The 576,716-nt window shown below is 38.5% G+C and overlaps 2 protein-coding genes across 2 annotated transcripts; both read left to right on the top strand.

Annotated features, from left to right (window-relative positions):
- Positions 1-82,341: 82,341 nt before the first annotated feature.
- Positions 82,342-84,394, top strand: LOC149143081 (UDP-glucose 6-dehydrogenase 3-like). The gene has a single exon (XM_089447784.1). It carries the CDS (start codon positions 82,587-82,589, stop codon positions 83,208-83,210), a length of 624 nt encoding a protein of 207 aa, XP_089303910.1. The 5' UTR covers positions 82,342-82,586; the 3' UTR covers positions 83,211-84,394.
- A 24,383-nt stretch (positions 84,395-108,777) lies between these two features.
- On the top strand, positions 108,778-324,422 carry LOC149143080 (condensin complex subunit 2-like). Its single transcript, XM_089448169.1, has 13 exons — positions 108,778-109,294; positions 109,400-109,498; positions 175,011-175,134; positions 175,847-175,920; positions 176,004-176,067; positions 176,216-176,419; positions 176,521-176,819; positions 176,940-177,090; positions 177,193-177,446; positions 177,616-177,646; positions 177,778-177,929; positions 199,276-199,386; positions 323,703-324,422. The coding sequence occupies exons 1-13, from the start codon at positions 109,040-109,042 to the stop codon at positions 323,907-323,909; spliced, it is 2,025 nt and encodes a 674-aa protein (XP_089304295.1). The 5' UTR covers positions 108,778-109,039; the 3' UTR covers positions 323,910-324,422.
- The last annotated feature ends 252,294 nt before the right edge of the window (positions 324,423-576,716 follow it).

Below are 576,716 nucleotides of genomic sequence, written 5' to 3'. Positions count from 1 at the left end.
TATTCAGGTCTAGGAGGTGAGGAATAACCAACTTCAGAGTTGCGCGTGGGGGAGAGGGATTTCATATTACTGCCTTGACCAGATGATAGATAAGTGGGGTTGGTTTGACATTCAACCATAAGCTGTTGGCAACCCTCCTTTTAGCACCATAAATGTTGATGGTGTTGGAACTGCCAACATTTAGGGGATCTCTCTGGTATGAAGTCCCAACTAGACCTCACACCGGGGAGATCCCTTGAATGTTGGCGGGTCCAACACTGTCAACAGTACCGAGGGAATATTTCTTCCTCCACTTAATAATTAGAGGTTTTGATTCTAATTTAAAAGACCCCTTCCTCAATCTCATCCATTTTTTTGTTAATTTAAGAGGAAAACCTATTGTTGTAGCACTATATTGCTTTGCTAGCTACTACCTTATCTTTGTTCAATGGAGGACAAAGGCCTTTATTTGTGTTCCCTTTGCATAACCTAGGGTGCCCTCTATAGAAACCATATTCAATGTCACCTTTTTCAAATCACAAATGCTAGCCATCATTCTCTCGTGGCAATGAAGGCACCTTTCTTTGAGCTAACTTGCGACAAACCCACTATACCTACTCTAGAGAAACAACCTCCACCACTACCATCACCACTAATTGAAACTCAGCTCAAGCATATATAGTAAATAACACTTGGTCTGGTTACCTTTCAAACAAAAAAATACCAATTTCTAGATGCCCCATCATTTACATTATATGTGGTTTGCAATAAAACGACACTTATATTCATCATTTCCTTCATAACCCATAATTTCAAGGCTTTGCTTGTTGTAAATATGGGTCTCATTGATATCAAAGACAAGGGCCTACACATGTCCATGATAAATATTGAAAAATCAAGGTTGTTGTAAATATTATTTTGGGACTTTTGATGCCCCATTTGGATACCATGTTTTTGAAGGAATTTCTACTCCAATTACATAGATCAAATCAGAGCATAGGATATATGGTTAGAAATCTTATTCTAAGATCTTTCCAATGGTACTATATGGAACTCCCTCTAATTCCATAAGAATGGGGATATATGAAATATTTCATCAAGATGACCCAACCAAAGTACAAGCAAGTCCACCCAACTAGTTTTACAGATCATCACAATAAGTGAATGTATAAACACTATAAATAAAAGGCATATGAGTTCATTTGAACACAATAAAAACAACAGGACATTTGAGGTCACAAGAGGAGTTGAGGAATAATTCTTAGGGCGATGCTGAGAGTCTAAAGGAGGAAGAAAAAATGTGATTTATGGGGTGAATGAGCCTTCCTAGAATTTTCATTATAAATTTTCTCTAGGAATGTTTGAGACTGTCAAACTTGGAGGCACTAAAGTGAAGATTTTGATGTACCTATGGTTGAAATTTCAAACCTTAGTTCGCTATAATTTTGGAGATATGATTTGAGGAACTTAGGCTTCTTGGATGCTTATAAAATGTACTTCAAACATGTGAACTTGGTATTTTCATTATAACCAAGGAAAATTTTAAGGATGGAAATTTATCTTAAAGATTAGAAACCTTAGCGAATCTTACTAATCCATAATGTGCAAACTATAGAATGTTTGGTGATATTTTAGTAAAAAAATTCAAACTTCTAATGACTTTATATAGTCTCTATAAAATTTGGGCAACTTTTTAAGGTAAAATATTTTTTTCCTTATAAAATTTGGGTGAATCATTTTTAGGAAAAAGTGGGAGTTGGCGAATCTTTTTCTTGGAAAAAACATTGAAAATTAGTCCATTTGCGAATATTAGCCCCTAAAATTTTTCCTGCCTATAACACACTTTCTAGGATAATTTAGACTATGAAATTTGGAGGAGGCAGAGTAGAGATATCAAGGTACCTATTCTAGAAATTTCAAACCTTGTTTTGCTGTAAGTTTTTTGATATGATTTGAGGAAGTTAATGTTCCTAGATGCTCCTAAAGCATTCTTGAAACAAGGTAGCTTGGCATTTTTTCTATAACTTTCTTTCTTAGATGTTTCAAATTGTGAAATATGGAGTCAACAAAGAAGAGATCTCAAAGTATCTATGGTAGAAATTTCAAACAATGTTTCACTATAATTTCTAAGACATTATATGAGGACTTTAGTGTTCATGAATGCTCCTAAAACATGCTTTAAATAGGCCAACTTGGCATTTTTACTATAACTTTCTTTCTTAGATGTTTCAGACTGTGAAATTTTGATGACGTTGAGAATAGATCTATAAGCACCTGTGGTAGAAATTTCAAAACCATATTTGCAAAATTGGATATGTGGCATGTCATGCAAGTTCGTTCTTAAGAAGAAGCCCAAAGAAACAAGTTTTTAGAGAAGTAGACCTGATGAAGGAAGAAGCAACAAGTAGTCATGGGGAAGGAAGAAGCAACTAATAAAACTAGTGAATGTCGAAGCAGCAAGCAAACTTGGTGAAAACAAAATCAACTAACAGGCATTGTGAAGAAGTAAGCAGACTCAGTGAAGTAAGTTGGTGTCTACAAATATTTGCAGCAGTGGGGACTGTTGGCTCTTATAGGTTGGTGCCTAAAAATCTTGCAGCATGGGGGATTGGTGTCTCTTGTAGGATGGTGCCTGCAAAGCAACAGAAGGGATTAGTGTCTCTTGTAGCCTAGTGACTACAAAGCAGCAAAGGTATTGGTTTCTACAAAGCGACAAAGGGAATTGGTGTCTCTTGTAGGTTGGTGCCTACAAAGTAGAAAAGAGGATTGGTGTCTCTTGTAGGTTGGTGATTATTACCCACCACTAGTGGGTGACAAACATAGGAGAATTTTTATCCTAGATTTGTATTTAACAATCAGCCAACAATCCCTTGCATCCATCAGACAGCTCGATGTGTTGCCCTTCTCTGCCACCTGAGCTAGCCAATATGTGCCCTCACCCATCTGTTATGATCGTATGTTTGAAGGTGGGCCTTCCAACCTCTAAGGTATGGTTTTTCATTATCTAATTAGGTATTTTTGCTTACTTATCATGGACACATCTGGAAGTGGATTAGTGGGGGGATTTGATAGAAAGAATGGGCTTGGTTTGTACTCTTGTTCCCTTGTCCAACTTGGTGGGTAGTCTTGTATCCAATCCTATGGGATCTCCTCTATTGGCTACTAGGTTTAGGAGTGGCAGTACATGGGAAACCTCGATTTTGGTTGCATGGTCCTGCTTCTTAACAACACATACATCACCCCCCTCCACGCATTATAACCCATTTTCACATTTTTTTCATCAAGGTCCATATTAGTCCATTGGGTCCATAAGGTGCTAGCCTCCCCCTCCCATTATCCACACTTTGGGTAAGGCCTGGAATGATGCCTGAAAGGTTTATGCAGCTAAAAATAAAGTTAAAAGCATAATTTGGCCACTTACAATAGGAAATGCACCATAAAATGCAAAAGATGGCCATGACATAAAAATATAGAGTGGGCAAAAGCCAAACATGAGCTCTACACTATCATTATGGCCATCACCCTGGTTCCTAGGGCCCCCATGTGAGCCCCTTGCATCATTAAGGAACCCATCATTGTCCCAACCCCTAGTGGGTGATGAACTTCCCAACCTTAAGGGGGTATCCACTGCTATATCATTCACATAATGCTCTCATTCCCTAGAGCCTCAGGCAGTTAAAAGAAAGAAAAATCAATAAAAGGAAAAAGGCATATGAAGAAGGGTGAAAAAAAAAACCAGGGTAACTCATGTACCATGATTGCTCCATCCTACATCTATACACCCATGTGTGGCTTCCCTCATCATAGTTACCCTTGTACCATGGCATGTGGCTTAGAGCCTTCCCTATTGCCCCATCATGTTCCATCATTATTTCACATGACACCTCCCATTTAACGGATGTACCATGGACGTGTCACTCCCCTAGAGGTTGAAGCCACCTAATAGGGTCCTTTATTAACCTTCTTCTTGAGCCTAGGGACACTTGTACATTCTAAAGCCCATTATGGAAGGGCATTCCACTATGAAATGTGCACTTGGTTCCCTAATTTGTAAGCTCATTTACTCAATTGCACTAATGAATTGTTGTACTAGAAGGTGAGGATAGGTATTGGATCTTATACAATATTGCAGGTGGATCTTTATCTTTGGCTTGGCTTCCCTATATGGGATCCAAGCCCTCTAGAGGGTCATGATAGAACTTGTAGGGTGAGCATTGAGAATCATGGGCCTCCTCCACTACAGAGCATTGATTTCCACACCATGGGATTTTTCAACACCACATTTTGGCTTGCTCGTGCCCCACTCATACAAATTTGATGATGTACTTGGACCACATTACCCAGTCGGCTACATACTTGCACCAAACACCTGGCATACAATCCAACACCCAGATGGGGTTTGTCTCACCTAGGGAGACATGGGAGGGCTCGTATCATCATTACTGCCCTTATTAATGGAGTATCTACATATTGATTCAATTGGAGACTCGTGAGATCATTCACTATGCGCCCCCACAACCACTTTGGAGAACCACAGATGTTTTGCTTGGAAACCAAGGGGCTAACCCCTTGGTCATCATCAAGAGAGCCCTCCTCTTCAATTTGGCACATGGAGAACTTGTTTATGCCTTCCAATGGCCCATTTTCACTATTTGTCTATCGTCTAGCCCTCTTGAGAGGCTTATTGTTTATCTTTGGAGCTATTTGGTGGACTTGTCACCATTAGATTTATTATTTGGTACATTAGGCTGATATTAGGGGCTTTTAGTTCATATTTTGATATCACATGACATGTATACGTAGAAGAAGCCTAACCTCACTCCAAACATCATCATTTGGAATTCGATTTCTCTTCTTGAGAATTTCAGACCTGGACTTTTGGACGGGTTTTCGAGATTAAATGCACTTTGATGTTTGGATAAATTTTTCACTATTGTCTTGGAGCTTATTTGGCATGTTGTGGATGGATGGATATATTCTCATTGTTTTGTAAGTACTTTGATGTCATATTTTTCTTATGCTAAATGTCTAATGTATGGAATGCCATTTCTATATCTTGAATGTGCCCTAAACTAATACGAATTTTTGACAAGAATTAAGATTGTGAAAGTATTGCATGCATTATTCATAAATGATGAGAATGGATGTTACTCGAGGGTTACTATGCATATTGTATCCTTGAAACTCCATCATAACATTGTTAATAAATTATAAAACTCTGATCTAGTTTTAAATCTCTCTTGTTAGGGTATGCAGAGCTACAATAGGCGTCCTTGAGATAGCGAAGTTTGAAAAACAAGGTTCTTTTGATTCCAATTCTCCCAAAAGGAATAGGCAATAGTCTTAATCCTAGTTGATCACCTTAAATCATTTATTTTCACATTTTTCTTATTTTTTGCCCTAACCCTAGAGTTTATCCTAGGGCATAGTGTGAAATGCATTAGGAGGTCCCCTTGAAGAGAAAGTTGGTACACTACTATGTTGGGGTCTCTTCTTGGTCTCCTCAAAATTTGAGCAAATTCTCGTGGCTAGATTTGCAGATATCCTAAGCCCTAACTACAACACCATATCTAAACCTAGGTATCTTTGATTAGTGGCTTTTCATAGGTCAACTTTACTTGAAAACTCATTAGAATTTAACCATTCCTTGACCTATCTTACCCATGCTTATCTTAGGGCTTCCAATTCGTTGTTGATCCTTGAAACCCTAAGCCTAGTTTGGGAACCCCTAGGTCTCTCCTATGGTCTCAATCATTACATGATAGCTATTTCACAAAACCCCAAGAGATATCCTTTCCCTTCTTTAGGAAGTTTTTGATCTAGGCATATATGCCGTATTGATTATCCCTTTTTACCTGGGTCTTAGCGTCCTACCAATAAGCCTTTCTTAGAGAGCCCTTTACCTTGCCTTTGAAGTAAGCCATTATTTGAGCCTCTCCTTTGAATGGCCTTTGTAAATCACATTATACCTTATCATTAACCTTACCCTCCTAAGTGATTCCTCTAAACTAGGATTCCTCCCATCGATGAAATTCTTTAAGGAGCAAGGGACATTAACTGAGGTGACAGTGGGTCCTTGTCCTATTGTTGCCATTTGGTCTTGTAGTTGTCCTTTAGATACCCCTCCTAGGATCCCTACTAGATTGTGTGGCAACATTTTTTATGCCATTGTAGGGCACACGAGATGCGTATCTTGTTCCCCATGTGAGAATATTGACATATCATTCTTCGCGACTCCATTGGAAGAACGAAGCCCTAATTCTTCATTGAAATTCAAAGTTAATGATTGTAGGGTGAAGCAAGCATTTATCAAGGCATTTAAATTCACCCTGGCGACTCCACTTTGGTTTCATATGCAAGATCATGAAGGATGGTTGATTGTGGAAACTAAATTGTTCATGACCTTGATCCTAAGAGCCTTCAAAGACTATAGGAAATATTAGGGTGGAATGAACTTTTTGAGCATGTAGTAGAGCATGAGGATGAGGACTTCTTACTCAACTTCTGTGATAATAGCATATTAGACCTCTATAATATACAACATGAGTATGAAGAAAATCCTACAGATTATCTCTTCTTCGAGCTCACATATTACACTAGTGCATTCAAATCTTTATGATGTGAGATTAAAGAAAGGCATGGCACCCTGCTCGATGAAATCATAGAAGATTTGGATGACCAAGAGAGCAAGGCGGATGTAAACGAGTTGTCAATTCCAAATTTGGAAATTAATAATGATAAACTTGAAAACATCTCCTATGAAGATGAAGATGAGAATTTTGATCCCATAAGCCTCTAAATCCTGCAAGAAAGAATGGATGAATGTAGTAAGTCCCTCATGGACTTGGTGGGGGAATATAGTGTCAAGAATCTTTTCTCCCATTTAAATGAGCAAGTAGAAAGGCTCTATAATATGAAATTTTAATATAATAAGAATCTCACAGATTCTCTCCCCCTGGAAGTGTGTTCCCTTATTTGTAAGCTCGTTTACTCAATTGCACTAATGAATTGTTGTACTGAAACGTGAGCAGGTGCATTGGATCTTATGTAGTACTGCAAGTGGGTCTTCATCTTTGGCTTGGTCTGCCTATACAGGATCAAAGCCCTCCATAGGGTCATGATGGCACTTGTAGGGTGAGCGTTGAGAGCCATGGGCCTCCTTCACAACAGAGCATTAATTGCCACACAATGGGATCCTTTAGCACCACATTTTGGCTTTCTTGTGCCCCACTCATGCAAAGATGATGATGCACCTTGACCACATTTCCTAGTGAGCTACATACTTGCAACAGACACTTGGCATATGATCCAAGGCCTAGATGGGGTTTTGTCTCACCTAAGGAGACATGGGAGGGCTTGTATCATCATTCTTTCGCTTATGGATGGAGTATCGACATATTCATCTCGCTGGAGACCCATGAGATCATTCACTGTGCCCCCACAACCACTTGGGAGAACCATGGATGTTATTCTTGGAAACCCCTTAACCCCTTGGTCATCATCATCAGAGTCGTCCTCTTCAATTTGGCACATGGAGTACTTGTCTAGGCCTTCCAAGGACCCATTTGCACTATTTTTCTATCATTTCAGCCCTCTTAAGAGGTTTATTGTTTGTCTTTGGAGTTATTTGGTGGGCTTGTCACCAATAGATTTATTATTCAGCACATTAGGCTCATATTAGGGGCTTGTTAGTTCATATTTTTATATCACATGACATGTATAAATAGAGGAGGCCTAGCCTCACTCTAAACATCATCATTTGGATTTTGAATTCTCTTCTTGAGAATTTCATACTTGCACTTTTGGACGAGTTTTGGAGACTCTTTGGCATGTTGTGGATGGATGGATATATTCTCACCATTTTTTAATTACTTTGATGTCATATTTTTCTTATGCTAAATGTCTAATGTATGGAATGTCATTTCTATATCTTGAATGTGCCTTAAATTAATGTGAATTTGTGACAAGCACTGAGCTTGTGAAAGTATTGTATGTGTTATGTATTAATGATGAGAATGAATGTTCCTAGAGGGTTACTATGCATATTGTATCCTTGAAACTCCATCATAACATTGTCAATAAAGTATAAAAGTCTAGGGTAGTCTTCAAGCTCTCTTGTTAGGGTTTGTGAAGCTACAATAGGCCTCCTTGAGATAGTGAAGTTTGAAAAACAAGGTTGTTTTTACTCCAATTCTCCCAAAAGGACTAGGAAATGGTCTCAATCTAGGTGATCACCTTAAATTGTTATTTTTTCTTATTTTTTTCGCCTAACCCTAGAGTTTCTCCTAGGTCCTAGTCCAAAATGCATTAGGAAGGTCCCCTTTAATAGCGAGTTACTCCACTACTCCGTTGGAGTCTCCTCAAAATTTGAGCAAATTACTGTAGCTAGATTTGGAGATATCCCAAGCCCTAACACCAACATCATATCTAAACCTAGGTCTCTTTGGTTAGTGGATTTCCATAAGTTAAATTTACTTGAAAACTCCAAGTTAACCATTCATTGACCTATCTTAGCCTTTGCTTGATCCTTGAAACCCTAAGCCTAGTTTGGGCATCCTTAGGTCTCTCTTATGGTCCCAATCATTATATGATAGTTATTTCACAAAACCCCAAGAGATATCCTTTCCCTTCTTTAAGAATATTTTGATCTAGGCATATCTACCATATGGATTATCCCTTTTTACCTGGGTCTTAGCCTCCTACTAATAAGCATTTCTTAGAGAGACCTTTACCTTTCTTTTGAAGTAAGTAAGCCATTATTTGAGCCTCTTCTTTGAATGACATTTGGAAATCGCATTATACCTTGTCATTGATCTTATCCTCCTAAGTGATTTCCTCTAAACTGAGACTCCTCCCATCGGTGAAAGTCTGTAAAGAGTAGGGGACATTGATTGAGGTGACAGTGGATCCTTGTCCCATTGTTCCCATTTTATCTAGTGGTTGTCCTGTAGGTACCCATCCTAAGACCCTTGCTAGATTGTGTGGTAACATTGCCTACAATCAAAAGAGGGAATTGGTGTCTTCTATAGGTTGGTGCCTACAAGAAGTATCATATAAATAAGTTTTATGGTCTTTTTCCACAATGATTTCCATGTATATTTTGTGTTACTTGATCAGTTTATGAGATTGATGTTTTATGATGTTCAAATATTTAAATAAGTTGAATTTTTCATTATATTGATTCACCCCCCTTATTAGTATAATTGTGAAATCTAACATTTGTTACATTGCCTCGTCTTAATGCAGGCTACATTGCGTTAATGTAGGCTTAAGGGGTTTTAGCCATGATTCCTTTCCACTTTACTTCCCTTAGCTCCTATCTCTTCCACATGCAAGAACATGATAACTAAACCATCCCTACCATCATGTTCTTAATACATCACCCCTTCCTTTGTTCACCTCCCTAGCAACCCATATGAGTGTCCATGTCTTACTGATTAAGAGTGAGAAAAACCCTTATTGGGGGTGGATATCTTTGTGTTTCTATAGTCCACACTAGGATCCCAATTGCCTCTTAAAATTGTATACCCAATTTCCAAGCCATTGGATTTATGATGCACAGGGGACTCGATAACTACTAAGAGACATTTTAGCATTCTTGTAATGCATTCCATCTTTGCTAATAGGTATTAATTCCTCAAGAGATTTTCAAGGTTAGTGCCATTTTGTAAGTTTTGTCAAGTTTTTTATTAGAATTTCCAAATTTGCCTCTACCACCAGGTTGTCATCTCCCTTCAACAATGCAACTTGAAGCCTCTTCTCCAACACTGTGATCTCTAGCCCAGTGTTTTTTCCATGACATGTTAAGTTATCATAAATATGAGGAATATTTCTTGGCATGTCTCTAAAAATATTCCCAAAACCAACTAGGCCTTGGTTGCCTATGAGAAACCATTAACTTTAGTTTTATGAATCTAGCTAGAGAACTATACCAATGCTCCAAGGTTTTGCTTAAACTTGAGAGAGAATGCCTTTGAATTTAAGGGTCCTAAGATCAACACCCCATGTCACTAGCTTAATTTGGTCTTTTCTCTTAGACTATTTGTCTTCCTTTATCCAACTACAAGCATATGTGGATTCCTCAATATACTTAGACATATCTCCTTATGGTGATTCCATTCTTTATATGTGTAATTAAATATGTCTCTATTGCACACATTCGAAATTGTCCACAATAAAAAGCCAAGGAACAATTGTCAAACTTTGTTAAGGAATAGATTCTCAAATTGGCAATTTTCCATTCTGTAATTATTTTCAAAATTTCATCCCCATGGCCATCTTATTGTTAAAAAAGAAATTATCCTTGATTATATACATGCTTTGCTTGATTCCAAGAATCGAATAGGTTCCAAATCAATTCTCATCTCTCTTGTGCATGAAGCTAATGCAGGTTCCCTGAACTCCTTTCCTTGTAAATTTGTCCTAGATGAGAGTCTTCCTTCTTGTTAGCAATCAAATAAATGTAGAGGTTTTCAACCATGTCTCTAGATTCCATATTTGCATAGATCAATTATTCTTACAATTCTTGGTATTTAGATTCTATTGCAAAAGATCCCCTAATAGAAAAAATGCCTCCCCTTCCTACTACAACCATATCAAAATGTTCTTCCCCTCTCTTTTCCTTATTTTCATTTTTCAAAACAAATCCTCCATTGTCTTTCTATTTGCTATCCTAGTCCCATGTGTTGAAGGAAATGTAACTAGGTTCGGTCTTCATAAATGTGCTTTTGATATTCGTACTTATTCAAGAAAAGAAATATTATTTTTATAATATATATCAATGAGTTTCTTGCTCATTGAAATAGGTCTAGCACATGTTAAGTTCTATAGGTGAGTTAAATAGTCAAAAGGAAATGGTGAAGGCCTTAAGGGCATGTTACACCATGTATGATTATGTATTAGGGTCAAGAGAATACCTCCAAGCAAATTCAAGTCTTCTCCTAGCAAAGACGCCATCAAAAGAAGTTATGGCACCATTAAAAGCACCTATCACAACAAAGGAAGACAAGTCGGCCTCAAAGCAATAAGTCAGCCAAAAGGAGGGACAATCCTCTATATATAGAGGTTGTCCACTCCTCTAAATATAACACATTCATAAACTCTGAAAATCAATGAAGGTGGAAGGCAAACAAAGTATAATAAGAAGACAAGTAAAGGGTATCCAAGGCAATGAAGAAAGGAGGAAGTAAAATCAAAGTCTTAAAGGGCTATTACAGTCACGCGTGCGAAGAAAGGAAGCCCTAACTACGGTTAGAACAACACCACTATAACAATCATATAATTTCATTGGTTGGGATATATCATTAGGCCTATAAGGTCTCTCTCTCAAGCATGGAAGAAGGTTATACAAGTGAAGCTAGAAGGATAAGTCTAACATGATTCTTGTGAGGGTATTCCCTCACACGTGCGAAAAACTAGGGCTACATTACTACTACTCTAAAGTCTGCAATATTTGTGAAAGAGAAGAAGGCTTGGTTGGGAGGCAACAAGATCATCTCCTTAAGTTTGAAAGGCTCCATCACTAGAAAGGTAAGAAAACATCAAGGGTCACTCTAAATTATACAATAATAGGTCTCTACAGTTGTTAGAAGAAGTGCCAAATGAAGAAAGACTAAGTGCTAGAAGGAGGAGGACGAAGTGCTGCAAGAAGAAGTAATCTTGAAAGGGCTTGACTTGTTCTTGGAGGATATTCTTGTCAAGGGTCTAGGGTTTGGCATCGGTCAATAAGAAGTTGCAATAAGAGAAACTTACTAAAGGGTTTTCCTCTCAAGAGAAGAGAGGTTTTGGCCCTAATAGAGAGCCAACATCTTGTGTTCTTGTTCTATGTTTTGATAGCAATTTGATGAATCACACACACATGCATTAATAAGAAAAGGATAAGATTAAGCCAACAAGAAAAGTAAAAAGACATCACAAATTGTTATCAAGTCCTGAAGAATCACTCTACACCTAATTGCCCTAGATTCTTCAACATAGTATCAGAGCTAAGGTGACACACCAAGGAAAGGGCATCTCAAGAACACCCATCAAGAAAGGACATCTACAAAAGTTGAAGCATCAAGCCAAGAAGTCTCAATCACTTAAAGTACAAGAAGGTCTACGATTTATCATTCATCAATGAAGAGTACAAATCAAGAAGAAGAGCCTTATATAAAGGCACCTACAAGAAGAGAAAATCAATGAAGGACCTACATCATCTACAATCCATCAAGAAAATATCATCATCAAGAAAGTCCACTTAGAGAAAGCAACTTCAAGAACATCAAGATCTAAGGAAGGCAAGTCATCAAGTCTTTAAGGAGAAAGCAAGTCCACTACATCTCAAAATCTATCCAGTAAGTATATGTCCCCTTCTGATTATACATCAATGTCTTTTTGCAAGGAAAGCAACAAATTGGTAGGTACCAATAAATTTCTTGCATGGAAGAAGAGGACTGATTTACTTCTCAAGGAGAAGGAACTCCTAGAACATGTAAAAGGGAATGTCACTATCCCTGCTAAGGAACAAACTCAAACCTTAGCCAAGTACAATAAGGATGAGACAAGATCTCAAAGGATTCTAATAGAATCTATCAAGGACTCTCTCATTCCTCATGTCTCCAAATTTGAAACATCAAAATAAATCTTTGATAAGCTAGTAGAGTTATTCTCGGTATCCACAGTTGGAGAAGTGATATCTCTAAGAAATGAATTGTACAAGATGAAGATACCCAAGGAAGGAATAACTCCCTATTTAATGAAGATCATTGAGATGAGGGATCAACTTCAAGAGCTTGGGGAAGTCATGTCTGGTGGAGAAATGGCAACTGTAGTACTCAATGCTCTACGTGAGGATTGGAGTAACTTCACATCAAGCATATATGCCAAGAAGGAAGAAACCACACTAAGTGAAATGTGGTCTCTATGCAAAACAGAGGAAACCAGACTTAAAGCAAAGGAAGATGTGGGATCAAAGGAGCAAGCATTTGCTACCATGGCCAAGAGAAATGGAAAATTTGGCAAATTATTTCCACGAAGAATAAATAACAAAGACATGTCCAAAATCCCATGTTATGGATGTCAAGAATATGGACACTACAAAAGTAATTGTCAAAATCTTAAGAGGACAACAACAATAAAAGAAAGAGGGAATAAGCTCACATGACTCAAGAGGTGAAAGAAGAAGAAAAGAAGCAAAAAAAGGGAAGATCCTCCGAATCTCTACTATGACTAAGTCAAACTCTTTACTTCAAGTCTTCTTTCAAGGTTTTGAGTAGGATAGGAGCATTGTTAAGAAATTTACCCAAGAACACAAATTAATTACTGAGAATTACTGAGAGAAACAAATATAAACATTAACCAACAACAACCATAAACACATAAACACACATGTTTATCTGGGAAAACCCCAAATCCGGGGAAAAACCCAATCATAATGAAATTTCATTATCCTTGGCCAAAACCCTGGCCAATCCGGCCAAGTGAGCCATCACCACTCACCTCCAGGCCCATACATTACAAGGGAGTCCTTCCAGCCTTTTATAGGCTCCATTACATATAATACCACGGGCAGAATACCATGGGTGCACAATACCATGTGCCCCAAAACCATCACTGTTTAACCTGGTCAACTTTGACTCTATCCTGAGTCAAGTTTACTTAACAATTCCCCCCTTAAACTTGACTTGGGGTTCCTTGACTAACTCCAGCCAAACTTGCTAAGTGAGACAATCCCGCTCACTCTAGCCCTTACCCCCCCTCAGAGTTTTTACCCGGGGTATTGTTAACCCGACATCCCCCTTATCACCTAGGTCTAACTCAGACTTTACCAGTGATCACCAAGGGGTACACATGCCTTACCAGGTCTTACAGTAGTATGCCCATTAATTAATTAATTAATTTATTTATTAATTTTTTATCTTTTATTTATTAATTTTTTTTTTTTTTGCGGGCATCCTTGTGCAATTTCACTCGATCTTTACCACCCAATTTATCGTTGTTATTATTCTCCTTTTCCATAAATGTCTGCAGAGCATCCACAAGAACCTGATCCACCTTTACTTGGTTGCATCGACTCATACCAGACTCTCTCCTAGCAGTATATCCTAAGACCCACACCGGATCTTACCAGCTCTAGCTCCTTCACAACGAGAACCGGTGCTTCCTTCGCCACCTGTGACTCTGGCTTTGTCAACGCACTTCAATCCATAGTCCGCTGTAGAATCTCAGACCTTCTCACTTGATCCATGGCCTTAACCATATTTATCGTGACAGGCTCGAGCAAATACTGCCGAATCTGGCTCCTCTGCTACGTGCTTCCTTCTCCATAATTCCTTCTGTAACCGCACCTTCATGAGACCTGTCGGTGACATCCTCATTGTTGTTCATCCACTAGTTTCGTTGTTGGAATGTCCCTGGCTAGCAGTCCGTGGCCATTTCCGCATTCTGTTACAGATTAGGCTGATAACTTCTGCAATACCCACTTGCATGCCTATAGGTTCTCATCTTGGGCTCAGCCATTCAAGCCACATTGACCGCGATCTACCTTTTTGCACCAAATCTAACTAGATCTGGTTTCTTCACATGAAATCTACATGCGATAAAACACTACACAACAGATCTAAGTTATTCACACGTTGATCTGTCCAGCTAAAATTTAGACAGCGGATCTTGCTTCTTCACGCACAGTCTTTGTTCTTTAGCAAGCCGACCATTTCACAGATTCTGAAGAGTTCCAAAACGCAACAGTATTTCTTGCCATACCTCGTTGCCTTCACGTGGCCCTGCACTTGGCCCGCTCGCCAATCCGCAAAACCAGGGGTTATCGACCAGAAAATTCATCGCGTCCATGGCTTGGCTTAAGGAACTCGCACTCACCGGTGAAAAGGGACTCCAAACATCGTTTAACAGAGAGTTGAGATCCGTTTGGAGAGATGGTGGCTCCCGGCGCCGCCTCTCATCAATTTTCGGCACATTGCTCTCTTCTGTCGTGTGCATTAACATTGAATTCATCCTCGGGGAGTCGACTAAGCGTATCAAGGCCTCCACCAGATCTAATCCACAGATCCACATTAGATCCGACTTCTTTTCATACGCATAACAGATCCGTTCTCTTCTCACGCAAATTTATCTATCCACCAGGTCTTCGACAAACATCACTGATCTAGATCTATGCCAAATCTGAATTTAATTCTCTTTAACCATTTTCAATAGTGATCTCACGAGAAATAACAACTGCACTGATCCTTTTATCTATTGGGTTAAAAATAAATCCTTCACTGAAAGGCGTACATTCAAAGCCCAAACTCTCAACCATGGCTTCGATACCAATTGTTAAGAAATTTACCCAAGAACACAAATTAATTACTGAGAATTACTGAGAGAAACAAATATAAACATTAACCAGCAACAACCATAAACACATAAACGCACATGTTTATCTGGGAAAACCCCAAATCCGGGGAAAAACCCAATCATAATGAGATTTCATTATCCTTGGCCAAAAACCTGGCCAATCCGGCCAAGTGAGCCATCACCGCTCACCTCCAGGCCCATACATTACAAGGGAGTCCTTCCAGCCTTTTATAGGCTCCATTACATATAATACCACGGGCAGAATACCATGGGTGCACAATACCATGTCCCCCAAAACCATCACTATTTAACCTGGTCAACTTTGACTCTATCCTGAGTCAAGTTTACTTAACAAGCATGTAGGAATAAAATAAAAATTGCTTGGCTAGAAACATCTTCTAGAATCTAGAAGCATGAAATACATAGAGTTCTAGATACTCATGAAGAAGTAGCATTATTTATAATGATAACAAAATGCATGATTAAAAATATCTTCTAGAATATAGGAGCATGGTAGATATAGCTCAAGATATTCATGTAGAAGGAGCAAACCTAGTATAGGACCTCATTCACAATGAAAGAAGATTGATCATGATTAAGAATCTTAGAAGACCTCCATCATCAAAAGAAAATAAACATTTGCAAGGCAAGGGTCTTTAAGATCCTATGATGGAATCTTTAAAAGAAGGTTCATGAACCAAAGTCGATGTCTCATTGGGAATCCCATTCATGGGATTTAAGAAAAGGATGATATGCAGGCAAGCTGAGATGAAGCAAGAAAGGCCACCCCAAGGACAACCAAATGAAGCTAAGATGATCAAAAGAGAATCAAGATGAGGTATGTATGCATCAAAGTTTAGTCATGTTATCATATGTATATTATTGAGTCATGGGAATAATTCTATAACATCATCAAGTATGAAAGAATCTCTTTCACCAAAGACATGCTCTAAGGCATGTACTACAATGCAATGAAGGTCAACAAAAGGATGTGCTCACATAAGGAGTAGAAGAAATGTTGACTGGTCCAGGAAGCAAGCAATGAAGAAGTGTTCTCACAAGGAACATAAGGTGGTTGACCAATATATACAAGAAGAAGTAAATGAAGAAAGAGATCAAGCATGTGAAGGACACCATGATCACAAAGAATCACTATCTGATAAAGAACCATTGAAGAGATCTCCCAAAATAAGGCAGGACAACTCTAACAAAGGAAGGAAGGACCCTTGACACCTATGAAGGCCTTGGAGATATGAACGATGTAGATAACTGATTCTACTCTACAAAACATGTCGTGATGAAGAAGCCATCCAACAAAAAGCAATGTTGAATCGATGAATTCATGATGGGCTACTAGGTCAAAGCATGTAAACAAGGAAGTATGAAGAATCATCCATGAGAAGAGTATTCTGAAGCATGGATATATGACAAAGGAGTAGCCAGATGACAAGAAAACCTGATGTGTGACAAGAAAGCCACTTTCCAAGAAGAAAGTAATGGCATGAAAAACCAGGAAGGAAAGTGATCGATGGATGGTGCCCTACCTAGAAGAAGTTCGAACAAGGACTTCTTGGCATCAAAGAAAGGAGGGAGATCAAGCAGCTGAAGGACCCATGAAGAAGATGTTGCTGATGAATGAAAGAGTCCCTAGTTAAGAGGGAGCTCTGACAGGTTTGTGATCAAGAGGGAGTTTGGGATCACCATTGATGACAAAGGAGTGACAATTGTGTTTTTCCATTTCATGTATCATGCACTAGACCAAAACTAACAACCATAAGTCTAGATGAAGACCATGAATGGAAATGTAGAAACAAGATAGACACAACATTCTTGTCTTCACTTGGGGAGAAAGAATGGGAGGATTGGGTAATAATCTGGCATCTTATACTCTTTGAGGATGTGTAGGGCATCCAAGACAAGATTAGGCAAGAGGACCAATATTATTTAAGGGTTGGGAACCCAAGACAAGAATAGTCCTAGAAGGTCATGCTCAATGAACACCCAGGTGGGTATGTACCTTGAGAGACAATGACTAAGGTGTCTATAACTCATTGGTCTCACCAGCATTGTAGCTCATGATCTCATGAAGAGATGGAGCTATTATTCAAGGCCTTGCACTATGACAATGCTGGTTGATATGATGCTATAACAGATGGATTGAAATCTGGTTTCTCTTATGTGGATTCTTCAAGATTTATAATAGCCAAACACCTTGTAATGATGTATGAATACCTCCCTAGTTAAGAGGGAGTGTTGAAGGAAATGTAACTAGGTTCAGTCTTCATAAATGTACTTTTGATATTTGTACTTATTCAAGAAAAGAAATATTATATTTATAATGTATATCAATGATTTTCTTGCTCATTGAAATAGGTCTAGCAAATGTTAAGGGCTATAGGTGAGTCAAATAGTCAAAAGGAAGACCTTAAGGGCATTTTACACCATGTATGATTATGTATTAGGGTCAAGAGAATACCTCCAATCAAAGTCAAGTCTTCTGCCAGCAAAGACACCATCAAAATAAGTTATGGCACCACTAAAAGCACCTATCGCAGCAAAGGAATACAAGTCGGCCTCAAAGCAGCAAGTCAACCTAAAGGAGGGACAATCCTCTATATATAGAGGATGTCCACTCCTCTATATATAGAGGATGTCCACTCCTCTAAAGATAACGCATTCATAACCTCTGAAAACTAGTGAAGGCGGAAGGTAAGTAAAGGGTAATAAGAAGACAAGTAGAGGGTCTCCAAGGCAGTGAAGAAAGGAGGAAGTAAAATCGAAGTCTTAAGGGTTGCTATAATCAAACATGCGAAGAAAGGAAGCCCTACATGTAGCCATAACAACACCACTATAACATTCATATAATTTCGTTGGTTGAGCTAGATCATTAGGCCTATCAGGTCTCTCTCAAGTGTGGAAGAAGTTTATACAAGCAAAGCTATAAGGAGAAGTCTAACATAATTCTTGTGAGGGTATTCCCTCACACGTGCAGAGAGCTAGGGCCACATTACTGCTGCTCTAAAGTCTGCAATATTTTTGAAAGAGAAGAAGGCTCGGTTGGGAGGCAAAAAGATCATCTCCTTAAGTTTGAAAGGCTCCATCACTAGCAAGGGAAGAAAATATCAAGGGTCACTCTAAAGTATACAATCATAGGTCTCTACAGTTGTCAGAATGAGTACCGAAGGAAGAAAGACTAAGTGCTAGAAGGAGGAGGACGAAGTGCTACAAGAAGAGGTAATCTTGAAAGGGGTTGACTTGTGATTGGAGGATATTCTTGTCAAGGGTCTAGGGTTTGGAATTGGTCAATAAGAAGCTTCAATAAGAGAAACTTAATAAATTGTTTTCCTCTCAAGAGAAGAGAGGTTTTGGCCTTGACAGAGAACCAACATCTTCTGTTCATGTTCTATGTTTTGATAGCAATTTGATGAAGCACACACGCATGCATTAATAAGCAAATAAGAATATTAAGCTAACAAGAAAAGTAAAAAGACATCACAAATTTCTATCAATTCCTAAAGAATCACTTTACACCTAATTGCCCTAGATTCTTCAACATGGTATCAGAGCTAAGGTGACACATCAAGGAAAGGGCATCTCAAAAACACTCATCAAGAAAGGACATCTACAAAAGTTGAAGCATCAAGACAAGAAGTCTAAATCACTTCAACGCCAAGAAGGTCTACCATCTATCATTCATCAACAAAGACTACAAATCAAGAAGAAGATCCTTATATAAAGGCACCTACAAGAATAGTAAATCAAAGAAGGACATACATCATATACAAGCCATTAAGCAAATCTCATCATTAAGCAAGTCCACTTGGAGAAAGAAACTTGAAGAACATCAAGATCTAAGGGAGGCAATCCATCAAGTCTTCAAGGAGAAAGCAAGTCCACTACATCTCAAAATCTAGCAAGTATATGTCCCGTTCTGATTATACATCAATGTCTTTTTGCAAGGAAAGCAACAAATTGGTAGGTACCAATAACTTTCTTGAATGGAAAAAGAGGATTGATTTACTTCTCAAGGAAAAGGAACTCCTAGAACATGTCAAAGGGATATTACGATCCCTACTAAGGAACAAACTCAAGCCTTAGCCAACTACAATAAGGATGAGACAAGAGATCAAAGGATTCTAATAGAATCTATCAAGGACTCTCTCATTCCTTATGTCTCCAAATTTGAATCATCAAAAAGAAATTTATGATAAGCTAGTAGAGCTATTCTCAGTATCCGCAGCCAGAGAAGTGATATCTCTAAGAAATGAATTGTACACGATGTGTTAGAGCTTGGGTCTACCTCAGGCTGAAGGAAGGCAGATCTAGGGTAACATAAAACCACGCTTAACCTGGTAGCTAGCCCTACTAGGTCGGGAGAGGGCTCTCTCCTTGTCAATCTCAATTAGGATATTGGCAACTAGGGCTTGAGATGATTGAAATGAATGCTGATTTTAGGCTAGGTATAGTAGATTAGGGTTTTTGGTTTGATTTTAGGTTTTGGTTGTTGGATCAATTGGAGAAGGCAAATTGGGTTCGGGAAATCAACTCAGGGATACAATCATGTTTTGTGGGGAGAGGTAGACAAGCGTTTATGTACTAGAAATAGATTGAGATGGTGGAGTAAGACAGCTGAGGGGTTGAGTAGGGCATAAAGAAACTATGAATCCTCTTCAAACAGTGAAAACATTGAAAACCAAATGCATTCCCAAGACAAAGCACTGTAAATTAGTGTATTTTGTCTATTCACCTTGATTCATTTAGTTTAGAAGAGAGAGAGGGAGATGTGGATACATATAAAACATCAAAAAAAAAAAAAAACTCATTACAAAGAAGAAACAACACATAAACTCACTGTCACAAGAATCCCACAAAAATAGCTGTGAAACCTAGTTTTATTCCTTGCCAAAATGCTAATACAAATGTTCATTGAGTGCCAACGCTTCTGCCAAAGTCCAACCTTTACAAATGAATCAAAAAGTACATGATATAGGCAAGGAAACTACTCAAGCTAGCTATCACGGTCGAATCCATGAGAAAAGGGGTGGTTTCAACCATATCTAAACTAAGAACAAGAATATAGGTAGTGGAACAGCTTGCCTCTAAAACCAAGGAAACCAATTCATTACAGCTCAAAACCACTTGGAACTTGATGTATCTACCTTATGAAGTGATTTTCAACCATATTTACATCAAATTCATCATTTACCATGCTTAAATTTACCAAGAAATGAGGAAAAAGTGATCTCCCAAGAAAACTAGGAAAAATCTGGAAAATTAGGCAAAATTGGCAAAATCCATTTAATGCGCAGCAACAAAATTTTAATGTGCAACGCTTTTTCTAGGCCAATTTTGTAAGCCTTCACGAAGTCCAAATCAGGTGCAGGATAGCTCGTTGGAAAGCTTGTCGAGTCAACTTTATGGAACAACTTGAATTTCTGAATTTGGAGTTCATTTTCCCCTCCAAAAATTGATTCTCCCAAGACTGTTTCCTGTGTGGCAAAAAAGTGGCAGAGAGGGCACTTTTTAGGTGTTTTTTTCCCTTTTGGAGACCTAGAACTTGTCCAAAATTCCTCACCATTTCTGAGCATGCTTATTTTTCCATGTTGAGTCCAAATATATAAGCCTTTTTGCAAGAGGATGTCCACCTATTGGAAAAACCTGTTTTTCAAATTCCAAAATTCAAAAATGACAAAATTTTCTCCAAATTTCTTGAAATTTGGCATGAATGATCCTTGTTAAGTGCTTTGATGGGCCAATTATGCTTCAGCCAAGATCTTGAGTTTACCTTGTTCTTTTTTGCTTCTCAAAGCTCTTTTTAGCTTGGCTTTTAACCTCTTTACCCTTGTTTTACATATCTTGTTCCATTGTTCACTTACATTTGGAATGCTTGTTGCTTCTGAAATAATAGTAGGTGACAACATAAATGAAACACCAACAAGGTTTACCGGACCGTTGTCCAGATGAGTCACAAATAACCTGGTCATCTCATGGTGAAACTTGACCCTCTCCACCATTTCACAGAAATCAAAGCGAGAGTGATGTATGAAACATGATATGGAAAGTGGGCAAGCAAGAAATTGTCTCAAATTGATAGGCTCCTCCCTAATTAGTTTTCTTCCTTATGAGGTCTTCTTCTGCACATGTTTTTCCCTAGAACTGTCACTAAGGGCTTCTTCCTCCCTTTCATAGCCAGTGTCACTTTCCATGGGTTTTGGGAAATGAGCTCTAATGAATTAGGGATAGGGGAGGGGACTTAGGAAAGTAGGTGAAAAATGGAATAGGAGAGCAAAAATAGATGTTTTACAACTTATGAGAGGTGATTTAGTGATCATTTTAGGGTTTTGAGAAGAAATTCAAAGACAACTAGGGTTTGCTTTAGATGAGACCACACAACTCAATAAACCAAGAAACAAATAGGTGGATGACTGTACTTACTTTGAAGAATCATTAAAGATATCTAGAGGTGTTTTGATGACAAATTTGAAATGTTTTCAACAGGTGCACAGCGCCAATTTAATGCGCAATGCCAGTGTAATTTTACACTGGAAACCCGCCACAGGTGCACAACACCAATTTAATGCGCAACACCTTTTTGTAGAACATTTTTGAAGGCCTTCCCAGTGTCCAAATTACACGTGTGATAGCTCGTTGGAAAGCTTATCGAGTCTAATTTCGAGAACACCTTGAATTTTCTAATTTCGAGTTCATTTTCCCTATCAAAAGTTCAATCTCCCAAGACTGGTAAAAATGTGCAAAATGAGGCTGCCTAAATGCATAGTGCTGTTGCAGTCAACTTTTGAAGGTCTTCCTCAACTCCAAATTGAGCTCATGATAGCTCATTGGAAAGATATTTGTGTCTAGTCATCAATTTACTCATCTAGTAAAACATTTGGCCAACCAGGCTAGGATAAATCTTGATTTTCGCAAGGTCACTCCAGAGGTGCATTAACTCTCCCGAGGCAACTGTATTTTTGACATTTCTCTAAAACCATGATAGATGTGTAAAAAATGAAAGAGGATTTTCTTCTTGGGTCACTGAGGGACAAAAACCTCTCTTACTTTTTTCAAATTCATCTTTTCTTGCTCAGAAACATAGTTTGAAGAAAAATCGTCCCTTATGTGTGATGAATGGCTTGTTCCGTGGAATGACTTCTCGACAAATGATGGAGATCTGATGTTCGATGATATGAAATTGCCTCATACCTTTTGATATCCCTCATGCCTCCTCTGCTCAGATATCTCTGATCCCATAGCCAACCCTAGCTTAGTGGGAGAGGAAATTAGGGTTTGTTCTCTTTTGCTTTTGCAGGCGGATTGGTGCTCAAGATGACTTGATTTTTGCAGTGGCAGGTGCTTGGCAATGTCATCAGGTGACCAAGAGTAGCATGTGATCATTTATTACATATAGAAACCATAAAATTACATGAAAAATACCAATGCTTTGTTTTACCTCAAAACAAGTTTTGAGGTTAGAACTTCATTAAGCTTACAAATTAACAATTTTTTACTTTTCTGATCGTTATTAACCTCCTCATGTGTCTGCTGACCACTTTATTTATTCTAAATGACCATGATGACAAACCCTAAGACCTAATGAAACTAAACCCTAGGACTGGTTAAAAATGAAATGAACTGGAATGACTATGAATGACTGAAAAGATGTTTGAACAAGTCAGCAGGTATATGACATGAGGGAAACTGAAATGAAACCACTACCATCAGTTGATCCATGACCTAATGGAATGTAGCTGATCGAATGAGACACCTAACATGAATGCAAAAGAGCAATTTGATCACTGACAGAAGTGTGAAGACACTGACACTAACACGATGAAGATATCCATGGAAGGAATAGCTCCCTACTTCATGAAGATCTTTGAGATGAGGGATCAACTTCAAGAGCTTGGGGAAGTCATGTCTGACATAGAAATGACAACTATAGTACTCAATGCTCTACTTGAGGATTGGGGCAACTTCACATCAAGCATATATGCCAAGAAGGAAGAAACCACACTCAGTGAAATTTGGTCTCTATGCAAGACAGAGGAAACTAGACTTAAAGCAAAGGAAGATGTGTGATCAAAGGAGCAAGCATTTTCTACCATGGCCAAGAGAAAGGGAAAATTTGGCAAATTTGGTCCATGAAGAACAAACAACAAAGACATGTCCAAAATCCAATGCTATGGATGTCAAGAATATGGACACTACAAAAGTAATTGTCCTAAGCTTACGAAGGACAACAACAAAAAAAGAAAGAGGGAATAAGCTCACATGACTCAAGAGGTGAAAGAAGAAGAAAAGAAGCAAATAAAAAGGAAGATCCTCTAGATCTCTACTATGACTAAGTCAAACTCTTTACTTCAAGTCTTCTTTCAAGGTTTTGAGTAGGATATGAGCATGTAGGAATAAAATAAAAATTGCATGGTTAGAAACATCTTCTAGAATCTAGAAGCATGAAGTACATAGAGTTCTAGATACTCATGAAGAAGTATCATTTATAATGAGAACAAAATGCATGGTTAGAAATATCTTCTAGAGTATAGGAGCATGGTGGATATAGCTCAAGATATTCATGTAGAAGGAGCATACCTAGTATAGGACCTCATCCACGATGAAAGAAAATTGATCATGATTAAGTATCTTATAAGGCCTCCATCATCAAAATAAAAGAAACATATGAAAGGCAAGGGTCTTTAAGATCCTATGATGGAATCTTCAAAAGAAGGTTCATGAACCAAAGCAGATGTCTCATTGGGAATCCCATTTATGGGATTTAAGAAAAGGATGTTATGCAAGCAAGTTAAGATGAAGCAAGAAGGGCCACACCAAGGACAAAAAAAATGAAACTAAGATGATCAAAAGAGAATCAAGATGAGGTATGTATGCCTCAAAGTTTAGTCATGTTATGATATATATATTGATGAGTCATGGGAATAGTTCTATAACATGATCAAGTATGAAAGAATCTCTTTCACCAAAGACATGCTTGAAGGCATGTACTGCAATGCAATGAAGGTCAACAAAATGATATGCTCACATAAGGAGTAGAAGAAATGTTGACTAGTCCAGGAAGCAAGCAATGAAGAAGTGCTCTCACAAGGAGCATAAGGTGGTTGACCAAAATTTCCAAGAAGAAGAAAATGAAGAAAGAGATCAAACATGTGAAGAACACCATGATCACAAAGAATCACTATCTGACAAAGTACCATTGAAGATATCTCCCGAAAGAAGGTATGACAACTCTGACAAAGGAAGGAAGGACCCTTGACACCTATGAAGGCCTTGGAGATATGAAAGACGCAGATAATTGATTCTACTCTACAAAAATGTCATGATGTAGAATCCATCTAGGAAAATCAAAAGCAATCTTGAAGCACTATTAGGATGAATTCATGATGGGCTACTAGGTCGAAGCATGTAAACAAGGAAGTACAATGAAGCATCAATGAGAAGAGTATTCCAAAGCATGGACCGATGACAAAGGAGTAGCCAGAAGACAATAAAACCTGATGTATGAAAAGAAATCCACTTTCCACGAAGAAAGTAATGACATGACAAACCAGGAAGGGGAGTGATCGATGGATGGCGCCCTACCTAGATGAAGTTCGAACAAAGACTTCATGACATCAAAGATAGGAAGGAGATCAAGAAATTGAAGGGCCCACGAAGAAGAAGTTGTTGATGAATGAAAGAGTCCCTAGTTAAGAGGGAGCTCTGATGGGTCCCTGACCAAGAGGGAGTTTTGGATCGCCCCTGATTACAAAGGAGTGACAATTGTGTTCTTCCATTTCATGTATCATGCATTAGACCATGACTAATAGCCATATGTCTGAATGAAGGCCATGAATGGAAATGTAGATAGAAGATAGACACAACATTCTTGTCTTCACTTGGGAAGAAAAAATGGGAGGATTGGGTAATCATCTAGCATCTGATACTCTTTGAGGATGTGTAGGGCATCCAAGACAAGAGTAGGCAAGAGGACCAATATTCTTTGAGGGTTAGGAATCCAAGACGAGAATAGTCCTAGAAGGTCATACTCAATGAACATCCGGGTGGGTATGTACCTTGAGAGACAATGACTAAGGTGTCTTTAAATCATTGGTCTCGCCAAAATTTTAACTCATGATCTCATGAAGAGATGGAGCTGTTAGTCAAGGCATTGCACTATGACAATGTTGATTAATATGATGCTATAACAGATGGATTGAAAATATGGTTTCTCTTATGTGAATTCTACAAGATTGATAATAGCCAAACACCTTGTCTCCCTAGTTAAGAGGGAGTGTTGAAGGAAATGTAACTAGGTTCGTTCATCATAAATGTACTTTTGCTATTTATAATATATATCAATGAGTTTCTTGCTCATTGAAATAGGTCTAGCACATCTTAAGTGGTATAAGTCAGTCAAATAGTCAAAAGGAAATGTTGAAGGCCTTAAGGGCATGTTACACTGTGTATGATTATGTATTAGGGTCAAGAGAATACCTCCAAGCAAAGTCAAGTCTTCTCCTAGCAAATACACCATCAAAAGAATCTATGGCACCATTAAAAGCACCTTTCGTAGCAATGGAAGACAAGTTGGCCTCAAAGCAGCAAGTCGGCCTACAAGTCGGCCTAAAGGAGGGACAATCCTCTATATATAGAGGATGTCCACTCATCTAAAGATAAAACATTCATAACCTCTGAAAATCAACGAAGTTGGAAGGGAAGCAAAGGGTGATAGGAAGACAAGTAAAGGGTCTCCAAGGCAACGAAGAAAGGAGGAAGTAAAACCAAAGTCTTAAAGAGCTGTTACGGTCACACGTGTGAAGAAAGGAAGCCCTACTTGTGGTCATAACAACACAACTATAATAGTCTTATAATTTCGTTGGTTGGGCTAGATCATTAGGCCTACACGGTTTCTCTCTCAAGTGTGGAAGAAGGCTATAAAAGCAACTCTAGAAGGAGAAGTATAACATAATTCTTGTGAGGGTATTCCCTCACACGTGCGAAGAACTAGGGTTGCATTACTACTACTCTAATGTCAGCAATATTTGTGAAAGAGAAGAAGGCTCGGTTGGGAGGAAACAATGTCATCTCCTTAAGTTTGAAAGCCTCCATCAACAGCAAGGGAAGAAAAGATCAAGGGTCACTCTAAAGTATACAATCATAGGTCTCTACAGTTGCCAAAATAAGTTCCAAAGGAAGAAAGACTAAGTGCTAGAAGGAGGACGACAAAGTGTTGCAAGAAGAGGTAATCTTGAAAGGGCTTGACTTGTGCTTGGAGGATATTATTGTCAAGGGTCTAGGGTTTGTCATTGGTCAATAAGAAGCTTCAATAAGAGAAACTTACTAAAGGGTTTACCTCTCAAGAGAAGAGAGGTTTTGGCCCTATAAGAGAGCCAACATCTTGTGTTCTTGTTCTATGTTTTAATAGCAGTTTGATGAAGCACATGCACATGCATTAATAAGAAAAGAAGAAGATTAAGCTAACAAGAAAAGTAAAAAAGACATCACAAATTGTTATCAAGTCTTGAAGAATCACTCTACACCTAATTGCCCTAGATGCTTCAACATGGTATTAGAGCTAAGGTGACACATCAGGGAAAGGCCATCTCAAGAACACTCTTCAAGAAAGGACATCCACAAAAGTTGAAGCATCAAGCCAAGAAGTCTCAATCACTTTAAGGACGAGAAGGTTTGTCATCTATCATTCATTAATGAAGACTACAAATCAAGAAGAAGAGCCTTATATAAAGGCACCTACAAGAAGAGAAAATAAAAGAAGGACCACATCATCTACAAGCCATCAAGCAGATCTCATCATCAAGCAAGTCCACTTGGAGAAGGCAACTTGAAGAACATCAAGATCTAAAGAAGGCAAACCATCAAGTCTTCAAGGAAAGAAACATATTGGTGGGTACAAATAACTTTCTTGCATGGAAGAAGAGGACTGATTTACTTCTCAAGGAAAAGGAACTCCTAGAACATGTCAAAGGGAATATCTCTATCCCTACTAAGGAACAAACTCAAGCCTTAGCCAAGTACAATAAGGATGAGACAAGAGCTCAAAGGATTTTAATAGAATCTATTAAGGACTCTCTCATTCCTTATGTCTCCAAATTTGAAACATCAAAAGAAATTTATGATAAGCTAGTAGAGCTATTCTCGATATCCACAACTAGATAAGTGATATCTCTAAGAAATAAATTATACAAGATGAAGATATCCAAGGAAGGAATAGATCCCTACTTCATGAAGATCTCTGAGACGAGGGATCAACTTCAAGAGCTTGGGGAAGTCATGTCTGACAGAGAAATTACAATTGTAGTACTCAATGCTCTACCTGAGGATTGGGGCATCTTCACATCAAGCATGTATGCCAAGAAGGAAGCAAAAACACTCAATGAAATGTGGTCTCTATGCAAGACAAAGGAAACTATACTTAAAGCAAAGGAATATGTGGGATCAAAGGAGAAAGCATTTGCTACCATGGCCAAGAGAAAGGGAAAATTTGGCAAATTTGGTCCACGAAGAACAAACAACAAAGAAATATCCAAAATCCAATGCTATGGATGTCAAGAATATGGACACTAAGTAATTGTCCTAAGCTTAAGAAGGACAACAACAACAAAAGGAAGCTGAGGGAATAAGCTCACATGACTCAAGAGGTGAAAGAAGAAGAAAAAACAAAAAAAAGGAATATCCTTCAGATCTCTACTATGACTAAGTCAAACTCTTTACTTCAAGTTTTCTTTCAAGGTTTTGAGTAGGATAGGAGCATGTTGGAATAAAATAAAATTTGCATTGCTAGAAGCATCTTCTAGAATCTAGAATCATGAAGTACATATAGTTCTAAGTACTCATGAAGAAGTAGCATTTATAATGAGAACAAAATGCATGGTTAGAAATATCTTCTAGAATATAGGAGCATGGTAGATATAGCTCAAGATATTCATGTAGAAGGAGCATACCTAATATAGGACCTCATCCATGATGAAATAAAATTGATCATGATTCAGAATCTTATAAGACCTCCATCATCAAAAGAAAAAGAAACATTTGCAAGGCAAGGGTCTTTGAGATCCTATGATGGAATCTTCAAAAGAAGTTTCATGAACCAAATGAGATGTCTCATTGGGAATCCCATTCATGGGATTAAAGAAATGGATGATATGCAGGCAAGCTGAGATGAAGCAAGAAGTGCCACACCAAGGACAACTAAATGAAGCTAATATGATCAAAAGAGAATTAAAATGAGGTGTGTATGCATCAAAGTTTAGTCATGTTATCATATGTATATTATTGAGTCATGGGAATAGTTATATAACATGATCAAGTATGAAATAATCTCTTTCACCAAAGGCATGCTCGAAGGCATGTATTACAATGCAATGAAGGTCAACAAAAGGATATGCTCACATAAGGAATAGAAGAAATGTTGACTAGTCCAGGAAGAAAGCAATGAAGAAGTTCTCTCACAAGGAGCAAAAGGTGGTTGACCAATCTATCCAATAAGAAGCAAATGAAGAAAGAGATCAAGCATGTGAACAACACCATGATTGCAAAGAATCACTACCTGACAAAGAACCATTGAAGATATCTCCCGAAAGAAGGTAGGACAACCCTGACAAAGGAAGGAAGGACCCTTGAAACGTATGAAGGCCTTGGAGACATGAAAGATGCTGATAATTGATTCTACTCCACAAAACATGTCGTGATGAAGAAGCCATCTAGCAGAAGAAAAAGCAATGTTGAAGCAATATCACGATGAAGTCATGATGGGCTACTAGGTCGAAGCACGTAAACAAGGAAGTACGACGAAGCATCCATGAGAAGAGTATTTTGAAGCATGGACAAATGACAAAGGAGTAGCTAGATGACAAGAAAACTTGATGTATGACAAGAAAGCTACTTTCCATGAAGAAAGTAATGACATGACAAACCAAGAAGGAAAGTGATCGATGGATGGTGCCCTACCTAGAAGAAGTTCAAACAGAGACTTCATGACATCAAAGAAAGGAAGGAGTTCAAGCAGCTAAAGGGGCCACGAAGAAGAAGTTGCTAATGAATGAAAGAGTCCCTAGTTAAGAGGGAGCTCTGACAGGTCCATGATCAAGAGGGAGTTTTGGATCACCCTTGATTACAAAGGAGTGAAAATTTTGTTTTTCCATTTCATGTATCATGCACTAGACCATGACTAACAACCGTAAGTCCGAATGAAGAACATGAACGGAAATGTAGACAGAAGATAGACACAACATTCTTTTCTTCACTTGGGAAGAAAAAATGGGAGGATTGGTTAATCATCTGGCATCTGATACTCTTTGAGGATGTGTAGGGCATCCAAGATAAGAGTAGGCAAGATGACCGATATTTTTTGAGGGCTGGGAACCCAAGACACTAATAGTCCTAAAAGGTCATACTCTGTGAACACCCTGGTGAGTATGTAACTTGAGAGACAACGAATCAGGTGTCTATAAGTCATTGGTCTCGCTAGCATTGTAGCTCATGATCTCATGAAGAGATGGAGTTGTTAGTCAAGGCCTTGCACTATGAAAATGTTGATTGATATGATGCTATAACAGATGGATTGCAAATCCGGTTTATCTTATGTGAATTCTTCAAGATTGATAATATTCAAACACCTTGTAATGATGTATGAATACCTCCTTAGTTAAGAGGGAATGTTGAAGGAAATGTAACTAGGTTTGGTCTTCATAAATTTACTTTTGATATTTGCACTTATTCAAGAAAAGAAATATTATTTTATAATATATATCAATGAGTTTCTTGCTCATTGAAATAGGTCTAGCATATGTTAAGTGCTCTAGGTGAGCCAGATAGTCAAAAGAAAATGTTGAAGGCCTTAAGGGCATCTTACACCATGTATGATTATGTATTAGGGTCAAGAGGATACCCCCAAGCAAATTCAAGTCTTATCCTAGAAAATCCACCATCAAAAGAAGTTATGGCACCATTAAAAGCACCTATAGCAGCAAAGGAAGACAAGTCGGTCTCAAAGCAGCTAGTTGGCCTACAAGTCAGCCTAAAGGAGGGACAATCCTCTATATAGAGAGGTTTTCCATTCCTCTAAAGATAACACATTCATAAAATTAGCGAAGGTGGAAGGCAAGCAAAAGGTAATAATAAGACAAGTAAAGGGTCTCCAAGGCGGCGAAGAAAGGACGAAGTAAAACCAAAGTCCTAAAGCGTTGTTACAGTCACACATGCAAAAGGAAAAGATCATTTCCTTAAGTTTATGAGGGCTTATTCGCTTCCACTTTTATTGTTGTCCCCTTTTCAAGGTTGTTATTGAAAGGATGACATTGTTAGAAAGATCAACATCAACTTGTGATCTATTGTCCACTTGATCCAGACAAATCTCAAACTGTCACAAGAAAAGAAATATTATTTTTATAATATATATCAATGAGTTTCTTGCTCACTGAAATAGATCTAGCACATGTTAAGTTCTATAGGCGAGTTAAATAAGCAAAAGGAAATGGTGAAGGCCTTAAGGGCATGTTACAACATGTATGATTACATTAGGGTCAAGAGAATACCTCCAAGCAAATTCAAGTCTTCTCCTAGCAAAGACACCATCAAAAGAAGTTATGGCACCATTAAAAGCACCTATTGCAACAAAGGAAGACAAGTCGGCCTCGAAGCAATAAGTTGGCCAAAAGGAGGGACAATCCTCTATATATAGAGGTTGTCCACTCCTCTAAATATAACACATTCATAAACTCTAAAAATCAACGAAGGTGGAAGGCAAGCAAAGGGTAATAAGAAGACAAGTAAAGGGTCTCCAAGGCAACAAAGAAAGGAGGAAGTAAAATCGAAGTCTTAAAGGGATGTTACAGTCACACGTGCGAAGAAAGGAAGCCCTACCTACGGTTAGAAAAACACCACTATAACAGTCATATAATTTCATTGGTTGGGCTAGATCATTAGGCCTATCAGGTCTCTCAAGTGTGGAAGAAGTATATACAAGAAAAGCTAGAAGGAGAAGTATAACATAATTCTTGTGAGGGTATTCCCTCACACGTGCGGAGAACTAGGGCCACATCACTATTGCTCTAAAGTCTGCAATATTTGTGAAAGAGAAGAAGGCTTGGTTGGGAGGCAACAAGATCATCTCCTTAAGTTTGAAAGGCTCCATCACTAACAAGGGAAGAAAATATCAAGGGTCACTCTAAAGTATACAATCATAGGTCTCTACACTTGCCAGAAGTAGTGTAGAAGGAAGAAAGACTAAATGCTAGAACGAGGAGGACGAAGTGTTGCAAGAAGAAGTAATCTCGAAAGGGCTTGACTTGTGCTTGGAGGATATTCTTGTCAAGGGTCTAGGGTTTGGCATTGGTCAATAAGAAGCTTCAATAAAAGAAACTTACTAAAGGGTTTTCCTCTCAAGAGAAGAGAGGTTTTGGCCCTGACAGAGAGCCAACATCTTGTGTTTTTTGTTCTATGTTTTGATAGCAGTTTGATGAGGCACACACACATGCATAAATAAGAAAATAAGAAGATTAAGCTAACAAGAAAAGTAAAAAGACATCACAAATTATTATAAAGTCCTCAAGAATCACCCTACACCTAATTGCCCTAGATTCTTCAACACCATGGGCCATCTTTCCCTATCTTCCATTTATGCCAATGATCATTTCCTTCATCGAACTTCACTTCCTAATACTGGTGGAAATGAACCCAATCTAAGGAACATAAAAGTTTTGAAGTTCACATAAAGGATCTTGAAGTGCTAGTTTGGAGTTTTATTCCCATGAATCCTCCCACAAGAGCATTTTTCTTCCTAATCCTATTTACCAAAAGCTATTTTCCTATATTAAACCATTGTTATACCATGTGTTATTCCATACCATTGATATTAATCCTTATACCTTAAAAATGATAAGAAACCAGTAATTATAGTCCTCTTCGAGGGGGAAACCACCTTTTACAATTAATAAAATGTACAAGACTGTAATGTCCCTTTTTCTAGGCATTGGGAACATAGAGCATCTTAGTAGCCTAGGCTACAAATTGAAAATTTATTGCAAGCTATGAGAGAATTAATATATTAGAAGTGGATAAGAAAATAGAATATTAAAAAGTCACCTTATCTAATAAAGGAAAAGTGGCCCATGGTATTTGGACGATCCATGGTATTGTCCATGGTATTTTAATAAGACATGATAATAAAAAGAGAAACATGAGCTCATGGAGGGTGTGTGGATGATTTGGTGAATTGGTTTTGTGGTTCTCTGAGCATTTGTATAAGGCTTTGTAACCCTAAGTGTTGATCATCTTTGGAGATGAGACTATCCTCCCTAGGGATCTAACTGTTCTCTAGTTTTAAAGTTGCAACATACACCCTAGCTAGTCATTTGGAAAGATCAACCAGATTTCTCATTGGCGCTTAGCAAGCAAGATTGAGATTTGGGACATTGATTGGAAGGCTTAAGCAATGCACATTTACAAACAAAGAAATCCAGTGAGAGAATATTTCTCCAACTTATCTATTGTCGGGTTCCTATGAAGTTGATGTAATTTCCCTCTTAATAATAAATAAATAAACAGTTGGGGTTTTACAATAGAATTTATCTACAAGCTTGCCATTAATGATTTTAAATAGATAAAATTCTCAGCGATAATTGTTATATACTTTTTTGAAGAAATTTCATAGAATAATTTTTGGTAAATAAAATAAATTAAAAAAAAGAAAGATATTATAATGAGATATCAAAGCTGGTTTTCCTATAAATATTTAGCAATGAAAGACTTATCATCTAAACGTGAAAAATTTATGTAGGGTGAATTCATAATTGCAAAGGCTAAAGTTTAAAGAAGACCAACTGTTGGATTTGGGGTATCATTTTCAGGGTTTCTATCGAAGAGACCAAGTTTTAGAAGTCGAGTTCGGTGTGTGGCCGAATTAGTTACATGGGATGAATTAACTCTAATGAAGGTTGAAATTTATTATCAGACAAAAAAGTTCCAGCAAGGCGAAGACTCATTGGCTCATGACTGGACCAAATTGCAGGGCATATTCATTTGCTAGGGAAAAGTAAAATTAAAAGGGAGTTCGAGATTGTCCCACTTAGTGGCAATACTGACGCAAGAAGCAGATTAGTAGACAACTGCATTTTTAAGCCCCACTCGTGAGGCAACCATTTCGATTTGCAAAGGGACGAACCAAATTCAGCGTCACATCATTCTCACACTAGAACAAATCGAAGCCAAGCTAAATGTTTACAACTAGGATCGAGTGGGGCTGAAAAACTTGATATGTAGTCTCGATAATGCTGAGGTCTTGACTTAGTATTTTCTCCTGATGACAGACTTGGGATTGGAGGCAGTGTAAGTTTCATCACGCTATCGAACCTTAGCGTGAACCACCATGCTGAGCAGGTTGTATAAGTTAAACCCTAGCCACGACGTGCACAAAAATACATGAGATTATTATGCCAAGTACGCCATATTTTAAGCGTGAATCTATTTTTTCAGGTCGAAAAAAGCTAGATTGCATTTATATCAGAAATATAAATAAAACATTATATCAGTATAGCTGTTCTTCATATATATGAAACTATACTTAGGAGAGGAATTAACACCAGAAGGTGCTCCAGCGAGAACTTGAGGGCAAAACTGTTCCTCATATATGAGCCTATTATAGGAGCGGCTAACACCAAAAAGAGTTCTTGTCAAGATTGGTCAACATCTGAACAGAAACTATCAAGTGAACCAAAAACAAACAGCCATTAAAGAGCTGAATCTAAAATGGGCTCACAGATCATAGAAAAATTGACCGCTGAGAAAAAAAAAACGGATCATAACAATCTGCTCCCCGCAACAAGAAAGACGAAAACAAGCATGGAGAACCTGCGATCACTGGAAAAGCAAGATTAGAGGATGATAAACTTCAACGTCCAGAGAGAAGCATATGAGCTTAATAGAAAACAAAACCAGAAAATGATGAAAGAGGTAGCACCAAAACAAGGTTAGAAATCAGGAGGAAAGAAGCCCTGTATGGATATGAAATTGCCCTCAAAGGAAACCTGCATGAACCATAAGCCTGGAGCCAACTAAAGGCCTCTTTTGGACAAGTCATATGCACGTTGGTTAAGATCCCTCTTGATGTGATGAATGGAAACTCCCTTTGATCTGTTCCAAAAAAAGTTGATCATATCAATCCATCCAGTGAGCTGCGACTTCCTAATGATGTTCTTACCAAGAACACCATCAACCAAGACCTTAGAGTCACCAAATATGGAAACATCCTGGAGATTGATAAAGAGACAAAAATGAAGAAGGCCAGCAAGGGCCATCGCTTCCGCCTTACTGTTTGATCCTCTCCCCCCGTTCCAGAAAATGTGGTAATGGCAATTTTCATTTACCGAGATGATGACCCCACAACCACATTGACCACCCTGTTCAGCCCCGTCGAAGAAGGCCCTCGGCATAGAAGACAGGTCCTGCTGAACCGCATTTCCTTTTTGTTCTGGATCCTTGGATATGCATTGCGGAATCGATTCAAAAATAGAATAGATGGTGGAGATAGTTTCCAGAAAAGGGGAGACCTTACCGTTGAAGATAAACCTATTGCGCCACTTCCATATACACCATACAGTAATGATGAAGATTGATCTCCATGATTTCTTTTGAAGACTGCTCCATAAAAATGCATCTGAAATAGAGGAATGAGACATATGCTGGACGCCATGGGCTTCCTCCAGAGTCCACCACAGAAGACGAGTTTTCTCGCAGTCTAGGAAGAGGTGGAAGTTGGTTTCTTCTTCAGACCAGCAGATGGAACAAACACCCGGACCCTGCCATCCTCGTTTTCTTAAATTTTCCCAAGAGAGGTTCTTGTTTTGGAAAGCCAACCAGGAGAATAGGATCATTTTTGAGGGACATCCTAATTTCCAGAGGATGGGCGGAAATGACGGCTTGAGAAGAGAAGGCTTTTGGCTAATCAGGTCTCTATAAACATCTTTTACCTGAATAGCATATAAAACTTTCGAACTTCTCCAAATGAGACCATCATGATCCCTTGTGCAAAAGATTCCACAGCTCCTAAGACAGATTCTGATTTGATCCCACTGCAAAGCTATGTCTAACAGCATCCCCATACAATCAGCTTCCTTCCAAAGAGGAATCGGGCCTTTCCAGCGTGCAACTAGACTCTCCCAATAAAACAAACCTCTCCAATGGAGAAAATTTAGAAGAGAATCCTGAAATTCAATCGCTTCAGCACCACTCATGAAACGGTCTTTTCCAATGAGAATATTTTTACCTATTTGGAAATGCCAATATAAATTTTCCAGAAAAAATTTGCCAATTTTTCGGAGGCTTTGCCAAATAGGAGATCCCCTAGAAGAGCCTAATTTTTCCTTTCTGAGCCAATATGCCAGATTCTTCCTTCTTAGATATTTGAAACGAATTATGTAACTCCACGGACCATCTTCGAAAATGTCTCTCCACAGAGTTTTACAGAGTAAAGCCCTTCCAAAAGATTTCAAGTCTAAAAGTCCCCATCCGCCGCAGCTCTTTGGTTTGGAAATATTGGCTAGAGCTGAGAGATGAAATTGTTTTTACCCACTTGATCTCCCCATATGAAATTCGTTGTAAGCTTATTCATTGCCATAATTATGCTTGCTGGGATGAAGAATAAATGAGCCCAGTATACCATCATCTGATTTAAAACCGATTGGGCGAGGATCACTCTTCCTGCAAGAGAGAGATACTTGTATTGCCAGGCGGATATCTTCTTGTAAAACTTGTCTAATATCCATCCCCAGTCCGTGTTTTTATAACCTGCAGCTTTTAGCTGAAAGCCCAAATATTTCAACCCTAGCCTGATAGATTTGGCTTTGATTCCAAACAGATCTGATAACCAATCAATCTCATCCTGGCACGAATCATTATGAGAAAAGACAGACTTTTCGAAATTTATATGAAGCCCTGTTGCCTTTTGAAATTTTTTCAAGATCTCATAGTAACATAACCATGAAATCCTGCACAACATTCCAAACATTATGATGTCATCAACAAAAAGATTATGGGAAATCGAAATACCCCTGCAGATTTTAAGCGGAGAACATCTGGATTCTTCTACAACCTTATTTATATGAAGGCTAAGAGTATTCATTGCCAGAATAAATAAAAGTGGAGATAAGGGGCATCCTTGCCGGAGACCTCTGGAGGCAGAGAAGAAAGGAGAAGGAATTCCATTTATGATCACCGAGAAATTCACCATCTCAACGCATGCCATTATCCAGTTTGTCATACCAGCTTTTAGGCCAATCTTTACCAATAAGCACCTTAGGAATCCCCAATCGAGGCAGTCGTATGCCTTTTGGAGATCAATCTTAAGAATGACTGCGTTCCTTTTCCTTGCTTAAATAGCAAATAATCCTTCCTGAGTACTTGCCACCGCATCCTGTATGTTCATCCCTTTCAGAAATGCATGTTGCTTTGATGAAATATGTTTTGATAAAGTTCCTTTTATCCTTTCTGCAATTATTTATGTATACTTTATGGTGCGGTCTTTTAAATGTGTTTGGCTAATCTTTGATTTGTAGATTGAACTTGGCATTACGGAGCAGTGAAGAAAGGAAAGCCACAAAGGAGGTTATGTTCCGATGTTATAAAGAGGCAAATGAATATGAGTTAATAATACGTATCTTTTGCACCAAAAGGGATAATGTTTACGAAAATATTACACATTTTGTTATTTGCGTTGAAAAGGCCCAGGACTAAGTTGTTGGAGGTCGTTTCGCTACGTGGTCACTTGGTATAACATTATATCACGTGAATCAAGTCTCAATGCATATCATATGCAGCAGTGTTATGGAAAATTTTGTTATGGAAAATTTTCAAGGTTAATATTCACTTGGTGGGTTAATTTTCTATGATTTTTCCAAAAAAAAATCACCAATTTCCAATTTTTATAAAAATGATTCGCACAAATTTTAAAATATAAAATTATTTCACCTTAAAAATCACCAACATTATATAGAGACTATATATAAAATCATTATAAATTTGAATAATTTTACAAATATATCAATAAACATTTTTATAGTTTGCATATTAGGGATTAGTGAGATTCGCCAATGTTTTTAAACTTCAAGAAAATTTTCCATCCTTAAAATTTTCCTTGATCAGCACCGACATTTACAGCTCATGGGATGGTTTTGTTATCACCATGGCAGTGAAAGAATGAATAGCCAAACAAATATTTTATAGGAATGAATGATATTTTAATGTTCATTAGATTAAAAATAGTTTATGGGATTATTTGTCACTGTTTTTTATTTTTTGCAATTCAATCATTTTCGTATTCATATTGATAATGAGTTAACCCAACTTTATATAATCTCCTTACTAAAAAGACAATGCCAAAGAATTAATGCTAACATACTGCCAAATAATTAATGCTAACATATTGCCATAACTGTCCCTGATGTCTCTAAAAGCATCACATTCCAAAATAAAATGTTTTTCCAATTCCACTATCGATAAATGCAAAAAATACACACCCATTCTTCCCAAACTTCTTTAAATCTCTTCTCATTTCACACCAAAATTGATATAAATTAATTCTTAATTAAATAATAAAAAATTTTGCTCTTTACCTAATGCTAACTCCTACAAGGTCTGCTCCATTAAATTAAAATGAAGTGTAGGCATATGTTACACCAGCCATGAGGCCGTGAAGGCCGACTATTAGCTAACGTGGGTGATACATATTCAAAGTCAAAGTGTAATGTAACGACTATTCACCGCATTGACCTCAACAGCTCGACATTCTTTACACTCCACCCAAACTGCTAATCTATGAAAAGCGCCAAGGACCATCGTTTGAAAAGCATTTGGAGTAATTAAGGCAGCAAAATTAGAATAGGTGACTTCGTAGGGAAAAAACACCATGGGAGATATTGCACTGATGTGGAATGGGCCTCGTCTATGAATAGTCTATTCGGAGGAATTGTGGTTAGAAGTTGGATAAAAGAAATTTAAGAAATTTTATAATAGTAGTATTTGTGATGATGATGATAATGATGGTTAATGTTTATTGAGATCAAATTGGTCTATCGGACCTATAATTTTCTTAGTTTCTAATTCTCTGGCTCCTCGTCTTTCTTGGCGAGATTGGTGCTATAGCTTTCTTTTTTTTCTCTACGGTCTTCCAACTTTCTTTATCTTGCATCTCTTTCATCTCTTCTGATTCTTGGGACATTGGTGTCTTAGCTTCGTGATCCACTGTGTTCGTCTTTTTGAAGATAGTCGGAGAAGAAGTTTGGTCTAGGAGATCTGCATCGCTGTTAAATGAAGATTTATTTTATACGGTATTCGAGTCCTCATAACTGTTGATACTTGAGGGATTGTCAAGTTCACTCTTTCGTTGTTGGGCGAGACTTTCCCCCTGTATTAAGTATTTAGTATCATTAAAAAAATTTAAAGTATTTAAAATTTTGAAATTTGACAATTGTAATTTACATTTACAAAAATTTCTGCTAAAATTCCAGCCATCTAATTAAACTATACTATGTAAAAAAATGGAAGCAATCTGTTGTTAAAACTCACACCATGCACCAAACACCATGTGTTTTTATTCCCACCCACATAGCCACTTCACCATTGCATGTCTCGGCTGCCTAATACATCCACTACATTACTTACAATTTTATGCCCGATTCCATGTGGAGTTCGATCAAAATATGACTAGGTCCTCACAATATCACCCAGTCCGTAATGCTAATTTCACAACCGTACACACACGGCATGTGAAAGCGAGTATATAGGCATTCTACGCGAGATAATTACTGCCATATCATGCGCGAGCTAACAATTGTTTCAAAATAATATATCAATCGAGATTTCGACGATCTATTTTTAACTTTAGTATATTGTATTGGGTTTTGCATATTGAACTATAGTAATGACATGGTAATAAGCCGAAGCTCGCCAGTTCATTAAAACAAAAAAAGGAGAAGGCACAAAACTCTTTGCATCACCAGATTTTGTTGTCGATATACCATCCGATTTTCAAAGGGCACAACCCTGCGACAAAATCCTCATTTTTTATCACATGAATCTTTCTTTCTTTGAAGGGTAATTATATTTGTCATGGTGATACTTTAGTATCTATCTATTTCTGCAGATCGAAGAAAGAATGAAGGCTAAGAACAACACCACTTTTTCCGTTGACACAGAAATGAATTCTGATTTGCAATTTCCGAAATTAGATAGGCCAGATCATAAAAAGTGAAACATAATTGGTTCTATGCTCTAAAACCCTCTTTAACATAGATCGAGGAGCATAAAGATAAGTTGGTTTTGTTTGTTTGTTTGTTTGTTTGTTTTTTCAGCCTAAAAAACATCATCTTTCAAAAAAGGTGATTACAATGGCTTGTTTCTCTTATACATTTTTCACTAAATACCTTTTATTATTTTGTCACTTTACATTAAATAAAAAGTTAGAGTATATTTTTACTAATCTATCATATCTCCATTGTCCCTTATCATACTTCTTTGAAAATATGTTAGCGAAATTCTGATTCTATTGTGACTTTGTCCCCCTTACAGGATCTCAATAGTTTCTTCATTAATTACTACACCCTGTTGGAAAGCATGAAAATAAATCAAACATGTTTCTGCTGCAACGCCCCTTTTTGATAACATGTCTGCAACCCCATTTTGTTTTCGATACACATGCCCATATGTAATCTGTTGAAGGTTCTACTCCAGGTTCCGGATACACCTCATCCATGCAAACATGTTGATTGGATTGAATTGAGTGAATCCTTGTACCCAATCAATGACACTTTTTGAGTCCCCGAATATCTTTATGGACTCAATACCCAACCATTTTGCACATAGAAGTGTCCCCCATAATGCTATGATTTATGCCCGACTGTTTGTACCACTTCCTCCTTCCCACCAAAAGTGATAAAACTTACCCAGTACCACTACTATATATGCCCCACATCCACGTTTAGATTGTATGCACGCCCCATCAAAGAATCCCACAGGCATTTCACTCAAATGTCAATATAATTAGGAATACCTCTGTGGACTTACCTAATAATTGGTCCAATCTTACCAAAGTATGTAGTAGTCTTAATTAATAGTTGTCCTGATGTCTAGTTCTTGTTGCTCAAAGAGCTTTTTGTTTTTACATCTCCATATCCCCCAGAAAATATAGAATAGTAACGTGGAGTGTTGTTTGTGTGTGTTGAACCATGAAGATAGAACACCCTCGATCGATTCGTGTCGCCACCTACCTTTCATGTTGAGTAGTGACATTATTCCATCCCAAATAGCACATGCAAATGGACATTTTATAAATAGATGAAGAGAGTCCTCCATGTCAACCCAACATAGTGAATAAATGCCTGGTCTGTGTTGTCCTCTATGCATTAATATGTCCCAAGTGAGCACTTTGTTGTGGAGAACGAGCCAATTGAAACATTTCAACTTCATGGGTATGTCCCAATACCATATTTTTTGAAACCACTAGAACCTTCCTTCAAATGTATCTACAGGAAATCTAGAATATATATCCTTAACAACAATCTGTCCCTTTTTTAGTGTGCCCACCCAACACAATTTATCCTCTACTTCGAAAAGAAAGGCTCCAGTTTGATATAAACATTGGATGTAATCCTTCCATTCTATGCCCCAACTCCCTGTCAATCCCATAGTAACCGCACTCTGCCATGTGCGCGTACCCAGGGTGTTGTTTAGATCAGCTGCCACTTGCCATATATGGGTAATACCCTCTTGAGCTAAATGATAAATCAGTGGGGCAGAAAGTGAGTGGTATCCATCCATACCCTTGATGGCATCCAAACCGATCTGAATCTGACAACCATCGCCAATCTCCCATCTCATTCCAGCAAGGAGCCACTGTTTAGTTTTCATCATACTGCGCCAAGTGAATGACGCACCCTTTTGTACCTTAGCCCCATCTCTAATCCATTGCGTGGAATCACAATGATGTATGTATTTCCTTTTCATGATGTTTTGCCAAATACCTGTACCATATAATGCCTGCCAACATGATTTTGTGACCAATGAAATATTAAAGTGTTCCGTGTCCAGAATACCCCATCCTCCACTCTCAATGGGTCGGGCAATGGAAGACAAACGGACCAGATGGCATTTCCTTCCTGTGCTTCTACCTGCCCATAAAAATCTAGCCGAAATTTTGTCAATCTTATGAATTATTTCCTTCAGCAGTATATACAAATGCATCCAGTAGACTAACAAGTTTTGTAGGACAGATTTAATAAGGGTGAGTCTACCCCATAGAGAAAGCCATTTATTTTGCCAAAAGAAAATTTTCTTCTCAAATTTTCTTATCAGCCACTCCCAGTTTTTCCGTATTTATTTGGTTTCAGTGTGTATCTGAGGTATTGGAAACCTTCATCTATCTGAATCTTTGCAATTTCAAACATATGACAAATCTCCATAATAAATATTTCAACCTATGTATCTGTGATGAGGACTGATTTACCTTTGTTCATAAATAAACTTGTAGCCATACCAAATGCATTTAGAATAACATAAATCTAACTCCATTCTTCTTTGTTATTCTCTCCACCTAGCAACAGATCATCCACGAACATCGTGTGAGTAATATATATGTCTTCTGTTACGTTGATCCCTTTAATCAAACCCATATTCCTTGCTTCCTTGATTTTCCAACTCAATCTGTCCATTACAATTATGAAGAGTAATGGAGACAAGGCACATCCTTGTCACAACCCCCTTGATGATTTGAAGAAGGTGGTGGGTAGGCCATTGATGATGATAGCGAAATTTTCTGTCACAACACATGCCATGATCCATCTAATATTCCGGTGACTGATGCCAATCTTATATAGTGCCAATCGCAGGAACTCCCAATCAATGCAATCGTAGGCCTTATTGAGATCGATCTTCATAAGACTAGCATTTAATTTTTGGGTCTTGATAGAATGAAGGCATTCTTGAGTGATTGCAACCGCGTCTTGAATCAATCGTTGATCCAAAAATCCAAATTGTTCCGGAGAAATGTGTTTGGATAAAGGAGATTTCATTTTGTTTGCAATGATTTTAGATATTAGTTTATAAATAGCATTACAAAGGGAAATGGGCCTGTATTCCGCAAATGTTGTAGGATGCTCCTTTTTTGGAATTAGAGCAATAAATGTGGCATTGATTTCCCCTGGAATGAATCCTTTAGTCTTGGATTCCTTTGTTGCCGCCAGAATGTTGTGCCCCATCAGTTCCTTAAAATGTATGAAGAGTTCAATGCCCCATCCATCAGGACCGGGGCTCTTGTCCTTAGCACTAGACTTCATAACTCCTTCAATTTCCTCCATCGAAATTGGTCTCCCTAGGGATTGGTTATCAACATCATTGAACATATTCGACATCTGATTTAAGAAGACCCTCTGATCCGTGAATGAGCAATTCCTCTCTTGAAATTGTGTCCTAAAATATTTGATAGCCACTTGTTCCAATGCTGGTTGGGCAGAGATGTAATTATTTTCCTCATCCCACAGTCCCCAAATGCCATTTTTTTTCTTTTGCTTGTGGCGTGCCTATGAAAGAACTTGGTGTTTTTATCACTGGCTGTCACCCATGTGACCCTGCTCTTTAATCGCCATTCTTCTTCTCTCAAATGAAGAATATGCCTTTTTCGACTCTCCAATTCAAGGAATTTCCTCTTATATGACTCAGAAAAATATTGAGGGTCATTCAGATCTGATAGCCTGATCTGTGTGTCTTCAATGACCATTAGCTCCTTCCTAAGCTCCCTCTTTTTTTCACTTACCCAAGCATGCACAACTAGTTTTAATGACTTCAATTTTTGTCCTAGTCCAGCCAATGTCCCCTGGTCCTCGGAGTCCCTATGATTAGTCCAACGATTATGAACCAATTCCACAAATGATTTATCCTTCAGCCAACCATGATTAAATTTAAATGGATACGCTCGTTGATCTGTCATCCCTTCCCATGACAATGAGATAGGTTGGTGATCTGAAATGTAGATGGGTAAGATAGTTGTACGAATCCCAGACATGCTCCTCGCCAAATGTGAATTAACCAGGAAATGGTCAAGTCGTTTAGAGATACCCGTAGCCCCATAGCGACCATTGCACCAAGTTGGAGCCAAGGGGTAGGGTGGAATGTCACACAGATTGTTAGAATCTATGAGCCCCCTAAAATATGATTCAAGAGGGTCATTCATAGCACTGTCACCCCATACTTCCTTAGACGTGAGAGTGAAATTCAGATCCCCGGCCACAATCAAAGATTTAAGTGCCAGAAAGCCACAATTTTCAATGTGATCCCAATGTATTTTTCGACCTTTGTATGGTGCATATGAGTTGTTTTGATTCCAAAAGAGATCAAATTATGTTTTCCGAAAATAAACATTTGAATGAGAATCGCGGGGATTCAAATTCCTATGTTTTTGAGAGAAAATTATTGAATGGAGGGGCAACCATGTCCTGCAGGAGAAGGGATGGAATAGAAGTTGTACATTTCCTGACACTAAAACTTTATGTTATTTGTTGTAAGTTTTTATTTTAAATTTCTTGAATATAAGGGTTAATTTTGTTCCTTAATATTTATTTGTTGTTTTTATGGAGTTTTAGTATTTTCCTTAACTTTGATTTAGGAAATTCTGAAATTTAAACAACATCATTGGCTCCATTATACTTCAAAGAATTGATGTTAATAATAATTATTCATCTATTCATCTTTAACTAGTTCTATTTGTTGGATTCCAAAATCAAGTTATTTTCTTACTATTTTCATTTATTACATATCATGGTTTTTTTTTAATGAAATTTCGTTAGTTAATTGATTTTTTTTACATATATGATTATTTATGCAAAGGAACAGTAACAAAATGTTTTACTTTCTTGATGTGTTTTTTGTCTTTCATTTCTTGTGAACATATTTCTTTAATTGATATCAAATGAGTGATTATTATTATTAATGAGAAAGTAAAACTAGCCCATTTAATTAATCTTGTGTTTTCCACGAAAAATATAGTTAACTTTTCTTTATTTTTATTTCTTTATGATTTTTATTGTGAATCACTAAAAATAGTTTGTGATTTCTTACAAATTGTTTGATGGAATGATAGGGTTAGTTTTTTTCTAGTTTATTGTTTCATACCCTTAGTCACATTAAAAATCATATTTCATTTTATAGCTTTAGAATCTAAATGTCTTTACAAAATTATTTTAAAGTTTATATCAAATATCACTTCTATAGTTTAAGATTACTATCGACAATCACATTTTGTATATTTCTATATAATACTTGTAAAATATCGTAGGACTTTTAGAAAGAACTTCAACGATTTCCTTCTCTCAAGGGAAGGAAATATCTCGTTAATGAAGCCGTAAAACCCGTCAAGAACAACCACACCAAACAACTTGGGTTATTAAAGAACCTCGGCCTGGGCCTTCTCATTGTGTTGATAAGTGATCATTTTGGCTTGTCAACACCAACGTGGGTTTATCGAACATCCTTGTAAGGAGGTAAGACTTATAATTGTTTCTTTCCTTTATGAGATCATACAGATAACTTCTCTTGTCCCCCCCTATAACCATGACATTCTAAGAAGGGTATTTCAGTCGATTGTGGAGATCCTACAAGGATTACATAATATTGAGGACCTTATCTTTGGTAAGAAACTTAAGATCTTAGATATGGTGGCCAAAACCAAATTGTGTGTCGTTATGATTAATCTAGAATGCAGTGGTTTCATTTCTCAAATATCCCAATGCTTCTTAACTAACATCCGAGAATATCATCCGAGCATTGTAAAAACTAGCATGCAAAGTATTGTGTCTTTAATTTTAGGTGATGATGATGCCATTTTAATTTGGAAGCCATAGTATCCCCATAATCCCTTGAAATTACTAAAACAAGAATTTGAAATTTTGCAAGTTTATTGGTTCATGGACTACAAAAGAAAATAAGCCTTAGAACGCATCATAAATGCCTAAAATTACGTGGTGACAAGTCAACAACTGTTCAATAGTGCATCAATTGGTTCTTTTGATAGTGGTGCTCTTATGGAGGAAAGAACAAGAAAAATTGACAAACCCTTCTCCAAAGGGATCTGTTGATGGTGCTGGACCCACCAACATTTAGGGGATCTCCTCGGTATGAAGTCCCAACTAGACCTCACATCGTTTGGTGTAGGAGTCCCATTTGATACGATGGCCCATTTTCCATTATCTTAGGGATTTTCCTTAGCTCTTATTGTTCAGCACATGAGAGTGTTATGCTTGTAACTTCAAGAAAGCAAGGTGAGTGTGCATGGTGAGTGCTTAATGTAATTTTGTGTCTGGGTTCTCTTACTACCAAAAGGGGAGAGGTAAAGTGAGCCTCTTGATGAGAGGGAATAGTCCCAACCTAAGAAGAAACACATGTGAACAACAAGAAGGGTATGTCTAGCATCCAGCGGAATAGTCCACATCGGATACGGCAGTCGTGAAAACCAAAGCTAAAGGGAAAACACATACACCGTCAAGCGGAATAGTCCAGACAGGGGTGACGATCGTTAACACCAAGAAATACACAAAGATGGTATGTCTAATGTCCGGTAGAGTAGTCCACACAGATGGGACAACAGTGATAAACAATACAACATCTTGAACAATATGAGTACCAAAATAACTGAAGTAGTCCAACTATCTTAGTATAGGTTAAGCAAACATGCATTACAAACGTTTAAAGAGTAGTCTTTCAAACGAATACAAAACATGCATGAAAATGTGTTGGCCTGAGACAAGGTTCTGAATTAAGCAAAAGATCTAAGACACATATGTACACCATACATCACTAGTCCCAGTAGTGGGACATTGGAGCCATTCCTCACTCCTCAAAGAACATATTACAGACTCTCCACGCTATGTGGGAGAAGCCAAGGTGAAAAGTCATTTTCTCATACAATGAGGGGGTATATATAGCCAAGGGGGTATAACTGACCCTTGTGACTCTTCGAATTCCCTCATGACTATTTGACTTCTTATGACTTTTCAACTTTACATGACTCTTCGATTTCATATGTGGGTCTCTTGGACTTCCACTTTACATTACATTGATTACAACAAGTATGGCCCATAGTAGTGATGTGGCCGAGACAACTCATGACACAACTCGACATGACATTGTTGACATGTACTGGCTGACTGTGGTGTCTGTGTCGAGCTGTTGTGCTGCTGAGTGATGATATGCTCTTGATGTAACATGTCTTCACCTCCGCATGGAAAAGTGTGCAGGGTCTTCAATGGTCTTGGTCTTGCTTGATGGTGCATGTGCATGTGTCCCTTTCGCTTGCTTGCTTGATGTGCTTCATGTGTTCATTCGACCACGAGCAAGTCTTCTAACATGCACCTCTTTTCCATCCCGTTCGTCGTCGCACCATGTTTCATCGATGTACCTATTCCTGCAATCACTCATGACAAGACGACATCAAATTCGAAAATCTCCTAGTCTACCATGATGCATTATTTTTCCATTTCGGTGCAGGTGACTGGGAGAGGGACAAGGCACTAAGACTGCGAGATCACATCATAGGCCGGGATGAGGGTATCCGGAGCGTTGTCGTGAAAAACTACGCAGATGTCACTGGGAGAAAAATTTTCACAATCTGAGATAGTAGCGACAGCTGCAGGGAAAAACCCAACTAGGAGGCAGAACTGCGCAGTTTTTGAGAGGAAGTCCAGGCGGGGTGTCGAGGAGTTGCTAGGCCAATCTGCACAGTTTTTTATCGAAGCACTAGGCAGGTCACCCAACTGGGATCTGCGCAATTTCTCCGAGGAGGACAGTGTGGGAAGCCAGAGGCACTGACATAAAAATATGCACAGTTTTCTAGAGGAGCACAAGGTTGAGATGCGAGAGGTGCTGGTCAAAAATGTGCAATCCTGAGAGACAGCCCGAGCTTGGACAGTTCTGTGCAGTTTCTGAGTTGATTGCAAAGAAGGGAAAAAGGGTCAGAGAGGACAACTCTGCACAATTCCTGAGTTGTTTGCAGAGTGGGCAAGAAGGGCTAGCTGTTAGGACAGCTCTGTGCAATTCCTAGGTTGTTTGTAGAACGGGCAAGAAGGTTTGGAAGGACAGCTCTGTGCATTTTCTGAGCTGGTTGCAGAGTAGGAAGAATGGCCAGGACATGATAGCTCAGTGCAATTCTGGATCTTAGTTCAGCGCAAGGTCACAACTCAAGTTCTTTCTCTAGTTGACCAGCGGGAGGCTTGACGGGAGATCTTGCGGGAAGTGCAAAGTGGATTGGATTCTGGAACAAATTTTGCGCAGTTCTGGGAGTGAGTCAGCTAGCTCATTTCCATAATTGCGCAAAGAATGTTTCCCGGAGGACAACCTCAAGCTCTGCACAATTCTGGGCAGCAGTGCAAGGTCACTAAGATCGGGTCCAGTTGACGGAGGGTTGTCCGGTCGACAAATTTTCAGGAAAATTGACTAAGTGTGAAAGCAAGTGTACTCGTGCAGACACGACAATGTGATCACACACTTAGCATGACTCGACGACAAGACACCTCAAACCAACAAGACAACATGTGCTCAGTGAGATTGACTCGAAGGTTGAGAGTGACAAGTGCGACAGTTGAAATATGTCTTCGAACGACCGTGACAACAATGTTTACAACTTAGTGTGTGAGTGTGACCGATGTCGACAGAGCAAAAACAACTCATACACACAAAGACAAACCTTCAAAATGCCAGAACAAACTCGCAAGCATGACATAGCGATCAACATGCCAAAAGACGACTAGTGATCGATCAAGCGAAGAGGGTGTGAAAACTTAAAAAGAGCTCATGGGATGAGCTCGAGTGTTTGCGACCATCAAGGGAAAAACCAAGGAAGGCTCCGAAATTTGGATGCAGGCCAAAATTTTGGAGGGTGTTGCAGCCGCTACAACACTTGGCGACACACTGGTTGAATATGAGATTCTTTGTTTCGGTTCATTTGCAACACAGGGCCTTGGCCTTTCAGGAAGTATTGATTCATTGTGCAAGTTACTTTGGCTTCCCCACTTACCCCATGGACAGACATGGTTCACCTTGTACCAACTCAGTCAAACATAATAAAATTTTCAGCTAGATCACAGTGTTTCAAAATCGGGAAGGGTAGTTTGGTTTGTGAGCTTAACATTCACAGAGTATAAGTTTTCATCTTTGGCGTTGCTCCGCTACCAGCAGGCCTGGATAGTACCCCGACGAAGTCATGTAGGAACACAAGCATTGCTCCACTGCCAACGAGCCTGGTCAACACCCCGGTGGAGTTGCCTACTTCACCTCTCTACGCAGGAAGCCTTTTTCTTCTTTCGCCTTTGTATTTTTTTGAAAAGAGGAATGGGCATAACCACTTATTTATTTTTGGGGCGAAAGAGGGATCCCAACTTATTGAGAGAGAAAAGAGGTTGTTCCTTTAGAGAAGCACATAAGACCTTTGATTTAGGTTTGCTCATTTAGATTTTTCCCCTTCTCCATTTATACTAGTTGGATTAAGCTTGAACACATAGATCAGAAGACTGAGTACATGCATGGATTTTCCCAGTTTGGCCACAGGTTCATGGTTCGACCAGAGTTTCTCTTACAGATGGTTTGTATTTTCCCTCCAGGCTTCATCGACCAAATGTTACAACCACGCACAGAGAAGATGGACACATGATTGGCCAAGTGTTGCAGAGTCACAAGACTCTTTAAACTCAGCCACGTACTTATTCAAAATCTAGAACAGTATAGGACAAAACTTAATTACAAAACAAAAATGACAAGACAACCAAATGAAACAATGCAAACAAAGCAAAAATAGGAAAGTAAAGAAGCAAAAGAAAAATAGAAAACCAACAGAGCGACAGTAAGCATGCTATGTACATGAGTGGGGCGCAGCCCCATATCATTGAAAATAACATTTTAAATCTTCGCCATTGACAGGAAGGTTGTCAATCCTCCTGTCAAGTGATTGCAAGTGATACGTGTGTTGGCCAAGTTTTTCATGAACCGTGTACAGACCAATCCACAGAAACTGGAACTTTGCATGTTTTCCTTTGTCTTCATGGGGTTTATCCTATTTCAAGACTAAGTCACCCACAGTGAAGCTAGCATTCCCTGCAGACTTATGATCGAACCATCTCTTGATACGATTCTGGTGGAGTGTAAATTTTTCTTTTTCTTTCATACGTTCTTCATGTAACTTGTATAATGTTTCCATCCTATGTTGAATCAATAGACACGACTTGTCTTGGGATTCTTGGGATAACTGAAGAGCAAGCAAGCAGATATTGGGTGGCAAGTTGGCTTCTTTACCGTATACAAGGAAGTATGGAGATGTGTTTAGAGAGGGCTTGGGAGTAACTCGGTCATCCCAAAGTGCATTCACCAGGGTGGAATGCCAGTTTCACTACTCATAGTAGATGGTCTTTTTGATGATGCGAATAAGATTCTTGTTTGTTGATTCAACAAGACAATTACCCAACGGGTAGTACTTAGATGAGTGTTTAAGCACAATACCATATTGCAATGCAAAATAGTACAATTTCAACGAAGAGAAGTAAGTTGCATTGTCTAAAACAAGTGATACAAGAATGCCAAACCTTGAGATGATGTTTTGTTGAAGGAATCTAATGACTTCCTGGTCATTCACTTGTTTGAGCAGAACTGCTTTCGTCCACTATGTGAAATAATCTGTAGCAATCAGAATGTAGCGTTGTTGTCTTGATGAATGGGGAAAGATTTCCCCAATGATGTTTAAGCCCCACTGTTGGAATGGTTCATTCACTGCAACAGGATGCAATGGGGCTGCCGACCTTCGTGTTCTGTCGCCACATCATTGATAGGTTGGGCACTTGTGGACATAAGCATGTGCATCTTTAAATAGCGTGGGCCAGTAGAAACCGATTCTCATGACTTTATGTGCAGTTTTATTACTGGCGAAGTGACCTTCATCTGGTCCATCATCCATGTCATGCAGTACTCTCTCTGAATCTTGTGCCTCCAAGAACTTGAGAAAAAATCTCATTATTGTGCTTTCTATAAAGCACTCTGTGCACCAACTGGTAAGATAAGGATTTGAGGAGAAGTGCCCTCTTTTGTTGCATGGAAAAGTGAGAGGGAATGGTTCCGTGCTCAAGGTACTGACACACTTCTTCGTACCAAGAGTTACCGTGCAAAGTGGGTGGTGATTGCTCTATATTGTACATCTCAATTTCTGGCTCCCAACCGACAAGCTCTTCTTCTTCCTCTTGGGCATGTACTGCTTCTGCTGCTAGTCTATAGATACCATGACCCTTGACAGTGTAAACTGGATTGATATCGAGATCATACTCCTGAAGTCCTGTCATCTAGTTCGCACGTCTTTCACCCAACTCTTGTTGTACAAGCAACGCTCTGACTGTTAGGTGTGGCACAAAGACTATGCAGTGATTTTTCAATAGGTAGGTTCTGAAGTGTTTCACCACCTTGTATACAACATATACCTGTTTATCCACGGCGGGATAGTTGAACTCGGGTCCTTGCATGCTTTCACTCATGATGGAGATGGGTTGTTCGTTGTTAAGCTCATCCTTTTGCGTGAGCACTGCAGCGAGTGAATTGTCAGAAGCGAATGTATATAGCAAGAAATCTTTACTGAAATATGGGTTGTACAATGCATGTGCATTTTCTATTGCCTGCTTGATACAGGAAAGCACATCCTTTTCCTTCTTTCCCCAGCTATAGATTGCATCCTTCTTGATCATATCTTGGATAGGTTTGACAATCTGTGCATAATCTGAGATGAACTTTCGGAGGAAGTTTATCTTTCCCAAGAAGGACTGCATAGATTTCTTGTTGACTGGGTGAGGAATCTACGTGATAGTCTGAACTCGGTCTGGATCAACCTTGATCCCACTCTTGGTGATGATATGCCCAAGGAGGTTCCCCTCAGACACTGCAAATATGCTCTTCTTGGGATTCAAGGATATCCCATACTTTCAACACCACTCAAAAATCTTCTTGAGATGGCGCAAGTGGTATGACCACTTTCTTGAAAAGATTGTCATGTCGTCAAGGTAGACCACCACGCTCTGTCTGATGATCCCACGAAAGGTGATGTCCATAGTGTGTTGAAAGGTTGCGTCTGTGTTCACAAGCCCAAATGGAATTCTTTTATAAGCGAACGTACCCCACTTGGTATGGAAAGTAGTTTTGAGTCTGTCAAGTTCTGCTACCAGAACCTGGTTATATCCAGAAAATCATCAAGGAGAGAAAACATTTCGACTCCAGATACTATCTACAAGATATGCTCCATAGATGATGTTATCACCCTAAAATCTTTGTCTCTAAGCTTTGGAAAGTTGCCTTATTTCTAGTCATAGTCCTATAAGTTTTGAGTCATCTCATCACAATTACTGTCATTCTCATTTACAAACCCTTCTTCTAGTCATGGTGTTAAAGGGTCTTTAGGTCATTTCATGCTTTAAGGGTTAGGTCATAAGGTCATATCTCTTTTCCAAATAAAGTTTCACAGCCTCATTCCATGTTCTAGAAGCCTTACCAGGTGTTTAGAAGTCATATCTCACATCATTTTGGAGAAATTTTGAAACTAGCTACGAAATCACTGAACTAGGAGTTTTCGTAGCGCGCTACGAAATCCCTGAAAAAGCCTGTTTCAGCATAAAAAACTTTGCTTTCTGCGTTTACTAGTCAACTTCCAGAAGGGGTCCTGAGCAGCTGAGAACTCAATTTTGAAAACTGAAAGAGGCTTTTCTTCCTAACATACCAAAATACAAAAACCTCTTTCAGTTTCTTCAAATTCATTCTGAGGTGGGAGGAATTTATGGTTAAACTTGCGCTACGAAACTGCTGAAAGTCAAGCTTGGTCTTCTGGTTTTAGCAGTCTTTTTCAAGATCAGTTTCTGGTCACATGAAAAGGTATTTTAGAATTCTGAAGGAGGCTTCTCTTCATAAACTCTCCAGCTACAATAAACTATCTCACTTTATTCATAAGTGTTTTCAGTTGGGAGATAATAAGCTTTCTTTGAAACCCAAATTTCAGAGAACAGATTTTTCTTGTTTGACACGTGTTTTTCAAGGACAGATTCTGGACAGCTGGAGAAGTGTTTTAAAAAACCAAGAGAGGTTTTTGTTCTATACAACATGGAATACAAAAACCTCCTTCAGTTTTGAAAAATGTGTCATGGATGAGGAGATAAAGGCTCTGTCCCACGTGCCATTTTCAGGGATCCTAAACCTAAAAACAGGGAAACATGTTCCCTAATTTCTAGGGTTTGTCTTCAGCAGTCAGATGACCACGTGGGAGGCTTCATCAAATTCGACTTCTTGAGGTTGCAAGTTGTCAAAAATGCTTTAAATTCTTAGATAAGGTTGTTGTAATCATGATAAGGAGTTACACTCCTAGTTGTATTAGGTCTCTAGGACTGCTAGTTAGGTGTCATTTGCATTTAATAGTTAGTTTTAAGTATCAATAGGTGTCATAGTAGGATGAATTCGAATTCCCCTCATGCTGGAGGAGGAATCTCAGTTATGTAAAGGGCTCTATATATAGAAGAAGATCTAATGTACAAAAGGTTGGAAATTTTCAGAGAAAGACTCATATGGTGCCATTGTAGAAGATTATGTTTTTATGAATGCAGGCTTTGGCTTTACTTCTCAGGATTCAGAAGGAGTTCAATGGTGGCTTGTTTATGTTTGTCCTTATTTCCTTATGTGCAGTAGTATGAGTGTATGATACTTAGAACTCATTGACATGCTCTAACTTCCTTCATACATTCATGGACTGTGTTTTCCTACATGTCTCTATGTGTTAACTGATATATTGAACTTTGATGCCCTGACTTCCATGTTTAGATGATACTGCTATCATACTAAGCTTTTTTGACTCCATAAGCCCAATGGATGTTTGTTGATTGTGTTTCAACCACTTACATTTCTCCATTTGTTCAATAGAGTTAGCCATCTAATCCATAATCAATATCATTAATCATTTGAGAGAGCCCTCTTAGGTTGAGGAGGTTAAGCCTCAACCAAAAGTAGGTTTGAAATAGTTACTCAAAGTCTTCCTGATCAGCAGCCTATCAGGGTTGGATTTTTGTGATAACAGATGACACAGGGTAGTTGTCTTTGTCCGAGGCCTTGATAAGATTTCGGAAATCAATGCACAAGTGGATCTCCCGGACTTCTTCCTTATCAGAACTAGATTTGAAACCCACTAGAATGACGAACCTTGTATGTGATCCGAGCATCCAACAACTTAGTTAATTCTTTCTGTATGAGGGTTCAAGTGACAGATGGACTTTCCTATGTTTCTGCTTAAATGGCTTGACGCCTTGTTTTATTGGAATGACATGTTGGATTATTCGTGTGTCGTATGTTTTCAAGTCATCGTATGTCCACGCGAATACATCACGGTACTGTCTGAACAGGTGGACAAAGGTTTACTCCTCTGGTGTGAAACATGTACCGAGATTTACAAACTTCATATCCTTTTCTGTTCCCAAGTTGATATGTTCATGCATCAATGTGGAACTGTGGGTTTTGGTGTTCTTGGGCCCTTTGAAGTGGTTCTGCAAGTCATAGAGTTTTTCAAGTGACACCACACCCTTGGGGATGGGGTTTCCTTTACTGTCATCAGGTGTGTCTTGTAGAGACTGCTCGTGCACGTCTTCATCTATGGTTGCATCTTTGAAAATGTCAGCATTGGCCATAAAGTGCAGTATCTGTTCATCATCATCAAAAAAACGCAAATTAGTTATGTTGTCAGGGATAGATGGCTTATACAAAATCTCAATAGTAAATCTATCCCTAAGCGGTGTCATCCTAGCAGCTACATTTGCCAGAGCATCTGCAGCTGCATTGCGCATTCTTGGTACATATATGATATTAAAAGCTTGAAAATTAGAAATAAGCCACCATACCTCTTGCTGGTAACCTTTAAGACGAGGTGAGACATAGTGTATGGTGTTACGTACCTGTCGTACCACAATCTCTGAATCACCTACCACTTTAAGCATAGTGACATTGAGGCTGAGGGATTTGTGCAAACCCAAGATGAGTGCTTCATATTCAGCAGTGTTGTTTGTGCACTCGAACTCTAAGTGGCTTGAGACTAAATTCTTTCTTTTCCTTGGGTCGATCAAAACACACTCGGCTCCAAAGTCATCCTATGTCTTTGATCCATCAAAATACAAGTTCCACAAACCATTTGTACATAGACTACTTGTCATACTAGCATTGCTAACACTACTATTACAAAGTATGCTACAAGTTTCATTTTCACCAGTTGGGCAAGGAAGGAGACCCAACTGTGTATCTAGTGTGGTGGGGCTCAGTTGTGCAAGATAGCACCCCAGTTGCATTTCCAGAAACCAATTTCTGAACAAAAGTTTTGCGAAATCCAACGGTTCGTTCCGACCATCGAAGGGAGTAACGTTGTGCTTCATATATCGCCCGGATAACACTCGTATTTGGTTGCTTCTACCCTAATACGAAAGCCATAAATGTGACCAATATGTAGAAAAATATCCTTGAAACTTGTTGGACCAGTCTCTACTGAGCAGTAAGCCATATGCTTCTGGTATGTCCATTATCACAATGTTGATGCATTGGTGAACTCGTTCGTCGGACGATAACTGGATGATCACATCCCGGAGTTCACCAATGGCTGGTACACATGTTCAATCAAGTTGGATGATCTTTGCGGTTGTACTGCTCCATTGTGCATTGATCCTTTTAGCAATGGAGAGTGGCATTCCATTGAGTAATGTGCCAAATTCAACCAAACAATTGTGGACATTGAAGTTGAAAATTTTGAAAGATAACAAAAATGGTGGGCAAAGCAAGTTTGCTTCTTCTATGCAAAGCGCATTGAGTATAGATGTAAGTGATTCGGGAGACTTACTTGATCCCTTGCTGGAAGAGTCAGCATTGTCTGTGGAGGTTTTCCCCATTGTGCACCACAAAATATCCCGCTGACCCGTGAGTTTGGTGAGTTCGTACAGAGAGATGTTCGCATGGGTCTTCTTCATATCTTTGACAATATTGTAGTCCAAAGCGAGAAGGCTCACCGAGCTATCCGAGGGAAGACTTGTGTTTGTGTTGTCTGGTGGAGTGTTCTAAAGTGAGTTGCTCATGGACATATCTTTCATTAGAGTTGTCTTCCCGGACTTGTTTTGTGTTTTCTATGTTGAGGGTACCGGTGGGTCAACTTTTCTAAACATTTGCTTGAATTTCTCTTTCAGTACATCAATCACAGTAGGAGCGCCCTAACTTCTTAATTTATTTCGACCATTCTGTTTTGGGGCCTCCTTCTCGGTGGTTGTCTTCTTATGGGCAGCGTTTAGACACTGATACATGTTGACCACATGCCCATAACTGAGAGCTTCATCAGATGCAACATCCACTCCATCATCTTCGTCTTCCGGCTGAACCTGCTCACTAGCATTAATATGATCGTTCATTCTTGAAGCCCCACAACTCGATTCCAAACTGTACAGGTCTTCTCTGAGTGTCGTGCTTGGTGGAAATCACAGAAGTTATCCTTACCAAGTTGTTCCGCTTGGAACACAATATTGGAACTCTGCGCAGATTTAGTCGGTGACTGTTGCTGTTACATGATGTCCCATTCTTTCTGCGCACAAAACTGGATGGTTTGCTGCTCACTGTTGTCTGGTTTGTCTGTTGCTTGAGTTCTGCTACTTCAATGGTCAAGGAATTAAGGAGACGAGTAAGGGTCTCAATTTCACTTGTTTATTTTTCCTTCACCTTTCTCACAACAGCCTGGGACTTCCTGCTTGCGTATTTGCAGTCCTTCGTTGATTCATCATCCATAATGAGTCCAATCGCGTGCATGTCTTTCTCCACATCAATTTCCTCATGGAAATTTTCAGATAGCGTTGGTTTCACAGCTCGCTTGACGAACTACACAATGTTGGTCGGTAGTGCAGATGTGTAGTAGTCGACTGTGATGGAGTCACAAGGTTTAGTATTTGCAGTGAACTTGTTCAGGATACAGTTGAACCCCTGGTTAAAGCCTTTCACTTTCTCTTTCAGCTCCATCTTAAGACTACCCAACTCTTTTAACAACATGGTGGGGATTTTATCATCAACAAACTTTTCAAGGAAAATTCTTTTGAAATTCCCCCAATTCTGGATGGAGTTGACATGAAGGTTGTTGTACCATACAACTTCTCTTCCATTCAAGGTACATGGAAACAGTCTACATGCAACATCATCATAACATACCTTGAGTGTCTACAGATGTAGGTAGAATGTGTCTAGATGGTCTTCCGCCTTCACTGCTCTATCAGGGTCATATTTCGTTAACAACTTCTCTGCGTGCCTTGGCATCTTGTGCAAGGCACCGTGGAGTGCCAATGGGCCCTGTGTCATCCATTCCAGATTTTGATCAGCCATGTCTTCTTCTTCTTCGTACTCCTCCTCTTCTTCTGAATCAGACGGTTCAACCTTTGAATCTGTTGATTCATCTCCGTCTCTGCCTCCTCTGTTGCCTTCCCCTTTGCTACCTCCAGCGGACCGAGAGCCCAAGAGTGTGTTGTTAACTTCTTCTCCTTGTAAGAAACATGAGGTTCTTCTTCGTTCTCAACAACTTCAATGAGCTCTTCAAGAGTGGCGAGGATTACTTCCTAAACAGATGAGACTACCACTCTTGTGGGTGTAGTCTTTTGCTTCCTTTGCGAAGAGGGAAGGTTATGTACTCCTGGGATCAGTCCAACAACTTTGGAAAACTGACGGGTGATGGGATGGATTGAGCGAAGGTGATGATATGAGATTTATTGTTCGGGTCTGGGAGGCGAGGAGTAACCAACTTCAGAGTTGTGCGTGGGAGAGAGGGAGTTGGTGTTACTGTCTTGACCAGATGATATATGTGTGGGGTTGAGAGGAAATTCAGCCATAAACAACTGGCGAGCCTCATTCTAGCGCCAGAAATGTTGACGGTGTTGGACCCGCCAACATTCAGGGGATCTCGCCGGTATGAAGTCCTAACTAGACCTCACACCATTTGGTGTAGGAGTCCCATCTGGTATGATGGTCTGATTGCCATTAACTTAGGGATTTGCCTTAGCTCTTGTTGTTTAGCACATGAAATTGTTATGCTTGTAACTTCAAGAAAGCGAGGTGAGTGTGCCTGGTGAGTGCTTAATGTAACTCTGTGTCTAGGTTCTCTTACTGTCAAAAGGGGGGAGGTAAAGTGAGCCTCTTTATGAGAGGGAATAGTCCCAACCCAAGAAGAAACACACACGAACAACAAGAAGGGTATGTCCAGCATCCAACAGGATAGTCCACAGCGAATGCGACAGTCGTGAAAACCAAAGCTCAAGGGAAAACACGTACACCGTCCAGCGGAATAGTCCACACGGGGGTGACGGTCGTTAACACCAAGAAATACACAAAGATATTTTTGATGGTGCTGAATTCATTTCCACCATTACAAACATGATTCAAACATTGCTACGATAAGATTTCTTGAAATTATTTTGCCCAAAGTCTGACCACTTTTAACCGTCCAATAAATATTCCACATTGTAAAGCCCATTTTTTTAATAAAAATCTAAACATTATATTCGTACCACGCTATTCAAAGGTGTTACTTGTAACCTCGGGTGCTTCTATGGGTTTCTTTTGTTTTTCGTCACCCCGAAGATTAAAATAATTTTGAAACTCATTTCACTGTACCAATGACCTATATTCCATGTGAATTGCTTAGAGACCTATGTTACAGAGACGTGAGCACCAACTATTAGTTTACATAGACCATTGCATGCCTCGGCTGCCTCATACATCCACTACATCACTTACAATTTTATGCCCGATTCCACGTGGAGTTCCATCAAAATATGACTATGTCCTCACGACATCACCCAGTCCATAATGCTAATTTCACAACCGTATATAGGCATTCTACGCGAGATAATTACTCTCGTATCATGCCCGAGATGGCAAAATAAAATATCCATCGAGATTTCAACGATCTGTTTTTTGCTTCTAATATATTGTATTGGGTTTTGCATATTTGAATATAATAATGACGGGGTAATAAGCCAAAGCTTGCCAGTTCATTAAAACAGAAAAGGAGAAGGCACAAAACTCTTTGCATCACCAGATTTTGTTGTCGATATACCATCCGATTTTCAAAGGGCACAACCCTGCCACAAGATCCTCAATTTTTGTCACATGAATCTTTTTTTTTCAGAAGAAAAAAAAACCAAATATATTATATTACAGGAAATATAAAGTCATGTATACAGCATAACAGTATTGCCTGGACCACAGCAAAAACAGATAAAACCCATGTATGAGGCAAGGATTACAGATGATCAGGTGGGTGGAGCTGATAATCTCACACCAGAAAGAGACAAAAAAAAAACTATGAAATCTCCATATGAACCATGTGTACCAAAAGCACCAAATACTTTCTTTGAATGGTAATTATATTTGTTATGGTGACACTTATTTTAGCATCTGTCTATTTCTGCAGATCGAAGAAAGAATGAAGGCGAAGAACAACACCACTTTTTCCGTTTGACAAAGAAATGAATTCTGATTTGCAATCCCCGAAATTAGATCGGCCAGATCATAAAAAGTGAAACATAATTGGTTCTAGGCCTCTAAAATCCTCTTTAGCATAGTTCGAGGAGCATAAGGATAAGTTGGTTTTGTTATACAGATCCAAAAGAGATCAAATTATGTTTTCCCAAAACAAACATTTGAATGAGATTCCAATGAGAATCGTGGGGATTCAAATTTCTCTTCTTTTTTTTTTCTGAGAAAATTATCGAAGGGAAGGGAATTTTGTTAACTTTTTATTATTATTATCATGAATGAGATTCCAATGAGAATTGTGGGGATTCAGATTTCTTTTTTTTAAGAAAATTGTTGAATGGAAGGGAATTTTGTTAACTTATTATTATTATTATTATGAGAAGGGAGGGAATAGAAGAAGTTGTATATTTCATGATACTAAAATTTTATGTTATGCGTTGTAAGTTTTTATATTAAATTTCAAAAAAAAATTAATATTTTTTTGTTACTTTTATGGAGTTTTAGTATTTTTTTTCTAATTTAATTTAAACAATATTACTAGCTTGATTCCATTTCGGAGAGTTGGTGTTAATAATAACCATTCATCTATTCATTTTTAACTATTTCTATTTGTTGGATTCCAAAATCAAGTTATTTTCTTACAATTTTTATCTATAGGATTTAGCTTGGTTTACATATCATGTTGTTGTTGTTTTTTTGTTTTGTTTTGTTTTTTGTTGTTGTTGTTTTTTTTTTTACATATATGTTTGTTTATGCAAAGAATCTGTAATAAATTGTTTTACTTTCTTGATCTGTTTTTTGTCTTTCATTTCTTATGAACATATTTCTTTAGTTGAATGAATGATTATTCTTATTAATGAGAAAGTAAAACTAGCCCATTTAATTAATCTTATGCTTTCCACAATATAGTTAGCTTTTATTTATTTTTTATGATTTTTAATGTGAATCATTAAAAATAGTTTGTGATTTCTTGCAGATTGTTTGATGGAACAATAGGGTTAGCTTTTTTCTATTTTGTTGTTTCATACCCTTACGCACATCAAAGATCATATTTCATTTTATAGCTTTAGAATCTAAATTTCTTTACAAAATTCTTTTAGAGTTTATATCAAATATCATTTCTATAGTTTAAGATTACCGTCGATAATCACATTTTGTATATTTGTATATAGTACTTGTAAAATATCATAGGATTTTTAGAAAGAACTTCAACGATTTACTTCTCGCAAGGAAAGGAAATACCTGGCTAACAAAGCCGTAAAACCTGTCAAGAACAACCACACCAAACGACTTGGGTTATTAAAGAACCTCATTATGGGCCTTCCCATCGTGTTGACAAGTGATCATTTCATCCCGTCAACACCAACATGGGTTTATCGAACTTCCTTGTAAGGAGGTAAGACTTGCAGATGTTTATTTCCTCTATGAGATCATAAGGATAACTTCTCTTGTTCCCCCCTACAACCATGACATTCTAAGAAGGGTATTTCAGTCGATTGTGGAGAGCTTCCAAGAATTGCATGATATCGAGGACCTTACATTTGGTAAGAAACTCAAGATCTTAGATATGGTTGCCAAAACCAAATTGTGTGTCATTATGATTACTCTAGAATGCAGTGGTTTCATTTCTCAAATATCCCAATTCTTCTTCACCAACATCCGAGAATATCATCCAAGCATTGTAAAAACTAGCATGCAAAGTATTGTGTCTTTATTTTAGGGGATGATGATGCCATTTTCAAGCAACTCCGATCAAAAGGTGTTGGCTATTTGGAGGAAATAGAAAGTTGTTTCACCTTTCGCTCATGAATTCTTACAAAGATTGGTTGAGCTTAACCATAAATGGTTCAAAAGGTAGTCAACTGAAAGAGAGTTAAATTTAATGGGGTTGTCGGTCACACAATATGTCAACAAGGGTAGGAAGGAAGCAAAATTATCCATCACAACATAAAAGGAGGACAACCAATCACTAGGGTGGAATTGGTAAAGGAAAATATTTTTGTAGTCAAATGGTGCTAAAAAAAAGGAGCAAGTGGAACCATGGAGTGTGGATTCAATGTTATACCACAAGAAGAGAACATGTCAGTTGATGAGGAACTAGTAGAAGAAGAAAGAGTTGGTGAAGCACATTCATTTTCATCTACAAATTCCATAGCATAGGAGGATGACAATAACATCGACACTCAAGATCTAACAGGTAACTTGAATAGGAACAAAGAACCTGTGGCTTTGCAGGGGCTTAAGGAGAGATATAGTTTGCATCAAAATGATCATGAATCGTTTTTGCTGGAGAAATCATCAAAGGCTCCAATGAAAATATTGGATCACGTGGTGGAGCATACACATTATGGACCAACCATCAATGAAATGCAAGAATATATAGTGGTTATAGGGCTTCGATATGATAGTCACCAACAACACATTCAAGGAAAGATTAGCAATATTGCAAAAGACCTTTTAGCAATGAAGGAGAAACTCGGGAGGCTAAAGGGCACAATATTAAAGAAGGATAGTGCGCTTGAAGAATGGAGGTTCAGGAGTGCTAAGACAACTATCAAGATTCTTAGTATTGAGGAGCAATTAAAACTCATGATAGGGAAACAACAAAAACATGATCTTGAGTCGCTTTTAACAAGAGCAGGAGGTGAGATGTACAACAACCCTCTTCAAAATTACATAAGAAAATCTTGCAACACATTGTAGGGGAGTAGATGTGTGACTAATGAGTAACCTTGCACATTATTTTTTAGCCCCCATAAAGAGAAGGTGATGACACTTAAGCATGAGATAAATGGATGGTATGAGGAAGCAAAAATCCAAGCTTGTAGGATGTTTGAGAATGATGTCAATTATATTGGGATGGAAGATTAGGAGATAGAAATTTGTCATATCGACATCTCAATAATAACCATAGTAGCACAGTGTTAACATGGTGATCTATTTCAAGGGTTGTTTATGAGTGGTGGGATAGACAACCTCTAAGAAGTCATGGACTCCAAAGATATTATGGTGGCAGTTGACATCTATAATGAAAAAGGCCCCCAATAGTTATATTGGAGGGAGATTATAAGACTGTACCTTGTCAAATGGAAAATTTATGGGAGGATACTTCTAACCAGGGGTAAGTCATAGAGTTCAAAGGTGTTATGGTGGCAGTTGAAATCTACTACGACAAAGGTCCCCATTAGTTATATTGGAGGGAGATTATGAGTTAGAACACTATAAAATGTGAAATTTATGGGAGAACACTTTTATCCAGGGGTACAATGAAGTTGGAGTGTTCATGTATTGGGGATGATAGATTCACTATTTGGCAGTGGGATCCAAGTGGATTATCCTATTGTATGGCAAGGCTTGGCCAAGCAAGGGAGAACAACTGGAAGGCAGGAGGTACTAGGATCAATAATATCTTATTGATGGAGTAGGAGTTTAGCAAACCCTTCTTCAAATTCATTTAGGATATAGGAATTGGTCATGGCATACAATATTTAGATTCATATCATTGATGCAATAGGGATTCTTCACACTCATTTGGGATCATGGTATTGAGGTTATAATTGCTTGGGATAAAGCAATTTCAAGAAGGGAAGATTGTAAAGTTCCTTTTTCCAAGAATTGGGAACAAAGAGCATCTTAGTAGCATAGGCTAACAATTAAGAAATTATTGTAGACTATAAGAGAATTAATTAATTAAAAGTGGCTAAGAAAAAATAATATTAAAAAGTCGCGTTATTTAATAAAGGAAAAGTGACACATGGTATTCGAACAACCCATGGTATTCTGATAAGCCATCATAATAAAAGAGAAGCATGAGCTTATGGAGGGTGTGTGGATGATTTGGTGAATTGATATTGTGGCTATCTGAACATTTGTATGAGGGTTTGTAACATTGAGTGTGTGTTACACAGTATTTTTTCACACTTCTTGTTCACTTCCCGTTCCATATCCCGAAGTGCCAAAACATTGACAATTGTGCAACATATCCATCATAATATACAGACCAAACCTCCTTGAAGAACCAAAGGAAAACTGCCTTGAGTCAATTCTGAAGAAGGTTAACTAAAACCCTAACTTTTAGGGTCAACACATTTTGCTCCACTGCCTGCCCGTGTTGATGGCAAGTTGCTCTTCTTTACCCTATCACTTCTAGCATGGGTTTTGATATGAAAACCCACGTTGAACCTCTTTTGGCAGGTTGTCCCACACTGGAGGAGAAGCTTCATGCACTAGAACCTTCGAGAACATCAAGCTCTCCCATTTGGACCTCTTAATCTTATCACTATGGGATTTCCCCTTGAGATGTGGACCTTCCTCCCTCTTTTGTGGATCCCTAACTCCCTCTCCCTTCCTATAAATCAACTCCCTTCCATCCCCAAATGGTTGGTCATTGATTGCCTACATTCCTATACTAAGATTATGCCCAAATGTTGCCCATTCTAACTTGGAGAAGGAGTGCTTGAAGAGTCTTTGCTTGGACTTGGAAATCCACCAAAAGGAGGTCTCCAACATCAAGGCATAGGTTGTATGCTTCCCTTTTTATCTCATTAATATATACATCTGATGTTCACTTTCCATAATTGTGTAAATGTCTATACTTTTAGCTTAATACTCCTTCATCTATTAAGTAGTTTATGTTTTATGCATATATGCTCTTGTACCTTGTATTTCTCTTGTGCCTAGAAGCAAAGGATCCAAAGTCATCTTCAAAGGATTAAGCGATTAGCATCAGAGTGAGGTAGGTTTCTCCTTCTCTCTGTATTTGTCAAACATGACCTAGGAAAGTGTATGTTAGCTTGTTTAGTTTGTTGCTAGACCCACTCATTGGGCTAGAGGGATCGCCTTTGTCCGTAGAGGAGATTTACCTTCACAACAATGTGGTTCATCTTCGAGGGTGAGAGTACCCTCCATAGGGATCTAATTGTTCTCTAGTTTGGGTGTTTCAATATTTACTCTAGCTCGCATTTAGAGAGATCAACCAAATATCTCATTAGCACTTAGCAAGGAAGATCGAGATTTGGGACATTGGTTGGAAGCAACGAATATTTACAAACTAGGGAATCAAGCTTGAGAAGATTTCTCTACCTTATCTATTTGTCAAGTTTCTATGAATTTGATGTAATTTACCTCTTACTAATAACTAAATAAATATATGGGGTTTTACAATGGAATTTGTGTGCAAGTTTTGCAATTATTGATTTTAAATCGATCAAATTCTCTGCAAGAATTATTATGTGCTTTTTTTTTTAAGAAATTCCATAGAATAATTTATGGGAAATTAAATAAATTTAAAAAGGATGTTACAAAGACAATATTTGATTATCATAAGACTAGATCTTGTTAGTGTATATATAGGAGACAAAGGTACAATTATAAATAAAAAAAATGGGACGATAAGGGGTTCCAACATACATAAAAATATAACAATAGAAATGTAATCACTCAATATCTAGGGCTTAATAAGGGGTTTTTGGGTTAACATGCCCCTCCCCTTTAAATAAGTGTTGTCCTCAACAATTGACTATTTGTGGGTGTTTTTTCATGAACAACTCATTTTCCCATGTCTTTTATTCTATTGGTAGGTTCTTCCATTTCATGAGGTACTCAACAATTGCTTGATTTCTCAGCAACTTAGTCCTTGTTTCCAAAATTGTTTCTAGTTCTAGTATTATTTTCCCTTCTTCTTTAATCTCTAGTAGGAATGTTTGAACAAGGATCTTATCACCGATTAGCTTCTTTAAGCAAGAAACATCGAAGACTAGACGTAAAGGTGAAGATGGAGGCAACTCCCATTTGTAAAGCCTACTTCCAATCCTCCACAACAACTTATAGTGGCCATAATACCTTGAAGCTAATTTATTGTCCTTATTTTATTACTTGAGGGATATTTGTTTATATGGTTGTAGTCTCACAAATACCCAATCCCCCACTTAAAATTCCCTTTCACGGCGATGTCGATATGCTTGTTGTTACATCCTATATCGTGCCATAACCAAGTTGTCTCTCAATAGTTTGAGAACCTCTTATGGGTGTTGTATGTGTTCCTCTACTACTTGAGTTTTTATAGTCCCTTTCAAGGGTGATGTGATTGACGGAGGATGATATCCATGAAGTGCCATAATTGGTGACATTTTTTATTAAGTATGGAAGGATGTGTTGTACCACCATTCTTCTAAGGAAAACCATCTGACCCACTATGTTTATTTATCAAATGTAAGGCAACGTAGATATCCTTCTAAACATTTATTCGCAATCTCAATTTTCCCATCAGATTGAGGATGATAAGATGACTAGTGAGCTAATTGAGTACCCAGAAAAGAAAATAATTCAATCCAAAAATTGGATCTCTGCCACTTATATTAATCTCTGGTATTCCATGTAGTTTTTGGAATATTTCCATGAATGCTTCTGCCACAATACTTGATTTAATAATATTATAAAGAGAGCAAAAGTGGACATACTTTGTCATTTGATATACTGCTACCATAATGACACTATTTCCTTCATATTTGGATAAACCCGTAATAAAATCCTTTGAAACTTCTTCCCAAAGTTAGCTTGGTATGGCTAATGCCTAAAGGAGCCTTGGGGCCTGGATAGTCTCTCCTTTATTTTGTTGACATACCACACATTCTGCCACAAACTTTTGCACATCTACTTTAAGACTTTCCCCAAAAATATCTTTCTTGATCCTATGGTATGTATTCAAGAACCCAAAATGTCCTCCTACAAGAGAAGTATGTAATTCCAAAATCTTTTGTTTGAGTTTAGAATTCTTACATAAGTATAAGCAATATTGATACTATAACAAATAGATCAAGTTGATTTCATGAAATAAATCAAAGATCTTTTTAAGGTGCAATTCTCCAATACACTCACGGAACTCATGAGACTATAGCGGGAGAAGAGAAAATGAAAAGGGCTACGAGGGATAAGAGAAAAAGAATGAGGAAGAAGAAGAAGGCAAAATAAGAAAAGGCCAACAGAAAAAAAAAAAAAAAAGATGGCAAATAAGAGGAGAGGGGAAGAGGAAGAGGTAAGAGTGAAATGAGAGAAAGAGAAGGAAGAAGATAGAGGGAGAAAGATGGAGAGAAGAAGAAGAGAGAGAGAGAGAGAGAGAGAGAGAGAGAGAGAGAGAGAGAGAGAGAGAGGGAGAGGAGGGAGAAGAGGAAGAGAAGGAGATGAAGAGAATAAGGGGGGGGGGGGGAGAGAAGAGGGGGGAGAAAAAGGAATTTGAAGAGGAGAAGACAAATATGTAGAAATAGTGGAGTGAAAGGAGAGGAAGATAGGAAAATGAAGGAAAGGAGGGAGTGCAGGAGTTGAATGGGCAGAGAGATGAGGGAAGGAGAATGAAAACCCAAAATTCACCTCTAAAACCTGAAACCTATGTCCCATCTTAAAACCCCACATTACAATTTCTTTTAAATATATGTATTTATAAAAAGGGGTGGGGTGGGGGGCGCAATGATGAAAAACTTACCTGTGGATTTAAGATATCCAGTGATTCCCTGTAAATATCCCTTGCTTTCTATTGTTTAATGCACTGGGAAATTTCTTGAAGCTCAATGAAACTCTTCCAAGAACCCTCTTATGAATATCAAACAAGCCCCTCCCCTCCCCTAACCCCCCAACTCGCAAATACTCCCATACTTTCAACTTATATTTGAAATGATTAACCAAGGAAAGAAAAGATTGTTGTTGAGTCATTTTTATGGATATTTAAATTGAGTTTGTGTTTATTGTGAATCAATTGTTATGATGCCAAGATAAAGCACATGTGTTCCATGTTGTCCCAACATAGTTAATGTCTCAACATTGCACCATGTTGCATCTCTTTCATGTTGTAAAATACATCATTAAAACAAAAAACAAGCATCAACTTCATGTCATGGATCATATTTGTTGTTGTCGTTATAATTAATTAAAAACATTATTATTATTATTTAAACATTATAATTTTTCCAATGAAAAAAATGTATTATATTAGTAGAACAAAGAGTGCACTCAAAAGGTGCAAAAGAACCAACAAAATTACCAGAGACTTGTAAGCCCTCTACTAGGGTCTAATACAGAATCTATATGATTCATAGTAGATGAAACAAAAACAAGAAGTCAAGTGTAACGTACGCCCTCTATTGGGGACAAATGCAAAAACTATTGTTCTTCCTTACACAAAGCTAAGAAAAGGGGACTATCCTAAAATATTACATTTAGACTCAGAAAGTAATTATCCCTTTGAAAAGTCTTCTATCACATATTTATTGATTTCCAAAGCTAGAGCCTCAAAAAGATTGTCAAATGTGAATTTAGTTCTCTACAAACATGTTTAAATTTAATCTCATAAAAAAAGAATAATATATCTCCTTGAGTTGCAGACTAGCTTCTATCAAACTAGCGTTGAGTACTTGGACCTAGTTATATTCATCCAATCGATACCTATGGTGGAGTCACCAAAAACCTTGCAAATGAGCAATATTCCTTTCCATATTACATTTTTAAAGGAAGAGCAAAGCTTGAAATTCACCTTCATTATTTATTCCTTGACAAAGATTGGTCTCACCTACAAGACAATGTGTATTGAAGAGGAATAGGATGGAATCCAAGGTACAAAGGTGATTAGCTCCATGACATGCACTATTAAAGAAGCCCCAGGGAGTGTCCATGTTGATGGAAATGTCCCTTACTATATTAGCCTCTTTTACATTGGGAACCTATTTATAAAAGGGGAGTAGGGTAAGGACTCATTGAGAGACTCTAAAGGAAGAGAGAGAGAATTCTTGAAAAATATTGGCATTACTTCCTAGCTAAATACCTCAAGCAACCAGATTGGGGAGAGGTCTAACCTCTTTGAGATCATATCCAGTGAAGAAAGCCTAAAATCACTCTCTAATACTAGGCATGATTCATAAAGGTCCTTTGGACACCTATAACTCAACCTAACTCCATTAATGCTTAATAAGCTAATAATCCATAAACAAGTGGTCATTAGTTTCTTTATCTTATTGAAAAAACATACCATAATCCCCGACCATATCTTGTCTTTTAATTTGAGTATTTCCCAAGTTAACGCCCTTTTTTTAAGGATCGAGAAAAAAAAATCTTATATTTGGGAGGCACCTTTATCTTTTAGATATTATTATACCACCATCTATCCTTTATTTTACCCATATCGTTGATAGCAGGATACTCTAACTTTGTTGAGTAGTGCCCCCTAGCATTATTGAAAGCCCATGCCATTTCGTCCTTAGCATCCCTTTGTTTGACATGTGTTTTCCTTAGTTAATATAAAAAGAGTAACCAGTCCTCATTCCAACCTCCATCAAAACCTAACTCATGCGCCTGAAGCCAACCCTAAAACTAAGTAATCATACTACAAAGAATACTAATTATGTACATCCGCCAATGTCCTATAAATTTTGTACCAAATCTTTTGGAATAAAGACATTCTCCACACAATTTTCTATCGAATCCATTCCTACCCTTACTTGAGCACCTAAGCCCACCTTCTAAGCCATTAATTGACTAAGTTTATTGTTGACCAGAGTTAGTGATTTCCATTTATTTGACACATTTTGTATACTCTTTTATCTCCCCCTGATCCAATCCATCACCAAGTTAGGGATAGTGTGTTTTTCAACAATAGTTTTGTTCCATATACTAACATTAGTCAAAGAGTTCCATAATGATTTCGTTACTAGTTCCTTTCCAAAATTAAAAACATTTTTTAACCCCCATTGACCTTGACCTTTTAACTTTGCAATAACTTGTTGAATTATGAAGTGCGAGCCCAAGTATTCGCTACTACCCTTCCAAAGGTAATTAAAGCCAACTTTCTTGATTTTATTCAAAGTACCCTTGTGTATATGAGTCAAGATGTGTTAATGAATTGGAATATCTACCAATGCTAACTTGATAAGAACTAATCGCCCCTCTTTTTTCAAATTTGTGTGTGCAACCACCTCTAGTTCACGATCTTGTAATGGTTTGGATTTAATGTCACCCCAAATAATTAATGCCATCATTCATGTCATGAGAATGGATTTCGAAAAGATCTGATATGTTGTTCTAAACTTAATCATCTATGGCATGAAAATAAATGGCAAACTTTTTCAAATTCACAAACACTCTAGTAGTAGTGCAAAATAAATCCAAGTTTTCATTAAATTGTTGGCATTCATAATATGAGAAGAAAAAGGAACAAAGGGCATCATCAATGAAAATAAGATGGGTTAGTTGTTCCATCCCAAACCTAGATCCTTGAAATTTATTCTACCTAATATCCTCCAAAATTGCCCAACTAAGCACTTCTCTTGCCAAGATAAACAAAAAGGGCGAGAAAGGATAGCCCAGTCACAACCCATGGCAAGAATTAAAAAAAATAGGCTTGAAAACATCGAGAAGAACCACAAAAGAAGTTGATGTGAAACAACCCATAATGTGCTTCACCAAAGGCAGCTTGAATCCTACTTGCAAAACAAAAAACCAAAGAGAGAGCCAAGAAGTATGATCACAATCCTTAGACAAATTAGAAATATTGTAGGATACTCTATTGACTTGGTAGTATGAAGCCCTTATTGGGTCATGTTGATTACTTTATGAATGAACCCGCCCTTAAGAAACCCAAATTGCTTCCAAGAAATAACCTTTGAATGAACCAACTTGATCCTTACCACAATCACCTTCGTAATGATTTTATAAAGATAGTTATATAAGGAAATTGGTCTAAACCCATAGAAATATTTTGGGCAGTAAACTTTGGGAATCATGCAAGTAAAGGTAGAATTGAAATTGTTTAACATATTTACCTCCTCAACCATCCACAAGAGATCATAACCTAGGACTTTAGAAAACTCAGTAAATAATTATGTGGTTAATTGTCCAAACCAGGATTCTTGGCCTTCTTAAATGACTTAAGGACAATGAGAATTTCCTATTTTGACCCAATATTATAGGTATCTCCATTCTCTTCTTCATTAATGAGCCTTGGAAAACTACCCACCATATTTAAAAAGTATACCTACTATAATTATAAATGGTTATAACTAAAAATCCCCTACACCATGAGACATGCCCTTTGTATGGATTCCTTGGCTCGGGATTAGTGCAAGGCCCCAATTCAAAAGTTTAGCATGCCAAGGGTGGGTCTCCTCCCTTAACACATGCTTAAAGGATGGAAACAATTTCCTCGAGAGTTATGAACTATTTTTAAGACATGGTTTATAGTTGCAAGTGAATATAGTAGGTCCTACACACCACTTTTATGTGTCATTAGCCATGAAAAGACCCTGGGCCACAATATATGCACTCTAGCAAGAATCTCTGCTTGAAAAGTGGGATAGGACACTGGTTCTAAATTTTGGTGCATGAAAGATGTCTCCTAGACCATGACATTATTTGAGGCGAAAAACTAGGGGCTTGGGATTTATTGTTGCTTCTATAGCTTAAGGGCCATTCGCATATTCTCAAACAATGATGCATGCTCTCTGCAATATATCACCCCCCATGAGTATCCTAACTTAGGACATGCTTCAAGGTCAAAAAAGAGGGGCTTATGCCCTATAAAAACCTTAAATGTTCCCTAGATCATGCACAACTTGATGGACCATCATACAATCCCTTTGGAAGTGATCTTTGCCTCAACAATGTGATACAAACTTGATTATTTTGTTTGATGCATTAAAGATGGGTTTCACAGCCAAATAAATGTGTTTATGTTAAAATGAAGGGGCTTGGGCCCTCAATTTTTTATCCAAGGCACATAGGCCACACCCAAGACATTGGAACATCTTAGAATACTTATAGACAAAGTCGTTGGCATTCCCAATTTTTCCTAAGAATTGGATCTGGGACCAATTCAAATTTTAGCACGTGAGTGTTGGGTCAAAGCACTAAGAAGATGGTTAATGCTCACACTCCATTATGCATGACCTCCATTATCATGATAAAATCTTTCTAGAATTGTTTTTTATTTAAAAGCCACATATGGGCCTAACTTTTGGGATTGAGACACTAGAGATGTGTCTCTTTATCTAATACATGATTAATGGAAAAAATTAGGAGCTTAGGCTCTATACATATGTTTAGGGCTCATGATAAAATAATGGGGCCTTGCCTTGAAATAACTACTATGCAATAAATATTTGTTCAGAGAGTGTCATATGGATTTAATTATAAGCTTTTGTGAACCAACAATAGGCCTTTTAGCTCGTACCATCATACCCTAACAAAACTTAAGTGCTTAGGTCCTAAACATTGTTTTGACCCTAGAAAATCACTTTGAAATGAATATTTATCTCATGATTGTGATATTAGATTGACTCCAAGACTTGGTACACCAATTAGGACAATTCTCTTAGTAAGAATTATGCTTAAAGGTTGAAAACAAGGGGCTTAGGCCCTAAAGCCCAAGAGTAGTTGTCAAGTCTGCTTTAGTGATTCTATGAACAAGGGGTAATTTTACTCACCCAAAACGTGCTTCAAGGGGAAATTCAAAGGACCTAGACATTCAATGACCTATTTATAATGCACATAAGCCATGAATAAGAGAACGTATTGCGATACAATCCCTTTAGATGTATTTTTGGTACATGGGCGCAATATATGCCATTTATGTATATGTCACTTGTGTAATACACATCTTTTGCATTTACATGCTTCATAGATTAGGTATATAAATTCATAATTGGGAAAATGATGGCTTGTCAAAAAACTTATTCAAAGCACTGTATGGTACAACCACTAGATTTTTTAAAAGTCATTAGAATCCATTTTACAATTTATGTGAGACTTGATTCACATGGAGCTCACCTAGTGTAAGATCTTGTCTAGCACTATGTCAACAATGGCTACCATTAATGACTAAAATCTTTTCAATGTCTATCCAGTTCATATGTTGTTTGTTTGAGGGAGAGGGTATGTGCCTAGTATTAAGGTTTTATTGTCAAAATAATTGTAACTATTTTTAGCTTTGTAGATGATGGGAATGATATTTAAAAAATAAAATTGTAGAATGACACAAGGGAGTGCAATTCAATCATGGTGTGAAAGGTTTGTAGGATTTATGAGATTCTTAGCTACCCCATTAGCAAACATGACAACTAAGATCTTTAGAATGTGAAAAAATATGTGGAAGTTATGCTTGTAAGTGTTATACCTAAGATCTTTAGATCAAGGGTGTAAATTTGATAGATATATGGTTTGTTAGTGTCTCCCTTCTTCATTTAAACTTAGTGAAGGCTCCATTCTTCTATAAGTGAATATGTTTTAACTGAATTGTTTGTCTGAGTAGCCAACAATACTAGTTGATGAAGATGCTCAAGCCCAATTGTTATTTTTAATATCTAATGTTTATGAATATGATACTTCCAAAGGGCATCCTTTATAGATGTAGGTATTTTGGAAATGTGACATTGTATTGTGCATTATTTAAAATGCTTTTATCTTTTTCGTTTTTTCACTTGTATGATAATTTATGTGTTGTTGCCACTTTTTCCACCAAAAGGCATAAATTAATTTTTTCATTTATAAGTCTAGAATTTCAATGAATATTGTACTATACTAGTTGGAAAAAGGTTTTTCCTATTTATTATGTGCATTTATCATAAGTGACATTAGAGTAGAGGTGGAGATGGCTTTGAGCACGCATGGGAGCATCTATAATGTCACCTTGAATTAAACAATTGTATTAGTGTTTCCTTCCCCATTTTTTGCAATATGTTCTACATTTATACATTTGGCATGTGTTGTAAACTCTATGGTTAGAACTAATTAACATGAATTGCATTAATTTGTAATTTTACAGATTTTGTTAAGTTGCCATCCATAGTTCCCCCTTTGGCTAACTAAGAAAAATGGATGGTGGTTTGGTGGAGAAAACCAAGATGGAGGAGGGGATGATGAAAAGAAGGGAAGTGATGGATCTAAAGTTGATCATGGTGAAGACAAGAAGTGTGCACTGATCTTTGGATAAATTGAAGGTGCTTAGTTTGCATGATAGAGATGGTTTTCTTTTAAGGTCCTTATTGGCGTTGTTGTCTTGGAACCTTTTAGAAGTAATAACAATGGTTCCAATCATAATATTCAATAGTGATAATAACATAATATCAATGAACCTACTAAGTATAACAACCCACATTTTAGGTAGATCTTTCATGACCATCCCTAGAATTATTTCTACTTCTAATATACAAACAATGAGCAAAAGAAAAATATTCTTGCCTTAGCTTCCAAATCTAAAACGGTTCAAACTAGGAGCCTTACTTGAAGTTACACATGTGATTAATATCTCAAAAAAAGGGACATTAATATCAATCTATTAAGTATTGCAATGAACCCAAAAAAGAGGAATGTGCACAACTTAGGGGAGGACACTTGATTCCAAAAATAATAGAGTACACAATAACTCTCTTCAATATTTAGTGGATGCAATCCACAAATCAAGTTTAGGGAACAAGCAACCGCAAAAAAAGTTAAGCATGTAATTGCTAATGGCGATTTTTATTTATTAATTTTTTTTTGGTAATATTTATGTTTATTTCTATTAGATGTCCATCACAAAGGCATTTCAAAGGAATTAATAAACACAGTTAAATTATCTATATGCATATATTATGGTATTAAAATAGGTTTTTCAATCTCTTAGTTTTTGGTATCTATAATTAACAGTGAATACCCCCCACCAAAAGACATGTCAAGTGTATGAACACCTTAAAGGATAATATATGTGATTTTGTAGCCAACTACCATAGGAAGGTGATACTCAACTTATTGCATGAAGCACAACGAAGGATGCACAATGAAGTACATTAGTTTACAATTCTAGAAAAAACATGTTGTTGCACCCTTTGAGTGATTAAAAAAAGATCGTGGCAACATTATCCACGACCTACTTATTTTCTCGTGTAAGTTGCACAAATGGTTTATATTAGGTTAGACCAAAAAATATTATATAATGTAGTCTTTCCATGCCTATTGGTTTGCCACGAGGGAAACAAACCAATAGTATAACATTATTGCTTTTTTCTGAGTAAAGGGTTTAAATTTAATTATAATATCAAATATTGTCTACTAAACAAGACACGTCCTATTCCGAAGACTTTGTAGCATTCTCAATCAGCGTTTTAAACAAAAATATGATTAATTAACATAACAACGAATTTCATGGACAACTTCTATGCAACAAGAGAGTCCACCTGGATCATTACCGATGGTCCTATCTCCTCATCCAAGTCCGTGAATTCCATGCTAGTCAACTTCTTTTCCAACACTGCGACTATGTCATCCAACCTTCTAATTGTCTCAACACTTCATCCAAACTTAACAATATTTCTTATTCCTCTTTTGTTGCTCAACCAATACTTTACCCATAATTGTCTTGAGTTTCTAATAGATATCAACTCTTTGAATATACCTTGCATGTTTCATTCTCATGCCACTTGTGTCCAAGACCCAGCTACGAACCTGTTCTTTTTCCTCCATTTTTGCTATGATCCATTGTTTAATTCTTGCTCCCCTTTCAACTTCTTTAATTTCACGTGGATTTTTGGATGGATATTTTTGCAGTAAGTATCAACAACATCCTTTGCTACCATTTGGGCACAAGAAGTAGTTGGTATTATAGCACTATGATGACCCGTTCTACCACTATAATCTCCTCCCGAGGCATAATTCCCAAACAACAATTAGTATAGGATCGAGGGTTGAAGAGACAAGGATGACATACCACCTGATAAAGAATAGAGAATAACTAAATCATTGGAAATAAAACGCTAATACAATCCACCCAAAATAGAATAGAGACCACCCACCTCAGAATAGATACCAACCCAAAATTGGTGAGAGAAAACTACGGTGCAAACTTTTTGAGGGATAAGATTAAATCTCATCCTAGCCTTTCCAATTAATCTTGAACAAGACGGGAGGTGAGGAAACTTTGTCTAACTCTAAATTTAAATCCTAGAGATGAGGTAGAGAGTGGCTATCATCGTTAATATAAAAAGGCAACCTTGTATAATAGAAAAGGGAGAACCTAACACTATAATAAATACTCGACCATAGAAATCCCCTAAGGGGCAGCGTAATTAGCAAGTGCCATGAAAAGGAAGTGTTATGTATCAAGAGATTTGAGGTTCAAATCCACTCAACTTACTTGCGTCTACGAAAGGGGCATACATAGGCACCGACAGGTTACTGTGGTAATGGTTAGAATCGACCCCATGTCACATGAGTACAAAACCAACCTAGTTCTCGATTCCTCCATTAAAAAAAAAAAAAAAAAACCCTCAACCATAGAAGCTTAAACTTGCAGCAAGTATGGCCTCAATTTGAGAAGCAAATGCACTAAAGAATAATGCTAGATAAATGAGATCGAATGAAATTTTGTTCCAAGGATTACCTTTCTGAGGTGAAGTCATTGAGGATAATACATAACCAAGTGGAATAACAAAGGGTCAAAATTGTAACCTTCTGTTTAGTCAATTTAGTGTGTCCTAAATTGCTGCATTAATTATCAATCCGGGAGTCATAGACTGATGAAGTGTGGCGCACTATATGTGCAAGACAGCCTCTTTCTTACCTTTTTGTCATTTTCAATTTTTATTTTGTTTTGGGGTTTTTATCTTCGTTTATCTTCTAATATGAATGGAAATCCTATTCCTGAGTTTTAAGAATACTCTAGAAGGCAAGTATGGATATAGATTTTAAGGTAATTATGTCCTCTATAATGACTCCCAGAACTTAACACTTCAAAGGGTCTTAGAACATACTAATGATGAAACTAATACTTGAACAAAAATGCACTACTATTCAAATCAAGCCAATAATGAACTACTGATCATGAAACCATTATCTCTGTTGCTGTCTAAATACAGAAAAATGAATTAAGCTACTGCACTCAAATAAATAAAAAATTGCAATCTAGTAAAAGTAAAATCAATTCACATCATTCATAGTCTGATTCCTCGCCAGGTAGTCTAAGCTATGGATTTCGGAGATAATCGTCAATGATATGAGCAAGTTGATGTCTAATTGCAGAAAAGTAAAACTAAAATCAAATCACATCATTCATAATCCGATTCCTCGCCAGGTAGTCTAAGCTATGGCTTTCGGAGATAATCGTCAATGATATGAGCAAGTTGATGTCTAATTGTAGAAAGGTAAAACTAAAACCAAATTACATCATTCATAATCCGATTCCTCGCCAGGTGGTCTAAGCTATGGCTTTCAGAGATAATCGTCAATGATATGAGCAAGTTGATGTCTAATTGCAGAAAAGTAAAACTAAAATCAAATTACATCATTCATAATCTGATTCCTCGCCAGTTAGTCTAAGCTATGGCTTTCGGAGATAATCGTCAATGATATGAGCAATTTAATATCTAAGCTAACTAACAAAGCAAGTAAACAAGACTGAAATCAACAAAACAGAACTGGAATTAAAAAGAAAACTAAGAAAAGCAAAGTCAGCAGAGAGGCTAATCTCATGTCACTAGTTATTGTGAAAATTATATGCAAATGCTCGGGCCTACTCTATCCTGAAACATACACACACTGATCAGCGTTAACAACAATATACAAAGCTTGTAAAATCATAAACAGGCATGAAATGTTAGTACCATAGCAGAGGAAATATATACACGACTAAATAACTATGAAACATGTGCAGTGAAAATAAGGAAACGATACATAAAAACTGTACAGCAAAAAGGAAACAAAACCTCAGCGTACAGGGGCCCTCTGCACAACCTCGGTCAATAGGCTATCAATCCAAAATTACATTCACACAATCATATAGAAACAGAGTCTTCTTTATATATCAAAACAGAGGAAGAATCCTCTCGTTATCACAGTGGAATTAGTGTCACGGCACAGTAACTTTAACAACAAAATTACATTCAAAAAGACTAAGTCTACGCGTATAGAAACTTATTTATAACAAAAGTTACATAATTGTTTTCCTGTGAAAGAGGACACGTAAAAGACAGCGTCCATGGATTTAGCATAATGGTTGTCGAGATTATTAAATCTATCAACTGTGGCTGTTGGATTCGCATCGTGGGGCAGTCTACAGCTGTCGACATGACCCCAAGGATCTAGGAACGGCCACGAATCCTTCACGTGCTTGAAGACGGAGTCCTGTTGCTGTAGGATTCCTCTGTTTGACCACCACTTGACCACCGTTGACCATAGCTTTCCTTGATGAATCCGGCTGAACCAATAGGACCTGATCCATGTCCAGGTCATTCCTGATCTACCCACATGTCCCGTTTTGCCTGATGACACCTGCAACCTGGAGTTTAACAAAAACAGCTGCGGAAAGTTGAATCAACTGCGGAAAGTGGCTGCATTCCGCAGCTCATGAGAAAAATCTAAGTCAAACAGCAAACACAAAAACATAGTTAGAAAACCACTTAAATGCTCTTTTAGAATCAATATGCAATGATTTCTGATAGCTTATGGAGTACTGGTGAGGGGAAAAAGTCTGGGAAAATGTGTAGGAGAGGTGTAATTTCAAAGCTCAACACCTTCCACCCCCTCTATCAGACCCTAATTTCAAAAGGCTCAAGACAAAGAAAACCCAAGCACTATAGCCAATATACAATAAAATCATGAATGCGATGACTCCGGAAGACATCACTACAGAAAATGAAGATAGCAAAAGCCTCAAATCTATAAAGACCTTGTCGCTGTAACAAGGAGCTAAACATCGAGACAAAAATTTGATGCATAAGAAAACCCAAGCACTATAGCCAATATACTAGAGATATTGTTGAATATCATTGAAATTTGAAAAATAAATAAATATAAAATAAATCCCCAAACTTATTCACGAGATGTGGATCTCAATAGAACCAAATAATGTTGAATGTGAGAGACAAAGAGTGAACATAGGATTGTGAGGAGCCTCGGTTTTCACTAATATCAAAAGAAAGACTTATACTCTCCTTAATTGATGTTATTGTACCACCACTATATTCAGAGAAAGAACCATGAAGAATACTAGTAGACTTAATAAGAAATAGAGAGTTTACGAACATCTTACTATATAAGAGCACCCAACCATAAAGGCTAATAGGATTAGAGGTACCTAGTGCAATAATGTTGTAATGAGGCATATTTTTCCACAACCCTACACCATTGAGAATCAACTGATTGCATGATATCCCCTGTATCTATAAAGACCTTGTCGCTGTAACGAGGAGCTAAACACCGACACCAAAATTTGATGCATAAGAAAACCCAAGCACTATAGCCAATATACTAGAGATATTGTTGAATATCATTGAAATTTGAAAAAAAAAAAAAAAAACTCCCCAAACTTATTCACGAGATGTGGATCTCAATAGAACCAAATAATGTTGAATGTGAGAGACAAAGAGTGAACATAGGATTGTGAGGAGCCTCGGTTTTCACTAATATCAAAAGAAAGACTTATACTCTCCTTAATTGATGTTATTGTACCACTACTATATTCAGAGAAAGAACCATGAAGAATACTAGTAGACTTAATAAGAAATAGAGAGTTTACGAACATCTTACTATATAAGAGCACCCAACCATAAAGGCTAATAGGATTAGAGGTACCTAGTGCAATAATGTTGTAATGAGGCAGATTTTTCAACAACCCTACACCATTGAGAATCAACTGATTGCATGATATCCCCTGTTATCGACACTAAAAATCTATGAAGTAATCTCCCTTGATTGAGTTTATAATCCCTTGAGTGAAGAAGCCCCACATCATAGAACCATATACAAATCATTACTACACCTTGCACCATTAACTCCACTACGCGATTTGCATGCATCCTATATTTGTACCTTTTCCAGGTGGAGGGATCCATCACCCCTACTCATCCTGAACATGTTAAGTCATAATTAGTCTTCAGTGGAGAATAGATGGTCACTCACAATGGGGGATCCATGTCTCCCTTGTGCCTTTCCCAAACTTTAATACAAATATGGTTGGTTACAAAGGTTTGTAAAAGAATAATGATATTGTGTTGCACTCTTTTGTTCTTATATGCTTTCTTTAAAGTTGAATGTTTCTATCTCAACACCTTATTAGATTCATATTTGTAGATCTCACAGGACTTATATGAAGGTCATTCCACATGAGAAGGATTGAGACAATTAGTGTTGTAACTTATTTTCCCACACTTATTTGGAGATGCTTATTGACCTTCTCAGCATATCCTTTACCCTAATGCATAATTGTTTTCCCTACAGAACTCTTTAAAAAATAAGCTTTCAGTTCACATATGCATTTATCACTCTCGCATTGTATGTATGTGGGTGATTCTCTCACTGCAAAACACATATATACTCTAATCTCCAAAATAAATTGGCATATGTATTCAAAATGCACTAAAAAGAATGTAAATGTGCACATAATAGCACACTTGTGGGGTTTGCGAGTTTGACTAAAACCCACCTTCTACATCCTATACCCCAATATCCCTAACCACTTTTTGAGAGTATAAATTCATGTCAACAATAGAGGAGAACACATTTCTAGTCTAAGTATAACAACCTTACACTAGCAAAATTCTCTCCATGATCCTAGTCTACAATAGAGAAAGGGATATGATGACAAGACCAATAAATGCATCTCCAAGTAAGTCTGGGAAAAGATGCCATTACAATTAGGAAAGGGACAAATAGAAGGATGGGTGAAAGAAATAAAGGGGGAGAAGAAAGAAGGTGGTGGTGGTGGGGATAAGATGGATGGTGTTGGGGAGAAGAGAGATGGTGGTGGAAATAAAAAGAGAGGATGGGATGGTTATAGGAAGAGTGGTGATGAATCCAAATGTGAGAAAGAAGACAAAGCGGGTGAACACAAGAAAATTGAATCCCGTATCTCTAGATATGTCATTGATTATGTCTTATCAATCCAACTAAAAAAAATAAGTTGACAAGGAAGAATTTTTTAGCATGGATCTATGCAAGGTGGTGTATTACAACACTAGGTACTTGATAGTGGCTTGAATGGTGGTTTTTCCTCTTAAGTATAGTATATTAGCCCAAACTTTGAAGAGAAAAGATGAGTTTCATGGATGATGCTTGATTTTCCAAACAAATAAATATATGTTTGCAACCTCTTGTTCTATTTTCTTAACTTCATAATGATTTTACGATTCATGGAAATGGGTTCTATAGATTTCACTCTTATCGATGATAAATTCAAATTCCTTGGAAGAACGATGCTGAAATTGTGTGCAAATAAGATGATAATTTCACAACACATAGTTTTTAAATCGAATATGACATTTCAATGCTAATATGATGCTAATTCAATCTTATGTATTTATATATGAAACACTACTTCAACACAATTCAATGCAAACATGATGTGAATGATGCACAATAATTTTTAGCGGCGTGGTAATGAAACAAAAATGATGAACTTTTGATCTTAATCAATGTGGAAGTGATAGAATACCTATATATATATATATATATATATATATATATATATATATATATATATATATATATATATAGATATATATATATAATCAATGATTTTAGAGTCTTCGATTTTATGCAAAACAACCCAAATTTTAGTGCAATAGATGCATGCTACAGGCAAAAAAATAAAATTAAATATTATATATATATATATAAGAAAAATGGTCATAATGACATAACACGACAATTTTATAGCCCATACAATTAATCTTGGACCTCACCCATAAACTTATAAATCTACAATACATTCCTCGTTATTTTATATAAGAAACTCCACAACAAAGAAAAATCACAACAAACATGAGTAACCTCTAGGGAAGATGTCCACAACACATGAACACATGATAACAAAATTGGAGGAAAAAGAGAAGATTCTTACCTTTGATCTAAATGAGGACCAAAAAACCTTTCATGAATACAAATGCTCCCAGTAAATACCTCAACCGAAGTCTCCATGATATCCATGCATCTCTTGAACAAAAAATCCCACCGACAAAAGTCAAAATGGAAGTAAAAAGGTGTCTTTGAACTCACTTTATGCATGAAATGTAACATAAGGATGCAAAAAAGACTCATCTTTTTTCACTGGGTCCTTATATCCTGGACATGTGTGTCCTTACTACATTCTCATAGCACCCCACTCTAATGTCTTGCTTGCATCCCTGTGGCATATTCAACATGCTCCCTTTCCATCTCATGTGTTTAATTTTTACCCTTTTTTATTAATTAATTGTTTACCGTAATTTAGTAATTAATCAATTATGTGAAGTATTTTAATTAATGCATTAAACCTTGTTCAATTATGTATAAACCTTTAACCCTTGACCCTTGCCTTTTAACATATAAACCTAAGTATTATGACATGTATAACCCCTAACCTTTAAACCATGTGCCCTAACATATACCCCTCCACCATTATAACATGTATAACTCTTGACCCCTATCCCATGGCACACAATGTTAACCCATTTCCCTCATAATCTCATTTTTTGACTACCAATCTCGATTTGTCCAATCACTAAGCCCACCATGCACCGTCCAACAGATAATCCCCAACCCCTAATTCATCTAAACACTAATCTCTATCCCCTAACCCCTAAAACATATATAACTCCAGACGCATGTGCTTCATAACCTTGAACATATAGCTTGCAACCCAATAAATCACAAAACCCTATATTAGCCCTCGATGGATATAAAGTTCAAGCTTTCTAGTCTCTAATCCCCATAACACCCTATTCTCAACCTTCAATCTATCCACTTACTTGTAATCCATGTATTACCTTTCTAAATGAATAAATAATTATTGTATTAAATAAATAATTAAGAATGTTTACCAATTAGTTTATAAATTACTCAACTAATTCTTTTTAAAAGATTACATAATTAATTGTGTTCACTTATATAATTAATTTTATTTATTTACTTTTAAAGTTTTTGCTACCTTGCAAAAGTACGCTACCCATTAGGTGTCATAAGTGCTGAGTGATAATCTTTGATCTAGAAGGAAAATTAGAAAGAGCTTATGCTTCGAGATTAGGGAACTCCATCAATAACTAAGGTTAGGCATATCTTGAAATTCATGGAATTCTAGTGGTGTTAGTTAATCTGCAATAATGGGTCTCTTGTTTTGTTGGTAAAGGGACACCTTGGGAGGAAATCACTTTCAGGTTAACGACTTTGTCGATGTGTTGGCCTCATGGAATATAAGGAGGTTGGAGAATTTGAAGAGTTCTTCGAACGCACAAAGAATCTACCTAGTACAACAAGAACTCAATTTTCTCATTCACCTCAAAGGTCCATGAAAATTAGAATCAATGCACTTCCGACATTACTTCAATCATGAGCACACTTGTTCAACAAAAACGACAAATGGATAATTTGGCAGTGGAATGTCATACACTAACAAGCATGGTTGTAAATCTATCAAAAGATTCTCAATGAGGTGCCACAAATCATAGGATGTCTATGAATGTTGCTTGAGGGAAATTCAAAGAATAAGACGCGTTAGACCAACTAATAGAGGATATGGACCTTGGTAGTTAAGAATTTTTCCTTCCATTGTTGGATGGGAAGATGCAACAACCACCATGTCTTTCACTCAGTTGAAATGTTTTCTAAACCAATTAGAATATTAAATGTTTTTTCGTAATATATAACTATAACAAGTATTGGGGCTAGGGTTTATTCGGCAAGATCCACCAACAGTTTTCGAACCCGCGACCATGGAGACCTGCTGCACCTGGGCAGAGTTCGTGGGAGAGCCGAAGTCGACCATGATCGAGTGCAAGTCCTCGGAGATTGAAGTGGTGGAGGCGGAAAGCTCAGCCTGGAATAATGAATGCTTACTGACATCTGAATCTGGACTGGAGATCATCCGGCTATGTCGAAGCAAGCATCTCTTCCTCAGCACCGTCATAGGAAAACATGATGCGGAACAGGAGCTAGGGCTTGTCTCCGTCAAAGCACCTACCAAGAACTGTGAGCTAGGCGTCGACAAGGCAACCGACCTGACATACGGGGAATCGACCGTCCGGAAAATGGCGGAATTGATCGAAAAGATTCCCAATCACAACAACAAAGGGATCCTCTTTCAGATATTATCTAACCCTGAATTTTGGGCAGAGGGGACCGCCATCGAGGATCTGGAGAAGCCCGTCAGAGGTTTGATCGGCGGACGGGAGATCGCGGAGGACCAGAAGGCCATCACGACATTGAAGACCAGCAAGGATGTTCACCCCGGGGAAGCAACGGCGCAGGGAATGCAGAGCACACTCTACGGAGTGGAGTATTTGAAAATTCTTGGACAAACTATCCTCAATTGGCAACAAAATCTGGATCTCCGGTAAGTACCCTCAGTTTCCAAGTATTTGTCAAAACCCCTGCCGGAAAAACACATTTACTTTGGGTAAATGGGATCGATTCAGTGAAGCAACTGAAGAATCTTATCCTGCAACAAGTGGGATATCCCACCAGAGCACAAAATCTGATACATGAGGGCAAAGTACTCCAGGACACCAAGTACCTCAGGGATTATAAAATTGCATCTCTGTCAACAATAATTCTCAATCTGAGAATAAGAGGTGGCATGGCAGATAACAACAGAAATCCTTATAGGGGTGAAGGAAGTGGGAAATGCACAACAAAAACTGCAGAAACACATCAGGGGAAAAAAACTGGAGGTATATCCTTCAAAAACATTCTTCAGGGGAAAAATACAGCCGAAGCAACACCAAATCAAACAGGTATGGAAGCAAGGCCATATATCGTGGAACAGTTGAATTATACCCCAGAATTAAGCATAGATGTACCAGAAACAGATGAGCATTGCACTATATATGAAAGACAAGCATTAATATGTAGATTCAACTGTTTTTGGCCCAAACCTGTTGATCTATTTCATTGGATTTTCACAAATTGGACTACACAATGTGAAATACATCTATGTTCCAAGGGGTTCTTCATAGTGAACTTTCCTACAACAGAGGCTAGAGACTTTGTAATGCACGAAGGACCTTGGTTTTGGGGGTCCACTGGACTCTTCATCACACCATGGTTCCCAGAATTTGATGCAAATACAATGGTTGTCTCTAGGATGCCAGTTTGGGTTCGTTTGCATAATCTCCCAATACACCTCTGGAATCAACAAGTACTTGTAGGAATCGGTAATACTATTGGGCGTTACATCAAAATGGACACCCAAAGACTAGAGGAAAGAATCTACACTTTTGCATGAATATGTGTGGAAGTAGATCTCAGCAGAGGCTTGCCAGATCAAATTCAACTGAAACATAGACAGAGGTGCTGGACACAGGTTTTAGATTATGAAAATACAACATTCAGATGCAGAAGCCGCTGACAAACAGGACACTTACAAAACTCATGCCCAACAGTAAAAAATGACTCTCGTAGGAAGAAGAAAATAGGGAAACAAGCCAAGGGATGGCAATTTCTACCACCACTCTTAGATGACGAGGAGGATGAATATGAGGTACATGTCACTCCCAACGAGATCAAACAGATGAACAAAGAACCAGAAGCAGAAGACATCAATCCACAAGAACCTATGGACACACAGTCAGTAAAGATACCAGAAACAATGGATATCAACGGAACCAAATGGCAACACATATCAGACACATTAGATTCCGATAAAGATAACCCCTAACCTGTGGCTGACACAACAATAGCACTTGTATCTCCAACAGAGACACAAAGGGGTGGAGGAAGGTTGAGAAGAAAAAAGGGCGAAAAGCTTGACTTTTCTCCCCATCTGTACATTACTTTTTTGTTTATTTCATGATCTTTGATCAGCAGAAATTCTGCTGATGCAATGCGCCATAGCATCTGCAACATGTAATTTTGTTTTAATTAATAAAATTACAATTTTATTTGGAAACAAACTATAACAAGTATTGGGATGTTTGGATTATAGATATTTGTAAACTCTACTTTTTGCACATAAAGAGACAACAATTTTGTTAAGAAACCTTGGACAAGAATAATATGTAAACTTGCTATTTAATTTAACTACAATTCTATAATATAAATTTTCCCTAATTTCATTAAAAAAATAATATTATCAATGTCTCATTCTACATTTTCATCACATCCTAACTCCATCTAGATAAGTGATTTCAATTTTTTATTTACATAAAATGGAAAAAAATCTCATTTAAAAAATTATTGACAAATTTTCATCCATTTTTATAGCAAACAAGAAGTTCATCCTCATATAGAAAATATAATAGTATGATTTATTTTGGGATTGGGTTAAGACAAAGTAGCTTGAAATGATCTAACTATTCATAATCCAGTGCCTACATAGTAATTTCAAAATTTTGTTCGATGTTGAATAATTTATACTTAACCTTTAAAATTGTATACTTGATTAAGTTCTCTTGTTTATTACACATGTTATACATATATTTCAAATCCAAACCTTCAACAAAGACTCGTGTTTTAAATGCAAGATGTCATAGGAAATATATGTAAATTAATGTGTAAACTTTGTTGAACCTTGCGAATTTACATTGAAGCAAAGTAACACGTGTGTAGGTATAAATATAAGCTCCAATTTAACACTAATTAAATTGAAGTCCTCTACTAGATCTTCCTCCAATGCGGAACATGTAAGTTCATTCTTTCTTTTATTATAAATATATGTTTTAACCATTAATTAGATATGCATTTTTAAATTCTCGTGTACATGGTGTTATTCATTTATTAATCTAATCTAACGTTATGAGGTTAACATAACAAGGTCGCATAGTTAGCATTTCTCTGCCACTTAGTTCAATTATTGAATTTTGAAATGTATGAACTAACTATTGTATTTGAACAAGGACTACTTTGAAGATATTCTTGCTTATTTTAAATACCCACGTCCACACCAAATTACTAGCAGGTGTTATAGACTTCAGATATCTTTGTGTATATTTATGATGTACGTAGGATAAAAAAGGTCCAATAATCTTGATAAGCGTAATTTGTTGAATATGTTGAAGATATATATAACTCCTACCAGAAGATTGAGGTGTGTCTTGTCAATTACTGCAGTTTTTTGGAAATGTTAAGGTAATTTTTTATTTTCTTTTCAGTAAAAGTTTGTAGCACCATATGTCCATATGTCGAGACCATTAGTTGCATACCTCCAGATTATATAACAAGGCAGGTTGAAATCAATGAGAAAATGAGGGCAATCTTGATTGATTGGTTGATAGAGGTAAAAATCTATTCTTGTGCTAGTTTCATTCGTTGTCAAACTTGTATCTACAAGACATTTATATTGGCTATTTCTTAGACTTGATATTGAAATCTTAAATTGGCATAGAACGTTTCACTTTGGGATTCTTAGTGCATTGTAAACTGTTTGGATAGGCTTTCATAAATGAGTGAAAAAGTTGAAGACACCAATCTATATTATTTGGAAAATTGGCTTTGCAATACAATTTAAAGTAAGAGTAATTAAAATTATTTAAATAATTCACCAAAGTTATTTTTAATTATTTTTTGATGTTTTAAATTTTCATCTATTATTATTTTTTTAAGCTTTATCCACGATATTAAATTTGTATGATTATATATATATTTTTTATATTTTTAAATTTCCATCTATTATTATTTTTTTAAGCTTTATATACGATACTAAATTTGTATCATTAGTAGTGAGTACTATTGCTTAGTTTAAATAAAAATAAAAAATAATTAAAATATTAATAATATTGTTATCAAAATTGTTTAGAAAATCATAATGACACAAATTTAATATCGTGAATAAAGCTTAAAAAATAATAATAGATAGAAATTTAAAACATAAGAAAAAATCTTTAATCTCTTTTGTGAGTTATTTAAGTACTTTTAATTGCTCTCACCTTAAAAAATCAAAACAATAATAATGTGGATTGAAAAATGTAATACACTTAATACTTTAATTTAATTAATTTAATTATTTTAGATGAAAAATTATAATAAATATATTAAATTAGGCAACATTATAAATAAATTATTTTAATAATCTTTATACTATCTAAAAATACAAAGAGTCTTCAATTTACATTTTAATTATAAATTCACTTTGCAAATTAATTAGAAATGTCATATTTAAATTTAAGCTATTTCATGTTATAAAGATATGAAATATCTATTTTTATGAAACCAAGATACCAAACTAAGAAAAGCACCATATGATATTGAACTGTTAGGTAACATAAATTTATTTACATAAATAATTTCTCAAATAAATATTTTATATACTTTATCATAAATACAAAAATAAATGTATTAACAAATACTTCTAAATTTTAGCACATATTATTTTAAAATGTCCATTTTTTTTAATAAATTGGTCAATGCAAATCATTCAAACAAATTTGTAAATACCTTTTTAGTATTTTGAAAACAAATTCACAAATTCGTGGCTGCTATGAATAGGGTTGTCTACTAAAATAGAATTCATCGTGCCCCTTTTTTATTTGTTAAATAAATTTCAAAACTTTTAAACTTAATGCTCTCCTACATGGTTGCGATCATCATCCATTCAGATGCCTCTCTTCACACTTGCACAGTCGGTATTCTTTGTGGTCACGGTCACTTTCAAAGTTTGGGCTTGAAAAAAAATTGCAACGCTAAAAAATTATCTTTGACTTTATGTGAAATGATGGAGAGGAATAGTTGCTTTACAAATACATTCAAATTTTTTTTTTTACTTTTGCCAAATATACAACAGGTGCTCCAATTAATATCATAAATAGATCACGCACTTCCCAATAGCCTCCGTATGAGTTGATTCGTCAATTTTCAATATTGCTTGAGTTTGTGTTGATTAGTTGGTATATAGAATGACGTGACATTTTTATTAAATTAATTGTAGAGTTGGCATATAGAATGAAGTGACATCAATACTTTTATTGTGGGATGTGTTGTAATTATTGTTTTTTATTAATTACATTGATATAACAAAAGATTTTATAGTACAACAAATTACATATTTTGTGGTACAATGTAATCATTGTACATTCAAAGGTGAACCAATCAAAATTGAAATAAATATATTTAAAAAATAAAAAATTCAAAGGTAAACATTAGATAAGATCATTTATTTTTTGGTAAATTTAAAATTAATGTCAATATCAGAATTTTTTGAATACGTTATTATCTTGCTATGGCATGGAATAATAATAATTATAAATATTTTTAAAATATATCTATTTAATAATAAATTTATTAAAAATTAATATAATAGTTACTCATCCCTATTTAAATAATCAAATTACAATTAAAATTCCATTAAAAAAGAGAAGCGATAAGCATGTAAGATTTGTAACCACATGTTCTTGTTGTTCACGTAACAAATTTAGTTTTTAAAGAGAAATTGAAACAAGCGTGTGAGACATTTAAGTGCATGCTTATGGTTGTTCTTGTTATTCTTTGTTCCACGAAGTGTAATGAGATGCCCTATTCTCTCTATCACATGTTTTAATTTATTATGTCATCATTAGTTACTCTCACCTTAATGAACACCTATAAATATCATTTTATAATGTTTTTATCACACGCATTTATTAATATATTTCTCTTATTTATTCTCGTTGATTGTTAATTGCAAATATAGAAATTAATTGTAGAGTTGGTATATAGAATGAAGTGACACCAGTGCTTTATTGTGAGATGTACTGTAATTATTGTTTTTTATTAATTATATTGGTACAACAAAAAAAATTATGGTACAACAAATTATAGATTTTGTGGTACAATGTAATCATTGTAAAATAAGAGGCAAACCAATCAAAATGAAATAAATATATTTAAATAAAAAATATTTTTTTTCAAAAGTAAACATTAGATAAAATCATTTAATTTTTTGTAAATTTAAAATTAATGTCAACATCAATATTTTTTGAATATGTTATTACCTTGTTGTGGCAGGGAATAATAAAGCTTTTAGTAGGTCTAATGTTTTATAAATACGTTTAATAATTTTATTTATTCAAAACTTCCAAAAATATCTTAATGGTTTTTCTTGAAGATTATTGGCAGTTTGGATTTTGAAACTTCACTTTAAAATAGACCAACATAGATCCATCTTAAATACGGATGTAACATCCAACATTATTTAAATGTTATGTTTTGTATAGTTTTTTTTTTTTTTTATTCTTTAAAATTTTTATTTTGTCTAATATGAACAAAATTTCAACTTTGATGAAGGATGGACACCCTTACACATTATACTGGATTAATTTTCATGAAGGACGAACACCCTTACACATTACACTGGATTGTAGAATAAGCCTGTCAACTTAATAAAACTTTGAGCTATATAATATTTTATAAATTGTTTTTATCTGTCTTATATAAATAAAATATTTTATAAATTGTTTTTATCTGTCTTATACAAATAAATTTAATATCTTAAATTTTATTTTATTTTTTTATAAATTACACCAAAATTTGAAAATTGATATAAATTTATTATTCTAAAACAAATCTATATTCAACTTTAAACAAAAACACAAACATCTACTAACTAAATTACACTATTAAAATATGCCACATTGGCAACATTGATACGACACTCTAATAATAACGAAAGCAGATTGTTAACAACCACGAGAGGTGCCTAACATTATAAACAAGTGGGGGAGGATTATAAATCACATTAAGTTGTACAGTGTGTGGTATTGAAGTATAGGCTAAAGCGATATAATGCATTCAACAATAATGAAATGAAAAGGAGGGCTCGATGTTCTCATAAATTTTTGTTGACATTGCAATGGTGAATTAATGCCTTCCCATGTGAATGTCTCATCCAATTTCCGCGTGAAATATGGTCCGCTGAGTCAGTGTTTCTACTTTACAAATGTTGAAGTTGCAGTACTGCAAAATTATTGTTTTTTATTAATTATATTGGTACAACAAAAGATTTTATGGTACAATAAATTATAGATTTTGTGGTACAATGTAATCATTGTAAAATAAGAGGTGACCCAATCAAAATTGAAATAAATATATTTAAAAAAATAAAAGAATAATAATAATAATAATAATTTTTTTTTTTCAAAAGTAAACATTAGATAAAATCATTTAATTTTTGGTAAATTTAAAATTAATGTCAACATCAATATTTTTTGAATACGTTATTACCCTGTTGTGGTGGGGAATAATAAGTAAACTAATTCACTTTTATCCAAGTTGGTGAATTAATATATGTACATGTATTTGATTTACATGGGTCAAGTAAGAGTTAGTCATCCTTTGGCCATATTACAATGGTAGATAGTAATGTATGCAAATGTCACACACTTATAGTTGGAAATCATGTGTAACATGTTAGGAAGAGATGATGTTTCTAAAAAGTTGTTTCTTATGAAATTGTATACATTTTTCTAGTAACACAGTAATATATGAAGAGAGGGGTATGGAAATAATTGTTGGTAATGTTATTGTAAAGTATCGGTTATTTGTGGCTATTCCAAATGCAAAGGTAAGGATTAAAGATATGTAAACCTTGGTAATGTTATTAAAAAGCATTGGTTATTTGTGGCTATTCCAAATGCAAAGATAAGGACTAAAGAGATGTAAACTTTGTTCCACAATGGAATGTTATCAATGTGATGGACTCCTTGATATTAATGAATATATGCCCCTTATAATTGATTTAAATCCCATAAGTCCTTGTAGAGTGCACACGCTGAATTGCGTTATTTGTTTCCTGAAAATATGTTTTATTACTCAATTATCCAAAGATTCCTTAGATGCCCCAATAAATTGGTACCATGTTTTGATAGTTGAGATGTTGGTTGAATCATTAAGAGGTCAAAAGCCCAATATACACATTAATTATGAAAGACTCTCCTTACATTGATTATCTAACTTCACACCAGCGAATATGCTAATGATGAAGATATTCCGAACATAAAAAACCACATGTATTAAGAGTCGTATAATAAATCATTATATAATGTGTGGCTTGCATCTAAGCATATGCCCTATGGAGGAGTTGTTTTCTCATATTGGTGGAAAGAGTTTCCTCGTAGATCCTTCTAGAACATTAAGAGAGAGCTTGCGCCTATTTATTAGAATTTTGATGCATGTATCTTTTAGGAAAGAGGTTACATTAATGCCTTTTCTATCAATCACAATATCTTGGAAAATATTACCTCTGGTTAACATAGTACCAATATTCCATGCTTAATTATGTCCTTTTTAAAATAGCTAGGATGTCGTGTATCTTAGATGATCATTCATACATACATGGGAACATTGCAACTTTCTTTGATAACTAGAGGCGAATATGTAAATGGACAAATTGTATCTGCATTAAGTGTTAGGATGTTCAAAAGATTTTATACTCGTAAGTGCAAAATTATATACTATTGTGGTTGTAATCTAGAATTTGGATATTAATGTTATGTATCCAGAACAAAATAACACATAAACATAAGAAAATATATATCAATGGCTTGATAATAAATCACCCCGAGGGGGAAACCTCCTTTTACATCTCATAAATGAACAATTCTTGGATGATTCAAATGACAATACCTCATTGGTATATATAGGAGTCTAAAGGGTCAAAATATAATTAGGGCCTACAAAACAATAATAGTTCTAAGGGTGCAACAATAACAATAGTGGGATTGTATGGGGCATGATAATAATAATATAGGGGATATACTAGTATTATAGGGACCTAATGTGCCCCTCTCTTTCAAAAAAGTGTTGTCGTCAATGTTGCAGTAGTTTTGGATGCTTCTGTATAAAAAAAACTTATCCTCCCATGTGGAATCTTCAACAAGTTTGATCCAAGTGGATATTGGTGGCCACCCACCTATTCCACCTAGACCCTCCAGTTAGTTTCATAAGTTTCCTTGTTTATTTCAGCATTTACTATTTTTAGTCGTTTTTCGGGTCTTGAACTTCCTAAGCAGTTTTGACCCCCCAAATGACGTTTTTTTTAGGTTTGTTGCAAGCCTGTTGCCATAGGCAAAGGCCTATGGTGAAACCTATAGTACTCGAAGAGACCTTTCCAACAAGGTATCCTACGCGCCAAACAGAGATAATATAACCAAGTTATGACCCGGGAAATTGGTTGCCCAACTAACCCCAACGAGGCCCACAAACTCTCGGTGTTACATATCCTAGAGTTAGGGTTTTGGTTGTTTAGGGTTTTCTCATGTTTTTCAATAATAAATAGGCCCTTGAGCCTCATTATAACATAATTCAGAGGCATGTAGCCGCCACATCTCTTCTCAGAGATAAGCTACCATCTCTCGAGTTATCTTATTTCCATTCTGTTTGTAAGCATGGTTCAATATTTTTCTATTAATGAAATGAAGTGTTTTTCTGTTGCATCTCTGTATTTATGATTATATATGTAATTTGTTGCATTCCTGTTTAAGTCCGGATCAAAGTTAGCCCCAAGGGTTAGCTCAGTTGGTCGAGTTCCTGTTGCTAAGTACCTCGCCAGTTGGGAGGTCACAGGGTCAAATCTCCTCAACACCCTTGGGGTTAGGCCCTGCTTGTTTGGCCAACGGGTAGATCCCTTCGGGTTTATCTGCCTGGATATTTCCGATGGATGTATCTGCCACCTGGTGTCCGTGAACCATCCTTAAAAAAAATCAGTTCAAAGTTCTTCCACTTAATGAGATACTCTGAAATTGATCGATTATGTGGTTGTCAGATTTTTGTTTTTGTGATTGCTTCAAACTTCAATATGATTTTTCCTTCCTTGTCAAGTTTTGGAAGTATAGTTTGTACTGGGAACTTGTCCCCTATAACCTTCTTTATATATTAAACATGGAAAACTTAGTGTACTTGCGAAGATGCAGGCAACTCCAATTTGTATGCCATAGTACCAATCTTTTGCAACACCTTGTAAGGACCATAGTACTTGGATGATAATTTATTATCCTTCTTAACTTGCTTGAGGGATTTTGTTTGTATGATTGTAGCCGTAAAAATACCTAGTTGCCCACATCAAAACTTCTTTCACTGAGATGTTGATCTACATGTTGTTTCATTCAATTATGCACCAGAGTCAGGTTATCCTTTAAAAGTTGGAGAACTTGTTGTCGATGCTCGATGCGATATTCCACTGCTTGAACCTTAGAATTGTTTCTTAAAGATGACGTGATAAACTGTGGATGATATCCATAAAGTGTCATAAATGGGGTCATTTTTGTTGCGATATGGAAGGAAGTGTTATACCACCATTGTGCCAAAGGTAACCACTTGACCCATTGTGTTTGTTTATCATATACAAAGCAACGAAGGCATCCTTCCAAACATTTGTTCGCTATCTCAATTTGCCCATTAGAATGAGGATGATAAGATGAGCTATGAGAAAATTGAGTATCAAGACAAGAAAATAATTATGTCCAAAAATTTCCTGTGAAAATGGGATCTCTGTCACTTACAATAAGCTTTGGCTTTCATGTAGCTTTTGAATTGTTTCCACAAATGCAGTGGCAACTATACTAGATTTGAAAGGATGAGACAATGCACAAAGTGTGCATACTTGGTAAGTGTATCAACTACCACCATAATGACACTCTTTCCTTCAGACTTGGGTAGACCTGTGATAAAATCCATTGAGACCTCCTGTCAATGTTGACTTGGAATGACTAATGGTTGTAAAAGACTCGGGGTCTTAATTGTCTCGACTTTATTTTGTTGGCAAACCAAACATTCTACCACAAAATTTTGAATATCATATTTAAGGCCATCCCTAAAAAATTCCTCTTAATCCTATGGTAAGCTTTTAAAAATCCTGAGTGCCCTTCTATAATAGAGGTGTGCAATTCCAAAAGAAGCTTTGTTTGAGTTTGGACTTCTTACATAGATATAAGCAATATTTGTACCACAGTGAGTTATTTTTCCAAATAATTGTATCACATGCAATGAGATCTTGCTGCAACTTTTGAATGAGTTTCCATGCTTCTTTCTCATTCTTCCATTCATCCCTTGCTTCAGTTATCCAATCAGGTTGGATAATATAAGTGACACAGAGCAATGCCTCCACATCCTCATCCCTTCTTGATGGTGTATCTGGAACAACATTTTGCTTCTCTTTTTTGTAGATGATTTCAAAGTCATAACCCAACATCTTTGTGACCCATTTTTGTTGCTCTTCTAAAGATAATATTTGTTCCAAGAAGTATTTAAGACTATCATGGTCTATTTTTATCTTGAAGTGTGTTCCCATTAGGTAAGGGCACCATTTCTTCAGGGCATGCAGTATTTCTGAAATTTCCTTCTCATAAATAGGTTTGTGTGAGTTATTGCCCCTGATTAGACAACTTTCAAAAGCAATGGGTCTTCCTTATTGCATTAAAACAACACTAATTCCATTTCTCAAGGCATCACATTCCATAATAAAGTTTTTTTTGAAGTTTGGAGTAGCTAAGACTGAAGCTTGGCACATTGCCTCTTTAAAATGTTCAAAGGCCTTAGTTGCTTCTGGAGTCCAAGAAAATGTATCTTTCTTAATTAATGTTGTTATAGATGCTACCATTTTCTCATAATTCTTAACAAACTTGTGATAATACGCTGTCAACCCTAGAAATCCTCGAAGATTCTTTAAGGTTGCTGAGATTTTCCATTCCTTGATGGCTTTAATTTTGTTAAGGTCTACCTTAACACCCTCATGAGATACAATATGACTCAAATATTCTACCTCCTGTACCCCAAAGAAACATTTGGAGGGTTTTCCATATAATTGTTTTTCATCCAATTGTTTAAGCACCCTTTCAACATCTTGAACTTGATTTTTCCAAGATTTGTTGTAGATTAGTATATCACCAAAAAATACTAACACAAATTTTCTAAGGAAGGGTTTGAAAGTATAATTCATCAAACCTTGAAATTTGGAAGGTGCATTAGTAAGTCCAAAAGGCATGACCAAAATTCATAAGGACCTTCATGAGTTTTAAATCTTGTTTTTTGAATGTCTTCTATCTTCATTCTAATTTAATGATATCTTGAACGAAGATCCAACTTGGTGAAGTAGATTGCTCCATGTAATTCATCCAATAACTCATCAATAACATGAATGGGAAATTTATCTTTAATAGTGAGATAATTGAGCTCTCTATAATCCAGACACATACATCATGATCCATCATTCTTGTGCACCAATACTACTGGAGAAGAGAAAGAACTTTGGCTAGGTTGAATTATACCTGCCTCTAGCATTTCTGCAACCATACATTCAATTTCACTCTTTTGGGCATAAGGGTATCTGTAAGATCTGATGCTTGGAGGAACACTTCATGGAATCAAGTGAATAGCATGATCATGATCACGAATAGGTGAGAGACCTTTAAGAGTCTTAAATACATTGGAATGATTGTCAAGGACTCTTTGGAGATTTTGAGAAATGGACGAGTTTGATGTTTGAACATCTAGTGAGCATAATTGTGCAATTGCCCCTCTTTTTTCCTTCTTCAAAAGTTTTGTCATGCCATTATGGATAATTATCTTCTCAGGTTTCGCTACGATACCCCTTAATCCAAATTCCTTTCCTTCCTAGAAAAAAATTCAATAAAAGTTCTTGAAAATTAAGAGTTATTGTCCTCAAAGATTGTAGCCATTGGACTCCTAATACAACATTAGCACCACCCATTGGAATGGTGAGAATTGGATTATTTAATACATATTCCCCCATGGTTACAATGGTATTATTTTACTTCCTTGAGAAATTTAGAGTTCCTCCATTTGCAACCGTCACTTGACATTCTGGTGTTGGATATAGAAAGCAATTCAAATCCTTGGCTATCTTCTAATGAATAAAATTATGGGTATTACCCAAATCAATCAACACTATTACCTTTTTCTTATTGATATCCCCTTCTATATTGAGAGATCGAGGAGTGGTAATTCCCACCAAAGCATTACAATATATGGTTGGATTTATTTCTTCTTCTTTTTTTAACCTTTGGGGATAGTTCTTGGCGTATATCTTCTTCTTTTCATGTTTCTTGTTCCTTTTCTTCCTCCTCTTCACAATCTATGTAAAATAATTTATCCTCAACACACTTATGACCTTTAGTGTATTTTCTATCACAATTGTAACAAATCCCTTTTGTTATTTTTTTCCTCCATTCGTTGTGGTGTCAACCTTGTAGGTTGTGGAAGGTTAGGAGAGGTAACACTTCCATCTTTATAGTTGTGAGTGGTAGACCTCCTTGTTGCCATAATTTTGCTTTCAACATTTTTCGCCACCCTTAATGCATTATCCAATGGCTTATGTTTCCAAAGGCGAACCTCGTGTTCGAGGTTATCCTTTAAAGTCCCTATAAAGACATCAATCAAATGCTCCTTTAGAATATTAGTTACCTTTATATTCAATCTTTGGAAATTTTCAATGTGCTTCGCAACTCTAACCCTTTGTTCGAGATTAATTAATTGGCTAAAGAAGGTATTGCTCTTTGTATCCTCGTAACGTGTTACTAATTCCTCCGTAAAATTATTCAAGTGACAAGTGATTTTCAAGAACAAAGCCATCAATACCACAAAAATTGATTGGGTTATAAATAGAAAGATGCAATGTGTACCTTTTGCATGTGTTGCATATCATGTAGATCAAATAAATGCTCCATTTGTAGTATCCTTATTATCGGATCCTTACCATTAAACTTCCTCATATCGATCTTTGGAATGTGGTTGGTCTTCAACCCAAAGTTGGAGTCTCTAAAATCACAATTCACATTCCTTTTGTTCTCCTCGTGAGTTTCATGGAATACCTTATTACCACTAGGACGTCTTTCTTCTAGCAAATTTGTCAAACCTTCCATGTTTGCTTTTAAATTTTTCATGGTCCCTTTTATTTCTAATTTTAAACCATCCATATTAACATTCATCATTGCTTCCAATTCATTTCTAACTGCTCGTTGTGAGAGCGAAAATTATTGCACTTGGTCCCATAATTTTGATATATCACATTCCATTTATTCCTCTTCTTCATGCATCATAGTAGAGCTTTTTGTGGGCTTAATGGGTGTATAATTTTTTGTTTGGGAGACATTTTGGAGCCAATTAATGATATTTGTGCTTCACTATGCCCTTTGAATCACTTCAAAGTCATTTTTCAAACAAAAGTTATGTAAATTTAAAAATATACTACTTTTAAGAGCTTGTTGATCTGGATGACCTTGAACCTATTGTATCTTTGTGTTTCTAGCCTCCCAAGGTTTGAAATTCCATCTTGCGGTAGCTCTCCATGTCTTCTTTCGAATTCCACAAGTTAGACTGAGATTGGGTTCTTCAAGATAAAGTTATGCCAAAGTTTCCACAATGACTTGATTATGGACTAGTTCAATAAAGTGAACTTGTATGGGATGCCACATATCACTGTTTTAACCTTCAACCCTGAAACTCATACTCACAAGACTACAATATGTGCACTTTCAATCACATTTTACAAAATTCAAATCCAATGCTTGAAGAGAAAGTTATGACGATTTTCCCTAGTACACCTGTTTGAGACTGAATTTTGGAGCATACGAAAACCCTTTCCTTGAACCATATCTCTGAAAATATATTGAGCCAAGGTATTAAATTGTAACATGGCATTCATCAAGATTTTGCCTTGACATGGGAACAATATCATAGTCTGAAACTTCGCAAAGAAAATTTATAACGAAAATGTCACAAGGGCTCGTTTGAAGCAGGAAAACCCTAGGATCAAGAGCTCTGATACCAAATGTTATGTATCCATATCAAAATAATTAAGAAACATAAGAACATATAGATAATTGGCTTGATAATAAACCACTTAGAGGGGAAAACCTCCTTTTACATCTCATAAATGAACAATTATTGGATGATTCAAATTAGATGGCCTCCTTAGTATAATTAGGCTCTACATAAAAATAATAATGTAAGGGCACAACAATAGCAATAGTGGGCTTCTATGGGGCACAATAATAACAATACAAGGGATACACTAGTATTATAGGGACCTAAAACTTAAAGATGAAGTGTATGTGAATGCTATTATTCAAATGCTATAACCTATTTGAATAGAATGAAGAAAATCTTGTTTTTCTATATCTTCTCCCATGGGATGTAAGAAAAAGGGCATTAATACAAATATTGTGTGATTTTTCCAATTGAGATGTTGTAATATTGATAGAGAATGAAAACTATTATAAACAAATCAATTAATATTGAGTTATTTATTTTGTCATGTTATATGTTTACATGATGAGAATTTGTGTCCATTTATAAATATCATAGGTTTACAGGATACAATGTAATCATGGATGTGTTTTATTATCATGTCTTTTTTTTACATTTATACTATCCCTGATCTTAATTTGTAGGATAATAAGGATGAACTCTACAAGGATAAAAATATTATATTGAACTTATTCCATTTCATTGCCTCTACTACACAATGAAAAGGGAGAAATAAGTACATAGAATATATTTGAGTGGAAGAGTATGAAACATTTTTTAATGAGCCACTTTGAAATTACTACATCTTATTTTATTAATAATATGTGTAATATGAATGAGCCAAGTACTAATGATAGAGATGCACAAGATGTGGTCAACAATATCACCATGCATATTGAAGATGAATGTCCACATAAAATAAACACTGAAAATAAAATTTTACATGATACATATGAGAGGGGATACATCCATATAGGTAAGCCCACCAACTTATCCAACCTTATAATACACTAACCCAGACAACCTATTTGAACCATTAACATGCCCAACATTATAACCCACATATAACCTAACCCACTTAAGCTACATAACTCAAATAACACATGTGACCTACTATGCTAAAAGTTACCAAGAGTTAATCAACCTAACCTATATCTAACTCAATAACCCATCTAAACTACTCCATTGATCTGGTTACAGACTTACCCCACTAATAGACTTAACCTACCACACTAATCCCTAACTTACATGTCCCATTGTTTTACATAGCCCTTGAACCCAACATACAAACCTAACCAAGATAACCTAGTCTAATAGTGTAATCGACCTTACCTACCTACCCTATCCTACTAAACAAATTGATCTGGGGTATCCTATCTTGGAAATGTAACTAGATTCGACCTTCATAATTGTCATTGTACTTGTGTCATACATATTTCATGTAAAAGCAAAAGAATAAAAATAAATTATTATTATTATTATTTTCATTAGTCAAAGCATGTTCTTCATGATTTTAGGGTTTATTGAGTCAAAAGAAAATTTGTCATTTGGTCAAAGTCCCATTTGAACTATTTTCAAGAGAAGAAAAATATTATATTTTTAGTTAAAATAATCAATTTGTCACCCACAAGACCAAGTCAGCCCTGGAAGGGACAAATTCAAACTCCTGGACAACTATAAATACAGTTCAATTCAACCTCATTTGATCACCAATTCATCACTTCGATTTTAGTGCCAAGAAGAGAAGGAAAAATCAGCAAAAGACAAGAAAAGAGCTTAATTCAAAGGAAAGAGAGCAAAGGACAAAGGAGAAAGAGAAATCAAGATTCCTTCCCTAATTCTATCACACATGCGAAATTATATACTGTTGCAGAGGCTAAAAACTTTGTGTTTGTTGCAGGGACAAAAAAAATCAAAGTAAACATAAAGTTTGATTAGATTTGAATGGCGTTGACAAACATTGACTTTGTTGGATCTGACTTGCTTGAGAAAGGATTGAAGGAGGGTTGATTTGGGTCTTGTGGGAAGTCTTGGCCTTGGTTTTTTGGTCTTGGATTTTTCACTTTGATTTGGTTCTATAAGGAGAGGAGTTGGTTGGATTTTCCCCATTTTGGGGTTTTCCCATGGCTTGAAGCCTACATTTTTGTGTTCGTTGTCTCTTGTGATCTTCTTGTTTTATGTTTTGGTAATTGTTTGATGAAGAGAACATAATAAAAGATATAGGAAGCCAACAAATAATCACAAGCAATTATTAAGTAAGAAAAATCAACCTTAATTTGCTAGCCTACTGGTTTCTCAACATGGTATCAAAACTAAGGTGAGGAGAAGGTAGCTTGAAGATCACTTTTGTTGGCTCATTTGAAAGCACCTCTACAACAATTATCCTAAGACATTTACATTGATTACTTTGGAGGGCATCGTCTGCAAAGGACATAAGGAAGGAGACTCAAAGAACATCACTCACTTTTGAAGGAAACTATTGTAGAAACTATCTCACTCTCCCTCTCTATCATTGAAGGCTCTTGTCCACTCATCATCCATCATTAAAGGAGTCATCACAGCAACTTAAAGATATTTTGTACCAACCGTCATAGAAGATATTTCTATTGCATATATCTTTCAAGGACACCTTTTGAAGACTCTTGGAAGCATGGTCATCATTCAAGCACTCCACTCATTTAACAAGTAAGCACTTTACTATACTTCATCTCTCAACCTTCAAATCAAATAACATATTTTTGTAAGGAAGGAAACAAAATCGATGGAACATCAAACTTCAAAGCTTGGAAGAAGAGAATTGATTTGATTCTCACAAAAACTAAAGTCATGGATCACGCTCTAAGCAAAGTTTTACAACTATACAAGGACAAGACTCAAGAAGAGGTGAAGTAAAATAAGGGAGAAATAAGGGCTCAAATAATTCTCATTAAGTTCGTCAAATATCACCTTATTCCCTTTGTTGTAGATTTAGGCAAATCAAAACAAGTATATGACAAATTGGTAAAATTATACGTTGTCATTACTATAGGTCATTAAATATCCTTAAGGAATCAACTTTACAAAAAAAAGGTTTCCAAAAGATGGAGAATTGGCCTCATACCTTGTGAAAGTATCAAAATTGGAAAATCTACCCTAAGGGCTTGGAGAAGTCATATCTGATTTTGAATTAACTACTTGTATACTCAACTCTCTACCTCCCTATTGGAGTATTTTTGTGACCAACATCTATTCAAGAAAAGATACTCCAACATTCGTTGAACTATGGGCTTTATGTGTTACATAAGAAACAAGATTGAAAGCCAAGGATGACATTAAACCAAACAATGAATAGTCTCAAGCTTTTGCTGCTAGATAAAAGAAGAAGTTTGGAAGATTTGGAAGATTTGAACCTCATTGAAAATACAACAACAATCAACCTTGTGGACACTGATACATATCCAAAGTACAACGCTTTGGTTGCAATGTATATGGACACTTTATAAGGAATTGTCCCAAGGATTTGTTGTCATTGCTACAACACCCTCCAAAATTTTGGCTTACGCTTAGTTTCAAAGCCTTCCTTGGTCTTGTACATCATTGTCACAAACTTTGAAACTCATTCCATGTGTTTTCTTGAGGAGTTTTTTTCCTTTTGCAAGATAGGTAAAATGTTGTCTTTTCGCATGTTGGTTGTTGCATCATGTATATAAACATGTTTTGGTGGTTTCAAGAGGTCACCTTTGTGTAAATGAGTTGTTATAACGATTTAAACATTCGTCACACTCAATCCCAAAGTTGTAAGAATTGTCGCATAAGTGAAGTCACGGTTGTCGCAAAGTGTATCTGAAGTGTTGCACATGTCGTAAAGTTGTCGCACGAAGGAAAATACATGTGTCCTAGATGGTCTATGTTTTTGTGTTGTCAAGTATTCTAAGTGTGTGATCACAGTCAAAGTATTATCATTGTTCACATCAACCTCACTGATCCTACACTTAGTCATTTTCTGAAAAACTTCCCGACCAAGCAACCAAGCTTCACCTGACCTCCCTAAACTACGCATTGCACAATATTAGTACTTTATTGTGACCTTGCCTCTTGGCACTGCGTAATGCACAGTTCCTGCCTCCCAGGAATATTCTATTGCATAGTTTTTGTGCTCAACTCATAACCTTAACTCCTAAAATTGCGCAAAATTTTCTCCCAACCTGGGCCTAACTTTGCATTGCGCAGTATCTAGCCTCAAGCTCATCCTTGAGCTCCTAAACTGTGCAACTGCGCAATGGCCAAACATCTCTTTTCTCCTATAACTACGCAGTGTGCTCAACCAGTGCTCATCCCCTCAACCTACCACACTGACTCTCAGAACTGCACAATTTGTCCCCTCCACCCAGACTGAACTGTGCACTGGGCAGTGTCAAGGCTCCACTTGACTGCTTGAACTATGCAACTGCACAGTCATTGAGCCCCTTTCCCATCCCACCATCCGGTTCTAGTTAAGTTAATGGATAAGTATGAACAATCTTAGACTAGGGGGTTTCAACATGATGTCGTCTCGTCATGAGTGAATTGCAGAAACATGTACCTTATTATGCCATGGTGATATGATGAAGGAGTGAAAAATGTTGGAAGACCATTTTGTAGCTGAGTACGCAAGCTGATCAATCAAGAGAAAGCAAAGGGACACTAGTTTGCGATCACCATTCAAGATTTGAGATCATTGAAGATCCCTTATCACCAAGCCATGCAGAGGTGAAAAGAAGAGCATTCTCAAGTAGACCCACAACACATAGTAGCAATAGTGGCTTGACATTGCCACATTATCAAGCAGTCTATGTCAGCAGTGTCATGTCACGACTTGTCACATGCCACCCCATTATGGTTAGTGATGTAAATTATGTTTCGAAAATGTATTGTAAAGTGGAAGTCCAAAGGACATGTATGGAATATGAAGAGTCATGTAAAGTTGAAAAGTCATAGGAAGTCAAACAGTCATGAGGGTAGATGAAGAGTCATAAGGAAGGTGAAGCATCACTTCCTCATTATTATATACACACCCTCATTGTAAGAGCACAAGACTTTTCACCTTGGCTCCTCCCGCAAGGCATTAAAGAGATAAGCTAGTTCTTTTGAGGAGCAAGGAGTGGCTCTAACGCTCCACTATTGGAGATAGTGATGTTCATTATATACATGTGTCTTGGAACTTTTACTTATTATAAGAAGGCCTATGGGCCAACATGTTCTTCATTCATCGATTATGGATATTTGTAAGACTATTACGTGAATATTTGTAATTAATGTTTGCTCCATCTGTGCTAAATTAGTTGAACTATTTCAGTTATTTTGGTACTTGTCATATTGAGAATGTGTTGTAATTGTTATTACTATTGCCGCATCCTCGTGGACTAGTCCGTTGGATATTAGATAGATCCTCCTCGTTACATTGGTTGCACCGACCATTGCATCTATGTGGACTATTCCGCTTGATGTTGTACGAATCCTTCTTGTTTATGCGTGTCTCTAATAGGGTGGTACTACTACCTCTCTCTTAGAGGCTCACTTCTCCTCCCCTCCACAGTGAAATAACTTTGACACACATACGATTGAACACTCACTAGGCACACTCCCTTGCTTTTCGAAAGTGCATTCGCACTCTTCTCTCTTGCTGACAGTTAGAGCCAAGGCATATCTTTAAGATAATTGAAAACCAGGCCATATTCTGGATGAGGCTCCTATCCCAAAAGATATGAGGTCTAATTGGGACCACATATAAGGGAAATTATACCTCATATCAGGGAGACCCCTTGAATGTTGGCAGGTCCAACACCGTCAACAGGATCCTATGAATAAGAAGAAAAACAAGAGGAAAGAAATAGGTGGAGCTCACATTGGAGAAGAAGATGAAGAACCCGAGAAAAACTGAAGATTGAATATCATAAGGACTTCTATTATTGAAGGATCTCACTATTACCAGGTTTACAAGCAGTTTGTTTTATCTTTTATTAAAATATGGCAATTAGAGTAGTAATTATAGTTACATTTGTGGAAGAGTCTTAGGATTTCCAAATTATGGTATCATGGAAAGAAACATATAAGAATTAGGGTCTGCATAGTTAGTTGCATCTTATCACAAAAGGTTGAAAGAAGTCATCTAAAAAATAAGAAGGGCTTGGCCCATCAAGGACTTTATAGTTACTGCAACAATTGCAATTCTATCATGATGATCTAAAAGTAGTTACTTAGAATAAAAGAGACTACAAGGATATACTACAAAAGCATAACCATTAGTAAAATAAATGTCATTATGGAACAATATAGAAGTTTCTACAGTGTCACATTTTAAAATATATAATAGAAGAATCAAAGTAACATGGCAGAAGCATATTTCACTAGAAAACATGAAAGCAACATTGAAGCAGTCTAGAAGTACGAAGGTGTGGAAATAGTCTAGAAGCAACATGAAAGCATAATTGAAGCATTTATCATCGTAAGGAAGGAACCTCATCATTCATGGACATCATATTCAAAGAAGGATAAAGTAGCAGTTCATTCAAAAGAAGTCAACTAAATAGCAACATGAAAGAAAAAATGTATGCCTATCTTAGAAAAGTTTCTTCATTATATGTAAAAAGATTCATATTTTATGAGAGTATTGAAGGAAGAGCAAGATGTAGGAATATACTTGGGATCATAAGCATGACATGTCTTGGACAGATAGGAAAGTCAAGACTCTTTCGTTTGGTTGTTTGATAACAACATAATCAATTGGCATAACAAATGATAATACTACCAATTGATCATTATAAAAGATGTGTGTAAGGAAGTTATGTCGACTTTAGAGGGAGCTTGAAGCATGAAGTGACTTGAAGAATCATATAACTTTATTTGGAGTAACGTCACTTCTTTTGGCAACTTTGATAAAGAGGAATGACATCATAATGTTTGGAATATGGTATGACTTCCAGGAATAATGTATAGCAAAAGTGTGTACACTATAGAGGTAAATTGATACAAGGATTCATGAGATAGTTTGTTGATCACTTGATGGTCTAATGGTTTTGATATTGGTTTAGAAGAACTTCACCCTCATCAGTTGAAAAGCGGGAGTTATAATTGGTTCTACATTGATTGGTGTGAAGGCTTGTGTGATCAATGTTGAAAGAGTTTGGCTCGATAATATGTTTGATGAACTACTTGATGACATGTTAGAGGTACGTGAAGATTAAAAAAGGTCCAGGAAGGTCAAAGCAAGTTATGATGTAATGAGGAGCCCAACAACTACAACAAATATCCACGAAATAACATGTAGTTAGTGCCTTAATCAGACAAGATTAAGCTTGTTGTTGTTTCTCCATGTTTGAGAAGGAGTGAGTATTTCCTCCCTGGTTGAGAGGCAGTGAGGGTGGACATCATATTCTCCATGTGTCATGCACTATGGCAAGGACTAGCAGTCGTAAGCCTAGTGAAGGAACTATCAGGGAGAATGGTGGATTGGATAAGCATTTATCACCGATACTCCTTGAGGAATGGTATATAAAATACGAGTAGTCTAGAGGATTGATACCCTTTGAGGGTTTGAAATCCAAGATAAGAGTAGTCATGAGTACCGATATTCTTTAAGGATGGGGTGATATCCAATATAAGAATAGTCTCGTGAGGACATACCTAGTGAACATCAAAATGGGGTATGTGCCTTGAGAGATGGTGGTGTGTCCAAATATATGATTCCCAACATTGTGCTCTAATCTAGTGGAGAGTTAGAGCTCGTTAGTTGAGACCTTGCTATTTTTGTAATTAACAATGTTGGTTGTGACGATGCTTGATGATGATTATAAATCTGAACTCTTCTTATGATAATATTTCAATTTGAGAGTATCCTTGTATCTTGTTGAGTCATTATGAATACCTCCCTAGTTAAGATAGAGTGTTGGAAATGTAACTAGGTTGGGTCTTCATAATTATCATTGTACTTGTGTCATTATATATTTCATGTAAAAGAAAAAGAAGAAAAAGGAATTATTATTTTCATTTATCAAAGCATTTTCTTCATGCTTCTAGGGTTTATTGAGCAAAAAAAAATTTCCATGAGTCAAAGTCCCATTTGGACTATTTGTAAGAGAAGAAATTTATTTTATTTTGAGTTAAAAGAATCAATTTGTCACCCACAAGACCAAGTCGGCCCTACTTGGACAAGTTGACCCTAGAAGGGACAAATTCGACCTCCTGGACAACTATAAATATAATGCAATTCGACCTCATTTGATCACCAATTCACCACTTCAATTTATGTGCCAAGAAGAGAAGGAAAAAAAGCAAAAAACAAGAAAGGAGTCAAAGTCAAAGGAGAGAGAGAAGGACAAAGGAGAAAGAGAAGTCAATATTTCTGCCCTAATTCCACCCTAATTTTGTCACATGTGCAAAATTTCAAACTATTGTAGGGGCTGAAAACTTCATATATGTTGCAGGGGCTAAAAAATAAGAGTTTGATCACCTTTAAAGGGTGTTGACTAGCATTCACTTTATTAGATTTGACTTACTTGAGGAAGGATTGAAGTAGGGCTGACTTGCGTCTTGTGGGAAGTCTTGGTCTTGGTTTTTATGTCTTGGATTTCTCACTTTTATATAATTCTAAAGGAAGAGGAGTTGGTTGGGTTTTCCCAATTATGGGGTCTTGCCCTAGATTAGAGCCTACATATTTGTGTTCTTTGTTTCTTGTGATCTTCATGGTTTACATTTTGGTAATTGTTTGATGAAGAGAACATAATAAAAGAAATAAGAAGCCAACAAATATTCGCAAACGTTATCAATTAAGAGAAATCAACCTTAATTTACTAGCTTATTGGTTTCTCAACATCCTAATCATCGACCTAACTTACCAAACCCTAATACCAACCCTTGAATTTTGATCATTAATCTATGTTTCTAATTCAAACCATAGAGGATAATTGATGTAAAGAAGACATCTAAATGAGATTATAAATAATGCAAACATACATAAAAATGAGCACGACAAGGTCACTGGAAGGACAACAAGGGGATGCTACAAAGACACTTACATGACTATATAGAGTAACATCAAGACACAATTAAGATGGAATATTGAGGGCACCATTATAACAAAATAAGTAGAAAGATGTCAGAAAACTATGATCATGAATCCTTTTTTTCCAACATTAACCACGCCAAAGTCATGATAAAATATCTTAATTAACATGTGAGGATTTTGATGGACATTTTCATGCATAACAAATCTAAAGTAGAGAAAAATATTTGAGTTAGTACGACCACCCTATTAATGCCTTCACTAATAATTTTTCTATTTTTTTGTTTTGTTTTGTAAACTTGGTAGGAGTACATCTTCATCATGTCCAACTTCTCACCCCAATCGAGGGGGGTAGCACAAGATTTGAACCCAAGGCTTCCAGTTCGGTGAGACTTCATTTCCATAGCCATTGCCAATTGAGCTACCCCAAGCAGACTCAATTAAAATATTTTAATTATAATCCATATTGAAATAATTTTTATTATTAATAAATATAAAATGACACATGTCAACTCCATATCAAACATAAAAGGAATTAAAAACACACACATTTTTTTTTTTTATTTCTAAATATTATTTTTCTTTATATATACACGTGAGAATGAAGTTGATATAAAAGTACATCACTTAAACACACATTCAAATACTTTATCTATATCTAAAATTAAAATTAATTTTTTAATATATGTAATGTGTGCGATAGAAGTTCTACATTGTGGGACAACTGATCATAACTCACTTGTGAAACCAACACGGATAGCCATAACTCAATTGTTAAATTAGTACTATGTGTCAACTTCACGTTGAACTTGAAGGAATAACACCTCCTTTATAGTAGGTTGTAAAAAGGACCTTTATGCACATTAAAGTGCCTTTCTAGTGATAAATTTTGTTCTCTCTAAAGTTGATATTAGAATATTTTATTATGTGAACATTGAAATATTTTCGCTCATAGGCATGTATATTTTGGAATTGGAAGGGAGTTTTTAGATTAAAGGGCGAGGTTAGATTCAATGTTCATACTCTTTTTAATCATCACCATACCATTCAATTTGAAATTAATGAGAATATTATCAACACCAATAATCGTCCTTCCTAAAATTTTGTGAAACTACTTGCATAAATTTTGATGGCCGTTAACCTTGACAACTTTGCATATTTACATTTTTACTTCTAAAATTTATGTAAAGAATTGCATAAATTTATATAATCTTTCTCAAAATTACAATTTTGAATTGATAAAATTATTATTTTTATTATAAGTATAAATACAAATTTATGAAATTCTTATTATTAAATGGTTGTATATAAATTTTGGAAAGAGTATTTGGATCATATAATTTTGGGTTTGACATTACAAAGTTAATTCTTCAAAATTTTCCAATTGTTTGCTCTTTTAGAATAGGAATACATGATTTTCTTGAGGAGAATACATATGAGAAAAAAAAGAGGGGTTTTGAAGTTGAATACCTTAGAAAATTACTCAAATAAAACACAAAATGTACAACACATAATACTACTAGGGAATTTTTTTAATAGATTCATCCACCACTAGGAAATTATAGCAAACCTGATTTGGCCATTAATATTTAATTCACTTATCTTTAATTTACACCCTTGTTTAACATACTTGTTCACTTCTTTGTTGAAGTCTTTAAGGAGATGGAAATATGCTTTGGATGTGATATCTTCCACAATTTTCCATATTATTTTCATGACGTTTTTGATAGATTTCTCCACTGGGAGAGAGCCTTTGACTAAATGATGCAGATTATTAGAGAATCTCCCATAAAAATAAGTGTGTCCACATGATGTTTTTTTGGCTAACAAAAGTTCGTGGTAGAGACCATATATCTCTGCTTGATTATTTGTCATATGACCAAAACCTTATGAATACCTAAAAATTGTCCTCCTCTCAAAGGTAAAATTCCCTCTTATTACCCTCTTAAATAATGTAAACCTAATATTTATTATTTTAACCTATTTAATATAATACTTTCCCAATTTTAAGTTAAATTAACCAGATTTCGTTAATAATTTTGATTAACAAAAAAAGAGACCAACTACAAAAAAAAAAAAGAAAAAGAAAAAAGGGTCGAGAAGTTAATGATAAGGATGTGGAGTTTCACCGTGGAAACTGGGAAAATGATGAACAATGGTTATTAAAAACCCATTTGGATAAATATAATGTACGTGGGTCCCAAATATACACAGTGAATTTGAATTGGAGGGAAAACAGTGGGAGGGGGAAACTTTGTCTGAAACACTAAATCAGTCTCACAAAACTCAGGGGCATGAAAGAAGTCCGGCATTTTCGAATGTTACAGGAGCTTTACTCTTTTCTCTACTGCTGTCAGAGCTTTTATGGTCGCGGAAAAGGAGGGTATTTCATATTTGCAGCATTGTTCCCCTTTCATCGGGTTCAATTTTTGGTCCCAAGGTTTTCACGAAAATTGAAGGCAGCCATATGAAGGCAGGATGATTAATAACAACAGGCACAAAACGCCTCTGAAGGAACGTGCGCAAACCCCAGCGCACCATTTATTCAGCCCCAACGATGATGACTTCGAGCGAGCCCAAGTCCGCGCTGCCCGGGCGGCAGCGAGCAGGAGAAAGTCCACTGTTGGACCTCCGCCGGATCTTCAAGCTTCCGGGATCGAGTCTGACAAGCTTCTCGCGAAGAATCAGATCCTGGAGCTCTTCCAGAACTGCATCAAACTCGCCAGTGAAAATGTAAGACTTCATTATAATCAAATAAATTCTTGCTCTCTTTTTCTCCTTCAAGAATCACTGTTTTGGAGAAACTTATTACACTTTATTTTGTTATTTTTTTAATAGAAAATAAATCAGCGAAATACGTGGGAACTGAAGCTAATTGATCATCTCAGCGAAATTATCAACGTTGAGGACGATGATTCCGAAACTAATTTTCAAAAGGTTTTTCTCTCTTCCTTCTATATAAAGTCTGTTTTCTGTAGGCTATCTTAAACTCAGGACCACTTTTTACTTGCATATTAATGGAGACGAGCCGAGTCGAGCTTTGAACCTTTTTTATTTATTTATTGAAGGGCACTTTAAATTAATATATTTCCCCTGCAAACTCTATTAAAAATATTTTCTGTTAGATTAAATGATAGCAGAAAACTGTAAATTCCTCAAAGAAGGCCACATACTGTAAGTTGGAGAATAGATCTTTATTGCACACATAAATGTGTCACGACACAGATCTACATTAAATAATGTAATAGTACAAATATAAATACCTGAAGCTTTGTGTTATGATAAGTAGATTATCTTGGACACACAATCTCTTGGTTGAGGAAATATCTCAACCACACGCCAATCTAGGAAGCTAACTAGTTGGAGAGAATCTCTCACATCCAATTAGACCGCAACAACCTACCATAGACTAGGAACAACCTTTATGTAGAGAACCAGTTCCACCTAATAATGGCCAATAATCAAACCAACCAAATATGATCACAAACATAAAACAAGTAGGAGTTACATACTCCAACACTCCCCTTAATTACTACTTGTTTTAATCTTCATTAGTTGAAGTCTTCATCTACATCTTCTCTGTAGCACACACTCCCTACAAACTAAAGAACCTCATGATCAACAAATTCTACCTCTCGTCTAACTTGGTGCTTTTACTCTGTACCTCAATCATGCACTCATTACCAAATTGTTGATCTCCACACAAAGGAACAACCAACCACTATAATACATGGTAACAAGCCATTGCAACAAATGGTCTACTAGGATGTCTCTTCCTGTGCATGGTTCATTAAGCTTCTTGATGAACTCCCCTTGAATGTAAAAGTTCACCTCCCAGAGTCTACAACCTACAATATGTCCACTCATAAAGCATCTAGCCAACAAATTGCCTGCTCCTCCAAGTGTTAAATAACATTTTAATAAAGGTTACTAAATTAAACTAGATAAACTATCAAGTCATCAGGGACACTTGATAAAGGGATATGCATGCCTCTCTAGGTCTTCCAATGATATGCCCTTTTCATGTAACATAGATACAAGTACATGCAACACACTCCATCTTATGGACATATCAGGTACAAGCTCAACTCTTTAAGGACCAATACATCAAAACATCATACACTTGATACAAATAGAATGTGACTCACATTACAATATGGTTATGATTCATGAGTATGTTTTATTCAACACAATTTTACATACACTTGTCCACCATCATCCAATCTCCACTATTGTTGCCACAACCAATATCCTTAGTTGCCAACTTGCCATAATGCTTCCACAAGCATTGTTACCTGCTTTCCTTGGACCAAACTCTAAAGATATCTATGCTTTATCCAGGACCTCTCTGCCCTCCTTGTTGCAAAACTCGTCATTTCCCTCCAAAAATTCAACCTACATTCAACACTGGGTTTTCTCAAGTGACAATTGTCAACAATACAACTTGCTTCCACCCCAAAAAAATGTCCATGCTCCTCTTCTCTTGAAGAATCGTTGTCTTGTACTTGCTGGAAATCAACTATACTACTGGTACCTTAGATCAACGAAGCACGACCCTTATCAGACATGCAAGGACTTGCAGGTCTTGATGGGTCTTATAGCGAAACAGGTCACTAGCATAGAACTCATGCTTCTTACTCGTACCTACATTGACCTGTATTCAACTCGTCTACTCGCATATGACTCACATTAAACTCGTGAAGACCCTCAAATTTTGTTTTTTTTGGAGTCTTATACAGGTTGTTCCCCAGTCTTATATGAGTCGTCGAGTCAATAGCCAGACGAGTCTTATACGAGTACGAGTCATGCAACATTGCCTTAGATTCACTGGGAACTTGTTGTACTCTAGGGCCTAACATCAATTCGACCATGAAGATCAAGTAACTTATCATTTGATGGACCTACTTCCATCTATCGAGATACATGGGTGCCATATGTTGTACTCGCTAGTTATCTAGAGAAGTAGTTTGGATAGAGGGTGTATCTATCTCAATCTTACATTTTTCTTTTCATATGCCAAAAAGGACTTATAGTGCATCACTCGACAAACAGTGAAAGGAGAAAAACTTGTATCTAGAACTCATTTTCAGTTACAACACTTCTTACTAAGCAAACTTAGAAATGACTTTACATCACAAAAATATTGTACCACCAAATACATTAGCAAGAAATACATGACACAATGATAGGAAAACTATCCTCCTCTGCCATTGTTCACATCATGGATGTCTTGATGTTTCATCTTCTACATCTTGGCATGGATTACTTGGGCCTTTAGATTTGCAAGTACTATATCCCAAATAGTATATCTCATATCAATCACCTTTAGCCATTATCATAGAATATCTTTTAGGTCATCATTTAGGGAAGTCTCCCTTGTGGTCAAACACCACTAAAGAGCAGGAGAACATTTTCTAAGGTGACAGTGGCAACGAATCTTTTGTTTCCCTAAGGTCTAGTTCCGCCTTGTGGGGCTTTGTACCAAGCTTGCAAGATTTTGCAGCAACATGGCCTATAAGTTTATTGCAGATTCTTGATTCTTCTCCCTTTTGAGTCTACTTAGTGCAATTGATTGTTGCTAATGATATGTTTGGTGATGTTTCATCATTGTCAGAGTCTAACAAGTCTTCTTTGGTGGAGGTATCTTCTTCGTTTCCATTTATAATTTTGTAATGCTATAAATCGTTGGAGGTGCATCTATGACTTGTAACACAATTCTTACCACATCTATGACAATTACTTTCGTTTCATTTTTCTTCTTCATCAAAATTGCTGATGGAGGTGTCTATTTTTGTTTCATCTTCATGCTTATATGGCTTTTGATTGTTGCTTTTATGGCCTCATAACCACTTGTCTTCACAATATATGAATTTCCTCGCCCTTCGTCGTTGGACTTTCAAATTGTAACTATTCTCTCCTCTTGGTTCTTTCTTTCTTTTGCGTTGAATAAACCTTCTCATAATTTAGGGTTGGCCTTTTTAACTTATTTTTGACAATTTTTGCCTTACACCTAGCCTTTTCAATAATTGTGCTATTATCCATTTCTAATTCATCATTTAGTTAAGGCATTATGCTAGTTTTTGTAGTTCAAACAGGTGTTGTCGTCTCAAGTGGTGTTTATGAGGCTAGGAACACAAATGGATTAATTATTTCCAATACCTAGAAAAAGTTTCTAAGTGAAAATGTCTTAATTAGATTTAATTAACCAATTTTAATTATTTTCCTAAGTCTAACTTAGGGAAATGGGTTAATTAATCGAGATTAATTGAGACAAATCGATTTTGCTCTAGTGACTTCTAGAAAAGTGATTTTAAGAAGTCAAGATGATCTTAGCCATTGATTGGAATTAGATCATGGTTGTTGATTCATCAACAAGAGATTATAAGAGGAGATCGATGGGGCCTTTGGAGATCATTCGAATAGTTCAGGAGAACAAATTTGTAGTGATAGCAAGTGCATATTGATAGTGTGGGAGACACCAATGAGGGTTTCAACAGTAGTGTTTGAGGAAGAGTTTGCTGAAGAGAATTTTGTTGGAAAATGTAACTAGTTTCGGTCTTCATAATTATCTTTGTACTTATGACATTGTATATTTTTGTAAAAAGAAGAAAAATAATTATTATTTTTCTAGCATGGGTTTCATGCTTAAGTTGATTTGTCACTAGGTCAAGCATGTTCTTCATGCTTCTAGGGTTTGTCAAGTCAAAAGAGTATTTGTCATAAGTCTTGAAGTCAAGTCCCATTTGGACTTTGAAAAGAAAGTGTAAAGAAAAAATTATTTTGAGTCAAAATGTCATTTTTGTCCCTACAAGACCAAGTCGGCCCTGTTTGAGGTGATTTGACCTCCACAAATGTGTATATATAAGAGTAGTTCAACCTCATTTGGAACAACACATCAAGCAAGTTCGATCTCTTGAGAAAGGGGGAAAATCAATGAAAAAGACAAGGAAGGAAGTCCAAGTTAAAGGAGAGAGAAAGCAAGATCAAGGAAGAAGAAAATCTGCCTATAACTCCCACATGTGCGAAATTTCAGAGTTGCAGGAGGGCCGAAAATTGTAGGTCTATTGCAGGAGGCCGAAATTTTGTTGCAAGGGTCGAAATCTGAAGTTTGACCAGTTTTGGAAGGATTTGACCATCGTTGACTTAAGGAGACTTCACTTGTTGGAAAAGCTTGGAAGGAGGGATGACTTGGGGCTTGTGAGTGGACTTGGTCTTGGCATTTGGGTCTTAGATTTCTCATTTGATTTGATTCTATAAGAAGAGAAGAGATTCTTTCTGGCTTTTCCCCTTTGAAGGGGTTTTGCCCTGGCTTGAAGCCTATATTTTGTGTCCATTGTCTTTTATGATCTTCATGGTATGATCTTGATAATTGCTGAAAAGAATCTAATAAAGAACAAGAAGAAGCTAACATAAGTTCACAAGTAGTTTTTAAGGATAGGAGAATTGTTTTAATTGCTGCCCTACTTGATTCTCCATTAAATTCTTCACAATTGCTTCTAATTTTTGAGAGACATGAGGTCGATTTTCCTAGTGCGGGTAGCCAATTTTCCAGTGTGGGTTGCCGAAGTCACAAATTTATTTACCAATTGCTAAAGATATTTACTGGAGGTAGTGCAAGTGGCTTTAGCGAGTTGTTGGAGGTAGTTTGTCTTGCCAGACTAATTTCCAGGAGGCATGCGCATTTCTAGAAGGTATGGTGAGTAAGTTGAGGTAGTTTGAATTGCCAGTTTGAGGCAGTGTGAATTGCCAAAGGTGGGCCGATTTGCTTCCTGTGGGTTGATTAGTTTCCAAAAGTTTGATTTGAATTACAGAAGCGAAGACAATATTTTGCCGGAGCTTTGCTAGTGAGAGGTAAGCAAATTGTATTTCTCCATTGCAGTTTTATCGCTGAAGATATTAATAATATAGCCGTCCTCTAAAAACTGGTTTTCCCCACATTGGGGTTTTTCTAGGGATTATTTTGTCCAAAATATTAGTGTCAAATTTTTATGGGTGCATCATTTTCTCAGTTCCTGTGATTAATTTTTGATGAAATCGCAGTTGTGTTTTTATTCAATATTTGACATAAGTTAATTTACTGAAGACAAATAATCTTTAAAGGTAGAAGAATAAAGACCAATAGCTATAATATAATTTTCACATACTAATCCTTGCACATAAGTTTAAAGTAGCTAGTCATTTGATAAGGCGAATACTCATGTTACTGTTGATAAATCAATGCTAGTAGAATTAGGGTTAGATTTCAATTCCTTGATAATTACTTGTGAATTATGTTGGCTTCTTTTATTTCTTTATTATATTATCTTTCATTAAGCAATTACCAAATTATGTGTGTATGAAGATCACAAGAACAAGAGACATAAGATGTAGGCACTCTGCCAGGGCAAAACCCCTATCTAGGGGAAAACCCAGTCAAACCTCTTCGTTCAGTAGTTAAGATGAGATAATCCAAGACTCTTCAACCTAGACACAAATCTCCTCCAACCACCAAGTCAGCCCTTCCTTTCAGCAACTTCGATCTAGATCTTCAACCTTGCAGCAACAACACTTCGACCCAACAAATCTAGAATTTCGACCTTCCCAGCAGCAGAACTTCGATCCAACAAATAGCTCAGTAACTTCCCATAAAAGAGAGAGAGAGATAGCCCAAAAACTTCGACTTGCAATTCTTCATTCTTCTCTTTGAACTTCACTCTTTTTCTGCACTTCCTTGATGTGTATCAAACTTGTTGAGTTGATGTGCAAATAGATCGAATTGCCCTTGTATATATAACCTCTTATGTGGGTCGAATTATCCTCTTGTAGGCCGACTTCATCAGGCAAGGGCCGACTTGGTGTGGAGGTGACAAATTACATTTTTGACTCGATAGTAATTCTTTTTACATGATTCAAAAGCCCAAGAAGGGTCTCATTAAATGGACAATGACTCTAATGACAATATAAAACTTAGAAGTCCTCAATGGGGACTTTGACCTATAAAATGATGACCCAAGCATGAAACCCATGCTTTAATAAGTCATTGTAATAATAATAAAAATTTCTTTTTCATTCTTTGACTAAAATATAAATATGAAGACCAAACCTAGTTACATTCTTCAACACTCCCTCTTAACTAGGGAGGTATTCATAATTTACACACGTATATACAAGTACAAGGAAGATCTCAAAACACAAGAACTACCAAGAACTTAGGCACACATGGTGCCACAGACAAGATTCTTGACCAGGGCAATCTATCAGGGTGGGACTAAAATGGACTAAAGCTTTCAGCCTCTCTAGGTACCATTAGGCTTACTTGCTAACCATCAACCCAAGGAACTAGGTGCGTAATGCAAGGTTAGAGCTCTATGACCAATGCCACCCTCCCTACTTTGGGAACTAGACATCAACACATATGTTGACCAGATGTCCTCCTAGGCATTTTGTATCACACAAGATGCCTCCTCAAGTCTCTTCCAAACACTTTTCGTTAACGAAATCAGTGATATCAACCAAACCAAGCATGCTTCTCAAATATTCAAACTTCTTATTAGGAAGAGACTTTGTTAACACATCAACTACCTGTTCGTCGGTCAGAACATACTATAGCTTCACGATCCCATCTTGTACCAAACTTCTAATATAGTGGTACTTATTGTTGATATGCTTCGTCCTTGCATGGAACACGGGATCTTCAGACATCTTAATACTGCTTTGATTATCACACTTTACCATAGTAGGACTTAGAGGTTTCTCAAACAAATCTGACAAAATTTTCCTCATCCATACAACCTCATTTCCTACTTCACATGCAACCACATACTCAACTTCAACACTACTTAAAGCAACAAGATCTTGCTTTCTACTCATCCATGAAATCATCACAGATTCCAAACTAAAACATCCACCAGTAGTGCTTCTTCCATCAATCTCACTGCCACCCCAATCAGAATTTGTAAAACTTGTCAGCTTGACTTCCTTGCTATCATACTTTAGGCAGTGATGAATAGTACCACGTAGATATCTTAATATATGCTTGGCAGCTATCCAATGATCATGACGAGGCTCCAACTGAAATTGACTAAGAATGTTCACAACAAAACATATATCTGGTCTAGTGTTTACCAGATACATCAGAGAACCCACCAACTTTCGATAGGTGGTAGGATCTACGAGACTTGAGTCAAAGCTTCTCAACTTCTTGAGATTGGTGATCATGGGAGTAATCATGGGCTTGGAATCCATCATATCGAATTTTTGCAACAACTTAATTACATACTCTCCTTGCCCCAGATATTTCTCCCCAAGTTTCTGCCATACTTCCAAACCTAGGTAATATTGCATCAGTCCAGATCCTTCATCTCAAACTTGGTTGCCATAATCTTCTTGCATTCTTGTATCCTTTGCTTTACACTTGTGATAAATAGATCATCCACATATAGTAGAATAATGACTGACTCATTATCCACAACCTTGATATAGAGATTTGGATCAACAGAACTTTTGATGAACCCGATTCTTAGAAGGTATGCATCCATTCTTGCATACCTTGCCCTAGGAGCTTGCTTCAAACCATATAGGGCCTTCTTGAGTCTACAAACATGGGTTTCTTTGTCATTTATTTCAAAGCCTTCAAGTTGTTCAATGTATACTTCTTCATCGATGGTTCCATTCAAAAATGCTGTTTTTACATCCATCTGATGGATATTCCATCCCATTGTTGCAGCTAACGAAACCAAAGATCTTATAGTAGTATATCTTGTGGTAGGTGCAAAGGTTTCTTCATAGTCTATGCCTTCCTTTTGAGAGAAACCCCTTGCAACAAATCTAGCTTTGTACTTGTCTATGCTTCCATCAACAACGTGCTTGATCTTGTAGATCCATTTAGAAGTGACAATCGATTTGTCACTTGGTCTAGGAACAATTTCCCAAACCCCATTCTTCATGATGGATTGATATTCTTCCTGCATAGCCTTCTTCCATACTTCTTGATGAGCAACTTTCTCAAATGTAGTTGGTTAAACTTCTATTAGTTTTGTCATGTATGCAACATATCCAAAATATCTTTTTGGTCTTTTGCTTTCTCTAAAAGTTCCTTTCGCAGCTCCATGTCCTTCGGCATCTTCAAGAGTAGCTTTTAACCAATTTGGCCTCTTCCTTGTGTCGGGTATGATCACAGGTTGAATAGGCTCACTTGGTCCTTCTTCTTCTTCTTCTTGATTTGTGGTAGGATTTGTCGTGATGCTCTTCTTCTTCGAATTATGGTATATCTTCGTCATCAGAATCTATAGGAATATCTTTGGTTTTGTATAGGCATTATTTTCATCAAATATAACGTCCCTGCTTACTTCAATATGTCTTCCTTCCTTGATATAGATTCTATATGCCTTTGAAGAAAGACTGTAGCCAACGAAAATCCCTTTAATGCTTGTAGAATCTAGCTTCTTTCGTTTGTCCTTTGGAACGTGGATATAGGCGGGACATCCAAAGATTCAGAGATGGTCCACACATGGCTTCCTTCTTGTGAATGCTTCTTCGGGTGTCATATTATCAAGGATTCTATGAGGACTTCTATTTTGTATATATACTACGGTCATTGCTGCTTCTCCCCATAGAAATTTTGGTATATCTTGATAAAAAATCATTGTTCGTATACATTCTTCAAGTGTTCTATTTTTCCTTTCTGCAACTCCATTCTGTTCGGGATTGTAGGGAGCAATAAGCTCCCGCTTAATTCCCACTTCTTTGCAATATGCAATTATTTCTTTTGAAGTTTATTCTCCACCATTATCGAATCTCAAAGTTTTTATTCTTCTTTCGGTTAAGGTCTCTACTTCAGACCTAAATTCCTTGAACTTTTCAAATACTTCGTCCTTTGTTTTGAGTAGATAGAGCCATGTCTTTCTAGAGTGATCATCAATGAAGGTTACATAATAAAGATGACCTCCAAGTGATTTGTCAGACATAGGCCCACACACATCTGAATGGATGAGGTCCAATATTTCTTTAGACCTTGTTTCACTGCTTGTAAATGGTTTCCTTGTATTCTTTCCTAAGGCACATCCCTTGCATATTCCTTCACGATCTTCTTTAATATTGGGAATGCCATTTACCAATTTATTGAGAGAGGGAATAACCTTGTAATGTAAATGTCCATATCTTCTATGCCATAGTTCAATGGGATTGATTTCCATGTGAACTAGGGCTTGAGGAGATGGTGTTATTACTCTATATAGACTTCCTTCACGAATTCCAATAACCCTAGCTTTATCAATGCTTGAATCTTTACCCCAAGCCAAAACTTTTCCATCTACAAAAGCAATTCTATCACCTTTATCTTCTAAGCAAGAAATTGAAAGTAAATTCTTTTTCAAACCTGGAACATAGAGTATATTGTTGAGATGTAGCTTTGCTCCATTGTCCAGCTTCAAAGAAGTTGATCCCAAGCCTTTAACAACATAGCTTTTGTTGTCTCCCAATTCCACTGCATGAGAAGATTGTTCCTTTGATAGAGTGTGAAGTTGTTTGCTATCTCCTGTCATGTGTCTTGATGCTCCACTATCAATAATCCATGCATTGTCATCATTGAGTGAACCTGTGAGTGCAACCAAAAACCCTTTGCTTTTGACCTTGTTGAATAAGTTGTAGATGATTTTTTTGATCGAGCTTCTTGCAATATTGAATCTCATTTTCAAGTATCTTATCATTGGGGGAGTAGTCCTTTCTTTCAAGCTAATAGAGTGATCTCCAATATTCCTTGACCTTAGCTTTGATACTATTTTGATAAATTACTGCTAGTAGAATCAGGGTTAGATTTCTCTTCCTTGATAATTACTTGTTAATTATGTTGGCTTCTTTTATTTCTTTATTATATTATATCTGTCTTTCTCTTAGCCGGAACTTGACTGCCCTATCTTACCTATCTTTATTCTACCCAGAATGGTTTTACTTTACCACTATAGAGCCTACCGTCTTTATCTCCAAGTATCTATTATATGTCTCTAAGCGATCTTTCATCAAGCAATTACCAAATTATGTGTGTATGAAGATCACAAGAACAAGAGACACAAGATGTAGGCACTCTGACAGGTTAAAACCCCTATCTAGGGGAAAGCCCACGCAAACTTCTTCCTTCAGTAGTTAAGACGAAATAATCCAAGACTCTTCAACCTAGACACAAATCTCTGCCAACCACCAAGTCAACCCTTCCTTCTAGCAACTTCGACCTTGCAGCAACAACACTTCGACGCAACAAATCTAGAATTTTGACCTTCCCAGCAGCAGAACTTCAATCCAACAAATAGCTCAGTAACTTCGCATAAAAGAGAGAGAGAGAGAGAGAGAGAGAGAGAGAGAGAGAGAGAGATAGCCCAGAAACTTCGACTTGCAATTCCTCCTTCTCCTCTTTGAACTTCACACTTTTTCTGCATTTCCTTGATGTATATCGAACTTGTTGAGTTGATGTGCAAATAGATTGCACTGCTCTTGTATATATAGCCTCTTCTGTGGGTCGAATTGTCCTCTTGTAGGCCGACTTCATCAGGCAAGGGCCGACTTGGTGTGAAGGTGACAAATTACATTTTTGACTCAATAATAATTCTTTTTACATGATTCAAAAGCCCAAGAAGGGTCTCATTAAATGGACAATGACTCTAATGACTCATTATAAAACCTAGAAGTTCTCAATGGGGACTTTGACCTATAAAATGATGACCCAAGCATGAAACCCATGCTTTAATAAGTCATTGTAATAATAATAAAATTTCTTTTTCATTCTTTGACTCAAATATAGATATGAAGATCGAACCTAGTTACATTCTTCAACAGTTACCAATGCTTCCCATTTGTTTGTCTATTTGTCTACATCTCCTTTTTGTTGTATTTTGGTGAGTTTTCCAAAGAAGTCCTTCTCGGTCACACCTTGGTACCTATTAAATAAATTGTTTTTGAATTTGTCACGACTCACAACTATAGGCGCATATCTTAGTTGCAAACTTCCACTACCTGTATCAATTATTGTTGTTAACTTTGTTGAAAATTGGCAACTCAGGGATGAATTTCCTTAAGTAAAAACACATTTCAATGACTTTTCTTTATTAGAAAGTCAGGTCTAGCATCTCAAGTACGACTTTCCAAAAATAGTAAATCACCTTGCATCAATTGGTAATCATGTACAGTTGATGGCAAATTAGTTAACTTATCATTAATCAATCGTAATAGTTCAATCTTGACTTAATCATCATCATCATCATTATTATTCTTATCCTTTATGTTGCTATGATATTATTATTAAAATGAATTGCAAGTCACCTTACCTTCACGTCTCTCGCTCACTTCACTCCTCTCTCTCCTTGATGACTCTCATGGCTCTACATTACTCTAACTTAATGGATATATTACACTCTCTCATGCTCTCATTGAAGACATAGCATATTCCTCTTACACTCATTAAAGGCATGTGATAAAATATTCCTCTTATGCTCTCTTTAATGCATATATTACACTCTCTCTTTTATGTCATTAGTTCATCTCCTTAATGGCATAAGTTACTAAGGCATACGCTCATCTCCTTAATGGCATAAGTTACTAAGGCATGTGTTCTTCTCCTTAATGGCGGCATGCATTGTCTCTTACTTAAATGGCATACGTTACTCTTCCTCAAGGCATGTGTGTTGCTCCTCCTTTATGACAATAATTCGTTGCTCCTCCTATATATGTATTTCATATCATCTCTTCTCCAAACTACTTGCGCATTGTGAAAGAATAATTCAAACTTGAGATAGAGTTGGAGAGACTTGAAGAAGATTGTGAGAGAGAGACTTGGAGAGGAAGAGCAAAACTTGGTGAGCCAAGGCTGATTCAATATTTCAGTATTGACTCATTGAAGGGAAGGTTGATTCAGTGTTTGTATCTGCCACTGCCACCAGTGATCTTTTTGCTTGAGCTTGTTTAGATTTGGGTGAACTTACTCATTCTTTTGATCTCTCATTGTACTCTATATCCCTGCTGAACAATTGATATCTAATAGAAGAACTAGAAGAATCTGGTTGGGTTTTCTCCTTGTGGGTTTTTCTCTGGTCATTGGACCTAAATTCTCCGTGTCCCATTTTGTTCTTGGCTGTCTTCTATTGTGCATTTGGTTTATGTTCTATCTACAATTACTTAACTAATATTGCAACAAAAAGAAGTTTTGAAATAAGTAATTGTTTCAGTGTAGAACATAAAAATTTCAACATGGTATCATAGCTTTGGTGATGACAAGCCCAAGAAGATAAGAGCTACCACTCCTTCGAAGAGACCATACTTTTTACTAAAATTTGTTTGACTTGATCAAGATGTCTTATTCTTACTTCAAGGTTGACGAAAGACTGAATGATGCTTCAAATTTTGGTCCATGGAAGGTAAGATTGGATATTACTCTTGAAGAACATGATGTACTGGAATATGTGGAAGGGAAGGTAGCAAAACCACTAGAAAATTCAATTGTTGTTGTCAAGGCCAAATACAAGAAGGAAGAAGTCAAGGCTAAGAAGATTATCTCTGGTTCCCTTGGAGACCACCTCATCACCTATGTCTCCAAGTTGAAGAATTCTAAGGAAATGTATGACAAGCTGATTGGAATGTATGAAGTAAACAACTTGAGTCAAATCTTGCTTTAAAGAATCAACTCATGGACATTAATATGTACAAAGGAGAGACAATTCAAGCATACTTCATGAGGATTTCTAAAATCAAGGATCAATTGTCAATCACTGGTGAAATTGTACCTGATAAAGAGTTGGTGCTGATTACGCTTGGAGGTATTTCTCCAAGTTGGGAAATTTTTATTACTACCATCAACAACAATGATAAGTATCCCACATTTGGTGAGCTCCTGGGAAAGTGCAGTCAAGAAGAACCCAAAATGATTGTCAGAGGAAGAATTCCCAAAGATGAAGAGGGAGAACTTACTGTCTTTGCTGTCCAAGACAAGAAGCAGAAAGGAAAAAGAGGTAATCACTTTTCAAGAAATCCTGCTCGTAAATCCAACAGTTCCTATAAATGGAATAGGGACTTCTCAAAAGTTCAATGCTACAATTGCCGTAAGCATGGCCACTATGCCCGTGACTTTCGAGAGAACATAAGTGCACTACGATCCAGCTACAACAATCGTAGCAACGACTTTAGATCTGATTATAGAAGGAGAGAAGCTCGTGTTGTTCGTAAAAAAAGCTACCGTTCTTCCAAGACTTCAAGGAACCCAAGGTATGATAATAATGCAACTACACAATCAAAATACTTTCTCGTTTATGCTCTTTCTAGTTCCTCTCTTGCAGATTCTTGTGCTAGTTGGTTGGTTGATAGTGGTGCTTCAAAACACTTTACTGGTTATAAAGAATTTCTCTCAAATCTAGTTGAGAGGGCGCCGTATCTAAAAATCATACTTGGAGATAATTCTATATATCTTATAAAGGGATTTGGTTCTATTTCTTTTCATCTAGATCAAGGTAAAACTATATCTCTTTAAGAAGTTTTATATGTACTTGGTTTGAAAAAGAATCTTGTATCTATATCTACGTTAGAAGACAGAGGAATGAAAGTTGCTTTCATAAATGGAAAAGTTTTCGCTTGGCCAATGAGATCTAGCATGAGAGATGCCTGCACTCTTGGATTGAGATTTGAAGGTCTTTATAAAGTCAATGGAAGACCAATCCATGCTTTGATTCTTGATAGTAATCATCAATGTGAACTGTGGCATTGAAGGTTCGCTCATCTGCACTATAAAGCTTTGCCTCATGTGAGAAAGATGGTTTCCAGAATGCCTGAGATTAGAGTGGATAATGATGGAGTTTGCCGAGGGTGCACAAGTGGAAAGCATATAAAGGGACCATTCCTTTGAAGCAAAAGCAAAACCAGTCAAATACTTCATCTTATACATTCTAATTTATGTGGACCTATGCTTGTAACTTCTCTTGGTGGCTACTTGTATTATATAATCTTTGTGGATGATTTTTCTTGCAAGACATGGATTTTCTTTTTGAAAAACAAAAGTCAAGCATTTAACATGTTCAAAGACTTCAAAGCTCTGGTAGAAAAACAAATTGGAAAGCAGATCAAAATCTTCAGATCTGACAATGGAGGAGAGTTCACTTCAAATGATTTCATTGACTTTTGCAAAGAAGTTGGAATCAGGAAAGAGACCACCATACCATATAACCCAGAACAAAATGGTGTGGTTGAAAGAAAGAAAAAAACTATCATGGAAGCAGTGAAAGCTATGTTGCATGACCAAAAGCTACCAAAGTTTCTATGGGGAGAAGCTGCAAACATTGCTGTTTATGTCCAAAATAGATCTCCACACTGAGCCTTAAACAACAAGACTCCTGAAGAAGTCTTCACTAGTGAAAAGCTCGAAGTTGGGCACTTAAGGATCTTTGGTTGCCCTGTCCACTTTCATGTGCTAAAGGAAAAGAGGACCAAGCTGGAAGCTTCACAAAAGAAAGGTATGTTTGTTGGTTATTGTGAAAATTCTAAAGCTTATAAAATATACGTGCTTGGTCAAAGAACTATAGAGTTTAGCAGGGATGTAACATTTGATGAAGATGCAACTCTTGGAAAGGCAAGAGACACTCCTCCTCTTGCTAATGTTGAAAGTGAAGATGATACCTTGGATGCTCAAGAAGATCCCGAGCCTGGGATTGATATTCCTAATGAACCCTTGGAGCCCATGGATCCCTTAGATCCTCTTCCATGTGATCCTCCTGCTAGAAAGAGACCATTATGGCTTCGTGACACTTTACAGGATGCTGATAGACATGCTGCCCCCAGAGGAACTTTCAGAGAAAGCAAGAAGCTATGCTGGTTCCTAGGATATGTTGTAGCCATGAGTAACATTATTTAGGCTGAACCATGCATTCAGATATTTGTGGTCCTATGTCACTGGAATCAATCACAAGGTCATTTTACTTTATGACATTCATAGATGATTTTTCTAGGAAGACATGGATCTACTTCTTGAAGTCTAAGGGTGTGGTCTTCGATCAATTTCATGAGTTCAAAGCTCTTGTGGAGAACCAAACCAGGAAGAAGATTAAGGTGTTGAGACCAGATAATGGTGATGAATATACCTCCAACGAGTTCCAGGATTTTTGCAGGGCAACAGAGATTAAGAAGGAGCTCATAGTACCTTACAACCCTCAGTAAGATGGGGTTGCCAAGTGGAAAACCAGGACCATAATGGAGGCAGCGAGGGCAATGATTTATGACTAGGAATTTCCTATGTTTTTGTGGGTTCTGTGTATCTACAGAATAAGTGTCCTCACAAAGTGTTGGAGGAGATGTTCATAGGATTGAAGGCTAAGGTAAGTCGTATTCCTATCTTTTGCAGTCCAGTTTATGTTCACTCTCCTACGGAGAAAAGGATTAAGATGGAGCCCTTGTCAGAAAGGGGGATATTTGTGGGCCATAGTGAGGTCTCAAAGGCCTACCGAGTCTACATTCTAAGAGAAAGGAAAGTTATAGTTAGTTGGGATGTGAGATTCGATGAGGGTAGGACCTCAAGGAGGTCTCATGAGAGCGAGCCAATAGTGCTAGAGGATTAGGATCAGGAGGCTCCTAAGGTTGAGCATGGACTAGCAATATTAGCAGGGGGGACATAGTTTGTAGATCTAGAGGAGGAGCGAGATGTTCCTTTGAGCTCTATGAGGAGGAGGCTGACATTTGCTGAGTAGACCTTGAGAGATGCTGAGGAGCATGTGGAGGCACCTAGCAACCAATGTTACTAGACTCAGAATCGACAATAAATCGACAAGGCAAAAGAGTGAAGAGTTTTAATCGGATCAAGAAAAAATCGGGGAAAAGTCGGTGAATACAATAAATAAATATATACATATATTGAATTAAAAAAACATTTTTCATTGATATTCAATAAAGCCATGTCCAAATAATGCAAAATATCAATATATGTCCAAAATATCATCAGGACAATGTGTATACTTCAAGTATAAAATATATTTAGTATTGGAAAACACTAAAAAACAGGTACAAAGATTCAAACGAGACGAAGAACTTCCAAGCACCGCATACCTGCTAAAATCTTACTTGGGGTTACAATAGCATGACTTCTAAATTGGGTTAAGTTTGGGTTGGTAGTGTGTTATACCCATTGGTAGATGTTAAGTTTAGGTATGTTCTATGCTTAGAGCAATTTATTTCAATTTTCATAGTTAGCTTAATATCTTTTCCAGATTAGCAATCACATCAGCATTAAAGTAAATTGCAGATAGAACATAAACATAAATCGCAGAAGATAAGCCAAGACAAGAGGACACAAGATGTGGCGCTAGCCAGGGACAAGCCCCAATGTGGGGAAACCCTTGATCAATTCTTCTTATACGTTCTTCAATAGTTCAGCAGAGAGAGAGAGAGAGAGATAGTACATATACAACAAAAGTCAACACTTTGACTTATCTAAATAAGAGCATAGATCATATACAACAAAAGTCAACACTTTGACTTATCTAAACAAGAGCATAGATCATCTTTAAGTAGATGATACATGAGGTAGCTGAACTCAGTTGAAGACATGTTGCTTCAACTGATTTTCCCAGGTGACTCCATCACCATGCTACACCTATCATTGTGTTGCTCCTCATCATCATGCTGCACCTCACTGTGCTGCACCCATCATCACCATGCTGCATCTCATCATGCTTCACTAATCATGACTGTACCCATCACTGTACTGCATCATGTACTTGCTGTCCCATGTGCCATTGCTGCACCATGCTGTCACACTGCTTGTCCCAATGTTTAGCACTGGTGTACCTTGCTGCCACACATGTTGTCCCAATGTTTAGTACTGTTGTACCTTGCTGTCACACATGCTGTCCCAATGTTTGCTGCACCAAGCACCATTGCCTAACTGTCCCCTTTACCATGCTCCAACAAGCACCATTGCCTAGCTGTCCCATTTGCCATGTTGTACTAAGCACCATTGCCTAGTCGTCCCATTTGCCATGCTGTACTAAGTACCATTGCCTAGTTGTCCCATTGCTTTCTTCACCAAGTATCATAGCCTTGCTGTCCCATTTGCTTTCTCCACCAAGTGACCTTGCTGTCCCATTTTCTTTCTCCACCAAGTGACCTTGCTGTCCCATGTATCTAGCTGCCAACACACCATACAAATGCTGCTCCAAACAGTTTATATACTGCTGTTCGTGACTGTTTTGGTTAGGGCACTAGGGCAACCCTAAACTCCTCACACAGTCCTTGAACAACCCTCTGGAAAACTGCGACACACCCTTAAGAGACACTTCCTTTGCTATGCTGCTACCTAGGGTCAATATTAGCCCTTAATCTGCCCCTATGCAAGCCTTGTTGTGGTGCTAAGGCTTGCGGCCTAGCACACAACAGTCCTGTAGCCTTAGGTCCCTCAAAACAATGCCTAAACCAACAACGTTTAGCCCTTAAGGGCTTGGCCTAGCACACCGCATACTCGATCCCCATTACAGCAACTCAGACCCCAAAACAGTCCTCCTATTCCACGTTGTTCCAGCCTCCTTATGCTGCGGCTAGGGCATGTTATAACCCTCCTTGACTGCGGCTAGGTACAACTCGTTTAGGGCCTCCTCTATAGCGTTATTTCTCCATCCTAGGACTGCGGCTAGGCTCCTTTAGGCAGCGTATAGAAGTAGGGTCTCTTCTCTTGAATTGTTGCTAGATCATCCTCCTTAGGAGCGCGTTAGGGCTTGTAGAGGGCAGCGTGTAGGCCTCCTTCCCTCCTGCGTCTTAGGGCTACCTCCTCCTAGATTTCTCTCACACTAAAACACAAGGCAAGTGGAGAGAAATCAAGAGAGAAGTGTGTGTGAAATGACTCTCAAGTCATCTTCTTTTATGCTAAAACGTCGAGCACATGTGGGTGTTATTTAGTTGCTGGTCGAGCTTGATGAATTGTCTTATAACACAAATAAATTCATAACTCCATGAATATTTATTGGAATCGGATGATCTTTAGATCAATCTTACACCTCTCGATGAGAGGGATCTAAGAAAAATACTAGTTGCCATAAATAAGATGGCCCACATGGAGTTTGGTCCTAGTTGCCAATTTTAACACTCCCTCTCAACTAGAGAGAACTGCATCCGCTAATCCATCTGCTAGACTGTACTATCTCTGCTGTCAATGCCCTGCATTGCTCTTCGTGGCTCTGCTCTGTTGAACCATGAAGAAGAAGAATTAATCGAGAATGTCTCATACCATTCTCTACTGACCCAAAGTCAGTTCCATATGAAGAGAGTGTGTCATACCACTCTTACTGATCCCAGATCAGTTCCAAGAGAGTGAGTCATATCACTCTTACTGACCCGAAGTCAGTTCCAATTGATCCCAGATCAATATCAAAAGAGAGTGTCTCAAACCACTCATACTGATCCCAGATCAATGGAGGTCATCCTAGCATAGGGAGTACGATAGATACAACGATGCGTCCATCAATAGTACTACTATGGTCCCTAACCCCATTTCCCTGCTCATTGGCCAGATGAGAGGTACTTCCCATGAGTCCCAGACTGCATGGGTAGGATGCCTCGACAGGAGAACCATTCATCCTGTTCATAAGTCGCCACAGGGTATCACAGGGGAAGGCTGAACCATTCACCCTGTACACAACGCACCATTAGGGGAGGGTGAGTCGCCCAATGGTCGCTTGTTGCTCCAAGAAGTATCCCTAGCCCCCCGGAGCTCCCAGAGCTCAATGCATGCATCATGTAGGACCCTCATAAGAGGGTCTCTCAATGACTCCAAGTCGTTCGGGAAAGTCACAAATTTGACCTTGACCTTTCCCAGGGCTTTGACAGAATGCCTTCGACCTGTACATCAGTCTCAATGCAATGTTGCCTCCTTGCTCATCGACGTACCATATCTTAGATAATGTAGTATTTGATGTCTATATGCTGGAGCAATCATAGCAGTGTTGCGAGGGAGCGCCCCCCCCCCCCCCCCCCCTTCGAACCCGCTCCCGTAAAAAAATTTACGCTCCCTGGTCTGTTAGGGAGCGACTCAGGGAGCGATCGCTCTCGCGCTCCCGGAGCGTTTTTAATGCCCGGGAGCGATCGTGGAGCGATCTCTCCCGGGCATTAAAAAACGCTCCGGGAGCGAATCGAGTCGGGCCGGGAGCGGTTCGACGGAAAAAAAAATCCGCCGGACCCGAAAAAATTAAAAATTTTAGATTTTTTTTTTTTTTGTTTTATAAGGCCAATGGGCCAAAAAAACATTCATTATCACTTCATTGAGCAAGTTGGAGCTGGAGCAAGAGCATTGGAGCGAAGAGCAAGTGCTGAGGAGCGAGGAGCAACTGCCAAGGAGCGAGGAGCAAGCCTGCAGAGGTAAGTAACTTAGTAATCTAGTTAGTTTAGCTGGTTAGGTAGTTAATTTAGTTGATTTAATTTAGTTGTTTGAATTTAACTGTTTAAAAATCATGTATTTAAATTAAATTAATAAATTAAATGAATTAATCCCAATAAACTAAATTAATTTGCAGATTCAAGACTCAAAACCCTACAAACATCAAACACCATGGACCTGGGGATATTTATTGGCATTTTCCTCTTCCTGGTCCCTTTTATGGTTATTATGGTGGTGGAGAGTAGGAAACGGAGGGGGCCTGAAACTGAAGAGGTGGATGAAGAAGCCGGAGGAAGTCAAATGGGTGAAAACCCCAGTGAGGAGGAGGTGGAGGAGGGTGAACATGACCCTCAAAAAACTAAACAAGACCAAACTCCATTGTGGAAATATGTTCACAGGGCTGAAACAGGGAGAGGGGGTGGAACCACTAAATTTCATTGCCCCCATTGCAACACTGATTACACAGGTTCATACACCCGTGCTAGAAGACACCTCTGCGGGAAAAGGCCATGGGATGGAGAGAAACAAATAGGAATCAAAACTTGTGCAGCGGTGTCAACAGCAGATAGAGCCAAATACATAAAGGAAGAGGAGGACGCCCAATACAGAACAAAAAGATCAAGGGGTTTCTTTGAACCAAGCTCACAATCACAAAGAACTCCTTCAGCATCCTCCCAAGGCAGTGGATATGGATATGGAGGCACAGGGTCATCATCTTTAAGGCGTAGAACCATATCAGATTTCCTTGATGAGGGGTGTAGGAATGATGTGGATTCAAAAGTTTACAGGTTCCTCTATGCATGTGGGATACCATTCAATGTTCTACGCTCACCTTATTGGCACGAAATGGTTTCTGCCATAAATGATGCCCCTAAAGGATATAAGAGCCCTGGGTATGACAAGGCAAGAACTGTTGGCCTTGATCATGAAAAAGCAAAAATATCACATTCTTTGAATAAAATGACAAGTTCTTGGACTGACAATGGGGTGTCCATTGTATCTGATGGATGGACAAATGTAAAAGGTAAGCCATTGATAAGTGTTCTTGCTGTGTCTGTTAGTGGTCCCATCTTTCTAGCTGCACATGATTACTCAGACAAGTTCAAGACCGCTATCAACATTGCAGAAGCATTACTTGAAACAATTGAGCGTATTGGCCCATACAATGTCATCCAAGTCATCACTGATAATGCTCCTAATTGTAAGGCAGCGAGAGCAATTATTGAGGATAAATACCCGAACATATTTTGGTCTGGATGTTTGGTTCACACATTGAACCTTCTGTTGCATGATATTGTCAAAAACAAAAATGAACAATACCAATGGATTGGTGATTTGTACAAGAAAGGAAAACAAATGATAAAATTTATTACAAATCATAGCAATACCCATGGCCTTTTCCGCAGTCACTCGAGATTGGAGTTGCTGAAGATTGCGAGGACTAGATTTGGTAGCTATTACCTCACCTTCAGGCGCCTTTTGAAGGTAAGAGAGGCATTAGCTAGCATGGTATCAAGTCCACATTGGCAGGTGTTAAAGGAAAGGGCTACAAATGTAGCTGACATGGCAGGTTTTGAAACGGTGGAGGAGGCCGCTCTTGATGGGCAGTTTTGGACAACTGTGAGGCAGGTATTGGATTTCACCAAGCCAATTTATCACATGATTCGGTTTGCAGATACAGACAAACCAGTGATTGGCGAGGTGTATGAGCAAATGGATACCATGTTGGGGGAAATAAAAGACATTGTTCATAATAGAGATCCCAACTTGTACAAACTGATTCATGATTGTGTGTGTGAACGGTGGAATAGGCTTAACCTTCCACTACATTGCTTGGCGTATATCCTTACGCCAAAATACTACTCTACATCTTGGTTGGGCCAACCTGTAGCAGGGGGTGGGGTTAGGACCAAACCCCATTTAGATCAAGAGGTAACTAAAGGATATCTGGAAGCATTAGAAAAGTTGGTGCCTGACAGGGAGGAATGTGCAGCTGTGCACCTTGAAATAGGCAGATACTTCAGTGGCATTGGTTTGTATGGTAACTTCCATGCAATGGACGACAAAGATAAATTTGATTCTCTCACATGGTGGGAAACATATGGCGGCCACGGACTTTTGCCAAAATTGGCAAAAAAAGTTCTTTCATAGGTTGTAAATTCTTCTTCTGCAGAGAGGTGTTGGAGCACCTACAGTTATATACATAATGTGAAAAGAAACAGACTCAACGAAAACCGAGCAGAAAGCTTGGTTTATGTGCACTACAACTTGAGGTTGTTGAGCCATTACTGTGATCGGGCTAATGAAAATCCCACATATAAAATTTGGGACAATCACCCTGAGGACGACAATTTGGAGGATGGCATTGTACATATTGAAGAACTAGAAGAGGAGCTTGTAAGGGATGAAAATGAAGCCGCTGCAGCAACCATGCCACCTCCACCTCCACCATCTAGTAGCAGTGCTCGAGGCCCGAGTCTTGTTTCATTGCTGTCGCCACCTCCATCAACACCCTCGCGTGGAGGTTCTAGTTCTGGTCGTCGGTCTGTGCGGGAGACTCCTAGAAGACCACCATGACCTGCTTATACTCCTGGAGACTCTCGTGGCAAGGGCCACTTGTAGATTTACAGTTTACTTGTCTTTTTTAGTTTCTATTAGACTTTAGTTTTCATAACTGTTGAGTTTTGAGTCCTTGACTCTTGACTCTTGACTCTTTCATATCATTATGATATTTTTTGTAAACATTATATCACTGTGACAATGAAAATTTGAAGTTTGAAGTTGGGCCTTGGCAATTATAACTCATTGGTAATGATTGTGAATTATGAATATGATGCTTTGTGAAAGACTAAAGTTGTTTCATTTCATCTCATTATTCATGTTTCATTTTATAAATTTTTAACATTTCATATCATGTTAACAGTTAGAAGTTAGGACTTTGAAATATCTTCGATATTACTTCTTGTAATGGTTAAACTTGGCTTACAAGTACAACTTTGGTGATCAATGATGATAAATGTTATTGAATTTTCAATTCTGAAAGCTTGAAGTTGAAACTTTAATATTGAATTTGATGAATCATGATTTATAAGACTCAATATGTTGCAGTTGTAATATGTATTTTACTAACTTGTGGACATGGTTGATGACGATTATAATTTCTAGATGATTGATGTGATATGGTTCAATGATCAATTTATGTTTTTTTATGTTTTTTATGTCTATTTCATCATTATACATGTTTTTGTTGACATATATGTATCAAAAATTAAAAAATATAAAAAATATATATATTTTTAAAAAATCGCTCCCGGATTCGCTCCCAAACCGGGAGCTTCTGAAAATGGTCGCTCCCGCTCCCGTTTTCGCTCCCGCTCCCCGCTCCCGCTCCCGCTCCCAAGTAACATTGGTGAAAACCCAACAAGCTGTTGAAGAATGTAACTAGTGTCAATCTTCATAATTATATTTGAGTCATGATGTAATATATTTGTCAAGAGAAAGAAAAATAAATTTTATTTTTAGATAAATTGACTTTTTAAAGCATGGGTTTCATGCTTGGGTCAATTGTTTTTAGGTCAAAGTCTCCATTGAAGACTTCTAGGGTTTATGTCAAGTGTCATTGTTCATGTCACAATGTAAAGAACCCTTCTTGAGAATTATTTGTCAAGAAAGAAAATGATTTTAATGTAAAATAGGTCAATTAGGCCTCCTCCACCAAGTCAACCTTAAGGAAGGACAAGTCGGCCTCAAAGGAAGAATTCGATCACCTAGAAGGACTATATATAAGCAGCAACTCAACGCATTTGGAAGAGATCACTCAACAAATTCGAATTGCAGTAGTTGGAAGTAGTAAGAGGTACGAATTCCAAGGAAGAAGAAGGAAAGGTCTAGCGAAGGAGAAGGGGGTCATTATCTTGCTAAGGAAGTCGAAATTCTCTCTCTCTTGTCTCACACGTGCAAAGGAACTAAAGCTGTAGGAGGGCTGAAATTGCAGTCTTGAAGCTGGGCCGAAATTTTGATGCAGTAGGTCGAAAATCTGTCTTTGATGCAGTATTGAAGCAATGTTGATGCAGTATTGTTGCAGTTGATCTTTGAAGGTTGGAAGAACAATTTGAGGGCTGACTTGGTGGAGGAGGAAGGTCTATTGGTCTAGGGTCTTGGTCTATCTCATCTTGAATTACTGAAGGAAGAGTTCTTGACTGGGTTTTCCCCTATATAAGGGTTTTGCCTTGGTTGTGCGCCTACAACTGGTGCCCTTGATCTTCGTGTTTTGGTTTTGGTAATTGCTTTGTGAACTAAGATAAAAGAACATAAGAAAGGTCATAATAATAATTCAGAGAAATCACAGGTAATTATCAACAAAAGAAAATCTTTCTTCTTTTTTAATTTTCTAACACAAGCTTTCCTTATGAGAGGATATTTAGTTCATCAATTCATCTAGTCAAAACAAGACATCAAGATAACAGCTAACCAGAACATGACCTCCCACAAGTGCCAAGCCACCAAGCCATCCTTTTTCCTCTTCTTCTATTTTTCAGCCTTCTCCAACTCCTTCCTTTGCTAGAACATAAATAATTCTTGATATGAATCGATGCACAAATGAGGAGGGGTCACTTATAAATAGTCTCCAAAGGGGGGTCGAATAGGTGCCCCCAAGGGGCTAGGCGGACTTGGGCAATTGTGGGGGCATTAATTTAAATTAAAAAATATTCCATTTTTTTATTAACGAAAATACCGACCACAACTATAATTTCTCAACAGCGCAACGGAGGAAGAATGTAGGTGGATTCAATAGCGTTTCCAGGAGGCTATATTGTTGGAGATTGCAGGGCCGAATTATTGAAGCGAGAAGGAGGTTAATTTGCTGGAGAGGCCAATTTACTAGGGCTGTATTTCCTGAGGTGCAGAGGTTGTTGAAGGGTAAGGCACAAGGCCGAGTTGCTAGTGAAAAGGTGGCCGAATTCTCCAAGTCGGATTTCTTCATAGGATGATTTCCTGTGGGCCGAAATTCCTAGGGCTGAATTCTTCCAATTGGGCCAAGTTACAGGTTCCAGTCAATGCATATTTCCTTGAAATTTCTCTCTGGGTCAAAACCCCGATTTCCTGAGATTAATTAATGAAGGAGAAATTGTTGTGGGTGTTTCTCTGTTGTAATATGTGATTGATCTCTCTCTAATTTTATTTCTGCACATATTAATTTTTGGAAGTTAAAATACCAGTGATTTTGTTTTAAAACAATTTAGAATTGATTTGGTTAATAAATAAATTGTTGGGAATACATAATTGTTGTGAGAAAATAAATCTTGGGTGGTATTAGGAGATTGAACATAAATGACAGTGAGTGTACCACGATCTTGATACCATTGGAGCTAAGATGCTTACGTTTGGTTTTCTTCAAATAGTTTTGAGATAAAAAATATATATAGAATGATTATAGAAAGAAGGAATAATGGATAATTTACATTTGAATGGATCCCAACTATAATGCTTCATATGCATCTCATCATTGGTACATTCTTGTTGTATCCCCTTAGGCTAGTTTTGCGTGGGCTAGCAGAGATTCGAGTCGAGCCAAACCACTAGATTGTAAGGGCATAGAAGATTTGCTGGTTGTGTCATCTTCGTGGGGTTGAGATAGAGGAGCACTCCATATTCTAATGCCCATTCATTATGATATTTGTGGGATATTTCATTGTTTATTTAGGGGGATTTGGACCCCATCCAGTTTCTTCTGGTACTTGCACTAGAGATATTTGGCTCTCTACATGCAACAGGCCTTTAGATTTTGTGCCCACATTCTTTGGCCTTGCCCTATACTAAACCTTGATTTGCAGATTAATTCCTTTTCAATGGTGCTCCCATCAGCTAGGGGTGCCAAAAGATAGACTAATAGCAATATTGACTCCGACTCTAGATTAGTGTGTACTCAAGGTACCATCGTTTGTCCCTAAAGAGCTCGAAATGTTTTTGGACCAGATCTCTTACTAGTTGGTAGACAAGATCACCTAGGCTTCGAAGGCGGTTTACTTGTTCTAGATAAAATTGTGATGGGCTCTCCATATCTTACCCTAATGCTTACTCGAGACACCATTCTATCTTGAGTTTTCTTTGTTTGGCCTCGGGTTTTAGGAGAGATAGATCAAATGTACCATGATCTTGTCCTTGGATCCTCTCCCTTTGTAGATTTCCCTCTAGTGATAAAGACCTAGACTCAGAGTTGAGGATTTTCCTGTTCTAGGGCATGAGCTAGAAACAATTTCCTTCCATAGATAACTATTTCTAGTGATTAGTTGGCATTAATTTCACTTATCATTCATTCAAATATCAATAATTAGTTATACAAGAGAAAATTCAACCATCAAACATGAAAGGGTAATAGAAAATAACCATGAAACCAAGAGATAAGAGACACAAAAATTAGGCTTGAGGCCCGAGCAAAATCCACAGGCAGAAAACCTATAATTCTTTCCTATGCGAGAGAGAGAGTTCAATGTTTATCAATACATAGAAGTAACCATATCAAGAGAACAACCAAACCAGAAACCAAGAACAAGATGAAATCCTCCAAGCCTTCATTTTGAAATTCGGCCCTCATATTCTCCTTCTTTCACTAGATCAAAGATCTCCAAGATACGAATTGATGTGTCAAATGAGGATAAATCTCTTCAATATATAGGCTTTTCAAGGGGGTCGAATGGGTGCCTTTGAGGAGCCAAGCTGACTTGAACAAAAGGAGGTTGACTTAAATTAATTTTGGAGGCAAAATATAAATATAAATTTTCCAATTTCTTTATGATGAAAATATCGACCATGGCTACTATATTTCCAACATTTCCATCTTTTGGCATATATCTGATGCTTTGCTTCCTTGTTTGTTATATAGGAGACATTTTGGTTCTCCCGCTTTATATCAACATCATTATATTCAACAGTTCCATAGGCCTACTTTATGGTCCTTTGTTGGTCATTAATATAATTGTATTTCTTATCTCCATTTCATTCGTAAGTGGAGATTAGAGGATTATGGAGAGATTGAGATTGAAAGTTGGAGCTTGGAGATGATTGGTGGGCTTGTTTGTATATCAAACCCTTGAATACTTAATCAGGAAATCAATTATTGCATCTATTTTGTTGTGAAGTAGATTTTATTGTTCTTGATTTCTTGTAAGTTCATTATTGAAATCTCTTGCTGTCATGGTAATATGAAGGCCTAATTTTTTTAGGAGTATGTCAATGTGAGGAACTTTTTCCCTCTTGACTTTCTGTTTTATTTATGCATTGTTGTCTTTCTCCTAACAAGTTAATCGCTGATTTGATTAGTAGTTTGATTTAATAAAATAACACCTCCATCTTAACATTGGTGAGTGCACCTTTACCTCCAAGATAGTTTCCGTTATAATTACTAGCAAGAACTATAAGGTTGTATGTGTCGCATTATTCCATCTTCCTTCGGTATTGTTGAAAAATGTAGCCATGGTCGACATTTCCATCAATGAAAATTAAAGGAAGAAAAATAAAATTAAAATTGTAAATTGTAAATTTGAATTTATTATTTTCCCTCCAAAATCCTAAAATCGGCCTCAAGTTTTTCAAGTCGGCTAGGCGCCAAGAGGCACCTATTCGACCCCCTTGGAAGTCTATATAAAGGAGAGACCCTCCTCCATTTACACATTGATATGCTCACATGAGCTCTGATCCAACGAAGTTGGGAACATTAGAATGGCCGAAATTGCAGGAAGGGCCGAAATTTCAAGAGCTTGTTCTTCGTCTTGGCATTTGATCATGATCTTGGTTTCTGGTTTGGCTATCATCTTGCTATTGTTATTTTTGATGTGCATTTGAGTCTTCAACTCTCTTTCTCTCTCTGTGTAACATAAGGAAGAAATTTCCTGGGTTTTCCCCTTGTGGGTTTTGCCCTGGCCTCAGGCTTAATTTCTGTGTCTCTTATCACATGGTTTCTTGGTGATTTTTCTACTGCTCTCTTCATGCTAATGGTTTATGTTTAACTGCTTAATGATGTGAATGTTGTATGGAAACTAAAGTCTAATAATGAATTCTAAAATTGTTATCTGTGAGAATAAATTTGTTCTTGTTATGCCCTGGTTAAAAATCAACATGTTTTCAAAGATGGGGGGGCATTGAAGAACAATCATTGAAGAGCATAAGTTTGCGTTTTATCCTCCTTGAAGAGATCCGAGTTTTTCTGAGGAAAGGTCTGAAATATGCGTCTGTGGAAGTTAGAAAAAGTTCGAAAGTTGTTTGTTTTTTTTTGTTATTTTGCTGGTAAAAGAGTACCCAAGTTAGCATCTCTTGGACGAGAGGACTAGTACATGCCTAAATCAATTCTTAATCACTTGAAGGAGTTGAAAAATGGATGTGCTTGAAGGTCGGATTATTTCTAGCTGATGAGAGAGGGCCAATTGGTACTCTTCAAAGTAGTTATGAAGCCTCTACGAAAGGATCTAATTTAAATCTTGTGACATCATTTATTCAAGTTATTTGAGTTTTGATCCAAGGCATCTCTGCACAAACTTTAATTCTCTGTGAATGCGTTGAAGTTAGTGGAATACCTAATGTTGAAAATAACGAAGGAATGGATTCTTTGATTTGTGCCTTAATTCAAGGAATCAAATTTGTGATCTTCTTAAACATGCACGAGTTCTAGTGGTGAGGACGATTTCAAGTAGATTGACTAGTGCGAGTTTGTGGAAGACTTAAGTTAATTGTCTTCTAGTGTGAGTTAAATTAGGAATTGAGTGAACAAGTGGAGTTAGCCTCCTAAATTTCAGGAGGATCTAGTTAACTAAGTGTGTTGACTTTTGTTAACTAGAAAAGCTCCAGTTCAACTCCTAATTTAGAAAAATCACTAACAATAGCCTAATCGAAAAGCTTATAAGGAGATTGAAGGCACACAATTGATCATAATTCTTGAGCATGAGTTTGTGAGCAAGAGAGCTTGTGAGAGGAACAAGCAAGAGGATTTATCTTGTGCGAATTGTTGGAGGAGAATTTCCCTTGGGAAGCAGATCAATATTCTTGCAGAGTTGTTTCAAGCCTAGTTCAAGGTTGAGAGATCAGATTGCATTCTCTATTGAAGCAAGGTTATTTGTAAGAGATTTGTAGCCTATTTTTCTTCAATAAAATTCTCAAGCAAGCGAGGGTTTTCCCTGTTGGGTTCCCTAGAAAAATTGTGTTGTTTTTGTGTGAATTTTGTGAAATTATTTCTGTTCTATTCCACTGCTATTTGGTAGAGAAATTTTGTGTCTGTGTGAAAAGAAAATTTATTTTCAGATTGTTCATAACAACAAATCAGAATTTCGTGGAAATTCTACATGGTATCAGAGCTTTGAACAAGAATGACAACTCACACAAGTTTAGGGTTGATAGAGTAGGATATATTGGATGGCTCTTCAAATTTTGGTGTTTGGAAGGTCTACATATTGTTTTTGTTGGATGAGTTTGGGATGAAAGAATTTGCTGAGAAAGGTGTTGCAGAACCTTAAGATCCAAATGAGTTGAGACTCTTCCAAAGGCAGATGGCCAAGGCCAAGAGAATGATCTTGGATGGACTTCGGGATCATATAGTTCCTCATCTTGCTGATAAAGATAAAACTAAGGACATGTGGGATGCCTTAGTCAAGCTCCATCAGAACTCTTAAAAGAATTAGAAGATGGTCCTCCAAGAAAAGCTGAGGACAATCAAGATGCACAAGGGTGACAACGTCACTGCCTACCTCAACAGAGTTCATGAAGTCCGTGACAAGCTAGCACCTATTGGAGAGAAGCATATAAACATAGAGCTAGTGCGTGTGGCTCTGAATGGGTTTACCAAAGATTGGCATACTTTTGTTCAAAGTATTACTGGACGAGATAAGTTGCCGGATTGGGAATGCCTATGGAATGACTTCATCCAAGAGGAGCTAAGGCTAAAGCTAGTTGAGACAAATCTGAGTAAGATCAAATGCTTTCATTGCCATACTTTTGGACACTATGCTTCCAAGTGTCTTAATTGGAAGAAGAAGGGGTTGAATAAGGAGCATGTAGCTGCATCAGCTGAGGTAGATGAGTTTTCCTCTCAGTTTGAGAAGGACTTCTCATTGATAGCTTGCATGGCAAGCTCAGTAGGGAGCAATACGTGGTACATTGATTCAAGAGCCTCTTTCCATATGACTAGAAATTGAGAGTACTTTAGTCAACTGTATGAGAAGGACATGCAGGTGAATATCAAGCTTGGAGATAATGGCAAGTATGCTACCAAGGAAATTGGTACTGTTAACTTTGAGAGGGAGTCAGGTAACACTCTTCATCTCAAATATCTTCTCTATGTTCCAGGGTTGAAGAAGAACTTGGTTTCAATAGCTATCCTTGAGGATAAAGGATATGATGTCATCTTCAACAAAGGTAAGGCTTACCTCCAGCACTTGGCTTCTGGATGTAAGAAGCAGATAGGTGTGAGGGTGAGAAACCTCTACAAGTTGCATGTAGAGACTAGTGCAGCCTTGGGCAACAAGGTAGGATGTGCAGATGTAGGTGAACTTTGGCACAGGCGCATGGAACACTTGCATCATGGGGCATTGAAGATTCTTCAACAGATTGCCACAGGATTACTAGCAGGAGGCCTTGACAAGAGTGGAGTGCACAAGGGATGCACGCTTGGCAAGTATGCCAAGTCTTCCTTCCATGGTCAGGACAACAGAGGCAAAGGTATTTTGGAGCTAGTACATTCAGATGTGTGCGGGCCCTTCTCTTCTCCATCATTGATGAGGCGCAAGTATTATGTTACTTTCATTGATGATTTTTCTTGGAAAACTTACATTTATTTCATGAAAAAGAAAGATGATGTCTTAGACAGGTTCATGGAGTTGAAGGCATTGGTAGAGAAGCAGTCTGAGAATAAAATTAAGGCACTGAGAAGTGATGATGGTGGAGAATATATCTCCGTTGCCTTCAAGGAGTTCTGCGCAAAAGAAGGTATTAGGAGAGAGTTAACAACACCTCATAACCCTCAACAAGAACACGAGTATTGTTGGAGTAGCTAGAGCTATGTTGCGTGATCATGATCTGCCAAGGTTCTTGTGGGAAGAGGCATGCAACACTGCAATATTTTTGTGGAATAGGAGTTCACACAGGGTGCTTGGACGAGCCACACCAGAGGAGGCTTTCACAGGCAAGAAGCTTGATGTTTCACACTTCCGGATTTTCGCGCAAAGGTCTACTATCATGTGTCCAAAGATAACAGGAAGAACTTGGATGCCACAACAAAGAAGGGTATCTTTGTGGGGTATAGTGAGACATCTCAGGCATACAGGGTGTATCTTCTAGGATTCAAGAAGACAGTTCTCAGGCGAGATGTGAGATTCCAAGAGGATTAGGCATTGAGAGTTTCCTTAGAGCGTGAGCAGATTGTAATACTCGAGGAGGCACTGCTCACTCCCAAATAGGAGGCACAATCAACACCTCAGAGTCAGCCACAGCCACAGTCCAGTGGCAAGACGGTAGAGCAGCAGGATTTTCAGTAGGATGAGGAGGACAAGCCATGTTGAGAGTAGACAAATCAGGGAGAGCTACACACTATAGGGAGGAAGAAGGCCAAGTGGGACGAGAGGTTGATCCAGGAGGCTCAGGAGTAGGTCGAGGTTCCTAGCACCATGTTTAGGTAGAGTAAATAGCCACAAAGGTACACAGGTTATATGGCATTGATGACAGAGTTGGTGGACACTGAGCCTTCTTCTTATGAGGAGGCAACGACTTAGCAGGTTTGGCAGGATGCCATGGGGGAAGAGTATTCCTCTATCATGAAGAATGATGTTTGGGAGGAGAGGTTGTTCCACAACCTGAGGGGAATCAATAGTTGGATCCAGACGGGTGTACAAGTTGAAGCATGGAGCATATGGGAGCATGGTGAAGTTCAAGGCCAGATTTGTGGCTAGGGGCTTCTCATAGATTGAGGGCATACACTATGAGGATGCCTTTGTCCCAGTAGCACGATATTCATCCATTAGGACGATACTGGCACTTGCAGCACAGATGGGGTGGAAGATCCACAAAATGGACGTGAAGACAACCTTTCTCAATGGGGTTGATGAGGAGGAGATCTATATAGAGCAGCCAGAGGGGTTCGAGCAATTCAACAAAGACACACATGTGTGCAGGTTGAAGGGAGCTCTTTGTGGGCACAAGCAGGCTCCGAGAGCATGGTACACTTTGATTGAGAGCTACCTTCAAGGATTGGGCTTCACTAAGAGTGAGGCAGATCCCAACCTGTACTACATCATGGTTGGAGGGCTTCCGCTCATTCTAGTTCTCTGTGTCAATGACCTTACACTGACTGGAGATGAGAGCTTGATCCAGGATTGCAAGGAGGACCTTGCAAGGGAGTTTGAGGTGAAGGATATGGGGCTTATGCACTATTTCCTTGGCTTGGAGGTTTGGCAGGGTGATGGTGAGATCTTCGTCGTATAGGGCAAGTGCACAACAAAGATTCTATAGAGATTTCATATGCAGGATTGTAGGCCCATTGCCACACCTCTAGTCACAAACTAGAGGAAGGTGGATGCTGACAGAGGAGAGCGAGTGGATTGTACAATATATAGGCAACTCATTGGATCGTTGATGTACTTGGTCAACACAACCTGATATTTGTTTTGTAGTCAACCAGAGAGCGAGTGGATTATACAATATATAGGCAACTCATTGGATTGTTGATGTACTTGGTCAACACGACCTGATATTTGTTTTGCAGTGAATCAGCTGAGTTAGTTCATGGTTGAATTGACTAGAGTGCATTGGGTTGTTGCAAAGCATGTGTTGAAACTTGAGATACCTCAAAGGCACAATGGACTATGGATTGTGGTATAGACAGGTTGATTCAGTGAGGCTTGAGGGCTTCATAGATGCAGATTGGGCAGGGAGCTCCACAAACAAGAAGAGTACTTTAGGTGACATCTTCAACATTGGGTCAAATATAGTTTCTTGGTACAACTGGAAGCAAATATCAGTTGCACTCAGTTCAGCAGAGGCCGAGTCCATGTGTAATATTCCAAACTAGGAAAAATAGTGCTATGCAAAGCAACCAATAAAAACAACACCTTAAAATTGAAACATTCAGTGCATACCCATAAAAAGTCTAGGAATAACCAACAAATGAGCCATTTTATTATAATCAGGGAGAAAAGTACAATAATGTGGAAGTGGTGCACCTGGGATTGCCTCAATGGCAAGCGTGATCAAGCCCAGGTGGTAATATGTCAAGCCCAGATGGCACAAATAACTGTTGCAATAATACCCTGCATTGCCCTTGTGAAACTGTGCTGTCTGTGGCAAAGATGCTACTGGAAACCCCACCTCCGGTGCTCAGAAAATTACGGGAAATTAACCTCGGCCTCTCCACCAAATACCCAGAATAACCCACGAAGGAATTGGCCAAATGTTGACCTCGAAATTTTGGCCCAAATTCCCTTTAGCTCCTCTAGCTGCTGGTTGAGTTGGGACCCCTAGTTGACCTATTAGATCCGCCCATAAAATTCTATAAAATTTGGAGTGTGATCCTTGTCCAAAACCTAGAAAAACTCAGAAAGGGTTTCCCTTGGTTACAACCTTAAAAAATTGACCCTTCACAGCTTGGCCCTCCTCCAATTTCGAATTTTGTTGTTGTGACTGATCCTGTCAATCTTTGCTCTCCCAACTCCAGCAATCCTCCTCAAATGGCCCTCCAAATGATCTCCCAACCTCCAAGTTCCAAACTCCCTCGGATGGTGCTGACCCAAAGAATCTCACTCCAATGATTGCGAAGTCATGGAGGAGATGACGTAGTCCTGCGTGTGATGAAATGATAGTTGCGTGTAGGATGGCCCTCTTGTCTGTAGTTGCCCTCTATACTCCTAAGAATGATGAAGGATGCTCCTGTCTCCCAAACTTCTCATAGTGCCTCACGTTGTGACTACGCAATCCCTGCGTTGTTGTTACTCCCCCTTGCTGCTGGTACTCGACTTACAACTGCTGTAACTTGTCTCCCTGCTGTTGCTACAAATTGAGATGAAGAAGAACTCCCTTCTAGGGCTGGCACTCGAAGTCCACTGAAGCAAGGGTTGAGATCTCCGCTCGGAGACACTCATGTGCTAAACAACACAGTAACCCGACTAAGCAGCTCGAGCAACTAAGATTGAGTTCAATATGTCAAAAGATAAGATCTTGAAATGAGGAGAGTTGCCTTCCTTATATAGATTTCGTTGAGCACTTTACCCTCCATTTTCTCTCCATCATGAGTCCCTCACTTAACCATCGATTTTCCCTCCATGCAAATCGAACTAGGGAATGCGTATTCTCCTAGTGTGGGTGGCCCCCACGTACAAATTAACGACATCGAAATAACTTCTACTAAGTCTAGCCTCCTAATAAAATCGAATGGGCCCCATCACAACCAAAATCGACCCCAAAATGTAGAAATTAATCCTATTCCAAAATAATTTAGGAAGGGACATTACAACATCGCTGCTAGTCAAGCAACTTACGGGGCTGTTTGGATGAGGAAGTTACTTCTGAGACTTTTCAGACAGAGGATGGAGCATACCATAATATATTGTGATAATTAGAGTTGCATTAAACTCTCTAAGAATCCAGTGTTTCATGATCGCTCAAAGCATATCGATATCCGATATCACCATCTTAGAGATTTTATGTAGAAGGGGATAGTCAAGCTACTGCACATTCCAACAAGGGAGCAAATAGCAGACATCTTCACCAAGGCATTGGCAAGAACTAGTTTTGTTCATCACAGAGATAAGTTGGGAGTCGTACAAAATTCCTTCCTTTCTAAGAGGGAGTGTTGAAAATAGAGAAGGAATGGATTCCTTGATTTGTGCCTTAATTCAAGGAATCTAATTTGTAATCTTCTTAATCATGCACGAGTTCTAGTGATGAGGACGAGTTCAAGAAGGAGTTTGACTAGTGTGAGTTTGTGGAAGACTTAAGTTAATTGTCTTCTAGTGTGAGTTAAATTGGGAACTGAGTGAGCAAGTGGAGTTAGCCTCCTAAATTTTAGGAGGATCTAGTTAACTAAGTGTGTTGACTTTTGTTAACTAGAAAAGCTCTAGTTCAACTCCTAATTTAGAAAAATCACTGAGAATAGCCTAATCGAAAAACTTATAAGGAGATCGAAGCCACACAATTGATCATAATTCTTGAGCACAAGTTTGTGAGCAAGAGAGCTTGTCAGAGAAACAAGCAAGAGGATTTATCTTGTGCGAATTGTTGGAGGAGAATTTCCCTGAGGAAGCAGATCAATATTCTTGCAGAGTTGTTTCAAGCCTATTTCAAGGCTGAGAGATCAGATTGCATTCTCTATTGAAGAAGGGTTATTCATGAGAGATTTTTAACTTGTTTTTTCTTCAATAAAATTCTCAAGCAAGCGAGGGTTTTCCCTGTTGGGTTCCCATGAAAAATTGTGTTGTTTTTGTGTGAATTTTGTGAAATTGCTTCTATTATGTTCTGTTGTTGTTTGGTAGATAAATTTTGTGTCTTTGTGAAAGGAAAAATTATTTTTTGATTGTTCATAAGAGCGGATCAAAATTTCGTGGAAATTTCTACACCTAAGGCTCTTTACTAGTCTTCATTCAAATGAAGAGCTAGATCAAAGTTATCTCAAGAAATGTCGAGAAGTCTGTGATATGTTGCAATCCAATGGTGATCCAAACCTATAATATGTGTACTGTTCTGAGCCATAATATATTGATATTTTAATGCGGTCTTGAGAGCTAGGCGAATTATCTTGACTTATTCCATGGCCTATCTACTTTTGAGATATGTGAAGCTCCGAAATCTGTTATACACGCTCTCTCTATGATCTATGTTGAATCCAAGGATAAATTACAGTGTATGCGAGCAAGTTTTTGTGACTCCGTTATGTAAGATTTGTGTAAACTTGATTGTAAGCTTCTAAGGATTATCTCCTAGAGTTGAAAAATATTTGAATTTTGTGTGTAGAATGTTATCCAAAATTTATGGGTCATTTAATCTACATTTTGTGGCATCTTTATTTGAATAGCATCCTCCCTATGCAAGCTATTGAGAATCCTATTCTCTATGAAAGATTATATGGACCCAAACAAATATGGATTATCACGAAGATTGAGGCCAAAAATGATGCGAAACTGAGGATCTATATTTCAAAGTTTCCAATTTTCTCTGTGGTGCAAGATTATTGTTGGGCAAACAAAATTATGGACTCTCAAGTTTGAATCTCTATTACCTATGCAAACTTCATGACATCCATGTCATCGAATTGTGTGAAAGGATCAGAGATAAATTCCCTTTTGTGTAATCTGGTATAGGTTTAAATTTATGGTAGAACTCTTGTATGAAAAGGTCAAAATCTCTGAAGACATGATCCGAAAAAGTCTGGAATGACATGTCTTATATATATTTATAATGGTGAGTACAACTGAAGTCAACCAACTTGAGTGATCTGGAAGCCAACTCATAAATCTCATGTTCTTGCCACCTGGAACGAGGTCTGTCAAAGATTTGAGAATAAATTTATTAAATCAATCCTACTGTTACATTGTTGCAAGCATTATGAATGCAAGAATGTCAAGCAAGGCAAAAATAATTAACAGGTTGGAGCTCCCCTTTTAAGGCTGAAGTATATTCAAATTATTGCTGAGGAATTAAAATTTGAGATTGCATTTGCAAACCCTATCAAGGGAACCCTATGGTTTGGGCTAAATCCTAGGTTTAACCAATCATAAGGCTGATCGAGATTGATTGGAAAAGATGAAGGCCTCATGGATTGATCATAGAAGACAAGCACTACTGTTTGTAAACTCTAGTCTAAATTTGAAGGATCATTAGGGTTTGGTGTTAAAACCCTAGCCAAGCAATTGATAACCCTATCTAGGGTTGGTGATGAAAGTCGAATGTGTTAATTTTGTTGGAATTTATAAGTTTAACCCGTTAGAAATTCTTCATGTACTATTTGGTTTATTTCTTCCTACTTGTTTAATTACTTAACAAGTTATTTATCATGTAAATTAGTGTTGACAATATCGTCAATATTCGCAAATATCGCGATATTTTCGGGGAGACGAGATATTGCCGAGGAAATATCGCAATATTTTGTCTCCTTGAAAATATCGCGATATTTCCGAAATATCGGCGATATCTTGGGAAAATATCACGCTACGACGCAAAATATCGCCTAGGCACAGAAAAAAATTGCCGCCGCGGCTAGAAAAGGCTGATTTTGTTTTTTTCATTCATTTTCATTTCTGATTGCTGGAGAAGGAAGGGGAGAGCTATGTGCTTGCTGCCAAGGAGGATTTGAGTGTTGAATAGCCATTATCGCCACCAACAATGAAGATTTTGTTGATCTAAGATTGAAGAACAGTGAGACAATTTCATTTCTTCCATTAACAGGTATGTTCAAATAAACCCCTATGTTAATGAATTTTTTGATAGTTTTAGGATTATTCTTGCTTGCCTATTTGCCTACAAACATTTTGCTTGTTTTTTTTCCATTTGCTATGATTTTCATGCCCATAAGCAAATGCAAGAGTTTTCTGCATATGTGGACAACAAACTCCATTTTTTTTTTTAACTTTCAAATGCACCCTCTTATTGTCATTTATGTTTTTTCATTGAATTCACATTGCAAATAATGTAGCAAAAAAATTATTTTGTAAAATGAGGTGGTTATTACTTATTAATTCCATTTTTTTTTGGTGCCCAAGGTTTGAGTTAGCTCACTACAAAATTCAAATATGCCAAAAGCCTTGGACCCATTTTGGGAGTATGGGGAGCCTGATGGCGGGACAAATCGGGCATATCTTACATGTAAATTGTGTGGGACTAGGATGACAAGAGGGGTTACACGATTGAAATACCATTTGGCTAGACTCACTGGACATGATGTTGGGATTTGTATAGTTTCTAGTTCTGAGCTTATACAAAAAGCTCTTGAGGCAATTGATTAAAAAGACAGAAAGAAGGAAGAGATAGAAAGAAACAAGGCTGAACGTTCACGTAGATCTTTTGGGATATCTTCTCCTGATTTTGATGCTGAGGGTAGTGGGAGGGGCTCCACAACATCACCTGCTACTACTAGTGCGAGGTCATCATTTTTTGTTCCTCAAACAAGACATGGATCACAGCCTGGCATAAAATCACTTGTTAAAAAAAAGGAGAAGCAAGAAGCAGATAGAGTTATGGGGAGGTGTCTTTTCTGGAGCCACTTACCTCTCAGCATCACCAAAACCAATCCATTTTGGCAGCCAATGTGTGATTCTATTGCTGTTGTGGGCCCAGGGTACAAAAGTGCTACATATGAGGAGTTGCGGGGGCCAATTCTTCAAGCAGAAAAGCAGGACATCAACTCTAGATTGGCGGAGTTGAAAAAAACATGGGAAGTTACTAGATGCACAATGATGTTTAATGGTTGGACAGATAGGAAGGGTAGGACCCTTCTAAATCTCTTGGTACATTGTCCTAAAGGTACCATGTTTATTAAATCAGTGGATGCATCGGAACATATCAAAGATGCAACAACGATATGTGAGTTGTTAGATGGGTTCATTCGGGAGATTGGTGTGCAGAATGTGGTGCAAGTCATAACAGACAATGTAGCTAATTATGTGTCTGCCGACAAGATGCTTATGGAGAGGCATCGCACATTGTTCTGGACTCCGTGTGCAACACATTGTCTCGATTTGCTGCTTGAGGATATGGGGAAACTCTCCTTCATCAAGGAGGTGGTTGATATGGCTAGGAGCGTCCCCAAGTTTATTTATAACCATGCTTTTGTTCTTAGCCTCATGAGGAAGTTCACTAGAAACAAAGAGTTGGGGCTTCCTGCGATTACACGTTTTGCCACAAACTTTATCACTCTTCAGTCTTTGCTTTGATGTCAGTTTGAGCTGAAGCAAATGTTTGTGTCTGATGACTGGCGTAATTGTAGATACAACAGAAGACAACACGGGAAAGCCATTGCAAAAATGGTGTACTCTGAGACGTTTTGGCGTGGAGTAGAAGAAGCATGCTCAGTTGGTGAACCTATAGTAAAGGTTCTTAGATTGGTAGATGGGGAGAAACCTGCAATGGCTTATTTGTATGAGGCCATGGATAGGGCCAAGGAGGCCATTCGTTCTTTTTATGCAGACAAGGGTTCTGTTAGCCTTGATAGGCATATGATGTTATGGGATGTGATTGATAGTCGGTGGACTGGGATGCTTCATTGACCCATTCATGCAGCAACACTCTTCCTCAACCCCGTATTTTCATACAAATGCGGTTTGATTTTGATGGCGAGGTGATGGAAGGGCTCCATTTCTGTATTCATAGGATGGTACCTGATCCTGAGCTTCGTAGCAAAATCAATCGCGAGATACAGTTTTATGGGGATTGTGTTGGCCTATTTGGCTTTGATGATGCTACTAGGGAAAGGACTCTCTTCATGCCACATAAGTGACAAGTCATCACTCATTAGAAATTAGAATTTTCAATTTAGAATTTCCTTACTTATAATTCTACTTTTTAAAAATTCAATTATGTAACTTTTATTTGAAAGTTTAATTATGTTTTAAGTTTTTGAATTTTTTATTTCTTTATTTTGTTGTAGATATTTGGTGGCAAAGCTATGGTGCAAGGGCACCAAATTTGCAGAAATTGGCCATAAGAATCTTGAGTCAAGCCTGTATCTCTTCAGGGTGTGAGCGCAATTGGAGTGTATTTGAGAAAATACACAAAAAAAAGTGCAACAGGTATAACTTTGAGCTCCAGCGTTCAGTTGAGCAATTACACTTATTTTAATTCTTAATTTTTAATTTATGACCTTCAAGTGTCAAGAGTCAAGACACATTAGTTTTTTTGACACTCTTACAGGTTGGAGTTCACATGTCTCAATGATTTAGTGTATGTGCATTACAACATCTGACTTTGAGTGAGGCAAATAGAAGCACCAATGGATCCAGATGCCATTTCTTTAGACAATATTGATGTATTGTCTTAGTGGAGGGTCTAGTCTGAGGAGCCCATCTTAGAGGAGTCACCTTCATGGTTAGAGCCAGATGATCCATTAGAACAGGGGCAGTAAGAGGAGGAGGACTTAGAGGAGGAGCAACACTCGAAGGAGCAGGAGGAGGAGGAGGAGGACATTGTGGGAGCATCAACATCAACACCATCTGCTATAGATATAGGAGAGCACAACTCCATACCTAGCACTCACTATTTGACATTAGGTGCAGAGGCAGGGCCAGGGCCTTCTACTACTAGGGGCAGGCCTGACAAACAACCCATCATGTTTTCCTGTAAAAGGGGGAGAGGGCAGTGATTTCAGATAGATAGTTGCTATTTTTATTTGTTTTGCTACATATAACTCATGATGATGAGATACTTTTATATATGTGATGTTATTTTGTATTGGTTCTCCACATTTGAGTCCTGATTGGACAATTATCAGGGATTAGCAGGATTTGGTATCGCCTTTGATGTATCATTTCTATTTGACATCATATATATTAGTGCTTTCTTCATAATTATGTGCCAATGTGTTTATTTCATGTTGTTATTACTTTATATGTTTAAAAATATGAAAAAATGAATATATTATGCATTTTTTATGCTTGCCGATAAGATGTTTTCTGGACCCTCGCCGATATTTTGCGCTGATACCTATATTTTCAACGTTGATGTAAATATTGAAAATAAACAGAAGTACAATATCAACATCTACAGATCATCAACTGAAAGAAAACAAGCACACAAGTGACATCGTTATTTTTGGACCAATGTCCCTAGAAAAACCCAATGCGGGAAAATCGGTGCAGCTATTCAGAGGGTTTTATTATTATGCAGTTTTCAGAATACAACCAGGGTGCCAGAAATGGCTCACCCAACAGAGAATGCCCTCGACAGTGGTACCTCTCCTCGGAGACGAATTGTCCGACTGATCAATCACCGGATGAACAATCCCATAGTAACAATTGCAGTTTCCACTGCTGTGCGTCACTTTGATAGGGACTGCGTAACCCTGCCCGGCTCACCAGCACCCAGTCTACCCCACAAAAATCCTCCAACGCCTCTCTAAGGCTTTGTGCCAACTCTGCTAGCCTCTGCGTCAGCCTACAGATGCTTTGCGCTGCCTCTCTGGCCCTCTGCGTCACCCACGCATGCCCTCTGGCCCTCTGCGCAATCATTCTGGCCTTCGCTGCTGATCACTGATTCTATCTCTCTTAGCAAACCCCGCTCTAGAGAATAGAATGACTGATCACTCTGGTGTGTTCTCCAACTGACCCTCAAGCCTCTTATACTTTTCTCGTTGGTCCATCAACGACCGAGATTAAATTTGTGATCAACGGCTAAGATTAGAAGTGGCTTGATCCATGACTTTTGGAACATTCTAACCTAGTTTTATATTAATACCCATTAATATTTTATTTTTCTTAAGTTTAGACTTAGGAACTCCATTAAAAATATTAATTATTTTAATATCTCCTAAACCGGTTAGAATCTGCCCAAATCCTTTCTGGGTCTTGGAGATCTCATGTGCTTTAGCCTTTCCACCAATTTTCATGGCTAGAACATATCCGATGCTAGCCCAAATCAACACTCCCTCTTAACGAGGATTGTGCTCTAGTAAGACTTCATACTGAGTATCACCCTGATTATCCAGCACCGATCTTTGTGTTGATGCTAGGCCTCCCTGCCCAACATCCTCTGCACTGCTGCATCTTGTACTGCTGCCCATGGCCCTGCCACTGCCACTGCTGCATTCGTACGACAACTCCCTTTGCATTCATGCTGCTGCTGGTCTATCCTCTCAGCAACGCATCTGCACTGCATCCCCTCTCATCATGCTGCATCGTGCTGCCCATAGCACTGCCACTGCTAACTGTTGAATTGCAACTCAGTGCCGAGAAGTAAGTAACTGATCCACCGAACTTCTGATATCCCTGTCAGGCTAGAGATACTCCCAATGCTGAAGCTCCCTTTGCCGCTAACAAGTGCTCCCTCTACTGACCTTTGCACTGCTGCAACAACTCCCTGCATCTCGCACCGTTGCACACCTCTTTGTGCCATCCTGCACTGGTGCAACACTCTCCGTGCCTCTCGCACTGTTGCAGCCTGCTAGCCTCGTGCTGCCCGAGGACTCCTGCACTATAGCACTCTCTGCCGCTTCATCCGCATCCGTCTCTACCAACATCCGCCAGTCCTGCTACTCCTCTTCGGGGCTCCCGTAGCAAGGTATAATCCAAGAGGTTAGGTGCCTCAAGGATCTTGCCCTTCATCACCTGTAGTCCATCTGACTACATCTCGATGTCTCTCCACTTCTTCTCAAGTGGCACATGAGCACTCATGGCACAATCGTCATCCTCCTCGACTTCTTTCTCCGCCCTCGCTGGTGCTGCCTTGGTCTCGGAAGCCTCTCCCTTGCTCTTCTTCCTCGGACACTGGTTCACAAAATGACCCAGTGCCCCACAATGGAAGCTCTTGACCTTGGAGAGGTCCTTCTTTTTCCGCTTCTCCTGCTTTCCCGCAGATGCTAGAGCCGCATCCTCTTCTTCCTCCTTCTTGATCCTGACCCCTTTACCGCTACTCCCCGCCTTGGTCAGCCTTCTGATCTCTTCTTGACGAAGAGCCGCCCACAGTTCTTCCAAATCTGGAAGCTTCGATCTGCCCAATATGCTCTAGACAAATACTTCCCAATCCTCGGAGACTGCGTTCAGTGCGGTCCTCACCAACATCTCCTCATCCGGTGTGGCCCCTATGGAAGTTAGCTGGTCCCGAATCTCCTTCAATTGACCGAGGAAGACATTTATCTGCTCTCCCTTCTGCATCTGGTATGATCGCAGCTGATTTTCAAGTAACATCTTCCTCTGCACAGAAGTATGCTGGTACAATTTCTTCAGGGCCTCCCACATCTCATTTGCAGTGTCCTTCTCGACAATATGCGACACCACATGATCTCTGACCCCATCAAGGATGATGCACTTCGCCTTGGCCATTGCCTCCTCGTACTTCTCATTCTCAGTTGGGTCAACTAGGATCGCTATTGTTTTCAAGGCGAAGTCCTTGATGCGGTATCTGTCTAGAATGGACAAGATCTTGGCCTTCCAGAGTACAATGTTGGGTGCTCCATCCAACCTATCCTGATCTCTCAGCCCATTCATGGCCATTTCATTGCCCTTCTTTTGACTCCTCCAAGTCTCTCTACTTCTCTCCGGAAGTCCTCCGTTTGACTCCTGCTGAGTCTCTCAACTTCCCATCTGGAAGTTCTCGGTTTGACTCACTCTGAGTCTCGATTTCCCTTCTGGAAATCCTTCTGCCAATGTCAAGTTGCCCCGTTTCGATCTTCTGTGCAACTGCAACACTGATCCAGATTCCTTGGCTAGAAATCTGCCTTGGTAGCAACTCCCTCCTCCTTGGTCTTGCCCTGTTAGGTACTGTTCTGACCACAGCACCCCACCAGCTTCGCTCCGCAAATTACCCACAGCCTCCTATGCCCCAACAACTGAAGCACTGAACCTCTAGGCTCTGCGTAATCCCAACATTGGCGAAATCTGCACCTCTTGGCCACAACAACGATCCTTGCTGACTGAGAAAGATGACCGTGCACTGCTTAGGTTAAATCTGCTCCACTCTGCCTCTGTGCTGATCCTCCTCTTGGCTCGAACTGATGACGCAGGCCCTCTGTGTCGCCCCTTCCTTGCTGCTCTTTGCTAGGAACAACTTCTGTCACTCGGGACAACTGTTTTTGCTGCTACTGTTCTGCTTGCTGATGCCTTTAGTTATCCTGTAATCTGTAGCCACGCTTGGATACCATGTTGGAATTTTTAAGTTTGACTCGTTAGAAATTCTTCCTGTATTATCTGGTTTATTTCTTCCTACTTGTTAAATTACTTTACAAGTTATTTACCATGTAAATACTGAAAATAAACGCAAGTACAATATCAACATCTACAGATCATCAACTGAAAGAAAACAAGCACACAAGTGACACCATTATTTTTGGACCAATGTCCCTGGAAAAACCCAATGTTGGAAAACTGATGCAACTATTTAGAGGGTTCTATTATTATGCAATTTTCAGAATACAACCAGGGTGCTAGAAATGGCTCACCCAATAGAGTATGCCCTTGGCAGTGGTACCTCTCCTCGGAGACAGATATTCTGGTTGATTAATCACCGGATGAACAATCCCACAGCAGCAATTGCAGTTTCCACTGCTCTACATCACTCTGATAGGGACTGCGTCACCCTACCCGGCTCACTAGCACCCAGTCTGCCCCACGAAAATCCTCCATCACCTTTCTGAGGCTCTGGGTTAGTTCTGCTAACCTCTGTGTCAGCCTAGAACCCTCTGCATCAACCTACAGATGCTCTGCGTTGCCTCTCTGGCCTTCTGCGTCACCCACGTAGGCCCTTTGGCCCTCTGCACAGTCACTCTGGCCCTCGCTGCTGATCACTGATTCTATCTCTCTTAGCAAACCCCGCTCTAGAGAATAGAATGACTGATCACTCTGGTGTGTTCTCCAATTGACCCTCAAGCCTCTTCTTATACTTTTCTTGTTGGTTCATCAACGACCGAGATTAAATCTCTAATCAACGACTAATATTAGAATTGGTTTGATCCATGACTTTTGGAACATTCTAACCCAGTTTTATATTAATACCCATTAATATTTTATTTTTCCTAAGTTTAGACTTAGGAAATCCATTAAAAATATTAACTATTTTAATATCTCCTAAACCGATTAGAATCCACCCAAACCCTTTTTGGGTCTTGGAGATCTCATGTGCTTTAGCCTCTCCACCAATTTTCATGGCTAGAGCGTATCCAATGCTACCCCAAATCAACAAATTTCTCTGTTACACCGGAACCGCTCCTGAGAGGTGAGAAACCCATTCCAATTATTCTCGCGCTCCCAGGAGCTTTGGAATTGTATGGAAATGTTACCTATTTAGTGAGAGCTGCAATGGGAGCTGGGGAAAGTTTCGGGAGCTTTGAAGGCTGGTTTTTTTGGAGTTCCGATATATCCCGGGGTTGGGAAATACAAGCATGTAGAGAAATATGCTGAACTGCCCACAAAGCATGAGCCTATGTTGAAACTTTTGTAGGAAGAAAGGCCAAAGAGATCCTTAACACCGATATCCTTAATTGAGAAACTGGAGAAATCTCTTGCTGGGTTAAGCAAGCGTGTGGCACCTCAACATAAAGGAGATATCTGGGATGTCATGGTGATGAGTATTTCTTTTATTGTTTATGTATATATATCTCAGAAGATTGTGTATGCATATTGTATGTGGCAGTCAATGCTTACACATTAGAGTTGTTTTTCCTCGTAATAATAAATTGAGAAACATGTTAAAGAATTGATAATGAACTTGACATTTTATATATATAAAAGGGAGAGACTCAGGGAGAGAGACACCCAGAGAATATATTTATATATAAGAGAGATTATATATTTAAATTGATTCTAATATTTGAATATTTCGAATCAATATTAATTTTGATTATTATAGAAATTATCTAATTAAAAAAATATTTTTAATTTTTATATTTTTAATTTTTTTATTATATAATATTTCCGCTCCCTGTAGCCGTTTCTTGTAAATTTTGGGGAAACCTGTAGCCGTTTCAAACACTCGTACCCAAGTTCCCAACATTCCCACGTTCCATAAACTCATGCACCATAGGTTAATTGCCTCCTCTTAGGAAGGAACCTTGGCCTCTTGATGATAAAGCTAATTTACAAGGGGGATGCAAGAAGTCTAAAGATCTAGAGGAAGCTGTCATGTTCGCAAAAGATAAGTTGCTTGTATTTTCTTTTCTTTTTATTGTCACTTATGATGTGTAACTATTGATCATGACGTAGACAAGGTCAACTCCTTGATGATGACATGGATGACGCAGACTTCTTTACAAGGGCAATGTGAATTTCTTATAATGATATGGAACTTGTGACGGTGTGATGATGATGTGTGACTTTTAAAATCTTGTAGGCTTTAAAGATTGTTTGGGTTTTGTTCAAACCGTAGCCTGAATACTCATGTTCGCTACTAATTTTCAGATAAGTCACATGATTATGGTCTATTTGCTTTATTGATCTAATACTTGTGCATAATTATTTGCTGATGTGTGGGTCATTTCCCTAAGAGGGCATGCTATATTATAGGCCAAGAGTTTCGATCTTATGGTAGCTAAAGAAGGTTTGAAAGTTGAGGGTATTAATTTGTTTGTCCAGCTAGAAACACTTTTGATATTTTGCTGTCATACATTTCTGATGAGTCCCGTTGACCACCGAAGTGTACCCAAATTTTTTGAAGATTCCATGGCCGATGATGTATCAGTGGCTTCATGTACCATCAGGGTTCGCTATATCATCAAATTTTTTCAACTCTGTTTCTTCTTTTCTTCTTCTTCTGTTTTACTCAGATTCCACAAGCCCTACGAGGATGATGTAAAGTGATGCTAGTATGAGATTTGAATTATGTAATAGGCCTAGGTAACTTGGGACCTTGTCATCAACTGAGTTTACTCTGAGAGGTTTTTTTCACTTGGTTAATTATTAGGTGCTTACGGGGACTTAATAATTAATTGAGTTTTATCCTCCAAGCATAACTGCAAAGTCGGAGTGCGGCTTGATAGTGAGGCCTTGGGTGAGTCGTAATGTCTAGAGTCGTTGTATATTACCATATTAGATCACTTGTAAAACTACGTGGAAATTGATTATGTCTAGGGGTCAATTTTCTAATTTTTAAATTTCCCACAAGGCGGAAATTTGAATAAAATTTGAATGTAAAATGTAATAAGCGATGTCTAAAGAAATTGTATGGGGTATGTATGCTCAAAATTACACCTCTCACCCTAAACTTCCTATTATGACACACCTTGAGGGGCAAAAACATAAGTTCCAGATCCTCAAAACCCATTTTTCCTAAGTTTACTGGAAATTTGGCAATAAATTGAGCCAACAATTAAATAAATGGAGAAAAATAAATATCCACACATGCTAAATTATGCGGAAATGAGGTGGAAAATCATTGAGAAGTCAAAGTGAAGTTCCAAGGTGACGTGGACTCCTTGATTTAAAGAAAAGACGTGCTCTAAGGAAATTGAATTCTCTTGGTGGGGACCATGAGTTTATCAAGGAAACACATTTAATGAAGCAAGGAATTCGGGTTGGCTTGATGTGTGATCATTTGGTGGGATTTAGACTTGGAGTTCCACGAGTTATGGGTGGAGAGTGGTCTCCTACCACTACACTCCCACATACACATGTCCCTTCTCCAGAAATGCGTGGCAACTTCCAGGATTTGCGTGGGCCTTTGAGGAATTTGATATGCCACTTGTGGAAATCTAATTGCATGAAGGGGAGTGCCTTGGGATTGTCATCATCACACTTGTCACATGGTTTTTCATTAGGATTTGCTCCCATTTCTCTATATAATAGAGCTTTGAGCTCTCACTATGTATCATTGAAACGAGCTATTGTGCTTGGGAAGCTCTGCTCTTGTGGACAGTCACATTCTATTGCAATAAAAGACTTTAGGGTTCACTTATGAGGTGTTGTTCTTCTTGAGCATGGTAATATCTTGATCATTGTGCTTCATCTTTCTACTTGTGCTATTGTGTTCATTATTTCCATTATGTTTTTAGAGATTTGTTAATGTAGAGCTACCTTACATTGGCATTTGGTTTTGAAAATTTGCTCTAGATAGGGAATGTTTTAGTTGATTTCCAATAAATCTCTAAAATTTCTTTGTCATTGTATTTTTCTAAACCATATGGATCTAATGTGTATTTGAAGTTGTGTAGAAACATAATTTGGATCAAGCCTCAAGCGTGAGGGGAAATTCTTGGAGGAATCATCCCACTTTTGAGCAAGCTCACAGGAGAACCCACATTTGTTGTTTCCCAAGGCCTCATCTTACGATTTTGTGCTTGCAGGGATCCTTGGCCTTAGCTTGAATTTCAAGTTCATTTCATTTAAATCATTTATCTCAAAATTTTGTGCTCATATTGATTTTATTTTGCTATTGAAGAGCATGTTGAAGATTAGGCAAGGGGAGGAGTCTTGCTCTAATTCCTTGGTCTAATTTTGTAGAATATTTGTAGATATTACTTGCTAACATTTCTCTCTATTTTCCACTAACTTTGAGGGCTGATTTTGCAGAGAGAAATCAGATTTATTTGAGGATTGTGCTCACCCTTTTTGTTGACAGGATTGCAAAGGCTTGAAACTACTTACTATTTGCTTGCAGGACCTTAACATTGTTTGGGAGCTGAAATCACTAGGCCGAGAGCATTGGAGGACTGATTTTTGATCTAGGTCGAGAGCTTGTTTAAGGCAAGCTTCCTCCCTTGACAAGGTCGTGGACAAAGAGGGCTAGCCTCTCTCCTCTTGTGCAAGCATTCACCTATCTTGGAGGCTGATTTTTGAATGCAAAGAGACCTTTACATTTTCAGATTTGAGAGCCTTCTTATTGTACTTCCTTAGCTACTAATTTTGATTTTCAAGAAGGAGATCTAGTGCTCAAAAGCCTCACATGTTGTAAAGATTCTCCTTGAAAGTTCATTTGAGACCTTTTGAAGGTTTCCCATCTTTGTAGCAATTTAGTTTTCTTGTGGGAGCTTGGGATTTTACCCATGGCATCCCTCCTCTCCATTTAGAGGGAGGAATATGTGAGTGGATTGACTTTGCATTTTCCTCTCTTAGTTTTCATTTTCATTTTAATTGCATGATTAATTGGGAATTAACACAACTTCACCATCACATTTTGTTTACCAAATTAAGATTTTTTTTTCTCCAAGATGGTCCTCAGACGGCAGCCAACAGCCCCTTGTAGCCACCAACTAGCTCATTGTGCCATGTCTCTGCCACCTGAGCCAACCATGTGGTCCCTCACCCATCTGCCATGATCGTATGTTTGAAGGTGGGCCTCCTGAATTGAAAGGTATGCCTTGTCATTTGGTAATTGAGTATTGTAGTTTGCTTATCATGGACACTTCTGGGCATGGATTAATGGGGGAATTTGGCGGAAAGAATGGGTTAGGTTTGTGCTCTTGTCCCTTAGACCCCTTTTGGATATTAACCTTGCATTCTAGTCTCGTGGGATCTCTTTTACTGACCATTTGGCTTTAGGGATGGTATTTCACGGGAAACCCTAATTTTGGTTGCGTGGTCTTGCTCCCTCATCCACATATATTACACCCTTTCCACTCATTATTACCCCATTCATAATTTCTCCCACCTGGGTCCACATTCCTCCACTGGGTCCACATATGGTTAGTTTTCCCCTTCCACTTGCTGGCACCTTGGGTTAGGCTTGGAATGATGCCCTGGAGGTCGATGCAGCTAAAAAGAAATGTAAAAGCATAATTGGCCACATTCAACAGGAAAATGCACCACAAAATGCAAAAGATGGCTGGGACAAACACATTTAGCACGTGGGCAAAAGCTAATACATGAGCTCTACCCCATTATCATGGGCATCACCTTGGTTCCTAGAGGTTCTATGAGCCTCCTTCATCACATAGGAACCCACAATTGTCCCAACCCCTGGTGGGCAATGAACTACCCTACCTTAAAAGGGGGTATCCACTGCTACATCTCACATATCATGCTCTTACCCCTTGAGCCCGAGCAATTAATTAAAAGAAAAATCACGAAAAGGCAAAATGCATGTAAACAAGGGTGGAAAAATCAAGGTCGGAGCACCTCATGTACCAAGATTTCTCCCTCCTGTACATTATATACAAGTGTGGGCTTCCCTTTTTATTCGCTACCCTTGTACCTTAGCATGTGGCCCAAGGCTGCCCCTTCTCATCCCCTACTCCATTCACCTCTTTATCACATACCACCACCTTTTTAAGGATGTACCTTGGACATATTATCCCCCTTAGAAGTAGAAACCACCTTATAGGATACTTGGTTAACTCCATTTGGAGTTTGGAGATATTAGCACATGCTAAAGCCTATTATGGAAGGGCAAACCATTATGAAGTCCCCACCTGTGGTCCATGGTTTGTAAGTTATTTTGCTCTATTTCTTTGATGACTTGGTTGTACTGGAAGGCTAAGGGACACATTAAATCTTATGCAGGATTGCAGATGGTCTCCATCTTGGGTTTGGTATCCCTATATGGGGTCCTAACCTTCGAGAAGGCTACATTGGCACATGTAGGGTGTGTTGAGAGGCATGGGCCTCCACAACAATAGACAACACTGCATGGATCCCCAAAGATGTTCAAATATTGGCTCAAGATCCACCTATTGGACGAGGAAGATGCACCTGGTTCACCTTTGCCCACCTCGCCCCACAGATGTACCATGCACTTGGCAGCTGACCCAGGATTTTTAGGATGATGTGGTATCACCTACACCATTATTGGAGCCCTTACAAGTGGTATATGGGCATTCGACTCATTTGGAGACCCATGAGGTTATTATTGTGCCCCCACACCCACTGGGAGCACCACAGGTTTATTGTTTGGAGAACAAGGGGTCATCCCCTTGTCCATCACTTTTGAGGGTCCTATTCTTCATTATGGCAAATATAGACCTTATCAAGCCTCTTGGAGGTCCCTACGACATGTATTGTTTATCATTTGACCTCTTAAGAGGCTTATTATTTCATTTATGAGCTAGTTTGGTGGGCTTGTCACCAAAAGTTAGGTTATTAGCACATTATTTTATTTTTGGGGCTTATGTAGGCCTAAGAGACTAATTCAAACTCCTAATTAGTGTATAAATACAAGTGAGATGAGTTCATTTTCTCATCATCACTTTGGATTGGATCTCTCTTCTCTTTAGAGAATTTCACACTTTTTCTGGGATGAAGAATTGGAGCATGGATGAATTTTGATGTTTGGATTGGAGTATTTTATCTTGGAGCTTCTTTATTGTCAAATTGTTGATGGTTGGATATGTTCTATTACATGTAAGTACACACTTTTAATGCTATTCTTGTTTTACTTTTGTCATATGCATTGAATGGGATTTTCGCTATAATAGGGCTAATTGCTGCATTGCATAATTGCAAATTTGTGGAATTATTGTTTCTATATAGCATCTCTCAATGTTTGGGCCATGTATGTGAATGAAATCTCCTAGGGATAATTCCATCGGGGAATTTATCTTGATAAGCCATCTCTTTTGCCAAGCGAAGTATAAAAGCTTTGAGGTCTCTTCCTCTTGCCCTAAAGGCTAAGCGAAGAAGTCCTTAAGGCCTCCTTGACCGAAATACAAGTTCCTTTCTCATCATTCTCCTAGACTCCATTCTCCCCAAGGGATTAAGGCATTGGTCCTCGAATAGGTGACCCAAAGAACACTTTTCTTCACCTTTCCCCCTCTCTTCTAGGTCTAGCCAAATTGGGTCACCTAGGGCATCATTTTCCTGACAAAATAGCCCAAGAAAAAGTTCGATCTCCTAGCCTTTATTGCGCTGGTGTGTCCTCAAGGCCTCCTCCAATTTTGAAGCCATTTCGACGGTGGAGTTGTGAGATAACCCAAGCCCTAGCTTCGAGATCAAACTTTTCCCTAGTGTTCCCTAGGCTAGTGCCTCATAGGATCAAGTTGACACCTTTAAGTGAAAATTATTGCTTTGATCCTTTCCCCTTCCTTGTCTGGGTTAAGAACATCATTGGTTGCTAGATCTCCCCCCTTAACGTAGGCGTGGTCACATGGTCCCGTGTGGTCCCACACTTTTGAAAAGTCAAATCTTCAAGAACCATTCGGAAAGTCAAGTCCAATAAGGATTTTAGGATTGGGAAACTCCTTCATAAGGCATATTCCTCTAACCTAACCGTCAAATCCTCGTCTCCTTATCCTAGAAATCTTTGTACCTTTCTTAACAAGCAAGTACGCTCTATTCTTAAACCCCTTCTAGGAAAGGGATTATTAAGGTCACTTCACATCCATTGGTCGATTCATCCTAACCAAGTGATTTTCTATATACCGGGTCTCCTCCCATTGGTGAAAGTCTGTAAAGAGTAGGGAGTCTTAGCTGAGGTGACAATGGGCTAAGTCTCCATTGTTGCCGTTTGATCTAGTAGTGTTCCCTTTTGGAGTCCCTTTAATGCCCCCTGCTAGTTTGAGCGGTAACATTTTGGCGCCGCTGCAGGGAAGAAGAAGGTCTACCTCCTTAGTGAATCATTGAGGAATTGATTCATTGATGACATCTATAATGCATTCCTCTGGTGACTTGACTCACTGTCCAAACCCCTAGCTTACGTGAAGATGACAACATTCCTCCTTTAACTAGGGCTGCTACAAAAAGCGGAGAGCAAACTCCATCACCTGTTGGAACTGCCCTCTTCCCTGAATTTGAGGAAGTCAGTGATCCATCTCCAAAGATGCCATCTACTTCTAACACTGACCCAAAAGAAGATCAACCCAAGATGACTAAGAGTGAAAGACAATTGGTTAGTGTCTTTGCCCTTTGAAATTGAGTGATGATCCCAAACCACTATCTGAAAAATATAATCGATGGTTACCCAAGTTCAAAGGGGATGCTACTTGGACTGCCCATGGTTTTATTGAGGAATTCTATTGACAAATGTTCCCTAGAATGATCTTTGATGAAGATAGGCTCATGATGCTTTTTGCTCTATCACTTGAGGGACAAGCAAGAGACTGGTATGTTAGCCTTCCCCCAACATGCATAGAAGACTCTGATGACTTTGAAGACCTATTCATGAAGAGGTGGTCATGCAATGCTCAAGGGACCTTTAACATTGAAAAGTTTTACCAAATAGCTAGGGGAAGGGAAGATGTACGAGAATTCATTCAAAAAATCGATAGGGTAGTCAAAGGTATACCTGATCATTTGAACCCATCCGAAGATAATATTCCGGACAAGTTCATAAAAGCGGTGGGTGGCCACTTCACCTATGTGTTAAGGGACAAGAAACCTTCCACTTTGGTCGAAGCTAAAGAGATAGCAATGGAAGTTGAAGAAAACATACGAATCTCGAAGGTAGATATCACTAACCACCCTAGGGCTAGAACTTAGGTCAAGAAGGAGAAGTCCAAAGATCAACATGAAGAAACTGTCCTTGCCATCATCAAGAGAATGGACAAGTTCACTAAAGAAGCCAATGCACGTGACAGGGTTATCATGAACAAAATCACTGCCTTGGAAAGGGCCCAAAAATCTAGTTATATCCCAAAAGGAAAACCCTTTCCCAAAAAGCAAAGTGAAGAAGATAGGCCAAGCTCTTCTCAATTCCCAAACACTTTGGCTCCAACTAATGCTGTTGAGCCAGACCCATCATCTAAGGATGAGGAAAGTGAAGAGGAAGAGAGTGAGGATGAACAAATTGATGAGCAGGCTAACCTTGTGGAATCTGACATCTTCAACATTTTGCTAGGAGGGTCATATACACATCCTCCCATTAGTGAGGTCACCCTTAAAGAGGAAAAGGAAGAATCCATTCTTAACTATGATAGCAAGGGAAGGTTCAAAGGGGTCCAATACTCACGAAAGGAAAATAACAAAGACCCCGCAACCTCTAAGTAACCATCCAAAGAAGATTCATTACCTAAGGAAGCCACTCCCAAATAATCTCTCCCTGAAATTCCTCCACCTTCTTCTCCTCATCCTCTTGCTCCAACCACTTAGGTGCCTCCTCCATTATAGGCTTCTCGATCGCTACCTTCCATGGACTCGTGGTGTGAAGTACCTCCAATGAAATATCATCTGTATCAGGTACTTCGTTTATTTGCCTTAGCCATAACCTGAGATTGTAGTAGACATATGGCATGTCATTGAGGTGGTGGACATCTAACCTGTATGAGGAGCGTTTTGTGATTAATCATTAGACGAATCATTCAATTTGGTTTTTAGATGATTTCCCACATATGCCATAAATTAAATTAATGAACTTATAAAAATAAATAAATTTAAATTTGAAAATTTCGAAGTTTCTAACTTGTTGCGCTTCTTGGAGTGCATCTTTTCAAAGACACTCCAATTGCGCTCATACCCTGAAGAGCTGCAAGTTTGACTTAGCACTCGAATGGCAAGTTTTTGCAACTATGGGACTCTTGTACCATATTTTTCCCACCAAACATCTACCACAATTAAATGGGAAGGATTCAAATTTCCAAGGAAAGACGATGACTTATATTTCGATTTTCCATTAAGTAAGAAATGTCAAAATTTCGAATAGAATCATAGATAGTCATAGAAAGGAAACACATTGAAATTTGAAAGTGAAAATTGAAATAAATTTTAATTGTAGCTTGCCTAGCATCCTTGCAGTCCTGTGTTGGATAGCCATATCATACCCAAATGTCCCAGAATTCAACTTATATACCTCAAGTTGTTTGGAAATCTCATTGTGTTCAACGGAAGTCAACACCATCCTTTGAATACATTGGTAATATCCATCCATAACCTTTGGATCAAACCTAAATCCCCATCCATAAGAGAATGTAGGGTTGAGGTAGAGCCTTGTTTCATGAATTTGACAATGGAGAGTGTTGTTCCATCATTCATTAATCACACCCCATATCTCATATCGTCTAGTGAATTCCTCTTCCCCCTTGTCTTGAAAGTATTAATGGATAGCTTCCTTGGCCCTATCCATGGCCTTAGACAAGTATCCCAATGCAGGCTTCTCACCATCAACCAAGCGAAGAATGTTTACTAAAGGTTAACTGATAACACACAACTCCTCCACTTCCATCCAAAAACTATGGTTGTGTCTCACAAGTTGGGCCATGTCTTGCCCATCCGCTTTAGTGCTATAGACACAAGCGTTCCACTCATCTGAGAGAAACATCCTCTGTAACTCCAACATCGAATTGCAGAGAGATTGAAGAGAAATGAATCTTGTTGCAAAACGTATGATAGCAGGACAAACCAACTCCTTTCCCCTTGTGAACTGTCTCATGAGTGTTAGAACAAATGTATGGTTGTAAATATATTTTGTAACGCTCCTAGCCGACTCAACAATTTCCTTGATGTAATGAATTTTTCCCATGTCCTCTAGCATCAAATCAATGCAATGGTTGGCACAAGGAGTCCAATATAAGGTTCGAAACCTCTCCATGAGCAACTTACTAGCTACAACATAGTTAGCGGCATTGTTTGTAATGACTTGGAAAAGATACTGTGGACCTATCTCTTGAATGAAGTTGTCCAATAAATCACATTATAACTGTGTATCTTTAACATATGTAGATGCATTAAGAGATCTGATAAACATTTCCCCCTTGGGACAATCAACCCTGAAATTCAGAATGGACCTTCCCTTCCCATCTTTTCAACCATCTGACATAATAGTGCATCTCGAGATCTCTGATGATTCTTTCAACTCAGCTAATCTCCTTGTGCAATCAACCTTTTCCCTTTTAAGGAGATGCGCTCTCAAGTCGTTATAAGAGGGGCCGTTGTAGCCCGGACAAAAAATGTCAGAGACTTCAAATATGGAATGGTAGAATGGGTTGTTCTTGGCAATGTTGAATGGTATGTTGTTAATTTTAGGTATGTTCTATGCTTAGAGAAATTTATTTCAATTTTCACAGTTAGCTCCATATCTTTTCCAGATTAGCAATCACATCAGCATTAAAGTAAACTGCAGATAGAACATAAACATAAATCGCAGAAGACAAGCCAAGACAAGAGGACACAAGATGTGGCGCTAGCTAGGGACAAACCCCAATGTGGGGAAACCCTTGATCAATTCTTCTTATATGTTCTTCAATAGTTCAGCACATAGAGAGAGAGTACGTTTACAACAGAAGTCAAAACTTTGACTTTTCTAGACAAGAGCATAAATCATCTCGAAGAAGATGATACATGAGATCAGTTGAAGACATGCTGCTTCAACTAATTCTCCAAGGTGACTCCTTCACCTATTGTTGTGCTGCATTTCGTCATCATGCTGCACCTCACCGCGTTGCACCATGCTGCACCCATCATCACTATGCTGCATCTCATCACGCTTCATTAATCATGGCTGTACCCATCACTGTACTGCATTATGTGCCATTGCTGCACCATGTTGCCGTCCTGGCCTATGTGTTGGTTGCACCTTGCTTGCTTGTTGTCCCTAGCATGCTTGTTGTTGCATGCTAGTTGTCCCTTGCATGCTAGTTGTAACATTGCATGCTTGGTGTATTTGCTGCTAAGTACCATACAATTGTCGCAATGTTAGTTAGCTGTCCCTTGCATGCTGCTCTCCTTCGGAGGCAGATGCTCCGGCTGTTTCGGCAGTTCCTGATAGTTCTGGGAGTTTCGGCTGTTCTCGGCAGTTCCAGTGGTTCCGGTTGTTCCTGGTAGTTTTGGTTTTTCCGGCAGTTCCGGCTTTTCCGACATTTCTGGCTTTTCTGGCTTTTCCGCCAGTTCCACCTTTTCCAGCATTTCCGGCTCTGGCAGTTCTGGCTTTTTCGGCTTTTCCGTCTTTTCCCATATTTCCAGCTTTTCTGGTAGTTCCGGCTTTTTCGACTTTTCCGGCAGTTTTTGCTTTTTCGGCAGTTCCGGCTTTTCCGACGCTTTCGACTTTCTGCCCTCTAGATCAGGGCAACGTTATTCCTTAGGATCTCTCCTCCTACTAAAACCCAAAGACAAGTAGAGAGAGGAAGAGATCCCAAGTGTGTTGAAATGACTTGAAGGCCACCTCTATTTATACTAAAACGTTGAGCACATGTGGGGTTTATTTGGTTGCTGGCCGACCTTGAAGAATTGTCTTATAATGCAAATAAATTCATAACTCCATGAATACTTATCAGAATCAGATGATCTTTAGATCAATCCTACACCTCTCGATGAGAGGGATCCAAGAAAAATAAGATAACCCACATGGAGTTTGGCCCTAATTGCCAATTTTAACACTCCCTCTCAACTAGGGAGAAGTCCATCCGTTGATCCATATGTCCGACTATACTATCTCTGCCATCAGTGCCCTGCACTGCTCTGATCTGCTGAGCTTTGCTTTGCTTTGATCCGCTGAGCTCTGCTCTGCTCTGCTTTTCTCTGCTCTACTGAACCATGAAGAAGAAGAATTGATCGAGAATGTCTCATACCATTTTCTACTGACCCGAAGTCAGTTTCATCTGAAGAGAGTGTGTCACATCACTCTTACTGACCCGAAGTCAGTTTTATTGATCCCAGATCAATATCACAAGAGAGTGTCTCAAACCACTCATACTGATCCTAGATCAATGTCACAAGAGAGTGTCTCAAACCACTCATACTGATCCCAGATCAGTTTCATTGATCCCAGATTAATGGAGGTCATCCTAGCGTAGGGAGTACGGTAGATACAACGATGCATCCATCGATAGTACTACTATGGTCCCTATCCTCATTGATCAGATGAGAGGTACTTGCCATGAGTCCCAGATTGCATGAGTAGGATGCCTTGATAGGAGAACTAATCATCCTGTCCCACAGGAGAACGAATCATCCTGTCAGTGGATGCCACGGAGAACTAATCATCCTGTTCCACAGTTGCCATGGAGAACAAATGATCCTGGCCCACAGGAGAACTAATCATCCTGTTCCATAGTCGCCACGGAGAACCAATCATCCTGGCTCACAGGAGAACTAATCATCTTGTTCCACAGTTGCCACGGGAGAACTAATCATCTCGGCCCACAAAAGAACTAATCATCCTGTTCATAGCGCGCACCACCAGGGGAGGGTGAGTCGCCCTGTGGTCGTATGTTGCTTCAGTGAGTACCCCAAGCGCCCCAGAGCTCCCAGAGCTCAATGCATGCAACATGCAGGACCCTTATAAGAAGGTCTCTCAACGACTCCAAGTCGTTCGGAAAAGTCACAGATTTGACCTTTCCCCGGGGCTTTGACAAAATGTCTGCGACTTGTACATCAGTCCCAATGCGATGGAGCCTCCTCGCTCATCGACTTACCATATCGCAGATAAGGCAGTATTTGATGTCTATCTGCTGGAGTAATCATCGAATACGGGATTCCTCAATAATCAAATCCCCCCTCTGGTTGTCATAGAGAATCACAGTGGTATTCATCATGTGTACAAACAACGCACTTAAGAGATTCTGCAACCATGCAGCTTCACATGAGATCATACTCATAGCTATGTATTCAGTCTCGGCATTGCTTATAGCAACCGACTTCTACTTCTTGCTCATCCATGATATCGAAGCAGAATCCAAAGAGAACCAACACTGAGAAGTGCTCTAGTGATCCTCCACACGGCCTGCCCAGTCAACATTCGAATAATCATGTAGTTTCATATTTACAGCAGTGTATCTCAATCCATGAGAGATTGTGCCCCAGAGATATCTCAGAAGATTCTTGGCACCAACCTAGTGAGGCTCAACCCAGTATGAGCTCACCATGCTAACTGCAAAACATATGTATAGACGGATGTTCACAAGAACATCAATGCGAATGAGTTTATGAAACTCAGAGGCATTTCCCAAATTTGGTCCGACATCACTACCATATAACTTCTGAAAGTTAAGATCCTCGAAGTAGTCATAGGCTTGCAGTTTATCATTCCACATCCGGAATCCAACTCCCTCTTACTTCTGCAAATGAGAGGGTCTGCGCCTGTCATAAATAGGTCGTCCTCATAAGGTGCTGGTATGAGAGGTCTATCATCCACAACCTTCGGGTAATGGTTTGGATTGGTTTGACTCCTAGTGAATCTCAGCTTCATCAGACAGCTATCAATCCTCTCATACTATGCTCGGGGTGTTTTGCTTCAAGCCATAGAGGGCTTTCTTCCACCTGTATACATGAGTTTCCCGATCATGAATCTCAAACTCCTCGTGTTGTTCCAAACCTGTGGACCTGCTGCATGAGGGGAATGGTCCCCTTATAAGATTTTTCTTCGGTACATCTCAGACATGTACTTTCATGCTATACTTGAATTCAGACATCCCTATCACCATTTGACTCACATCAGGTAGGGCCCCATAGGTAGACCTGCGGTGTTATAGATGCGATATGTCAATTGACATGATCCCTATGGACCATCCTACAACTTGATACAAATTGCCAACCCTGAACCCATGAGAAAAGGCATCTTTGAAAATTATATTTTTTTTAACACGTACCTTTCCATCGATGAATGCCACCCTGAAACCTTTGACTTCCATTTCCGAGATGGACACCAGGTTCTTCTTGCGATTAGGTACATAAAAGAGATTTTGGAGTTCCTTGCTTTCTCTGAAGAGTCGGCCATTTCCTTGATGACTTGCATTACGTGTCATTCCTCTGATCATTGAAGATGTCCCTGGAATGATTGTTATCATCATCAAGTGATGTGTCCCTGCCATTTGGACACTCCTTCGCATAATGGCTGAACTTATTGTGACCAAGGCATCTGCCTTTCCTTCCACCCTTAGATCCAGAATTTCATTGAAGTGATCTTAAGGCCATCAGAAGCTTCCGTTGCGCCATTCTGATAATATTCTCTACTTCGACTTCAGCCTCGGTGAATTTGAAGATGGATGAGGAGTCCATTGATCCTTTTGTCCTTTCCCAACTGTCTTCGGTGATTGTTCTTTCACTCTTGCTTGGGCATTGTCTTCACCTCAGCTCTGATACCATGTTAATTTTAGGTATGTTCTATGCTTAGAGCAATTTATTTCAATTTTCACAGTTAGCTCCATATCTTTTCCAGATTAGCAATCACATCAGCATTAAAGTAAACTGCAGATAGAACATAAACATAAATCGCAGAAGACAAGCCAAGACAAGAGGACACAAGATGTGGTGCTAGCGAGGGACAAACCCCAATGTGGAGAAACACTTGATCAATTCTTCTTATATGTTCTTCAATAGTTCAGTAGAGAGAGAGAGAGATAGTACGTTTACAACAGAAGTCAACACTAAGTAGGCTAGGGTTCCACACATAATCATTAACATACCCTTATGTTAGGGTTTTTCACAAACAACCTTTCTAGGGTTCCACAAGAGTAATCAAAGATATGAGGAGGGTAGATTTATCTAACGATGAATCACCCAATCAAGAATCTTTAAGATTCAAGAAGCTAGACACAATGATGTTAGTAATAGTTTATCAAGAATGAATATGGAGATAGCAAAAACTTGTAATTCAAAGCATACCTCTTGTTTCTTAGCAAACCTTGTAATTCCAATGATTTGTCTTGTGAGGCTTTCTTCCTTGAGTCTTCAGTAAGTTTTTCCTAAACAAGAAAAATATGAGTAGAAATGTGATTAGTATTTAATGCAAACAAAACTGAATAGGTAAGGAAGACTAAGAATGAAAATGGTAATAAGATACTTATCTTTGGAGGTTGGTGAGGGCTCCCTCCAACCTTGAGGGATACCTATAACCTTAAGAACAAATAAAAATGTTTTTCCAAACTATGTTAAACCTACAAATACCTAAAATAAAAAATAGAATAACTAAGGCTTAAATCAAAGGACTTAGTAGTGTAAGTCCCTTATATCCAGTTCTTTGGGCTTATTCTTCTTCAATAACATTGGCTTGGTCTGTGCTTCTTTTCTTGTTCTTCGAATTGTTAGGACAGTCACTTCTACAGTGAACCATTTTGTGGCATTGGTAGCATTCTATCTTGGACATATCGACTTTCTTTCTTGGCCCTCTTGACTTCTTGGAGTATCCTTTCTTGTGAGAAGCAGAGTATGCATTTGGAACCTTTTCTTCTTCGTTATTGGATAGTAATGAGATTCTCATTTCTTCTTGGGTGCAAGCATTCCATAACTGCTTGAAGGTACGAGCTTCTTTCCATCTGTTGAGCCTTGAAACAAAAGAACTCCAAGTAGGTGGTAATCCCAATATTGCAGTGATTACTAGCTCATTTTCCGGTACAATTTCTACTATGGCTTGAAGTTCATCTCTAATTCTAGATATCCTCACAAAGAAGGAAGCCATAATATCTTATTTTGCCATCTTTGTAGTCCTTAACTCATTCTTCAAACTTGCTACTTCACCAATGTTCTTGATAGTGAATAATTTTGACAATGCTTCATACATTTCTTGAGCATGGTCTATATTGGAAATGTATGGGACAAGATTGTCCTTTATGCTTTCTACCATCAATGTCATGGCCAATATTTCCAACTCTCTATACTTCACCTTGTCTGCATCACTCGATTCTTCGGTAGGTCTCTTCACCTTTCCTTTGACCAAATCCAAGACTTTGTTCTTTTCAAGAATGAGGTCAATTCTCTTCTTGCAAGACTTGTAGTTTCATGCTCCTTCCAATTTGTTCTCTCTTTATTGTGTTAGACATTGTCCTTGAATATAGTGAGCTTCATCTCTTGTAAGAGCTCCTTATATGATCCTTTGATCAATCCATTAGATTCCTTCTAGTAGATACTCAAAATTGCCTTTTCCTCCTTCACCTTAGCTTTGATACCATGTTAGAAAATTAGAAATGCAGAAAGATTTTCTTATATAGATAATTACTATTGATTCATTTATCTTTTTGTTCTTCTTGTGTCTTTTAGATGAATTACCAAAACAATGAGACAAGGACAATAGATGTAGGCGGACAAGTAGGGACAAACCCCTATCTAGGGGAAAACCTAGTCAACAATTATGCGTTCAATAGTTTCTCAAGATAATCCAAGATTCTAGACCCAGAAAAAGACATTCTCCACACAAAGTCAACCCTCAATCCTTCTTATAGATGACACCCCTTCAAAAGCGTCTTCGACCTAGCAGCATTAACAAGAACTTCGACCCAGTAGCAGTAGCAGTAGTAGCTTTGACTAGACTAGAAAAAACTTTGTTCTCCCTTGATACACCTCAGAAGTGCGTGAGAGTTGTCCCAAAATTTCGATCTTAAGGTCTTCTTTCTTCCTCGAGAAACTCACACTCCTTTCTAGCTCTTCTTCTAACCCTTTACCAACTTCGTACTTTCCAGCTTCCAGTTTCAGATATCGAACTATGAGTGAGAGAGTGAGATGCTCCAACTGAATTCGAACTACCTTTTATATATAGCCTTCCAAGGAGGTCGAATTACTTGTCTTGAGGCCGACTTGGTGTGGAGGAGACTAAATTCATTTTGACTAAAAAATATTTTTTTTTACATGATTCGAAAGCTGAAGTAGCGTCTCTTTTAATGTACAATGACTCTAATGACTCAGAAGAAATCCTAAAAGTCCTCAATGGGGACTATGACCTAAAACAAGATGACCCAAGCGTGAAACCCATGCTTTAGTAAGTAATGATAATAATAATAAAAATATTTTCTTCATTCCTTTGATAAGTATGTGTCATTGTGACTCAAATACATTTATAAAGACCGAACCTAGTTACAAATTTCAACAGACCATACTCCCACATTGGATTCAATGGATTTGGCATTTTGATTGTTGGAATGTGTAGAGTTTGTAGACTCTAGAGTCTAGAGCACTGATTCAATTTGTAAACCTACGTGTCAAAAAAATGAGGGGAACTTGGAATTACAAATTCTGAAATTGAATACAAATCCACAAAATTAAAAAAACATGAAAAATCTCCAATAAAAATACCCTAGCTACATAAGTATTAACTCCTCAATTCAAAGAAGAAAAAATAGGTATATCTAATGAACATTGCATACCCTATCTAGATCTTGAAAAACAAAGAAAAGGAAGGAGAAGTTTTTTTTACATATCTAGAAATGTGGAAATGGTATATTGGAGTAGATATCCACTCCATAAATACTCTGCTAATGGCAAAGAAAACTACGGAATTCCCTTTATTTGTTGGTTATAGTTAGGTCACAAGGTTGCTATACCTTTCAGAGCTTAATCTGAGCAAGTGAAAAACTTGTCGAAATTTCTAAGTCTAACTCATTAGAAAATCTTCTAGCACTATCTGGTTTATTTCACCTACTTGTTTAATTTCTTAAAAAGTTATTTAACCATATAAACATTGAAAATAAACACAAATGCAGTCTCAACCATCTATAGATCATCAACTGAAAGAAATAGACAAACACTCAAGGGACACCGTTATTTTTGGACAATCGTCCCCAGAAAAACCCAACTTGGGAAAATCGGTGTAGCAGTTCTGAGGGTTTTATTATTAAGCAACATTCTTGACTACAACTAGGGTGCCAAACTGGCTCACCCAATGGAGATCTCTATCTGGCAGTAATACCTCTTTTGGGAAGGAGATATTCGGCAACTCTACTCCACGAAAATCTCTCCAATGCTTCTCTGAGGCTTTGCGTCAGCCCTCCTGGCCTCTACGTCACTCTGAAGCCCCCTGCGTCAGCCTTGAGCTGCTCTACGCTGGCTCTCTGGCCTTCTACGTCACCCACGCAGGCCTTGCTAGCCTCTGCGTAGTCACTCTGGCCCTTTGCGTGGCTCCTGCTGGCTCTGCGTAGCCTCCTCTACCTCTGCGCTGGTCCTTCGACACTATCTCTGCCTCTCTACTATGCACTCACTGCCCCTCACTGCAACTCAGATCACTTGTTTGAATTTTCTCAGCAAACCCCGCTCCAGAAAATCGAACTGACTGATCAACTTGGTTTATCTCCCACTGACCCTCAAGCCTCATCTTATGCTTTTTCTGTTGAGTCTTCAACGGTCGAGATTACATCTCTAATCAACTGCTAAGATTAGATTTGGCTTGATCCATGTCATTTAGAACCTTCTAACCCAGTTTTATATTAATACCCATTAATATTTTTATTTTCCCAAGTTTAGACTTAGGAACCCATTAAAAATATTAATTATTTTAATATCTCCCTCACTGTGTAGAATTTCCCCAAACCATTTCTGGGTCTCGGAGATTTCATGTGCTTTAGGCTCTCCACCAATTTTCATGGCTAGAGCACATCCGATGCTACCCCAAATAAAAAAAACTGAAATGAGTAAAAGAAACGGGACCTGGACACTTTAAAACGAATTTCGGTGCAGCAGGGAAATTATTTCGATCGACTTGCGATAAATATATAAATTATAGCAGTTAATTAAATTATCATGATAATTTCAAATCCGGCAATTTATCGCAATAAAAACTGGTGATAATATCGGCAAGGTTGGTGTGGCTATAAAATTGCGATAATTCCGATATTATCACGATATGTGCAACACTGTCGGGATGTGCATTTCAGTTTGCATTAAAAATTTAAGTAAAGCGGTGGAAAGTTTCACTAATCTCCTGCCACAAACACGCCCAAAACAATTGAAATTATATATATCTCAACCCCTGCCCTCTTCTTGGAACTCTGCCACAAATGAATGGACATCCTCTGAACTTTCAATACACATCCAACTCTGAGGACCATAACCCTTGGGAACAATGTGCTCATGATAAGAGCTCTTCCCTTGATTGAAGGATGTCCATCGTTAAAGGCAGGGAAGCCCGAAATTCTGGTCAGAGAAGAAAGGGCTGGTGTTGAGGAGGCCATCAAACCCTCTTATTCGTGCATTCCTAGTTCACAAATATTGCTTTTTCCTATGCATCTGAGAGGGAATCTCTCTTCGCTCACAGCTTCAAATTAGGGAAGATCTATACAACATATAATTGATAATTGCAGTATGAAAATTCTCCTCCAAGGGCTTGTTGATTCCCTTGGGTTGCCAACAGGAAATCATCAACAATCCTATAATCATATGGCTAAATAATAAAGGTAAACGGTCAACATTGAGTTGTCAACAAATATTGCAGTCACCTTTGCTATAGAACCATTCACTGACATTGTGGAGTGCAACATGGTGTTAATAGATTGCTGTGATCTTCTCCCCAGCTGACCATACCATGATGATTGACATGCAATATATGATAGCTTTCACAACACTTTAGTCTACTAGAAGATGGCAAGAAGCACTATTTAAAACTTTGGGTGCAAGTCCACTCGTTTCGGCAGAAGAGTAATGAATTTAGCCAACATAAATTGACTAGTTTCCCTTTGTATAAGCTAACAAAGGGTAGAAGCAACATGTCTGAAGATTGAGGAAAAACTGCAAAAGAGCCCTGACAACTGTGGCACCCACAAAAGCAATGATTGTGGAAATTTTTTCCTCCAAATTCTCAATCCAGTTTGTGATGAGGAAACTCCGAATTTAAATAGACTTAAGCGGAATGGTGAAGTCATCAAAATTTTTGTAACCGTACTTTGAGGATTAGTGCCTTTTACAAAAGGCAGAGGCCCACACTCTTACAGCTAAACAAAAGATGGAAAAAAAAGGATGATCAGACACTAGTTAATTGTGCTATCCCTACAGTCCTGTAGTGCGTCCGTACACTGTAAAGAGTGTACATGCACTCACTCACATCTAGCAGGTTCCTATCAGAGTTTTACAGATTAGTTATGTGCAAAAATAGAGAAATACTGGAGAGGCATTACGACAGTCTGAAGAGGTAATATTGCAAAATTACAGTGCTAATACTGAGGAGGTATTAGCACTTTAATATGTGTTAGAGAAATATATGTTACAGTGCTCTGGTTCCCCTTAGCTAGGGTATTTTGCTTCTTAAAGGGATAATCAGATTTTCACAAAAAGAATTTTGATTTTACAGTCTATGTGACTTAGAGAACGTAACTCACATCTGCCTGTTACTGCTTCTAAATGACGTAACTTGAGTTCACTTGTCTATTTACACAGGATAATTTTGTTAGTTACAACTCACAGTTAATTGTGGTCTAATACTTGTCAGTGACAGTGTTTATTTGATAGTTTTCCCGGTTGACTGTTGATTGGTCAATTTTCGTTTTGGTTGTGATTATTTTTCCCTTTGGTGTTCACCCAGGACAGATAAATTGTGCTGTGTTTTTGCTGTGGATTATTGGTCAATTTTGTTCTTTCAGATTTGGTATCTTGAATGTTTGCATAATTTCCTGTAGTCTGTCAGGTGGTTGATTGCCTGTTTCAGTTAGCTACACTATCAGGATGCTGGATATTGTTGTAAGCTTATGTTCCTACTTGTTTACAGAGCACTAAGTCCAAAGTGAGGGAATGCTAAGATCTAACTAAAGTATATACTGAGGAGTATTTCTCAATTCAACTCCATCTGCATGATAGTATATTTTAATTTGAAACACAAGTGAGCCTTTGTGCTTGAATATTTGTTGATTTTGTGTGAACTAAGCTGCCAGTTGATATGAACCTGTTCCAACTGAAGTTGTGATCAAACTGATTTTTTAAATAATTGATCTGACAGGCCAGCTGTACACTGGAAGCAGGTGTAAAGATTTACTCATATAGGGTTGATTCTGTTCATTCGGAGGCATATAAAGTCCTTGGAGGGCTTAATCGGACAAGAAACAGTGACAAAGACTCAAATGGTGTGTGTCCAAATATTTTTCTTTTTTTTTCTATTTTCTGCTTTTGGGTAAAAGACACTTTCTTTTATTCCATACTTGAATTGCTTTTCTCTTTTCTGCTAACTCTGGATTGAAAGGGAAAACATATGAAATTTGTTCATAATTTGTCCTTGCTCTTATATCCACAAAGAGCTTGGGAATGCAAAGGGAAAATATATGAAAAGTGTCCAAAATTCGTGTTCATGTACGCACATATAGCTCGGGAATGTAAAGTATTCATGAAAGATAAACAGGAGTGACAGTTTGCAAATGTGTATTAGTATATAACAGTTCATATCTGTGGAGGTAAATTACAATGTTGAATGAAATGAGAATTATTTGATCCTCGATGAGATTTTTGCCATTGGAAACTTTTGAATTCTCAGCAAAGTGTGAAATTGTTGTTTATTTAAGAATGTTGTCATTTCCAAGGCAAAAATTATCCTCATGTTTTTTTGTTTCTTCTGTTAAGTTTCCCCATGTAGCAAGAACTGTATTAGTCTCTTTGTCCTTTAATGACTGGAGCCATTTTATATATTCTGATGGCATCGATATTTTGTATGGCACTGACAGAGTAATCTGAGTTTATACAGTTTTGAAGTTGAATGTACTGAACTATCAATTATGGATGGATTATGTGATCAGTTTGACACTGTTTCCCTTTGCATGCTTTTGTGGAACAATGTCTTCACAGGTTGTGGTGAAGAAGGAGACAGCAGAGGGGTGGAGGAAGATGAGGTGGAAGCCAGGAAAGAGCACCAGAAGAAGGTTGGTCCTTGGAATGTATCTGCATAGAATTTACATTTTTTTGTCATGGGAAAGCCTTCCTGATATTGCCCTGAATTTTGCAGAGCTCAGCTTCCTCTGTTACATTGGAACCTTCGTTTGATGCACTTAATGTAAAGAAGTTTGATGGTATAGCATGATTTTCCTTCCTCGGGATCACCTTGTCCTTGTATTTTCAGTATAATTTAATGCTTTTTCTTTAAATTTGGCAGCACAGTTGGAAACGTCTTTGTAACTCTTCTTAATACTTATCTCAGGTTTACTTTCAATCTTGCAGTTGCCTTCACAGTAGACCCTTTGTATCATCAGACTTCAGCACAATTTGACGAGGGAGGAGCTAAGGGCCTTCTCCTTAATACCCTTAGTGTATATGATGATTGCCGGATTGTTTTTGACTCTTGGGATGTGCCGGGAAAGAGTATGAAGTCAATACCGATACAAAACACAGACTTATCCATGATTGATATTTCTTTTGTAAAAGGTACTAATAAACTGTCTTTGTCCGATGAATAATACTTGAATTTTATCTTTGTTTATTTTTCAACGTTGGAATTGAACTAAAAATGATTTTCTGTCTTCCAGATTCCATTGAACACACTATGACTGGAATGCAAACTGCAACAGACATTTCACCAACACTTAAGGGAATCCTTATGTTATTGGATGATCCCTATCGTGCTGCTGCTGAAGCTGATTCTGGCAAGCAAAATGCAGACATAGAATTTGATTCCTGTGTCAATAATCAAGAAAGCGGTGATGATGCAGGCCCAGAGTTTTGTGGTGATGATGTTACTCATGAAAGCTTTAATGATGATCTGGCTGGTGCGAACCCCGATTCAGCTTCTTGGGGTTTAAGTGCTCCAGAGATGCATGACCATGAGGTCTAGCCATTTTTTTATATTGCAGCAGTTTGACCCTAATCTTTGGATTTTAGGTTGATGAATAAAACACTCTTACAGATAGTCCTACATACTAAGTCAATTTCACATTCTATCATTCAGGAAATATTCTGTGAAGGTGGAGCAGAGGATGCAGTTGATGATGATATATCAAGTGAGCAGACAGTTGACTTTTTAGTATTGGGGTTGGGTTTGCCATCCAATTCAAATGCTTGGGCTGGTCCAGAGCACTGGAAATTTCGTAGGTTGAAAGGTGGGGAACTGTTCTTGATTCCAGTGTTATGCACAGTGTATATTTCCTCTTTTTCTACATTAAACATCATCTGATAGCTTATGCAGTGTATATACTTTGCAGATGTACAACAAAGTTCAGATGCTTCCAGTGATATGTTGTCAAGAGAAAAGAAGATCAAAAAAGCAAAACGAAAGCCATTTCAATTTGATTTTATAAACTCAACAGCAATTGACAGTGCTGCTTTTGCTTTGCCTAAAAATCAACGGTCCTTATTATTGCCCCATAGTAATGCACCCAACACAACCATTCTTCCAGAAGACTGTCATTATCAACCAGAGGAGCTTGTGAGGTTGTTTGTACTGCCTTCAGTGCTGGTACTCTCCACATCTGTCTTGATACTCTTGTTCTTTGGCTTATATTAGAGAGATCAAGAAACCTGGCATATGCCCCCACAGCAAGATTGGCTTCCTGAGCTGCACATTTTCTTTCATATTTTACCTCCTAAACAATCATTTTATAATGATTTGTTTCTTTTATTTGCAGTGTATCCGGAAGAAAGAAAGAAAAGTTTCTGGTACACTCAATTGTTTAAATTGGTTTCTGAGGCTGTCCATGTATTGGATTATTGATTCATACATTTTATGTTTTTTCAGAACTTCAGAGCTATGAATAGTGTACTTAAGATTGATTAACATGTTTTTGTAGATGTTTCTATTGAAAGGGGCAACAATCAGGAGGCATCAGCCACATGGGATGGTGAAGATTGCCAGGATGGGTTTGTGGGTGAGTGGGATGATGGTGAAGACAGTGATGTTGTCGAACCAAATGATGGTGATCTGGTTGCTCAACCTCGAAAGGTATGATTTGCAAATTAGCATATATTTTTTCCTTCAGAATATGGATTTTGTTGGTGTATGTGCTTCCAATATCTGATTTTGGACGTATTATGTTGGAAAATGTGCTTTCAACTAACACATGTAAGATTAACTTTGTTAGCATTTGCAAATTTTACTCTTTTCCAAGATAATTTAGTCATTTTTAAAATTCAAAACAAAAGGAGGAGAAGAAAAGGTAGTTCTATCTCATAAGAGTTTTGTTTGGATTTTGGAATATTGTAAATTATAGTACGAAGTCTAATATGAAAATTTCATTGAATCTTAATTTGTTTTGCTTTTATACTAGGATTATTTGAATTCTACAGAATCTTCGTACAGGTGCTCTTTTGTTGAGTTTTATCATGGTAAGGTGCCTTGGGGCTTGTTACTACAAAATTTAGCACCTCAGTGCAAAGCTTTACTAGGCAATCTAGATTGAGAGCAACAATGAGAGAGTTATCACTATCAATACAACAACTACTCGCCTGGTTTTTATTTTTGGATACAATCCACACAAGGGAGGCTTCCCCAATAGATCCCAGGGATTAAGTAGCCCAAATGGCCATAGGCTAAATGTTTATTTTTTGTGTAGCATCAGGAGGTATTCCTGCATGCCAAAAAGGCGTCCCAAGTCGGCCAAGGAAAATTGTGATAATGAAAACTAAAAATATTATTGGGCTTCATGTAGGCCCCAACTGTGAAGTTTGGCCCTGTTACCTACCATTTTGTGGGTGATATCCCTAGTAGATTTTTTTTTCTCCAAAATGGTCCTCAGTCGATAGCCAACAACCCCTTGCAACCACCAACTAGCTCGTTGTGCCACTTCTCCGCCACCTGGGCCAACCATGTGGTCCCTCACCAATCTACCATGATCGTATGTTTGAAGGTGGGCCTCCCAAACCTAAAGGTATGCCTTGTCATTTGGTAATTGAGTATTGTAGTTTGCTTATCATGGACACTTCTGGGCATGGATTAATGGGGGGATTCAGCAGAAAGGCTGGGCTAGCTTTGTGCTCTTGTCCCCTAGACCCCCTTTTGGATGTTAACGTTGGATTATAGTCTCGTGGGATCTCTTTTATTGACCCTTCGGATTTAGGGATGGTACTTCATTGGAAACCTTGAGTTTGGTTTCATGGTCCCGCTCCCTCATCCACATAAATTGCCCCGTTTCGACTCATTATAACCCCATTCATCATTTCTTCGAACTAGGTCCACATTCCCCCACTTGGTCCACATAGGGTTAACTTTCCCTTTCCCCTTCGCACCTTGGGTCAAGCTTGTAATGATGCCTTGGAGGTTGATGCAACTAAAAAGAAAAGCAAAAGCATAATTGGCTATATTCAACAGGAAAATGTGCCACAAAATGCAAAAGATGGCCAGGACAAACACATTTAGCATGTGGGCAGAAGTCAATAGATGAGCTCTACACCATCATCATGGCCACCACCCTGGTTCCTACAGGTCCTAGATGAGCCTCATTTATCATTTAGGAACCCATGATTGTCCCAACCCTTGGTGGGCAATGAACCATCCTGCCGTAAAAGGGGTATCCACTGCTATATATCACACATCATGCTCTTACCCCTTGAGCTCTGAGTAGTTAATTAAAGAAAAGTCATAAAAGGAAAAAGGCATATAAAGAAGGGTGGAAAAATCAAGGCCGGGGCACCTCATGTACCATGATTGCTCCCTCCTATACATTATATACCCAAGTGTGGGCTTCCCTTTTACTAGCTACCCTTGTACCCCAGCATGTGGCCCAGGGATCCCGAGATACCCAAATGCCATTAATCATAATCATGGGGGAAGCTTGCCTAGGTTTGATGATGACCCATCTTCAGTGGTTGACCAAATAGGATAGCTTTCTCCTCTTCATAAGCCCTTGATACAAGGTTTACTTGTTCATTAGTTAAAGCATTTAGAACAATGGTAATCATTTCTTTATCAAATATCATCTCTCCTAGATCTTGAAGTTGATTCCTTCTTAGAGATGCTTTTGTGATACATGTAGATATCCCATCATCCTTTGATGCTTTCAATTTGCATAGATCATATCTCAGTGATATGATTTTTCTTGTCGTGCTTTCAGAGAATAATTCTGCTAGCTTATCATATATCACTTTTGATGTGTCCAACTCTACTACATATGGGATAAGTGAATCCTTGATGGATTCTATAAAGATCGTTTGAGCCCTTAGATACTTTTTCATATATTTAGATTGTGCTTTCCCTTCTGATGGTTTGGAAACTTCGCCATTGACATGATCAATAACTTCATTTTCCTTGGGGACTAAATCTATCCTTGTTTCCCATACAAGGAAGTTCAATGACCCAACCAACTTGTTGATCTCCTTGCAAAATAAAGTCATTTTACTAAATTTAATTTATAGTAATAGAGATACTTTCCAAGTGAAGATGAACTCTTCAACTTGATCCCTTTGTTGATGATGATTGGTGACTTCTTGATGATGACTTGATGCTTCTTGGATGATCTTCTTCAAGGCTAAGGATTTCCTTTTGAGATGAAATCCTTTGCTTTAGAGAGAGGGAGATTGCCTTGATATCTTTGATGATGGCAATGCCCTTGATCTATCTACCCTTGGATGAGCCAAGTTCTTCCTTTCTTGAGTGGAAATTGTTGAGAATTCAATAGGGTAGTGAGTATGTTAATTCTCTTTTAACTTGATAACTGTTTGTGTTATCTTTTACCTTGTTAGCTTTGTTCCTTATTATTACAATGTGAGATACATCAAACAACTACCAAAACAATAAGAACAGTGACACAATATATAGGCTGCAAGCCAGGGCCAAAACCCCTCCTCTTGAGGGGAAAACCCTTAAATCTTTTTCTCTTCTTATAGATCCTTCAATTGACGAATACCATGACCTAATGACTTAGACAAATACCCTTGAAGATCAAGATCAACTCGGCCTCCTATTGCAAGAACTGAAATTCTGTCTCCTCAGCAACTGTTGCTGCTCCTCTTAGAGATTTCGATCTCCTTCGTATAGCCTCCTCCTCCCTTCGCTTGCCTTTCCTTGAGACTTGGGGCTAGTGATACACCCTAAGTGGCCTTCGCTTGACTTCCTTTCTCTCTTTCCTCTAAGATCGAACCAAAGATAGCTCCACCGCAAAAACCCTAGCTTTTACTTGCACATGAGAGAGAGAGAGAGACTTCACCCCAGCACTTTGACTTCTTTTCTTCTTATTCGTCCTTCTTCTTCAACTTCCTTTGCTTTCCTCTTCTTCACATAGAATCAGATGAGTGTGTTTAATGGAGGACGAGTTCCTCTCTATCTATAGGCTTCTTCAAGGGTAGACGTGGCTCTTCATGTAGGCCGACTTGACAACTTCTAGGTCGACTTGTTCTTGGAGGTCTTTCGACACTTTAAAGACAACAATTTTTTCTTTACAAGATAATGTGGCCATAGGGTCTTCAATATATGACAATGACTCTTAAACAGAGGACAAACCCTAGAAGCACTCAATGGGTGCTTGACCTATAAAATAAAAGAACTTGAGCTTGAAACCCATGCACCAATAATAATATTTCTTTTCATTTTATATTTACAAGAATACATTTCATACTTATGAAGACCGAACTAGTTACACATTTTTCAACACTCCCTCTTAACTAGGGAGGTATTCATAAGAGGTACATGGTCATTCTCAATCTGAAGAGATCTCATAAAAAGAGTCGGATTGGTAACCCATTTGTATAGCATCATATCAACCAACATTGTCACATAGCAAGGCCTTGACTAACAACTCTATCTCTCCACGAGATCCGAGCACAATGCTGGCGAGACCAATGATGTATAGACACCATAATCATTGTCTCTCAAGGTACATACTCCACCCAAGTGTTCACCGAGTATGATCTTCCATGGGACTATTCGTATCTTGGGTAGCCAACCCTCAAATAATATCGGTCCTCCACAAGTGCTCTTATTTAGGATGCCCTATATCATCCTCAAAGAGTATCAGATGCCAAATGATTACCCAATCCTCTATTCTGTCTTCCAATTGAAGACAAGAATAATGTGTCTATCTCTCCCTCTCAATTAGGGACGATACATCAACCAACCCAAGCTCGTCTCTCAAGTATACAAGCTTCTTGTTGGGAAGTGACTTTGTTAGTATGTCAGCTACCTGCTCATCAGTAGAGATATACTATAGCTGCAACACACCATTTTGCACTAGCTCTCGTATGTAGTCATACTTGTTGTTTATATGCTTTGTCATTCCATGAAACATTGGATCCCCAGACAAACGTAAACAACTGGTGCTATCACAAAGTATCACTGTAGGGTTCATCGGTCCTTCAAACAAGTCGGAGAATAGCTTCCTCAAGCATACTGCTTCTCTGCTTACTTCACAGGCTACAACATATTCAGCCTCAACACTACTCAAGGCAACGGTGTCTTGCTTTCTACTCATCCATAAGACCATGGGGGATCCTAAGCTGAAACATCCTCCCGTAGTGCTTCTTCCATCTTGCTCACTACCTCCCTAGTCAAAACCTGTATATCCAATCAGGTGGACATCAATCCTTCTATCATACTTCAAACAATAGTGGATGGTTCCTCGACAAATATCTCAGAATATGTTTTGCTGCTACCCAATGATCATGCTTCAGCTCCACTTGGAATTGACTGAGAACATTTACTGCAAAACATATGTTTGGTCGAGTATTCACCAAGTACATCAATGAGCCAATAAGTTGTCTATACTTGGAAGGATCCACAGGGCTAGATTCAAAACTCCTTAGTCTCTTCAAGTTTGTGATCATCGGAGTAGTCATAGGTTTGCAATCCATCATGTCAAACCTTTTCAACATCTTGATCACATATTTTCCTTGACCCAAATAGACTTCATCAGATCCTTGCCAGACTTCTAGTCCCAAATAGTAATGCATTAGCCCAAGATCCTTCATATCAAATTCTGCTGCTATTTGCTTCTTACATTCTTCAATTCGACCTTTTACACCTGTCAAGAGAAGATCATCTACATACAGAAGAATGATTACGGGTTCTCCATCTACAGCCTTGATATGAAGGTTCAGATCAGCATAACTTTTTGTGAAGCCTATTCTCTGTATGTATGCATCCATTCTAGCATACCAAGCCCTTGGTGCTTGCTTGAGGCCGTATAATGCTTTCTTCAATCTGTAAACATATGTCTTCCTATCTTTAACTTCGAATGCCAAGGGTTGTTCTATATAGACTTCTTCATCTATTGTGCCATTCAGAAACGCAGTGTTGACATCCATTTGGTGGATGTTCCATCCCATCGATGCTGCCAGAGAGACTAATGATGAAATCGTTGTATATCTTGCTGTTGGAGCAAATGTCTCTTCATAAGTGATATTCCTACTTAATGTTTCACCAAGTAAATATCAATTTTTGCTCAATTTTGGCGTATTACGTTATTTCACTTAGGAGAAGTGGACCTAGGGGACCCACATTCTACTTTTGGCATGAGAAGCACCCCAAAATTAGAGTTCGATGTAAAAATTGCGGCTTTGGTGGAGCGTGAGGGCCACCACAAGGTAATTTTGGCCCACATGGAGAGTAAGCTCTCATTGGAGTGAAATTGGTGAGGGGAATTTGATGTGGGCCCACATGGGCAACCTTGGAGGCAAATCAACAAAAGGAAGGAGGGCATCTCATTTTGGTCATCTTCTATCATTTTTAGACTTTGTCTTTTGACATAACACGCTTGAGCAGTGAGCCAAGTCTGCATGTGCTGTTCAACACACCGAGTGTTTCTGAGCGGAAATCCCAACCCTTGCTTCAATGGACTTTGAGTGCCAGCACAAGGATGGAGTTATACTTCATCTCAAATCATACCAACAACAGTGAGTCGAGTTATAGCCATAGGGAAAGCCACAACAACTCAGGAGATGCGCAGTCTTAGCTAGAGGCACTCCGGAAAGTTGAGGAGTGATGGGAGTTTGTGGGAGGAAACTTGGAGGGAAGTCATGGGGAGCCTTCTAACAGGGTTTGTAGACATTTTTGGAGCGTTTAGCAGCAAAATATTCAAGTGGGTCGATTTGCCTAGCAGAAGAGCCAGTCAAGCCCAAGAGGGTCAAATTTCTCGGGTCAAGCTTTGGCCAAACCCTTCGTGGGTTATACTGGGTTTCTTGATTATAGGCCAGGATTAATTTCCCAGATTTTTCTGAACATTGGAGAGGGCTCTAGCAGCAGATGATTTCAGGCAAAAACACATTTCTGGGCATCTACAACGCAACACTTGGGCCGAATTAGCAGCAGATTGGAGGAGGGTGATTCATTGATCATTTTGGGGTTTTGCTAGCTTGCCTAGAGCAAGCCAAGGTGCACTCATTCCAACACCTTGTTGTACACCTCTTTCTATTAATAAAATGTGTACATAGTGCAGTTTTGGATGCAAATTCGTGGTCTCATTGTTTGTTTTGGTTTCATGGCGTTTTTGTCTATTTTGCTTTGTGTTAATTTTAGGTATGTTCTATGCTTAGAGCAATTTATTTCAATTTTCACAGTTAGCTCAATATCTTTTCCAGATTAGCAATCACATCAACATTAAAGTAAATCACAGATAGAACATAAACATAGATCGCAAAAGACAAGCCAAGACAAGAGGACACAAGATGTGGCGCTAACCAGGGACAAACCCCAATGTGGGGAAACCCTTGATCAATTCTTCTTATATGTTTTTCAATAGTTCAATGAAGAGAGAGAGAGATAGTACATGTACAACAAAACACTTTGACTTATCTAAATAAGAGCATAGATCATCTCTAAGAAGATGATACATGAGATGGCTGAACTCAGTTGAAGACATGCTGCTTCAACTGATTCTCCAAGGTGACTCCTTCACCTATCATTGTGCTATATCTCGTCATCATGCTGCACCTCACCGTGCTGCACCATGCTGCGCCCATCATCACTAAGCTGGACCTCATGAATATGCTGTACACATCATACTGCTGCACCTTATGCTGCACTGTTGTCCCATGTGCCATTGTTGCACCATGCTGCCACAGTTGTCCCATGTGCCACACTGTACTAAGCACCATGCCTAGCTCTCCCATTTGCTTGCTGCATCTTGCTGTTGCTGCTATCCCATTGTGTCATTGTTGCACAATGTCATTGCTGTCCTATTTATCACGCAACTGTCCCTTTCAGCTTCATGCTTGCCACTGTTGCCTAGTTATATTGCTGTAGCTGCTGTCCCTAACAGTCATGCTATCCTAATTGTGTTGTTGCAACATGCTGCTGTCCATAATGACATTGCTGTCCCATCATTGTGTTGTCCCAACATGCTCTTGTCCATAATGACATTGCTGTCCCATCATTGTGTTGTCCTAACATGCTGCTGTCCATAATGACATTGCTGTCCCATCCTTGTGCTGCTGCTGTCCATTGCTGTCCCATCATCCAGAACAACCTTCTGTGAGGGTAGCCTTCACACAAACCTTGCTGCCTCATCACACAGTCCTCAAGGAGCAAATCCAAGCACCTTTCCTTTGCTCTCCAACAGACACAAGGGTGACTTTAATGTCCCCTCTTCTTTTGCTGAAGTAGACCTTGTATTGCGGCCTTCTAGCCTAGCATACCGACCCTCCTAACAACAGCTCGGTCCTCCAAAAGACCAATGGCTTTTGCTGTGGCTAAGACCTATTAGGGCAGCGCATATCCTCCTTTTGATTACCCTTGAGACGTTGTGGAGGATTGGGCCATGACTGCATCCTCTAGGTTAGGTTAGGGCTCCTTCTTTGATAGCGTTAGGGCTGCTTTCAGATCTGCATTAGGGCAGCTTTTAGGTCTGCGTTGGGGCAGCCTTTAGGTCTGCATTTTAGTAGGGACCAACATATAGGCTTAGGGCTACTTCTTGATAGATTTAGGGCTTCTCTTCATGACTGCGTCCTCTAGATTAGGGCAACGTATTTCTTCTTCTTGACTGTGGCTAGGGCAGCCTCTTTTCCTCCAACGTCTAGGGCTTCCACTCCTAGATTTCTCTTCCACTAAAACCCAAGACAAGTGGAGAGAAATCAAGATAGAAGTGTGTGTGAAATGACTCTCAAGTCATCTCCTTTTATACTAAAACGTTGAGCACATGTGGGGTTTATTTGGTTGCTGGCCGACCTTGACGAATTGTCTTATAACACAAATAAATTCATAACTCCATGAATACTAGATTATCTTTATATCAATCCTACACCTTTCTATGAGAGGGATCCAAGAAAAATATCAGCTGCCATAAATAAGATGACCCACATGGAGTTTAGCCCTAGTTGCCAATTTTAACACTCCCTCTCAACTAGGGAGAACTCCATCCGCTGATCCATTTGTCTGACTATACTATCTCTGCCATCAGTGCCCTGCACTGCTCTGCTCTGCTGAACCATGAAGAAGAAGAATTGATCGAGAATGTCTCATACCATTCTCTACTGACCCGAAGTCAGTTCCATATGAAGAGAGTGTGTCATATCACTCTTACTAACTCGAAGTCAGTTTTATTGATCCCAGATCAATATCACAAGAGAGTGTCTCAAACCACTCATACTGATCCCAGGTCAGTTTCATTGATCCCAGATCAGTTTCATTGATCCCAGATCAATGGAGGTCATCCTAACATAGGGAGTACGGTAGATACAACGATGCGTCCATCGATAGTACTACTATGGTCTCTAACCCCATTTCCCTGCTCATTCGCCAAATGAGAGTTACTTCCCATGAGAGTCCCAGACTGCATGGGTAGGATGCCTCGACAGGAGAACCACTCATCCTGTCCCTAAGTCGCCATGGGGTATCACAAGGGAAGGTTGAACTATTCACCCTGTACACAACGCACCATTAGCGGAGGGTGAGTCGCCCTATGGTCGCTTGTTGCTCCAAGCAGTACCCCAAGCCCCCCGGATCTCCCAGAGCTCAATGCATGCATCATGTAGGACCCTCATAAGGTCTCTCAACGACTCTAATTCATTCGGGAAAGTCACAAATTTGACCTTTCCCCGGGGCTTCGACAGAATGTATACGCCCTATACAATAGTCTCAATGCGATGGAGCCTCCTCACTCATCGACGTACCATATCCCAGATAAGGTAGTATCTGATGTCTATATGCCGGAGCAATTATAGAATACAAGATTGCTCAACAAACGAATCCCCCTCTAGTTGACATAGAGGATTACGGTGGTACCCATCATGTGTACAAAGTTACAAACAGTTCGCTGAAGAGCTTCCACAACCAAGCAGCTTCACACAAGATCATACTCATAGCTATGTATTCGGTCTCAGCGGTGCTTATAGCAACAGACTTCTGCTTCCTGCTCATCCAGGATATCGAAGCAGAATCCAAAGAGGACCAGTGCTCAGAAGTGATCTTGCGATCCTCCACACTGCCTGCCTAATCAACATTTGAATAATCATGCAGCTTCATATTTCCAACAGTGTATCTCAATCCATGAGAGATTGTGCCCCAAAGATATCTTAGAAGATTATTAGCACCAATCCAGTGTGGCTCAACCATATATGAGCTCATCATACTAACTACAAATCGTATGTCCAGACGGAAGCTCACCAAGAACATCAACGCGAATGAGTTTATGAAATTCAGAGGCATTTCCCAAATCTGGTCCAGCATCACTACCATATATATTCTGAAAGTTAAGATCCTCGAGGTAGTCACGGGCTTGCAGTCTACCATTCCACATCCGGAATCCAACTCCCTCTTACTTCTGCAAATGAGAGGGTTTACACCTGTCAAATAGGTCATCCTTAGAAGGTGCCGGTATGAGAGGTCTATCATCCACAATCTTCAAGCAATGGTTTGGATTGGCTTCACTCCTAGTGAATCTCAGCTTCATCAGATAGCTATCAATCCTCTCATACTATGCCCGGGATGCTTTGCTTCAAGCCATAGAGGGCTTTCTTCCACCTGCATACATGAGATTCCCGATCATGAATCTCAAACCCCTCGGGTTGTTCTAAAACTGTGGACCTGCTACATGAGGGGAATGGTCCCCTTGTAAGATTTTCCTTCAGTACATCTTAGACATGTACCTTCATGCTCTTCTTGAATTCAGGCATCCCTATCACCATTTGATTCACATCAGGTAGGGCCCCATAATAAGTAGACCTCCGGTGCTATAGATGAGATGTGTCGACTGACATGGTCCCCAATGGACCATCCTACAACTTGATACAAATTGCCAACCCTGAACTCAAAAGCATCTTTTGAAAATTTCATTTTCAAACACCTACTTTTCCATCGATGAATGCCACCTTGAAACCTTTGACTTCCATTGCCGAAATGGACACCAGCTTCTTCTTGTGATCAGGTACATAAAGATATTTTCGTAAATGAATCGAGTTACCCTCATCCACTTCAGGGGTAACATTCCCTACACCCTTTTCAGGATAGGTGGTATCGACTCCAAGTATAATCCCATGATTGTTTCCATCTCTACCAAATTAGAGAGAGCACCCTTCTAACCGATGAAGTTCCTTGAAGCACTACAATCAATAAGCCAGATTCCCAAAGAGTCTGAAGGAGAGGGCCAATACAAGATAATGCTTGTTTATCTTATTAGAAACAACATTAGATTCTTCATACCTATGGTTTCTTGCTTTCTTGAAGAGTCGACTATTTCCTTGATGACCTGCATTACCTATCATTCCTTCGATCATTGAAGACGTCCCTGAAATGATTGTTATCATCATCAAGTGATGTGCCCTACCATTCGGACACTCCTTCGCATAATGACCGTACTTATTACAAACAAGGCATCTGCCTTTCCTTCCACCCTTAGATTTGGACTTCCCATTGAAGTGATCTTTAGGTAGGCCATCAGAGGCTTCCGCTGTGCCACTCTGATAATATTCTTTGCTTCGACTTCACCCTTGGTGAATTTGAAGAGGGATAAGGAATCATTGAGCCTTTTGTCCTTTCCCAACTGTCTTCGGTGATTGCTCTTTCACCCTTTCTTGTGCTTTGTCTTCACATCAGCTCTGATACCATGTTAATTTTAGGTATGTTCTATGTTTAGAGCAATTTATTTCAATTTTCACAGTTAGCTCAATATCTTTTCCAGATTAGCAATCACATCAGCATCAAAGTAAATTGTAGATAGAACATAAACATAGATCGCAGAAGATAAGCCAAGACAAGAGGGCAGAAGATATGGCACTAGCCAGGGACAAACCCTAATGTGGGGAAACCCTTGATCAATTCTTCTTATATGTTCTTCAATAGTTCAATAGAGAGAGAGAGATAGTACATGTACAACAGAAGTCAACACTTTGACTTATCTAAATAAGAGCATAGATCATCTCTAAGAAGATGATACATGAAATGGCTGAACTCAGTTGAAGACATGTTGCTTCAATTGATTCTCCAAGGTGACTCCTTCACCTATCATTGTGTTGCATCTCGTCATCATGTTGCACCTCACCGTGCTGCACCATGCTACACCCATCATCACTAAGCTGGACCTCATGACTATGTTGTACACATCATATTGCTGCACCTTATGCTGCACTATTGTCCCATGTGCCATTGTTGCACCATGCTGCCACAGTTGTCCCATGTGCCACACTGTACTAAGCACCATGCCTAGCTGTCCCATTTGCTTGCTGCATCTTGCTGTTGCTGCTAACCCATTGTGTCATTGTTGCACAATGTCATTGCTGTCCTATTTATCATGCAACTGTCCCTTGCAGCTTCATGCTTGCCACTGCTGTCTAGTTATGTTGCTGTAGCTGCTGTCCCTAACAATGATGTTATCCCAATTGTGCTGTCCCAACATGCTACTGTCCATAATGACGTTGTTGTCCCATCATTGTGTTGTCCCAACATGCTCCTGTCCATAATGACATTGCTGTCCCATCATTGTGTTGTCCCAACATGCTGCTGTCCATAATGACATTGCTATCCCATCATTGTGTTGTTGTTGTCCATTGTTGTCCCATCATCCAGAACAACCTTCTATGAGGGCAACCTTCACACAAACCTTGCTGCCTCTTCACACAGTCCTCAAGGAGCAAATCCGAGCTGCTTTACTGTGCTCTCCAATAGTCACAAGGGTGACCTTAACACCCCCTTTTCTTTTGCTGAAGTAGACCTTGTATTGCGGCCTTCTAGCCTAGCATACCGACCCTCCTAACAATAGCTCGGTCCTCCAAAAGACCCATGGCTTTTGCTGCGGCTAAGACCTATGAGCGCAACCTTCACACAAACCTTGCTGCCTCTTCACACAATCCTCAAGGAGCAAATCCGAGCTGCTTTCCTTTGCTCTCCAATAGTCACAAGGGTGACCTTAACATCCCCTTTTCTTTTGCTGAAGTAGACCTTGTATTGCGGCCTTCTAGCCTAGCATACCGACCCTCCTAACAACAACTTGGTCCTCCAAAAGACCCATGGCTTTTGTTGCGGCTAAGACCTATTAGGGCAACGTATATCTTCCTCTTGATTACCCTTGAGACAGTGTGGAGGATTGGGGTATGATTGCGTCCTCTAGGTTAGGTTAGGGCTCCTTCTTTGATAGCGTTAGGGTTTCCTTCAGATCTACGTTAGGGCAGCTTTTAGGTCTGCGTTGGGGCAGCCTTTAGGTCTGCGTTGGGGCAGCCTTTAGGTTTGCGTTTTAGTAGGGACCAACGTATAGGTTTAGGGTTGTTTCTTAATAGAGTTAGGGCTTCTCTTCATGACTGTGTCCTCTAGATTAGGGTAGCGTATTTCTTCTTCTTGATTGCAGCTAGGGCAACCTCTTTTCCTCCAACTTCTAGGGCTTCCACTCCTAGATTTCTCTTCCACTAAAACCCAAGACAAGTGGAGAGAAATCAAGATAGAAGTGTGTGTGAAATGACTCTCAAGTCATCTCCTTTTATTCTAAAACGTTGAGCACATGTGGGGTTTAGTTGGTTTCTTGCTGACCTTGACGAATTGTCTTATAACACAAATAAATTCATAACTCCATGAATACTTATCGGAATCGGATGATCTTTAGATCAATCCTACACCTCTCTATGAGAGGGATCCAAGAAAAATATCAATTGCCATAAATAAGATGACCCACATGGAGTTTGGCCCTAGTTGCCAATTTTAACACTTTGCATATTTACTGTTAATTTTCCCTTAGGGATATTACATCATAGTCAATGCCTTCAAGTTGAGAGAAGTCTCTAGCCACAAATCTTGCTTTATACTTATCTATACTTCCATCTGCTGCAGGTTTGATCTTATAGATCCACTTGGAAGTAACCACAGATTTGTCTTCAGGCCTAGGTATGATCTCCCAGACTGCATTCTTCATTATAGATTGATATTCTTCATTCATGGCATCCTTCCATTCTTGATTGTTTACAACCTCTTCAAAAGTGGATGGTTCTGCTTCTATTAGTTTTGTCATGTATGCAACATACCTAGAATAGCTTTTGGGTTTCTTGCTTTCTCTGAATGATCCTTTCGCTGCTTCATGACCTTCTGCTTCAAGTAGAGTAGTTTTTAACCAATTAGGTCTCTTTCTTGTTTCGGGAATAACCAAAGGTTGAACAGGCTCACTAGGACCTTCTTCTTCATGGTGTGATTCTTCTTCTCCCTTATCCACTTCCTCTTCAAATATGGGAAGTTCTTCATCATTAGAGTCTATGGAAAGTTCTTTTGATTTCTTGAAAGCTATGCTTTCGTCAAATATGACATCACGACTGACTTCTATGTGATGTCCATCTTTCATGTAGATGCTATAGGCTTTTGATGAGTTGTTGTACCCAACAAATGTTCCCTTCATTTTTGAAGGATCCAGTTTCTTTCTTTTATCCTTGGGTATGTGGATATATACAAGACACCCAAAGATCCAGAGATGATCTATAAATGCGTTCTTTCCAGTGAACACTTCTTTAAGAGTTTTGTTGTCTAGAGATCTGTGGGGAATTCTATTCTGAATGTAGACAACGGTCTTCGTGGCTTCTCCCCATAGGAACTTAGTAAGATCTTGATCATGTATCATTGCTTTTACACTTTCTTCAATGGATCTATTTTTGCGTTCTACAACTCCATTTTACTCAGGATTGTATGGGACTATCAACTCCCTCCTAATCCCAGACTCCTCACAGAATGCTATAATTTCTTTGGATGTATATTCTCCTCCATTATCAAATCTTATCTTGATTCTTTTTCTTGTAAGCTTTTCCACTTCAGCTTTGAATTCTTGAAATTTTGGAAATACTTCATCCTTATTTTCCATTAAGTATACCAAGTTTTTCTTGAATGATCATCGATGAATGTGACATAACATAGGTGACCTCCAAGAGATTTAGGAGTCATAGGGCCACATACATCGGAGTGAATGAGATCCAAGATTTCTTTTGACTGTGAAGCACTGCCTCCAAATGGTCTCTTGGTATTTTTACCTAATGCGCATCCCTTACACACTCCATGATCTTCTTTTAGATTCAAAATTCCGTCTACTATGGAACTTAGAGTTGGAAGGATTTTGAAATGTAGATGACCAAATCTTCTATGCTAGAGTTCACATGGGCTAATTTCAATGTGAACTAGGGCTTGGTGTGAAAATTTTGAAGCCCCAAATTTCCACTGCAACAACTGATTACGTTTCTTCTATTTGTTAATTACTGAACAAAATTATTTATTGTTTCCTACAGTAAACACTGAAACGAATACACTGCAACATACACCATTTAAATTATAAGCGGAAACAAGAAATTGATCATGAAAGAGATACAACACACACACACACATCTACGCAGTTATTTTTGGACAAACGTCACCGAAAAACCCAGTGTGGGAAAACTGGTGCAACAATTGAGGGTTTTATTATTAAATAGTAGTAACTTTGAGTACAATTCATTAGATGCCTAACTGGCTATCTGATACAGAGAGAAACTGGACAAAACAAGTAGTGAGATGCTCTCACCCTGTCACTGGAAGAATCCGACCTTGATCTCGCTGGAAAGAGGCTCTGCGTCCCTTTTGCGTCAGCTTTTGCGCAAAACTGCATCAACCCTACGCAGTCTCTGTGTCACCTCTGCTGGGGACTGCGTTGCTCTTCCTTTAGATCCTCTGCTGCGCAAAAACTTCGATTTCCAGCCTCCCAGTCTCACACCTCGGCTCCCGGCTTCTAAAACTCGATTTCCTCAGCAGGAAATTCGATCTCCCTCTAGGCTCTGCGCTGCCACTGCGTGGGCTAGCGTCAGCCTCTCTCTGGACGTTGTTTTGTCCTCTCTGCCTTGTACTCTCTGGCCCAGTAAAAGACTCCTCACCAGATACTATCGCTGCCCTTCTCTGCAAAAGATCACTTCCAAATTCTTTCCAGCAGCTGCTGTGCTTCAGAAAATCGATCTTTTGATCTTGACTCGATGAGTTCTCCAAGTGCCCCTCAAGTTTTTTACTTATATGTTTTTGTTGGACAACCAACGACCTAGATTAACTTCTAATCAATGGCTTAGATCATTTTGGCTTGATCCTCGTCTTTTTCTAGAAGTTACACCCACAATTTAGATTAATATTCATTAATTATTTTAATTCCCTATGTTTAGAATTAGAGTCCCATTAAAAATAATTAATTATTTTAATAAAACTGTCTTCGTGTGGAATTTCCGAAAATGATTTCTCGGTATTGGAGAATGCATGTGGCTAAGCCTCCCTGCAAATTTTGAGACTTGAAGCACATCCGATGCTACTAGAAATCAACACTTGGGCCACAGGAGACATTAGTCTGTAAAGTCTTCCTTTTGGAATGCCAACTACTTTAGCTTGATCTATACTTGAGTCTTTAATCCATACAACGACTTTACCATCAATGAAAGCTACTCTATCACCCTTTTCTTCTAGACTTGAAATGGAAAGTAAATTCTTGTGCAAACCTGGAACAAATAGAATGTTGTTGAGGTGAATGTTGCTTCCATCTTCCAACTTTATGGAGGTTGATCCAATACCTTTCATGGGATAGCTCTTGTTATCTCCAAGTTCCACTGAATAAGAGGATTTTCCTTTTGATAAGGTCTTCAATTGATTGGAGTGGCCAGTCATGTGCCTTGATGCACCACTATCAATTACCCAAATGTCTTCATCTTGGAATGTGCTAGAGAGAGCTAAGAAGAGACCTTCATCCTTTTCTTTGATTGATACCTTCTTTGTAGAGAATAGGAAACTCCATGCTTCCTTGATACCTTTCTTGAGATGGATTGCAATCTTCTTGATGAATTTCTTTACTGTAGAGGAGATCTTCATGATGCCCTTAGATGACCTTAGCTTTGATACCATGTTGAGAATTCAATAGGGCAGTGAGTATGTTAATTCTCTTTTAACTTGATAACTGTTTGTGTTATCTTTTACCTTGTTAGCTTTGTCCTTATTATTACAGTGTGAGATACATCAAACAACTACCAAAACAATAAGAACAGTGACACAATATATAGGCTGCAAACTAGGGCTAGAACCCCTCCTCTTGAGCAAAAAACCCTTAATTTTTTTTCTCTTCTAACAGATCCTTTAATTGACGAATACCATGACCTAATGAATTAGGCAAATACCCTCCAAGATCAAGATCAACTTAGCTTCCTAATACAAGAACTGAAATACTATGTTTGCGACAACTGCTGCTGTTCCTCTTAGAGACTTCGATCTCCTTCGTATAGTCTCCTCTTCCCTTCGCTTTCCTTTCCTTGAGACTTAGGGCTAGTGAGACACCCTAAGTGACCTTCGCTTGACTTCCTTTCTCTCTTTCCTTTAAGATCGAACCAAAGATAGCTCCACCGCAAAAACCCTAGCTTTGACTTGCACGTGAGAGAGAGATAGACTTTACCCAAGCACTTTGACTTCCTTTTCTTCTTCTTTGTCCTTCTTCTTCGACTTCCTTTGCTTTCCTCTTCTTCGCATTGAATGAGATGAGTGTGTCTAATGGAGGATGAGTTCCTCTCTCTATATAGGCTTCTTCAAGGGTAGACGTGGCTCTTCATGTAGGTCGACTTGATAGCTTATAGGCCAACTTGATCTCATAAGTATTTCAACACTTTAAAGACAAAAATTTTTTTCTTTACAAGATACAATGTACCCATAAGGTCTTCAATATATCAAAATGACTCTTAAACCTAGTACAAACCCTAGAAGCACTCAATGGGTGCTTGACCTATAAAATAAAAGAACTTGAGCATGAAAACCATGCTCTAATAATAATAATTTCTTTTCATTTTATAATTTACAAGAATACATTTCATACTTATGAAGACCGAACCTAGTTACACAATTTTCAACAGAAATAGGGTGTTGACTCTTGAGAGAGAATCACATAACTTCTTTTGGTGAAAACTTCTTCTGCGATCTAGGGTTTTGACACTGCTTTGTAGATCTTGACTTTAGGATGATCTTCTAGATTCGCTTTGATGCCTTTCTCGATATTTTGTCCTTGAATACTTGAGTGTTCCTTGATGAGATGCCCTTTCTGTGATTTTGGCACCTTAGCTCTGATACCATGTTGAGAAATCTAGGGCATCAAGGTTAGGTGATTTCTGTTCTTACGGTAACTGCTTTAGAATGCTTTGTACTTCTTTAGATTAGGATATTCTCTTTACTTAGAATTTTATTGTGTTCTTCATCAAACAACTACCAACGCATAAACAATAAAGAGACAAGAGACACAAAATGTAGGCGATCAGCCAGGGCCAAAACCTCTCCCACTTGAGAGGAAAACCCAAACGAATTCTTCTTCTTGTAGAGACTTCAATTGACGAATACCAAGACCATGACCAAGACCCTTGACACAACAACCTCTCCAAGACCATGTCACAAAACTCTTCTTCACTGCTTTTTCTTCTTGCCCAAGTCAACACTTGGTCAAACTGCTTGCCTTCTTTTGTATTTTGCTACCCTTAAGATTTCAGCCTTCCTCAACTGACCTACAATATTTGACTGCTTGAAATCTCTGCAAGATCACTCGTGTGAGCAAAATTATGGGTTTCTATGGTGTATTCCTCCTTCGCTTGTCTTGAGAACCTTTACTTGTAACTCTGACTAGTAAAACTGATGGTAGAGAGAACTTTTACTTGTCTTTTATGTGGAATAATGTCAGTATGCAGAAACCCTAGTTTTTGCCACACGTGCGAGGAGATTCACCCAAAAATAACACCAAAATTCTTCGTTCTTCCCTTCTTCTCGCTGGATATGCGGTTGCTCTGTTTACTTTTCGCACTTCTTCTTGTTGCATATTTGCTTGATCGAAATTGTGTGTCTAGGATGAAAGCCAAGCTGCCTATTAATAGTCGTTTGTCCATGTAAATAAGCCGACTTGACTTGGAGACTAGGCCAACATGCCTTTTGGAAATGATCTTCTTCTCCTTTGGAAAGCCAACTTCAAGTGAGGTTTGTGACAAGGTCTTGGAGGGCTTATAACACAAATAAATTCTCTTTTACAATGTGTAACATACCCAAATGGGTCTTTCATCGTTGACATTGACTCTATAGACTTCTGTGACATGATGACTAATCCTAAAGGCTCACAATGGGAGCCTTAACTAAAAGTAAAATTGCTTGCTCATGAAACCCATGAGACAAATATTACAAAAATAATTTTATTTTTCTTCTTTACATCAATTACATAAAATCATAATTACACAAGTCATTATGAAGACCGAACCTGGTTGCACTTTTCAACATAAGCAAGGGTTAACTTGGTCTTGGAGGGGTTGTTGTTCAAGGGTCTAGGTCTTGGAATTCATCAATTGAAAATTCTATAAGAAGAAGAATGTGGTGGGTTTTCCTCTTAAGCTTGGAGAGGTTTTGGCCTTGGTTGATAATCTACATCTTGTGTCCTTTGTCTCATTGTTCTTTATGATTTGGTAGCTGTTTGATGAAGAACACATAATAATAATCAAGTCAAGAAGAAACTAATTAAGAAAAGTAAAAAGTCTACACAAGCAGTTATCATTGCTAGAGAAAGCTCCTCATTTCTTTGTCCAAGATTTCTGAACATGGTATCAAAGCTGCAGTAACAAGTCAAGGAAGGGCAGCTCAACAAGGGACACTCAAGCTCTCAAGATCAAGGTTGTAGAAGGATATCAAGAGCATCAAAGAATCAAGAAGATCCTCTCATCTCCAAGGCATTTTGAAGACAAAGGCCACTTCATCATCTTGAAGGAAGTGTCAAAACCCTAGATCAATCAAAGAAGAAGTCCACACTTAAAGCATTCTTGAGTTCCTTGCATCATCATCACAAGGAAGGAGACCTCAAAGGACCGTAACTCTACTTGAATTGAAGAAATCATGAAATCAAAGCATCTTGAAGTATACTCATCCAAGGGAAGCAAGAAGAAAGGAGCTGTTGGCTTCGTCAAAAGACTCAAGGTGATCTCCCTCTCTTTGGAGTCATGGATCACTTTTGAAGAAAACCATTTTCATTAAGAAGAAGTTTTCTATTATCTATATCATCATCGAATTCAAGTAGGCTGCAGGTTGAAGGAGCATCTTCACAAGTAAGTATATTTATGTCTACATCGGAATCTGTCAAAATGTCTTTTTGCAAGGAAAGCAACAAATTGGTTGGGGCTTCAAGCTTTCTTGCATGGAAGAAAAGAAGAGATCTGAACCTCATAGAAAATGAGGTCATGGAACATGTTAAGGGCTCAATCACCAAATGTGCAAGGGAAGATGCTCAAGCACATGCAAGGTATATGAAAGGGAAAGTAGGGGCTCAAAGGATTCTCATAGAATCCATCAAGGATCCCCTCATTCCCTATGTATCAAAATTAGAAAGATCAAAAGAAATATATGACAAACTTGTAAAAATGTTCTCCGTAAGCATTGCAGGAGAATTAATCTCGTTAAGGCAAGAACTCTACAAGATGAAGATATCAAAAGAAGAAGGAATAGCGCCATACTAAGGAAAAATAATTAATTGGAGTTAAAGGGCGAAAAGTGACTTAAGTGAAATAAAATAAATTAAAAGGTCATTTAAGATAATGTCAATGGAGGGGCTTCTAGAATAATAATAAAATTATAAAATAAGATGCTTCTAGAGGCTTGGAGGTCTATCCATCAGATCTATAAAAGAGGAGAAGGTCATTTGGAGACATCTTGGATTTTAGCGTTTTCTTGTGTGAGAGGTTTGGGAACCTAGTTCTCTACTTCAGTAGGCCCAAGACGGAAACACTAGAGTGATTTTAGTGAGAATGGGCAAGTACCCATCTTTCCCCTTGGTGGATCCATTCAGGATTCACAAGTTGTACTCTTCAGTTGCAATTATTGTGGGAGGCCGGCATCAGTTTGTAGCAGAATATTTGGAGGTCTTCTAAGCTATTGTCTCAGCTATTGAGTTAACATGTAACTCTGCCGTTATATTATGATAAATAACACTGGGATTTCTTGCATGTGTTTATTGCCTATTTTGAGATTGCAGTTTATATATTTACAGTTTGTCGTCGATTTTGTGGATTAATTTGTGAAATCTGCTTATGAAATTTGCGGCATTAATTTCTGAAGCAATTTTCTGCAAAGTTATAATTTGGAACATTACATTTCCCCTCATAGAGTAAGCTACTAGAGCTCCAAATTCATTTCTCAAATCCTCCACTCATGTCCTGCTTGAGCCTCCTTTCTTTTATAATTATTTCATCCTCTTGAAATACCATGGGTGGCTGGAAATACCATGGGTCACTTTATTTTTATTAAGTGACTTACCACTTTTCTATTTAATTAAAACACTGCCTTTTAAATATGATGACATTAAACGATTAAACCAGCTGATCCCCCTTTTTCCCGACTATAGCCTACTGGAATCTGGGTGGGCTACTAAGTCAATCCGTTCTGGTATTATGGTTTGGAAAGGGACATTAGACAGTATTTCAAAAATATTACATCATTGCCATCCCTTCTGGTATTATGGTTTCGAAAGGGACATTAGACAGTAATTCAAAAAGATTACATCAGTGCCATCGTTAAGATACACACTTTTGGAGCTTTAGCTTGTTGGTTTCATTGATGCCTTGTTTCTATTTTGATACATACGCATTGTGGACTATGAATCATGTCTTGTTTTTATGATGATATATTTAGGGCTTTTGCACTGTTTGGCGTATGTTTTTTAGCTTCTGGTGTTGAGACTGTTTATAGTGGTCTGATTGCAATATGGTTTTTTGACCAGGGTGGAATTCTCCTAAATATAAGGGGTTTTAAAAAAAATATTTAAACCTGAATGCGCTTCATTGATTATCAATATTTTGGAAGTGATAAATGCCTTCTTTTAAACGGGATGGTGTGATTTATGTACAAGAAAAGGAAATATGGCATTTCTGTATTGTGTGTAAGTTTTGAAGCCGTCTTTGTAATTTCACAGGTACAGAAAATTGATGTGGACTATGACAGGACATCAAAAGAAGTAGATGTTAGAATTCTTAAAGAAACTCTTTGGGAGCGCATTCAAGACTCCTCAATAATCTCAGAGCAGGTATATGATTTGACTCGAACATGTTTGTCAGATTTGACAGGTATGCATTGAATATTAGAACACTAGTGTAGAGTAGTATGCCCTTTTGTTTTCTTTGTGACCTCAACAGGGCAGGCGCCGTTGAAATGAATATGAAGTGCTTCAAGATTTGAGTCCAATTATTAAGGGATACTAGTGAGAAGTAAGAAAAGTACAGTTCTATTCATCATGCAGGCGTTGCACTCAAGATTACAAGAAAGGATATATTCTATTCTGATTGTTGTAGCTGTACCTTTCCTGTGACAAACTCAGCATTTGTGCTTAACTGGAAACTAGAATGCATTGTATCTGTACAGGAAGTTCTCAGTGTCAGACACCATTCAGTAGAAATATTAATGGTATCTTTAGCTTTCCATTCATCGAAATCGGCTTCTTTCAAGAGTGGCAATCCTTTGAATAATGAAGCACTAGATGGATTATTTCAGTTAATCAAATGCTATAATGATTTTTCATATATCTCCTGAGCAAACCATGTCTATTGATAATAGTCATATACCAGATTATTGTAATTAGTGAACATATATTCTATTAAAACTGTTATTAGTAAGGTGGTTTGTCTGTATATGCCTGGAAATAATGCAGAAAAATGTGCATCCCTCTTCTAGAATTCTACAATAGACATCAATGGCACATCTAGCCAAGTAGCTAGTAACGATCCAGATTACTTGCAACTTAGGCATGGGGTGGGAGTGGCGTGTGGGGGAGGGATTTGTACTGTAATGCCTTGAGTCCATTTAGGAAGCTGGTTATTCACTCTTTAATCTTAGTAAGGGTATTTTAAAAGGCTTGTATGGGTCAGTTTTCTGAGTTTTCTTTCTTTGTTCTGGTGTAGATTTGAACCACTGGCTGTTCCTCTTTTGTGACATGGGAGATTTTCACATATCTCACTTTTCATTGAATGGTGCAAACAATCCGTTAGGTGGTGAGGGGTGTCTCGCATATTTGTGTATGCTGGATATCTGTAATTTAAGATTCCTTGTCTGATAAGCATGTAAGAGATAATGGATAATTGGTAGAGTTGGTTAAGTACAATTTTGTTGAATAATTTACCTGCCAAAATGTGGGTAGCCCCATAAGAGAATTTTTTTCTCCTCCTTTGGAAAGCCTGCCAGCCAGCAGGCCAACATTGCTGAGTACATGATTTTATACCATGGTTCTCCACCATTTGCACTGGTTAGACAACGCTCACCATCTCACATTCTTCTTGAAGGAAGGTGGGCCATCATTTGGCATGAAATAACCATCTTGCAATCATTTGCTTTTACTTAATGTTTTGGGCATTCTAATATGGATTAAAGGGTGATTTGGATAATTGACAGATCTCCATTGTAAATCTGTTCTCTCACTTCACTTTGGAGGTTAGTTTTTGACCGTAGACTAGTGGGACTTCCTCTGAGGTCTTAGCGTTATAGCCTTATAGGAGGGGTGTTAATTTTTGCAACTGCGCTCAAATTCCACCTTGGATAGCTCAAATGACCAAGATGATGATTGCATTAGATTCCTCTTTTCGAGAGGACTAAAATCGACCTAAAGATCACCCAATTTGGTCAAGCGGAAGTTGAGTTATGAATTATTTTATTCTTACATGTATTATGGAATGGGTATGCCCTAACCACATGTGTAATTGCTTAGGTTGGTCTTAACCCCAAGTGGACTCTCATGAAAGCTTATAAATAGAAGAAACCTCAAGCTCATTGGGACACATTCGATGAAGATATCTTCTCCTCTTAATGTGTTGGTTCGCATAGGTTTGATGGAAAGAGTTCGCACAAGGGTCCAAAATCACAGACGTAAGGTTCGCTCTGACGGGGCTTTCTAATCCTCAGACGCTGGCACAAAATTGGACATTTTAGTCCCTGGATGCTGACACACAGGCTTACGGGAGTGTCCATGGAGCCTTGGACGCTGGCACAATGCGTTATGGGATCGTCCAGGGCTTGAGGGTCAGATCAGGCTGTATTAGTTCTCGAATGCTCGCATAGGGTGGTCCTAAGAGCGTACGGGATGCTATAGACACTCGCACAGCAACCTTATGAGAGCGTCCAGGGCTGGAAGTAGGTCTGTGCATGGTTGACCCTAGACGCTCTCATCCAGTTCACCCGAGAGCATCCAGATTTGCTCCGGACGCAGTCATCTAGTTATGCAAAACGCAGTCATCCAGTGTTAAGATATGGTATGTTTTATGCTTATAACAGTTTACTTCTTTTTCTAATTATATTCCACAGATTAGCAATCACGTGTTCATAAAGTAAAGTGCAGATAGAACATTAAACGATCGACAGAAAACAAGCCAAGACAAGAGACACAAGATGTGGCGGCTAGCCAGGGACAAACCCCACAATGTGTAGGGAAACCCTTTGATCAAATCTTCTTTTATCTTCAATAATTCAGCAGAGAGAAATAGTACAATAAATCTGATTTATATCAGCAGTAGCAAACCCTAGATCAGCAGCATCAGCATTAGCGGCTTCATCATTAAACTAGGGCAGACGATATCCCACAAATCGACTGTCGAATTGGCTTGATTCCACCACCTAAAGTTGTGGCTTCCAGAGGAGGTTGAAATGAACCTACAACGCAGTTCAGATGAGAAGATATTCTAGTCCACACAGGTCAAACTTCACTTCTGCAGTTGCAGCTTCAGTTTCAGTGGCTTCCTTTAAACTAGGGCAGTCGATATCTTGCAAACAGTCCATCGGATTGACTTGATTCCACCACCAAAAGTTGTGGCTTTCAGAGGAGGTTCAGATGAACCTACAACGTAGTTCAGATGAGGAGATCTTCTAGTCCACGTAGGTCAAACTTCACTTTTGCAGTTGCAGCTTCAGTTTCAACAACTTCCTTCAAACTAGGGTAGTCGATATCTTGCAAACCGTCCATCGGATTGACTTGATTCCACCACCAAAAGTTGTGGCTTTCAGAGGAGGTTCAGATGAACCTACATCGCAATTCATATGAGAAGATCTTGTAGTCCACGCAGGTCAAACTTCACTTTTGCAGTTGCAGCTTCAGTTTCAGCAGCTTCCGGCTTCACATGTGTGAGGGAGAGACCCTTTTCTGCGCAGTAGAGAAGAGACTCTTTTTTGCGCAGTAGAGAGAGAGAGAGATGGGATGAGTCAAGTGAGTGCAAATGAGGAAAAGTCCTCTTGTATTTATACACAACTGATGATGTTTGAATATACGCGACTGTTGGGCTTCTGAGCCTACATGAGTTGTAGGTTGGCTTGATAATAATTCCATAATCAAAATAAATTCATATCTCCATAAATACTTATCGGAATTGGATGATCTTTATATCAATTTTACACCTCTCAACGAGAGGAGTCTAATAAAAATATTATCAGCCATGAATAAGATGACCCACATGAAGTTTGCCCTAGTTGCCAATTTTAACACTCCCTCTCAACTAGGGAGAACTTCATTTGCAATTTGTCTATTGGTCGTTACTATTCATCCATCAAATGCACTGCCCTGTACAGCCTGACCCTTGCCCTGCTCTATTCTATTTTGTCTGTTTTGCTTTGACTTGTTTTGCTCTGTGCTGATCTGTATAGCTCTGCTCTGTTATGCGCTGCTCTGCTTTGTTCTGTTCTGCTCTACTTTTGTCTGAATTATGAAGAAGAAGAAATGATCGAGGATGTATCATACGGACTCAAAGTCAGTCTTAGAGTATGTACCACTGGTCGCAGAGCAGTCTCAACCAACCCGAAGTCAGCGTCATAGTGAGTACAACTCCACTAGTCCTAGAGCAGTATCATCCTCCACTGACTCAAAGTCAGTCTCAGAGTGCATACCACTGGTCCCAGACCAGTCTCAACCGACTCGAAGTGAGCTTCATAGTAAGTACCACTCCTACCACTGGTCCCAGACCAATATCGCAATCTCAAAGAGTGTACCACTGGTCTCAGACCAGTCTCAACCGACCCGAAGTCAGCGTCATAGTATGTACCACTCTCACTGGTCCCAGACCAGTGCTGCACTGACACGAAGTTAGTCTCAGAGTATGTACCACTGGTCCCAGACCAGTCTCAACTGACCCGAAGTCAGTGTCATAGTAAGGTACAACTCCTACCACTGGTCCTAGACCTGTATCATTGATCCCAGATCAATGGAGGTCATCCTAATGTAAGGAGTACGGTAGATACAACGATGCGTCCATCGGTACTACTGTGGTCCCTAACTTCATTTCCCTGCTCATTGATTAGATGAGAGGTACTTCCCATGAGTCCCAGACTGCATGGGTAGGATGCCTCGACAGGAGAACACATCAATCCTGTCCTCACAGGAGAACACATCAATCCTGCTACAATCGCCATGGGGAACACATCAATCCAGGCCTCACAGGAGAACACATCAATCCTGCTACAATCGCCATGGAGAACACATTAATCTAGGCCTCATAGGAGAACTAATTATCCTGCTACACAGGAGAGCAAATCATCCTGTTCCATAAGAGAGCGAATCATCTTGTCCCACAAGAGAGCGAATCATGTTGTTCCAGTGTGCACCACCGGGGGAGGGTGAGTCACCTTGTGGTCGTATGTTGCTCAAGTAAGAACCGCAAGCCCTCAGAGCTCAATGTAAGACTCAAAGTCATTTGGGAAAATCACAGATTAGATCTTTCCTCGGGGCTTTGACGAGGTGTATCGATCTGTACATCATCTTAATGCGATGGATCCTCCTTGCTCATTGCCTTACCATATCCCAGATGATGTCTATCTGCTGGAGCAATCGAAGAATATGGGATTCCTCAATAATCAAATCCCACCTCTAGTTTTTACAGAGAATCACAGTGGTATGTGTTCAAACAGCTCACTAAAGAGCTTTCCCAACCAGGCAGGTTCATACGAGATCATACTCGTAGATATGTATGTTGTCTCGGCGGTGCTTATGGCAATCGACTTCTGCTTCCTGCCCATCCATTATATCGAAGCAGAATCCAAAGAGAAACAACACTAAAAAGTGCTCCAGTGATCCTCCACACTACCTGCCTAATCAGCATTTGAATAATCATGCAGTTTCATATTTCCAGCAATGTATCTCAATCCATGAGAGATTGTGTCCTGAAGACATCTCAGAAGATTCTTGGCACCAATCTAGTGAGGCTCAACCAAATATGAGCTCACAATGCTAACTGCAAAACATATGTTCAGACGGAGGTTCACCAAGAACATCAATGTGAATGAGTTTTTGAAACTCATAGGCATTTCCAAAATCTGGTCCGACATTACTACCATATAACTTTTGAGAGTTAAGATCCTTGAGGTAGTCACAAGCTTGCAGTCCATCATACCAAATATTTTCAGAATGTTCACCACATATTTTCCTTGAGATAGGAAAATTTCCCTTGGCTTCTGCCACACTTCAAGTCTTAGGAAATAGTGCATCGGTCCTAGGTCCTTCATTTCAAATTCAGAAGCCAACTCCCTCTTACATTTGTGAATGAGAGGGTTTGCAACTGTTAGAAAGAGGTCATCCACATACAGCACCAGTATGAGAGGCTTGTCATCTTCAACCTTAAGGTAAAGGTTAGGATCGGCTTCACTCCTAGTGAATCCCAGCTTCATCAAGTAGCTATCGATCCTCTTATACCATGCTCGGGGTGCTTGCTTCAGCCCATAGAGAGTCGCCTTCAACCTACATACATGATATTTTCAATCCTAAATCTCAAATCCTTTGGGTTGCTCCACATAGACCTCTTCTTTGATCAAACCGTGGAAGAAGACGGTCTTGACATCCATCTGATGTAGGTTCCATCCTTGTGAAGCCACAAGGGCTATGATCAAGCGGATGGTCATGTATCTGGAAACAGGTGCAAATATCACATCATAGTCTATACCTTCCTTCTGGGAGAAACCATGAGCAACAAAGTGAGCCTTGTACTATTCCGTACTTCCATCTGCTGCAACTTTATCTTGTAAAACCATTTTGAAGTAACAATTGTCTTGTCTTGGGGTCTGGGAACTACTTCCCAGACATCATTCTCCATAATGGTCATAGCATCCTTGCATAATTGATGCTTGACGACATCTGAGAATGATGAAGGCTCATTTTGTATGACTGTGCTCATACTGGTTAGGTATCCCTAATACCTGTTGGGTTTCTTACTTTCACGGAAGGTTCCTCACAGTGCAGCATGTCTTTCAGCATCATCAAGTATCCCCCTAAGCCATGAAGGCCTCTTCCTGGAAGAGGAAGGCTGAGGTGGATAAATAGGATCCATCGGTTCTTCGATATCAGGCATTGTTACATCATCATAGAGATAGCTTCCACAATCGTACAGTGCCACACCATTCTGCTCTGGTGTATGTGGTGTAGTAGTCTCCCTCTTAATGCCAACCTCAGGTATGCCTGAGTGTACCAATTGTAATATATCAGAGGTCTTGCTTAGGCTTGAGGGGAATGGTCCCGTTTTGAGCTTTCCTTCGGCACATCCCGAACATACACCTTCTTTTTCTACTCGGAATTCGGGCATCCCTGTTACCATATGTCTTACATCGAGTAGATCTTTGTAATGAAGGTAGGCAAACCTCCAATGCCAAAGTTCAGACTGAAGAGATGTGTCATAAGACATGACACCTACCTGACTTTCATTGACTTGATAACATGAAACCCAAGAGTAAAGGCATCTTTAACATTATTTTTCGATGCACGTACCTTGCCATCGCTGAAGGTTACCTTGTAGCCCTTTTCTTCCATTGCCGAGATGGACATCAGGTTCTTTCGGAGGTCAGGTGCATTTAATACATCCTGGAATTTCTAGCCTTCTTGAATGCTTGTCCTCTTCCTTGATTCCCAGCTCTCCTCTTACCTTTGCTATTGAATTTGTCATTCCTTTGATTGCCATCAGAGGGATTTTGATCATCGTCCCAGTGTGAGTCCTTTCTATCAGGGCACTCCCTTGCATAGTGACCTGCTTTATTGCAAATGTAACATCGTCCTTTTCTTCCACCCTTAGGTCCAGCCTTTCCTTTTGATTTAGTCCCGGAATTATTTCTTTTCTTAGCATGAGAAGAAAAGGCAGCACGAGGACCTTTAGGCAATGACATTTCTTGCTCTTCTACCCTTGTTTCTTCTAGAATGCATCTAGCCATTAATTCCTTGAATCCAAGAATTACATGATTGTTCAGAAGAGTAGTCCTGAACACATACCATTCGGATGGTAATCCTCCAAGAGTCGTGAGTGCCATTTCCCTATCAGTAATAGTCTCCCCAATGGATAGGAGATCCTTCTTGAATTCGGTGATTCTTAAGAACTATGCTTGCATACTCTCATGTTTACCCTTCTTGATTTCTCTCAGCTTGTTTCTAAGAAACAAAACTTGATTTGCATCATTAACTTTAAATAAACTCACCAGTCTATCGTAGATTTCCTTGGAGGTGTTCAGGTCAGAGATGTAGGCCACCAAGTCTTGTCGATAGAGTCCCGCATGATCTTCTTTGTTTTGACTTCTCCGTTTTTCCATTTGTTCCATGCAACAACGGATGCATTTGATGGAGGCTCAACAATATTTCCTCTTACATGGTCCAACACTCCTTGATCTTCTAGGGTTAGATCGATAGATATCTTCCATCCATGATAGTCAGCTTTCTCACGGAGCTTGTCTTCTGCAGGAAAGAGTGTTCAGGACCCCATATTTCTTTTAGTATAGCCTTGCCTATCTTCTCTTTGGTGATTGCTCTTGCTCTTGCTCGGGCTTTGTCTTCACCTCAGCTCTGGTACCATGTTAAGATATGGTATGTTCTGTGCTTATAACATTTTACTTTTTTATTTCTAATTATATTCCACAGATTAGCAATCACATGTTCATAAAGTAAAGTGCAGATTGAACATGAAACGATCGACAGAAAACAAGCCAAGACAAGAGACACAAGATGTGGCGGCTAGCCATGGACAAACCCCACAATGTGTGGGGAAACCCTTTGATCAAATCTTCTTTTATCTTCAATAATTCAGTAGAGAGAAATAATACAATAAATCTGATTTATATCAGCAGTAGCAAACCCTAGATCAGTAGCATTAGCATTAGCGGCTTCATCATCAAACTAGGGCAGACGATATCTCACAAACTGACTGTCGGATCGGCTTGATTCCACCACCAAAAGTTGCGGCTTCCAGAGGAGGTTCAGATGAACCTACAACGCAGTTCAGATGAGAAGATCTTCTAGTCCATGCAGGTCAAACTTCACTTCTGCAGTTGCAGCATCAATTTCAATAGCTTCCTTCAATATAGGGCAGTCGATATCTTGCAAACCGTCTGTCGGATTGACTTGATTCCACCACCAAAAGTTGCGGATTTCAGAGGAGGTTCAGATGAACCTACAACGCAGTTCGGATGAGGGGATTTTCTAGTCCACGCAGGTCAAACTTCACTTTTGCAGTTGCAGCTTCAGTTTCAGCAGCTTCCTTCAAACTAGGGTATTCGATATCTTGCAAACCGTCCGTCGGATTGACTTGATTCCACCACCAAAATTTGTGGCTTTTAGAGGAGGTTCAGATGAACCTACAGTGCAGTTCAAATGAGGACATCTTCTAGTCCACACAGGTCAAACTTCACTTCTGCAGTTGCAGCTTCAGTTTCAGCAGCTTCGAGCTTCACATGTGTGAGGGAGAGACTCGTTTCTACGCAGTAGAGAAGAGACTCTTTTCTGTGCAGTAGAGAGAGAGATATGTGATGAGTTGAGTGAGTGCAAATGAGGAAAAGTCTTCTTGTATTTATACACAACTGATGATGTTTGAATATATGCGACTGTTGGGCTTTTGAGCCTACATGAGTTGTAGGTCGGCTTGATAATAGTTCCATAAGCAAAATAAATTCATATCTCCATAAATACTTATCGGAATTGGATGATCTTTATATCAATCCTACACCTCTCGACGAGAGAAATCTAATAAAAATATTATCAGCCATGAATAAGATGACTCACATGAAATTTTGTCCTAGTTTCCAATTTTAACATCTAGTTATGCAAAGAGCGTCAAAATCTGCTATAGACGCTCACACAACTCCTCCTCACTGGATCTGGGATTCCTGGATGAGATTTGTGTATTCCGAAGTTTCTGCTAAGTGTTCGGCACAGTGACAACAGTATCCAGCAGTTGTCTACAGTCAGTGATATCATGTTACTGTCATCAGAATCAGTGTTTTGTTTTCAAGCATGATTAAATCTGTTTCATGGATATCATAGTTGTTTTGTTGCATAGATAAAGTTATGGATCATTTTACTTTTTTTTGCTGAATCATTTGATGACAATCTACGAAGAAGATGATTTGCAAGGTTTTTCCCCATAGTGGGTTTTTTTCGTGGTCTTGGACCAATTTTGGTGTCTCTATGTGTGTGCATGCTTGTCTTCTATTGTTCCTTTATGTTCAGCTGCATTGATGATGATGATGAAGTTGTTCTTTCTATATAATTGCATATGCTGATGAATAATGGTGTAGACTTGCATAATGTAATGATGATATGGGGTGAACTTAATGTATTAATGATGAAATGCAATTATCAAAGAAAAGAACAGTGTAGCCTTATGAAAAATTAACACGGGGTCAGAGCCAGGTTGAAGAAAAGCCATGGAGATCACCCCGAGAATGACATCTTTGATGGATGCAAGAAGAGGATGGTGGAGAGCTAAAAGAATTCTAGGGTTTGAAGAAAACCCTAGGGAACTTGATTATTAGGGTTTGATGGATTCTATGAGGTTAGGGTTAGAGAGAAAACCTTGGTTTATGAAAACTATATGAGATATGGAACCTAGCTGGTCAACGTGAAGATGCTCAAGCACTTGTGGGAGATTTGATGAAGTCCTAGATGGGATAACCACTAGCAAACTTGGTTGGATACTTGAAGGCAACATTGGTTTATGGACCATGGATATTGATGTCTCTTGAAGATTGCTTCAAGAGGGAGAGGATCACCTCTCATTGAAGGTAAGTACTTCTTGACTTATGATGTTTCTTTGTGTCTTTACTCTTGTTTAGACTTATGGATCTGATTATTATGATTATTGCTTTGATCATTGTTATCTAATGTTGACACATTGATACACTTGATGTTTGGCTAACACCTATGATATATTTGTTGGATATCTTGATCCTAGAAAGAAGGCTAGCACCTTGACTCTAGTAACTGATACACTTGACACTTGTCATGATGAATTTCATATAGAAGGATAGCTCATTGACTCATATACATGAGTCTGCTGGTAATGCTTGCGATAAACATGATGAAAACATATGGAAAGAGAGATTGACACTCTTGTTGTTTTGGTAAAGTTTTATTGAATGACCTAACTTGATCTTATTGGTCATGAAGAGCATGGTAACCTTGATGTGAGAAGTATAAGTGTAAGATTGATAAGTAGATCTCTTACTAACTATGGTCATGTCTTGATGACATATGGTTAAACTGAATGCCCTAACTTGATGGAGTGACTTGATAGAAAGTGTTATTGTGTTCATAATCTTTGAGATATGATGTTGCATCTATATGTTGCTTTGAGTCTAAGCTTTGATGAAAGATTGATGTCATGATGCTGATAGCCATGATAGATATATGTTTATGATCTAACAGATCTACTGTTGCTTGATTCTAGCAAAGACAAGCTGATGACATGAATGAAGATGAATGAAGTAGATCCTAGTCAGAGGGAGAATCTCTTCTTAAGACTCTTACTAATATTACTATTTGTATTCTGTGCTGCTGAAGTATGATTTATGTGCATCTGACAGTATTGAAGCCCATACAGAATTAGGTTTTTGCTCTGGATGCAGTCACAAATGTGGGAGATCTTGTCCCTGGACGCACGCATGTTAAGGTCCAGAGAGCATCCATGCAGCTAAAGATGCTCCCATGCTACCCTGAAGGGAGCGTCTAGATGTTTGACTACAGTTGACCATTATTGAAGCTTTTTGAAACTGTCTGAACTCTGAATCAAGATGTTTATGACATATTCTGCCTCCGTAATTTGATTCCTAAAGTTGGGTTTGTTAGAGTCGGTCTAGTAGCCCTCCATCAGCGATCAAAACTCTTTGCATTTGCATAAGTAGGTGTCTCATCAGTGTCAATTTTTGCATCCCATTAGGCATGCCATAACCCTGATGGAGGAGCTGGTGTCTTTGTCCCCCTCTTGGCATTGCTGGATCAAAGTCATTTCAGTCCTTAATCTCTTTCAGGCTTGTCTTGTCTTGTCTTGAGGTCAAATTCCTAGGTCTAGGGTTTTGGTCAAGTTTGTTTACAAGGTCATGTCTCTGAAGGTCAATAAGTGCTCAGCAAGCCAGAGGGATGATTTTCAAAATGTTTCTTCGCAAATTTCTATCTTGTACAGTTAATTTTCACCTTGGATTTAAAAACCCTGTTTTTAAAGCCAAGGTCATTTTTCAAATTTTTGTAAAAAGTGATGAAATTTCAAAAAGCTTCCAAGGACAGCATGTAACCCTGGCTCCCTTGCCAAGATCCCTCAGATGATATCCCTGCAAAAAGTATCGAGCAAAAGCATTAAATGAGTCAATTTCAGGACAAAGGAAACCAAAATGGTCAATTTTATAAAGTGTCAAAGAAAAACATTATAAAGTGGGTTTGGGCATGAAATTATTTCAAATCAAAGTTATAAAAGCCCAATCTCCCTCCATTTACCCTCATTGTGCATCTAACTCACTTGCAAGAGAGATTGGGCGAGGGTTGGAGCGAAATTGTGAGCAGACCAGGCGCGCGACCCGTCAGACCAGGCGCGCGACCCGTCAAGCGCCTTCCAGCAGTGTTATTTTCTAACGGGCACGACCCGTCAGTGGCGCGCGACCCGTTGGGTGAGGCGCATGACCCGTCAGCGCCCTCCTTACCAAATCACCTGCAAATTCATCCAAGGAGCCAACAAAATTGCTAAATTGCCTAAGGTAGGCCCTCCAACTTACAAATTGCTGCTTGTTATGGTTAAAGACATCATGAATACATGTTTTAAAGATCTCATTGTGCAAGAGAAAAAGCTCTATATGGCTGTGGTTTAAAATTGTAAAATATGCCTAGGGTTTTATGCTGTTTTAAGGTTTTTCCCTTGTAAATCATTTTTTCCCATTTCCCATGTCATTTTCCTTGTCTTTCTATATAAATTTCCCTTTTAAATTTGTAAAGAAAACCTAAACTCTACCCCTTTTCCCTAAAAAATAAAGAATCAAGCCCTAACCCTACCTCTCATTATACCCATGTAAACAATGTATATAATGATGCATATGCAATGATTTTTGCAATGTTTTTTTCCCTTAAATCCCTGTTTTATATATTTATTCCCATTTTCCCTTTAAAGGTGTCCCTCCCCTAACATTCCCCTCGTGCTCCTTGTCCCCTTGAAACAGCATATAAATCATCATTTTACAAGGTAGAAACAGCAGTACATTTTGGCCACTCTGCTCCTTAAATAATGTTAGAAACCGAAACCTATGAGCAGAGCGATGTCCAAGCATCAGCTTCAGAGATTGAGGTACAAAGGAGGCCTCATAAGGGTGGAAAGGGCGGTCATCATAGGCGAGAGGAGCCCACCTCTTTGACAGATTTACAAGCTTGTCCTATGGCAGTCTCATGTTTCCAGTACATGTCTTGCTATGAGTTTTGCGAGAGGATCTCTCGGATTCAGCACCACAGAGAGTTGGCTCGCCTATTTGTTTTACACTTGCATGATGGACATGTCAACCTTGCCGGGGTGGACTTTACATTGACACCCGAGATGATTGCACAGGCCACAGGGATACCTAATGTCGGAGAGGTATGGAATAAGCGTAAGGTGTTGGAGAGTGTTCATTTTGAGCCTTTCGTTAGACCAGCACTCATGAGACACTTGACAGGAGTGTTTCCCTTCAGATTTCTCAGGAGTGAGTATGCTCCCATGATGAGGCTCATCATGCTCTATTTTACCTGTGAGGGCAGATTTTCACAGGTATATTCGTACCATATTCGCCTATTGATGCACTTCACACGGGTATGGATGATGAACATCCCTGTTTTCTTCTATCAGAACATTGAGAGGATGGTGTCCATGATGCAGAGGAAGAGCCCGGCACAGTAGTATAGGAGCCTTTACCATTATGGTTTGATTCAGCTTGTGGTGTTACATCAGTTGGCTCAGCAGGGCATCTCATGGGAGGAGTTCATCTCTCGTGAGATTTTCACAGCACCACCACCGCCACATCTTGAGGTTATTCACGAGGAGGGACGACCATCATAGCAGCATGACATCCCCGTCACTAGACATGTCAGCTCCTCACCTTTGGTTACTTATTAGAGAGGCCAGAGGGCCTTATTTGCAGCAGCTCGGCGAGTACTTTCTCCACATCATGTGGAAGGGGTCTCGCCTTCTTCATCAGCTCAGCGAGTGTTATCTCCACAGCAGGTGGAAGGGGCCTCGCTTTCTTCAGCAACACAGGCAGCACAGAGGGGCAAGCAACCCAAGATTGATGAGGGGCCATTAGGTTTTCCAACTATCGAGCTTATTGATCTTGATGTCAGTTCTCCTAGCCTAGAGTCAAAGGAGATCATTCAGCACCTTAGAGCTGAAAATGATGCATTGCAGAGGAGATTAGAGGGGGCACAATGGACAATCTCATATCTAGAGCAGCGCAACAAACAGTTGGAGGATGAGCAAGCTCTTGATGAGTTGTGGAGGATCCGTAGTGACCGCAACTTGAATCGAAGAAGACCCGGTGATCCATTGCCCGCTGAGCGAGAGTCCATGCTTATCCAGCTCAATGCTCACTTGGAGAGGTTGTTGGCTAAGGCCAACCAAGATAAAAAATTGTTGAGAAACATGAAGAACCATTATTGGGCGAGAATGCACGTGTGCAAGGCAAAGATGAAGATGTTCCAAAGGCGGTTGGCCAAGGCACAAAAAAGGAGAAAGAGGCCCGATCCCCTCCATATCTTGGCCGAGGCCTCACTGAAGGACCAAGGCACTAAATAGCCTAGCCACAACACAAATCCCAAGAAATTTTGAGCATTTTTGGTAAATTTTGGTTTTTTCAGGCAGTTTACAGGTTTTCTCCATTAACGGGTCTCATCCCCCGCACGACCCTTCATCCTGGCAACTCCATTTTGCAAAAACTCAACATTTCCAGATTTGTAATGAGAAGTTACATATGCTCATCCATGGCCAAGAGATTTTATGAAGTTTTGGGCCTCCAGAAAGTCAAAAAACAAGCAAAAAATGACTTTCTGCCACATTTTTGAGACACAGAAAGCAGTCTTGGGAGATTGCAATTTTGGAGGGGCAAATGACCACCAAATTCAGAAATTCCAGTTGGGTTGGAAAGTAGACTCACAGACCTTTCCAACAAGCCTACTCTTGCTCAATTTGGACACCTGGAAATGCCCCAAAGGTGGTCCCAAAGGCGCGCGACCCGTCAGGCAGAGGCGCGCGACCCGTCAGGCAAATTTCTCCAAATTTCAGTGTACAGCTCAGAAAAACGCAGTTTGACCCTGTTGGACTTTTTGGGGTCGATTATTATCCTCTTTGATGTAATTAATGTACTTTTATGACACTTTTACACTTATGTACCTCTTCTAGAAGATTCATTCATGAAATAGGTGAAAATTAAATGAATGAATTGGTTTCCTAGCTTATAGAGGCAAGTTGTTTTGACTGCCTAGTTTTTAGTGCTTAGTTTAGAAGTGGTTGAAACAACTCCTAGGATAGTGAGCTCGACCCATGGAGGCAGGGAAAGAGGTTAGATGATCTATATTATGTACTTTCTTGCTCATTTTCATGGTTGGACTCTTGAGGGAAAAGCTATCATTGTATTATTCACTGTATCTCTGCGATTTTTGGCTAAGGAAGACCAGGGAGTTGCAGTCCTTTTTGGGATTCTTGTGGTTACATGTATTGATGGTGTGTTTCTCTATGTACTTGTAAGTGTGTTATGTGAATCATTTCCTTACTTTTCCTTCTGCACATTAAACAAATGAAGTGTTAAAGTAGAATTCATGACTGTCATGCTCTGCTTTTAAGTTAGTTTAATTTCAATGTTTTCTGCTGTTTAAGGAGAATTCAAAGTTATTCTTTGCTCTCCTTAGCTCCTCACCTGTCTTTCTCATCCATTCACCTCACTCTAAGGCATCAATACTGTATCCTATCTCGCCCCAAAGAACCCCCTGCAGAAACTGTGTCTTATCCCCGCACCCAAAATTGCCACTCCTCAATTTGCCACCAAAAACCCTAAAAATTCCAAATCAACCCTTTTGATCAGTTTACTAGCCTAAAATCAATGTTACCCTCTTGGTTATCTCGCCCATTGAAGATCTTTATCGAGATAGACCGGAGAGAGCCCTCTCCTGCCCCGTAGGGCTAGCTACGAGGCTAAGTGGTTTGATGTTGCCTTGAGGTTTACCTTTCTCAACCTGAGGTGAAATTTCAAGCGCTAATAGGGTTAAATCGCTGATCACATAAAAATGAAGTATTGTGCATGAAATTAGATGGTCGCAGATGTGTTGTAGATAACAAGATTTGCAGGCAGGAAAAGCTTGAATGTTTGCCATAACCCATGCAAACTGAACTTATGTTTGCAAGTGACCAGGACATACATATAGATATGTCACTATGCTTGTGCTACAAAAGGTTGGCATGATTTGGCTGATTGATATAGATGAACTGTGTTTTGTCATGATTCTTGACAATAAATTTGAATTGATGATTGAGATATGTTTTGACTATAGATCTCTCTACGATAGCAAATTTGGACTTGACTTGATGTCTAATGATTTGATTTGACGATTGTTGATTTGCCCTGATGTCTATGCTATGTAGGCATAATGACTTATGTGAGTATTCGGAAAATTGATTTTGTATTGGCCTCCTCGTTTCTAGCACAATGGTTTAGGTAATGATAGTTGTGATTCAACATGAAAATGGAACCTGCATGACTCATCCTTGGTGTATGCATTTGCACCTAGCAAAAATGACTTATGTTATGATTATGAGAATGAATTGATGAAGTTTGGATTGGAAATACATGGTTGATTACATCTTGTTGGCATAATAATAAATGAAGTCAAGGTTTGATGTGTGCACTACCTATCTCCTGGTTGAAAGAATTGACACTGTGATGTTGATGACTTTGATAATGATTGTGATCTGACTTCTAAGCTTTGATAAGCTGACTCTGTTGATGTGATGGTACAACATTGATTTATGTAAGGCTAATTATGCTGGCTTTGTAAGGCATTATGCCTGTAGAGAGCATTGCTCCCTGATTCAGATATGTCAATAGTGGACAGTCATTTGATGAAGTCAGGATGATGAGTTCTAAGGTATGGCTTCGATTTTTACTATGGTTTTGGTTTTATAACTTGATGGTCTACTCTTGACAGGTGAAGAGCCTTTGATGATCTAAGTAAGAGGGAGATGGCCTTTGAAGCTCGAAATGATGTATCATGGCATGATGAATCGATTTTTGGAATTTGGGAAAGAAATTCCATTGGAAAGTGTTTTTGAATAATGAAAATGCAAATCCTTTGATACTCCGATTTGAGGTTCAAAGATGTTGTTGAACTTGACATGGGATCCGACAATTGTTTGAAGCATTGATGTTCTGTTTTGAACATCCACACGCACACACAAATATATATATATATATATGATGTGAATAGAACTTGAGTAAATTCATGATTGAGCTCCTTCATTAGCATAGAGTTTCCACCGAGCATGCTTTGAAATATTTGCATGAAGTGTTCTATTTTTGAAAGAGATATTTCTCCTATGATATGTGACTACATGGATGCATTGTTGTTGATAGAGATTATTGTTAAGCACATTTGAATGTTGCTTTAATATGAGATCTACCGTGATATCTTGGATGAGAGGTCCATAGTCTAATTGAGGATGAGTATAGTGTTGCTAGCATGGCTAGTTGTGAGGCAGGATGAAGAAGCTCCTTAGAGAGTTGTTTGAACATGATTTGGATATGAGATGAATACATTATGATGACATAGAGTGAGATCCAATTGGCAAGAAGTCCCATATTTATAGTTGGGGCCTAGATACTCTCATACATTTAGATAGTGTAGCTGTTCGAAACAAGCTCAGGCTTGTGGTTGGCACCTCCTTGAGGGAGGATGATTATGGTATCCTTTTGTGATTTATATGATTATATATGATCTGACATGATATTTGATTTGATGTTCTGTATGAACAAGAAACAACTGCTATTGAGACAAGCTGATACCAGATTTGAGTATGATGAGAGCAACGCTGATCGAGGACACTAAGCCAACTCTTCCTCCTTGTTTGAGCTCCCAGGGTGAGGAATTGAGATGGAGGGCTCCTGGGGTTGAGGGAACTTTGGACAATAGGGTGTTACCCCTATCTGTTACCCATAGGGTTGAGGATGTTGCTCCCCTATCTTTATAGGGTTGGAGAATGCTGCTCCCCTGTCTGGTCTTTGTAGAGTATACCCCAGTTGGCATCATACCCACAAGCAGGGCTTGTTGGGAATACTGCTCCTTGTTTGGCCAACGAGTTGAGAGTGTACTTGGGGGTGTACAACCCAAGGCGATTATGATGCAGGTGTTCTACCACATGACTACTGAGAGTCACTGTTGGGAAGATCGGTAGGCAATAGGATTGGGTTGAGAGTTACTCCCCTTTTGAGATTCCGGGTTGAGGGTAAGCTCCCTGATGAGATTCCAGGGTCGAGGATTTGCTCCCCTGTATGATGAGTTATCATATTGCTCGATATGGGGTTGTAGATGTATAGCTCCCCCATGAGATTTCGAGTCGAGATGTGCTCCCTGATGTGGTTCCAGGTTGAGATGTGCTCCCTAATGATATGCTCTTTGATGATGATCGATGATGATATTCCAGGTAGCAGCTCGTTGGCAGAGATTCCATGTAGAGGGCTGATGGATAGAGGGTGGTAGCTTCAGATCCCCTACGGTAACAAATTCTTCGTCTTCTAGATCCGAGAATGTTCAGCATACGAGCAGGCACAATCAAGAGATAAGCAGGAATAAGGAAAGGATAGATCGAGATGTACAATGATGATTTGTGATGATGAGACACTAAAGATGGACATGGCACGATGGCTACAAGACAAAGATGATTTATGATGATACGTGATGGCTCTTGAAGATTCTAGAATGGCATATTGATCGATGGACAAATATTAGCAGGTGGAATTCTCCCTAGTTGAGAGGGAGTGTTAATTTTTGCAAGTGCGGTCAAATTCCACCTTGAACAACTGAAATGACCAAGATGATGGTTGAATTAGATTTCTCTTTTCGAGAGGACCAAAATCGACCTAAAGATCACCCACTTTGGTCAAGTGGAGTTGAGTTATGAATTATTTTATTCTTACATGTATTATGGAATAGGTTGGCCCTAACGACATAGGTAATTGCTTAGGTTGGCCTTAACCCCAAGTGGACCCTCATGAAAGCCTATAAATAGAAGAGACCTCAAGCTCATTGGGACACATTCGATCAAGATATCATCTCTTCTCTTATTATATTGGTTTGTACAGGTTCAACTGAAAAGGTTTGCGCAAGGGTTCGAAATCATAGGCGCATGGTTCGCTTTGACTTAGGGCTTTCTGATCCCTCGACGCTGGCATAGAACTTGACATTTTAGTCCCTGGATGCTGGCACACAAGCTTACAGGAGCGTCCACGGAGCCTTGGGCACTGGCACAGTGCGTTATGGGAGTGTCCAGGGCGTGAGGGTCAGATAAGGCTATATTAGTCCATGGACGCTCGCACAGAGTGGTCCTGAGAGCTTCCATGATGCCATAGACGCTCGCATAACAACCTTATGAGAGCAGGCAGGGCCGGAAGTAGGTCTGGGTATGTTTGATGCAGGATGTCCTCATCCAACCCACTTGAGAGTGTCCAGATATGGTCCGCACGCAGTCATCCAGTTATGCAGAGAGCGTGCACATTTGCTATAGACACTTGCACAACTCCTCCCTGCGTCCGGGACTCCTGGATGAGATTTGTGTATTTTGAAGTTTCCGCTCAGTGTTCAGAAGTGTTGGACATAGTGACGACAATATCCAACAGTTGTCTATAGTCAGTGACAACATATTATAGTCATCAGAATCAGGGTTTTGTTTTCAAGCATGATTAGATCTGTTTCATGGATATCATAGTTGTTTTGTTGCATAGATAAAGTTATGGATCATTGTACTCTCTTTTGCTGAATCATTTGATGATGATCTAAGAAGAAGAAGATTTGCAAGGGTTTTCCCCATAGTGGGTTTTGCCTTGGTCTTGGACCAATCCTGGTGTCTCTATGTGTGTGCATGCTTTTATTTTATTGTTCCTTTATGTTTTGCAACATTGATGATGATGATGATGTTGTTCTTTCTATATAATTGCATATGCTGATGAATAATGGTGTAGATTTGAATAATGTAATGATGATATGGGGTGAACTTAATGTATTAATGATGAAATGCAATTATCAAAGCAAAGAACAATGTAGCCCTATTGTTAATTTTAGGCAACAATGGTATGTTCTATGCTTTAGAGCAATATTACTTCAATTTCTTTATTAGCCTAGTATCAATATTCAGATTAGCAACCACATCAACATGATAGTAAAATGCAGATAGAACATAAACATAAACAATAGAAGACAAGCCAAGACAAGACGACACAAGATGTGGCACCAGCTAGGGACAATCCCCAATGTGGGGAAACCCTTGATCAAATCTTCTTTTAATCTTCAATAGTTCAGCAGAGAGAGTACAATTTACAAATTTGATAATTTATAACAACAAGAAAAGAGCCTAACTAGAAAAGTAAACGCTGGTCAACAGGGCAGATTTGACCCTCAACTAGTTGGTCAACTTTAGCCTCCAAACAACAAGATGAATCAACCCTCAAAACATTGCAAAAACAGCCCAGTCACAATCTAGTCAAACAGCCCACTCGTGGTCAACCCTAATTGCAATCAACGTTGGTCAAAGTGAACATTTAGCCTCGATTTTTGTGCCTAGAAATGCAGCTTGCCCAAACAAAGTTAGCCCTAAGAAAAACGTAGTCAAATGAAGTCAACGGTTGGTCAGACTGTCTAGAAATTCGGCCTCTTGAAATTTCACGCTCCTGAAATTTCGGCCTCCTGAAATTTTGCTCTCCTGAAATTTCGGATGTGTGGAAAGAGAGAGGTCCAGAAATCCGTACCCAATCAATGAGGAGAGAGAGAGAGAAGTGTGAAGATGAGTGTGTTCAAATGAGGCTAAGGCATCATATATTTATAGCAAACGTTGAGGATGAATATACGTGACAGTTGGGCTTTTGAGCTTACATAAGTTTGCTAGCCAACCTTGACAATTTGTCCATAATCAAAGTAAGTTCATAACTTCATGTGTACATGTCAAAATCGGATGATCTTTAGATCAATCCTACAGCTCTCGGAGAGAGGAATCCTAGAAAAATATCAGCTGTCATAAATAAGATGACCCATGTGGAGTTTGGCCCTAGTTGCCAATTCTAACACTCCCTCTTAAGTAGGGAGAACTCCATTTGCTAATCCATCTGCCAATCTGTACTATCTCTGCCATCAATGCACTGTGCTGCATTGCTTTGCTCTACTCTGCTCTGTTGAACTATGAAGAAGAAAAAATGATCGAGAATGTATCATACGATTCTCTACTGACCCGAAGTTAGTTCCCATTGATCCCAGATCAATATTGGTCATCCTAGCATAGGGAGTATGGTAGTACACGATGCGTCCATTGGTAGTACTATGGTCCCTATCCTCATTTCCCTACTCATTGGCCGGATGAGATGTACTTCCCATGAGTTTCAGACTGCATGGGTAGGATGTCTCAGCAGGAGAAGGATGAACCACTCATCCTGCCTACATGTCGCCAAGGGGTATCATAGGGGAAGTCTGAACCACTCACTCTGTACACAACAAACCACTAGGGGAAGGTTGGACCACTCACCCTATGGTTGCTCACTGCTCCAAGAAGTACCCCAAGCCCCCTGGAGCTCCCAGAGCTCAATGTCCATTTCATACAGGACCCTCATAAGAGGGTCCCTCCACGACTCCAAGACGTTCTCAGAAGGCCAAGAATTTGACCTTCCATAGGGGCTTTGTCAGAATATCGATGACTTGCTCATCAATCCCAATGTGATGGAGCCTTATTGCTCTTCGTTGTACCATATCCCAGATAAAGTGGTACTTGATATCTATATGCTTGGAGTGATCATGAAACACAAGATTCTCTGATAATCGGATACCACTCTGGTTGTCGTAGAGGATCATGGTGGATCCAACACATGTCCAGACAGCTCACTGAAGAGCGTCCTCGACCAGAAAGCTTCACAGGAGGCCATACTAGCAGCTATGTATTCGGCCTTAGCGGTACTCAAGGCAATTGATTTCTGCTTCCTGCTCATCCAGGATATCGAAGCAGAACCTAAAGAAAAACAACATCCAGAAGTTCTCTTGCAATCCACCACACTGCCAGCCTAATCAACATCAAAATAACCATGCAGCCTCACATCTCCGACAATGTATCTCAGTCCATGAGTGATTGTGCCCCAAAGATATCCCAGAAGATTCTTGGCGGCAATCCAATGTATATGATGAGGCTCAACCATGTATTGGCTCAATGTGTTAACTGCAACACATATGTTTGGATGGGAGTTCACTATGAACATCAATGTTGCTATGAGTTGACGATATTCAGAGGCATTTCCCAATTTAGGTCCAGCAACACTACCACATAACTTCTTAAAATTAAGTTCCATCGGAGTAGTCACAGGTTTGCAATCCACCATCCCAAATATTTCCAATATCTTCACAACATAATTTCCTTGAGATAGGAAAATTTCACCTGGATTTTGCTAGATCTCCAACCCTAGGATTAGTGCATCGGTTCTAGGTCCTTCATCTCAAATTCAGAAGCCAACTCCCTCTTACAGTTCTGCACCTGTCAGAAAGAGGCCGTCCACATAAAGTACCTGAATGAGAGCTTTATCATTTTCAACCTTAAAGTAAAGGTTCAGATCGACTTCACTTCTAGTGAATGCCAGCTTCATCAGATAGCTATTGATCCTCTCATACCAAGCCGGAGGTGCTTGCTTCAATCCATAGAGAGTTTTCTTCAACTTGCATACATGAGATTCTCGATCATGAATCTCAAACCCCTCGGGTTGTTCCACATAGACTTCCTCTTTGGTTGAACCATGCAAGAAAGCGGTCTTGACATCCATCTAATGTAGGTTCCATCCTTGCGAGGCAGCAAGGGCTATGTTCGAGCAGATGGTGGTGTATCGAGCAACAGGTGCAAATATCTGATCGTAATCTACACCTTCCTTTTGAGAGAAGCCTCGAGCAACAAAGCGAGCCTTTAACTTTTGTGCACTTACATCAGCTCCATGCTTGATTTTGTAGAGCCACTTAGAGGTGACAACCGATTTATCCTGGGGTCTAGGGACCAAATCCCAAACATCATTCTTCATAATTGACTCATATTCTTCATTCATAGCATCCTTCCATACTTGATGCTCAACGACTTCTTCGAATGATGAAGGCTCATTTTGAATGATAGCGTTTATGGCGGTGAAATATCCTTGATACCTGTTCGCTTTCTTGCTTTCACGGAAAGTTCCCCTTGGTGCAATATGTCTCTCGGCATCTTCGAGAGTCTCCCTAAGCGATGAGGGTCTCTTCTTGGAGGAGGAAGGCTCATGAGGAGGAGGATCTATAGGATCCAAAGGTTCATCAACATCAGGCATCGTTTCATCCTCTTTTTCACCCTGATTTCCGGTGTCAACTTATTTGTCCTTTCTTAGGATAGGAATGTTGTTGATCTTCTTGAAGGCATATCTTCGTCGAAGGTGACATCATGAGTTATCTCCACCTCCTTTTGACTAGCCACATAAATTCTATATCCCGTGGAATTTTCACTATAGCCCACAAAGATTCCTTTCTTCCGAGATGCACCCAATTTGCCTTTTTACTCTTTCGACACATGAAATATATGGGACTTCCAAAAATTCTAAAATGAGAGACATCGAGTTTCTTACTAGTGAACATTTCTTTGAGAGCCTTGGAGTCCAATGCTTGATGAGGGCCTCGGTTTTGAACATATACAACAGTATTTGCAGCGTCAGCCCATGGAAACTTCGGAAGGCCTTGATCATGAAGCATGGCATGAACAACTTCTACAATAGAGTGATTCTTCCTTTCAACCACACCTTTCTGCTCAGGAGTGTATGGCGTTGTAGTGTCCCTCTTAATGCTTGCTTCTATGCAATAATGTTGGAATTCATTGGATTCGTACTCGGTCCCATTATCAGTCCTCAATATCTTGATTTTCTTATCGGATTGGTTTTCGATCAAGGCTTTGAAGTCTCTGAACCTTCAACCTTCTTCTTCAAGAAGTAGATCTAGGTCTTGGGACAATAATCATCCATAAAGGTGAGATAATATAAGTATCGTCCCAAAGAGTTTACGGGCATCATACAAGATATGTTGGAGTGGATCAATTGCAATATGTTTGTGGTCTTGCTATTACTTGAGGGGAATGGTCAACTTGTAAGTTTTCCTTTGGCACATCCTGGACATACACCTTCATGCTATACTTTGAACTTGGGCATAACTGTCACCATCTGTCTCACATTGGGTAGGGCCTTATAATGAATATGGGCGACTCCGGTGCCATAGTTCAGATTGCAGAGATGTGTCGCAAGACATGGCTCCCAATGGACTTCCTCCAACTTGATACAAAGTGTCAACCCTGAACCCAAGAATAAAAGCATCTTTAAAATTTCTTTTCCAAACACATATCTTTCCATCGATGAATGCCACCTTGAGTCCTTTGTCCTCCATGGCTTAAATGGATAGCAGGTTCTTCTTGAGATTAGGTACATATAATACTCCTTGCAAATGAATATTGTTACCTTGATTCAATTGAAGGGTAACATTCCCTACTCCCTTCACGGGATAGGTGGCATCGTCTCCAAGGATGATCTCCAAGTTTGTCTCATTTTCTATCAGATTAGAGAGGGCTTCCTTGTATCCGGTGAAGTGCTTTGAGGCACCACTATCAATCAACCAATTTCCCAAAGTGTCCGGAGCAGAGGCAGTGGAGAGGGCCGATATAAGAGAGTACTCTTTTTTCTTGTTGTTAACAACATTTGATTCTTCATACTTGGAGTTCCTTGATTTCTTGGAGGGTCGACCATTTCCTTGATGTCCCACATTCTTTTTTCCTTTGCCATTGGACTTGCCATTCCTTTGATCGTTGTTGTTGAAGTTGCCCCTGGAATGATTGTGATCATCATCATGCGATGTGTCCCTTCTATTTGGACACTCCCTTGCATGGTGGCCAAACTTATTGCAAACAAAGCACCTGTCCTTCCTTCCTCCCTTAGATCCAAGCTTTCCATGGAAATCACCTTTAAACCCTGCATTATTTCTCCTTTTGGCATGAACAAAGAATGCAGTGGGGTTGCTTCTATTAGAAGGCATTTCTTGCTCCACCATTTTTGTTTATTATTGAATGCATCTTGACATCAATTCTTCAAACCTTTGAGTTCGATCATTGTTGAGGACGATGGTTCTAAATACATACCACTCAGGTGGGAGTCCTCCAAGGGTGGTGATAGTAAGTTCCTTGTCAGGAATGACTTCTCCAATCAAGAGTAGACTACTCTTGATCTCAGTAATCCTCAAGAAATAGGATTGAATATCCTTGTCCTTGCCGTTCTTAATATCCTTCAACTTATTTGTGAGAAATAGAATTTGATTAGCATTACTAGCCTTGAACATGCCGACCAACGTGTCGTAGATCTCCTTAGAGGTCTTCAATTTAGAGATATAGGCCACCAGATGCTTGTCAAAGGAATCCCTAATAATCTTCTTCGCTTTGATTTCAGCCCTATTGTACTTGGTCTTCACAACAACCAGTGCATTTGAAGGAGGCTCAGGGATTTTACACTGCACATAATCCATCACTTCTTTTTCTTCCAAGCTCAAATCAAGAGACATCTCCCATCCATGATAGTTAGATTTATCATGGAGCTTCTTTTCAACCAGGAAGTAGAATGAGGAACTCATTGGGCCTTTTGTCCTTATCCAACTGTCTTTGGTGATTTCTCTTTCACTCTTGCTTGGGCTTTGTCTTCACCTCAACTCTGATACCATGTTAATTTTAGGCAACAATGGTTGTTCTATGTTTTAGAGCAATTTTACTTCAATTTCTTTATTAGCCCAGTATCAATATTCCGATTAGCAATCACATCAACTTGATAGTAAAATGCAGATAGAACATAAACATAAACAATAGAAGACATGCCAAGACAAGAGGACACAAGATGTGGCACCAGCAAGGGACAAACCCCGATGTGGGGAAATCCTTGATCAAATCTTCTTTTAGTCTTCAATAGTTCAGCAGAGAGAGATACTACAATTTACAAATCTGATAATTTATAATAACAGCAAAAGAGCCCTAACTAGAAAAGTCAACGCTGGTCAACAAGGCAGATTTGACCATCAACTAATTGGTCAACTTCAGTCAACTTCGATCTCCAAACAACAAGATGAATTAGCCCTCAAAACAACGCAAAAACAACCAAGTCACAATCTGGTCAAACAACCCACTTGCGGTCAGCTCTAGTTGCAGTCAATGCTGGTCAAAGTCAACGCTTAGCCTCGATTTTTGTGCCCATAAATGAGAATTGCCAAACAGAGGTAGCTCTCAGAAAAACGTAGTCAAAGGATGTTAATGCTTGGTCAAATTGTCCAGAAATTCGCTCTCCTGATATTTCGGCCTCCTGAAACTTTGGTCTCCTGAAATTTCGAACATGTGGAGAGATAGAGGCCCAGAAATCCTGAGCCTACATAAGTTTGCTGGCTGACCTTGACAATTTGACCATAATCAAAATAAATTCATAACTTCGTTTGTACATGTCGGAATCTGATGATCTTTAGATCAATCCTACACCTCTCGGAGAGAGGAATCTAAGAAAAATATCAACTGTTATAAATAAGATGACCCATGTGGAGTTTGGCCCTAGTTGCCAATTTTAACACTTATGAAAAATTAACAAGGGGCACTACTTGGGAGATTTGGATTGAAGTAACGTGTCGATGATGTTCCATACTTACCACTTTGTTAATTTATGGTATGTTCTATGCTTATAACAATTTACTTCTTTTTCTTATTATATTCCACCGATTAGCAATCACATGTACATAAAGTAAAGTGCAGATAGAACATTAAACGATCGACAGAAAACAAGCCAAGACAAGAGACACAAGATGTGGCGGCTAGCCAGGGACAAACCCCACAATGTGTGGGGAAACCGTTTGATCAAATCTTCTTTTATCTTCAATAATTCAGCAGAGAGAAATAGTACAATAAATCTGATTCATATCAGCAATAGCAAACCCTAGATCAGCAGCATCAGCATTAGCGGCTTCATTATCAAACTAGGGCAGACGATATCTCACAAACCGACAGTCGGATTGACTTCATTCCACCACCAAAAGTTTCGGCTTCCAGAGGAGGTTCAGATGAACCTACATCGCAGTTCAGATGAGGAGATCTTCTAGGCCACGCAAGTCAATCTTTACTTCTGCAGTTGCAGCTTCAATTTCAGCAGTTTCCGGCTTCAAACTAGGGCAGTCGATATCTTTCAAACCGTTCGTCGGATTCACTTCATTCCACCACCAAAAGTTCCGGCTTTCAAAGGAGGTTCAGATGAACCTACAACGCAGTTCCAAAGAGGAGATCTTCTAGGCCACGCAAGTCAATCTTTGCTTTTGCAGTTGTAGCTTCAAATTCAACAGCTTCCGGCTTCACATGTGTGAGAGAGATAGATCCATTTCAGCGCAGTAGAGAAGGGACTCATATCTGCGCAGTAGAGAGAGAGAGAGATGTGATGAGATGAGTGAGTCCAAATGAGGAAAAGTCCTCTTATATTTATACACAACGTTGGTGGGTGAATAGATGCGACTGTTGCGCTTTTGAGCCTACATGAGTTGTAGGTCGGCTTGATAATAATTCCATAATCGAAATAAATTCATATCTCCATGAATAATTATCGGAATTGGATGATCTTTGTATCAATCCTACACCTCTCGACGAGAGGAATCTAATAAAAATATTATTAGCCATGAATAAGATGACCCACATGAAGTTTTGCCCTGGTTGCCAATTTTAACACTCCCTCTCAACCATGGAGAACTTCATCTGCAATCTGTCTATCGGTCGTTACTATTCATCCATCAAATGCACTGCCTTGTACAGCCTGACCCTTGCCCTGCTCTGCTCTATTTTGCCTGTTCTGCTTTGTCTTGTTCTGCCCTGCACTGATCTGTACTGTTTTGTTTTGTTCTGCTCTGCTTTTGCATTGTTCTGTTCTACTCTGCTTTTGTCCGAATTATGAAGAAGAAGAAATGATCGAGGATGTATCATACTGACTCAAAGTCAGTCTCAGAGTATGTACCACTGGTCCCAGACCAGTCTCAACCAACCCAAAGTCAGCGTCATAGTGAGTACAACTCCAATGGTCCCAGACCAATATCATCCTCCACTGACTCAAAGTCAGTCTCAAAGTATGTACCACTGATCCCAGACCAGTCTCAACCGACCCGAAGTCAGCGTCATTGTATGGTACAACTCCTACCACTGGTCCCAGACCAGTACCATTGATCCCAGATCAATGGAGTTCATCCTAGCGTAGGGAGTACGGTAGTTACAACGATGCGTCCATCGGTACTACTATGGTCCCTAACTTCATTTCCCTGCTCATTGATCAGATGAGAGGTACTTCCCATGAGTCCCAGACTGCATGGGTAGAATGCCTCGACAGGAGAACTAATCAATCTTGTCCTCACAGGAGAACACATCAATCCTGCTACAATTGCCATGGAGAACACATCAATCCAGGCCTCACAGGAGAACACATCAATCCTACTACAATCGCCATGGAGAACACATCAATCCAGGCTGCTATGGAGAACACATCAATCTAGGCCTCACAGGAGAACACATCAATCCTGCTACAGTCGCCATGGAGAACACATCAATCCAGGCCTCACAGGAGAACTAATCATACTGCTACACAGGAGAGCGAATCATCTTGTTCCACAAGAGCATGAATCATCTTGTCCCACAAGAGAGCGAATCATCCTGTTCCACAAGAGAGCGAATCATCTTGTCCCACAAGAGAGCGAATCATCTTGTTCTAGTGTGCACCACTAGGGGAGGGTGAGTCACCCTGTGGTCATATGTTGCTCTAGTAGGAACCGCAAGCCCTTAGAGCTCCCAGAGCTCAATGTATGCAACATGCAGGACCCTTGTACAAGGGTTTCTTGCCGACTCCAAGTCGTTTGGGAAAATCACAGATTAGATCTTTCCTCGGGGCTTTGGCAAGGTGTATCAACCTGTACATCATCTTAATGTGATGGAGCTTCCTTGCTCATCGACTTACCATATCCCAGATGATGTCTATCTGCTGGAGCAATTGACGAATACGGGATTCCTCAATAATCGAATCCCACCTCTAGTTGTTACAGGGAATCAAAGTGGTATCCAATGTAAATCCAAACAGCTCACTGAAGAGCTTTTGCAATCAGACTGCCTCACACGAGGTTATACTAGCAACAATATATCCTGCTTCGGCGGTGCTCAAAGCCACCGACTTCTGCTTCTTGCTCATCCAGGATATCGAAGCAGATCCCAAGGTGAAACAGTACCCAGAAGTGATCTTACGGTCCACCACCCTGCCTGCCCAATCAACATCAGTATATCCAAGTAGTCTCACATCTCCGGCAGTGTATCTTAATCCATGAGAGATTGTGTCCTGAAGACATCTCAGAAGATTCTTGGCATCAGTCCAGTGAGGCTCAACCAAATATGAGCTCACAATGCTAACTGCAAAACATATGTTCGGACGGAGGTTCACCAAGAACATCAATGCGAATGAGTTTTTGAAACTCAGAGGTATTTCCCAAGTCTGGTCCGACATCACTACCATATAACTTCTAAAAGTTAAGATCCTCGAGGTAGTCACAGGCTTGCAGTCCATCATATCGAATCTTTCCAATATATTTACCACATTTTTTCCTTGAGATAGGAAAATTTCCTGTGGCTTCTGCCACACTTCAAGTCCTTGGTCCTTCATTTCTAATTCAGAAGCCATCTCCCTCTTACATTTGTGAATGAGAGGGTTTGCACTTGTTAGAAAGAGGTCATCCACATACAACACTAGTATGAGAGGCTTGTCATCTTCAACCTTAAAGTAAAGGTTAGGATTAGCTTCACTTCTAGTGAATCCCAGCTTCATCAAGTAGCTATCGATCCTCTCATACCATGCTCGGGGTGCTTGCTTCAACCCATAAAGAGCTTTCTTCAACTTGCATACATGAGATTTTCGATCATAAATCTCAAATCCTTCGGGTTGCTCCACGTAGACCTCTTCTTTGATCGAGCCATGCAAGAACGCAGTCTTGACATCCATCTGATGTAGGTTCCATCCTTCTGAAGCGGCAAGGGCTATGATCGAGCGGATGGTTGTATATCTGGCAACAGGTGCAAATATCAAAGTCTATACCTCCCTTCTGGGATAAACCACGAGCAACAAAATGAACCTTATACTTTTCCATACTTGCATTTACTGCATGCTTTATTTTGTAAAGCCATTTTGAAGTAACAATTGTCTTGTCCAGGATCTGGGAACTACTTCCCAGACATCATTCTCCATAATAGACTCATATTCTATGGTCATAGCATCCTTCCATAGTTAATGCTTGATGACATCTGAGAATGATGAAGGTTCATTTTGTATGATCGTGCTCATGATGGTCAGGTATCCCTGATACCTGTTAAGTTTCTTACTTTGATGGAAGGTTCCACAGGGTGCAGCATGTCCTTCAACATCATCAAGTATCCCCCTAAGCCATGAAGGCTTCTTCCTAGAAGAGGAAGGCTCATGTGGATTAGGATCAATCGAATCCATGGGTTCTTCTACATCAGGCATTGATTCATCATCCTTTTCTTTCGGTTCCCTGGTGTCGGCTTCTTGAGAGCTCCTCAAAGTCGGAAGATTGATCACCTTGCTGAGAGCCATATCTTCGTGAAAGGTGACATCATGACTAATTATGACTTCCCTTTGACCGGCTACATAGATTCTATAGCCTTTAGTATTTTCACCATAGCGCACGAAAATTCCCTTCTTTCCAGATGCTCCTAATTTATTTCTTTTCTCTTTTGGCACATGAAAGTATACAGGGCTTCCAAAAATTTTAGAATGAGAAACATCAGGTTTCTTATCGGTGAATTTTTCTTCAGGAGTCTTGGAACCCAATGCTTGATGAGGGCATCGATTTTGTACATATACGGCAGTGTTTGCAGCTTCAGCCCATAGAAACTTAGGAAGACTTTGATCATGTAGCATGGCCCGTACAGCTTCCATAATTGTGCGATTCTTCCTTTCTGCCACACCATTTTGTTCAGGAGTATATGGTGTAGTAGTCTCCCTCTTGATGCCAACCTCAGGTATGCCTGAGTAAACCAATTGTAATATATCGGAGGTCTTGCTTTGGCTTGAGGGGAGTGGTCCCCTTTTGAGCTTTCCTTTGGCACATCCCGGATATACACCTTGTTTCTCTACTTGGAATTCGGGCATCCCTGTTACCATCTGTCTTACATCGGGTAGAGCTTTGTAATGAAGGTGGGCAAACCTCCGATGCCAAAGTTCGGACTGAAGAGTTGTGTCGCAAGACATGACACCTAGCGGATTTCCATTGACCTGATATAATGAATCAACACTAAACCCAAGAGTAAAGGCATCTTTAATATTATTTTTCCATATACATACCTTGCCATTACTAAAGGTTACCTTGTAGCCTTTGTCTTCCATTGCCGAGATGGACGCTAGGTTCTTTTTGAGGTTAGGTGCATTTAATACATCCTAGACTTTCTAGCCTTCTTGAATGGTTGTCCTCTTCCTCGATCCCTAGCTCTCCTCTTACCTTTGCTGTTGAATTTGTCATTCCTTTGATTGCCATCAGAGGGATTTCGAGTTGCACCACTGCATACTATACCATGCTTCTCTAATCATGATTATCATCATGCTGCCCATGTCCATGATTTTATCCATCATAATGCTGCTCAAACTAGTGTGTATCATCATCATGCTATCCTATATGTCCATGATGTCATGTTGCCCTTTATGTCCATGATCTCATTCATCATGATGCTCATGATCTCATACATAGTGACTTGCTTTATCGCAAATGTAACATCGTCATTTTCTTCTAGCCTTAGGTCCAACCTTTCCTTTTGATTTAGACCCAGAATTATTTGTTTTATTAGCATTAGAAGAAAAAGCAGCAGGAGGACCTTTAGGCAAGGGCTTTTCTTGCACTTTTACCCTTGTTTGTTCTTGAAGGCATCTAGCCATTAATTCCTCGAAACTAGGAATTACATTATTGTTTAGGAGAGTAGTCCTGAACACATACCATTCAGATGGTAATCCTCCGAGAGTTGTGAGTGCCATTTCTCTGTCAGTAATAGTTTCCCCAATAGATAGGAGATCGTTCTTGATCTCGGTGATTCTTAAGAATTATGCTTGCATACTTTCATCTTTACCCTTCTTGATTTCCCTCAACTTATTTCTAAGAAACAAAACTTGATTTGCATCATTAACTTTAAATAAACTCACCAGTCTGTCGTAGATTTCCTTGGAGGTGTCTAGATCAGAGATGTAGGCCACCAAGCGTTTGTCGATAGAGTCCCAGATGATCTTCTTTGTTTTGAATTTTCCATTTTTCCATTTGTTCTAGGCAGCAACAGATGCATTTGATGAAGGCTCAACAATATTGCCTCTTACATGGTCCAACACTCCTTGATCTTCAAGGGTTAGATCGATAGACATCTTCCATCCGTGATAGTCAGCTTTCTCATGGAGCTTGTCTTCGACAGGAAAGAGTGTTGAGGACCTCATAGTTCTTTTAGGATAGCCTTGCCAATCTTCTCTTCAATGATTGCTCTTGCTCTTGCTCGGGCTTTGTCTTCACCTCAGCTCTGATACCATGTTAATTTATGGTATGTTCTATGCTTATAACAGTTTACTTCTTTTTCTTATTATATTCCACCGATTAGAAATCACATGTACATAAAGTATAGTGCAGATAGAACATTAAACGATCGACAGAAAACAAGCCAAGACAAGAGACACAAGATGTGGCGGCTAGCCAGGGACAAACCCCACAATGTGTGGGGAAACCCTTTGATCAAATCTTCTTTTATCTTCAATAATTCAGCAGAGAGAAATAGTACAATAAATCTGATTCATATCAGCAGTAGCAAACCCTAGATCAACAACATCAGCATTAGCGACTTCATTATCAAGCTAGGGCAGACGATATCTCACAAACCGACAGTCGGATTGACTTCATTCCACCACCAAAATTTTCGGCTTCCAGAGGAGGTTCAGATGAACCTACAACGCAGTTCAGATGAGGAGATCTTCTAGGCCACGCAAGTCAATCTTTACTTCTGCAGTTGCAGCTTCAGTTTCAGCAGTTTCCGGCTTCAAACTAGGGTAGTCGATATCTTGCAAACCGTTCGTCGGATTGACTTCATTCCACCACCAAAAGTTGCGGCTTTCAAGGGAGGTTCAGATGAACCTACAACGCAGTTCCAAAGAGGAGATCTTCTAGGCCACGCAAGTCAATCTTTGCTTCTGCAGTTGCAGCTTCAAATTCAACAGCTTCCGGCCTCACATGTGTGAGAGAGATAGACCCATTTCAGCGCAGTAGAGAAGGGACTCATATCTGCGCAGTAGAGAGAGAGAGAGATGTGATGAGATGAGTGAGTCCAAATGAGGAAAAGTCCTCTTATATTTATACACAACGTTGGTGGGTGAACAGATGCGACTGTTGGGCTTCTGAGCCTACATGAGTTGTAGATCGGCTTGATAATAATTCCATAATCAAAATAAATTCATATCTCCATGAATACTTATCGGAATTGGATGATCTTTATATCAATCTTACACCTCTCGACGAGAGGAATCTAATAAAAATATTATTAGCCATGAATAAGATGACCCACATGAAGTTTTGGCCTGGTTGCCAATTTTAACACACTTTTTCGTCATTTTATATATTTCATCTCTCTTCCTCAGTGTTATGGTCATTGGTTCTTTGGGATTGGAACCTTCTAATCGTCATCCTTGAGTCTGCGTTGGAAACTGTACCTTGGAGGTTGATACAACGAAAAGAATGTTGCAAGCATAAAATGGAAAAATAAAAATAAATGATAAAATGCAAAATATGGTTGGAAATTAATTAGTGCATGGGAAAAAACCTAATATGAGCTCTACCCCTGTGATTAGCCATCACCTAGTTCCTTGAGCACTTGATGCTTCATCACATAATAACGATGTTCCACCACTACTCCGCTGCGGGGAGACACACAGGGGGGACGTGTGGGAGTACCCTCAAATTTTAGGGAAATTTCGGGGGTGTGGGGAGACGTCGAGGTATATATATATATATAATTCAAGTTCATATTCATTGTTCACTGTTCAATAATGAAGGCATAAAAATATTAAATAGACAATTGAATCATTGATCCATGTTCATCATTCGTTTTGATACATACATAATTCATGACATACCCAAGTCTCATTATTGAATTATTCATATATACCATGAGATTCGATAAAAAAAATTAAAAATCAATAATGAAATATTCAAATACATTAATCCATATCATTCATCATTCTAGAATCATTTTTAATTTTTGATTTTTTAATTTTTAATTTTTAATTTAGGTTTAATTAGACAAATTTAAAGGGGGACGCCCAGAAGCACCCTTTTTGATGGGGGACGCCCAGAGACACCTTTTTGGGGAGTCTAGACTCCCACATTGGGGAAACGCACCCCCTTGTGTCTCACCGAGACTCCCCAAAAAGGGTGCGTGGGGAAAGACACCCCCAAGAGACTCCCCGTCCCGGGTGCGAGGGGTGCATGGACCCGACCCTGGGAGACGCGTCCCCATGGAACACAGCATAATAAAGGAACTCTTGCATGTCCCAAACTCGGAGAAGGAGAAATTCACCGATCATTTAGGTGCAAATAAATGCTAATTCATTAAAAGAAAGCTTAGGCTCCTAAGTTATGCTGCCAATCAAAGAATTGTCAAAAAGGAGGAAAAGGCACACCAAAGGGGAGGAAAAAATAGGCCAAGGGTAAATTATGCCTCCACGATTGCGCCCTCCTTACTGTTGATTTGTATCGCTTAGGAGGTACTCCAAGCCCTAGGGTTCGGCGTTTGGAGGGCAAAGTGCCACAAGAGTTACTTGTGTGCTTGGAACCCAAGTATAGGGTTTTGTACCAAATCATGTTTTGGGCATTTCCATGAGCACATTTCTAATTGTGATGGCATGAGACAATAGAGGGCGGAAAAGACAATCTAGTGGTTTGAGAATCGTAGAATTCCAAGTTGTAGAAGTGGAGATATGAATTTTTAAAGATTAATTATGGGGTTTACACGTGTGTCAAAGGTTGGCTTCATGTAAAGATGACATATGACAGTTGTGGAAGCCCTAATGTGACGTTGAAGAAGCCCTCCTTTGTGTGTATATATAGGTGTTGTGGAACTCTTTTGCTCATCCAAAAGTGCAACGCATAGCTTGATAACAACTCGTGGAGGAGAGGGATATCTTTGTTTTGAGGCCGCAACAAGAGAGGCTAGGGCAGCAAAGGTTGGAAGTTTGTTTCAAGGGTTAAACAAGGGTCCGAAGGCTGTTGTAGGAGGCTGAGTATGCTTGTAGGTAGGCCGAGGCTTTAAGGGTTGAACACAGGTCTGTTTGAAGGCTAACAAATGGGCTATTACATTGTTTGAAGGGTGCCGTGAGCAACAATAGTGCTGTGTGGTAGGCCGCAGGATATACCACTACACAAGGCTAGCGTGGCCAATTTTGAGGGCTGTTTTGTGTCCTTGCCTTCAGCGTGGAGGAGGAGCATCTCTCCTTGCCTAGGCCGCAGATTTTGGAGGGCTGTTGAAGAACTGTTGAGAGGAGTTTGTGAAAATTTCATCTGTTGCAATAACTGAAAAATATTCTTCTAATTGTCGAATAAATTATGCAGTTTATTTGCTACGACAAATATTGAATAAGTTTACTACTGCAACTTTCACAATAAATTACTGCGGAAAATAGAATGCTAGAAATAGAGAAATTCTAGCACACACAGAAAATATTAAGACAATGATTTTTGGACAATTGTCCCTGGAAAAACACAATCTGGGAAAACCGATGCGGAAAATGAGGGTTTTCTTGTTAATTTTCAGCAACAAATCTGAGTACAAAAATTCTAGCACTCTAGACAGAGAAAAATATTGAGAGAAATTTTATAAGAAATTTCGCACTCTGCACAGAAACTTCCTGACCAAGAGATGGACCCTCTGCCCATACGCTGGTGCCTTTGCTTTATCTCTGCACAATGCTCTCGTGGAATACGCTCTCCCTCACATTGCCTCTTCCTGAATTCAGAAATCTGCCTTCCGAATTTCTGTTGCTACTCTTTCTCTCACCTGCTACTCACCCTCTGGCTCTGTCTCCTACGCTGAATCGCAACCACTGAGAAAATCGATCTGCCTTGGCAACTGAGTAACTACACTAGTGTATTCTCCATCTACCCATCGATTTCTTCTTATAATCTTCTGTTGGAGCACCAATAACCAAGATTAAAACATAATCGATGGCCTAGATAATTTCCTTGTCGATCTGAGTGAGTTTCTAGAATATTCACACCATGACTTAATTAATTCTAATTAATTAGTCATATTCCCTAAGTTAAGACCTAGGAAATATTTAAAAAACGACTAATAATCTAATTAAGTAGTCTCTAGGAGGAATTTGCAGAAATGATTTCTGGGTTTTGGAGATCTCATGTATTCTAGCCTCTCCCCAAATCTTTTTTTGGCTAGAACACATCAGATGCTACAAAAACTAACACTCCCTCTTAGCGAGGAATGTGTTATAGTGCTGCTGACCCCTGTAGCACCACCCTGTCTCTGCATCATCTCTTGTCATGCTATTGATGTCTGATGTCTAACTACTTCTGCCTACCAACTACTGCGCAACTTTGATATGCGTTGCATCTATGCTGCTGTTGACCCTGCTAAAATGCTGCCAACACTGCATCTGCACTGCAACTCCCTTTCTTTTGTTGCTACTGCTGCAACTGCAACATCTGTAATTGAGAATCATCTGAGATACCCGGTATCTACTACTGAAACGGGTTCCCCACCATACCCATCTATTCCCTAAACTGGATGAACTTAGCTCTCCCTAGAGCTTTCGTGAGTATGTCTGCTACCTGATCTCCTATGGGAACATACTGCTGCTAGATTGCCCCATGCTATACACATTCTCTGATGAAATGACATCTGATATCTATGTGCTACGACCTGTCATGAAACACTGGATTCTCAGAGAGTTTTATGCAACTCTGGTTATCAAAGTAGAAACTGGTTGCTCCCATCCTCTGCTTGAACAGGCTCACAAGCAACTTCCTAAGCCAAATAGCTTCGCATGTAGCTGTGCTAGTTGCCATATATTCTGCTTCTGCTGAGCTCAGTGCTACTGACCTCTGCTTCCTTCTACACCAATAAACTATCCCTGATCCAACGCTGAAGCTACACTTGAAGGTTCTTTTCTTGTCCACTGAACTGCCTGCCCAATCTGCATCTGTGAATCCACATAATTTGACATCATCTCCTCAAGTATATTTGAACCCATACCTCAGAATGTGTCTTGCTGGTGCCTAGTGTACCCTTTTCGGCTCAACCATGAACTGGCTAAGGGTATTGACAATGAAACAAATGTATGGCCTAGTGTTGACCAGATACATGAGAGACCCAATGAGCTGACTATACAAGGTGGGGTCGACTTCCTTGTCCCTTGATGAATCTATCTTCTTTCAATTGGTGATTATGGGCGTAGTCATGGGCCGACAATGTTGCGTTCTGAACCTCTTCAAAATATCTGTAGCATATCTTCCTTGCCCAAGGAAGATCTCCCCATTCTTTGCCAAACTTCCAATCCTTGAAAATAGTGCATCAACTCCATATCCTTCATGTCGAATTTTGTTGCAAGGTTCCTCTTGCAGTCTTTTATGAGCCCTGATGATCATGTCAAAAATAGATCATCCACATACAAAACCAAAATGAGTGGCTTGTCCTCTACCATCAAATAGTAGAGGTTGGGATCTGCATCAGTCTTGACGAATCCTAGCTGTTGCAAGTAACAGCCAGTCCGACAATACCACACCTTTGGTGCATGCTTGAGCCCGTATAGGGCTTTGTTCAACCTGCACACATGAGTGCGCTTCTCATGAGTTTCAAAGCCTTCAGGTTGTTCTATATAAACCTCTTATTCTATCACCCAATTCAAGAATGTTGTATGACGTCCATCTGGTGAATCTCCCATCCCATTTGAGTTGTTAGGGATATAATAAATCTGATTGAGCTATATCTGGCAACTGGGGTGAAGTTCTCCTCGTAGTCTGTTCCTTCTTTCTGTGCACATCCCTTTGCCAGGAAGTTAGCCTTGTACTTCTCTAAACTGTCATGTGCAGCGTACTTGATCTTGTAGATCCATCTGGAACCAACAACTGATTTGTTTTCTGGCCTCGACATTACCTTCAAAACATCATTTGTCATGATAGAACTATACTCTTGTACCATGGCATCCACCCACACCTAATGTTGTGTGGTTTCCTGAAAGCTAGAGGGTTCTGCAACTTGAGCTACCAAGGCTTGAGATCTATTAGGCTGCTTGCTTTGTCTCTTGTCTATCCTAAAAGTTCAGATAAACTCCTCTACATCTCTCATTGTCTAACGAACTTCTCTACTGGCTCTACCACTAGTGGTGGGAGGTTCAATTAGTTCTTCCTCCTGTTCCTGCTACTCCTTTTGCTGAGAACTCCCCGGATCTCCTACCCTCGAAGAAACACTGGTACTACTAACTGTACTTGATCCCTGTGACTATCCTGTTGCTCTACCCACTTGCTGTCCCTGCTGTTGGAGTAATGAAACTTTTGCTGATTGTTTCTAATCATCTGCAGGCATCTCTCGAGGTCTCCTAAAAGCTCCGTCTTCCATGAACTTTACATCTCGTCTCACTACAATCTTCTTACTGCTAGGAATGTAGATCGTGTATACCTTTTAGGTCTTGCTATACCCGATGAGGAATCCCTTCTCTGTAGTTTGATCCAATTTACTGCATTTTTCATCTGGAACATGGTAGTAAGCTGCACTCCCAAAAATCCTCAAGTGACTTACTTCAGGCTTCTTTCCTGTGAAGACTCCCTCTGGCGTTTTCTTCCCCAATGCTCTATGAGGAGTTATTTTCTGAATGTACACTGTTGTGTTACATGCCTTTGCCCATAGAAATCTGGGCAGTTCTTGATCATACAACATAGCCTTTACAGCCCCAATTATTGTTTTTTTTTTGGCTCCGCTACTCCATTCTGCTGAAGGTTATATGGAGCTATCCATTCTCTTTTGATGCCTGCCTTCGCGCATAAATGTCTGAAATTTTTATCAATGTATTCTCCACCATTATATGAGTGAAGCACTTCGATCTTTTTCCTTGTCACGTTCTCTACGAGTGCCTTAAACTCTTTGAACTGATCAAAGACCTCATCTTTGGTCTTTAAGAAATAGATCCAAGTCTTTCTGGAATGGTCATCAATAAAGGTGATGAAGTATTCGCCACCACTAAGAGCTCTAGTGGACGTAGGGCCACAAACATATGAGTTTATCAGTCCTAACACGCTATTTGCTCTGCTGTCACTTCTCGGGAATGCTGCCTTCACGTACTTTCCAAGTACGCATCCTTTGCATACATCATCGTGCTCCGTACTGAGAACTGGAACTCTTGTTATAGTTTCTCTGAGCATTTTGAGTGCTCCATGGTGTAAATATCCCATCCTCCTGTGCCACAATTTGTTGAAATCCTTTCCATTGCTACTGTCATTGCTTATTAGTGCCATTGGAGAATCGAGCTGCAACCTGTATAGGCTGTTGCTTCGAGCTACAATTTGTTTCATCTTCTTCCAGCTTGAGTGTTTGACATACACTTTCTTCCATACGAAGTGTACATCATACTCCTTGTCCTGCAACCGGGACACTAAAATTAGGTTCATACCCAATCTAGGCACATGCAATACATTAGTAGTGCTAGTGCTAGCTCTTGACCACCTCTGAAACTCTATGGTGCCTCTCCCTACAGAAGTACATTTAGTTTTGTTGCCCATAGTGATTTGGAAGTCCATCTTCTCTTCTTGATAACTTGAGAAATATTCTCTAACTCCTATCTTAGGAGCTGAAGCTCCACTATCTATATACTACTCACCAGGTGAAGCTAATCCTGATAGGCAAGCAAATTCATCCTCCAACCTGGAAGATAAATTTGAATCATCCCGATTGTTAATTCTGTCCATAATTTTTTTGTGCTATTTCTTTTTCCTATCGACGCTGAATTTGCTCAACAAACTGTTGCAAAAATTACTGCGTTTGGCCAGAGATCTGCTCTGCAAAAATTATGGGGTTGCTCCCTTTGCCTCTGGACTTTCTTGATCTGGAGAAATCAAGTTTTCTTGTCGCTCTCTCAGAAAAGTAATTTTCCTCAAGAATTATGGCTTCTTGGCCAAGAGACTACGTTGCCCTTTGGGGATTCGAATTGCTTCTCATGCTGAGCAATGAACCTCTTCCTTTCTCTGCTACTGAGCTCTTTGATTGATCATATCTACTCTGATACCATTTGGAAATTTCATCTATTGCAATCGCTGAAACATATTCTTCTAATTGTCAAATAAATTATGCACTTTATTTCCTACGACAAGTATCAAATAAGTTTACTACTGCAATTTTCTCAATAAATTATTGTGGAAAATAAAATGTTGGAAATAGAGAAATTCTAGCACACACAGAAAATATTAACACAGTTATTTTTGGACAATTGTCCCTAGAAAAAACCCTGTTGATTTTGTAGCATCGAATGTGTTTTAGCCACGAAATTTTGTGGAGAGGCCAGAATACAAGTATTTTCCAAAACCGATAAATCGTTTATGGAAATTCCACCTAGAGACGACTTAATTAAAATAATTAATCTTTTTTGAATGGGACCTAAGTCCAAACTTAGGAAAATTGATTATTTAAAGGGTATTAATTAAGTCATGGTGAGAATCTTCTAGAAGAAGAAATGGATTGAGTTTTAGTTTATCTTAGCCATCAATTATGTTTTATTCTTGGCCGTTGATGTCTGTACGAGAGATTATAGGAAGAAATTCGATGGGGGTTGGAGAATACACTTGAGCGACAAGGAATTCGATTTTGCTGGGAAATCAAACTCCAGAGTAGCAACAGTTAGTTGCTGGAGGTGATTCAGTGAAGTTGAAGCAGTGAGAGAGGGGTAGGGATAGTAAGGCCGGAAGGAAGTTTTTCCAGTCCGGTGAGTGCGTAGCAAAGAAGCAGTGAGTGCCATAGAGAGGCAGTGCAGAGCAGACAGGTAGTGCACAAATTTAGACGAAGATCCATATTTTGCTGAGGAGAAGTCGAAATTCAGTACCAGAAGCTGGAGTGGGAGCCTGGAGGATCGATTTTCCTGATAACAACTGATCAGTTAGCGAGAGAGGCGCTGGTCGGAGTTGTGGGACTTAGATTTGCGTAGGCTGCCACAGAGGTAGCAAGGGGCAACTCATCTTGAGCCAAGGTTAGTGTCAGATCACCAGTGGGAGTGAGATTTTTCTTACTAGATCTCCTGTTAGTTATTTGTCTCTATGGAAAGCTAGATTTGAGCTTCCGTAGATTTGTACTCAAATTTACTACTGTATAATAAATAAAAACCCTCAGCTATTGCAACAGTATTCGCAAGTTGGGTTTTTCCGAGGTCATTGGTCCAAAAATAACAGTGTTATGTGTGTGTGTGTGTGATTCTATTCTTCCAACATTATTTTTCTTCTGCAATATTGTATTTGTGAAGGCTGCAGTGTATTAGTTTTGATATTTACCGTAGAGTGCAGTAAATAATTTGTTCAAGTTATTTAACAAAGAAAAGAATCTTAATCAGTTGTTGCAGTAGAATTCAGGGTTTCCGAGTTCTCACATGGTATCAGAGCACAAATCGTAAGCCGAAGAGCTCAGTAGCAGAAGGAAGGAGGAATTTCGAGTCTCTGCAGAGACAACAATTCAAAACCCTCGACGCAGCATAGTCCTTCGGCCAGGAGGGTCAGTGTTTGAAGAAAATTTATTTCTCTGAGAGAGTCGACAGAGAAATTAGATTTTCCAGATCAAAGCTTACCAGAGGTATAGGGAGACACAGTATTTTCCTTGAAGAGCAGATCTTCAGCTGGGGGACAGTTATTTTGCAGCAGTTTGCTAGTGCAAAATAGCATCAAGAGGAAGGGAGAACACAATGAGGGAATTCTTTTCTCAAGGGACTTCTATCCCAGAAGTTCAAATTCTCCTAGCAGAGCAACAGTAGTTGTACGTTGATATGACCACTCCAATAGGAAGTGCGAAAAGCCAGACAGTAGTTGCGCAGGGGAGAAGACGAGGAATTCGACAATTTTGCAGAGATGGCATCAACAGGGCTGAGAGATGAGGATCAGTTGGAGGGAGCCAACAACTATGTGATCTGGAATGCAAGAATTTGCTGTCGTTTAGATGAGTACGATCTCAAAGCTTATATTTATGGTGTGGTAGCTGTACCTCCAGATTAGATCCGCTTAAGGCCTACAAGAAGGAGATGGTGAAGGCAAAGACGCTGATTCTTGATGGAGTTCGAGACCATGTGGTGTCTCACATAGCTGGCAAAGCTATTGCCCGATAGATGTGGGAGGCACTTGCTACACTATACGAGGGATCTTCTGAGTAGTAGAAAATGTGTCTTGAGGAGAATCTAACATGCACAAGGATGCAGAAAGGGGAGCGCATATACCCATTCTTTACTAGGCTTTAGGATATCTTAGATCAGCTGTCTGCAGTAGGGTCAGCGCCTCAGCCTATCGAGTTGTTGCGGTTTGCTCTAAACAACGTTTCCGAAGAGTGGCAAGTCTTCGTCCAGAGTATTCTGGGCTGAGAAAAGTTTCTAGACTGGGATCGTATGTGGGCTGATCTGCAGTAGGAAGAGATGAGGTGAGATTTGGTGAAGACCACCATCCCTGGCAGCAGCAGCAGCAGTGGACGAAGAAAGTAAAGGAAGAGGAAGATGTGGCCCTCGTATCAAAGGGACAACAGGAGCAATGAAGGAGGAAGGACATTTCCAAGATGAAATGCTTCATATGTGGTGATCTTGGCCACTACAACACTCAATGTCTTCTCAGAAAGAAGGACAAGGAGGAGAAGCAGGATCAATAGGCTGCATCCACGAAGATTGACACGCTGTCCTCCAGATTGGAGGAAGAGTTTTCCATGATCACTGATATAGCTCCAGGAGTGAGGTGGGGTGATTTGGTTTTGTAGCCCAGAGAGTTGCGAGATGGGCAAGATTCTGAGGAGGTCCACCTCATGAATCAATACCTTGCTACGAGAGCCCAAAAACATGCAGTAGCAGAATGGACCAGTGGCAGTTGATGCAGTCAGATGCCAGAGTGACAGATGTGTAGCTAATAGCGGTCAAATATTGGGTAGCGTAGTGCAGAGTTGGCAGGAGTGTAGATGGCATAGAGTAGAATCAATAGCAACGCAGAGGCTTCTGTGGCAGCGCAGAGTCTAGCAACAGTTAGGACTCAGGTGAAAAATGTATAATACTGACCACAATTGGTTCAGTATTTTGGATGCTTTTCCGTTGCAGTTGTTGTAGTAGCAATAGATGGAGAGCGAATTGTAGTGTAGATGCAGTGTTGGCAGTAGTTCAGCAGCAACACGGATGCAACGTTTATCAGAGTTGCATAGTAGTTAGTGGGCAACAACAGCCAAACATCAACAACGTAACAGGAGGTGGTGCAAAGACAGGGTGTTGCTTCAGTGGGTTGTAGTGCTAGAACACATTCCTCGCTAAGAGGGAGTGTTGATTTTTGTAGCCTCGAATGTGTTCTAGCCACGAAACTTTGTGGAGGCTAGAATGCATGTATTCTCCAAAACCCGTAAATCGTTTATGGAAATTCCACGTAGAGACGACTTAATTAAAATAATTAATCCTATTTTTAATAGGAATTAAGTCCAAACTTAGGAAAATTGATTAATTAAAGGGTATTAATTAAGTCACGGTGAGAATCTTCTAGAAGAAGATATGGATCGAGTTCTAGTTAATGTTAGCCATCGATTATGTTTTAATCTTGGCCGTTGATGTCTCAACGAAAGATTATAGGAAGAAATTTGATGAGGGTTGGAGAATACACTTGAGAGACAAGGAATTCGATTTTGCTGGGAAATTGAATTCCAGAGTAGCAACAGTTAGTTGCCAAAGGTGATTCAGTGAAGTCGAAGCATTGAGAGAGGGGCATGGATAGTAACGTTGGAAGGATGTTTCTCCAGTCCGGGTAGTGCATAGCAGAGAGGGAGTGAGTGCCACAGAGAGGCAACGAAGAGCTTCAGAGGGAGATTTGTATTTTGCTGAGGAGAAGTCGAAATTCGGTACCAGAAGCCGGAGTGAGAGCCGAGAGGCCAGGAGGACTAATTTTCCAGATAACGGCTGATCAGTTAGCGAGAGAGACAATGGTTCGAGTCGTGGGACACAAGTCTGCATAGGCTGACGCAGAGGCAACACAAAGGTAGCAAGGGGCAACTCATCTTGAACCAAGATCAGTGTCAGATCATCGGTCGGAGTGAAATTTTTCTCACTAGATCTCCTACCAGTTATTTATATCTATGGAAAGTTAGACTTGAGCTTCCATAGATTTGTACTTTAGATTAACCACTGCATAATAACAAAACCCTGAGCTGCTGCACCGGTTTTCCCTAGTTGGGTTTTTCTGGGGACATTGGTCCAAAAATAACAATGTTATTTTTGTGTGTGATTCTATTCCTTTGGCATTATTTTTCTTCCGCAATATTGCATTTATGAAGGCTGCAGTATATTAGTTTCGATATTTACCGTAGAATGTTGTAAATAATTATTTCAAGTTATTTAACAAATAGAAGAAACTTAATTAGTTGCGGAATTAGGATTCGGGGTTTTCGAATTATCATAAACCCAATTTGGGAAAACCGGTGCAGCAAATGAGGGTTTTCTTATTAATTTTCAACAACAAATATGAGTACAAGAATTCTAGCAATTTAGAAAGAGAAAAATACTGAGAGAAATTTTATAAATGATTTCTCTCTCCACAACAACTTCTTGACCAAGAGATGCACCCTTTGCCCATACACTGGTGCCTCTGTGTCACTCTCTACGTAGTGACTGCTCAGTGCTCTTGTGGAATACACTCTCCCTGACGCTTCCTCTTCCTGAATTCAGAGATTTGCCTTCCAGATTCTTATTGCTACCCTCTCTCTCACCTGCTACTCACCCTCTTGCTCTATCTCCTCTACTGAATCACAGCCACTGAGAAAATCGATCTGCCTCGGAAACTGAGTAATTGCACTAGTGTGTTCTCCATATACCCATTGACTTCTTCTTATAATCTTCTGTTGGAGCACCAACGACCAAGATTAAAACATAATCGATGGCCCAAATTATTTCCCTGTCGATCCGTGTGAGTTTCTAGAACATTCACACCATGACTTAATTAATTTTGATTAATTAGTCATATTCCCTAAGTTTAGACTTAGGAACTATGTAAAAAACGACTAATAATCTAATTAAGTTGTCTCTAGGTGGAATTTCCGGACACGATTTCTGGGTTTTGGAGATCTCATGTATTTTAGCCTCTACACAAAATTTTGTGGCCAGAACGCATCCGATGCTAGAAAAACTAACAGAGTTTAGGGTTGTAGCAGTGTGCCAAAGTGCCCTAAGTAGAATAGTCAAGAACAACAAAGTGACAAGCAGATTTGGATCAGCGTTAGATGTGCGTTGGGTGAAGGAAGTGACCTATTTGGATCAGAGTATTGCAGCCTGTGGAAGCCATATATTGGAGTTGACTTGGGTGGCAAGAAGTCTTCAATTAGGAGCATATTTCGTAGTGAAGAATTGGGCGTCATTTGTCTGGTTGAGGGCAACGTGTTGATAGCCCAAAGTAGCCCTAGACAAGTTATCTTGAAATGATGAAGAGGAGCTGAAGGTTGGGTGAAGATTGGTGCCAAAGTGCAACACGTTGATGGACAAAGCTGATTGCTAACCTGGCAGATTGGAACTCGGGATTAGGCCTACCTAGAGATTTGATTGGATTAACCCATTTACACGCAGCAGAAGTGACTTGCAGCAGTGTTAGGTGGCAGCCCACTTGGAGTCTCGATGTGTTGTCCTTTGAAGGATTAAGGGGCAGCTAGTGAGGAGTACGAAAGCAAAGCACTGACATGACAAGATACAACATCGAATTTGCGCAACATGTTTGTCATTGTATTATTCAGATTTGGTTTAATATAACGAAGATTAGGTTGTACATTATTGTAGAATATTTGTTAAAAATTGTGTATACTTGTGTTCATGTGATTTTATATTTTCTGCTGTGCAAAGTAGTTCTTGTTGAGATTCTTGGTTTGGTAGCATCAAAGATTTTAAGATTCTAACCTAGACTGAAGACTGTGGAAATTCAACATGGTATCAGAGCGTGTCTGAGCTACTTTGGAAGTTAGTGAATTAGAGTTGTTCACAACGAAGTACATCTTAAGAGGGAGTTGGTCACATTGTAGGTGACAATGTCGAAGTTTTAGGATGGTATCCGGTATGAGGACAGGTTGGAGGCGTTGTCCAACTATAGCCTTTGGAAGGAAAGGACCAAGTTGGTCTTGCAGGTCAACGAGATTTATGAATTTGTTGAGAAAGCCATCAAAAAGCCAACTGACCTAAAGGAGCTGGAAGTGTGTGAGGATTTGGATATGAGGGCGAGATTGATCATCATAGATGTTGTGAAGGATGCCCGAATACATCATTTGTCTGAGAAGAACACCACACATGAGATGTGGATGGCTCCTCAGAATTTGTTCCAGAATAAGAACGAGAATCGGGTATTGGTATTGGAGGATAAGTTGAAGTCCACCAAGATTGTAAAAGGTGAAGGCCTGACTTTGTTTCTCACGTTGCTGTCGCTGTGACTATTTCAGACGGAGATATGGTGAGGATTGCTTTGAAAGGGTTCACCAAAGAATGGAAGCCGTTTATCAAAGGGATTGTTGCTAGAGAGAAGTTGCCAAACAAGAATAGGCTGTGGGATGACATCATTCAGGAAGAGTTGCGAGATGATGATCTTCATCCAAAGAAGAAGACTTTTGATGATGATGTGGCACTTACAACACGAATGAAGGGTAAGTAGAAGAAGGACTTGAGTAAGGTCAAGTGTTTCAACTGTGGCGAGATGGGTCATTTTTCGTTAAGATGTCCGATGAAGAACAAGGGAGATGACAAGAAGAAGAAAGGAAATCAGGTCGCCGGTGTTGCCACTTCTGTTGAGATAGATGATCTCACTAGGAGATTGGAGGAGGAGTACTTTGCTATGATCTCTCATTTCTCACAAGGTATTATTGATGAGAATCGATGGTATGTGGATAGTGGTGCGTCGAAGCATATGACAGGGTCACGAGAAGTTTTTGAGATTCTAGTTGAATGGGACGCGAAGTTGCACATGGTGTTGAGAGACAAGAGTCAGTTGGGGATCCAAGGATTGGGTGTTGTGTCATTCAAAACGGAGATAGGACGAGTGATGCGTGTCCAGGATGTACTGTTCATACCAGGACTCAAATATGGCGTGATTTCTGTCTCGATGATCGAGAGGAAGGGGTTTGAGGTCTTGTTCCAAGATGGGAAGGCAAGACTCAGGCCTAGAGGCTCTAGCTCCGCTGGTATCATACTTGGAGTTAGAGAGCATGGTCTATATAGGCTGACGGGCAAGCCTATGGATCATGAGAAGCAGGTGGAGCAGGTGCAAGTTCCAGAGAAGCAAGTGCAGGTGCAGGCTTCAGAGGAGCAGGTACAGGTTCCCGAGAAGAAGGTCCAGGTTCCAGAGACTCAGAGGGAGTCAAGTTCGAGAGGGAGCTTGCAGGTTTAGAGGGAGACTTTGCAGTCCAAGAAGAGCGCGTGGTCAGTGGGGAGCAAGGGTGCTCCTACAACTGCCAAGAAGGAATCATGGAGAGATTGGAAAGCGATACAAGATAAGAAGAAGAAGCAGGGTGCTTCTAGCAGTGACAGTGACACTTCCGAGAGAGGTGTAGTTCACATAATAAGGATTGCTGCGATTGTGAGCGTAAGAGTTGGGCAAGTGTTGCGAGTAGTGATGATGATGATGAGTTACTTCCTAGTCTTGGAAGTACCTCCCTTGCTAAGAGGGAGTGTTGATTTGTGTAGCTTGGGAGGGACTCCAAGCCCTATGGTTCTGGGTTTTGAGGGCAAAGCGCCACAAGAGTTAGTTGTGGGCTTGGAACCCAAGTATGGGGTTTTGCACCAAATCATGTTTTGGGCATCTCCATGAACACATTTCTACATGTGATGGCATGAGACGATAGAGGGCATTAAGGAGAATCCAAACGCTTCGAGAATCATCGAATACCATGTTGGCATTACGATACAAGTGTTGTCCTTGATGGCAAGATGACAGATTATAGTGCAGCAGGTCAGTAGCAAAGAATTGATGATCAGACTACAAAAATGAAGAAAGAAGAGTATATACGCAGGTTCACTATATACCAAGTCGCGTACATATGCATGTTATACGCAGGTTCACTATGTACCAAGTCGCGTATATACGCAGGTTCGCTATATACCAAGTAGGGTATACACGCAGGTTCACTATATACAAAGGCACGTATACACGCGGGATTGCTGATCAAAAGTCGCGTATGCGTATGCACGCACTTTCATGCACGGAAAAGCGCGTACATGTGGGAAAGCTTATTTTTGGGTCCGTGGTATTTAGACCTATGGTTTTGGACCTTGGTATTGCGTCCGAAGTGTTGAACCCAGGTATTGGGTCCCTAGTATTGGTTCTAAATGGTTTTGGACCATGGTATTAAGTAAGGCCTAAGACTATAAAAGGAGAAGAAGATCATTAGGCAAAGGAAATTTTGAGAAGTGATGAATATCTGATGAAGTGTGAGATCTAGTATGCTGGTTATGGGTTTGTGATGCTGTGATTGATCTGAACCAAGGATGCACCCATGTGAATGATGATGAACGATGGATCGAGATCTTAATGCTTGGAATGTTTTATCATTATATGGTTTGATTATGGATAGACTAGATCTGAATTATTGACGCATGATTTATTGTATGAATGTTATGATCTGGGTATGACTGATGTCTAGAACATCTGCAAAGTTATGAGTAAATATTTGCAGATCTGTACGCGGGTTGGCTTTGGTGAAAGCGCGTATGTACTCGGGTTTGGTTCTTCATAGTAGCGTATAAATTATGAGATATGATAATTGAAGTTGCAGTTGGATCTGGTTATTGTTGCAGAGTTCTGTTGTCTGTTCTGTGTTCTGGTGACTTTGTTGTTGACAGGGTTTCAGTGTTTCAGTATTGGGTGATTCAGAGATTGATGATGCAGGTGTAGTTGATGGGTGTATTGCTATGATGATTAATTTTGTGTTGATGTGTCCAGTATGAAAATTGGATGAAACGTGGCCTTCAGATTATGGTGTTGTGCTTTAGGAGTATCCAGTCTGAAAATTTATGAAACGTGGTACCTGGAGGAAGAAAGAGAAGGTTGTAGCCTTTTGTAGGTCGGCACCTACGTACTAGTACATCAGCTAGTACAAGAGTTAAGGGGGTGGTAGCTCCCTTCCAGTAGCAGCTGGAAAACGAGTGAAGGTTGGAGCATTCAGTAGGTTGACACCTACGTACTAGTAAATGGATCGGCTAATACAAGAGCTAATGGGGTTGTAGTTCCCTTCCAGGAGTGTCTGGAGAACGAGAGAAGGTTGTAGCCTTCTGCAGTTAGAAGCCTGTGTATTGGTATAAGACTGCACCAGTACAAAAATATTGTAAAAAGAAGTTTCTTGTTAAAAGAAGATAGAGACGACTTGCAGCAGGTGGTTTTCACTCACATTGGGTTTCCACCTTACATCATGGTGTTCATGTGTGCTTCTTGTGTGTGATGATCTATTCCTGTTTACTGTTCATATGGTTAATAATGTTCTGATGCACTCGTTAAGGATCAACTAACTGAATCATAAGGTTACTGGATATACGCTTGTTGCATTACACACAGTTGCGTATACACGTAGTTTGCCTTAACTGAAGTAGCGTATATGAATCTTAGTATGGAAATGAAAGTTATATTGATTTAATAATATTGATTCACCCCCCCCCCAAGTATTATTTCCAATATTCCGAATTTTAGAAGTGGAGATATGAATTTTTGAAGATTAATTATGGGGTTTACACATGTGTGTCAAGGTCGGCTTGGTGTAAAGATGACATATGACAGTTGTGGAAGCCCTAATGTCACGTTGAAGAAGCCCTCCTTTATGTGTATATCTAGAAGGTGTTGTGGAACTCTTTTGCTTATCCAAAAGTGTAACACATAACTTGGAGAAATACTCGTGGAGGAGAGGGATATCTCTGTTTTGAGGCCGCAGTAAGAGAGGCTAGGGAAGCGAGGTTGGAGGTCTGTTTCAAGGGTTAAATAGGGGTCCGAAGGCTGTTATATGAGGCTGAGTATGCTTGCAGGTAGGCCGAGGCTTTAAGGGCTGAACACAGGTCTGTTTGAAGGTTAACATATGCATTGTTAGATTGTTTGAAGGGTGCCGTGAGCAACAGTAGTACTGTGTGGTAGGCCGCAGGCCATACCACTATAACAAGGCTAGCGTGGGTAGTTTTGAGGGCTGTTTTGTGCCCTTGCCTTCAGCATGGAGGAGGAGCATCTCTCCTTGCCTAGGCCGCAAATTTTGGAGGGTTATTCAAGGACTGTTGAGAGGAGTTTAGGGCTGTAGCAGTGTGCCAAAGTGCCCTAAGTAGAATAATCAAGAACAACAAAGCGACAAGTAGATTTGGAGCAGCGTTAGATGTACGTTGGGCCAAGGAAGTGACCAGTTTGGATAAGAGTATTGCAGCTTGTGGAAGCCATGTATTGGAGTTGACTTGGGTGGCGAGAAGACTTCAATTAGGAGCAGATTTCGTAGTTAAGAATTGGGCATCATTGTTCTGGTGGAGGGTAGTGTGTTGATAATCGAAAGTAGCCCTAGACAAGCTATCTTGAAGTGATGAAGAGGAGCTGAAGGTTGGGCGAAGATTGGTTCCAAAGTGCAGCACCTTGATGGACAAAGTTGATTGCTAGCCTGGCAAATTGGAGCTTGGGATTAGGCGTACCCAGAGATTTGATTGGATTAGAGCGTGTACATGCAACATAAGTGACTTGTAGCAGTGTTAGGTGGCAGCCCTCCTGGAGTCTCGATGTGTTGTCCTTTGAAGGACTAAGGGGCAGCTAGTGAGCAGTACAAAAGCGAAGTACCGGTAGGACAAGATATGATATCGAGTTTGCGCAGCGTGTTTGTCATTGTTTCTTTTATACCATAGGCTGTTGTATTGCTCAGATTTGGTTTAAGATAACGAAGATTGGGTTCTACATGATTGTATAATACTTGTTAAAAATTGTGTATACTTGTGTACATGTGATTTACTGCTTCATATTTTCTGCTGTGCATAGTAGTTATTGTTGAGATTCTTGGTTTGGTAGCATCAGAGATTTTAATATTCTAACCTAGAGCCAAGATCGTGGAAATTCAACACTTACATCAATGCACTTAGGATTATGGACCTCCATCAGTTAGATCCACGACCATGACACCTTGCCCTGCATTTCTTCACGTCCATTGTCACTATTATGACAAGCACCTATGGTTTGGAACGCTGACCTAGGACCTGTCACCTAAAAAAAGTAGGGAGTGCTTTTATGGGACTTGGTCTAGTTAGATATTTGAAGGTGATATTAGTCTGAAGTGTTATTAAGGCCTTAACAATTAAGTGGTGCACTATGATGCATCTATGGTCATTGTCCCTATTGATTGGTGGCTTTCACTTGATCTTGTGATTGCTTTTCCAAGTGGTTCTTCACACAACAACATAGGCCTTTAAGGGCACTTTAGATCACTCCATTGCACAACATGCCCAAGTTGTTTTTCACCTTCAAGAGAGCAGTGATGACCTTGAAGATGTGGCGTTGCCCTTCCATAGCAGAGTGTTGGGCACTTTGATGATTCCATATGATGATTGACACCCCAAAGTACCCCTAGATATTGAAACAATGAGATCCTCTTGCTTGTTGTTGTATTTACTTGATATTGTAAGTGGCAGACCTAGAACGCCCCCTGGTTGGCCATGACACTATTTGATGGTTGTTGCTTGCTCCAGAGTCTAGATGTTGATGGTCATCCCCAGGATGACAAGGGAGGACTTGTACTCATTCTTGGAACTCCAATGTTGGAGATAGATGGTGCCATGTTACCTGTTTAGTTGTTGAGAGGGTGATGTAGGGCACTTAGAGCATGGTATTGGGACATAGAGGCACTTCTTGAGATTCCCCTCAAGGTTGGAGTTGATTTTGATGGTGGAGTTGTTAGTTTTTGTAGCATTAGTGGTGTTCTAGTCTCAAAACTTTGACGAGAGGCTAAAACACATGAGATCTCCAAAACCTAGAAATCGTTTTTGGAAATTCCACATAGAGATGGCTCAATTATTAGCCAATTTTTAAATATTTCCTAAGTCTAAATTTAGGGAATATGGTTAATTAATCAGTATTAATTGAGATAAGGTGAGAATTCTCTAGAAATTGACACAGATCGACAAGGAATTAATCTCGGCCCTTGATTAAGTTCTAATATTGGCCGTTGGTTTTCCAACAGAGTATTATTAGAAGAAGTCGATGGGTAGATGGAGAACACACGCAAGAGATTGTTTTCGTTGGAGAGTTCAATTTTCCAGAGGCAGTAGTTGGAATGTTAGATTTCATAGCATTGGATGTGTTTTAGCCACAAAATTTGGTGGAGAGGCTAGAATACATGAGTTTTCGAAGACCCATAAATCGTTTTTGGAAATTCCACCTAGAAGTGTCTGAATTAGTAGCCTTTTTAAAATATTTCTTAATTCTATACTTAGGGAATGTTGTTAAATAATCGATATTAATTGAGATAAGGTGAGAATCATCTAGAAACTCACCTGGATCGAATACAAGATGATCCTAACCATTGATTAAGTTTTAATCTTGGTCATTGGTGCTCCAACAGTGGATTATAAGAGGAAGTCGATGGGCACTTGGAGAAGGCACTTCTGTTGTTCGATTTTCTTGGCAAATCAATTTCCAGAGAGCAACAACAATTGCCGGAGAGCCGGAGATCGAAGCAGGGTGATTGAGGGCAGAGATTGTGATCTGGAGGAAGTTTTCTACCTTCAGAGAGGCAACAACGACGGGCCGAGTTTTTCCTAGTGAGGAAGCGCAATTTCTTTAGAAGAAATTTGATTTTGCTGGAGAGATATTTGTTTTCAGTTCCAAAGGGTGGGTAGAGGGTCCAAAGTGCCGGAGAAGCGATTTCATTAGCAGAGATAGGTAAACCGAGTTCATCAGAGGCAGTTTAGAAGCTTGACATCATAGGGTCTACGTAGAGCAACGCAGAGGGTTCAGAATGTTGAAGAATTTGGGGCAAGTGAAGTTAATGTGATTCTTCTTAGCATGATAACTATTTGTGAGGTTTTCTTATTATTACAATCTTTCCTTATTATTACAGTGTCTTCTTTAGTTCATCAAATAGCTACCAAAACAAAGAGACAAGAACACAATTCATCAAATAGTTACCAAAACAAAGAGACAAGAACAAAAGATGTTTGGCTTTCTGCCAGGGGCAAAAACCTCTCCCTTTTGGAGAGGAAAACCACAAAATTCTTCTTATAGAGATTTCAATTGACAAATACCAGGACCATGATCCTTGAACTATTATGCCAATCCAAGACCAGGACACCAATCCTCTTCTTCATCACTGCTTAGATTGTCATCATTGCTGCACCATTGAGGCCATCACTACTGCATCCCTGAGGTCTTCACTATTGCTGCTTCACTATGTCAGCGAGGTCTCTTGTCTTCATTGACATCTTCATTGTGGCCTTGATTCCATGCCTTTATCAATGCACCAAGAGCTTGATTATGATCTTGTCTAGTATGTCGAGTATATTATTGTGGGATCATAGTTATGCTGAGGCTGTTCAATACACCAGGACAGTGACCATCCGAGAGATATAGAATCACTATACTTTATCTGAGATTCTGTACCACTGTAACCATCCAAAAATACTGTCCATTGTACTTGTCCGAGGTTCCTGTACTCCTACTCTTGTTTGAGATTCCTATGCTCCCGTGCCATCCGAAGTTCAGACAAACATCCGAAATCTGTGTTTTATGTGGTGACCCTAGCGGGGTATTTATAGTTGTTTGTCCTCCATAATTAGCCGACGTGTCAATGTGAATCATTGTGTCTCTTTATTGAGCCGACATGATTGTCTTTTGCTTATTTAATTCATTTGCAGGCCGACATGACTGTGTTTTACATTGTTTAGCTTGCTTCCTTCTTCAAGAGGATTGTGCTTGTCTTGGAGGGCTGATCTAGACACTAGGTTAACTCATATGCATTACATATATGCTCAAGAAGAGCTCTTTAACATTTTCTTTGACTTTCCTATAGCACTTCAACATGTGCTGGACCTATGTAATGAGCAAGAAACTTATTTTATAGTTTACAAAAATAATATTTCTTTTCTTTTACAAGTACAAAGATCAAAATTACATTTATGAAGACCGAACCTAGGTACACTTTCTTCAACACTCCCTCTTAACTAGGGAGGTATTCATAATGGTACTTGGTCATTCTCAATCTGAAGAATTTCTCATAAGAAGAATCAGATTGGTAACCCATCTATATAACATCATAGTAACCAATATTGTTTCCACACCAAGGGCTTGACTGACAGATCTATCTCTCATCAGATCAAAGCACAATGTTGGCGAGAGCAATGACTATAGACACCTTCATCATTATGTCTGAAGGTACATACCCACTCGGGTGTTCACTAAGTATGACCTTCTAGGACTATTCTTATCTTGGGTTCCTAACCCTCAAAGAATATCAAGCCTCTTGCCTACTCTTATCCTGGATGCCCTACACATCCTCAAAGAGCATCGGATGCCAGATGATTACCTAATCCTCCATTCTTTCTTTCAAGTGAAGACAAGAATGTTGTGTCTATTTTTCCTTGTCAATTAGGGAGGATACATCCATCATGTGTCTACATTTCTCTTCATGGCCTTCACTAAGACTTACGTCTATTAGTCCTGGTTTAGTTCATGACACATGAAATAGAAAAACACAACTGTCACTCCTTTTTAATTAGGGGTGACCCAATCCAAGCTCCCTCTTAATTAGGGACTTGTATTTTTATCAGTAACTTCTTCTTCGTGGGTCCTTCCGCTACTTGATCAACTTCTTTCCTTGATGTCATGGAATTCAGTTGAGCTTCTTCCTTGTAGGGAATTAGCCATCGATCACTTTCCTTCTTGGTTCGTCTTGTCATTCCTTTCCTCGTGGAAAGTGGCCTTCTTCATAACTGGAACCTTCGTCATATGGCTACTTCTTCCTCAACATGTTTCTTTTAGGAGTTTCCGTCCACCACATGAATGCTAGTTGTACTCGTACTTCCAATTCTTGTTCCAGTAGCCCTGCATGAACTCATCCAGATATTTATTCGAGAAATCATAACATTAAATCAAATCGTACCTTTAGAGATGGCTCTTCATCATGACATCTTCTCGTAGGTATCAACATCCTGCATACATGTTGACACATCTCCCAAAGATATCCATTGTCAAGGGTCTTCATCTTTTCCATCAAAGTCTTCATATTTTTCCGAGATATTTCCTAGTCAAGTCTTCTTGGACTTTTGGATGTTGATTGCCTTCATTAGGGTTGCATATCTCACGATCTCTTCCTTCCTCAAACATTCCATTCCCAAGAGCTTTCAATAAGAGTTTCTTAATTGTAGTCAACGACCTCATGCTTCATATGAGGACATATTATGTTGATTTCATCTAGTGTGACTTATGCCTTCCTGCATCCTTTTAGAGGAGGGGATCCTTTTCCTCTTGATCATGCTTCTCACGATAGAAGTAATGATCCATGTTAGTTGCAACCATACGACATAACATTATAATATTAAACACAAGCATACATACCTCATTTTACCTTTATGTCATCTAGGCTTCTTCTAGCAACTTCCTTGATTGAAAAGATCTTCAATCCCTTGATCTGCTTCATTTCTCATGTCATCAAACCATCATCTTACGGATTCCATAAGTTAGATTTCCTGATGAAACACTTACATCCTCTCTAGATTAGTGAACCCTCTGTTGAGGATTCCTTCAGGGAAATGTTTCCATTTTGACTTGATGTATGATGAGCCTTGTCCTGGATAACTCCTTCCTTTCCTTCGATGTCCATGGAGGTTCCCAACAACTATATCTATCATGTTTGTCTGCCATGGATTTTGTGCTTCATGATTCCCATGGTGATGTCATGAGCTCTTGTTTCTAATGCTTCCATGATGCCACGATGCATCTTATTATCATGGTCATATCTATAACAAAATCTTATGATAGGACCCTTTTGTGAGGGATACCATCTCAATCATAGTAGAGGTCTGTTATTCCCTCTTTCTTTGGCCCTTTTCTTCAACTTCCTCCATCTTTCTGGTGATATGAGCCTCTTTCTATAATCTTTCCATAGCATTGAATCTTAGCTATACTATTCTGTCTTGTTTGAGGACCAAACTTCTCTTTCTTTTCTGCACATGTTTGAGTTCTTTAACCTTCAACACTTTTGCCTACAACTTGTCTTTTTTTTGTTTAGCATAGAGACCACAAGTTGTTGAATGAGGTAAATTTCTTATCCCATGGATATTTGTTACCTTGACTATCTGTTAGTGCATTATAGATCAATGATGGTTATCTTCCTTCCTAGATCTTGTAGATGAGACCTTATGAAGATATCCTACATCCTTTGATACCTTTACTTTCATGTAGATCAGATTTCATGTGACCTTCTTCATTGCACTTTCAGAGAATGAATTTTCCTTTGATGTCTCCAATATTGCTATATGAGGGGATCTTTCATAAATATCCCTTTCCATGAATTCAGAGGAGACATTTTGATATGTTCAATGACTTCAGCTACTTAGAGAACTATGAGTATCCTCCTTCTTCATGCAACGAATCTTGATGACCCATCCAACCTATAGATGTCGTTGCAATCATCAAGTCATTTAACCAAACTTGATTAATGAAAATACTTACTTGAGATGTGAAGATGAAATCTTCACCTTGATTATGTTGGAAGTGGTTGACGCAGATGCATTGATGCGTCCTTTGGATGTAGATCCTTGTTGTACTGATAGGAAGATTTCCTTCTTTAGCTTCGAGTTACCATGGCTTATACATCTGATAAATTGTTGATATACTTGGGATGGCATTGTATTGCTATCACATAAGTGGACTATGGAACGTTGTAGTATGCAACATCGTGTAGAACCATAGAGTATTGAGGTTGCTTTCCATGATGTATAGAGACGCATCAGTTAGAATTGCTGTATCATAGGACTTCTTCATTTTATATTGAGTACTGTCCATACAAACTTCTATATATGCCCTTGAATATGTATCATCAAGCTCTAAGAATGTCAAAACTGTTCCTTCTATAGAAAGGATTCAATTTGAGTTTGAAATCCTCATATTGTGTTACCAAGACTATGGGTAGAATGGGACTTGTGAAATAAATGTCATCTGGCTGTGTATATCCGAACTGAATCGCTGTATGAGCTCTCCTAACCGAGTCTTCTTCCTGTGATCATTTGCATCATTTGTCAGAGTTTTATGAGGCTGAGAATGTGGGAAGAATCCGAGTATAGGCCATCAAGTTGTGGGAGACTGTAATCCGAAATTGTGACATTGTATACTTTTGTTGTAGATTGATCCTTGAATGTCTCTTTTAGCCGCCCTTCCTTTGACTTTAGCACCTTAGCTCTGATACCATGTTGAAGAATCTAGGGCAAGTGAAGTTAATGTGATTCTTCTTAGCATGATAACTATTTGTGAGGTTTTCTTATTAGTACAATCTTTCCTTATTATTAGAGTGTGTCTTCTTTAGTTCATCAAATAGCTACCAAAACAAAGAGACAAGAACACAAGATGTTTGGCTTTCTACCAGGGCCAAAACCTCTCCCTCTTGGAGAGGAAAACCCGCACAAAATTCTTCTTATAGAGATTCCAATTGACGAATACCAAGACCATGACCCTTGACCTATTATGCCACTCCAAGACCAAGACACCAATCCTCTTCTTCATCACTGCTTAGATCATCATCATTGTTGCACCATTGAGGCCATCACTACTACATCCTTGAGGTCTTCATTACTATTGCTTCACTATGTCAACGAGGTCCCTTGTCTTCATTGAGATATTCATTGTGACCTTCGTTCAATGCCTTTATCAATGCACGGAGAGCTTCATTATGATCTTGTCCAGTATGCCGAGTATATTATTGTGGGATCATAATTATGCCAAGGATGTTCAATACACCAGGACAATGACCATCCAAGGACATAGAATCACTATACTTTATCCGAGATTTTGTACCACTGTAACAATCTGAAAACACTGTCCACTGTACTTGTCCGAGGTTCTTGTACTCTTTATCGTTTGAGATTCTTGTGCTCCTGTGCTTTCTGTGTTGACCCTAGCGGGGTATTTATAGTTGTTTGTCCTCCATTATTATCCGACATGTCAATGTGAATCGTTGTCTCTTTATTGAGATGACATTAGTGTCTTTTGCTTATTTAATTCATTTGTAGGTTGACATGACTGTGTTTTACATTGTTTAGCTTGCTTCCTTCTTCAAGAGGACTATGCTTGTCTTGGAGGGCTGATTTAGACACTAGGTTGACTCATATCCATTACATATATGCTCAAGAAGAACTCCTTAACATTTTCTTTGACTCTTTGACTTTCCTATAGCACTTCAACATGCGCTGGACCTATGTAATGAGCAAGACACTCATTTTATGGTTTACAAAAGTAAATTGCTTTTCTTTTACAAGTACAAAAATCAAAATCACTTTTATGAAGACCGAACCTAGTTACACTCTCTTCAACATAGAACGCCGAGTTTTCTAAAGGGAGTTGTGCTGGGATTACTTGTGGAAGAAGGTAATTCCCTTAAAATAATTTTGCGCAGATTTTCTTGCTGTTTGGATTGCCTGTTGGGCGTCGATTGATTGTACTCAGATTTCACTCCTGCATAATAAATAAAACGCTCATCTATTGCATCGGTTTTCCCGCATTGGGTTTTTCCAGGGACATTTATCCAAAAATAACGGTGTCAACTTTATTGCGTGTTTGTGCTAATATTTTCTCAGATTCCAACGCTATTATTTCCACAATATTTTATTTTTGAAGGTTGCAATGTGATTTATTTGGTATTTGCCATAGTGGATAAATTGTTAAATTAAATTAACAATTAGAAAAATAAATTCCAGTTGCTGCAATAAGATTCCAGTTTTGGAATTTTCACACAGAAGAGTTTGAGCCAGAGAGGGAAGCAAAGACAATGAGGTCAAAGGAAGACTTCCAGGTCTGGTGAGCGCATTTGCAGCGAGGCCGAAATTTCTCCAGGAAGCTGAAGAAAAGTTTCATTCGACAGTTCGATTTGCTGGGGAAGGAAGATGTTTTCAATTCCAGAGGCCACGCAGAGGTTCCAGAGTGTCGGAGAAATGTTTTCCCAGTCAACAATGGGTAGGACGACTTGATTAGGAGACGATCCAGGCGGGATGTGTGGCAGGAAACCTTTGGTTGACGCAGAGCCTGCGCAGGCCCAGTTGAACGGTTTGCTTTTCAGTGGTTGTTGAGTGCCAGGATTGCGCAGAGTGAGGGTAATTTTCCTCAAGATATTTTTGCCAGTATTTTCTCTGCAGGACAGCCAGTATTCGACATTTAGATTGTACAAAGAATTTCTCACTACTGCATAATAATAAAAACCCTTAGTTGCTGCACTGATTTTCCCAACTTGGGTTTTTCTGGGGACATTTGTCCAAAAATTACCGTCATATTTTTATGTGTGTGTCTTAGTATTTTCTCAGTTTCCAACACTATTTTTCTTCTGCAGTTTATTGGTGAAAATGACAATGTGAATTATTTGATATTTGCTGTAGTAGATAAATTGTTAGATAAATTAACAGTTAGGAAAATAATCTCCAGTTGTTGTGATAGATGAAATCTTCACAGGAGTGTCTCTTTATCCCTTTCCACACCTTCTTGTGGCCTTTTTTGCTCAAAAAGGAGATGACATCATGGCTTTAGAAGACATTGATCCACACTTGTGGGCATTTATGACATAATTTTATTGTTTTGAGCTATGAGGTCGGCTTGTAACCTCCTCAAATTCAAACTTGGTTTAAGGCTTGTAGGCTTATTATTTTGTAAAAGTGAAGGCATAAACCTGATATAAATAGAGGATTCCCCACATCTTTTCATCATCACACATGTGAATTCAACCTCTTCAGAAAGAGTGCAAATTATCTTTGTCTATTTGGCTACTTGGAAAAATGTGATTTTTGTGGAGCATCTTTATATTAGAGATTGATTTTTTTATTGGAGATGCCTTTTTGGGATTTAAAGAAGGCTTTCTTGGGGGGATTTGTGAGTTTATTGTTGATTTGTCTATACTTTGAATGTGAATGAATTGATACTAGGGATTTTAAATGTTCAAATGGACTAAATGCATATTGTCTATTGGAAATCTAGGTGAAATTTTGCATGTTGCAATTATTCTTCCTTGAAACCTATAGAATAACCCCTAGTGTGCATCTTCTATATTTAATTTCAACCCTCACAAAAGAGATAGGTAGGGTTTTATAAGAGGAAATTTTTTCCCCTCCCCCGCCTTACTCTAATCGATTTTAATTTTCCTCTAAAATTTTCCCTAAAACTCCATTAGCCCAAGTAGGATTAGGAACTAGTTAGGATTGTGTTTATCAAGAACTATCAGAACTTAGATATTTTTCTTTTGTTAGATCTACTAGGATTTTAAAGACAAGAAACTAGGGCTTTTGTAGGGCTGATTTTCCGTAGAGTTGAGTTTGGGTGGATGCTTGTTGATGAAATTCGAAGGCTTGCCCTCGTAAATCTTTTAAATGCAAAATCTAGCATTATTTGTTGTGAAACTGTTGATTTGGGGTAGCATCGGATGTGCTCTAGTCTTGAAAATTGGCGGAGAAGCTAAAGCACATGAGATCTCCAAGACCCAAAAATGGTTTGGGCAGAATCTAACCAGTTTGGGAGATATTAAAATAATTAATATTTTTAATGGAGTCGCTAAGTCTAAAATTAGGGAAAATAAAATATTAATGTGAATTAATATAAAACTGAGTTAGAATGGTCCAAAAGTCATGGATCAAGCTAGATCTCTTCTTAGCCGTTGATTAGCGATTTAATCTCGGCCGTTGAATTGTCAACGAGAAAAGTATAAGAGGAGGCTTGAGGGTCGCTTGGAGAACACATCGAGTTGATCAAGAATTCGATTTTCTGGGGCAAGGCTTGCTGAGGAAATTGAAGGAGTGATCAGAGTTGCAGCTGAGGGGAAGTGAATACAGTAGCAGAGAGGCAGAGATAGTATTGGGAGCATTAGTGCAAAGCTGGGAGAGGGTTGCCGCAGAAGGAGCCAGAGGCCATGCAGAGGTAGCGAGGAGTTGCGTAGAAGGAGGGCCAACGTGGAAGGCGCAGAGGCTGACACAGAGCCCCGAGACGTTGACCCTGTGCCAAATAGGCTGACGCAGGGCCAGAGAGGCTGACGCAGACCCTAGAGGCTGGCGCTGGGCCAGAGAGGCTGATGCAGACGCTAGAGGCTGGCGTTAGGAGATTTCGTGGGGTAGATTGGGGTTGATATTTGTCTCTGACTGAGAGGTACTACTGCCGAGGGCATTCTCTGTTGGGTGAGCCATTTCTGGCACCCAGATTGTATTCTGAAACTACTTAATAATAAAACCCTCAGATAGCTGCACCGGTTTTCCCGCATTGGGTTTTTCTGGGGACATTATTCCAAAAATAACGGTGTCACTTGTGTGCTTGTTTTTCCTTCAGTTGATGATTTGTATGTGTTGAGACTGTACTTGTATTTATTTTCAGTATTTACATGGTAAATAACTTGTTAATTAACATAACAAGTAGGAAGAAATAAATCAGAAAGTACAGGAAGGATTTCTAACGGTTAGACTTAGAAATTCCAACAGGAACGTCCCTAATTAGTGTTGACATCATCTTTTGCAAGCTCCCTTGTGTCAACAAGATCCTAGTCCATAACCAAGCTTCAACTTAAAGCCTATTTGAGGGTCCATTCTTGACTTTAATCATTGAGGGAATCATTTCTTTGACTTCTTCATGGCTAGATAATCCTTGTCGTTCCATATCAGTGAACCCTTTCTTGTAGTAGTCCTTAGCAAGTTTAGGGTTAGAATACTTGTTTCTTTATAAAGAAGATTTGAGCCTATTTAAGCTTTAAGGTATATTTCCCTAGATCAATCATATCACTTGGAATCCTCTAATTAGAATACCCTTACTGGTGAATACGAGGAAACCTCCCTTGTGGTGAAATTCCACTAAACAACGAGAGGAAGATTTCTAAGGTGATAGTGGCAATCCTTCCTCTTGTTGCCGTAGGGTCTAGCTCTTGCCTTGTGAATCCCCTCACTAGGCTTGGTAGATTTTGTGGTAGCAAGTACACAGGTTGAAGTGCTAAAATGCAGTTACCTCTAGTAGTTGAGAGTCAATTAGTGGATGGTTACTTGGAGAGATTGCAAATCTGTAGATGTTAGGTGCAACTCTGCCTATGAAGGTTTTCCAAAAGATTCCTGTTACCCACAAACAATGGGTGTCCCCATAGGAGAATTTTTCTCCTAGTTGTCTCTTCAGCCGACAACCAACAACCCCTAACAGTCACCGATGTAACCGATACATTGTGCCATTTGATCTCCACGACCTGCATCAGTTGTATGTCCCCTAGCCCATCTGTCGAGAGCATAGGTTAGAAGTCGGGCAATCCAACCCAAAAGGTATGTCTTTTATTGTGCAATCGCGTGCTTATGCTTTCCTTTCTTGGGTATTTTGGGCATGGATTATTGGGTGACTTGGAAGAAGAAGGGCTTTGACCGTGGTTTTATTCTGTCACCTTAAATGCGGATTTAATCCTTAATCCTAGTCCCATGGGATCTCCCTTATTGACCTATGGTTTTAGGAATGAAACTACTTGGGGAACCCTGATTTTGGTAGCGTGGTTGCATTTTCCGGTTCCACATTTTCACTCCCCTCCGTATATTGTTAGTTTTTGTATCATCGGATAGGTGTTGTAGTCTTGATTTGTGTCTAAGAGACTAAGGAACACGCGATCTCCAAAACCTAGAAAAAGTTTTTGGAGAAAATACCTAGAGACCACTTAATTAAATTAAGTGACCGATAATTAAAAAATGCCTAAGTCTAACTTAGGGAGATCGATTATTTAAAGGGAATTAATTGAGGATGATCAAGAATGCTCTAGAGACTCACATGTATCGAATCTAAGATGATCTTAGCTGTTGATGAAGATTTAATCACAGTCGTTGAAGCTCCAATAAGAGATGGGATGAGGAGAGACACAAGTGAAGGAGCAATTTCTCTAGGCAGTGTGGATTTCCTAGTGCACAGTGATTTAGTGAGGGAAGAATTTGAGCCAGTGGAGGAGCATTAGTTTGAGGGATCAACAAGAAGAGAATTTTAGAGATTTTCTTGTGTTTCTCCTGTTTCGGATTGACAGGAGCAAGGAGGCCGAATCATTTGCAAAAGGGTCGTAGAAGCTAGTGCGAATTGCTAGTAACCCCAGTGCTTGTTGCCAGAAGAGCCATAGGTTAGCAACAAGAGACTAGATCTAGTTATGGAAGGCTGGGCGAATGGTTTGCAGTGACAATGGGAGCTGGATGGCTCACTAGGAGCCAATTTGTAGGAAGTGCTAGTTATTCCAAGCCAGCAGTGCACATCTCCGACAGAGGTCGAGTTGTCAGTGAGAAGTGCGAGTAGGCCAGAGGGAGGGCGATTTATTTTGCAGAGGGAGAAGAACTCTCCCAAAAATTTTGCTAGATATTTTCTTGAGAATTGCTAGCTGGGCATCCAGATTATTGTATTCAATTTCTTTTACTGCTGCATAATAATATAGACCCTCATCTGTTGCACCGGTTTTCCCTTCGGGGTTTTTCTAGGGACATTAGCCCAAAATAATTGTCAGTTGTGTGAATGCATTTCTTAGTTTCTAGTTTATTTTTCCGTAGCATAATTTATTTTGGTGAAGATTGCAATTGTGAGTTTAAAGATATACATCGTATTAACAAATAAATTGCAGAACAATTAAGAGGTAAATTTCCAGTTAATTGTAATCGTGGATTTTTCACACACATTACAAGCCCTATTTCAAAATTTTCCTACTTTGGGTCTGCAAGGCACTGACACGTGCCCTCCCCTTGTCCACATGTCTTGGTCGGGCCTGGAAATGTTGCCTCAGAGGTTGATGCAGCTAAAAGAAATTTAAAATCATATCATGACCACTAGCAAGAAACAAAAGAAAATAATATTATAATATGCAAAAGATAGTCGGGACATTTAATGTAGCATGTGGGCAAAAGCCAAACATGATTTTCTACCTCTTGTCATTATCACCATCACCTTGGTCTCTAGAGCCCACTAGTGCCCCCACATCATTAAGGGAACCCATGCATGTCCAAACCCTTGGTGGGGGATGAATTGCCCCACCTGAAGGGGGTAATAACTGCTTTACATCATTCACAACATGTTCTCATTTCCTAGAGCTTGAAGTAGTACAAAGAAAAATCAAGAAAAGACTAAAGGAAAATAAAGAGGAGTGGAAAAACAAACGTCAGGGTAACTCATGTATCCATGATTGCTCCCTTCTACATTTGTATACCCATTGTGTGGACATATCTCATCATTTTCATCCTCGTATCCATGGCACTTTTCCTTGAGACCCCCGTGTCCCCATGCATTCATCATCATTGACGTACCACCTATTAATTGAAGGATGTACCCAAGACTTGTCTGTCCCCTTAGGGGCTAGGAACACCTAATTGTTAATCTAGGTTGTCATTGATGTCAATAGTTGATGGTCAATATGGAAGTGACCGCAATGGCAAATATTCTTGAAGATGCCAGAGGATGACTATAGCTCTTGTTAAGATATCATGTCAAATGAAGTAACAATCTTGTACCTTGATGATCATAATGAAGGATTACCATATCACTGCACTTGATGAAGGTCTAGAAAATATACATGGTGATGACACCACATGATGACATGTTCTACCTCTAATATGGACCATGATGATAACTAATAATTGGAAGACTACCGTCTATTCCTGGAGTATGATGACTTATATTACCTATGATGACTTGTCTTATATTGAAAGACTGGAATATGATGATGACCCTATGTTGAAGAAAATAAGTAATAAGGCAATCAAGAAGATGAAGAGGGCAAATGACATGAAGACAAGGACACGATCAAGGGCATAATGACTAAGTTACCGGAAACTCCTGAAGAATTTCCCAGAAACGTGGATCCCCGTTTCCGATACATAAATGGATACGATTCTTGTCCGAAACACTATAAAAACGTTTTTGTGCCGTTACAAAAAATCGGAAACTTTAGATTTGGAATTGGATACGTTTCCAAGGGATTTAAATTTTTTTGGATCCGTTTCCGGTAAAACGGATCCACGAAAATTGTGATCAGAATCCACCCTTAAAATGTTAAAAAGCTTGAAAATTTGCATAGCCATAAATAAATAATAAAAATGAAGAAATCAGATTTGCAAATAAACTCACTATAAACAGAGTCTCATAAAATCTTTTCTAAATCTTTAGAAACAACAACACTCCATATTTTTATCAAAAATTCTTACTAAGAAAAAGATAGATGTTCAAAAATGCAAATAAAGGGGTTTGATGAATGTCTTCGTAAAGAGATTTATTTGAGCGATTAATTTTCATTTTGGTTAAGGTTTTGTTAATTATCATTGATTTTGCTTTTGATTTCATAAATCCCTCCAATGTAACAAATCTTCTCTAGCCAATCTTGTGCCTACATATAGTCACAAGACCAAGATGACATTGAGAAGATTGAAATGTTCAGATAGGTCTTGATGGAATATCCCAATGATCCCATGGGCCTTTTAATTGTCATGCAAGGAAGATAGATATCATCTGCCATGCATGACACGTTCTTTGAAGGAGTTGGACCCGAAAGCACAAAGGCTGTTGCATTTCTGATTACATTATTAATGATGATGATAATATGTTGAATGTTATAATAATCACTAATGATGATGACAATTTTTATGCTCAATTGATGATGATGATTTGTTTATGTTGAATTCATAACGATGACTATGCATTTTTAGATATAGATTCTAGATTCTAAAAGATGAATGGTAATATGAAATATATATATATATATATATATATATATATATATATATATATATATATATATATATATATATATATATATATATGCATGCCGTTTCCTTGCCGTATCGTATCCTCATATTTTGAAAATTTGTCGTATCCGTTTCAAACCCCGTATCCGTATCCTTTCCCGTATCCGTTTCAGTGCAACTTAGCATAATGATGGTGGCCCTACATTGAAAAAGACAAGGACATGAATTGTGAAGACAATTAACGAAGGAATCATCCATGAAGAAGAAGCCCATCTATGAGAGAATGTTGCTGCCCTATATTTCTGCACTCATAAAGACCAGTCACATTAAAAAAATTATTTTTCACCTCCTTAGAAGAAGAATCTCACCATGAGACCTTCACCAGCTTGAAGAACATATTTTTGCCTTTCTATTGAGTTATTACGTGGCCTAAAACTCCTAACAGTTTAGGAGAAATTGAATTTACAAGTTAAAAATTAAACTTTGCTCATTAAGCCAACCTCACTAACTTATACATGTTGGCTTGTCTCAAGAGACACGTCTGTTCAGAACCTTGGGCAGAATAGCCTATTAATATAGGCTCGGACCTCCTCCAAATATATAGATTTTAAGCGAAGATATATAGAGACAGAACGAAGACCTGTGGACATCTTGTGAATAGTTATGAGATAAGGGAATTAAGGAACAATGATAGCGTGAAGAGGACATGCATTTGCTGGTACAATCTCCGTAGTTCCACAGGCTCAGGCTTTGATGACATATCTCGGATTACTAAACTGTGTCTCGGTGGAGCTGTTGCAGTGACAGTTAAGGAGTTGTGCTACTTCAAACCTGTGCAAGGTACTCAACAAACTTCGCTTGACTGTGCCTCTCTGTTCTCGGACTTGCTCTGATAAATTTCCTTCTGGAGCTCGGACTTCACCTTACCTTAGTCACTTGTGTCGACCTGTATATCCATTACAATGACGATCATATTTCACTTGGCTTGAATTGATAGCTCATATATGTGAGGATCTGTGCTACAATCACCGGTGGAGCGTCAGTGCTATATTTCAGATCTATGATATTTCAAACTTAAGGAAAGAAGGGTCGGGTCTAAACTTGTTGAGGGGTTAGCCTTTGAAGGCTCGAACCTATAACAAAGAACTTGTGGCATCCTTGACAGTGACAACAACTTGGTGCAGCATGGTGCTAAAATATTATTGCTGAAGTTTTGGTGCAGTAAGGACATTGGTGAAGATGAGGTGCAGAAATACTGGTGCAGTGTTGAAGTCTTAGTGCAAGAACATTGGTGCAAAATTGATGAAGAAGTGTGGGGCAAAATAGATGGTGCAGTATGGTGTATAAATCCCTCTGTAGAAGTATTGGAACAGTTTGAACAATGGTCCGGTGCAGTGTGGTGCAAGGACATTTGTAAAGAAGAATTGTCACAATATAGTGCTGAAGTCTTGGTGCAGTACTAGTCCAGTAGTCATGAGATAATTTGGTGTTGAAATATTGGTGCAGTGCAGTAGAGCTGGTGCAAAGTTTGGTGTAGAGCTTTGGAGGTAACTTGAAGTAATCTTTGGGACTGACCCTGGACTAGATTTGAAGAAGACGCAGAACTATTATTAGAGTTGGTGCAAAATTTGGTGCAGTTCATTGAAGACACATTGAACTATTGTATTGAAGATCATAATGCAGTGTTGATGTCATGATGAGGTAACTTGAAGAGACTGATTGGGTATTATGAAGAACAGTGGTGACACTTTCTGTATGACAAGGTTGTCATTGATGATGTGATGTGACGATTAAGTGAGGGGATCGCTGAAGATTGACAGGGCTCGGTGAAGAAGATTTTGGGAGCCGTGAAGTACAACCAAACATATCTTGACAAAGCAAAGCTATAGGATTGGTGTCCTTGGAGTTGGTGCTCCTAAACTCAAGGTTGATGCCTTCAATAAGATAGTGTCGGAGCCCTAGAGGTTGGAGCCTCACTAAAGTCCAAATTGGTGCTTGGAAACAGGTTGGACCCTGGGAGATTGAAGATCAGTTTCTTCATCTAGGGTTGGAGCCCTATATATATTGTACTTGATTCATTGTAAAGGTTATATTAATAAAATCATTTATTCCTATTTTTCATTTTGTGTTCTAAATATAATTGATCTAACTGGTAAAATTAACAATTGAAAAGAAATACTGATTCACCCCCTCTCAGTATTTCCAACACTAATAGGATTGTTTATTAACCACTCCTACTTAGGGAGGTAACACTATTACGAGATCAAAGCCCCAAATTTGGAGGAGAAAAAACCCATATGAAGTCTCAATTTGCCATTGATTGACAAGTTTGGTTCACTTGGTTGCACTAATGAATTATTGTACCTGATGGTGAGGATGCAACATTGGACATTATATGTGATTAACATGTGGTTTCATCATGGGATGGGTAACTTAATTGGGGCACAAGTCCACTAGAGGATCATATTGACACCCTTGGGTAAAGCATTGAGAGCCATGGGACTCCCATCGTGTGCAGAGCATCATTTCACAATATGGGCACCTTCAACACCTCCAGGATTCTGCGCATTTCCCGACATTGTTCACGAGATGATGCACTTGGACCAGTGTGCCCTTGCCGGCTTAGCATTTAACATGTGGTGTGGCAACTAATCCAAGGCCCATAGGTGGTTTGTCTCACCCCTTGAGACATGGGAGGGAATGAACCATCATCAGATCCCTCAACATTGGAGCATTACATACTATTCTTCCACTAGTAGACCCATGAGACTAGTTTTTGTGCCGTAGACACAAAATTGGGGCTCACATGATGACTTACATGGAGAGTTAGGGGCCATCCCTTAGGTTGAGATTTATGGAGCCCTCTCACACATTTTGGCACTAAGAGGACTCAACATTGCCTTCCAACATCCCTACATCAACACAACATCATCATTTTGGCTTGCATTTGGAGGTTAATTCATATTTTTGTGTAGCTACTTGGTTGACTTGTTTCCAAGGGATATATCTTGCCCCTTTTTATAATGTTGAGGGGCTTGTAGGAATAATTCGACTTAGTTGAACACATATGCATAGAAGATCATTTCATTTGGATTGGATCATCATCATCACTTGGGAAATTCCTCTTAAGAAAACTCACACTTGTTCTTGTATTGGCTATTGGAGTATCTTGGATGCATTTTGATATTTGGAGTTGATTTTTGATCTTCTTTTGGAGCTATCTCTTGGATTATGGATGGATATATTGCATGTCATCTTGTAAGTGCTTTTTGTTGAAATTTTTCTTTTGAAATATGTCTAATGTATGGAATTGCTGTAACTAGATTAATGCTATATTGTGCCCTAATTTTGTGAAGATAAATTTTGAAAGCTATTTGGTTGGCAATTGCATATATTATTCATGTCATGACATGTGATGAATGTTCTTAGTGGTGAAATATTGTTTTTCTCCATAAAACTCCATAATTTTTGAGTAGGTAATTGTTGAGGGTTGGTACCCAGGGCCTTGATTCTTGACTTCCTTAAAGATAATTTTGGCTAATCTAAAGCATCTAAGACTCCATATGCCCAAAGGACAAGGCACTAGTTTGAGTCTTTGTTGATCAAACTCAATATTTCTCCATAAAATTCTTTCTAAAATTTTAGTCCTCTAAAGTAGGATGAATACGCTAGGGCATAGAGCGAATTCCATTAGAGAGTGATTTGGTGGATTCCAAGAGTCGAGACACCAAGGCTAAGGTTTTATCTCGTTGACCTCAAAGTTTGGTGGGCATCCAGTTGGTCTTCATCCATAAAATCTCTTGCCCTAGCTATGCCGTAAGAGGTACACCCTAGCCTATATTGCCTCAACTTGGGGACTTCTTTGAGAGTTATATGAGCCTAGTACTTGGTGCAGTAAACCATAAGAAGCCCTTTCTCCTCCTTGCCTTGATCTTGGGAGTGCATCCATGCACGATTACCTATAAAACCCTATGTCTTGCGAGAGTATCTTAGAGGGAGCAAAGCACTTTTAGATGCTTCATTTCATCACCTTCAGCTTGCCTTGAAAGGTCCTAACTCATCACCTAGCACCACAAACCCTAGAACATCTATTGAAGGTGATTATTGTCCCTATTGGGACTCTTCCCATCAATGAAAGTTTGTAAAGAGCAGGGAACATTGGCGATGGTGATAGTGGGCCATTGTCCCATTGTTAGCTCTTAGTATAGGTCTTCGTCTTGTAGGGTTTCCCTCTTCAAAGCCTGCTAGATTTTGTGGTAGTAATGGGACATTGACTATGGTGACAGTGGGTCATTGTCCCATTGTTAGGACTTAGTCTAACTCTTCGTCTTGTAGGGTTTCCCTCTTCAAGGCCTGCTAGATTTTGTGATAACAATTCCTATTGTGGCTTTGCAAGGATTGATTGTAGAGATATCTAAGAACCTCTAGAGGACATTGTGGATTAGGGAGGAAAATCTTAACTTTGGAAATCCAAAAGAATGATGACGTGGAATTCCAAAAGATAACTATTGGATTCGACCTTTTTCCTTATATAGGACTTGACCTCCTTGCTGATAGACTTTTGGAGAATTCGTGGAGTAATGGCACCTAAAACCCTCGATTCCTTTGCAGAAGAAATACGACCTCACGCTCGATTGATTGATCGCCAAGGTGACTATTAAATTCAACCTCTAAATCTATTAGGAAGATGGGTATTCAACCTCTATATTCATCCTCCTTTTTCACCAAGAGAGAATACTCAACCACCTATTTTCTCTTGCAACTCATGCTTTTCTTGGAGATGATTTCTGTGTTGGAGATTTGATAAACAATTCTGGAATCCCAAAGAAATCAACTTCACAATCATCTCCCCAATCCTTGTACTCGACCCACCTAGAAAAATAATTGCACTCGACCCCTTGGTATAGGAAGAATATCCCTGAAAACACTGAATCACAATGTTAACACTTTGCTGCAACAAATCTTGTGAGAACTTCAAAAATAACAAAGAAAAAATGCCCAACTAGGGTGGCAAATGCTATCCACTGAAGATGGATGAAAACTAGCTAGGGTGGCAAGAGATCCACCGAAACTAGCGTAAGGATTTCACCAGAAACCCTGCAAATGAAACTCGCATGAACTTGTTAGCAATAGCAAAGAATATGATGGAATAGAATGATTGATTGTTGAGTTCCGTCGCCCTTTATGATCTTTCATTGAGACTTCTCCCAAGCTTCTAGATCTTCTTTTAATATTACTTTGTTGAAGAAGTCACTTTTCTCCTCCTAAGTGACTTTTGCTCCTTTTTAATAAAAATACTTTTGCCCCTTTTTATTATTTATTAGTTAGCCTTTTATTTAATAATATCAAAATTGGGTAAATTCACCATGGATCTCCTAGATCAATTTCCCTTCTCGTTAGCCTACGGGAGATAACTAGGCAAGTGATAATGTAGCCCTCTGACACAAGAAATTGGGGGCATTATAGTCCTCCCTCCCGAAAATTGCTTGTTCCCAAGCAATTCCATCACCAATAGTTGCATCCACTCGCTGATCCAATCTAGAACTATTGCTAGGGTCCCAAATGTACCACATTGCCACTGAATGATGTTGTATTACCCCATCATGAATGAATCCCATGATGCCAAGGTCCTAAACCATCTTGATCAGTGTTAAGTAACCTTCTCTCCACTCGCCGTCGCAAAAGACAGTTTGCAAGAGCACTTTGAATATTGCCAGTAATTGAAGCACCTCGATAATGTAAAAACCCGATCAACTCTCTGAGAAACTCCCCCATCGAGAAATCAATCTCATATACTTTAAGAGAAAACTCCTGAAAATAGAATCCAACCCCTGTCGAAAAGAATCGTCGCCCAAATGAATCCTCCGTGGTCTCCTCGTGCTACTCATCTCTCTGTACTAGTGAAATCTCCCATGTCATCAGTGAATCATGAAGGGATGAAATGCTCTCCGTAAAACTAAAACCCAATGGAAGATCTGAATGATCTCCCCCTATAGAAGCCAACTCATTGCTAAGGGTCGCTGAACTGCCAAGTCCCGTGATGCCAGGATCCCATGCTCATTGCAAAGAGAAACTGTCATGTTGACATTGCGATACCCTGGTCATAATTCCCTATGCATCACACTCATATTCCATCCTTTCCTGCAATGCTCAACTACAATACTGGTAAACACCAAAGCCGTGCCAAATCAACAAGGGCAACTTAATAAAGCCAGAGCCCACCACTCCATGGTTAACCTTGATCTTGAGCAACAATAAGGAAAATCTGCCTTGCCACGTAATGAAGGTCTCAACGGTTCTCCATGTGTGAACTAGATCGCTCTCTGTCATGGTATTGCTCACCACAGAGTAGAGTGATCCATTGATCAATTGGATCTTTGGATCCCATAGCCAAATCTGTTGTGGCATAGTTCCAGTAATTGCTTGGATCCATCTACACGTCGTCTTTGATCCCTGTGTGTAGTCAATATATAGACTCCATATATCTCGAGTCGTTCTGGTGCATGCCAAGCTGCTCCGTTCTCACCAGATCACACAGTGAACTCTGCTAGCTTGCCTTTGTAGCAAACCATGCCATTCCTAGGGTTGCACTCGCCAACTCACACACCGACCACATGTCACAATTGGGAAACCTCTTTCCTTATGCTGCGTATCTCGTTCAACTGTCTTAGGTGAGCCTCTCACATCTTGCTGCTTGTGATGAGGGCATCAAGGGACAATAACCAACCCCTCTGTGATTGTAAGAAATATCGAAGATAAATAGGTGTGTGAGTCCATATGAGAATAATCAAGGGACGCTCATCCACCTCCTCATCGATTCCAAATGAGCTACACCCAATGGAACACCTGATGTCCCTTTCAAGAGGTCTCCCTAGAGGCAATGTTCCAAAATCCCACTGTGCAGTGCCATCCACGTATCCCTACCATCCTCTGCCTAATACTGTACTGTGCGCCGCTGGATAGGTCGAGATGGTAGTATATTGGGCAACTAGTGCAAAAATGTCATCATAGTCCTCTCCCTCTTTCTGGAAGAGACCTCTAACCGCAAATGTTGCTAGGTATTTTTTGATAATTCCATTCGCATCATGCTTAATCTTGTACAACCATTTAGAAGTCTCAACAAATTTTCCTTCATGTCTTGGAACCAATTCCCACACATGATTCTTCATGATGGACTCATACTCTTTATCGATAACATCCTTCGATACTTGTTCTTTCAGAATTTCTTCAAATGTGCATGGTTCACCTTGTGTAATGTTGCTCATAAGTACAACATATCCCTGTTATTGGCATGGCTTCTTGCTTTCCTGGAAGGTTCCTCTTGCAACAACATGTTTCTCAACGTCCTATAAAGTGTCACGAAGCCATCATGGTCTCTTCCTGGCGGGAGGTGTTGAAGAATGTAACTAGGTTCAGTCTTCATAATTGTACTTGAGTCATGATGTAATATATAATTGTCAAAAGAATTTATTATTATTAAATTGACTTATTAAAGCATGGGTTTCATGCTTGGGTCAATAGTGAATAGGTCAAAGCACCCATTGTGTGCTCCAAGATTTTTGTTGAGTCAAAGTGAAAATTGTTTTTGTAGGAAACCCTTCTTGGGCTCCTTAAGGTCAAGAAAGAAAAATATAATTATTTTGCTACTCCTTCCCCATCAAGTCAACGTCCTCAACTATCTACTAGTCGACCTACAAACACAATGACAAGTTGGCCTAGCCTTATTGATCATGTCGGCTCATTTATGGAGGTTCCAAAGACTATATTTACTAAGTAAACTTGTCCCTGTTTGAAGGTGTGAAAAAGCAAGTTTGGTTTTGAAATCCCATAGTGAAATAGGAAGCCAAAGTCTACAATTACACAAGGAAGCCGAAGTCTGCAGTTACACAGTGAGTGAAGGAAGCCAAAATCTGCAGTTACACAGTGAGTGAAGGAGGCCAATTCCACAAAGATGAAAGGAGGTCGAAGTTTGGAATTCCACGGAGATAAAAGAAGGTCAAAGTCTGGAATAGAAGGAGGCCCACATCATGAAGACTTTTACCGTTTACGTTAAAATTCATTGATGTTCATTAAAGATTAAAGAGGCTGACTTGATGGAAGAAAGGAGGTCATTGTCTTGGTCTTGGTTGTCCCACTATCATGTGAATCTACTAAAGGAAAAGTTATTGACTGTGTTTTCCCCTAGATAGGGGTTTTTCCCTGGTTGAGTGCCTATATCATGTGTTCTCTGGTGTTCTTGTGTTTTTTGGCAATTGTTTTGATGATAATAACATAATTACTAAGAAGAAGAAAATAATAAATCACAAGAAATTGCCGAATAATGGAGAAATCAAATTAAACAAAACTACCCTCAATTTATCAACATGGTTTCAGAGCTTGGTTCGACTATATAAATGTAGGAAGAAGGTTAATCAAAAGCTACAAGGAATCAAGGAGAACCTAAATACCTAGAACCAAACTCCTAAAGACCAAAATTTTGGGCACATCTAGAAAGCCCTAGTCATTGTGTTAAGGCCGCAGGTCTGGAAAAAGACTGAAGGTTTTTAAAAGGCTCATTAGTCTTGAATTGAAACACCAATAGGCTAATTTGACAGGCTATTGAAGGCTGAATTCATTAATAAAGGAACCAAAGCCTTGGGCAGATTCCTTATAGTTTGAAATCATCATTTAAGGAAACCAAAATCTCTGTGTTACCACAGAAACTCGAGATTTCTTAGTATATCATTTTTGGTGGATTCTTTTGAAGTTAAGGTCTTGAAGATATTCATTGAGTCTTCTCTCTCACAAAGAAGAAATGTGAATCCATACAACGTTATAATATCTACAAGGTTATAAGCAACATTGTAATACAAAGTTCTAAGTTGAATGGCGTGGTGAAGAGGAAGAACAGAAGCTTCCTTGAAAGTGCATGGTGGATGCTCAATAGTATTGCCAATTTTCTTTTGGGCAGTGATTAGAGAAATTATGGATTTTGTAAAACAGACTTCCCATTGTTGCATTTTAGAAGAAGAGCGCTTTTGAAGTATGGAACAAGAGGACACCGAGTGTTAAACATTTGAAGACTTTTGGTTGTTCTGTGTATGCACATACGAGAAGAGAGGACAAAAAGAGTGTGAAGTGCATCATTGGCTTTATGACCCGGATAAGCACACAATCATCACAAGTTGAGATGTAATTTTGACAAGGGACCTATTGGAGATGGAGATTAAACAGAGAGCGCTTGGAGCGTTGGGTTTTGAATCTGATGAAGTTGTTTAGTCCTCACGATAGGGGCACATTGGTGTTGAAGCAGTAATTTCATGAAGATCACATGGTGGAATAGAAACTGATGGAGAGTGGAATGCTACTAGGAAAAATGAGGAATTGGAAGGTGGGCAAAGTCACATGCCCATGGATATGGAGAAAGAAAGCCTAAAGCAAGTCAAGGTCTCAAAAGAAATGTTTGTCCACCTTTTAAGAAGATCATGGCATCTAAAAGAAGGCCTTATAGCAACTTCTATAATCAAGAAGGACAAAGGTACATAATCATGAGGTATGTATAAGATGTTTTTTTCAAGGATCTAACATGAAATATTTTAGGATTAGTTGTTTATATAATTCTAGGATTTGTTGTCTTCTCTATAAAAAGATGTTAATATTGGAATTAAACCCTAGATGACGCATGAAAACTTTTGTCATATAGAAACCCTAAACACTCAGTGCTCTTGACTTCTAGGGTTTGTAAATAGTCTTGGGTGTCGAATAAACTCTTGTGTTGATTAAAGGAGAAAATAATTTGATTTTTGCTAGATCTAGAGTTTGTACTTGGAAACCCTAGAATTCCTTCCCTCATTGCTCAGTGGAAACCCTAGATTGTCAAATTTTGTATTATTTGTCATTAAGCATTGCAGGTATAAAGAGTATGGTTGAATTCAGAGGGAGCACTTCAATGAAGGAAACCTTATAAGGTTTGTTAAGAAACAACCCAAGGTATGTCTTAGCCTATAAGCTATGTTACAAAGTTCTCCTCATATAAAGGTACGATCATTCTTCTTTTAAATTTTGTTCTACATTACTAACATTGTCATGTCTATGGTTTTGAATCGTAAGAGATTCATGTTTGGGTGATTAATCATTAGATTCAATCTACCCTCATTATATTTTGATCATTCGTATGGAACCCTAAAAGGTTCTCTATAAAACCCTTACCCAAGGGTATGTCTATATTTATGAAACCCTAGTCTACTTAGGGTTAGTGATGAAGTGTAGAAATCCTATTCTCTTGATGTTTAGAGTCTTGGTATTGTTATAATAAAAACCTTAGTCCTTTAGGGTTTGCTGTTAATGTTTAAATGAATACCTAGATCTTTAGGGTTTGATGAATTAAGGTTTATGAGGAAAACCCTTATAATATCTATAGCAAGATCCTAGGAATGAAGCCCTAGGTGTATGTTCGTCTGTCTGATAGAAACCCTAGTGTCGTCAAAATTGTTTTATAACTAACTTTGATGTATTAATGTTTGTATCTAGGTTTACCTTGTAATTATTGATGAAAAATGCATCCTAGATATGTATATATAAGTATGCTAACCTAATTGTTGTTGCTCATGTAAATTCTAGGATTTGTAACAAAGCCCTAGTAAAGATTGATATTCTAGGATATGATGATATTGTTTTTGATATGATTTAGTCTAGGGTTTGGTTCAAACCTTAGTAAAGTCTAACATTATTGAAATATTAGATGCATAATAGGATTGTTATTTGATTGAATTACTGATATCTAAGGCTTTGTGTTTGTAAGATGGAATCTAGGGTTTGTAATGTATCATAGTAGAATATGTTATATATCTTTGAAAATAATATTGAAGCCCTAGATAGAATGAGACTGATTTAAGTTGCTTTATGTTGTAGTCTAGGGTTTGTAACAAAACCCTGGCAAGAAGTTGAAGTTTAGAAGTATATGTCTCTTGCTGATTATGAACCTAACTAGGTTTAGGTGTTTGATGTCTAAAATATTTGATTGTTTTGATGCTTCCATAACTTTGATACTATTAATTTCATATATATATTTGGTTGTACTTGCCATTAAAGTTTTGTAGTTACACATGGTGTTCATATAAGCATGATGAAGAAAGCTATAAGATCAAGATGACCTTGATGAAGTCGTAAAAGGTTGAAGCTTCTTCGATGTTATAGAAAAAGAAAATTGTTGATCTCCCTAAGTTAAGAGGGAGCATGGTTAGAAGAAAAGACTACATCTCCCCAATTGAGAGGGAGGGCATATTATGATAGTCATGATGGATACCTTGTAGAAGAAATCAAAGAATGAATAGATCTGCAATGTATTGAGGATGTCTTGGTGCTGCTGAAGAAATGAAAGAAGAAAAGCTTCCGAATAGTTGAATCCGAATAACTAAGTGGCATCAAGATGATTGAGAACCCCGAAGGTTTGTGTTTACTTGTATATGTATATTTGAAAGTTTATTGCTGATTGGGGTTTGTGTTTGAACATGTAAAATCTCTCCATAAGAAGAATGAACACTTTGGAAGCATGCTTGACAAATGGATATATCTAGTTTGATAGGGAGAGTTGAAGCATCTAATGGCGAATGCTTGGGAGGACATCTGGCCAACCTATGTGTGTTTGATGTCCTAATCCCGAAGAGGTCTTGGAGCTCTGACCTTGGATACACACCTAGATCCATGGGTTGATGGTTAGTTAGTAAGCTTGATGGTACCTAGACTGACTGAAAGCTTTAGTGCATTCGGATAGATTACCCTAGTCAGGAATCTAGTTCGAGGCACCGAGTGTGCTAGAACTCTTTGTAATTCATTTTGCAGATCTACCTCTGTAAATATAGGTAATTATGAATACCTCCCCAGTTAAGAGGGAGTGTTGAAGAATGTAACTAGGTTCGGTCTTCATAATTGTACTTGAGTCATGACGTAATATATAATTGTCAAAATAATTTTTTATTATTAGATTGACTTATTAAAGCATGGGTTTCATGCTTGGGTTGAGAGTCAATAGGTCAAAGCACCCATTGTGTGCTCCAGGATTTTGTTGAGTCAAAGTCAAAATTATTTTTGTAGGAAACCCTTCTTGGGCTCCTTAAGGTCAAGAAAGAAAATTATTTTTATTGTCCTACTCCTTCCCCATCAAGTCAACCTCCTCAACTATCTACTAGTCGGCCTACCAACACAATGACAAGTCGGCCTAGCCTTATTGATCATGTCGGCACATTTATGGAGGCTCCAACGACTATATATACTCAGTAAAGTCGTCCCTATTTGAAGGTGTGAAAAAACAAGTTCAATTTTGAAATTCCATAGTGAAATAGGAAGCCAAAGTTTGCAATTACGCAAGGAAGCCGACGTCTACAGTTACATAGTGAGTGAAGGAAGCCAAAGTTTGCAGTTCCTCAGTGATAAAAGGAGGCCGAAGTTTTGCAATTCCACAGAGATGAAAGGAGGCCAAAAACTAGAATTCCACAGAGATAAAAGGAGGCCAAAGTCTAGAATTCCACAGAGATGAAAGGAGGCTGAAGTCTGCAATAGAAGGAGGCCCACATCATGAAGACTTTGACCTTAAAATTCATTGATGTTCATTAAAGATTAAAGAGGCTGACTTGATGGAGGAAAGGAGGTCGTTGTCTTGGTCTTGGTTGTCTCACTATCATATGAATCTACTGAAGGAAGAGTTCTTGACTTGGTTTTCCCCTAGATAGGCGTTTTTCCCTCGTTGAACACCTATATCATGTGTTCTCTGGTGTTCTTGTGTTTTTTGGCAATTGTTTTGATAATAATAACATAACTACGAAGAAGAAGAAAATAATAAATCACAAGAAATTGTCAAATAATGGAGAAATCAAATTAAACAAAATTGCCCTCAATTTATCAACAGGAGGATCACATGGAGGGGGATACAAGGTGTCCATGGGCTCCAGGGGATCATCAACAAGATTAGTCTTTGGCTTAAGCATAAGAGGCTCTTATTGTGCATCAATGACATCATCCCTTCTTCCAACATTGGCAAGGGAAGGTGTGTCCCTTGCCTTCGCAAGGGCAACATCTTCATCAAAATGTCGCATCTTTGCTAAACTCTATATTCCTTTGACCAGGTACATATATTCTACAAGCTTTAGATTTTTCACAATAACCAACAGAAGTACCCTTCTTTCCTGAAGCTACCAGCTTGTTACTCTTGTCCTTCGGCACATGGAAGTAAATGGGGTAGCCAAAGATCGTCAACTATCCAACATTGGACTTTACACCTGTGAAAACTTTTTCGAGAGTCTTGTCACCCAAGGCTTGATGAGGAGTCCTATTTTGAACATAGACAACAATGTTAGCAACTTCTCCCCATAGAAACTTTTGTTCATGCTACATAGCTCGGGCTGCTTCCATGATAGTCTTGTTCTTCGTTTCAACTACACCATTTTGCTTGGGGTTGTAAGGTACGATGGTCTCCTTCCTGATTCCTGCTTTCTTGCAAAAGTGGGTGAATTCATTTGAAATGAATTCTCCTTCATGGTCAGACCAAAATATTTTGATCTTCTTTCCTGTTTGATTGTCTACCAGGGCCTTGAAGTCCTTGAACATGTCAAATGCTTAGTCCTTGTTCTTCAAGAGGAAAATCCATCTCTTGCGGTAGAAGTCATCTTCAAAGATAATATAGTACAAGTAGCCACCTAGAGAGGTCACCAACATGGGTCCTGTTGTTGCCCAAAGTGTACACTGAGTGCTACAATGTTCAGGGCAAGCGCTGTCACTCTAATCCCTGCCCACTCCGTTCTAGCTATCTCCTAGACAAGCTAAGGGGAGTAGTCCCTAAAGGGTGAAAGGGTAGATGATGAAGGAACTCCCAACAAGTTCTAGGAGATGCACTTAGGATTATCTTAGTAGCTTGACTTAAATTAGATGCAAGTGTGATTCACTGAGTAATGCTTAAGGCTATCAATCAGATGGGCTATTTAGATTTAAAGTTTTGAGACCGGTGCCTTCAATCCAATGCTTAAAGAAAATAACTTGCAGGATAAATGGTTTATCAAGTCAGAAGATAACAAGTGTTGCTAAATGAAAATGAGTTAGAGAATGCAATGCAAGCCAAGTTAGGCTGAAGATGCAGGAGATAAGTTGCAGATGCGAGAATGTGTTATCAGTGGATGAGATCTAAGCATAAGCAGAATGATAACTTAACTTGCTAATAGAAATAAGTCAATCTCAAAGCAATCAGCTTATCCAATGATTACTGAATGAATGCACCAAACTTCAGAAAATGCTGCTGTCAAGAAATACAAGCCTATGCAATCACATTCCAGATCACAATGTCAAACCATATTACCTTTTTTTAAGGATAATATTTTACTTTCCAAAGTAATAAATAGTAACTAATGTGATTTAAGAGATCTAAGCACTGACGACCAAACACCGTAAGGTGCCTACAGTGAGGACTGTGAGCAGCAATGAGATCTAGATGAATTTCAAAAGATATATAATTTTGTCAATCCCAGTAGTTTCGCATGAAATACCTTACTAACATTATTGATGTGAACAATGCAAATAGTGATTGCTCAGCAAGCGTACAAATGCTCTCATACCAATGAAAAGATGTCAAAATCATTCAATACAATTATGGAATTGAGGATTAGTGTTTTAAAGTGCTATATTAGTGAGCTTAGAGTGCAAACCTTAATAATCTTCAGAGATTGTGGACCAACTCATAAGAAACAAGGTCATGTTAGCATTATTTGACCAAATAGTATTTCAAACTGATGAAGCAGATTTATCCAACATTATGAGTCTTACGCTGTCTATGTTTCAATTTTTTTTTTCAGATGTAAATGCATGGCAGCAGAAAGATATTATTAAGACAGAAGAGGTTATTTAATTTTTAGGATTTTTTGAATGTAAAGTGTAACAGCAAAGTAAGCCCCAGCTAAAATCCAATCTGCTGCTGTGATTTCAGACCTCGGCAAGTGAGACAAACAACAGTAAGCTAACTTCACACAACAATGATAATTGGGATGACAGAGATATTATAAATGCTAGATGTGTCACACAGTCCTATCTCCTTAAATATACCCAAAATGATGATGCAAATTACTGTTATCTTCAGGAAACAAGTGACAGTCACTAGAGATTATATATTCATGCCAATGATTTATATGATTCCCTTGTCAATGTATTTATTAAAAGTCACTGTTTTTGAAGTGATTAGCTTGTTATAATGAACAATGAAATAATTAAAGGGTTTAGGAATCAAAACTTCAGGCACTAGGCCTTGAAATTGTTTGCCAAACTTCTCTAGTCTTACAAATCTTTGTCCAATTTTCTGCAAATTTCAACAATGGATCAGCCCAGAAATTTAACTATTCACCTACGGGAATGAAACAATGGTCATTGAAACTAACGCAACAAAAAGGGAGGGTAAAACAAGCTTGTGTTTGGATGAAAGGGGTTTTAGAAGCCTCTGCAAGGAGGGCCAAGGGCAGATGAGAGAAAAGGCCAGCAGAGGTGTAGGATGGGCTCACAGTGAGGGAAAAGAGGTGAGGATGGATTGAGTTCAGCCTTGGGGAAACAGAGAAGGGTTTCCGCAGCAAGGGTAAGGCAGCGAAGGCCTAAAAGGGACAACGGCCAAGGAGAAAGGGAGCTCCGGTAGGGGCTTTAGGAAAAGTAGCGGAGGGCTTAGGAAAGCAGGCCGAGAGGGATTAAGGCAGAGGGTTAGGTTTAGGAAAGAGAGCGGAGAGGTTTTAGGGCCACAACAGAGCTGTTGCAGGCAAGGGAGGAGGATAAACAGGGCTTGAAGGGCTAAGGGAGCAACATGGAGGAGAAAGGAGGTAAGGAAGGGCTGAGTGGAGAAGGGCTGCCGAGAAGAGGAAAGGTCTGCAGCAACGAGGGAGGAGGCAGCACAGTTCTTGGAGGGCTGCTGGAAAGCCACAACAGAGATTTAGAGGGCAGTGTTAAGCCCCAAGGGCTTTAATTTTTTTTTCCTAAGTCTCACGAAATTTTTTCAAACCCCAAATCTTCAACTGAATCAAATTTCACTGAATAATTTTCGTTATATCCTTGCAAACAAACTTGAGATTAAATTTTGCGTTTCAGAGCCTAGATCTATCTCAAACCCCAACACTTCTCTTGAATAAGCTTAGATCTCCACTTGCACAAGTGAAAAATAAAATACCCAGATCCCAAGTATATACAAAAATAAAATTAAAACCCAAAACCCTAAGGAATTAGAAAATTAAAATTATTTTACAAATTAATTCAGATCTATACAATTAGAATACAGATCTACTGGATCTGAAAAGTATGAGTCCAACTCCACTCCCAGATCAGTAGAAATAATCTTTTTTCTAGCCAGATCTATCAATTAAACACAATAAATAAAAGATAAATAATTTTAAATGAGACACTAGCCAAAAAACCTTGCAAGAGAAATTGTGTTAGATAAGTCTCGGGATTTATTTAGGAAGGCTTTCCAGTTCTTATGTCTTGGGAGTTGATTGGTCCAACTGAGGACTTCCCTTCACGCCTAAGCTTTCGAATATAAAAGATCTCTGCACACTCAAATCAAATTCTCAGATTGATAGAGACATAAAATAACACTATAATTCTAAAAATTTAGAGATACCTGCGAATTTAATTGAATTAAAATGTTATCTTAGATCCAATAATCTAAACAAGATACCTGTGCAATAGATTATTCCCAAAGGCTAACAATCAATAAATTTTAAAATATACTTCAACATAACCTAAGCTAGATACTTTGTGCAATAGATTATTCCCAAAGGCTAACAATCAATAACTTCTAAAATATACTTCAACAAAGCATTAAGAACAATATTACCATAAGTAGGAGAGAAACACCACCATCAATGAAACCCTCGAAGACTTTTGCGTTATTATTATTCCAGAAAAAATTACAAGAGAGCTTTGAGAGCTAGTAAAAGATCAGATCTTTTGTGAGACAAATAACTTCTAATTTATAGACAAATTCTCCAAACGACTAGTTGGCTTGATCCTTTTCAAAGTAATCTCAACCGTTGATAAAAATTTGATTATCTTTTAATCTCCACCGTCAAAATATTTTTTTTTGAGGAATTTTCGAATTTATCTTTTAATTCATTTTTAATTAGTTCAAAATTAATTATTTTGAGCTAATTTCTTCAAAAAATTGACTTTGACTTAACCACCAAGGCCGAAGTGTCCAAAATTTCTTAAAACTTTCAATATTCCCTTGGTGGGGGACCTTCCAAATTTAATTTTTCTAGAGTCCACATATTTTTTTATTTTGAATAATTTATTTTTCCTAAGACTTAGTTTAGACTCTAATTAATTAAACTTTTGGCTTAAGATTTTTAATTTATTTTTATCAGAAAATTTAATTAATTGACACATGAGGGGATTAATAATTTTTTCCAACCCTCTAATATTTTAGCACCATGGCTAAAATATTATTTACATAATATAATTACATTTCAACTATCAAAGGAGAAAAACCCATTTGTTATAAACCTTCAATTATTTTACCGAATTCTGCAACTCAATATGATTTAGTAGACCAAGTGATTTGTAATAAAATAATTTAGCCAATTAATTAAAATTATTCCCAAATCACTTTTACAGAAGATTCGATTAGAACACTAGCACTTATCTAAGATCACGACGACAAAATTCTCCCTAACTTTGGGGTGAGGCTGGAGGGAAAAACTCTGCCGATCATCTATGTTTAGAAACACAGATGAATCAGTGAGATGAAAAACCTCCTAGGTTGGAAATCGTCACCAAAATAATAGGCTTACCTAGGTTGTTACATACATATGGTCTTACTAAGATCATTTTCATTACAAACTGCAAAATGGGTTTACAACTCTGATAGACTGATGACTGATGATGATGAATCCAGGATAATCTAAGTGTTCGAACATGATGGACTCCCTTTGCGAAGAAGTGTACTGTTATAGGATAGTCCACACAAATCAAAATGTATGAGTTGAAGTATTCCATTGGTTTTGTTTCTGCTTGAAGGGAATGGTCTCCTCACATATTTTCCATTGGCACATCCTTGACAAACTCCATCATGATCTACACTAATCTCGGGCATCCCAGAAACCATCTTTCTCACATGAAGCAAGACTTTGTAACGAAGGTGTGCAAATCTTCGGTGCCACAATTCACATTGATGATTACTAACATGAACCTATGCTCGGATTGGTCTTCCATTGACTTTATAAAGGCCTTCAATTCTTGATCCCAAAGTTAAACTATTCTTCAAGCGAGATTCCATTGGTCAAGTAAGGACCTTTCCATATATAAAAGCAACTTTCATTCCTCTGTCCTCCAAGGAAGATATAGACACAAGATTCTTTTTCAATCCCAGTACATACAATGTTGAAATATGTAACTAGGTCGGTCTTCATAATGATTCATATTTTTGATATTCTATATTTGATGTAAAAGAAAAAGAAAAAAGAAAATATTATTATGATTTTATAAGCATAGGTTTCATGTTCAAGTCAAGTGGTCTTTCTAGGTCAAGTATGTGCTTCATGCTTTTAGGGTTTGTCAAGTCAAAATAATTAGTGTCATGAGTCAAAGAAGTCATTGTCATATTTGTAAGACCCTATTGGGCAACTTGTATCAAGAAAGAAAATTTATTTTTGAGTTAAAAGTATCAAAATAACTCTCTAAGACCAAGTCAACCTGTCCAGGACATGCCGGCCCAGAAAGGGCTAATTCAACCTCATAAAAAACATATAAATGAGAGGACTTTGCATCATTTAGCGACACATATTTGAAGTTCGATAAAAGAAGAGCAAGAAGCAATAGGATGGGCGAAGATCAAGAAAAGGAGAAGAGAAACTCTAGAAGGAAGCTAAGGTCTAACATTTGTGCTATATTTCTCTCTCATGCAAAGAGGAGTAGGGTTATTGCCTCAGTTGGAAGGGCAAAATTTCAGATCAGATTGTAGGTTTGAATTCTTGCCAAAGGAAGATCCCATTTTGAAGTTGAAGGTCTATAAGCAAGGAAGACATCTAGAGTGAAGAAAAGGAGACTTGTTTTTGCCATCTTCCACCCACACGTGTGAATTAGGGTTTTTGCAGTAAGGTCGAAATGACAGGAAGGAATTGTAGGTCCAAGCTAGAGGCCGAAATTGTAATTTGAAGCAGATTGAAGCTGTCTGACTTGGTTTGACTTTGACACTATTGGAGGAAAATCTTGGAAGGTTGACTTGTGCTTGGAGGAGGGTCTTGTCTTGGGTCTTGTGTCTTGGAAATCTCATTTGAAACATGTTCTATAAGAAGAGGAGATTCTTTTGGGTTTTCCCCTCAAGGAGGGGTTTTGGCCCTGGCTTGCATTGTACATCTTGTGTCCATTTGTCTCTATTTATCTTCATGTTTTGGTAATTGTTTGATGATAAGAACACTCTAATAAGAAGAAAAGAAGAAGCAGATAATAATTTAACAAGAAGTAAAAGAACATCACAAACAATTATCAAGATAAGATAAATCACCATAATTAGCTGCTCCATTGATTTCTCAACATTGTTTCAGAGCTAAGGTGAGAAAGAAGCGGCTTGAAGATGTCATTGGAAGACCATTGTTGAAGAAGGAAGGATTATTTTGAAGCAGCCTTGAAGTTTCTTCTACACCATTGAAAGGTATTAGCATAAAAAAGAATTAAATTCAACAAAAATGACTTATGCCAATATATATATATATATATATATATATATATATATAGATATATATATTGGTGAAGCTATACTTTGTAAACACATTAGAATAACATAGTTTTGTGATCAATACCTACACAAAGAAAAAAAATCAACTTCATTTGATGATCTATGGGCTTTATGTAAATTAAAAGAACCCAGATGGAAGGCAAAGTATGACATTGAACTTAATGAAAAATCACAAACATTTACCACTACATCAAAGAAGGAAAGAAAGTTTGAGAAATTCAAGCCTAGAAGAAGAAGCCCATGCAACTGAAGAGGTTGAGGAACTTGATAAGAAACCAAAGAAGGAAGATGTTAAAGATCTCTATTATTAAAGAAACTCCTCATGTACCAGGTTCATGAACAATATGTTTTTATGAAGATATCAATGATAATAGAGTGCTGTGACATATATAGCATGGGAAAGGATGTTTTTTTTTTCTAAATTAAGACTAAATCTATTAAGTGAAAATATTGTACAAGAGGGTACATCTCAAAGAAGCAAGAACCGACAACCGAAATGACAGACCTATCAACCTCGGTTCCGGAGAAGGAGCTATGCAAACAAGGAGCTACAACAAGACACTAGAAGCTGAGAGAAACAAAGTGAACTACCCTGCGAGGGTAGAGGTTTCAACACGAGGTTTTTTCCCTTTTCGATTTTTGACTGCAACCCAACCATTTTGAGGTGGATGAGCGATTACAACTTGAAGATTGGGATCCCCCGTCGGGGTTCCCTCCTTGGGGAAGCTCTCCTTTTCTGAATCTGAGGAGGAGGACAAATGGACACGTTTCTGAGCAATGGCTGAGTCAGAGGAAGGCGCCAAACCATCGGTGGCGGGGGCCACGGGCGATGGGACCTGTTCCAATTCTTCATCGCTGTCTTCATCTTCAGAGCTGGAGGAACCAGGATCCACCACTGGAGGAGGAGAGCAGGGAGTCCAGCGTTTGGGCTTGGGCTTGGAGGCATTGGCTTTGCTCTTTTTTGCCGGTCGAGATGGACATGTATTCTGCAAATGCCCAGATTGATGGCAATGGCGGCACCGAAAAGCTGTATTCTCGTAGTCCAGAGTCTGGGTCCAGACAAGGTCGTTTATCTTAAGGTTGATTTGTTCTGGAAGACCTTTGCTCAGGTCTAACTCCGCACATATTCTTGCATATGAGTAGAGACCTTTAGATTCTCGCCATAAGTCTCCACAGAGGAAGCTGCCCAAGGTGTCTCCTATAACTCTGAAGACACGAGTATTACATAGGTGGGCAGGAAAGTTTGGAAGCCGAATCCATACCGGAGTCTTGGTGATGGTTGCAGTAGCTGGATCGAAGTCTGGAAACCAAGGAGTCAAGAATAACCCTGCATTTCCCATGAACCACGGGCCCTCTTCTAAGGCCTTTTCATAGTGCTTACTGTCTTTGAATAAAACAATGAAATAGCCTTTCGAACAGAAAAAGATCTTACAGTGATGTGTCCAGTTTGCATGTATCCATGCATAGAGATCCTGAGAACGCGGCCACAAACCGTTGAATCTGCAGATGATGGCTTTTTCAGCAAACTCTTGTTGCTGGGAAGCCAGTTCTTCATGAATGAATTCAACAAAGGGAACCTCTTCGATCTTGTCAACCAGGAAGACCTTAGATTTAGGGGCTTTCAGTGGTTTGGGTTCTCAGAGTGGACTGCATCCTTGTAGGAGAAAGGCCGGGTAGAGGAAGATTGCCCCCCTGCACCTCCTCTTAAACGAAGGTTCGCCACCACCACGCTGTTCCTGGAAATGCTGTAAGCAGAGAGAGGAAGATGGTCTTCAAGTTGTTTACCTTGAGAGAGAAGTCGCAGAAGGCTGGATGGAATCCCCAATCTGCATTCAAGCTGCAGTTTGAGTTCCTGCACCAGATCTGAAGGGCTCACCCATTGCATGCTGGTTCTGCCTGAAGGCTGAGAAATAAGAATCTGAAAGGGGTCAGATATAGGCCTGGATCCCATGTCAAAATGATTACAGATCTCTGGATCTGGCCAGAGCATGGCTTGCTCTGCCTGCTGGGTGATCAGATCTGGCCCATCGCTGTCAGATATGAGGCTGCGAATGCCTTTCTGAGAGTGGTTGTTCGCCCCAGAACCAAGTGGAGACCATGTGAGTGATGAGGTCCACTGCTCTGGTTCATGGCAAAAGCCCTCAGTTATTTGACAGACCGAGACCCTAACGGCAGGAGCAAATCTTCCGTGAAGGCGTGGGGAACTCGGGCTGTGCTTGCTGCAGCCATCTTGAGGTCTGGGCAGCTTAGCGTGAAGGATGGCTGTAGTAGCCCGCGCTGCCGTAGGTGGAGATCGAAGCCCCCGTTTGAGATTAGGCTGAGCGGGATCTTCCTCGTCCACGGCAGAGGACCGAAGCAAAACGGAGGCCGAGGGCGCTGAGACGGCGGTGGCTGAAGAATGCAACTTTAAGAGCAGCGTTCTCTGTATTGATCTCGCATTATCGTTTGCTGCAGGGCGGAGCATGGGCCAGGCGGCGTCCGGAACAGGGGAGGCCGCCACGACTTGGCTAGGGTTCATCGTCGGCCCGCAGAAACCCATTTCCATGGCACAGTCCCGATTAATTCCAGTGCCAAATACAATGTTGATTAATAGATATCGCATGGGAAAGGATGTTGATAATTGAAGTTGAAATAAAATAAACACAACTGGTTTGAGTCGATGTTGGGGATTCTCTAAGAATGATATGACTAAAAGATGTTTACATCTTGCGGGCAAGAAAGAGGTAGCGGAAAAAGGATAACCAGATTAAAGGATGCTATACATAGAATGTTTCATCAAGTGAACCAATAACTTGGAAGGGAAGCCCTTCAAGAGAAAGCCCTTTCAAAGTTTGTGGTAGAAACAGTTCAAGGTATCTATAAGATTACAAGATTTGTAGTCTTCATCATATGAGAAGGTACAATCATTGTATTTAAAATTACTTTATTTTAATGACTCTCTCATGTCCTAGGGTTTTTCTATAGAATCATAAAGATTCTTATATTGTTAGGGTGATTGATTTCTAACTTAGAATAGACCCTTGTAGTCAGTGTTTTAAAAACCGTTTTGAAGAACCGGTTACCGGTCAAACCGGCCGGTTAGCAAGCTGGCCGGTCCGAACTGGCCAAAAAACCTGGTTAGACCTTGCCTTTCGCCGTTTTTTGGGCCCTATCCGGTGAAAACCGGCCGGTTCCGTCGTAAACCGACCGGTTTTTGGCATGCCCACCGAATCATGCAAAAAGGCGTTGGTGGTTTGTGGTTTAGGGGTTTTGGGGGGGAGGTAAAGGTATTTTCCCTCCAAAAACACCCTCTCCAAGCTATAAGAGACCCCTCTCACTCTCATTTGTCTCACACAACTGATTTTGAGTGTTTGTGAGTTTGTTTGTGAGCTTGGAGAGTGTGGAGTTTTTGCTGAAGTAGTCATCTTGGAGTTGGAGTTGGAGCTATTTTGGAGATACTGTCAGTGGAGTTGCCATCTTCAAGAGGAGGCTAAGGGAGCTAGTTTGCATTTCCAGGTAAGGATTTGCACTTGATAATTCCTCATTTGAGTCTGCTGTCCATGATTTTTTTTTTTTTTTAATGTGTTATAAACTTCTCATTTCTATGATCTATCATGTATGCTATAAACTCTCTAGCTCTATGCTATCAAATTTTGTAGCTTGAGCTTTGCATGTGCATTTGTTTTCCTACATTTATCTTTGGTTTTCCATTTTGCTTAGCTGCAATTTTTTTTTTTAAATGACAGATTTCTTTGCAAATTGTTATTATTTCAAGCAAACATGGCTCCAAAAGGAAAGGACAGTGCATGGGCTCATTGTGATGTAATTGATGGAAAAATGATATGCAAATTATGCCATAAATCTATTGGAGGTGGGGGTATTCTTAGGTTGAAACAACACTTGGCTGGGATAAGAGGCCAAGTAAAGCCATGTGATGCACCAATTGCACTGTTAGGTCCTATTACGGCAGAATACATTTCCAAGCTTGAAAATTTTTATGAGGATAAGGCTAGGGAGAAGGCCATCCGAGATAACATTGCAAGGAAGAGGGAATTATTTGAAGCCATGAAAGAGAGTGGGTATGATGATTATGAGATTCAAGACTCCACTTCTATCCCTTCCACCAATGACCCCTTTCACTATGTTCATCCTTCTATTGGCCAACCATCAAAAGGAACAAAGAGAACAAACATCCAAAGTTATTTCTCGTCTTCTGCCAACAGTGCCTCTTCTAATCCCACTTCCTCCCAGCCAAGTTCTCAACCCACTTTGGATCAACATTGGAAAAGACAATGCAAAGAAACTTCTCACCAATACATTGGTAGATGGTGGTATGATTCAGATATCCCATTTAATGCTGCTCGCTCACCTTATTACCAAGCTATGTGGGACTCTATTATAGCTGCAGGAAAGGGCTTCAAAGGCCCTAGTATGCATGACTTGAGGGGAGCTCTTTTGCAAAAAGAGATATCTTCCATTGATGAGTATTTGGTTGATTTTAAAGATTCATGGCTCAAAACAGGTTGTTCCATTATGTCAGATGGATGGTTCGATGGAAAGAACTGCACTATCATTAATTTCCTTGTTTCTTGCCCTCAAGGAACCATGTTTTTGAAATCAGTTGATGCATCTGATAAGGTAAAGGATGCAATCCTTCTATTTGAGCTTTTGGATAACGTTATTCAGGAAGTTGGGGAGCATCATGTTGTGCAGGTCATCACTGATAATGCCTCAAACTATGTTCTTGCTGGAAATATGGTTGAGGCCAAATATAAGACCATATTTTGGACTCCATGTGCTACACATTGCATAGACCTCATGCTTGAGGATATAGGCAAAGTGGAGTGGGTAAAAAACACTGTAGAGCATGCCAAGTGCATTACAAAATACATTTACAACCACTCATGGGTATTGAACCTAATGAGGAAACACACTGGAGGCAAAGAGCTTGTTAGGCTTGCAATTACGAGATTTGCAACTCACTTCCTCACGTTGCAATGTCTCAATGGTCAACATAAATACTTGCAGAAAATGTTTTCCTCTGATGAATGGTCTGAATCTCGGTGGGCTCGTACACCAGATGGAAAAGACACCAAAAAGAAAGTGTTAGACACTTATTTTTGGAAAAGGTCTGTAGAGCTTGTGAAAATTACCGAGCCCCTTGTTAAGATGCTAAGGTTGGTGGATGGGGAAAGATTGGCCATGGGCTACATTTATGAAGCTATGGATCAGGCAAAGGAGCAGATATGGGCAGCTTACAAGGACATGTTAGCTAAATATGGCCGTATATGGGAGATCATTGATAACAGATGGAACAATCAACTCCAATGTCCTATACATGCAACCGGGTATTTTTTGAACCCAAGGTATCACTATAAAAATCGGCTAGGAGATCAGCATGATGGGGAGGTCAGAGCTAGATTGATTGATTGCTTGGAGCGCATGGTCCCTAGCCATGTAGACCAGTTGGAAATACATAGACAGCTTATTAGAATATTCCTATTTAGTATTTAATGCTCATTCTTTTAGCTGTTGCTATTTTTATTCTTTTAGCAGTTTCTTAGATGAAACTGATTGTTTCCATATTCTACATAGAAACTTGATGTTTCTATTATTGTAAATATCTCTGTATTATTATTGAGCTTCAGCTTGCTCATGATTAATTCAATTGATTGGAAATCCATATGCGTTGTTCGCACTGTTTTATGGTATCAGAGCACAGGGATTTTTTTTTTTTTTTTTTTTTTTTTTCGAAATAATTTTTCATAGTTTGAAAAATTCAGTATTTCATTTCGAAACTGCTCTCCTTTTCTCATCCTAATCTCTTGAGTTCTTTCATTCCTTTCTAAGGTCGAGCCCTCTGTAAGCCAGGTAGCCTTCACTGAGTCTTAGCCTCGGCTTTGCTCACTGTGATAAAAGCTTACAGTCGTCTATCTCGATACAGAAATGGATTCTTCTCCTGCATTATCATTTCTTCATGTCTAAGCATTTCTTTTTGAGAAACTCTTGGATCTGGTTTAGAACAAAATTGCCGATTCTGTTTGGATAAATCGCAGTCGGTTCTCTGTCTTGTGAGATCTCCACAGGTTTTTAAGAAGGGACAGGGCGTGCAACCATATTCACCTTCTCTTCGATCAAACGGTGGCTGGTATCGAGAAATTCCGCAGAGTCTTTCGCTTCATCCGCTTCGTTCATTTGACGGGATCGAGATCGTTCAAACGTAGAATTTTTGCCGTGGCACCTGTGTGTTGAAAAGGGCACTTACGACTTCTGATTGGCGTAAGCGTGTCGGGTATTATTTTCTCGCCCACGTATAATCGTTTTTTTTGGCGTGTCGGGCATTAATTTTTTTTTATATATCGATCTTGCCCTCGTATCATCGTTTCTCTTTGGGTTTCGCTCTGCGGAGTTCTGTTTTGCCAAGGGTAAATCGATCGATTTTTAGCGCTAAATCAACCTTCGCAGAATTATCGATATCCAAGTATCTCTGCATGTCTTGGGGAATCGAAATTTGTCCGATCAAGATCGCGGCGACGAAAACGTTTACCGTGATCGCAGAGGGGTCCCGGGGAGAAGAATCGGTGAGTCCCGTAGGCAAAGGCTACTGATAATCCTGTTGCCGACGCCTTCCTCAGAGTCTCCAATACCAGCTGCGCAAGATTGTTCAATAAAACCCTTTTCAACCAATCCAATAGGTATGCCATTTTCAACATGCTCGAGTAGGATGATGCATCGTATGTGACGGAGCAATTTCGCATTCGTTGCTCGAGGGTGGAAACTGTCGTAGGGCCATGATCTTCTTCTTCTGAAATTTTTGTGTACCTGATTCCAGTCCGGAAGCTCTCGGATCACCGCAGATTTCAGTGATTCTGCGTGTTGGAAGCTTTTGAACAGAATAAGTCTGGCACTGTCGGCTTGGACTCAGCGGCAGTCATTACTATCAGCGGCTTTTCTAAGAACTGATATTTGAATTTCCCGTATAGTAGCGGCAGTCATCGTGAGTACAGGGGATAGCAGAAATTCAAAAGCAGGGTCTTTTTCTTGTCTTAGTCATGAATCCTTTACGCTTTCTGGCAAAATTTCATTAAATAAGCCGATATTTTCTGAGTCAAATCTGTCGTTCAAAGCACTATCTTAAGCAGCAGAGTTTGGGAAGAAGTTCATTCAAGTAAATCAACATTGTTATTACAGTAAAACAGAGGTTTTAACTTTCCAGAAATTTCGTGCCTCTTCATATCCGTCTTGAGTTTCTTGCCTATGCCTGTGGGCCCAATTTGTTGATTCTTCCTATCTAGTGTTTGTTTAAGAAAATTGTGCTTCTTACAGTAAATCAGTTTCCTTTGGGAAATCATTTCATATTTATATCAGCATCTGTCAATTTTTGTCTGGATCAGCCAACATCCGCATTGAAATCCGTGCAGGATTCTTTGTATTTTTCCATATCTTGGGAAACGTGCAGATGGCTTCGTTAACCAATCTCATGTTGGCAGGCAGTCAGGAATATTCCGAGCAGACAGAATCTGCCTTTTATGCCTTTATGGCTAAAAGGTCGTCAGATCATGTACCGTCTTTTGCTTGGTACATTGACTCTGGTGCATCACGCCATTTCTCTCACAAGCGTGACTGGTTTATTGACTTCTCACCTTTCAGTGATTCCGTGGTATTTGGTGGAGGTGAAAAATACACAGTGGTTGGCAGAGGTAACGTTCAGATCCAGTCTGGTGGGCGCACACTCATCTTCTTGAATGTATACTATGTTCCTGGTATGGAAATTAATCTGCTGTCTGTCAGCCAGATTATGAAGAATTCTCCTCAGCTTGATGTAGTGTTCAGTGCGCACAAGTGCTCCATTATTGACAGGGAGACTAGTCTAACAATTGCTGTTGGCCTAGAGGACCATGGTCTATATAGGCTACTTGACTCCGGTGACTCTCCAGAAGTGGCTCTAGCAGCACGTGTCTCTCCCATCAATACTCTATGGCATCAGCGATATGGGCATCTAAATATGCAGTATCTCTCTCAGCTCTCTCGGGAGGGACTTGTGTCAGGATTACCTGATATTCAGACTCAGCAATTGGGGATATGCGGTGCCTGTCAAGCGGGAAAGCAACATCGGTCCCCATTCAAGGATGGAGAATCTTGGCAAGCATCTAAGGTACTTCAGTTACTTCATGCTGATATTTGTGGTCCTATGAATACAACTTTTATCACTGCTTGCAAATATGTTTTACTTATTGTAGATGATTTCAGTAGAAAGATGTGGGTGTATTTTCTAAAAAATAAATCTGATGCACTTAGTACCTTTCAGAAGTTTAAAACCTTAGTTGAAAAAGAGTCTGGCTGTAACATCATGACTCTTAGGACCGACAATGGGGGGAATTTTGTTCTTCAACTTTTGCCAACTTCTGTGATATTCATGGCATCAAACGTCAGTTAACCACAGCCTACACTCCTCAGCAGAACAGTGTTGTCGAGCGTCGCAACCGCATGGTTGTTGAAATGGCTCGTTCCATGTTACAACACAGGAGTGTTCCAAACAGATTTTGGGCTGAAGCAGTATTACTGCTGTTTACCTTCTTAACCGATCACCCACTCAGGCTGTTACAGGGAAGACTCCTGAAGAGGTTTGGTCTGGCCATAAACCTAAGATCAGTGATCTCAAAGTATTTGGCTCAGTTGCGTATGTTTGGATTCCATCTGCTAAGCGCTCTAAGTTGGATTCCAAAAGCCAGAAACTCATGATGACAGGGTACAGTGATCATCACAAGGCGTATAGGCTGATAGATATAGCCACTGGTCGTCTTAGCTTCAGTCGGGATGTAGTATTTGATGAAGACAGAGGATTCTTTCAGTCTTCTTCTTCTGAGCAGTGTTCTGAGGATCAGCCTCACAGTGTTCTTCTTCCGGTCGGTCCACTTGATGGGAGGGATGATGTAGCATCAGTATTTGATACTACTCTATCTGAGCTTCCTCCAGAAAATAACCCTCCTCTTGCGGCCCCTATTGCTCTTGAGTCTTCTCCACCTCCTCCTAATATTGGTTCCTCTACTCCTGATATTGGTTCTTCTACTCTTCGGCCTAAATGGTGGGCTAAAACCATTGGTGATCTCCGGGATGATGAGCTCCTTGAAGGTAGAACTTCTAGACATAAGAACAGACAACAGTCTACAGTCAATTTTGCTCTTATGGCTAACCTACACAGTATTTTTGAGCCTCAAACCTATTCAGAGGCTAAGGGTACATCTGAGTGGGAACAGGCTATGGAAGCCGAATTCCAGAGTCTTCAGAAGAATCACACATGGACACTTTCTGATCTTCCTGCAGGGAAAAAAGCCCATAGGCTGCAAATGGGTGTATAAAGTGAAATACAAAGCTGATGGAACCATAGACAAGTATAAAGCTCGGCTTGTGGCTCGAGGGTTCTCACAGAAGGAAGGCATCGACTATGAGGAGACTTTTGCTCCTACAGCCAAGATGAGTACCATAAGGCTTGTCCTTGCCCTAGCAGCTCAGTTCAATTGGAAAGTTCATCAGATGGATGTAAAAAGTGCTTTCCTAAATGGTGATCTCCAAGAAGAAGTCTACATGACGCAGCCTCCAGGATTCAAGGTTGCTGGTCAAGAACAGAAAGTGTGTCGGTTAGCTAAAGCAATCTATGGATTGAAACAAGCTCCTCGGGCTTGGTACATGAAAATTGATCAGTAACTGACAGATCAGGGTTTTCAGCGGAGCCCATCTGATGGAAACCTGTACATCAAGCATACTGGTGATGATATCTTGTTTGTGGTTGTGTATGTGGATGACCTTATCATTACTGGCAGCTCTGCACATTTGATCCATGGGATCAAACAAGATTTATGCAGAACTTTTGAGATGACAGACTTGGGACTTCTTCATTACTGTCTGGGGGTTGAAGTTTGGCAGACTGAAAATCAGATCTTTCTCTCTCAGTCCAAGTATGCCAAAAATCTTGTGGACAGGTTCAGAATGCAGGATTGCAAACCGGCCACGACTCCTATGGAACCAGGGCTCAAACTTTCAGCACAGTCATCCTCTCCCCTTGTGGATGAAACTTTATTCAGGCAATTAGTGGGCAGTCTCATCTATCTTACTGCTACCAGACCTGACATCAGTTTTGCAGTAAGCTACATTTCTCGCTTCATGTCAGCTCCTAACGCTGATCATTGGCAAGCAACAAAGCGTGTGCTACGATATGTGCGTGGCACTTCTGATTATGGCCTCCTATACACTCGAAGTTCCAATCCTATACTCAGTGGTTACACTGATTCTGACTGGGCCGGTTCGGTTGATGACCGTAAATCTACAGCTGGGTATGTGTTTAATCTAGGATCCGGTGCTGTTACTTGGACTAGTAAGAAGCAACAGGCAGTGGCTCTCTCCTCAACAGAAGCAGAGTATCGGGGAGCAGTTAAGGCATCCTGTGAGGCAGTTTGGCTTTGACGTATGCTGGCAGATATGCATGTTTCCCAGACATGGCCTACTTCTTTGTTTTGTGATAATCAGGGAGTGCTCAAACTTGCCAAGAATCCAGTCTTTCATGAACGAACAAAGCATGTGGAAACTCATCGCCACTACATTCGCCAGCTTGTTGAAGACGGCTCAGTTCAGTTGCAATATGTTCCCACAACAGAGCAGCCCACCGACATTTTCACCAAGCCTCTTGGTCTTGATAAATTTGTAAAATTCAGAGGGTCTATTGGTGTTGTAAATAGATTGAGCATTAAGGGAGGGTATTAGAATATTCCTATTTAGTATTTAATGCTCATTCTTTTAGCTGTTGCTATTTTTATTCTTTTAGCAGTTTCTTAGATGAAACTGATTGTTTCCATATTCTACATAGAAACTTGATGTTTCTATTATTGTAAATATCTCTGTATTATTATTGAGCTTCAGCTTGCTCATGATTAATTCAATTGATTGGAAATCCATATGCGTTGTTCGCACTGTTTTACAGCTTACTATTTTCAATATGGCAAGTGGTGCTTTTGGCAAAAACTTGGCAAAGATGGCAAGAGATGTGGACCAACCAGGTAAGCAATTCCAATTTCCATTTTGTTTTTCATTTCAAGTTAAAATTGTTTACGTTCTTGAATCTTTACAATTCAAATTATAAACTAAGTTACTAATTAATGTCTTTTTCTTTGCAGCGCATTGGTGGGAGTCATTTGGTGGCCAGTGTCCTCAATTGCAAAGGTTTGCAATTAGATTCCTCAGTCAAACTTGCAGTGCTTCAGGTTGTGAGCGCAATTGGTCTGTTTTTGAGCGCATACACACGAAGAAGAGAAACCGTTTGGAACAAAAACGGTTAAATGATCTTGTTTTTGTGCAATACAACCTTCGACTGAGGAGGAACCAAATGATGAGCAAATCACCTGATCTAGATCCCATTGTGTTGGACGATATTGATCCAACATCAGAATGGGTGGAGGAGATTGAAGATCCTGTGTTTGAGGCTGATTTTGATATCGACATGGCTTTAGCGGGGGATGAGGCATATGATGTGGCGGCATCAGAACCAGGATCAATAGTGGCATCAAGGAAAGGCAAGGAACCAATGGAAGGCACTAGTCGTGCAGGTCGACAAACTCGTGCTTCCATTAGGTCCACTTCTATTGTCATTGGTGGCATTGATACTGAGGTTGCAGATCAGGCTGAGGCATCCTCAAACTCTGAACCAGATGATGTCTATGTAGCTCCTAATGATGATCCTGTGTCTAGTAGTGGTGATGGACTTGATGATTGATCATGTGTACACTGTAGACTTGTAGTAGGCCAATGGCCTCATAGCTTGCAACATTGTTTTTGGACTTTATAGGCCATTTAGAGCCTCATTTCTTATGTATTTTGCTATTTTGTCGATGATATGTATTGTACTCGGTGCCATTTTGATATATTCACCTTTACATGGTATATAAATGAGCAAACTTTGCATATTTTGTCTCTATTGGCTTGGAATCATGGTTTTACCTCTTAAAAATAGTTTTGTTTCATTAAAAATTAATTATTTAATGTATTTTTTTAAAACCGGTTCGTTTAGACCAAACCAGTCCCGGTTAGACCGGTTTCGGTCGGTAAACCGGTTCATTAGGTGGACTGGTCCGGTCACCGGTTCCGGTTTTAAAAACATTGCTTGTAGTATTATCTTTTGATATTTGTTCACTTTGGTAAAACCCTAGCCTTGTAGGGTTTGTTGTTAATATCTAGGGTTTATGACAAAAACCCTAGTAAAGGTTGATGTAAGATCCTAGGGCATAAAATTGAAACCTTAGGTGTAGATGCTTCCTCTATGGTTGAAACCCTAACATGGTTTAGTTGTTGAATATCTAAGGTTCAATATTAAAGTTTTGATAACCCTAGATGCTCTCATTGTAATGATATGATAACCCTAGATTGATAAAGTTAATTTCATGCTCTTGTACATATATATTTGTGTGCTTGGTTGTACTTGTTGATGAGATTTGTAGGTACATAGTTTTCAAGAGGTTGTAAAAATGTATGCCTACCTCATACTTGATGATGACTTTATGATGATATTGAGCATGATGGAAAGAGGGAGCTTTAAGAACCTTGATGACATTGAAGTTTACATTGATGATTGAAAGATGATGTTGTTGCCAATACAAGATAAAATAAATGATGTTCCTAAGGTTCGAAGTTCTCCGATGATATGATGATGCAAAAGAAAGAGCCTGTGTAGATGAACGAATAAAGTTGTTGATCTCCCTAAGTTGAGAGGGAGCTTGGATGAAGGAAAGGGTATATCATCCATAGTTGAGAGGGAAAACATGATTCTTTGTTTCATGTGTCATATAATTGTACGTCTAGTAAAGGACATAAGGAAAGAATGAGATCGGAGAGTGGCTAAAGAACTACTGTTGGTTATTTGTGTTCGATGAGTCGTGAACAAGACTTGGTTGTTTTGAGAAGTGCTTAGGTTGAGTTTGGTGCTGCTAGAGAGTTGGAAAATGAAGCTTCCATTGAGATTTGTTTGGATATTGTGATGATCTATGCAACATCAAAATGGTTGTAGACCCCAGATTTTATGCTAGCATATTGATAGTGAAAACTAATATATTGGAAGTTTGATACTAGTTGGGGTCATGGAGCTACAATATGTTTTGATGAATGAACAAGTCGCTGTTGTGTTGATCTATCCTTGAGAAAAATAAATATTTGATAAGCATGCTTGGTTTGATGGATATCTCTTAGAGGGAGAGATGAGTACCTTAGGCTGTGTGCCCGTATGATGGTACTTGGGAGGACATCTTGGCTTGGTTGGTATTGAGATCTCAATTATAGTTTGGTCTTGATGATGTCTAGATTTCGGTGTTTTCAATCCCAATACATACAATGTTGAAATATGTAACTAGGTTTGGTCTTCATAATGATTCATGTATTCTTGATATTGTATATTTGATGTAAAAAGAAAAAGAAGAAGAAAATAATATTATGATTTTTATAAGCATGGGTTTCATGCTCAAGTCAAGTGGTCTTTCTAGGTCAAGCATGTTTCATGCTTTTAGGGTTTGTCAAGTCAAAAGAGTTAGTGTTATGAGTCAAAGAAGTCATTGTCATATTTGTAAAACCCTATTGGGCAACTTGTATCAAGAAAGAAAATTTATTTTTGAGTCAAAAGTATCAAAGTAACCCTCCAAGACCAAGTCGGTTTATCCAGGGCAAGTCGGCCCAGAAAGGGCTAATTCAACCTCATAAAAAACATATAAATAGGAGGACTTTGTATCATTTAGAGACACGTATATGAAGTTCCATAAGAAGAAGAGCAAGAAGTATTAGGATGAGTGAAGATCAATAAAAGTAGAAGAGAAACTCTAGAACGAAGCCGAAGTCTAACATTTGTGCTATCTTTCTCTCTCATGCAAAGAGGAGTAGGGTTATTGCTTCAACTGGAAGGTCAAAATTTCAAATCAGGTTGCAGGTCCAAATTCTTGCCAAAGGAAGATCACATTTTGAAGTCGAAGGTCTATAAGCAAGGAAGACATCTAGAGCGAAGAAAAGGAAACTTGTTTTTTCCATCTTCCACCCACACATGCAAATTAGGGTTTTTGTAGTAGGGCTGAAATTGCCGGACCAAGCTAGAGGCTGAAATTGTAATCTCAAGCAGGTTGAAGCTGTCTAACTTGGTTTGACTTTAACACTAGGAAAACCTTTGAAGGTTGACTTGTGCTTGGAGGAGGGTCTTTTCTTGGGTCTTGTGTCTTGGATATCTCTTTTGAAACATGGTCTATAAGAAGAGAAGAGATTCTTTTGGGTTTTCTCCTCAAGGACGGGTGTTTGCCCTTGCTTGTAGGCTACATCTTGTGTCCATTTGTCTCTATTTATCTTCATGTTTTAGTAATTGTTTGATGATAAGAACACTCTAATAAGAAGAAAAGAAGAAGCAGATAATAAGTATTAAAAAGGAAAAGGAAAAGAACATCACAAGCAATTATCAAGATAAGAGGAATCACCATAATTAGCTGCCCCATTGATTTCTCAACATACAAAACATCTTGAATATGTATAGTTTGACCATAATCCAAATGGAATGAAACAAAACCAAACCCGTCACAGGATAAGTAGAATGATCACAATAACTGGTGAAGTGTCTAGAAGCCCCACTATCTACTAACCAACTACCAAGCGAATCCGGAGGAGAGGAACTAGAAAGAACAAAAATAAGAAAATATTCAAATTGAGTTGTAGTTGTATTATTATCATAACTTGAATTCCTTGATCTCTTGGGAGGATGGTGACCTTCTCATGAGTAGCACGAGCTTCTCTTCTTCTTCTATTGTTAAACCTATTGTTGTAGCCACGATTGTTGTTGTAGGACCTTGGAGCATTTCTATTTTATGGACAATCATGGGCAAGATAGATTCATCTGAATAAGATCGGTTGCAAACTTCCTAGAAAGAGACATTCCCCACACCTTGGCGCATCAATCACTGCAATGTCCATGGTGATCTTGTATGGGTAATCGGCTGATGAGACCTGTAGATCTTTAACCACACCAAGGACTTCAACTTTTCTGGAATACATTGAGCAAATGTTATGATAATGTTTAGAGATTCTTAAGTTTAACTGTTCCATAACTTTCTTAGTCATAAAATTTGTAGATGCACCTGAATCAAGCCAGCAATTGTGGAGCAAATGGTCATTTATGTCCAATGACAAGAAGAAAGGCTGATGGTCTTCATTAGTCATATAGTAGTTTAAGTTCTTCAATATAATTTCCCGATCTTTAGGTTGAGTATCAAGTCTTTTTTGTTGAGCATTGCTTAAGGCTTTAAAGAATGACACCCTTTGTGATGGAATCTTCAGCAACTCTAAGACCGGGACTGACATCTTGATGTTATTGATCCATGTTGCCCAATCTACTTTTAGTCCCAACTTATACCTTTCGACAGGAACCTGTCTATCTTAACTCTGATCTTTACCTCTCCTTGTGTAGCCCTTACTCTTTGCAAGTTGTAGAATCTTCTCTTGAGATGGAATTTCCCCATATGCCTGAGTAATGGGGTCCTTTTCTTCATCAAATATATTGATGGCAAAAGCTGAAAAGATCATGTCGGCACATCGAATTTCCTTGGAATTATCTTGATTTGCGTTATGATCTTGTTGGTTTCTACTTTCCTCCAAATTCTTCTAGGAAAAGCACATGTACTCTCTTCATGAAAAATCTCACGAAGTCTGCAGAAAGGAACAAGCTCATCAATCATATTGGCAGACTCAAGTGGTGTATGGGGCCTTTGATCATTTGGTGGATTTCTTCTCAGCCGTGGATTGTTGTTATTACCCCTGTTGTTATTGTTATTTCTAGGCGGCATACTCTGCATTCTAGACCTTTCTATTTGTATTAATTGATTTTGCATTTCACTCATTTGTCTGTGTTAAATTGGCAACTAGGGCCAAACTCCATGTGGGTCATCTTATTTATGGTAGCGGATATTTTTCCTAGATCCCTCTCATCAAAAGGTGTAGGATTGATCTAAAGATCATCCGATTCCGATAAGTATTCATGAAGTTATGAATTTATTTGTGTTATAAGACAATTTGTCAAGGTCGGCCAGCAACCAAATAAACCCCACATGTGCTCAACGTTTTAGTATAAAAAGAGATGACTTGAGAGTCATTTGTCACACACACTTCTTGTGTTCTCTTCCTCTCCACTTGTCTTTGTGTTTTTGGTGGGAGGAAGAGATCTTAAGAATCTACGCAGCCCTAAGGAGAGGATGCCCTAGCTCAATGCTGTCATAGAGAAGGCATGCCCTAGATCTAGATGCAGGCAATGAAGAGAAGGCTCTACATCCTGATGTGGTAGCTTACATGGAGGGCAACTCTTATGGTGGACACAAGGCTATACGCTGTCCAGATCAAAGCTGCCCTAAACGCTGTTCAGCCACCCTAAACATTCTTTGTTTTAGCCGCAGCTAAGGCAACATTCCAGCGAAGGTTTGAAGGGCTGTCTTAGGCCATCTCAGGTGACCGAATTATTGCAAGGAAGGGCAGCCGCATCAACTGTTTAGAGGACGGGCAAACCCTTAACCAGTTTGCTGCAAATCTATGGAAGCTTGTTGTGAGGGCAGGCCGTGGACCTTGTAAAGGCTAGAACCGCCCAAGATTATTGTGAAGGGTCTCATCCCCACAAGGAAGGGCAGCCGCATCACCTTGGAGCAAATCTGGGCGGAAAAGAAGGCTGGCAAAGACACTGTGATATGCCCTAACCAGACCTAAGTTGCAGCAAACAAATCAGACCTCAAAACAGTGAGCTAAGGTATGTTGTCTATGACATTTCTTGTAGGTGTTGAGGATCAGTTTGGACCAGATTGTTGGGCAGTCTGTGGGAGCCAAATTGGTGGCTGTACATAATAGTATGGTGCATGGGACAACAAGACATAATGTTGCCAAGATGCATGGGACAACAAGACATAATGCTGCCAATATGCATGGGACAACAAGGTGACATAATGCTGCCAAGATGCATGGGACAACAAGACATAATGCTGCCAATATGCATGGGACAACAAGGAGACATAATGCTGCCAAGATGCATGGGACAACAAGACATAATGTTGCCAAGATGCATGGGACAACAAGGTGACATAATGCTGCCAAGATGCATGGGACAGCAAGGTGACATAATGCTGCCAAGATGCATGGGACAACAAGACATAATGCTGCCAAGATGCATGGGATGACAAGGTGACATAGTGCTGCCAAGATGCATGGGACAGCAGTATGGTACTTGGTGCAGCAAGTACACGAAGCAGCAATGGTGCAACAAGCACATGGGTGACAACATGGTGCAGCAGTGGCACAAGGTACAACAGTGCTAAACACTGGGACAACAATGCAGCATAAGGTGCAGCAGTATGATGTGTACAACATGGTCATAAGGTCCAGCATTGTGATGATGGGTGCAGCATGGTGCAACATGCAGCACAATGATAGGTGAAGGAGTCACCTTGGAGAATCAGTTGAAGCAGCATGTCTTCAACTGATCTCATGTATCATCTTCTTAGAGATGATCTATGCTCTTATCTAGATAAGTCAAAGTGTTGACTTTTGTTGTAAATGTACTATCTCTCTCTCTCTCTCTGTGTTGAACTATTGAAGAACATATAAGAAGAATTGATCAAGGGTTTCCCCACATTGGGGTTTGTCCCTGGCTAGCGCCACATCTTGTGTCCTCTTGTCTTGGCTTGTCTCTTGCGATTTATGTTTATGTTCTATCTGCAATTTATTTTAATGTTGATGTGAGCTAACTATGAAAATTGAAATAAATTGCTCTAAGCATAGAACATACCTAAACTTAACAGTCTGGCATGTTCAATCTTCGCTTCTTTCACAAATCGGGTCAATTCTTTAACTATCTCAGTTTCCTCTTCTTTAATTCCTTTCCCTTAGACTTAATTTGGACTCATCCAAAACCAAAGATTTCTGACTTTCTTGAAGCCTTCTTATCTTTTTCCAATTCCTTAGCTGTGCTTTAGGCAATAGCTAAAGTGTTGGGATGAGCACGTCTTATCTCATAGTGCATTTCTGTAGGATAGGCCTCAAGATATTGTTCCAAAATTGTCTTGTGAGGAGGCTTGTAATCTTGAGTCATATCCTTTAATAATTTATTAAATCTTTGGTTAAATTCTTCAACTGTTTTATTTTCCTTTTTCTTGATAGTGTTGAATTCCGTAACCATATATTTCCCTTCCCTCTTATCTCCATACTTATCTCTAAATGCATCAAGAAGAGATCTCAAAGAATCAAAGGAATTGTCAGCTTTATCTTGAAACCAATACAGAACATCATCTTCTAGAGAAAGTACAAATATTTTCATTCGAACATCGTCGTGATTATAATCAACATCATGAGCATATCTCTGGATAAAGCAATTGAACTTCTTTATGTGACTTTCAACATTTATAACATTGTTTTCTTGGAAAAATGACAACTTTCTTAGTGGATTCATTCGGAAAATCATGTGGATATCCCTGAATGTTGGTGAAGCTGCAAGGCCTATAGAAGTCACCCATGATGTCTTGATATATAGGATGGTTGATAAAAAACAAATGGAGATGAAGGAGAGATTCCTGTCTGAGAAAATTTAAACAATCTCTAGAATGTAATTTGTTTAAGCAAGCTCTTAGAACCTTTTCAGGATCGGGAGTGGCGTTAACCAAGTTAGCAGGATTTCTTCCAAAGTACGTTCTTGTGAATGGATGAAAAAGTGGGGTCGCCCCCCAAACAGGAAACCAACCTAAATGTCCAGGTGCTAATGGTGTGAATGAACAAGATGAGAAGATTAGTGAGAGAACGAAAGATAAGGTAACGAGAAGATGAAGAATGATGAAAGATAAGCCTCAACAAATGTTGTGTCACTTGACATGACAATGAATGAAGAAAAATGGAAAGATTCAAAGATTGAGAAATTGTCGTAAACCCCGAGAACAGAAAAATCGATCCTTTGGAACAACGCAGAAAAATGTTGGAGGTCAGATTGTACATGCATTGCGACAATCGCTTTGGGCGGGGGCTATCACTCTGATCTCTGCCCTGTCTATGAAAATTTCTAAACCGGAATCCCTACTGCAGCAATTGATGATATTTCTCCTAATTGTTAGATTTACATGAACAAGTTATTTGCAGTATCCTACGAGAAATATTTAAATACATACACTGCAACCTTCACTTAATTAATTTATATGTGAAACAAGAGACTGAGCAAGACAGAAAATACAACAAAATAACACTGTTATTTTTGGACAAATATCCCCGGAAAAACCCAATGTGGGAAAACTGGTGCAATAAATCTGAGGGTTTATTATTATTAAGCAGTAGCAAATTTTGAATACATCTCTGAATACCTCAAGGGTTATTCAGTTACAAAGAGAGAAATACTGGTAGAAAGATTTGTGAGATTACCTCACGCAATCATTGAGAAAAAACCCAGCTGATCTAGTCATTTGATGAGGTGCCTCTGGCAGGCCCTACGATGCCTCTGCGCAGTCCTCTTGCAGTCCTTGCATTAGCCCCTCTAGGCACTGCGTCACCCAACCAGTTGATCGATTTGCTGCCCGTAGTCACTGCTCTTAGCCTCTTGGTTTCACACCCTGACTCTCTACTTCTGAAACTGACTCTGCTGCAAAATTTCAGACTCTTTCTCATCCTTTGCGCAACCCTTGCGTGGCCTTGCGTCAGCCTCTGCGTGAGAGATGTTGGATCACTCTCTGCCTCTCTTTGGTGATGATTCTCCAGCTGAGAAAATCTCTCTCTGGATGCTATTTCTGCCCCTCAATTGCATGAAATCTACTCGATCAGAATTTCCTACTGAGAACTTCTCACTTCAGTAATTCAATCTCTTGATCTCTCGGTGTGTCTTCCAAATGACCCTCATGCTTCCTTAAATAATCTTCTCGTTGACATTCAACGACCCAGATTAAAAACTAATCAATGGCTAAGATCATTTTAGCTTGATCCTTTTCTTCTTCTAGAAGTTACACCCACAATTAGATTAATACCCATTAATATTTTTAATTTCCTAAATTTAGACTTAGGGGCCCATTAAAAAATATTAATTTTTTTAATTAAATTGTTTCTGGGTGGAATTTTTGAAAACGCTTTCTGGGTTCTTTAGAATACATGTGCCCAAGCCTCCTTGCAAAATTGGAGGCCTAGAGCATAAACGATGCTACCCCAAATCAACACTCCCTCTTAACAAGGATTGTGTTCTAGTAATATATGATGCTACATACTGCTTTGACTCTGAAGCATCGTCCTCTGTGCTGCTGATGTCTGACATGCTGCAAGTGCTGCATCCATACTGTTGTTGACCTTGCCACTGTGAACACTGCATCCGTACTGCAACTCCCTCTGAAATTCCGCATCCGTGCTGCTACTGGAAGTTCTACTGCCAACTGCCACTGCACTGCAAACCAATGTTGCAGTTATCGTTGTCAGGATATTATTGGCGAGGGGAAAAAATAAGAAAAAATCGGAAAAAATTGTAAAAATCGGGAAATAATCGTAAAATACAAAAATATTCATTTTTTTTCAATTTTTTTTAATATCTAAAGCATCTACAACACAAAATAAATACATGGACACATAAATATGATAAAAGAACTAATATATAAGATGTGTAATATCATTTCTAGTGCTACATCACACATAACAGTGAATCATGCCCTGAATAGTAAGTCCTGATTCCCGAGTCCCAACTCAGCCTCAAAATATCAACAAAAAGTATAATAATGTATCTCATATGACGAGTCATAATGTCATATACAATGAAATGAACCAAATAACTAAAGTCTAATACTACTGATTTCCTCTGCCCCTCTAGATGTAGATGCCTATGGAGTTGGTAGTGGACTTTGTTGTGCTTTAGAAGCTGAAGAACTAGGAGCTACAGGAGGTAGACCACGTCCTCTATTGGTGACAGGGGTAGCCTGGGTAGGTTGTGTCATCTCCTCCTCATCAAAAAATCGGAGAAAAAAAATCGCGATTTTTTGTGAAAAAAAAATTGGCGTAAAAATCGGGCGATAATATCGCCAAACTCAAAAAATCGTGATTTTCGCAACACTGCTACAAACTACTGCTTCTACTGCATCAACAACGAAAAAACTTCCCAAATTACTGAACTAACTGTGTTCAACATGATACCACATGAACGCTAGAGCCTGACTGGTGTTAGCTTGTGCGCTGACCCTCTGTATCTACTGCGCTGCTACTGACCTTTGCTCTGTGCCATCTGTACTGCTGCCAACTCTGCTCTGCGTTGTTCAGTCTTTGGTGCTCTTGGCCACTGCAACTGTCTCTCCGACACTCCTTGACACCATCTGACACTAGCCCATCCTGCTACCTCTGATCTAGTCTCTCGTAGCAAGGACTTGATCCAAGAGGCGGGCTCCTCAAGTATCCTGCCCATTTGTAGCTCTTTCGAACTATAGCTCCAAATCAGCCCACCTCCCTCCTGGAGGTATCTCGACTATCATGGCGAACTCCTCGTCTTCGATCTTCACGGGTGCAACCTTCAGATCGTGTTTCTCATCTTTGTCCATCTCCCAGAGAGGACATTGTGTAGCATAGTGAGGCATCTCACCACACTTGAAACACTTGATCTTCGAGATGTCCTTCGTACGTCTTCCTTGCTCTTGTTGCCCCTTCGATGCAAGCGCTGCATTCTCCTCCTCCTCCTCCTTGTGCTTCGACCCACTGCTTCTGTTTCCGTCAAGTTTAACCTTGACTAAGTCTCTCCTCAACTCCTCTTGTTTTAGAGTTGCCCACATCTCATCCCAATTCGACAAAGCTGCTCTACCTAGGATACTCTGGACAAAGACTTGCCACTCATCTGAGACAAAATTGAGGGCCAGTATAACCAACTCTGAATCTTGAGGTGTATGCCCCACAACAATCAATTCATCACGGGTCTCCTAAAGCTTTGTGAGGAATAGATCCACACGCTCCCCTTTCTGCATCTGGAAAGATCTCAGCTTCTGTTCAAGGTACATCTTCCGTTGCTTGGAAGATCCCTGATACAGTGTAGACAATGCTTCCCACATCTCCCTAACAGTCCCTCTGCTAGCGATGTGACATATGATATGATCCTTCACTCCATCGAGGATCATCCTTTTTGCCTTCACCATTTTAGCCTTGTATTTCTTCAACAGGTTTGCATCTGCAGGGACAACCACCACATTGTCGACATATGTCTTGAGGGCATGCTCATCTAGAAGGAACAACATTCTTGCCTTCCAGATGATGTAGTTGGATGCCCCATCCAACCTATTCTAATCCCTCAAGCCATTGGTTGCCATTTCTGCCACAAATGTCTAAAACCTCCTCTCTCCTCTGCGCTACTGCTGGGTTAGCCTACGCACTCCCTGTTGGAGCTAGTTAAACTGCTACCCCTTTCTGCTGCTCAGCTCTAGAGAATTCGAATTCCTTGGCTAGGAATTCTCTGAGGAAGAAATTCCCTCAACGGTGCTTCACCTCTCTTCTAACGATTTTCTGCCTAGCAAACTGTCTGCAAAAAAATCTGCGTCCCGCCAACTCTCCCCACACTGAGGCTTCTGCGCTACTCCCTCTACCTCGACAAAAACTTGATTTGGAAACCCTTCTCTCCATCGACTCACTCGGAGAGATTCTGCCTCGAAATTTCAGCCCTTCGGCTAAGAACTGCGGAAACCCTCTGGGGTTTCGAACTGTTGCCTCCTGCAGCTTTTCAATCTCCCTCTTCTGCTCAATGTTGGGTTCTCTGGCACTGCTCTTCTTGTTCCACCTGCAGCTTTGATACCATGTGAAAATTCCTAAACCGGAATCCCTACTGCAGCAACTGATGATAATTTTCCTACTTGTTAGATTTACATGAACAAGTTATTTGCAATTTTCTACGACAAATATTGAAATACATACACTAAAGCGTTCACTTAATTAATTTATATGCGGAAACAAGAGACTGAGGAAGAAAGAAATACAACACATTGACACTGTTATTTTTGGACAAATGTCCTGGAAAAACCCAATGCGAAAAAACCGGTGTAGTAGATCTGAGGGTTTATTATTATTAAGCAGTAGCAAATTCTGAATAAATCTTTGAATACCTCAAGGATGATTCAGTTACAGAGAGAAAAATACAGGCATAAAGATTGGTGAGATTACCTCACACAATCACTGAGAAAAATCCTTGCTGATCAGGGCATTGGATGAGGTGCCTTTGGCAGGCCCTGCACTGCCTTTGCGCATTCCTCACGTAGTCCCTGCGTCAACCCCTATGCGCACCGCGTCACCTAGCCAACTGACCGATTTACTGCCTGAAGTCATTGCTCTCAGCCTCCTGATCTCACACCCCGACGCCCGTCTTCTAAAACTGACTCTGTTGCAAATTTTTAGACTCTCTCACCCTCTACATTGCCTTTGCGTGGCTCTGCGTCAGCCATTGCATGAGAGTTGCTGGATCACTTTCTGCCTCTCTCTTCTGATGATTCTTCAGCTGAGAAAATCTCTCTCTCCGGATGCTATCTCTGCCCCTCAATTGCAAGAAATCTACTCGTTCAAAATTTCCTCTTGAAAAATTCTCATTTTAGAAATTCAATCTCTTGATCTCTTTGTGTGTCTTCCAAATGAACCTTAAGCTTGCTTAAATAATCTTCTCGTTGACATTCAACGACCTAGATTAAAATTTAATCAATAGCTAAGATTGTTTTAGCTTGATCCTTGTTTTTTTCCAGAAGTTACATCCACAATTAGATTAATACTCATTAATATTTTTAATTTCCTTAGTTTAGACTTAGGGGCCCATAAAAAAATATTAATTTTTTAATAAAATTGTTTTAGGGTGGAATTTCCCAAAACGCTTTCTGGGTTCTTTGGAATACATGTGCCCAAGTCTTCCTGCAAAATTTGAGGCCTGGAGCACATCTGATGCTACCCCTAATCAACACACTTTGTTCTAGGTGTCTCCCAACAACAGGCTATAGGAGGTAGTCCCTATGTTGATGAGGTAAAGGAAAACAAGTTGGGAACTAGCTTGCTTGGGAGACACAGATGAGTGGCTTAGCTACTTGGTAGAATTTTAACAAGATTAATCATTAGATTAGATTTTAAGTATGAGAACAGTGCCTTATGGAGTCACAATTCTTGCTTATTATAAATTGAAACCAAGTAACCGCATGGACACTCGTTGCTTAATATGATAGACTATCTTATATGATAGCAATTCCTAGGATCTATGTTTGATGCAATGATCTGGGTTAATTTTAGTTATATGCCTAGTTTAAGTTGAACCTCTCCTTTAACTGTTTTGAGAAATAATCTTTAGAGTACGTTGTAAAATGGAAGCCAACGAGAAGCAGGCAATGGTATGATTAACGATACGTCCCCTGTGTTAAACCCACATAGTGCCTCCAGCGCTGCAGACACTGTGGCTCTAACCACTACAAGGTCACTGTGTTAACCACTAAGAAGATTTGAATCCCTCAAGCTAATTGGAAAAGGATTGCCATAGGAGTCTATCAACTTAGTTTATGCTAGGAGGTAAGTTCTTAATGCAAACCGAGTCTTAGGATGCTTATGTAAGATAGATTGAGTGAAGTTTATCTTGAGTTAATATTTGTTTATGTTATTTAAGTACTTAATGTGAATTATCTTATAGCGAGAGTACTTAAACAAGATAAATGCTTAGAGACACAAGTGCAAGTTTCAACTAGAGATTAATCCAAAAGATGTGTTAAAATTGGCAACTAGGGCCGAAGCTGATATTTTTCTTGGATCCCTCTCATCGAGAGGTGTAGGATTGATCTAAAGATCATCCAATTCCAATAAGTATTCATGGAGATATGAATTTATTTGTGTTATGGGACAATTCGTCAAGGTCAGCCAACAACCAAATAAACCCCACTTGTGCTCAACATTTTATTATAAATAGAGGTGGCCTTCAAGTCATTTCAACACACTTGGGATCTCTTCCTCTCTACTTGTCTTTGGGCTTTAGTAGGAGGAGAGATCCTAAGGGATAACACTGTCCTAATCCAGAGGGCAGAAACCAGAATTGCCGGAACTGTCGGGAATAGTTGAAATTGCCGGGAATAGCCAGAATTGCCGGAACTGCAGGGAATAGCTGGAACTGCCGGAATAGCCGGAATTGTTGGAACTGCCGGGAATAGCTGGAATTGCTGGAACTGCCAGAACTGCCGGGAAAAGCCGAAATTGCCAGGAAACGTCGGAATTGCCGGAACTATTGGAACTACCGGGAATAGTTGGAATTGTTGTGAACAACCAGGAAAGCTAACGTAGAGGGCAGAAGTCAAAACTGTCAGGAATTGTTGGAACTACCGGAACTACCGGAAACAATCGAAATTGTCGGAACTGCCGGAACTACCTAGAACAGCTGGAACTGTCGGAACTGCCAGGAACAACTGGAACTGTCGAAACTGTCGGAACAGCCAGAGCATCTGTCTCTGAAGGAGAGCAGCATGCAAGGGACAACTAACTAACATTGGGACAGTTGTATGGACAACTAACATGCAACAACAAGCATGCAAAGGACAACAAACATGCTAGGGACAACAAGCAAGCAAGATGCAGCCACCACATAGGTCAGTATAGCAACATGGTGCAACAATGGCGCATAATGTAGTACAGTGATGGGTACAGTCATGATTAGTGAAGCATGATGAGATGTAGCATAGTGATGAAGGGTGCTGCATGGTGTAGCACGGTGAGGTGCAACATGATGACGAAGTGCAGCACAACGATAGGTGAAGGAGTCACCTTGGAGAATTAGTGGAAGCAACATGTCTTCAACTGATCTCATGTATCATCTTCTTAGAGATGATCTATGCTCTTATCTAGATAAGTCAAATTGTTGGCCTCTGTTGTACGTACTATCTCTCTCTGTCTGTGTTGAACTATTGAAGAGCATATAAGAAGAATTGATCAAGGGTTTCCCCACATTGGGGTTTGTCCCTGGCTAGCACCACATCTTGTGTCCTCTTGTCTTGGCTTGTCTTCTGTGATTTATGTTTATGTTCTATCTGCAGTTTACTTTAATGTTGATGTGATTGCTAATCTGGAAAAGGTATTGAGCTAACTGTGAAAATTGAAACAAATTGCTCTAAGCATAGAACATACCTAAAATTTAACACGGTATTAGAGCTGAGGTGAAGACAATGCCCAAGGTAGAGTGAAAGAGCAATCACCGAAGACAATGAGGAAAGGACAAAAGGACCAATGGGTTCCTCATCACTCTTCAAATTCACCGAGGGTGAAATCGAAGCAGAGAATATTATCAGAATGGCGCAGTGGAATATGGCCTACCTAAAGATCACTTCATTGGGAAGACCGGATCTCAGCGTGGGAGGAAAGGCATATAACTAGTTCGGCCATTATGCGAAGGAGTGTCTGAATGGCAGGGACACGTCACTTGATGATGATAACAATCATTCCAGGGACATATTCAATGGTCAGAGGAATGACAAGTAATGCAGGTCATCAAGGAAACGACCGACTCTTGAAAGAAAGCAAGGAACCCCAGGTATGAAGAATCAAATGTTGTTTCTGATAAGATAAAGAAGCGCTATCTTGTATTGGCCCTCTCCTTCAGATTCTTTGGGAATCTGACTTATCGATTATGGTGCTTCAAGGCACTTCGTCAGATAGAAGGGTGCTCTCTCTAATTTGGTAAAGATGGAAAAATCGTGGGATTATACTTGGAGTCGATGCGACCTATCCCGGAAAGGGTGTAGGAAATGTTACCCCTCAATTGAATGAGGGTAACCTGATTCATTTACAAAATCTCTTTTATGTACCTGATCGCAAGAAGAACCTGGTGTCCATTTCGGCAATGGAAGTCAAAGGCTACAGGGTGGCATGAAAGGTACGTGTTTGAAAATGAAATTTTCAAAGATACTTTTTCTCATGGGTTCAGGGTTGGCAATTTGTATCAAGTTGCAGGATGGTCCATTGGGGATCATGTCAATTGACATATCTCATCTATAGCACTGGAGGTCTACTTATTATGGGACCCTACTTGATGTGAGTCAAATGGTGACAGGGATGCTTGAATTCAAGAAGAGCATGAAGGTACATGTTCGAGATGTATCGAATGAAAATCTTACAAGGGGATCATTCCCCTCATGTAGTAGGACAACCCGACAGGTTTGAGATTCATGATCAGGAATCTCATGTATGCAGGTGGAAGAAAGCCCTCTATGGCTTGAAGAAAAACACCTCGGGCCTAATATGAGAGGATTGATAGCTGTCTGATGAAGCTGAGATTCACTAAAAGTGAAGCCGATCCAAACCATTGTTTGAAGCCATGTTGCGGGGGAGCGCCCCCCCCCTTCGAACCCGCTCCCGAAGTGCGCTCCGGGCGGGAGCGCGCTCCCAAAATCGCTCCTGGACGGGAGCGATTTTCGGGAGCGTGCTCCCTGAAAAAAATTTGTGCTCCCTGGTCTGTTAGGGAGCGACACAGGGAGCGATCGCTCCGGCGCTCCCGGAGCGATTTTTAATGCCCGGGAGCGATCGGGGAGCGATCGCTCCCTGATCGCTCCCGGACATTAAAAATCGCTCCGGGAGCGATTCGAGCCGGGCCGGGAGCGGTTCGGCGGAAAAAAAATCCGCCGGACCCGAAAAAATAAAAAAAATTAGATTTTTTTTTTTGTTTTATAAGCCCAATGGGCCAAAAAAAATTCATTATAACTTCATTGAGCAAGGTTTGGAGCTGGAGCAAGAGCAAAGGAGCGAAGAGCAAGTGCTGAGGAGCGAGGAGCAAGTGCCAAGGAGCGAGGAGCAAGCCTGCAGAGGTAAGTAACTTAGTAATCTAGTTAGTTTAGCTGGTTAGGTAGTTAATTTAGTTAATTTAATTTAGTTGTTTGAGTTTAACTGTTTAAAGATCATGCATTTAAATTAAATTAATAAATTAAATTAATTAATCCCAATAAATTAAATTAATTTGCAGATTCAAGAATCAAAACCCTACAAACATCAAAAACCATGGACCTGACGATATTTATTGGCATTTGCCTCTTTCTGGTCCCTTTTATGGTTATTATGGTGCTGGACAGGGGGCCCCAAACTGAAGAGGGGGATGAAGACGCCGGAGAAAGTCAAATGGGTGAAAACCCCAGTGAGGAGGAGGTGGAGGAGGGTGAACATGACCCTCAAAAAACTAAACAAGACCAAACTCCATTGTGGAAATATGTTCACAGGGCTGAAACAGGGAGAGGGGGTGGAACCACTAAATTTCATTGCCCCCATTGCAACAATGATTACACAGGTTCATACACCCGTGCTAGAAGACACCTCTGCGGGAAAAAGGCCATGGGATGGAGAGAAACAAATAGGAATCAAAACTTGTGCAGCGGTGTCAACAGTAGATAGAGCCAAATACATAAGGGAAGAGGAGGAAGCCCAACACAGAACAAAAAGATCAATGGGTTTCTTTGAACCAAGCTCACAATCACAAAGAACTCCTTCAGCATCCTCCCAAGGCAGTGGATATGGACATGGAGGCATAGGGTCATCATCTTTAAGGCGTAGAACCATATCAGATTTCCTTAATGAGGGGTGTAGGAATGATGTGGATTCAAAAGTTTACAGGTTTCTCTATGCATGTGGGATACCATTCAATGTTCTACGCTCACCTTATTGGCACGAAATGGTTTCTGCCATAAATGATGCCCCTAAAGGATACAAGAGCCCTGGGTATGACAAGGCAAGAACTGTTGGCCTTGATCATGAAAAAGCAAAAATATCACATTCTTTGAATAAAATGACAAGTCCTTGGACTGACAATGGGGTGTCCATTGTATCTGATGGATGGACAAATGTAAAAGGCAAGCCATTGATAAGTGTTCTTGCTGTGTCTGTTAGTGGTCCCATCTTTCTAGCTGCACATGATTACTCAGACAAGTTCAAGACCGCCATCAACATTGCAGAAGCATTACTTGAAACAATTGAGCGTATTGGCCCATACAATGTCATCCAAGTCATCACTGATAATGCTCCTAATTGTAAGGCAACGGGAGCAATTATTGAGGATAAATACCCGAACATATTTTGGTCTGGATGTTTGGTTCACACATTGAACCTTCTGTTGCATGATATTGTCAAAAACAAAAATGAACAATACCAATGGATTGGTAATTTGTACAAGAAAGGAAAACAAATGATAAAATTTATTACAAATCATAGCAATACCCATGGCCTTTTCCGCAGTCACTCGAGATTGGAGTTGCTGAAGATTGCGAGGACTAGATTTGGTAGCTATTACCTCACCTTCAGGCGCCTTTTGAAGGTAAGAGAGGCATTAGCTAGCGTGGTATCAAGTCCACATTGGCAGGTGTTAAAGGAAAGGGCTACAAATGTAGCTGACATGGCAGGTTTTGAAATGGTGGAGGAGGCCGCTGTTGATGGGCAGTTTAGGACAACTGTGAGGCAGGTATTGGATTTCACCAAGCCAATTTATCACATGATTCGGTTTGCAGATACAGACAAACCAGTGATTAGCGAGGTGTATGAGCAAATGGATACCATGTTGGGGGAAATAAAAGACATTGTTCATAATAGAGATCCCAACTTGTACAAACTGATTCATGATTGTGTGTGTGAACGGTGGAATAGGCTTAACCTTCCACTACATTGCTTGGCGTATATCCTTACGCCAAAATACTACTCTACATCTTGGTTGGGCCAACCTGCAGCAGGGGGTGGGGTTAGGACCAAACCCCATTTAGATCAAGAGGTAACTAAAGGATATCTGGAAGCATTAGAAAAGTTGGTACCTGACAGGGAGGAATGTGCAGCTGTGCGCCTTGAAATAGGCAGATACTTCAGTGGCACTGGTTTGTATGGTAACTTCCATGCAATGGACGACAAAGATAAATTTGATTCTCTCACATGGTGGGAAACATATGGTGGCCACGGACTTTTGCCGAAATTGGCAAAAAAAGTTCTTTCACAGGTTGTAAATTCTTGTTTAGCAGAGAGGTGTTGGAGCACCTACAGTTATATACATAATGTGAAAAGAAACAGACTCAATGAAAACTGAGCAGAAAGCTTGGTTTATGTGCACTACAACTTGAGGTTGTTGAGTCATTACTGTGATCGGGCTAATGAGGATCCCACATATAAAATTTGGGACAATCACCCAGAGGATGACAATTTGGAGGATGGCATTGTACATATTGAAGAACTAGAAGAGGAACTTGTAAGGGATGAAAATGAAGCAGCATCCATGCCACCTCCACCTCCACCTCCACCATCCAGTAGCAGTGCTCGAGGTCCGAGTCTTGTTCCTTTGCTGTCGCCACCTCCATCTACACCCTCGCGTGGAGGTTCTAGTTCTAGTCGTCGGTTTGTGCGGGAGACTCCTAGAAGACCACCACGACCTGCTTATACTCTAGGAGACTCTCGTGGCAAGGGCCACATGTAGATTTACAGTTTACTTGTTTTTTTTAGTTTCTATTAGACTTTAGTTTTCATAACTGTTGAGTTTTGAGTCCTTGACTCTTGACTCTTGACTCTTTCATATCATTATGATATTTTTTGTAAACATTATATCACTGTGACAATCAAAATTTGAATTTTGAAGTTGGGCCTTGGCAATTATAACTCATTGGTAATGATTGTGAATTATGAATATGATGCTTTGTGAAAGACTAAAGTTGTTTCATTTCATCTCATTATTCATGTTTCATTTTATAAATTTTTAACATTACATATCATGTTAACAGTTAGAAGTTAGGACTTAGAAATATCTTCGATATTACTTCTTGTAATGGTTAAACTTAGCTTACAAGTACAACTTTGGTGATCAATGATGATAAATGTTATTGAATTTTCAATTTTGAAAGCTTGAAGTTGAAACTTTAATATTGAATTTGATGAATCATGATTTATAAGACTCAATATGTTGCAGTTGTAATATGTATTTTCTAACTTGTGGACATGGTTGATGACGATTATAATTTCTAGATGATTGATGTGATATGGTTCAATGATCAATTTATGTTTTTTTTTATGTTTTTTATGTCTATTTCATCATTCTACATGTTTTTGTTGACATATATGTATCAAAAATTAAAAAATATAAAAAATATATATATTTTTAAAAAATCGCTCCCGGATTCGCTCCCAAACCGGGAGCTTCTGAAAATGGTCGCTCCCGTTCCCGTTTTCTTTCCCGCTCCCCGCTCCTGCTCCCGCTCCCAAGTAACATTGGTTTGAAGGTTGTGGATGGTAGACCTCTCATACCAACAGCTTCTGAGAAACGACCTATTTCTGACAGGTGCAGACCATCTCACTTGAAGAAGTAAGAGGGAGTTGGATTCCAAATATGGAATGGTAAACTGCAAGCCCGTGACTACCTCGAGGATCTTAACTTTCAGAAGTTATATGGTGGTGATGCCGAACCAAATTTGGGAAATGCCTCCAAGTTTCGTAAACTCATCTGCATTAATGTTCTTGGTGAACTTCCATCCCTATATATGCTTTGCAGTTAGCATGGTGAGCTCATATTTGGTTGAGCCTCACTAGATTGGTGCCAAGAATCTTCTGAGATATCTTCAGGGCACAATCTCTCATGGATTGAGATACACTGCCGAAAATATGATGCTGCATGATTATTCGAATGTTGACTGGGCAGGCAGTGTGGAGGATCGCTAGAGCATTTCTTAGTGTTGGTTCTCTCTGGATTCTGCTTCGATATCATGGATGAGGAGGAAGCAAAAGTCGGTTGCTGTAAGCACTGCTGAGACTGAAGACATAGCTACGAGTATGATCTCGTGTGAAGCTGCCTGGTTGTGGAAGCTCATCAGTGAGCTGTTTGTACACATGATGAATACCACTGTGATTCTTTGTGACAACCAGAGGGGGATTCGATTATTGAGGAATCCCGTATTCGATGATTGCTCGAGCAGATAGACATCAGACACTGCCTTATTTGGGATAGGGTAAGTCGATGAGCGAGGAGGCTCCATTGCATTGAGATTGATGTACAGGTCGCAGACATTTTGTCAAAACCTCGGGGAGAGGTCAAATCTGTGACTTTCCTGAACGACTTGGAGTTGTTGAGAGACCCTCTTATAAGGGTCCTGCATGTTGCATGCATTGAGCTCTGGGAGCTCTGGGGGGCTTGGGGTACTTACTGGAGCAACATATGACCACAGGGCGACTCACCCTCACCTTGTGGTGCGCTATGTACAAGATGACATGTTCAACCTTTCCTTGTGATACCTCGTGGCGACTGTGGAATAGGATGATTAGTTCTCCTGTGGGCGGGGATGATTAGTTATCCTGTGGCAACGGTGGAACAGGATGATTAGTTCTTTTGTGCGCTGGGATGATTAGTTCTCCCGTGGCAACTGTGGAACAGGAGGATTAGTTCTCTTGTGAGCTGGGATGATTAGTTCTCCTGTGGGCCGGGATGATTAGTTCTCCCATGGCGGCTGTGAGCCAGGATGATTAGTTCTCCTATGGCGACCAATGGACAGGATGATTCATTCTCCTGTGGATAGGATGAGTAGTTCTCCTGTCGAGGCATCCTACCCATGCAGTCTGGGACTCATGGGAATTACCTCTCATCTGATCAATGAGCAGGGAAATGGGGTTAGGGACCATAGTAGTACTATCGATGGACACATCGTTGTATCTATCGTACTCCCTATGCTAGGATGACCTCCATTGATCTGGGATCAATGAATCTGATCTGGGATCAGTATCAGTGGTTTGAGACACTCTATTGTGATATTGATTTGGGATCAATAAAACTGACTTCGGGCCAGTAAGAGAGTGATGTGACACACTCTCTTCAAATGAAACTGACTTCAGGTCAGTAGAGAATGGTATGAGACATTCTCGATCAATTCTTCTTCTTCATGGTTCATCAGAGCAAAGCAAATTTTAGCAGAGCAGAGCAGTGCAGGGCACTGATGGCAGAGATAGTACAGTCGATCATATGGATCAGCGGATGGAGTTCTCCCTAGTTGAGAGGGAGTGTTAAAATTGGCAACTAGGGCCAAACTCCATGTGGGTCATCTTATTAATGGAAGCTGATATTTTTTCTTGGATCCCTCTCATCGAGAGGTGTAGGATTGATCTAAAGATCATCCGATTCCAATAAGTATTCATGGAGATATGAATTTATTTGTGTTATGGGACAATTCGTCAAGGTCGGCCAGCAACCAAATAAACCCCCCTTGTGCTGAACGTTTTAGTATAAATAGAGGTGGCCTTCAAGTCATTTCAACACACTTGGGATCTCTTCTTCTCTACTTGTCTTTGGGTTTTAGTAGGAGGAGAGATCCTAAGGGATAACGATGTCCTAATCCAGAGGGTAGAAGCCAGAATTGTCTGAATTGCCGGAACTGTCAGGAATAGCCGAAATTGCCGAAACTGTCGGGAATAGTTGGAACTGTCGGAATAGCCAAAATTGCCGTAATTGTCGGGAAAAGCTGGAATTGTTGGAACTACCGAGAATAGCCGGAATTGCCGCGAATAGCCGAAATTGCTGGAATTGCCGGAATTGTCGGGAATAGCCAGAATTTCCGGGAATAGCCGGAATTGCCGGAACTGTCGAAACTACCGGGAATAGTTGGAATTGCCGGAACTGTTGGAATTGCCGGGAATAGCCGGAAAAGCTGATGCAGAGGGTAGAAGTCGGAACTGTCGGGAACTGCCGGGAAAAGCCAGAACTGCTAGGGATATCTGGAACGTTCGGAATGGGCGAGAAAGCTAACGCAGAGGGTAGAAGCCGAAACTACTGGGAACAACCGAAATTGCTAGAACTGCCGGAACTGCCTGTAACAGCGAGAATTGTCGGAACTACCGGAATTGCCGTGAACAATTGGAACTGCGGGGAACTGCCGGAATAGCCAGAGCATCTGTCTCCGAAGGAGAGCAGCATGCAAGGGACAACTAACTAACATTGGGACAGTTGTATGGTACTTAGCAGCAAATACACCAAGCATGCAATGTTACACCTAGCATTCAAGGGACAGCTAGCATGCAACGACAAGCATGCAAAGGACAACAAACATGCTAGGACGACAAGCAAGCTAGGGACAAGAAGCAAGCAAGATGCAACCAACACATAGGTCAGTATGGCAACATGGTGCAACAATGGCGTGTAATGCAGTATAGTGATGGGTACAGTCATGATTAATGTAGCATGATGAGATGCAGCATAGTGATGATGGTTGCAGCATGGTGCAGCACGGTGAGGTGCAACATGATGACGAAATGCAGCACAACGATAGGTGAAGGAGTCACCTTGGAGAATCAGTTGAAGCAACATGTCTTCAACTGATCTCATGTATCATCTTCTTAGAGATGATCTATGCTCTTATCTAGATAAGACAAAGTGTTGACTTATGTTGTAAATGTACTATCTCTCTCTCTCTCTCTCCTGAACTATTGAAGAACATATAAGAAGAATTGATCAAGGGTTTCCCACATTGGGGTTTGTCCCTGGCTAGCACCACATTGTCCTCTTGTCTTGGCTTGTCTTCTGCGATTTATGTTTATGTTCTATCTGCAGTTTACTTTAATGCTGATGTGATTGCTAATCCAGAAAAGATATTGAGCTAACTGTGAAAATTTAAATAAATTGCTGTAAGCATAGAACATACCTAAAATTTAACAAGATGCTTAACCAATTCAAAGAAACTAGAGCACTTATCCACTAATGATTATCCACAAGATGTAAACCAAAGGCTGTTCAAGAATATTCTTATGCTAGAACCACAATGCCAATTAGATCTTAGATGCCCGAATTAACTTTATTCATCAACAGTATTAGACTTAGATTTTGAGTTGTTCAAGTGCAAACTTAGACTATTCTCAAGACCAAGATGAGATAATAAAACTTTAGATTTCCAACTCAGATTAGCAATAATACTTCAGAATTTTAGAACTTATTAATGTTATAACAACAATAAGAGATTCACTTTAGGTCATGAAATTTGCCAAGCACGCGAAACATAAAATTTTCCAATGACTAGCACATGTAAATTATGATTTTAGCCCACTTAAATATGAAGTATTCAGTGATAAATAAGATACAAAGTAACTTATTACAACAATAAACAAATCAGCAGATCAGCATGCTAATGATGCTACAACAAGTGCCCAATATGCCCAAAACTAAGAAATTTCACCAAAACTGAAAAAATCAAGTTTTAGGGTTTTTTAGAGTGTATGTTTTTGAAAATTACAGATTTGATATGTTCAGTTATGCAGTAAATTCCAGCAAGTAAAAAATTAGATCTAGGCTAGATAACCAATGCCCAAATGGCCAAAATTTAGGAAAATTTAGATTTTGCAATTTTGAGTTATTTTGACCAATTTAAATGTGATTGTAGGGCTATTATATCACTGCGATCACTACTGTATAAAACAGAGGCAAAATGAGGGTTTAGAGAGCAAATCCTAGGCTTAAAGCCTTGAAGATGAACTTGCCCAAGTTGCTAAAAATTTCTCCAATGATCAAGTCACTGAAAACTCAAATTTCGAGCAACTTTCTCTTGCAAAACCACCAAGGAATCAATCTTAAACACTTCAGGGATGAATCTAGGGCAAGTTAGGGCCAAGGAGGGCCAACACCAAACTCAATAGAGAAAGTGTTGGGCCAAAAATTGCCAAGGAGGGTTAGCGCTGGAGAGAAGAGGCCCTGGAGGGCCTAAAGACTAAGGGAGAGGCCCAAAAGTGTTGGACGCTAGGGCTTGAAGGATGCTGAGGGTTTGGGGAGGGCCCTAGAGCCTATGACCTAAGGCCTAGGAAGGCTGCCGCAAGCCCTTAGAGGGTTTAGGCTAAGGAAAGGAAGAGAAAGGAGGGAGAAAGGAGGACAGAGGGCCACAAAGGAGAATGTGTTGGAATTTGTAACTAGGTTCGGTCTTCATTAATGTATTTGAGATGTACTTATCAAAAGAATGAAGAAAATATTTTTATTATCATTTCTATGACTTATTAAAGCATGGGTTTCATGATTTGGTCATCATGTTTTAGGTCAAAATCCCCATTGAGGACTTCTAGAATTTATTTTTAGTCATTAGAGTCATTGTACATTTAAAGAGATCTTCCTTGGGCTTTCGGTTCATGTAAAAAGGTTTCTTATTGAGTAAAACATGATTTATGTAACCTCCACAACAAGTCAACCTAGGACACCTATTCGACCCAATGTTTTAGAAAATGACCATTTGAATCGGTAACTGGTCAAACTGGCCAAGTCATTCGCTGACCGGGTCAAACTGACATAAATACCAGGTTCAACTCCTCATTTCGCCCAGAAACAACAAAAACTGGTGCTAACTGGCTGGTTTATGGTCAAACCGGCCAGTTCTGTCCTTAACCGGTAGGTTCGCTGCCAAGGTCGCGGTGGATCCACGCAGTGCAATTTAGGAAGCTTCTAGGGTGTTTTGGAGGGAAAATAAGGGTTGTTTCCCTCCAAAAACACCTTCTCCAAGCCTTTAAAAGGAGCTCACCCCCTTCACTTGCCTTGCACATCTCATTGGAGTTTTTGTGAGTTTGATTGGGAGCTTGGAGAGTGTTGAGTTTTTGTTGGAGTAGTGCAACAAAAAAGAGTTTGAGCTAAGTGGTAGTCATCATGCCTGCAAAGTCAAGGATACTGCATGGGCTGATTGTGATATGATTGATGGTAAAATGATCTGCAAATATTGCCAAAAATCTATTGAAGGAGGGGGTGTTAATAGGTTCAAGCAACACTTGGCTGGGATAGGAGGCCATGTAAAGCTATGTGGAGCACCAAATGAAGTAATAGGGCAGAATACCTTCAGAAGATTGAGATTTAAGTCATTGAACCAATAGAGAAGTTTGTGACTCAAGCAATTGCAAAGTTTGGGAGTCGAGACTCAACCAATTGAGTTTGATCATGATGACTCATGAGAAGTTTCAAATGATAACGCTGATCACTATTATCATATATGTAGACTTGTGGTAGGCCAGTGGCCCCATAATTTGTAGGTTTTGTTTTTGCACTGTAGAGGCCATTTAGAGCCTCATTGATTATATATTTTGTTGCTGATATGTATTGCACTTGGTGCCATTTTGACATATTCATCTTTACATGGTATATATATGAGCAAACTTTGCATATTTTGTGTCCTATTGGTTTGGAATCATAGTTTTAAATCTTAAAAATAGCTTTTTCACTAAAAATGAATTATTTTATGTATTTTTTTAAAAACCAGTGCATTTAGACCTGACCAGTCTCGATTTGAAACCCGGTTTATTAGGTGGACCGTACGGTCACCGGTTCCCGTTTTTAGAACCATGATTCGACCTCACCTGGAGCCTATAAAGGAAGGAGATCAAATTCATTTGGAACATCTCATCTCAAACTAATTTGATATCTCTCTAGAAGGTAGAAAAAGTGTGGAGTGGATCAAGGAAGCCAAAAGGAGTGCGAGTTGGGTCAAGGTCAAGGCAAAGGAAGAAATCGAAGTTTTTTTGCTACTCTCTCTCTCTTTTGTGCCCTAGTTTGCTAGATTGAAGTCTTCCAAGTGTTGCTGTTGCTAGTTGCTTCCTGATGCCGAATGTCGCTGCGGGGGAAGCAGTGCTGCAAAGGGGTCAAAGATCTGGAAGCGCTGACTTGGTGTGGAGGGAAGGTTTGGTCTATGTCTAGGTTGAAGAGTCTCAAAGAAAACTATTGAAGGAAGAGAATTTTTTACTGGGTTTTCCCTTTGAGGGGGGTTTTGCCCTGGCATAGTGCCTATATATTGTGTCTAGTTTTTTTGTGATCTTCATATGCACATAATATGGTAATTGCTTGATGAAATATAAGATAATAAATAAGTAAAAGAAGCCAACATAACTCACAAGTAATTATCAAGAAAGAGGAATCAAACCTTAATCTACTTGCATTGATTTCTCAACATGGTTTCAGAGCTAAGTTCAAAGAAGATTGAAGATCACATCGTTGGCTTGGAGGAAATGATTACTCCCTCTATAATAAGAATGGGACTCAATAGTGCAGGAAGCTGTATTAAAAAGATCTTCTACTACTTATTCAACGAAGTTAAAAGCCAAGGGTTCTTGGCTGCCACTTAATAATGATAATGCATGGATTATGGACAGTGAAGCATCTTCTCATACAGTGGAATTGGGAGGAAAAAAATGGTACTTCAGGGGTTGACATGACATCCATTCATGTCATGCTGGTCAAACATAATAGGTTAACTCCTAGGAGAGATAAATTTTGCATATGAACTCTGATTGACGTGATTCTTGCATTGTTGGAAAGGTCTTTAAGTGTAGAACAACATCATGTGGATTGATGCTTAAGTGGGAAAGTTTTCCCCTGAAAAATGCCATTTAAGGTCTCAAAATTGCCTCAGTAAGTTTCAGACCGCAATTTTCCAAACTAGGCCCCACTGATAAAATTGCCCCTGCAAACTGATTCCTCCATTTTTTCCACTCAGAAAGCATCAAAATAAATGACAAATTATATAATGGTCCAGTCCAGATCAGTACATTAAAGCTAAGATATTTCATAGTAGATCGTCATACTCTTTTATGTGTTTGCCTATACAATTTGGAAACTTAGCGTGCAGGACAGATGCTTGGTTTTTTTCATTGTGAATCATGCTCGCTTCAGGGAATTTGCTATTGATTCCTGATGTTTGATGCATGTTACATACCTTGTTATTTCTCATAACAGTTATCAGTAGCTGGTTTAATACCTTGAGTTCATGAAAGGGCAACCCAAATTAGAGTAGGGACTTCCTACTATTACTTTGGATTACATGCAGAGGTTGTAAAAGTTAATACTAGTTATTTTTTTCCTTCTTTTTCTTTAAATTTGAGGGCCCTTTCAACCTTATTTCAGTTGAATTCAAAGACAAATGATTTGAGTTCTTTACACTCCCTATCAAATTTATGTGGTCTAGAGTCTGGAATGATGTTGGGATGCTTTTTGTCAGGATTATGGAGAAAGGTCTGAAAGCGCAGTATCATTCAAGAGACTGCTGAACAGCTTTCCTGCTATATGTGCTGCGGCTGAACCTGAAAACATTTCGGTGCATCTCTGTTTCATTTGCTTGTTACATCTTGCCAATGAACATAACCTAAAAATCCAAGATTGCTCTAGTTTGGATGAACTCTCTATTTCAAACATTGAGGATATCTAAGAAGCAAAAGATTAAACAGGATCCATATGAATGGTTTGTACAATAGTCTATTTATATTTGTGTACTATGTTGCATGGGTGTGACAATGATTCTTTGTAGGATAGTCTCTTGCAGTCTGTAAAATATGTTTTTGGCAATTATCTCACTGCCATTTTTTCCAACAATTAAGGACAAGGCAGCAGTATGAAATTTTCACTGCTGAGCTTGCAGCAGTATGAAATTTTCACTGCTGAGCTTGGTGCCAATAAACTGAAATAGAAATGTAAGGGAGCCTATTTAAACCGAGGAAAGTTGTAAAGTTTCTTATTTGAATATATTAGTCAATGTTCGATGATATCTCTTTGGTTCTGCTGCCAAGGTTTTGTGTGATTTATTTATCTGTTGCTTTCTTATGGGAAAGTTCAATCCCATCAATTGTGGGTACCTGTATAAGACTTCTGAATGCATCAAGTCATATTTTATGATACTGGATAACATATATTATTTATATTATGCATAGGCATTTTGGTCTTAGTCTTCAAGTGTGTTCTGATTGTGCATTGATTTATAACATATTGCTTGAAATGAATGGTATCTACACTAGTCTATTTATATTTGTATACAATATTTTGTGGGCGTGGTAGAATGATTCTGCAGGATAGTCTCTTGAAGTCCGTAAAACATGTTTTTGGCAATTATCTCACTGCCATTTGTGCCAACAATTAACGAAAAGGAAGCAGTTTACTGCCGAGCTTGGTGTCAATAAAACGAAAGAAAAATTGAAGGGAGCCGGTTTAAACCGAGCCAAGTCGCAACGTTTCTTATTTGAATATATTACTCAATGTTTCATCATATCTCTTCAGTTCTGCTGCCAAGGTTTTGGTGTGATTTATTTCAGTTGCTTTCTCTGGACAATTCACACCCTATCAAATGTGGGTATCTGTTTAGGACTTCTGAATGCATAAAGTCATATTTTATGATACTAGCTAAGCATATGTTATTTATGATATTCATAAGCATTTTCATCTTAGTGTGAAGGTTTGTTCTGCCCGTACATTGATTTATAAGATGTTGCTTGAAAATTTATGTATAGTAGTCTATTTATATATGCGTATATGTTGCGTGGGTGTGACAGAACGATTTTTTTTGTAGGATAGTCTCTTGTAGTCCATCAAATATGTTTTTATGGATAACTAATTAAATATGCATAACATATATATATTTTTTATTATGGCAAACATTGCTTTTCTATTTAGAGAATATTTTATTTTTATTTTAAGAGGGACGACCATACTTACACAACTTTCACACTGGGTTGTGGAATGAGCCTCTTGGCTCAACCAGATTTTTACAATAGGATGAAGTGTAGAATATTTGAGATTGAATTTAACATTTTTCTTGTAGAGTTAAGTTCTGGAATATTGAATTTAATTAATAAAAAATATTGCAAATTATTATAATAAATTTATGATAATGTTTTTATTATTTTTTATATTAATAATGATATATAAATAGTTTTTCAAAGATTATAAAATTATTTAATTTAATGAAAATTATTATGAATTATTCATAATTATAATTGTATTTTAAATTTTATATATTAAAAAAAAGATGGTTTAATTTATTTATTGTTGTTTTGTTTAGATAAGTTTATTTGTTTTTATATTTATTAGCGATTTTATTGTGAAAAAAAGATTATTTTTTGTGATCAATTTGATTTTATTCTAGTTTACTATTATTCAAATTTTGTATGGAATTTGTTTTTTTTTTTCAAAAATTACAATTTTAGATTGATGAAATTGTTACTTTTTAATGTTAAAAAAGAAAAAAAGAGATTTAATGTTCTTCAATACTTCTAATACAACTAGATTGTCCAATATTAATTTTGATATGTACAATTTCATCAATCTAATATTGTTCTTGCCAAATAATAATTTTAAGTTAATGAAAATGATTCAAATGTTCAATACTTAGACTACTATTATGTTTTATTGGGTAACTCTTTTATGTTTATTTGCTTGTTTTTTTCTAGTAATCTGTTTTTTTTTAATAAAATTGTAGTATTTTATTGTTAAAATGAGATTTTGAATACACAGAGATTTAGTGCCATAAAAAACTTTTAAAACATTTGGTTTATTCAAATTCATAATTCCAACTAATATATGCAAAATTGATTAAAAATATATTAAAAAATCAAAATTATACTTTTATTATAAAAAATAATAAATAAAAAAAATTAAAATAACCAAACTAATTCGTTGACTTAAAAAATAAAATAACGAATATGAAGAAGCTATCGAATATAAAATAAAGAAGTGAGGGATATAATATACTAAAGTTATAAAGTAAAAACCACAAAATGATTAATATATAAGTTGGAGAATTAATGAGGTCTATGAGTCTTTATTTTTGGTAGATTTTGGGTCGAGATACATTTTTGTGTGTGGATAACAACGAATATATGTATGTATGTATGTATGTATGTATGTATGTGGGGGTATTTATGAATGATAATTTAAATGTGAGAATTTATTTTCAAAATAAATATTTATTTATTTTAAATTATAAAAATTTATTTTGTCAATTATAAATAATGTTATATTTTTATTGGTTTTATATAAAAATATATTAATAGTGTTTTTATTATTCAACTTTATTTTAATTGTGTTGTAATTTTTTTCAAGTGGGTGAATGAACATTTCTCAAAGAAGGTTGGGAGGAGTGCTTGTCACCTTGCTTCCCACTATAATTAAGAGGGGAGATAATGTGGTTAGCGCATCTTGTGCAAGATGCATGCGAAGTTTTATTTCCCACAATGTCATGGTGTTGTTTTTGAAGGCAACTTGGTTTGCAATGGTATAGAGTGGAGTTGGTTATTTATTATTGAATGAGAGTGCACCCCCACTGTGGGTGGGATTAAACTTCCCTTTGTTCATCTCTTAGACACTTGAATTGGTGGTATGATTGGATAGAAGATGGCATGAGTCTTGACCTTTCCTAGTGCGTGCGTCACTTGCCTATGGTGTAACAAAGGTAGTAACCCATGTTGGCTCTCAACTTCCCCTACTCCAGGTGTCTGCGTGTGAAGGTTGGGCATTCGTGGAGGTGGGTTGGAGTGTTGCACCTAATTTTGGAGTTGTTAGAGAATTGTGAAGTGTGATAATGTGGAGATATAACGTTGGATGAGTGGACTTCGTCCACACCTTCAGTGAGTTGTCACAGTCATGGCTTCTGTCAGCCTTTACCTTCTTGGGTAGTGATAAATGTGTAAGGGTTTGCTACATGCTATTGGATTTTCATTTCCTATTATTTGCTTGGGGGTGGTTAACTTTTGTTGTGATTCTTTCTTTTATCTTGTTGCTCCATTGTCAGCTAAAATTCCAAGTATTTCGTCAGTCGACAGTTCCTGCATTGATTCTTAAGCCTGGTCTTGTCCCTTTCCTAGTGGACCTATGGTGGTTTCATTTCTCCGGTCTCTCACCCCTTGGATTCATTTGGTTAAGTGGTCGAGCCTTTGGGCATCTGTCGTTTCTTGTTTTTCCATAGCTTTTGGGGGGAATTGGGGCCTTTATTGGATACTTTGTTGTTGGTTTGTAGTTGACTGAGCATTGGTTGTTTGAGTTTCTTTCTGGGGGAGTTGGTTGAGGTCCTAGTTCTATGTTTGGTTTCTTTCCTTCTTGGTCGCAATGCCCAAACATAGGATTTGCAGCCGCAGAGGGGTTGCTAGGCAAGACCAACAAGGTTGTTAATTTTATGGTATGTTCTATGCTTGCAACAATTACTTCAATAACTTACTAGCCCAATAACAATTCCATTTCATATTCAATAATAAACTTGAATAATCACTTTACCATTTAACTATTGACAGTAATTGTAGATAGAACATCATCAACAGTGCACAAGAACATAAGCCAAGACAGTGAACACAAAGATTTAGGCTAATGCCAGGGAAAAACCCAACTGATTCTTCTTATTGGTTAGTATCAAATGTTCAACAAAGAGAGAAAATCCAATTTTGTACAATGATGACAAAGTCAAAGTCGAAACTTTGACTATTCAAAGAAAGATGACCAACCAAAATCAATGCCAAAACAAGAAGCCCAATCTGATCCAAATATGTCTCTGTCAAATCTACAATTCTAAAGTCTGTAAACAATACCCAACTTGCCCTAACCAGAGAAGTCAACAATGGTCAAAATCGAATCAAACATTCTCCAAACTTTCGGTCAAACACCCAGTCAATGTGGGCTTAAGAGTTGATCAAAATGATGCCAAAACAATTCAGAAATCATTGGTCAAAGGAGAGAGTAAACACTAGTCAATTTTGCGATCAACCTATGGTCAGACCCTATGGTCAACACAACTCAAATCTCACCAAAAACCTCAGTTCTTGTGCCAGAATGTGCAGCTTGTCCAAATAGAAATATCCCCACAAAAATCGCAGCAAAATAGTGCCAAAATCACTTCGTTCAATGTTGGTCAAAGTCAGTTGCATAAGGAGTCAATGTAGAAAACAGAAGATGCCCAGAAGTGTCTCGCACATGTGGAGAAGAAGTTGCCTAAGATGTTATGTGAACCAATCAAAAGGGAGAAATGTGTGTTATGTTTTCATGCCAAAATGAGGTGAACTTGACTTATATTTATAGTGGTTGACGTGGGATGAAGAGTCATGTCTATTCACCAATGGCGCTGACTTATAGATGAAGGATGAGGTTGACTTACAAAAATGCCATTTGTAGAAGTGCAAAAATTTTGATTTTTGAGACCAAGGAAGATGACATCAAGGTGATCAAAATGTGTGAATGAGCCATCAAGGAGGGGCTTCTAGGTAGGGGAATGAGCTCCTAGTAGCACTCTTTAACAAAGGTTGGCCATGTGCCTAGACTCAGGCCCAAGAGTAAGCAACTAGTTATCTTTCAATGACCTCTCCTAGCATTCTAGAGGAGATTCACCAACTCAAGAAAAATGTTACTCGTGATCATTAGGCCTACACATATACAAATATAATGGAGGGGTCCCATTGGCTTCTTAACCTTCATCATACTAGGTGAAGAAGGAACCAATAATGCACTACATCATCTTGCATTCGCAGTTGAAGGCCCTGTGAGGTCGTGTTCTCAAGGAAATACATGAAGATATGAATATATAATTTCCTCCCTGAATGATATTTGAAGGGTGCAACACCACCATCATATGTACTTCTTGGAGATATTGAATACCTGCTTGGCCTACCTCGAGTGTCATCTCCAATGTGATTCCAAGCCCTCTACACCAACTGGAACAAGTGTGAGGGACCCTGCTCCTGTGACATGTTCAGATTCCTGAGTATGTTGTATTGTTGTTTCTTTATGCTTTCTAGTAGTTTGGTTTGGATAGGGTGTCGTTGTGATCAAATGTAGACTATTTTTGTTGATACTTTGTCTCTTCTACTATTGGCCAATAAATTCAGTTTCCCTTGTGACTGATTAAGGCCAATTTATTTTGACACATGGTTTATCAGTGATGTATCTTGACATCTAGAGGTAATACAAAATTTAACTTGCAAAAAAAATGTCTTGCAAATTTAAGGATAAATCAAATTGTTATGTATATAAGTTGGAAAATATTAGATATGGAATCATGAGGATTTTCTATTATAATAAAGACTTTGATAAATTAAGTTATCAAGTGCTATGAAGAAGTAATGCTAAGATATATTGGATACTCCATGGAAGTATTATATTTTTGTTGGTATATTGGATGAATTTATTTGTTTTGGTTTATTGTATAAGATGCTTGAAATTAATATATACCAATATTAGATGGCTTAAATTAATTATTATATTATTAATTATCAAATTTGAATAACTCAATGGCACTTTGAGGTTTGGAAGAGAATTATTCATTGAAGAAGGTGGATATTTGAAATAAAACTATACTGAATCAAATTAGGATAATGAAATGCTAATCTTGACTAACATAACATCCATATAAGTTCACCATATGTAAGCCATAAAAGCTTTCATATTAACATGAAAATGTATATTCTAACTATGAGTGTCATGTCAATGTTATTTATTAGTAAACTTTATTTAAAACCAAAGAGAGACTCTTTATCCACAAGGGAAAATGGTCCATGGGATGGGAAATACATTTTAAATAAGGTTTTTTTTGTTAACAAGAAAAAATAGAATGCTACACAGATATAATAAAATACAATGGAACAATGGAGGGATTTTTGTGTATGTTGTTGAAATGAATAACTTGTTTTCTCCCCACCATTCTGTCCTTAGGCACATCACTTTTAGGGCATTTTATGCAATATGTTTAAGTTGTCCCACATGAAACCTATTGTTAAAATGGATCCCTCCAATCTAATGTCTTATGTGCTTGTATACTTCACATTTGAGTATAAATCACTACTCGGTGTCTAATTCTCTTCAATATCAAACTTGATAGATCATGTCTTCTAAATCTTCTTTAGGCTTCTTCCACCTTCTAGTCTCATATCTTAACATGTGGAAATTTGTTCAAATTTGAGTAAAGTGTGTTTCCCCTTCTAAGGGATATTTAGCTTCACATATTCATAAATTGAGATCTTACTTGTGGAGTTGAATTAATGAATATAGCATTGGATTTTACACCTTGTTTTTCCATTTCCTTGGCCTATAATAACCTGATAGGTTATTTCTCAATTCTTTATCATTATGAGATTGGTCATGATCCTTGATGTTAAATTTTCTAAGGGCGACATTGTTCTTTGCTTTGATAATTGAATTTCATCATTAATACATTAAGTTCACCCCATACCATCATTACGTTATTTAGATCTACACCATTATACATCAGCATATGCAATTACATAGAAAGAAACAACATCAACGTCATCATCAATGCAACAGAATATAAAAGGAATAGTAGAAGAAAGCATGCACATAGAGACACCAGGATTGGTTCGAGACCAGGGAAAAACCCAGTATGGGGAAGACCCTTGTAAATCTTCTTCTTCTTAGATCATCATCAAATGATGCAACAAAAGAGAGTACAATGATCCATAATGTTATCTATGCAGAAAAAGAATAATGATATCCGTGAAATAGATATAATCATGATAGGAATCAAAACCCTCATACTAATGGTTGTAATGTGATGTCACAAATTGATGTCAACTGTTGTATACTGTTGTCACTGTCAATGAGCCCAATACATATGTTTACAACGGATACTAACAAATCAGATCTATAGATCTATATATCTGTATAATAGTAGAGCGAAACCCAGATCTACCAGGTCACTGAATTCAACTGAAGCCAAGATGCAAAACCCTAGATCTGAACTCTGGTTGCTCTCATCATCACTGTTTGTTTGCGACCGAAACTCCCTGGTCGCTCTCTCAGATATATTGTGACGGAAATTGTGACTGCTCGGTCGCTCTCAAGAAGACTCTGTGCATGTGACCGGGTGAAAAACACATAAAACCCTTGGTCTCTCCCTTGAAGTTACTGTGCAAGCGTCCAAGACAACTTGGTCACTCACAGGACCATTTTGTGTGAGCGACCGGGGACTAATGCCTCCAAATCTGTCTCTGAAGCCCAAGTCACTCCCATAAGCCTTTGTGCCATTGTCTATGGGTCTCTGGTCGCTCTCATAGGCTTGTGCCATCGTCCAAGGACTAAAATGCCGAGTTCTGTGCCAGTGTCCGAGATCCATAAAACCCTAACCTAGATCGAACATTTCGCCTGTAATTTCTAACCCTTATGCGAACTCCTTTCATTAAAACTGTGTGAACCAAGACAAAATAGAAGAGAAGATGTGTCCAAATGATCTTGAGGTATCTTCTATTTATTGGCTTTCCCTAGGGTCCACTTGGGGTTAAGCCCGACCCAAGCAGTTACTCATGTGGTTAGGGCCTAGACATTCCATAATACATGTGTGAATAAAATAATTCATAACTTAACTTTCGCTTAACCAAATTGGGTGATCTTTAGGTCGATTTTGATCCTCTCGAAAAGAGGAATCTAATGAAATCATTACCTTGGTCATTTGAGTTGTATAAGGTGGAATTTTATGCAGTTTCAAAAATTAACACTCCCTCTCAACTAGGGAGAATTCCACCTCCCAATATCTGTCCATCGAACAATATGCCATTCTGGAATCTTCAAGTTTCATCACGTATCATCATGGATAATATCTGTCATGTAGTCATCATGCCATGTATATCTCAAGTGACTCATCATCACAAACCATCATTGTACATCTCTATCCATCCTTTTATTATTACTTCTTATCTCTTGATTGTTCCTGCTGATATGCTGAACATTCTCGGATCTAGAAGAATAAGAATTTGATACCGGAGGGGAGCTCAAGCTACCAACCTCTATGCATCAGGTTGATACCTAGAATCTCTTCCAGTGGGCTACTACTTGGATCATCATCGGAGATCATATCATCAGGAAGCGCATCTCAACCTGGAATCACAACGAGGAGCAATAATTTCCACCCATACCGAGAAATAGGATAACTCATCACATAGGGGAATACACCCTTTGTTGAAGAATCTAGCGAAATCACATTAATAATATTCTTCTCATGATGATAACTATTTTTGATGTAGTTTTTACTTTTTCTTATTAGCACAATCTTCTCTTGTTATTATTAGAGTGTGTTTTCTTACTTCATCAAATAGTTACCAAAACAAGAGAGACAAGAACACAAGATGTTGGCTTTCTGCCAAGGCCAAAATATCTCACTCTTTGAGAGGAAAACCCGCACAAATTCTTCTTATAGAGATTCCAATTGACGAATACCAAGACCATGATCCTTGACCTATTTAGCCACTCCAAGACCAAGACACCAATCCTATTCTTCATCATTGCTGAGATCATCATCACTGCTGCAACATCGAGGTCATCATGACTACACCACCGAGATCATTACTACTGCACCAGTGTTGTACCTTCACTGATATCTTTACCATAACAATGAGATTGCTATAATGAGATATATATATATGAGAGCTGCACCTAGATTCATTGAGATCATAACCTTCAAACTGTGTCTGCATCAAGATCGTGATTGTATCTATACCGAGACCATGATTACATCTATGCCGAAATCATGATTGAGTCTAGAATGTATGCCGAGACAGAGTGCGTCACTGTGGGATCATCGAGATCCTCCTCATGACAAATATCCTAAGACTATGACTGTATACCGAGACAAAGTGTGTCGCTGTGCGATCACTACAATCCTCTTCATCATAAATATGTCGAGACTGTGACTGTATGCCGAGACAGAGTGTGTCACCATGAGATAACCGAGATCCTCTTCATCACAAATACGTCGAGACTGTGATCACCGAGACTATGAGGAGGTCGAGACATTATCACTGTGGTACCCATCCGAAAAAAAACAAATATGCTTGTCTTAATTATCTACCTTCTGTGGTGACCCTAGCCGCATATAAATAGTGATTTTCCTCTACACTTGAGCTGACGCGTCATGCTGAACGAGCGTGTCTCCATATGTGAGCCAACTTGACTTTCTTTATTATTGTTTGGAGGCTGACTTCTTGAAGAGGGATTATGCTTGTCTTTGGAGAGATTCTAGACATTTCTATAGACTTGTATACATTAAACATAGGCTCAAGAAGAGCTCTTCATACATGACATTAATTCTAGACTCTATATGAAAAATCCTATTATTCTAAAATCACTTTCTCTTGAAACTCATGAAGCGAGTTTACAATAATAATTTGTTCTCTTTATTACATCATTTACATTAGTCATAATTACATGTCATTATGAAGACCGGACCTAGTTACACTTTCTTCAACACTCCCTCTTAACTAGGGAGGTATTTATAATGGTACTTGGTCATTCTCAATTTGAAGAATTTCTCATAAGAAGAATCAGATTGGTCACCTATCTGTATAGCATCATAGTAACCAACATTATTTCCACAACAATGCCTTGACTGATAGATCTATCTCTCATCAGATCAGAGCACACTGTTGGCGAGACCAATGACCATAGACACTTTCATCATTGTCTCTCAAGGTACATACCCACCTGAGTGTTCACTGAGTATGACCTTCTAGGACTATTCTTATCCTGGGTTCCCAGTCCTCAAAGAATATCGGTCCTCTTGCCTACTCTTATATTGGATTCCCTACACATCCTTAAAGAGCACCAAATTCCAGATGATTACCTAATCCTCCATTCTTTCTTCCCAATTGAAGACAAGAATGTTGTGTCTATCTCTCCCTCTCAACTAGGGAAGATATGTCATTCCTGTAAAGGAATGTACCCAATCTCCCTCTGATCAGGAACTTACGATAACTCCTCCTTAATTAGGGACTCTCCTTTTCATCAAAAACTCCTTCTTCATGGGTCCTTTAGCTGATTGATCAATTTATTTCCTTGATATCATGAAATTCAGTCGAACTTCTACCTTCTAGGGCTTTAGCCATTGATCAATTTCCTCCTTGGTTCGTCATGTAATTATTTTCTTCATGGAAAGTGGCCTTCTTGGTATATATCTGGAACCTTCTTCATGTGGCTACTTCTTTCTCATCATGCTTATTTCAGGTATTTCCATTCACCACACAAATACTAGTTGTAATTGCGTTTACAACTCTTGTTCCAGTAGCCCCACATGAACTCATCTAGATATCATTCAAGAAATCAAAACATAACATTAAATAAAATAGTATCTTAAAATATGGCTCTTCTTCACGACATCTTCATGTAGGTATCAACATCTTGCATGTTGGCACATCTCCCAAAGATATCCATTGTCAAGGGTCTCCATTTTTTTCAGATTTCCATCAACATCTTCATATATTTTCGGGAGATTTCCTAGTCAAATCTTCTTTTTCTTTTGGATGTTGATCGCCTTTATCATGATTTCATATATCATCATCTCTTCCTCTCTTACACATTCCATTCCTGGGATCTTCCAATCAGATTTCCTTAATTGTAGTCAACCACCTCATACTTCATATGAGGATATATTATGTTGTTTTCGTCTAGAGTGACTTATGCCTCTGTGCATCCTTTCAGAGGAGGATATCCTTTTCCCTTGATAATGCTTCTTAATATAGATTTAGCGATCTATGTTACCTGCAACCATACACCATGACTTCATAATATTAAATACAAGCATACATACCTCATTTTACCTTTAAATACCTTCAACCACTACTTCATTTCTCATGTCATCATACCATCATCCCATGAATTCCATAAGTTGGAGTTCCCGATGAAACACTTGTTTCCACTCTAGATCTGTGAATCCTCCAATGAGGATTCCTTAGAGAATCTTGAAGATCTTGCATATCCCCATCTGGTAGATGTTTCCTTTTTGACTTGATGTATGATGAGCCTTGTCTTGGATGACTTCAGTCTTTGATATTCAATAAGGTCACCAAGAGCTATATTATTCAAAGTTGACTACCATAGATTTTGTTGCAGCGGCCCTTCATATTTCCCTATGGTGATGTCACAAGCTCTTTCTTCTAGTGCTTCTCCTTCCTTGGTCTTCCTTCTTCCAGTTTCCTTCATTTCTTTGGTGAAATGGGCTTCTGCTCTATTCTTCTCGTTATTGTCCTTGTTAAGCTAAGGAAAATATTTCCTGTAAAGTAAATAACCTTTTACTTCCATAGAATTGAATCTCATCTATGCTCTTCTTCCTTGAATTTTCCAAACTTCCTTTCCTTCTAGCAAATGTTTGAGTCCTCAACACTTTTTCCCTCAACTTGTCTTCTTCTATCTTGCATAGAAATCACAAGTTGAATGAGGTAACTTTCTTATCCCATGGATATCTGTTACCTTGATTATCAGTTAGTGCATTTAGAACAATGATGCTTATCTTCTTATCATTTCTCCTAGATCTTGCAAACTGATATCTCATGAAGATATTCTTCATCCTTTGATATATTTTACTTTTGTGTAGATCAGATCTAATTCATGTGACCTTCTTTATCGTATCTTCAGAGAATAGTCTTACGAGCTTATAATATACATCTCTTTGATGTCTCCAATATTGCTATATGAGGGGATATTTCATAAGAATCCCTTTCCATGTATTCAAAGGAGACCTTTTGATATGTTTAATGACTTCAACTTCTTAGAGGAATATGTCTATCCTCCTTCTTCATGCAAGAAATTTTGATGACCCATCCAATTTATAGATCTCCTTGCAAACGCAAAGTCATTTTACCAAATAAATTAAAGAATAAAAGATACTTACTTGACAAGTGAATATGAACTCTTCTACTTGATCACTTTGATAATGGTTGAAGAAGATGTATTAGAGCTCCCTCTTGGATGATATTCTTCCAAGTGAAAAATCATTTCTTCAATGGAAAAGGTTTCTCCTTTTGATGAGGATGATTTGCTGCTTCCTTAGATGATCTTCTTCTAGGGCAAGGAGATGATCCTTTCTTGTTTTATAACCTTGAAGATGATGTCAATGCCTTCTCGCCTTCAATATGCTTTGCCTTCTTTTGTAGTGTATATTAGAACTGCTTCTAGGGTTTTGAATTTCTCAAAGATGATGTGATCTTCGTTTTTAAGGTCCTTTGAGCTACCTTGCTTTGTAGATAACTTCTTCGATCTAGGGTTTGATTAAAATCAGGGTTTGATTCTTCAATGTAGATCTTGATACTTTTCTTCGATAACCTTCAACTTGATTTGATGCCCTTCTTGAAACTTGATCCTTGAATGTCTCTTTGCTGCCCTTCCTTTGACTTCAACACCTTAGATTTGATACCATTTTGAGGAATCTAAGGAAATGAGGTTAATAAGATTCTTCTCATGATGATAACTATTTGTGAGGTACTTTTTTACTTTTTCTTATTAGCACAATCTTCTCTTGTTATTATTAGAGTGTGTTTTATTAATTCATCAAATAGTTACCAAAACAAAAGAGACAAGAACACAAGATGTTGGCTTTTTTCCAGGGCCAAAACCTCTCACTCTTTGAGAGTAAAACCCACACAAGTTCTTCTTATAGAGATTCAAATTGACGAATACCAAGACCATGACCCTTGACCTATTTTGCCACTCCAAGACCAAGACACTAATCCTATTCTTCGTCATTACTGAGATCATCATCATTGCTGCAAGAACGAGGTCATTACTGCTGCACCACCAAGATCATTACTATTGCACCATTGTTGTACCTTCACCGATATCTTTACCATAAAAATGAGATATTTATACTGAGATATGCATATATATAAATTAGAGTTGCACCTAGATTCACTAAGATCATAACCTTGTAATTGTGTCTTCATCAAGATTGACTGTATCTATACCGAGACCATGATTACATCTATGCCGAGATTATGACTGTGTATATATTGTATACCGAGATAGAGTGTGTCATTGTGGGATCACCGAGATCATCCTCATCACAAATATGTTGAGACTATGACTATATGTTGAGACAGAGTGTGTCACTGTGAGATCACCAAGATCATCTTCTTCACAAATATGCCGAGACCATGACTGTATGCTGAGACAGAGTGTGTCACTATGAGATCACTGAGATCCTCTTCACAAATATGCAGAGACTGTGATCATCAAGACTATGAGGAGGTTGAGGCTTTGTCTTTGTGGTACCCATCCAAAAAACACAAAGATGCTTGTCCGAATTCTCTACCTTTTGTGGTGACCCTAGCCACTTATAAATAGTAGTTTTCCTCTACACTTGAGCTGACATGTCATGCTAAATGAGTGTGTCTCCATATGTGAGCCGAATTGAATTTATTTATTATTGTTTGGAGGTTGACTTCTTCAAGAGGGATTTTGCTTGTGTTTGGAGGGATTCCAGACATTTATATAGACTTGTATATATTAAACATAGGCTCAAGAAGATCTCTTCACACATGACATTAATTCTAGACTCTAAATGAAAAATCATATTACTCTAAAATCACTTGCTCTTGAAACTCATGAAGCAAGTTTACAATAATAGTTTTGTTCTCTTTATTACATCATTTACATCACTCATAATTACATATTATGAATACCGAACCTAGTTAAACTTTCTTCAACACACTCTACTTTGGATCATACAAGGGAGTATACCATCGACCCTAGAATTTCATCGGGGAGCTTACCCTCAACCCAGAATCCTATTGCCTACTGATCTTCACATTGATGACCCAAAATAGTCATGTGGTAGAACACCTGCATCATAATCACCTTGGGGGTTACACCCCAAGCACACCCTCAACTCATTGGCCAGACGAGGAGTAATATTCCCAATAGTCCCTTCTTGTGGGTATGATTCCAACTGGGGTATACTCTGCAAAGACTAGACAATGGAGTAAAACCCTCAACCCTATGGGTAACAAATAGGGGTAACTCCCTATTTTCCAGAGTTCCCTTAACCCCAGGAGGCCTTATCTCTCAATTCCTTAGTTTTATTAACCCCAGGAGCCCTTATACCTGAATTCCTCACCCTGGGAGCTCAAACAGGGGCAAAGAGTTAGCTCAGTGTCCTCGATCAACGCTGTTGTCATCATAATTGAATCTGGTATCTGCTTGTCTCAATAGCAGTTGTTTCCTGTTCATAGAAAACATCAAATCAGATATCATGTCAAATCATAAATAAACATATAAATCACAAATGAATACCATAATAATCTTCCTTCTCAAGGAGGTTCCAACCATAAGCCTAAGCTTGTTTTAAACAACTGCATTGTCTCAATATATGAGAGTATCTCAGTCCCAACTATATATATTGGGTTCTCAGTCATCGTGACGTAACCATGTAATATCCAGATCATGCTCAAACAACTCTCTAAGGAGCTTCTATATCCTGCCTTGTAACTAGCCATGCTAACAAAATCATAATCAACATTGGTCATTCTATGGAACTCTCGTCCAATATATTAAAGCAACATCCAAATGTGCTTATCAAAAATAATCTCAAATATCAACAATAAATCCATGCAAACACATATCATAGGAGAAATATCTCATTCTCAAAACTAGAACACCTCATGCAGATATTTCAAAGCATGCTCAGTGGAAACTCCATGTGAGTGAAGCAACTCACTCATGAGTTCATTAAGGTTCTACGCACATCATACACATACAAATGAATGTTCAAAATGGAACATCAAATCTTAAAATAACTGTCAAACGCCATGTCAAGTTCAACAATGTCTTTGAACTTCAAATCAGAGTATCCAAGGATTTTCGTTTTCATTATTCAAAAACATTTTCCAATGGCTTTGCAATATGGAATTTATTTCTCAAATTCTAGAAATCGATTCATCATGCCATGATGCATCATTTTGGGCTTCAGAATCCATCTCCCTCTGATTTAAATCATTAGAGGCTCATCATTTGTCACAAGTAGATCATCTGGATATAAATCCAAAACCATAATCAATATCAAAGCCATACCTTGGAACTCATCTTCCTGACTTCATTAAATAACTGTCAAATATAGACATATCTGGATCGAGGAGATTGCTTCATGCAAATCTCTCTATAGGCACAATGCCTTTCTAGGCTAGCATAATCAACCTTACATAAATCAATGTTGTACCATCACATCAACAAAGTCAACTCATCAGAGTTTAGAAGCTAGATTATGACCATAATCAAAGTCATCATTATCATAGTATTAATACTTTCAACAAAGAGACAAATGGAGCTCATATCAAATCATGACTTCATCATGCCAACAAGTCACTTGATTAAGTCATTCTCATAATCATAATACAAGTCATCCTGTCACTAGGTGCAAATGCATACATCAAGGGTGAGTCATGCAAGTTCCATTTTTCATGCAAAATCACAACTATCATTACTTCAACCATTGTGCTAAGAACAAGGAGGCAAATTTCCACATAAGTCATCATGCCCACATAGTATCAATATAAGGGCAAATCAACAATCGTCAAATCAGATCAGGTCAAGTCCAAATTTCTATCGTAGAGAGATATATAGTCAAATGACATCTCAATCATCAATTAAAAGTTATTTTTCAAGTATCATGAAAAAGCACTTTTCATATACGCTAGTAATTCCAAATCATGCCAAACTCTTGTAGCGAAAACATAGTGACATATCTATATGTATGTCCCATTCACCTGCAAACACAAGTTCAGTCTGCATGTTCATGTTATGGAAACCAATAAAACTTTTTCCTGCTAGCATATCTTTCTGTTATCTGCAATACATCTGTGGTACTGACATCTTCCATGTGACCATTTGATTTCATGCACAATACTCCATTATATGATCAACAATTTAACTCAACAACTTTAGAAATCAGTTAATAGTGGTAGAATATGTCAGGGACATCATGATTAAGAGTTTAGATAGTTTCATAAAGCTTCGCATGATTGTCAACTATAATCAAACCTCTGGCCACTCTCTTCAGGTTAGCATGAGAGTGAGTTTAGTTGCCTAAACACTATCTAGGCCTTGGCATGCGTGCATCCAGGGATGAGATCTCCTAGATATGTGACTTTTTCCGGAGTAGAAACCCTAATTTATGTATGGGCTTCAGATTTGAAACCTTGCTACAGATCAATATTGTCAAATGCACATAAATCATACTTCGGAAACAAAAAATGAAAACAATAATATGAGTAAGAGTCTTGAAAAGAAATTCTCCCTCTGACTGGGGATCTGCATCATTCATATTTATTCACATCATCATCCTATCTCTACTAGAGTCAAGCAACAACAGATCTTGTTAGATCATAAACACATATCTATCATGGTTATAAACATCATGATATCAATCTTTCATCAAAGGTTTAGACTCAAAGCAACAAATAGATCTCAAACACAATATCACTTTCTATGAAGTCAATCCATCAAGTTAGGGCATTCAGTTGAACCATATGCCATCAAGACAATACCATAGTTAGTAAGATATCTACTTGTCAATGTTATACTTATACCTCTCACATCAAGGTTACCATGCTCTTCATGACCAATGGGATCAAATTATGTCATTCAATAAATCTTTATCAAAACAACAAGAGTGCCAATCACTCTTTCCATATGCTTTCATCATGCTTATCACAAGCATTACCAACAGAATCATGTATAGGAGTCAATGAGCTATCCTTCTACATGAAATCCATCATGAAAAGTATCAAGAGTATCATTTTCTAGAGCTAAGGTGCTAGCCTTCTTTCTAGGATCAAGATATCCAACATATAGATCATAGATGTTAGCCAAACATCAAGTGTGTTAATGTATCAACATTATATAGCCTCATATAATGCAAATAAGATCAAAATGTTCAACACTATGAGCAACATTTCATTATAGATCCAAGCTGCTTTCATATACATGTATGAGCCATCAAAGAAAGATACATTCTTATCATACCTTAGGGCTTACCAAGCCAATGGATTAAACATATCATGCATACCTTGTGGTATTTAAATACCTGTGCACCTTCTCAATAAACATAGGCCACTTGAAGAAATTTGTCATATTTTCATCAAGTACTTCGTTATCTCTTTCTAGATCTGCATCTCAAAATGATCCTCAAGAAGGATTTACTCATCACATCTCATCAAGAGGTTAGAAACATCCATATACTCAAATACATATGAAGGAAGTACAAGCAATAAACATAATAATTAGATCTATAATTCTAACAAGTAAGAAGCATAATAAATCAAGAAATACTTATCTTCAATGAGAGGTGATCCTCTCCCTCTTGAACCTTCAAGAGCCATTAATGTCCATGGTACATATACCAATGTTTCGTTCAAGTATCCAACCAGATTTTCTAGGGATTATCCCATCTAGGGCTTCATCGAATCATTTTCAAGTGCTTCACATAGACCATGCTAGAGTTTCATACATCAAATCTCAAGTATTTTCCATAAATCAAGGTTTTCTCTCTAACCCTAACCTCATATAATCCATTAAACCCTAATAATCAAGGTGCCTAGGGTTTTATTTAAACCCTATAATTCTTTTAGGACTCCACCATCCTCTTCATGCTTCCATAAAAGGTGTCAACGTCAAAGTGATCTCCATGACTTTTATTCAGCCCAACTTTGACACCATGTTAAATTTTCTTAGGGCGACATTGTTCTTTTCTTTGATAATTGCATTTCATCATTAATACATTAAGTTCACCCCATATCATCATTACATTATTCAGATCTACACCATTATACATCATCATATGCAATTACATAGAAAGAAACAACATCACCATCATCATAAATGCAACATAATATAAAAGGAACATTATAATAATTCATGCACATAGAGACACCAGGATTGGTACGAGACCAGGGAAAAACCCACTATGGGGAAACCCTTGCAAATATTCTTCTTCTTATATCGTCATCAAATGATGCAGCAAAAGAGAGTACAATGATCCATAACTTTATCTATGCAGAAAAACAATAATGGTATCCATGAAATAAATCTAATCATGCTAGGAATCAGAACCCTCATACTAATGGCTATAGTTTGCTGTCACAAACTAATATCAATTGTTGTATACTGTTGTCACTGTCAATGAGCCCAATACATATGTTTGCAACAGAAATTAAAAAATCATATATAAAAATCTACAGATCTATATAACAACAGAGAGAAACCTAGATCTACCAGATCACTGAAGTCAACTGAAGCCAAGATGTCAAACCCTAGATCTGAACTCTGGTCGCTCTCATCAACACTATCTGTGTGCTACCAAAACTCCCTAGTCACTCTCTCAGATACTGTGTGAGGGCGACTATGAATACTCAGTCGCTCTCGAGAAGACTTTATGTGTATGACTGAGGTGTAACACACCTAAAACCCTTGGTCACTCCCTTGAAGTTATTGTGCAAGCGTCCGAGACAACCTGGTCGCTCTCAAGACCATTTTGTGCGAGGGATCGGGGATCGATACCTCTAGATCTACCTTTGAAGCCCAAGTTGATCCCATATGCCTCTACGCCAACATCTATGGGTCTTTGGTCACTCTCATAGGCTTTTGTGCCAACGTCAAGGAACTAAAATTCTCAGTTCTGTGACAAAATCCGAGATACAGAAAACCCTAACCCAAAGCGAACCTTTTGCCTATGATTTCAGACCCTTGTGTGAAATCCTTCCGTCAAACTTGTGTGAACCAAGAAAAAAGAGAAGAGAAGATGTGTCCAAATAATCTTGAGGTCTCTTATATTTATAGGATTTCCTGAGGGTCCACTTGCGGTTAAGGCTGACCCAAGCAATTACTCATGTGGTTAGGGCCGAACCATTCCTTAATACATGTGTGAATAAAATAATTCATAACTCAACTTTCGATGACCAAATTTGGTGATCTTTAGGTCAATTTTGGTGCTCTCAAAAAGCGAAATCTAATGAAATCGTTATCTTGGTCATTTGAGTTGTTTGATGTGGAATTTGACTGCAGCTGCAAAAATTAACACTTGATGACCTAGCAATATATCCATAACATATATGAAGTGCTAATGTGTTCTTTCTTTGGAGGACCCTCCTATTAATTTTGTATGTAGTGGATTTGATTGTTGTCCATTTCCTTCACCCTTCGACAATATTAAATTAGTACCTTCATTGATCCTTGTTTAATGTGATATAACTTTTTCGATTAGGATGATTTGATAGTGGGTAGTTACTTTCAAAATCATGGAGGGTGTCATCATATGTTTCTATCGTTTATATTTTATTCCATCCATTTTTTGAGATACTTGGTCTGTGAATTTGGAAAACATGTAACAAAATTTGAATTTCAAAGTGTCCAGAATATGGTACTCATGTTGAAAAATTCCAAACCTCTCTAGGCCTGTAAGTATTCATGGAAATATCTACTTGACTAGAACCCTTCAAAGTTTCAATTTTTAGATGTCACATTTAGTTGTTTTTATCCTATTTTTTAAAAGTGGTGTTACTAGAAGCACCTTTTTTAGGGTTAATTTTTTTGTTTTTTTGGTGACTATATCTTTAGAAACCTCATAATATTCTCAACAAAACTTTAAAGTCAACTCCTAAATCACAAAATGGTGTTAACAACAACATTTTTTTTTAAGATTAAAATTTATTTCAAAACATGACTTTAACAAGGAGTATTGTGGCAGCTAATAACTTAAATAAACCCTTAAGAGTGGTTCTTGTCATAGCAACCAACTTTATATTTTTGACTTAAATTGAAAAATCCTTGAAACCATGGCCTTAAAAGTCAACCCTCTTGCAACATGAATCTTAAAATCATCCTTAAATTAAAAGGTGTAACCAAAATTACATTTTTTTTAAACTTCAAGCAGCAGAGGAGAAGAGTGCTGAATATGAGCCTGAGCAATTGCTATAGGGTAATACCGGCACTAGAGAAGGTACACTTTCAACTCTTTCAAGATCACCATGATATCATCCTTTCAGGGTTCGTGGAGAGTTATCTGGACAATGGAATGTTGTGCTCATTGATAGTTGGGTTCAATCTTATTGATGAGGGCCTTGTGGCGACTTAAGGTAGAAGCGGGGTTCAATGTGACTATTGCTTATGGTTTAAGCATCCCATGCATCAAGGTAATTTAGCAGTTCCAATTATCTTTGGGTGATTATAATGTATGTGATTACTTATATGTTTTTGAATTGGGTGGAGCACACATGGTTATGGGTATACAGTGACTCCGGCCAATTTTCAATTATCAGTCCATGGAGCTGAAGTTCAAGTCACAAGGGAGAGATATGGTACTTAAGGGCATACATGGAGACTCGCCACAGATAGTTAGTTACAACCAAAAGGATGGAGAGGATCTGGAGAAGATTTATAACCATGATATCATGAACTAAAAAATTAAGATTATTACACATACAATTATAAAATATGGAAAAATAAAATAAAAATAAAATTATTATTATAAAAAATACAAAAACAAAAACTTGAGAATTTTAAAATTTGAGAAATGGAAAATTTAAAATTTGTTAAAACTTAATAAAATTTGTTATTTCACAAAACCAATTTAAAAAAATTGAAATATTTAAAAAATAATAATATCTAAAAATAATAAACGAATCAAAATTATTTAAAAAGAATAAATTCAGCTTAAAAAAAAATCACAAATAGATTTAAACTTTGAAAACAAAAGAACGATAAAAAAAATGTTGTATAACCATATCTTAATATTTTCCTTTTCATTTGAGAGAGAGAGCATAATGTGGAATAATATATAACCAATACATCAATCATGTTGTTGTGTTGGCTTAAGAAAGCTTTTGTCACTATTCCTATGACAAAATGATGGAAGAGGATAGAAGAAATAACAGTTCCTTTCGAGTTGGGGTTGTTATGACAAAGTTATGTGAGATGGTTATTACCAATTTTAGGACTATTAAAGGTTGGCAAGAAGAAGTTAACCACAATCTCAAAGACAAGAAACATTGTCCCTTTTCCCCTACCATCCTTGGCATATACATTGATAAGCTAGAAAAGTGTTTGGAAGATGCAAGTTGTGTTGGATCCATTCTCACTGGTAACTAAGATGATCTTGCCAAGAAACTAAAATATTACGAGTTTCTATTCCAATATGGATATGATTATTAATATTGACAAAACAAAAGTCATGAATTCAAAAATATCACATATGATACTTTCATATATGACAACAACAACAACTTAGAGGAAGTTCCTTCGTACAAATATCTTGGAATCAATATCCATCACAAGATCAATTGAAATTAAAGCATTGAAAAAAATATAAATGGAGGATTGAAAGCTTATTGTGGGCTTGAAAATAACTATAAGTTAGCAAATATTTGGATATGGGATAAGAATAACTTCTATTTAGGATTTTCATCACTCCTATTATTCTATATGGATGTGAGCCTTTGGGTTGAAATATCTCTAGAGACTCATGGAGGAAGATAAAGCAAATCCAAAATCAATTTATAACCTACAATCTCAAGATTAAAGGAAATAACCGTTTTCATATCCTCATAATAGAAATAAGTCTTACTCCATTGAAACCATGACTATGACTAGGTATCTTATGTATAAGAAGAAGTTAAACAACTTGGAAGACAAGTGGTTTCCTAAAATTCTTCTAACTCTAGTTGAACCCACTACTTTCAACTCAAGCAAGGATGACATAAGGATGTCCAATGTTGGCTTGACCATTGGGGGATAAATGAGAAGATCATTTTCCATAATAAAAATAATTTCAAAATATTATTATGTCAAAATTTAAGGAGAATTTGTGGGTTGATAAAAAGTTAAAAGAAAAAATGAAACTAAGATATTATAAGGAGGTGATCAACCCAAATCTCAAAAATAAAAAATAAAAACATTTTTCTTGACTAGTGAAAAGAAAAAAGAAACATTTCTAAAATAAGGATAAATTCCCATGAGATTCATAATAAAATTCAGCGTTGGCCAATTCCCAAAATAACATGTTGAACTCTCTATATCATTTGCAATAGTAAGAGCGTTGAAAATGGAAAGCAATTTCTCATGGATTATCTAACTTTTACTCACATTCAGTCTAGATTTCAAAATATTTGTCACACTATCAACCTTCTTGATATTTTAAGTCAACAAAACTATTGTAATCTTGAAATGCTTCTCTTAATGTTTTTCAAACATAGAAAAAATTGTTAAATAATTCCAAGTAATTTCTTATCTTCTTAAGGTTTGATATGCCATTTCGATTTTAGTGGACTAATCATCATCATTATCATTTTGCATTTACTTTTTAAGATATTTATTTTAATTTTGGTTTTAATTTGTTGAACTATATTTTTCTATATATATATAATTATTATTTTTTTGATTATTTATAATATATTTTCTTGAATTTAAAATTTTGTTTCTTCTTATTCTATTTTTTAAAATAATTTTCCTTTTTCCCCGTTTTAATGGTTTAGTTGTTTTATAGGAAGATGTGATATTGGTTTTTATTTTTTATTTTTGTGTGTTTATATATATATATATATATATATATATATATATATATATATATATATATATATACTTTTAATTTTGTTTGCAATTATATGAGAATTTTAAGCTATGTTTTTAAAGAACATTGCAAGTTTAAATTTAAAGAAAAAGAAGAGTGCTATCATAACACCTCTTTTTGTTAAATATTTAATTCTAGGAATTGTGGTATATTGTAAATATTATTATTTTTTATTTAGCAAAAATATGAAGAATCATACATGAATAGGAATAATGATTAGACCTTTTGGAAAATGAAACGCAAGGTCATATCTCAATGTTTTTGTATGTCTGTCACATTAATAAAATTCATTTGAGCGTAGAGTTATTCAAGGCTTGTTAATGGTATCAACGCCTTGGTGTTTTATAATAACTCCATGGTCTTGTCAATTCTTGATCTTTCTCGAAATATGGTTGCTAATCTCATTTGTTTGTAGCTTCTCCCTCCTTGGTATTCTCTTTCTTGTCAACAATACAAAATTTGTTCTTCCCAACAATAGCCATTGAAGTTTGTCTTCCTAAATCATACTTTCTCTCCTTTCTCCATAACTTCTTCTTCCCTAGGGTTGCATGTTTCTTGCAGTGAATCTTGAGAGATACCTAGAACTCCAAGTCGATCAACAAATTTAATATTATAATAATTAGAGAATGCATATGAAGTATATACAAAGAGTTATAGTTGTTGGGGAAATGCATACAAATTGTTGTAGCCATTTGTATTACCATTGACTTGTAATTGACACCTCTTATATTTTCCCATCACAAGTTGAAGCTTTCCCTTCAATCCCATGGTTTTCACATTACTAATCACTTTCAATAAGGGTGTATGTTAGCTCTATATAAGACTCCATTCTACCTCTATGTGCTACCTCGATTTATGAAAATGCATTATCTTGTCTCAATAGTTGTTGTAGAAGAAAATTAGCCAAAATTATCAATAAATATTGAACTTAATATCATATTCAATGATATTTGGAATGCCATTTATGATGGAGATACTTCACCTATCAAACATACATTAGATAAAAGGATTTCAATATGAATGAATAAAGATATAAAAATATGTGCTTGGATTGTTGCTTCTGTAAGTGAAGAGGTGAGTCATAACATTAGATCCATAAAACAAATTTGGTATACTTTGAAGAAGTTGAAAGAATTGTATGATTCACTTTTAAAATTAGAGGTAATTTAATTTTGGTTGAATCTCTTCAACCTAGAGTTCAATGATAACTATCACATCACTTTAGCATTCAAAATTACAACAATCATGCTTGACATAAATTTGTTGGTGTGAAGATATACATTTATTTCACAACCTTCATTAATGCCCTCTACCCCATGTATTCTCACTATCTTGAATCACTTCAACCTAATCACCTATCAAAGTCCCTCAATATTGACTATTTGGTTGACAAAATTATAGAACATGAGAAAGGTTTCAAGAAGAAGACAATTTAGCCCACTGTAGAGACTATGCACCTTCTTAAAAAGGGCAGAATCAATCACATGGTTCTTCTAGAGGATAAATAAGAAAATAAGACATGGAAACAAGTATTTTAGAGGCTAGGGTACATATAGTCCAAGTGAGAGATACAATCTTCACTTTATTCATTGTGGTAAGAATGGGCATGATTCAAAGACATGTAGGATCTCATGGGAAAAATCAAAGAAAAGAAGGAACATAAGGAAGAAAATTGTAAAGCTCCTACATATATCCATTTTGTTATTTCACATTGAAGTATTGGCATAAAAAAATATTTTCTATAAAATTCATTTGCTTCTTGAAGAGATGCATGGTTGCTTAACATTAATGTTGCTTGTTAATGAATTTTTTGAGAGACCTATTTGAGGAATTGAATGACAATGTAGAGGGTGAAATATACTTTGTAGATAGATCTAGTCTCAAAACTGTGGTAATTGGCACCATCATGATCAAATTGCTTGGATTCCAAAATTTTCTTTTGGATGATGTTCTTTATATTTTTGAGTTGCAAGAAACTTATTGTCTTTTGTGCACATTTGATAGAAAGGTCGTACTATTCACATGTTTAATGGAAAATTTGAAATAAGGAAGTCTTCTGACACATGGCCATTATGACAGGATGGGAGGATGAGAGATTGTTGAAGTTGAAAAAAACATCTGTAGGGACACAAAATTTTGCTTAATTCTCTCACCATGATGAAGGTACATTGTCATCTAGTCTCTTGTGGCATGCTATATTTTGGAACATCGATTATGATAGTTTTTTTATGTTGAAAAAATGGTGTTTCAAGTTTTCCTACCATTTCGTGGAGTTTCAATCAATGCGATGCATGTAACCTTAAAATACATAGAAAACACGTTTTTCACGATTACACTTCTAGAGCATGTAGAAAGTTGGAATTTGTTAGGGTCCCACCCTAACCCCCTTATTTATGTAATGGGATCGAGTCATAGTCAAGAGTCAATAAAGCCCATATTAATAATTGTAAGTGGTTAACTCGCAATTAATGACAGGACCACAGTTAGTTGCAAATGGGTCGTAGTATTAGATAGATGGTATTAATAAAACCATGGTATTGATCCTTGGTATTGCATGTATGAGTCATATATAAGGATAGAGACTCCCTACGAGGAGCATTGTGTCTTATTTTTGTATCGAGCTCTGCTCTATTGGAGGTTGCCCCCTCGAAGAGGCCAGTGAACATTGCTTTCTGAATAATAAAATATTTGTTGTTGTCTCTCACTATTCTATGTTCTAGGTATCTTTCTTCGCATATTATGTATTTGGGTATCTTTTTGTAGGTTAAGAGCATAACAAGTGGTATGAGAGCACTTTCCAGGGCCAGTGGGATCTCCATTTATTAGCAAATTTTTTTTTGGCTAGAGATGTGTTCTGGCGTCTTTAAACCACGGGATCTATCGTTGAGCGCATAAACCTGCAGATTTGGGGAGGCATGCACGCAAGAAATACAAGAGGTAGTCACGCTTGTTGGACTCCCTTGTAACCCCTGTGGGTACCCCTTCGAGTAGTAGCGCATTAGACAGAACCACGTACGAACTGTCTTCCAAGTACCTTCTGGGTATATCAGAAGCCCCTTAGCTCATCTACAACCTCGCCATAGATAAACCGTCAGCCGTCTTGCTGCTACAGTACATCGAGAACAACACTCGGAGATATTACTCGCCCGTATGATAAGGTAGTCGGGTTGTACGGCTAAGGGTACGATTGATACTCCTTAGTTAGAGACCTGAAACATTAGGCCGAGTACTACTGTCAGACCCTTATGTATATTGCATCTGTAGCACCTGACACTCCTTGAGACCATAGTTCCCTTTTCTATCTGGGGATCACGCATCATCTCTGCCATATCGGCGCGCAAAGAGGTGCAGCAGTAGCAGAGATCAGTCCCGCAGTTCCGAGTTAGCAGACCAGCCATTTTGATCTATTAGATCCATTAGATCTGCAGCAGCAGCCTGTTCCGCCGCCCAGAGCTATCCGATCCGCCATTCAAATCTCTCAGATCCACTAGATCTGAGTAGTTGTGTGGGGTTCCTATACCAGGGTATAATTTTCGCAGGACTTTTGGCCGCATTGACATTTTGAGGATTTGGCGACTGTAGTATTCACAAGGAAGGAGTAAAACTCCGTTAGGAGTTTAAAAAGGCTAAGATCTCCCGGGGCACTTATTGGTGATCTAGCCCATCAGAATCAGGACGACGAGCTGAGCACGGTGGTACCATTCAATTCTCAGTGAAATTTTTTTTTGGGCGGTCCCAATTTTCAAAAACATCAGGTCGGTGCATGGTAGAAACTAGAGCTCAAGCTATGGTCAATGAAAGGTTGGAAAAACTTGAAGAATCCTTGCAATCCCTCCACATTCAGCTTGACCGACTAAATAGCCTGATGCCGAGCATAATCTCGACGGGCAAGGAGGAAGCCCATGAGGAGGCGTATATTGCCAATGGACACAGTGAGGGTGAGTCTAGCCACTCTCCTCACCTCGGGGGCCCCCACCAACAATCCCGTCCACGACCTCCCAAGTTGGATATGCATAAATTTGACGGTTCTCACCCGGCAGCATGGATAGCACAAATGGAGTAGTATTTCAATCTGAATAACATCTTAGATAATGAGATCGAGCTTATGGTGGGGAGCATGTACTTGGACAATGAAAGGTGGCAATGGTGGGAATGGCATCAACGTTGCAATGGACCTTTTAGGACTTGGAACTCCTTCAAAAAAGCTCTTACATAACGCTTTGACCAAGAATCTTCTTTTTTGGGTCGTCTTACTAAGCTGTGACAGACTGGCACAGTGGATGAATATATTACAACCTTTGAAGCCTTAGCCTTCCGCACTAGGGGTCTCATAGATGTGTTCTACACGGAATATTTTATCAGCGGTCTTAAAGAAGCCATAAAATCCCACGTCTTACTGCACCACCCTCCCACATGGACGGAGGCTTGTAAGGTAGCTCGTAACGTGGAACGTGCGTTAGCAGCCCAGTACAATTGCCCAAATTTCACCGCTAAGGGTCGCCCCCCACAGGCTCACAGCACGACTCAAACACTTAAGGTTCAAAAGGTGTCACCTGCAGAAATGGCTAAAAGAAGAAAGCAAGGCTTATGTTACTACTGTGATGAAAAATACTCCCCAGGTCATAAATGCAAGGAGCCCAAATTTTTTCAAAATGACGCCATTGATCACAGCTCATCAGAGGAAGATCCACCACTGGAGGAACATGAGGCGGTGGAAGAGGACAACCAGAAGGGCAATGTCCCTAATGAACCAATTATTTCGCTACATGCTTTGGCAGGGATTTCTTCACCTCAAACTCTCAAAATCAGAGGTTTTATTAAACATCGCCCAGTAGTAGTCTTGATTGATAGTGGAAGTACACATAATTTCATCCATCAAAAAGTCGCGGAAGCATTGCATTGTTTTGTACGACTAGTTTCTAACTTCCAAGTCCAAATTGTGAATGGGGGCACAATGAAATGTGAAGGCGCTGTGAAAATGTCAAACTTCAAATGGGGGATTATCAGTTGAAGACCTACATGTTTTCCATACACATGGGAGGGTGCAACATTGTCCTCGGTGTTGAATGGCTTCGCACTCTTGGGCCAATCACAATGGATTTCCAGGAGTTATATATGAGTTTTAAGCATAACAACTCCACACATACCCTCCATGGACTCCAGGCAGGAGCTCCCTCTATCATCAGCTCGCATAGGATGGAAAAATTGCTAAAAAAGGGCCATCATGGAGTTATAGCTCAATTTAATGCCATCCAGGCAGTCGAAACCAAGTCTCTGTTGATTCATCCTGAGATGCAACAGATTTTAAATAACCATCTGCCGGTCTTTGACAAGCCTCATGAGCTTCCACCCTCAAGAGGGGAACATGATCATAGCATCACCTTGGTTCCAGGGGCCCAACCCCCAAATGTGCGCCCATACAGATATCCGTTCACCCAAAAGAATGAAATAGAAAAAATAATCAAGGAACTTTTGGAAGCAGGTGTCATTCGTCCCAGCATTAGTCCTTATTCATCACCAGTGGTCATGGTGCTCAAGAAAGATGGGGAGTGGCGGATGTGTCTAAACTTCAGGGCCCTCAATAAGTTGACAGTCAAAGATAAATTTCCCATCTCGGTGGTTGACGATTTGCTGGATGAACTCAATAGGGCTCAATTATTCACTAAGCTGGATCTTCGCTTGGGCTACCACCAAATTCGCATAAAGGAAGTCGACACTCCAAAGACTACTTTCAAAACTCATGAAGGCCATTATGAGTTCTTGGTCATGCCTTTCGGTCTTTGTAATGCCCCCTCTACTTTTCAGAGCCTTATGAACCACATTCTCAAACCATATCTCAGGAAATTTGTCCTTGTCTTCTTCGATGACATCCTCATCTATAGTTGCACTTGGGCCGCACATCTTTAGTATGTAGATCTACTCTTGCAACTGCTCCGCAAGCATAAATTATTTGTCAAGATGTCCAAGTTCTCGTTTGGCATGGAAGAAGTTGAGTATTTGGGCCACATTATGGGGTGTGAAGGTGTCAAGGTGGACCCTAAAAAGATCTAGGCAATGTAGGATTGGCCTCAACCTAAGACCTTGAAGAGCTTGAGAGGATTTTTGGGTCTCATAGGCTATTATTGTAAATTTGTTCGCAACTATGGTCGCATAGCAAAGCCCCTCACTCAACTCCTGAAGAAAAATGCATTCTTCTGGAATGAGGATGCACAACAGGCATTTACAACTCTCAAAAATGCCATGTGTTCCACTCCAGTCTTAGCACTACCTGACTTCACCAAATCTTTTGTCATTGAATGTGATGCTTTGGGTACAGGTATTGGGGCGGTCTTAATGCAGGAAGGGCGACCTTTGGCCTTCACAAGCCAACAACTAAGTGGGAAGAATCTGGGCCAATCTACCTACGAGAAGGAAATGATGGCCATCTTACATGTAGTAGAGACTTGGCGACCTTACTTATTGGGGCGACGTTTCCAAATCCGCACAGACCATCACAGTCTTAAATATTTTTTGGAGCAACGCCTATCCTCCCCACAACAAAATAAATGGCTCGCCAAAATGCTGGGATATGATTATGAGATCATTTACAAGAAAGGGCAAGACAATAGTGTAGCAGATGCATTATCTCGCCAATTTGAGGAGGAAAGTACTCTGCTAGCAATTTCCCTCCCCATTCCAGAATGGATTGAAGAGGCTCGCAGGGAATGGTTTTCACATCCTGGGCTCTCCCAACTCATTTCTCAATTGTAGGTAGATCCAAATTCCACCAAGGCCTACTTGTGGCAGGATGAGATTCTTCACTACAAGGACAAAGTCGTAATATCACCAACATCCACCCTCAAAAGTCGCATTTTGGCAGAATTTCACTCATCTCCCATTGCAGGACATTCAGGCTTTCAGAAGACGTATGCTCACACCAAAAGGCCATTTTTTTGGACAGGCATGAAAAAGGAAATCCTTAATTTCGTAGCAGAATGCGATGTCTGTCAACGCCACAAAGGGGAGACCGTCAACACACCAAGCAAATTACAACCGTTGCCCATCCCGACATCAATTTGGATGGAGGCTTCTATGGATTTCATTACAAGTCTTCCAGAGTCAGGAAACAAGTCAGTCATCATGGTGGTTGTGGACAGACTTTCGAAGTATGCTCATTTTTGCGCCCTACCCCACCTGTTTACACCGACTTTGGTTGCTCAATCTTTCATGGATCAGATCTTCAAATTGCATGGCATGCCCACTTCTATTGTGTCTGATCGCAACCCGATCTTCACCAGTAATTTTTGGCAGGAACTCTTCAGGCTACAAGGCACTCAACTAAAACTCAGTACTTCCTATCATCCGCAAACGGATGGTAAAACTGAAGTCGTCAACAAATGTCTGGAAACCTACCTTAGGTGTTTCACTTCAGAAAAGCAACATCTTTGGGTACAGTGGTTACCTCTGGCTGAATGGTGGTATAACACCAACTATCATGCCACCACCAAAATGACTCCCAATGAAGTACTATATGTTCAACTCCCTCCTTCCCCTACTTCTTATATCAAGGGGTGCTCAAAGGTACAAGCAGTGGATCAACTCCTACAACACCGCGCAACCATGCTCACTCATCTTAGAGAGAGTCTTCATCAAGCTCAAAACCGCATGAAGCAACAGGTAAACCAGCATCGCTCAGAGCGCCAATTTCAAGAAGGGGATCAGGTCTTTTTGAGGCTGCAACGATATAAGCAAACATCACTCAAAGACAAGGGTTGTCAGAAACTATCTCCAAAATTCTACGGACCATATCAAGTACTTCAGCGTAATGGAGAAGTGGCTTACAAGTTGGCTTTGCCACCTACTGCAAAAATCCATCCAGTTTTCCATGTCTCATGCCTCAAGAAAGTGATTGGGAACAATTTCAGAATTCAAACCAGTCTACCTGAATTGGACGAAGAAGGGTCAATCTGGCTCCAACCTGAATAGGTCCTAGACACACGAGACAGGCACCTGCGGGGCCGCATGATTAGGGAAGTCCTCGTCAAGTGGAAGGACACCTCTCCGGAAGATGCAACTTGGGAACCAACCACTATTCTTTAGCAGTTTCCGCAGCTTCAGCCTTGAGGACAAGGATAGTCTTAAGGGGGAGGGCATGTTAGGGTCCCACCTTAACCCCCTTATTTATGTAATGGGATCGAGTCATAGTCAAGAGTCAATAAAGCCCATATTAATAATTGTAAATGGTTAACCCGCAATTAATGACGGGACCATAGTTGCAAATGGGCCGTAGTATTAGATAGATGGTATTAATAAAACCATGGTATTGATCCTTGGTATTGCATGTATGAGTCATATATAAAGGATAGAGACTCCCTGCAAGGAGCATTGTGTCTTATTTTTGTATCGAGCTCTGCTCTATTGGAGGTTGCCCCCTCGAAGAGGCCAGTGAACATTGCTTTCTGAATAATAAAATATTTGCTGTTGTCTCTCACTATTCTATGTTTTGGGTATCTTTCTTCGCATATTCTGTATTTGGGTATCTTTTTGCAGGTTAAGAGCATAACAGAATTGATACACTCCGATTTGTGTGGTCCCATGATTTTTACATCTACTTTTTATAATAAATACATGATGAGTTTTATTGATGATGATACCAAGATGTGCTGGGATTTTTTGTTGAAACATAAATATCAAGTAGTTGAAACAATGAAAATTTCTCATGTCTGGATTGAAAATGAAAGACGTTGTTGTATTGGCACTCTTCATATTAATAATGAAGGGGAATTTACTACTAATGAGTTTGAAATATATCTTCACTTGTTTTACATTGGATAAACCAATGCTCCCCGTGTGTTTTGCAACATGGACTAACCGCCTCTCATGGATCCTTATCTCTAGCAATGCCATCGTTGACTAAAACCTACAGGTTTTGGTCTAATGGCAATTGTGATTCCTAACAAGTGGTATCAGAGCGTAGGTCATGAGTTCGATACCCCGACTCACGTTGGGGGGGATATTGTTGGACATTGGATAAACCAATGCTCCCCGTGTGTTTTGTGACATGGACTAATCGCCTCTCATGGATCTTTATCTCTAGCAGTGCGATCGTTGACTAACACCTGCGGGTTTTGGTCTAATGGAAATCATGATTCCCAACATCACTAACATGGGATTACACATCAAACCATTATTCCATAAAATCCTCGATAGAATGGTGCAGTGGAAAGAATGAATAAGGCACTCTTGAATATGGTACATTCCATGCTATGTTTCAAGAATGTGAAGTTGATGTTTTGGGAAAATGCAGTTTTATGTGAAATGCATGTGAAAAATAGAAGTGCATCTCATGCTATTTGGGGAAAAAATCCTTATAAAATGTGTTATGGCCACATTCATTTCGTGAGGCTTGTCAAGGTTTTTGGTTCCTCTTGTTATGCCTTAATTCCTAAAGTGAAAATAAACAAAGTAGGTGCAACGAGTCCAAAGTGCATCTTCTTTGGGTACTCAAATACTACGAAGGCATATTGTCTTTATGACAGGGTAAATAAAAAATTAATTCGTCAAGATATGTGATTTTTCTTAAATCCACGAAAAATGACAAGACTATTGAGTGATAGCTTAATCTTCTTGATAGATATACCCATTTAAAGATACAACATGAGTTTGATAATGGGATTCCACATCTTGAAGGAGAGGTCTATAACATCCCCATTTTTATCCTTGGTTAAATGTGTAATTTATTACATTCGTTACTTTTTTAATTTCGACATGGATAATTAATTATGATGTTGTGATGATATAGATGTGTTAATGTTGTAAATATTATGTCGTTCAGTGAACAAAAAATGCAACTAACTGAGGCATGAGCACTTGTAAGGACCATGCTACCATGAGGTGGGAATATTGAAGAGGCCAAGAAGGGGTTCAACATGCTAGGTTCAATGTGTCTAATGATTCCTAGCCACTTTTGCCAAAAATATTTTGTGTCACTAAATTAATTTTGGGAATTATACTCCATTTTCCTTGTTGAATTGGAAATCCAATCATTTTATGTAGTTGTTGGAAGGAACACCTTCCATAATTATGAAAGGAATAGGATAAATTCCATGAGGAGATGTTTAGTGAAAGGAAGGATAAAATCACCCTGTATAAGTTTCTCCCTTGGAAAACATTCCTACCATTCAAAGGGGTGAACTTTCAATGGGTGAACTATATAATTAATGAGCGATTCAATTAGGAGAAGACCTACACATGTGGGTGCATGAGAAAAATGATAGAATAGACAATAATGTGCATGAACAAGGGAATTCATGCATTGAGCATCCATCTGTTGGTGTGTTGTTTGAACATAAAAGAGGAGCAGACACAAATAGGGCGACTTGCAATAAGGAAACCATTTTAAAAACCTTTGGTTTGACACCATGAATCATGTGGATATTATTTATTGGGCATGTTATATTATTTGCACAACCAACCCTATGTGTGATCTTATGCACTGGGCATAATGGTGGGGTCACTTCTCTTGAGAAAAAAATGGTGGTTTTTTGTGTCTGTCTTTAGTGATTTTCAGCACATGGTTTTCACTTTTAGTAGTTTTGTGGCACATGATGGTTCAACCTATGGTTTTATAATTCAATTAAATAACTAGGGTTGTATTCTAATATAGGGCTAATGGATTTGGGGTTTTTGAATTCCACGAGATATTAATATTTTATTGTAACATTTTAAAGTTATAATATACTTAAAAATATTTCTAGTTTTCCCAATTTTGGATTTCCAAGGTAAAATCTTTGTGTTAAATGTGTGTATGTGTGTGTTCCATTGTCCCTTTTTTATTATTGTTATTTATTAAGAATCTATTTGCAACAATTAACTATATAAGGTTAAAACTAATATTTGGTATCACATGAGATTGGGTTAAAGGGGATGCTTTTGTTGCTACAGGTTTTGGCTCAGGCATGTGGTAAACCTTGTTACAGTTGGAGATCTATAATATCGATTCTTGTGGTGAAGGAAACATATGAGAAGTTCAATGATAGAGATCAATACATTCAATAAATAGTGTTTTGAGCTATGGAAGATCAAAATGGAACATCTTTTGGTGGAAAACGATTAATGGATCATTGTGGATTCAGATTATGCACCAACAAGGATGTTAATATAAGACAAGACCAAGTTGGATTGGGAGGTGAAACTCACAATATAGATATGTCTCTTAGATTTAGCAATACTAAATGTTTTAGGGGAAACTACAATGAAGGCATCATGGAACATGTTAGGGGATTTGTATAAATATAAGTCTCTGGTGAAGAAATTGATCATATGAAAGAAGTTGTATAACATGAGGATGAAGGAAGGAGACCCAATTAAAGATCATATGAACACCTTAAATATTGTGGTAAGTCAGTTATTATCTGTTGATATTAAGAATTCAAATGAAGATAAGTGTATCAATTTGTTGTGTTCTTTACTAGATTCGTGGGATAGTCTAGTTGTTGCCATAGGTATTAATGAAGCTAATTTAAGTTTCGATGAAAATGATCTCATCCTTGTTATTAGAGGAGATGTGATGAAAAATCATGGAAATTCAAAACACAAATGCCTTATATATAAGAGGACGCTCCTAGGATAGGAATAAAAATAATTCCTCAAGTGAGATATCTAAATCTAGAGGAAGATCTAAATCTTCGAGAAATTTTGTAAAGCTATGTTGGATATGTGGAAAAGAAGGGCATTATAAGAACCATTATAGATCCAAAAGTGTTGACAGATGGAAGGGATATGATGATTCACTTTCAATAGAATAAAAAACCTCCTCAAACGAAGGAGGAGATGTGTACTTGGCTTCTTCAAACACACATATAAATCAAGAGACATGGCCATTCAACTTAGGTACATTTTTTCATATGAATCATCACAAGGATTGTTTTTGTGAGTATAAAAGGTATGATGGTGGTGATGTTTTTCTAAGAGATTAATCAAAATCGAGAATCATAGGATTAGGAAAAGTCAAGTTCAAGCTCATGGATGAAAGGATTAGAACACTCCTTGGTGTTATGCACATCCTAGGATTGACCATAAATTTGATTTATATAAGAAATATGAGCAACACAAATGTAAAAATAATGTTTGAAGATGAAGCCTATAGGATGGTTCAAGGAGTAGCTGTATTTATAAATGGAGTTAAAATTGTAACAATGTATAAACTACAAGGAATCACTAATAGTGATATGTGCAATAATTATGTTGGAATTGTAGCAATAAAAGTCTTCATTTGACTTGTGCCTTAGTCAAATGGAGAAATTTGATTTTCCACATCCACAAGATGACTTGGATTGCAGTTAGCTAGAGTGACATGGCCTTGTCTACTAGTTAAGTCAGTAAATTTGAGTTTGTAGGCTAGAAGTAGAGTTGTGCATGAGTTGATTTCTATGATCTCATAATCAAGTTGATTTATTGTTAGTTGAACTCAATTGACTAAGCTCCAGTCATTAGTTGATTCAGTTAAAGGTCAGTTGATTAGTTATGACTTTTGTTAACTCATCGACCTCTTAACTAGTCAACAACTAAAAATAGACCCATTCATTCATGGAATTCTAATTCCCTAGTTGAGTGGATGGAAAAGAAACATTTTTATTTAGATTGTGTATTGTTGAGTGTACAATGCTTTTTTCACTGAGTAGGTGATCAATTCCCTTTGGATTTGTGTAAGGAAATAGGGAATTTCCCTATTTTTTAGGATCTTAATTCATCTAGGATTTCACAAGGAAATCAGAGGTTCGTTGAGGCTTGAATTTGATAAGTGTTGGCCAAAGCAGGTCAGGAAGTAGGAGAACAATTTTACAGTGTAGGGTGTGCTTTGGAGTTGAAGCATGACATCGTAATTACTTCTCTTTCTCATCTAAATTAATGCAAAGCAACGAAGGGGTTTTTCCTACTTGGGTTCCCCTGTAAAATCATTGTGTTCCTTGAGTTTTGATGGTTGCATGTCATTTCATGTGTTACTATCGTGTGCTTTCCTTTCAACAGAATAGTAGGAGAAATTCATGTCTCTTGATTTCAGTTCGATTTCATTAACAGTAGAAAACTTTCTACAATTTCTACATGGTATTAGATCCTCAGAAGACTACATAGAAATCTTGTTCTAGATCTTCTCTCAAAGAAATTTTGATTTGCATTGGTGAAAATTATCTTCAGTGAAAAAAAAAATGTCTCTCAATGGATTAGGGGTGGAGTATACATTGGAGGGCACATTGAATTTTGTGCTTGGAAAGACAAGATGGAAGTTGTCCCAATTGATAATGGAGTATTGAAATATACACAAATTGATATTCCAAAACCAACAACATCAAGTAGACAAGCACTTTCTCAGTGGAAGAAAGACACACCAATAACCAAGAGGATTATTCTGGAGGGTGTCAGAGATAATGTGGTTTCTAAATTGCGTGTAAAGGAGACTCCTTTTGCAGTGTGGAAACCTCTCATAGATATATTCCAGAGCAGTAGTGATGCTAGGAAACTAGCTTTGCGAGATAAATGCAAGAGGATTTGAATGTAGAAAAATGAAACCATTCCACAATACCTCTCCATATTCACTCAGGTTCAAGATGAACTTGGAGGAGTAGGAGAAAATGTGCCATCATCTGGACTTGTGAGATTAACACTTCTTCACCTTCTAAAATTCTAGCACAACTACCAAGATTTAGTTAATGGAAGAGACAAGCTACTCGATTGGGAGAGACTTTGGTATGAATTTGGTGCAAAAGGAGATCAAAAGAAACACTAGAGATTGTGTAACATCCATTGTAGATGAGGAAGAATATTGTGCTCTAGTTGGCAAAGGAAAGAAGGCCAAAGGCGAGGCAAAATCCATCTAGAACCATGGCAAGAAGAAATACCTTAGTAAAATAAAATGTTTTCACTGCCATGAATAACGACACTATGAAACCAAGTGTTCGCACTAGAAATCCAACAAGGAGACTATATAAGGAGTTGGAGTATATGCTGTCACATCTCAATTAGATTTATATTTTACCCTCTTTTCTTGCATAAAAAGAATAGTAAGAGGGAGTGAGGGGTACCTAGATTCTGGTGCCTCATATCATATTACAGGAAACAATAAATTCTTCAGTAGCCTAGAGGATAAGGATCTCAAATTGCACATAGAATTTGGAGACGATGGGAGGTATGGTACCAAAGGAATTGGTACTGTCACCTTTAAGAGGGAGCCATGCTCCCATCTTCACTTGAATAATGTAATGTATGTTCCTAGGCTAAAGAAAAATATGATTTATGTAGCTGTATTTGATAACATAGGTTATGATGTGGTGTTCAGTAAGGGAAAATATTTTCTGAAGCATGTCGTTACTGGACAAGTGAAACAAATTGGAGTTAAGAGTGAAAAATTTCCACAAGCTAGAGGTAGATTTTTCCATGCATGCATCTATACCTCCAGGAGTGAGGTGGGGTGATGTAGAGCCTTAGTCTCAGAGTTCTAAAGATTTGGGTAGAGTCCATAAGAGAAAAATAGAAGTTGCAGTATACTCTTCTCATGGATCATTACCCTTGCTATAGGGGACCACAATATTCAGTAGCAGAAGGATAAGTGTCAGTTGATGTAGTTAGGTCTTGGGCAACAGTTGTATGCTAGTAGCAGTCGTAGACTCAGGAGACAATTGTAACTCAGAGAAATAATTGATTTAGTATTTTAGATGCTTCTCAGTTTTAGTTGTTGTGGTAGCAACAACAATAGTGAGAGAGATGTTAGTTGTGTTACAATACATTCCTATAGGAGTAGGATTAGGATTGAGTAGAATCCTTTTCTTGCTAAGAGGGAGTGTTGGAATTGTAACAAGAAAAGTATTCATTTGAATTGTGCCTTAGTTGAATGGAGAAATTCAATTTTCCACATCAGTAGGATGAATTGGATTGCAATTAGCTAGAGTGACATGGCATGACCTTGTGTACTAGTTAAGTCAGTAAATTCGAGTTTGTAGGCTAGAAGTAGAGGTATTCATGAGTTGATTAATAAGATCTAGAAATATAGTTGATTAATTTTTAGTTGAACTCAGTTAACTAAGCTCTAGTCATTAGTTGAGTTAGTTGATGTTCAGTTGAGTAGTTATGAGTGTTGTTAACTCACCGATCTCATAGTTAACTAGTCAATCAACTAAAAATATACCCAGTCATGCATGGAATTCAACTTTCCTAGTTGAGTGGATGGAAAAGGCACATTTATATTTATAATTGTATACAATCGAGTGTACAATGCTTTTTTCACTAAGTAGGTGATTAATTCCCCTTGGATTTGCGCAAGGAAATAGGGAATTTCCCTAGTTTTTAGCATCTTAATTCCTCCAATATTTCACAAGGAAATAGGAGGTTGGATGAGGCTTGAATTGGCTAAATGTTGGTCAGAGATGGTTAGGAAGTAGGAGAACAATTTTACAGTGCAAGGTGTGATTTAGAGTTGAAGCAAGATATCGTAATTGTTTCTCGTTCTCATCTGAATTAATGCAAAGCAGTGGAGGGGTTTTCCCTAGTTGGGTTCCCCTATAAAATAATTTCATTCCTTTAGTGTTGATGGTTGCATTTCAGTCCATGTATTTCGATCGTGTGTTTTACTTTCAACAAAATAGTAGAAGAAATTTATGCCTCTTGATTTTAGTTCGATTTCATTAACAATAGAAAATTTCTTGTAATTTCTACATCATATCGGAGCCTCACAAGACTACATAGAAATATTATTCTAGATATTCTCACAAAGAAATTTCAATTTGCAAATTTTTTGGAGAAGATTCTCTTTAGTGTAGGAAAAATGTATTTCAATGGATTGAGGTTGGAGTATTAATTGGAGGGCACCTCAAATTTTTGTGCTTGGAAAGACAGGATGGAAGTTGTCTTGGCTAATAATGGAGTATGGGAATATACACAAATTAATATTCCAAAACCAACAACATCGAATGCAAAAGCACTTTCTCAGTGGAAGAAAGACACAACAGGATTATTCTGGAGGGTTTCATAGATCATGTCGTTTCGAACTTGCATGGAAGTGAGACTCCTTTTTCAATGTAAAAAAATCTCACAGATCTATTATAGAGTAGTAGTGATGCCAGGAAATTAGCATTGAGAGATAAACTCAGGAGCATTAAAATGCAGAAAAATGAAACCATTCCACAGTACCTCTCCAAATTCAATAAGGTTCGAGATGAACTTGGAGGAGTAGGAGAAAATTTTCCATCATTTGAACTCGTGAGCTTAGAATTCCTTGGCCTTCCAAAATCTTGGCACATATATCAGGATTACATTTATGGAAGAGACAAGCTACCAAATTTGGAGAGAATTTGATATGATTTGGTGCAGGAGGAGATAAGAATAAACACTAGAGATGGTGTCACATCCATTGTAAATGAGGAAGAAGATTGTGATATAGTTGGCAAAGGAAAGACGACCAAAGGCATGAAGGCCCAAGGTGAGGCAAAATCGAGCCAGAACCATGGCAAGGAGAAAGACCTCAATAAAAGAAAACGTTTTCACTGCCATGAATATGGACACTATGCAAGCAAGTGTCCGCACAAGAAACCTAACAAGAATATGAAAACAAGAGCAGGAGGAGATGCTCTGACATCTCAATTCGAGTTATATTTCACCCTATTTTCTTGCATAGAAATCATAGTAAGAGGGCGTGAGGGGAACCTAGATTCTGGTGCCTCATATCATATGACAAGAAACGAGGAATTCTTTAGTAGCCTAGAGGAGAAGGATCTCAAATTGCACATAGAATTTGGAGATGATGGGAGGTATAATACCAAAGGAATTGGTATAGTCACCTTTAAGAGGGAGTGGGGCTCCCATCTTCACTTGAATAATGTAATATATGTGCTTGGACCGAAGAAACAATTGATTTATGTAGTTGTATTGGAGGACAAAGATTTTGATGCGGTATTTAGTAAGGGAAAATATTTTTTGAATTATGTTGCTATTGGACAAGTGAAACAAATTGGAGTTAGGGTGCAAAATATATACAAGCTATAGGTATATTTTTCCATGCATGCATCTATACTTCCAAGAGAGAGGTGGGGCAATGAATAACCTTAGTCCCAGAGTTGTAAAGATTTTGGTAGGGTCCATAAGAGAGCAGTAGGAGTTACAATATACTTTTCCCATGGATCATTACCCTTGCTACAGGGGCCCACAATATTTAATAGCAAAAGGATACATGTCAGTTGATGCAGTCAAATCTTGGGAGATATTTGTAGGCTAGTATTAGTCAGAGACTCAGGAGACAGTTGCAACTCAGATAGACAATTGATTCAAAATTTTGGATGCTTCTCAATAGTAGTTATTGTAGTAGCAACAACAACAGTGAGAGGGAGTGTTATTTGTGTTACAATACATTCCTACAGGAGTAGGTTTGGGATTTTCCAAAATCCTTTTCTTGGTAAGAGGGAGTGTTGGAACTGTAGCAAGAAAAATCTTCATTTGGCTTGTGCCTTAGTCGAATGGAGAAATTTTATTTTCCACATCAGTAGGATGACTTGGATTAAAGTTAGCTAGAGTGACATGGCCTTCTCTACTAGTTAACTCAGTAAATTCGAGTTTGTAGACTAGAAGTAGAGTTGTGCATCAGTTAACTGAGCTCTAGTCATTACATGAGTTAGTTGAAGGTTAGTTGAGTAGTTATGAGTGTTGTTAACTCATTGATCTCTTAGTTAATTGGTCAATCAACTAAAAATAGACCTAGTCATCCATGGAATTCAAATTGCCTAGTTGAGTGGATGGAAAAGGCACATTGGTATTTATAATTGTATACTATCACGTGTACAATGCTTTTTGTACTGAGTAGGTGATCAATTCCCCTTGGATTTGCGCAAGGAAATAGGGAATTTCAATATGTTTTAGGAGCTTTCTTTCTCCAGGATTTTGCAAGGAAATAGGAGGTTGGCTAAGGCTGAATTTGGCTAAGTGTTGGCCATAGAAGGTCAAGAAGTAGGAGAAATTTTTTATTGTGCAAGGTGTGCTTTAGAGTTGAATCAATACATCACAATTGTTTCTCTTTCTCATTTGAATTAATGCAAAGCAACGGAGGGGTTTTTTCTAGTTGTCACATTCCCCTGTAAAATCATTATGTTCCTTGAGTTTTGATGGTTCCATGACATTGTGTGTGTTTCTATCATGTGTTTTCCTTTCCAAAGGATAGTAGAATAAATTTATGCCTCTTCATTTCAATTCGATTTCATTAACAATAGAAAATTTATTACAATTTCTACATGGTATTAGAGCCTCAGAAGAATAAACAAAAACCTTGTTCCAAATATTTAGTCAGAGAAATTTTGATTTGTAGATTTTTTGGTGCAGATTCTCTTCAGTGAAGGAAAAATGTCTTTCAATAGATTGAGGCTAGAGTATGCATTAGAGAGAACCTCAATTTTTTGTGCTTGGAAAGGCATGATGGAAGTTGTCCAGGATTATAATGGAGTATGGGAATATACACAAACTGATATTCCAAAACCAACAACATCAAATGCACAAGCATTTTCTAAGTGGAAGAAAGACACAACAAGAACTAGGAGGATTATTTTGTAGGGTGTCAGAGATCATGTGGTTTTGAACTTGCATGGAAAGTAGATTCCTTTTGCAATTTGGAAAACCCTCACAGATCTATTTTAGAGTAGTAATGATGCCAGGAAATTGGTATTCAAAGATAAACTTAGGAGCATTTGAATCTAGAAAAATGAAACCATTCCACAATACCTCTCCAAATTCACTCAAGTTCGAGATGAACTTGGAGGAGTAGGAGAAAATGCACAATTGTATAAAATTGTGAGCCTAGTACTCCTTGGCCTTCCAAAATCCTAGCACAACTATCAGGATTCAGTTTATGGAAGAGACAGGCTACCAGATTGGGAGAGACTTTGGTCTGATTTGGTGCAGGCAGAGATCAGAAGAAACACTAGAGATGGTGTCACATCCATTGTATATGAGGAAGAATATTGTGCTCTAGTTGTCAAAGGAAAGAAGGCCAAAGGTGAGGCAGAATCGAGGTAGAACCATGGCAAGAAGAAATACCTTTGTAAAATAAAATGTTTTCACTACCTTGAATATGGACACTATGAAACCAAGTGTCCACACTAGAAATCAAGCAAGGAAACTACAACAAGAGTAGGAGGAGATGCTCTAACATCTCAATTAAAGTTATATTTCACCCTATTTTCTTGCATGAAATCACGTTAAGAGGGAGTGAGGGCTACCTAGATTCTGGTGCCTCATATCATATAATAGGAAACAATGAATTCTTAAGTTTCCTAAAGGAGAAGGATCTCAAATTTCACATAGAATTTGGAGATGACGGGAAGTATAGTACCAAAGGAATTGGTATTGTCACCTTTAAGAGGTAGTTCAACTCCCATCTTCACTTGAATAATGTAATGTATGTACTTGGGCCGAAGAAATATTTTATTTCTGGAGCTGTATTGGAGGACAAAGGTTATGATGTGGTGTTTAGTAAGGGAAAATATTTTTTGAAGCATGTTTCTACTGGAAAAGTGAAACATATTGGATTTAGAGTGAAAAATATCTACAAGATGCAAAATGAGTCAACGGAGAAAATGAAAGACGCCCAAAAGTGTCTCTCGCAAGTGTGGAGAAGAAGTTGCCTCAGATGTTATGCAAACCAATTAGAAGGGAGAATGTTGTGTTGTGATGCTAAAATGAGGTGAAATTGACTTATATTTATAGTTGTTGATGTGGGGTGAAGATATATGTCTATTCACTAATGGGTCCAACTTGTAGATGAAGGATGAGGTTGACTTAAAGAAATGCCATTTGTATAAGTGAAAAAAATTTGATTTTCGAGGCCAAGGAAGATGCCATCAAGGGTGATCGAAATGTGTGAATGACCCATCAAGGAGGGGATTCCAAATAGGGGAATTAGCTCCTAGTTGCACTCTTTAACAAAGGTTGGTCACGCGCCTAGACACAGGCCCAAGAAGCGACAACTAGTTATCTTTCAATGACCTATCCTATAATTTGGGAGGAGATTCATCAACTTGAGACAAATGTTACTCATGATCATTAGGCCTACTCAAATACAAATATAATGGAGGTCTCCAATTGGATTCTTAACCCTGGTCATATTAGGGCAAGAAGGAACCAACATATGCACTCCATCATCTTGAATTGGCAGTTGAAGGATCAATGAGGCCGTGTTCTCAAGGAAATACATGAAGACATGAATGATATAATCTCCTTCCTGAATCATATCCAAAGGGTGTAGCTCCACCATATGTACTTCTTGAAGAGATTGGAAGTTCGCTTGGCCCGCCTAGAGTGTCATCTCCAATGTGATTCCAAGCCCTCTGCACTAGCTGGAACAAGTGTAAGGGACCCTGCTCCTGTGACATCTTCAGATTCCTTTGTATGTTGTATTGTTGTTTCTTTATGTTTTCTAGTAGTTTGATTTGGATAGGGCATCGTTGTGATCAAATGTAGACTATTTTTGTTGATAGTTTATCTCTTCTACTATTGTCCAATAAATTCAGTATTGCTTGTGACTAATTGAGGCAAATTCATTTTTGACATGTGGTTTATTAGTGATGTATCTTGACATCCAGAGGTAATACAGAATTTAAGTTACAAACGAAAATATCTTGCAAATTTAAGGATAAATCATATTGTTATCTATATAAGTTGGAAAATATTAGATATGGAATCATAAGGATTTTATATTATAATAAAGACTTTAATAAATTAAGATATATCAAGTGCTATGAATAAGTAATGCTTAGATGTATAAAATACCACATTGAAGTAATATACTTTTGTTGGTATATTGGATGAATGTCTTTGTTTTGGTGCATTATATAAGATGCTTGAAACTAATCTATAATAATATTAGATGGCTTAAATTAAATTGGAAGATAATTATTCATTGAAGAAGGTGGACATTTGAAATAAAACTAGACTGAATCAAACTAGGATAATGAAATGCTAATCTTGACTAACATAACATCCATATAAGTTCACCATATGTACGTCATAAAAGATTTCATATTAAAATGAAAATGTGTATTCTAACTACGAGTGTCATGTCAATGCTATTTATTAGTAAACTTTCTTGAAAGCCAAAGAGAGACTCTTTATCCACTAGGGCAAATGGTCCATGGGATAGGAAATACATTTTAAATAAGGTTTTTTTGTTAACAAAAAATAGAATGCTACAAAGATATAATAAAATACAATGGAACAATGATGGCTTTTTATGTATGTCATTGAAATGAATAACTTGTTCGTTGCCCACCATTCTGTCCTTAGGCACATCACTTTTAAGGCATTTTATGCAATATGTTTAAGTTGTCCCACTTGAAACCTATGTTTAAACTCTATCCATCTAATCTAATGTCTTATGTGCTTGTATACTTCACATTTGAGTATAAAACACTACTTGGTGTCTAATTCTCTTCAATATCAACCTTGATAGATCATTTCTTCCAAATCTTATGTAGGCTTCTTCCACCTTCTAGTCTCATATCTTAACATGTGGAAATTTGTTCAAATTTGAGTAAAGTGTGTTTCCGCTTCTAAGGGATATTTAGGTTCAGATATTCATATATTGAGATCTTACTTGTGGAGTTGAATCAATGAATATAGCATTGCATTTTTTACACCTTGTTTTTCCATTTCCTTGGTATATAACAACCTTATAGGTGATTTCTCAATTCTTTTTCATTATGAGAGTGGTTATCATCCTTGATCTCCTAGCAATCTATCCATAACATATGTGAAGTGCTAATGTGTTCATTATTTGGAGGACCCTCCTATTGATTTTGTATGTAGGGGATTTGATTGTTGTCCATTTCCTTCACCCTTCAAAAATATTAAATTAGTTCCTTCATTGCTCCTTGTTTAATTTGATATAACATTTTCCACTAGGATGATATGATATTGGGTAGTTACTTACAAAGCACGGAGGGTGTCATCATGTGTTTCTATCGTTTATATTTTATTCCATTCATTTTTTTGAGATACTTGGTCTATGAATCTGGAAAACATGTAAAAAAATTTGAATTTCAATGTGTCCAGAATATGGTACTCATGTTTCACAATTCCAAACTTTGGACTTGTAAGTATTCATGGAACTATCTACTTGATTAGAACCCTTCAAAATTTCAATTTTTAGAAGTCACATTTAGTTGTTTTTACCCTATTTTTAAAAACTTCTATAGGCTTGTAAGTATTCATGGAACTATCTACTTGACTAGAACCCTTCAAAGTTTCAATTTTTAGAAGTCACATTTAGTTGTTTTTACCCTATTTATAAAAGTGGTGTTACTAGAAGCACCTTTTTTTAGGGTTAATTTTTTTGTTTTTTTGGTGACTATCTTTAAAAACCTCATAATCTTCTAAAATAAACTTTAAAATCAACTCCTAAATCACGAAATGGTGTTAACAACAATATTTTTTTGTTAACAATACACTTTCTTTCAAAACCTGACTTTAACAAATAGTATTGTGGCGTCTAATAACTTAAATCAACCCTTAAGAGTGGTTCTTCTCATAGCAACCGACTTTATTTTTTTGACTTAAATTGCAAAATCCTTGAAACCATGGCCTTAAAAGTCAATATTATATAAGATGCTTGAAATTAATCTATAATAATATTAGATGGCTTAAATTAGTTATTATATTATTATTTATCAAATTTGAATAACTCAATGGCACTTTGAGGTTTGGAAGATAATTATTCATTGAAGAAGGTGGACATTTGAAATAAAACTAGACTGAATCAAACTAGGATAATGAAATGCTAATCTTGACTAACATAGCATCCATATAAGTTTACCATATGTAAGTCATAAAAGATTTCATATTAAAATGAAAATGTATATTCTAACTACGAGTGTCATGTCAATGCTATTTATTAGTAAACTTTCTTGAAAGCCAAAGAGAGACTCTTTATCCACTAGAGCAAATGGTCCATGGGATAGGAAATACATTTTAAATAAGGTTTTTTTTGTTAGCAACAAAAAATAGAATGCTAAAAAAGATATAATAAAATACAATGGAACAATGAATGGCTTTTTATGTATGTCGTTGAAATGAATAACTTGTTCGTTGCCCACCATTCTGTCCTTAGGCACATCACTTTTAAGGCATTTTATGCAATATGTTTAAGTTGTCCCACTTGAAACCTATGTTTAAACTCTATCCATCCAATCTAATGTCTTATGTGCTTGTATACTTCACATTTGAGTATAAACACTACTTGGTGTCTAATTCTCTTCAATATCAACCTTGATAGATCATTTCTTCCAAATCTTATGTAGGCTTCTTCCACCTTCTAGTCTCATATCTTAACATGTGGAAACTTGTTCAAATTTGAGTAAAGTGTGTTTCCCCTTCTAAGGGATATTTAGGTTTAGATATTCATATATTGAGATCTTACTTGTGGAATTGAATCAATGAATATAGCATTGCCTTTTTTACACCTTGTTTTTCCATTTCCTTGGCCTATAACAACCTTATAGGTGATTTCTCAATTCTTTTTCATTATGAGAGTGGTTATCATCCTTGATCTCCTAGCAATCTAGCCATAACATATGAGAAGTGCTAATATGTTCATTATTTAGAGGACCCTCCTATTTATTTCGTATGTAGGGGATTTGATTGTTGTCCATTTCCTTCACCCTTCGAAAATATTAAATTAGTTCCTTCATTGTTCCTTGTTTAATGTGATATAACATTTTCCACTAGGATGATATGATATTGGGTAGTTACTTTCAAAAGCACGGAGGGTGTCATCATGTGTTTCTATCATTTATATTTTATTCCATCCATTTTTTTGAGATAATTGGTCTACGAATCTGGAAAACATGTAGCAAAATTTGAATTTCAAAGTGTCCAGAATATGGTACTCATGTTTCACAATTCCAAACTTTGGACTGTAAGTATTCATGGAACTATCTACTTGATTAGAACCCTTCAAAATTTCAATTTTTAGAAGTCACATTTAGTTGTTTTTACCCTATTTTTAAAACTTCTATAGGCTTGTAAGTATTCATGGAACTATCTACTTGACTAGAACCCTTCAAAGTTTCAATTTTTAGAAGTCACATTTAGTTGTTTTTACCCTATTTTTTAAAAGTGGTGTTACTAGAAGCACCTTTTTTTAGGGTTAATTTTTTTTTTTTTGGTGACTATCTTTAAAAACCTTATAATCTTCTTAAAAAAAACTTTAAAATCAACTCCTAAATCACAAAATGGTGTTAACAACAATATTTTTTTGTTAACAATACACTTTCTTTCAAAACCTAACTTTAACGAATAGTATTGTGGCGGCTAATAACTTAAATCAACCCTTAAGAATGGTTCTTCTCATAGCAACTGACTTTTTTTTTTTTTTTTTGACTTAAATTGCAAAATCTTTGAAACCATGGCCTTAAAAGTCAATCCTCTTGCAACTTGAATCTTAAATCATCCTTGAATTAAAACGTGTAACCAAAATTACATTTTTTAAAACTTAATATTGTAACACTTTTTTGATATCATAAACTAAACCATTAATATTATTACAAATACAATTATAAAATATGAAAAAAAATAAAAGGAAAAAGAAGATTATCATTATTATAATAAAAAATATGAAAACAAAAGCCTGACCATTTCAAAATTTGATAAATGGGAAATTTAAAATATGTTAAAACTTAATAAAATTTATTATTTCACAAAACCAATTTAAAACAATTGAAATATTTAAAAAATAATCATATTTAAAAATACTACAAAATCAAAATTATTTTAAAAAATAAATTCAACTTAAAAAAATAAAAATAAAAATACAAATAAATTTAAACTTTGAAAAATAAAAACAATAAACAATAAAAACAAATGTTGTATAACTATATCTTAATATTTTCTTTTTTCATTTGAGAGAGAGAAAGCACGTAGTGTGGAATCATATATAAGCAATACATCAATCATGTTGTTGTGTTGCTTAAGAAATATTTTCTCACTATTCCTATGATAAAATGATGGAAGAGGATAGAAGAAATAACGATTCCTCTCGAGTTGGGGTTGTAATGACAAGGTTATCTGAGATTGTTATTACCAAGTTTGGGACCATTAAAGGTAGGCTAGAAGAAATTAACCACAATATCAAAGTCAAGAAACCATGTTCCTTGTCCCCTACCATCCTTGTCATATACATTGATAAGCTAGAAAAGTGTTTGGTGTTAGCTTAAAACAATGATTCTTTAATATGCAGAATTCAATAAAAAGAATCTAAAATAAAACTTTGATGCCCAAGATAAATACCTCTAGCCATTGATGCTTCTCATAAATGATTGCATGCACCACTGCAATAATTTATTGACGTAGATTTTCTAAATAAATAACAGACGGTGGGTAAACTCGACCTTAGTTCTGCTCATACCAGAAATGGAGTCTCAACTCATTCTTCAAGAATACGCACAGAGGTAGTGTAACCTTTTCTACAGCAATAGATTCGTAGGTTCAGCTGGCAAAAGAACAATCCAACACCCACAAACAGCTTACACACAGTCCCAAAAGGAAAGAAACTCGTTCCTCTTTGAATGGTGGTCTTGAGCCTCAAGAATAATGAAAATCGATTTCTTTCTTTGTTCAAATCCCTCTTTGCGCCACATATAAAAGCTTACGTTTCAGTAATCAAAACATGGTTCTGTGTAAGCACACTATCATATATATTCTTTTGATCGAAACCGCACTTCGCCAAATTTCCACGGCATGCAATCACATATATTTCAGTGAATAATACTGAGCAGCTTCAAACCCTCGTGCAAGCATATTCTTCATCTCCAACAGTAACGCAACACACACTGGAACAAAACAAGGCAAAGAATAAGGAACCTGCAAACTTTTCTTTCACCTGTGTGGCACTTCCAAGCTCTGCTCACTCTAGCTTGATGGTGTAAAACTGAAGGGGATTGAGTTACAAGCTTGGGGACCAAACAGAAACATATATAGCCAAGCTTCCATCAAGCTTCTGTTGGCTATGTGTCAGGTGTTCCACAGATCATGGTAGAGAACTACAGATGGAGTAATGGACCACTTCAGAAGCTCCCAACAAGAAAATTAATTAACTGCAGTTGATTTCCTTAATTTAAGGAAATTACTGCAGTTGGTTTCCAGAAATTAAGGAAATGACTGCAGTTTACTTCCATAATTGTAGGCAGCAGTTGGGAAAAATTTAATGGAGCTTAACATTCTCCCACTTGGTCCATACTTCCAAACTTAATGTCTCATCTTAAAACCCATTGATAATTTGTATTAAGTAATAGATACATGAATCATGGTGATAAGTCCTCTAATGACGAGTATTATCTTCCATGTATTACTATGTATTTATTCTTATTATAATTTATGTGGCAACAATTTCTTAATGAATAAACCTTATGTTTATTCCTGGTCCTACACAAATGAGTTTTCTCAAATCAAATTAAGGTGCACATAAATATGAGAAAAACATCAAAATAATTAAGAATTTCATTAAAATAACATTGTCCATACAATGAGAAACTACATCATGGACCCAAGTCCCATATTCATTACATGATCCTTGAATTTAAACGGTGGCATGACCTTAGTCAAAGGATCAGCGATCATCAACTCAGTTCTGATGCGATCAATGACCACTTTCTTTTCTTTAACACGTTCCCTTATAGCTAAATACTTAGTGTCGATGTGTTTATTTCAACTCCCACTTTTGTTGTTTTTAGCCATAAAAACAACAGCTGAATTGTTGCAATATATTCTCAATGGCTTAGAGATAGAATCCATAATTCTAAGCCCATATATGAAACTCTTAAGCCATACACCATGTAAAGTAGCCTCAAAAAAGGATACGAACTCGACTTCCATAGTGGAAGTGGCAATCAAGGTCTGCTTGGCACTCCTCCATGATACAGCTCCACCGACCATCATAAAAATGTATCCTGATGTTGATTTGCGTGAATCAACACATCCAAAAAAGTCAGAATCTGAGTAGCCAATTACTTCCAAGTTGTCCGTCTGTCTATACATAAGCATGTAGCCTTTGGTTCCTTGAAGGTACCTCATTACTTTCTTTGCAGCTCTCCAGTGGTCTAAACCTGGATTACTCTGATATCGTCCCAACATTCCCACAACAAATGCAATGTCAGGTCTTGTGCAGACTTGAGCATACATTAGGCTTCTGACAACAGAAGAATATGGAATGTTATTCATTTGTTCCCTTTCAAAGTCATTTATTGGGCATTGGTTCAAATTGAACCTATCACCCTTCACAATAGGAGCTACACTTGGTGAACAATCCTTCATCTAAAATCTCTCTAAAATTTTATTAATATAGGTTTCCTGTGACAGACCCAAGATGCCTCGAAATCTGTCTCTATGGGTCTTAATGCCAATGACATAAGATGCCTCACCCATATCCTTCATATCAAAATTTTTAGAGAGGAATTGTTTCACCTCATGTAGCAAACCCTTATCATTGGTTGCGAGAAAAATGTCATCCACATATAAAACAAGAAAACAAATTTTACTCCCACTAACTTTCAGGTATATACATTGATCCATAATGTTTTCTACAAAACCGAAAGAAGAAATTACGTTATGGAATTTCAAATACCATTGGCGGGATGCTTGTTTTAAACCGTATAATGACTTCTTAAGCTTGCAAACCAATTGCTCACCATCACTAGAGAGGAATCCGTCAGGTTGTTTCATGTAAACCTCCTCCTCTAGATCTCCATTAAGAAAAGCCATTTTCACATCCATTTGTTGCAACTCCAAGTCAAATTGGGCTACTAATGCCATAATAATGCGCAAGGAATCTTTCTTAGATACAGGAGAGAAAGTCTCCGTGTAATCGATTCCTTCTTTTTGGGTGAATCCCTTAGCAACAAGTCTTGCCTTGTATCTCTTAATGTTGCCCAATGAGTCTTTCTTTGTCTTAAAGACCCATTTACATCCAATGGCTTTTGCACCATTAGGAAACTCAATAAGATCCCAAACTTTGTTACTCTTTATAGAATTCATCTCTTCCTTCATGGCATCGTACCATAATTTTGATTCTTTTCAACTCATGGCTTGTGAAAAGGACTCGGGATCATTGTCGGCTCCAATGTTGTAGTCAGATTCTTGCAGATACACAACATAATCATCAGGAATTGCTGATTTCTTTGGTCTAGTAGATCTTCTTAATGTTGTACCATCATCTTCCTAAGAAGTATGTGGTTCAACTTCTTGTTCAAAAGTTCTTGGAAACTCTTGAACTACCTGATCTACTAGAATGTCGTCAGCAGCTTATGGAACTTCAACAATTGGTTGTTCAACACCAGTTTGTACTTGAGGGGTGCTATGAACAATAACCAATCTATCACTTGAGGTGGAAGGTTGAAACTCTGAATGATCCTTCTCAGAAACTATGTTCTTGGTTTGATCGCTCCCACTAATCAAGTCATATTCAAGAAACTTTGCATTTCTTGATTCCACAATCCTAGTGCTATGAGATGGACAATAAAATCTGTAACCTTTAGACCTTTCAGCATATCCAATGAAATACCCACTAATGGTCCTTGGGTCCAGCTTCTTCTCTTGTGGATTATAAATTCTTACTTCAGACGGGCATCCCCAAACGCGCATATGTCGCAAACTCAGTTTCCAACCTTTCCATAATTCAAATGGCGTTTTAGGAACAGCCTTGGTTGGAACTCAGTTTAATATATACACTGCCATCTTAAGTGCTTCGGTCCACAAGGATTTAGGAAGATTGAAGCTGTTAAGCATACTCTGCACCATGTCCAATAATGTTCGGTTTCTTCTTTCTGCTACACCATTCTGGTCGGGTGAACTAGGCATGGTGTATTGGGCAACAATCCCATGCTCTTGAAGAAATTTTGCAAATGGCCCAGGTGCTTGTCCATCTTCTGTGTATCTACCATAATATTCTCCACCTTTATCTGATCTCACGATCTTAATTTTCTTGCCGCATTGTTTCTCTACTTCAGCCTTAAAGATCTTAAAGGCATCTAATGCTTCACTCTTTTTATGAAGCATGTAGAGATACATATATCGTGAGTAATCAACTACAAAGGAGATGAAGTATCTCTGACCGTGTGAGTCCATGTCTGGACTACATATATCAGTATGTATGATCTCTAATATGTTCGAACTCCTATTGGCACCTTTCTTTGACTTGTTGGTCTGCTTTCCCTTTATGCAGTCCACACAAGTCTCAAAATCAGTAAAATCTAGAGTATTAAGTACCCCTTCATTTACCAATCTTTTAATTCTTTCTATGGAGATATGACCTAGTCTCTGGTGCCATAATTTAGAGGAATCTTCATTAATAACACATCTTTTAGTGCCAATGTGAACATGCATTGAATCATAAGTGACATTGTTTTGTAAATTAATGCAGTAAATACCATTAGACAAAATACCATTCCCAACATAATCAGATTTATAAAATAGACTCAAGGATTTTTCTGAAAATGTAAAGGAATATCCAAAAGGTACAAGCCTTGAAACTGAAATCAAGTTTCTAGAAAAACTTGGAACATAAAAGGTCTTTTCTAATTCTAAAACAAAACCACTACTTAAAGTTAAATAACATGTTCCTATAGCTTCCACATGCGATCCCATCTTGTTTCTTGATAGGATGCTTTGCTCACTTCCCACTGGCTTCCTTAGGTTTTGCAAACCCTGCAAGGAATTCGAAATGTGAATTGTTGATCCAGTATCAATCCACCATGTGTTAATATTAACATTAACCATATTAGATTCATAACAAACAAACGAGATTAAATTACCTTTATCCGCAAGCCATTTCTGAAATTTGGCGCATTCCTTCTTCATGTGTCCCTTCTTTTTACAGAAGAAACACTTGGAATCCTTCTTGATATCGGCTTGGGGAGGTACTTTACCTTTCCCTTTCTAATTGGCTTGAGATTTTCCCTTTCCATGCATTGCCAGCATTGCACTTTCTCCTAGTTTCATCACCAGTATCTCTTCCTCTTGAACACACATGGTCATGAGTTCATTAATTGACCATTTATCCTTATGTGTGTTGTATGAGATTTTGAAAGGTCTGTATTGGTGTGGAAGGGTGTTCAGGATGTAGTGCACCAGGAAAGACTCCAATATTTCAACCTCGAGTTTCTTCAATTGAGCCACAGTGTCCCTCATCTGCATGATGTGCTCGCGCACACCTTTCACACTGGTGAGCCTTAGGGATGAGAACTTCATGATTAGGGTGCTTGCTAGTGCCTTGTTTGAAGTGACGAATTGATCATCAATGGCCTTTAGCAAGTCTCGGACCTTTTCATGCTGATCAACGGAACCACGAATACCAACTAAAATTTTAGTCTTAATGAACATCATGCTTAGGCGATTGGATCGCTCCCATCGTTCATAAAGCGTGATGTCCGCTGCAGTGCTGGTATTAGTGAGTGCCAGTGGTTCATCTTTCCTAATAGCATAATCTATGTCCATCCACCCCAAATGAAGGAGAACCCTCTCCTTCCAAACCTTATAGTTATCTCCCTTAAGTTCAGGGATATCACAACGAATTTCAGAGAAATTTGCAGGTTGTACAACTGCATCAAAATTAAAGATCACATGCTTATGTTAAAATTGAGGCCTAAATAAAATTTCATGTTTTACCAATGTAAATCATGCTCAAAATTGAATCTAATGACATAAAAATTGCCTGTGGGCTAAATTTTCAATTCAAGCAGATTCAATTATTCAATTATTCATAGTTTTGAACTTTATGATAAAACTATTAATTCATAATTCCTGTGGGTAAGTTATGAATATTTTATCCTAATTAATTACATAAATATAATAAAAATTCATGTGGGATAAAATTTATTATATTTAGTATAATTAATTACAATTTAATGTCTAAATAATCTTTATGTGATCTAACCAATCATAATATATAATTTTATTTAATTAGAGATGTTGTGGCTATTCTCTAATTAATTAAAATTATATGGATCACTAGACATTATTTCTTACATAAATTGCATAACAAAACTGTACACAGTACTTCACATTTCATGCTAAGTGAAATGGCATATACACAGTTTAATATGAAGCAATTTAAAAATATGAAAAGTGGAAACAATTACCGCACTGAAGAAACACTTAAAAATTTACTTATAAAATTATAAACAAATCTTAACCAGAGTAAAAATAATGTTTCGTGAAAGGAATAAGTCAAAATGACATTTTAAATAAACTCCATAAATTTCAGCATTACTATAAACAACGGTAATAGTTCCAAAAATGTACAATTAAGTAAAACACATGAAATCAAGAAACTCCAGAAAACCCTCATTTTAGTGGGAAACACCAAGGTAGAGATAAAATTTTGCTCTGATACCAAATGTTAGCTTAAAACAATGATTCTTTAATATGCATAATTCAATAAAAAGAATCTAAAATAAAACTTTAATGCCCAAGATAAATACCTCCAGCCATTGATGCTTCTCATAAATGATTGCATGCACCTCTACAATAATTTATTGACGTAGAATTTCTAAATAAATAACAGACGGTGGGTAAACTCGACCTTGGTTCTGCTCATACCAGAAATGGAGTCTCAACTCATTCTTCAGGAATATGCACAGAGGTAGTGTAACCTTTTCTCCAGCAATAGATTCGTAGGTTCAGCTGGTAAAAGAAAAATCCAACACCCACAAACAACTTACACACAATCCCAAAAGTAAAGAAACTCGTTCCTCTTTGAATGGTTGTCTTGAGCCTCAAGAATAATGAAAATCGATTTCGTTCTTTGTTCAAATCCCTCTTTGCGCCACATATAAAAGCTTACGTTTCAGTAATCAAAACATGGTTCTATGTAAGCACACTATCATATATATTCTTTTGATTGGAACCGCTCTTTCGCCAAATTTCCACGGCATGCAATCACATATATTTCAGTGAATAATACCGAGCAGCTTCAAACCCTCGTGCAAGCAGATTCTTCATCTCCAACAGTAACACAACATTCACTGGAACAAAACAAGGCAGAGAATAAGGAACCTGCAAATTTTTCTTTCACCCGTGTGGCACTTCCAAGCTCTGCTCAATCTAGCTTGATGGTGTAAAACTAAAGGGGATTGAGTTACAAGCTTGGGGACCAACCAGAAACATATATAGCCAACCTTCCATCAAGCTTCTGTTGGCTATGTGTTAGGTGTTCCACGGATCATGGTAGAGAACTCCAGATGGAGTAATGGATCACTTCAGAAGCTCCCAACAAGAAAATTAAGTAACTGCGGTTGATTTCCTTAATTTAAGGAAATTACTGCAGTTGGTTTCCAGAAATTAAGGAAATGACTGCAGTTTACTTCCATAATTGTAGGCAGCATTTGGGAAAAATTTAATGGAGCTTAACATTTAATGGACCGACCAGAAACATATATAGCCAACCTTCCATCAAGCTTTTGTTGGCTATGTGTTAGGTGTTCCACAGATCATGGTAGAGAACTCCAGATGGAGTAATGGATCACTTCAGAAGCTCCCAACAAGAAAATTAAGTAACTGCAGTTGATTTCCTTAATTTAAGGAAATTATTGCAGTTGGTTTCCAGAAATTAAGGAAATGACTGCAGTTTACTTCCATAATTGTAGGCAGCATTTGGGAAAAATTTAATGGAGCTTAACATTTGGAAGATGCAAGTTGTGTCGGCTCCATGCTCACTGGTAACTAAGATGATCTTGCCAAGAGACTAAGAATCCTCCTAGCTTCTATTCCAATATGGATATGATTATTAATATTGACAAAACAAAAATCATGAATTCAGAAATATCACACATGATACTTTCATATATGACAAAAACAACTTAGAGGAAGTTCCTTCATACAAATATCTTGGGATCAATATCCATCACAAGATCAATTGGAATTAAAGCATTCAGAAAAGGATAAATGGAGTATTGAAAGCTTATTGTGGGCTTGAAAACAATTGTAAGTTAGCAGATATTTGGATATGGGATAAAAAAAACTTCTATTTAGGATTTTCGTTACTCCTGTTATTCTATATGGATGTTAGGCTTTGGGTTTCAATATCTCTAGAGATTCATGGACGAAGATAAAGAAAATCCGATTTTTTTTTTATAATCTACAATCTCAATATTAAAGGAAATAACTGTTGTCATATCCTCCTAATGGAAGCAAGTCTCCCCCCATTGAAAGTGTGGCCATGACTATGTATCTTATGTATAAGAAGTTAAAAAACATGGAAGACAAGTGGTTTCCTAAAATTGCTTCTAACTCTAGCTGAACCCACAACTCTCAACTCAAGCAATGATGACATAAGGATGTCCAACGTTGGCTTGACCATTGGGGGATAAATGAGAAGATCATTTACCATAATAAGGATAATTTCAAAATGTTATTACGTTAAAATTTACGAAGAAATTGTGGGTTGATAAAAGTTAAAAGGAAAAATGACTCTAAGATATTATGAGGGGATCAACCTAAATCTCAAAAATAAAAAATATTTTTGCCTTGACTAGTGTAAAGGAAAAAATAAACATTGCTAAAATAAGGATAAATTCTCATGAGCTTCATAGTAAAATTCGACGATGGCCAATTCCCAAAACAACATGTTCAAAGAGTCTATATCATTGCATCAGTAAGTGTGTTGAAAATGGAAAACACTTTCTTTTGGATTGTCTAGCTTTTATTCACATTCAGTCTAGATTTCAAAATATTTGTCACACTATCAACCCTCTTGACCTTTTAAGTCAACAAAACTATGGTAATCTTGAAATACTTCTCTTAATGCTTTTCAAGCATAGAAAAAAATGTTAAATAATTCCAATTAATTTCTTACTTTCTTAAAGCTTGATATACCATTTCCATTTTAGTGAACTAATCATCATTATTGCCCTTTTGCATTTCTTTTTTAAGATATGTATTTTAATTATTTTAATTTTGGTTTTAATTTGTTTGACTATATTTTTCAATTTATATATTTTATTTTTGATAATTTTATAATATATTTTCTTGAATTTAAAAGTTTGTTTCTTCCTATTCTACTTTTTTAAATAGTTTTCCTTTTTTCTAGTTTTAATGTCTAGTTGTTTTCTAGGAAGATGTGATATTGGTTTTTATTATATATATATATATATATATATACATATACATATACATATACATATATATATATATATAATTTGTTTTGCAATTATATGAAAATTTTAAGCTATGTTTTTAAAGAACATTGCAAGTTTAAGTTTAAAGAAAAATAAGAGTGTTACCCACACCACCTCTTTTGTTAAATACTTAATTTTAGGAATATTGGTGTATTGCAAATATTATTATTTTTTATGTAGAAAAGATATGAAGAATCTTACATGAATAGGAACAATGCTTAGACTTTTTGGAAAATGGAACACAAGGTCATATCTCAATGTTTTTGTAGATCTCTTACATTAATAAAATTAACTCAAGGCTTGTTAATGGTATCAACGCCTTGGTGTTTTAAGATAACTCCATGGTCTTTTCAATTCCTAATCTTTCTCAAAATATGATTTCCACTCTCTTTTGTTTGTAGCTTTTCCCTCCTTGGTATTCTCTTTCTTGGCAGCAATACAAATTTTCATCTTCCCAACAATAGTCATTGAATCTTGTCTTCTTCCTAAATCATACTTTCTCTTCTTTCTCCATAAATTATTCTTCCCTTTGTTCACATGTTTCTTGTAGTGAATCGTGAGAGATACCCAGAACTGAAAGTCGATCAACAACTTGAATATTATAATCGTTAGAGAATGCATATGAAGCACATACATAGTGTTATAGTTGTTGGGAAATGCATACAAATTGTCGTAGCCATTTGTATTACCATTGACTTGTAATTGAAACCTCTTATATTTTCCCATCACAAGTTGAAGCTTTCCCTTCAATCCTATGGTTTTCATAGTACTAATCAAATTTAGTAAAGGGAGTATGTTAGATCTATCAAAGACTTCATGCTACCTCTATGTGCTACCTCGATTTATTAAAATGCATTATCTTGTCTCAATAGTTGTTGTAGCACTCAATAGCAAATAAAATTAGCCAAAATGATCAATAAATATTGAACTTAATATTACCTTCAATGATATTTGGGATGTCATTTATTATGGAGATACTTCACCTATCAAACATACATTAGATAAAAGTATTGCAATATGGATGAATAAAGATAAAAAAATATGTGCTTGGATTGTTGCTTCAGTAAGTGAAGAGGTGGGTCATAACATTAGATCCATAAAAAAAAATTGGAATACTCTGAAGAAGTTGAAAGAATTTTATGATTCACTTTTAAAAATAGAGGTAATTTAATTATGGTTGAATCTCTTCAACCTAGAGTTGAATGACAACTATCACATCACTTTAGCATTCAAAATTACAACGATCATGCTTGACATAAATTTTGTTGGTGTGAAGATATAAATTTCTCTCGCAACCTTCATTAAGGCACTCTACCCCATGTATTCTCACTATCTTCAATCACTTCAAGCTAATGACCAATCAAAGTCCCTCAATATTGACTATTTGGTCTATTGATCTAAAGATGATATGAGGTTGTCATTGATGTCAACCCAAGAAGCACCAAGGATGACCTTGAACTTCCATGGGACATTGGGCATCATCATTCATGGTTTCTCGCCTCATAACCATTATAGGAATACTCCACTCAAACATATCTTTCTATCAGTATATAGCTCTCCTCGTAATTCCTCATGATTTGTAAGTTATTCAAGATTGAAGTTAGTAACCCCAATTAGTGGGCTAAAAACCTATGGGGTTGTGGCATGGAATTTATCATTGATTTTGGTCATTGAATAGTCAATAATTAATCATTTTTTAAGCTCCTAAAATCCCTCCAACATTCTCTATAGAAGCCCCTCTCAACTCTATAAAAAGAAATCTCATATATCCTCCAAAAGTAGTGATCGTGGATTTTTCACTATAACTTTATTTCTGCGAAGTCTTAGATGCTGAAATTAAAACCCATTTGAGCTAAAATCCTGATGAACGTTGTGGCCTAATTTCTGATCTTAGTTCACTATATTTCCGAAGATGTGATCTGTGGAAATTAGGATTTTTGCAGGCTCCCAAATTTCGTCTCAAAGAGGTGACCTTGGGAAAATCGTCATAACTCTCTCTCTGAGAAGCGAATTGGAATTCTCTAAAAAGTGGTGGATAGTGCACAGAGGTCAGTGTTCTATTTATCAATTTCATAATCGAAGGAGGAAAAAGTAACACATGGCACGCTGTACAATTTCTCTCTACTGAACTAGTCCATCATTAGGTCATTATGAGAGATTGGGCATAACCTTGCCTTGAAGAATCCAAATCAGATCATACCTATGGCACTGGAAAGAAGACTTATAGGGCTACTACAAGACTGAAGATCACATATTCGGGATATTAAATCATAGAGATACATCAGATTCAATATCGTGCTCCTAGAAGGCAAGAAAAAAACTAGATCAAGTGTTGTCAAGGGCTACAAAGGACCAAACTTTCTAGGGCAGCAAAGAGAAAGGTGTAGCAAAATGTTGTAGTAGAGGTAAGCTCCAGGTTAGTATCTTCTATATATGCATGTTCATTTCTTAATTGCATTAGTTTATTTTTATTCTAATTTGTTGTTTTTGTTTAGCACTGACATATGCTCTACAAGATGAGATAAGTTTTGCTATTATCATGCCATGGGTATTTCCTTGAAGACTTTTTGCAGGTATTATATATTCATCAAGAGAAGACCCAATGCATAATCTAATGTTCTGAAGAGTGAGAAAGGGTAACATGACAAGAGCAACAATCAAGGTGCATAACAACACCAAGAAGTTCACCAAATGAAGTCTTCAAGTGGGCATCACTGCATACATTCATTGTAAAATTATCATTGTACAGAGTCATTGTAAAATTTGTACAAGCATCTATCTGCCAAGATTTGAAGAGGCAGTGTCGGGAGGTCTAATATGATCATTAGGTGGTTGTGTCATAGTTGGGGTTATGGTCTAGTGTGTCTTCTTCTTCTACATCATTCTACATCATTTTAAAGTGGACCATTTTCCATGGTGCAAGAGTCCATTCTTCTTTTATTCTTCTATAGGGTGGTAAGGTGGTGCTAGGCTGGTGCATGAAGTCACCAATAGGTTCAAGCCTGTGAAAACTTTAGGGTGGTAGGGTGGTGGTAGGGTGAATTGTAGCTCATTAGGTGTTGGGGAATCCGTTCAGTTGACTACTGAATAATATCGGGTGTTGGAGCGTCCATTTGGTGGGAGATGGAGAAGAATGCTTTTCTAGATTCTAGGAAGTTGGAGCTTTATTTTCAATTGGAGTTAAAGATTAAAGAATTATTAGAAAAGTGTTCAGGTGGCTTTTGTCCCGGAGGGGTTTTCCACCTTAAAAACTGTGTGCATTTGTGTTCCTTTTGTTTATTGCTATCATTGTACAAACACTGATAATAATTGAAGATTAACTAATGCTCTAAAAGATTAACAATAATAATGCTAATTGAAAGGAATATTGATTCACCCCCACGCCCTCAGTATTTATAACAACTGGTATCAGAGCTTGGTTCCTTCAATATCAGTTTAACAACTGGAAAGAGATCATGGAGCATACCAAGAATGGTGTACCTCTATTCAATGAAAATAATTATGCACTATGGAAAGGAAGAATGGAGGTCTATCTCTTGGCGCAATGTTACAAAGTATGGGATACTTTTCAAAATGGCTTTACACGAACCGCAGATGAACAAGATAAGAAGAATTTGGTAAATGATGCAAAAGAAAAGAATAATATTATCTGTGGACTTATTGAATCTGCTTATCATAAGGTGTTGGGTTGTAAAACTTCCAAAAATGTATGGGAAAAGCTTGAGAATATATATACAGGTGACTCAAATGTCAAAGAAACAAAGCTTCAAATCTACAGAGAAAAATTTGAGCAACTCATAATGAAAGAAGATGACAACATTGAAGTATACTTCCAACACGTTGATGAAATAACCAACACTCTAGAAGGATTGGGAGAGCCTGTTGATGAGAAGACTATTATATGAAATATTCTTAGATCATTACCAAGAAGATTCAATCGAAAGGTATCAGCCTTAGAATACATTGCAAATCTGGCCAAACTCAGCAAAGAGGAATTACATGGAGTTCTCATAGCATATGAACGAGACTTGATGAAGAAGAGGGTACTTCGCATCTAGAAACTACATTCGCTACATCTAAGAAAACCAATAAAGGCAAACAACCTTTAAAGGCGAAGACCTACACCTGCAAGTGTGAAGAAAAGGAAGATGATGAAGAAGATTTTTTATGATGGAGAATATGCTTACTTTACGAGAAAACTAAAAATTGGTAAGGGAAAATTCAAAGGTAAACTTCCATTGATATGTTTCGGTTGTGGTGAGGTTGGGAATTTCGCAGTAAAATGTCCGAACAAAAGTGATGGAAACTCAAAAGGAAAGAAAGGCTTTAAGAAATTCAACAAGCAAGTCAAGAAGAAAGGATTGAAAAGGAACTTTCTCTCTAAAGAAGGTATCTCATTATCCAATGAAGACAATGACAGTGAAGAAGAAGTCAATGTGAGAGTATTGTTTATGGACAAGCACAATAAACAAGAGGTATCAAACAACGAAGAAGAAGGGTTGACCATAGAATAATTTTCCAAGGAGGAAATCAAGCTTATAAAAGAGTTCAAGGTTGAGAAGATACGTTCCAATACTCTTGAAGAAAAATTTCAAGGTCTCAAAATTAAAGTTGAAGAACACAAATTTATTGAAGAGTCACTTCAAAAGAAGTTGGAGTAAAGCAACCGAGAAAGGGAAGCATTAGAAGCCGAAGTAGTCTCACTGTGTAAGGAAGTGAAGAAGGGAAACACTATCCAAAACTATGCCAACAGCTCAACGGTGTTGGAAGAACTCATCAATGATATTATAATGACAAAACTGGCCTCGGTTACAAAGAAGAAGAAGCAGGACCTTCTACAACAAAATACAATGAACCTATGAGATCTGACAGGCATGTAGACTTCATTGGACAAGATTTGCAAGAACAGCCTTGGAAGACAATTCCCCGACGAATATTTCCATCCAGGTACCAACATATTTTTCATGGCTATTGTTATTCATGTGGAAAATTTGGTCATAAAGTTGTAGAATGTCGCATGTACCCTAGGAACCAATACAATTCTAGGAGATCTGTCAAATATGAACCTCCCAGGGCTCAACGAAACATCAATAGATTTGAACATTTAATAAATAATATTGAATGTTACAAATGTCAAAACTTTGGACACATAGCCAGAGACTGCAGACTTGAAAATCCTCCAGAAGAATCTTCGAAGCCATAGAACGAACGAACATGGAAGAAGAAGAACACTGATAATTGTGCTCTCGCTCTCAAGGCTCAAAACAACAAAGATGTGTGGTATGTTGATAACGGTTTCTCAACGCATATGACTGGAGATAGAAAGAAATTTGTATCTCTGAAAGAGAAGAAGGATGGAACCGTGTCCTTTGTAAATGATGAATCTTCAAATGTTATAGGATCAGGTATTGTCATTCTTGGAAGAAAAGATGCTCTAGCCAAGAATGTTCAATTGGTTGAAAACATGAATCACAATCCATGCAGTCTTGGACAAATGTGTGATCAAGGACACACAATGCTATTCAACTCCACAAAATTTGAAATAAGGAAAGGCAGGTATGGTAAAATTATGGCTACTACAAGTCGAGCTCCAAATGACATATATGTTATGGATGAAGCAACTAACGCATGTCTACTAGCTAAATAAGATGAAAGCTAGTCATGGCACAAACGAATGGGTCACATAAACTTTGACAATCTTGTCAGGATAAGAAAAAAGGAAATAGTACGAGAAATGCCGAATATCTCAAAACCTTCCAACACACTATGTGAGGCATGTCGGCATGACAAGCAGACAAAATTCAGATTTAAAACAAAAGAACATTTTGCATCACATCCATTGGAATTGATACATACTGATCTATGTGGTCCTATGAGAACAAAAGGATTAGATGGAGAATTATATTTCATGTTAATGATAGATGACTCTACCAGGATGACATCCGTCAATTTCCTAAAGAATAAATCTGAAGCATTTGAGTGCTCTAAGATCTACAAGGAGTTGGTCGAAAATGAAATTGATTTGAAAATAAAGTGTCTAAGATCATATAATGGTAGAGAATTCACTTCCAAATTATTTTAGCAATACTATGACGAAAATGGAATAAAAAGACAATTTTCAACAACATAAACGCCTCAGTAAAATGGAGTTGTTGAAAGAAAGAATAGAATCGTAGGAAATGGGTAGAACAATGATGAAGAACTCAAAATTGGATGAAAATTTCTGGGTTCAAGCAATTGATACGACAATCTTCATTATCAACAGGAGCCTTCTTAGAAATAATTGCAACAAGACCCCATATGAATTATGGAAAAGAAAACCAGCTAATGTAAAATATTTCAGAATCTTCAGAAGCAAATGTTATATCAAAAGAGAAGATCAAAAGTTGGGAAAGTTTGAATCATGTGTTGACAAAGGTATATTTGTTGGTTACTCACACAAAATAAAGGCCTATAATTGCTATAATCTAAGACGAAAACAAATAGTGGAGAGCATACATGTTACATTTGACGAAGATGGTGTTCTAACAAATAATGATAAGGGTCTAGAATCTTTGAAACTTGAGATAGAGACTGAAAAAGGTACAGAGAAAATTTTAGAACAAGAAGCAATTGTCAACTAGGAATAAGTAAATAATGATCAATAAGATATACAGGAACAACAACAAGAAGATCCTCCAAAGAAAACAAAAGAATAGATTCAAAAGAACCATCCATCAAATCAAATCATTGGTGACATAAATGAAGGAATTTTAACAAGAAAAGGTCGACAACTTTGTTCATCACAACAAGCTCACATTACTTTTATAGCAACCTTTGAGCCTAGTAGTTTTGAGGAAGCCAACCAGAATGAACATTGGGTAGCAACTATGAATGAAGAATTGGATCAAATCGAGAAGAATAACACATGGGAATTAGTTCCATGACCAAAAGATAAAAATGTCATTGGGACTAAATGGTGTTCAAGAACAAATTGAATGAAGATGGACAAGTTACCAGAAATAAATCAAGATTGGTTTGCAAAGGGTATGCACAAGTGGAAGGAATTGATTTCGACGAAAAATTTGCACCAGTTGCCAGAATGAAAGCCATCCATATGTTTCTCTCCTACGCATGTTCAATAAAAATAAAATTCTACCAAATGGATGTTAATTCAACATTTCTGAATGGCGAATTAGAAGAAGAAGTTTACATCGAACAACCTAAAGGTTTTCTACTATCAGAAAAAGAAGACTATGTTTATAGGTTAAAGAAGGCTCTGTATGGTCTCAAGCAGGATCCCAGAGCATGGTATGCTCGCCTTGACGGATATCTACGTCAACAAGGGTTCAAGAAAGGTACTGCTAATATCAATCTTTACGAACAAATAGAGAAAGATAATTTAACAATCGTTGAGGTATATGTGGATGATATAATCTTTGGTAGCAATGATGATCGACTAAATAAGAACTTTGCTACAAAGATGCAAAGTCGGTTCGAGATGTCTTTACTTGGTGAGTTGACATACTTCTTAGGGCTTCAAATATCTTAGCAAGAGAAAGGAATATTTATATGTCAAGCCAAGTACATCAAGGAAATGCTCAAGAAATTCAAAATGGGAGATTTCAAACCTGTCCTTACTCCGATGGTAACAGGTTGCAAATTGAGCATAGACGACTCATTTAAGGATGTGGATCAAAGGTTGTACAGATCTATGATTGGTAGTCTTCTATATGTAATAGTCTCCCGACCAGATGTTATGCAAGAAGTTGGACAAGTAGCAAGATTCCAAGCAACACCAAAAGAATCACATATTATTGCCATCAAAAGAATTCTTCGATATCTAAAGTGCACAATAGAATATGGCTTCTGGTATCCCAAGGGAAACAATCTCATTATTCAATCCTTTCCAAATGCATATTGGGCAGGAAGCGTTGATGATCGTAATAGTACTAGTGGAGTAGCATTCTATCTAGGTGGTTGTTTCATATCATGGTTGGGAAAAAAACAAACCTCAATATCGTTATCTACAACAGAAGCAGAATAAATTACAGCGGCAACTTGTTGTACTCAAGTCCTTTGGTTGAAACAAACTTTGCAAGATCTTCCAGTACAATTCAGTGAGCCTATTCCCATCTTCTGTGATAACACCAGTGCCATCAACATCTCCAAGAATCCTGTCATGCATTCAAAAACAAAACACATTCCTATCAAATATCATTTTGTTAGAGAACAAGTCGCTGAAAAGAATATCAAAGTTGAATATGTTGGTACAAAAGAACAAATCACTGATATCTTCACTAAACATTTACCTTGTGAAGCATTTGAATATCTTCGTCAGAAGCTTGGGATTCTCCCAAGTTCTCATTAGATTTTTCTTATTCAGAAAATAAAGGGGGAGTGGAAGTGTGTACAGGTCCGCAGGACGACTATGTGTCAGGGGGAGTTACCCTTTGCCAATGATGTCAAATGGGGAGAGAAGGTAGTAGGACGAGGTGCCCTGATCGCAAGGGGAGTACTTGTGTTGCCATCAATGCTAAAGGGGGATATTATTGATCTAATGATGATTTGAGGTTGTCATTGATGTCAACCCACGCAACACCAAGGATGAACCTGAAATTACATGGAAAATTGGGCATCATTCATGGTTTCATCGGTATATAGCTCTCCTCATAATTCCTCACGGTTTGTAAGTTATTCAAGATTGAAGTTAGCAACCCCAATTAGTGGGCTAAAACCCCATGGGGTTGTGGCATGGAATTTATCATTGATTTTGGTCATTGAATAGTCAATAATTAATAATTTTTCAATCTCCTAAAATGCTTCCAACATTCTCTATAGAAGCTCCTCTCTCCTCTATAAAAAGAAATCTCATATATCCTCCAAAAGTAGTGATTGTGGAATTTTTGCTATAACTTTATTTATGCTAAGTCTTAGATGTTGAAATTACAACCCATTTGAGCCGAAATCTTGATGAACATTGTGACTGAATTTCAAATATTGGTTCGCTATATTTTTGAAGATATGATATGTGGAAATTAGGGTTTTTGCAGGCTCCCGAATTTCATATCAAAGAGGTGACTTTGAGAAAATCGTCATAACTCTCTCTCTGAGAAGCGAATTGGAATTCTATAAAAAGTGGTGGATAGTTCACAGACTGTAGTTCTCCGTGTATCAATTTCAGAACTGAAGGAGGAAACAGTCACACGTGGCACACCATACAAGTTCGCTCTACTGAACTAGTCCATAATTAGGTCATTGTGAGATATTGGGCATAACTTTGTCTTGAAGAATCCAAATTAGGTTAGACCTGTGGCACTATAAAGAAGACTGATAGGGCTACTACAAGACTGAATATCACATATTGGGGATCTGAAATCGCAAAGAAACATCAGATTCAATATCGTGCTCCTAGAAGGCAAGAAAAAAACTAGATCAAGTGCTGTCAAGGGCTGCAAAGGACCGGACTTTCTAGGGAAGCAAAGAGAAAGGTGCAACAAAATGATGCAAGAGAGATACTCTCCAGGTAAGTATCTTTTGTATATTCATGTTCATCTCTTAATTTCATTAGGTTCTTTTTATTCTAATTTGTTGTTTTTGTTTAGCACTGACATATGCTCTACAGAATGAGGTAAGTTTTGATATTATCATGTCATGGGTATTTCCTTAAAGAATTTTTATAGGTATTATATATTTATCAAGAGAAGATTCAATGCATAATCTAATGTTATGAAGAGTGAGAAAGGGTAGCATGACAAGAGCAACAATCAAGGTGCATAACAACAACAAGAAGTTCACCAGATGAAGTCTTCAAGTGGGCATCACTGCATACAGTCATTGTAAAAGTATCATTGTACAAAGTCATTGTAAAAGCATCATTGTAAAATTTGTAGAAGTATCTATCTACCAAGAGTAGAAGAGGCAGTGTCGGGAGGTCTAGGATAATCATTAGGTGGTTGTGTCATAGTTGGGGTTATGGTTTAGTGTGTATTCTTCTTCTACATCATTATATATCATTGTAAAGTGGATCATTTTCCCTGGTACGAGAGTCCATTCTTCTTTTATTCTTCTATAGGGTGGTAGGGTGGTGCTAGGCTGGTGCATGAAGTCACCAACAGGTTCAAGCCTGTCAAAACTTCAGGGTGGTAGGGTGGTGCTAGGGTGAATTGTAGCTCAATGGGTGTTGGGGCATCCGTTCAGTTGACTACTTAAGAATTTCGAGCGTTGGAGCGTCCATTTGGTGGGAGCTGGAGAAGAATGTTTTTCTAGATTATAGGAAGTTTGAGCTTTCTTTTCAATTGGAGTTGAAGATTAAAGAATTATTAGAAAATAATTCAGGTGGTTTTTGTCCTGAATGGGGTTTCCACGTTAAAAACTATGTGCATTTGTGTTCCTTTTGTTTACTACTATCATTGTACAAACACTGATAATAATTGAAGATTAACTAATACTCTAAAAGATTAATAAAAATAATACTAATTGAAAGGAATGTTGATTCACCCCCCCTCTCAGTATTTCCAACATGGTCGACAAAATTATAGAACATGAGAAAGGTTTCAAGAAGAAGACAATTTATCCCACTGTAGAGACTATGTGCCTTCTTAAAAATGGAATAATCAATCACATGATTCTTCTAGAGGATAAATAAGAAAAGAAGACATGGAAACACGTATTTTAGCGGCTAGGGTACACATAGTCAAGGTGAGAGATATGATCTTCATTGTATTCATTGTGGTAAGAATGGGCATGATTCAAAGACATGTAGGATCTCATGGGCTAAAATCAAAGAAAAGAAGGAACAAAAGGAATAAAATTGTAAAGCTCCTGCATATTTCCATTTTGTTATTTCACATTGAAGTATTGGCATAAACGAATATTTGGTCAAAAATTCATTTACTTCTTGAAGAGATGCATGGTTTCTTAGCATTAATGTTGCTTGTTAATGTACTTTTTAAGAGAGTTCTTTGAGGATATGAATGACAATGTAGAGGGTGCAATATACTTTGTAGATAGATCTAGTCTCAAAATCGTGGAAATTGGCACCATCATGATCAAATTGCTTGGATTCCCAAATTTTCTTTTGCATGATGTTCTCTATATTTTTGAGTTGCAAGCAACTTGTTTTCGTTTGTGTACATTTGATAGCAAGGTCATACTATTCACATGTTTAATGGAAATTTTGAAATAAGGAGGTGTTCTCACAACATGGCCATTATGAAAGGATGGGAGGATGAGAGATCATTGAAGTTGAAACAAACCTCTGTAGGGACACAACATTTTGCATAATTCTCTCACCATGATGAAGATACATATTCATCTAGTCTCTTGTGGCATGCTATATTTGGGAACATCAGTTATGACAATATTTTTATGTTGAAACAATGGTGTTTCAAAGTTTCTTACCATTTCATGGAATTTGAAGCAATGTGATGCATGTATCCTTAGAAAACATAGAAAGCATCATTTTCATTATTCCACTTCTAGAGCATGTAAACATTTGGAGTTGATACGTGCCAATTTGTGTGGATCCATGCTTTTTACATCTACTTTTGATAATAAATATATCATGAGTTTTATTGATGATGACACTAGGATGTGTTGGTATTTTTTGCTGAAACATAAATCTCAAATAGTTGAAACAGTAAAAAATTGTCATGTTTGGATTGAAAATGAAACATAATTTTGTATTGGCACTCTTCATACTAATAATGAAGGGAAATATACTACTAATGATTTTGAAATATATCTTCACTAACATGGGATTAAACATCAAACCATTATTCCATAACATCCTCCATAGAATGGTGTAGTGGAAAGAATGAATAAGACACTCTTGAATATGGTACATTCCATGCTATTTTTGAAGAACGCGAAGTTGATGTTTTGGGAAAATGCAATTTTATGTGAAATGTATGTGAAAAATAGAAGCTCATCTCATGCTATTGGGTGAAAAAATCCTTATAAAATGTGTTATAGGCACATTCATTTCGTGAGGCATCTCAAGGTTTTTGGTTCCACTTGTTATGCCTTAATTCCTAATAAGAAAATAAACAAAGTAGGTGCAAGGAGTCCAAAGTGCATCTTCTTGGGGTACTCAAATACCACAAAGGAATATTGTCATGATAAGGTAAATAAAATATTAATTCTTCAAGATATGTGATTTTTCTTAAATCCACTAAAAATGACAAGACTATTGAGTGATAGCTTTATCAACTTGATAGATATAACCATGTAAAGACATATCATGAGTTTGATAATGGGATTCCACATATTGAAGGAGAGATTTGTAACTTCCCCATTTTGATCCCCTGATGAAATGTGTAATTTATTACATTGGTTACTTTTAATTTTGACATGGATAATTAATTATGTTGTTGTGATGATATAGACATGTTAATGTTGTAAATATTATATCCTTAAGTAACAAAAAAATGTAATTAACTGAGGCAAGAGAAATTGTAAGGACCATGATACCATGAGGTGGGAATAATGAGGAGGCCAAGAAGGAGTTCAACATGCTAGGTTCAATGTGTATAATTATTCCTAGCCCTTTTGCCAAAAATATTATGTGTCACTAAATTAATTTTGGGAATTATCATCCATTTTCCTTGTTGACATGGAAATCCAATCATTGTATTTAGTTGTTGGAAGGACCACCTTCCATAATTATGAAAGGAATAGGATAAATACCATGAGGAGGGGTTTGGTGAAAGAAAGGATCAAATCACCCTCTATAATTTTCTCCCTTGGAAAACATGCCCACCATTCAAAGGGGTGAACTTTCAATGGGTGAATTATATAAGTAATGAGCGATTCAATTGGGAGAAGACCTACACATGTGGCTGCATGAGAAAGGTGATAGCATAGAAGATCATGTGCATGAAAAAGGGCATGCATGCATTGAGCCTCCATATGTTGGTGTGTTTTTCGAGCATAAAATAGGAGGGGACACAAATAAAGCAACTGACAGTAAGGAAACCATTTAAAAAACCCTTGGTTCGACACCCTGAATCACGTGGAGATTATTTATTGGGTTTGTTATATTCTTTGCATAACCAACCCCATGTGCGATTATTACGCACTGGGAATAATGGTAGGGTCACTATCCCTGAGAAAAAATGGTGGTTTTTTCTGTCCGTCGTTAGTGATTTTCAACACATGGTTTTCACTTTTAGTAGTTTTGTGGCACATGATGGTTCAACCTATGGTTTTATAATTCAATTAAGGAACTAGGGTTGTACTCTAATCTAGGGCTAATGGATTGGGGGTTTATGAATTCCATGAGATATATATATATTGTATTGTAACATTATAAAGTTATAATATACTTAAAAATATTTATGTTTTTCCCAATTTTGGATTTGCAGGGTAAAATCTTTGTGTTAAATGTGTGTATGTGTGTGTACCGTGTAGAAATTTTGAATAATAAACACTTATTCACAGAGATTATCCCGATTATACACTATTGTGGAATACATGCATAATACATAACCTCCTCTACGTTGATCATCAATTTAGCAGCATTAAAATCAATGAAACATTAATCGCATGCACACATTAACACAGTATGTAACCCAGGGAAAGCTTACAAATAAAAACCCCACACTATCTGTATATTAATGATTGAGAACATGTAACAATACATAGTAAAATACTCCTCACAAGTATCCAACACTATCTCCACCTGTTACACACAAACTAGCTCAGATCTGATACCTCAAATCTCCTCCATTGTTTGCCTGCCTCCACTGCACAACCCTGCAAGAGAATGAATGATGAATGGCTGATCCAAACTCCTATTTACCTTGTGAAAAACACTCACACTGGAAATCACGTGAGCACAGGCTATTCTACTAGGCATATGTTGTGCAATTATCATGGGCATACTCAATACATTGCTTGTGCAAGACCTCATGCACAACTATAGTCACAACTGATAGCAATCTCAACCTCTAACACCTATCTCCACTGAACTATACATGCACTGAGTTAAATGATGTATTCTTCAGTTGCATTATGAGTTAATAATTAGTGAATTAATTTAATCAGTTAATTCACATCACTCATCACTAGTCTATTTGCAGTTAGACTAATTACAACTAGTTTAAAAAAGTCAAACTGAACACAACTCCATCAACTCCATAGAACTCAACCACATGAGTTCTAACTGATGTCATGCATGCAATAGCTCAACTGACTCATAAGAAAAGCGTATTTCCTTCTAACAGCTGCATTTTCCGCATCTGTAGCTCAAACTGAAGTGCTCCAAGAGAATAAGATAATGCTTAGAGTTCAAATATTACTAAGGGCTAATAATATTTGACTGTTTCTATTTTTAGCCTAGTAGTCTAAAAATAGACTCTGATCACTCCACTGTGAACCAAAAATAGAAGTCCATCTATTTTTACCAACATGACCAATCATCCATAAACAGCATCTTGCAACTCATAGACCATGATCCATATGTCTAAAAATAGACATAGTCTAAAAATAGACTTTGCACCAAAAATAGTCTGTGGGCCCACTTAGTGAAGGCGACTTCTTTTCACTAAGCTCCATCATCTTGTTGCATTCTCAACACTCCCTCTCAACAAGATATGGATTATCAGTAACCCCTATCCTGCCTCTGGAATATTCTGCATGCAACACATTTGCCCGGTCCACTTGCTCCAACAACCCTTGGAACAAAAACACTCCCAACTGACCACTCTGTTGGGCTAGGAACATACTCTGATGCTGAAGCTCTACCTGCTGCTGACAAGTGCTCCCTCTCTGACATTTGCGCTACTGCAACATCTCCATGCATCTCGCACCATTGCACACTTCTCTGTGCCACCTAGCACTGTGAAAAACACTTGTGCCTCTCACATTGCTGCAGCCTGCTAGCTATGCGTTGTCCTAGGATTCCCTACACTGTCGCTCTCTCTGTTGCTCCATCCGCATCTGTCTCTACCCAATCAGTCAGTTCTTTCTACTCCACATCGTGGCTCCTGTAGTAAGGTCTCATCCAAGAGGTTGGGTACCTCAAGGATCCTGCCCCTCCTCCTTGGGATGATCAATCCACATCACCCCACCTCCTACCTGGAGGTATGGCTGCATGCGATCCCTCAGCCCACCTGGCTCAAAGTTTCCCCCTACTGGAGGTCTCTGCATGAGTAGATGTCTCTACTCGATCTCCTCTCTGCTTCCCTTGTTGTGGCTGCTCCACAACCTCCTGAAGCTACTGCACCAATCGTGGCTCCTCCACAATCGTCTGAGACTTCTTCTGGCTCTGCATGTTGAGTGGTAATATATGCTCCCTCTCAACCACCAAGTCTCCATTAGTTGCCTCGTTGCTCAAGGCTTTGCATGCATCTTGAACCTCAAGAGCATACAGGTTCTTGACCCATGAACCAATCTGCTTCACCTGTCTAGTGATGATGTGTCTAAGGAAAACATTTCCCTTACTGAAGACTACATCATAGCCTCTGTCTTCCAGCATCGCGATTGACACCAAGTTTCTCTTCAGTCCCGGTACATACTTGACATCGGTCAAGGTAAGGCGAGCTCCATGCTCCCTCTGAAAAATAACCATGCCTACACATGAGACACTATACTTCTCAACATTACCCATCGCTATGAGTATCTGGAGATCTTTCTCCTCCAAAGTACTGAACAAACTCTTGTCATCGGTCATGTGGAAAGAAGCTCCATTGTCAAGAAACCAACCACTTCCCACCATGGATGAAACCATGCATGCGAAGAGTGTGAAATCCAACTCAACTGTGAAGTAAGTGCCTCACCTTCAGATCCTTCCCCGGATCCCTTCTTGGATTTCCTCCGTGGACAATTTGCAACATAATGGCCCACCTCATGACAACGAAAGCATCTCACCTTCGACTTGTCAACCTTCTTCCCATCATTGGAAGAAATGGATTCGAAAAGAGAACCCTTCACCTTCCCCTTCTTCACCTTACTCGCTAAGGCACAGTTCTCCTCATCATGCATGCATGAAGAACTGTCTCTGGTGCTCCGTCTGATCTCGTCTTGCATAAGATCCGACCAAAGTCTCTCCCATCCTGGCAATTTCTCCCGACCATTGACAGAGTCCTGATAGGAATGCTAACTCTTCGGAAGACCAAGGAGAGCCAAGCTCACCAAGTCCTCATCATCGACAGTCACCCCCACACTTCCCAGCTCATCCCAGCATTGGGTGAACTTTGTGAGATACTGGGGCATACTGTCTCCATTCCCACACTTAGATGTTTTTTATTTTATCCTTGAGCACCATTCCACCAGATCAAAACTCAACCATTTCTGATCTAAAATTCGTGAGAACAAAGTATTTCTTGTACAGAGATCGACTGTATGGGCATTCACTAGATATCTCACCTTCTAAAAGAAGGATGAATCCAGAAGCTACCTGGCCCGATTACAGACTCTGCCTGAAGAAATAAAATGTAAACACTTTCTGAATAATAGATCTGATGATCAATCCCGCTTTGATATCCTGTAGAAATTTTTCTACAAATCAACCAGCTTCGATACCATGTAGAAATTTTGAATAATAAACACTTATTCACAGAGATTATCCCGATTATACACTATTGCAGAATACATGCATAATACATAACCTCCTCTATGTTGATCATCAATTTAGCAGCATTAAAATCAATGAAACATCAATCGCATGCACACATTAACACAGTATGTAACCCAGGGAAAGCTTACAGCTGAAAACCCCACACTATTTGTATATTAATGGTTGAGAACATGTAACAATACATAGTACAATACTCCTCACAAGTATCCAGCACTATCTCTACCTGTTACACACAAACTAGCTCATATCTTATGCCTCAAATCTCCTCCACTGTTTGCCTGCCTCCACTGCACAACCCTGCAAGAGAATGAATGATGAATGGCTGATCCAAACTCCTACTTACCTTGTGAAAATCACTCACACTGGAAATCACGTGAGCACGGGACATTCTACTGGGCATATGTTGTGCAATTATCATGGGCATACTCAATACATTGCTTGTGCAAGACCTCATGCACAACTATAGTCACAACTGATAGCAATCTCAACCTCTAACACCTGACTCCAATGAATTGTACATGCACTGAGTTAAGTGATGTATTCTTCAGTTGCATTATGAGTTAATAATTAGTGAATTAATTTAATCAATTAATTCACATAACTCATCACTAGTCTATTTGCAGTTAGACTAATTACAACTAGTTTAACAAAGTCAAACTGAACACAACTCCAACTCCACATCCAACTCCACAGAACTCAACCACATGAGTTCTAACTGATGTCATGCATGCAATAGCTCAACTGACTCATAAGAAAAGCATATTTCCTTCTGACAGTTGCATGTGCCACATATGTATCTCAAACTGAAGTGCTCCAAGAGAATAAGATAATGTTTAGAGTCCAAATATTACTAAGGGCTAATAATATTTGGCTGTTTCTATTTTTAGCCTGGCAGTCTAAAAATAGACTTTGATCACTCCACTGTGAACCAAAAATAGAAGTCCATCTATTTTTACCAGCATGACCAATCATCCATAAACAGCATCCTGCAACTCATAGACCATGATCCATATGTCTAAAAATAGACTTTGCACCAAAAATAGCCTGCGGGCCCACTTAGTGAAGGCGACTTCTTTTCACTAAGCTCCATCATCTTGTTGCATTCTCAACATACCATTGCCTCTTTTATTTTCCTTTTTATTAAGAATACATTTTCAACAATTAAATATATAAGGTTAAAACCAATATTTGGTATCACATGATATTCAATAAAACCTTGTTATAGTGGGAGATTTGCAGAATCAATTCTTATGGTGAAGGAAATGATGAGCAGTTAAAAGATAGAGATCAAGAAATTCAATAGACAATGTCTTGAGCTATGGAAGATCAAAATGGAATATCTTTCGGTGGAAAATGATCAATGGATCATTGTGGATTCAGATAATCACCAACAAGGATGTTAACAGAACACAAGACCAAGTTGGATTGGGAGGCAAAGCTCACAATATAATTATGTCTCTCAGATTCAATATTACTAAATGTTTTAGGAGAAACTACAATGAAGTCCTCATGGAACAAGTTAGGGGATTTGCATGAATGTAAGTTCCTGGTGAACACATTGATCCTATGAAATAATTTTTACAACATGAGGATGAAGGAAGAAGACTCAATGAAAGAGCATATGAACACCTTCAATATTGTGGTAAGTCAGTTATTATCTATTGATATTAAGAATTGAAATGAAGATAATTGTATCAATTTGTTGAGTTCTTTACTAGATTCATGGGATAGTCTCATTGTTTCCCTAAGCAGTAATGAAACTACTTTAAGTTTCAATGAAAATGATCTCATCCTTGTTATTAGAGGAGACACAATGAGAAATCACGGAAATTCAAAACATATATGCCTTATCTATAAGAGGATGCTCCCAGGATAGGAATAAAAATAATTCCTCAAGCGAGATATCTAAATCTAGAGGAAGATCTAAATCTTCGAGAAAATTTGTAAAGCTATGTTGGATATGTAGAAAAGAAGGGCATTATAAGAACCATTATAGATCCAAAAGTGTTGAAAAATGGAAGGGATATGATGATTCACATGCAATAGAATAAAAAACCTCCTCAAATGAAGGAGGGGATGTGTACTTGGCTTCTTCGAACACATATATAAATCAATAGGTATGGCCATTCAACTTAGGTACATTTTTTCTATATGAATCATCAAAAGGAGTGGTTTTGTGAGTATAAAAGGTATGATGGTGGTGATGTTTTTCTAAGAGATGAATCGACATTGAGAATTATAGGGTGAGGAAAAGTTAAGTTGAAGCTCATGGATGAAAGGAATAGACCACTCCTTAGTGCTATGCACATCCTAGGATTGACCATAAATTTATTTATATAAGAAATATGAGCAACACACATGTAAAAATAGTTTTTGAAAATCAAAGTTATAGGATGGTTCAAGAAGTAATTGTATTTCTAATGGGAGTTAGAATTGGAACACAGTATAAACTACAAGGAATAACTATTAGTGACATGTGTAATAATTATGTTCAAGTTGTAGCAAGAAAAGTCTTCATTTGATTTGTGCCTTAGTCAAATGGAGAAATGTGATTTTCCACATCAGCAGGATGACTTGGATTATTATTAGCTAGAGTGACATGGCATTGTCTACTAGTTAAGTCAGTAAATTTGAGTTTGTTGGCTATAAGTAGAGTTGTGCATGAGTTGATTGCTAAGATCGTGCAATCTGGTTGAGCTATTGTTAGTTGAACTTAGTTAACTAAGCTTCAGCCATTAGTTGATTCAGTTGAAGGTTAGTTGAGTAGTTATGATTGTTGTTAACTCACTTATTGATCAGTTAACTAGTCAATCAACTAAAAACAAACCTAGTCATGCATAGAATTCAAATTTCCTAGTTGAGTGTATGGAACTGGCACATTTTTATTTATAATTGTATACTTTTGAGTGTACAATGTTTTTTGCACTAAGAAGGTGATCAATTCCCCTTGGATTTGTGCAAGGAAATAAGGAATTTCCCTATTTTTTAGGAGCTTAATTCCTATAGGATTACACAAGGAAATAGGAGGTTGGCTAAGGCTTGAATTGGCTAAGTGTTGGCCAAAGCAGGTCAAGAAGTAGGAGAAAAATTTTACAGTGCAGGGTGTGCTTCAGAGTTGAAGCAAGACATTGCAATTGTTTCTCTTTCTCATCTGAATTAATGCAAACAATGGAGGGGTTTTTCCTAGTTGAGCTCCCCTATAAAATCATTGTGTTCCTTTAGTTTTCATGGCTGCATGTAATTGCATGTGTTTATATTGTGTGTTTTCTTTTCCACATAATAATAGAAGAAATTTATGTCTCTTGATTTTAGTTTGATTTCATTAACAGTAGAAAATTTATTGTAATTTCTACATGGTATCAGAGACTCAGAAGACTACATAGAAACCTTGTTCCAGATCTTCTCTCAGAGAAATTTGGATTTGCAATGTTTTTGGTGCAGATTCTATTAAGTACAGGAGAAATGTCTTTCAATGGATTGAGGTTGGAGTATGCATTAGAGGTCACCTCGAATTTGTGTGCTTAGAAAGATAGGATATAATTTGTCCTGCTCGATAATGGAGTATGGGAATATACACCAACTGATATTCCAAAACCAGTAGCATCATATGCATGATCACTTGCTCAGTGGAAGAAAGACATAGCAATATCCAGGAGGATTATTCTGGAGGGTGTCATAGATCATGTGGTTTTGAAATTACATGGAAAGGAGACTCTTTTTTCAATGTGGAAAAATCTCACAAATATATTCCAGAGTAGTATTGATTCCAATAAATTGACATTGGGAGATAAAATCAGGAGCATTCGAATGCAGAAAAATGAAACCATTCCAAAATATCTCTCCAGATTCACTCAGGTTCAATATGAACTTGGAGGAGTAGGATAAAATGCACCATCTTTTGAAGTTGTGAGCTTCGCAACTAAGAGAGATCAACTTTGCCAAAGCAATCAACAGTTGCATACACAGTTTGACCGGGTAGCATCATGGTTTCAATCTCTTTGGCCTATCATTGTTGAGGTAGTTATTGAAGCCTCAAAGGACTTTTCTGCATGCACTCTAATCTAATGTTGCAACCATATTCATGTAAAATGCAGTGGGATGATCTCTACCAGCAGGGAACTGAAGTAGATCCTCGATGTTGCGAGAACGGCTCTACCCAATCTGTCCACTAGCTACATTGTTGAGATCGAGAAAAATATCACTACCGTTGCCACCTTGAAAGGCTCTATTGTTGATTCCCTAGTCGAGGGGTACATTCTGATGGATCAAACCCATGACTGGTCAAGAAGATTGGCCATGACAAGTCAATTGGTATACACACTTCGACAGCAAATTCAATAACTCCTCGCTAATAGCTAGAACTACAAAGACAAAGACCAACAGAAGAGGTTCGATGCAAAGGTCACCTCTCTGGAAGCTCGGGTTCATCAAATTGAGGATGAGCTAGTAAAGACTAAGAAGAAGATCTGGGATCTCAAGCCATTGGTCGATTCCCATGTCAACGCTCTGCACGAACGTTATGATGAAATGGAGGAGTAGTGGAGCTCCCTAATGAATATTCGACCTGACCAACCAACCTCCAACACGGCTACATAGTTCCTCAAGCAAGATGACACAATTACCAACACCTAGAAAGCGACCCTTAATGAGTACACTCAATTCCACCAAGAGACTGTTGTTGCGGTGTCAGAGTTGTGGCCTTCGTTTGGAAAAGAAGGCCAGCAAGAAGCAGGACCAACATAGCAGGAAGTAGCAACAACAAAGGCACCGGCATAAAAATCAACATCATCAATAGAAACCCTGCAGACAACACCCAGGGTAGATTGACTCAGGAACGAGTCAATGAAATATGGTCTAGGCCTATTGGGGCATTCGTTTTGAGTTTTGGTGGAAAGAAGAGCCAGGGAAAAGTGACGGGGATGACCATTGGGGTTGCGAAGCTAGCAGTAGAGGGGGGGAACAAGACCCAGAAATGAACCGACAGTTGCAGGAAGGTGGTGGAGAAGAGAAACAGCAGCCGTGCAAAGGGAGAGCAAAGGTAGCCAAGGATAAAGTCAACCGAGTGAAATATAAGCAAAATTGGTAGTCTAAGCATAGGGTAGAGGATAAAAGGAAAAAGGGAGGGAGATAAATGGTTGGTTGTTGATCAGACGAGCAATCCATGGATCGGTGGAGTCGTCCTAAGTTATAAAAGGTGCGAACCATTCCTCACTCTATCTATATCTGTTCCTGTGGGTTATGTTACTTATGTCCTTAATGATCAGGCTTTGAACCTCTTGTAATTCCTTATGTATTTCCTTTTGTTGAGCTTAAGGAAAGAGAGAATTTGGATCAGTGATGTGTTATTGAGCTCTGTGTTGGTTCTTTAAAAAATTTAAATGTATGTCTATAGGTTGTATGGTTTCCTAAGATGATATGAGCATAATAGTATGGTTGGATTAATTTGGATGATTGTTTGTTATGAGTCAATATCATCTGCTTGTTGTGGTTCCCTTGGTGCCTCATTCTACCCCATATAAATTTAGTCGCGGCACACCTCGGGTGAGACTCCTAACCCTCTCCGGGTAAGGTGAAAATGCCAACGTTGCTCTAGACTATAGCGGAGCCTTGTTGGCCCCTTGTGCCCAAACCCAGGGTCTCTACCCTATTTTCATTTCCGTGTCAACATTAAGAAATGATGTAATCCAGTATTTGAACATCCAAACATTTGCAAATGAGCCATTATATGCCAAGTCCTAGACCCAGATGCGATAGTTCATTATTGAATGAATCTTGCATCCAAGCATCCAGAGTATTAAGGAGTCATATAGATAAAACTTTCTATATATTCTAGATGTAATACCATCATTACCATGTCCAACTTAATTGCCATGTTATCACAAAATAACATAAATCCAATAAAGAATTTAGAAAAAGGACTCATCAATGATAATAGACATCTAGAGGATGCTAAATTAAAAATTGAGGATTGCCTCTAGATCCAGATGTTATACATTTGACATTTTCCCATTACTAAGAAGGCTTGTCAGTAATGCATTCGAATCTAGATGCCAACATCACATTTCTTGTAACGTAGAGTACTTTCTTGTAACTCCCTTGTACTTTTATAATGTTCTTGTGGTTTCTCCAAGATGTTTCTCAACACCCATTATGACACTCGCTAATAGTTTCCCTCATTTGATGGAGCGTTATAGGATTTTCAACCAAATAGGTATTTGTCAGATCTATCTTTTTCGACTGATGGAAGTTCAAGTAGGATAGAAGAAATTGAGCAAACATATGTTACATCGTCTAGCATGTGAAGATCAACTAGAGGTGAAAATATTAGAAGAAAATTCCATAGACGCATGGATTTTATTCTCGCTAAGTGGGGTCATATTCTTATAATAATGAGAGCATATATGACATCGAGGTTCCCTTGAGGTAAAAACATCTAGTGAAACAATGGGAACCCAAGGATCTTCCTGAAATAAACATTGATTTTTCTATCAATGAAAGGATATACCACATTGCCCCATCGTCATTACATGGTTTGGGGCTATTTTCCATGGATGGCATAAAGGTATGTTATGGAGGATTAACTGAATTGATGGAGTATGTCAGGCCCTATTACAACTACAATGATTGGGTATGGCTAGTCCAATATACCAAAAGTATGCAAAGATATGGAGTGGCTGCAAATTATATAAAACTAAAAGACAATGATGAAAATAAAGGCGCAACTATGTATATTGATGGAAGGCCAAAAGCAGCAGGGAATATTGCAGGGTTTATAAATAGTACATGGTCTGTCACCACAAATAAGCAACCCAATTTTATATTCGAGGGATGCGAAGGAAATCATGTATTTGTATGTGCCATTAGATCAATCGTTGTAGGGGAAGAGTTTCTCATTGATTATAATTTGAATAGAATAGACACAAATATTTTTATTATGAGGGTAGTATGTATCCAATTTTACCCAACTTGTAAGCAATGTCTATTGTATGTTATGATTGTTATTTACTACAATATATTGTTAGACATCTTGTAAGTTGAGGAAACATTTTAATACATCATGGTTAAAATATTGTGTCAGGTTGATCAAGGTAAAAGGGCACCAACCTCACAACAAGTAAACATCAATGTAGTTGAATGTAAAATAATATAATGACGAGATATATATAAAAGTAGCATTTTATCTATTATAGATTAAGTCAAATACATATTTTTAGGCATCATATAACTAAATGAAAGATTCACTATGCATATGACCAACTTGAGCAAATGCATTCCTTCATCCTTTTCAAAGTATTGTTTCTATACAATATGGAATATATATTGATCATGTCATAATGCCTCTAGCAAGAGCCTTCCAGGATGATGAAGTTTTATAAATGTAGAACCTTTTATATTGGTCGTGATATAACATCAATTTTATATATGAATTTAGACATATGTCAGTAGTGGTTTTCTTATCAATATAATGATTATTAATTGTGGATGAATTGCTAATTACACTTATTTGATAAACAGGGTGATAAGGGGAAGGCACCAGCCTTAGAGCAGTCCATAGATGCTCCTGAGGAATAGGTTACTGAAGAAGCAATTTTTATGTTTGTTGATCTGATCCAAACAATAAAGAAGCTTAAAATGAAAGCAAACAAGAAAATTAGTCCTTTAGTTATGATTGAGCCTCAAACATATGAGGTAAAAGGAAAAATTTGAACCGTGGTGTAACAAGTCCATCGACATGGGGTGAGAAACCCATTTAACTATCCCATTTATTTGTTTATGATTTAGTTATATCATCCTTTACAAAAAAAAACACCCTTTATTTTACAGGAGTTTTTGGCAAAGTACGATTCTCATGCTACAACTATGCGGGGTGGCATTAGTAGCAGTGTCAATGATCCACCTGTGAGTGAGTCAAAGTCATTGAGACCGGAACAACTGCTCAACCACCCATAGTAGGATCTGCACCACTTGAACAACGTATGTTAGGATCTATACATGATTTTTTGGATGCAGAGCATGATCCAATTGCACAATTTGAAGTGATTTGTCCTAGATCTTCTCGTGTTACTAGCATGGGAACACTACCAATCACATTTTTGGTAAATGATGAAAATGTCCCCATGAAAATAGAGAAACTTCTAGGTATTTAAGAAGTGTTTTAAATATTAGGTACAATCTAATTGAAATTAATGTATAGTCTGTGATTATTTTAAACTAATGATAATATCGTTTTAATGAAATTATGTATTCTATATGTTGAAATATGTAACTAGGTTCAGTCTTCATAATGGCATACATAATCATGATTTTATATATTTAATGAAAAGAGAAAAATATTTTTTTTATTTTTTCTCTTGAGGCATGGGTTTCATGCTCAAGGGAAATTTATTTTTAGGTCAAGCAGCCATTGAGTGCTTCTAGGTTTGTCATAAAGTCAATTGATTCATTGTCATGTATTGAAGACCCATTTGGGCATGTTACATATTGTTAAGAAAAAATTATTAAGTCAAAATAGATTCAAAATACCCTCCAAGACCTCGTCATGGCACAAAGATCAATTTGGCCTCAAGATAGCAATTTGTGTCCCTCACAGGCCTATAAATAAGAAGGAATTCGACCTCATTTGCACACTCACTCAAGCAAGGTTGATCTCCTCAAGATAGAAGCTATAAAAGGATGAAGAAGAAGAAGAAGATCAATATCTAATTCAGCCTCCCTCTCTCTCTCCCTCTCTCTCTCAAAACTGTGAAGTTGCAAGGTTGAAGGTGTGAAGTTGCAAGGTCAAAGCTTTGAAGCTAAAAGGTCAAACTCGTGATGCTGCAAGGTCGAAGCTGTGAAGTTGCCTCTAGATCGAAGTTGTGGATGTTGATGTTGCATCAAATTAAAATCTATGAAGATGCTAGGTCGAAGTTTCTAAAGCTGCTAGGTTGAAGTTGTAGAAATTATGTTGGGGTCGAAGTTGTAGAAATTGTTGTTGGGGCCAAAGTTGTTGGAGAAGTTGTTGGGGTCGAAGTTGTTGGAGAAGTTACTGGAAGGTTAAAGTTTCTTGCTAGAAGTTGTGTAAGGAAATCTCATCAAGAAGGAAGGATGACTTGGTCTTGAAGGGTCTTGGTTAAGGGTCATACATCTTAGAATTCGTCAATTGAAGTTTTATAAGAAGAGAAGGATTCGGGTGGGTTTTCCTCTCATTTGGAGAGGTTTTGGCACTGGCTGATAGGAATCATTAGAAGCATGATAGGATGCATAATGTTAGGAGATGGAATCATAGAAGCATATAATTGAAAGCAGGAGCTTGTGACATCAATATAAAGAAGCATGAAAGATAGCTGAAATAGAAGTCTATGGTTGTCACCTATAGAAGGATGTAGCTCTTGGTAACCTCATTAGAAGCATAAGTAGTACTTATGGTAAAAATAAATTCATCTAGTATAGATATCAGCATACATCATTCAAAAAGGAGCATTTGTGGGATGAGGATGATCAGGGTTCTCTATTGGAATATTCATCGAAAGATTCACCTACTCGAAGAAGAAAGTGTCTCTCCGAGAATTCCACCTTGTATGGGATTCATGGAATGATGGTATGGTGTCAAAATAAGTGAAGCAGGTCAAGGTGATTGAAGTTATTTCAATCAAGGAAGTCTAGATGACCAAAAGAAAGAGATGAGGTATGTATGCTTGTATTTGATAAAATTGAGTCATGTCATATAGTTGCAGATAGCATGGATAAATGTTTTACCTTATGAGCATGATCAAGAGAAAGGGATCTCCTCCTATGGAAGGATGCATAAAGGCATGGTTCCCATATTGACTAAATGAGATCAACATAATAAGTCCTCATATGGAATCTGAGGTAGTTGATAAAAATGAAGGAGTTATGAATGGAAGTTCTTGAGAAGCAATATGTGAAGAAAGTAAGGAGAGATCATGAAAGATGCAACTACTATCACATAGAAAAGGAAATTAACATTTGATAACTAGAAGAATTTACCATGACATCTCCATGGAAAATGTATGAATACTCTGAATAAGTCTCGAAAGGAATATGACCCTTTACATTTAATATATTTTTGGAGATGTGTCAATATGAATGCAGGATGTCCCCAGATGCGGGTGGCAGTGTGATATTCAACGGCGAGCCACATGACGGCCATGGGCTGCCACGTGATAGAGCTCCACCCTTAAATGCTATACGCCGCTAGTACCTCTCATCTGAAGCGGCCTCTGAGCATTCTTAATGGAGCCGAGGGAGGGAATGGCTATCCTGCGGGAGGCATTCATTGCTGGTCTTTTCATTGGTAATGGAGTGCGGTTTAAGAATGTGGTATGCCTGGAGAAGGGAGCTCATTATGGTAAAAGGAATTTGCAAAGCGTTGAGCGTCTGCGCGGAGGGCAGGAGGTGGAGAGTTGGGCCGCGACTCAGAACTCGCCTGCGTTCCTCGGACTGGTCTTTAGCCTATTTAAGCGTTGCTCTGTCCCAAATTGGGGAGTGTTTGTTGTGGGGAAGGCGCAGCTCCATTGCTGGACCTCGTCTGTCGGGGAAAGGAACAAAAGCTTGGTGGCTGTCATGGTGCGTGAGAGAATGCCTTGTCGCAGAGGAACCTGGCATGGAGAATCCTCTCGCCCTCCAGCTGCTGATATTCATCATCACTGTTGTTGTTGTTACTGCCACCGGAGGATGGGAGCCACCCCTATCCAGCCCTGTCAAGTCATGGAAGTGGGCAGCTCAAGCGGTGGGGAGCACAAGTTACCTGCATTTGGTTCAGTTATATTTACTTTGGGTAGTTCTGGGGATAATCCAGGCATTAACGCCCATATCTCTGTGCTGTTCACCCAAATTGAGGAGGAGAACGCAGAAGAATCATCTCTGGTCCTGGCGGAGGACAATGTTGTGCATGGTAAGGGCAAACTCCCAATGGGGGAGCCGTCAACTGAAGCGGAAGGCTCAGCAAGTGGTCGAGGGAAGCTCCCAGTGGGGGAGTCGGCGAGTGAGGAGAGCAATTCAGGGTCGGACCGCTCTCAATCCCCATCCCAACCTCGAGCTCCCGAGCAGCCGGAACCTGTGCACAATCCGTCAGCAATGGAAGAAGAGCCAGAGGATTAGCTCTGGCGGGTGGTTCTGTGTTTTTGCCTTTTGCACTCAAGTCGGGCTTCGGGGTAAGAATAATCGCAATTTCCTGTGTCACATGGTTGTCTGTGTTTTTGTTCTGTCTGGTACTGCATGCGGTTTCCACCACGGCAGTGGGGACTTAATCTCCTGTTGGGCGCAAATCCTTGGTGATTGCCTGGTTTTTTGTATGTTCATGTTTATGTCTTCAGGTTCCATAGTTGGTCTGGGTTGTAGGTCTGTTTGGAAATGCCCCTGCGTGGGTCGTTATGGAGTCATTCTGGAAACTCTCAGCATTTTGATTTTTGATCCTACTGATCGTAAAGCCCAGCGCGGCAAATGTACTCGTTTGAAAATGCAACCCATGAGCCGCAGTAGGCCTTGGGTCGCCAGCCTCTCTGAATGTAAAGTTATCTGTACATATTAATATAATAGTAGTTAATCTTGCCGAGAAAAAAAATATGAATGGAGGATGTTGATCAAACAAGCAGATGTCATGATGTAAGACCATCACAAATGTAATTTGATGTTCATTTTTTATTTTTGAACGATATTTGGATGGGCTAATGTAGGGCTACCAAAGGAAGAGTTTTAGATGTCATCTACAACTAAAACTCGTATGGTGGGATGCTAAGATCCCGAAGAAAATATGATGTGCAGAAGGTAGTTGTGTGAAGGAAAGCCAAATATGGATTAGTGAATCACTTTCAGATGAAAGAAAGGATGGCATGACTGACATGATTCATGAATGAAAGAGATGGATGGTTGATTCCCAATGAACAAGTCCCAAAATATGTAGGTTTCATAACAAAGAATAAATGCATGACATCGAAAGAGGGAGTCCTAAGGGCAGTTGATTGTCCCATGATCTCCACCTATAGAGTCGTTGGAAGCAAGTCCCTAGTTAAGGGGAGGATTGGTCAAGTCCCTGGTTAAGAGGGAGCTTGGGTACATTCCTTTTATAGGAATGGGTGCATTCCTTCATTGGAATGGGTGCATTCCTTCATTGGAATGGTTATATCCTCCCTAGTTGAGAGGGAGAGGTAGACACATCATTCTTGTCTTCACTTGGGAAGAATTAATGGAGGATTGGGCAATCATTCAGCATCTAATACTCTTTGAAGATGTGGTAGGGCATCCAAGATAAGAGCAAGAATAGAGGACTGATATTATTTGAGGATTGGGAATCCAAGATAAGAATAGTCCTGGTGGAACATACTATGAAAGAACCTGCCTGGTGTATGTTCTGAGAGAAACAATGATGAGGTTGTCTATAAATCATTGGTCTCACCGGCATTTTTCTCTAATATTATGAAGAGATAGAGTTGTTAGTGAAGGCCTTACTATGTGAAAATGTTGGATGATATGATGTTATACAGATGAGTTACCAATCTGACTCTTCTTATGAGAATTCTTTAGATTTAGAATGTTTAAGTACCTTGTATGGGTTATGAATACATCCCTTGTTAAGAGGAAGTGTTGAAATATGTAACTACGTTTAGTCTTCATAATGGCATATGTAATCATGATTTTATGTATTTAATGAAAATAAAAAAAATATTTGTTATTTATGTTCTTGAGGCATGGGTTTGATGCTCAAGGGAAATTTATTTTTAGGTCAAGCACCCATTGAGTGCTTCTAGGTTTGTCATAAAGTCAATTGAGTCATTGTCATGTATTGAAGACTCATTTGGGCATGTTATATATTGTAAATAAAACTTTATTGAGTCAAAATAGAGTAAAAATACCCCCCAATACCTCGTCATGGCACAAATATCAAGTCGACCTCCATGAAGGGACAAGTCGGCCTCAAGATAGAATTGTGTGCCCCTCACAAGCCTATAGATAAGAAGGAATGTGACCTCATTTGCACGCTCACTCGAGCAAGTTCGATCTCCTCAAGGTAGAATCTAGAAAATGATGAAGAAGAAGAAGAAGAAGATTAAGATCAAAGTCTTTGGGCCTCTCTCTCTCTCTTTCATTAGGGTTTCTACAATTTTTGGGCTAGAAGAAATTTTGAAGCTGCATCAAAGTTGTGACTACAAAGTCAAAAGTGTGAAGCTGCAAGGTTGAAGTAGTGAAGTTGCAAGGTCGAAGTTTTGAAGTTGCCAGGTCGAAGTTGTGAATGTGCGAGGTTGAATTTATGAATCTACCTCTAGATCGAAGCTGTGAAGCTTCTAGGTCAAAGTTGTTCAAGTTGCATCAAGGTCAAAGTTGTGAAGCTACTAGGTAAAAGTTGCTAAATTTGCTAGGTAGAAGTTGCAAAAATTGTTGTTGGGGTCGAAGTTGCTAGAGAAGTTGTTGGGGTCAAAGTTGTTGGAGAAGTAGTTGGAAGGTTAAAGTTTGTTGCTAGAATTTGTGTAAGGAAAGTTCATCAAGAAGGAAGGATGACTTGGTCTTAGAGGGTCTTGGTCAAGGGTCATAGGTCTTAGAATTCATCAATTGAAGTTTTATAAGAAGAGAAGGATTATGGTGGGTTTTCCTCTCAGTTGGAGAGGTTTTGGGCCTGACTGATCACCTATATCTTGTGTCCTATTGTCTCATTATTCTTTATGATTTCGTATTTTTTTTATGATAGATAACACTAATAAAAATAAATTAAAGAAGAAGTTAATAGAGTAAAGTAAAAATACATCACAAGCAGTTATCAAAGTAAGAGAAATCACCTACACTCGTTTCCACCCAGATTTCTCAACATTATAGGTGTTTATATGACATAACCTTAGAAAAATTTGGGTTGACCATTCACACAAACTAGGAATCCCAAAGTTCTAAGTTAAAAGATGAACTTATTAATAGAATGGTTCGCCTATTCGGTGAGGGTACCTTCAACAAATATGGAGTTACCTCAAAGGCAGACCTACATTTAAAATATTTAAGGGACCAGTATAGGTCTCAATTGGAAAGGTCCAAGTCAAATGAGTGCCCTCTAGCAATTCTAGAGATGGAGTGGAGAGCGCTCATGGAACATGCACATAGTAAGGCACTTCGAAAAGTAGGGAAGACTCCACCCTGACCAGGAAGGTATGTCACACTTTTAATAATGTAATTATGATGCTTTATCATCATTGCGACATCTAGTAAGTTTTTCAATGTTTTAAATATAGACTCCCAGATACTTCTAAAGCCACAATGACTAGAATAGCCAAACATGGGCAGCATCATCTTGGCTCGGGTGGTTACTCAAAGCTTGCTGCAAAATTTCTAAGTATATAAAAAAATAATTTGCATCCAAATTATATATTCTTAAAAATTTTAATTTAATATCACAGAAGAATAAAAATCCACGTTCTCATGCAAAATTGCATGGGTCACAATTCAAAGAGGGTCCCATGAAGGAAGACCTAAATATTTATTTCAAGCGCAACTATCAAGTCGTGGTTGAATGTAGGACAAGCTTGGCGTCTTCACAGTCTTCCACCACCCAAACTAACACTCAGAAAAATAAAAGCAACAAATAGAATTTATAAATCATTACTTGTACAATCTATTGGTTATTATTTTTGGCCATAAAGTAATGTGCTTGATTGTAAAAGAAGGCAAGCAATGTAGATACAACACATGAGCCTACTGATGGTGGAGTGCCTAATCTTGAGACTGATGTTCAGCTTGGTACTGGAGGTATTTCATGTGTTATAAAAAAATTGTAGTATGGAATACAATTAAAAATATTTAAATGCAAATGGTGTATTAACTATAACCTTTCTTGTTTCTACACCAAAGCATGTGCAAGATGAGGCTAGAGAAGAGGAGGAACATATGACCACATCCGAAAGTATTTATCTTCCCTCCACCACCAAAGCAAGTAAAGAACACTCTACTAATATTTTTATTAATAAAACATTTGTAATAATAAGAATTAGAAATATGAATTTAACATTTCTTTCTTATTGCAGTTGATGATCGACCCCACTTGCAACAGCATAGTCGTAGGACTAGGTCAACAACAAGACATATTACACTAGAGACCACAACAACTAAAGGGGGCCAAGATCAAGACATCCTTACTAACTACATATTATAAAAAGAGAAAGAAACCTGATAAAAAATGACTGCACTTGTTTATTTAGAACCTGTTTTTTTTTAGTATCACATTTTGGATTGAGAGGCTGAATGCCTCATGGTATATGCATATGTAACTTTAGACTATCTTAATAAAAAGTTGTGATGTTTCCATTACAAAAAAATTGAACAATTTTGTTTCATATTATGTAAACATATTTTTTGTGATAAAATTTATTAAGATAAAATATTTTGTGGATGTACAAATGAATGATGACACCCTTAAAGGCATCATATATTTGTGATATTTCTTCATCCAACTTTAGTTTGAGGTTATGATTAAATTATAATCCAAGGAATTGTTTCTAGAGGCTCAACCAAATCCCATGTAAACTAAATAAGGGGAAAAATCTAGAAGACATATTCAAATATTTTGTTTCATATAAACTTTGTGGATTTTAAACGTCTTGGTATACAAGTCATTTTGAAATATGTACAACCCTTATGAATACTAGGCAAACCAAGGAAGATTTCATAGGTTATAACACTAGTTTCCATAAGATTTATAATTAGAACTACCATGCATTGAACTTGTTTCTAATGTACCAACATTTGTTAAATCAGACACCCATTTTAGTCTTGGGGATGAGATACTTATAAACATTTGCCTAGTGAAGGATTTGAGTAACTCCAAATTTGAGTTTGTGGACTAATGGATTATTATGATGCAATACACATGACCTTTAGGATTCTCCATACACAATATTGTGTTATAATACTTCTAACATTCTTGTTAAGAAAAGAGTTGATGCCTTCGTTTCCTTGAATAATGCCTTTCCTCTCTTCTCCTTGATCTACTCCCTTAGCCGTGATGCCTCAATCAACCTTCGAAATAAATAGTTAAGGTTTTAATCCTCAAGTTTCAGTGATTAAATTGTTCATCTCCATGTGACCCTTTCAATTACATAATAGTTTCCACTCGTGATATTTAACTCAAATATCCATTTGAAAAGATCATGATCAACGAAAGGCAGGCTTCTCATTGAAATATACCATTGACTCACTTAGTACTACTAAATAAGCCTCCTAATATATAACTAATCCAAGTCAATTAAATTAAATTAAAATATTATACCCCGTTGTCCAGCCACCTCATGATGGTTCTCAACCAAATGATTCCCATTCTAATTGAGCTAACTCATTAAATTGGAATTTTTTATTGATCTAAAATGTTTCATCAAATTCAAATATTTGAATGTTTATAGTTGAGGATGGTGGAATAAAATTACAAATTACACTTATTTGATAAATAGGGTGATAAGGGGAAGGCACCATCCTCAGAGCAGTCCATAGATGTTGTTGAGGAAGTGCTTAGTGAAGTGCTTAATGATCCTGATTGGTTTGATGATGATGAGTTGTACATGTCTCTTGACCCAATCATAACATTCAATAAGCTTGTGGTTAGAACGAATGAATAACTTGCTCGTTTGATTCGAATTAGAAATAAAATTCACGATAATAAAGATAGGATCAATATGTTCAACTAAAATCTTCAGAGATATCAAGTAATAACCATATTTTAAAGTGAATTTTTTTATGTTATAAGCTCAATTATGAATGTTTATTTTTTAACTTTTACATTATCTAATTGAAAAAATATTTCTTTCTTATATAGGATTTTTTGGCAAAGATCACACCACAACATATAGACACAACAATCCAACGTTCAATGGCAAAGAGTGTCATACATGAGGATCTTGTACCAGAAGAGGAGCATAGGGCAGCCATTCCAACAATGTCGACTAGTGCACAAGGTAAAGAAAACTCTAATTCTATTTTTATTAATGAATAATAACAAAATATTATCAATTTAACATTTCTTTCTTGTTACAGTTTATGATCCACCCCTCTTGCGACACCCTTGACAATGTCATGAGTACATGACCAGGCCATCAAAAATAAAGAAAAAAAGAAATGATTGTACTATTTATATCATTAGAAACATCACGTACCATATTATGAAAACATATTTTGGATGATAAAAAAAAAAATGAGATGAAGTATTTTGTGTCTATGATTAATGAATGAATGAATAATTGTTATATGTTTCTTTATGTACATGATATTGTTCCAAATTATATAAACATATTTTTTATGATAAAATTTATTGAGATGAAATATTTTGTGCATTTACAAATGAATGAATGAATGTTTTATATTTGTTTTTTTATGTACCTTATCATCTTGCTTTCAACTATTTCTTATATAGTAGACAGATTGGGTATTGGGGAATTGAGAGTGATGTGAGGGTGGGGAGAGGCCATGAGAAATTCCACCTTCATGTGGTTGGCCTTGTTCAATAGAGAATAAATTAGGATTTGGATAATCTTGGATCAAAACGCCCTCAATCCAACAGAGCAACAACAAAGTCAATATTGACTTCGTTGTTGCTTCATCAAGTGGAGGGAGGTTTTCTCCAAGATTAAACTACTCCAATATTTTATTTTGAAACCAAAAGGAGATCATTTAGGCATTCATGCATGAAAGTCCTTTTAATTATTATTTATTCATGCAATTAAATTTAATATTTGGTCAAATTTAATCTAAGTTTGTCTCATTGATCTCATGAATATGTGTAGGACAACTAGTATCAATTCGGATGTTGAAGTGGAACAACTATCTAAAGAAAATAGCTCAAAATGGTAAGGGTTTAGGTGACACAACAAAAAAAAAAAATATTTGTGTTTTATGTCTTGGCCAAGGGGGAGTTACATAAAGGTTTATAGGAAATAAGAAACTTTTCCATAGAGAAAAAAAAAAAGAGTATAATATTTGTCTTTCTTTGACCATTGTGTTTGTATTTGAATCAAAGACCATAAACTATCATTTTTCATGTAGGGAAGTAGGAGAAACTCTTTCTCTATCAATTGGACTTAAGAAGCTGGTATGATTTTTCTTCTATTTTATTAATTATTTATCTCATCTAAGTTCTCCTCCTTCCTTTGTTTTGCAGGTACTTTCATTCGCATATCTAGATTTGAAAGATTAACTAGGGTTGGAGTAATATACATGAAAAAAAATCATCGAAGTATTGCTCAACTTTATCCCACCAAGCCCTTGGTTACCAGGTGCATGATTTAGTTTTGCATTGCATTTGTTTTCAAGCAATTTTTAATTTCTACATTACAAACCTTCCAAGACAATAGACCCACATTCTCTTCTTATGAACTTCAAATGAGACTTCCAAGACCATAGACCCAAATACCAACACACCGTGATCACTTGAAGGGTTGGCCAACCTAATCAGTTGGTGGACTCTAAGACACTTTTTACACAAAATAAATCTCTTTTTACACTACCTCTCAGGGCACATACCCCACCCAAATGTTCACCAAGTATGTCCCTTTAGGACTATTCTTATCTTGGATTACCAATCCTCAAAGAACATCGGTCCTATTCAACCACTCTTATCTTGGATACCCTGTCAGATCCTCAAAGAGTGATAAGTATTACAAACTTGAAGGTTTATGGAAAATTTGCAAGTAATTTTTTATGTCTTTTATGAAATGGATCAATTTGCAAAAGTACATAAATTAATGGTTTTTAAACTCAATTTGTAGCATAAAAATAGAGAAAAATATACCATACACAACGACACAAGATAGAAAGATGATAAAGGAGTTCACCCCTCCTGGGCTACATATCTTGGTCCAGCTTCCAATGTGGGGCCTCTTTCATTCACTACTCAAATCTGTGATTTTGTGGATTCACAGTGCTCATAATGTAAAAATAATGTCTCCAATGGCTCTAGAACAATAAAAACCTCAAGTTGGGCTCTTGTTGGGCTCAATTTGGCCAAAAACTGAGAAAGTTATGCTCTAGAGAAGTTTTGTTGTTAACTTCTCTACATACTAGACTCCCATAGTAACTGTTCTATGAATTCCGCCTTTCCAAGAATTGTCGAGTAACATTTTTACTCGATGCTAGCGAGATTCCCACTGTTTTAGGTGCAAATTGTCGATCCATTTAAATGCGCAATGACCCATTTGGCAGAAAATCAAGGCCACATGGGGCCATCCACTCGGGGGTTGGGACTTACTGCCAGCCCCCAGCGGCATAGCCCCCAGATCCTTCAGCCACAGTTCCAACTATTCATATCACCCGAGGTTGATCACCATTTTCCCACGCCCACAACTTGACCTCTTTCCGCTCGCACCACAGTCATGTAGTTCTCCATATGCCCTAGGGTCGAACCATACCCAATCCCCCTCCGCATTAGTGCTGATAATTTGCTTCCACTGGTCATGTGTCATATTATGTGACCTCTGACTGGGGCTAAGCCTCCAGCCCTCGGCTCCTCCACTTGCGATTCCATGGGTACGAGGTGACCAGGGGCAAGTGGCTTAGCCCTGACCCCATTCCCCACCAGCAGTGTGTTGGTAGAGAATTGTGTTGATTTGCAAGAGGTCTCATGTTCGAACCCCATGGAGGCTAGTTCGGCCTTTAACAAAATTCTGGTTAGTCCTGGGGTGCCACGTGGAAACCTGTTATTAGGCCATGTGGCACATAATAATTGGTCCAACAAAATAAACCCACAGCCAATCAAAATTCATCAACCCTGAACCAATCTAGTGTAGCCACTTAGCAGCCAACCATTGTCTTGAAGTACACATTCAACCTGCACAGTCAACCTACTGAGTCATTGTACAGACTACCCAGTTAGCAGTCATGCACTTCAACCTACAAAAATTTTACATGTTTAGGAAAACAATCGAACGTGATATCTAGAGCACACAATATTGGTTTTGAGTGATTCAAGTTGCATTGGATTCAGGACAGCGAGCTCTACATTTTGGCACTATTTTCGATCACTTTTGAACACTTTATTTTTTAGCACTTTATTGATCCCTTAGATCACTCCTCCCCACTGGAAGCTTTTTGACCTCTAAAAGATCATTTTCAGTCAACAAACATATGAGGGTATAGTTCCCTCACCCTTCCAATCTCAATCCATTTGGCCTTGCTTAGATTAGTACCTTTGAGTCCCACACGAAGGTAATCCACGTTCCCTCATTTTGAATTTCTTGTTCTCCTATCAAGGATAGTATCTTGCTGCAATTCTTCAAGCTATTCAGGAGAGAAATATTCTATTGAAGGAATATGAACATTCTCTCCTTGATCTTCAATCAAATGAGGCTCATATAATCTAAAATTCTCTTAACCTTGAAGCTTTTATTTGTTGATGCAAAGCCTTACTTCATCTCCAACCTAAAAATTGTGGTCAACAAGATGCTTATCATGTCTAGCCTTGTACTTGGCTTGAATCTTCACCAAATCTTCTTGTGCCATCTGATTCACCGGCTGAATATGTAATGGTTGATTAAGATCTGACGCAAAAATTGAGGTCGCACTGACTTTACCTTTCAATGCATTGAAGGCTTTCTGTTGCTTGCCTCCCCATTGAGAGACATGTTTCACCATTGTCAAAGCATGCAATGAAGCTAGCTTTGTCTTGAAAGCGATTTTCCATGTATCACCTTCAACAAGTCTTATTTGATGGTAACCACTTCACAAGTTCAACTTGGTTAAATAGACAATACCCTTCAATCGATTTAACAAAACATCAATGTGAGGAAGAGGATAACAATTCTTTACTGTCATTTTGTTCAAATCTCCAAAATCCACACACCATGATCGCCATCGCCATGTACCATCCTTCTTCAAAGATAAAACATTAGGAGACCTGTTAGCGCTTGAAATTTCACCTCAGGATGAGAAAGGTAAACCTCAAGGCTACATCAAACCATTTAGCCTCGTAGCTAGCCCTACGGGGCAGGAGAAGGCTCTCTCCGGTCAATATCGGCAGATCTTCAATGGGATAAGATGACCAACAAGGTAACACTGATATTAGGCTAGTAAACTGATTTAAAAGGTTGATTTGGGGTTTTTTTGGGTTTTTGGTGGCAATTCGAGGAATTGCAATTTTGGGTGCGGGGATTTGACATAGTTTCTGCAGGGGGTTCCTTGGGGCGAGGTAGGAGACCGTATTGATGCCTTTGATTGAGATGGATGATCAGGAATGAAAGATGAGGAGCTAAAGAGAGCAAACAATGACTTTGAATTCCCTTTAGACAGTAGAAAACATTGAAATTAAACAAATTTAAAAGCAGAGCATGGCTAGCATGAATTCATACTTTAACACTTCATTTGTTTAATGTGCAGCAGTAAAGAAAGGAAATGAATCACATAAAAAAAGCTTACAAGAACATTGAGAAAACACACCATCAACACATGAGTCCACAAGAATCCCAAAGATGACTGCAAAACCCTGGTCTTCCTTAGCCAAAAATTGCAAAGATACAGTGAAAATATACAATGATAGCTTCTCCCTCAAGAGTCCAACCATGAAAATGAGCAAGAAAGTACATAATATAGATGATCTAACCTCTTTCCCTGCCTCCATGGGTCGAGCTCACTATCCTAGGAGTTGTTTCAACCACCTCTAAACTAAGCACTACAAAATAGGCAGTCAAAACAACTTGCCTCTATAAACTTGGAAACCAGTTCATACATTCAATTTTTACCCCTTACATGAATAAATCTTCTAGAAGAGTTAAAAAAGGGTAAAGTGTCTAAAAAGTGTCACAATTACATCAAAGAGGACCATCATTAACCTCAAAAAGTCAAACCAATTCAAACTGTGATTTTCCGAGCTGTTACAGTGAAATCTGGCAAAGTTTGCCTGACGGGTCGCGCACACCTGCCTGACGGGTCACGCACCTTTGGAGCTCTGTTTGAGGCACTTTCAGGTGTCATAATTGGCTGCATGATAGCTCGTTGGAAAGGTATGTGAGTCTACTTTCTAACCCAACTGGAATTTTTGGATTTGGAGGTCATTTGCCCTGTCAAAACTTAATTCTCCCAAGACTGGTTTCTGCAACTCAAAAAAGGCGCAGAAAGTCAAATTTTGCATGTATTTTGACCTTTTGGAGGCCCAAAACTCCATAAAAACTCAAGTCCATCCATAGGCATATGTAACTTTGCATGAAAAATCTAGAAATGCTGAGTTTTTGCAAAAAGGAGCTGCCATGACAAAGGGTCTCACCGGGGGTGAGACCCGTTGAGGAGCCAAAACCTGTAAATTTCCAAAAATTGCCAAAATTACCCAAAACTTTCAGAATTTTTTTGGGATTTGAGCTGTGGCTAGGCTAATGAGTGCCATGATCCTTGAGTGAAGCCTCAGCCAAGATACGGAGGGGATTTGGCTTCTTTCTCTGTTTTTGGGCCTCGGTCAACCTCCTTTGAAAAACTTTCATTTTGGCTTTGCATACATGCATCCTTGCCCAATAATGATTTTTCATATTCCTCAGCAGCTTTTTCTCTTGGTTTGCCTTAGCCAACAGCCTCTCTAAGTATGCATTCACTTGGATGAGCATTGACTCTCGGTCTGCAGGCAATGGATCACCGGGTCTTCTTCGGTTCAAGACTCGGTCACTACGAATCCTCCATAGCTCATCAAGTGCTTTCTCCTCCTCCAGCTGTTTGTTCCGCTGCTCTAGGTAAGTGATAGTCCATTGGGCACCCTCAAGTCTCCTCTGCAAAGCATCATTTTCAGCTCTCAGATGCTGAATGATCTCCTTTACCTCTCGGCTAGGAGAACTGGCCTCAAGATCAATGACCTCGGTGTCTGGGACTCCTGATGGACCCTCATGAATCATAGGCTGTTTGCCCCTCTGTGCTACATGTGCTGATGAAGAGAGCGAGGCCCCTTCCACCTGATGTGGAGATAACACTCGCTGAACTGATGATGAAGGCGAGACCCCTTCCACCTGTTGTGGAGATAGTACTCGCCTGGCTGCTGCAAATAAGGCCCTTGGGCCTTTCTAATAGGTGACCAGAGGTGTGGAGCTGACATGTCGGGTGACCGGAATATCAGGCTACTGAGATGGTCCTCCCTCCTCATGAATGACCTCATGATGTGGCTGGGGTGGCACTGTGAAAAACTCACGAGAGATAAACTCCTCCCATGAGATACCCTGCTGTGTCAACTGATGCAAGACTATGAGCTGAATCAAACCATAATGACATAAGCTCCTGTACTGCTGGGCCGGGGTCTTCCTCTGCAACATGGGCACCATCTTCTGAATGTTCTGAAAGAAGAAAACCGGGATGTTCATCATCCTCACTCGGGTGAAATGCATCAAGAGGCGAATGTGATATGAGTACACTTGTGAAAATCTTCCCTCACAGGTAAAATAGTGCATAATAAGCCTCATGATGGGAGCATACTCGCTCCGGAGAAATCTGAATGGAAAAACACCCGCTAAATGTCTCAAGAATGGTGGCCGGACATACGGCTCAAAGTGAACAGTATCTAGCAACTTGCGCTTAGGCCACACCTCACCAACATTCGGTATCCTTGTAGCATGTGAGATCACCTCGGGTGTCAATGTAAAATCTACCCCTGCTAGATTGACATGTCCATCATGCAAATGTAAAACAAAGAGGCGGGCCAACTCTCTGTGATGTTGAATCCGGGAGCTCCTCTCACAAAACTGATAACAAGACATGTACTGAAAACAAGTGACTGCCATAGGACAAGCCTGTAATTCTGCCAAAGAGGTGGGCTCCTCTCGCTTATGATGTCCACCCTTACCACCCCTACGAGGCCTCCTCTGTACCTCAACCTCTGTAGATGATGAATGGTCATCACTTTGCTCATAAGTTTCGGTTTCTGACATGGTTTAGGAGCAAACTGGACAAACTGAACTGCTGTCTCTGCCTGCAAAAAGTGTTGAACTCTATGCTGTTTCAAGGGGAAAAAGACATGAGGGAAATGTTAGGGGAGGGATCTTTTAACAAGGAATGGGAATATATAAATATAACAGGGAATTTTTAAGGGAAATGTTGCAAATCATTATGCATATAGGAATACATATTTATAATTGGGAAATCATTTGCAAAGATCATTGCATATGGGAAAAAACATATATGAAAGTGAACATGGGAATATGCATACATGTATTAATAGGGGAAATAGGGAAACCATGCAAAAGACATGTTGACATATTTACCAACATTTTTTGTTATTTACACATGCATATGGTGGAGGAGAACTAGGGTTTTGAATTTTGTTTTTTGATGCTTTGGGAGAGGGATAGGGTTTTCATTTTACTGATTAGGGATGGGGAAAGATTTGCATTTCATTTGTAAAATAATATGGGAAAAGAGATGAACATATAAGTGTGAGTGAAAGGGAAAGGAGGGAAACAAACCAAAGGGAAAAATAGCTTGAAACAACACAAACCCTAGCACAGTTTGCTCATTAACATTGCAGCCATATAAAGGAGTTTCACTTGCAAAATTTTGATCATTTTAACATGTTCATGACATCCACCATTCATAACCAGCAACCATTCCATGTTTAGAGCACCTACCTCGAACAATTTGATAGCTTGGAGGGCGTTTGAGGGAATTTGTTTGGAGTTTGCAGCAAAACAGTCCAACGGGTCGCGCACCACGCCCAACGGGTCGCGCCCCTCTGACGGGTCGCACCCGTTGTTTTTCTGAACTGTGGGAGACCCTCTGACGGGTCGCGCGCACCCAACAGGTCGCGCACCTGGCTCGACGGGTCGCGCCCCTCTCTGCTGCCCGAAATCGCTCTATCTTTGCTCCTTTCTCTCAATCACTCTCTCAAACCTCTCTTGCAAGCGTTAGGATGCACAATGAGAGTGAAAGGAGGGAATTTGGGCTTTTATAAGTTTCATTTAAAAAAAAATTCATTCATAAACCCACTTTCTAAAGTTTATCTTTGACACTTTTATAACACTGACTTTTGGTTTCCTTTATCCTGAATTTGACTCATTGAGTGCTTTGACTTGATTCTTTTTGCAGGTAGATCATCTGAGTGACCTTGGCAAGGGGACCAGGGTTGCACTTTGTCCGCTGAAGACTTTTGAAATTTCATCACTTATTTACAAAAACTCGGAAAATGACCTTGGCTTTAAAAACAGAGTTTTTAAATCCAAGGTGAAAATTCACTGTAGAAGATAAAAATATCGAAGAAACATGTTTGCAAACCTCCCTCTGGCTTGCTGAGTACTCATGGATTTTCAAAGACATGACCTTGCAGAGATAAATGACCAAAACCCTAGACCTAGGACTTTGACCTCAAGACAAAACAAGACAATCTTGAAAAAGCTTAATGACTGATATGACCTGATCCAGCAAAGCCAAGACGGGTATAAATAGACCAGCTCCTCCATCAGGGTTATGGCATGCCTAACGGGATGCAAAATTTGACACTGATGAGACACCTACGAATGCAAATGCAAAGAGCTTTGATCGCTGATGGAGGGCTTTCAAGACCGACACTAACAAGACCCACAAGGAGATTTACTAGACCTAATGATCCCTTTTTCAAGTGGCTTTTGCATCTGCTTCTTGATCCCTGCATTCTCTAACATTGGCATCTTGTTCATATCAATGTTCAAAAGTGATGCATCCTACTACAATTGAACTTCATGTTTTTTTCCTCTTTTAGAAGGCAACACGTCAGACTCCTGAAACATCTTATCACATGTGTTAACAACCTCAACTATATCATATTTGAGTTTTACATCACATCCTTGCAAAGATTCAGATTCCTCAGCATCTTTGTGTTTGATCATTAACAATGCAAAAGTATGACTAGTATTTACAAGCCTGTTCATTTGTCTAGCATTCACAAGAGACAAATTCAACCTCTTTCGATGTGCTCTAACAATATGCTCAATCCCATTTTTAAACAAATGATACTTGTTCCCATGGTGATGAAAGATGACTTTCCTATCATATAATTCTGGGCTCCTAAAAACAATCTTTCATATCTCAAGTGGTACTACATCAAGTTCTACCTCATCAATAAAATGTGCAGTGATGATGAAATTAAGTATGCATTTTCTTGTCACTTAAAATTTGGCATTCTCACATACCCAACCCATAGGATAAGGTTTAGGATGAGGAATGGTTTCCAAATTTAGTTTCTTGACAATGGCCTCTGAAATAAGGTTGGCTTGGGATCCACTATCAAATAGAGTATCTACTTTGTTATGTTTTGTTATGACTCTGATATGGAAAAGCTCAATTCTTTCTTTTTCATTTTGAGTTTCAATGGGCTTGCTAGAAGAACTAGTACTTGCAATAGAATCCTTACCTTTCAATCCCATGGTTGTGATTTTGGTCTCATCTCCGGAATCAAATCCTAGATCTTGTTGAGTTGTTGCAACAATCTTTTCTTTCTCCTTTTTGTTAAACTTTTTCGGTCACAACTAAGAATGAATTTTCCAACAAGGGTATTCATCATGGCCTTCTTTTGAACAATGTTTACATGTGAGTTTTTCTTCCTCTTTCTTTATTGAAGCATTATTTTTATCCTTGCCTCTGAACTTTCCCTTTCCTTTGTCTCCACTCTTGAATGGCTTCTTGTTAGTCTCTTGAGGAACATTTTCCCTCTTGCTTCTAAATGAGTTTTATGTACACAAAATTCATCTAGCTTTGTAGGGTTAAACATAAGAATTGTATGCCTCAAGTAACTATGTAAACCACCTATGTATTTAAGGAGAGTGCCTTGAGAGGATAAAGATACACCCAAAATGAGAGCTCTTCTTATAAAATCTTGGGTATAACTTTGAACACTTGTACCTTTTTCTTGTCTAAAATTTTTCTAGTCCATTATTGCTTTCTGCATGTATTCTAATGGATAAAATTGCTTTCTTAATTCAGCTAAGAAATCATTCCAAGAGGAAACAATCTTAGAACTTTTCTTGCAATCCTCTTGAGTTTTGGCCTCCCACCAAATGAGTGTTGCACTTTCCAAACTTAGATAAGCAGGCTAAAGTTTAGTGTAATCATAATAAATTTGTTGAATCATGCAATAGACTTCAAGTTTACGAACCCAATTATCCAATTTCTCAATATCTACTTCCCCATTGTACATAGGCAATTCAAATTTTACAACAAGATTTAACAAAGGAGTTTTACCATGTCCCTTTGGAGTTCTTGGAGGAGTATGTGAAGGGCTTGAAGTAGAAGAAGATGAGGGTGAAGATGGAGGTGAAGAAAAAGGTGGAGGTGGAGGTTTGTCACCATCTACTCCATTACATTTTTTAGGGTTTGAGCTCTCTCCTTGCAACCTTGTATTTCTCTCTTCAAATAGAACTTTCACCCTTTCAGACATTTCAAAGAAATATTTTCTGAAAGTTCTCTCATCCTTAGGCATATCTTCATGACCTTCTTCATGCACCATGACTGGAAGCTTGAGATATGTGTGGCTTCCTTGAACCCACTTGAGGATTTGGCTCTACAAGCACTCCTTCTACTCTTTTCTTCTTTAACCTTGTAAGCATCATAAAACACTTGCAAACAGAATCAAACCTTCAAAATAACCATGAGCTCTGATACGAAACAAATCTATATTACAAACTTGAAGGTTTATGGAAAATTTGAAAGTAAACTTTTATGTCTTTTAGGAAATGGATCAATTTTCAAAAGTACATAAATTAATGGCTTTTAAACTCAGTTTGTAGCATAAAAAGAGACACAAATATACCATACACAGAAACACAAGAAAACAAAATGATAAAGGAGTTCACCCCTCTTGGGCTACATCTCCTGGTCCAGCTTCCAATGTTGGGCCTCTTTTAGTAAGTGCTCAAATCTATTATTTCATGGATTTAAATGCTCATAATGTAAAAATAATGTCTCCAATGGCTCTAGAATAGTCAAAAACCCCAATTTGGGCTCTTGTTGGGCTCAATTTGGCAAAAAACTAAGTTATGCTCTAGAGACATTTTGTTGCTAACTACTCTACAAATTGTGTTGAAGAAAGTGTAACTAGGTTCGGTATTTAAAAATGTGATTTTGATCTTTGTACTTGTCAAGAAAAAGAAATATTATTTTTGTAATTTATAAGAATGAGTTTCTTGCTTATTTCATAAGTCTACAAAAGTCAAAGAGTCAAAGTCATGTATAAGGAGCTCTTCTTGAGCCTATGTGTAATGTATACAAGTCTAGAATAGCCCTCAAAGACAAGCACAATCCTCCAAGACAAGCACAAGAAGAAGTCTACAAGCTAAACGATGAATAAGAATAGTCATGTCATCCTCAATACATATATAATTGTCAAGTTGGCGCATAAAAGGTGACACACTTGTTCAACGGACATGTCGGCTTATTTATGGAGGCATAACAACCTTAAATAGGCATGTAGAGTCACCACAGAAAGGCAGATTTTCGGACATCTTGTAACTTTGAATAAGGAGCATAGCTATCTTCACATTCCTCTCTGAAATCTTGGACACTCTATAATCTCGGATGGGTGCAAGAGACACAGAATCTCGGACAAGTATCTTCACCTGATAGTAAGGGTGGACAGCATCACTATAATCTCAGATGGGTGCCACTGAAATGGTTACAGTCTCAGCATAATAATGAGAGTCTCAAATACAAGAAGGGAACACTATGTCTCAATATACTAGACAGTATCATGAAGGCCTCAATGCACGAAGAAAATGCAGTCACAAGATCTCAGCATAATGACACATGTGGTCTAGGTCATAATCCTAATGAATAAACCTTGTTGACATGGTAGTGATCTCAGTAATAGTACAACAATTATCTAGTTCTCAGTGAAGGTGTAGCATTGGTGTAGCAATGATGAAGATCTCAATGAAGGAGCAGTCATGGTGTAGCAATGATGATCTCAATGAAGAAGTAGTGATGATGATGATCTCAGTAGAATAAGAGGATTGGTGTCTTGGTCTTGGAGTGGCCTAGTAGGTCAAGGGTCATGGTCTTGGTATTCGTCAATTGGAATCTTTATAAGAATAATTTCTTTCGGGTTTTCCTCTCCAAGAGGGAGAGGTTTTGGCCCTGGCAAAAAGCCAACATCTTGTGTTCTTGTCTCTTTGTTTTGATAGCTATTTGATGAAGAAAGGAATACACACACTAATGATATCAAGAAAACGATTGTGTTAATAAGCTAAAATACCTCACAAATAGTTATCATGCTAAAGAAGAATCTCACTAACTACATTAGCCCTAGATTCTTCAACATGGTATCAGAGCTAAGGTGCTAAAAGGAAGGGCAGCAAAAAGGGACATTCAAGGACAAGGATCAGCTTCAAGAAGGGCAGCAAAGCAAGGACAGTCTTGACATTTCTCTACATATCTCAGTCTTGGATATCACAGTCTTGATGGCAATCACAATCACGATGTTTGCATTGTTCCAACTCATACTACAAAATCATGATCACAGTGACTTGACAATTCTCTGTGCTATAATAATGTTCCTTGCTCAGTATTCCAGTAATGTTTGATGGTGCAGCTCGGTGTTAAAAATATGATGCACAGTAATACACAGGAACCTCAATTCGATGCTAAAGAACAATCAGTGGAAGGTTTCAGTATCTCAGTTGATCCAGGTGGATATTGGTGGCCACCTGCCAAGTCCACCTGGACCCCCACCATTGTTTCTCTCAGCATTTTCAGTTTTCTTAATTGTAGCACAACTTACTATTTTTAGCAGTTTTTCGGGTCCTAAACTTCCGGAGCCGTTTTGAGGCCCTAAATGACGTTTTTTTGGGAATCTGGGGCAACATGTTGCCTCCCAAAGTGGCAGTTCTCGGATAGATCTTTCTAATGAGCTATTGTATGCGTCAAATGGAGATCATATGCCAAAGTTACGACCCCGGGAAGTTGGTGTACCAATTTACCCAAACGGGGCCCATAGTTTGGCGTTTCATCTTCTAGGGTTAGGTTTTGGAATGTTAAGGGTTTTCCATTGTTTCTCAACAATAAATAGGCCTTCGAGCCTCATTGTAACACAGTTCAGAGGCATGTAGCCACCACATCTCTCCTCAGAGATAAGCTACCATCGCCCTAGCTAGTTTATTTCCATTACCGTTTGTAAGCATATTTCAGTATTTTACATTAATGAAATGAAGTATTATTTCCGCTGCATATCTGTGTTTATGGTTATCTCTGTAATTTGTTGCGTTCCTGTTTAAGTCCAGATCAGTGGTATCAGAGCGGTCTGCTTTTTCTCTGTTTTTCTTTGCATGTCCCCAACAAGGTCGGGATATAAGGAGTTAGGGCTTGAACTGGTCGAACCTTTGCAAGACCAGCCTCGCAAATCTCGACGGCCTCTCATGGCGGATGAAAATAAAGATGAGGGGGCAGGAGATCCCATCAAAATCTTGCTCAAAGAAGCCCTCGAGCGACAACGGAACGCGATGATGGACAGCTTTGCCCAGATCCTTCAGCGGCTACCCAAAAGCGACGCATCGGCTTCCAGCAGCTACTCTGGAAACGCCACGCCCTTTAAGGTACAATTTAATTTTGAAATCCCCATATTCGAGGGTCAGATAGACGCAAATGCCGTAGATAAATGGTTAAATCTGCTAGAGGGTTATTTTTTTGTCCATGAATTTTCGAGTCGAGAAAAGATTGTTTTTTCTCTTCTCAAAGCAGCCCCCCGCGTTAAGGATTGGTGGGAAACCTATTGCGAGCAGAAGGATGAAGGTACTGGCTCACTATTTTCAGTCGCACCCACTTGGAATTCATTCTGGGATGCCATCAAGGAGCAGTACTACCCTGTCGGAAGCTATGAGGATGAATACATAAAGTGGACCACGCTGCGGCAGGGAAGGGACCAAGACGTGCCGGAGTTCACCAATCTTTTCCATACACTTCGCACAAAGTTGGGTATCAAGGATTCAGAGCAACATTTGATACTCAAATACCGTGGCTGCCTGCACAAGTACATCCAGGAAGAAATACAATTCCCGAATATCTCCTCGCTCGGCGCAGCATACCGATATGTCGTCAAGGTCGAGCAGAAGTTTAAACAAAAGAAGCGAGACTTTAGATCTGTGAATCCAAAGCAAGGGAAAGGTGCCCCTAAACCACATAACAAAGGACAAAGCTAAGGCGGGACAGCCCAAGACAACCCGCCGAAGCGACAAGCAAAGAACAGCGTCGCGAAGCCGAAAAAGGACACGGGAAAATGGTGTGAGTTCCATAAGAGCTCCACTCACAACACAAGTGAGTGTCGAGCCAAGCAGTCACTGGTGGCTGAGCTAAAGGTTTCAGAATCAGATGCATGTTCCAACTCTGAGTCAGAACCCGATAAGGGGAATGACAAAGGGAAGCAGATCATTGATGTGGATCCCAACACCACTGTTGCTACCGCCAAGATCCAAAAAAATGAACCCGAAGATCTAGAGGAGGAGGAGCGTCTCTTCCACTCCCAGATGTGGGTAAAGGGCTCCCCGATACAGTTCATTGTTGATAGTGGGAGTCAAAAGAACCTCATTTCGGTAGAGGTCGTGAAGCGGTTGGGCTTACCGACCACAGCACATCCACAACCATACACCATTGGGTGGCTTCACCAAGGACGAGATCTTCGCGTGAGCCAGTAGTGTCGCCTTCCATACAACATCAAGCCCTTCACGGATGAGGTATTGTGTGACATCGCTCGCCTTGAAGTTTGTGATGTATTATTAGGACAAATATACTTGTGGAAGAGACATGCGGTGTATGAATCAAGGCCCCGTGCTGTTATTATTACATTGGGAAATAAGTTGTACAGGATACCAGAGGTAGCACCACCTACCATCATTTCTTTGATTACTGCAAAACAATGAAGTAAGATCATTTCCAAAACCAGGAAATTTGTTTTCCTGATGATACGCCCTCAAGGAAAGAAGGAGATGGTGGCCGCGGCCTCCAGACGGGGTCCCTCTGCGCGACAAATACAGATGGACAAGGTTGTGGAGGAGTACGAGGACATCTTCACCTCCCTTGCAGGGGTTCCTCTACACTGTCAGGTCAAGCACTCCATCGATCTGACCACAGGTGCGCCGCTACCCAATGGACCAATTTATCGGTGCTCCGTTCTGGAGAACAATGAAATCAAGAGACAGATTCAGGAGCTCCTGCAGAAAGGTCACATCCGTCCGAGTTCATCGCCTTGTGGGAGCCCAATCGTGTTGGTACAAAAGAAGGATGGGACGTGGAGACTCTGTATTGACTATCGGGCGCTGAACAAGATCATTGTCCGTAATAGGTACCCAATCCCACGGATTGATGACCTCCTAGACCAACTAAAGGGGGCGAAATATTTCAGCAAGATCGATCTGAAGTCAGGATATCACCAGGTACCAATCGAACCCTCTGATGTGTGGAAGACTGCCTTCAAATCCAAGGAGGGCCTTTTCGAATGGTTGGTTATGCCTTTCGGATTGACGAATGCTCCTGCAACCTTCATGATGCTAATGGATGACATCTTGCGGCCATTCACCAACTCCTTTGTAGTAGTATACTTGGATGACATTCTGATCTTCAGCCAGAGTTGGGAAGAGCACCTCCACCACATCCGACAGGTTCTCCAAACATTGCAGCAACACAAGCTATGTGCCAATTTTGAGAAATGCACTTTTGGCATGACCCAAGTTCAGTATCTGGGATACATCATTGATGAACAGGGGGTGCATGTCGATCCAGCCAAGATCCAAGTCATTCGGTATTGGCCATCTCCAACCACTCTAACAGAACTCCGCAGCTTTCTAGGTCTTGCCAACTTCTACCGCAGGTTCGTGTTGGGGTTTTCTCATATTACTTGGCCCTTGAGTCAAGTCACCAAGGGAGGGGCGAAAGCAAAATTCTTTTGGTCTGAATCTCAACAGAAGGCATTCATAGAATTGAAGGATCGCCTCTGCACAGCACCAGTGCTCGCGTTACCAGATTTACAACAACCATTTGAGGTCGAGACAGATGCCTCTGACTATGCTATTGGGGCAGTCCTTACTCAACATGGACATCCAGTGGCATATCACAGTGAAACACTTTCAGACACAGTCCGGAAGTGCCCCACTTATGATAAAGAGATGTATTCCATTGTACAGGCCTGCCGACAATGGAAGCATTACATTTTGGGGAAGGAAACGGTCATCCACACAGACCACCGACCCCTGCAGTTCATACAGACCCAAGGGAAATTGCAGAATGATCGCCATCAGAAGTGGTCTACATACCTGCAACAGTTCCACTTGAATATCAAGTATAAGAAGGGAAGCACCAATAATGTGGTAGATTGCCTCAGTCGACCACCGATCATGGCGTTAACCACCGTGCTCAACTCTTGTGGGCACGAGACTTCTGATTGGCCACTTCTCTACAAAAGCGACCTAGAATTCGGCCACACATACCAGACACTCTTGGAGGGTCGGCATGTTCCAGATTTTCACCTCCAGGATGCCCTGTTATGCCACCTGGGTCACCTTTGTGTTCCTTCAAGCGAGTGTGCCAAGTTGATTTGGGAAGCACACTACAGTCGGGTTGTTGGGCATTTTGGGGTCGAGAAAACAGTGGCAGTACTGCAAAATTATTTCTATTGGCCGAATCTTCGACAGGATGTTGGGAGGTACATCAGATCATGTACTGCCTGTGCCATTGCCAAACCGACCATCAAGAAGCATGGCCTCTATACCCCGTTTCCTACCCCTAGTCGACCTTGGGAATCCATCTCCATGGATTACATGTCAGGCCTTCCTTCCACTAAGCATGGAAATGACTGTGTTTTTGTGGTCATCGACAGGTTCTCGAAAATGGCCATTATGGCGGCCTGCAAGAAGAACATCACAGCAGAAGCCACTGCTAAACTCTTCTTTGAACGAGTGTGGGTGCACTTTGGGATCCCACAATCTATCATCTTAGATCGGGACAGTCAGTTCCTCATCACATTTTGGTCCAGTCTCTGGTCAATGCTGGACACCAAACTCATGAAGTCCACGACCTTCCATCCTCAAACTGATGGCCAGACAGAGGTTGTCAATAGGATGATTATGCACATTCTGCACATGTATAACTCAAAGCATCCACGCACATGGGACGAGTGCCTCCCCTATGTTCAGCACAGCTACAACCGAGCTCTTCACAGCTCCACTGGCCATAGCCCTTTTCAGGTGGGTTTGGGATTCCATCCACTATGCCCCATTGATGTGGCCATGCCATTTGCAGCTACTCACATAAACTCAGCTCATGTCCAGTCCGAAACAGATAAGGCCACCAGCTTCATTGAGCACATCCAACATATTCGCCAGCAGGTCCATGAAATTTTGGAGAAATCAAATGCCAAGTACAAGCAACGACGTGATCAACATCGGGTGCAACACAAGTTTCAGGTGGGCGACAAAGTCTGGTTGTATTTGCAAAAGGAACGCCTTACTGGAGCCTATCGGAAACTGAGACCACTCCGATATGGTCCTTACACCATTACTAAGGCTATGGGAGACAATGCATTTGAGCTCAGCATTCCCCCATTCCTTGGCCTGCACCCAGTGTTCAATGTGGACCGCCTTTGGCCATACTTTCCACCATTGCTAGACACATCCGACATTGCAGAACAGCTCACACCCACAGAATTAAATCCATATTGCATGGAACAAGCTACAACTGATTGGATCATGGATACACAGATCAAGAACACTCGCCAACAGAATATCCAACTGTATCGAGTTGTCAAAGCAGGCCAACTCCTTCACCAGGGCCAGTGGCTCACCAGGGAACAAGTTCAGCAAAAGTTTCCTCATCTGATGGAGGAACTCAACGCAATGGGGACCATTGCTTCCTAGGGGGGAGGAATGATCCAGGTGGATATTGGTGGCCACCTGCAAAATCCACCTGGACCCCCACCATTGTTTCTCTCAGCATTTTCAGTTTTCTTAATTGTAGCACAACTTACTATTTTTAGCAGTTTTTCGGGTCCTGAAATTCTGGAGCCGTTTTGAGGCCCTAAACGACGTTTTCTTGGGAATCTGGGGCAACATTAGACCCATGTTGCCTCCCAAAGTGGCGGTTCTCGGATAGATCTTTCTAACGAGCTATTATACGCGTCAAACGGAGATCGTATGCCAAAGTTACGACCCCGGGAAGTTGGTGTACCAATTTACCCAAATGGGGCCCATAGTTTGGTGTTTCATCTTCTAGGATTAGGTTTTGGAATGTTAAGGGTTTTCCATTGTTTCTCAACAATAAATAGGCCTTCGAGCCTCATTGTAACACAGTTCAGAGGCATGTAGCCACCACATCTCTCCTCAGATAAGCTATCATCGCCCTAGCTAGTTTATTTCCATTACCGTTTGTAAGCATATTTCAGTATTTTACATTAATGAAATGAAGTATTATTTCCGCTGTGTATCTATGTTTATGGTTATCTCTGTAATTTTTTGCGTTCCTGTTTAAGTCCGGATCATCAGTACCACTCACAGCTCAAAGGCATACCTCTATGAACAAATGACATACCATGGAATGTCACAAGGATGTGTCAACAAAGTGTTGCACGGTATCAGGAATAATCACATCATACACTACAACGATATCACTTCAAGAAGAGAACACAGTGCCACATCTCGAATGGGAATTATGACAGTACTCTCAAAGTTCTTGGTCTTAATATCATACCCTCACATTCAAGAGATCAAGTAATCTCAACATAATATAAAAGCAGCAGTGCTTTGTGATGAACAATACAAGAAAGTCTCAAGGGAAGCCTTGGAAATCAGTTGTACTAAGAAGCTCAAGAAAGAATCTTATTCAAGAAGATCATTCAAGAAAGAATCAAGGTGAAGATTTCATCTTCATGTTCCAAGTATCTTTCATAAATACAATTTTGATTAAATGACTTCGTGTTTGCAAGAAGATCAATATACCGGTTGGGTCATAGAAATCCCTTGCATGAAAAAGGAGGATAGATATAGTCCCCAAAAGAGAAGTCATATGAAATCATTCCTATGTCCTCTCATCCCTATGTAGTAGGAGAGGTAACATAAAAGAGAGATGTGAAATGCTAGAAAATATACTCTCTGAAATGCAGTGAAGAAGGTCATATCACTTAGACCTGATTAAAGATATCAAATAATGAAGGGATATCTTTATAAGATCTCAATTGGGAGATCTGGGAAAGATGATAATAAAATAATCATCATTGTTCTAATAGATAGTGATTCATATTTAAACAGGAACGCAACAAACTACAAAGATAACCATAAACATAGAGATGCAGTGAAAATAATACTTCATTTCATTAATGTAAAATACTGAAATATGCTTACAAACAGCAATGGAAATAAACCAGCTGGGGCGTTGGTAGCGTATCTCTGAGAAGAGATGTTGTGGCTACATGCCTCTGAACTGTGTTACAATGAGGCTCGAAGGCCTATTTATTGTTGAGAAACAATGGAAAACCCTTAACATCCCAAAACCTGACCCTAGAAGATGAAACGCCAAATTGTGGGCCCCGTTTTGGGTAAGTTGGTACGTCAACTTCCCGGAGTCGTAACTTTGACACCCGATCTTCTTTTGACGCGTGCAATTGCAACCAGGCTTTGTTGCCCACCTGAAGCTTGTGTGGTACCCCTATGGGTGAGGAGAAGTTGTTCCTGTGTTCTTTCATGACCATATCCCTCTGCTATCGTTGCTGTGTGGAGGAACCCTTCGTGAGGGTCATGGATGTGGAGACGATCTTCCCCTTACTTTGGGAATGAACCGGACAAAAAATGAATTTCCTAGTCTGGGAGACGATCTTGCTGCATTTCTTAGCAAAGATCAAAGAGGTGGCAGTAGGTGGGGCTACCTCCAGTATCCTGTATAATGAATTACCCAAAGTAATAATAATAGCGCGAGGCCTTGACTCATACACAGCATGTCGCTTCCACAAGTATGGCTGGCCAAATAGTACATCACAAACATCCAGAGGTGCAACATCACACAATACCTCATCTGTGAAGGGCTTGATGTTGTAGGGAAGGCGGCATTGCTGGCGAACTTTGAGTTCTCATCCTTCATGAAGCCACCCGATACTGTACGGCTGTGGGTGTGGTGTAGTCGGTAAGCCCAACCACTTCATGACCTCTGCTAAAATGAGGTTCTTTTGGCTGCCACTGTCGACAATGAATTGCAGCGGTGAACCCTTCACCCACATCTGTGAGTTCAAAAGACGTTCCCCTCCTCTGGATCTTCGGGCTCATTCTTCTAGATCATGGCGGTGGCAACAGTGATACTGGGCTTTGCATCAATGATCTGCTTCCCTTTTATATTCCCCTTATCGGGTTCTAACTCAGGGTCGGAACATGCATCTGATTCGGAAGCCTTCGACTCAACCACCAGCGACTGCTTTGTCTGACACTCACTTGTGTTATGAGTGGGACTCTTGTGGAACTCACACCACTTTCTTGTGTCCTTCTTCAACTTCGTGGTGTTGTTCTTTTCTTGCGGCTTCGACGGGTTGTCTTGGGTCACCCTACCTTGGCTTTGTCCTTTGGTCTTTGGATTCGCATATCCAAAGTCTCGCTTCTTCTGTTTGAACTTTTGCTCGATTTTGACAGCGTATCGGTATGTCATGCCGAGCAAGGAGATGTTCAGGAACTCCATCTCTTCCTGGATGTACCTGTGTAGGCAATCGCGGTATTTGAGTACCAAATGTAGCTCAGAGTCCTTGATACCAAACTATGTGCGAAGGGTATGAAAAATGTTTGTGAACTCTAGCACATCTTGGTCCCGTCCCTACCACAGCATGGTCCACTTTATGTATTTGTCCTTATAGCTTTTGACAGGGTAGTACTTCTCCTTGATGGCATCCCGGAATAAATCCCAAGTGGGTGCAGCTGAAAATAGTGAGCATATATTTTCATCCTTCTGCTCGCAGTAGGTTTCCCACCAATCCTTGACGTGGGGGGCTGCTTTGAGAAGAACGAAAATAATATTTTCCCAACTGGAAAAATCATGAACAGAAAAATACCCATCTAGCATATCTAACCATTTATCTATGGCATCTGCGTCTATTTGACCCTCGAAGATGGGGATTTCAAAATTAACTTGTGCCTTAAAGGGTGTGGCGTTTCCAGAGTAGTTGTTGGAAGCCAATGCGTCGCCTCTGGGTAGGCGCTAAAGGATCTGTGCAAAGCTATCCATCATCGCGTTCCTTTGCCGCGAGAGGAATTCTTCGAGCAAGATTTTGATAGCATCTCCTACCCCCTCGTCTTTCTTCTCATCCGCCATGGGAGGCCATTGGGATTTGCGAGGCTGGTCTTGCAAAGGTTCAACCAGTTCAAGCCCTAACTCCTTATATCCCGACCTCATTAGGGACATGCAAAGAAAAACAGAGAAAAAGCAGACCACTCGATACCATTGATCCGGATTTAAACAGGAACACAACAAATTACATAGATAACCATAAACACAGATATGCAACGAGAAATAATACTTCATTTCATTAATGTAAAATACTGAAATATGCTTACAAACAGCAATGGAAATAAACCAATTAGGGCAATGGTAGCGTATCTCTGAGGAGATATGTGGCGGTTACATGCCTCTGAAATGTGTTACAATGATGCTCAAAGGCCTATTTATTGTTGAGAAACAATGGAAAACCCTTAACATCCCAAAACCTAACCCTAGAAGATGAAATTCCAAATTGTGGGCCCCGTTTTTGGGTAAGTTGGTACATCAACTTCCTGGGGTCGTAACTTTGGCACCCGATCTTCGTTTGATGCATGCAATAGCTCATTGGAAAGATCTATACGAGAAATACAACTTTAGGAAGAGAAACATCGGTCCATGGACCCATGTTGCTCCCATTTTTCCCAAAAAATGTCATTTAGGGCCTCAAAACGGCTCAGAAAGTTCAGGACCCAAAAAACTGCTAAAAATAGTAAACTGTGATACAATTACGGAAAGTGAAAAACTAAAAGAGGCAGTTGTGGGGGTCCAAATGGGATAGGTGGGTGGACACCAACATCCACTTAGATCAGATAGGCAAGGTAACAAATGTCCATGAACAAAAGGGTTACCTCATTCAACAATTTGTGCTAGAGAAAGATAAGTTGATGGAAAATGTAGTAAAGGATAAAGGACTCAAACATGTGTAGAAAGGAAAGGCAAGTTTGGTCCTCAATCAAGACAAAATAAGTATAGCTAAGATTCAATGCTATGGAAAAATTATGGAAAGAAGATCATATCATCGGAAATATGAAGGTAGCTGAAGAGAAAGGGCCAAGGAAAGAGGGAGTAACAGATCTCTTCTATGATCTAGATGATATCCCTCACAAAAGTGTCCAATCATAAGCTCCTAAATCTTGTGTTATAGATATGACCAAGATAATATGATGCGTCATGGCATCATGGAATCATTAGAAACAAGAGCTCATAACATCACCATGGGAATCGTGAAGGACAAAAAAATATCCATGGTAGGCAAACATGAAGGATATGGCTCTTGGGAACTTCAGTAAACATTGAGGGAAAGGAAGAATTCATCCATGACAAAGTTCATCATACATCAAAAAAGAAACATCTACCACATAAGGATATACAAGATCCTCAATATTCTTTGATGGAATCTTCATCGTAGGGTTCACCAATCTAGAGAGGAAGCAAGTGTTTCATCAAGAACTCCAACTTGTGGAATTCATGGATGATGTTATGGTGACATAATAGAAGAAGAATATCAAGGGGTTGAAGACACTTTAGTCAAGGAAGCTGTTGAAAGAAGCCTATATGACCTAAAGGTAAATTAAGGTATTTATTCTTGTGTTTAAAATTATAATGTCATGTGATATGGTTGTAGGTAACAAGGATCGTTACTTCTATCTTAAGAAGCATGATCAAGAGGAAAAAGGATCTCCTCCTTTGAAAGGATGCAGGAAGGCATAAGACACACTGGATGAAATCAACATAATATGTCCTCATATGAAGTATGAGGTAGTTGACTACAATTAAGAAACTCTGATTGAAAGCACCTAGGAATGGAATGTGTGGAGAAGGAAGAGATCGTAAGATGAGAAACCCTGATGAAGGTGATCAACATCCAAAAGACCAAGAAGACTTAACTAGGAAATCTCCCAGAAAGATATGAAGACTCTGATGGAAAAAGATGAAGACCCTTGACAATGGATATCTTTGGGAGATGTGTCAACATGTATGCAGGATGTTGATGCCCACAGAAAGATGTCATGATGAAAATCCATCTCGTAAGATATGATTTGATTTAGAATCATGTTTTGGTTTCTTGAAAAATATCTGGATAAATTCATGCAGGGCTACTGAAACAAGAAATTGGAAGTACAAATACAACTAGCATTCATGTGGTGGATAGAAGAAGCATGATGAGGAAGAAGTAGCCATATAACAAAGGTTCCAGATATGAAGAAGGCCACTTTCCATGAAGAAAGAAATGACATGATGAACAAAGGAGGAAAGTGATCGATGGTTGTTGCCCTACAAGGAAGAAGCTCAATTGAATTTCATGACATCAAGAAGAGAAGTTGATCAAGAAGTTGAAGGACCCATAAAGAAGAATTTGTTGATGTATAGAAGAGTCCCTAGCTAAGAGGGAGCTCTGACAAGTTCCTAATTAAAAGGGAGCTTGGGCAAGTTCCTGATCAGAGGGAGCTTGGGCATATCTTCCCCAATTGAGAGGGAGAGATAGACACAACATTCTTGTCTTCAATTTGGAAGAAATAATGGAGGATTGGGTAATCATTTGGCATCTGATGCTCTTTAGGGATGTGTAGGGCATCCAAGATAAGAGTAGGCAATAGGACTGATATTCTTTGATGGCTAGAAACCCAAGAGAAGAATAGTCCTAGAAGGTCATACTCAGTGAACACCGGAGTGGGTATGTACCTTGAGAGACAATGATGAAGGTGTATATAATCATTGGTCTCGCCAGCATTGGAGCTCATGATCTCGTGGAGAGATGGAGATGTTAGTCAAGGCCTTGCAATGTGACAATGTTGGTTGATATGATGTTATACAGATGGGATTACCAATCTAATTCTTCTTATGAGAAATTCTTCAAATTGAGAATGACCAAATAACATTATAAATACCTCCTTAGTTAAGAGGGAGTGTTGAAGAAAGTGTAACTAGTATTTATGTAATTTTGATCTTTATACTTGTCAAGAAAAATAAATATTATTTTTGTAATTTACAAGAATGAGTTTCTTGCTCATTTCATAGGTCTAGGAAAGTTAAAGAGTCAAAGTCATGTATAAGGAGCTCTTCTTGATCCTATGTGTAATACAAGTCTAGAATAGCCCTCAAAGACAAGCACAATCCTCCAATACAAGCACAAGAAGAATTTTGCAAGCTAAACGATGAAGAAGAACAGTCATGTCAACCTCAATACATATATAACTATCAAGTCAACTCATAAAAGGTGACACACTTGTTCAATGGACATGTCAGCTTATTTATGGAGACATAACAACTATAAATAGGCATGTAGGGTCACCATAGAAAGGCATATTTTCGAACATCCTGTAACTTCGGATAAGGAGCAGAGATATCTTCACATTCCTCTCTAAAATATTGAACACTCTGTAATCTTGGATGGGTGCAGGAGACACAGAATCTCAAACAAGTATCTTTGCATGACAGTAAGGGTGGACAGCATCACTATAATCTCAGATGGGTGCCACTGAAATGGTTACAGTCTCGGCATAATAATGAGGGTCTCAAATACAAGAAGGGAACACTCTGTCTCAATATACTAGACAGTATCATGAAGGCCTTGGTGTAGGAAGAAAATGTAGTCACAAGATCTCAGCATAATGACACCTATGGTCTTGGTCATAATCCTAATGAAGAAACCTCATTGACATGGTAGTGATCTCAGTAATAGTACAACAATGATCTAGTTCTCAAGGAAGATATAGCATTAGTGAAACAACGATGAATATCTCGATGAAGGAGCAGTCATGGTGTAGCAATTGAAGCAATAGTGATGATGATGATGATCTTATCAAAATAAGAGGATTGGTGTCTTGGTATTGGAGTGGCCTAGTACGTCAAGGGTCATGGTCTTGGTATTCGTCAATTGGAATATTTATAAGAAGAATTTCTTGTGATTTTTCCTCTACAAGAGCGAGAGGCTTTGACCCTGGAAGAAAGCCAACATCTTGTGTTCTTGTCTCTTTGTTTTGATAGGTATTTGATGAAAAAAGGAATACACACACTAATGATATCAAGAAAACGATTGTGTTAATAAGCTAAAATACATCACAAATAGTTATCATGCTAAATAAGAATCTCACTAACTACATTAGCCATAAATTATTCAACTAATTGGACTCCCCTGTTAATTGTTCTATGAATTTTTCCTTTCCAATAATCGTCAAGAGAAATTTTCGCTCGGCACTGGCAAGATTCCCACCATTTTAGGTGAAAAATTTCGATTTGTTTAAACGTGCAATGACCCCTTTAGCATAAAATCAGGGCCACATGGGGACATGCACTCAGGGGTTGGGGCTAACCTCCTGCACCCATCAACGTAGCCCCCAAATCTTTCGGCCACGGTTCCAATTGTTCATAGAACCCAGGGCTGGTCCCCGTTTTTCTGCACCTATAACTTGGCCTCTTTCCGCTCGCACCACAATCTTATAGTTCTCCATTTGCCCTATGGCTAGGTCATACCCAAGCCCCCTCTGCATTAGTGCCGATACTTTGCTTCCACCATTCATGTGTCATATTATGTGACCTCGGGCTAGGGCTAAGCCCCGATCCCTTAGCTCCTCTACTTGTGATTTCGTGGGTGCAAGGTGACCAGAAACCAGGGGCTTAGCCCTAGCCCCATTCCCCAATGGACTTTGCCAAAACTTCAAATAGTAATCATGGACTATAGTTGTTAATTCCCACCGGCAAGGCATTGGTAGAGCGTTGTGTTGATTGGAAAGAGGTCTTGAGTTAGAACCCTATGGAGGCTAGTTCGCCCTTAACAAAATTTTGGTCAGCTTCGGGGTGCCATGTGGAAGTTTGTGATTGGGCCACGTGGCACCCAATAATTGGTCCAACAAAACAAACCCACAGCCAATCAAAATTCATCAACCCTGAACCAATTTCGTGTAGCCACTTGGCAACCAACCATTGGCCTGAAGTACACAATCATCCTGCTAAGTCATCATACGAACTGCCCAGTCAGTAGTCTTGCACTTCAACCTACAAAAATTTTACCTGTTTAGGAAAACAATCAAAGCATGATATCTGGAGCATATGATATCGGTTTCTAGTGATTCTAGTTGTGTTGGATTCAATATCGAGAGATAGAGAGCTCTACGTTTTAGCACTAGTTTTGAGCACTTTTGAGCACTTTAATTTTTGAGCACTTTATTAATCCCCTGGATCAAATAGTTTCGGTTAAGAGTGTTGAAAATAGCAACAAGAAATGATAAAAAATAATATTCCAATTTTAATTTGTCCTTAAATTAAAATTTGAATTTAGTCTCACCAGCTACTTGGAATTGATTAATTAATTCATTATGGATTAATTAGTTGGAGAAATTCAAGTTAGAAATCTTTCTGAAGTCATGCAACAGTTGTCCCTTAAATTAAGGAGATTATCCCTTAATTAAGGGGATAAGATTGAGTTATATTTGAGTTGTAATTAGTTAGCTCAATTTACTGAGTTAAGTCGAGTTAAATTAGTTCCAAACTATTTGAGGAACTAATTGTGAGTTATCAGTCAGTTGATGCATGCATGCACTCAACTAGTGTACTCCAAATAACTAAAGATTCCCTCATCAAAAACTCATGCATGTCTATTCTGAGAATGACCCAGTTGAGCTAAATGTCAAGGACAATGTACTATCAGTTGCATGTTTTCTCCTATAAATGAAACTCATGCATGCAGTCAAGGTAAGGTTCCTTGAGGATTGAGCAGTTCTGGCAGTATGTTAGAGTAGTGTGTGAGAGCAGTGTTACACTGGGTGAAGGAGATCATCCCAGAGGTAACTGTGCAAGGAAATAGGAGCTTGGAGGGTAGAGGAGAAGACTTGTGAGAAGCTTTGATTGCCTGTGAGCATCCAGAAGGATTGTATAGAGAGTTGGCTAGCTATGAGAGCTAAGGCTTTGTATAATTCTGATGTATTTCCACCTTGTATGATAATACAGATAGTGAGGTTTTTAGCTGAGGCTTTCCCCCCTAAGTATTTTCTATGTTTCATGTGCATTTATTCTTCTTCTTATGGTTATATGTGTTTAGATCTGATTCAACTCGATATTTAAGCTTCCGCAAGTTTGATAGTAGAAGTAGATTATAGTATTTTGCTTTGGTATATTGCATTATCGAGTTAATCTACAATCAGATTTTCTATATAGATCTCAGAGGTAGATTTGTAGAGAATTTGCAAGAAATTATACAAAGAGACTACTACCTATCTTGGATTTATAATCATAAAGGAGTATGAGTCTCAGATGCTTACCCAATCGTTTGGATGCCATTCTCTCCTCATGGTCTTCACTAAGACTTACGAATGTTAGTCTTGGTCTAATGCATGACAACATACCCTAAGCGTCAAAAGTTAGGGTTTTATGGTGAACCTTAAATGTTAGGGTTTCAATGAAAATGAATGAATGACAAAGGTATATTAAATATAGTGATTGATCTTCCTAACAAGAATCCTTACGACTCAAAACCCTAAGCATAAGATAGTAATACAAGGAAAATTTAAAAGAATTTTAATGAAAAAATTTTATTGCAAATCTTATAGTTTTAGACATACCTATAGTTTCTCCATTTACATACCTTGTATAGCTTCCTTCATCAACATATTCCCTCTGAATTTTAACCTTTATGCCTGCAATGCTTATTGACAAATAAAAAATATGTGATACTAAAAGCATGATGTTAATTTTGTCAATCTAGGGTTTCTAATCAACAATGGAGGATGAAATACTAGGGTTAAAAATGCCAAATGTCAGATACAACTTATTGTTCTCATCTAATCATACTTGACATATACCCTAGTCACAGAATCTACACAAAGATTCTTGTCTTCTTATTCCACTTACACAGGTCACCAAATTCTATCTTGATCAATGGTGACTATAGCTTTGAAGATAAGTCAAGTGGGCCTATAAGAGATTCAATTTAAGGTATCTTATATTCATAATTAGAAGAGGAGGCTCAACTCGTTTTTCAAGATGATTGATGCTTGAATTTTTGTCTTTTTGAAGTGTGTTTATACCCAGAATAAGAGGAGATCTAGACTTGTTTCTTTATAAGATTGAAATTACTCCTAGATTTCCAATTAGGCCATTATCCCAAAATTGATTTGAGACCAATTGGAGAACTTGTTGGGTGTGTGTTATATTATTTCCATGACTAGCTCCACACGCTAATAATAGTTTGGTGGACCCAAGGATGGCAGGAGGCCAAATATGGTGGGCGTAATTATCCATAGTTTTGTGCATAGTGTTTGCACATGATTTTGGGCATGATGGTTTTCTTCCCATGGTATTTTGTATGTTTGGTCAAGGGAACTATGGTTATGTTCTAATCCATGGTTATTGGATTGGGATTTATAAATGCTTCAGCATGTATGTGTGTGTGTGTCTGTGTGTGTGTTGTAACATTCAAAGGAATAAATGAAAAATCAATTTAGACTTCCCAGTTCTGGGATCCAGGGGAAAATATTTGTGTATATTTGTTTTATCTTCTTACAATTATATATCTTTTCTGTTTTAAGAATTCGTTTGCAGGTAATTTATATATAGGGTTAAAACCTACATTTGGGATCATAGTTGTTTTGGCTTCAAGGGGATATCTTTGTTGTTGATGGGTTTTACTGGGGCCTATGGTAGACCCTATTCAGTGGGAGATCTGTGACATCAATTCTTGTGGTGAAAGAAGATGGTGAATAGGGGAAAGATAAAGATTGAGAAATTTAATGGTCAAAGTTTTGAAGTGTGGAAACTCAAGATGGAGGATTCATTGGTGGACCAAGATTAGTGGATTATTGTACATCCAGGTATGGTACCAACAGGAATGTTGGCAGAAGAATAGGCGATGTTAAATCGAAAGGTGAAGAGCATAATACAATTATGTCTCTCAAATGCAATATTGTTGAGTGTATTAGGGGAAGCTACAGTAAAGGATTTGTGGGAAAAGTTAGGGAATTTGTACCAATCTAAGTCTTTGTTGAACAAACTGTTCTTGCGAAAAAAAAAAAAAAAACAACAACAACAACAACAAAAATTACAACAACTATATAACCTAAAGATGAAGGATGGAGACTCGGTGACTGAGCATTTGAACGCCTTTAATATTGTGGTAAGTTAGTTGTTACATGTTGATGTAAAAATTTCATATAAAAGATAAGTGCATCAATTTGTTGTGTTCTCTACCAGATTCGTGGGAGAGTCTGGTTGTTGTAATAGGTAGCAATACAACTACCTTGAAGTTTGATGAAATAGTCTCATCCTTATTATCGAAGGAGATGAGACAGAAAAATATGGAAATCCATAATGGACATGCCTTGTCTATATGAGGACGTTCCCATAATAGAAATAAAAATAATTCCTCAAGTGGGAGATCTAAATCTAGAGGGAGATTTAAATCTCTAGGAAAATATGTAAAGGTATGTTGGAAATGTGGAAAAGAAGGGAACTACAAAAAGTACAGTAGATCTAAAGCTCATGAGAAAGGAAATGGATCTAATGATGCTCCTTTTGTAGAGGTGAAAACCATATCAGGTGAAGGTGGGGATGTGTACCTGGATTCTTATTCAAGTACACATGCAGATCATGATGTGTGGTTGATTAACTCAGGTACATCCTTTCACTTCACTCCCCATAGGGAGTGGTTTTGCGAGTATGAGAAATATGATGGTGGTGATGTCTTCTTAGGGGATGATAGGAAGACTAGAATCATCGGACGTGAAAAATTCAAGCTGAAGTTGCAATGTGGAAGGATTAGAACACTTCCTGGTGTTCTACATATTCCTGAATTGTCCAGAAATCTAATTTATGTAAGAAAGATGGATGATGCACGTGTAAAAAGAGTGTTTGAGAAAGATACATACAAGATGGTTCGAGGAGCACTGGTGTTGATACAAGGAGCTCATATTTGAACTCTGTACAACCTTCTAGGTAGCATTGTTATTGATGGGTGCAATAATTCTTTGGTTCTGGAAAGTGCAGTAGAAAATCTAGTGGTCTCTGGAGAAAATACAATGCTATGGCATCAAAGGCTTGGACATATTGGAAAGAAGGGCCTTCAAATATTGCATGGTAATGGTATGTAGAAGGTATTTCTAACTTCTCTCTGGATTTTGATTTTTGGGAACATTATGTATATGGGAAGCAGAGTCAGGTGAGTTTCCCCTCAGGTGCTAAGAGGGTGAAAGGGTTAATAGAGCCTGTGCACAATGATGTGTTTGGACCTGTTTTGGTTCCATATCTGGATAAATTTGTGTACTACGTATCATTATAAATGACTTCTTGAGGAATACATGGATATATTTCCTCAAGAAGAAATATGAAATATTTGACAAGTTTAAAGAATTTAAGGCTTTGGTGGAAAATCAGGCAGAGAAGAAGATCAAGTTGTTGAGGATAGATAATGGTGGAGAGTTTTGCAAGAAGGAATTTGAAGAGTTCTATAAAAAGTGTAGTATGCCACGACAGAAGACTACTCCATACACACCTTAGAAAAATGGAGTTGCAGAAGGAATGAATAGGAAATTGATGGAAAATGAAATAAACGTGCTTAGTTGTGTTGGGTTAGGACAAGAATTTTGGGCAGAGGCAGTGGAGATTTCATGTTATATGTTTAATACATCACCTTCATCAGTGTTGGAGGATAAGACTCCACAAGAGGTATGGACTCATAAGAAACCTTGTCTTTCACATCTTAAGGTATTTGGATGTGATGCATATGTACATGTTCCAAAGGAGAAAAGAACCAAGTTGGATAGTAAATCTAAAAGGTGCATCTTTATTGGGTATACATATGGTTTAAAAGGTTATACAATTTGGAACCCAAGAGCAAGGAAATTTGTGTACATATGAGATGTGGAGTTTAGAGAGTTGAAGGATGTTATTAAACATGAAGTCCTATCAAAGGAACCTGAAAATATAGAGTTTGAATTAAAGGAGGAAGAATCATACTCTACGGCAGAACATAAATTAGAAGAGGAAGAGCCACAGACTCCAGTTTTGAGAAGATCAATTCAAGAGAGAAGGTAGCTAAAGAGGTATAGTCCATCTGCTTTATGTTCAATTTTTTCTTTATCTATTACATATGATGATCCCAGAACTGTCAAGAAGGTAGTGGATTCAGAGGATGGCAAACTCTAGTAAGAGGCCATGGTTGATGAAATGGCATCTTTGGACAAAAATGAGGCTTGGGATCTAGTGGAGTTTCCAGCTAAATGGAAACCCATTGGTAGAAAATGGGTGTTTAAGAAGAAGATGAATGTAGAAGGAAAGGTGGAGAAATACAAATCTCGGTTGGCAGAAAAAGGTTATTCCTAAGTGTTGAGAATTGATTTTGTTGACATTTTTTCTCCTATTTCCAAGTTAGTTTCTATTAGATTACTTTTATCTGATGTTATTTCTTTTAATTTTGAGGTAGAACAAATGGATGTGATGAAAGCATTTCTTGATGGGGATCTGGAAGAAGAGATCTACATGAAGCAAATAGAAGGCTTTGCATTGAAGGGTGAGAAAGAATTGGTATGTAGGTTAAAAAAGTATATGTATGGGTTAAAACAATCACCAAGGATGTGGTGTCAAAAATTTGATACATATATATGGGGACTTGACTTCACCAGGAGCAAAGCAGATCAATTTGTGTATTTTAAATTAATTTTTGACCACGTTATTTATTTTGTCTTGAATCTGGATGATATGTTGTTGATTGGAAATGACAAAGAAATTATCTAGGATTTAAAGATCCAATTTTCCTTCAAATTCGACATGAAGGATCTTGGTGCTACAAAATATATTTTTGGCTTGGAAATTAAACAATTTTAGGAAAAGAGGAAGCCTTGGTTAAACCGGAGAAACTATGGTGAGACAATATTGCAAAGGTTTAGTATGAAAGATAGTAAATTGGTAAATGTACCTATTCCTATAGATGTAAAGTTATATGTTGAACAGTGTCCCAACTCCAAAGACACAGGAAGAGGAAGAGGACATGTCCCATGTTCCATATGTGAGTGTAGTTGGTAGCCTAATGTATGCAATGGTTTGCACCAAAGCAGACATTGCACATGTAGTGGGACTATTGTGCAGGTTGATGTCAAAACTAGGGAAGGAGCATTGGATAGCAGTGAAGCAAGTTTTCAAGTATTCGTGTGGCACTAGTGATTATGGTATGTGCTACCAAGGAAGACCAGGATTCGACAAATTTTTGGACATACATAGCTTTGTTGATGTAGACTGTGTTAGAGATATGGATCGAAGAAGATCTACAAGTTGGTATGTGTTTAACCTATTTGGAGGAGCAGTCGGTTGGATGAGAAAGAGCCAATCTGTAGTGGCACTTTCAACTATAGAGGTTGAATACATGGCAGCCACTCATGCAAGCAAGGCAATAGTTTGGTTGCAGAGATTGTGTTCAAGTATGGGGTTGATACAAAAAGCTATAAGTATAGATTGTGATAGCTAAAGTGAAATTTCCATGGTAAAGAACCATGCTTATCATTCAAAGAAAAAGCACATTGATGTTCATTATCACTTTGTGAGGGATATGGTTGATGATAAAAAGGTGTCGTTGGTAAAGGTGGACACTTTGAAGAATGTTGTAGATGCATTAACGAATTATGTGAGCACTGAGAAGTTTTCTTGGTGTAGAGAAAAAATGGGCATTGCAAGCTTGGACCAATGACTAAGCTCTCCTGTGACCCCCTATGTGGAAATAAAACAACAAGTGGGAGAATGTTGGGTGTGTGTTATATTCTTTCCACGACTAGCTTCAAGCTCACGGGGTCCGGGGCAGTGCCCCGGGAAAAAAAAATCATGCGGACCCAATAATAGTTGGGTTGACCCAAGGATGGGGTGCGGACCCAAACATGGTGGGCATACCTACCCATGGTTTTGTGCATGGTGTTTGCACATGGTTTTGGGCAAGATGGTTTTCTACGCATGGTATTTTGTAGATCCGATAAAAGGAACTATGGTTATGTTCTAATACAGGGTTAGTGGATTGGGGTTTATGAATGCTTTGACATGTATATATATGTATTGTAACATTAAAAGGAATATAATAAAAAATCAATCTGGTAGTCTCGGTTTTGGGATCCAAGGGAAAATATTTATGTATATTTGTTTTATGTTCTTGTCGTTGTATATTTTTTATGTTTTAAGAATTTGTTTGCAGGAAATTTATGTACAAGGTTAAATCCTACATAATTGATCCATACTTGAAATATGACAATCTAAACAAGGAACATGCTCAGAATTTCAATGTCTTGATGCACAGGAGTAGGGTATGGTTTCTGGAATTATTTCAAAAAGACTTAAGCTCAAAACAAGGTCATGAATACCATCAATCTTGGATATCTTTTATGCACAGGCGTATCCTCTTTAAATAGTTCTTTTGGCTCCCTTTGAAAGGCGATAATGGAAAACCTTTTAGGGATTCCACAAGAGACTCATGCACATGCCTTTAAACTTGTGACTATGATCACTCAAAAATTGTCCAGAATGAAGGCTTGATAGATGAATTTTGAAGAATTCAGATCTTGTTAAATTACTTCATACCACCACTTACTTTTTCAAGATGCTTGTCATTTCTTGAGCTCGTCAAATAGACTTTTGGTCTGTCAAGATCAGAGTCCTTAAGTTTGCGCTCTTCTTGAGTAAGTCTGATTTTATGTCACAAATAAGAGGGCTATTAGAATGAGGCTAGAACTTTGCTTTCTTGTTTGATAGGTTCGGTCTAGGTAGAGAATGTCTTCTCTATTTGGTCATCAACAAAAGTGCTTATATCCCTCCAAAACCCCTTGCTCCTTTATGTGTATACTATCGACCTTATCTTTGCAATTAGGGCTAGTAATTATGCCCATATTTTTCTTTATCTTGCCTTCACAAGTTCAAACTAGGGAATTCTCTCTTCTTGAGATGAGATGGTGCCAAGTTGATCTTATTTTCTTGCCTCACTTCAAAACCTGGCTCTACTACCATGTTTAGAAATCTACAGCAAAGAGTTAGTTTAAATATTAACTTGATTTCTCTTTAATCTTTGACACTTTCTTGAGATTTATATCCTTCCATGGCTTTGGTTACAAATCAATGTTATATCCCAATACAATCATCACAGATTCATAGTTGATCCATCTTGGCTAGCATAGATAGGTCAGTAGATCATCACTTTGGTCCATACAGATAGAGAGACAGGTAGGGTTAGGCTATACACCAGGGATGTGTTATCCCACCTAGGATTGATAACCCCTATTCACTAACCTCAAATACAAGGAGGGTGTAGAATACCATATATTTGATAAATTTTTGGTATAAGTCAATTAACTTTGTTAGGAACACCAAGAGCCTATAATCAGATTCTCGTGTTAAACTAAGCCTTTACACAATTTGTGCCCATGATAAGTCAACCATCTACTACTTTGTATCCCTATCCCACTCCACCATACACTACCACACTCCTAATTTAGGTGCTAGCTACTCTTGCTTCAATGCCTAATCACAACAATTTGTGATTATGATGACAATTTAAGTACATATGTGTGTAATTTCCATGATGGGACGTATGAATTGTCCTCCCCACATTGCCTGTCAATGATTATAACCTTGAATGGGCTAGCACTGGTCTATCTCATCATCTCAAAATGACCCGGCAGATGAAAATTTACAATTTTTGTCATCATCACTTCACACTATCTCATGGATGACCCTTTCTACAAATTATATGCATGAATTTATGGAAGGCCATCCCCTCTACCTATCCTATGATTGATTGTGACAGCAAGTGAATAAAGGAAAATTGACGGATCTTTGTTGACAAGATCCCTTACTTATAAATTGTACTTTGTTCACCTATTCTCACAATCAATCATAGGCTAGGTAGAGGGGATGGCCTGCCAAAAATTCATGCATATAATATGTAGAAGGGGTCATCTATGAGACAGTGTGAAGTGATGATGGTAGAGATGGTAAATTTTCACCTATCAGACCATTTTGAGATGATGATGACAGACCAGTGTTAGCCCATTAAAGGTCATAATCATTGATGGGAAATGTGGGGAGGACAATTCATACATCCCATAATGGACATTACACTCATATGTACTTAAATTATCATAATCACAAACTATTGTGAACTGACGACTAATATATGTTAGAATTTTGTTAGACTAATATATATTATAAAATGCAACCAATATATCGATTAGTTACAATAAATATAGTAAAAAATATTAGATGTGTGAGCATTGAAGCCTCCCATTGCACTAGCTAGTGAAAATCCAATTATGTTCTTGAAATTGTTCAACTTCAAAAAAAAATGGAATTGTTGTCTTCAAAACCTTTCTAACAACTTCCTTGGTGATGATAACATCAAAGATCACTGATTTTCCACACCCTTCAATCTAGTTCAAAGTTGTTACTTTCTTGTCTGCACATAAATTGCTAGAAACGCTCATTAACACCCATGTCATTAAACTCATTTTGAAGGAAATACAAAACATTCTTCACACCCTTGGATACCATATTCATCCCCATAGCATCCAAAGGAAAGAAATTTTTTCAAAGAATCTATGTAAATCCTTTGTTTATTTACAATGTGGCCTAATAACTTAATATTAACAATATCATTTGATACGATTGAACTAAATTATATATAATATGTATTTTAAATTTATATTTATATTTAACAATATAAATATTGCAATACTATATGTTATAAGCCATTTTGATCTATGGGTGGCTATATATTTATTGTTGAGAAAACTAGGGCAAATGGTATTGGGGATTTTATATACTAGATGATTGCTATATCATATTTATGAATTTTATTGCTACTAATTGTTGTCTTTCGAGAATCTACAGTCCTGTGATTATACCATGAATCTATCTTTATATATCAGAGTGCCCAAGGAAACAAGGGTCCTTAAAGTTCCCTCCTTCCATCATGCTTATCAAAATAGAGGATCAACTTATCCTTATTTCTTTGGATGATGAGATCTTCCTAACTTTCCTTTGCCCTAGGTTTTCATCCTAGATGCATAAGCTTGAGAATTTCCAAGAAGATCAGTTTCCTCTTTTGCCTTCATCTGGGATTCTACCATCATACATGGGAACTAAAGTTCATAGAAATTGGTTGTTTCCTTTCTTAAGTGTATGTTGGTCACAAAGGAGTTTCATTATGGAGGAAGTGCATTGGGAACACATGTTATCATTTTTGCATCATTAATTGTTTCACCAAGAGCATGCAACTGATCTCTTAGTTGAGACATCTTCATAGGATGGGATGCAATGTCTTCTTCAAAAGGAATTCTTGCTTTGTACAACCTACTCCTTAGTGAAATCTTTTTGACCTAAGGTATCCACTGAATACATCTTATTCAATCTCTCATAGATTTCCTTTTCCTTATTTAATTCTGCCACAAAAGGGATAATGGTATCTTTTATTGACTCCACCAATATCCTTTGAGCTCTTATCTCACCTTTGAAATATTTGTTCCATGCATATGTGTCCTTCTTGTCTGGTTTTATAACATTTACTAGAACATAATCCATGGCATCATTTTCAATGAGGATGAGACCAAACCTCTTCTTCCATCCTTGGTAGTTGGAGGTCCCTTCGATCTTGTTGTTTCCTTGCAAAATGAAGACATCTTGGATGGCCAAGGGTTAAATTCAACACTTGACTAATGCAGTGTTGTGAAAATCGTGATTAAATCACGATTTTTTCAAAAAATCATGATTCTTTCCGCATGGAGATTTAATCAATCAATTTAATCAACATTTTTTCCAAAATGAAAAAAAATCCAATAAAATCATAAAAATCTCCAAAAAAATCATGAAAAAATGCAATAAAATCATAAAAATCACCAAAAATTCATTAAAATCGTCAAAAACTCGTGCATGCTTTAGATATTAAAAAAACAAACTTTAGTATTTTTTTAATGTTGCCAATGCTTTGTCAATATTTACCGATTTTTATGATTTTTTCCTTGTTTAGACCCTTGTCGATTTTATTTCGATCGTGATTTTAGCAACATTGGACTAATGTCTAGGTTTAGTTAGATTTCCTTCTTCAAGATGTTCCAAAAATTGATCCAAATTTACTTCTTGAGATTCCTCTAGGATTGATATATTTTTCCTTCAAAATTTATGAAGTTTCGTTCAAACAAAGATTATTTCTCCTTCTCAAGGATGACAAACGTCCATAGGGTTTTTCCAAATATACAGAGATATACATGATGATAAGTGCCTTTTCCAAGTGTGCTAGAATTGTTGTCTTCAACACAGAGCCTTATTATTGCCTTCTTGAACCCATAATTGACTTGGAGCACAAATTTCAAATTGTCTTCATGACATGTACTAAAGAATATTGCACAGTGAACAGACTTCTCAATGGTATACTCAGAAATTGTAGATCAACTCTCTTGATTTTTCGTGCTTCAAAGAACAAATATATATATGCTTGGTGACTACACTCTTGTGCCACAATTTCACGTTTTCACAAATTGATCTTGCAAAGACTATAGGGTAACTACATCACAAGGATATATGTTTTCAAGATTTAATTTAACTGTAGATGAGATCCACCCTTCTAGAATGCCTTCAAAATTGTTCTAGTTTTGCATAGATATATAGATGAATCTTAGTCTTATTTGAGATGAAGATTTTGTACCTTTAACAATAGTAGTATGCCTAGAACTACTTGTATCCTTCATTGATTTCTATAAGGTTTTGTATCAAGCCTTCAATGTTACATGTATACCCAAAAGGTGATCAGGTCTCGAGACTCTTCCTGTCTCAATATTCACAACCTAAAATAGGTCCACGAAACTGCCTAGAACTTTGGAACTAAGGTTATTGTTGTAAGTTCAACTTCATGAGATGGTGAAAACAATCCTAACCGATGTTTATAATCTTTCTCCCTTTGTCAAAGGTCTCATCCTTCTTAGAGATAATGAATGAGCCCTGTGGCCTCTTTGAAGCAAAGATCAAAAATCACACTTCGATATACACATTTCAGAGGTCTTGACACTTAGAATAGGGCTAATTAAGTTGCACAGTAATTCGATATTATTTGAGATGGGTTCGGCTTTCCAATAGCTTGAGAGTAGTCCTCTTGGACCCTTAAAACAAAGTTTCAATGCTCTATAACTTCTTCACTGCCTTGATTTCTATATCTGGTGACTAGGCCTTAATAATGTCCCTAAATTTTGGGTCTAGCATTCTATAGGATCCTGGATTAGGAGGAATGAATTCTTTGTGAATATTGTAGCCTCTAGTGACCTTCTACTTTTCCCTTATACACACGACCTTAGCTCTGATATGATGTTGAGAAAATTAGGGCAAACAGAATTAATGTTTCTTTTAAATGTTTTATATTATTACACTGGCTATTCTTGTGATATTAGATCAATCCATCATCATTATTATTATGTTTTTTTTATCAAGACAATGCCAAATTTTATAGGTCTTCCTATCCCAAATTCGGTGGCTCGTGAGGCTCACACTAGCTCTTTTCCTCTTGGCACACTTTTCCAGCTAAGACAATTCATGGGAGAGTTTTAAGGCCTATTTGACTCTCCTAAAACTAATCTAGAAGTGAGTGACTATGATAGTGTGTAAGCTCTATAGATATACCTTTTTGGGCATATTTAGAAATCTTCGTTGGATGATTTTAGTAGTCCCTTTTGAGCCCTTCCTATAGCTGATCCAAGACACTTTTGGAGGATTTATTTGAGGTTTTTCATGGGTTTTACAGAGGTTATTTCTAAGGAATTTATCTAAGCCTACTTGACCCTCCTTGTTGCAGACTCTCATGGAAAATTTTGTGACAAATATGTAGTTCAGTTTGGGCATAATCCTCACCATGAAAACTTTTCTAAGCTAAGCTACCTCTTTGTGGTTAATATATGAATTATAATGGAGCTGACCAATTACCATGTATGGTGGACAACCAGAAGTGGATCCTATTTTGGAGCACATCTTATCCATTAAATTCCTCATATTGTTGTATTATCCATTAAATTCCTCGAATTGTTGTATCTATACATTGATACCATATGGGTTGTATAATTTAATCAAAGGTTTACTATATGCAAAAAATGGTTTCCAAATATCATGTAAAAAACCAAACATCACTGCCATTGCAATATATATCACATTGTATAAATTTATTTGTGCCACATGCATTGTATTATTCTTGAGACCTTACCATATATTTAGGATTTGAGTTATTTCCAAACAAGCATGTTTCATTACCCTTTCAATGTGTTAAACACCAAGATTCAAGACTTATGATTTACAATATCTCGTATATTTGGTATATAATGTGCCTTGTTATATGATAAGCTTTGAGTTTGAGTATTTCATAACCAAAATGATGTGGTCAGAATTGTTAATGGATTAACCACCAAACCTTTTTCCCAGTGACCCATTTTAAAATTTGCAAAGAATGGATTCAAATCTATTCAAACTTTTGAGCCTTAATGTCCTAAACTCATTCTATTCATAGTCATCATAAGAGGCTCGTAATCATCAAATTCATTACAAATGAAACAATTTTTTTTGGAAGTAGCAACTACCATTTCTGATGATATATTTGCTTTATGGAAACAATGTGACTTCATGGAGTTTCTAACATAATTTTTTCATATTGTTGAATGCTGGAATAGTTATATAAATAATTTAATTTATGATCATAATATGATGTCTTTTTGTGGAAGGACATTTTGTCAACTTACCACCTTTAATGTTGTGTTGAAATCACACATAATACGTACAAGCAATATGAAATTTCTTATAGCAACCAAAGTAAGACAAAATCGCAAATTTATCTCCTTATTACACCAAGGGATAGGGCACCTCATCTACCATATTTTAATTAGAGTTTGTTTTTTAAAATTTAACTTTGTTTTCAGGATGAGGAATTGTAGACATTTGCAATGGTTTGCGTCCTTTAGGGTAGGTGACTCAGCAAATCCTTTTGGTGATGAAGCCTTATATCTGTGTTTATTCAAGATACACTTGACAAAAATGCTCCCACTAAATGTTTAATATTTCTAACTCAACTAAGATTAGAATTTTAATGGGTCCATGGTGATACAACCTTGTATCATGTTCTTCCATTTTCTAATAGTCACAACCATTTTTGTTAGACTTTTAAGAAGAAAAATTAGCATATTTAATAGTTTTCATTCCTTAAGATCCATCAAAATACATATATGTTAATGGTAGGTCATATTATAGCTACTTTTGTACGTGAAAAGCTTATGGATGGAAAAATCTATGTAATTCCATGGTTGAGATAACACATCCGCTTAAATTTCCCTTCTATAAGTCTAGGAATATAGAGGGTTTTTCAAGGAACAATGCCTAATTTTCAATCGGAATTTTGACGTTATTTGACCACATCTCTCCCTGTTAAGAGAGGTTTTTTATCAAGCTTACGGACTCCTTTGTAATGATAATGGATAGTTTTCAAACTAGGGCTCATGCTCCATTGAAATTCTGAGCAAACTCTAAAGAAATTTTCATATCAAAGCCTTTGAATTTTTCAAGAAAACTAAGCCAACTAGGTCATGTGAAAATATTCATAACAATTGAGTTGGCCCTTATGGCCTATGTGTTATTTGGTTCATACTTGTTTACCAAGCCTTGCATTTTTAGATGCCTATATTTGGAATATTTTCTATTGATGAAGGTTTGATATAGAAGTAGTTTTCCATTCTCAAACTTGAAGCTATTGATTAATTTGGGAGGTAATGCCAATTTTTTCATGAATTGGTGTGGCCAAATAATAAAAGCTAAGCACATGTGTGGAGAAAAAATCAATAATCTACTCATATGTCGCATCATGCTATGGAATAGCCATAAATCATGAAACATTAAGGTTTAATAGGGCTATCATTGCATAACATAATGTGCTACAGAATTAACCTAAGGCTACATAACTTTATAAAACAAGGATGTGACCATATAACAAATTTATTCATCAAGTTATCTTATAGTTGCATAATATATACCATGGAGCTTGCAAGGTGGACTTATAAAAAGATTGTTGTATTTATTGAACCAATGAAATGCCTAAAAGTAACAATGATTGAGATAAAAAAAAAGTTGTGAAATTATATTTTTTAATACACGGGCTTCCGTCAAATATTCAACGAAACAGGATAGCAGTAGAATATTCAACTCTTATCAGTCGGCATAATCGTCGAATAATTGACATATAACCGACATAATGAAGCATCAGTCGTATGACACTCCTGTCAAATAGAACTACAAGTGTCAGATATTTGATCCGACAAACAACAGAACGAAGCATACCGATGGAAGGGAACGTCGAAGCATACCGTTTGATTTCTTCATTAAATTCAAATTGGATTTTTGTCTTTCGACATAAGCCCATGCCAGACCAATTTCGATATATATCTATATATATATATACCTTGTCTAGTTACTCTATTGCACAGCCCAATATTTTTACGTTTCGTGGACTTATAATAACTAACTCTTTTCTTTTTATTTTTTTTGTGCAGAGGGTTGTCAAAGGAGTCGCAGCTTCCATAAAGAGGTATTAACCCTTTCTCATATCCAATATTTTTATCTCATTACTCCTTTTTTAGTTTATTATTTACGTATTGCACTAACCTCTACAGTTACTATGTTTGTTCCATGTACTAGTTAGAGGGTTTGCTCCAGAACAAATTGTTCCTAGATAGCATTACTGGCAATGGAATTCCTAAGATTTAACATTAATGAACGGAATGTTCTTTTCACCAAGTTGGAGAATTCTTCAAACCCTTTCGTTCTACTTATACAAGGGCGAAGTGTTTTATATGAAGACAACATTCAGACTATTTACCTTTGTTATTGTATTCTTTAATTTATTCTATGTAGATTGCAAGACATATAGTTCCCCTGGAACTGAAGTAATTTTTATGTTATATGCTCTGAGCCTATTAAATATTTTAAATTGTTATTTCATTTTATAAGTAATTTCTAAATTATGCTTATTTTTATAAAATCTTTCTTTGAGGATTCATTTACCCTATTTCATATTCCTTGTGTATAATGGTTCTATGCTTTATTTAAGCAATCTCTGAATACATTTTTTGTGTGTGTTATATTCTATTGATTCATGTATATACATGGTAATTAGGTTTACATAAATAATTCTTAGGCATCGTAAGAAGATATATTCTCTTACACATACATGAAACACATATAGTTCATTTTTAGTGTCTACAAGTCTTATAATATTTTCTCTATAGCAGTATTTTTTCATTACGTTTGTTATGCCCCTATACCAATAGGTTTCATATATCAAGATTGACTTGGTTTAACTCTGAAATATGTTTATACCTTTGCTTGTTGCAAATGTTTTTCATATTTGTGAAGAATAAAAAATTAAAAAATTAAAAGAGGGTATACCCTAGAGAAAGAAAAAAGGGTAAAAAGAATAAAGAAAAGGTCAAAAAATGAAAGAAAATGAACCCCAACAAAAATAAAAAGACCATGAAAGTGTGCAAGTCTAAATGTCACTACTATTTACTTTATGCCTAATAAAGATTATGTGAAACTTGTTACTTAGGACACAATCCATGGTAACTAAATAGTTTAATATTAGTTATTCAATGTTTTCAATTTCATGTTTTAAATATAGAGAATAAAGATCTGACCAAACAGTTTAATCTTGGCAGATAAGTAGATAGGTAGAGTGAATAAAAGGAGCTCAACAGTTTAATCTGAGCCCTTCGATGTAATAAGTGTAGATTTAGATAGATATCACTATGTAAAAGAAAATAAAGTGTGAAAAGGGTTTGCCAGTTTAAGTGCACCCTAATAAAGAAGTGAAAATGCTAGGATAAAGTACATAGGGTAAGTAGATGATGGTTGCAGAATAGATGTGTGGTGAATGGTTAAGTTTAATGCTTAAATCTTTTGCTTTCATCACTTGGAAAAAGTACAACTCATATTGGAGACAACACATTAAGGAGACAAAGTCAAATTAATTAACTTCCTTACTCCATTTTTCCCTAAAAATTCACTAATTTCCCCTAAGTGCTAAAGGTACCTATAAACAAGTTAGAGGAGCTCAGAGCATTCCTCTGACTTTTGGAGGGACCAGATCCTCGGCCCAATAATTTGAAATACCTAAAGCACTTAAATCCCCTTCATCAATATTCACCCCTTCATAAAGTCACTCATTCCCTTTATAAAGTTTTCCCTAAGTACAATCCTATTTTATTTAGGAAAATTAAAAGCATTCTATCTACATGAAACCCTCATATATCATTAGCCTAAGGTATAAGTGTTGTATGATGAAATACATTTTCGGAAAACATTAGACTTAGCGCTTTCCCATTCATTTGGTCATATTAACCACTAATGTTATTATTATGTAATTCCCGAATAAAATGAGCATTACCCCCTACCCGTATTATTGTTAATAAATCCCAATAGACTATATATCCCGCCCCTGGTTACAAAATAACCTTAATAACACTCATAAACTGGATTAATTAGTCAATCTGTGATTAATTAAGAACCCCGACCCCCGCCATGCTAATAAAAGAATTACTTAATCCTCATGATTAATTAATAACTTCAACCAAACATATCGCCCCCAATGTAATTAAAAGCTTTTAATTACCATCAGGGCCCCGCCATTAAACAACAGTCACCTCAGCACCTCGACCACCATCCGATCGGATCCCTCAGATCCGACGTCCATCGCGCATATCGCACAGGCCTTTTGGTCGACATTTAGCGTGTGATGAGAGTGGTTTCCCAAACAATGCCGATGCTACATGTCAAAAGATGTGTAGAATCGCATGGCTCCTCCTAAAAACCACTTCCCACCCGTAAGTGGTGTGATGAAACCAGCTTACCGCCTCCCCACAAACAACAAAAAATGTCAAATCATCCCGCTGACACAACCTCTCTGTTTCATAAAACCCACCAAAAGATTGACTTTGCATAAAAAAAAACAAAGTATAATCTATTTTCGTCCACTATTCTGAAAAAACTCATGCATGTAGCCAGTACATAGAAATCGACCAACTCGTACCCAAACCATCAGCCACCTTGAAAGCTGTTGCCCGATGCTCCTCCAGCCCACAGTGTGCCTCCAGTCAACCAATACACCATTACTAGTCGCTCCATAACAGATGCCAGTGGAGTCTTCCCAAAGGCCAGCCTAGGAAACCAGTGTTCCCACAATCGAGCCTTCACAGAGGCAAACTCAAGAAACTAGTGTTCCTACATCAGGAAAAACAGGACAACCACAAGTATTAGAGTAGCCTGAAATCTCGGAAGAAAGAGCTCCACCACAGTCACACCTAGCTCCTACAAATATGGTAAATCCCCCAATTGTGCAAACTCCTCTGAATGAGGAAAAGAATTTGAAAAGAGATAGGGAAGTAGCTACCCCTTCTAGCAGACCTACAGATCAAACCTTTGCTAAGAGGCAAAGATTGAATCCTTATTCAGAGGAGGAGTTCATAGATGAAACTACATAAAGCATGAGAAAGGAAGGAACAGATAGTTTGCACACATTCCCAACAGGTGGGACACCCTCAAGTTCACAGAGGCAAGAGCTAGAAAGACAACAGAGTATAGAAGTTTCATCTCTCAGGTCTTCTTCTAAGAAAATTATAGATATAAAGGGGAAGTTTAAGGAAATCAAAACAAAGAATGAGCAACTAAAGGCCCAAGCCTATGCTCAGTACCTAAAGATGGCCCCTTCAAACCAAACCAGATTGATGTCAGCCTTTGACATCAAAGAAGGAAAAATGCAAATGAGTTTCTTAAAAGCCACAGTGCTGCAGCCAAAATCCTTGGTAGAGTATCTCAAAACTGACTTTGAAGTCATGGCTAAAGATGTCCACCCTATCGATCAAATTGAATTACACAAGAAAACAGGTGATATGGTCTACTCAACACTGACCAGCGAAGCAATGATGGCTCATAGATTGCAAAATTCATTGAGCAACACTACAGCCCAATTGCAGCTGGAGAAAGCCCCCTCACAGGCAAAGGATAACAGGATAAAATCATTTGAAGAGTTGGTAATTGAGTTGGGTCATGACCCAAAAGATGTTAAGGTAGCAGAGAGCTTAATTAAGAAAAAGAATGAAGACATAGTTGCACTTAGAAAACAGTTGAAATTTCCACCACTCATTCACCCTCAGACTGCTAAAGTGATAGAGAAGAAAAATGAAGAAGAAATTATGGACTTGGTCCTTAAGTTAAACGAGCAATTGAAGGAAACGGAGCAGGGATTGGAGAAAGCAGTGCAGTCAAGGCAGAGTGAATCAGCCACACAGCCTCAAACTGTAGTGCCAATATTTTCAACAGCAGTTCCTTCCACACTGGAAACTGTTTTAGCACCAAACATTCCTTTGGCAACAGTTGCAGCGATAGAGACAATAGGTACATCACAGGTAGGTACATCAAGATAGAGCACAGAGGACTTAATCAAGTCCATGGAAGAAATGAAACTCCAAGTCACAGAGCTGCAGAAAGTAAAAGAGAAATTCACTGTCATGGAATAGAAATATGATTTATCAAAGATAACTTATGCAGAGGAAAGAAGGAAAAACAAGAGCATGACAGAGCAAATAAAAATCATTAGAGAAGGACCTGACATTTGACAGGCCTTTAGAAGAGATCAAGAAGACATTGTGGACCAACATCAATGATTCCATCAATGATATTTGGTCATCCATTCAAATTATTTTTGAACAAATTGATTTGGTTAAGCTTGCTCTAGAGGCAATTCTGTAGACTAGAGAAGAACTGGGTAGAAAGCCTGAAGAAGCAGTCCAGTTAATAAATTTCCTAAACAGTAAAAACATGCAACAATTAGAGCAACTAGACATTCAGGATAGGACTGCTACTATCCTCGAACTAAAGAAAGTTCTGACAAGGCCTGGAGCGAAGATGTCAAAACATGCAGGAGGATATAGATGAATTCATGAGAAAGTTTGACATCTTAATAAGTAAGGGACTCCCAAGTCCTTTAGTCATCAATGATAGGCTAATGGTTCAGATAGACTACATCAACAAATTACATCAGCAAGCTGACAGTCAGGCTAGTTCATTTGCAGTCAAGGCATTGCCCACAGGGAAAGTTCTCTATGATGTTTTGGAGAACCTTTTTTACATTGAACATGAAGTGAAGCACCTATTCCTAGTGCAACCCAATTTTGTGAAAAATACCGAGGCTGATGAAATCTACAGGGAATTGACAAGGATGACTATACCAAAGGAAAAATGGTGGACCAGCATGACTGACATCCTATAAATTACCATGACTGAAGTGATGTAAACAGAGATATTTACCACAGTAAATTTTGGTAAAAATGATGAATACTAGTGAACAGGTAAAGAGTATCAGCTACAGGTGAAAGAGTATCAGTTGAAAGATCAAATCAGGTGTCCAGAATAGAATTACTAACACTACAGCAAAATACACGTTCATAGGACCTACCTCCAGCTCCTTCAACGAAAACAGGGACATCACAATCAATTCACTTTCTGTTTCTATATTTGAGACCATATGTCTCTATATTATTGTAAAATAGATATTTTATTTTCCTAAAATAAATCGCATTTAGTTATGAGATATTTTGATGTAAATTTTGTATAAATACTTCTTTATTCGGAGTATTAGGGGTGGATCTTAGACATTTCTATAGACAATTTACTTTTGGAATTGAAGTGTTGTCGAACAACTTTTGTATGGTTGGCTAGAATAAAGTAATAAAGCAAAGGACTTTTACAAGATACCTGTGTCAAACAAGAAACAAATAAGTATTATATATCTTGTGTTTTTATAGTTTTCCTGGTTTAATAAATATTCACATGTGTTTCATATCTGAATGATAAACGAAAAGTTATATTTCAGGAAGAGCTTTACTGCATTCTGTCTTTAAAATCATTTATATTCTTAATGTTTTCTTCCAGGCTATTATAGGTAGGGAATTCTTAATTGCTCCCTGCTTTCATAGTTTATCACTGTGACCATTTAACAAAGAATACTTAATTTCTCCCTACGTTCATATTTTATCACTGTGACCATTTAACAAAGAATACTTAATTGTTTTTTGTTAATTAGCACCCACTTTACCTCATCTTGGACCTTGTTGAAGGATTCTTAATTTCCCTTCCTTCCTGTTCAAGACCATTTCACCCATTTGAAACTATCATTTGTCTTTTATTTGGCTATCTTGCCCTGTGAAATTTCTCCTTTGTTAAATCAACCTGATCCAATTAAGCCATCATTCAGTTGACTCCATAGCCCAATGGCCTGAAATATCTTGTTCTATCCATCTTCTCTCGAATTCCACCACCAAACAAAATCAAAACCCCCCAAGCTTTCATAACTAGCCTAATATCTCATAAAACAAAGCTAAAGCATAAAGAGATAGCCCTCTCTGAGTACAGAATGGCTAGATTCTATATTTAAAAGATTGGTTTGTGGTTACCTTGGAGTGTCCCTTCTTTTGATAACTTCTAAGGGAAAATCTGAGTGATAACATAGTGGCGACCATACTAGCGAAGACCAATTCCTCAGTCAAAACAAATCTTTAAGAAACACAAAGTTTGATTATATGCATCTTAATGTATCCATAGAAGTTATTTTGATGTCTTTATAAGAAATTGCAAAATGAAAGACCTAAAATCTGGCTTTAGAAAGAACTCGGTACACTAGGGCTAATCCTGACCCTAATCCACCCCTAGTGTTCGAGAACCCCAATTTGATCCCCAGAATTCTTAGAAGACAAGAAAGCTTTGTTATCCCTCAACCCATATTTAGATCTCAATCTTGTCCTGTTGAGTGGTTGTTTCTAGAAGACCTCTCCTTTGATGAGTACTTTGAAACCTCTTTGTTTCGAACTTCATCTGATTCTGAATTAATAGACCTAGTCCAAGACCCAAAGTTCATCAGAGAAATCGAAGTTCAAAGAGCTAATTTCTTAATTGATAGACATTTGCAGAACTCACCTCAATCTGATCTTACCACTCAAGGAACTCCTATCTTTCTGTAGTCACTTATTTTTTTGCAAGCTCCTCATCCAACCCTCATATCTCTCAACCTCAAACCACTCTGCAGTTGACTTCAACTCCTAGTCCTCCATCCACACCTCAAACATCCATTGTTACCCCAACTCCAGCATTTGTTTCAACACTACCTACAGCAATGTCAAATAGATATGCTCCTCTTGTGCTACCAGCCAATTTAGATGCCATGCCCCAAGACTATCAAAGTAAGATCACATCCTTTGATGGCACCGGAACCTATACAGCCCAACAACATACTACGAAAATGATCGATTATTTCGAAAGGTATTAAATAGACATTGCTGATGTGCAAATGAGGATTTTTGTGCAAAGCCTTACCAGAGATGTTAGAACCTGGTTTATAGCCTTAACACCCAATAGTATAGATAGTCTAAGAACCCTCTACCAACAGTTCCTAAACAGATGGGAGAAAAGAAAAGACCCTCTTCAGATCTTATCTGAATATGAGAACCTCAAGAGAGGACCACAAGAAACTGTGCAGGACTATTGCACTAGATTTAATAGTGTGTATAGTGCCATTCCCCTTGACCTCAGGCCTCCCCCTAGCTTAGCCTTAATCAAATTCCCTGATGGATTTGATTCTGATATGGCTTTCCAGCTGAGAGAACGAAACCCTCCTACATTGGAAGATATGCAAAGCATAGCAGTAACCGTCGAGGCCAACCTGCTCTCTAAGAGATCCAAAGATAGGAGTGAAAGGAGGATACCATTAAAAGAAGAAAGCTCGCCCTTCGAACAAAAGCTAGATGCCATCGTTAAAGGAATGGATAGATTAGGAGATAGAGTGGAGATAATTGAAAGGAAATCTCCTCGGGATAACCAGCAAACTAATGCAGGGAGAAATCCTAATTTTAGGAAAATTCAAAACCAGAACACTAGAAAGAATGGTCATGACCAAAACATTAGACCCCCTCTCCAGGAGAATTATGCAGAAGCTTCTCACTCTGAAGGCCCAGAAGAAGATACTCAAATCAATTTGATGGGGCTTGATGATGAAGAAGAAGTTTTCTTATCCCAAGATGATCAGGAGGCCCACATACTTAAACAGTTTCAAACCCAATCAGGAGAATCTTTCGACTTTAGGCAGGGATATAACTCAGCTTTTTTTGAGGTGCACAAGCAATACAAGCTGAGAAGTAGGAAATTTTATGTCCCTGAAACAAACAACAAAATTGTCCCAAATCAGCCCAAAAAAGGTAAGACAATAAACAGACCATTGCAAATTCTTTCTAGACCAAACACTAATCCTCCTGACCCCATAATTGAATATGTCTCTGATAATCAACCAAATAGTAAATAGCCTTCCACTTCCCTTCCTTCCAAGGAAACTGTGGAAGAACCTCCAAAAGTTGATTTAGGAGAATCAACAAATCATGACTCTAATCCTAAAAAGGAGAAAGACATAGAAAACATAGCTGCTCGAAATCCAAGAGCCCAAATAGAAAAGTCCTTTAATCTGGAAGCAGAAGTTGGCAAGCTGAAAATTTCTATTCCATTATCTGAATTAGCTAAACATGATGTTTACCGGACTCAAATCAATAGATCACTGAAAATTATTGGAACTGAAGACTCAGTTAATCTTTATGATGATCAACCCGAGTTAGTCTTTGGCCCAGAAGTGAATGGGAAACCATTGGAAGGAGGAATTCCTCCCTTCTATGTTAGCCTAAACATACATGATAAGATTCTTCACAATGCCATGTTTGACTCTGGTGCATCTCACAACCTTATGCCCAAATCTGTCATGGAAAAGCTAGACCTAGACATCACTAGACCATACAAAGATTTATTTTCTTTTGATTCCAGCCAAGTGAGATGTTTAGGATTGATAAAAGACTTGTGTGTTTCATTGGTTCAATATCCTGCAAAAAAAATATTAATGGACATAGTGGTAGCTGATATACCACCCAAATATGGCATGTTATTGTCAAGATCCTGGGGTGCTAAGCTTCAGGGATCTCTTCAACTGGATATGTCATATGCCACTATATTGGTTTTTGGACAACCCAAGAAACTATATAGAGAAACATTAATGAAATATGTAGTAAGTAGTCAGGAAAAACCCAAAAATTTCCCCATCTACTCAGTACACTCTGATATGGATTATTTCATTCTTTATAATGCAGAAGCCGGTCCTTCAAATACTTTAGAGGTTTAGCAGCAGAACCAAAAGAAATTGGAAAAAAAAAAAATCAACTGCTCATATTCAAGAAATATCAAATAATAAAGAAAAATTAGTGAAAATGAAAATCCAAATGCCATGGTTAATGCCATGGTTAAACAAGTTCCCACTACCCCAGATACAAATTATGAACATGAAATCCTTTGGCATTTAGAGTTTGATGGCTCGGTAAATAAACTAGGAGCAGGAGCAGGAGTTTGGGTGTACAATTTAGAAAATGATCATGCTAAAGGCCATGCCTACATATTAAATTTTAGATGCACCAATAATATGGCAGAATATGAAGCTCTCTTGTTAGGTCTTAAACTTGTTAAAAGATTAGGAGCTATAAGGGTGTCCATCATGGGAGATTTAGAATTAATAGTTAAACATATTAAAGGGACTTACTCAACCAGGGATGCTAGACTAGGATATTACAGAGGAACAGTCATAGAAATCCTCAACACTTTTTTGGAAACCCAGCTTGCAACTATTCCTAGAAAACACAACATGCAAGCCCATAGCCTGGCCATGTTTGCCAACACTTGCAAATTACCTTTTCAACCTAATCATTAGTATATTGCTGAGATTAGGCATAGACCAGCCATCCCTGATAATCTTAAGAACTGGCAAGTTTTTGATAGTGATAAGCAGATTAATAATTTTTTAACTTTAGATGAGGAATTTTCTAACCTCAAAATAGATGTTGATACAGTTACTAATTCTAATCAAATAAATGAGGTAGAAATTAACATTTCGGAAGAGAATTCAATAAATATGCTTCACCCAACCAAATTCACACAAAAAGAAATTCAAGACCTGAAACAAATGGACCTAGATGAAATAATTGAAGAAGAAATAGAGGTTATCAGCCAAAAAGACAATCATGTACCCAAAGGATTGACTCCTCTAGAAGATTTGTTTGACTCTAATGACATTCCAAAGAAACCTAAAATGGAGCCTTTAAAGGCAGACATCGAAGAGTATAACTTAGGAACATAGGATAATCCCAAATTGATAAAATTGTCAAAATCTTTACCTCCTGATTAGAAGCTAAAGTATGTTGAACTTATGAGGGAATTCCAGGATGTCTTTGCCTGGAGTTATGAAGATTTGAAATCCTATGACACCTCTATCATTCAGCACACTATACCTCTGAAAGAAAATCAAAATCCCTTTAAACAAAAACTCAGAAGAATTAACCCTGTGCTATTACCATCAATTGAGAAAGAAATCAAACGCATGTATGAAGCAGGGATTATTGCCCCTATTAGATTCTCAGAATGGGTATCTAATCTGGTACCTACTAGAAAGAAAACAGGTGAAATAAGATTATGTGTTGACCTAAGAAATGTGAACAAGGTCTCTCTGAAAGATAACTATCTGTTACCCAAAATGGACCATATATTGCAAAGGGTAGTTGGTTCTTCTAGAATCTCACTTTTAGATGGGTTTTCAGGTTATAACCAAATCTTAGTTCATCCTGATGACCAAGAGAAAACAACATTTACAACACCATGGGGTACCTTCATGTACATTAAAATTCCCTTTGGACTAAAAAATGCAGGAGCAACTTTTCAAAGAGCAATGGACATTGCCTTTGCAAAAGAAATTCATGATTTTCTTGTTATATATCTTGATGATCTCACTGTTTTTTCTAAATCAGATCAGCAGCACTTGGAGCATCTCAGGCAAGTCTTTTTAAAGTGTAGAAAATATGGTATTTCTTTGAATCCAAAGAAGTGTTTGTTCGGTTTGGAGGAAGGAAAACTGTTAGGTCATATCATTTCTAAGGATGGCATTCGAATTGACCCTTCCAGGATTGAAGCTATTTTACAAATTCCCTATCCCAGAAACATTAAAGAGTTGCAGGCATTTTTAGGAAAGATTAATTTTTTAAGGAGGTTTATTTCTAACTTAGTTGAACTCATTAGATCATTAAATGACATGTTAAAGAAAGATTCAACCATTAATTGGAAAATTGAGGCTAAACAATCATTTGAAGAAATTAAAATAACCTTAACAAGAACACCAGTCCTCACAAGCCCACAGTTTGATAGAGACTTCATCATTTTTTCTTTTGCATCAGAACACACCATAGCTGCAGTTTTACTACAAAAAGATGATCAAGGATGTGAAAAACCCATAGCATTTTTTAGTAAAGCTCTTAGAGATGCATCGTTAAAATACAAAATAATGGAGAAACAAGCTTTTGCATTGGTAAAAGCTCTTAAATATTTCAGGGTTTATATTTTGTATTCTCATGTAATAGCTTACGTTCCTAATGCAGTAATCAAAGACATCCTGACTCGGGATGGAATTGATGGAAAAAGAGGGAAATGGATAGCTACTATCTTAGAATATGATTTAGAGATAAAACCCACTAAGCTAATTAAAGGTCATGGATTGGCTAAACTCATGGCAGAAACTAATTGTCAAGCCCTAGACATAAATCTCATTGCAGAGCTAGATAACGAGCAGGAGATGGCGACTCCACAGATCAACCAAGCCTTTTTAGATTCACCTTGGTATGTTGATATTATTTATGTGTTACAAAACCTGCAGGCTCCTCCAGGGTTGTCCAGAACCAAGAATAGATTTTTGAAAATGAAGTCTTCAAAATTTTGCATCTTAGATAATTCTTTATTTTGGAAAAATCATGAAGGCATTTTGTTAAATTGTTTATTGAAAGAAGAAGCTGACAAGGTTCTCCAAGAATTTCATGCAGGGGACTGTGGTGGACACCTCTATTGGAAGTCAACTGCTGACAAAATTCTAAGAGTTGGATTTTATTGGCCAACCTTGTTTGCAGATGTAAATAAATTTGTAACTTCCTGCCACAAATGCCAAATATTTGAAGGAAAAAGAAAATTGTTACCTTTACCATTGAAACCCATTTCCACCGAGAAACCTTTTCAACAATGGGGTCTTGACTTCATTGGAGAAATTCATCCACCCTCTTCTGGTCAACATAAATGGATACTCACTACAACTAACTATTTTACAAAATGGATAGAATTTATTCCCCCCAGACAAGCCATAGACACTGTTATCATAGGATTTCTAGAGGCCAATATTTTGTCCAAATTTGGTTGCCCGGATAAAATTATCACAGATAATGTTGCAGCCTTTAAGTCAAAGAAAATGATTAATTTCTGTAACAAGTACCATATCACACTGGGTCATTCCACAGCCTACTATCCTCAAGGGAATGGACTTGCAGAATCTTCCAACAAAAGTCTAATTAATATTATCAAAAAACTATTGGAAGAGAATAAGAAAACTTGGAACAAAAAATTGATCAGTGCTTTGTGGGCAGACAGGCTTACAACAAAAAAATCCATTGGAACCAATCCCTACGAGCTAGTATATGGCATGGAGGCTGTTTTTCCCTCATCTTTAGGGGTTCCTGTCATGAAATTACTGCAAGAAGCTCAAGTGGAACCAAATGATATACATAGAAGGATAAACCAGACCATCCATTTACAGCAAACCAGGGAGGAGGTGTACCAAAGATCACAAGTGCTACAAGAGAAACTCAAGAAAATTTTTGACAGAAGGACCAGAGCAGAAGATTTCTATCTAGGAGACAAGGTATTAAGATGGGATTCCAGAAGGGAAGACAAAGGAAAACATGGGAAGTTTGACTTCTTGTGGAAAGGGTCATATATAATTTATGCTTTCAGAGGAAACAATGCATATTTTCTTAAAGAGTTAGATGGTGCAGAACTTGAAGGAGCACCAGTTGATGGTCAGATGTTGAAACATTACTTTGATCCTAGTTTTTAACTATGATTAGATTTCTAACTATACATAATATATCCTTTATTTTCAGTGTTGATTGGATGGTAAACTTGTGAAGTTGAAGCTCGGAGAGAAGGCCCTCAGCTTCAGAAGTATTACTATCATACATACAAATAATGCATCAGGCGAGAGGGAGATTGCAGAGCACAATCAAAGTTGTTCAGAAGGCCATTGATCTATTGTTCTTGACTTTCCACTAGGGAAAGCCATCCCCACGTGGAGCCACTGTTATGCCCCTATACCAATAGGTGTCATATATCATGATTGACTTGGTTCAACTCTGAAACATGTTCATACCTTTGCTTGTTGCAAATGTTTTTCATATTTGTAAAGAATAAAAAATTAAAAAATTAAAAGAGGGAATACCCTAGAAAAAGAAAAAAGGGTAAAAAGAATAAAGAAAAAGTCAAAAAATGAAAGAAAATGAACCCCAACAAAAAGAAAAATACCATGAAAGTATGCAAGTATAAATGCCACTACTATTTACTTTATGCCAAATAAAGGTTGTGTGCAACATGTTACTTAGACCACAATCCATGGTAACCAAATAGCTTAATCTTGGTTATTCCATGTTTTCAATTTCATGTTTTAGATATAGAGAATAAAGATCTGACCAAACAGTTTAATCTTGGCAGATAAGTAGATAGGTAGAGTGAATAAAAGGAGCTCAACAGTTTAATCTAAGCCCTTGGATGTAATAAGTGTAGATTTAGATAGATATCACTATGTAAAAGAAAAGAAAGTGTGAAAAGGGTTTGCCAGTTTAAGTGCACCCTAACAAAGAAGTGAAAATGCTAGGATAAAGTAGGTAGGGTAAGTAGATAATGGTTGCAGAATAGATGTGTGGTGAATGGTTAAGTTTAATGCTTAAATGTTTTGCTTTCATCACTTGGACAAAGTACAACTCATATTGGAGATGACACATTAAGGAGACAAAGTCAAATTAATTAACTTCCTTATTTCATTTTTCCCTAAAAATTCACTAGTTTCCCCTAAGTGCTAAAGGTACCTATAAACAAGTTAGAGGAGCTCAGAGCATTTCTCTGACTTTTTGAGGGACCGGACCCTCGGCCCAATAATTTGAAATACCTAAAGCACTTAAATCCCCTTCATCAATATTCACCCCTTCATAAAGTCACTCATTCCCTTTATAAAGTTTTTCCTAAGTAAAATCCTATTTTACTTAGGAAAATTAAAAACATTCTATCTACATGAAACCCTCATATATCATTAGCCTAAGGTATAAGTGTTGTATGATGAAATACATTTTTGGAAAACATTAGACTTAGTGCTTTCCCATTCATTTGGTCATATTAACCACTAATGTTATTATTATGTAATTCCCGAATAAAATGAGCATTACCCCTTACCCGTATTATTGTTAATAAATCCCAATAAACTATATATCCCGCCCCCGGTTAAAAAATAACCTTAATAACACTCATAAACAGGATTAATTAGTCAATCCGTGATTAATTAAGAACTCTGACCCCCGCCATGCTAATAAAATAATTACTTAATCCTCACGATTAATTAATAACTTCAACCAATCACATCGCCCCCGATGTAATTAAATGCTTTTAATTACTGTCGGACCCCCACCATTAAACAACAGTCACCTTAGCACCCCGACCACCGTCCGATCGGATCCCTCAGATCCGACGGCCATTGTGCATATCGCACGGGCCTTTTGGTCGACATTTAGCGTGCGATGAGAGCGGTTTCCTAAACAGTGTCAATGCTACGTGTCAAAAGATGTGTGGAATCGTGTGGCCCCTCCTAAAAACCACTTCCCACCCATAAGCGGTGCGATGAAACCCGCTTACTGCCTCCCCACAAACGACAAAAAACATCAAATCATCCCGCTGACGCAACCTGTTCATTTCATAAAACCCGCCAAAAGATTGACTTTGCATAAAAAACAGAGTATAATCCATTTTCGTCCATTATTCTGAAAAAACTCATGCATGCAGCCAGTATGTAGAAATCGACCAACTCGTACCCAAACCATCAGCCACCCTGAAAGCTGTTGCCCGACGCCGCTCCAGCCCACGGTGTGCCTCCAGTCAACCAATACACCATTACCAGTCACTCCATAACAGGTGCCAGCAGAGTCTTCCAAAAGGCCAGCCCAGGAAACCAGTGTTCCCACAGCCGAGCCTTCACAGAGGTAAACTCAGGAAACTAGTGTTCCTACATCAGAACAAACAGGACAACCACAAGTATCAGAGCAGCTTGAAATCTCGGAAGAAAGAGCTCCACCACAGTCACAACTAGCTCCTACAAATATGGGAAATCCCCCAGTTGTGCAAACTCCTCTGAATGAGGAAAAGAATTTGAAAAGAGATAGGGAAGTAGCTACCCCTTCTAGCAGACCTACAGATCAAACCTTTTCTAAGAGGCAAAGGTTGAATCCTTATTCAAAGGAGGAGTTCATAGATGAAACTACGAAAAGCATGAGAAAGGAAGGAACAGATAGTTTGCACACATTCCTAATAGGTGGGACACCCTCAAGTTCACAGAGGTAAGAGCTAGAAAGACAACAGAGTATAGAAGTTTCATCTCTCAGGTCTTCTTCTAAGAAAATTATAGATATAAAGGGGAAGTTTAAGGAAATGAAAACAAAGAATGAGCAACTAAAGGCCCAAGCCTATGCTCAGTACCTAAATATGGCCCCTTCAAACCAAACCAGATTAATGTTAGCATTTGACATCAAAGAATTCAAAATGCAAATGAGTTTCTTAAAACCCACAGTGCTACAGCCAAAATCCTTGGCAGATTATCTCAAAACTGACTTTGAAGTCATGGCTAAAGACATCCACCCTATCGATAAGATTGAATTACACAAGCAAACAAGTGAGATGGTCTACTCAACACTGACTAGCAAAGAAATGATGGCTCATAGATTGCAAATTTCATTGAGCAACACTATAGCCCAATTGCAGCTGGAGAAAGCCTCCTCACAAGCAAAGGATAACAGGATAAAATCATTGGAAGAGTTGGTAATTGAGTTGGGTCATGACCCAAAAGATGTTAAGGCAACAGAGAGCTTAATTAAGAAAAATAATGAAGACATAGCCGCACTTAGAAAACAGTTGAAATTTCCACCACTCATTCACCCTCAGAATGATAAAGTGATAGAGAAGAAAAATGAAGAAGAAATTATGGACTTGGTCCTTAAGTTAAACGAGCAATTGAAGGAAACAGAGCAGGAATTGGAGAAATCAGTGCAGTTAAGGCAGAGTGAGTCGACCACACAGCCTCAAACTGTAGTGCCAATAGTTTCAACAGCAATTCCTTCCACACTGGCCACTGTTTTAGCACCAAACATTCCTTTGGCAACAGTGGCACCCTTAGAGACAACAGGCACATCACAGGAAAGTACATCAACACAAAGCACAGAGGACTTGATCAAGTCTATGGAAGAAATGAAACTCCAAGTCACAGAGTTGCAGAAAGTAAAAGAGAAATTCACTATCATGGAACAGAAATATGATTTATTAGAGATAAATTATGCAGAGGAAAGAAGGAAAAACAAGAGCATGACAGAGCAAATAAAAGCATTAGAGAAGGACCTGACAATTGACAGGCCTTTAGAAGAGATCAGGAAGATATTGTGGACCAATATCATTGATTCCATCAATGATGTTTGGTCGTCCATTCAAATTATTTTTGAACAAATTGATATGGTTAAGCTTGCTCTAGAGGCAATTCCGCAGACTAGAGAAGAACTGGGTAGAAAGCCTGAAGAAGCAATCCAGTTAATAAATTTCCTAAATAGTAAAAACATGCAACAATTAGAGCAACTAGGCATTCAAGATAGGACTGCTACTATCCTCGAACTAAAGAAAGTTCTGACAAAAAGGAACTTAATGCAAGGCTTGGAGCGAAGATGTTCAAACATGTAGGAGGATATAAATGAATTCATGAGAAAGTTTGACATCTTAATAAGTAAGGGATTCCCAAGTCCTTTAGTCATCAATGATAGGCTAATGGTTCAGATAGACTACATCAACAAATTACATCAGCAAGCTGATAGTCAGGCCAGTTCATCTGCAGTCAAGGCATTGCCCACAGGGAAAGTTCTCTATGATGGTTTGGAGAACCTTTTTTACATTGAACATGAAGTGAAGCACCTATTCCCAGTGCAACCCAATTTTTTGAAATATACTGAGGCTAATGAAATCTACAGGAAATTGACAAGGATGACTATACCAAAGGAAAAATGGTGGACCAGCATGACTGACATCCTATAAATTACCATGACTAAAGTGAGGTAAACAGAGATATTTACCACAGTCAATTTTGGTAAAAAGGATCAATACTGGTGAACAAGTAAAGAATATCAGCTACAGGTGAAAAAGTATCAGTTGAAAGATCAAATCAGGTGTCCAGCACAGAATTACTAACACTACAACAAATTGCACGTTCATAGGACCTGCCTCCAGCGCCTTCAACGAAAATAGGAACAACATAATCAATTCACTTTCTGTTTCTATATTTGAGACCATCTATCTCTATATTATTGTAAAATAGATATTTTATTTTCCTAAAATAAATCGCATTTAGTTATGAGATATTTTGATGTAAATTTTTTATAAATACTTCTTTATTCGGAGTATTAGGGGTGGAATCTTAGACATTTCTGTAGACAATTTACTTTTGGAATTGAAGTGTTGTCAAACAACTTTTGTATGGCTGGCTGGAACTCCATTGATGGGTAAAAACACCTTCACAATTAATTGCAACCTTTTTCTCTTTCAGCCACTTACTCAACAATTAATTTTCTAGGTTTTTCTTTATTCACAAAATAAAAACGTTGAAATACCACTCTACATCATTTATTATCAGCATTAAATTTTGTTGATAATTAAAGTAGTCAATTGTCTTTCAATGTAACATACTTTAACCAAAAAAATAAAAAATAAAAAATTATACACATTTAATTACAAAATCCTTAAGCTAAGGAATATCACATCCTCCCCCGCTTAAATTTGACACCGCCATGGTGTCTGATTAGCATATTTTTCTAGAAACACATTCCATTTTTTATCAAAACATAGAGGGATATGATTCTTTGAAAGTATATTCCAACTCCCAAGTTGCTTATTTTGGAGTAAAATGATTCCATTAAACCTTCAATTGTGCTACATCTCTATTCTGAAGCATAAATACTCTTTGGTCTAGAATACGCATTGGAATCGCGAGGAACTCTCCCTTAGGTTCCAATTGTACAACATGCCAATGAAATACATGATAGGGGTCATGTAAATACTCTTTCAACAAAGAAACATGAAATACATTATGATTTTTAATGTTGTTGGTAGGGCTAGCTGATAAGCTACAGGCCCAACCCTAGCTAACACCTCAAAAGGTCCACAATATCTAGGAGATAACTTGGCACAACTGCCAAGTCAGAGTGTGGTCTTCTTAGGCTTGGATTTTAAATACACATGATCTCCCACATTAAACTCTTTCTGAGTTATTTTCAAGTCTGCATAACTTTTCTAGCGGTCTTGGGCTATTTTCAATTTCTGTTTAACCTACATGACTACTTCTTCCATTTCTTTTAACATGTCTGGTCCTAATACCAATTTGTCTTCAGGGTGATCCTAGATTATGAGTAACTTGCATATTCTTCCATACGTGACTTCAAAAGGGATCATTTTTAATCCGGTTTGATATCCATTTTTATAAGCAAGTTCTCCTAATTGCAGATAATCCTCCCATTTAGTTTATTTGTCTTTTACATACATCCTTAGCATGTCCTCCAATATCCGATTGGTCCTCTCTATTTGGCCATTAGTTTGAGGATGATATGATGTACTAACTTTTAACTTTGTTCCCATGTTTTCAAACAACCCTTTCCAAAATTTGGATGTGGATTTTGCATCCCTATCTCAAATTACAACTTTAGGTATTCCATGAAGTCTAAAATTTCCCTCATGAAGATTTCTACAATGTTATGGCCTTAAAATTGGATTTGATTGGAATGAAGTGTGTTTCTTTACTAATTTTATCAACCACAACCATAACAGAATCATGTTGTTTCCTAATATTTGGTAGTCTAGTGATAAAATCCATTGAAATTGTCTCCCATTTCCATTCTGAAATGGGTAGGGGTTGAAATAACCCAGCAAGATGTTGATGAGATGCTTTAACTTGCTGGAACTCAAGACATCCAGTTACATATTATGTTATCTCTTTTTTCATATTTGGCCAATAAAACACAATGATCAACATTTTATAGCCAGGATGTCCAGCTATTGGACTTCTATGCACCTCATCTACGATAAAATGTTTCAATTTGTGTCATCATGTACATAAATTTTGCATTTAAACAACAATAAATCTTGGTTTTCTATTGAAAACTCATCTCTCCCCTCCAATTTTTCATTTTTATGCAATTTTCCCTTGATTTTCAAATATTTTGAATCAAAATTTGAAGCTACTTTGACTTGTTCTACTAACTTGTTGACCAATTGATTGCTGATGTAACACATATTTGATTAAGTTTCCATCTTAAGACATTAGCTATTCTGTTTTATTTTCCCTTAATATGTGTAATCTCAAAATCATATTCACTAATAAATGGTAACCATCGTGCTTGTCTAGCATTTAGATTAGGTTGATCAAATAGATATTTGAGACTAACATTATTTGTCCTTAACTAAAACTTTCTCCCTATCAGGTAATGTCTCCACATTTTGAATGCATGAATGATGCATTCCAGTTCTAGATCATGAGTAGCATAATTTTTCTCATTTTCTTTCAATTTTCTAGAGTCATAACAAATGGCATCAAAAGTCCTCATAGGCCCTCCTTACATGCATCTGCACATACCACGAATTCCTTGATGGGATTAGCTAATTTTAAAATTGGAGATGTGGTCAAAAGTTGTTTTAGCTTATCAAAGTTGCCTTGACATTTTTGACCCCACTCAAATTTAATCCCTTTCCTTTGTAGAGAAGTAATTAGATATGCAAATTTGGAAAATCCTTATATAAATCTCCTACATTATCTAGTAATTCCCATGAAGGATCTATCTTCTTCTACATGTTTAGGTGTTATCCACTGCATAATTTCATTTATCTTTTTTGGATCAACTGCAATTCCTTTTTCTAATATTACATGTCATAGAGAATGAATTTGTTTTTGGTAAAATGAACACTTGTTGAATTTAGCATATAGTTCATTATCTCTTTAACTTTTAAGAACCATTTGTAAATGTTGGTCAAGCTCTTCTTTACTCTTCGAGTATTCCAGAATATTTTCTATAAAGACAATTACAAATTTATCTAGGAATGGTCTAAGGAAACTGTTCATAAGGCACATGAAGGTAGTTGGTGCATTAGTAAGCCCAAATGGAAGTACTAAAAATTCATAATGCCCATAACGAGTGTGAAATGTTGTTTTATGAATGTCTTCATCCTTAATTCTAATTTTATGATATCCTAACCTCAAATTAATTTTAGAGAAAATAGAATCCCCTCTATCTTGATCAAACAAGTCATCTATTCTAGACAAGGGATATTTATTTTTGATAGTCATCTTATTTAGTTGTCTATAATCTATGCACAATATCAATGTACCACCTTTCTTTTTCACAAAGAGAACGGGTGCTCCCCTTTTGATTTTTTTCTCCATTAATTCAAGAATACTCATTATGTATGTAGCCTTTGACACTAGAACAGCTCCAAGTATAAGATCAGTGGTAAAGTCAATATCCCTCCTTGGAGGAAGTCTCAGTATTTCCTCTAGAAAAACATCTGTATATTGCTCTAATATAGGATATTCTTCTAATTATGGTTGTTGTTTATTATCATAAATAGCTTGTACTTGAACAATGAACATTTGACACCCTTTTCTAGCATACTTCATCAATTGTATTGCAGAAATTTTTTTAACAAAAATCTTCCTTGGAATTCCTTGAGTCATGTCGGCTTCCCATTTATCATCAATACATGTAAAGGATTTTTCCAAGCAATTTAATATCACTCTCTATGTGATTATAACCATATCATAATATCCTAAGGGTAGAATGTTCAGGTTGAGGGTGGTATGCATTCCATTCAGATTTACTGTGAAAATTTTGCTTATTTCACTCACCTTTCTTTTAGTTCATGTGGCCAACTACACTAAACAAGGTTTAAGTTGTTTTTATTTTGCAGGTTTACACCTTTCAACTACAACAGCGGAAACATAATTTAATGTATATCCTGGATATAGAAGTACAGACACATCTTTATTAGAAATTTCAAATTGAACTTCAACCATGGTTGATTGATGGTCTGCCTGCCTCCCATCCAATGCAGTGCTAATTTTGGGTATGTTACAAGCAACATCATTCACAATTGATGCTTCCTGAACGTTATTTAATGTTGCCTTCTTTTTTAATTGATTTTGTGGACAATCTCTCCATATGAGGTTTTCACCACAGCCCCAACATTTAATAGGTGGTTTTAATTATTCACTGAAGTTTTTGTTTCCTATACCGTATCCTCTTTTCTGCCCAAAACTCTTTTGTTGGTTAAAATTTCTGTTATAATTTCTTGCTTGCACACTCTTGGAAAAAATAGGCTTTTTAAACCCCTTCCTCTTATTATTAAATCTGTCAGGTTTCTTTTATATCCATCCTTTGGAGCTCTCTACATTTTGTTTGCTATGATTGAAACATAGTTTGGCCTTTCCAATGGTCTCATCCATGGTCTTTGGTTGGTCAAATTCAATTCTTTCTCTATATGAAAAAGGTAGGCAATTGATAAATCTTTGTATTTTCACCTTCTCCTCTTTCAAATAAGGCACATATCTTAATAGGCTCATGAATTTATTAACAAACTCATCCATGGTAGATTGTCCCAATTTCAACTCATGAAACTCCCTAGCCTTTTCATCAAAATACCTTTTAGCCAATTATTTCTTCTTAAATTATTTCTTGAACATTTTCCAAGCTAATTCCTCGCTTCTAATTTTCTTAACAGCCTTTTTCTCTTCCCATCATATGGTTTCCTTACCATTCAACTGGTAAGTTTCCTATCTTACCTTCAGATTACTTGGATAATTGTATACTTCAAAATATTTAGACATATTAAGGGGTCATGCTTCTACTCCTTCAGATTCACCATCAAAATTAGGGGGTCTAATCTTCTTAAACTCTCCATGTAACTGAGAGGAAGATCTCTTTTTTCCAGGCAAAGAGGTATTTCTACTTGATTTATGTTCTACTTGATCACTAGACTCATTTGTTTGGCTTTCACTAGAAGTTAAGGAGTTAGTTCTACTTGTGGAATTGCTTCTAGATATTTTCCTATGAGCTTGTTTGTTGACTCTTTCATTTTCCAGTTTTCTAAACAAGTATCAATTAATCTCCTCTTGTTCCTATTTGGCTTTGACCAACCTCTCTCGGTTTGTTGTTATTACTTCTTATAGTCGATATTTTTGTCTCTCTCCATTGTTGGTTCCACCACCAACCATTCCTAATTCGTTATCAAGTTCCTCCCCTCCCCTTGGTGATCCTACAGAAGTATGTCCATTAATTTCTTTATCCACGCTTCAATATCCTTAGTTTCTTAAGTAATATGTTCATGACATATATAATTGATTTAGTTTCAAGACCCAAAAGAGGTCCAATGTTGTAACTACAACTTTGATACCACTTGTAAAAACACTCACTATTATATATATATAATAATGATAATGATAGATAGTAGTTTCTTTAATAATAATAATGATAGATAGTAATTTCTTTTTTCTTTTTTTTCCTATGAGGTGAGTTTTTCTAATTCCAGTGATTTTGTTTCTTACTAGTGAAGAAACATGTATCAATGATAATAGATGATTTCTATTCATGTCAATTGTCGATATGTAAAATACGAACGTTAATCCAAGCCAAATTTGGTGTACACATATAATGTTGGCCATCAGTTATAGTTGTAAACTCGTGTTATACCATTTCGCTACATTATTCCATATAGTTTAATAGTTCTCACCTTGTAGACATCATGGTCTCATTCAAGATATTTCCATGGCTCAATGTGTAGGAATAATGACAAATTGGCCATATGAATGGCACTACTCTTTTAGTTATTTTGAATGTGGTATTATTTGTATACACCAATGTTAATATTTATATCAGTTCCTATACGTTAATAGTGATGTATCTAGATAATTATATGATTACACGTGGAGTTTATTCTCGTTGCCACGTATAGAACGTTGACATAACTAAATCAATAGAACGTTGAATCAATGGCAAGGATTTCAATTTCTTCATTAGAAAGTTCCATTAAGTTCAAATAGGATTATATATATATATATATATATATATATATATATAACTTATCTCTATTACTCGTTACTTTGTTGTAACGGTCGAATATTTTTACGTTTCACAGATTTATTATAACTAACTCTTTTCTTTTTCCTTTTGTTGTGCAGAGGGTTACCAAAGGAGTCACAAATGCCATAAAGAGGTATTAACCCTTTCTCGTATCCAATATTTTTAGCTCATTACTCCTTTTTGAGTATATTATTTACATATTGTCACTAACCTATACAATTATTATGTTTATTCAAGGTACTAGTTACTAGGTTTGCTCCAGAGTGAATTGTTCCCATATAGCATTACTGGAAATGGAATTCCTAAGATTTAATATTTACAAACGAATTATTCTTTTCACCCGATTGGAGAATCCTTCAAACCCTCTTGTTCTACTTATACAAGGGTGAAGGGTTCTGCATGAAGACGTCATCTAGATTATTTACCTTTGTTATTGTCTTCTTTAATTTATTCTTTGTAGATTGCAAGACATACAGTTCCCCTCAAACTGAAGTAATTTTTATGTTACAGGATCTGAGCCTATTCAATATTTTAAATTGTTATTTAAGTTTAGATGGAATTTCTAAACTTTGTTTATTTTTATAAAATCTTCCTTCGAGGATTAGTTTACCCTTTTTCATATTCCTTTTGTATAATGGTTCTATGATTTATTTAAGCAATCTCTGAATACATTTTTGGTGTGTACTATATTCTACTGATTCGAATAGACATCACAGTGATTACTTTAGTAAATTTGTTGTAATTTTTTTTTTGTTTCAACTAAGACTTTCTTATATCACTCCAGGTTGTGTTCCTATAATCATGGTGTAATTTTTCGTTCATATACTCTGTATTTTTAGTCTGAATAGTTGTTACAATAATATACATGGATAAAGTTAAAATCCTTCTATTGTCCTTTGTTTTACTTCTTGTATTCTGAAATAAATATATCAACCTTATTTGTAACTACATATATATGGAAATTTAAATAGATATGGAACCATTGGCATTATTGCATCTCTTTTCGTTTTTAGTTTCCTATTATTGTACATTTCTTGAAGAAATTGCAACAAATTGATAACCTTCAACCTATACATTATGCTACTAAATATAATATTTCTCTCGAATTCAAAAATATCTTTTAAAAACATTCATGTTTCTTCTTGTTATCAAATTCTCTTGCATTCAAAATATAAAACACAGAAATATCGTATTCTCAGACTTTGCAATTTAATAATCCTATTTTTCTCTTTGTTCTATCTCAAAGGAATTAAAGAAGAGACATAGAATAAAAACAATTTATCTTTAATAGTAAAAGAATAATAGAGTTAGAGACACCGATTTGATCTATTTTCTTGGGAAATTAAAAGTCAAGCATTAGGCTCCTCCAAACCATGACACTGCTACACAGCCAATTTCCCCCCAAGCAACCAAACCTACAATTCTTTTACTCTATTCTTTGCTACTTGTTCCTATTCAATCTCTATTATGCTCTCATAATAATGAGATAAAAGCAAGTAAAAACAACAGATATTACTCCATCTACCACTCTTTTGGTGGTTAATAATAACCTCCACCTCCGCAACAGGTGGCAGATAGTTATCTACACATTAATGAGATCTAGTTTCCCACTCTTGAGGACAGTTTCGTGTCTTCTAGGAAACAATTAAGTGGCCAATATCATAATTTTCCGTTAAATATATCTATTCAGATTAGATGTCTGTGGGCATCCACCAAAGGATCTAGGAAAAGTTGTCCATCATCTCGTTCCTTTTCCACTCAAGGGCTTCTTCAAGCAACAGTTTGATAGGATCTCTTGCTCCATCCTCTTTCTTTTCTTCTACCATGGGAGGTTGTCAGTGTCAGTGTTGACAGTCTTACAAAGGCTCAACCAGTTCAAGTCCCAACTCCTTATACGCATACCTCGTTGGGGATATGCATAGAAAAATAGAGAAAGAGAAGACCGCTCTAATACCACTTACCCATATTTATGAAGGAATGAAATCAAATGCATATATAAATAGAAACACAGAGCTACAACAAAAATAAAACTTCAATTCATTAATAATAAAGTACTGAAAATTGTTACAAGCATAATGGAAATAAACTAGCTCGGACGATCCTAGCTTATCTCTAAGAAGAAATGTGGTAGCTACATGCCTTCTAAACTATGTTACAATGAGGCTTAGAGGCCTATTTATTAGTGATAAATAATAGAAAACCCTAAACATCCAAAAACCTGACCCTAGGAGATGAAGCGCCAAAAGTCTGTGAGCCCCATTGGGGTAAATTGGTACATCAACTTCTTGGGGTCATAGATTTGGCATACGATCTTTGTTTGACACTCACAATACCTCATTATAAATATATATTTGAGAACTACAAATTTTTATTGCAAACCCCAACCAAATACCTTGGTCCATAGTGAGCCACTTGCCTCGATGCAGGAGCTGGCCAACTTTGACAACTCGATACAGTTGTATCTTCTGTTGGCGAGTGTTCTTGATTTATGTGTCCATGATCTGATGAGTTGTGATCAGTGCCATGTAGTATGGGTTGAGATTTGTTGGTGTTATTTGTTCTACAATGCCTGATGTGTCCAGCAATGGTGGAAAATATGGCCAAAGGTGGTCCACATTGAACACTAAGTGGTCAGAGCTTTTAATGGGATCTGGTAAGCTGTTCTTTCAATAAATGCAACTAAACTTTGTCACCCACCCGAAACTTATGTGGAACCCAATGTTGATCATGTCATTGTGTGTACTTGCCATTGGACTTAATCAATATGTCATGCACCTACTGGAAATGTGTTGGAAGTGTTCAATAAACTTGGTTGCTTTATCAACCTTGAATTGTACATGTGTGGATTATATCTGTGTCGTCGCATGAGGCATGACAACATCAATTAGACACAATGGTTGAAATCCCAGACTCACTTGAAAGGGACTAGGGCTAACCGAGCTATGGAGAGCTCTGTTATAACTGTGTTACACATCAGGAACGCTCTCATCCTAGGTTCATGGATGCTTGGAATTTTACATACGTAGTATGGCACTATCATTCTATTGGTGACATTTGTCAAGCCATCAGTCTGGGGATGAAATGCAGTCGACTTGGAGATTTTGGTGTCCAATAATGTCCAGAGGCTCGAACATAATGTGCTCAGGAACCTACTATCCCGATATGATATAATGGTCTATGGGATCCCAAAATGTACCCAAACTTGTTCAAAGAAGAGTTTCGAAATGACCTCTACTTCAATACTCTTCTTGCAAGCTGCCAATATAGTCATCTTAGAAAAAAATTCCACGACCACAATTACACAGTCATTACCATGCTTGGTAGAAGGGAGGCCCGTAAAATAGTCCATGGAGATGGATTCCCAGGGTTGGCAGGGAGTAGGCAGAGGAGTGTACAGTCTTTGCTTCTTGATGGTTGGCTTGGTGATGGTGTAGGCAATGCAGGATCTAATATATTTTCCAATGCCTTATCAAAGTTTTGGCCAATAAAAATACTCTTGTAGTACGATCACGATTTTCTCCACACCAAAGTTTCTTGCGACACAACTATAGTGCGCCTCCCAAATCATCTTGGAATGTTCACTTGAAGGAATACAAAGGTGGCCCAGGTAGCATAATAATGCATCTTGGAGGTGGAAATATAGAACTTGTTTTCCATCCGCTAGCATCTAGTATGTGGTGGAAAACTCTAAGTCATTTTTGTACAGCTACGACCATTTAGAGGTCTCGTGGCCACAAGAGTTGAGAACAATATTCAGTGTTGCAACTGGGGGCCAACTGAGGCAATATTCAACATGATTGGTGTTTCCATTCTTGTATTTAATGCTCAAGTGGAATGGTTGCAGATATGTAGACCACTTTTGATGTCGATCGTTTTGCAACTTCCCTTTGTTTGTATAAACTGAAGAGGTCGGTGATCTGTGTGGATGACCATCTCCTTCCTAAGAATGTAATGTTTACATTATCGGCACGGCTGCATGATAGAATATATCTCTTTATCATAGGTGGGGTATTTCTGAATTGTATTGGAAAATGTCTCACTGTGGTAGGCCACCAGATACCCTTGTTGGGTGAGAATTGCACAAATAGCTCAGTCGAAGGCATCTGTCTCAATTTCAAATGGCTGTTACAGGTGGAAATGTGAGTACCAGTGCCGAGTAAAGGCGATGCTTCAAGTCGACGAATGCCTTTTGTTGGGACTCGTAAAATGAAAACTCTTGTTTTGCTTCGCCTTTAGTAACCTGACTCAAAGTACATGTGATATGAGAGAATTCAAACACGAACCTTCAATAAAAATTGGTAAGGCCCAAAAAGTTTTGATGCTCTATTAGAGTGGTCGGAGTTGGCCAATCCTTAATGACTTGGATATTAGCTAGATCCACATGCACACATTTCTTATCAATGATGTAGCCTAGATATTGGATCTTGCTCATTCCAAAGGTGAACTTCTCTAAGTTGGCACCTAGTTTGTGTTTCCATAGGTTTTGAAGGACCTGTCGAATGTGTTGTAGGTTCTCTTCCAAACTCTTGTTGAAGATGAGGATTTCGCCTAGATATACAACCACAAACAAGTTGGTGAAGGGTCACAATATTTCATCCGTTGGCCTTAGAAAAGTTGTAAGACAATTTATCAACCTGAAAGGCATGACCGACCACTCGAAAAGGCCCTCCTTATATTTGTAGGCAGTCTTCCATACATCTTTTGATTCTATTGGAACCTGGTGATAGCTAGACTTCAAATCGATCTTGTTGAAATACTTGAACCCGTAAGCTGGTCAAAAAGGTTATCAATCTATGGGATTATATACTTGTTCCTGACAATGATTTTGTTTAGTGCCTGATAATAAATGAAATGCCTCCATGTTCCATCATTCTTCTATACAAGTATAATCGGGCTCCCACAAGGTGAGGAACTTGGTCAAATGTTCCCTTTTTCAGCAAATCCTAGATTTGTCGATTGATATCTTTATTTTCCGTAATGGAGCATCAGTATATTGGCCCATTGGGTAGAGGTTCTCTAGGAGTCAAATCGATCGAATGCTTTACCTGACAGTGAAAAGGTACCCCTGTGGGTGATGAGAAGATGTCCCTGTATTCTTCCATGGTCTTATACACCTACTTCTACTATGTGGGGGAACCCTTCCTGGGGGCCATCGATGTGGAAACTATCTTCCCCTTACTTTGAGATTGAATCAGAAAGAAAACAAATTTCTCGATCTAGGAGATGATCTTACTTCATTGCTTAACAAAGATCAAAGCGATAGTGGTAGGCGGGGCTATCTCTGATATCCTGTATAACTTATTGCCCAAAGTAATAATAATAGTGTGAGGCCTAGAATCATACACATCATGACGCTTACACAAGTATAGTTGTCCTATTAACACACCACAAACTTCAAGAGGATAAACATCACACAGTACCTCATCCATGAAGGGCTTGATGTTGTAAGGAAGGTGACACTCCTGGCTAACGCGAAGATCTCATCCTTGGTGGAGCCACCCGATGTTGTATGGTTGTGGGTGTTTTGGTAGAGCTATAGCAAAAACAAAACTCCAATTCATTAATTAAAAAAAATACTAAAAATTGTTACATGAAAAATGCAAATAAACTATCTCGAGTGATGGTAAATTATCTTCGAGAAGAAATGTGGTGGCTACATGCCTTCTGAACTGTGTTACCATGAGGCTCGGTGGCTTATTTATTATTGAGAAACAATGGAAAACCCTAAAAATCCAAAAACCTAACCCTAGGAGATGAAGCGCCAAAAGTTTGTGGGCCCTGTTGTGGTAAATTGGTACATCAACTTCCCGTGATAGTAACTTTGGCATATGATCTTCGTTTGACGAGTATGATAACTTGTTAGAAAGATCTATTCAAGGACTACAACTTCTAATTTCCAATTATAACCGACAACAACCAGTTTTCCCATTTTCAAAAAAAAACGCCCTTTAGGGCCTTAAAATGGATCTGAAAGTTTAGGACCTGAAAAACTGCCAAAAATAGTAAATCGTGCTACAATCAAGGAAAATAAAAAAAAACAATGTTGGGAGTCGAAGTGGAATCGGTGGGTGGCCACCAATATCCAACTAGACTAGCCCTCCCCCCTTAGGAAGCAATGGTCCCCATTGCGTTGAGTGCCTCCATCAGATGGGGAAACTTCTACTGAAGTTGGTCCTTGGTGAGCCACTTGCCTTGGTGCGGGAGCTAGCCAGATTTGACAACTCGATGTAGTTGGATCTTCTATTGGCGAGTGCTCATAAATTGGTACATCAACTTCCCGAGGTCGTAACTTTGGAAAATGATCTTCGTTTGACATGTCCAATACCTCGTTAGGAAGATTTATCTAAGGATTACAAATTTCGATTGCAAACCTCTATTGTAATTTGTGGGATTGCCCATTTAAAATAAATAAAATAAAAAATAAAAAAATCGTTGTTTTGGGTGCTCTAGAAGTTCAGGACAAATGGTAAAAATATTAAATTATCCTACAATTAAGGAAACTGAAAGAAACCATGTTGGGCCTCTAAGTGGAATCAATGGGTGGCCACCAATATCCAGTTGGATTAGTCATCCCCCCTTAGGAAGCAATGGTCCCCATTGCGTTGAGTGCCTTCATGATATGGGGGAAACTTCTACTAAATTTGGTCCCTAATGAGCCACTTTCCTTGGCACAGGAGATGGCCATCTTTGACAACTAGATACAGTTGGATCTTCTATTGGAAAATGTTCTTGATATGTGTGTCCGTGATTCAATCAGTTGTGGCCTATTTGATGTAGTTTAGGTTGAGCTTCATTGGTGTTAGTTGTTCTGCAAGGTCTAATGTGTCCAACAATGGTGCAAAGTATGGTCGAAGGCCATCCACATTTAACATCGGGTGCATGCCAAGGAATGGGGGTATGTTGAGCTTGAAAGCATTGTCCCCCACAACCTTGGTGATGGTGTAAGGCCTATATCAGAGTGGTCAGAGCTTCTGATGGGCTCTCGCAAGGCGTTCTTTCTACAAATGCAACCAAACTTTGTTGTCCACCTAAAACTAATGTGGCACCCGATGTTGATCATGTTGTTGCTTATACTTGACATTGGATATATGCAAGATGTCATGCACCTGTTGGAGGATGTGCTAGATGCATTGAATAGCCCTTGTTGCTTTATCAGCCTTAGATTCTACATGTGTGGATTTTGCCTGTGTAGTCGCATGAGGCATGGAAATATCAAACATACATAATGGTTGAAATCCCATACCCACTTGAAAGGGACTACAACAAATCAAGCTATGGAGAGTTCTTTTATATATGTGTTGCACATAAGGAAGGATCTCATCCTATGTTCATGGATGCTTGGAGTTGTACATGCAAGTATGTGCACTATCATTTTGTTGATGACCTTTATCTTGCCATCAGTTTGGGGATGGAATGTAGTTGACTTGGTGAGATTGGTGTCCAATAATGTCTAAAGGCTCGACCAAAATGTGCTCAGGAACCTATTATCTTGATCTAAAATAATGGTCTGCAGGATCCCAAAATGTACCCACACTTGTTCAAAGAAGAGTTTGGATGTGTCCTATGTTGTGATACTCTTCTTACAAGCCACCAATATATCCATATTAGAAAATCTAACCATGACCACAAATACATAGTCATTACCATGCTTGGTAAAAGGGAGGCCCGACAGATAGTCCATGGAGATGGATTCCCAGGGTTGGCTGGGAGTAGGCAGAGGAGTGTACAGGCCTTGCTTCTTGATGGTTGACTTGACGATGGCACAAGTAGTGTAGAATCTTATATATTTTCCAACGTCCTGTCAGAGTTTTGGCCAATCAAAATATTGGTGTAGTATGGCCATGGTTTTCTCCACACCAAAGTGTCATGCGACATAACTGTAGTGCACTTCCCAACTCAACTTGACACACTCCCTTGAAGGAACACAAAGGTGCCCCAGGTAGCATTATAATGCATCCTAGAGGTCGAAATATGGAACTTGTTTTCCATCCACAAGAATTTGGTATGTGGAGGAAAACTCTGGGTCATTTTTGTATAGTTGTGACCATTTGAATGTCTCATGGCCACAAGAGTTGACAACAATAGTTAGTGTTGCAACTCGGGTCTGATTAAGGCAATCTGCAACATTATTGGTGCTTCCTTTCCTGTATTTAATGTTCAAGTGGAATTTTTTGCAGATATGTAGACCACTTTAGATGTCGATGGTTCTGCAACATCCCTTGTGTCTGTATAAATTGAAGAAGTCAATGATTTGTGTGGGTGACTGTCTATTCCCCCCTATTGTAATGTTTCCATTGTCGGCATACCTGCATAATAAAATACATCTCTTTATCATAGGTGGGGTATTTCTGAATTGTATTGGAAGTGTCTTGCTAGGATAGGCCATTATATACCCTTCCTGGGTGAGAACTACACCAATAGCATAGTCGGAGGTGTATGTCTCAATTTCAAATGGTTGGTGCAGGTCTGTCAATGTGAGGACTAGTACAAAGCATAGGTAGTGCTTCAACTCAACGAACGCCTTTTTTTGGGACTCGGACCACGTAAAGTTTGCTTCTACTCCACCCTTGGTAACCTGACTCAAAGGCCAAGTGATATGAGAGAATCCTAACAAGAAGCTCTAATAAAATTTTGCAAGGCCCAAAAAGTTGTGAAGCTCTATTAGATTGGTCGGAGTTGGGAAATTCTGAATGACTTGCATCTTAGCCGAATCCACATGTAAGCCTTGCTCATCAATGATGTAGCCTAGATATTGGATTACACTCATGCCAAAGATGCACTTCTCCAAGTTGGCACATAGTTTGTGTTGTCACAGGATTTGAATGACCTACAAAATGTGTTGCAGGTGTTCTTCCCATCTCTTGCTGAAGATGAGGATGTCGTCAAGATATACAACCATAAATGAGTTTGTGAAGGGCCACAAGATGTCATCCTTAGCCTCATAAAAGTTGCAGGAGAATTTACAACTCAAAAGGCATGACCAACCACTCGGAAAGGCCCTTCTTGGATTTGAAGGCGGTCTACCATACATTTGTGGGTTCTATTCAAACCTGGTGATATCCAGACTTCAAATTGATCCTGTTGAAATACTTGGCTCCCTTGAGCTAGTAAAGAAGGTCATCAATCCATTGGATTGGATACCTATTCTTAACAATGATTTTGCTTAGTTCCTAATAATCAATATAGGGTCTTCAGGTTCCATCCTTCTGTACAGGTACAATCAGATTCCCACATGGTTAGGAACTTGGTAGGATGTGCCCTTTTTGCAAAAACTCCTGGATCTACCGCTTGATTTCTTCATTCTACATAATGGAGCAGTGGTATATTGGTCCTTTGGGTAGAGGTGCTTCAGGAGTCATATCAATTGAATGCTTGACTTAACAATGCAAAGGTACCTCTACAGGTGAGGAGAAGATATCCATGTATTCTTCCATGACCTTATCCACTTGCTTCTGCTGCATGGGTGAACCCTTCCCAGGGGCCATGGATGTGGCCACTATCTTCCCCGTACTTTGAGATCAAATCTAAAAGAAAACAAATTTCTTGTTCTGGGAGATGATCTTATTGCATTTCTTAGCAGAGATCAATGAGATAGCGGTAGGTGGGGCTATCTACGGTATTGTGTATAACTTATTGCCCAAAGTAATAATAACAGTGTGAGACCTATACTCATACATAGCATGATGCTTCCACAAGTATGGTTTCACTAATAAAGCGCAACAAACTTCAAGATGATAAACATCACACAGTACCTCATTCGTGAATGGCTTGATGTTGCAAGGAAGGTGGCAGTATTATTGGCTGATGCGGAGATCTCGTCTCTAGTGGGTCCACCAGATGGTGTATGGTTGTGGGTGTGGTGTGGTCAGTAGGCCCAACCACTTAACGACCTCTATTGAAATGAGGTTCTTTTAGCTCCCGTTGTCAACAATGAACTGTAGCGGAGAACCCTTCACCCACATTTGTGAGTGGAAGAGATGCTCTACCTCCTCTGGATCCTTAGGCTCAGTCTTTTGGACCTTAGTGGTGGAAACAATGGCACTGGGTTATGTATAAATAATTTTCTTCCCCTTATCATTCCCCTTGTCAGGTTCTAGCTCATAATTAGAACATGCATCAGACTCTAAAGCTTTTAGCTCGGCCACCAATGACTGCTTGGCGTGACACTCATTTTTTTGTGATTGGGGCTCTTGTGAAAATCACACCACTTTCATGTGTCCTTCTTTATCTTTGTGGTGCCTTTCTTTGTTTGCAGCTTTGATGGTTTGTATTGGGCCACTCCACCTTGGCTTTATCATTTTTTCAATGGTTTTGGGGTGTTCTTGCCCTGCTTCTGGTTCGCAGATCCAAAGTCGCGCTTCTTTTGTTTAAATTTTTTTTCAATCTTGGCATCATATCGATATGTTGCACCAATCAAGGAGATGTCTAGCAACTCCATTTCTTCCTGAATGTATTTTTGCAGACATCTAAGGTACTTGAGCACCATATGTCGCTGAGAGTCTTTGATACCAAGCTTTTATTTAGAGTATGAAAAATATTTGTGAACTCATGCACATCTTGGCCCCTTTGTTGTCGTAGTGTTGTGCATTGTATGTACCTGTCCTCATAGCTCCCAATAGGGTAATATTGTTCCTTAATAACATCTTGGAAAGAGTTCCAATAGGGTTCAGCTATAAAAATAGAGGGTTCCTCGACCCTTTTCTCACAGTAAGTTTCCCCCCTAGTCCTTAACGTGGGGGCGGCCATAAGCAATGCAAAAGTAATCTTTTCCCTATCAGAGAAACTATGGACCGACAAATAGATTTCGAGTAGATTCAACCATTTATCTACAACATATGCATCTATTTAACCTTCAAATATAGGGATATCAAAGTTAACTTGTAAATTGAAGTTGGCGGCGCCTCCAAAGTGACTGTTGGATGAAGATGTGTCGCCTATGATCATCTGCCGAATGATCTTGGCAAAGTTTTCCATCATCTCGTTCCTTTGGCACTTGAGGGATTCTTCAAGCAACAATTTAATAGGATCTCCTACTCCCTCATCTTTGTTTTCTTCTGCCATTGGAGGTTGTCGGTTTCATTGGGGACAGTCTTGCACAGGCTCAACCAGTTCAAGTCCCAATTCCTTATACCCAAACCTCATTAGGGACATGCACAGAAAAATAGAAAAAGAGCAGACCTCTCTAATACCACTGATCTAGATTTATGAAGGAATGAAATGAAATACATATATAAATAGAATTACAGAGCTACAATGAAAACAAAACTTCAATTCATTAATAACAAAGTACTGAAAATTGTTACATGCAGAATGGAAATAAACTAGCTTGGGTGATGGTAGCTTATCTATGAGAAGAGATATGGCAGCTACATTCCTTCTGAACTATGTTACAATGAGGCTCGGAGGCCTATTTATTATTGAGAAACAATGGAAAACCCTAAACATCCAAAAACATAACCCTAAGATATGAAGCGCCAAAATTTTGGGGGCCTCGTTGCGGTAAATTGGTACATCAACTTCTTGGGGTTGTAACTTTGGCATACAATTTCTGCTTGATGTGTACAATACCTCATTAGAAAGATTTAACTGAGGAATACAAATTTCAACTGCAAACCCCTATTTTGGGTTATAGTTTTCCCGTTTTCTAAAAAGATGTCGTTTAGGGCCTCAAAACAGCTCCGAAATTTTAGCACCTGAAAATTTGCCAAAAATAATAAATTGTAATACCATTAAGGAATCTGAAAGAAACAATGTTGGGGGTCCAAGTGGAATTGGCAAGTGGCCACCAATATCCACCTAGATTATTCCTCCCCCTTAGAAAGCAATGGTCTCCATTGTGTTGAGTGCCTCAATGAGATGGGGAAACTTCTGCTTAACTTAGTCCCTGGTGAGCCACTTGCCTTGGTGCATGAGATGGTTAGATTTGACAACTCGATACAGTTGGATATTCTATTAGTGAGTGTTTTATTTTTGTGTCCATGATTTGATTAGTTGTGGCTCATTCCATGCATTCTGGGTTGCTTTATGTTGGTGTTAGTTGTTCTGCAATGTCTGATTTATGCAGAAATGGTGGAAAGTATGCCCAAAGGCAATCCACATTCAACATTGGGTGCATGCTAGGGAATAGGGGAATGTTGAGCTCGAAAGAATTGTCTCCCACATCCTTGGTGATGGTGTAAGGCATGTATCAGAGTGGTCAGAGCTTCTAATGGACTCCAAAAAGGCATTATTTCTGCAAATGGAACCAAACATTGTCGCCCACCTGAAACTTATGCGGCACCCAATGTTGATCATGTCGTTGCTTGTAATTGGCATTGGAATTGTCCAAGATGTCGTGCACTTTCTGGTGGATGTGTTGGATGTGTTCAATAAACCTGGTTGCTCTATCAGCCTCGGACTATACATGTGTGGATTTTGTCTTTGTAGTCGCATAGGCATGGCAACATCAATTAGACACAATGGTTGAAATCTCAGACCCAATTAAAAGGGATTGCGGCCATTCGAGCTATGTAGAGCTATTTTATAATTGTTTTTCACATAAATAAGGCTCTCCTCCCAAGTTCGTGGATGCTTGGAGTTATACATGCATAGTATGTGAACTATCATTGTATTGATGACCTCTATCTAACCATCAATATGGGGATGGAATGCAGTCGATTTGGTGAGCTTAGTGTCTAATAATGTCTAGAGGCTCGACCAAAATGTGCTCAGGAACTTGCTATCCTTATCTAATATAATGCTCTACGGGATCCCAAAATGTACCCACACTTGTTCAAAAAAGAGTTTGATAGTGACCTATGTTGTGATACTCCTCTTGCAAGCTGCCAATATAGCCATCTTAGGAAATTTGTCCACAACCACAAATACACAGTCATTACGATGCTTGGTAGAAGGGAGGCCCGACAGATAGTCCATGGAGATGGATTCTCAGGGCTAACTGGGTGGAGTGTATAGGCATTTCTTCTTGATGGTTCTCTTGGCGATGGCACAGGCAGTGTAAGATCTCATATATTTTCCAATGCCTTGTCAAAGTTTTGGCCAATAAAAATACTTCGATAGTATGACCATGGTTTTCTCCACACCAAATTGTCCTGCAACCTGACTATAGTGAGCCTCCCAAATCATCTTGGCACACTCACTTGAAGGAACACAAAGGTGGCTCAAGTAGCATAATAATGCATCCTGGAAGTGGAACTATAGAACTTGTTTGCCATCCACTAGCATCTAGTATGTGGTGATGAACTCTGGGTCATTTTTGTACAGTTGGGACCATCCAAAGGTCTCGTGGCCACAAGAGTTGAGAACAGTAGTCAGTGCTTCAACTGGGGGCCAACTGAGGTAATATGTAACACGATTGGTGTTGCCCTTATGGTATTTAATGTTTAAGTGGAATTGTTACAAATATGTAGACCACCTTTGATGTTAATCATTCTGCAACTTCCCGTATGTCTGTATAAACTAAAGAGGTCGATGATTTGTGTGGATGATCATCTCCTTCCCCAGAATGTAATGTTTCAATTATTGGCACACCTACATGAGAGAATACATCTCTTTATCATAGGTGGGGTATTTATGAATTGTATCAGAAAGTGTCTCACTGTGATAGGCCATTGGATGACCTTACAGGGAAAGAAATGCACCAATATCATAGTTGGAGGTGTTTGTCTCAATTTCAAATGGTTGTTGCAGGTCTGGAAATGTGAGTACTGGTGAAGAGCATATGCGGTGCTTCAGCTCAATGAACACCTTTTGTTGTGACTCAGACCAGGAAAAAATTGCTTTTTCTCCACCCTTGGTAACCCGACTCAAAGGCCAAGTGATATGAGAGAATCCCAACATGAACCTCCGATAAAAATTGACAAGGCCCTAAAATTTGCGAATCTCTATTTGAATGGTTGGGTCTGGATGATCTCGAATGACTTGGATCTAAGCTGGATCCACATGCATGCCTTCCTCATTAATGATTTTGCTCAGATATTGGACCTAGCTCATGCCGAAGGAGCATTTCTCCAATTTGGCACATAGTTTATGTTGTTGCAGGGTTTCAAGGACTTTCCTAATGTGTTGCAGGTGATCTTCCCAACTCTTGTTGAAGATAAGGATGTCGTCTAGATATACGAACACAAACAAGTTGGTGAAGGGCCACAAGATGCCATCCATCAACCTCATAAAATTTGCAGGAGCATTCGTCAACCCGAAAGGCATGACCAACCACTCGAAAGGCCCTCCTTGGATTTGAAGGTGGTCTTCCATACATTTGTGGGTTCTATTGGAACCTGATGATAGCCAAACTTCATAATGATATTGCTAAAATACTTGGCCCACTTGAGATGCTAAAGAATGTCATCAATCTGTGGGATTGGATTCTTTTTCTTGACATTGATTTTGTTTAGTGATCAATAATCAATGTAGAGCCTCCAGGCTCCATCCGTCTTCTATATAAGTACAATCACACTCCCACAAGGTGAAAAAATTGGTTGGATGTACCCTTTTTGTAGCAACTCCAAGATATTTTGCTTGATTTATTCATTTTCCAAAATGGAGCAGCAGCATATCGACCCATTGGGTAAAGGTGCTCTGACAATCAGATCAGTTGAATGCTTAACCTTACAGTGTAAAGGTACCCCTCTGTGTGAGGAGAAGATGTCCTTGTATTCTTCCACGACCTTATCCATGTAGAAATTCCCACTGTAGATCAACAGATTATGCAATATACTAAAGAAAAATACAAGATCTACTTCTACAATAAACTTGCGGAAGCTTAATCGAATATGAGCAAGAGAAAATAGAACACATATAAAATATGAAGAGAAATGAATCACACATGAACACAGAAGAAAACTCTAGGGAAAGTCTTAGCTAAAAACCCCGATCCCTGTATTATCATACAAGTGGAAATATGTTCAGATTACAAAAGAATCAGCTCACAAGTTATCCTGCTCTCTCTGCAATCGAACAATACAGCTCACAGACTGAATAGACACAAGATATGCCTTCCCTCAACCCTCCAAGCATCTATTTCCTTGTGTAGTTTTCCTTGGGGTCCAATGCTGCCACCTGTGTGAATTTGCCTCATCAGACACTCACCAAACCCAAAAGTAACTACGCAATATCCAAGGAATGAATTCCTTCTGCATGCAAGAGATATCCTCCATGGAATATTCCTGCAACTGATAGTACATTGTCCCATCATCTGATCTCAACTAGGTCTCTATCTAAACTGACATGCATGACTTATTTATGAGAGAATATTCAGTTATCTGAAGTGCAGCAGTTACATGCATGCATGCATTAACTAACTGAACTCACAATTAGTTCAACAAACTATTTGAACTAATCTAACTGGACTTAACTCAGTTAACTGAGCTAAATAATTACAACTCATCCTTATCTCATTAACTAAGGGATAAATTCCTCAATCAATGGGATAACTATTGCATGTCCTCACATGGACTTCATGTTTGATTTTATCCAACTAATTAACTCAAGATGAATTAATTAATTATTAATCAAACAGCAGCTAAGAACAAATTCGAATTTTCCTTCTTTATTTTAGTTCAGGGACTAAATAAAATAGGAAGGTATCCTGAAATGCTATTTATGGCAGTGCTATTTTTAGCACTTCTATATTTAGCATTTCTTGTTGCTATTTTCAACACTCCTTGTCAACAAGAAATGGATTATCAATAACCCCAATCCTGTCTCTGTGGAAATCGAACTTGCATTTTAACAATGCCTTAGTCAAAATATCTGCATCCTATTCCTCAGTTAAAACATACGGCAACAACATGATCCTCTTGACCACACAATCTCAAAGATGGTGGTACCGGATATCAATGTGCTTGGACTTGTCATGAAAAATTGGATTCTCAGAGAGTTTGATACAACTCTGATTATCGCAGTATATCACAATTAGATCCATCCTCTGACTAAAAAATCCCACTAGAATCTTCCGCATCCAAATGGCCTCACATGCAGCCTGACTAGCAGCCATGTATTCAGCCTCCGCTGAGCTAAGTGCAATTGACCTTTGTTTCCTACTGTACCAGGAAACTGCAGCTGAACCAAGGTTGAAGATTCCTCTAGAAGTGCTCTTCCGGTCTGATGGACTCCCTGCCCAATCCGCATCTGTGAAGCCCTGAAGCTTCACTCCCTCTGTCCGTCTATACCACAATCCAAACTGAGATGTGCCTCTGAGGTATCTCATCACATGCTTCACTGCCTTCCAAAACAACTTGGTAGGCTAAACCATAGCTTGACTCAGCTGGTTCACCACAAAGCATAAGTCTGATCGTGTGTTCACTAGATACATAAGTGAACCCACAAGCTGCCGATAAACAGTAGTAGATACTACCTCACCTAAAGTAGCATCCTCCTTCCTCCAGTTCCCAGCTAGAGGAGTCTGCATGGGCTTGCACTTCTCCATGTGAAAGTGCCTGAGTATCTCATTGGCATACTTTCCTTGAGACACAAATACTTCCCCATCTTTCTACCACACCTCCATACCTAGAAAGTAGTGCATAAGACCCATGTCTTTCATTTCGAACTCTCTTGCAAGGTCCTCCTTGCAAGACTGGATCAACTGATCATCACCTATAAAAATCAGATCATTGGCATAAAGAACAATGATCAATGGCTTACCTTCTACCATGATGTGGTAAAGGTTCACATCTGCTTCACTCTTAGTGAAGCCCAACCCAGTGAAATAGTTGTTGATCCTGGTGTACCAAGCATGGGGTGCTTGCTTCAGCCCATACAAAGCCCTCTTGAGTCAGCACACATGTGATTCACAATCAAAGGTCTCGAAACCTTCTGGCTGCTCAATGTACACCTCCTCCTCAATCTTCCCATTGAGGAATGTTGTCTTCACGTCCATCTGATGGATCTTCCAACCCATCTGAGCTGATAGTGCCAACATCGATCTGATAGATGAGTACCTTGCTACAGGAGCAAAGGTCTCATCGTAGTTGATCCCCTCGACCTGTGAGAAACCATGGGTAACAAACCTTGCCTTATGTTTCTCAACACTGCCATCAGCTGCCTACTTTACCTTGTAAAGCCATCTGGAACTCACCATTGACTTGTCCTGAGGTCTTGGGACAACATCCCACACACTGTTCCGAATGATAGAGTCGTACTCCTCTACAATTGCATCAACCCATACTGGTTTTTGCACTGCCTCCTCGAAAGAAGAAGGTTCAGACTCTACACACTCCCCAACCAGGGCCATGTACCCAGTGTACTGCTCGGGTGACCTCCTCTATCTGCATTGAGAAGATGGTTGTCCCACATTCTCTCGTGCATCCAACATCAACCTGTCAGCTTCCCTTGAGCGTTTCTGCCCATCTCTGGAAGACTCAGCATGAGTGGATGTCTCCACTCCTAGATCCTCTGCATGCGGCTACTCCGCATCAATCTGAGGCTCCTCCTCCTTAGGAACTAAAAGTTCCTCCTCTGCATGCAACTTGAGCTCCCTCTCAAGTGATACTCACATGGCTTTCTGCTCGTCGAACTTCAGATCTCTGCGTACCACTGTCCTCTGACTGGTAGGCAGGTACACCCGATAGTTGTGGGGTGTATTAGTGTACCCCACAAGTATTCCCAACTCAGTTGTTGGATCTAGCTTCCTCCGGGCATCTTTGGTCACATGGCAGTAAACCGATGATCCAAAGATTCAGAAGTGACTCACATCTGGTCACTTCCCAAAAAAGGCCTCCATAGGTGTCTTCATCCCCAGTATACGGTGCGGGATTCTGTTCTGCAAGTATATTGTTGTATTGCATGCCTCAACCCACAAATGCAGTGGTAGGCTTTGGTCATGCAACATCGCTCGAGCTGCTCCCACAATCGATCTGTTCTTCCTTTCGACCACCCCATTATGCTGTGGGTTATGGGGTGCCATCAACTCCCGTTTAATTCCTTCTGCAGTGCAGAAGTCCTTAAATTGTTGGGAGACATACTCTCCACCATTTTCACTATGCAAGGGTTTTATTTTCTTTCCAGATTCTTTCTCTGCCAAGGCTTTAAACTCACAAAACCTCAAGAAGTTCTGATCCTTCTTTTGCATAAATTAGATCTAGCATCTACGAGAAAAATCATCAATAAAAATAACATAGTACCTTTGTTTAGCAGTGGAGGTTGTAGAGAATGGTCCACAAACATCTGAGTGAACTCGCTCCAGGATCGCTCCAGCTCTACTGTCTCGATCCAAAAAGGAAGATTTTGCATACTTACCCAAGGTACAACATTTGCATGTATTCTTCTGCTCCAGTTTTCCCTTGGGAAGTTCGGTAGAAATCTACTGCATGATCTTCAGGGCTCCATGGTGCAAGTGGCCCAATCTTCTATTCCATAGCTCGCCAACATCTTGGCTTTGCACCATCTCAGCTTTGGAACTCGATGCAGCACAGTCGTCTACCTCCAGCTTGTAGAGATTCTTTACTTGAATCCTGATTCGCTTGGTCTGTCCAGTGCTGATATGACTCAGGAATACTTTTCCTTTACTAAAGACTACATCATAGCCTTTATCTTCTAGCATAGCAACGGACACAAGATTCTTCTTCAGACCTGGTACATACTTTACATCAGTCAGGGTGAGAGGAGCTCCATGCTCCCTCTAAAACACAGTCGTAACTTCACCTGAAACACGGTACTTTCCATCATCTCCCATCTCGATCCGCATCTGGAGATCCTTCTCCTCCAAGGTACTGAAAAGATTCTTGTCACCTGACATTTGGAATGAAGCTCCACTATCCAGGTACCACACACATCCCACCATGAATGAAACCATGCATGTGATAAGAGAGAAATCCAACTCAAACTGTGAGGCCAATGCCTCACCATCAGATCCCTTCGAGGATTTCTTCTGTGGACAATTCATAGCATAATGGCCCACTTCATGACAATGAAAGCATCACACTTTCGATTTGTCAAACTTCTTCCCACCATGGGAAGAACTGGATTTGGGATGGGACACCTTCCCTTTCCCTTTCCTCGCCTTACTCACTAAGGCTAGATTTTCCTCATCATCTTGCTTTGATGAGGATCCATCTCTGGTGCTTCTTCTTATCTCCTCCTGCATCAAATCCAACCAAATTCGTTCCCAATCTAGTATTTTTTCTCTTCCATTAACCGAGTCTTGGTAGCTATGCCAGCTCTTAGGAAGACCGAGGAGTGCAAGACTCACCATGTCATCACCGGCTGTCATGATCCCTACACTTCCAAGCTCATCCCTGCAGGTGATGAGCTTGTTTAGATATGTAGAGATCGTGTCGCCCTCTTCACACTTGATTTTATGAATCTTGTCTTTCAGCGCCAGCTTCCTTTGATCGATGTTGTTCTGATATATATGTTTCAATGTTTTCCACATTGAAAACGGTGCCTCTTTCCCATGGAGGCTCGAGACAATGTGGTCTCGAACTCCCTCCAGGAGGATTCTCCTTGCTCTAGCCACATATTTCTTCCATTCCACCAATTCTGTAGCATTAGCTGCTGCCGGCTTGGGGACTTCTTGATCAATGAAGTCCTTTAGACCGCTGTCCTCTAATATTGCTTCCATGCGATCCTTCCAAGCTATATAATTCGAGCTACCATCAAGGGCATACTCGAGTCTTAAACCGTTGAACGCCATTGGTGAAATTGAGATGTGATAAGAACTCGATCTCTACAATCAGGAACTTGAAACTTTGAAATTCTCCCTTCTTTGTATATTTTTCTTCACCTTTGATCACCTTTGCTCTGATACCATGTAGAAATTCCCACTGAGATCAACAGATTATGCAATATACTAAAGCAAAATACAAGATCTACTTCTACAATAAACTTGTGGAAGCTTAATCGAATATCAGCAAGATCAAATGGAACACATATAACAGATGAAGAGAAATCAATCACACATGAACACATAAGAATACTCTAGGGAAAGCCTCAGCTAAAAACCCTGATCTCTGTATTATCATACAAGTGGAAATATGTTCAGATTACACAAAGAATCAACTCACAAGCTATCCTGCTCTCTCTGCAATCAAACAATACAGCTCACAGACTGAATAGACACAAGATATGCCTTCCCTCAGCCCTCCAAGCCTCCTATTTCCTTGCACAGTTTTCCTTGGGGTCCAATGTTGCCACCTGTGTGAATTGGCCTCATCACACACTCACCAAACCCAAAAGTAACTACGCAATCTCCAAGGAATGAATTCCTTCTGCATGCAAGAGATATCCTCCATGGAATATTCCTGCAACTGATAGTACATTGTCCCATCATCTGATCTCAACTGGGTCTCTGTCTGAACTGACATGCATGAGTTATTTATGAGAGAATATTCAGTTATCTGAAGTGCAACAGTTACATGCATGCATGCATTAACTAACTAAACTCACAATTAGTTCAACAAACTATTTGAACTAATCTAACTGGACTTAACTCAGTTAACTAAGCTAACTAATTACAACTCATCCTTATCTCTTTAACTAAGGGATAAATTCCTCAATCAATGGGATAATTGTTGCATGTCCTCACATAGACTTCATGTTTGATTTTCTCCAACTAATTAACTCAAGATGAATTAATTAATTATTAATCAAATAGCTGCTAAGAACAAATTCGAATTTTACTTCTCTATTTTAGTTCAGGGACTAACTAAAATAGGAAGGTATCCTGAAATGCTATTTATGGCAGTGCTATTTTTAGCACTTCTATATTTAGCATTTCTTGTTGCTATTTTCAACAACCCACCTGCTTCTACTGCATGGGGGAACCCTTCCCAAGGGTCATGGATGTGGCCACTATCTTCCCCTTACTTTGAAATCGAATCAAAAAGCAAAAAATATTTCCCAGTCTGGATATGATCTTATTGGATTGGTTAGAAGAGATCAAAGAGATAGTGGTAGGCGAGGCTATTTTCGGTATCCTGTATATCTTATTGCCTAAAGTAATAATAATAGTGCGAAGCCTAAACTCATACGTAGAATGATGCTTCCACAAGTATGATTGGCCTAATAACACATCACAAACTTCAAGAGGAGCAACATCACAATGTACCTCATATGTGAAGGGCTTGATGTTGTAAGGAAGGAAACATTGTTGGATGACACGGAGATCTTGTCCTTGGTGGAGCCACCAGATGATGTATGGTTGCGAGTGTGGTGTGGTCCATAGCCCAAAATGCTTAACGAACTCTACTGAAATGAGGTTCTCTTGGCTCCCACTATTAACAATGAACTATAATGGAGAACCTTCCACCACATCTATGAGTGGAAGAGATGCTCCCCTCATATGGATCTTTGGGCTCAATCTTCTAGACCTTAGTGGTGGCAATGGTGGCACTGGGTTCTGCGTCAATAGTTTGCTTCCCCTTATCATTTCGTTTGTCAATTTCTGGCTAAAAATCAGAACATGCAACGGAATTTGAAGCTTTTAGCTCAGCCACCAATGACTACATGGTGTGACACTCATTTGTGTTGTGAGTGGGGCTCTTGTGGAACTCACACCACTTTCTTGTGTCCTTCTTCATCTTCATAGTGACATTCTTTGCTTCCAACTTCGATGGGTTGTCTTGGGCCGCTCCACCTTGACTCTATCATTTGTTCTGAGGTTTGTGGGTGCTCTTGCCCTTCTTATGATTTAAAGATCCAAAGTCGTGCTTCTTTTGTTTAAATTTTTGTTCAATCTTAGCAACATATTGGTATCCTACACCAAGCAAGGAGATGTCCAAGAGCTCCATTTCTTCCTTGATGTATTTGTGTAGACATCTGTGGTACTATAGCACCAGATGCCGCTCAGAGTCTTTTATACCAAGCTTTTTGCATAAAGTATGAAATTTATTTATGAACTCATGCACATCTTGGCCCCTTTGCTACTGTAGTGTGCTTTATTGTATGTACTTGTCCACATAGCTCCCCACAAGGTAGTATTGTTCCTTGACAGTGTCCCAAAAAGTGTTCCGAGAGGGTGTGGTTATAAATAGATAGGGTTCCTCAGTTGTTTTATCACAGTGAGTTTCCCACCAGTCCATTATATGGGGGGCGACCTTAAGCAGTGCAAAAGTAATATTTTCCCTATCGAAGAAACCATGGATTGAAAAATAACCTTCCAACATATTCAACCATTTATCTACAACATTTTCATCTATTTGACCTTCGAATATAGGATATCGAAGTTAACTTGTACCTTGAAGGGGGTGGCGCCTCCAAAGTGACTGTTGGATGAAGATGCGTTGCCTGTGGGCATTCACCGAAGGATCTGAGCAGAGGTGTCCATCATATCATTCCTTTTTCGCTCGAGGGTAACTTCGAGCAATAGTTTGATAAGATCCCCTGCTCCCTTATCTTTATTTTCTTTCACCATGGAAGGTCATTAGTGTCGGCGGGGATGGTCTTGCAAAGGCTCAACCAGTTCAAGTCCCAACTCCTTATACCCTAACCTCGTATGGGACATGCACAAAAAAATAGAGAAAGAACAAACTGCTCATATACCATTGATCTGGATTTATGAAGGAACAAAAACATAGAGCTAAAGCGAAAACATAACTTCAATTCATTAATAATAAAGTATTGAAAACAGTTACATGCATAATGGAAATAAACTAGCTCAGGGGATGGTAGATTATCTCTGAGAAGAGATGTGGTGGCTACATGCCTCTTGAACTATGTTTCAATGAGGTTTGCAGACCTATTTATTATTGAGAAACAATGGAAAACCCTAAACATCCAAAAACCTAACCTTAGGAGACGAAGCACCAAAAGTCTGTGGGCCCTGTTGTGGTAAATTGGTACATCAACTTCCCAAGATAGTAATTTTGGCATACAATCTCCGTTTGACAAGTACGATACCTTGTTATAAAGATCTATATGAGGACTACAACTTTCAATTACCAATTCTTATTGGTGGCAGGGGGTTTGCATGTTTTCCAAAAAAAAAAAACATCATTTAGGGCCTTAAAATGGTTGTGAAAGTTCAAGACCTGAAAAACTGCCAAAAATAGTAAATTGTTCTACAATCAAGGAAAATAAAAGAAACAGTGTTGGGATTCAAAGTAGAATCGGCTGGTGACCATCAATATCCACCTAGATCAGTCCTCCCCCCTTAGGAAGCAATGGTCCCCATTACATTGTGTGCCTCCATGAGATGGGGAAGCTTCTACTAAACTTGGTTCCTCACGAGCCACTTTCCTTGGTGTGGTAGCTAGCCAACTTTGACAACTCAATATATTTGGATCTTCTATTGGCGAGTGTTCTTGATCTGTGTTTCCATGATCCGATCAATTGTGGCCTTTTCCATGCATTATGGGTTGAGCTTTGTTGGTGTTAGTTATTCTGCTATATTTTGTGTGTCTAACAATGGTGGAAAGTATGGCCAAAGGCAATCCACATTGAGCACTCGGTGCAGGCAGAGGAATGGGGGAATGTTGAGATCCAAAACATGATCTCCCATAGCCTTGGTGATGGTGTAATATTGGAGTGATCAGATATTCCAATGGGCACTACAAGGCATTCTTTTTGCAAATGCAACCAAATTTTTTCGCCCACCTAAAACTTATATGGCACATGATGCTAATCATGTCACTACTTGTACTTAGAATTAGACTTATCCAAGATGTCGTACACCTACCGGTAGATGAGTTGGATGCGTTCAATAAACCTGTTTTTTTTATTACTCTCAGATTGTACATGTGTGGATTTTGTTTGTGTAGTCGCATGAGGCATGGTAACATCAATCAAACACAATGGTTGAAATCCCATACCCCTTGAAAGGGGCTCAAGCTAGTAGAGATATGGAGATATTTGTTATAATTGTCTTTGACATAAGGAATGTTATCATCCTAGGTTGATCGATGCTTGGAGTTGTACATGCATAGTATGTGCACTATCTTTTTGTTGACGACCCTTTTTTGGCCATCAGTCTAGGAATTGAATGCAGTCAATGTGAGTTCAATGTGTGATAATGTTAAGAGGCTCAACCAGAATGTGCTCATAAAACTACTATCTCGATTTGATATAATGGTCTGCAGGATCCCAAAATGTACCCAAACTTGTTCAAATAAGAGTTTGGAAATGTCCTCTACTGTGATACTCTTCTTGCAAGTTGCCAATATAGCCATCTTAGAAAACCTATCCACGACCACAAATACATAGTCATTACGAAGCTTGTTAGAAGGGAGGCCTGACAGATAGTCCATGGAGATGGATTCCTAGGGTTATCTAGGAGTAGGCAGAGGAGTCTACAGCACTTGAATTTTGAAGGTTAGCATGGTGATGGTACAGGTAGTGCAAGATCTGATATATTTTCCAACGTCTTGTCAGAGTTTTGGCCAAGAAAAATACTTATTTAGTACATCCACAGTTTTCTCCACCCCAAAGTGTCTTACGACCACGACTATAGTGTGCCTTCAAAATCAACTCGACACACTCACTTGAAGGAACAAAAAGGTGGCCCAAGTAGCATAATAATGCATCCTGGAGGTGGAAATTTGGAATTTTATTTCCATCCACTAGAATCTGAAATGTGGTGGAAAACTCTCGGTCATTTTGTATAGTTACAGCCATTTGGAGGTCTCGTGGCCATAAGAGTTGAGAATAGTAGTCAGTGTTGCAACTTGGGGTCAACTGAGGCAATCTACAACATGATTGGTGCTTCCCTTCTTTTATTTAATGTTCATGTGGAATTGTTTCATATATGTAGACCCCTTTTGATGTTGATCGTTCTGCAACTTCCCTTGTGTCTGTATAAATTGAAGAGGTCGGTGATCTGTGTGGAGGATCGTATCCTTCCCTGGAATGTAATGTTTTCATTCTCAGCACACATGCATGATAGAATACATATCTTTATCATACGTGGGGTATTTTTGAATTGTATCAAAAAGTGTCTCATTATGATAGGCCATTAGATGCCCTTGTTAGGTGAGAAATGAACCAATAGCATAGTCAGAGGTGCCTGTCTCAATTTCAAATGGTTGTTGCAGGTCTAGCAATGTGAGTACTAGTACAGAGTAGAGTCGGTGCTTTAGCTCAATGAATTCCTTCTTTTGGTACTCAAACGAGGAAATATTTGCTTTCGCTCCACCCTTGGTAACCTGACTCAAAGACCTAGTTATATGAGAGAATCTGAACATGAACCTCTGATAAAAATTGGCAAGGCCCAAAAAGTTGTGAAGCTGTGTTAGATTGGTCAGGGCTGGCCAATCCTAAATGACTTGGATCTTATCCGGATCCACACGCACGCCTTTCTCATCAATGATGTAGCCTAGATATTGGACTTGGCTCATACCAAAGGTGCATTTCTCCAAGTTGGTACAGATTTATGTTGTTGCAAGGTTTGAAGGACCTGTTGAATGTGTTGTAGGTGCTCTTCTGTTGAAGCCCCGAAAATCGGGTCGACAACAAGGGGGATACCCACCCGGTCCGGACCTTGGTTGGCAACTCCTTATCCGTTTGGTATAGCGGGTCCGACTGGGAATAATGGGACCAGTTTCCCAATCTAAGGGTGTGTGTGTGCAGAGTTGGATTATGTTGATCTAAGAGTTCTGATCTAAGCTACTTTAATCTAATTCTATGCTATTGTAATCTAATGAAAACAGCACATCTAATCTATGCTAACCCAGGGTGTATTTCTTCTATTATGCGATCTAAAGAAATTTCAAACAATAACTGGTAATAAAGATCATTCAACTATCATAAGAATGGAAATCAATTAAGATGAACCACTTTGCATAAAAAGTTAGGCAAAACAGTTGTGAACAGCATATCGCATAATAAGTTATTCATATATCAAACATAAATAAATGACTCCACCGTACAAAAGTGCCAAAGGTAACTCACACATTCATGCAATAACATATAAACAACTAAAAACTGTATATCACTTTAAGAATATAAGCAGAAATAGCCAAGAGATAAAAGTACCATTTATGACTGGTCCTACTCATAAGCTTCAAGCAATAATGATTTATCTCTCCTTGTTTTGATATCTACCAAGAGTACATAAGTGCAACATCAGTAGCAGATATCAAATGAAAAAATTAATAAACCTCGATCCATCCATTCATCAAAACCTCCTCTGAGGGTGCAGAAGTGCATGTCCTGAGGACAAGTTTTTGACAAATTTCTGGACCCTTCTCCAAATGCATGAGAAGGGTTAAAATACTACTTCCTAATTCTAATAATAGTTAATTTACAAAATTTAGGATGCGGTTTTCAAATGACCGTCCTTTTTCTAATCTAATTTTAAAGAAAAAACAACATTCTAAATAAAATTACTTCTGAATCTGATCCTTAAAACTGCATGCATTCATCATGGGCTTGAGGAGAGTCGGCTGGCTGACTTTTGCTTTGAGCTGGGCTGAGAAAACAAAATCTATGAGAGCTGGCACTACTTTCTCGGCCGCATTTATGATACATTTCACAGTCATCTGCTGACTATGCGGCTTCACTAAGTATGCCCAGTAACACTCCCAATTTAACCTGTCTAGTGCTTGGACCGCTTTTTCCTTTTCTTGTGCCTTCTGTTTCCATTCTGCTTCTAGTCGCAGTTTATTTGGCAAATACCCTGGGGTGGTCTCTGCGATCAAGTTTGCTCTGTGCAAATTTTCATTTACACAGTCGACAAGAATGCTCGCTGTCGTGGCCGCTGTTTCTGCTGCTTGTTCCGCTTCCCTGATTTGATCGTCCCATTTGTTGAAGAGCAAGTCTTTATGATTTTCATTTATCTTGGGTGCGCCTGCTCTTTTTCCCTCGTCTCCTTCCTGCCAAGCCAAGTACTTTGTCACTCGTTTGTCAATCTGATCATAGTCACTTCGCAAGTCCACCACTTTATTGGTGATTTTATCACTCAGTTCGCAATAATAACTCCACTGTGATATCTTTTGTCCCAACTCCTCCTGTTGCTGCAGTAGTTGTTCGTTCAAGGCAATAGACTCTGAAATGAACTCTGTAATTTTGGGGTTGTCTCTGTGCATCTCCTGTACATCCTGCAATTGTTTTCCCTTTTCATCCAAACTTCTTTGATAACTTATTTGCATTTGCTGGAAGTCTTCCTGCAACTTTTCAAGCTGTTTGCGTACCTCATTATTGGCATTGGCTTGTTGCAATTGTAGTTGCAGTACCTGTATCTGATTTTCTTGCTCTTTCAACAATTGTTGTACTTCTGACGCTTTGTGAATTTTCGCAGAGGCATACGCCCCTGCGATCTGAGACAGTTTGGTGAGATTTTCAGTTGGATTATTGACAGGATCTTTCCACAGGACGTCTAAATGCTTAGCATCTTGAGAAAGTGTGTTTTCTAACTTTCTCTTTTTTCTTTGCCTTTCTTACTACTGCTTTATGTTGGGGATTGTAAAATATGTCCAGTGGGGGAATTTCTTCTACATTCAGTAGAAGCTCAGAAGATGGAGCGATAGGAATATGCACCGTTTCTGTGACATTGCTAACTATGGTTGAGCAAAGTTCTTGTGTTACCTGTGTATTGCTCACAGGTGTTTTTGGGGCATGTCCTTCAAGATTGATCATTTCGTTGAAGTTTTCCCATCCTTTGTCTAATTCTTTTGTGACGGGTGGTGCTTCAATGATGAGAGGGGGAACATCTCTTGACGGGGAGGCGATAACTTGCCGCTACGGAAATTCCATTGACTGAGCGGTGTCCTTAGCTGACTCTTCGCCTCTATCTTGGTCGTTTTCGGATTTTTTAGAATGCTCAGGCATCTCTTGTCCACTCTTAGATTTAGATCCAACAGCGCTTGAATTCTCACTAAGGCTAATGCTTGGAGTAGGTTCTCTGGCAGGTAGTTGCAGCTTTTCTAGAGGAACAGTGGCTAGTCTTCTTTCCCTGTATACCATGAATTTTGGAGGTCATCTGGAGACAATCGCGATTGAGCTTCCCGAAAAATTTCTTAGAGTGAGATTTTATTCTAAAATAAATCATCAAATAAATCCTTCTTTCCAATGAATATTTTTATCTTGACATTTGTTGTGAAATCTTGGGCAACTTCATTTGGGTCAAATGGCCTTGCCGGGAATTTAAATAATTGTAGACACGTCATATTCTCCACTTCGATGAACGCGTGACCTACATCGAACAATGAAAAGGCCCCACAAGCTACAAGAAATTGGGGCCATATGGCCTTCTTTTTGTCTTTTAGGTCTTTGGTTAGGCCGCCTTCTGAACAGGTTTGATATGCAATTTCTCGAGCCAGCAGTTTGTCAGGAATATACAAAGGTAGAACATGAGGAGGGACGGTGCTTCCAAAGACTCTAATATAGGTGAACCATTCTTCCCCAAACCATCTTGCGATGGGGATGATATCTATCTGTGCCTCAGGTGAGCACCTCGGGGGTTCTTTATCATAAATCATTCTATACATGGGTAAGATAAGCCCATGACAAATTTGGTAGAAATGTGGAATGAACTGAGAATCCCATAATATCTTATGATAAACATGGATGCGTAATGGGTCCTGAGTTGTCCATTTCCAACCCATAGAGGGAAATTTAGACACATAACAAATAGAATCCATAACATATGTGGATAGGTAAAAAGGAGGATAGATCCTTTGAGACATGGATCTCTTAGACCGGTATTTGATAATAGCTGTGAATAGGTTATCAGAAAAGATCTTGGCCCAATCTATAATAACGGCATTTGTGGCAGCATCAATCAATGGTAACCATTTAGAGGAAAACTTATTGATATCTGGCATCCCAAATAATCTACAAATCATGGCCGCAGCAAAACAATACGAAGAGGTGAGGGAACCAGTGCTGTACATACCGTTTTTATCCTTTTTGAGCGGTTCATCTTTTCTGGACCAATCTTTAGTGGTCTCTTATAGGTTCGGGTTCTCCGCCACAAATTTTTAAATGAATTGTGCATTGTAAGTCGCCTGCGGTTCAGGAAGATGATACATGAGCTTTAAGTCTTGTGCAGCGAATGACCCGATGAGCCCATGTCCTTGAATCTTGAACTTTCTGTCGTTCATTTCTGCATTGTCAAGTATCCACTTGATCATATCCGTATATGGGAGAATTTTAGGCCTTGCTGCTATCCGATGAAGGAATGAGCACGCCAGTTCTTCTAAGGATGCTTCGGAAGAGCCCTGTGAATCTGCGACAGCGGTAACTTTCATTATTCTGGGAGTTTCTTCTTCAAGTAGTCTGTACATGCTTTCCCACATCGATATCCCTGCGTCTCTGTTACAAGTTGTGTCTGTATATAAAGGTGCCATCTCCTTCACCTCAGAGCCCTGAGCCTTACTTTTCTTTCCCATTTCTTCCTGCGTATGGCTTGGTATCGCCTTTCGTTCTTCGTTCCTGCAGCTCACAAATGGAAATGATTGATCAAGAAAGGTGATGGGAGAGTCTTAAATGTAGCAGATATATCAAATATGCCACCTTACGTGAAGTAATTCTTTGCAAAAGCACGCGTCTACATTTAATAGATGACAACTAATTCCTTTATTATCATTAAAAGCGCATGATCTTAAGTCAGATTATGGTAAGTGGCTTTTCTTGAATAACGCGCCCGAAAGATTCGTGATGGGGTGATTTTGCGATTTGGTTCGCAATCGTCGCAGATCGTGACATCGCATTATCGCACCATCGTGCTCTCGCATTATCGCACCATCGCGTTATCGCAATGTCGCACACATCGCAGATCGCAGAAGTTTTATGATTGTCATATTTTTGTTAGCCCATTCCCGCGATATGCGATCTTGCGATCAGGGTTATCGCAAATTGGAAAATCTTGAAGGCTTTCTCATTGGCATTACTTTATTGCGATGCGATATATCGCTTAGTACGAGAATCTTGCACATACCAGGATTATACCCAAATGGAGGAGTTTTTCTGTCATTTTATGATGCGATTTTTTAACGATTTTTCTTATCATAAACTTAGGTTTTAGAGTATTCAAAAGATCTTCTAAGCTTACGATGGTAACCTTATTTTGAAGAAAGGAAACTCTTGCTTTTCCTGAAGTTTTAACTAAGGGTCCCCATTCATTTAGTATTTTGGACAACACTTAAATGAAAAAAGGGGGGGGTTGTTGCTGGCCACAACATCTTCCCAACTCTTGTTGAAGATGAGGATGTTTTCCAAATATAGAACCATGAACGAGTTGGTGAAGGTACGTAAGATGTCATTCATCAACCCCATAAATGTTGTAGGAGCAATTGTCAACCCAAAATGAATGACCAAACACTCGAAAAGGCCCTCCTTGGATTTGAAAGCGGTATTCCATACATATGTGGGTTCTATTAGAACCTAGTGATAGCCAGACTTCAAATCAATCTTATCAACTTGGCCCCCTTGAGCTGGTCAAGAAGGTCATCAATCTATGGGATTGGATACCTATTCTTGACAATGATTTTGTTTAGTGCCCGATAATCAATGTAGAGCCTCTAGGTTCCATCCTTCTTCTATTCAGGTATAATTGGGCTCCCACAAGGTGAGGAACTTGGCCGGATGTGCCCTTTTTGCAGCAAATCTTGGATCTACTGCTTAATTTCTTCATTTTCCATAATGGAGCGGCAGTATATCAACCCATAGGATAGAGGTGCTCCAGGAGTCAGATCGATTAGATGCTTGACCTAACATTGCAAAGGTACCCGTGTGGGTGACGAGAATATGTCCTTGTACTCTTCCATAACCTTATCCACCTGCTTCTGCTACATGGTGGAACCCTTCCCAGGGGCCATGGATGTGGCCTCTATTTTCCCCTTACTTTGAGATCAAATAAAAAAAAACAAATTTCCTAATTTGGGAGATGATATTACTACATTGCTGAGCAGAGATTAAAGAGATGGTCGTGGGGGGGTTATCTCTAGTATCTTGTATAAATTGTTGCCTAAAGTAATAATAACAGTGCAAGGCCTGGACTCATACATAGCATGATGCTTCCACAAGTATGGTTGGCCTAATAACACATCATAAAATTCAAGAGGAGCAACATCACACAAGCCCTCATCCATGAAGGGCTTGATGTTGTAGGTAAGGTGACATTGTTGGCTGATGCGGAGATCCTGTCCTTGGTGGAGCCACCCGATGGTTTATGGTTGTGGGTGTGGTGTGGTCGGTAGGCCCAACCGCTTAACAACCTATACTAAAATTAAGTTCTTTTGGCTACCACTGTCGACAATGAACTGCAACGAAGAATCCCTCACCCACATTTGTGAGTGAAAGAGACACTTCCCCTCCTCTGGATCTTCAGGTTCAGTGTTAGGCCCCTATACTACTAGTGTAACCCCTTATTGTTATTAGTACAGCCCCCTTATTATATTGTTGTACCCATGTAGTCCCCATATTGTTACTATTGTGCCCCATAGAAGCCCACTATTGTTATTATTGTGCCCTTACATTATTATTCTTATGTCAGCTCTGATTATATTATGACTCCTTAGACTCCTATATATAGAAAGGAGGTCTTGTCATTTGTATCATCCAAGAATTGTTCATTTATGTAATGTAAAGGAGGTTGCCCCCTTGAAGAGGCTGAATTCTAAGGCATTGATCTATCTTTTCTATCTTTTTGTGAGCTGGTTTCATAACATTTGGTATTAGAGCTTTGGATTCTAGGGTTTCGTTGCTCCAAACAGGTCATCGTGGAATTTTCGCTATACATTTTTTTTGCAATGTTTCAGATGCTAATAAAAAAACCCATTTGAGTTGAAATCGGTCTGAAGCTCGGGTCCGAATTTCAGAGCTTTTGGTACTATATTTGCGGAGATATGATCTGAGAAAGTTGGCCTTTTTGCAGAGTCCCGAATTACATTCCAAACAGGTGACCTGGGGAAAATAGTCATAAATTTTGTTTTGAGCATCAGATTGAAATTTCGTAAGAAGTTTCAGAACGAGGATAGACTATAGTTTCTTGTATACATTTTTCAAATCCAAAGGTCGAAACAGTAACACTTGGCACATCGCACAAGTTCACTCTACTGAACTAGTCTATAATCAGGTCACCGTGGGAGATTTGGCATAACTCTTCCTTGGAGAATCCAATTTGGATCAGACTAGTGGCATTGGAAAGAGGACAAAGAGTGCTACTATAGGTCACAATTTCAGAACTGGAAGAACCGAAATTACAGAGTTATAGTTGTTTCAAGATCGAACTCCTAAAATCAATAAAAGGCGATATGAGGAAGTTTGATGGCAAGGATCAGGTAAATTGGATACTTCAGATGGAGCAATATTTTGATCTACATGGTGTACCACTATTACAAAAGGTATGTATTGCATCTTCATATTTAGAACCGGATCAATTTTTATGGTATAAAGGGCTTTGTTCTCGTAAACAACTTGTTACGTGGTCAATTTTCACGGAGGAAATGATAGCACATTATGAGGATACAAAGAGCAACACCTTCTTTAGAGCAACACCACAACAATTGGAAAGAGTAAAAGAGCTTTGTTACATAGTGTAAAGTAAAATTATGGCAACAAGGAAGTCTACCCCTCACAACTATAATAATGGAAGTGTTGTTTCTCCTACCCTTCCACAACCTACAAGGGTTACACCACAACAATTGGAAGAGAAAAGAGAAAAAGGGCTTTGTTACAATTGCAAATGCACTAAGGTCATAAGTATGCTGAGAAGAAATTATTTTACATAGATTATGAAGAGGAGGAAGAAAAGGATCAAGAAACATCAAAAGAAGAGTGTATACACCAGGAACCAACCCCAGAGAAAAAAGAAATGAATCCGACCATATCTTGTAAAGCATTGGCAAGAATTACCACTTCTCAAACTCTCAAGATAGAAGGACATATCAAGAAGAAAAAGGTTCAAGAAGTGAAAGATCACATCGAGAAAGAAGAAATGAATCCAACCATATCTTGTAATGCATTGGTTGGAATTACCACTCCTCAAATTATAAAGATAGAAGGACATATCAAGAAGAAAAATGTTCAAGAAGTGAAAGATCACATCGAGCATCAAGAAATGAATCCGACCATATCTTATAGAGCATTGGAAGAAATTACCACTCCTCAAACTCTCAAGATAGAAGGACATATCACGAAGAAAAAGGTTCAAGCAGTGAAAGATCACATCGAGCATCAACAACAAGTTCTCCAACTTTTAAAGGATAACACCACTTTGGTGCAAAATCGAATGAAACAACAGGTAGATCAACATTGTAGTGAAAAATGTTTTGATGAAGGTGATTGGGTATTTTTACTGCTACATCTCAAGCAAGCTATTTATGAGAAGGAAATGTTGGAAATACTACATGCACTTAAGAAATGCCGACCTTACCGATTGGGAAGACACTTCAAGGTAAAAATGGATCATGATAGTCTTAAATACTTTTTAGAACAAATATTATCTATAGAAGAACAGAAAAAATGGGTCACAAATATATTGGGTTATGAGTTTGAAGTCATCTATAGAAAAGGGAAGCAAAATTTTGTTGCAGATGCACTCTCAAGAAAGGATGAGGATGTGGAAGCATTGTTTTGTGCTATTTCTATTATCCAACCAAATTGGATATATGAAGCAAGGGATGAATGGAAGAAGGACGAAGAAGTGTGGCCACTCATTTAAAAGTTGCAGAAGATCCCAATTCAAACAATATTGCCAGAACTTGAAGAGGAAGGAAATATCATATTGGAACCTGGAGCAGTCACAGAAACAAGAACCCGACAGCTACGAAATCGATCAATTTCAGAGTGTCTCATCAAGTGGAAGAACTTAACCGTTTAAGATTCCACATGGGAGGACAACAATATTCTACAGAAGCATCAATAACTACTCAAGCGTTGAGGACAACACTTTTTGAAGGAGAGGGGCATGTTAGGCCCCTATACTACTAGTGTAACCCCTTATTGTTATTAGTACAGCCCCCTTATTATATTGTTGTACCCATGTACTCCCCATATTGTTACTAATGTGCCCCATAGAAGCCCACTATTGTTATTATTGTGCCCTTACATTATTATTGTTATGTCGGCTCTGATTATATTATGACTCCTTAGAATCCTATATATAGAAAGGAGGTCTTGTCATTTGTATCATCCAATAATTGTTCATTTATGTAATGTAAAGGAGGTTGCCCCCTTGAAGAGGCTGAATTCTAAGGCGTTGATCTATCTTTTCTATCTTTTTGTGAGCTGGTTTCATAACATTCAGTCTTCTGAACCTTAGTGTTGGAAACTGTGGCACTAGGTTCTGTGTCAATAATAAACTTCCCCTTTTCATTCCCCTTGTCATGTTCTAGCTCATAATCTAAACATACATAGGACTTTAAAGCTTTTAGCTCAAACACCAGTGACTGCTTGGCGCGACATTCATTTGTGTTGTGAGTGGGGCTCTTGTGGAACTCACAATAGTTTTCTATGTCATTCTTCATCTTCGTGGTGTCATTATTTGCTTGCGGCGTCAATGGGTTGTCCTGGGCTGCTCCAGCTTGGCTCTATCCTTTGTTTTGCAGTTTGGGGGTGCTCTTGCCCTGCTTTTGATTTGCAGATTCATAGTCGTGCTTCTTTTGTTTAGTTTTTTTTTTTATCTTGGCAACATATTGATATGTTTCACAGAGCAAGGAAATGTCCAAGAACTCCATTTCTTCCTTAATGTATTTGTGCAAACAATCACGGTACTTTAGCACCCGATGTCCCTCAAATTCTTTTATACCGAGATTTGTGCGTAGAGTATGAAAAATATTCATGAAGTCATGCACACCTTGGTCCTTTTACTACCATAGTGTGGTCCATTATATGCACTTGTCGTCATAGCTCCCCACAGGGTAATATTGTTCCTTTACAACATCGTGAAAAGAGTTCCAAGAGGGTGCAACTATAAATAGAGATGGTTCCTCGACCATTTTCTCACAGTAAGTTTTCCACCGGTCCTTAACATGGGGGTCAGCCTTAAGCAGTCCAAAAGTAATATTTTCCTTATCGGAGAAACTATGGACCACAAAAAAGGTCTCTAGTATATTCAACCATTTATCTATAGCATATGCATCTATTTGACCTTTGAATATAGGGATATCGAAGTTAACTTGTACCTTGAAGGGGATGACGCCTCCAAAGTGACTATTGGATGAAGATGTGTGGCATGTGGGCATTTGTCGAAGGATCTGGGTAAAGTTGTCAATCATCTTGTTCCTTTGCCACTCGAGGGCTTCTTTGAGCAACAATTGTATAGGATCTCTTTCTCCCTCATCTTTCTTTTTATCCGCCAAGGGAGGTCGTCAGTGTTAGCAGGGACAGTCTTGCAAAGGCTCAACAAGTTCAAGTCCCAACTCCTTATACCATGACCTCGTTGGGGACATGCACAAATTAAGAGAGAGAAAGTAGACTACTCTAGGGCTACTGATCTGAATTTATGAAGGAAAGAAATGAAATACAGATATAAACAGAAACACAAAGCTACAACAAAAACCAAACTTCAATTCATTAATAACAAAGTATTAAAAATTGTTACATGCATAATGGAAATAAACTAGCTCGAGCGATGGTAGATTATCTTTGAGAAGAGATGTGGTGGCTACATGCCTTCTGAACTGTGTTATAATGAGGTTCATATGCCTATTTATTATTGAGAAACAATGGAGAACCCTAAACATCCAAAAACCTAAGCTTAGGAGATGAAGAACCAAAATTTTATGGGCCCCGTTGGGGTAAATTAGTGCATCAACTTCCCGGGGTTGTAACTTTGGCATATGATATATGTTTGACATGTACGATACCTCCTTAGAAATATCTATTTGAGGGCTACAACGTTCAATTGCAAACACTTGCTAATTCGTTTGAGTTTGCCCATTTTCCAAAAAAACGTCATTTAGGGCATCAAAACGGCTCTAGAAGTTCACGACTCGAAAAACTGCCAAAAATAGTAAATTGTGTTACAATTAAGGAAACTGAAAGAAACAATGTTTGGGGTCCAAATGGAAACAATGGGTGGCCACCAATAGCCACCTGGATCACATCCACACTCGCAATTCACATAAAAAAGAAGATCACTTTAATACCAACATGATCTAGGATCTTTTCTTTAGTGATGTTAACATATTGCATAAAAGAGCATGTAAAACCATAAATGCACCAATATTTGATAATGAATTTCACTCATAATATGTGAGCTACGTCTCTGGGCCCAGCTTCAAAGTGGAGAGGCCTCTTCATTCATCTCAGCGAAAATAAAGGCAAGTACATGGAAAAATACATCATTATACCTCACTTCTGGGAGTGACCTAAAAATGGGTTGCTCAAATCCCAAATCTAAATGCACCAGTGAAATCCTTGCAAAATTCTAAGTAAAATGAGTATAATCTCAGTTAGGTTATGGCACTTCAATTCTAAACCCCATGAGAATCTCGAGGGTTCCACAGTAGAAAGAATATTCTAGGGAATATACCTAAGAATAATCCTCTTGAAAAACTTGCCAGCCTGGTTCAGCGCGTCCTGGTTCCGTTGCTCCATGTTCTGCCACCCCGCGACACTGTTCTAATGTTCTTTGTTCCACTCTGCCCTCATCCTACGAAAATGGGTCAGTTTAAATAACTATATGCCGACAAAGTTACCAATGGTGGTCATTGGCGGTATTGGTTAGCGGATGGTAAATATGGCGCTCGGTTGGCAGGGGTTGTCTGTTCAAACCCCATGGACCTAACAATTTTTTTTTTGTAACCAAATGGAGTTGGCAGAACTGCCAACTTTGTCCCGGCAACCATATTTAACCGCCACTAAAACCTGTCACTAAATTTATCCAAGTCGCTGCCAAAATTTGTCCCCAATCGCCAAATTTTTAGCCAGACCACCAATTTTGAATATGCTCCAAATTTATCTAGACCCAACTAAAAATTATCTAATGCCAAGTTTGACTGGAACTTTGATTGGTCATAACTTTTGCATACAAACTCGGATTGAGGCACCATTTGCGTCATTGGATTTGTCTCGACGAGATCTCCAACTTGATGTTAGTTTCATTGAGATTTGAGGAATTATATTTCAGGCCTTTTTGGATCCTCCTGTTGGAAATAATACTGAGAGGGCGGGGTGAATCAGTATTATCATATCAATAAAACTTTTTCATTTCCATATTCAGATTCATATATTCTACTTCCATAACTTCTTATGATTCAGATAGTTGATCCTTAATGAGTACATTAGAACATTATCAACCATATTAACAATAAACAGGTGCAGTAAAATAGAACAGATCATCACACATAAGCCACACACATGAACACCATGATATACGGTGGAAACCCAATGTGGGAGAAAACCACCTGCTGCAAGTCATCTCAATCTTCTTCTTAATAAGAAAATCCTTTTACAATATTTATGTACTGGTGCAGTCTTATGCCAGTACGCAGGCTTCTACCTGCAGAGAGCTACAACCCCCATAGTTCTTGTACTAACCGATCCATTTACTAGTACGCAGGCTGCTACCTGCTGCTCCAAAGTTTTCCCTTAGCTCTTGTACTAGCTTAGATACTAGTATGTAGGTGCTGGCCTACAATCATCTCTCCTTCGGGTACCACGTTTCATACATTTTCAGACTGGATACACCTGAAGCACAACACATAATCTGAAAGGCCACGTTTCATCAAATTTTCATACTGGACCCATAAATATCATTGAAGCACATAATCAATCAATCTTCCGGATCACCCCAAGCACCAGATCAATACATATACAAGGATAATATGTGAGTTATCAACCAGATCTAGTCCATCAGATCACATAAAGTTAATTCATCAATCATGCTGCTATTAGAACTCAATACCAGTAACCAAACATCAAATATGCACCCAGAACCCTGCAGAATAGTCAAAGGCAGTTAAAACAAATTTCAAGCAGGGTCCGCAACTTCACCAATAAGCATCTGCGGATATCCGCACTTCAACTGTCACTGTGCCTGCGGATCACCGCACCTACACCTGCGGGTTGCCTGCGCACCTCCGCACCTTTTCCATGTCTGACTTGTGCACCTCCGCACTGTGCCTTCTGCTGCGCTGCGTACCTACGCACCTGCGCCTTCAGCTGCGCTGCGTACCTCCGCACTTTTCCTGTGTTGCACATGCTGTCTTGAGGTTAAAGGTGATTTTCAGACTTCAAGCATACCCCAGGCTATCAGATCCACGGATCTGATCATGCGCCAAGTTGATCTTGACCCATCAGTAGATTCGCCTTATAAAGCTCATGTTTCTCCTTGATTTAGATCTAGACATTACTCCCAAGAGATCATTAGTATTGCAGATCTAGCTCACCTTAAGATATTCAACCCATAAGCATACTCTAGCCAAATGATCTCCTTCTTCTTTTATAGCCTTAGGCCTTTCACAATACCACGGTCCAAAACCATAATAACACAATACCACGGACCCGACAACCATAGGATCATGAACGACGGGTTAAATACTAAGGGTTAAACATAAGAAACCCCACGTGTGCTTTTCTCTGCATGAAAGTGTGTGCACTTTAGGACCGCACCTTTTGTTCTGTGATCCCGCCAACATGTCCGCACCTTCTGAATGCAAAGCCTGCGGACCCAGCCTATGACCGCACCTATTGAACGGCGCACCTGCGTACTTCTTATTTTCTTCATTCTTTGTGAGTTGATCATCAATCTCTGCTACTGACCTGTTGTACTGGGATCTATCACCTGTATGAGTTGCCATCAAGGACAACACTTGAGCCATAATGCCAACACCTTCTGGATCATTCCTCTTCACACACCCTCTACTAAACACTATTGTAGTTTTCATAAGACCCCTACTCATGATATTATTGATTGTTGTGTTCTACAACATTAATTATTATCAAGAAATTAATCTTCAAATCCTAATCCATGCCCTCTTTTCACCCTATGATGTCCATTTCCAACCCATAGAGGGAAATTTAGACACATAACAAATAGAATCCATAACATATGTGGATAGGTAAAAAGGAGGATAGATCCTTTGAGACATGGATCTCTTAGACCGGTATTTGATAATAGCTGTGAATAGGTTATCAGAAAAGATCTTGGCCCAATCTATAATAACGGCATTTGTGGCAGCATCAATCAATGGTAACCATTTAGAGGAAAACTTATTGATATCTGGCATCCCAAATAATCTACAAATCATGGCCGCAGCAAAACAATACGAAGAGGTGAGGGAACCAGTGCTGTACATACCGTTTTTATCCTTTTTGAGCGGTTCATCTTTTCTGGACCAATCTTTAGTGGTCTCTGATAGGTTCGGGTTCTCCCCCACAAATTTTTAAATGAATTGTGCATTGTAAGTCGCCTGCGGTTCAGGAAGATGATACATGAGCTTTAAGTCTTGTGCAGCGAATGACCCGATGAGCCCATGTCCTTGAATCTTGAACTTTCTGTCGTTCATTTCTGCATTGTCAAGTATCCACTTGATCATATCCGTATATGGGAGAATTTTAGGCCTTGCTGCTATCCGATGAAGGAATGAGCACGCCAGTTCTTCTAAGGATGCTTCGGAAGAGCCCTGTGAATCTGCGACAGCGGTAACTTTCATTATTCTGGGAGTTTCTTCTTCAAGTAGTCTGTACATGCTTTCCCACATCGATATCCCTGCGTCTTTGTTACAAGTTGTGTCTGTATATAAAGGTGCCATCTCCTTCACCTCAGAGCCCTGAGCCTTACTTTTCTTTCCCATTTCTTCCTGCGTATGGCTTGGTATCGCCTTTCGTTCTTCGTTCCTGCAGCTCACAAATGGAAATGATTGATCAAGAAAGGTGATGGGAGAGTCTTAAATGTAGCAGATATATCAAATATGCCACCTTACGTGAAGTAATTCTTTGCAAAAGCACGCGTCTACATTTAATAGATGACAACTAATTCCTTTATTATCATTAAAAGCGCATGATCTTAAGTCAGATTATGGTAAGTGGCTTTTCTTGAATAACACGCCCGAAAGATTCGTGATGGGGTGATTTTGCGATTTGGTTCGCAATCGTCGCAGATCGGGACATCGCATTATCGCACCATCGTGCTCTCGCATTATCGCACCATCGCGTTATCGCAATGTCGCACACATCGCAGATCGCAGAAGTTTTATGATTGTCATATTTTTGTTAGCCCATTCCCGCGATATGCGATCTTGCGATCAGGGTTATCGCAAATTGGAAAATCTTGAAGGCTTTCTCATTGGCATTACTTTATTGCGATGCGATATATCGCTTAGTACGAGAATCTTGCACATACCAGGATTATACCCAAATGGAGGAGTTTTTCTGTCATTTTATGATGCGATTTTTTAACGATTTTTCTTATCATAAACTTAGGTTTTAGAGTATTCAAAAGATCTTCCTAAGCTTACGATGGTAACCTTATTTTGAAGAAAGGAAACTCTTGCTTTTCCTGAAGTTTTAACTAAGGGTCCCCATTCATTTAGTATTTTGGACAACACTTAAATGAAAAAAGGGGGGGGTTGTTGCTGGCCACAACATCTTCCCAACTCTTGTTGAAGATGAGGATGTTGTCCAAATATAGAACCATGAACGAGTTGGTGAAGGTACGTAAGATGTCATTCATCAACCCCATAAATGTTGTAGGAGCAATTGTCAACCCAAAATGAATGACCAAACACTCGAAAAGGCCCTCCTTGGATTTGAAAGCGGTATTCCATACATATGTGGGTTCTATTAGAACCTAGTGATAGCCAGACTTCAAATCAATCTTATCAACTTGGCCCCCTTGAGCTGGTCAAGAAGGTCATCAATCTATGGGATTGGATACCTATTCTTGACAATGATTTTGTTTAGTGCCCGATAATCAATGTAGAGCCTCTAGGTTCCATCCTTCTTCTATTCAGGTATAATTGGGCTCCCACAAGGTGAGGAACTTGGCCGAATGTGCCCTTTTTGCAGCAAATCTTGGATCTACTGCTTAATTTCTTCATTTTCCATAATGGAGCGGCAGTATATCAACCCATAGGATAGAGGTGCTCCAGGAGTCAGATCGATTAGATGCTTGACCTAACATTGCAAAGGTACCCGTGTGGGTGACGAGAATATGTCCTTGTACTCTTCCATAACCTTATCCACCTGCTTCTGCTACATGGTGGAACCCTTCCCAGGGGCCATGGATGTGGCCTCTATTTTCCCCTTACTTTGAGATCAAATAAAAAAAAACAAATTTCCTAATTTGGGAGATGATATTACTACATTGCTGAGCAGAGATTAAAGAGATGGTCGTGGGGGGGTTATCTCTAGTATCTTGTATAAATTGTTGCCTAAAGTAATAATAACAGTGCAAGGCCTGGACTCATACATAGCATGATGCTTCCACAAGTATGGTTGGCCTAATAACACATCATAAAATTCAAGAGGAGCAACATCACACAAGCCCTCATCCATGAAGGGCTTGATGTTGTAGGTAAGGTGACATTGTTGGCTGATGCGGAGATCCTGTCCTTGGTGGAGCCACCCGATGGTTTATGGTTGTGGGTGTGGTGTGGTCGGTAGGCCCAACCGCTTAACAACCTATACTAAAATTAAGTTCTTTTGGCTACCACTGTCGACAATGAACTGCAACGAAGAATCCCTCACCCACATTTGTGAGTGAAAGAGACACTTCCCCTCCTCTGGATCTTCAGGTTCAGTGTTAGGCCCCTATACTACTACTGTAACCCCTTATTGTTATTAGTACAGCCCCCTTATTATATTGTTGTACCCATGTAGTCCCCATATTGTTACTATTGTGCCCCATAGAAGCCCACTATTGTTATTATTGTGCCCTTACATTATTATTCTTATGTCAGCTCTGATTATATTATGACTCCTTAGACTCCTATATATAGAAAGGAGGTCTTGTCATTTGTATCATCCAAGAATTGTTCATTTATGTAATGTGAAGGAGGTTGCCCCCTTGAAGAGGCTGAATTCTAAGGCATTGATCTAGCTTTTCTATCTTTTTGTGAGCTGGTTTCATAACATTTGGTATTAGAGCTTTGGATTCTAGGGTTTCGTTGCTCCAAACAGGTCATCGTGGAATTTTCGCTATACATTTTTTTTGCAATGTTTCAGATGCTAATAAAAAAACCCATTTGAGTTGAAATCGGTCTGAAGCTCGGGTCCGAATTTAAGAGCTTTTGGTACTATATTTGCGGAGATATGATCTGAGAAAGTTGGCCTTTTTGCAGAGTCCCGAATTACATTCCAAACAGGTGACCTGGGGAAAATAGTCATAAATTTTGTTTTGAGCATCAGATTGAAATTTCGTAAGAAGTTTCAGAACGAGGATAGACTATAGTTTCTTGTATACATTTTTCAAATCCAAAGGTCGAAACAGTAACACTTGGCACGTCGCACAAGTTCGCTCTACTGAACTAGTCTATAATCAGGTCACCGTGGGAGATTTGGCATAACTCTTCCTTGGAGAATCCAATTTGGATCAGACTAGTGGCATTGGAAAGAGGACAAAGAGTGCTACTATAGGTCACAATTTCAGAACTGGAAGAACCGAAATTACAGAGTTATAGGTTTTTCAAGATCGAACTCCTAAAATCAATAAAAGGCGATATGAGGAAGTTTGATGGCAAGGATCCGGTAAATTGGATACTTCAGATGGAGCAATATTTTGATCTACATGGTGTACCACTATTACAAAAGGTATGTATTGCATCTTCATATTTAGAACCGGATCAATTTTTATGGTATAAAGGGCTTTGTTCTCGTAAACAACTTGTTACGTGGTCAATTTTCACGGAGGAAATGATAGCACATTATGAGGATACAAAGAGCAACACCTTCTTTAGAGCAACACCACAACAATTGGAAAGAGTAAAAGAGCTTTGTTACATAGTGGAAAGTAAAATTATGGCAACAAGGAAGTCTACCCCTCACAACTATAATAATGGAAGTGTTGTTTCTCCTAGCCTTCCACAACCTACAAGGGTTACACCACAACAATTGGAAGAGAAAAGAGAAAAAGGGCTTTGTTACAATTGCAAATGCACTAAGGTCATAAGTATGCTGAGAAGAAATTATTTTACATAGATTATGAAGAGGAGGAAGAAAAGGATCAAGAAACATCAAAAGAAGAGTATATACACCAGGAACCAACCCCAGAGAAAAAAGAAATGAATCCGACCATATCTTGTAAAGCATTGGCAAGAATTACCACTTCTCAAACTCTCAAGATAGAAGGACATATCAAGAAGAAAAAGGTTCAAGAAGTGAAAGATCACATCGAGAAAGAAGAAATGAATCCAACCATATCTTGTAATGCATTGGTTGGAATTACCACTCCTCAAATTATCAAGATAGAAGGACATATCAAGAAGAAAAATGTTCAAGAAGTGAAAGATCACATCGAGCATCAAGAAATGAATCCGACCATATCTTATAGAGCATTGGAAGAAATTACCACTCCTCAAACTCTCAAGATAGAAGGACATATCAAGAAGAAAAAGGTTCAAGCAGTGAAAGATCACATCGAGCATCAACAACAAGTTCTCCAACTTTTAAAGGATAACACCACTTTGGTGCAAAATCGAATGAAACAACAGGTAGATCAACATTGTAGTGAAAAATGTTTTGATGTAGGTGATTGGGTATTTTTACTGCTACATCTCAAGCAAGCTATTTATGAGAAGGAAATGTTGGAAATACTACATGCACTTAAGAAATGGCGACCTTACCGAATGGGAAGACACTTCAAGGTAAAAATGGATCATGATAGTCTTAAATACTTTTTAGAACAAATATTATCTATAGAAGAACAGAAAAAATGGGTCACAAATATATTGGGTTATGAGTTTGAAGTCATCTATAGAAAAGGGAAGCAAAATTTTGTTGCAGATGCACTCTCAAGAAAGGATGAGGATGTGGAAGCATTGTTTTGTGCTATTTCTATTATCCAACCAAATTGGATAAATGAAGCAAGGGATGAATGGAAGAAGGACGAAGAAGTGTGGCCACTCATTTAAAAGTTGCAGAAGATCCCAATTCAAACAATATTGCCAGAACTTGAAGAGGAAGGAAATATCATATTGGAACCTGGAGCAGTCACAGAAACAAGAACCCGACAACTACGAAATCGATCAATTTCAGAGTGTCTCATCAAGTGGAAGAACTTAACCGTTTAAGATTCCACATGGGAGGACAACAATATTCTACAGAAGCATCAATAACTACTCAAGCGTTGAGGACAACACTTTTTGAAGGAGAGGGGCATGTTAGGCCCCTATACTACTAGTGTAACCCCTTATTGTTATTAGTACAGCCCCCTTATTATATTGTTGTACCCATGTACTCCCCATATTGTTACTAATGTGCCCCATAGAAGCCCACTATTGTTATTATTGTGCCCTTACATTATTATTGTTATGTCGGCTCTGATTATATTATGACTCCTTAGAATCCTATATATAGAAATGAGGTCTTGTCATTTGTATCATCCAATAATTGTTCATTTATGTAATGTAAAGGAGGTTGCCCCCTTGAAGAGGCTGAATTCTAAGGCGTTGATCTATCTTTTCTATCTTTTTGTGAGCTGGTTTCATAACATTCAGTCTTCTGAACCTTAGTGTTGGAAACTGTGGCACTAGGTTCTGTGTCAATAATAAACTTCCCCTTTTCATTCCCCTTGTCATGTTCTAGCTCATAATCTAAACATACATAGGACTTTAAAGCTTTTAGCTCAAACACCAGTGACTGCTTGGCGCGACATTCATTTGTGTTGTGAGTGGGGCTCTTGTGGAACTCACAATAGTTTTCTATGTCATTCTTCATCTTCGTGGTGCCATTATTTGCTTGCGGCGTCAATGGGTTGTCCTGGGCTGCTCCAGCTTGGCTCTATCCTTTGTTTTGCAGTTTGGGGGTGCTCTTGCCCTGCTTTTGATTTGCAGATTCATAGTCGTGCTTCTTTTGTTTAGTTTTTTTTTTTATCTTGGCAACATATTGATATGTTTCACCGAGCAAGGAAATGTCCAAGAACTCCATTTCTTCCTTAATGTATTTGTGCAAACAATCACGGTACTTTAGCACCCGATGTCCCTCAAATTCTTTTATACCGAGATTTGTGCGTAGAGTATGAAAAATATTCATGAAGTCATGCACACCTTGGTCCTTTTACTACCATAGTGTGGTCCATTATATGCACTTGTCGTCATAGCTCCCCACAGGGTAATATTGTTCCTTTACAACATCGTGAAAAGAGTTCCAAGAGGGTGCAACTATAAATAGAGATGGTTCCTCGACCATTTTCTCACAGTAAGTTTTCCACCGGTCCTTAACGTGGGGGTCAGCCTTAAGCAATCCAAAAGTAATATTTTCCTTATCGGAGAAACTATGGACCACAAAAAAGGTCTCTAGTATATTCAACCATTTATCTATAGCATATGCATCTATTTGACCTTTGAATATAGGGATATCGAAGTTAACTTGTACCTTGAAGGGGATGACGCCTCCAAAGTGACTATTGGATGAAGATGTGTGGCATGTGGGCATTTGTCGAAGGATCTGGGTAAAGTTGTCAATCATCTTGTTCCTTTGCCACTCGAGGGCTTCTTTGAGCAACAATTGTATAGGATCTCTTTCTCCCTCATCTTTCTTTTTATCCGCCAAGGGAGGTCGTCAGTGTTAGCAGGGACAGTCTTGCAAAGGCTCAACAAGTTCAAGTCCCAACTCCTTATACCATGACCTCGTTGGGGACATGCACAAATTAAGAGAGAGAAAGTAGACTACTCTAGGGCTACTGATCTGAATTTATGAAGGAAAGAAATGAAATACAGATATAAACAGAAACACAAAGCTACAACAAAAACCAAACTTCAATTCATTAATAACAAAGTATTAAAAATTGTTACATGCATAATGGAAATAAACTAGCTCGAGCGATGGTAGATTATCTTTGAGAAGAGATGTGGTGGCTACATGCCTTCTGAACTGTGTTATAATGAGGTTCATATGCCTATTTATTATTGAGAAACAATGGAGAACCCTAAACATCCAAAAACCTAAGCTTAGGAGATGAAGAACCAAAATTTTATGGGCCCCGTTGGGGTAAATTAGTGCATCAACTTCCCGGGGTTGTAACTTTGGCATATGATATATGTTTGACATGTACGATACCTCCTTAGAAATATCTATTTGAGGGCTACAACGTTCAATTGCAAACACTTGCTAATTCGTTTGAGTTTGCCCATTTTCCAAAAAAACGTCATTTAGGGCATCAAAACGGCTCTAGAAGTTCACGACTCGAAAAACTGCCAAAAATAGTAAATTGTGTTACAATTAAGGAAACTGAAAGAAACAATGTTTGGGGTCCAAATGGAAACAATGGGTGGCCACCAATAGCCACCTGGATCACATCCACACTCGCAATTCACATAAAAAAGAAGATCACTTTAATACCAACATGATCTAGGATCTTTTCTTTAGTGATGTTAACATATTGCATAAAAGAGCATGTAAAACCATAAATGCACCAATATTTGATAATGAATTTCACTCATAATATGTGAGCTACGTCTCTGGGCCCAGCTTCAAAGTGGAGAGGCCTCTTCATTCATCTCAGCGAAAATAAAGGCAAGTACATGGAAAAATACATCATTATACCTCACTTCTGGGAGTGACCTAAAAATGGGTTGCTCAAATCCCAAATCTAAATGCACCAGTGAAATCCTTGCAAAATTCTAAGTAAAATGAGTATAATCTCAGTTAGGTTATGGCACTTCAATTCTAAACCCCATGAGAATCTCGAGGGTTCCACAGTAGAAAGAATATTCTAGGGAATATACCTAAGAATAATCCTCTTGAAAAACTTGCCAGCCTGGTTCAGCGCGTCCTGGTTCCGTTGCTCCATGTTCTGCCACCCCGCGACACTGTTCTAATGTTCTTTGTTCCACTCTGCCCTCATCCTACGAAAATGGGTCAGTTTAAATAACTATATGCCGACAAAGTTACCAATGGTGGTCATTGGCGGTATTGGTTAGCGGATGGTAAATATGGCGCTCGGTTGGCAGGGGTTGTCTGTTCAAACCCCATGGACCTAACAATTTTTTTTTTGTAACCAAATGGAGTTGGCAGAACTGCCAACTTTGTCCCGGCAACCATATTTAACCGCCACTAAAACCTGTCACTAAATTTATCCAAGTCGCTGCCAAAATTTGTCCCCAATCGCCAAATTTTTAGCCAGACCACCAATTTTGAATATGGTCCAAATTTATCTAGACCCAACTAAAAATTATCTAATGCCAAGTTTGACTGGAACTTTGATTGGTCATAACTTTTGCATACAAACTCGGATTGAGGCACCATTTGCGTCATTGGATTTGTCTCGACGAGATCTCCAACTTGATGTTAGTTTCATTGAGATTTGAGGAATTATATTTCAGGCCTTTTTGGATCCTCCTGTTGGAAATAATACTGAGAGGGCGGGGTGAATCAGTATTATCATATCAATAAAACTTTTTCATTTCCATATTCAGATTCATATATTCTACTTCCATAACTTCTTATGATTCAGATAGTTGATCCTTAATGAGTACATTAGAACATTATCAACCATATTAACAATAAACAGGTGCAGTAAAATAGAACAGATCATCACACATAAGCCACACACATGAACACCATGATATACGGTGGAAACCCAATGTGGGAGAAAACCACCTGCTGCAAGTCATCTCAATCTTCTTCTTAATAAGAAAATCATTTTACAATATTTATGTACTGGTGCAGTCTTATGCCAGTACGCAGGCTTCTACCTGCAGAGAGCTACAACCCCCATAGTTCTTGTACTAACCGATCCATTTACTAGTACGCAGGCTGCTACCTGCTGCTCCAAAGTTTTCCCTTAGCTCTTGTACTAGCTTAGATACTAGTATGTAGGCGCTGGCCTACAATCATCTCTCCTCCGGGTACCACGTTTCATACATTTTCAGACTGGATACACCTGAAGCACAACACATAATCTGAAAGGCCACGTTTCATCAAATTTTCATACTGGACCCATAAATATCATTGAAGCACATAATCAATCAATCTTCCGGATCACCCCAAGCACCAGATCAATACATATACAAGGATAATATGTGAGTTATCAACCAGATCTAGTCCATCAGATCACATAAAGTTAATTCAACAATCATGCTGCTATTAGAACTCAATACCAGTAACCAAACATCAAATATGCACCCAGAACCCTGCAGAATAGTCAAAGGCAGTTAAAACAAATTTCAAGCAGGGTCCGCAACTTCACCAATAAGCATCTGCGGATATCCGCACTTCAACTGTCACTGTGCCTGCGGATCTCCGCACCTGCACCTGCGGGTTGCCTGCGCACCTCCGCACCTTCTCCGTGTCTGACTTGCGCACCTCCGCACTGTGCCTTCTGCTGCGCTGCGTACCTACGCACCTGCGCCTTCAGCTGCGCTGCGTACCTCCGCACTTTTCCTGTGTTGCACCTGCGGTCCTGAGGTTAAAGGTGATTTTCAGACTTCAAGCATACCCCAGACTATCAGATCTACAGATCTGATCATGCGCCAAGTTGATCTCGACCCATCAGTAGATTCGCCTTATAAAGCTCATGTTTCTCCTTGATTTAGATCTAGACATTACTCCCAAGAGATCATTAGTATTTCAGATCTAGCTCACCTTAAGATATTCAACCCATAAGCATACTCTAGCCAAATGATCTCCTTCCTCTTTTATAGCCTTAGGCCTTTCACAATACCACGGTCCAAAACCATAATAACACAATACCACGGACCCGACAACCATAGGATCATGAACGACGGGTTAAATACCAAGGGTTAAACATAAGAAACCCCACGTGTGCTTTTCTCTGCATGAAAGTGTGTGCACTTTAGGACCGCACCTTTTGTTCTGTGATCCCGCGAACATGTCCGCACCTTCTGAATGCAAAGCCTGCGGACCCAGCCTATGACCGCACCTACTGAACGGCGCACCTGCGTACTTCTTATTTTCTTCATTCTTTGTGAGCTGATCATCAATCTCTGCTACTGACCTGTTGTACTGGGATCTATCACCTGTATGAGTTGCCATCAAGGACAACACTTGAGCCATAATGCCAACACCTTCTGGATCATTCCTCTTCACACACCCTCTACTAAACACTATTGTAGTTTTCATAAGACCCCTACTCATGATATTATTGATTGTTGTGTTCTACAACATTAATTATTATCAAGAAATTAATCTTCAAATCCTAATCCATGCCCTCTTTTCACCCTATGATGACATTATCAACATTAATAATCCTTTCAAACTTGACCCCTAACTCATTCTTATGACCGCAACTTATAACCCTTACAATTATGATTTGTTATTTACCCATAATTTCCATGTCAAGGGATTGGAAAAAAACGATGGCTGTGAAGACTGATCGAAGAGCGAGCGGAGGGATCGGTGGTCTCGAGATCGAAACCCGGGCCCTCAAAGAAACCCAGCTCAGGCGTGTAAGAAAAAGGCCCTGGCGGAGATACGCAGTGAAGATCAGAGACCCATGGAGGAAATTGCGAGTGTGGCCCGGCACATTCGATCCAACCAGGAGGGCAGCCCGTGCTTACGCTGACACCGCCAGGGTCCTGCGCAGCATAAAAGGGAAGACCTATTTCGCTCTCGCCACAGAGGACAGGGCCTCTGCTGTGCTTGCTTGGACGTGAATCCCCCGGTGGATTCGAACGCTACACCCTCAGCAGCAAGGGCTGAAAGATCTCAAAGCTACGGCTCTGGCTTTGCTTCCTTCCGGGCCGACCTTGGAATCCAGCAAGAAAGAGCAGGAAAATGCATCATCTGCATGGTCTTGGTATGGATCTGAGGCAACCACTTGCTCTCCGAAACGTAGTCTCAGCTTCAGATCTGACAAAGATCTGCCAGATCTGGTCATCCAGAAGGCAGAAAAGCCCGTGCTCTGGCCAGATCTAGAGATCTGCATGGGGTCAAAGCCCTTATCTGACTCCTTTCAGATCTAGATTTCTCCGCCTTCAGGCAGAACCATCATGCAATGGGTTCGCCCTTCAGATCTGATACATGATCTCAAACTGAATCTAGAGCGCAGATTGGGGATCCCATCCAGCCTTCTGCGACTTCTCTTTCAAGGTAAACAACTTGAAAACCTTCTTTCCCTCTCTGCTTACAGCATTTCCAGGAACAGCTCGGTGGTGGTAACCCTTCGTTTGAGAGGAGGAGCAGCGGGACAATCTTCCTCTACTCGGCCTTTCTCATATAAGGACGCAGTTCACTCCGAGAACCCCAAACCCCCGGAAGCCCTTAAATCTAAGGCCTTCTTGGTTGACAAAATTGAAGAAGTTCCCTCTGTTGAACTCATGCATGATGATCTGGCTTCCTAGCTTCAAGAATTTGCAGAAAGAGCAATCATTTGCAGATTTAATGGATTGTGGCCGCGATCTCAGGATCTCTATGCATGGATCCATGCAAACTGGACACATCACTGTAAGATCTTTTTTTGTTCGAAAGGTTATTTCATTGTTCTATTTGATAACAATAAGCACTATGAAAAGGCCTTAGCAGAGGGCCCTTGGTTCTTGGGAACGGCAGGGCTATTCTTGACTCCCTGGTTCCCAGATTTTGATCCAGCCATGGCAGTCATTACCAAGACACCGGTATGGATTCGGCTTCCAAATTTTCCTGCCCACCTATGGAGTACTCGTGTCTTCAGAGCTATAGGAGACACCTTGGGCAGCTTCATCAGAGGAGATTTTTGGCGGGAGTCCAAAGGTCTCTACTCATATGCAAGATTATGTGCGGAGTTAGACCTGAGCAAAGGCCTTCCAGAATAAATCAATCTCAAGATAAATGACTTTGTCTGGACCCAGACACTGGATTACGAGAACACTACTTTTCGGTGCCGCCATTGCCACCAATCTGGGCATTTGCAGAATACTTGCCCATCTCGTCCGGCAAAAAAGAACAAGGCCAACGACTCCAAGCCCAAGTCCAAACGATGGGCTCCCTGCTCTCCTCCTCCAGTAGTAGAGTTTGAGTCCTCCAGCTCTGAAGATGAAGATAGCGATGAAGATTTGAATCAGGCCCCTCCTTTTGTGGCCCCTTCCACCGATGGCCTGGCACCTTCCTCTGATTCAGCCATTGCTCAGAAACGTGTCCATTTGTCCTCCTCCTCGGACTCAGAAAAGGAGGGCTCCCCTGTGGAGGACCCCAATCTTCAAGTTGTAATCGCCCATCCACCCCAAAATGGCTGGGTTGAAGTTAAAAAAAGGAAAGGGAAAAAGCTTCGTGTTGAAGCCTCTACTCTTTCCGGGTAGCATTCTATGCTTCTTTAAGCTTACAGTGACTAGTTGTAGCTCCTTGCTTGCTCATCTCATTCCCCGGAACCGAGGTTGATAGTCCTATCATTTCCGGTTGCCGGTATCTTGCATCTCTAGAATGTATCCACTTGTACAATATTTTACTGCTTAATAGAATTAGTCTTAATCGAGAAAAAAAAAAATTCCATGTCAAGGATTACTAAGCGACACTATTTATGGACAACAATAGTTAATAGAACCTTATTTTTGCTACCCTTGTCAAAGACTTGGCACTCTTTATAACCTCTCATCCCCACCCTTATTTCCTTGGTTAGGTGAGTGAAGGTGATCGTTCTTTATTTGTTTTTCAATAATGTGTGACTACTTTTGCTATCAATTAGCATTTCAAAGATACCATTCTTTGTGATGTCACCCCTAGAATATTGGTTAAACCATATCAACTAATTGCTTCATCCAATATGATGTTCACACTAACTCTCAAACACTCACTAAAGACAAATATAAATATTTCTTTCACTCATTGGCAAAAACTTAGGTCTCCCACCTATCCTATAATGACAAGGCAAGTGGCTCTCTATTAATGCCTACACCTTGGTATTCTTTGTGAAACAAAATTTGATACTATTCACTCTTAATTGGATTCCCTACCTCAACTTTTGCACATTACAAGGTCAAAGTATGTGCCCTCTCATCTTCATCCTCATTGGAAACCTTTTCATCCTCCTTGAGGTTATGCATAAGACAACATCCGCATTCCTTTTGATGGGGTGCCTTTTGGATCTCAAACATGGGGATCTGAAAATAAACTCCTTGTCATCCTATATAATTTCAAGGGCTACCAATAAGGTAATAATTTGTTTTTGGTGTTGCTTAAAATCTTATAAGTGTTGGATAATTCCCACTTACATTGTTCTTTGAATGGAAAACCACATAAGGAAGGAGATATTATTGTACCCAAAAGACTAGGCATCTAATTAGGAGTTGCCTTTAGAATTAGTGACTCCAACCAAGTAGGTAGAAAGTGTAGTGACTTCAATTGAAAACTCTATTGGACCATTGCCCAAAACTGTATCCTTGATTACCATGACTATGACATTATTTTCCTCTACATCCTCTCCAAATCAATCTGATCTTAGTAGATCTAATGCTACCATAGTCATAACATCAGCATGTACTTTGTTAGGTGTTGCATTAAAAATGCCACTTTTTCCCATGACAATTCTTTCAGTTGCACTACTCAACAAAGTGCATCTAGGTTGTCCATCCAAGTTTAAGTTAAAGCCACATAACATCTCTCCTAAACTAGGAGGACAATGGGACACTGTCCACTTAAGCCAACCGAACAATGACGATGTTGTCCACTTAAACTAGGAGGAAATGGTATAAAATACGAGAAAGGAGAAATGGAAAATAATAATGAAAAAGACATAAAGAATAATAATTATAAAGAAATAAAAATTAATAACGATAATGGTACTAGATAAATAATAAGTAGTAAAAGATAAATATACTAAATAAATAAATAAACATGGTTGAAAATAATTATCCCTATTTTATATTAAATTTTATCAAAAAAAAATTAGCTATATATAATAATAAAAATAAAAATCAAATATTAAATGGGAAGCACTTGAGATTGAAAAAAGACCGAACAATCTCAATAGGGAGGATGGCTGGAAGATAAGTAGTTGCTGGGTCCCAACCCTCTCCTCCTAGTCGTTGTCTTCCTGTCTTCCACTCCTCTTGTTTAGTTGTTGGTAGATTTCCCCTGGTTTACTGTCTCTTGTGGCCGGTGGTGGCATTTTTTATGTTAATAAAGATAATAGTCTAGTAATGAATCTTTGATAATCTTAACCCTTAAAAATTACTTTAATATTTATATATTAACTTTTGTAAATATTAATTTGGAAATTGATTTATTTTTAATTAATTTATTTATATTGTGTTTAAAACAGTCCCATTTCAATATAAATATAACTAATTATTCATATTTATAATTTTTATAACTAACGACTCTAATATTCAGGTTTATTAACTTGGATCTCTTACCATTAATTGGAATTATTTTATTTTATATATATTTATAATATCATTATTATAATAACCTTAAATTACTCTATTTTTATTTAACTTTTATAAATTAATTATTATTCTAAAATTAAACTAGCTTATAATTGATTTATTTTAAATAAGGGTATGAAACAGCCCTTTCACTTATATTTTTTATATATTTAATTACTTTTATAACTAATACTCTACTTTTAGATATAAAATTGAGTTAGTTTATTTTATTTTTAATACATATTTATAAGGGGTCCATTTTATAACTAACCAGAGTAACTCTGATCACTTGCCATTAATTTGAATTATTTTATTTTATATATATTTATAATATCATTATTATAATACCCTTAAATTACTCTATATTTTTTAACTTTTATAAATTAATTATCATTCTAAATTAAACTAGTTTAGAATTGATTTATTTTAATATTTATTTATAAATAAGGGTATGAAACAACCCTTTGACTTATATTTTTTATATATTTAATTTCCTTTATAACTAATACTCTAATTTTTAGATATAAAATCTTTATTAACTAAGTTAATTTATTTTAATACATATTTAAAATGGTAAAAATATATAAATAAATAAATAAAATAAAATAAAGGGGTCCATTTTATAACTAAATGGGGTAACTTATCTTATTAATAATGGTTATTTCCCTGTCCTAACTAACTGGTCAAATCTAGCCGTTGTTAGAATATAGCCGTTGGAGGTCTGCTCTATCTATTTAACTTGCTTTGCTTGATTTGTTCATTCAACTTGTCCTGACGATGAACCACACTGATTGGTTCGAAACGTGTCGACAAACGAAATATCATGTGATTTACGCCGAAGAATCTCTCATAATTTCAATTTTTCATATCAACAAATCTCAAGAAAAATCAAATTTATAAACAAAATTCCACTCAATGATATTTCAAGAAAAATCAAATTTATAAACAAAATTCCACTAAATGATATTTGAAAATAGAAATAAAAATAAAAATAGAAAGAGAAAGCTATGGATCATAAAAGTCAAAATTCAAAAATAAAAAGTTATTAAATTCCACTTAAAATAACGTCCAATGAACTAGATTTGTTGACCCTTTCTTTTTTTCAGAGAGAAAAAGCATCATAGTATTATATTGAGTCAATATAAAAGTTTAGATGATACATAAGGGCCCAAAAATAGCCAGCTTGCCAGCACATATGAGACAAAAACTTGCAGGAATAGGACTTCCCAAAGGAGGCCTAACATCATCAGTCCAAAAACACCAATAACAGTCGTAGGAAAAAAGAGCATCAGATGTCTAGACACATATAACAAAAAAGCTTGATGTATACTAGAGTAAGCAAATAGATGAAAATAAGGATTCATAACCCAGGGATGGAAAAGTCCTGGATGAAGCAAGAGCACTCTCCATCAGAAACCATCATAGACCAAGAACCAGACTCTAAAGTCAGCCCCTTCTTTGACAGACAGTCAACTTGAACATTTTGGGAACGGGAGATGTGGTGAATTGAGCTATCTTTCATACTCCCCCAGAAAAACATAATCCTGTCCATCCAACTAGTCAAATGAGGACTATTAGTGTGGCAAGCTCCCTTTACATGGTCGATCATTGTTTTTGAATCACCATAAATTGATATGTTCTAGATATCAAAAAACACATAGAAAGCAAGCAGTCCTGCAAGAGCCCTCGCTTCAGCTAGGCTGTTTGTGCCATTCCCACCGTTCCATGAAATAAAGTATTGCAGCTTCTCGTCCATAATAACGTGGACACCACAACCACAGATATTGTTTTGCTCGGCCCCATCAAAGAAAGCACAGGGAACCCTGTTGAGAGGGTTTTCAAACTCTTTTTTGTGCCTTTTTTTCAATTTGGGTTGATTTAATGGCGTCGCATCATGGATGGATGTAATAAGATGCAAGATAGACTTAAGAGGCTCTTTTGCGTCTTTAAAGATTTTGGCGTTCCTCCATTTCCATGAGCACCATAGGACAATGGTAAACAGAGATCTCCATGAATCTTTTTGAGCACACCACCATTGAAAAGCCACCTGGACTGAAACAAAAGCAACATGAGGGAAACCATAAAGCAGAGACAATTCATACCAGATCTGAAGAGAGGAATTGCACTGGAAGAACATATGTAGATTAGTTTCCTCCGCAGCTTCGCACATAGCACATCTACTTGGACCTTGCCAGCTCCTTTTCCTCAAATTTTCCAAGTCAAATTTCTGTTGTTGAAAACTAGCCACGAGAACAGAATCATTTTGAGAAGGCACCCCGACTTCCAGAAAATCAGAGGATATATAGAACAAGAGTTTGATGCCTTTGATTTAATCATATCAGCGTAGATATCTTTAACACGAGCCGGCAGCTTTGCATTTGGCACAATCCACAAAAGATGATCCGATGTCCCTGAGCGATGGAATCCAAAACTACAAAGAGCATCCTTTACAAATTTCCATACCGAAATCAGTGGATCTGGCAGGTGAAGGTCATGGGCATCTTTCCATAAAGGAATAGGGCCGCTCCAGATTGATATTAATTTATCCCACGTAAAAATGCCATTCCTGTAAAAAAACGTAAGAGGCTTTCAGGGAAGAAAAAGCATTCCCGTCCACCCATAATGGGGTCGATTCCAATTAAAATACGGCTGCCAGAGTAAAGACTCCATCTCAAATTCTCTAAGAAGTATTGCTGAACTTTCCGGAGGCTGAGCCAGATAGCAGATCCTTGTCTGACTGTGATTGACCCCCTCCTGTACCAGAATTCCAAATCTTTACCTTGCAAATATTTCTTTTTAATATTGATACTCCACAGCCCGTCACCATAAATACCCCTCCACAGCGCTTTGCACAGAAGTGCTTTACCAAATGTTCGCAGGTCAAGCAAGCCCCATCTGCCAAGCTTCTTAGGTAGAGAGATCTTATCCATTTTAGACAGATGGAATTTCCTCTTATTAGATCTTCCGCCACATATAAAATTTGCAAAAGATTTGTTCATTTTGTGTACAATACTTGCTAGAAGGTAGAAAATATGAGCCCAGTAAACAGCTAATTGCTCTAAGACTGCCTGCGTTAAAACAATTCTTCATGCCAAGGAAAGAGTCTTATATTCCCATGTCGATATCTTTTTATAGTATCTTTCTAACAACCATTGCCAATCCGCTTTGGAGTAGCCCTTGGCCTTCAGTTGAAATCCCAGATATTTCAAACCCTCCTTAAGCGGTCTCGACTCTATACCGAGAAATTCAGAAATCTAATTCACCATTTCCATGTTGGTATCATTGTGGAAAAGGGTATATTTTGCTCTGTTAATATGTAACCCAGTATCCCTCTGGAATTTATTAAGAATGTCGTTGAGACAGATCCAGGATACCCTACAAAGCATAGCAAAGATGAGCACGTCATCAACAAAGAGGTTGAGAGAGATATAGATGTCCCTGCAAATCATGACAGGCCTGCATCTATTTTCGGCCACTGCCTTGTTAATCTAAAGGTTGAGAGAGTTCATTGCCAGTATAAATAAAAGAGGGGAGAGGGGGCACCCCTGACGAAGACCCCATTCCGCTGGGAAGAAGGGGGAAGGCATTCCATTTATGATGACCAAGTAGTGGACATTCTCAACGCATGACATAATCCAGTTGATTGAATTTGATTTTAGGCTGATCTTTGCCAATAAACATCTAATGAATCCCCAATCTAAACAATCATAGGTTCTTTGCAGATCAATTTTTAGTATGGCCGCATCTGTTTTCCTTGATATCATTGAAAAGAGGCTTTCCTGTGTAATAGCAACTACATCCAAAATGTTGCACCCCTTTAAAAAAGCATGTTGGTCCTTGGAAAGGAAGGTGGCCAGAGTCGATTTCATTCTCTCAGCAATAATTTTGGTGATGATTTTGAAAGATATATTGCATAATGAGATCGGCCTAAAATCTTGGAAAGAATCCGCTTCTGCCTTTTTTGGGATTAGAGCAATCTGTGTGGATGATGTGATCTGTTGAATACTTCCAGACATTCGAGATGCTTCAACCATCCTCAGCGGGTCTTTTTTGATGATGTCAAAAAAGTGAGCGAAAATTTCTATGGTCCAGTCGTCCGGACCTGGGCATTTGTCCTTCTTGAACGCTTTGAGAATTCTAAGGAGCTCCTCCTTTGTGATTAGCTGAAATAGGCTCACGTTTTTATCATCATCGAATATTTGTGGCGCCAATTCAATACCCCATAGAATGTCCTGAAAATCACAGACTTCCCTTCTTTTGTACTGGCTTTTGAAATGCCTCACAGCTTCATTTGATATATCATGATGAGATACGAAAAAGCCACCTTTGCCATCATTAATTCTCCAAATTGTGTTTTTTCCCGCCTGGCATTTGCAAATTTATGAAAAAAATTAGTGTTCCGGTCACCATCCTTCAGCCATATTGCCCTGCTTTTGAGCCTCCATGAGGCCTCCTCCTGTTCCAAAATATTTTGTTTTTATTTTCAAGATCTCTTATACTGCATTTCATGCTGAGAGGAAAAACATTTGCATCCATAGATCCTAAAATCCTGTCCATCTCCTTTTGTATATCATGTAGCTCATGTCTGTCCCTTTTTCTTTTATCATATTGCCACTCTTTCGCCACCTTTCTCAAAATTGACATCTTATCCCTAAACGTCATAAATGGGGAAGACAAATCTCTTGCGGATAGATCCTTCCATGCATTAGATATGATTTTATTGAAATCTGGGTCCTCTAACCATGTTCTATTGAATTTAAAGGGATAACCCTTTCTGAAGCCCTTCTCCCGCCAGCTGAGGAAAATAGGCCTGTGATATGATGTAGAGGCATTCCCTATGGATGAGATAGGCATGCTCATTTTGTTTACGATGCTAACATGCAGAATGAATCGATCAATCCTTTTAGCAATATACGCCTCTCCCGCCCTTCTATTATCCCACATAGGCATCATTTTTGAAGGAGAAATATCCACAAGATTTCTATTTAGAAGTTCCAGCTTAATACAGTCAGCAAGGGGGTCTCTTTTTCTACAGTTACCCCAGCATTCATCAGTGCTTAAAGTTATATTTAGATCGCCTGCAATCATCAGAGGTTCAATATCAAAAAAAATTGAGGCAAAAATTTTATCCCAGAAAGGGATTCTATTCTTATAGGGCGCATAGGTGTTCAAAATATTAATTTGGAATCTTTGACCTCTGATAAATGTCGAAATAAGAATACCAGCAAAACACTTGTAGGCTTTGGCACTGATCCAATCAAGATCCCATAAGACTGCCAGCCCCCCTGACAGGCCTCTTGCCTCAAAGGCAACCATGTACCATGAAGGAAGCATTTTCCTAAAGTAAGATATGGAAACCTGACTGTTGTGCATGGTTTCTTGGATTAAAATCATTTTTGGCTGAGCTGTATGGAAGATGTCCTTTAGCGCCAAGAACTTTGGGTTTGCGCCTAAACCCCTAATATTCATGGATAGAATAAAGGTCATTTGGACGAGTCACCAGCCATACTTGCTCTAAGAGGCTGTGATTCAGTCATATCATATATGGGAACATCGATTAGTGATAAGTTCCTTACTCCGCAATCTGAAACAATCGTCCTCCCTCTAAAATGTCTGCTCCCTCCATTGTGTTTCTTTCTTACTATAATATTCCTTGCAGAATTTGGGATTATGAATGGAAAAGCAGGGCTATTCGGTTTATGAATGGTCAAAGGCTCTAGCTCGAGAGATTTTTTACTAAGCAAGAAATCTATATCACTGTCATACCTATTAACTGGAGATGACTCAGGGGAATTGAAAGGAGTGGCCGCCACCAAAGGCTCTTTGCCTTTTGAGGAGGGAAGAAGATTCTTGTCCGGCGTCGGGGATGAAGATGATATCACTATGGGGTGGGAGCCAACAATAAAATCTTTTATTTGTAAGGGCGCTGGAGAGGGGACAGCCTTATCATCCCTTGGTTCAGGAATGGGAGAGCAGAAATTAGACAAAGCCCTATTTATATCGGAACAAGAAGCCTTTGCAGAGGAGACTGGTCTAGTTTCGGGCCCATTAAGAAAATCCTGAGATGTCAGCCGCGGAGACAGAGTGGGTTCTAGATTTTTAAGGGCCTGTTCATCCACAAGTTCGGTCGTTGATAAGATGACTGAAGGCGATGCAATCTTTTCTGTAAAGGGAATGGATGAGTCTATACGGGATCTGCGGTGGAACACCCTTGGTTTCGAAACTATATGTCGCCTGCAATTTTTTATTAAATGCCCAGTTTTGTGGCATGAGGAGCACCTAAAGGGTATACCCCAAAAATCTAACCTTTGTTTAATTTTCAGGCACCCCCACGCAATCTCAATATGATTTGGATATCCCCCCTTATATGCCTTCTCAATGAGGATCCACGCTATCCTTTTGTCTTTTTCTCCCCGACACCAAGGGTCGACATAAACAAATTTGCCAATGGAGTTGCCTATTACTGCGAGGGATTCCATGGACCACATTTCCATAGGGAGATTTGGGAGTTTAAACCAAATCAAATTGTTTGATGGAGTGTTTTTTAAAGGATCGAATCCAATATACCATATGTAGAGATCTAGAAAACTTCTTACACATACCCAGGGACCCTTCAAGATAGCTTCTAAGTCACAGGCCTTCAAGAAGTGAAAACAATACCATTCTTTCATGAGGCAAGAGATGATGGGGGTATAACCAATTAGAGGTTTCCACCGGTCGTCGAGCCACTTTCTCATAGCAGCATCGTCCATTTCCAGGAAATTCCACCTACCCACCAAGGTGAGATCCTGAAGGCTTTGAATTCTTTCAGAGAGATGAGAACTGTCCAGAGAGATAGTTGTAGGCGGGGAGGTGGTTTTAACCAGGATCCTGGATTTGTTGTAATGGTTCGCATGTTCACTCAGTCGCTCATCCTTCAGGTGGGACTCCTCTTTGCGAAATGCTTTCTGAAAAGGAATACTAGAGAGGGGCCCATCCTTCTCTTGCCACGATGGTTTAACAATCATGTCGTCCAGGGTGGATTGCCACCTAGCAGACACCTTGGAAGCCTCACGTGCCTTTTCAGCCAAGATGGTGGCTTAGACCATGGCCTCCGTGGCCGATGCGTCCGAACCAACGTCCATTCAATTCTAGAAAAATCACGCCTTGGCAGAGGATCCCTGGGGGCCTAATTAAATTCCAGATCAGGATTGTACAGAAAATTGATCATCCCCTGATCCAAATATGAACATATCACTTGGATGAGATAAATGCCAGATGAGGGGAATTAAAGGAGGAAGCTCATAGCAGACTTAGGGATCAGCGCATAGAATACTCCGGAAGGAATGCTCCGACAAAACAAGGCGGGCACAGATTAAAAGGCCAACTTTTAGCCAGGGATCGTAGCAGAGAATGATGAAAGCGCACCAGCAATTTGACTAAAGAAGGATGCTCCTAGATTGATTGTACACTTAAGTACAAAAAAACGTCATATTAAGGACAAGAAACCATAACTCAGTGAAGTTTGAATTTTCATTCCAAAGGAGGGTAACGGGATTTCCTGTCCCGGAGAGGATTTTCCGATCACCACTTTCCAGCCATCCCTTAGGAAGCCATTACAATCACCAGATCGAAAGTGCTTCAAGTCGATCAGAGTATGAGATTGAAGGACATCTAACTAGAGGAGGCTTCCTGGCAAACCAAGCAACAACAGTACATCTCAACAATGCACCACCATGCCCCTATTCTGAAGTGAATGTCGGAACACGGTTTGTAAAAGATTATGGATTTCTTCAGTTTAAGGAAAAAAATCCTTAAGCATTTTGGAGAGCCAAACTAGAACCAGGGAAAAGGAGAGACAACTAAAACAACACCAGAATGAGACAGGTTGAGCGAATTAATACAAGAATTAACTTGTAAAGAAACGGAGCCTTAAGAATAATTCGCCATGGAATCCCCATACTAAATCATCACTATATTTCAGGAGGCCATACTATATACCTTGAAACATAATCAGACGACAGAAACTACAAAAGATTAAAAGGAAAAAATGATAAGTTAATGTACTGACCTCTTGATCAGGCGCATGACAAGGGGAGAGCATGAATTCCGCCAACATGAACGAAAACCAAGAGGAAAAAAACCATAGAAATGGAAACTTAGGCAGGAGCAAACAAGAATAACTAGGAAAGACCAGTTAAAGAGAAGTATTCCTCTAAAAACTGGTCTGTAAACGCAAAAGGTTTAAACAGCAGTTGTCAGCATTTCGGAGAAGCTCAGAGAGAAGTATCCTTCCTCTGAACCGCGAAGAAAAGAAAGCTAGTCTGTAGATGTGAGAGTTTTAGATAGCAAACAGAATGAAACAGCACGTCGAAGGGAAGGTATGCATGAAGCGGCGCGTCAATGGGAAGGTATGCATGGATGACCTGCGGCGAGTATCGAGAGGCTCTACCTGCTTATCATTGATTGGTCAATGCCATGGATGCCAGACTTCCGAAAGGCCTGGTTCGTCGAGCTTCGGTCGCTACTCCACGCTCGACATGCCCATCAAATTCGTTGGAGAGAATTGACACGCAATTTAAGTTTTTCAAAATCAATTATGTTGGATAATTAAATATGAATTTAAAATTTAAAAATGGTTAGCTGGTCGTTATATTGCTAGTTAGTTACACACAAAAAATAAAAATAAAAATAAAAATAAAATAATAATGTTGATTGATTAATATAACTTAAGAGGAGTTATTTGTTTCTATTTTTAAAATATTTTAATTGATTAATATAACTTCATAATGAAGGATTTATTTGTTTGTACTTTTAAAACATCTTAAGTGAATATAAAAATGCCAGTTGAATTTTTATTTAAATCAACAAAATTTGGGTTATTGATAGTGGTAAATATCTCATAATACTATAATTATAATTTAATTTATAATCATTATAATAATTATAAGGTGGAATCTATATAAATAATTTAGATTTTTTAATTAAATACCATTTTTGAGTTAAATAGAGTTTATTTTTTTAATTAAATATAATTTTAAAGTTAAATAGAGATTTGTTATTAAATACTTAATTGAAAAAATAAAAAAGTATATTGTAAAATTTTATGTTGATAATAATTTTTTCAATTATTAATATAGATTTGTAATTCTCATTTACTAAGAGTTAAAATAGATTAAATTTCTCAAGATGAAATCTTTTTTTTAAGTGTAAAATTTGAGAAAAAGTTTGCATCTAGTGAGATCTAATTTCTCATAGTGTTTAGTAGATTGGAAATCAAGATAGATCTACGGTGATCTTAATAATACTATATATATATATATATATATATATATATATATATATATATATAGAACCCTAATAACACGCATATAGTTACATAGATATATGTTTTATATATTTTAGAATTTTTTAAATTTAACTGGTTAATGTAATATATATATATAGTACATAGATATATGTGTTATATATTTTAGAATTTTTTAAATTTAATTACTATATATATATATATATATATATATATATATATAGATATAGATAGATAGATATAACTTAGAAAAAAATGGACAATAGAAGCGAGGGGAGGTGATCATACATCCTGAGAACAAGAAATCAAATTTGCATGAGGACTAGGGGAGGTGACTAATAATGTTGTAGAAGCCTATACTCTATTCCAGGGAATAAAGCAAAGTTGTTCATTTGAATATCCAAGAGATAATAGTTATTGGAGACTCCCTCCTCATCCTATCCAAAATTATAAGCAAAACTCTTCCCAAGGATCCTAAGCTCACTCAGATTATCAAACACATTCTTAATCTCCTCTATCTTATTCCAAGAAACCAATTCTTCCATGTTTTAAGGGAGAACAACTCAGCAATAGATTAAATAGCCAATATGGGCTCTTCTCTCGCAAAGGGAGACTTAGCATGCAAAGGAAAGATTGAAAAGGACACTCTCCCCTAATTTTCCATATTAATTGTACCATACATTATAACTCATCCAAGGAAATAAATACAGAGAGCTCTCTCTTAGAGCATCCCATATGTTTTAATGTGGAGTACACATGCCCTCTGTATTTGGTGACATCTAGAATTTTAGAATGAAACCCAGAGGACACATACAAATCGTGCTAAGCGGTGGTTCTAGTCCCATCATTTCTTTGCCCAAAGTCATGATGGGTGATAAAATGAAGCCTATAAAGAAGTTTCAATAGATGGTAATCCAAGGGAAGCGTTTGAATCAACAGGAGAAGTTGGAAGAAAATCCTTGGAGGAGAAATTTCCAATCCATAATTTCAAATGCAAGGGTCTGTACTAGTGTAATTCACGTCAATGTGTGGTGGTTGATGGTCAAAAACTTTGTTTGGTTGCCTTGCTTGACCTATAAAGACTTTGTTTCTAACTACCATCTTTGTTGCTCTATGGTTGTGAATTATCCAATTTTGGGTCTCTAACCTTATTTTAGAGGTGATTCTCTTGCCCCTTCCACTCTAATCCTTTTCCTCTCAGTTTGGCATCCCTTGGATTGTGTTTTGAGGTTGTTTGCATTGCTTTTCGGTTGTATTTGGGGTATCCCTTCGGCGGTCTATTCGGTAACTCTCCAAGACCCATATTTTCTTGGCAGTGCTCTCTTCATGCTTTGTCTTTCCTAATCATCCCTTTTGTTTCCCCTAAAATTACCCATCATGGATTTAGTGGTATCATGGCCTGATTAAAGACTTTGATTATGCTTTTCTATATTTTAATGGATGGAAAAGGGATAACGACGATCCCCATTTCAAATTTTAGTTTGAATTTCTACAAGGTTGATACCCTATTAGAGAAGGTTTGGGACACCAGACTTTGTGTCCGTTCGATGTATTGCTTACAAATTTCATTTGTTGCTCAAAAGAACATGACATCCAGGAGCAATTTTAATGAAGTTCACAATAGTATTGTCTAACAAAAGAGATCCTTCTTTACTGCAGGAATTAAACCCAACCAAACCTACACTTATAGTATGAAAATTCATGTGAATGTTCTACTTGCCCAATTGCATGAGATGCATACTCAAATGGAAAAGCTCCAACAGAAAAATCATGAAGATGAAAGTGTCCTCAAAGGGTTATCACTCTCATAAATAACCTTAGTAGATGACTTGTATTTTTTGTTTTTTAATTGACCGCTTTTTACATTGTTATAAGTGATGCAACAGGTTTACTCGCGATGATTGTGTAAAAATGAAACCTTCGGAAAATATAGAATGTATGAAGCTAGAAAGAGAAACTCTATGACAAGGTTCCTCAACCAATTTTGACATGCACAATCTGAGCTTTATGCAAGACCTTTTAATACGAAATATTCACGGTTTTTACTAAAAAAACATAGATTTTTTTTTACTATAAGCTAAATCAACTAGTTCGTGTTCGTGTTCAAGTTCAACTACTTTAAAGTTTGATAAAAATTATACAATTCGAATTTTGAATTTAAAATTCAATATTAAGTTAGACATACTAAAAAATTGATATATATATATATATATATATGAAATATTAAAATATTTTTTAATATACATATTTTTTTTTTATATTTAACTTTTATATATTATTGGAATGCTATACTTCTATTATAATTGTTTATAAATAAAGGAAGGTAGGAGCAGGAGGGGTCCTTATGGGTCCCAATGAAAAAATTGAAGTTCTAATTCGTGTGGGGATTGGCGCATGCTACAAACAATCAAACAGAGTTCTTGGCTCTTTGGAAGGACTTGGAACTAGCCTTGAAAAGAAATGTCGCCAAGATCGTGGTCTTTCGTGATTCAATGGTAATTATCCAATGGGTGGTAAAGGCAAAAAGTAGGCGAAGTATTGACTCTCCTTCCATTCTACATCGGTTCCTCCTATTAGCCTCTCAGTTTGACCACATAGAATATATTCATGTTCATAGGCATCTTAACTCGTTGGCTGTCTCTTTGGCCAAACGTGGCTTTGACATGGCCCAAGGTTTAATTATGTTGGATTATAAAAAACACAATTTTTTTTCATATCCCATAGTCATGTTAAACCCCATCCGCCTTTTTTTCAATTCTTATAGTGTTCCAACTGGAATCCTTGCGTGTAAGAAGGAAAGGGCTATCAGTTTTCGAAGCATTCGATTTCAAAGCATTCCTGAAGATTTAAGCAACCTCAGGATCTGGTGTGCCAGATATCTTTGTTTCCATTTTTCAAATGCCTTCCCCAAGTGTCCTTCCTCCCTTTAGATGTGCCAAGCATTCCTCCCCTCCTATCTTCACTTTTTTCTTCAACAATTAATTCCTCTTATGCAAGCGTGGTAGGACATCACTTCAAACCCGACCTTATCTCCTCTGAGTTAGGTAACTGAGTTAATGTTATCTTCTCAAACTCTCATTTCTGAATCTTCTTTGCGTCCTTTGTCGATACTTCGGTGGGATTTGTATTTCCCTTCTCCAATGGGTCGATGGATATGTCTTACCTCTAGATATGTAGAGATAAGTGCAATCTTTCAAGATTATCATGGTAAATCATAATCTAGGTGGTTTTACAAAGTGGGTGAATTCTTTTGAAGTAATTAAGTATCGATGGTTGTGTTCTCTTGTGACATGGAAAATCCTCCCCCCTTAGGAAGCAATGGTCTGCATTGTGTTGAGTTCCTCCATGAGATGGGAAAACTTCTTCTTAACTTGGTCCCTGGTGAGCCACTTGCCTTGGTGCAGGATATGGTCAGCTTTGAAAACTCGATATAGTTGGATCTTCTACTGGCGAGTGTTCTTGATCTGTGTGTCCATGATCTAATTAGTTGTGGCTTGTCCCATTGTAATGTCCCAAATGTATAGAATTTGGAACAAACAGTGATATATAAAAGCAAATGTGATTCATACATAGAAAAATTAAACGAACAACAAATGCTCAATACACAACAGAAATGTGAACCAACTGAGTCATTTTATTAATGGAGTGGAGCAAGTACAATAGTGCGGAAAATGCCCCTGGGTTTGCCTCAAGGGCAAGCTTCAAAGAACTCAAGTGTCAAATAGTAATCTCAATGCTAGAAAGAACTGCTCCTCTAATGCTCTGTGTTGTCTCTTAGTAACTACAACTAATGGTTGGAAAGGAGTTGCAAGAAACCCCACCTCTAGTGCTCATAAAGTGATGAAACTTCAGCCACAAACTCCTTGGCCAAAACCCACAAGAACCCAGAAATGGTTTGGCCTGATTTTGACCTCCCAAAATTGACCCGCAAAAGCACTCTGTAATCCCCAACAATTTTGCACTGGCGGGTGCAAAGATATGGCTGAAAACCCCACTTTTGGTGCTCATAAAATTATGAAACTTTATATCTGGGATCCTTGTCAAAAACTCAGAAAAACCAAGAAATGGTTTGGCCATATTTTGACATCCCAAATTCGACCTCTTCTATGGCCCACGCCCTCGAAACATCTCCATAAATACAACTTGCAAGGAATGACCACAAAGTCCTCCTCCAAGCTCTGAAATGGAAGAAAACACTACTCCAAATATCTCCTCTCACCTCCATGGCAAATCTCAGCCTCAAGGATTGATGCTCTACACACCAAATGAGCTCCCACACTCTACCTTTGCACTAGCCCAGGTAGTGCAAAAGTCACACTGCCAAGACAGAAGCTCAATTAGCTCCCAAACTCTCCTAGATGTTGAAAATCCTCCCTAGCCTCCTCTCTGAAAAATCTCAGGTCAAATCTCCACTGCTAATCACCACCAATGAACTCGACCTCTTCTCCACTACGTCCCCCAGTAATACACATAACCTGGAAGGGAATGCTACTGTCGGGAATCACAATGTGATCCTCCTCCTGAAGAAATGAAGAAAACCTTCCTAGGGTGGCACTCAAAGTCCCCCAAAGAAAGGGTGAGCTCTTCGCCTCAAGAACTCGTGCTAAACAGCCCGTGACTCAACTACGCAGCTCGAGCAACCAAAGAGAAATTGATATACTGCAATAAGATGAATGAAATGAGGAGAGATAACTTCCTTATATAGATTTCATGGAGAACTTTTCCCTCCAATTTTACCTACATCGTGGGCCTTACTTAACGACCTACATGCAAAACTTAACCACCTTCATGAAAACAGAACTAGGAAGTGCGTATTTCCCTAGTGTGGGTGGCCCCCATGTGTAATTTAACCACAACAAAATAACTTCTCCTAAGTCTAATCTCCTAATAAAAATCGAATGGGCCCCATCACCTCCAAAATCGGCCCCAAAATATAGAAATTAATCTTGTTCCAAAATAATTTATGAAGGGACATTACAGTCCTCCCCTCCTGAATGTTGCTTGTCCCCATGCAACTTTAGTGCTGGATGCTCAAGTATGTGCTCACCCTGCCAATTAGCATCCTCATCCGACAAGCTCCTCCAATTCACCAAAAAAATTGCTTGTCCTCAAGGAATGCCTGAGCAAGCATCCTCTCTAACTACTGCTCCCCACTGTCACTACAAAATGTGCCAGGGTCCTAGATGTGCCACTGGATCGTACTTGACCTCTACACTATCCTCAAATATGAAAGAATCCTTCAATACCAAGATCCCAGGCCATCCTGTCCAACATGAAGCTCGTCTCGCTCCATTCATTATCCTTCCTGGTGTAAGTACTAGAAGTACCCTACTCCATCAGTGACTCCCTAAATCCCAATGGAAGATTTGTATGATCTCCCCATTAGTAGCCAACGCATCCCTAAAGGTTATTGAGTTATGAAGAGTTGTGATGCCCCAACTCCCTACTAGTCCCATAGTGGTGCCACCATGTTGACGTTGTGTTACTCTAACTATGACATACTCCCCATCGTGCGCAAACAGTATCCTCCCCTCCTGAGGCCTATTGGCAAAAAATCTGTGAGAGTCAAGCTCATCCTGCCCAAGCATATCCATGATTCCAATACCTACCCCTCCACTTCCAATCTCAACTCTGAGCCATAAAAGGACAAGTCTGCCTCGCCATGCAGTGGAGGTTTCAGTGATCTGCCATGTTTCAAACCCAAAGTGAACTGGATCATCCTCTACCATGACCCTTCTCGTCACAAAGTGGAGTGATTTGCCCGCCAACTGGATCCCTAGATTCCCCAAACATATGAGGAGCTCATAACTCCCACTCCTCACAGGATGTCGTTGTGTAACGGCATTACCAGCTAGAACCCATCTGGCCCTTATCTCTGATCCCTATATGTATTCCCTGGGTGGACCCCAAGTATAAGGAATAAGTCTCATGCCTGTGAACCTGCCCTGCTCCTGCCAGACCACGCAATGAAATCTGCTATCCCAACTCCTGATGATATACCTCGACACTGCTCGGAGTCTGGGTACCCTCCTATAGACGGATTCTACCATCCATCGTCCCTCAAGTGTGAGCTCAGGGGTGGAATATATGCTACCTCAGCTACCAACCATGACATCCCTAAGCCTGTATCCAACAGCTCGTGCTCCTCCCAATGGTCTCAACTGAAGGGTCTCCTCCCGACTAATGGCACGCGGTGTCTCATCCAACTGTCTAGGGTGAGCCTTCCATACCTGCTGCCTAAATGGATAGTTTCAAGGGGGAACAACCAACACTCTTTAACTGTAAGAAACACTGGAGGATGATGGACAAGTATGTCCCAAACAGTATGATCAACATTCTGCCAGAATGCCCAAGGGTGATCCTACAAACAACATTTTCTTCGCCTCGGATCTATTGATAACTCCCTCGAAGCCTTGTCTCCACTAAGCATGGTGTCCCCAGATGCTCAACAATGTCCTCATCGATCCTAGGTGAGATGCATCCAATGGTACACCTAATGACCCTGCCCATATGCCTCCTTGGAGGAAATGCTCCAAGAGCATGTTGCGTCGCACTATGCATCACTACACACCACCAAGAAACACCGCATTCCTCGACATGCCACTGTACGCTGCAACCTGTCCCTGTACACCATTGGATACCCCCAGCTACAACTATGCCATCATGTATCGCCCTGTGTCCTGCTGGTGTCACTGCACCGATCACTCCCTGCATGTACTCAATGTGACATGAGGCACTCCCCCATGCGTCTCCATGCCCATCTAGATACCAATGCTCCACGCTAGATGCTCCTACCCATCCCTGAATGAGATGGCCTAAATTTGTGTCCCTATGCGTCGGCCCACACCCGACCGGTATCATCACCTCCATTGTCACATCATCATATCCTCCAATGAATGGATCTTCACTCCAAATCCTCCTTGAGGGATCCGAGAAGTGAATCTCCCTATGTGTCAGTAGTGATGCTACCCCATGCATTGCTCCTTTGCGTCCTTTGTGCCCCACACAAAAGTGAAGAATCCCTAGCTCCATATAAGGCACCATCTTGTGGCTTTCCAATGCCACCTCCTTCGACAAACTCTTGCTAGAGTGTCTTGATCACCCTGTGATCCTGTGTACAAATGATGTACCAAGTCAACCCAAGAAGCCTATCCATAAACTAGTTGGCCACTAGTGCTGACCGAAAATCTCCTAGCGGAGGTGCACGCTCAAATGCTAAGTCAACTATACCCTCTAGGTTGTAGTCAGCCGGTATACTTGGGAAATGATAGGTGGTCCCTCCTGGATCCCAATGCCAATCGAGGCTTCTAGCATCGCTAGTGCCAAGAAACTCCTGCTGAGCTCCACCTGGGTCCACTACCATCTCCATAGCCCACTCCACTGGGTACCAACTCAAAATCTCTCGCCACCCAACCCTAATAGAGGGATTGAATGCACGAACTCCCGCACATAGAACAAACCCAACATGCGGGTGTTGCACCCTGTGCAACTCAGGTCGTCTCATCTCCCTATCATGGTCAATACATAAAATCTGACTGGGTAGCTCTATCTCTCTCTGTCCAATGGGCTAAGGTAACCTAACAGTGTTGCCAACCCTGTCTATGTATGCCCGAAGAGGGTTGCTCTCACGCTTCAACGTGCACTCTAGTTGCACCAGAAGGGAATCCAACTGCCTCCCAACGTGAGTCAATTTGGTCGTGGACTCGGCATGAACCGCTCTCATGCCCTCCAGCTCCTCATTCTGCTGCAAAATATCCTCACGCAGTAATGTGACCTTCCTTTTTAATTGTAGAAGGTTGGCCTGAAACTAATGGAATTGTCGTGGGCATCTATCGCCTGTAAACTCAGTCACAGTTTCAGATAACTCTGCAACTGTTTGCATCTCGTCCACGAGTGGCTCCTCCTCAACAAATGGCTCTATGTGAGTAGGCTCTATATTCCCCACCAAGGTGTCAACTGGGGCTATCAAAGAGGTCTCTAATAAAGGAGACTAATGTGCCACACCGGGTATATCGATGTGCTCCTCACTATCCTGTGGGCTCTCAGCATCATGCTCAACCTCCTCCTCAGGCTCTTGATATCTAAATCCAGGTCTCCACCAGCAAAAGTGCCCCCTGGTCTCACCCTCTAACTGTCTATATCCTGCCTGCTCCTTTTCAGGAGATCTGGTGCCCTAATCTGGTCCACTTTCCCCACATGATGTAGATAGTTGCATCCCCACGACCCGCTCACCTCTAACGTCTCTGTTACAAGGGTGAGGTTGGGTTTGGTATGTCACCCTCCTCAATTGGGCTAACTGCTCATCGTCCCAATGAATTCTACCCCAGAATTTATGCATACTAGATTTCCCTTGAGCCATGGGTTTGTCTCTGATTTCACCCGTCACTGCGCACTCATACCCAAAGCTTCCATGATTTTCTATCTAGTTTCCCACAACTGGGCCAAGATCATGCTCTGATACCATTGTAATGTCCCAAATGCAAAAAATTTGGAACTGACAGTGATATACAAAAGCAAATGTGATTCCTACGCAGAAAAATTAAACGAACAACAAATGCTCAATACACAATATAGATGTGAACCTACTGAGCCATTTTGTTAATGAAGTGGAGCAAGGACAATAGTGCGCAAAATGCACCTGGGCTTTCCTCAAGGGTAATATTGACAGAACTCAGGTGTCAAACAGTAATCTCAATGCTGGAAAGAACTACTCCTCTAATGCTTTGTGATATCTCTTAGTAACTACAATTGTTGGCTGGAAAGGAGTTGAAAGAAACCCCGCTTTCAGTGCTTAGAAAGTGATGAAAATTCAGCCACAAACTCCTTGGCTAAAACCCAAAAAAAATCAAGAAATGGCTTGGATTTATTTTGACCTCCCAAAATCAACCACCAAAGGCATTGTGCAATCCCCAGCAATTTTGCACTATCTGCTGCAAAGATACGGCTGAAAACAACACTTCTCGTGTTGAGAAAATTATGGAGCTTTATATCTGGGATCCTTGTTAAAAACCCAGAAAACCCAGAAATGGTTTGGCCATATTTTGACCTCTTCTATGGCCCACGCCCTCCAAACACTTCCAGAAATACGACCTGCAAGGAATGACCACAAAGTCTTCCTCCAAGCTCTTAAATGGAAGTAAAAACCACTCCAATTATCTCCTCTAACCTCCACGAAAAACTCAGCCTCAAGGACTAATACTCTACCCACCAAATGAGCTCCCACACACTGCCTTTGCGCTAGCCCAAGCACTGTGAAAGTCACACTGCCTCTACGCTAGCCCAGTAGTGCGAATGTCACACTGCCAAGCCATAAGCTCAATCAAATCCCAAACACTCCTAGATGCTGACAATCCTCCCTAGCCTCCTCTCCGGAAATTCTCACATCAAATCTCCACTGCTAAGCACCACCAATGAACTCGGCCTCCTCTCCACTGCGTCCCCCAGTAATACGCACAACCTGGAAGGGGATGCTACTTCTAGGAATCACAATGTGATCCTCCTCCTGAATAAATGAAGAAAACCTTCCTAGGGTGGCACTCAAAGTCCCCCAAAGAAAGGGTGAGTTCTTCGCCTAAAGAAATCATGCTAAACAGCCAATGACTCGACTAAGCAGCTCGAGCAACCAAAGAGAAATCAATATACTCCAATAAGATGAATAAAATGAGGAGAGCTACCTTCCTTATATAGATTTCGTGGAGCACTTTCCGTCCAATTTTACCTCCATCATGGGCCCTCACTTAACCACCTACATGCAAAACTTAACCACCTTCATGCAAACTGAACTAGGAAGTGCGTCTTTCCCTAGTGTGGGTGGCCCCCATGTGTAATTTAACCACAACAAAATAACTTCTCCTAAGTCTAATATCCTAATAAAAATCGAATGGGCCCCATCACCTCCAAAATCGGCCCCAAAATATAGAAATTAATCTTTTTCCAAAATAATTTAGGAAGGGACATTACATCCATGTAGTCTAGGTTGAGATTTATCGGTCTTAGTTGTTCCGCAATGTCTGATTTGTGCAGCAATGGTGGAAAGTATGGCCAAAGGCGGTCCACATGGAACATTAGGTGCATGTTGAGGAATGGGGGAACCTTGAGCTCGAAGGCATTGTCTCCCACAACCTTGGTGATGGTGTAAGGCTCCTATTAGAGTGGTTGGAGCTTCCAATGGGCTCTGGAAAGGCATTCTTTCCACAAATGGAACCGAATTTTGTCGCCCACCTAAAACTTATGTGGCACCTAATGTTGATCATGTCGTTGCTTGTACTTGGCATTGGAATTGTCTAAGATGTCGTGCACTTGCTGGTGGATGTGTTGGATGTGTTCAATAAACATGGTTGCTTTATCAACCTCGGACTGTACATGCATGGATTTTGTCTTTGTAGTCACATGAGGTATGACAACATTAATCAGACACAATGGTTTAAATCCTAGACCCAATTAAAAGTCTCTGCGACCTGTCTAGCTATGTAGAGCTCTTTTATAACTATGTTGCACATAAATAAGGCTCTCCTCCCAGGATCGTGGATGCTTGGAGTTGTACATGCATAGTATGTGCACTATCATTCTGTTGAGGATCTCTGTCTGGACATCAATATGGGGTTGGAATGCAGTCTATTTGGTGAGCTTGGTGTCTAATAATGTCAAGAGGCTTGACCAGAATGTGCTAAGGAACTTACTATCCTAATCTGATATAATGGTCTACGGGACTCCAAAATGTACCCACACTTGTTCAAAGAAGAGTTTGACAGTGTCCTCTATTGTGATACTCTTCTTGCAAGCTGCCAATATGGCCATTTTAGGAAATTTGTCCACAACCACAAATACACAGTAATTACCATGCTTGGTAGAAAGGAGGCTCGATAGATATTCCATGGAGATGGATTCTCAGGGCTGGTTGGGAGTATTAGGAGAAGTGTACAGGCCTTACTTCTTGATGGTTGGCTTGGCGATGGTGCAGGCAATGCAGGATCTGATATATTTTCCAATGTCTTGTTAGAGTTTTGGCCGACAAAAATACTTCTATAGTATGGCCACGGTTTTCTCCACACCAAAGTTTCTTGCAACCTAACTGTAGTGTGCCTCCCAAATCTGCTTTGCATGCTCGCTTGAAGGAACATAAAGGTGGCCCAGGTAGCATAATAATTCATCCTAGAGGTCCAAATTTGGAACTTGTTTTTCATCCACTAACATCTGGTACATGGTGGCAAACTCTAGGTCATTTTTGAATAGTTATGGCCATCTAGAGTTCTCATGGCCACAAGAGTTCAGAACAGTAGTACATGTCGCAAATGGGGCCCAAATGTGGCAATATGTAACATGATTGGTGTTTCCCTTCTTGTATTTAATGTTCAAGTGGAATTGTTACAGATATGTAGACCAATTTTCATGTTGATCGTTTTGCAACTTCCCTTGTGTCTATATAAAATGAAGAGGTCAGTGATTTGTGTGGATGATCATCTCCTTCCCCAGAATGTAATGTTTCCATTGTCAGCATCCCTACATGATAAAATACATCTCTTTATCATAGGGGGTATTTTCGAATTGTATCAAAAAATGTCTCATTATGATATGCCATTGAATGACCTTGTTAGGAAAGAACAACACCAATATCATAGTTGGAGGCATCTGTCTCAATTTCAAATGGTTGTTGCAGGTCTAGCAATGTGAGTACTGGTGCATAGCAGAGGCGGTGCTTCAGCTCAACGAACGCCTTTTTTTGGGACTCAGACCAGGAAAACTTTGCTTTAGCTCTGGCCTTTATAGCCTCAATCAAACGCCAAGTAATATGAGAGAATCCCAACACAAACCTCTCATAAAAATTGGCAATACCCAAAAAGCTACGAAGCTCTGTTTGAATGGTCGGGACTGAACAATCCCCAATGACTTGGATCTTAGTCGTATCCACATGCATGCCTTGCTCATCAATGATGTAGCCCAGATATTGGACCTGGCTCATGCCAAAGGTGTATTTCTCCAAGTTGACACATAGTTTGTGTTGTCAAGGGGTTTGAAGGACTTGCCAAATGTCTTGCAGGTTCTCTTCCAAACTCTTATTGAAGATAAGGATGTTCCCCAGACATACAACCACAGATGAGTTGGTGAAGGGTCGTAAGTTTTCATCCATCAACCTCATAAAAGTTGCAGGAGGATTTGTCAACCCAAAAGGCATGACCAACCACTCGAAAATGCCCTCCTTGGATTTGAAGGTGGTCTGCCATACATCTGTGGGTTCTATTGGAACTTGGTGATAGCCAAACTTCAAAATGATCTTTCCAAAAAACTTTCCCCACTTGAGCTGGTCAATAAGGTCATCAATTTATGGGATAGGATACATGTTCCTGACAGAGATTTTTGTTTAGTGCTCGACAATCAATGTAGAGCCTCCAGGTTCCATCCTTCTTCTATACAAGTACAATCAAACTCCCACAAGGTGAGGAACTTGGTCAAAGGTGCCCTTTTTGTAGCAACTCTTGGATCTTCCACGTGATTTCTTCATTTTCCAAAATGGAGCAGCGGTGTATCGGCCCATTGGGTAGAGGTGCTCCAAGAGTCACATCGATCGAATGCTTGACCTGACAATGCAAAGGTACCCCTTTGGGTAAGGAAAAGATGTCCCTGTATTCTTCCACGACCTTATCCACCTACTTCTGTTGAATGGGGGGACCCTTCCCAGGGGCCATGGATGTGGCCACTATCTTCCCCTTACTTTGAGATCAAATATGAAAGAAAAAGGAATTCCTAGTCTGGGAGATGATCTTATTGCATTGCTTAGCAGAGATCAAAGAGATAGCGGTAGGCGGGGCCATCTTTGGTATCCTGTATAACTTATTTCCCAAATTAATAATATAAGTGCGAGGCCTAGATTCATACACAGCATGATGCTTCCACAAGTATGGTTGGCTTAATAACACATCACAAACTTCAAGAGGAGCAACATCACAAAGTACCTAATCGGTGAAGGGCTTGATGTTGTAAGGAAGGCAACACTATTGGCTGATACAGAGATATCGTCCTTGGTGGAGCCACCAGATGGTGTATGGATGCGAGTGTGGTGTGGTCCATAGTCCCAACTACTTCACGACATTTTATGAAGTGAGGTTCTTTTGGCTCGCACTATTGACAATGAACTGCAATGGAGAACCTTCACCCACATCTATGAGTAGAAGATACACTCCCCCTCCTCTGGATCTTCGGGCTCGGTCTTCTGGACCTTAGTGGTGGCAATGGTGGCACTGGGTTGTGCCTCAATAATTTTCTCCCCCTTATCATTCCCTTTGTCAGGTTTTGGCTACAAATCAGAACATGCAACAGACTCTGAATTGTTTATCTTGGCCACCAATGACTGCTTGGCATGACACTGATTTGTGTTGTGAGTGGGGTTCTTGTGAAACTCACACCACTTTCATGTGTCCTTCTTCGTATTCGTAGTGCCATTATTTACTTCCAGCTTTGATTGGTTTCCTTTGGCCGCTCCGCCTTGGATCTATCATTTGTTCTGAGGTTTAGGGGTGCTCTTTCCCTACTTATGATTCACGTATCCAAAGTCTCGCTTCTTTTGTTTAATTTTTTGTTCAATCTTAGAAGAATATCGGTATGTTGCACCAAGCGAGGAGATGTCCAGGAACTCCATTTCTTCCTAAATGTATTTATGTATACATTCGTGGTACTTGAGCACCAATTGTCGCTCAGAGTCTTTTATACCAAGCTTTGTGCGTAGAGTATGAAAAATATTTGGGATCTCATGCACATCTTGGTCCATTTGTTGTCGTAATGTGCTCCATTACATGTATTTGTCCTCATATATCCTCACAGGGTAGTATTGTTTCTTGACAACATCTCGAAAAGTGTTCCAAGAGGGTGCGATTATAAACAAAGAGGGTTCCTCAACCCTTTTCTCACAGTGAGTTTCCCACCAGTCCTTGACATGGGGGCGACCTTAAGGAGTGCAAAAGTAATATTTTCCCTATCGGAGAAACTATGCATCGAAAAATAACATTCCAACATATTCAACAATCTATCTACAACATTTGCATCTATTTGACCTTCAAATATAGGGATATTCAAGTTCACTTGTACCTCGAAGGGGGCAATGCCTCCAAAGTGACTATTGGATGAAGATGTGTCACCTATGGGCATATGCCAAAGGATCTGAGAAAATTTCTCCAACATATCATTCCTTTGCCGCTCGAAGGATTCTTCGAGCTATAGTTTGATAGGATCTCCTACTCCCTCATCTTTCTTTTCTTCCTCCATGGAAGGTTGTCTGTGTTGGCAAAGGCGGTCTTGTAAACAACTAGTTCAAGTCCTAACTCCTTATACCCTAACCTCATTGGGGACATGAATAAAAAAATAGAGAAAGAACAAACTGCTCTAATACCACTAATCTGGATTTATGAACGAACAAAACGAAATACAAATGTAAATAGAAACACATAGCTACAATGAAAACATAACTTCAATTCATCAATAAAAAGTACTGAAAATTGTTACATGCAGAATGGAAATAAACTATCTCGAGCGATGGTAGGTTATCTCTAAGAAGAGATGTGGCAGCTACATGCCTTCTAAACTGTGTTACAATTAGGCTCAAAGGCCTATGTATTATTGAGAAACAATGGAAAGCCCTAAACATCTAAAAACCTAACCCTAGGAAATGAAGCACCAAAAGTCTGTGGGCCTTGTTGTGGTAAATTGGTACATCAACTTCCCACTGTAGTAACTTTCGCATACGATCTTCATTTGACGAGTATGATACCTTGTTAAAAATATCTATCTGAGGACTACAACTTTCAATTGCCAAATCTTATTTGCGGTAGCAATTTTTCCCATTTTCTAAGAAAACATCGTTTAGGGCCTTAAAACGACTCTGGAAGTTTAGGACCTGAAAAACTACCAAAAATAGTAAAATGTGCTACAATCAAGGAAAATAAAAGAAACAATGTTGGGGGTCCAAGTGGAATTGACGGGTGGCCACCAATATCCACCTGTATTAGTCCTCGCCCCTTATGAAGCAATGATCCCCATTGTGTTGAGTTCCTCCATGAGATGGGGAAACGTCTAGTGAACATGGTCCCTTGTGAGCCACTTGCCTTGGTGCAGGAGCTAGCCAACTTTCACAACTCGATATAGTTGTATCTTCTATTGGCAGGTGTTCTTGATTTGTGTGTCCATGATCTGATCAGTTGTGGCATGTTCCATCCAGTCTCGGTAGAGCTTTGTTGGTGTTAGTTGTTCTACAATGTCTGATGTGTCTAACAATGGTGGAAAGTATGGCCAAAGGCAGTCCATATTGAACACTGGTTGCAGGCTTAGGAATGGGGGAATGTTGAGCTCGAAATCATTGTCTCCCATAGCCTTGGTGATGGTGTAAGGCCCATATCGAAGTGGTCGGAACATCCGATGGGATCTAACAAGGCGTTTTTTCTGCAAATGAAACCAAACTTTTTCACCCACCTGAAACTTATGTGGCACCCGATGTTGATCATGTCGCTGCTTGTACTTAGCATTAAACTTATCCAAGAATTTGTGCACCTATTGGTGTACGTGTTGGATACATTCAATAAACTTGTTTGCTTTATCAGTCTCAGATTGTACATGTACGGATTATGTTTGTGTAGTCGCATGAGGCATGGAAACATCAATCAAACACAATGGTTGAAATCCCATACCCACTTGAAAGGGGATTTGGTCAGTCGAGCTATGGAGAGCTCTATTATAATTATGTTTCACATAAGGAAGGCTCTAATCCTAGTTTCGTGGATGCTTGGAGTTGTACATGTGTAGTATGTGCGACATCATTTTGTTGACAACCTTTATTTGGCCATCAGTCTGGGAGTTGAATGTAGTCGACTTGGTGAGCTTGGTGTCCAATAATTTCCAGTGGATCAAACAAAATGTGCTCATAAAACTACTATCCCGATATGATATAATGGTTTGCGGGATCCCAAAACGTACCCACACTTGTTCAAAGAAAAATTTGGCAGTGTCCTCTACTATGATGCTCTTCTTGCAAGCCACCAATATAGCCATCTAAGAAAACCTATCCACAAACACAAATAGACATTCATTACCATGCTTAGCAGAAGGGAGGCCCGTTAGATAGTCCACAGACATGGATTCCTCGGGTTGGCTAGGAGTAGGTAGAGGAGTGTACATGCATTGCTTCTTAATGGTTGGCTTGGTGATGGCACAAGTAGTGCAGAATTTGATATATTTTCCAACGCCTTGTCGTATTTTTTGCCAATAAAAATACTTTTGTATTACAACCATGATTTTCTCCACAACAAAGTGTCGTGCAACCCAATTGTAGTGTGCCTCCCAAATCATCTCAACACGCTTGCTTGAAGGAACACAAAGGTGGCCCAGGTAGCATAATAATGCATCTTGGAGGTGGAAATTTGGAACTTTCTTGCCATCCACTAGCATCTTATATGTGGTGGAAAACTCTGGGTCATTTTTGTACATTTGCAGTCATGCAGAGATCTCGTGGCCATAAGAGTTGAGAACAGTAGTCAGTGCTGCAACTTGGGGCCGATTGAGGCAACCTGCAACATGATTGGTGTATCCCTTCTTGTATTTAATGTTCATGTGGAATTGTTGAAGATATGTAGACCACTTCCAATGATGATCGTTCTGCAACTTCCCTTGTGTCTCCATAAACTGAAGAGGTCAGTGATCTGTGTAGATGACCATCTCCTTCCCCAGAATGTAATGTTTTCATTATCGGCATCCCTGCATGATAGAATACATATCTTTACCATAGGTGGGGTATTTCCGAATTTTATCAGAAAGTGTATCACTATGATAAGATGCCCTTATTAGGTGATAAATGCTACAATAACATAGTTAGAGACTTCTGTCTCAATTTCAAACGGTTGTTGCACTTTTGGCAATGTGAGTACCGATGTAGAGCATGTTGTACCTCAGAGATAGTAGTAGGTCAGCTACCAATGCCAGAGCATCTTAAATAATTGTTTTGGGGCTTTTGGTTTTAGTTTTGGAAGACCAATGAATGAAGACAAATTTAGAATTGAAATACTTAATCCTTTGGATAATATTAATATCTCAGCAAAGGGTTGCTATAAAACTTTACACAGTGATATAGATCAAATAGTGGTGAGAAGAAGACAGAAAATAATATGATTATCACAGTTTCCAGACTGTAAAACAGAACAATCATAAGTATGAAAACCTTCTAAACTACATTCCAAAGATTCAAGGCAATATACTTAAGCTTACAAAAGATGCTGATGATTTATTGATTAGAGGGGATTAACAAAACATACAGTTCATTAATCCATTCTCTTAATAGATGATCACTTCATGAGCTTATAGGAATAAATTGAGACACAATTATTCCTACCTAGATATCTCTATAAGTCATAAGCATATGAAGAAAGACATAATGATTGATAACTAGAAAAACTTACAGGATAACACAAACTGTGTAAAACCAAATTCAAATCCTCTACTTTGTATTAAGATTCCAGAAAGACTAAGTACATCAAGTGTCTACAAAAGCTTCCTTCAAAGGTGCAACCAGATTCAAAGTAGAATGAACAGACACGACTTAACAAGCAATGAACAATGAATCTTGAACTTTGAACCCTTAACAACTCGAGAAGAGAGTTATTTATACAATAATGAAACTAAGAAAATATCCTAAAACTGATTAAGATTTATTCTAGGAAAGGAAAGATCTTCATGCAAGAAGATAGGGGCGGCTTTTGAACTGCTTCTTGTTGTCCCTTTTATTCAGGTTGTGTTGGCTTTGTTGTTTGATATTTTTCCCCTTTAAGCTACTTGATTGTTTGTATCCTTTACGCTGGTTAATTCCTTCATTTGATATTTCATCTGATACTCTTTAAACTCTGTGAATATCCTTTGACCCTACTGAGTAACCTTTACTGTGTTCCTTTTTACCTTTATTGTGCATTTCAGATTTTTTTTACTGTGTTTTTCAACAATAAGATCTTCGTATTTTTCTTCAAACTGTATGTAGGATTTTTTCTTTGTAAGCTTGGAACAGAAGTTTTTACCTGCAAAACACAGAAATTGTTAAGAAAACATAGGTGATAGAGGAGGACATCAATGGCTTTATTGAGCTTGAAAGGATATTGGAAGGAGTCTAGAGCATATCGGAAGGTAAAACAATGGCTTTATTGGTCACAGAGGCTTATGGAGGGTTTACTGTGAAAATAGGCGAAACAAAGGAAAATGGTGATTTTTTCGTTTAAACGAAAAACAACTTTCTTTTTGAAATATGGCGCAAAGTGAACAGTGGTCATTTTGTTGTTATGCGAGAGGTGGTTTTGTTTTTCATCGCACTGCTTTTGAGGCGCGGGCGGTTTTGGGAGGGGTCACCCAATGCAATCTGAGCCTGACACGTAGCAAGGGGAGGTCAGTGGAATACCGCTTTTCGGGCGGGTAATACTTGGACAGAGAGCCAACTTGAAACCACTGAGGGTCGTTGGATTTGAATGGACATGATCGGACGGTGGTGGAGCAAGAGAGCAGTGCGGATAGTCCTAACGACTAATTATGGCGACAATGGTTTTATTATGGGTTAAAACTGAAATTAGTGGTTAAATGGAGGTTTAGGCTATTTCTTCGTTTAAATCATAAAAACATTTTAACAAACAAATTCTTCGCAAAACACCTTATGGCAGACTTGAAATAATATGAATTCGGATGGATAATGATATCGGGTCCGGGTTCATCGCATATCGCAATCGCAGTTTAGCAAAGGAAAGGCCCATCGCAAGGAATGTGATAGGGGCCGAACGCGATGTGGAAAATATATCATGGTTAATACTGCGTCGGGTCCGGGTTCCCATCACATATCGGAGATCGCAATGGTGGAGGGTAATGCTTTAGCCGGGACTTGCGATGAAGGCGGATGCGAAATGGGAATGAAATATGAAATATATTTGCGTCGGGTCCAGGTCCATCGCAATCGCATATCGCAATGCGGGAGAGTGCATTCATGTTGAAAGGCTTGCGATCCACCGATGCGATGTTTTATTAAATACATAGTTTTTATAATAAAACTAATGGTTTCAGGGTATTTTAATAAAGGGAGTTAATATATACGGGAAAGGGAACTTTTTAGGGGTTTAATACTATAAGTTAGAGTTAATATGAAATATGAGTGGAAAGGGGAAATAGACTAAGTATAATGCTTTTTCATGGGTTATTTTATATATACACCAATACTTAGGCTAAACATCTTTTTGTGGGTTTTTCGGGTAAAAGGGGATTTATAAAAAGTATAATGCTTTTTATAAGATGTTTAGACTAAGTATAATGCTTTTTCATGGGTTATTTGCTTTTTATATATACACCAATACTTAGGCTAAACATCTTTTTGTGGGTTTTTCGAGTAAAAGGGGATTTAGCATGGGGTTTTCACTTTTCCTAGGAAAAAAGGATTTTATCCTTAGGAAAAGGGGATTTTTATGGAAAATGAATGAATATGAACTGTATGAAGATAGGAATGGGAAATTAGTAAGTATAGGAATGAATGAGGATGAAGGAAGTTAATTAATTGATCTTGTAGACCTTCATTTGCTTTTTGTAATTGCCTCTTGGATGTAGAAACATATGGTAAAACATGATAAATATACATTTTGTCCAATGAATTATCAAACTTCTGCAACCTTTCTTCTACTTACCCTTTGCTTATCCTATCATTTTTTCTTCACTTAATGGGTGCATTTAAGCTAGCAAACCCTTTCCTTTATGTTTATTTAAAAGACAAACTATCTAATTCTAACCTCTTAACCTCCAAGGGCTCAGATTAAACTGATGAGCACCTTATTATTCTCTACTTAACTATTGATCTGCCAAGATTAAACAGTTTGGCCAGATCTTTATTCTCTAACTATAACATCAAATTTAAAGCATTAAGCAGTCAAAATTAAACTATTTGACTATCATGGGTTGTGGCATTTATGACAAACTGCACACAACCATTATTTTGCAGAAACAATAGTAGTGGCATTTAAACTTGCTCACTTTTAGAGTTTATTTGTTTTCTTTTCTTTCTAACCTAACATTTTCTTTTTGTCTATATTTTTTAGGACATCTAACCTAAAATTTTCTTTGATATGGACACCATCATCAAGATTTTTCAAAAACATTTTATTCACTATTGTTATGTCCATATCCTAACTTAACATTTTTTTCAAAATATTTTTTATTTTTTGACTATTTTATTCTACCTTATCAAAACCAAAAAATGCTACAACATTGGCTCCATCTGGGGACTGCTTTCTCCTGTAGAATGCAGAGAACCTGCAGATCCATGTGCCTTCTCCTCGGGCTATGGAGTCCTTGCTGTAAATAAAATCACACTGACATCTTGAAAGGTAAAAGAAAACCAGAGTATTTACAATGAAAACTATTTCAACTTCTTAGTACTGAATGTAATGTTTGAGAAACCTTCCATTTACAGGATAAGTGGAATATAGCCCCTCAAGATTCTGCAGCACAAAAGTGTTGTTACCCTTCACTTCAGCAATTGCTAAAGGTCCAAACATAGATTGCCAAATTTGACATGCTTTCCTTTTTCTTCTCTCCTGGCATCCCATCTTAGAACTAGATCACCTTCCTTAAAGTCCCTCTCCCTGGCTCTTCTGTCAAACAGGGCCTTCATCTTATTCTAATATTTATTCAATTTGTATTGAACTTCATCTCTGTTTTCATTAAGTTCAATAATCTGATTTATTCTTCTTGAAAAATCATCAGGTTCATCTGTTGAATCCTGCAGGAATTTTAAAACAGGAATGGCCAAATTGGTAGGGAAGATTGCATATTTCCCATAGACTAATTGAAATGGAGATTTGCTAGTTGATCTCTTTGGAGTAATTCTGTTTGCCCATACTGCATAAATCAAATGTGAATCCCAACTCTTCTTATGATCAGCTAGAGTCTTTTTTATTACCTTTACCAGACTTTTGTTTGATGACTCTGCAAGGCCATTACCTTGAGGGTAGTATGGAGTTGAATGATGTAACATAATCTGATATTTCTGGCAAAAGTCAATCATTTTAACACTAGAAAAAATTGTTGCATTATCAGTGACAATTTGAGTTGGGCAAACCAAATATAGATAAGATATTTTCCTCAATAAACTTAATTACTACTGAATCAGTAGCATTTCTGACTGGAATTGCTTCCACCCATTTAGTAAAGTAGTCTATTGTAGTGAGGATCCATCTATGTTGATTACTTGAAGTGGGGTGAATCTCTCCAACAAAATCTAATCCCCATTGAGAAAAAGGTGTTGAAACTATTGATGGAACAAGTGGAAGAGCTGCTAATTTTTGTTTACCAGCAAACATTTGACAAGGAACACAACCTCTAACCTTTGCCCTACTTGTAAGAACAATGTGGGCCAATAAAATCCTCCCCTCAGAATCTTGTATGTTGTTGCTCTCCAAGCATAATGTCCCCCACAAAATCCTGTATGAAACTGATCAATGATTCCTTCAGTTTCTGATTCTGTTAAACATAATAACAAAATATTCAGTGGATCTTTCCAGTATAAATTTGCATTTATAATGCAGTACTTGACTGATTTTAACTTAAGGGTTTTACACTAGGTTTTGGAGAATGATGTTGGACACTCAAAATGGATCAAGAAATTTACAATATCTTGATACCAGTTTGACAACAAGAATTTTTCATCATTGTGTATAGAACTAATATGCTCTGAAGGTAGAGGTTCTTGTGGATTCTCCCCTTTAGGATGAAGGATGGTTCTTGTGGATTCTCCCCTTCTGCAAGGACAGAAGGTTCTTGTGTATTCTTCCCTTGTATTTCTAAAATAGAATTGATTCCAAGTACTTTGCAGTTGGATTCAGCTAGAAGCTTGGCTAATCCTTGACCTTTTACTAGCTTGGTAGTCTTGATCGTTAGATCGAACTCCAGAATTTGAGTGATCCATCTACCTCTTTTCTGATCATTGTCTGGTTGGGTTAGGACAATTTTCACAGCACTATTAGGGACATAAGCAGTAATAGGTGAATGTAAGACATACATTCTGAATGATTTCAGGGCTTGAATGAGGGCATAGGCTTGCTTCTCAATGATGTCATACTTAAGCTCAACATCTCTCATAACCTTGCTGAAAAAGGCTATGGGTTGGTCATGGGAATCTTCATTTTTCTGTAATAGAACAGCAGCAAGGGTTGTTTCAGAGGCAAAAGAGAAAATACTAAATGGCTTAGTATAATCAAGGTTGGCTAAGGTGGGAGCTTCAAAGATAGCCCTTTTTATTTGTTCAAATGCATGCCTAGAAGAGGCAGTCCATTTGAATTCATGGTCCTTTCGGAGCATGTCAGTTATATCTTTCATAATCTATGCATAATTGGAATAAACCTCCTTAGAAAATTAATCTTGCTTAGAAAAGCTTGAATCTCCTTCTTGTTTCTAGGTAAGGTCAATGTTTCAATGGCAGATACTCGCTTGGGGTCAATTACTACTCCCTCCTTTGAAATTATATGGCCCAATAGTTTTCCTTCTTTAACAGCAAACAAGGACTTCTTAAGGTTCAATGATATTCCAAATTTTCTACACCTGTCAAAAACCTTCATCAAGTGCTTTAGATGTTTCTGATCAGATTTAGAAAAAACAGTTATGTCATCAAGATAAATAACCACAAATTTATTTACCTGACCCATAAAAGCTATGTCCATAGCTCTCTAAAATGTTGCTCCAGCATTGGTTAAGCCAAATGGCATCCTAGTGTACATGAATGTACCCCGGGGTGTAGTAAAGGTTGTCTTCTCTTTGTCTGTTGTATCAACATTCCCCTGATTATAACCTAAAAACCCATCAAGCATAGAAAGTCTTTGTGCTCCTGAAACCATTTGAAGTAACTGATCCATTTTGGGCAAAGGATAATTATCTTTTAATGATGCTTTGTTCAAATTTCTAAAATCCACACAGAGTCTTATTTCTCCATTTTTCTTTCTAACAGGAACTAAATTTGCAACCCAATTAGAATATCTAAGAGGGAGGATGATATGAGCATCTAGCATTTTCTTAATCTCCCTTTCTACAGTTGGCAGAAAGGCTGGATTTATCCTTTTAAATTTATGTTGATAAGGTTTTGCTTCTGGCTTCAAAGGAATCTTATGTTGTATTAATGAAGTATCATAGGTCTTTAGATCAGCATAAGTCCAAGCAAAAACATCCTTATAATTTTGTAGTAACTTAAGATATTGAGCTTTGATCTTAGGGTCTAGAGATGCACATATTTTGATGTTTTTGATATCTTCATCAGTTCCAATGTTAATCTCTTCTAGGTAATCTTCTGAAGAAATGGACTAAGGGTTTCAGAGGACATCATTTTGATCAAACAATCTTTCTAAAGGGATGAGTCCTTTTGGAATAAAATTATTAGATAATTGAATAATGTCATGATTAGCAATTTGAGTTTTAAAATCTGAAGTATCATTTCCATCTGTATTTTCATCTATTTCAGTTCTATCCTCATCAATTTGTAGAAATGAAAAATCATCTATTACCTGCAGAAATGATTTCAAATGTTCATCATCTTCGAATATTTGCCAATGTTTCAGATTATCTAGGATAGATGGCCTATATTTGACTTGTATCTGATAGAGTACATCAGTATGATCAGGAATTTTAAAAGAGCTAGCAGAGACAGCTAAGGCATCTGCATGAATATTCTAATCTCTGGGAATATGAGTCAAATTAAAAGCATCAAAGAAATTTTCAACTGAATCCCATACTTCATTTTGGTAGGACCTAAGTCTAGGGTGCTTGGTCTGACAAACATTTCTTACTTGCTTAACAATAAGTTCTGAATCAGTAAAAACACTTAAGTTTTTAACTTTTAAGCTGTTGGCTAATTGCAAAATTAAAAGGAAAGCTTCATAATCAGCCACATTATTTGTAACTTCGAAGTCTAATTTACATGATTGGGTTATATTTTCTTTTTCAGGTGAAATTAAAACTACTCTAGCTCCTGCCCCATCTTTCATGCAAGAGCCATCAAAGAACAGTTTCCAAATATCAGTTTGGTTTGGTTCAGGACTTTCAACTACCTCTTCAATTTTGACTTGAGTTTTATGTTGGTTTGAAGTGAGTTGAAAACAACCAAAGTCTTGATCTATTGCATAAATTGGATGGTTCCCTGGCTAGTCAGTCTTACAAACAGTATGTACAAATCTTACCTCTCTATATAATATTAATTGCTCTCCTCCATAAACAGGAATAGTAGCATATGACATATCCATCTGTAGAGTTCCCCCTAATTTGGCACAACAAGACCTAGAAAGGAGCATTCCAAACTTGGGAGGGATATCTGTGACAACAATATCAAGTACTACACTTTTTACTGCAATTTGGGAAAGCATAACCATTAGATCCTTGATCAATCCCAAACAAGGAACCCTTTTAAAATCAAAGGTGTACATGTCATGGTAGGATTTAGTTATGTCGAGTTTCAAATGGTCCATGATAGATTTTGGCATAAGGTTGTGTGATGCTCCTGAATCAAGCATACAATTATACAACATGAAATCATTTGTTTTAAGAGTTACATAGAAAGGAGGCACTATCTCATCTATCATGTCTGAACTAGGGCCAAAAACTATTGTTGGTTTTTCATATTGCAGACTTATGACATCACCTTCAGCATCAACCGAGGTATTTTGTATCCATTTTGTGACTTGGCTTTTGTAACCAAGGTTTTTAAACATTTCTGATAGTGGAATTGAGATCTTAACCCTCTCTAATTCTTTTTCAACATTAAATGTAGTCAAAATGTTTTTACCAGTTTGGGTAGTATCAATTGATTGATCTAAGGGCTGAATAATAGTTGTTTGTGCTTCAGCAGTTTTGGTACATTGTTAAATTATTGGAGTTTCCTTTGGGGGTCTCCCAGGACTAGGCCTAGGCCTAAGATCATACCTCTTGTTTAACTCTGCAATTAAAAATTCAGAGAAAGCATGATATTTAGAGACTTGTGAAGCTTCCTGATCTTCTTGAACCTGATTTTGTTGTGAGAGAGGAATGATGGCTATTTGATTGGAAGAAGAATCCATATTATTAATATCTTCAGTAATTGTCATAGTATTATCATCAGGTTGTTGATCATCTATCAATAGAGGAGTAGGAACCTGTTGATCATTGCTAGGTCTCTGAAGAATTTGTAGTGGTGGATTTCTTTTATACTGACCTTGATTTTGGTTTTGGGGTCTAGTAACTGTTTGTTGTATTGTCCTAGGTTGGGTCTCAATATTTGAAATTCTATTTGATAGGTTTCTAAGAAGAGATGTTATTTCATCTATTTTTGAGTCTTCTGATTTAGTCTTAGAGGAACTAGAGGCTTCTTGAACAGATTTGAGTTTTCTTTGGGCCTTTTCTTCCTTAAGTTTTAAAGAAGTTGAGGCTGCCCTATTTGCTTCTACTTCTATAGTGTTTGTTTGCATATCTTCAAGAGTTCTTGAAGTTCTCTCTCGAATCGTAACACCAAAGTCATCATCAAAAGCTTTAGAAAATCTAGACTTAGCTGTTGCTATAGGGGGCTTACAATCAACAGGCATTTTGTGATAGAGTTTGTTGAATCTTTTGATAAAATCTAATACTGGTTCACCGAAGTTCCTTTTAAGCTCTTCAAATTTTGCGAGGAAGTAAAGAGGATCCTTTTTCACACCGCAATGATTCTTAAATATGGTTGTAAGCTCTTCCCAATTTCTAATGGAAGTTGTTGGTAACTACCTAAACCAAATCCTCACATTTCCTTCAAGTGACTGTACAAACAATCTCATATAAATGTTTTCTTGTTCAATATTCATGTTGTCTGCAAAGTCTAGGAAAGCTTGAAGATGGTCCTCAACTGAGGGACCAGTTTCTCCATTGTACTTGGGAAGGTATTTTAAGTATCTAGCTGGGAATGCATCAAGGTTATTAGGTAAGACTAAGGCAGCATATCTAACATGTACAATAGGTCGGAAATCCATGACAACAGGTGTTGTATGTGGTGTTTGTGTGGATGTAGAGGGTGAAGAAGAAGTAGAGGAAGAAGATGATAATTCAGGGGTTGATGAACTAGTTGGAGGTGAAGGAGGAGGAAATCTCCTGAAAGACTTCAAAGGAGTCTTAAGAACTAACTTTGGGACCTGTAAAGGAATACCTTCTTTTGTTTCAAAGAGAGGATTGGAATATATAGAGAAGGTCTCCTCAGGTTGTTCAGAAGAAGAAACTTCAAGTCGGTCAAAAATGGAAGGAAAATGATAGGTGGTAAGGGATATGAAAACTGTGGGTTTATATTATGGTAGATTAACACCCAAATCAGATTCAGTTTTAGGTGATCCGGGTGTTAGTGTGGGTATTGGATGAGATTTTAATGAATGAATAAGGTAGGCTGATTTAAAATCAAATCCTTATCTAGAAGTTCAGCAACCCTAGGTGATAAATGGGAGTAATCAGTATCAGATGGGATATTACTATAGGGGTCTGTTGAAGCCTCGAAAATTGTTGCAACAACATGGGGGATGACCACCCGGTCTGGACCTTAAAGAAGCTCCTTTTCCGTTTGGAATGGTGGTTCTGACTAGTTCAACTAGGTCCAGTTACCTTCTCTCAATCTCCAATGGCTTTAAAATATGACTTTCATTCACCAATGGAAAAGAGACATCAGATCAACCTTCTTTCTGATCAGGCAAGAAAGTGATCCTTAAGCTGATTTAGGGCTCAACCAATCCACTACTAAAGTTTGCCTCTTTGGGAAGAGGACTTAAAAGAATGTAGAAATTATTCTAAATGCAAACTTATTCTAAGATGCAAGCAAAAGAAACTATCTTAATCCTATCTCAATTAGGCATATATAGATCTAACCCAACCAAGATCAGGTATTTATAATATTGGGATTGAAATATGTCTTGTTTATAATGAATATCATGTTAATGAAATAGTTCAATTAACTGACATTATGGATAGCAAAACACATCCTATTGAGACCTTTTAACTGAAATAATCAATCAACAACACTCAAGAAGAAGTTCTCAGAATGATCTTGATCATTTAATAAGTAACTTGAATTATTAAACAATAATATGTGGAAGAAGTTCACAACATATCACTATTTATTCATCCAATATTAAAAGACAGATTTATGAGTAAATAGTTACTCAGAAATCAGAATTCAACCCATAAAAGCGAGATAAATAACAACATAAAATAGAAGCAAATTACCCATACCGACAACAGTGCACAAATATGTAAGTAAATTGACACCATTCTTGTTATCATAAAATAAAACCAGCATTTAAAATAATAGTATTCGAAATACCAATTTATTGAATCCATTTCTCCAGCTCTGGTCTCTAATAGTCCTTTACAATGTCTAAGCTTCTACTTTCAAAACCAGAGCTACAATAATGCAAACTTTGTTCATTATACATAACTCAGAATGTAAAAGAAAAACCTCAATAATCCCCAGATCTAATATTCCACTCCTCCCACCTACAACTCTAAATCCCTATTACAAAAGTCCTTTTAGAATTCCAGAATTGCATAGGAGAGCTGCGCTTTATTACATTCTACAATCTGCTATTTATAATATTTGCAAAGGAATTCTTGAGATGAAATTTTGTTGAAGAAAATCTGCCCAATCACTTTTATTTGCTCAAAATTCCAATCTTTTAATTGTTGGAGCATTCTCATTGATTAAGATCTTTTCTCCATATCTCTTCTATTGTTTTCCTGCTAAAAGAAATCAAAATAAATTAATATGCAACAAATAAAATCAAAATATCATTTCTGGCATTAAAACAAATCCAATCAAATTCAATTGAAATAAATAATTGAAAATAAAATATAATCCCTCTATTGATGCCTGAGATGGTTTAATTGGCCAAGGATATTATTAACGAATGGATCTGCAATTTGAAGAGGCTTGGACAAATGAAAATGCAGAAAATAACTCAGAAAATTGATTTTGTTTTATAAATTCGGAGTTTGATCTTCTGCATCATTTTTTACCCAATTAATGACCAAATCTATTAGTGAAACCTCCTCAAAAATGTTCTCCTTGATTTTATCTTTCCAATGAGCCGTCTTAGGCCTCATTTGGCCGAGTAAAACTGATTCTATGAGCTTCCAAAGTTAATGAGTCAAATCTGACATAAATTTAGAAATTCTGTTGCTGGGTTAAAAATCAGCATTTTAATTAAAAATCTAATCCTAAATTAGAATTCTAATTATCTAATAATTAATTCTAATTTAATTATTTTTTTTTCACTTACTGGTTCACGGATACCCGGGTCAGTGGGTAGCCGCTACGTCCAGGGTTTTAAACACTGAGTGGACGCCACCCGAAGGGCATCAACACCCCTCGGCCTATTTACTGACCTAACCCCAAGAGCTTTCGGGATTCGACCCTATGACCTCCCATTGACGAGGCACTTGATTTGACCGATTGAGCTAACTCTTGGGGCTATTCTAATTTAATTATTAATTATAAACTAAATTTAATTAATTAATAAACTATTTATTAATTAATATCTAACTAACTAAAATATTAACTATTTATAAACTAATTAATATAAATAATATTTAAATTTTAATTTACTTAAATTAATTAAATATTATATATTAATTAATTTAATTAATATAATATATTAAATATTAGATATTTTAAACTATTAAAAAAATAAACCTATCACTATCCTACCTCTTCACTCATTCTACCTCTTCACTCATACGTATGAGTGAAAGTTAAACAAAAAAAACAAATGTATTATAAACTTTAAACAAAAACAAATGCCATGCCTTTTGACTTATCGCCATCGCATATCGGCAATCGGGGAATGGAGGTGTCAAGGGTTTATTATAAAAATTGTGATAAGAAATTCCCGATGCGATTAAGTTTTATTTTTTTTTATATTTTTTTCTTATATATATTTTATGTATTAAATTTTATTTTAATTATATTAATTTAATTAATTTAAAATTTAACACTAAATATTAATTTTATTTTTGGTTTTATGAATTTTAGTTTTTTAAACAACAGTTACTTTGAAATTTTGGGTTTTCGAAATTAGTAATCAATTTGGGAAATTGGAGTAAATTACTAAAATCCAGATAATTTATGATTTGGCTGAAAAATGAAAAATGTTAGTATTAACTAACTAAATGTTAATATTTAAAATAAATGTATTATTGAACTAAATTATTTACAAATAACGGAATATTATACATTTTATGCATTTTTAACCCAGGCTAGATAAATGATGAGACTTCAAAGGAGTACCATTTTCAAACCAGTTGACCAAATGAGGCGAAACAAGTGTCAATGGGAAGCTTATAAAAAATCAATTCTAACAAAGCAATCAAAACAAGAATCCAAAAAAAATGAAAAATTAACAAAAGCGTAGGATAATCAACTAAATAAAAATCCTAAAAGGTGTTTAGCCAAAATTTTTATAGAAAGGGTCCCCATTATTTGAAGTGAACACATCAATAATGGGGGGTTGTGTTTTTACCACAACAGGGTCAAATGATTCTAATTCTTCATACTATAGGACTGAATAGGAAAAAGAAGATGGTTGGTGTCCCCTTTTAGAACTGGCTTTTCTTAGAAGCCTTTTAGGCTCCGATAGAGGACTAACTATGTTAGCTTCTGAACGAGATCTGGTATGTTTAAAAGGTGCCATCTTGGGAGTGTCGAGTCGCCTAGGTGAATGATTTTAACCTTTTTAAACCCTTTAATCACTTTTAAAGGAAAAGAATGAATGAATATCGTTGTCGCAAGGGAAACTTAAAAGAAATTTGAATCCTCGGCAACGGCGCTAGTCTAATGTTGTACCTCTGAGATAGTAGTAGGTCAACTACCAATGCCAGAGCATCTAAAATAATTATTTTGGGGGTTTTGGTTTTAGTTTTGGAATACCAATGAATGAAGACAAATGTAGAATTGAAATACTTAATCCTTTGGATAATATTAATATCTCAACAAAGGGTTGCTATAAAACTTTACACAGTGATATAGATCAAATAGTGGTGAGAAGAAATAGAAAATAATATGATTATCACAGTTTCCAGATTGTAAAACAGAACAATCATAAGTATGAAAACCTTCTAAACTACGTTCCAAAGATTCAAGGCAATATACTTAAGCTTACAAAAGATGTTGATGATTTATTGATTAGAGGGGATTAGCTAAACAGACAGTTCATTAATCCATTCTCTTAATAGATGATCACTTTAGGAGCTTATAGGAATAAATTGAGACACAATTATTCCTACCTAGATATCTCTATGAGTCATAAGCATATGAAGAAAGACATAATGATTGATAACTTGAAAAACTTACAGGATAACACAAACTATATAAAACCAAATTCAGAATTCTCTGCTTTGTATTAAGGTTCCAGAAAGACTGAGTACATCAAGTGTCTACAAAAACTTCCTTCAAAGATGCAACCAAGTTCAAAGTAGAATGAATAGTCACGACTTAACAAGCAATGAACAATGAATCATGAACTTCGAACCCTTAACAACTCAAGAAGAGAGTTATTTATATAATAATGAAACTAAGAAAATATCCTAAAACTGATTAAGATTTATTCTAGGAAAGGAAAGATCTTCATGCAAGAAGATAGGAGCAATTGTTGAATTGCTTCTTGTTGTCCTTTTATTCAGGTTGTGTTGGCTTTTTTGTTTGATATTTTGTCCCTTTAAGCTGCTTGATTGTTTGTATCCTTTACGCTGTTTAATTCCTTCATTTGATCTTTCATCTGATACTCTTTAAACTCTATGAATATCCTTTGACTCTGCTGAGTAACCTTTACTGTGTTCCTTTTCACCTCTACTATGCATTTCAGGTTTTTTTACTATGTTTTTCAACAATAAGATCTCTGTATTTGTCTTCAAACTGTATGAAAGATTTTTTCTTTGTAAGCTTGGAACAGAAGTTTTTACCTGCAAAACACAGAAATTGTTAAGAAAACATAGGTGACAGAGGAGGACATCAATGGCTTTATTGAGCTTGAAAGGATATTGGAAGGATTCCAGAGCGTATCGGAAGGTAAAACAAGGGCTTTATTGATTGCAGAGGGTTATGGAGGGTTTACTGTGAAAACAGGCAAAACAAAGGAAAATGGTGATTTTTTCGTTTAAACGAAAAACAACTTTCTTTTTGAAATATGGCGCAAAGTGAACAGTGGTCATTTTGTCGTTATGCGGGAAGTGGTTTTGGTTTTCATCGCACCGCTTTTGAGGCGCGGGCGGTTTTGGGAGGGGCCACCCAATGCAATCTGATCCTGACACGTAGCAAGGGGAGGTCAGTGGAATACCGCTTTTCGGGCGGGTAATACCTGGACAGAGAGCCAACCCGAAATCACTGAGGGTCATTGGATTTGAATGGACGTGATCGGACAGTGGTGGAGCAAAAGAGCAGCGCGGATGGTCCCAACGATTAATTATGGCGGCAATGGCTTTATTATGGGTTAAAACTGAGATTAGCGGTTAAATGGAGGTTTAGGCTATTTCTTCATTTAAATCATAAAAACATTTTAACAAAGAAATTCTTCGCAAAACACGGTATGGCGAACTTGAAATAATATGAATTCGGACGGATAATGATATCGGGTCCAGGTTCATCGCATATCGCAATCGCAGTTTAGCGAAGGAAAGGCCCATCGCAAAGGAATGCGATAGGGGCCGAACACGATGTGGAAAATATATCATGGTTTATACTGCATCGAGTCTGGGTTCCCATCGCATATCAGAGATCGCAATGGTGGAGGGTAATGCTTTAGCCGGGACTTGCGATGAAGGCGGATGCGAAATGGGAATGAAATATGAAATATATTTGCGTCGGGTCCGAGTCCATCGCAATGCGGGGAGAGTGCATTCATGTTGAAAGGTTTGTGATCCGCCGATGCGATGTTTTATTAGATACATAATTTTTATAATAAAACTAATGGTTTCGTGGTATTTTAATAAAGGGAGTTAATATATATGGGAAAGGGGACTTTTTAGGGGTTTAATACTATAAGTTAGAGTTAATATGAAATATGAGCGGAAAGGGGAAATAGACTAAGAATAATGCTTTTTCATGGGTTATTTGCTTTTTATATATACACCAATACTTAGGCTAAACATCTTTTTGTGGGTTTTTCGGGTAAAAGGGGATTTAGCATGGGGTTTTCACTTTTCCTAGGCAAAAAGGATTTTATCCTTAGGAAAAGGGGTTTTTTATGGAAAATGAATGAATATGAACTGTATGAAGGTAGGAATGGGAAATTAGTAAGTATAGGAATGAATGAGGATGAGGGAAGTTAATTAATTGATCTTGTAGACCTTCATTTGTTTTGTGTAATTGCCTCCTGGACATAGAAACATATGGTAAAACATGATAAATGTACATTTTGTTCAATGAATTATCAAACTTCTGCAACCTTTCTTCTACTTACCCTTTGCTTATCCTATCGTTTTTTCTTCACTTAATGGATGCATTTAAGCCAGCAAACCCTTTCCTTTCTGTTTATTTAAAAGACAAACTATCTAATTCTAACCTTATAACCTCCAAGGGCTCAGACTAAATTGATGAGCACCTTATTATTCTCTACCTAACTACTGATCTGCCAATATTAAACAGTTTGGCCAAATCTTTATTCTCTAACTATAACATCAAATTTAAAGCATGAAGCAGTCAAGATTAAAATATTTAACTGTCATGGGTTGTGACATTTATGACACGCTGCACACAACCATTATTTTGCAAAAACAATAGTAGTGGCATTTATACTTGCTCACTTTCAAAGTTTATTTGCTTTCATTTCTTTCTAACCTAACATTTTCTTTTTGTCTTTATTTTTTAGGACATATAACCTAACATTTTCTTTGATATGGACACCATCATCAAGATTTTTTCAAAAACATTTTATTCACTATTGTTATGTCCATATCCTAACTTAACATTTTTTCAAAATATTTTTTATTTTTTGACTATTTTATTCTACCTTATCAAAACCAAAAAATGCTACAACAGAGCAGAGGCGATGCTTCAGCTCGATGACTTCCTTCTATTCAGACTCAAACCAGGAAAATTTTACTTTTGCTCCACCCTTGGTAACTTGACTCAAAGGCAAAGTGATATGAGAGAATCCTAACACAAATCTTTGATAAAAATTGGCAAGGCCCAAAATGTTGCGAAGCTATGTTAGAATGGTCGGGGCTGGCCAATCTCGAATGACTTGGATCATAGTCGCATCCACATGCACGCCTTTCTCATCAATGATGTAGCCCAGATATTTGACCTGACTCATGCCAAAGGTGAATTTCTCCAAGTTGGCACATAGTTTGTGTTGTTGCAAGGTTTGAAGGACCTACCGAATGTGTTGCAGGTGCTCTTCCCAACTCTTGTTGAAGATGATGATGTCGTCTAAATATACAACCACAAACGAGTTGGTGAAGGGATGCAAGATTTCATCCATCGGCCCCATAAAAGTTGGAGGAGCATTTTTCAACACGAAAGGCATGATCAACCACTCAAAAAGGCCCTCCTTGGATTTGAAGGAGGTCTTCCATACATCTGTGAGTTCTTTTGGAACCTAGTGATAGCCAAACTTCAAATCAATCTTGTCAACTTAGCCCCCTTGAGTTAGTCAAGAACGTCATCAATCTGTGTGATTGGATACCTATTCCTGATAGTGATTTTGTTTAGTGCATGGTAATCAATGCAGAGCCTCTAAGTTCCATCCTTCTTTTGTTAAAGTATAATCAGGATCCCACAAGGTGAGGAACTTGGTTGGATGTGCCCTTTTTGCAGCAACTCTTGGATTTTCTGCCTGATTTCTTCATTTTTCATAATGGAGCGGTGGTATATCATCACAATGGGTAGAGGTTCTCTGGCAGTCACATCAATAAAATGCTTGACCTAACAATGCAAAGGTACCCCTATGGGTGAGGAGAAGATGTCCTTGTACTCTTCCACGATCTTATCCACCTACTTTTGCTATGTGGGGGAACCATTCCCAGGGGCCATGAATGCAGCCACTATCTTCCCCTTACTTTGAGATCGAATTAGAAAGAAAACAGATTTCCCAATCTGGGAGGTTATCTTACTGCATTTCTTAGCAGAGATCAAAGAGATAGCACTAGGCAGATCTATCTCCAATATCCTATATGACTTATTTCCCAAAGTAATAATAACAATTTGAGGTATGGAATCATACATAGCATGATGCTTCCACAAGTATTGTTGGCCTAATAACACATCACAAACTTCAAGAGGAGAAACATCACACAATACCTCATCCGTGAAGGGTTTGATGTTGTAGGTAAGGAAACATTGCTGGCTGATGCAGAGATATCATCCTTGGTAGAGCCACCCGATGGTGTATGGTTACGGGTGTGGTGTGGTCAGTAGGTCTAGCCGCTTAACAACCTTTGTTGAAATGAGGTTCTTTTGGCTCCCACTGTCGGCAATGTACTATAGCGGAGAACCCTTCATCCACATTTGTGAGTGGAAGAGACACTCCCCCTCCTCTGGATGTTCGGCTCAATCTAATAGACCTTAGTAGTGGAAACAATGGCACTCGGTTCTGCATCAATAATTTGCTTCCCTTTATCATCCCCCTTGTCGATTTCTAGCTTAAAATCAGAACATGCATTAGAGTTTGAAGCTTTTAGATCTACCACCAATGACTGCTTAGCGCGATACTCATTTGTGTTGTGAGTGGGTCTCTTATGGAACTCACAACAATTTCCTATTTCCTTCATCATCTTCATGGTACCATTATTTGTTTGCGACTTCAATGGGTTATACTGGGCCACTCCACCTTGGCTCTATGCATTGTTTTGCATTTTGGGGGTGCTCTTTCCCTGCTTCTGATTCGCAGATTCAATGTCACGCTTCTTTTGTTTAATTTTTTGTTCAATCTTGGCAACATATCGATATGTTGCACCAAGCGAGGAGATTTCCAAGAACTCCATTTATTCCTTAATGTATTTGTGCAAACAATCACGGTACATGAGGACCCAATGTCACTTAAAGTCTTTGATACCAAGCTTTGTG

This window comes from Pinus tabuliformis, chromosome X (genome assembly GCF_031772625.1).
Source record: "Pinus tabuliformis cultivar Carrire ecotype Pingquan chromosome X, CPIR1, whole genome shotgun sequence".
NCBI lineage: Eukaryota > Viridiplantae > Streptophyta > Pinopsida > Pinales > Pinaceae > Pinus > Pinus tabuliformis.
Note: the sequence above shows the minus strand (reverse complement) of the source record. Positions and strands in the feature narration are given on the sequence as shown.

Excerpts from the sequence above, each read along its gene's own strand:
- LOC149143081 (XM_089447784.1), top strand. The coding sequence starts at position 82,587 with ATGGAGACCTGCTGCACCTGGGCAGAGTTCGTGGGAGAGCCGAAGTCG.
- LOC149143080 (XM_089448169.1), top strand. The coding sequence starts at position 109,040 with ATGATTAATAACAACAGGCACAAAACGCCTCTGAAGGAACGTGCGCAA. Across the intron at positions 175,921-176,003 it reads GGAAAGAGCACCAGAAGAAG|AGCTCAGCTTCCTCTGTTAC; the intron begins GTTGGTCCTTGG and ends TGAATTTTGCAG. Across the intron at positions 177,647-177,777 it reads GAAAGAAAGAAAAGTTTCTG|ATGTTTCTATTGAAAGGGGC; the intron begins GTACACTCAATT and ends ATGTTTTTGTAG.